The sequence below is a fragment of the Anser brachyrhynchus genome (assembly GCF_964034855.1).
Source record: "Anser brachyrhynchus genome assembly, chromosome: 2".
Taxonomy (NCBI): Eukaryota; Metazoa; Chordata; class Aves; order Anseriformes; family Anatidae; genus Anser; species Anser brachyrhynchus.
In genome coordinates this window covers 87,909,319-88,336,845 of record NC_137695.1, presented here as the reverse complement: position 1 = coordinate 88,336,845, position 427,527 = coordinate 87,909,319, and the positions used below count along the sequence as shown (strand labels likewise).

Sequence of the window (427,527 nt, the reverse complement as noted above, 5' to 3'; positions counted from 1 at the left end):
TACACGAACACGCTGTCCACTTTGCAATTCAGGAATTGAAAAAAGTTTAATTGAAATTGAAACTGTACTGAAAGAACAAGACTGTGGAACATCATTGTCTTCTATATTGTAACCTGTGTTTACTGCAGTAGGAACAAAGCAAACACAGTGCAAATATGCATGGCTTTCCTTTATCTGATTTCATGCATTCAACAGAAGCGTTTCTGTCAGATGTACTTGGATCTGTTCCTTGTAGTGCTTGGCACAGGGAAGGGAGGGTCACAACTTGAGGGCCCTGGTTTGGGTGGTGCCACTGACTTGTGGTGTCACTTCTATGTTTTTCTTCACAACAAACCAATAGGTGGTTTGATTTAGCCAGCGTGCGAGTTGGCAAACCAAGTGCTAACACTATGCCAATGGACAAAGGCTCTTCAGGTGAGCAGCAGTTGAAGCGCGGAGTGAGTTGTGGTTCGGCCTTTGTGCCACTGCAGTACCGAGGTCCTGGGAGCCAGCTGCCTGCAAGGTTTCCTCTCAGGCATAAACCAGAGGTAATGGTGAGGGGAGAGGGAACTGGATGTGTCTGACCTCTGACTAAATCGAGGAGTGAAGCGCATGTAAGCCAAAGAGCTGCAGCCCTCCTTCCACAACAATACGTACCAGTGCCAGCAGCACGCAGGGGGCACCTCAGTGAGCAGCAAGCCCACCGAAACACTGAGACCTGATACCTGCACTGGATGTTGGAAGTCACCAGGGAGATCTTGAGACTGCAAGCATCTCTGTCAATACAACCACATGCTCAGCTAAACGTGCTCAAAACCAGACTCAGCCATCCCCATTGTAGACCCCTTACTGATAAAATTCAGCCTTCACCACAGCTTCAGCCCGCAGTACCTCGGTCAGCTTCAGCAGTGGGTGCAGCTTGTGTTGTCCCTGACCAGCAGATGCTGGGCACAGGGCAGTAGTTTGGCTTCCCCCCCAGCACGTATTCCCTTGTTCATCAGCCTCGTTGTTAATGTTCCCAACTTTTCAGCTTATAGAAGAAACTGTCAAAGGCAATTTGCAGATAGCCATTGCTGCAGAAGTGCAAAGAGTTATATTTTTATCTGTTGATGAATAATTTAGCAACAATTCTGTGTTATGTAAAATTGCTGCTCTACTGCTGATGGGGCCGGTGTTGGTATGAAGCGTTCTTCTAAGCCCAGCTACACAGGTTAAAGCTTGCCAGTTTTATCCTATGCATCTGCCATGAGGCAGAATTTTTCCAGCTTCAAGCTGGGAATCGGTGCAGGTCTTTCATTCCAAGAGAGGGCAGTTCCCCATCTTCCTTCTCATTTATAGTCCTGATCGTCCTACATATTTTACAAATAGTTTTGCGTTAGATAGTATATATTGATTAGTCCAGGTGTTCTCCATGGAAAAGGATGAGATGTAATTTTTTTTCCATATAAACACCATGGAAATCATCTATCCTCTTAGACCTTTGCTTTATGTGAAGGAACAAACTAAAATACCATTTGGATGCATAGCAGCCACAGTTTTCATTCCCCCTGTCCTGTGGGTGGGGGAGTCCTGTGCACTTATTTTGGTAGGGAGCACCAAATATGGACAGATTTTGATGCATCTTGTTTTGGTTTCAGGGTGAAAATTGTTCCTTTGAGATTCTCTCTCTTCTCTGCTCAGAGTGGGATTAAAAGATTAGGGAATGAAAACAAATAACAGTATTTTTCCCACCCACAAGCTCACTTGTAAGGATAAAGTGAGATTGAAATGCTGTTGTATTTCAGTAGCAGAACATGTCCAGAAATGGAGAAATTCATGGGTTTTCTTAGGACTCTGCATCTCGGCTGCTACTTCTGCTGTATTCTACAAGTGTTGCCAAGAGATGCTAAACTGAAAATGCAAATATGTTCAGGGCTGAAGGATCAAAGAGCAATTAAATTAAAAACTGCTGACAGGTCAATCTTAATAGTCATTTCCATGCTGAAATAAGTCAATAAATCTTAGCTTGCAATAAATCTTACCACATAAAGGTGGGCTTGCATAACAGGAAAATGTAGTAAAATGTAGCAATATATTTTATGCAAATGCTTTGTAAAAGTAATGAGTAGCATGTTTTATTCATATTGTCCTGGCATCAAAGCGGTCAAGAAGACATTGGACTTCTGGAATGGGTTAATCCTCTGCAGCAGCAGGATGCTGAGCTAGCAGAATAGCTTCTATTTATATTACTATTTGCTTATATTTGTAAATACAACCCTTAATTGAGCTCCTGAACCCTGTTGTCTTTGGTGCTGTGCAAACACAAGTGACTGTCCCTGCCCTGAAGACCTTTCCAAACTAGAAAAGTCAGGAAGAGAATCGGATGGGAGCAGAGCACTCAGGTGACTTGCCTGCGGTCACCCAAGATGATGGTGGCAGAAGCAAAGCTGGGACTCGGGATGCGTGTGTCATATTTTGGCCCTGTCCTCCAAGTCATGCTGCTTCCTGGCCCATATACTGCGTGCAGTAGGTATGGATAGAGTAAGAAACAAACATAACCTCTCATAGTATAGGTCAGGCATCGGAAATTCTGGCAAAGCAGCCATTCAGCTATCTTTCTCCCCAGAGACCTTAATCGTAGAATCACTGAACGGTTTGGGTTGGAAGGGACATTAAAGACCACCCAGTTCCAAACCCCCTGCCATGGGCAGGGACACCTCCCACCAGACCAGGTTGCCCAAAGCCCCATCCAGCCTGGCCTTGAGCACCTCCAGGGATGGGGCATCCACAGCTTCTCTGGGCAACCTCTGCCAGTGCCTCACCACCCTCTGAGTGAAGAATTTCTAACTTAGATCTAGTCTAAATCTCCCCTCTTTTAATTTAAAGCCATTCCCCCTGGTCCTATCACTACAATCCCTGACACAGAGTCTCTCCCCAGCTTTCCTGTAGGCCCCCTTCAGGTGCTGGCAGGCCACTGTAAGGTCTCCCTGGGGCCTTTTCTTCTCCAGGCTGAACAACCCCAACTCCCTCAGCCTGACTCCATAGGAGAGGTGCTCCAGCCCTCTGAGCATCCTCATGGCCCTCCTCTGGACTTGCTCTAATAAGTCCATGCCTTTCTAATAGGTCCATGCCTCCATCCTAGAGCAGAATGCAGTAATGTGCTCATGTGTTTTTATTTATCCTCCCCAGTGCATGAGGTACAACATACTAGGTAAACATGCTCCTAGTAACTTGTATCTAAACTAGACACATCTCCAGCAAACACATAACACAAAAAGGAGCTGGAATACAGCTGATGAATTGAATGGTAGAAATTCCCCAGTCATGAAATAGCCTCTGTCCCCAAGATGGCTTCCTGCCTACCTGTAGCTGTTCTCCTCAGGGAAAAAGGAAGAGGAGGCATTCCCGATCTTGCCACTTCAGCAGAGAGAGCTTGGTGAGCACAGCAATGAAAGTGCTTGGGGACGGCCTGTACCTTTTTTTTTTTTTTTTTTTTTTTGGCCACCCTTTTTTTGCCTTGACTCTGAAGAGCCATTCATTCTAGGGTCTGTGTGGTCTCCAGCAAGATGCAGTACCTCATCTTCTGAGTGTTTTTCCTGGCGCTACGAGATCGCATGGAGCCCAGCCCAGGGTAATAACGTGCTGCGTGTTCCCAAAACTGGGAACAAAAGGTGAGGATTTCTTGTTTTCCTCGGGATGCTGATCTCATCTTACATTACTGAGGGTGCAATCTGAAGGAGATTTCAAAAATAATTTAAACCAGGTCCCTTCATGTACATTTTCCTTTAACCAGGAGAAGGTTTTCCACCATTGCCAAAAAGGGAAGAATACGTACTTTCTTCATACACTCAAATTGTCACCAATAATCAAAGGTGGGATCAGAAAGAACAGTTTTGAGAAGAGGTTCCTCCCGAGGGCAGGTAACATTTTTCTCCCCAGCAACAAACCAGTCCTGTGCTGGAGGCTGCCAGTGAAGCAGCAAGTGGAACGTGTAGGGAAGGAAATTCACCCCAAATCTGCCTGACCTGAGCCGAGGAGCAGATTTTATTTTTAAGTGTGTGAAGCAGAATTATCAGCAATGAAGAATCATGAGTCAGAGCCGCAAAATCATGAGACTGGTCCCCAGGCTGATGAGGGTTGCATTTTTCTGTTTTTAAGGGAACAGCTTCTGCCGTGTGGTTTGGTCTCAGAATTGATTTTGGAAACTCCTTGGGGTGTGGGCAGAGCCACTGGCACCCTCCTCTCCCACCTCGACCCCCGGCTGTGCTGCAGGGACAGGCAGGGAAACCCTCAGCAAGCCCCAGGGTATGGAGCAGTAGCACTTTGAGCGTGCTGGAAATGTCTCCCTGCCTGCCAAATATTTGGCCCACGTTTGCCAACGAGCACTGAAAGGTAGTCCAGCCCACTGTTCCAAAACTTCCAGCCCACTCACTTATTAATATGTTTTTTTGTTGTTGTTGTTGTTTGTTTATAAAATGGAGTTTGTCTTTAAATTTTTTTTTTTTGCTCATAGGCTGTGTGCTGGTACAACTATTTCCACTAGAGGTGTGATGTTTTTAGTGAAATGGATGCACCAACACGACCACTGGTTGGGGACAGTTGTATTGGCACAAAGGGGCTTCATACCACTGCCTTCTGGTGTGGAAATTAAAATTTCAGCATAAATAATTATCTTTATACTGGTATAGCTGTTTCTACCCTGGGGAAGCTGTATCATTTTGCTATACCAGTCTACACAACCCTGTGTGCAGCCAGGCCTTCGCAGTGGCATGCCTTCTGCATAGTAAAGCCTTCGCGCTGGCCAGGCCCTCACCGTGCCAAGAAGAGCTGTGGAGAGTCAGTGACGTTACTGAGGTATTGGATGCTCTGCTTGAGTCCGTCTGTCAAAACCTGAAGGAGGAGGGGTGCCCTTGCTTACTTGCACTGGCCAGCACACTAGTCTGCATCTCTGGCATCAACTGGTGAGTGGTGTTTCTATATCTGGAGGCAGCCAGCTGGTAAAATGAGAGCCAGTTTTTACAACACCTTACAACCAGGAAGAGTTGTTCCTCTTGCAGTGTCTGCCTAAGTTCGTTTTATGGCAGAAGAATAAAGCTCTGGTAGCAGAGCCATGCCACTGACTGTCTCCGCTTTGGAAATGAGCATCCCTCTTGCTCAGGTATCTCCAATTCACCATAGCACTATGGAGCATCAGAAAGCCATTATCCTCTGAGAACAGCCTATCCCATTGAAGTTGTCACTTACAGGCAGTGTCTGCTAGGCAAAAGGAAGGAGAAATACAACTTCCAATGACAGTCAGCAGTTATGTGAAGCTTTTCACCTTAAAATGCCTTGCAAATCCTGGTTATATTTAAATTCATGTCACCAGCGTACGTATGTGCGAGTCTGTCTGTGTGGGCGCCCTGTCCTTTTTTATATGCTCTACATAAACATACAAGGAAGGCAGACAACACTCAGTAGGTCAGTGTAAGTTACAGGAACACGAGAGAACTGAGCAGAGCAGTGGCTGGGAAACAGTTGAGCGACTGCTGCCAGGACTCCTGCGGGAGGAGAAGGATAGACATCATGGTCTCTCAGCCTCCAGCTGCACTAAAAGATGGAGTCAGCCTCTCCATTTCTGTGTTAAGATGGGTAACTTGAAGAATAGGGTCAAAATGGCTTTCAAATACGTGCTGACAGTGTGATTACTTATGGTATTATTGATAGTGTGCAAGTTGGTGACCCAAGTCCTTTCCTGCTATATACCAATGCACGGTTTGCCTCTCTCTACCTTTAATAATTTAGAGGCTGCTTTGGCAGAGTGAAAAAGAGATTAATTCACCTGCTGTCCTGATGGCCATTATGAGAAAATCACAAAGTCAGAGCAGCAGCTTGGTTTTTATGACTGAATTCTTCTGCAGACACGAGTCTATTATTCAGCCGCAAAGCTCCATGGCCCTTGAAGCCGAGTTGCAGGGGTGAAGGTCACGGCTCTGCCAGTAACCACAGTGCCATTACATGCAGTTTTAATCAGCACACACTGGGCAAATGCAGCTTCAGCGCTGTACTGTTAAATATAATAGAATTTGCACCACTGATGACTGTAGGTCCTCACAGTTAAATCAGCTCTGCCTGTTTACCTTTTGGTTACAGCTCAAATGTATGAAAGGTACCATAATCCAGCTTTTCCCACATCAGAGACTTGAAGAAACCACTTTCCTGTAGCATTGGATGTGAAGAGGTAACGTTTCTTCATTTGCCTCACATATCAAAATTCAAGGCAATCAGTCATTCATTCCACATCATAAATAATACATGTACCCAACCAAACACAAAAGGCTGTACTACTGTCTGCTTTCCCTCCACACTTTAATAAGACCATCCGTATTTCAAGATGAAATGTGCAGTCTCATATTTAAATCATTAGGTTCCAGTGTGGTATTTCATCTCGTTTTCACAAGGTTGGGGTGGCCAACCTGGTCAAAGAAAGACAGAAGGATAAAGACTGTACCAGCAGAACAAACAAAACTGATTGATGTTAAAGAGGATATAGGTTAGCCATAGAGGGTAAAGACCTGCTGGAGATTTGCAAAGGAGCTGTACAGACCACGGTGAGTTGCACCTCCATTATGGTACAGTGTCCCACAATAACAAGCCCTCAGTTCCTCTCACTTCCCTTTCCTGTGTCTCAATGTGTTTTTCTGAAAGGAGAGCAGTCCAGCTAACAAAATGGATGTGGCTCCCACTGGGACTTTATGAAAAACTGGAACAATCACCCAAAGGAAGCAAAATTTCATGATATCAGTATGTGATAGAGTTAGATCGTCTTTAAGGTCCCTTCCAACCTGAACCACTCAGTGATGATTCTGTGACCTATGGTAGCTTCCCTAGATGGGAAACTTCAGATATTTATGGTGGCTTCCTGACTCATAAAGGTGGTGTGGGTAACATTTGTGCGAGGCATTTCACAGATTAAAGGTGCTAAGCTGTTGTTGCTGCCATGAGATCTCAGCAAGAGCTTGTATAAATGTATTGGGCACAGGGGTATCTATGTAAATGGCACAACTCTTGTTAGCTTTAGCACAAGCAAGAGCAGGACCTCAATCACAGTTTCCAAAAAAATAAGTAAGACAAAAAATTGAGAGGCAAAGTGCAATATACTCTAGTGTGATCTTTATGTAACTATCCAAGCAAAAGAGGTCACCTATAAATCCCCAGGTAGGCCCAGACAACTGAAATCTAAAGTTAGTTTACAGAAAAAGTTCCCAAACCCTACACAGTGTTATACATTTAATTAAAACTGAATGTATTTGTTGTCGTAGACTACAGTGCTCCTACAATAACCTGGGCAATACTGAGACCACTCTCAGCAATGACAACATTGACACCAAATAGCTGCAGAAGTGCATGATGAACATGTATAGGAGCTTCAGACCTTGTCCCCTACTTATACCCACAGTAATTTGCCCAGTTGGTTAAAACTTGTACAGCGCCCAAAGCTATTCCCTCTCTTCCATGATGCCCCTCCTGGGACCTTTCAGGAAGAAGAGAGGAAAACAGAAAGAGAGGACATTTGAGGGCAGCTAACTAGGCTGTGGTGGAGGACTGATGACTGCAACTGCAAGACAACCTTAACCCAAGTAGGCTTGTTCAATAACGGTGCCATGTTGGCCTTTGGGCCAGGTGGCTTGTCCCTTCCACCATGTCACCTTCAGTCAACCTGTTCTCGGCAGCCCACCGACATGGTGTTGGGATGTGCTTCACTCCTGCCAGCTCACACATGGCCCCTCTTCCAGCTGTGATGATGGAGGCAAGAGCAGACCTTGGCAGCTGAGATGGAGCTCATGGCATCACTGCTTGGGGAAAAGGTCAGAGATTTTCAGAATTTCATGTCTCCTCACAGCCAGCACAGCCAGACCACCGTGGTCAACCAACCGCAGACCACAGAGCGTTCACTGGCCCGTACTGAAGATTATTCATGAGAGGAAAAGGGTTGTTTCCCCCTTGAATTATCTTTTTATTGCTGAAAGCAAACAACAAACAAAAACCCTTTAATAATATTTTTTTTCGAGTCCATGGGTTCAAGATAAAGCAACAGGCTTAAGAAAAAAATCATCCACAGAGGACAAAGTGAAGAATTAGGGCTATTTAAAACACCACATACTCTTTCCTATCATTTTTTTCTCTTTTCTAAGCTGCTGAAAGTTGACACACTGAGACAGACACGTTCCTGAACAACATTTTGTATGACAAATCTAGAAATTGAAACAAATATGAAGAATGAGTTATATTGACTGCCTTATATCTAAATTAATCCCAATGCAGATAGAATGGGGAAGATACTACACACATGCACGTTCACATACACACATGCACACTCACCAAAGGAAGAGAGCAAGCAGGAGTCATACATCCTGAGGACACTGCAAAGGAAACCTGTAAGTGATGGATGAAGAAATGAGAGTCCTCTGTACCTTCATTTAAATATGCATCCCCTGCAGTGCTTATCTGAACCTTGAGACTCTGATAAGCAAGACAGACCTATTTAGGCATCGTTTGAAAATCTCCAGAACCCAGCCTGCAGCTTCCTCACGAGGGGAGCGGAGGGGCAGGCGCTGAGCTCTGCTCTCTGGGGACAGCGACAGGACCCGAGGGAACGGCATGGAGCTGGGACAGGGGAGGGTCAGGCTGGGGGTTAGGGAAAGGTTCTGCACCCAGAGGGGGGTCGGGCACTGGGACAGGCTCCCCAGGGCAGTGGTCACAGCACCGAGCCTGACGGAGTTCCAGAAGCATTTGGACAATGCTCTCAGACACATGGTCTGATTTTTGGTTGGTCCTGTGTGGAGTCAGGAGTTGGACTCGATGATCCCTGTGGGTCCCTTGCAACTCAGGATATGCTGTGATTCTATGAGTCTATGAAACCGTGCCATCCCCCTTGCCTCCAGACTCATGCAGCATCATTAGTGATGTCTAAAAATGCATGATGCATTGCTTCTCTGTGTCTCACACCTCACAGGCTCTCCCTCCATAACCAGTGACAGTTCACACCTCCCCTCTCTCTGCAAATACTGCTCAAGCATCAATAAATATTTTCTTCAAGTAGTCACTGATGATGGATTTAAGCCCATTTTACACACGCAGTCACAGAGCCAGCTGGGATCTGGGCCACTTTCTGGAGTAACTGTGCTCCTAAGTCACTGGCAGAAGACAGTCAGAGAGGCATAGCAAGGACCTGATCATGTCTTGTCTCATCTAAGCAGAGTCCCAGGAGCTAGCGGTTAGTAAAGGAAGGGACACAAGTGCTCTCAGTGACCTGGGGCTTCACTTCTCCTACCTATCATAAGCTGGTTAATTAAAACCCCACCATAGTTGGTTTGCCTGGCAAAGCAGCTCCCTTGAGAGTGTAAATCTTGCCCCTCAGATCCTAGGCAAAAGTTTGTCAATGACACATCAATGACACATCTGGCATTTTGCTCCAGCTGTATATAAATATACAGGGGAGTGAGCTGTCACTCCCCTTCACCAGGTCTTGCCTATGTGCTGGTCATTAGCTTGTGAGCTTCCTAACACAAGATTTCCCATGGGGATGTAGAGCCAGAAAGAGTCTTTTTGCTCCGCTGCTGCAAGCCACGCTCACAGTTATCCCTTTCACAGATTATCACTTCTGTAAGTCTGGGGCCTTATTAGCAGCTGAAAGGCTGCTTCAGTCCTTTCTTCTCTTGTGTAAGTCTAGTCGAGATGTGTCCATGAGCAGCTTTATCTGTCCTAGCCCTTGGAAATAAATGGTGGAGAAACGCTGCAACATCTGTGAGGCGAAAAATTGGCTAAGCATCGACTTCCACTGACTTCAACCACAGTGAGCTCCCAGGTGTGGACCTGCCTCTCCTCTGCAAGTTCAAACCTTCTCCCTATCACGGGCAGCTGCCACAGCAGGACTGAGGAGGTGTTTTCTGCTGTATGCCCAGATCTGAGCTCACTTGCAGCCACGTAGCTGGAGAGGGTACTTGTGCAGCAGAATAGCTGGTAGCTATTGTGGTATAAATGGGCTCTGCAGTCTGCTCAGCCTTACAGGTAAGTACCTGCCTGCTTAACAAGCTGCTGTTTTGGAGCAATTTGGGGGATCATCTTGCATTGCAATAGTCCAGGCTTAAAAGCTTTGATGTCTCTGCGATAGAAACTTCTGTTCAAGACAGTTTTTTTTTTTCTCCGTTATTGTTTTAAAGGTGCATGAAGAAGTCCTACAATGTTTAACTTAATTTTTTTGGCCTGTGAGGGAGCCTTATGATAGCCTTGTTCATGCCTGCCAAGAGGACCAGCGCAGTGGATCGGGAACTTCCTCTACCATTTGCTAAAGAAGGTCATATATTTTTAAGAAAGCTTCTCTCTCAACTTCTGCGAGCTCAGTGTGCATAAACAAAGAGATGGGCACACTTGGATTCTCCTGCATGATTGCTTTGCTAGTGGCAGTGGTACTCCACAGGCTCTTCTTCTACAGGGCACTGGTGGTTGGCTTTCCTGAAGTCCTCAGTGCTCACACCAAGTTAGCCAGCAAGAAGCATATCTGAAAGTCTGAGCCGGATGGAAAAAAAAAGAGATAGATAACATGAATTTCTGAGCTACACTTTCAGCAAAATATGTTGACACATTAACAGCCTTGCATTTTTTGTGAGATGAGAGAAGTGGTCAGGCAGGCAGGCTGGGTTTTCTGTTACAGTTCCCTTTAAGGCCTTAAATAAGTTGTAAAAAAGCCACAATTCCATATTTCTCTTTCTTTTCTAATTCTACTGAATATAATAAGTGGTCTTATCTGATTAAAGCAGCAAAATCTTGACAAAAGGGGAAAAGATATATCATTTTATGAGGGAATGTACCCTGCTGTTTTTTCTAGCCCTAGGACCAGGCTGTAAGGCTTTGGACATAATAAACTCTGTGACCTCTTGGTGGGAATTAAAGGTGGTTTGATTTTTTTTCTTTCCTTTTTTTCCTTACTGCTCCAAGTGATATGAAGCTTGGCTGGAGACATTAAAGACCATTAAATTACTCAGTTTGCAGAGCTCACTTTCATTCTTAGAAGGACTGCTTTTTCTTTTTTTCGGCTTGATAATTTGTTGCTACTGTCTGGAGAAAGGTCAATCTTGCTCACATCGTATAGCATTTCTTTTAGACTTCTGGGTATTTTCTCAGATCAGAAAGGGCTCTATGCTGTCACCCTCTATCCTATATAGGTTCTGGCTTGCACTGAATATTGGAAAAAACTTCTCATAGTTGCATTAAGTGATAGGACTGAAGTCCATTTGTAGAGGAAAATTGCTCGGCGGAGCAATTGCAGAGGTGATTGCTGTATCAAATAGAGATGACATCTTAATTGCTGGGTGTGGACAAATCCTCTTCTCCTACAGCAAATGCAGCCCCTGCTGAGTCAGCATTCATAGCCTTCCTGCCCTGGCCTGAACACACATCGGCCTCAGCTTCTTTCTCTAGTATTCTTCATCCACCACGGCTATGACACTGGCCAAGCTAAGGCAGGACCTCTTTCTGGGTGGAGGGAGCAGCATGATAGCCAGGCTCCTTTCCTCCTGGCGCTGAACAAGAAATTGTGTAGGAAAAAGGAAAACAGCAGTATCTCTGATATTGCTCCATTTTCCTGCAGCACTGTAGTACTAGAATTTCCCTGGCTGTTTATTATCTATACTTCTTTACACTTCTTTATAACTCATATCTGCAAGGTTTGCTTTCTAACACACCTTCAGAGTGCCCCTTCCACAGCCACGCTGGTTACAGCATGGGATTTCTTGGAGCAAGGTGGGTTTTTTCCCCAAGCACTTGCAGCACCCCAGCAAAGCTCACTTATGCAGAGCAGCAGCCTGTGACTCTGTGAAGCAGCTCTGCCCAGGGAGTGCTGCCTCTTGTGAACCTCCAGTGTCCATAGCTGCCTCGCTGACTCCCATATGGTGGTATGTTCTTAGCTCTGCACCTAGCTCTAGTTGAGAAAGGCTTAGAGCAGGGTTATTTCGCAAGGGAGCTTGAGGAAGAGGCAGCAAAATGAATGACTGCTCCATTTATGTTCCCATAAGGTGGTCAGCAGCTTACACCCAGGTCTGGGTAGGAAACACATCCCGGCCCAGAAGTGCCTGAGCACTCTGTGTCTGTGGTACCAAGTCACAGTACCAACCAAACCATTCTGGACATCATCACTGAAAGCCTCAGTGGCCTTACATCTTCTAAGTCACTCTTGGCTGGTCACCTGGGGGTGCCGCAGTGCCGGCAGTAACCCGTGCTCAGGGACAGGGAACAGTGGTCCTGATGGAGTTTCCTGGCCTGGAGCATCTGCCTAGACTTAGTCCTCATGGTGGGGTGACGTGGTTTGCAAGCAGCCGATGAAAAAGGCACTGCACAAGAGACACCATGCTCTGTGGCATTTGCAGTGAAAGAGTCAGCCTGATTTCAGTCCCAGCTCTGCTCTACTGCCCGTTCTTCAGGACCAAGAAGCACAGGGAGACACATTTTTCTACCAGAAGGAGATTGGAGATACCAGCAAGGCCTGGGCATGAAGTGTGGGAGAGGACTTGGGGTCAGGCATGGGGGATAAATGAAGTCAGAAGAAGAAGGTTTTCCACCTCCCAGGATGGTTAAATAAGAAATTAAGCCCCTGTGCAAGCTCAGGTTAGGTCACCAGCCCCCTGCCCCTGTAAGTAGTGCCTGGAGAGGGGGAGCAGGCAGAAGCCCTGGCCCAGGGGCAGCCAGAGAGAAACAGTGCGAGGTGGGCAGGCTCCGTCGAGGGGCATGTCAGGGAGAGCAAGCCCCAGTGAAGCACTATTTTCAGTCCCCACTGTCAGGCAGGATCTGTCCAGGGACAATATATTTCCCCATTGTGACAGCTCCGGCAGACACTGCATGCGCGGCTGGTCCGAAGCCCTGCTCAGGGGCTCTCTTCCTAATTAGGAAGAGACTTGAGAAGGAATTCCTCAATTTCTGTGTTTGTTTTTCAGTGCCCTGGCAGTCACTCCAGTGGTCACCTTGCGAGGGCAAAGCAATTCTGCAACCCATGGAGCATCGATAAAAAGCCCTCGGAGACAGGCTGGTGGAGGACTCATGGTGCAAATGGTCGTACAAAGACTGTTTATGCACCAAGAGATACATAGGCTCAGGGCTGACAAAAGAGACAAACAAGCAATGGTTTCTAAAGATGTGTTTAAAGCGGGGTAATGAACCTTCCAGAAGAAGTGGCCATAGAGTGAAAGAGCAAGAGAGACTCAAACAAATTAGGAGGCACACGTAAGTGAAATACAATTCTTTTAAGGAAGGTGCCTTATGCACAACCAGTAATTAACTTGTGGAGCTTACTGCCCCAGCTGCTATTATTGAGGTCAGAGAAGAAATAAGATTTAAAAAGGCCCATGAATAATACAAACACCAAGTGCTGCACTGAGTAGAATAACAAATTACAAGGGATATAAATCACCATGCTTTAGATCATAAATAACAATAAATTGCCCAGTGATTAGAAGGCAACTTTTGCTAGGGGCAGGTTCCTTAGTAATCGTTCATTTTAGCATTTCTTGCTTTTTTTTTCTTTGCTTTTTTTTTTTTTGCTTTTTTTTTCTTCTCTGAGAATATGGTGCTGGCCACTGCCTGAACAAGAGAAATGAGTTTAGATGGCAAGCAGGCATTTTCTGTGCAGTGTATTGTATGGAAAAAATTCAGCTTCTTCTATTAGAGCAGAGCTATTTAAGAGGGAGTTTCCCTTACAGAAACACAACAGTAGCAGCTGAAAACCTGCAGCAATGCTATTGTAATCTGCAATGTTTGGAAAAATTTTAAACTAAATAAATTTTGAATTATTTTAGTATTTTCAGCCCTCCTAGGTCAGTTCCTGGTTTTTGTCACAATGTTGTTTATTTTTTGGAGGCTTTCTTAAGTAAGTCAAAAAACAATGTCAAGGTAAATGCTGTGCCTTGACCGTTGCATTTTTGTGACACCTGCTTTTGGTTGCTCTGCCTGCCTGTTTTATAGGCTGATTTATAGGCTGGATAAATGCACGCTGCTTCAGCTGACATACAAGAAGGCCCAGGTTCAAGCTATTTAGATTCCAGCTCCTTGCTAATAGAGATTAATACAGTTCTCTGAGTTAACATTTAATTTCTGGGCTGCCAAAAAGAAAGCAATTTGAAGCAGCTAAGAGACAGTCGTGGAGCTGAGCTGGGTACAAATTGAATCACGGCTTTCAGATCCACTCTTGCTGAAGCGTTTTCGGCTGCGCTTCCCTGGCTGGCTTCCTCCTGGCACAGGCGCTCTACAGAGACATTCTGTGCCGCTTCCCCGTCCTGAGGTTTTCCATATGCTTTATCCATGCTCGGCAATTAAGGGGGGCTCAGGTGGCACCACCCAGCTGCCCTTGAGATGAGGAGCATGTGCTTGGATCAGAGCTTTTGCAGCTTAGGTCCGTCTCCTTAGGTCTGGGTCGGACTGGACCAGTGAATATTCTGGTCCTGCTCAGCTCTGTGGGACACTTCCCTGGATTTTTTTGGCCAAAGACCACATTGACCACCATTCACAGACCACAAACCTTCATTTCTACAGCAATTCATTATAGCCTTCACCTTATTTTGCATTTCTGCCTCTCTCCCCAGCACCCCTGGAAGGCAGCACTTCACCCTTTTGTGGAAAAATGCAGCTGCAAGATAGGATGAGGAGGTTGGAGTGGTGCCCGGGGGTTATAAGGGCACTGGTCAGAAGCTGTGCTCTCAGCTATGAATCACAGAATGATGTTTTGAAATACAAGCATAGCATATGTTTTGAGATAAGATTTTGGGTGTTGGGAAGCTTGGTCACGTCCCCTGCACCAGGCAGCTGAATTGCTGGTACTGTGACACCAGCCTGCTGCCCGGCACCAGGGCTGCTCCAAAACTCCGCCCGTCAGTTCTCTCCACGGAAAAGCATGATCAGTCCTGCCCCAGAGAGAGACTAATAATACTGTCTGCCCTGCTTTGGACCAGCTGCTTTCCTAAAATTAAATACGTTGGAGTGCCTGGCGTTTCTTATGAGGAAGTGTTTATAAATGTTAGGTAAGGACTTCACACTACCAGTTATCATTTTGCAGGATGTGCTAATAAGGCTCTGCTCTGTTGCACAGAGATTGCTCAGGCTGCACAAGCACAACTGGTGGCAGCGCTCCTCTCCTTAGAGGATTAAAAGTGTCGATTACGATGATGGTTTTGGATTTGATTGGCAAAGAAACCAGCAAAGCCATACCTAAATTACAGGCAGCCTGCATTTTGACTTTGCACCAAGGACTTGGTTTTTCAGCTTTTCCATAGCATTTTTCATACCTGCAGTATTTCTCATGCCCACACACACATATATATTTACTGTTTGGGAAGGTGGGCTAGTTGTCATCCTTTCATGACTTTTTGCAGTTCAGGCTGATGCCGTACAGCACTCTCTAGTATAGCTAGAGGATCAGCTTGCCAGCTGCTGACACCTGAGGTGTTGGTGGGAATGGACACAAAGCGGGATGGCTGTGCTCATGCACAGTGACCTCCTGGTACCACCTCATGAATGGACAGTGTGTGACCATGTAGTATTTAACCACAAACTCTTTAGCAAGAGGCTTGGGGTTTGTTTTACATAATGTTTCTGCTTCACCACATGGCACTTATCAGCGTCTACCTGATTATTCAATGTCAAATAATGGTGTCAAATGGTCCGGTTGGCTTTATTCAGCTGGGTTCTTCTCAGGGAACGACGGCTGTTCCCATCCGCCGAGTCCTTGGCAGAGCAGTTAAGTCAGCATGATCCAGCTGTTTTTTTGGGGCCTCCAGATAGCGAGAAAATAGAGGAAAAATAATAGAGCCTTGAGAGCAAAAGGGACAATATGATTATGGAGGTTAATGATGTCTTGGATTGTATCGACACAATTTCAGAGGATCAGAGTAAGAATTTATAGCAGTTGACAATGAGACTCTGCGCCCACACAGACAACTGGGCATTCCTCCCACCACCGTATTATTCATCCTGCTGTATGTAGTCCATAAATCCACTGCTATTTCTCTGTGGGAGGAATTCCCCATGGGACACCGGTGGCATGTGGCCGTGGTTTTGCTGGCGGGCTCCTTCTCTGGGATCATCACCTTTCTCTGGGTGGCGTTTGGTGCAAGGTGCATGAAGTTGTGGTGGGCACGCCTGCCAACGTGTGCAAGTGCATGAGTGCAGAGGAGCATTGAGGAGTGTGTGTTTAGAGGCTATGGAGGATCTGTTCCCAACTCTTCCTCATGTCTCTTCTGTTTCTGTTACAGCTTTTTAGCACAATTCAAGAAAATCTGTCTTTTCACTGTTAGCTGAAATTTATTAGGAATATTACAGCATTGACAACTGCTACGAAAAGGAACCCTTCCCATACGGATCTGGAAAACAACTTAGGGCAGAACACAAAGAGACAAAACACCATTCACAATTCAAAGGGGTTGGTGTAAAATATACAATTATTTTTTTCCTATCTCTTTTTAACCGATTTTTTCTCCATGACAGATTTTTGTTGTTTTTTGTTGGATTGCTTCAGCTATTGATTGCAAACAGATTACCCAAAAATGCTTTTTTGTTAGTTTGTTTGCAAACAGAACCTAACTCCACCCTAGAGAATAGGTGAACTGGCAAACCCTTCACAGTGACTGTTTGCTCATCCTCGTTTAAGGCCTGTAATTGATACACTGGGTGACGTGATATGTGTCTATTCCCTCGGTGCTGCGATTGGATGACTGGAGCTCTTTTAAATGGAAGAATACTGAAATAATGACTCGTGAATAATAAATCCTTGTTTGCATGCTAATACTCTGTTGAATATCAGGTGTGGTATAAAAAGTGGCTATTCCCCAAACAATTTGCTCAAACAAAACCCTTGTTCTGAATTCAAACACTGTTTCTGCCATATCCCGTCATCTGTAGCCGGAGGCTTCACAGAGAAAGTGTGTTTCAGGGAATGATTTAAATGAAAATGGGTGGTTGCTTGGATCATAAAAGAGGGAAGGAGTTCCAAGAATGAGGAACAGTTTGGAAAAAGGGCCAAAATCATAAAATGTAAATTTGTGCTTTTAGGAATTCTTCCCCACTTTTCAGACAAAAGGAACTTCTTATCTTCCACTCTCTGGGAAACATGTCCTTGACTCCAGGAGAAAAAGAGGCTGTGAATTTGGTAGGAATACGGCTGATATTGTAAAGGGGAAGCTACAACCCATGAGTAGACTGCCTCTAATCCTTGGGCTCAGACTACACAAGGATGCCTCTGAAGCACTGGGCTGCTGATAGGCGAAAGAAATTCTTCAGCTCAAACCCAAGGGCCTTTGCTTCTTGAGCAGGAGGACACGAATGCTACATCAGTGCTGCCTGTAAAGATTGCTCTGGCAATATTATGAGAGAGGCTAAAGAAGATTAAGACTTTTTAAAAGTGTTTCAGAATACACACACGTCCATGAGCTTGTGTATGTAGGTAGCATATATATAATGTGTATACGGAATGTGGGTGCATATGTGTGTGAATGTGTCTATAAAACATCAGACTGACAATGGAAGTTGTTTCTAAGAAACAGGGTTTTTTTCAGATGCGGTTTAGTGATGTGGTAAGCCTGATTATCTGCTGAAACTGAAGAGTTAAAATTGTTGCATGCTGTGCAAAGGATTTTTATATCATTATATTAATCTTAAATTAATTTTAATAACTTTATTAGATTTACTTAGGTATCTGCTTTGTTTGCTAGATTGGATTATCCATTATAAGGACTAGATTTCCCCCAAACGTGGGGATACGCATGTTGCTATAGCTACCCTGGTGCTGGCTATTTATTCTGTAAAGCAGGAAATCAGGAGTTCTGAACAGCCTTCCTGTTCCAGCATCTGAAACTATCCGTCCACAGTTTTTGTATTCACGTGGATCTTGCATTTAAGTAAATCAGGTGGCAGGAGTTTTTGTTTCATTTGCCTCTTGAGAAATTGCAAGGACATTCATCTGAGGACATTTGAAGTTCATTTAGGTACAGGAAGGGACATAAGGTGTTCAAAGAACACCTTTGAAATTAAGAATTCACAAAAGGGACAGTGCTGAGACCCTGGGGAAGCCCTCCTCTGCAAGAAATGACTAGAAGAAAAGTAAAGAGGAAAAAAGCAAAAGCTAAAATGCAGCAAAGGAAAGCTCAGCAGCTGGAGAGTTATCTAAAAGGGCCATCCACATTGAAATCCTAGAGATGGGGAAAACACACAGCTTTCTGTGTTTGCTCTCTCTGGTGGAAGACATTACTGGAACTTGATCCCTGCTAGAAGCAGGGGAGAAATCTGTCCTGAGGTTCAATTTCTCCATCCAAAGCATCACCAGAAAGAATCCCCCGGAGATGCTCTCTGAATACCAAGGGTACATTTAACACTGCCTACCTGGAGTGGTCCAGGGTCACGCTCCAGTCCGAGTTCACCTACAAACTTCTGATGGTTGTGCTCAGATGTGAATCTAGGGGAGAGTGGAGGGGAATGCAGGGGGGTGGGTGAGGGAAGGTATGAGGAGGACAAAACATGTTTTGTGACTATAGTGCAGACAGAATGGATGCGATTTAAACACCTTGGCGATGACCATCTATCCCATCTGGCCTTTAGGCCACGTGTCTAAGCAATCCTTTGTGCATGGCTTTTGATGTTACTTGACCTAGAAGCAAGCACAGCGTATAGTTCAGAGTTTCTTATGCAATGTGGATACCAACAGCCTGACCGAGAAGCACTGGGGAGTTGGTGGCACAAATGCAGAGAGTGAGGTCAGGGGGCACATCAGACTTCCCCTATTTTTGCTTGACAAGCCGTGTAGACATAGCCTAGAATTATCACCGTCCTCTGCTCCGTTGACATCTCTGGTATTTCCTCCAGGCCCTGCAACTGGCAGCACTGGATTCTTATTTTACCTGGCATCTGTTGTTTCCTTCAGACCAAATGGTAGCCAGTGTGTCTCATACACTTTAATATCATATTAGCAAAGCCTCAAAATATGTTTGAACACTGGGAATGTGGTTTCCTAAGGTTACATGTTGTCTCCTATTTTAAAGCCCGATTCAAGGTTTTTGTGTGAAATAAACAAAATAGAGGGAGAAGAAGTTTCTACCCAAGCAGGAGTTTTTAGCTTTCAGTCTGCCTGAAACCCCACGAAGTTGGTTCAACCAACAGGAAAGAAATAGTTCGCTGTCAGGCATGCCCTTCCCCCCCTCAGGCTGCCTCACCTAAGCCTGCCCTCGCTGTCTGGGCTGAAGAACTGACATATATAACCTTGACTTCACATTTCATGGCATGCTTAGTCCAAACACTTTTATTATTCAACAGTTCGTCTAAGCAGAAGGGTGTGACTATTTGCAGAAGCTGAGATTTCAGACTTGATAGGTATCAAGTTACACCCTTATCACGTATTAAATTACTTTATGATTCCTAATAGCACGAGGTAGACTGTCCAGGATGTGCGGTAAAGTCTGCCCATTCACCAGCAAATGCTATGAATGTGACCTTATGTTCCTCGAATGAGCTGTTGATGCAGTTCAGGTTTCCCTGACCCCGTCTGTCACCCATCCTGCCTCTCCTGTGACCTCTCCCAGCTCCCTGAGGGCACCCTGTCCAAGCAGTAAGCAGGTTCCTTCACTGCCTTCTCAGGTATGAGCTAACAATCTCTCCAGTTCCACCTCCAGGACATATCTTTGTGCCAGCTGAGCACGACACTTGCCCTTTACATGCTGTAGGACCTCGGCCTGGAATTCCCCTCATGTTTTGGACAGGCATAACTTAAATGTCCTCCTTCTTTGGAGAACCCAGTTATGCTTTGGACTCTCTGCTCGCTGGCTTTTGTGAGAGACAGTTTTCTCTTTTCTCTCTTCCACGAGTCAGGCCCTTAACAGACTGCCTTTCAGTTGCTCTCCTCTAAGCCATGGCAAACAACCCTGCCTCTGGGCTGAGGAGCCAGGACTGTGGAGTTACCTTGGAGCTGTAAATCTGTTTGAAGGGATGCTACTTAATTAGGGCACTGTTTTTACCTTTCCTGCACCCTTTTTTAGCAACCACTCATGATCTAGCATTAATAATTCAGATAAGGGTTCTCTGTCACACAGATACACTGAGGTTATATGACATGCAGCTAAATAACACACATTAAAGTTCAAACTTTGCGCTGGGAAGTTAATGATCAAGTTACCCATGTCAAGGACATTTTGACCTGGTAACCTTCATAGAGACAGCTTCCCTTTTACTGTGGGTGAGATGCAAAGGGCTGTGTTCATGTGCCTAACAATCTTAGTTATGTCCTAACCACATCCCAATAATCTTAAAGGTGTGCTTTCTCCAGAGATCACGATTTCTCCTTGACTGACCCCATCACAGTCTTGGTCATTACCTGCCACCCTGCTTAGTCGCATGACTTCAGGGTATCAAGAATCAAAGTATGCAGGAAGTGCGTCAAAAATCAGTATCCTAACAAAACACTTGAGAGCCTGATTTTTGTAATCACGTCTACACAGAGAAATGTTTATCAATGTTTTTAAAAAATAATGGTAAGAAAGAGGCAGTGTCTTTCCCATCCATTGATGACCTTTTGTCTAGACAGCTATTGCCTTCCTTTCTTTATCTATGGTAATTTCTTGTTTATTTCTCTCCAGCTCTCTCCAAGCAGCATCACTTCCTTAATACCAGTTGATCTTGCTGTTAATCTCTTTTTTACTTTTTCTTGTACATTTGGACTTATAGTACAGGCATCTTAACTCTCTCTTTTTTTTTTTTTTTTTATATATGCTCAAAACTTCAGTATGTCAAGCTCCATTGATTTAAATCTGTTTACACTAGCGGGATATCTAGCACAACACATCTGTTACATGTTCAGAGACTGCTCATCTCGGCCCTCACTTTGTAATCCAAATTTCAAGAACAACGCTTTGTCGCCATCAAAAAAAATATGCTTAAATATGGCAATATGATTTATTTTGAACATCAACAGCATGCAGTATTCAGCATTAAACTGATTAAATTTGTTTACCTGAAGTTTTAGAAACAGGGAAAGTTATTCTTCATACTTTCTTAAAGTAGCTCATTGTGCAATTTATTTAACTGCTCCAAAATGGCAGAATAATAACATTTAATTACATTGGGATACACTGAACTCCCAGCGCACTTGTTTAATCAAAAGTAAATGTTGTATCTGCAGAATTTTTTTAACAATGTGTTATGACTACAGCATGTCATATAATATGTTGTTAAACACAATCGAAAAAGTAATATAGAAACATCTGTTCTGTAGAACAATGATATTTTAAACCAAATATTTTTCTATATTAACAGTCTGCTACAGAAAATGAAAAATGATAATAAATATGACTGAATTATCTAATGGTTTATATCCTTCTATTTTCAAATTTGGCTTTGGCATCTTTCAACTTTAAACTACTGACTGCTCAGCATGGTATTTAAGTTACCCAAAGACTTATTATATAATTTATTTATATAATTGGTTCCAGCAATAAGCTGAGTGTTGTTTGAAGCACAGTGATAAAAACATCTCTTGTCACAAATTATTTACAGTCTAGATAGAGACATGGTCCAATTCCCTCACAGCTCAAAAGCTCAAGATACTAACAGTCTTGACAAATGTTAAGGATCATGTTGGTTTCAAGAAATTCCACTCAGTAGTATCATTGCCCAAAGTCTCTGCTGTGGACAACACAGGGTTGTCTTCCACTCTAGCCAAGTTGCTCAGGTGCTCAGGCACCTTCAGTCTCTTCCTGCCAGGCTCCAGAACTGGACAAAGATTATTTTGGTTGTAACCCACGCCAATGGAACAGAAAGAAGGAACAAAATGTGGGTTTTAGGCTACTATTAGACCTTGCGTCCATCTTTTGCACTCTGTCTTGCAAGAATCTCTAAGGAACCGTTCGTTGCCTGCTCAGGAGGGGGCAAGGGGCCTTCTCCAGGAGAAGAAGCTGACCATCCTGTGGCCCCGGTGCTCCCCAGAAACATGTCCGCTCACTGCCTGCCTCGCTGTGCTGCCAGCGGGTTAGGGGAGCAGCACAAGAGAAGGCTGGGCCTTACACAAGTGAGAAAACACCCATGTCAAACATGACAGGAAGGGAAGGTTCCTGCCTCAGAAAAGGAGTCCTTTGATAAGCACGGTGAGTCATTTAAAACCCAGCAACATGGCAGTCGTTAATTAAACCATCATGCAAAAAGGGTCTGCTTCAGCAATTTACTTGCATCAGGCATTTCTAAAAAGATATATGCTGTCCCACCCAGATTTTTCATGAGTTGCGACCTCGGGACAAGTCTGTGTTACCAGCTGTGCAGCGGTGATAGCATTTGTCATGCGGCAAACCCAAAGCAGATGAGGCAGAGATGAGTCCTGCAGGGCAGCTTGAGCAGGTCGCAGTACCTCATACCACACCGCGAGCAAGCCTAATCAAAAGCAGAGCTTTGCGTGAAGCCTCGGGACCTCTGCTGTTTTATTCTTGCATGAGCCAAGTGTCAGCCAGCACTCACCAGCTATCTCTCTCTGAGCAATGTTTAATTTATTGAATTGTTTCATTTATCATGACCACAAGGGTGCTTTAAAGTTTGAAATGTATTATGTTACTGAGAAATGCATGCTCGGAGAGGGCGAACTCTCCTGCTGCTGCTGTCATTACTAAAGTCGTTAAAGAAGATGATCAGAGTTTTAATTGTTCCCTGAGTCATTGCATCATATCTTTGTTTGGGTTAGGGCAGAATGCTTCATGGGCTAGTCGCCATTCCAAAAAGTGGTGGAAATTAATCATCTGCTGTCTCGCTGTGGTCCAGGGACGCTGACCCTAAGGAGAACAAACGACAAATCACCTCTCCATCAACAGGCACGGCTGCTGACTCCTCAGGAGCATGTAGAAGTGGGCCTGGCACCCCTGACACTGCTAGAGAAGACCTCCAGTTTGGACAGAGGAGCAAACAGACAGCCACAGCACCCACCTCTTGTCCTCTGCTCACCGGGGACTGAGGGAGAGACAGAAAGAGGACCCAAAGCACATGCGGGTTTTCTTGAGGGCACTGCCCAGAAGCTGGAGATGTGACCATATTGTTTTTAAATGGTAGGGAGGGAGTCAGCATGGGTTTTATCTGGCCAACTGCCTCAAAATGAGTCGCTCTAAATCAGTCCCTTGGAATCCAGACAATGTAAACCTTTCCTGTCCCAAGCACATGCCAGCATTCACAGCTGCTAAAATGTGGGCATACTCCTACATCCCAAAAATAAATTGTGACCATAGTCGATATACCCAGCCCTGCACCCGTGGCTGCAACTGTCTTAGAGGCCAGCTGTGCAGAATTCAAGGCACTTAGACTATTAGGAAATGCTGGCTATAGAAGGGAAGAGAGCATGGCAAAATGTTTTTCATATCTTGTGAGTTGTGAAGCCGGGGAGACAATAGACACAAATTAGGGCAAGAGCTGAGGTGGACAGGGTAAAATGGTCTGGGAAGGCAGAAACTACTCCGGAAGCATTGATCTATCTCTAGGCCACTGCCCGTGTCCTCTCTGGGTGGCTCAGCTGGGGCTATGCTGAATTACACCACCTAGAGGCTCTGACCCATGGTATCAGGTTGGCTGAGAAGGTTTGAGCAATAATCGTATAGCCCTTATGAGAGCCGAGAGATAAATAGAAGAGCAGCATCCTGCTACATCCAGGCAAAGTGCCAGCTAAAATAAAATGCCCACTGCAGTGTCCTCTAAGGTGCTGGACAGTCTGGTGACTCTTGGAAAGATGAAAAATTGGTGAATAGTGGTTTGAAATTGACATGGCTCAAATTATGGATGTGGTAAGAACTGCCTTGTGTTTTGAAGAATGCTTCAATTGCAGGAAAAAGAAATTATGCCCTTTCTGTCCTTCTGATCCCAAGAGGTGGGATGATTGCCAGACTCCCATTTTATACTAGTAAGGACTAAAGCTACTCAGCACCATGCAGAAACAGAGCACATAGCTATTTATGAGGAACATTTGCATGTAGTGATGATCTTAACCACTAACTAAGAGAACACTGCAGTCTGCATAGTCCCAAATGCATCAGATAAAAATAGTCATAAAAGAAGATGATTTGCCGAGACTTAATGTGTTTAAATATTCGGTTTTCCAACAGGAAGAAGATCTACCTAAAATACAGCTTATAAAACATATATATATCCTACAAGAATAGCCTAGACACCTTTTGTAAAAGAAAAATGTTTTAATTATAAAATGATGTTGCTCAGAGTACATTCTCTGATCTTTACTACTGTGATTCTAGGAGCTGAGGGTTTGTGGTTGTTCTTTTTAGTTTTCATTTTGGGTGGAATATAACTCTATTCAGAGAGGAAACAGAAAATAAATGAGGTCACGGAATTTAAAAGAAGGCATTACACACCATCTTCCCTTCTCCTCGCAGTCGCGAAATAAATTAAGTAATAGCTCCTCTAAACTTGGTGTTCACCTCTCAGAGCTCCGAATGAGAGTTACATGAACAAGACCACAGGAAACACTCTCTCTATAAAGCAAAGAAAGTTACAGGGCAGACTACGAGCTGCTGACACAGGCAGTAACTTGCTGATCACAAAAAAAAGAAATTTTGAAATGTGCTGGATAGGGATCATCAAAGGGGTGAGTAGTCACAAACTGCCTGAAATCCAAGGGCCTGTTCAGTGCTGTGCCCCCTTTCACATGTGCCCTGTTGTCTGCACCCGCAGAGGTGCTGAGACCTGGCATTCTCCTTTCTTGCTGGGACCACTCAGAAAGATCCCTCAAAATAATAAGATAATTACACTGAGAATGAAAATCCCAGCAGAGCTGCTACCGCTTTACTTTCCTTCAATAAAAGTACTGTTCTGTGCTCAGTCACATTGTCCCTCCTGGTGGGACAAGGCCAGTCCCCAGCAGACCTCGCTTGTGTCTCTGCAGGCCCTGCGTTAGCTAGGACCAGGTAAGCTTGCTGAGGTTTTGATGCCTGTTTGATTTTCCCCTGGAAGGTGAATAGTCTTGGACTCATCATGACCTGCATTGTTACAGGCAGACAGGAACCAATCTGATGCAAGAAAAGCTGACCACAAGCCTCTTGCACATCTGGGTTTCTTTCAAGGAAGCACAGACTTTTCAGGCTACTACCAACTTCAGAAACAGGGCTTTTAATGACGTTCCTCCAAGAAGGACATGTTCACTGAAACATCTTAGCACCTGAGGATAACAAATCAGGCTGATTGGCTGTATTTGACATGCAGAAACAGAAACAAGAGGGCAATGTTTCTCACGCGTGGCATACTGTCGAGGCTGAAACATAAAACTGCCCGAAGAAGGAAAGCGCACTGCGAGTCTTATGCTCACATGTGACATCGGGTTATGCCCCTGTAAACTATTACTAATTTTTTATTTATAGTTCTGATAGGTATAGAAATGAATACATAGGACAAAGTCAATTGTTTAGTTTCGACAATTACATTTGTGTCATAGGTGTTCAGCTGAGAAATGTCCAAAGATTATCCATTTCTCCTGAGACCATACACAACATCCTAAAACAAGCATAAAGGCCTTTAAGTTAAAAACTAAACTGGAAGGTCAGATTCTGCAAGAGGTAAAGCAAAGAGGACCCTGATCATGGGACTGAATTTCTACAACAGATGCTCGTCTTGGCTTCATTTCAGGTGCCTCTGAGTCTACCATGTAATTAGGTAATTTCTTAACTGCTACATCCCAGCACGGGAGCTCGACTGACTTCTGTCAGACCTAGATGATGTTCTGACCCTGCAGTCCAGCAGCCTCTTTCAAATTGAACAAAACTAAAGCATCTCATTTTTTCTCATTCTCCTTGATGTAGTTTTAGGAAAGATGAATTCTGAAGTGGACAAGAGTAAATACTGCCATTTTGTTCTTGCTCCGGATCAGGTAGCCTCTCTTGGCCTCTGTGTTAAGTAGCTGAAGTCTCGTGAGATGATTTCTGAGACACAGAGGCTGGGAGGTGAACACAGCAAACTGGATTGGCAGGCAGCTTGGGAGATTTTGTCCTTTCCTAAACTGGGACAACACTGTACAATACAACAGACATCCTATTTCCCTTAGCAATAATCGTGTTCCCATGTAGGAAGAACACTATTCAGCCCTTCAGCATTCACAGTTTATTCAGTCAGGATATGTATTATGGCCTCATAAACTGGGACACCTGTCTCGTTGTCTATTAAATATTAACAGCAGCAACGTAGAAGTGAACTGCAATAGTTTTATTATAGTAGTGTTCTGGGTAAATCTCATTACAGTGTAGTTTGGATGTCAACAAACAGGGAAAAAAGTATGAAAACATGAATTTTATATGAAAATTGCAGGCTGATTTGATTTAGGCACAACAGCACCCTTCTGGCATAGGTAACAGTACTGAGTCATCCTTCAGTATTACATTATAGAAATGATAATGCTTAACACCTCTGAAGTATCTTTGTATTGGTAGATATCAAAGCATTTGTTTAGGACTGAAAAAGAAGCAGAAGAAACCAGAGGTACAGCTGGTACCTGAAGCAGGCTGTGTCAGCCTCAAGAAAGGCAGTGCAGAAATAGGGCTGGCACCCTGACTCCCGGTCCCAGCACCCTGCTTTATCCACTTAAGGGTGCTTGCTATAAAGGGATGGCACGCCGCCACGTCTACCCACGACCTATATCCCACGCAATCTCATTTAGCTCTGCCGCCTGGTTCCTGACCTTTATCAGCAAAGTGCACAAAACTGGGGAGGTTTGAGAACTGTCTTTAAAAAGCAGCGTACTCGATGCTTCCTTGTTTCAACCCAAGCAGGAAGCGGCAGCACAGAAATATTGCGCCAGAGGCTATTCTTGCCGCTTTCCAAGCCTATGACCCTCAGCATTGCTGTTCGTGTGGATAAGACTCCACAAGTCTCCGGATCGGGCTGGAGGTCTCCAGGGTCCCGACTTTCTTGGTGGCCTTCCAGTCAGTCCTGGGTTTAGCTGAGCTGGGAAATCTGTAAGAATAGCTTTTGTCCTCCTGTTGCTCGATTCCTGTTTCCCAGCCTTACTGAAACAAAAGAGGGGCAGGCTACATTTTTGGTATCTCCAGCAAAAATGATTTTCCTGGAACTAAAGAAAAGGTCAAATTCAGTTCCTGTTGCAACTCCTGTGCACTTCTGGCCCATGGGTCCTTGTGTAGGAGCGGTCTCTTTACACTCAAAACCAGCTATTGCCTTTTTGCCCAAATGTAGTCCTTTATGCATTAACTTATTTTAAACACCAAGCAAATAAATGTTTTATTCTAGTTTCCTTGACCCAAATCATTAATTAATGCCATGGATGTGAAAAGCAGAAAATCACTGAAGACTCAGTTTAGGGGATTCTTAATGTTTCTCAAACAATTCCAGAAAACAGAGCCTTGAGACTACAGCAGAGAAAAATATTGTATGCCAGGTTAAGCCACCTTAAATGTGTCCTCATCACTCCAGTGGTATCCACATGGTGCAGTCGGGAATACGGAAAAAATTGAACTGAGAAGTGGTCACTTTAATTGAAATTTGCAAGTGTGGAAGTCTGTCAATTAATGACAAATCACCCCAAATAATTGCCAACAAAATTTTACCCATATAGGTAAAATTTTACCTATACAAGTAAAATTTACCTATACAGGTAAAATTTATCATATACTTTCAACATGCTGACAATATCCTTTAAAAAGGCACCCCTTTAAAACAGTAGTTCAAAGAAGGTTTTATTTAATATTAGTGCTATTTTTCATGTGATTCAATCTGTAATAAAATCAGAGTTCTGTCATACTATGCAGATCATACCATACAGGTCTTGAGAGGGAAAAGAAAAAATAAGCTGAGTAAATACTGGAAATTCTAAAACTGCCTTCAGTAGGTTTTCTATCTGTAATAAAGGTCCTTAAAGGGAAGGAATGGGAGAAGGAACATGTCTGATCTCTATTTCTTGCCTTTCCACCTGGTCTCTACTTCTTGCCTTGCTAGAGTTTATACCTGTGTATAATCCCAGAGTAAACGTTGTGTGGGAATTGGAGGGGAATGGGGAACTCCACAGTTATTCCACATTCCACAGAAATTCCACATTTTGCAGAAATTTTGGAGGGAGATTGGGTGGTGTTAACATGATTTCGTGTTTGAAGTTGATCAGTGGTACTTCCAGGACAGATGCTCACAGATTTTTACGGTTTAAAGTGCCTGATAAACACTGTGACTATCTCAAAAGCTGGCTGAATGATAAGGAGAAGATTTGCAAATTTATGTTTAAATAAAGAATCTTACAGCTACTTGTAGGGTAGCAGCTTTTGTTACTTGAGCTCTTTGGAGGTCACAGTATTTGTTATTTTAAAATATTTATAAGTTCTGAAATTGTAAGAGTGGATTGTGTATTATTTGTTTCTTTGTTTGTCTTTTTGTTGTTGTTGTTGGTTGTTTTAGTTGTGGGTTGTTGGGATTTTTTTTTGCTTGTTTGTTTGTTTTGCAAATTACTCTTGAACGTTATCCTGTTGAACTTTTTCAGTCATTGTGTCTGAGTGTTACAGTTATGCAGTATAACCCAGCATGATAAAACCAATAAATAACCAGAGCAAAGAGCTTGCAAAGAAACTGTGGGTGGACATACTGCTCGTCAAAAACAGCTAGAAAAGTTTTGCAAAAAATGACTTTTACAGAGAAAAGTAGGAAAGATTTCCTGACCGGTGTACAGTCCAGAGAAAAGACAGGAAGTCACAGAAATTTATGCAGTGCTGGGTTCAATAACCTTAATAACCTTTCTTTTAATACATGTTATTTATACAATATCTATTAAGTAAGTAGAACAAGAACCCATCAAGTATATTCTGTACCTTACGGAATTTATATTCTGTCATTAAAAAATGGTATTAATGGCTGCTACATTGTTTCAGGTCATAAAGTTCAGTTCTGGATTAATGAAGAACATGTATCAATGTTACATTATACCTGAATAGACAAATTTAGAGGAATTTTCTTTCCACTCATGATCAATGTCACATTTAAAGCCACAAAGGTCTCACATACATATTGAAAATAAATTTCTTTCATTTAGAAAAACAAAAACACAAAAACACCTTTGCTTAATAAGTTATTTATACTTTGTTAGGAAGATAAAAAGAGAGAATATGGAGCTGAGTTATACGTAACTGCTCTGTGGCTCTACTTACTGAAAAATGCAAACAAATAAATATAGAAGTAATAATCCATTTCAGTTGTGTCTAATGGCAGATAATGTTGGTGATAAGTAGCGTAATATGTTCTGCTCTCTTATCTGGAAAGACCACAAATAATGGCTAACTACTGATACAAACAACATTTCCCTGAGCAAATTCTTTTTTTCCCTTCCAACTATGTATGGACTCTGTGAATAAGAGCCCTGTGATGATCATGACTTCTAAGTAATTTATGTGATGTCTTGGAATAAATATTTAATTTATGACTTTGTTGATTACCCTGGCTGAAGGGAAAAAAGCTTGAAGCTCCCAAGCCCCAACCTCTTCTGCTTTTTCATCCTCCGATGTATTATTTTCTCAGCGGCCCAGCTGTTTTCTCCTTATACTGTACTCATTGTCAGGATTATCTTCAGCAATGTGAACTGTAAACATGGCTCACTGCAGCACAGCTAACAGTATGGCAGAAGGCCAAAAGGAAAACTGTCCCTTACATCTGAGAGGCATCTGAAAAACAGATCCAGAACAGAAAGGGTCTTTCCTCGTTATTCTGGAGTATCCCTGGTGTCACTCATGCACTAGTGTCATCTTCTCTCCAACAGAGATTTCATCACAGTGAATATTTTCAGTAGAAAATTACTTCTGTGTTTTAATCGCATTTAAGACCTCAGTGGTAATGTTTGAGAAATCGTGCCCATTTATTTACCTTCTGTGGCAGTGTATGTGGGGAGTAGCCAAAGGTTGTTCTGACTTCATGAGAAACAATGGCAAAGTAAAGCTCCACAATAAGAGAGCAGCTGTTTCTAGGAGATGGGATACTCCTGTGTCGACACGTAGCTCTTCGTTATTTTTTGCAGTTATGAGGGAAAGAAAGATTTGTCCTCATTTTCTACTGGAGGTGGGGATGTTCTTCACCAGCACACTTTCAGAGACCAAAAAGGAGAACTTGAGGCAATCAATTTCCATTTGCTATGAATTTGGGTAACGCAGTTCCTCCATGGTTCAGATTCCTTGCATGTAAACATGGAAAGAAAATCATCCCACTAGTTCGTAATGTATCCTTGTAGCTGTAATATCCAGACCTGAGTCTATTGCTTGAGCGAAGTATTTTATTTTACTGAAGTCTCTCTGAAGAGTAAGAATAAGGTCCACAAAGATTTGAAATCACTTATTCCTTTTGAAATTTTTGGGTAGTAGAGGCCAAAGTGGGAATTGAGAACATAACTAGTTCTCTGTGTCTGTGTCCATGGTACTACTGATGTAACAAGGAGCAGCAGTGAAGAAGAATCCCTAAAGAAGAATGCTTGTTGGCTTAATGGGCAACACAGATGATACCAACAGATATGGCTTTTTTAGTTTTGCTTAGCCATTCTTCAAAAATCACGTATTTCAGGCTGTAGTGAAGTCCTCTTTAGTAAGGCAAGGGTATCATCAATGGTATCATCAATAAAGGTAGGTTCCCTCCATGAATTCCTCAGATGACTTGGAAGAAGTGTTCAAATAGAGCAGCTCATCAACCTTCACTGGAGCTGTCGTTAACTCTCGGACCTTACTTTTACTTCCTTACGTCACCCACACTTTGCTTTTAGTTTGGTGAAGGAGCGAGCAGTGCTTCATCCCCAGTTCCCAGTTACAGTGGGGATGCACAGTCACACAGACGCTGCAGTCAGCAGAATCGGAGCACGTGTGCGCATCCTATCTCCAGCAACCCCTCGCACATATCTCAACTTTAGACGAGATTAAAGGTCAAACTTTGTTTCTGCCTTTTTCGACGCGGACAGCCAACGTCCTCAGGCAAACAAGCTATTATGTTTTATTTCCCCAGTTAGTGGAAAGCAGCTGTAATGCTTAGCATAATTAACGAGGAGGTCAGACAGTAATGCTTTGTATACAATAGTGTTATATGCAGCACTAAGGAAAGTAATTGCCCATAAAAACTCTATCTTGTAAAAAGGGAGGTGAAAATCCAGCTCCCTTGGAGAAAAATCTAGGAGCACAGTACTTCCTTTTAGTCATCCCTAAAAATATTCCCCCTTTATATCCTTCAAGACCAGAAAATCATTTAACAAAAATATTCAGAAAATAATTCACAGCAATATCCACTCCTGTTTACTAAAAATCTGTAAGCATTGACTGTTACAAATATACATGAAAAATACACATTTAAAAAGAAGTGAATTGCACATGGTGCTGTTTTTACTATATTCCCTGATGTGTCTAAAGATAATTTTAAATTACAGTTTTGCAAGCTGATGTTCCAAGTAGTTTCTTGTGAGCTCTGTTGTGGAAAATCGTTGTTCAGCTCTTCTTTGATTGCAAAATAATGCATTCCTACGGATAGGTGCGAGAAAAGCCATTTGTGTGTGCTCATTTTTGATAAAATGGCTGCTTCATTTCTGCTGAAACCAACAGGAGACACACTTTGAAAATAATGAACAAACTAAACTCTACACTAGCTCAAGTTGAGTCATTCACTAGAAATATGAGGGTGCTGAAGAAATGGCAGGAAGAATGGTGTCCCTTTCAAGCTGTTTCACTAGCTAACTTGTCTTTGATCTTTTTTGATGGAAGTACAGAGTGGCTTCTGAAGGACCCAAGATGGTAAAATTGAGGACGTCCGAACATCTGTCTCGCTCACTCCACTGAAGAGATGATGTTCAGCTCCAACAAAAGGCCTTTCTGGCTCACCCCTTGAGCATCTTCTCTTTCTACTGTAATGGTAGGCCATAACACAAAGCATTTCTTGGACATCCCTTTACTTCAAGAAAGCTGTTTTTGACTTTGCTGTGAACTAAAGAGATCTGAAGACTGCTCTGCCAGACTTCTCATGTTGACTAGTAACCTGCTCTTGTATCGATGTATTCAGCAGAACTGGAGGACACCAGGATCAGAATATATATTATATAGGTTACAGCATGTATATAAAACTGTATGGAGTCTTGCTCGATGTGACTGATCTAGACCAAATGTCAGTCGGCACCTTATTCCATTTACACTTTCACCAATTTTGTGATGTTCCCAGTGGAATTGTTCAGTCTGATATGACCAGTTCAAGTCCTATATAAAAATGTTAGGACCCCATGTAAGAAGGTATATTAATATAGGAATTTTTCTAGAAGAGTTAATTTTATGCATTATGTTTGTATATATCAGATGGTATTAATTGCACCTGAACTCAGACACCTAAAAGTAAGGAATCTAGTCCTCTCTACTCCACAGGGGAGGTCATCCCATCCGAAGGTCCTTAGTGACTATGGAGGCAATTTAGACAATCATTTTAGATTAAACACCTAACCTTTTCACCTGTTTCTTAGAATGAAATGAAATAAATAAAATAAAATAAAATAAAATAACATAAAATATCATAAAATAATAAAATAAAATAAAATAAAATAAAATAAAATAAAATAAAATAAAATAAAATAAAATAAAATAACATAAAATATCATAAAATAATAAAATAAAATAAAATAAAATAAAATAAAATAAAATAAAATAAAATAAAATAAAATAAAATAAAATAAAATAAAATAAAATAAAATAAAATAAAATAAAATAAAATAAAATAAAATAAAATAAAATAAAATAATAAAATAATTAGTCCTGACTGGCTTTGGAAAAGGCTATAAAGATGTAAACCATGAGCTACATGGGCAAGATGGTCACTATCTCCCCATCTTTCCTCTTCTTTTACTTCCCTTTTCACATCAGTACGACCCAGACTTCTGCTTACCATTGCTGGGACACCAGCTCAAATGGAAGGAGCATCTGGGAGGAAATGCACTTGTCATGACATGCTCTGTGAATATTTTACATGACATTTACATTTTTATTTCACAGCTGTTTTGGCATTTCAGTGACATGGGAACAGTGCAATCGAACTGGAGCTTGGATATTGCTGCTTTTTGTTGTTGTTGTTGAAGCCTAGAATATTAGTTAAAATCTTCAGGCATGTTTTTCAGTGCATTGAAGAGACACGCTAATGTTTTAACCTAAGACACGATGTTAATAATATCCTTAAGGCTGGCTCTTGGACTCCCTCCTTATGGAGACAAATGCTACCCACACATTCTTTTGCCTGATACACAGACAGTCATAACTTGGCGATTAGCATGGTTTCAAGGCCTACTGAGATAAATCAGAAAGGAGCACCACATTACTTTATATAGACTAATAACTTGAAACAAGTGGGGTATGGAATGCAGAAAAAGCTGTAGGAAGGAATATTTCTATTGAACAACTCTCTGTCAAAGATAACAGCAAGGAGTATAAATTATCGATGGCACAAGCAGAAGAGAGAACACAGGAAAAACAGGGAGGAATTTGAAGACCAAATAGCCAAAGATATAAAAGCAATTTATAAATTCTGAGCTGATTCTGCCATCTCTGAGATGTGACTAATGCAGAGACAATGACAGCACATAGATGTCTCAGGGAGAAAGAAAATGGTGCAGGAAGGAAAAGTAGAAAAAAAGAAAAAAAAAAAAAGGATAGTTAAGTGTCCTTAAGTGTGAAATAAAAACAGAGTTGTATTTTGACCTGTCTGCAATAATGCAAGGTTAACAAAAAGAGGAATAGAAAAGCACTGATTTTATATAGAGGTTCCATATTTTGTTTGCATCCATACTGATTTGAGGTGTCTGTTTTCTAGTAGATTAACACTGTTTCTTTTCTCTAAAATAAGGAGATATAAAGCACTGCCTGTAGATTTAGTCTGATGACTGCTTCATTGATTCTGAAGTTGAAATAATGTAGCCTCCAAAACCACTAATATTTCTATTGTGACCAGGCTTGTCCAGAGTTTTACAATCCTAATTAGTTTCACAGTTGTCTTGTTGTTTTCCTGCACTCCCCCTCTGTCTGCTCATCACCATCTGTTGTCGTCCACGGTAAGATCTTAAAGGAAGGACCATCTCTTTGTTCTGCCTTTATACAGCACTTCACAGAAATAGCTCATTATGGGATCCCAGGGCTGAAATTCCTAAACACCATGGCAATAAATGCAGTGGACAGAAAGTGTAATGAGTCTCAGAAAGAGTGGAGGAATGCCCCAACTCTGGCTTTTGGACAATATCTCTTGCTTTCTGACTATCTTTTTTTCTTGTTCCATTTCTGCTTTGGCTATCACAGGAATTGCCAGAACAAGGAGTTAGATGCAAACACAGAGCTTGATGAAGATACAAACATAATTTGGGAAGAAAAAGCAATGAAAGATATGGGACAGACTAACTTCAGAACAAGTCCACAAAACTAAAGTGAGGGCAGTATGGAAAGTCACTTTTCCTTGTACCTGTACTTCAGAGTCTATTTGTGTTTTGTTTTTTATTTGTTTGTTTGTTTTGTTTGGTTTTGTTTGTTTGTTTTTGTCAGATCAGAAGCACTTAACTGAAGACAAGTTGAAATTCAGTCGGTTTCCATATTGAACTTTTGGTGGACCCAGTCAGTGACTGTGTAGTGAAATGGAGTCCTTAGTCCTAAGGATCTTCTATGCTCTCCTCCTCCTTCAGCAGCTCCTTATTTCCTCCATCCAAGAGCAGACTGCAGCTCAGCATGATACCCAGTGGATGCTTCCTACTCAGTGCTCTTCTGTCCCACAAGACCTTTGTGCCTGTCATTTACACTTGCTAACAACCCAAGATCATAGTTCATACAGTAAGTAAAAGAATGGGTTACATAGCAACAACAAAGCAAGAATATTATTTCAGCGAAGTGAGCTGGTGACCAGAATTGGCACCTCTGAAACTTAGGTGCATTGTAAATAATTATGTTTTGGAGTCAAGGGGGTGGCTTACATTTTTGAGGAACTATGTGGAAAATCTGAACAAAATTAATATTTTTTTTTACTGCAGATTAACAGAAAAGGTTAAGCACCATGGAAACACATTAGTTCAAGGGCCTCACTTCGATTGGATGTGTAATGTGAGATACGAATTACCTCTAAAATCTGAGGTTTGTGTCCATACAGCTGTTTGGGAGACATTGCCTTGAACATCAGTGAATGGATTTTGGCACTTAAAGTCAATACAAGACAGTGAAACTAAATATTTGGGAGGAGTAGTCTTTCAGAATTCTTTAAAATACAGCCAGTTTTGTACGTCTTCATGTTAAATTGGGGTCAATGCTCATAAAATTCTTCCAGTGGAAACTGCATTTTCAAAAGTTTATTATTATTTTAATTAATACTTAATAAGTTGTTACAACATTCAGCAAATCATTATGTTGTCTATGCCCACAGTTTGTGTCCATTTTCAGCGTTCTCTCATAAAATACTTACTCTGTATTATACTGTGACTTACAGGACCATCATGTCAACCCTGTAATATTCTTTTAAACCTATAAAAATTTCTAAATACATCATTGCTATAAAATAGCACCTTGATAGGCATATTTTTTTATGCTTCGGATGTCCACTTTTTAAAATGCATGTCCTAACCTGTGCTATTATTTTAAAATGACATGACTGATGAGGTAAATTACAGCCCTGTTTTAAAAAATTAGATATCATCTCTGCAACATGTGCAGTCTGTCTTAATGTAGGAAATTGCAAGGTGATTGAGCAAATGCTGAAGCCATACTATTTAGTTGTTTGAGGTGACTTTAAAAGACAAGATGACTACTCAGAAGATGACTGTTCCCAGGGTAGTCCCTTACACTGGTAACACAGCAGCCCATTGTGCAGGGCAGCAATTAGGAGTGCCAGCGCTGATTGGGATCCTGGGGAGCATTGTTCTTCCTGATTTTCAGGTCATTCCACCCAACGGGCAGATGCTGAGGAAGTCATAATAGGGATTATCAGTTTGGGAGTTCAAATCAGCAGATGACCATGGGTAAGTGTGGGATTTTTGTGCATCAGGACTGCTTCGCAGAGGAAATAACTGTGTCTGAGAGGAGAGGAGAAGCTAACTGTGACACACACAAGCACCTGGTGTTGATTTTAGGGAGGTAATTGTCAGTGTGCCTTTTGCACCTCAGAGGAGCCATGGGGGCTCACATTCCTTTCCTCTCCTACGCCCTGTAATCACAGGGGTAAAGACCATCATTACCTGCTCCCTGCAGAAATGTTCCCAGGACATACCAACTGTTGCACCTAAAGCCTATGAGTGCTTGAAAAATTTCACGGCGGCAATAAATAGCCCAGAAAATGCTGGGGTCTCCCTTGTGAGCTGTCTGCCAGGCTAGCTTCAGGCATATTCCCGGGGAGCTGAACGCCTTGGATACTGCCCTGTCTGTGCTAGTCATTATTGGAGGCCAGTGCCATGCCCTCACAAACAGCCTCCAAGCTCTGCCGCAGAGACCGGTTGGCAAAACTGGTCTTTCTACATGAGATAGGGCCCCAGTGCAGAACAGTCAACAGTCAGCATCCTACGTTAAAGCACTCCTTGGGGAGCAAGTTTTTTGAGTAATATCAGCATGCTCAGTCTGTGCTCCTCCACTTGGGAGAATTGGCTCTGCACCTTGCCTGTCTCTTGGACCTGACAAAATTAGGCTGTGTATTCCCCTCCCCTCCCTTTGCCTTATTTTTTCTCCATATCTGAGCTATCAACGACATAGGAATAGTGGCATACAGATGACCTGAATGGATTTCCAGGTGTGACGTTGCTGTTAAGAGGGCATAAGAGAGCCCTTAGTGGATGAGTGAGATGGAGAACACCAAGCTGGAGCAGGGAAGAGAAATTACTGTGCCTGCCTGGGGCAATACAGAGACTGTGGCTAAAAGGCTGAGGATTTACACCAGAAAAAGGCCACTGAAAGTTGGAAGAGCAGCAAGAATAACCAGGAAACCTTTGCCTTACAGCAAATGACATAAGGATTGCGGTCTAATGGTTTGGAAGTTAATGCAATTAATTGTGGGTGCAGGTTACTGAAGAACATGGTAAAATCTAAATCACCTGAAGTTTTTAAATCAGACTGGCTATTATAAAATATAAGATAGCTGAAAAAGGAGTTGAAACAATGAAATAACAAAATGATGTCCTATACCCTGGGTGCTGGTTAATCAAGAGATGCTGGCATTTTAGAGCCTAACATGCTCTTCATTATGTGTTTTCATTAAGTGCAACATATCGTTCTTATCTAAACCAATACCTGCGAGTTGAGCAAATTCCTTATGCTTATAAGAAAATATCTCTAATTTCAAGCCAAAACTTATTTTTTGTGTCTATGTTTTGCAAATGTTTCCACTCACTGTACAATAGGTCATGAGGAGGCAGGAAAATTTGTGATCAGGTTCCTGTATGGGTGTATAACTGTGCAGTGGTAATGTATTTACTTGCAGCAGATGGAATGAATATGGGAGAACATCTAATGTGGTAATTGACGTTAAAATCTAAGGCATTAATTAAATGTGTGTTCTACTTAAGGAGTCAACTGAATGATGAGTGACAATTAAAAATGATGTCTTTATAATTATTCCAATTCCTACTTATGCAAGTAGAGTGTGACTGCATATTAAAATATGATTGAAGGTTTTATGACTCCTTATTCTTTCACAGCTAAAACGTTTGCAATTATTTCTCACTCAGATTAGAGCAATGCATAGCAATGTAAAGTAAAACAGCGTAGGCTTGATTCTCCAGTCACTTAACGCAGGTTTTATATCGGCATATGGTGACTCCCTTGAGCAGAGAACGCCTCGGTTAGGGTGATTTGAATGGACAATTAGGCTCAGCATGCTGAATACTGCAAATTCAATATGAACATCTGGGGATGTATTTACGGATCAATGACTCATTTTTTAAAATAATATTTGGTCAGGTTTGCAATGTCTCCTGCCGAAATGTGTGCTGCAGTGGCAAGGGTGGAGAGCTCTCCTTCCAGCCAAAACAGTGGGAAAACTCCCTTTCCTTCACAGGGAGGGGGGTTAGCCCATTCACAGAATTTGGTGTGTTCTCCCTCAGTCTGTGTATGCCTAACGTATTTTTCTGAAAGCACTTAGCTAGTATAGCAGATTCAAACTCTGCAAAAGGGCTGCCTGCAGCTTGCTTTGGATTGGAGCAGCTAGAAGTTGTAACTGGCTGTAATTCCAAGAGGCGTTGTCAACCCAACGCTCCTATACTTCCACAAGGACTCCCTGAGACATCAGACAGTGGAAAATTCCCTTCTCTCTCCACGTTTTTGCAAACTTCTCACAATTGCAGCCAGAATTAATTTTTTCTTGGCCATTATATAAGCATGAGTAGTCCTCATTTTCTTTTTCTTTCTTTTCTTTTTTTTTTAAAGTTGTATTGCAAATATTTTTATCCAGGAACAGAAGACTGGTTTTATATTGTACCCAAGAGTTACAGTATTGAGAAGATGAGTGCTTCCTTTATTTAAATTTAACTTTTATTTATTTATACCGTGAATTATTTTTTGCCTTGCTTGCACACCTCCTTGCTGTGCTTGCTGTGTAGGTACTGAGGAACCAGCAGCACATATCTTTAAGAAGGCAGCAAGCTCAAGGATAGCTGGCAATGCTGTTGATTATTTTTACTGCAACTCTGAAAAGACAGAGAACAAAAAGTGTGTGTATGTGTATATATCTACACGTTTATACACACACACACCAAAGAGAAATATTCTCTGAAGCTTTAAACCCCGTGCCAAGCCTGGGAAGCTGGCTTTCATGCTGGAGTCTCTCCTAACACCCAAGGCAAAGGACTCTGCCCTTGAATGCAGAGCAGCAGCAGGGCATCCTTGCAGCTTCTACACTTGCTGCTCTCCCAGGTGGAAGGGAGGTTGGCCAAAAGCCTGCTTCACATGCCTGCTCTTCTTCCTCAGAACTGTCAGTGAGCCTCTCTTTCCAGCTTCCATGGCTATCACCTCTTCATTTGTTCAAATCCATTTGGCATTTTGCAACAAGAATGTTACCATCCCCCTGCTAGAGCCTCTGTGCTGGCCCCCAAGTTCTGCACACACTGCTAGGCACTAGTGCCTGCTCCCGAGGGACACTGCAGGCATCCTTGCTACCTGCCCTCAGGTCCCGCAGTCTTATTTTGCCCAGCAAGCCTTACTCCTTCCAGGGGCTATATGAGCACTTCTACATCTTCATGTTGTGCTTGGCTGTCTGGAAAATGTTTTCCCTGTTCCAGCCCACCAGCAGGTCTCCGACATCTCTTTCGTGTCAGTTCTCCCAGCCACCCAGTGCATCGCAATGGAAAAGCTTTGCTATTTACCTCATTCAATTAGGTTTTATTCTGCTCCAAATTGGATTTTAGCAACCCATAATTTATTTAGAATTAGATATATTTTCGTAAGTCATTTGAAAAACAAGGATATCAAGCTTCCAGATGGCATAAAATACTGGTTTCTGGATTTAGTACTTCTCAAGATAGAACCTGTTAAAATCATGACTGACTGGAAGGGTAGAAAAAAGCAAGAGGGCAGTCCAAGTAACGTGCTTCTGGGGGTTTGGGGTGTTTTTATTGGTCTTTTTCTTCCAAGCAGGCCTGTTACAGGTGGCAGCTACATGGAAATAGGCAGAGCAGACCGAGCAATCAGTTCCCATATGCAGGAGATGAATCCAGAAGGAAGTTAGGACTTGCACGAGAAGCTAACCAGAGGCTCAGAGCCTTCTTGTTCCTCTGGATGTTGAAGAAGAAGAAATTAGATGGTGGAAGTGCTGACATTGTTATTTGTGACACTAGTTTTATTCAGGTCATAATGCAAATTCACTAGCATAACTGTATTAATGATAAACAGCTGTATAACTTAGGTTTTTTTTTAGTTCAGTATATGTTAAGGCTGTGAATTAGAGAATCACAAGTTTAAGTACAAAAACAAAGTGATATTTAAGGTCATCTCTCTTCAACCCATTCAGCCCTTAAAACAAATATTTATTTTATTTTTATTTTTATTTTTATTTTTATTTTTATTTTTATTTTTATTTTTATTTTTATTTTTATTTTTATTTTTATTTTTATTTTTATTTTTATTTTTATTTTTATTTTTATTTATTTTTATTTTTATTTTTATTTTTATTTATTTTTATTTTTATTTTTATTTTTATTTTTATTTTTATTTTTAATTTTTATTTTTATTTTTATTTTTAGTTAGTGCCACTCCATTTAGATCTTCTCCTGCTTCTAGCTTCCTTCTTACTTTATAAAGCTACTGCACATCAGCTTATCTCCACTGCAAAGATCCCCACACCTTTAATCTGTTTAGTTTCTGTGTCATGGCCTTTCTCCCTTTTTAGTAGGTGAAATTAAAATATTCTCACTGACAGCCTATCTTTCTCTGTGAAGATTAGATTATCTCGGGATCTTCTAGACAGAATTATGAACTGGGCACAAAACACACATTGCAGCTTGCTCCTGCCATGGAGACTTTCCAAATCCTGCTCACTGAAGATCTTTTTGCCCCAAAGCAAAAGCCTGGGAGCTGTGCCTGTCTTTTCTCCAGCAGAAGACAATTGATGAAGCAATATGGGAAAGAAAAGTCTAATCAGGAAGTTCCTATCTGGGGAGGGGAAAAGCATTTAGGAAGAATCACAACTAAATAAAAGCGTCCGTTTCCCTAACAGCTATGTCTGCACACGCACTGTCCCTGTATCAGGCTGCACATGAGCTCCTTCCCAGAAGTCCCAGAATATTGGGCACGAGCAATACAACCCCACAAAGCATGGGCTGTAGCGAGGCTGGGAAACCCAGGCAGATGGTAGTCCTTCATTCAGAGATGTTATTTTTGAATGTCGATGGAGAAATCTCTCCGTGTTCTTTTGTGGGTCTGCTATCAGCTATGGTGGTGTTTATATTATGGCTGCATTTAGGTAATATTTATGTATTAGTGCTATTTTCATTAACCGACCTTCTCATTTGAGAACTGTGAATACATTTATGGTGGATGTAAAAGCCACCATAGTGGCCTTATCTGTAGTAAGTAAGTGGTAGTTATGCTTACGTACCTATGCCTACATATTAAGCTAGGGGAAACTTTACAAGTTTAAAAATGTATAATGACTGATTTTTCTGTCTGGTGGCAAGTCAGAGGATCGCTAACTTTAACTAGAGACTAACCCCTTCCAAAAGTTAGAAGTGCTGACAAATTACTGCTCTAAACTAATAGCAGTGTTGAAGACCTCTCTGCTAACACTATCAGATAAATACATCTACAATTTCTGCTTCCCACATTTGACACTTCTTAAGGGCTTGCCTACACAACAAAGTTGTTCTTACATTGATTTTAAAAAATGTCGTCTGGTTTATGAGTGATTTAGTTCAACCTAGTTTAAATAGATTCTTTTGAAAAATATGTGTTTATATAAAACATTGCATGTATGCAATTACAAAAGGACTGCAAAACCCAACACCATCCAGGTTCTGACTTGGATAGAAATTGGATTGTTGTACAATTTCCAGTCTTGGACTCAGATGAAAGTTTGTGTTTTGCTTTGTTTTTTAAAATAAATGAAAATGTCTCCAGGCATTTTAAATTAATGCTAGATTAAAAAAAAAATGATTGATATGTATGTATGTGTACATATATAAAAATGTATATATATATATGCATACATATACACATATCTTACTTCTGTTGGCATAACTAGTGCTTTAATTTAGATGTCCTGATCTTCTGAGAGGCACTTTCACTGAATAAAATAATAAAAAAAAAGTGCTGTCTGAGACAGTCTCTCATATAATCCCAGTATTTCTAGACTGAAGTGCTTTCCTCCGTGAAATACAGAATGTTAAACAATTCCTTATCATAGATATGCTCTTAGATAACGTGGCATATCCTTTCTCTGTTGCCCATCAATGTTCAAAGACCAAACTTAAATCAGAATTGGCACAAGTGGGATTTCTCTTGCTCGGCGATGTAGAAGAATAGCCAGTCATCGTCTGTATAAATGACTCCATAGTCATATTCATATATGATATGGTTTCCTAATGAGGCCAATTCCCTAGGCAACAGCCCAACCCTGTAAATGTCTAAGCACAGGAGTACAGCCAGCAGGACATCTAATTCAGTTCAATTCAATGGAGATGATTTGCTACTCATAATCACCTCACCTCCACGAGCTGTATGCCTGTCTTAAGTAATGTATTCAAAAGAAGAAAGTATTTAAATACTCCTTCTTATAATTAATTATTTCAAAACCTTCTCATTTTCCCCTTGTATTGTACCATCCACATTCTGAAATATGGTTTCTCTCCTGAAATTCGAAAGAACCATCAAGAAAAATAACCAGGAAATATTGAAAAAGCTCTAAGTATATTTAATACAATGGCTTGTGGTTTGAGTAATCAAAGGATTTTACTTGTCACCTTGTATGTTCCTGAAATAAAAATAAATTTCTGTCTCTCAGATCACAGGTCACAAGCCAATCTGCTTTTCTTTTGTCTTGCCTCTCCAACACTGAACCTCTTCTCCCCCACATATGCACTCATCTGTGTGCAAAGTAAAGCAAAAATAATTTAATTGCAAATCAGTGGGATATTTTGTCTTGTTAATTCTTTCAGGCAACTTCGCATGCACTTTTGCATGCATTGCAACAGACACATGTATTGCATCTCAATCAAAAGTAAGGTCTAATTGATTTCTTAAAAAAAGCCTGGACAGCAATGAGATAATTAAGCATGGTGATAATTTAGCTCACTTTACATGCAGCATATGTCTAGGGCACCACAGCGTTTGCAGATGTTCTGACAATATCTGCAAACCTGAGATCCACCATACATTAGAGCTATTAAACACCAACATGGGTTACTACAGTATTACTGTGAAGATCTGCATGAAATGGCCCCAGGATGAAGGAAAACAGACTTTGAAGTCATTTCTGCATCACTGCCTGGCAACTGTGCTGCTCAGCCTGCCTCTGTCCGGGAACCTGGTGTCGGAGCAGCTCTGCAAGGCTAATAAAAAGAGCCATCAATTTTTACTCCTCCTAAAGGACAATGCAAAGAATATACGCCTCAAAAACAAGCTTTAAAATGAAGTAGACAGTATGAAAGTTTTACTAGGTTGTAAATGTGTGATTCATTACAACCTGGCTTACGTGACGGGACAGAGCTTACCTAGATATTGGTTGCATTTTCATTCCCAGTGAACCTGCTGCACCATGTAATATTAAACTGCTAGACACACTAATGAAAAGGAGCTTGGGGAAAGTAAGGGTACATTGCTCCCTATCTGTCAGAAAACTGCCTAGGGAAATGAGGTCAGCTATCTGCTCAGAAATTGTGCTTGAACATGGGGGAGCCTAGATTTGTTTCCGTAAATTACAAGGGTTTTTGCCTTGCTTCCACTGAAAGTGAAGGAAAATTCCTTCTGCACTCTCATTAAAGTAGGGTCAGCTTTATAAAGCACAAAGATACAAGACAGCACTGGGACTCGCTGTTTGAGCTGAATACTAAAGTGTCTTTTAAGTGTATGTAGCATTCTGTTTTTCAGTGGTAAACAACAAACCGACAAACTCACCTGTTTGTTTTTGCCTGATTTATCCTCCACACCCTTGAATTTATCCTTGGTTACCCTACCACTGAAATCATATTATCAGATGGAGAAGGATTATCTGATGTAAACGTGCATTATCAGGAATAAAGAAAAAGGACTTTCCTTTAGTTGACTAGAGGGACTGGTAAGGTTTTATGCTCACCGTCTTAGCGTGACCTTGAGTCTCCTCATCTGGAGAATTTGTCTTCTGCTCAGGTAGACTTGAACCATGTTTTAGCAACATAGGGGACAAAATCCCCCTAGCTATGACTGTTTTCTCTGCTGGATCGTCTTTTCTGTATATGGATTTCTTTTAGCAAGTTGTGAGCTAGTAATAAAGATAAGTAGTTGTTGAAAGAAAGCATCTATGGTTATGCCTGTCTGGAATTGGAATATTCTGCACCTGCTCTCTGCTATGCAATGTGTGAAAAGACATGCAATTTGCTCACCTTTCTTACTACTATAAAGATAAGAAGGAGCAAAGTCTGTTCTTTCACATAAAATTTCATAGTGGAGGCTAGTAAGCATTTTCCAAGAAATACAAATGGAAGAGGCTTTTGAGGGAATGACCTTCCATCTAAAAGCCTTTAGTAGGAAGCTCCTAGAAACTGCTACAGAATCTAGATGACTAATTATGGAGGTTATATGAGGACTTAACCACAGCACAATTAAAATATGTAAAGTCTGCAGCATGGGCTGTAAGGTGTAAGGACTGATCATCATACAAGGAAGAAACTGCTTTCCATTTCCCCTGCTTATCTTTTTCGGGTAGTCTGCCACCGAACTATGAACTAGCCTGGGAAAGTTGGGACTCTTCCGTCTATCGTGTTTAAAGTCATGTTGTCCAGCTCCAGATTTGGGTGGAGAATGAAGCCTCTTGTTCTGAGGCAATCCATTGATGGCTGGAAGGCATTAGAGTTGTTGACATCTGTAAAGAATTTTAGAAATTGTGTGTGGATATATAGTGATGAGCAACACAGAGGCCACATCAGACTGGAGCTTCATGGTCACCAAGGAGTTGCGTAATTGAGGACGATACATGGATTCTTTCCAGAAGATGTCAAACCCAGTCCATCTGCACTGAAGCAGGGCTGCAAAATTTGTACTGTGTTCAAGCAGCCATTCAAGCAAAAACTCAGTCGGAATTTCCCTCTCACAGCTCTGCCTGATGTATAGTGCTGCCTTTAGTTTGATGGGCTCCTTAACACATTAATAGCAGTACATTTCTCTCGGTTGCCTTTAACACGGACAGACTTAAATACACGTATTACATCTCACCTTCCTTGTGCTGATTTCTCTATTATCATATTTGCATTCCTCCACAGCATGCTCCCTCATTTGTCTTTGTTCTCTTTCCTAGGCAGGTGGGAGAGTTAATTAATTAACAGTCTTATTGCTGGGAGGTAGAAACATGTAGATTAGCTCAAAATAAGGGCCATTACAAGTATTCAGTTGAGATATTGTAGGTACTAGGTGGGAAATACTTCATCAGAAGCCTGAGACACCATGGGTTTCAGACAACTTTATTTTCCTCTTTGGGTCTTGTTTCTCCAATCACTGCAGGAGTTCCTGGTTGGATGTCCAGTCTCTCCTCGTGGTGATGATGGAGAGATTCTCTTCTCTGGGTTTGGAGGAGCCTGTGCTGCTTTGCAGAGTAAGGAGAGGCTTTTTGTATGCTGAGCTGCTACACTTCATATATTTTGATTGCACGTCCCTCCTTTCCCACCCCTTCCCCATGCACAGATGTGTTGATTGCAAATCTACCATTGTAGCTTGCCTGGTGGCTTACATCCATTCAAATGAGGTGTAAAATCCCAGCAAGACAGGCTGTCATAAATTTATCTATATCTGATGAATGTGTTGGTGACCAAGATGAAGGAAAGCAGAGAATGAGACTGGAGAGATCTTATTGGGGCCGGTAAGCTGCTGTCTAGGTGTTAATTGTCGTGTCATGCCTTGATTGTAGAGCAAATTATGATCTTTCTTTCTATTACTATAATACACAGTTCTCTCCTCTTGTCCCCATACTTTTTTCATTTTTTTAAGAAGTTTTTCTTTGCCATAGGTCTTTCCTACTTATAAAACATCAACTGGATATTAAATTTGCTTTTTTCTTTAGATAATGAACTAGAAATACGATCACCTGCAAACGCATGCAGGTTTGGGAGGGAGAAGGTTACGATCCTATTTGCCTATCTTTGTAAGTCTTGTTTTCTTTTACTCTCTTTACACTCTCATGAGTAGAACTTGCACAAACATGGAGAACTGACTAAGTAAAGAGTAAAGACAGAGAAACTTAAAAAATAAAGAGACCTGTCAAATGTAGTGAGTGAGTGGGGAGGAGCAGAAATTTTCTCCTAATCTCTTTCAGCTATTGTAAACACAGATCTCACTTGCAGCAGCACATCTTATCAACAGATGTTGGCTGCTCTTGTCTTTCATTGCTGCTGTCACTTCAGCTCCTAGCTGTTCCCGCTGCTGCGGCGCAGTCACTAAGAGGACACCTCCACTAATTTCTTCTTGCTCTGCTCTCCTGCCCCCACTCTGGCGGGATGCTTTCTGTGCAGCTTCTGGAAGGGCAAAAGATGCTGTCTCCCTGCTGGTCCCAGTCCGAAATGCTGCAGAAGAGCTGTGTGGCAGGCGCTACTTACAGAAAGCTCCTCACATGCTCAGGCAGGATCCCCTCTTTATCCTGCATAAACAGTGGCAAAGTATTTTTCTCCACATCATCTGCTCCATTCCTGCCTCTTTGCTGCTCTTCTGTTCCTACCCCCACCACTGCCTTTTCTTTCTCCCCTGGGACTGGCAGAATCTCAGAGGAAATAAGTAAAGCTTTCCTAATATAGAAGCTCATCTTCTCTGAAACCACTTCTCATTCTGTTAATGGAGTTCTGGAAATGTTTCAGTTCTCTCCCTACACTAATACTTTATTCTTTTCCTCTGATAGCTGTCCAAGCACCAGTGTCATCAGTTTTCTTAGCTTTATTAGCTCGTTTTGCAAAGAAATGCACAGGCAGTCTAAAAAAAATAATAATAAAAAATTGGCTGGAGAGTTTTATAGCTATGTACTCTCTTTAAAAAATAAATATGCATCTAGAGACTTCTTTCTAAGGCCATTCCTTTACTGGGTTTTTACACTTCACAAATATATATATGCCCTATATAGAAGTAGTGATGGAAGAAAATGCAGGATGCTTAATTCAATTACATACATTTCTTTCCCCCTTCCCTTCTTACCCCGAAATATGTTTGGCCCAGGGCTCTTCTTTCAGAGCCTCTCCACCTTTGTAGACGTGACATAAATGCTGAATGTTTGCAAATCCACTCTTAAAATTTTATATAACAAAAGCACCAAGTGCCTGCAAATCCTCCCTGTGCAAGGGAGTGCTTTTTCTGTGCCTCCCTCCCCCTCAGTTACACTCGTTCTGGGGAGAAGCAAAGGCAGCGCAGAGCAGCAGACGAGGAGAAGCTGTTGTTCTGCAACAAGAGGAGGGTTTTCCTCCAGAGAGAAGGTGTGGGGTAGCACTGGGGGCAGAGGGATCTGCCTCACCCAGCGCTGATTCTCCGGGGCGCAGCAGGGATGGAGGGCAGCTCAGGAGCCCTCTGGTCCCCTCAAAACCCCAACTTGGAGGTGGGAGAAGGGCGGCTGAGCAGGGAGCCTTCCACCCTCAAAATAGAAATTGTGGGGAACAGGAACATGCTAAGCAGGAATGCTTGGGTGGGTGGGAAGTTAGTGGGAAGAGAAGTTCTTCAGAAAGGTGGCATCTGAGGAGGCTATGTCTGAACGCAGGAAGTACGGGCGGTCCACAATGGGAGAAACGCCTGTAGTCGCCCTGGGAGAGAACCAGCTACACTAAGCATATTAAGCAGCCTTGGAAAGCACCTGCTCAAATTGCTCCACATGAATTCTGGAGGCATCTATTACCACCAGCTACCTTCCTTGTGCTCTATCCTAGCTGCCCAGGGCATGCTTTCCTGTGTATCCTTCTGTAGACACAACACGTACAAAAATAGGAGCTGACTGAGATAAGCACCACGCACAAAATGAACAATTGCTGGCAGACAGCTCCCTGTCTAAACGGCTTCTCCCAAGCATACAGGACAGGGAATAGCAGAAGAGCTGGCCAGGATGGGACAGCCTCTTCCATGGGCATAGAAAAACCTGCCAGGCCAGGTTGCAGCATTCGGCCTGTTGGCTCTCCCATCCCCTTGTGACTCACAAGGAGGCTAACAAGACAGTTGTCTGCCTGTGATAAGGTCCAGCCAAGTCCACAAGTGAGGGCAAGAAAAGGAAACTGGACCCCTGCAACTGGTTGTATGAAGAGCAGTTCAGGAAATGAACTGGTCTTGATAAATGCTAGCTCAGCTAGCCTCAGGAGGCAGGGCTGTGGATTTGGTGATAGCTGGTTACTATATGTATTTGGTACACACGGAGTGCAGGGACAGGAACAGAATGAGCAAAAACCTGAGCTAAAAAGTGTGTTCTCCAACATGAACACAGAATTAAGGTGCTACTTTTATGCTGCATTTTTATTAGTGGCATCTCAAAAATATCGCTTTCAGCATGCCTTTTTCACTTCTCCCACAGAAGAATGAAAATTAACATCAGTTAACAAAATTTTCTATTGCTTTGGAGGAAATGTTGTTGAGAGGTGCTTGTACATTATTTGTCTCATTTGCTTTTTTTTTTTTTTAACTTCAGCAAAGTTTAGCTATAATGAAATTTTTTATTTCCTCTCTAAAGCACGATTTCATTCTTTTTCCCCTCTCAGATTTTAAGACACATACACACCAACAAGCAAATCACAAGACCTTTCATGCTAAGTCATTTTCCATCAAATTTCACACTGGGAATGATACGTCAGCTCAGATAAAATGCAGAAGTGAAAGCCACAGGTCTGACACATAGCTCCCAGGAGCAGGCAGCAAGCTTGCTCCCTGGGTGGCTTAAGAAGGTCTGGATTCTGCCCCGTGTAGGTGAATCGCTGTGCTGCTCTTGGAGATGGGGTGGGACCACATTTGGGAGTCACAGCTGATTTAGGAGTCACAGCTGAACCTGTCCTTTACCCCACAGGAGAAGAGTTTGAGCTTATGTCCTCTTCCTGCTGCCACTGTGCCTCCTGGCGAGGTCACCAGGCCATAAAGGTCCCGTCCCCACCTCCTCTCAGCCCACCACCCCAAACACCTCTCCTTTCAGCCCAAGTGCACCAAGGAGACCCCATGACCGCACACTCAGGTGCACACAGCTCTGCAGCCAGCGCCGGAGAAGAAGACAGGGACAAGTCCTATGTCTGTGCAGCCCCCTCCCTGCTCGCCGGGCGTCCCGGCTGCTACACACGCCTGCCTTTACCTGCTCGTAGCCACACAGGAGAGACAAGCGGTTGTTCTCCCCCGGGGCTGGAGCACTACCACTTGCAGGTAGCTTATGCAATCCCGTCCCTGAGTTAGCTCTGCCCTAGACAGGAACCCGACCAGGGTGAAGGCCGATGCCTGTGAAAATATCCTGTGCTGCTTCTCGGCCTGGCGTCCAAATTACTCAAGGTCGCTTTTTGTTTAACCATGCTCCCTTCAATGATTTTTTTCCCTCCAATATTAAAGAACACAATTAGATAACAAAGCCTATGTAGCTTGTTTTCTTGGATTGTTTCTCAGCTTGTTCCTAAATTTTTACTGCCCCTTTGGACTTCAGCAGTGGGGTGGCTGCCAGGTTTCCACAGAGATGTGAGACAAATTCTGTGCAATAAAATATCATCTCTACATAATTTAAGGCCCAAATGTACACGGTGACAGTTTTATGTTTGAATAATATGAAAATCCGAGATATTGGATGTGAGTATAATTTAGGATCAAGACCGGCAAATATTTCTGTGCCCTGGAATCCAGTTAAAATGCACCATTGCACACACTGTGTTTCAGTGGTGAAGTATTGCTCGCCTCACATTGCTGCAGGGTAAGAGCTTTATTTTCCTAACCCATGATTTAGTGCTTTCCACCCCCTGTAAAGTGTAACTAACAATGTCCTCTATGTGAGCTCTGATCGTTTAGGGGACAAGGGGGAGATGGCTGCAGGGGGGAGAGAGGGAGGGAGGAGAAGAGATGGGAAAAAAGGGACAGTTCAGTGGGTGAACACAGCCACGTCTTGCCTCCTTTAAAGGGCTGAAGGCTGGATACTGGGACAAAACCCCAGTTAGACTGTGGCAGCAGAGCTCCACTGATCTGAAGGAACTGAGCTGGCCTGTACCAGCTGAGGAGTCAGCTGCAGTTTTGCATTTGGTGCCCAGCATCATTCAAGCAGGGGATGTTTGAAACTGTACTCCTCACATACCGTGGAGGGGGCTGTGGGAATGATGTTTGCTTTGGCAGGGAAGCCCGTTAGCGTAGAGCTAGCAGGTTTCACAGTGAAAGGCTCTATTCTGCTCTGTGTGATGGTAACTTCTGCAAAGAGAGCAAATTCATTCAGAGGCAAATTCATTCAAATGTGGCAAATTCATTCAAATTCATCCTTGTTTAATGCACAGGTCCTTGCCCTGTGCGGACCTCAAAGCAAATCCATGTGGATGCTCTTGTCACTGTTTTCATCCCTCAGTGTCCGATGTTTCCCTGTAGGGTAAAGGCTTCACAGAGTTTCCCCTGGATTCCAGACTCCCTCTTTATGTACACATCAGCAGAGGGGGTCCATGTTCGAAGCTGATTAACTCTGATATATTTGCAGTACCTCCTTCCACAGGTTTTGCAATCAGGGAAAAGGAGCTGCTGCATTTCCTCCATCCTCCCTTTGCCATATGGGCGCCACAGAAACGTTTCCCCAGCCAGTCAGGCAGGCACCTTCTAGCGGAACAAGTCCCTAAGACGGAGATTTTGCTAAGATTTTCACGTTTCTGGCATGCTTTCTGAAATTTGTTCTCTTTTTCCCTCCTGTTCTCTTCTCTTTTGCCATATCTTCTCTGGCTCTGTCTGGTTAGAAAGAGTTATCTTTTCCCAGCATGCGAAATTAAGAAGTTGCTACAAGGAAAATGTGGAACTAAATAACAGGCTTCTCTCTCCACAGGCAGTCCACGGCAAAACCTTTCAAGCAGAGCAAGAAGGCCCGAATGAGGGAGGGATGCAGCGGAGCTAACATCTCAGGATGCACCTTACAAAAGCCACATTGTTTCAATGACTAATGGGGCAGAAGACAGGTGGATAGGTGTGGCACCCGATTTATTTTCTGATACAGCAACTAGAGGACATGAAACAAATAGCAGGCAAGAGGTTTGAGACAGAGAGAGACATTACACTATGCAATTCGTAAGTGCTTCCCCAGTTTGATCACAGAACGCTGTGAAGACCAAAAAATTGCATGGGTTCAAGAAGTGATTAGCAAATACATTAAATGTAAATAAAATACCTCTGATGCAGGGAATCTCTGAGCCCCAAGACCTGGAGGACAAGGAACTGCTGAAGGAAAATACCACGTTATGCTTGTCCAGCTGTTATGCTCTCCCATATGCCTATACTTGCTGGCCATTTTCACAGGTAGGATGCAGGGCTTTTAGGCTTCAGTCTGATGCAGTATGGGCACTTTTATCCATGAAAACGCATACAATCGATGCATATTTAATATGACAGAGTCCTCACACATACTCAGTTCGGTGGTAAGAGGCATGCTTCATTGGTCCTAGAGCTAGAATCATTCCTTGTTAGCTGTCTCTGAGCTCATGGCGTGCTGATGTTCCTCATGTGATTGCAGCCAGGGAAAAGGGTCACAGGTAAGAAAATGAAGGCATTTTAAAAAACCAGTTCTGAATGTGTTTGGTGTTGTTTTTGTGGTTTTTTTTTTTTTTTTTTGGGGGGGGGGGGGGGTTGGGGGTGGCAAAACTCCAAAGACAGCCTTTCCCATTAGCAATCAGAAGGGTCATGTTGGTACTGACAAAGGACATGCAGTCATCATGTTCAGGAATGGATTCTGATCCTTAAATGACTGCACTGTTTTCTTCTGATGGTACATTACTTCTCTTCTGATGTTATTACAACAGATCCTGAAAATCCCAACAAGGAGCATGTGCCTATTGACCTGTGCAGGCATTTCAAGCTGCTGCAGCACACTGGGTTGTTACAAGCTGGTAAACGGTAATCCCACATGGACTGATATTTGGCAATATTTTAAGTGTGGCAACTTGAGCAAGACTCTGGGCTCTCAGTTAGAAATACTTTATCACAGAGGAGTTACTTATTCAGGTTAGCTGTTATGTCACAACACACCACACCATGATATGAAATGGTGCAGTTCAGGTTTCTCAGGATCTTAAGGATGTGAGTAATATTTATAATTTAAAGGCCATGCTAGTAGTGTATCCAGTTCTTTGCTAGCAAAACCTCTGAAGTTGTGTCTTACAAGTATCTAGGATTTCTTTTTAACAAATGCAGAGCAGATGCCACAGCTTTCTATTCACAGTTTCTTCTAAATTATAGAATATATGTCATAATGTCAAGTCTGCTTGTTAGGAATAATCGGAAATATCTGTTATCTGTCTGGAATAAATGTCTCCTGCTCTGAATGCCCTGGTGTCAGCTAAGGAATATATTAATATTGAACATGCGAACTTATTCATTCCCTACTGAACAAGGATTTATGGTCTGAGAGAATACAACTCAACAGTAGAACAGATCATTCATCATAACAAACTGATTATAAGCATTTATAGAAAAATGGGACAGCATACGCAACTCTAGGTCCTGTCTCCCTTTCTCATATCAAACACGCCAGTGGTGAGTAGCTGTAACACCTCTTGCTTTCCAAAACTACCCCAGGGATTGCTCAGTAGAGCACCAATAGTGTATTTGCAAACAGAGGACCAATGACATGTTTCTTCCACTACCCAAGCTCTCCTCCTTCAGCTCCCTGGTTCTGGATACACAACACAAACCAGAAGTCATTTTAATCCCAACTCAGCATGTTTGAATTGGCAAAGGTTATGTGATACCTGAACTATGAGATGTTGCTCTAGCTTTTTGGGGAACATATCTGAAGGTTCCTGAAGATAATGGGGACAAGGAAGGAAAATTGTTCATTTCAATGGATTTTATATGATTGAGTTCAATGGGATCTTCAGAGATTATCGAGGTACAGCCTTGCATATTCATACTACTGCATGAAGAAACATCAGATTCAAAGGAAAATAGTATGACTGAATTCATGTATTTATTTAATGGGTCTCAGTTGTATGTTGAGGTATGTTTAACTATATCTGCTCCTTTCATCCTTTTTTCAAGGAATTTTACAAATTGCTTCTCATACAGTCCTTTTAAGAAGGTGATGTCAGGTTTGACAACTTTGTACACCTTAATGCAGACATCTGTACAGCTGGCTAACCTGGTATGGTGACCATTGCTCCATCAGAACTGGTATTACACTTTCAGAAATTATCTGATAAGATTGATTTGGCTATGTATTTTATTTATTTGGTGTAAATTATATACCTAGCTGTCACTGTAATTTCTGGACACTTCATAACTCCAGTGTGCTAGTTATCCCTGTTAGCTTTGATATTGCATAAAAAAATAGTTGGGGCCTACCTCTGAGAAAGAAGTAATTAAGAAAAGAGAGGAAGATGTTTTAGGGACAAACTCTCAAAGATCAGGAAGGCGTCCTGATGTGCAGTTTATTATGTAAATTAACTCACCCCATTCTGGGATTTCAGTAGTTCTTTGGATCTTGCTGAGTCTGATGTATGAGACTGCCACTTGCTTAAACTATTCTGTAGTAAATTCAGGCTTTCAGCTATCTTTTGTTTGTTTGTTTCTGTTGTCATTCAAGTTCTCATTGCATTGTAAGTATAGAAAAAAAAAAGGCATGAGAATGCTTGGTGCATGAGAATTCTTAGACTGGATGACCAGATGGGGCTAAATGTGCAAAGATTTGGGATATTTACTTTTCTGAGTAAAATCCAGCCAGTCTAACTCAATTTGGTCAATCTTGAATCTGATATCATTTCCACTTATATTAACAGGAGCTTATCCACCACTTCAGTTGGCAGAACCCTCTACCAGCGTTAAGATTAGTACAGTCAAGTGTATAACAAAGTTTACATTTCAGCTTGATTTTTAAATCTTTTCATTTTATAAGCTTCTATAAAATCATGATGTGGTATACCAAAGAGCTGCCTCTCTGTAGATATTAAAATATTTCAATGAGTTTTACTTGAGGGAAGAGGGAGAAAAAGATGCAAGACTTGCCTAGTAACTGTTAGAAAAAAAAATGAAATTTTACATTGGGATGAACACAGACTTAAATGGGAGACATGAGAGAAGATGAAGGAGTGATAAAAGGGAGAGAACATCTATGTGTACTGGGAAATAAAAGAACATGTTGTATTGGCCAATATAGCTGTGAGAGAGAGAAGCTAATGAGGAAGTTAGCACTACCTTAAAGCTCCTGGTCTTTTCTTTTTTCTTTTTTTTTTTTAATATAAATCACTGTTTCATATGGTGTCTCAGTTTCTTCACACCTATTTCCATTACAGAATTAAATATCAAATTAGCTGTCCTCTCAAGAAGAACTGTGCCAAAACATATACTAAATCCATGAATAAAACTATGAGACACCAGTCTTCCTCTTACTTCAATCTAGATATCTTTTATTTTTTAAATTTGAACTTGCTATCTTTGCCTACATGACACTGGTTTCTGGAACAGCTTGGATTTGTGCACGTTACAAGATGTCTTAAGCTAATTTTTTTTTCTTCTCATTTTGTTTTATCTCACCACTGTTGAGAATTGCAGCCATCTGAAGGCAGAATTTCCAAAATGTTTAAAACACACGTAAAAAAGCACGTACTAGTTTAAGATCCTACAGCTACCTTAGCCTTCCAGCTTTTATTACTGCTTGAGTTTTTATCTTTTTTTTTTTTTTTCCATTTCTTTAGGCCAAAACCCAAAGATGGGGACCAGGAAACTTGCTGTAGTAGAAAGGAGAAGAACCAATTTTGTGCTATCCATTCTCCTTGGTCTCCTTCTGGCATTTATCACTACTGCTTGCATTGCACTGCACATTGATCTTTCCACTCTTTCTTATCCTCTTCTACTCTTCTTTGCAATGGTGAACTGCCTTTTCCTCCATAGATCAACTCTTCCATCTTTCTAGCTGATTTGTGTTACCTTCCTTTCTTTCTGATGTAGTTTTGCGGGTTGACTACGCACGTGTTGATTTCCTTAGAAACAGAAGTCAATGGGTATGGTCTGCCATGTGTTTACATCGACTTGGGAGATTTTTAGATTCGGTCCTCTCTCTCCAAGGCACGGATGTGAAAGCAATATGTTATCTCTCCGTTGTTGGTTCTAGAGTGTTCCATGTAATACTGCAAATTGAGTCCATGCCTTGCACGCAGCATTCGGAAAGTTGCTGAATGTTGCTTCTGTGCTGTACATTTATTGACTGAAACATTTCAGTTGTTGCTTTTCGCACTGGTAATTTTAGAGCGCAGATGCCTAGCATGTTTACTCACATACCAGGGCTCACATTTAATGAGCAAAATGTCAAGTATATTGTTATCCACCATAAAAACTGTGAAAAATATCCTTGCCATCTGCAGTATGCCTTCTGCTTCAGCCTAAAAGACTTTTACAAGCAACTACATGAAATTAACATTAAAGTCAATATTTATAAATGGAACCACCTCTAAAGGGCCGGATCCTCTCCCCTCCCACACCGCCGTTCCTACTGGAGTTAATGAGCTGGGGGAGGAGGCTGGGTACAGGAAGTGGAGCTGCCTCGCTTGGCTCCTCGTTGCAGTGAGCCAGAATGATCTCGCAGGGCTAAGGAAGTGATGGAAAGAGAAGAGTGGCACTAAACAGCATTGACAGCGGCTGAGGGCCAGATCCCAAGCTGATGTCAGCTGGCATAACTTCATTGTCTTCACTGAAGTGATGCAGCAAATGTAAATCAGCACGGCTCTGCTGACTTATGTAGCCCAGTGTTTGATTTATTGCAGCTGAGGATAGAGCCTGAAATAACATTCATGAAATAGGTGGTGGATAGAGAATCAGAAACCAAGATTTCTCAGACTGTTGTGAAACAATATAGCATCTTCCAATAAAATGTTTTCTATTGCACGACGAAATGTAAGCTTCTCTAGGGCAAGAACTGGCTATTTGTTCCAAATTTTTGTGGTGCTGAGGGCAATGGAGATCTCATCTGTCACTACAAACTCTAGGTTGTCCTGCAAGAATAATAAAAATTAATAATTAATACTAAAACATCTCTCTCCAGTCTATGAGCTTTTATTTTTGCTCTTGCAAAGCCTTCCATCCCAGAGTGCTTAACTCATTGCAGAAATCAGATCTAAGAGCATTTTGGAAAAAATGCTGTTGTCCACTGCTGTTATCCAAACATCTAGAAGCAGCTGAAATTCCAGACAGACCTTTATGGGGCAGAGCTGACGGACCAAAGGCAGAACATACTCCCTTGAACAGGGGAGCAAAGATAACTTTGGCCATTTGTTCCAGCTGCTCTGGAAGTCCCCCACATACCCTCAGCTCCACCATGCTCATCTGATCTGCAGTCCAGCACAGACACCAGGAGAGCTGATCGCTCCCACAGCTGGAGGCTCATGAAACAAAGGCAGCGTAATCGCATAATCGACACTGCCTTGCCTTGTTCGTCATACACATGTTGAACAAGAGGATCAGAGAGAAAATTGCTGCAGTAATTAGTAAACACAGCATAAATATTTATTGAGGAAACTCCAGGTCAAATGGATTTTAAAATTTTTATTTAGAGTTGTTTAGATGTAAACATGTATCCTTAATTGGACTTTAAGAAGGGCACTCACACGTTTCCTTTTGAGCATTTCTAATGTAATCATCGCTTGGGCAATTAGGCCACTCGCTAAGCCACAAATCTTATCTTTCACACTGGTGAGTCATAAATAACGACTGAATCACAAATAGACCAGACAGACAAATGGTGGCAGAAAGGAAATAAGATTGGCTGTGAATATATTTAGTCTGGAAAGTAAAAGATGGCTGCAGACTACCTGAGGAGTGCAATTCCCATACAGCTCTCTAAATTGGCAGAATTGAGAGAAGAGATGTAACTTAAACTGCTTTATCATTTAGCTTGGTAAGCTCATGAAAGGGATTGAACACTAAGTAGGAGACTTTCTTAAGGCTGAATTGGATGATAAGAGTCCTTGAGTGTTCAGTGTTTCTGCCTGCCATGACTACCTGCAATTGCAGGGTCAGCACCCTGATTACCCAGGTGGTCCCAACCCGTCATGTTGTTATCAGTGGTCCTTAGGGCTCCCCAAGAACAAACAAGGGAAGTTTGCACAGATATATCTATACTAGTGCATCATACGTGCAAGGCTCTGTTTAACACAAAATCTAATGTTTGCATTGTGTGTTTGCAGCAGTATGGCCATATTGCAAAACCCTCCCCTTAGAGAAAGTGTGGACAGCTGGACTTGTTATGATTGCATTTGAGGTCAAGTGTATTCAATTATGGGGTGCACCTAATAAGATGGATATGGGCTAATAGCTCTACCAGCTAACGAAGTGCTTCCACTGTTTGACCAGTGCAATGACTTCGTGTTGTGCGATCAGAGTTCCTGTGAACTGTTGCAATATAGGTAATGGGACTTAGCACGTTGGGTTAGTCTTTTTTGTCTTCTGTAGTTTTCAAGGAGAAAGGGAGGCTAGGATTTTTGCTAGTCTTTGAAGACAATTTACTTCCTTTATGTAACTCTGAATACTCTGATGCAGCAAAAAAACAGAGACGTCTAAGTAAGTGAATGCTCTCTCTTAAGCGAAAAAAATCCCATGTCAGTTGAAGCATGGGTTTAACTACACCTTCCAGTCCTATATCAGCTCTGTGCTGCAGCAGTGGCCTCATCTTTGATTGTGCTCCTTGCCTCACTGTGACACGGTGTGATACAAAAATGTTGTGGGTTTTAATCCATCCCTAGAACATGGGTGCACAGTCTGCAAGATATTGGACACATTAAGTGTTTGTACCAGTGTACCCAGGACACAGCTTGCTCCCTGTTGTTCCCTTTCCTGCGTGCCCTGTGGACTCTTTCCTGTCATAGGGTGGAAATAGTTGTATTTCCCACAGGTATCCATTCCTGGTTATGTAGCAGAAATGCATATTATGTGATGTTGAAGCTATATAGACATGCATGATTATTGTGTGGTAATAGATGTTTGCGTTTTCTTATGACGATGACCATGTTCCCCAGCCAGTGCTCTATGCATCCAAATTAAAGGATCTTTCAACTGCAGGTATCAGGGCTATTGGCCTGCTCTGACCACAAGGTCCAGTACTAGGATTTTAGGGTCAGTTACTGCTTGTTTTCTGTGAGCTTATAATTAGGCAGTATTTTATCATCCTGGAGAAAAACTTCTAATTTTTTAAATTTCTGAATGTTTGGTCAGTCCATATGTTGCGATAGAAAGGTGCTCTACCTCATCGCCTCAATATTTGGAAAACTTTAAGTGGACAAAAAAACATAGAGTACTCAAAGTATTTCCCTTCAGTTTCCTAGAAATTAAGAACAGTTAAAACACTAGTGTGTAAGCAGTTAAAACAGAAAGTGACTTTTAAGTACGTGTGTTGCAGAGTTTAGAGATGAAGAAATCAAGTCCAACTTGAACTTGCACTTTTACCTCACTGAGACCAGAATTGCAGCCTAGGATATAATACAGCCCATTTTCTTGAAAACTAGCATGTCAGGACATGAATGTCAGCCACTGAAATACATTCAGATTAAGCCAAATTCTATCAAGTAAAACATCTTTTTCTTTTCTTCTTCTATTCCTTTTCTTTTCTTTTCTCTTTTTTTTTTTTAAAAAAAAGTAAAGTATATTTGTTATTTGCATACTTAACTTTCTGAAATGGTAGTTGAAAAAAGGGATTTGCCTCTCCAGAAATGTACAATTTTTGTCTCCTAGTTGGCTTGACATTGGTTCAACTTTCTTTTTCTCCTTTGCTCACCTACATGGCGAAGATCATTCTAAAAGGATTTCCATTTTGTAGGAGTCAGCTTTTCAAACATCTCTGAGAAATCACCCTTACAGAAACACAAAATAAAATCTTTGTGAGCTGAATCCCCACTCCATACCATGCCTAATCGAAGTGGCATTGTGAGCTTTGCAAATCATGCCATGTACTTTACACAAGGTATACCTGATGGTTTGATGGTTCTGAAGGTAATGGTTGGCTGATCAATGTTTTTGTAGTTCTGCTGCTATACAGAGCGTATACCAGCTCAAGATCTGCTGCTGCAGATATGCACTGTAATTTGCAACAGAGCTGTCAGCTGTGTGCCCAATGTTGCTGATGCTTGAGGGTTTTGCTTTTGACCTCACTACATATAGAATAAGGTCTGAGAAGTATGCAAGCTTTTTCCCACTCTCAAATTAACTTATTTATACCATCCTCCAACATTTGGGCTGAAATTCTTCACATTTCAATATCATGACTCTATCGGTTACTATATCGGTGTAAAAAGGAGCAGGAAAACCTTCCTGCTTTTTCCATTATAAAAATGTAAAAATTGTTACTGAAGAGCTCGGCCCTTACTAGGGAAGAAACCTGCACGTGTGTTGGTGGAGAATTTCACCATCCTGGCTTGTTCCCTGAATCCAGCTGTGCTGCAGGGTATAACGCATGGCTGGTATTTACCTTCAAAATGTCAGTTCCTGCTTTAAACAACTGCTGAATTCATCTATGGGGTGCTTTGGGTTGGCAAGCAGTTTCAGGAGCACACAGGCACACCTCATGGGCTCACGGTGCGCCCAACAGCACGACGCAGTTGTGGGCAGTTCAGGGTCCTACCTCTGCTACGTACTGCCTTATGGGACTTCGGAAAGCTTCTTCTGGCAGTAGCTCTCCCTCTGATTTCCATCCCTTAATTTCACGTGCTTGCTCTTTGGGTGCCAAACGTGTGGCAGAATGATGGGATTGGGGAGATGCTTAGAGATTTTCTTCTAACAGAGAATGTGATCTCTTGCTAAACTGGGGGCATGGGAACGGTGCAAACCTGACTTCCACATGCATCAGTTACCCCACATGCTAGCCCTGCTCAGTGTGCTTTCAGGGTACCAGAAAGTCACATTTGATACTGTTTGCAAAAAGCAGCAGGTTTCTTAGATCAATACCACTACTGAAGTACAAAGTAATAGTACTTCTAGAGGAGGAAGAGGATTGCCTTTTGAGTTGCCATCTGCTCCTGGCCTGATTCCAATTGCTTCATGGTGAGTAATCTGAAGGCAATTTTTTAGAATCAATTTTGTATCACATTTTCACAATATGACATATGTAGCTCTAGGTCTTAAAGAGCAAGGAACACTCCACCAGCAGCCTGCCTCCCACTGTAAAAGTAAATCCTCTAAATTAGAGGATAGTAATTAGTAAGATTCATTGATTTGCTGTAAATATCCTTGCTGTGTTGCCACTCCATTGTGGTTCACAGAATGAAGTCTTTTTTTTTTTTCTTCTTTTTTTTTTTTAATAATATGGCATTTTCTAAATGATCTCATCCCTAAGGCATGGGTGAAGTAAAGGTCAGTTCAAATGCTTCCCAAACAATAACCAGTGTAAGAGGATCACCAAATCTTGTGGGGGGAGGAGGGAGAACCTACAAAGCGATCAATGTAAGACCAGAAATGTCATTTGTCATCTTAGAGCAGAGGCTGTTTGGAGCAGAACCCGCGCCTTTGTAGTAGGCAAGTGCTCACACAGAAGCCAAATTCCTGCTTCAAGACATCCCTCCTCAGTGGAGCCCTAATCCTGTTTAGGCCCTCTAGCCATCCAGTGTATATATATCCGTGAGGAAGTGTATCTTGAGGCGTTTGGTCAAGGAGAAGGAACTGATCTTGCCTGGTAGTTGTAGCCGTCTTGAAAGTCTTTTCTGCAAAGATTCATTTCACATTCCCTAACCTTTCCAAGGTCCAAATGGTTTATGGTATTAGGCAAGAGTGCACCTTTATGCTACTATGTTCAGAAAAATAGAATACATATTTATATTGTGGGCTATGGGCTGCCAGCTTGCCGGCCCCAAACTTCCAGCTATAGATGGTGAGAACTTCCTGAGGAGCACCAAGGGATCTCCTCTCAACTGCTGTTGTAGGTCCTGCAGGGCTCCCTCTGACATCTTGCTGCCTCTCATCCTTCTTGGACCTGCAAGCACTGCTGAAGATGAACATCTGCGCTACTATGTTGTACCACATCTTTGTTTTTTCTACTTCACATCTGAGAAAGCATCAGAAGAAAGCAATTTGGGGCAACTTGACCTTAATAAATTTAATTGACCTTACTAAGATTAATTACATTCTTTGATAGGCAAATGAGCAATTCTCAGATTTTTCCTTCGCAAGGATGTTACAAATCACACCAAAAATATATGCAGATTTTTGCATATATCTGGCAATCAGGGAAAGGACATCCTTTGCCAAAGAACAACTTTTGTAATTTGAGAGGAGATCTGCATTTGTCAGGATAGCAACTACAAGGCAGTCCTTTCTGTTTCAAGTGAGAGCTCTCTTAACAAAGGATGTATGTGACAAGGAACAATTTGTCCTCCAAGTTTTTCTCTACAATAACGATGCAGTGAATGCCTGCTTCTGGACAGACAAGCTGAAGTGCAGGTCCCATCAGGATTTGCAGATGAGGAATGCGGCCTCAGCTGACCGAGGCGTTCTCTGAGTACACACTTACCAGGTTCAACCCAGTACAAAAGCTGGGAAAAGATGAGAGCTCTGGCCCTTTTCTTCTGGATGAGGTGACCCATACCAAGTGGAGAAAAAGTTTTAAATCTCTTCTTTGCTGGAAGTGAGATACCCTTCCGAAGAAATTGACCCCCCTCACCAGGCTGGGTGATATTCTGGCATGAGATTCTTTCAGTCTGTCTTTTTGAAACTGCTTTGCATGAACTCATTAAGTGAGAAGAGCAGGAAGAGTTAAACCAGTACCTAGCAAACCTCTGGAGAGTGAAAGTCAGGTCTCTCCTGTCCTAGAAGGCTGTGCTAAGCCTCAGGGTCATTCTCATGCCTTTGGCTGATTAAATATTTTTCCATACAAAAGGGAATCATTTAAATGGGAGAATGACTTCCTACTCCTCTCATATAGTCTAATAAATAAACAAGATTTGTAGAAGATAAGACATTAAATCACTGCAGACACAATTTGTATTTTAATGTAAGTTCTCAATACTTTGCATAAGCAATCTATCCACTGTTTGCCACGGATGGAGCAGGGGAGTCTCCTCCTGCCAGGTGATTTGTGAGAAAGGTTTTGCTTAATTGGCTAAGGAGTGCTTGTGAGGCATTACAACTTTATGACAAGGGATTAATTTAGATGATAATACGATGTAGGTTTGTTTGGGTTTGGAGTGTTTTTTTTTTTTGGTAATCTCCTGTGCCAGGAAAGCAAAATGGGACTCCCGTTGGAATTGCAGTCTAAATACAAGAAGTCCAGTGCATTTAAACAATTTGAAAGTTCAGCTAGGTATTTCCTTCTGACTTAAATAGGCACTGAAAGCCTGAAATTACAGGCAGCCTTGAAGATGCCGGAGAGAAGAATGCAAAGATTTCTATTCCTTAATAAGCTAATAGCTTTCTAGCACATATGGGTAAGAACCATTATTTGTAGATGTTTCCACCAGTACATTGAAATACTCTCTTTACACCACTGGCACGAGATGCTGTGTGCTAGGCAGCCTGGCAGATTGATAAGGGATGTGAGCAGATTGATATTCCTTGGAAGAGCTCTTTGCCCAGCTGATCCTGCTCTTTTTTTGTGGGCCAGAACCTGCTCACAGACCTACCTGTCACCATGAAACGGATCAGTTTGCTGCCCGTTCACACAGCATCTGAAAGTGGGCATCATGCAAAGTTTGTGGACGGCGGACACGTGAATTGACAGTCAGAAGTCTGAGTTTTGCTCATTGAGAGCCACAAGATGAGAACACTTTCAGAACTTTGCATCGGTGAGCACTGGAGCATGGTGTGAGATGTGAAGTGGCTGCTGTAAAGCCTAGCGGTGTCTGCAGGACAAGGGAGGACCACTCAGCCTTGGCTCTGTATTCATGCCATACAAGTCACCAAAAGACATGCTGACACCTCTCAAGATCGCGTGGGACAGAGAGGCATTTTAATTCAGAGGGTGCTGGGATCTGCGCACAGCTTGGTGCACAAACCGAGGGAGGATCTGGTTTGGGTCCAGTGCAGCTGGATTGCTATGTCTCTTCTCTTAGCTGGGTAAAACCTACCCCTATGTAATCCTTTCCTGTTTACATTTCTGTAACGTTCTGGTTTTCAGATGGCACTAGCTGGAAGATCCTGCTATGGGACTGGTGAAAATATGCTCCTAATAGCTTCAGCATGCAGGGCAAGTTATGGCATTGAAGATTTTCTTTTTGTCTTTATTTTTATTCCCTCCCCCCCGGAACCAAGAAAAGACTTGAGATGAAATCATGGTCGTGCTAAGCTCACTGAGAGCTTTGCCACTGACTTTAATGTGGCTGGGTTTCGTTCTGAGTCACAGCTCCAGTTGTGTTCTCTCCTCCTCGGTGGCAAAGCTGTAAATGAGCACGGCATGTTTTGAATAAATCCCAATTTTTCTTGTCAAAAATGAGAATATATAGTATAGCTTGATCCGAATCTCCTCCTATCACAGTATAACTTTGAATTTTTCTTCCCATCTAGTGTTATCTGGCATCCCAGTTGAAAAATTATGCATCTGGAAAGCAGCTGACTTTGATTTGGAAAAAGCGAAACACTTTTAACATGTCATTTCACTTAACATCTTTGATGTCCAAAAGTACCCAGGTTTCTAGAACAGAACTGAGAGAATATGGTAATATCTAGTCATTAATGTTGAATTAGTGAGTTAATTGTCAGGCTAGCACTGGGAACAGATGTGTTTTTGTAGAATGGTGGGCTAAGCGTATTCATTTTTTTAATGCAGTTTCTCTTTGGATCATCAATGTCTCTTAGAATTCCCTTCTCCTTTCTACCACCTTGTGTAACTGCTCTATTTTGCACAGCCAAGAAAGAGCACATATCTTTCACTGGAGCTTACAACTCCATCTCAAATTACAAAACGTCCCTGACTATTCAGCCTTTTGAAAAAGCTGTAAATAGAGATATAACTTACCTAGCAACAAAAAGTAGATCTCCACAATGTTGTCTATGAACACAGAGTTTATTCAGTTATGGTTATGACCTAGCTCTTATTTTCCTGTTGTTAGTCTTTTAAAAAGACTACAAAAAAAAAAAAAAAAAAAGACGTTTCTATTCTCAGCTAATGTTAAGAAATCCTCCTGATAAAAACTGGGCAGAAAATGAATTATTTAAACTTCTACAATTAACATACTCGGTAGAGTTTCTGCTGGGTCAGGTGAAAATAGAATTGAGTGAATACTAGGGAAAAAAATGTAAAGTTTTGAAAACGTCAGGTTTTTGCTGAATATTGAAATACAATCTGTAGCCTTCAGCTCACACAGACATATTTAGTGAATGTTTTTATAAACATGTTTAATTTTTTTTCTGAGTATTTCCCTTCCCCTTTCAGCTTTCAAATGACACCATACAGTAATAAAAGAAGTACAATGGAAAAGAAAGATGTAGACAGAAAAGAAGGAGAATGTTTCCTTTCCCTTTCTTAACATTACGGAAACTTATTTTTTCTGGATAGCTTTTAAAAATATTTGAAGCATTTGCTTCAGCTGTAGTAAAAGCAACAGAAATATTAAGTTGTTTTGTTCCAGATTTAACCTTATTAAAAATTCTGATGTGTTAGAAGACTTCCTATCTATTTAAGGTGAAAAGCTTGGTCTGTGACAAAAGAAACTTATTATCATTTCAAAGGTTGGTCAGCATTTTTGCCTATATATCTACTAGGTAATAATGACCACGTTGACCCTTTTTTGATTGCCGAAGGCTTTTATCAGTGCATTCATACTAGTTAAAGATGATGCTCAATGCCGACTTTCATATAATGCTTTCATGAAAGTGCCTTTGAGAATGAAAGCAGTGGCCAGATTCTGATCTCTCTTCTTCAGATCTTACGCTACTGGAATTTCATTTCCTAAATCAATGTGATAGAAAAGAAAATTATGCACATTCTCAGAATATATATGAAATCTAAGGCTGTTTCTAAAGAAAACATCGTATCTATTAGGCACTTTTCATTATTCAATTTAATAAAAGTTTCAAATGACCTCTTTCTCTCGTGGAGCTAACTGAATTGCAAAGCTTAGTGTCCTTTGGATAAGTTCCAGAAGGGAAAGTCACCCTGCAGAGTTTAAGTCTCAGTGCAAAGCAAACTAAGTCCACTGTACTTGAACTTTAACTACCATTTATTACGAGGTCTTGAGCCCTAAGTGTAGCGCCAAATAGATGGAGAATGTCTGTATTCAGCTTGTATTTCGGACCTGTTTCCGAAGCCTTAACGCATGAGAAACTTAACTTAATGTAAGTTTTCTGAGGAGTAAACAAGGCAGAGAGGGCCTTTCCCATTTTCTCCTGATACTTCAAGAGCAAGAAGTTGGAGAATAAATTAAGAAGCTCAGCCCCGTTGTACCACTGGCTCTGAACTTGGCAGCCGCGAGGTAGCCGGGCCCTCTCCAGCTACTGGGGGACTATGCCCCCTGTCCCCTTCCCCCTGGAGCCCTCGATTCGAGCGTGGCAAGGCAGCCTCCAGTACGTGGAGGTCTGTTCACATCCTCCAGTCTTCACTAACCTCTACCTTAATTACTGCAAGGATGAAGAAGATGGGGAGTTGGGGCAAACTTAACCTCGGGTGAAATTCCTATGCACAGAAGTCCTGAAGGCACCAAGTATCTGCACTGACGTTTGTGCTTACTTTTGTTTACTGTCCTTGAGTAGAAATAATGTTTATGCAGTTGCAGAACATTATTTCCACCATTATTTCTTGCAGAAAATCACAATTCTGGTCTTAGAGAAAACACTTTTTTCAGGCAGATATTTTTATGATATGGCGTGCTGTAGGTTTTTCTGGAGAATTGTTAGCTAAGTGAAAAGAAGATAACTACCATAGGTATGTCCTTCGCTGTCATGGAGAGGATGCATTGCGACTTCTACATTTAACAGCTTTAATGGTGCTATTTTTGATAAACAATTTTATGAGAGTACAGTTTTGTCTTGAAAGACACAGCTGTAGTCTAGGAAACTAAACATATCTCTCCTAGTGTTTTTATTTGTCAGAAGAATATTTTCAATACTCATGTTCATCTATGTTTTTTAGCCCACTGCAAAATGAAAAATATATGGTGAAGACTTCTCAGTTTCCTATTTTTGTACAGATCAGAAAAGAAATTTAAGTATAGACACATGCTTAATAATAATTCAATTGAATGTTTTTTTCATTGTCAAAAGCACTGGTAGAGGAATCCATCAACTATTCTGATTTCCATACAAGTCAATTTACTGTCTTCAAAATGTAACGCTAATGGCACTCAGTGTACACACTGTGATCCTTTAAAATAACGTACATGGCAAACGGATATGTTCTCATGCATTAATAATTTAAAAGTTAATTTTAGGTACTTACTCAATATGATTAACTGATGGATCAGCAGTCTCATATAGAGAAACAGTGAGCACGCTTAAAGAAAGAGCATGCTGGAAGACCGCCAGGTGGCTGCCTGTGGGATGGTTCAAAAATACATGAGCTTTACCCTTCCAGTTTCGCTTCGGCATTGGATGTAGAGCATCACATTTCTAAGGGTGGTCTCCAGTTTTAAGATTAAATATATGAAGTATCTGTCGGGCCGAGGTATCAGAACTTTTGGGGAAGAAGCGGCGTGTTTCGGAAGCCAGGAATTCCTGCAACGCAGTGCTGGTGGTGCCTGACGGACTCTGCAGCACTGGTCACGATAGATAACGTCTCCCCTTTCACTTCTCCCTTTTTGAGGATACCCTGTAACGCCGGGCTGTAAGCTGATCTTCCGAGGTGGAAATACTACAGATGACAAAGTATAACCGTGCCGCTACACGGCCAAAGAATGTGCCAGGGCAAATAGCATTAAACAATATGTAGCATAGGCGGGTGCTGAAGTCTTTGGCCATGTCCAGGCAGCGGGCTCCATAGAAGAAGTAGGAACCGGTCTTAGGGACATCTACTGCACAACCCCGCTCAAATCACAGAGGGTTTGTGTATGTGTCATGCAAAATAGAGCAAATCACATGTGCTCTATACGTGCAGGTTGCTTCTTATGTGAGCACATGAGGCTGTGATGCCAGGCACACCAGCCCTAGTATCTGATGGGCAGTAGGTGCCTCTTCATCTCCAGGGGGATCTTGGGCAGAAATCGGACGCCACCTACCTTCACCTTCCCACCAGACAGAAACCCGGGCTTCAGCTTTTTGCTAGGGGGACAGCGGGCAGCTTTTATCCTCTGGTGAGGCACCAACACTCTCTGAGGATGGAGCGGGACGGCTCAAAGAGCAGTCGTGGGGAGCCAACACCCACCTTGCCACAGAAACCTGGCCTGGCCATCTATTGAAGGGGAAGAGGGCTCTGGCCTCTGGGACCGTGACATTGCCCACTGACCTCTTACAAGAACGCTTCCCAGCACTCCCAAAACCCCAATTTAATCGGCGGCAAACAACGGCCAGCGGAAAGTCAGGGCAGGCCGATGCGGCGGTGGGATGCCTGAGGTGACCTGGGTCAGGATGGGACAGGCGCTAGCAGTGCTGACAGGCTGAAGAGCAGCCCTCAGTGCTGCGTGAAGAGGAGGGAGACGGCCGAGGGGAGAGTGGTGCCGGGGGGAAGCCGGAGGTTGGCCGTGAGAGGGGGAAGGCCAGAGGCCGGCCAGGCAGCCCGCAGCAGGGCGGCACACGCGCCCGCAAGGTGGAGGTGATGTGCATGAGGAACAGGGAGGTTATCTGAGGAGTCGAACAGGGAGAATGGGCGGTGAGAAGAGAGGTTGATCTGAGCAGGGTGGAAAATGCGGGAGAGCAGGCTGATAGCAAAAACATTCCCTTAAATACAGCAAAGAAGAGCCACGGAGGAAGAAAGGAGAGCGAGGAAGGTATCATGTTACATTTCAGAATACGTTCGGCTGGAGAGTCTGGCCCCAGCGCTGCTATTACACTGCGTGCATCTGTCTTTGGAGGAAAAGTACGGAGGTTTGCTTCTCCTTGGACTCGGTTTCCTTTTATAGCACCGGCCACTTCTTACAAGAGGTGCTTCTGCGCCTGGCAGACGAATATCCCACTGCTGCCCGAGTGCCACAGGTCGTGTTGAAGCCTATAGGGCTGTAAAATGGTAGCTCCGAGGGCAGTAACCAACGTCACTCCTCACACGGAGCTTTCTCTCCGTCCGAGTTACTTGCAAGTTACTCGCAAGCAGGACTGCTGCGGCAAAGCTCTGGAGTGAAACACCAAAGGTCCCACTGCCAGAAGCTGCAGCAGTCTGCGGGAGCACTGGTGGGGGTGTGGGGACTGGGGAGACGAGGGTGTTTGGGGTGTTTTGCAACACCAAGAAGTGCTTTCCGCAGTCTGGCGCACACCGAGGCACGCGTCCCTTGGGCTGCCGGCATAGTTCGTAGGGGTAAAAAACCCGGAGCAGGGTGTGCAGGTGCGGTCCAAGGAAAAAAAAAAAAAAAAACACGCACCAACCTCACCACCTGCAGACATCCCCGGGCACTTTATGGCTTCTTTTCCCTTAGGACCACCCCCCCCCCAAAAAAAAAAAAAACAAAAAAACACGCGGCGGGACAACCTGCCGCCTCACTTCCTTCACAGGGCAGAGAGCCCCGAACCCCCCACCCCGGGGTGCTGCAGCGGAGCCCTCCCGTTCACCCCCCCTCCGCCACCACCGGCCGCCCCCTCCCCGCACCGGGCCGGGGCCGGGGCCGGGGCTGCGGCTGCGTGCGGCGGGGCCGGGGGCGGGAGCGGGGCGGGGCCGGCCGGAGTCAGCTGGGCGCGGGGCGGGAGCGCGGCGGTGGCGGGGCGCCGTTAGCACCGGGAGCCGGCGGCAGGAGCAGCAGCAGCAGGAGCGGCGGCAGCAGGAGGAGCAGCAGCGGGAGCGGGCGGGCAGGCAGAAGTTTTCCCCGCAGGTCCCTCCCGCAGCCCGGGGCCGCCTTGCGGAGGCGCAGCCGTCCCCGTGCGCGCTGGGTGTGTTTTTAATTTTATATATATATATATATATATATATAAACATCTTAATTTTTTGTTGTTGTTGTTCCGAAATTTTTATTTTATTTTATCATTATTAGTTTTTTTTTTTTCTTTTTTTGGAGGCGCCCGGCTCTGAGAGCTCGCCTTCCCACCCCCGCTCCCGACCCCTTTCCCTCCGCCCCGAAACTCGGCGGGGTCGCGGCGGGCGGGGTGCCGGCCGGCCGCGCTGCAGGTAAGGGGTCGGGGGGCGACGGGGGGCCGGGGGGGGGGGCCGGGAGGCGGCGCCGGCTCCTCGGTGGCGGAGGCCGGGGGAAGCAGCAGGAGGAGGAGGAGGAGGAGGGGAGCAAACTTCCTTTTCCTGGGGCCGCCGAGCCCCGTGCCCGCGGGCAGCCCTCGGGGCCGGGCCGGGGGTGCCCGGCGGTGCCCGCGGCCCCTTGGCTCCTTCCCCTGCTGCCCCCCGGCGGGAGGTGGGCTGAGGACCTGCTCTGCCCCGCCGGCTGTTGGCCGTGCTGCTAAAAGTCGCTTCACCCCCTTCTCCGCTTCTCCTTCTCCTCCCCCTTCCCCTATTTTCCTTTTTTTTTTTTTTTTTTCTCCCCGGGGGAGGGATCCCCGCTGGGCACCCCGCAGAAGTGCCACCCCGGGGTGCTGCCACCTTCCTGCTCCCGTGGTTTGCAAAGCCGTGGCGGCAGCTGGGAGCCCCGTGCCCTCGTCATCGGCTCCTTGCCTGCCCCCCGTGGGCTCCTTGGGAGTGCCGGGTGTCCCCCCGGCAGGGTTTGGGGTCGGGGGGGGGTCCTCGCTTCCCCGTTTTGGGGCCAAAGCTTCACACTCACCGCTCTCCACTCGTGTGGCTGCGAGCCGGGACCCACGCCGGGGTATCTCCTCCGTAAGAACAGTTTGCAGTTAATTGCTTTGGCAGATGAACTCCTGCGAAATCCTCTTGCCCACTTCTGCTGCTTAAGTGCCCCCCCCCCCCCCCTTATTTCCCCCCCCCCGCTCTCCTTTGAAGCCTTGCATAGCTCTGTATTGCCAGCAGCATGGAAAGTGCTGATTCAGCAGCCTGGAGCCCCACTCCATCTGAAGTGGTGGTCTGCCGAAAATGTTCCTATTTGTTGAAACGGGAACATGTGTTGCTGGTGTGTCAAAGCAGCATTGATTGGGTTTTCTAAAACAGACCTAAGAATGTGGTTTACTTTTCCCTTCGCAAAAGAAAGAGTGAATTTGGGATGGGGGGGGGGGGGGGGGAACAACTCGCGCTTAAGTGGTGAGAGGGGGGTGTAAGGGATGTGGGTAGCTACCACGTTAAGATAGATTGTGTTGCTACATAAAGGTGCTGAGCAGTTACTCACCTTAACGAAGGCTTTGTAGGATGTATCGCAATGATGCCTTAACGCTTCAAGTCAATCTGTTCCTGCATCTAGAGGCTAGTTGTACTTACTGCACTAGAAAAGGTACGGAGAAGGGCAACAAGGCTAATCCTAGGATTAAAAGGAGTGAGTTATGAGGACAGGTTGAAAAAAAAAAAAGCATATGGAGGTTAGAAAGCCTGCTTGGAAAAAGGAAATATGCTGGAAACTTTAAGTGACAGCTCTGGCTTTGCTTCGTGATGGTTCTGGGGCAGGGGAGGGGTGCCGGGGGTCAGCGGGATGCTTGGTGCAGGCAGCGCTCCTCTTTCTGGAGGGCTTACCTAACAGCAAAGCAGAAGAGGGAGGGCTCTTGAAGAGCTGTACTCCTCCGGCTATCTCTGTGCAGTCTTACGCTGGTATCAAGGCTGTTTGGGCTTGCTTTTGCCAGAACTCTTTCAAATTCTACACGATGCAAACAATAAAGCCTGAAGAGCAATGTTTGGTAGCCTTATTCTAAGCAGTAATTGACAGAGCAGCAGACCCTGACGCTCGCCTCCGGTGATCATTTTACCATGTTATTCTCTGATTTATTTTCTTCACTTGGACTTTATTTGTTCTTAAAGTAGGTCTTGTTTGCCCTGGCTACATATTAAAGATCTTGTCGTACTTCCATGGCTTTCCTTGGTTTTGTTAATCAAAATATCTCTTCCCTTACGGCTGTGAGAGTTGGCTTTCATCCTCAGATATGGCCACACCTGGATTTCAGTAGTGTATTTCTATAGATTTTTATTATGTAGTCCAAAAGTACTGCCTAAATGTGAAATGGATCTCTGCATTTCAGTTCTGCTTAAGACTATACCGTGTGCTCTGTGAATGAGAAAAAATGTTTGCAGCCCTCAATCTTGCAAGTACTTAAAAGACTCCAGCAAGAATTGTCACAAAGGTTTTTAGAAATCTCTGGTCGTGTTCTCAGCGTCTCGCTGGGTGTAAATGGGCTAAAAGTATCTGGATCTCTCTGGCAAAGGGATTCTTCCAACGCGGGGAGTTCCCAGCTGGCAGAGGAAAGGCATAGCTGGGTCATGTGCCATTTCTGCCAGCAGCAGAAGAGTATTGCACTGGGAATTTGTTTTCTGACAGTACCAAACTAGCAGATGTCCCTCTAGACTGTGAGGCACAGGCAGCTTTCCCCTGCGTGCATAGCTGTGGCAGGGGGCTCCCGAGTAGTGTCACACCGGGTGGGACCGTGCTGTCACGCCTCTTCTCCCTTCTGTCATAGCCCCATCCACGTCGGGTGTAGAGGCTTACAGTGATATGCCAAACGAGGACAGATTTGTAGGCAGAACTCTTCCTTAGACCAGCTGAGCTCTCTTGCGGGAGGTGGGGTGTCGGGGGGGGGCTCGAGCCCATCTTTACAGGCGGGGTAGTGCTGGAAGCTTGGGGGGAGGTTTAGGGGTTGCCTTTGGATGACCAGTGGTATGCATTTTTAGGATGCACTGAAGTATTTGCTCAGGCACGAATTTCGGTGGCTACAGCAAGCGCTGTGGTGCAAAAAACTTGCCAGTTTCTACTTTGTATGCTGTCGAAGCCTGAGATTTGCTTGGGTTGGTTTCAAGCAAAAACTATTGGGAATGGCTTCTGGACCTGAATGGGCTGTGGCAGTCCTGCTGAGTTCCTGGGCCTTTTTATTCTAAACCTCTATGTGAACTTATTAGTGGGACAAGGGAAGTGCTTTTCTTCATTTTAAGCCCACATTTATGTGAACACTAGGACTAAGGAAGCCTACTTTTCTTTGGGTTTGTCTTATGATTCATTTCCTTTGTTGAATATGCTGTCAGCTCTGACTAAACCATTTTTGTCGGCAGCATTTATAAATTGGTGCAGACATTGGTGCAGATTCACAGTGCAGCATTCCTTGTGTGTATCCACCAAGCCCACTGCTTTCACAAACAGGGAAGGTAACTCCTGAGACCACTGCCTCTGTCAGGCTTGTGTGACATTTGCCAAATGGCTTGGTTACAGGGTGACTGCCTAAGTCTCCTTCAGTAGGAAAGCAGGCTATGAAGTAAGGATTGTTTTTCTTGGAACCTAGATCTGCTCCTGGACATGTCCAAAACATATTGGTTGCAACTCTTCGGCTAGGGAAATCTGGGAATGGAGATCCTTTTCTAAAAAGGTGAACCTCCGATATCTTCTTTATGAATCCTTTCATGAGCATTGAACTTTATTTATCCTTGTACTGCCTGCTGGTCAGGAGAAGACTTCACCTAAACTTAGATGTGGCAAAGTAGTCTTGTTTCCCATCATTGTTCTCCCAAACCTGTGGTTGTTATGAAAAATAAATTACCAAGTATACAGATGTCGTATCCCTGCCTTTCTTTCCTTATACTTGTTGAGCTGTGTACTTCTGAACTCATCCTGTGCCAGGTCTTTCCTGTTCTGCAATCTGTTGAATTGGATGATCTTTTCTGACAACAGTTCTACTAGCTGAGTGTGACTCCTGTCTTGTGTTGTGGATGTGGGGAGAACTATCCAAGGAAGCCAGGATCCACTATGAGGACTGCATAAAAGAAAGTTGTTAATCAGGGTGATGCATCCTGTCTACGAGCAGACTGTTAATCTCTTCAATGATGGAAATAACCAAAATACCCTGACTTTGAGATCTGGTTGTATATACCATACAAACCCTTTCCTGGCGTGCTTTGTTCCCTTGGGCACTGTCTCCTTAGCAGATAGCTGATGTGAGAGACGGACAGGTGCTACATGTTTCATAGAAGTACATTCATTTGGAAGTGGTGGTGGTTGTGGTTTCTAGTAGCTTTTGGACTCAGGATGTACATAAGAGCACTGAAGCTTAAAGGATTCATGAAGTGAGATTTTACCACTGCCAAGTTATCTTGAAATTTTCCTTTTAAGAGAGCTTCACATTCACACTGATGTGCACCCATTGCTGGAAAACTCATTTCCCTCTTTGCTTTCCTAGGATGGATCAGCTCACGCAGCCCAAATGTATGCAGCTACCAGGATGGAAAACTGCAAATTCAAACCCTTATTTAGAGTAGTGCCCCTGTGAACTGTTCTGTCTTCCCTGATGTCTGTAGCAGGGAAGGACAGCAACTTCCATGTGAAGCTCATGAAATTCAACATGGCCAAGTGCAAGGTGCTGCAGCTGGGTCAGGGCAATCCCTGTTATCTGTACAGGTTTGGGGTTGAAAGGGTGGAGAGCAGCCAAGTAGAGAAGGACTTGGGGATATTGGTGAAAAAAAATAAATGTGAGCTGGCAGTGTGTGCTTGCTGCCCAGAAAGCCAATTGTATCCTGGGCTGCATATAATGAAGTGTGGCCAGCAGGTACATTTTTTTCCATCCACCTCTACTCCACTCTTGTGGGACCCCACCTGGAGTACTGCGTTCAACTCTAGTGCCCCAGCACAAGAAAGACGTGGACCTGTTAGACTGGGTCTAGAGGAGTGCTACAAAAATGATCAGAGGGCTGAAGCACCTCTCCTGTGAGGAATAGCTGAGGGAGCTGGGATTGTTTAGCCTGGAGAAGAGAAGTATTTTTGAATATCCTGAATTGGAATGGAACCACAAGGATCATAGAATCATAGAGTGACAGAATGGTTTGGATTGGAAGAGACCTTAAAGATCACCAAATTCCAACCCCCTGCCATGACCAGGGACACCTTCCACTACACCATGTTGCTCAAAGCCCCATCCAGCCTGGCCTTGAACATTTCCAGGGATGGAGCATCTACAACTTCTATGAGCAACCTGTTTCAATGCTTCACCAACCTCATGAAGAATTTTTTCCCTATATGTAATCTAAATCTTTTTTAAGTTTAGAGTCAATAGTCCTTTAAACTAAAAAAGGATAATTGAGTACAACTGGCTCCACACAGCAATACCCAAAAATCAAACCATATGTATAAGAGTGTTGTCCAACTGCTTCTTGAACTCCATCAGGCTTGGTGCATCCCTGTGGAGCCCGTCCCAGTGCCCGACCACCCTCTGGGTGCAGAACCTTTCCCTAACGCTCACCCTGACCCTCCCCTGTCCCAGCTCCATGCCGTTCCCTCGGGTCCTGTCGCTGTCCCCAGAGAGCAGAGCTCAGCGCCTGCCCCTCCGCTCCCCTCGTGAGGGAGCTGCAGGCTGCCATGAGGCCTCCCCTCGGCCTGCTCTGCTCTGGGCTGAACAAACCAAGGCACCTCAGCTGCTCCTCAAACATCTTGCCCTCTAGAGCCTTCACCATTTTTGTAGCCCTTCTTTGGATATTCTCAAATAGTGTTATGTCCTTCTCATACTGTGGTGCCCAGAACTGCACATAGTACTCAAGGTGAGGCTGCTGCAGCACAGAGCAGAGCAGGACAATCCCTTCCTTCAACCAACTAGCCATGCTTTGTCTGATGCACCGCAGGGTATGGTTGGCCCTCCTGGCTGCCAGGGCACACTGTTGACTCATATTCAAGTTGCTGTCAAGGCTCCCAGAAGACCTTCAATACTTAAAGGGAGCTTATAAGAAAGATGAGGAGGGACTGTGAGGGTGGTGAGGCACTGGAACAGGTTGTTCAGGTTGTGGATGCCCCTTCCCTGTTAGTGCTTGAGGTCAGGTTGGATGTGGCTTTGAGCAATGTGATCTAGTGGAAGGTGTCCCTGCCCATGGCAAGGGACTTGGACTAGATGATCTTTAAAGATCTCCTCCAACCCAAACCATTCTACAATTTTGTGATTTCTGTTTAATGGTGAAGAGCCAGTGAACTTGAAAACTTGTTGGAAGATGCTCTTACTACAGCATGAGGTGTAGAGCACTGGGTGAGTCATTCCTTGTTAGGAGAAAGCAGGTTGAGTGTGTTCTTGAGGTTTTTACAAGTAAACAACTCATACTGGAAAGGCCCAGAGACTTATGTGTGAATTGAAGAAAAGTGTAGGTAGGATGAATCACATGAGTTCTTCAAAACAGTATTAATGTTCCGTTATAAGCCAAGAGAACTTCTAATAAAACTTACTGATTGCATCCCAGTTAGCTATCTGTGGTGAGATGCATATTGCCATTCCTGAATGGCTAAATCGAAACCTGACCATCATAAAGACTGGTTGTTCTAAATGAGTGGTCTTTGTAGCAGAGCAGGAGACCTTATCCAGTAGCATGGATTTGCACTGTGGATGCCTAATGATATGAGTTTCTACAGGAAGCTATGAACACAACTCCACGGCTTAGGAGTCCAAGCCAATATGCCTCACACCTTGAGAGAAATCTTATTTATTCTATCCGGAAAAAAAAAGTGTGAAGCAGGGAAGGACAAAGTGGGAAAAGACGTGGTCTCAAACTGAACTGGAAAAAATGCTCATATATTTTTTTTTTTCCTCCATCTGATTTCCCAGAATCGTTGAGGTTAAAAAGGACCTCTTGAGATCATCTAGTCCAACCCTCCTGCTCAAGCAGGGTCAGGTAGAGTAGGACTATGAACAGTTGTGTTTTTAGTAGCTCCACAGATGGAGACTCCACGTCTTCTCTGGACAACCTCTTCCAGTGTTTGATTACCCTCACTGTAGAAAAGTGTTTTCTCGTGTTGAGGTAGAATTTCATATAAGTTAACTTGTTCCCATTGCCTCTTGTCCTGTCAGTGGTCACTGCTGAGAAGAGTGACTCTTCTTCATTCCTTGAAGAGTCTGCCTCCTCTTCTTTGTTTTGACAGGTGTTCATACACATTGGTAAGATCTGCCTTGAGCCTTCTCTTCTCCAGGTTGAACAGCCCCAGGTCTCTCAGCCTTTTCTCATATCAAAGGTGCTCCAGTATGTCCTTTGTCTCTCTTGTACTGGGGAAACCAGACCTGTACCCAGCACTCTAAATGTGGCCTTAGAGCTGAGTAGAGAAGGATCACCTCCCTCAACCTTCTAGCAACACATTTGAAAGCAGCAAGTCAAATAATAAAAACTGAACTGCAAGTAATACAGTAAAGTAACGTGAGGGACTTCTTCCTTCCCCAAGCCTTTTAGAAACCTTTAAGTCATTTCTGGCAAGTGATTACATCCTTGATGCTTTGGGACTATGCTGATAGTTGTGGTCCGTGTATGCAGAGGTGATGAGTGCCTTAGAAAAGTTTACGGGGAACACTGTGACTGTCTGTGTTCTGTTTTTGTGGGCTGATATTATAGAGTATCTGAGAAAGAAATGCAGTGTCCTATTTCTGCTATATTCTTGTGCTGGACTCCAGGGGAAGACTGCAAATGGTTTTCCCATTATCTAACCCTCCTGCTGCTAAGCTGTTGCCTGTAGGCCAACAGCAACAAGTATAGCCGATACATTGATCTTAATGCCCAACAGTTGTGCTAATGATTAGAATATTAACTATTGGACGGTCTTGTTGGTCAATTTAAGAGTGTATTTCTTAGTGAGTCTGTTTCAGCTTTTTTCAGAGGCCAAAGCCAATGAACATGGGCAAATTCCAAAAAGGCAGTTTTACACAGGCAGGTCATGATGAATGGAGTAATTGTAAACATATGTTTGGTTAAACCACTAGCAAACCGGCATCTGATTCTTCCCAGACTTGACCAATGCCAGCTTCTTCTGGTTCTCAACAGGACAAAAATAGGAAATGACTTTCCTCTCAGGCGAACCCTAGAGGAAATGCCATGCCATCCAGTTTGAGTAAACCTATAGCAGAGTGGGAAGGAGCTCTTCTCCTGAGGGGTAGTAGGGATTTCTACGTTTGTTCATAAAGTAAATTCAGAGCGCAGTTCCTATGCTTCCTTCATGCTTACTGCTGCAGAGTTTGTGTTAGTAGCTAGATTGGAGAAAATGAATGGTTGCTGTGAAGCCTGAGCCTGTGGATGCTGAAGGCTGCAGATAAGTAAGGGTGGATAATACTCCATGACACCACTATCATTCTTCTATTATGTATCCCTGATGAGAAAATCAATAAGCAGGGAGAATCTGAAAGTCCATAGAGACTTCATGGTGGAGGTTAGCACTTGATGACCACTTGGAGACTCCTTTCAATGCCTGGGATCTAAATTCTGTGTTTCTGATGACTTGATCAAGTGGCTGCAGCTTTATCACAGCTCATTTTGTTGGTTCGTAGCACAGAGTAAGCTTTCAAAGCTCTTTTGTTTTTTCTAGGTCATCTTCAAGTGCTAGTGTCCGTTTTGAAACAACGGGGAACAGAATTCTTGCAATGTTACCTGAATTTGCTTCACTGTGGATGGTTCTGTTACAGAACAGATGGACCCTTAAACATATTCCTGATCAGGGAGTTGCAACTGGGCTATATATCTATGTGCATCATGTGTTTGTAGAGTGCTTCAGATTTCAGAACTAACTGGCAGCAGGGATTTGGATCCTTTTCTAGAGGAAAAACTGTTAGAAAACTTTCCCAGATCTCAACTTTAATAGAAGACAGTAGGACAATATAGTTACATGTTAAAAGGGACTGCACTAGAAGTTTTCAAGAGTCAAAATAAACGTGGGGGAGTAAATGGAGTGGGGCACGACCTTTCTTGTTTCCTTTTACCCCATGACGTTTGTTCATCTATGCCAAACTACAAGGCAGAGATTTAGATAGGAGAAGGTTCCCCTTAAATGGGAATTTGGGAAGGGGGAAGAGAGAAGGACTGGGAGAAGTATTAAGTCTACAGGTTGGTCTTGCTTAGTGTATTGCTAAAAGCTCTGAACATCCTTGAAAAGGAATAAGTAGCTTTTATTCTATCAAAGCACAAGCTTCAGGGAGCCTGAGAAGCTAAAAATTCAGAAGCTTGTGGTATTTTATATTTGTGCCAAAGCCTTTCTTAAAAGGCCTGCTTTCCCTTCTGGCTCAAATGTATTTAAGTCCATTTAGGAGAATGTTAAGGGAGGAATATGTATTACAAGGCCATTGATTATTCCCGAATTAATGTCTTGTGGGTGATCATTCTTCATTCTAATAGCTGCTTGTGCTGACATCATCCAAGATGTCAGGGGATTATGTCAGAATTCAAGCCTTGATATTTTACAGAACAAAGGCTCAAGTGCCAGCAAACACTTTTGCAGTGGGTCAGGTTGCTTTATTTTTCTTGTCTTACTTTAACTGTGATGTTCCAGTTACTGTACTTGGTCACAGTGAGGAGTGTAGTAAACAGTTTCCCAGAGGAAAGCATCTGTGCAGGATAATTGTAAGAATAGAATACTACTTGCCACTAAATTTTACGCTGGAGGCAGATTCAATGTCAAGATCCATACTCTAGACACACAACACGTGTGTTTTTAACAATTTATGAAAAAGCTCATCAGCTTTAAGTCTTGGCTTTGTTTTCTTTTGTGATGAAGTGTATCATCCTTGAATCCTAAACTCCAAAAAGTTTAGGCTGAAAGTGTGTGTGTGTGTGTTTTCTGTTTGTTTGTTTTGTCCTGGCTGCTAGATACCTAGCTTCAGTTTTTAAGCGATGGTTCTTAGTGAAGGCTCTATAAGGGGTAAGCGATCAAAATAGCGTATTATTCTCTATGACTGATCAAAATAGAATCACAGATTATATGTGACTTTCATAAACTGATAGCTTTTGATATTATTAATTGGTAGGATATTATAGCATTATCCATAGTCATGACACTCTTCAGAGGAGACATTGGTTTTCTTTTTGAAAAGACTTAATGGGAGTGAAACAAGGAGGCTATGAGGTGAACTGCAAGGAGTGCAAATGCTCTTTGGGTTGCTAGCATCTCCAGTGTGTGCTGAGGCTTGTTTTGTATTTAATGTGCGTTTTTTTGTTCTAGAGATGACATTAAAAAGGTCAGGAAAAAATCTCGGTGGAGTTCCTTGCTAGCGAAGGTGGATGACATTTTTAACAATTGGAAAAATTGGAAAGTCAGAGGAGTGTTGCAAAGGATGTTTCAGCTGATGCTGTGCGTGACAGGCTGAGTTCAGGTGTGTGATAGCACTTTCAGTTATCATCAGGTAACCTTTTTTAAAAAAAAAAAAAAAAAAAGTCCTGCTGATACTGTCTTGGGTAGAGAATGCCATTGCAAGATGCTTTGCTAGTCTTAGCCTCTTAACCTTAGCTAATTGTAGTAAACATATGAGTTATCCTGTTTTACTTGCAAGTGGTTCAACTCTGGTTCCCAGCAGTTGGGGAAGTTCTCATGGGTGTTTGCAAAATGGGTGATGTTGAAAAGCAAAGCAAAGGAAGGAGTTTGGTGCTCTGACAAATTGACTTTCAGATTTGCTTGTGTTCTTCTCTGAGAACTTCTTGACCTCTGAATGTCCAGCAGTTCAGCTCTTACAAGGTTTGCTCCCCAGGTCTATCTCATTTAAAATAAGATGAGCTAAGATGACATTCTTTAGATAACGTGAAGTAACCTATCAGGTCAATTTGGCAGCTCTCAGCACAGCTTCATGGAGCTAGTGCGCAGCCAGAAGTGATCCAAGTCATTTTTATCCTTTTTTAGAGCGCTGAAATGCAAATTTCTGTTGTGAAAAATCTGCAGATGTGAAAAGGTTGAAGAAGCTTTTCCCCTGGAAAAGAGGCAAAAGGTGTGAGGAATGCGAAGAGCTCACTGAAAGATGATGTCGCTTTTGCCAGAACACATCTCTTATCTTGTGCCATCTTGCTCATTCGCTATGCGCTCTCATGGCTGACTCCCAAACCAGGTAGAGAGCTGCTCTGCATGCTTGTTTTTTTCGTGAATTGGTTTTCTTCTGCATTAGAGAATGGGATCAGCTTTTGGAATTATGCAGTGGGGCAGCCAAAGAGATGTCCTTCCAAGAAAAGGAAGGGAAGAAATGGGAAATATAAAATAGAAGAATGGGTCTCCTTTTCTTTTGGTATTCAGAATTTGACTTGCTGCTGAGCCAGCTCAGCCAGGGAAGCCTTCTGATTTTTTTTTTGAAGGCCCAATATAGGTTTGTGTTTTTTTTCCACCCCCTGTGAATCTCAACAAATGTTACAGAGCTATGCAAGCAAACAAACTGCTGACTAGATCTGGCTTTCTGCAGCATCTCCAGAGGCTGGCTGAATTTGCAAGGGGTACCTATGGAAGGGAGTCTTTTTTTTATTTATTTTCAGTGTGTGTGGGTTTAGAGAAAAGAACTTGAGTTAACCTTATGTGTCTGATCTGCATACAGCCCTGAAATGTGGATCTGAGTGACAGTGTCTTAATTTCGGTCTTTTTTAGAAAACTGACATGCATTTTGCTTTCTTAAAATGAACGTGAAATGTGTCAGTGCTAGGTGGGGATTTTTGGTTGAGCAACTCAGCCATAATACAAATGTTACTATTGCTTTGTACGTTTGAAAAAGAAAAATAGCACATCCGCAGTTTCGGAAGATTATGCAAGTAATGTGTGGCTGTATCTTATTATATGATCATCATAAATCAGAAACACTGAGGAAGTAACTGGTAATAAATCCATCATCATTCATATTATGAGAAATACTGAGCGTAATAGCTGTTCATACTTACCTCAATGCTATGAGGAACGTTGCAGATTGGATTGACTTGCCCATTGTGGTAAAACGTGCTTGTTTCAGGGTCACTGGCCAAAATGTTTTTTTTCCTGTAACATCTTCACTGTTCTGGAGTTTCACAGTCCCAGGGTTGCCTGCGAGCTGGTTCAGCCACTCAGCTCCTATGGAAAGGGGTCTCTACAGCAAAAGTCAGATAAAGGTATTAGAGATGACCGCTTTTGTCTACTAGGAAATGGTTTTGGTTGTTGAGCAGATCTTGCTCATAAACTCCTGCAACTCTTGAGGAGATGCCTTTGATAGGCTGCAAGTTTCTCAGCCTTGCTAAAGCTAATATGTTCTAGCATGAAAAAGAAAACCCACAAAGGAACAGCAAAATAAGATGCTTCTTTAGTAATTTCAGTTACTATTCTTGCCTGTGGTAAAAGTGAAGAATCATCTTTGGTTACTTTGTAAATATGGGATCATTTTTGGTGGAGGGTGACAGATCATGGCTTTGTTTTGTTTTGCTGAGCAGAATTTGTGAAGAGCTGGAATTTGGGTTCTTAGCTTCTTGATTGCACAGTGGTAAATGTTGTTTCTCTTCAGAAACGTATCTGAAATTTGCTATAAGTTTAACCCCAAAAATGTTGAGCTACTTGACTGGCTCAGTCTTTCAGGCTAGGTACCTATGCTGTTGAATGAAAACTCCTGGATGCTCTGAGGAGGAAATCTGATTTGAGCCTTCATCACAAGGGTCTGTGTCAGTCTAAGATCATGTTTTGTCTTTTTGCAAAGTCATTTGGAGAGTGAAAAATGCATATTCAATGTTTTTGCCACCCCTTGTATCCTGAATGCTCTATACTAGCTTACCAGCTACTGAGTGAAGGTCAGGTTTTATAACAAATGCTGCTCATAATGCTTCAATCCCTTCGTATCGCTGTATTCGGATTTTGGGCTATGGAGATGAAGGAAGTCACGAATGACAGAAGTAGTTTTATGGGCACACTGACATGGCTGCATACGAACGCCAGGTTTCTTCCTCTTCTCAACGGAGATGTAGCCAACTTGTCTGCTTGACTTCAGCAGTGTCATTTCTATAATGACTTTGGCAGTGATTCAGCGGGAGGACTTACCCAGCCAGAGAGAAGCATCCATGGGACTTTCCTCTATTTTTTTTTTTACTGTGGCTTGTCTAAAGTCAATGTTTGAGTACAGATCTGTGTTCAAGCGGTGTGGTCAGAGTGAATTTTTACCTAAACCTATGGTTGAGCCATAAATCATTGCTCTGTGTGGGCAGCGATGCTTTCATCCAGTAGCTGCGCTTACTTCACCTCTTCGTGTGAGTATGTGAGTATCCTCTGAGTCTGCAGCCGTAATTGTCTGAGGCCAGACAAAGAATGTGTGCTTTGTGTAAGGAGCTTGCAAACTCTTTGAAATCCTGGCTTGCCGTGTGGAAAGAGGGGAGGTTCTCAAAGCAGCTTTCTCTGTTCCCCCTCCCGTCCTTCAGCCAGGGCTGCCTCCAAGCAGTTCTTCAGCAATGTCCCTGTCATGCTCTCGGCAGCCCTGTGGCCATGCTGTCCCCCCTCCCTGCTACCCAAACACCCCATTTCTCTCTGGAGGTCCAGGGCTGGGTGGGGTATGCGCATCTCTGCCTTGGGAGAGCTGCCAGAAGTCCCCAGTGGTGACTAACTGCAGTGAGCTGGAGTTGGTGGTAAGCAGCAATGTTGTGAAGTAGAAGAGGAAATGTCTGAAAGATTAATAATCTCTTCCCGCATCAGTCCCTCTTGAAGGCAAAACAGAGCTCATCTCCAGTAGTTCTCACTGAATCCAGGCAAGTTTATGCTGTCTTGAAAAGGCAATAGGTGTGCTAAAAAAAGAAAGGATCTTGCAGTAAGAGCAGTTTTCCACTTGTGTTTTGCACTATGTTAGTGTGCTGTGCTGACACTAAGTCAAAAAGTCAAAGCAAGTTTTTATGGTAGAGAATATAGATTCTCTGTACAGAAAGTACAGAGCTTCTGGGATATTTTATGGATATCGGAGACTTGCTCATGGAGGAGCAATGCTCTTTAATGAACATTGAAGTAGCTCAGTGGTGCACTGGAGTTTGGTGAAGGCTTTAGAACTAATCTGTAGATAGAGCCCACGACTGATGTAGTGTTGAAGGTGGGAACGCAAGGGAAAAGGATAAAGGAAGAATGCATCGCTTCTCCTAGGGTCATAAACATCCATCTGTGCAAGTCAAGTTTAGTGCATCATCAGCATGGTTTCAACTGAAGTTTACTGGATTAGGAAGTGGAGTAGTACTCCGACTGTATTTTATTATGCGGCCGCTTCATGGAGCATATCTCCTGCGGTTCCTTAAGACTAAAACTGTCCACATCCCACACTCATTGGACACTTTGTTGGCACTGCTGGGACCTTATGTGGAAGCCTTTCAGTAGCGCTGTTTGCACAGAACTCGTCTGTGTCCGACTATGAATCCGAGATGGTTTTTAAGCAAGGCTTTGGGGTCCGTCAGGCTCTGTGATACCTTGGGAGCCTTACAGTGCTGCAACCATGTGTGGCGTCCGGGGGTTTGGAGGAGAGAACTTCAGTTTCTTTCTTTCCAGTCTTCTGGTGTCCTTTTTAAAAACTGCTGGTGTGACTAGGTAACTTATGCTACCTGGTACCATTACAACATGGAATGAAGTTCCTAGAAAACCAATGGACTTCAGGACTTGCACCTGAGGTGCTGCCTCTGAAATCCACTAGTTTAAAATTAACCAAATACCCTAGCTAGCTTAAATGAATCTTAATGACTTTCTGCCACTTTAATTAGAAGAGTCTATAGCTGCCTTTGTGCAGCATAGATTGCAAGTGTTTTTTATCACGAGGATGATTTTGTAGCATGGCAGTAAAAAGCTAAAGCCTTGTCTGGACAACGAAGAAATAACCAGATTTGTATAAGCCAAAGCAGCTATCTCCTAAAACTGACCTAACCAAGAAAGCTTTGAACTGCAATGCCATCTTCCAGCAGAAAGCGCTGCAAAGTATCCTTGCCCCCACCAAAGAATCTAATAAGAAAGGATTGAGCCATCTTGTTGTTAGGGAGGAAAAACTGAATAGAGGCTAAAGATGTGAAATATAATTAAGGATATAAATTCACTGTGTTTTTTTGGATGTAAATGAACATCAACTAGAAATGTTTCCTGGCATTTTACTGTCATTCTTACTGCAAAAGAAGAAATAGATACAATGCTAGCTTGCAGCAGCAGACAGGGAGAGGAGGAGAGAAAGCTACTCTAATGGAGAGTGTTTGGGAGACATGTTGAGAGCCTAGGAAAGAAGGCATGAAGGCAATATTGACACAGCTTCAAGCTTGTTAATTGACTTGACTTTTCCAGTGCACCCATTTCTCAGCAATGTGAGAGGAGAAGGAATCAGACTGATACCCATGGCTATGTAGGTAGTTCCAGTGTGACGGAGGGACAGAGAGAGGGTAAAGCAGGCTTCTCCCCCCAGCCCTCGGGTAAAGATGATGTGGTGTATGGGAGCTGGGATGGGGGAGAGTCTTAGCTCACGGGGTGGCTAGACCATGGCTGTGACAATGCCAAGAACTGATCATCTCTTCAGAGTAAAGCTGCCCTCTTTCTTGGAGCCCTTGCTGGGGTTCTGTGTTTCAGGGAGCAGTGCTTTACCAGTGTGATCACTGCATTGCTCTGCACTTTCTTCTACATCCCAGCTTGTGGAAATTAAATTCTCTGAGATGATGATTGCCTTTTCAAATGTGGAGGAAGTGTTAGGAAGAAGAAAAAAAGCAGCAGAGATCTGAGTATTTATACCACAATGTGTGGTAAACATCCCACTTGCGATACAGGTAGCTAATTCACATCTAAAATTTGGCCTGACTTCAGTCCTGCTCTAAACCACAAGTGTCACTTTTGAGTAGATGTTTATTTGCCATGTCCTGTGGTCTGGTGGCAATTCGGACAGCCAAGAATCTCAGGGTTTACCACACAGTGAGGTGGCTAAGGAAAAATGCTTCTGGTCTGAATGCAAGCGATGGCACCTTTAAACTCTATGAAATGGCAATGGCTGCTCAGCTATCTTGACTTAAAATGTCTACACCTATTGATGACTTTTTTATTTTCTTTTCCCCCAGCCCTGTCCGTCTTTAGGAAGGACTGATAATTTGGCTTTGCAGACTGTCAACCTAGGACTCCAAGATCCTGGTATCGGCAGTCGTGAAGATGCAAAGCAGGGAGTGGGGAGTCGTTCCTGATAGTGAGGGTTAGCACTGGTGCTAATCTGGTCAATCCACAGCGGGCCACTCCTGTGCATAGAAACCTGATCTCAACTTGCAGATCCTCCTTGCTGTTGCTGTGATATTTACATAAATCCCTATTTCTTAAAACAAGAAGCGGTTAGATCAGGTTGGTGGATCTAAGAAAAACTGCATTAAACAGCCTTAACTTTTTTTCCCTGAATCAGCATCTTTCTCTGCTGTACTCAAGAAAGGATGGCAAATAACTTTATTTTTGACGCTGTATGATATAAAGCAAATGCAATTCCAAAGCCACCCTTAAGCCTCTGTGGCTTCCTTAAATATCTTCCAGTTGCATGGTTAAAGTCTAAGCAGAGTCTTGTACCCAGGAGTAGCGGATTTGGGAGATTTGTAAAATGCACGTCCCAGGCTACTTCCATTGCTGTAAATGGTGGAAGGCAAGCTGTGGTGTATGTGGGGGGAGCTGGGGAGAGAAAATTGGCTGGGTAAGATGATAGTGCTTGCAGCTATGTCTAATCAGAGTTTGTTTTCCCTAAATATTCCCCAGGGATTTACATAGAACAAATATAAATGTGGTTTGGTATATGCTGATGGGTACAGCTCAGTGCTCACGATTCATGAGCAAAAAACACTGAAAAGACCGAGGTGTGGGTTTTTCTTCTTTTCCTAACCTTCAGACCCGCTTGCTAAGTGTTAATGCCAAGCTGCAGAGTGGTAGGGTTGCATCTTGCAGTGCTAACTTCAGTTAATTGTGCTGTAGTAGCCATATATAGATAATCTTTTTCCACACTCCTCTGGAAGAAGAAATTTCACCACTCTTTGTACCCGTCAAAAACCTGACAGCCAGTGAAACCTCATGATTTTGATCTGCAGCTCATAGATTGTGGCTAAGCTTATAAAAAACGTTCAGGGCAGTGGAGGCAAAGTGGTGTTTCTACTCTGGAGGACACAGAACAGAGACTCAAGAGTAAAATTCCCAATGCTGTTCTCTCTGGGGGGCTGTTGGCCGCACACCTCTTTGTTGTCAGCTTCTGGTTTGTTTGTAGTGTTGGGACATAGCTGGGTCCTTGTGTCAAGAGGCAAGTACATCGGTTAGACTTCTAGAAAAGATATTTTAACACACGCAGTTTGCAGTGGATTGGCTTTCTTTGAAGGTATTTCAGTTTGGAAAGTTGCAGCTGGCATGCACCTTGTTGGCATTCTCATTTTTGGATAATGTCCTTATAAGAAAGAGATGCAACATATTGGTTTTAAGCTTATTTCTTGCACAGCACAGTCCTAGATCTGGAAAGGAGATTTTAGAGAGGTCAACTAGTCAATGAAAAGCTGAAGTATAGCTGTGGTGGGTTTTTTTGGTTTTTTTTTTTTTGGACAGTTTGGTGACAGTGATAGGGAAACTCCACATACTCTCCAGACAGTCTGTCTGTTGACTCATTGGTTTTTTCCTTTTAGCAATTTTGATTTGGTGTTTTTCTTTCCTCTTTCCTCAATACCCTCACACCACACCCTCACTGCCACTCCACCCAGTGATGTTTCCCTAAATCTTCTTTGTTGCTTTTTCTGTTTTCTGTTTCTTGTTCTGAAAGCTGTGGACATAGAGAACTCTTTCCTATTTCTTTGCAGCAGGCGTTTATATGTTTGAAGGATATCATCTTGACCCTTACTTTCTCTTTGGCTAAACTCCAGAACTCTGGTTCATTCTTCTTTTTTTTTTTTTTTTCTCCCAGATGTCATGTTTTTCTAATTCTGTGATGTTCCTATTGCTTTTGCTTGGAGTCTTTCCAGTTGATCTTTTTTTGAAATTTGCTGAAAACTGGATACAGCATCATGCTGGAAGCTTTATCGGCTATGAGTAGAACAGAACTGTTACTTCATGCCTCTCACATATGTTCCTCTATACATTCCGGTATGGTATTTGCCTTTTTCTCAACAGAGAATTTTCCAGTTTGTAAAACTTACTTTGAATTCAGTCTTCCAGCAAGCTGGCAGTTTCTTCTAAATTAGCAGCTACCCTGAGTTTAATGAGTGTCATTTTCTTCGTTATCTACAGTGTTAGTATTAGAGTAGTGTGGGAGCAGGGCAGGTCTCTGCAGAGGTTATTCGGCATGTCAAGACTATTTTGTGAGTCTTTCCGTGTGAGCGAGTAAGTACATACAGTTACCAGTCCCTTTCCAATCTACCATAAGATGGTCATTTTCATTGTTTACTATACGGCAAAGTTTTTCTGACTTTTCATAAAGATGTGGATTGCATCTTTTGACGTGTTTTTGCGAATTTCAAGTTTCTGTGTCTCTGGTTTCTGTCTTCCTGAAATACTGTTCTGCCATAGTTGGAAGTTGAGTTGGTTTGACCTGGCTTACCCATTAACAATCAGTTTTTGTTGATTCTGATCTCTTATTTTCTTCTTAGTGCTAACAGTTGGGTTTAACAGCAATCCTAGTGCAAATAAGCAACAATTATCATTCTTTAGGTTCTTCTTTCCACTCCTTTCAGCTCCCACTTCTTCAAGATATCATAGTTTGTCCTTCTCCAGCCTCTGTTACCTCATCAATCCTCTATGGACTCTGAAAAATAGTTGCTAATGGTTTAAAGCTTAAAGAGAAACCCAAACAGATCAATGTGTTCATGACTGAATTTAATCAAAACCAGCTAATTTGAGAGAATATTTTTATCTACGAAGTATTGAATCTGTTTTATTTTTTTCATTGGTAACATCACCAGTATTAGCGTTTTTGTTTGTTTGTCTTGGCCTTCTTGTTTGTAGCTTTCTGGAGAAAGTGGTGAGCGGTCTAACCTCCTTGATCATTATTTTATTGCTGTAGAATTGAGTCTTTTTTATTTATTTAGCTTTTTAATGTCTCTTGTTTCACCTTCACTAATTTTGGTATTGCAATAACTGTCTTCAGGCTATTGCTCTTTTCAGTGCTGCACTGTAGTGCAGGTGAAGGGACTTGGTATGACCTGTGTAGCTGGTGGGGGAGAACAACTAACTGTTGCTTGCTTTTGGCCATGTACAGGCAACAACAAAACTTAGACGTCTAGGATCTGAGGATTAACTGGAAGCCAATTAAAAACCGGAGATAAGGAAGCAAGCAATCGATGGCAGAAAGCTGTCTTAAAATACAAAGGCGAGTTCCTTCATCCAGAATCAGCCCATTGAAAAGGTTAATGGGCGAATGCCTAAAGGTTGAATCTTCATATTAGCTGGTTTTTGTCAAATTTGGGTTTGAGAACATCATTTATTTGGTGCCTCTGATCAGCTCAGCCATAATTCAGAAGCTTTATAAGGTTTTATATGTGGTGCTTCTGCTGCTGTCTAAGACTAGAATTGTTTAAAATGGAAAGTACTTAAGTATACCGATGAACCCCAAATGACTAGATAATCATACGATTAACTAGAGGTTTGGTCATGTGTCATAACCAGATCTAGAAACATGTTGGATAAGGGGATGCTTATGGAGTGGAGACAGTGAACAATAATAAAACTGTTCATAAAATAAGAAGCCTTCAGAAAAGGAACGTACAGTTTCAAGAACAGATGGTCTAGTGGTAATAGACACTAACAAATCTTCGTTGGCTGGCAGTCTCCTTTCACGTTAGGATCTTCTCTTGAAAGTTCTTCCAGGGAGTTGACTTCCTTTCTCCAAAATGCACGATAAAAGGGCAGAGTGAATTCCTCATGGAAACCTGTTCTTCCTTGTCTAACAAAAATGAATTTACAGTGATAGCCCAAGCTAAGAGGCAGTAAGCTCATGAGGCAGGTATATTCTTCATTGGAACAGCCTGAGGCTATTTCAGATCTTATTCTGCTCTTTGTGCCCCAGAATTATCACGTTGCAGGACAGTTGTCACCCTTCTGATGGAAAGTGGGACGACTGACTTGGAAACACAAGCAAGTCTTGCTTTGATCTTCTCTTGCTTCTTCTGCAGTAGCATATTGTTTGTTAGACACAGCTTACATAATTATCCTCCTGTGTGTGTGTAAACAGGTTTAACACAGGCCTTTTGTTTCTTTTATAGTTGAAACTTACCAATACTATATGTGCTGTATGGAAGGGAACAGAAGAGGGGTGAGTTGCAGCATACATTTATGGTTTCTCGTCTCTTCCAGTGCCTCAGAACTTGTGCAGACTTGTAATAAGCAAAACAGAAGTGAAATGCTCCTGTTTTCATTTTCTATCTATACCTTATCCTGCTAAGAGCAAATTGACTTTTTTAAAAAATTAATCAATGTTATCAAGCCCTCCACCACCACCATCCAGCTCTGTGCTCTTTTCTTGCTGCGTTGATTCCTCTGTCACACAGTAGCTGGTAGAGAGGCTTTAAATGCAGCATTAGCGAATAAGCCTGTGCCATTTTTGGCCTGCTGTTAGCATTTAAAGTCTTTAAAGTCGCCCACTAAAGACAACGAAGAAGAAAAAGTTGGCCTAGATATGTGGCATGTGTGTTCTTGTTTAATATCGGAATTTCTGGTATGGCCAGGGACACATGCCAGCTTTTGCAGTACAGGCCACGGTTCAGATACTTAAGTACTATACTAAAAATAACAGGACTATTTTAGACTGGGACCCAATTAGGGAGAGAATAACTTGTTGCTCTGCAATCAGTAATCTAAAGTAGTAGGCAGAGTGCAACGTGCAAGTAAACCCTACTGTTTTGCTTGCGAAGTTGCCAGTTTTCACACTGCTTCCTCCATGTGTTCCTCAGATGCTTTTCCAGAGGTTTAAAAAAAATAAAAATCCTTCTCTTCAGCGATACTTTGTGTACTTTTCTTCAGATTTTGATAATGCACTGTTTAATAGCATTGTGGCTCCTAATCCTGCAGCAGCCACACGGGAAATTCCTAGAAGGCAGGGTGTGGGAGGTGAGAGTGGCAGCGCCGTGCCCTCTCCAGCGCAGCTAGCAAGCCTTGCCCTCCCCTGCAGAAGGGTAATGGGAGGAAGTGCTGAGGATGAGATGAAGAGCAGAGGGACCCGTCTGGAGAAGGGACCCAGCTGACATGAGGAGCAGAGGGACTCGTCTTCTTCCCCTGCTTTGCCTACGAGGGACAGAGGAGAAGGGAGCATGGTTCCTGAAACGTGCTGCTGCTGCTTGCTTTCCCCCATCAAGAAGTACAGTGAAAATAAATAACTCGCACGTTTAAGCATCTGAAACAAAACATTATTTTACACATCAGCAGTTTCTCCAAGATGGTTTTGCTTTTGGTGATGCTGCTTACTGCCACCTTCTCTTAGATCAGACTTCAGCGAGACAAGTTATAGGAATCTGACTTCATTTGTGCATGGGGCGGTGGGGAGGGAACATGCGTACTCCTGCACCTGAATCCTCTGGTACTGAAGTGCTTTGAAGCCATCAGTTGCATTCGGTCCCAGTTCTCAGCTCCTTGTCAAAACAGGGCTGTGGATGAGGTAGCACTTGATGTACCCTTATGCAAATGCCGTGTTGGATAGAATTGTGATGATGCTCGAGATGAAAGCTGAACGCACCTAGAACGTCTATTTTTGTAGATATCTTTCTAGCAAGCTATTTTGGGAACATGAAAAAGCCAGAATCTTTTTGGTGTTGTGACTCTCGTGCTATTTTGGAAGTCATTTTTTTGTTTTATTCAAAAGAAAAAGCTGATAAAAGAAGAGTTTGAGGCCTTATTCAACTGCCGACTCTTAACTGCTTTCAGTGCAGTGTTGGACTTGTGTTGTGATTTCAGGAGGACTTCACCTGTCTTTTGCAGGTTTTTTCATGTTCTTTCAAATCCTAGACTTAGATTTTCTTATGTCCTGGCCTGAAATGTAAAGGAAGAGTCTCTCTAGATGCCTGGTATGAAAATAGCACCTTTTATAATCAATGCTGAAACATGGCACATCCCAGGTGCAGTAAATTCCCACAGAAATCGTGGGGGAGAGATACCCCAGTGAAGAAGTTCGTGTTTTGAATTGTGTAGAGCTAGCTTTTAGGCATGTGCTTGTCAACTCACGAGCTATATGTATTCTACCTTCTGCATACTGCAGCAGTCTGCAGGACTTGCTGTTAAAAGTAAATGCTATATGGAGGATGCCTAGCAACTGCGGTTTTTAAGCCTGTGCCAAATTGTTAAAGGTGCAAATCCCTTAAATAAAGGTGCAAATCTGGTGTGGTATCTTCTGGAGGACACAGTGTGGTGGTGCTGAGGCTGCACTTCTTGACCTCTGTGATGTGGTGGTGGTCCCTCCAGCTCTCTGTCATGATAGTGGTGAGGTTCATGTCTAGCTCCTGCAATTCATAGCTCGGAATATTAAGTTAAAAAAAGAGCTGACAGTGTTAATTGAATCATCAGTAAGTTCATGTGGAAGTACTCTGTTAATGAGTCTGTCTGAGGGGCAAGCAGTCCTTTGTCCTGTGGTCTGTGATGGGGGGACGTGACCTCAAGCACAGGGGTGCTGGGAATAGCGAGGTCCTGAGTTGGAGAGCTCTTGGCTCAGAAACCTGCCTTCTGCTGGTGCCTGTGCTTGGTGACCTCAAATCTTTCTGTCTGTCTTGGTTTCTTTGTTTGAAAACGGAATTGTTATAGGGCTCCTTTGGGAAAGCTCTCCAAGAAGGGAAGTAACCTGTGTAAGAGTGGGCATAGTTTTGGCTGTTTATCTCGATGGGTGAAGCTGTAGAGCACCAGATCACACGTTAACCAAGAACAATTTTGTGTGTCCTTGGGCTGTCAGTAGCAGCTGCTTAGGTGGAAAACCTGAGAAGAGTTTTTTTTCTTGGCTTTCAGACCCTTTTGCTTCATAGTAATCCACAACAAGGTTCTCTGGACTATGCATCTACATTAGTGTAGTCGCTATCCCTTGACGAGCTTTCTGTAGTGCTTAGCCTAAATTATTTTAACACATGGGTATGATCATCCCGTCAAAACGATTTTTCAGAAGTCATGTTTCTTATCTACTTCTTCACCACTTTAGATCTCTTACTTACCTCTGACTTTTGAGAGGGAATAGTCAATTCTCTGGGCACTTTGCCCGTGCCATTTATAACTGACGAGATGTTATCTGTTCTCTTCTCCCTTAGTTGTCTTTTCTCTTTTTCTCCAAGCTGAAAGATCCATGTGTTGATTTCTGCTTTAGGAATTCCTCTCCCTTGTACTTTTTCTAATTCTATTTTACTCTTTTAGTGTCATAACAGCCCACAGTTTTCAAGAAGTGGGTGTGCCCTGGGTTTAATGGCTTGTCATGATTTTGCTTTGCTTGCAGCAATTCCTTAATTCTTAATGCTGTATTTCCATGTGAGTTAGTCTGCCTTCTTTTGAACATCAAGTTGATGCTTTCAAACAAAACTTAAGACTCCTGATAGTTATTGCAATGATAATCAAGGATAGGGTTATTTTTCTTTTTATACATTGGCTTGAATTTATGGAAATTAAATCAGAGTTGTGCTTTCAGATGCCTGTTTGTTCCACTGTGCTTTGCATGAAGTTCCAGCTCTGGTGTCTGAATACTTCATGTTGCCAACAACTTCATATCACCTTTTTGTTTGTCATCTTTTAGATTGTGTATCCATTGAGAAGAATGGCAACAGGGATGACTCCTGAGCCAACTCCTGTGGAAAAAAACTCGCTGTGTTTTCCCACCTCTTATTTCTTATCCTTCAGTAGGCAGTTAAGGTGGGGAACCACTCCTGCAAACTACAGCAGCTCAGGTTCTTTTGAGAGTCCTTGGTTAAGAAATCTGTCTGAATGTCTTTGTCCTTACAGTATCACAAAACTTGGGTAGGTTTGAGTCATAATTCGTGCAAAAGCTGTACTGACTCTTCCTCGTACCATCACATTTATTCGTGTCTATTTTATCTTCTTTTAACTAGCTCTTTTGATATAGAAGTCATTTCCTGATTCTTTTCCAGTTCCCTGGATTTAGTTTGAAGTCTGTTCTGAAAACTGATCTGAACATACCATCTTCCATGCTGTGTCCAAATCAATTGAGGTATGACAGGGTTTAAATAGCAATTAATAGCTTGGCAATTTGATGTTTTCGTTCAGAGAACTTGGCTGAATTCTTTCCATTCTAGTAACTTCTGTCTTTTAACACTTTCCCTAAAATGTCTTCTATCAGCAGTTGCTTAGTTTATGGTGTCTGGTAAGCTTTTGGAGACTGACTTACTGATTTTGTTTTTATATTTTCTTTTTTTAATGAGCAAGTGTAATAAAACAAAAATGGTCCTTAGGAGATGTAGGTTCCTTATATTTTCTTACTGTCAAGGAGCCTTTAAGACTCAGGCAGGTAAGGTGAGTTTTGGAGTGAGAGGAAGAAAATGTTTGATTTACTGTGGTTTGCATTAAAACAGAGAGCGGATTCTACTCCAGTCTGGTCTTATATCCAAGTCCACTCTGAACATTTGTCTGAAGCTAAACATAAACATGAAACTGATCTTTCCTATCCTGACTTTTGGGGCTTATGTCTTAGGTTAGGAGGAGTGCCTTTTGCAGCATCAGTACATCCTGTGTTTCACGTCTGAACTTCAGTGTCCCGCTTCAGTGTTGCCTCTTCTCAGGTTACTGGGACACCGAGTTAACGTCTTCAAGTACACTTGGCAGAACAGAGGCGCGGGGACGTACTTCTTGGTTAGAAAACAGAATGGAAGTTCTGCAGGAAAAAGAGGAGTAAAAAAACTTTCACAGATGAGCAAGTCTGCGGCAAGCCTCCCACCAGCAAAGGAAGCGACCTGGGAAGCTCTGGTGCGTCTCTAGCAATGTTCCCAAGCGCATGCCGAAATGCTGCTTTCTTGTCCGCTGTGAGAACTTGTTTATGAAACCTAATATTGCCCTGTGAAACACAACACTTTGCTTCTTAATACTACAGCTCAACGGTGTTCAATGAGGTGGACAGGGTGCTTTGTGTATCAGCTGTTTCAGGCGTCTTAAAGTCTAAATGCAGCACTTCCTTTGCTGACGCTTGGAAAAGTCACCTGTGCGCGGGGCGGGGGGGAAGAAACCTCGGTGTCATAGCAGATGCATCCTCCGAAAAATAAATAAAACCGCTGAGTCATTCATTTGTCCTTTTCCTTCCATCCTGCTGGCCAATCCTAATACCCGTCTATTTCATGCAGGAGGGAGAAGGCAGACAATACTGTCTTTTATTACTCATACCCCGCAGGACACTATCTTCTTCAGAAAATACGGGTGGCGTCTGTCTGTCTCCACTGCATGGGAAAGATTAACAACAATTAAGGTCAACAATTAAGGTTGTGAAAACCTTCGAATAACTGCAACATCTGCTCCTATACTAGGAAAAATAAAATAAAGCTGGAGTTGTAATTGCTAGCAGAGGACTTGCTCATATCTGTTTTGTAACTGCGGGCTTGTGAAATTCGTGCTGTTAACCACTCCCTTGCCAGCCCCATGTGGGTGACCTGCCACTTGCCCAAGCAGTGCTCGGCCCGAGAGCTGTGTGCTGAAGATGATCATGGTGCCAGCAGCAGGACCTGCATGTCTAGTCAGGGGCATGGCACAAACCCACTGCCATGCATGGGTGGCTCGCAGCGCGGCCTTGGTTGTAGTGGGCCCTTTGCCTCAGTGCTGCAGCAGGCCCCGCGGCCTTTTCTGTCCTTTTTGGTGTCAAATAAAGCTGGTTTTCCTCAACTGCTGTTGGATCTTAACTGGTTTAGCTCTTGTTGTGAGATGGGGGGGGGGGTAATCTGCTGCGTCTTGACTGACTGTTATTTCCATAAGCTCCTGAAGCGTGACGGCAAGGGAGCACCTGCGTGTGTTCCAGCCCCATGTTTCTACAAGGGGTTGCTGAGGCAGCACTACGAATAACTGCCTTCTAATGCCTGTGGACCCTTTGCTAATGTTTTGCAGGAAAAACTTACAAATGAAAGAGATTCAAATCACAGAGAATGTCCTGAACTTCACTCAGAAACATTCATTCAAATTAAGCCATTTTGGTGTAAAGAAATATCCTCCTGTGATTACTAACAAGTAGGAATCCCATTCTGACTTCATTTTGCCTGACCGTGCTGGGTGATCTGTTAACTTCGCTGATCGTTTCCTCTGCAGCTGTGTTGTACCTTTCTTCCAGAGAATGAAGGCTTTAGTGATGCCCAAGTGCTGGGTTAGGAGCCTAGTCCTTCTTGGCATGCATGATCTCTGCTCAGGGAAGGGTTTGTGTTCTCACTTGGCACAAAAGTGAAGCAATTCTTCTCTTTCCAAGGCATTTTAAAAACAAACAAAATCTCTCAAGGCATTCAACCTTAACAGGCTTAACCTGCTAGACAGATGTCTGTATCAAAAGATTGTGAGGGATCTATCATCAAAGTCTGATAGAAAGCAGTCATGATTTTCTATTTCTCAGACCACGGGAGAAGTTCAGGTGTGTTATTTTTTTTATCTTGGTTTGCTTAGTACTTCTACTTGTCCATCTGTTGTCAGTGGTTTTCTACTACCCTACACTTCTTTAGCTGCAAGATGTTTTCTGGCCAGTACTGCTGCTTGCAATCATGGGAAAAATGATAGCCTTGTTATTCTTGCCACTAACCTCACCATTCTGAGTAGTCACACTGCAATTTACCAAAATGCTGTATTGGGCAACTTGCTGTTACACAGAGGGTTGCACTTCAGCAGGAACAGAGTATGATGGTATGACTGTAGTTTAGGAGACAGCACCAGGGCGGTTTACAACTGGAAGCTTCTCCGGGAACCACGGCATCTCCTGCACCATGGAAAAAAGCACTTCATCCCTGTGGAGTAGCCTTCTCAGCTCTGGCTCTTGAGAGGCATCTGCCTTCAATAAACTTCTGCTACTCTTGTGTTCTGGGGTAGAAAAGGTTTTTTTTTTGGTTGGTTGTTTTTTTTGTTTGTTTTGCATAATGAAGAGCTTAGAGTTCTCATGAAAATGCTGTTGCCTTATTTTAAGCTATTGACTTATACGACTTCATGGACTAGAAGAGACATGTAGGCAAAGATGTTGTAGAAAACAGATGTATGATGGCTTCGAAGCCATAGCAGAATTGGCTGAAGACCAGCAGAGCCATAAAAAGAGTGCCAGGTGTTGGTAGCAAATTCTGTGATACTGCTGCCCATGTGAAGGGGAAAAGCATATTACAAGCTAGGGATCTCTGTGAGATCTGTAAGTATCAGAATTTTTGGTGAAGGGAACATTTGTCCTCTTCCAATGAGGGAAAGCAACGTGAAAACCTGTGGTAAAGATTTGTCGAAATCAGAGAGTTGCATGAGGCCATCTCATTAAAACTGAGTTTTAATATAGTAGTACTGGTGATTAGTGAGGCTGAAATGAAAGTAGAGGCTTTTCTGATGCATCTGTCAAATCTGATTTTATTAATGAGTGAATGCCTCTATAGATCAAAATACAAAAGAAGAGAAAAGCAACATTTTTAAATAGCTTTTTCATCAATTAACAATAGCAATTGGAAATTTACTACTTGAAACTCAGGCTTTTTCCAGAGAGCTCATCTTTGCTGCCTCAAACAGTATAGGAAATTCAAGAGTACTGAGCTATATATTGCATATATATAAGGTAGAGCATTCACAATGCTGAGTTCTGCCATGTCAGCTGAAGGGATTCTCTTTTGTATTCCGTGCTGCTGCTAAGCTCATCATGTACTTAGAGTTCAAATGTGTGTGTAATATATGTATTTACACATGTATATATGTGCGCATACATTGAAATTAAGCCTTAAAAGCTGCTGGAAGAAGCTGAAGCTGTGTCAGGATCAGCTTCTGCAGAACACAGACTAAGCCTTGGAATGGGTTTGTCATTATTGTCAGTCTTGTTAAGGTGCTGAGAGTTTGGAGTTGCAGTCCTGTGCACCCGGGGAGGGATTCCTCTGGCTGATTTTGAGTGTACAGGTTGTAGATGTTTATATCCGAGCCAGTTTTCTAACTTCCTTTTGTAGTCAGTGGAGAGAAGTAGGCACTCCAGATATGCACATCACAGAATCATTTAGGTCGGAAGGGACCACCTGAGGTCATCGAGAGGGAGCGGGGGTTTGGACTAAGACCTCTTCTAGATAGCTAGCCTGGAGTAAGACAAATTGCATGTAAGCAATGCTCATTTCTCTCTGCTGAGCGACGTGACAGTGCAGGGGTTTGTTTCCTTTCTACCCTGTTTCCATAGGGCACATGCCTTTTTTTCTCCTATCCTGTAGTAGAGTTGTGGTCAGTTCTGGACACAGCACAGCCATAGATTTGTTTCAGTAGACAATGTACAGCAGTCTCTGAAACGATGTTGTGCGTGGGGATGCTTATGCGCTGTCTTCCCGCTCCTTTCTACTGCTGCCAGTATCAGTTGGACAGCCTCGGGAGTGGGAGAATGCAGATTGGACCTGGTGGGTTCCAGGCTTGGAGTAGAAGTGTTTTGTGGGTTAAAATACATTGGTACGTAGGATGAGATGTTACAGAAGGCATTTTGGCTACACCTGGAGCCTACACCCTCTGAGAACAAACGTTCCCCTTCAGCAGCTTTGTAGTCTGAAGGTTAACTAGGGATGTTTCTAGTTTAACCTGTATCTAGTTAACCTTCAGTGCTGGTGACGTTCACCGTTTCATGCCTCTGTTAAATAGTCTTATAAGGCCTGAAACAACAGATTTCCTTTACGGCACCCTGAAAGAACAGGGAAGTAGCTCTTAATGTAGGTGGCTTGGCAAAATATTCTAGTCAAGTCAAGTATTTGGCCTGCTACCCAGCCTTCGATATGTAATCTTTGGGTGCTGCCAAAATACCATTCTAATTAAGTTGACATAGTCTATAAAGCCTGGGTGGTATTACTTCAGTTTTCTTTCCTGTGCTTTCCAACACTGCATTTTGAAATGGTTGATGGAAGCTGTGACACTTAGAACCTCACCAGAGTCTTCATTAAGCTGGGATTTCAGTCACCTTGTGACCTTCAGGATCAAAGGAAGGAATATTCTCTTTCTTCTTCTCTCTGCAGGTGCAGGCTAATAGCAATAAATAAATGTACACGAATGCACATGGAACATGTGATCAGTTGGCCAGACTTCAGCTTTCCACTGCACATTAACACATTAACTCTTCTACAAAATATTAACCTATTCTGTAAGTTTATTTTCTGTTTTGTGTATGCTTAGGTGGAAAAGCTATGCCCTGTTTGTCCCAGAGAGAGATTTTTGCAAGTAGGCCAACATACTTGCTTTTAAAATGTCAGTTGAAACTGTTTTTCAAGGGCTGAAAAGCTTAAGGGGGTAAGAAAGATTTCTGCATTTCTTATCTCCATTTTATTTATTTATTTTTAAAAGAGAAATTCCCAGTCTGTGTCCAAGAATAGAGCGTCAGTAACTCTTTAGTTGTGTCCTCAAAGGCAGTTACGTGGTACAACCCTGACTGTTTGCTGTGAAGTGCCAGTCACCCATAGATTTGGAGCTTGCATGTTGCATAATACCAGCAAATGCATCCGAGATTACAAAATGGTCTCTCTGCTATAATAAGATTGTTCTGATTTGTTAGTGAGGCAGTGTTAAAATACACATGAGGTAACTATGACATCAGTATCTTAAAACTGCAAGTACTTTTTGCAGCTGAGTATGCTCTGGCACTGCTAGTGCTTCATTGCACTCATTCACTCCAGTGCAGCCTCCCAGTTGTGTACTCCAAGCTGAATTGGCACAATTTCTATGTTCCAATCAGTCCGTGATGTATGTATTGCTTTTGTTTGGGTTATCTTTTGCATTTCTTGCACTCTTTAATAAGGCTGCATCTTGTGATTGTCTCGGGAGCAGCATTGTATTTGCTGCTTGCTGCAGTTGCCTCCTTCTGCTCTTTGCAACGAGAAGATGGGCTGGCTGTCATCTGGCTTGCTTGGGGTTGCTGTAGTCTAGGACTCAGTTATGTTGTTGAGTTACTCATGGCTTTAATGAGTTATCACTTACCAGCTCTACTATGGTAACTCCTACCCTGATATGACTGAGAAATAAAACGTTTCCTTGTTTATTGCTATTACTTACTATTATTACTTACTCCTTTGCTGCATTTCAGCTGACTTGTGGACTCTTTATCTTAATTGTTTGAACACTTGAATTCTTTAGAATAAACCATATTTGGGAATATGTAACCCTAAAATCCTTTGGAGACGGAATTAATGTGCTGTTGATATTGGGGAATGCATCTTTTCTTACAAGCGTGCAATTTTTTTGCAGACACTAAGCAGAAAGTCTTTGTTTTGAGTGTTCTAACCTTGTGAGCAAGGAGTATACTGAGAATAATCTGTGCACTTAAGTGTACCTCTTGTGGTATCTCTGAGATACCATTTTTGTGAGTAGTGTGCTGTTTGAATTGAAATGTCTAAACTTGCCCTCCAGCTTCAGCTGTTTATATGGTATTAGACAATGTAAATAAACTAGTGCTTACTCACTAACATATATTACAGATAACTGTAAAGGCCTCAGTTAGTTGGTTTGCTTTAAAAATATGAACGTTACTGTCTAAATAAAAGCTTTTGATAATCCTAATCAATAACTCTTAAGGAAAAGAAAAAAAAATCTACAGAGAGAACACCAACCAACGCATGAATATTTACTGGTTGTGTTTACTGTTGGTTGGTAATAAGCCCTGTAAATTATCAAAATGAAGAACCCCTTTAATGTCCTTGTTCTGAAATGATGCTTCTCAAACTCTGTTAAATCCAGGAAGTGTTTTGACCTACCTGAGAACTTTGGAGGGCAGGAAAGGCTGAAGGAGGAATGTGGATGGCTTTGATTGATACTTGCCTGCTGCTTTCTGTGTGCAACTGCGGGTTTTTGTTTTGAGGTCTGTCTTATAGTCAAACATGCTGCAGCCAGTCCTGTGTTACAAAAATGGCCAAATTCTGTGAGAAGCTTTACTGAGACTGATATGTAAATCTCATCGAGAAGGAAACTTCCTTGTAAAAAAGCATCGAGGCAGAGGAAAGCAAGCTGTAAATAACAGTGGATCTTGGGTGAAACAGGCTTAAAATGCTTGAAAAACTGATCAGTTGGTCATGTGATAAAAGACTGCTTTTTGTTCTTTTCCTTTATTTTGCATCAGTCAGAAGGGGAGGAAAAGGTCTGGAAGATTCTTCCACAGAATCAAGGAATGTTGTAAAGAAATGAGGAAACAGAAGTAGAGAAATGTGCTTTAGATTACTGCTCTGTGAATTTGAGAGTCCCTTTTGCCATATATTTTTGGGTCTAGAAAGATGCCAATTCTGTTTCATAGAATCATAGAATATCCTGAGTTGGAAGGGAGCCACGTGGATCATCAAGTATGCATTATATACATTTCAACTATTCACTTTCCTAGCTTTTGTTGTCAGGAGGCTCCAAAGGTTACAGGAGTGGGAAGCATCCTATCCTCTTGTCGGCTTGGTAAGGGGAAGTTGAGTAAATTGGGTGCAGCATTTCAGCATAATTCTTAGCGATATGTGTGTTGATTTAAACTACGTTTTCCACCAGAATCTGTAGTGGTATGACTTTCTTCAACAGAAGCTATATATGTCTCATGCATGCCGATGCACTTGTTCTTTTTGTATAGGAATTAGGTCGTAAAATGTCTTGTCTATATAGTTTAGTTTCTGGGTTGGGGTCCTAGAGCCACTGGTTTTCAAATCCCATTTCCTGGGCAGGGGAAAGGACCATTCACAACAGTGGAAAGTTCAAAGCAGAGAGGCTTAGTATGTTGGATCCAAAAAAACAACACTTTGGAAGTGTGCAAGAAAAGAAGACTTTTGTCTTGTGTACCGACTTGAGTCAGTAACCGCAGGGGGAAAGTAATTGCCTTCAAGAAGATGCAACTTTATATTTTGTTTGGAGACTTACCCAAATGTTTATCTTCTGTGAGATGCTTGGAAAGCAGTAATTCTCACAGACGTGCAGTAGGAAAGGTTTGCCAGCTCCTAATGGCAGTAAACAAAGAAAATGAAAGTTCACGGGTTGCCTAGGCCAGTGTGATAGTTTGCTGCCACTAGAAAGGAGTGATTTTTTTCCCTTCCTTTCCTGCACATGCTCTCCAGCCATTTGCTTTGTGCCAGCTGAGCTGCTTGTCAAATCTAAGTTTAATGCACTTAACAGAAAAATAACCCAGCAAAACAAATGAGTTAATTAACACAACAGAAAAAATACTTTTTTTTTCCCAAGCTGAACTCATTAAGGACCATACATGGTGCAAAATGGGGAGAAGAAGGGAGTGCCAGAAAGTTTCTCAGAGGAAGTGGAGGAAGAAAGCAGAGCAAGGGATGATGAAGAGTGGGATGCCTGTCCTGTTCTTGGCAGCAACAAGCTATTAAATCATCCTAACTGTTGTATAACTTCACTATGAGTCTTCAGGTTGAATAATAAAAGCCTAAAATAACAGAAGGAAATCATTATTCAGACCATTTCCCAAAATTACAAAATTTTGGATTCCGTAGTGTGAGGAGTGTGACTAGGCTTAAAAAAAAAACGGGGGGGGGGGGGGGGGGCAGGAAAACGACAACATGAAGGGCAGAGTCAGTAGTGTATGGGTAATCTTTTTGGTTCTGTGGAAGAGAAGGTAGTGAGAAAGTGTATATGCAAAATTAGAGACCATTAGTCACTGCATTTTCAGCTGAAGTTGTCCTTGGGCAGCCTTGTTATGCATCCCTTGTCCCAGTCATGCATCTATGGACCTGCCCTGCTTCTGCATATGGCTTGCTGATGGGATTGTGTACTGTATAGTTCTTCAGTTTCTGTCTAATTAACATTTCATTTAGACTTGGATGCAGTCTGTTTAGTTGTCAAAGTTCCTGCTTCAAAGCTATAGATTTAACTATTAAGAGGTAGAACAGGATTTTGAGTGATCAAGGGAGATGGTAAAACTGCAGTTTCATAAATATTTCATAACTTCATTACCAGTTTGGTTTTTAAGCTGGAATACATTCTTCAGGGACAGGGAGAAAAATCCTTGCTTAAATGGGTAAGGTGCAAAGTAACTATTTCTCTCCCAGCATGTTTTTTCCTTAATGTCAGCAAAGCTGCCCTGACAGGAGGTGAACAGGAATTCACATGCTATGAGTCTTGAGGAGCCTTTTCAGAATTTTAGGCAGCTTCAGGAAACCAAAAAATGCTGAACTGCGTATATTTTATTTAATTTTATTTGGCAAGACTCAGTGGGATGGCATCAGTTCTTCTGTGCTTCTTCTGAAGTATGTATCTGTTTTGGCTTTCAAAAGCCTGAATTGCTCTTGCCAAGATTCTTCACTTTCTGGCAAAATTACAATGGCAAATGGCTTCCTTTACAAGGTGTAATATTTAGACTAACAGCTTTGCAATTAAGAATGGCAAAGAGAATTATATTCCCTTTTTTATAAGACCAGATTTTTTAGTATGGAATCGTGGGAGTGTTTGGACTTAACTGAAGTGCTTTTGATTGATGATTTATATTTTGAACAGTGCTTTTCATTTTAGTGCGCAACACTCACTTGAAATTTTAACTAGAACAATGCATTGTTTTCAAAGATATAGTCAAAGTATTACTCCAGCTAGGCAGTTGCTCTATGTCATAGACTTGCAAATGCATTTTGGGTGCATATGTATAATAAAATGTGTGCGCACATGCCAACTTGTGCAAGAGAAGTGGGAAGAAATTAAGAAATCTGGAAGTATTCTTAACTGCTATCTGCTACTAATCTCAGTAGACTATCAGATGTCAACAATAATGTCATTGAATCCTTTGCAGTTGGAGAGTGATGGCATTCGGGAGTATTTGGGGAGGTATTTTTGGAGCGTCAGGCAAGTGAACTTGTTTGAAGGGAAGTTGCACAAGTATAGGTTTTCAGTGTGGGAAAATCAGAGACAGGGTGCAGGGAAGGACTTTCAGAGCTGGGGAGAGAAGCGAGCACGTCGTAGGAGTGAGTAAAATGGGGAAATGGAAACTAGTTTTGAGAAATCTGTTCAGATGCTATTGGGGTTGTCCATGGAAACAAACATAAAAGGTGTGTGTGGGGGGAAGACTTTTGTCTGTTTGTCAGGCAATATACTTCATGGATCTATGATGTATCCAAGTGCCTACCAGGGCCACACTGTGCTTTACTTGTGCAGGAGGTTACCAATATTAGTTTGAGGTCAGAGGCTTCTGGGTGTATTTGTTTGCCAGCCTGCACTAAGGAAACTTTGAGTCCTGCTTGACCATCACCAGGGGGGTTCCTCAGCCTTGTAAACTGACGCAGTCTGTACCAATACCACCGCTAAAAGAGGGGATATCACTTGGAGATCCTTATACATGCTGACTGTTAAAGCTATGTTGAAAAGTGTTGGCATAGCACAAATGGCTTGTGCTGTGTGGCACGGGCAGCAGGGGAAGATGGTGGCACTTCCTTTCCGGCCTGCAGAGCCGTGGCTGGGATGCCTGTTGGTGAGGAGCTGTGTGGATCACCCCCTTGCTTGGAGAAGCACATCTGGGTCCTGGAGTTTACATGCAGCTGGGGGCACTCTTAGCCTTTCGCTTTGTCAACTGCAGAATATTTGCTGGCATGCCTCAGGCTGCTGTCATTCAAATCCTGTTTCCATTGCAACTACAGCGATAGGAGTGGTCACATAAGGAAGAGTAAGAGTGCCAGTCCTTACATCCTGTGTTGGTGTTGGGGCTTGTTAGATGCCTCCATCTTATATCTCCAAAGCATAGCTTTGGGTAGGTCTGCAGAGAAGACAAAAAGCTTTCCAAAACACCATGAAGCAATGGGGACCCTGGGAGCAGGGGGAGGGCAGTCGAGGTCTTGTAGTTTGCTCTTCGTGTGGGCCAACAAGGCAGGGTCTCTGTTCCCTGGCTCTTAAGATGTTGAATTATAAGTTGACCCAGACACTTTTGAAGGTGACTTAGAGATGAATATCGTATGAATTCTGCATTAAGGTTTTGTTCTAACTGACTATAAAACCACGGCTTTGGTCTCCACTGGAAATGCTGCAGTGTGGAGAAAAGTGAGGTGATGACACAGTGTCTGAGAGACTAAAAGACATGTAACTGAGAGAAAGACTTTTAACCTTTATGTTAAACCTGAGATCTTGCAGAAAGGTCTTCAGTTAGGTGAAAATTTAAGGCAGTATTGAAGCTTTTTTTTCCCCCTCCCTCTTCTTCAGTAGTTCAGTTAAGGAAAGCAGAACATTACAGAAGAAAAATACTAAAATACCCAGCCTTTGAAAGGGAATAGTATCCAGCACATTTGTTAAGCTATGTTTCATAAAAGAAAGGAACTTCGAGTTTTCAAGCACTCTGGAGCTTGTCTTGCAACTCCATCAGGTTAAAATCTTTTTTTTCTTATCCTTCTCCTGTTCCTAACTAATCTGCAAGTGAATGTTGTTTGTTTTTTTTTTTTTAAATTGTTGTTATTGTTTGCTTTTTTGAATTGTTTTTCTTCTGACTTTAAAGACTTTGACAGATGGCACATGTAGAACCTGGAAAACTTCCTGAATTGGCAGAGTGACCGTACCATCTTCCTGCCATCTTCCTATTGCTGTAGCTGTAGGTGCGTAGGCTGTGTACGCTTCCAGAGTGCAATGTGAGATACCATTTCCTTTGCTGAGAATATGCAAGGAGCAAGTGATAAATCAAAAAGCATACCTGGTGACAGGCTTAATTTCTAGTTAATAGATAACTTAATCTACTGGTTAGGTGGGTAATTTGAACGTGAATAGAAACAACTCATTCAGACCAGCATTAATCTCCAGGATGCATACTTGCAATGTTTTCCTTGCTAAATGAATATCAATCTTTGTTTAGATTATGTGAGTTGGTTTAACACTTTTGAGAGACTGAGACGTCAAAGCTGTGCCTCACAATAGACTATTCTTTAGACTAGAGAATATCATACCAAAAGCGAATCTCCTTATGACCTTTGAAATTTGGTTTATCATGGCTATTCTTTGTTCAGGGACACTCTGTCCAAGGAAGACCTCTTAAGCCAGTGAAAGCATGTGAACTCACTTGGTTTTGAGTGTGCCCAAACTGTCCGTGTCGATGCTGCATGACTTGTTCTAGCCAGTGAATGAGCCGAGTTTTGTAACAGTAATTGACTGCGTAGCTTATTTTCCATTTACAAGCCTTTGTAATTTCCTTCTCCCATCTAACGCATCTAAAGGGCAGTAAATTGGCACTTGAATATATTTTTTATTTGTGCTGTTTAACTTGCATGGAAAGAATATGTAAGTCTGTACACAAGCTAAAAATCATGTAAAGACAATAGGAAAGAAAAAGTTGACTTCTTTATCGTCATTTTTATCAGCTGAACATATGAATTGGTATAGAGTTCTGTCCCTATAAAATATATTGCTCATTGAAGTTGTGGTACAATAGAGCCTTAGATCTCAAAGGTGAGCAAAGGCTTTTTTTGTATTATTAAGGAAGGACTATTTGATAAACTGCTTTTAGACAGACAAAAGAGATGTGATCTTAAATCAACGTTAATGTATGACTGACTAGGAATGATATCATCTAAAGATTATTGCTTTCCTCTGTTTCTGTGGTGTTAACAAGTGAATACTGAAGAATGTAGCAGTGAAGCAAATAGGTCTTGATAAATTATGCGGTCTTGACTTCAACTATTGTTTGAGGTAATTGATGATCTTCCACTGCTGTAATGGGGCTGTAGCATATACTGCAGCATGCCCTAGAGTAGACAAATTGGTCTGGTATTGTTTAGGAGCATATTTAATCTCTCTTGTTGTAAGTGAATCAGTAGCTTTTGCCGAAACACTAAGATAAAGACCAGCATTTCAATATTCAGTCCTAAATAACTTACAGTTAAATTCACAACAGTCCTGCCTTTTCCTATTCTCTAAATACTGAAATAATCAATAAACTTAAAATTGTTGCAATTCAAGGTTGAAATATTTTCCCATATCCCTTTAGGTAAACTTTCTTTAATCTTTGTGGGTTTACAGACAAATACACTTCTGTATTCTTGTTGCACTGTACCAACTTCAGAACACCTAATCCAGTGGTTTTCCTAATTTCACTGTAGATGCACTTAGAGAAAAGTGTAATCCTCCAAAGTGAAAGGATGTTTTTCATCAGCCAAGATAAAAAGGATTTTCTTGAATCTCTGCTTGGTTTTCCCAGAACCTACTGGGGGAATGAGTCAAATCTTGCACTGAAAATGAAATCTTCAATTCCTGTTTAAGAACTGGCTGCACACTTTAGGTCTGGGTTAGGAGCTAGATGGCTGTACACCACTGTTTGTTTATAGACTTACACGATGAAAGATCCTAGCAAGAATACAAGTTGGGCCTCATGCCTACAGTTACATGTTTGAGGTGATCTTTTTTTTTTTTTTTTTCCTGAAATGTGAATCTAATAAGATTTTAGTCTTAATCTTAAGTAAATGCTAGGACAAAGTATCTAGAATAAACAACTTGATTTATGCGTATTGGATTAAATTGATTTTCAAATTTGCTGTTGCCAAACACTGTTTCCTCTCAAGGCAATAGGCTATGAATTGACCACAGAAAGTTACTGCCTCAGGAAAACCGCAGAGCACAGTAACTTCTTCCTAGAAAGAAGCTCCCAGAAATTTGTCTGCCTTTCTCATAGGCAGGAAGGTACCGTATCTCAGCTAAATGTATCCTGGAACTAGATGGAGTAAAGCTTCCTAGATAAGGGCATGGTTTCCTTGGGCCATAGGCTGCAACTCCTCTTGGAAGAGTTTTCCCAATATATCTTTTGTTTATGACTTCTCAGTCACATAAATCTTCCAGAGATCTTTGGTTTGGTAACAGCTCATGCCTACTGGAGAGCAGTAAACTCAGTCTGTTGTTCTGAATACATAATTGATATTTATAGCAATGAACAAGACAAGAGCTTGCTTGTGGTAGAAATAAAAGTTCTGTATCTGCTTTGCAGTCTTCTCTCCTATCCCTGCCCACCCCATCTGCTAAGATGTGAAGTCACTTGTCTTATATTGCAGGGATGTCTCCAGCTGAATGCAACTGGTTGGGAGAAACGTTCAGAGTAGCAAATAATGCTTTACATATGTGCTTTTGTTTAGCTTTGTCTCCTTTCTTGACATGCAGTGGCCTTATTTTATTTTAATACTGTCACTTTTATTTCTTCATTTTTTTTTTTATTTCTTTAGCCTTGTGTGCCTTTACGTTACGTTTGTGGTAGAATTCAAACTGTATCTGATAGCAGAAACGGTGCTTAAGAAACACTTCTCACCTTGCAAATTTGCTGCTAATAATCACGCACAGGAGGAAATTCAAGACTTGAATGCAGATTTGCATAGAAAACCCCAACAGAGGTACTAGGTGAGAATAAAGACATGAGAGAAAAGACAGTCTGGAGAGGGTAAAGGGGAGAATTTGTATAACTATATGTAGAAGGCTAATGCTGCATAAGTGGTTATCACCTTAACTACCAGATTTCAGCATTTTCTTTCTACAGCTGAGAGCGTAGCGTTGGTTGGCAAGAGCCAGTCTTTGAGTGGCTTGGGTCTATGTGATGAGTAGCTTTCTCTGTTGCTTGGATCATGGAAACAGAGGAGGAGCCATCCAGCCGGAGAATAGTTGTGTTGGGCTCTTGAATGAAATATTAAGTTGAATCTGCTTTCTAGGCTACAAACAGCAAGCTTGCAGATTTGCTACTGCAAGTTGATGCAAATCCTTGTCACCTCATCTTGCTCTTCTCGGTCTTCCCCCTCCAACTGTTTTCAATAATAAGTTGATGTAATGTTTTCAGTATGGTTTCTGACAGTTTGTTTGTACTCTGCAGGTCCTGTGAAGCAGTAGATGTGATTTGAAGAAAATTTGAAGGAACAAATGGCTTTAGCTGGCTGCCCAGACTCCTTTTTACATCTTCCTTATCGGATAGTAAGTTATGAAACTGCATGTTCATGTCAGCTTGTAGCATCATATCACTATGTGCCAGTGATTGATTGTGCATTCAGACTTTTCATCAAACTGCTAATAAGCTGTCTGGCAATTCTCTGGGTTTTGCTAAGATTTGGTAACAGAGCCTCTGTTACCATTCTGTATTCAAGACCTGCTGCTGAAAAAAATTGGGTCACTAATACATGATACTTGGGTCACTGGTTAAAATTTGATACCTCTCCTCAAAGTAGCTGGTTCATATCTGGGAGAAAGTACCTGTGTGCAGCTCCCTTCCACACCCAGCCCCCCCAAAAGGCAAGTTACAGTACCAGTGAAATGCCTTGCACCAAAAAGGATTGGTTTGCTGAATGCTATGTTTGTAGGAACAAAGGCAGAGATTTTTACACTTGGTTAGATCCTATGTTTGTCTAGTCATTATGCTGTATCTAAGCAGCCAATATGGCATATTACAACGAGTATTTTAAAAAACCTCAACTCAAAGGTGCTAGGCAAATATGCATACAGAAGTTCTCATGTATTTTTTGTTTTATTTTTTTTTTCTAGACAGTTGTGGTTGGCGTAATACATGCTTTGTATTTTTTATGGAACTGCATATCTGTTTTTTCAGGCATGACCTGTTTTTTGCCCTTTTTTTCTCTTGTTTTCACACAGTGCTTACTACCCTAAGGATTCAGTTATGATTTCAGGCCCTGCAGATACACAAATGATTAAACAGAGTACCTCATGACATAGAAACCTTTTTCTTTGTCCCTAGAGAAATATTACTACTAATAATTACTACAGTTATGCTGCATATCTGAAAAAAAAAAAAAGAACAAAACAAAACTTCTACAAGATACCGATCCATTTCATGGTAGGCCAGCTTATACTTTTTTCCCCCAACAGGAAGCTTCAAATTTGTTAACTAATTAGTAACTATTAGTTACTAATTATACTAATGTTAGTATAGGCTGAGTTGTCAGTTGCACGTACCTCAAGCCTTTTCCTGATAGCAGGAGCAACATAACAGTCCCATTATAACTTTGTGAGTACAAAAGCAGTTATAAAAACAGAATGGAATTCAAGACATGGGATGTTCTGAGATTCTTTTATTGTAATGTATCTGTAATTTTTAAGAGCATACGTGAATAGATGTGCTTGGACTTTATAATCTTGATGCACCATGAAATTATGCTTCCAGTTCATCTAGAGCATCATCTGAATCATGATGCTAGGCTGAGGGAGAGAAGAGCTAGGTAAGAGAAATTGGTCACTGTAGGCAGTAGTTTTTGAGCTGCAAATTCTATACTGGATGCTAAGTTTTCTCATGAAAATGTCTTCAAGTGCCCCTGTTCAACAGCCAAGAGGTACATCAAAGGGTTGCTGCAGTTTGATATGTGAGCAGAAAGAATGTGAATTTACCTTGCTTTTCTAAAACCTATGGATAATCTGCTGTAGTCTAGGGCAGTCTACAGACTGGAAGTCTCAAAGCAACATGGGTTACTTAAGATGGTGGGGAAAGTGACTTCTATTAACTAATATTTTTAGTCATAGCTTACTGTGCATTATAACTATCCTAAGTGCTTGTAACAGGTTTAAAGATGAGCTTTGGAAGCCCATTCACAACTACTGTGCTTTCTGTCAGAAGTTAAGTTCACATTAAAAAAAAAAAAGAAAAAGAAAAAACCCTGAACATCTGTTTTTCCACCCCTACTAAATCTGACTTAGAAGCTTTCATCAACTTGTCTTTCAAATTTGGCTACAGTGCCGGTATTGTGTTGGTAAGGGGCTGAAAGAAGGTTAAACTAAATATGCTCTAGATTAGAGTGTGAAGAAGTATTCTATTTTTTTACAGTACATTTTCTGACTTAATATGAATGGAAGGCTATGCTGAACACTCCTGCGAAGTCCCTAAGGTTGGGATCTTAATGCTGCAACTTCGGTGTTTAGAATAAATTGACACATTTGAGTTTGGGATTACATTCAAAACAGACAGCAAGAGAAATGAGAGCCTGCCTAAGTGAATATGCACTACAGAATATCCTTTAGGATGGCCTGTTGCCAAGCTACCCTTACCCTTCTTATTTCTATTTTGGGGGAGACAGGAAGGGTATACATCCCTGACTTTTGTATTGGGCTCTTCATTTGCAGTGTTTGCTGCTTTTAGAAGCTTTTGGTTGTTGTTTAAGAGCAGCTTTTTTTAGTTTTCTTATGAGTTAGCACATAAACCAGTCACACTGTGTGCATTCTCCTAGAAACAATCTCTAGCTTTGTGGAAAAAATCAATACTACCTTTTAGTGGCTTTCAGGAGCCCTTTCCAAATTCTCTAACTCTTCAATAAAAATCCGGCAGTGAGAATTGGCAGTGTTTGTCTTATGTTCCTGGAAATTCAGAACATAGTCCCAGAATTTCTCAGAAAAAATGGGATGATTTACTGTGTTTCCGTTCTTTTGCAATCTGTAGTCACAACAGTATTTATGTGCAGTGACTTGAACTCTTAGGGAAGATTTAGTTCTTTAACCCTTTGATGCACGAATTGCACAAGTTTCAGTGGCATAAATAAAGTGGTATTTTTTCTTTCTAAAGACAAAATTCTGGGCATGCAGGGATGAGGTGTTCTGTTCATCTTCTATTTTCTCCCTTCTGTTTATTTTCTCATAACCAAGATGCTGGAAAAGTCTGTATGTATAGTTAAGCTCAATAGAGTTTGTTTTCAGAGCTGAATTCTTAGTAGAGAAAAGAGTTGTTCAGATCAAACGTATCATCTAGCTTTGCATAAAATGTACTACAAGCACTTGGTCGCAACATAGGGAGAAATGGAAATTGCTTTTTCTCCCACATGTAGAGCCTCATGGATTTCAGGATTGATGGTAGTTCTGTTGTCCAGATAATACAGCAGAATACTGCATATCATACTTGAGAAGCTTTATCCCCTTCAAGATCGAGGAAATAAATACTTAGACTCTGATTGATTAATTCTATTAAGTAGTGTAATAAGAGCCTCCTCCTTAATGCTGTTAGATTTGTGGATGTGAAGGAAATGTTTTGCTGTGAATACACCAGAAATGGTCACACTTCTTTGCCTTGAGCTGGGGGGAAAATTAGGTACAAGTTCTCAGGTTTTAATATGGTAGTTTTGATCCTTGTCTTCCATAAAATCATACACTAAATTAAAAAGCATTTTTTACATGTTTAGGGGTTGTTTTTTTTTTTGATTAGGTGTTTGGAGAGGTTTTCTGTTTTAGCAGAAAAAATTGAAGATGTTTATATCTATACTTCAGAGTTACCTTGGTAGATGCCCGAAACCTCATTCCTATGTAACTTCATCTCGGCTCTGCCACTTTGGGATAGAATAGTCTGATACTCAGTATCAGTGTAGGTCCACAAGCTGTTCTTCCTGTTTGTGTGAAAAAAATACCTTCAGTCCTTCATCACAAAGCATGAAAAATCAGTTGCAGAATTTGTCCACAAATCACGAAAACCTATGTGGGAAGGGCTGTTAAGACATAAGCTTTTGCCCACATAGTCTGCCTGACATGGTTTGGAAAAACCTTCATTCACTTAGTTACAAGTGCCTATCGAGAGTATGGAGATATATTTTTTTCTTATGATTTTTAAGATTAAAAATAAACGTTTGCTTCACTTACTCTCTTTAGGCTTAAATGTATAAGAATCCTGACTGTATAGAATTTGGCCTGCAATTTGGGTTTTTCGTGCCAACAGGGCAATATGGAATGACAAGAGTGAACAAACAGGCTTTCAAAGTCCTTGGGCATAGCTGAGTGAAAAAACACCAGCGGCATTATTGAATTGCGTCATTCTTCTACATATTGTATGAAGAAATGAAGCTGAAATGTTGCTACTGCCAATGCAGAAAGTCATTGGATTTCTGAAATATGGTGTCAGTCAACAGATACTTTGTTGACGATGCTCTTGTTTTTAACAGTTTACATGTTGTATGTGGTGTGTAGGGTTGACGGACTGCAGCAGACGTAAAGTATAAAGCAGTGAGAACATTAGAGAATGTTTTAACAAGACGTGTTGCCTCCAATATGAAGTTATGAAATCTGTCTCTCCAAGTGCAGATTGCAAATGTCTTTTACAGATAGAGTTGAAGCTACTTAGTAGTTTTTGCAGAAGAGCAACTGGAGCTGGATTTCTGGCCTTGGTCTTTTTTTTTTTTCTTTTTTTCTTTTTTCTGTGTGTGGAAAGATCTGTTAAAAGAATTGTCCCAAAAGCAGTTGTTTTCACTGACAAGGAAGTTCAAGTAGTCTGGTACATACCATTTAAAGATGCCACTTGCCCACGTAATCACATGTGATCGGAAGATTGTATATGAAGCAAAAGAAAGAAATTTGTATCTCTTACAAGGCTTTTATACAACTGATTAGTTTTCTATCTTAAATACCCATCAATTATTTTGTTTTACAATTTCAATTTAAAAATCTGTACTTAGCTGTTTGTAATTCTACTTTTGTATTCTAACTTACACAGAAGCTGGTTAGCAAAATGTAGAGACTTTTTTGAAGACGAATGTGATCAAGGAATTTCATCTGGCTAGATACATATTTCTTCATGATTTTCAACCCACCAAAAAAGATTCAAATCATTCTAATGGTCAAGCTTCTAATGGTCATTCACTATTTACATTACTACTAACAGCAGTGAGGAAACAATCTAGGTATTGCAAATCAAGTGAAGAAATTACAAGTAAAGAAGCTTAGTTTTACATCTTCTTGTTAGTGGTTTATGCTTGTACGCTAGACTAATCTATCTTTTTAATCTTGTTATTATCATTTTATATGAGCAGTCTCTTAGATTTGTCTCTTAAATTTAGCTCTACTGTTTATATATGTTTAAACCTGCAGAATTTACTGCTTTTCTCAGGAGTCTCTTGGTCAGGCTTCTGGTGAAGTAAGGCAGGTTTGATGCACATTCACAACTGACGACAGAGTTGAAAAATGTGCCTCCTTTACGCCATTCTGTTTTTTTCATTCAAATGCGTTCAATTCACCTGTGTTTTCTTTATTTTTAGTAAGTCTGATAACTACGCTCAAAAATTGACTAAGTAACTTACAGGGAAACCTAATGGAATTTATTCAGGCTCTTCGCAAGACTACTTGGCAAGAAAATTTCCCAGCACTTGAATGACAAGAAAATCATCAGTTGTTGTCAGCATGGATTCACCAAGGGGAAGTCACGCTTAACCAACACGATAAATTTATATGATAAAATGACTGGGCTGGTAGTTAAGGGGAGAGCAGTGAATATTGTTTACCAAGACTCTAATAAAGCTTTCAACACTCTGTCCTGGAAGATAGTCATGTTGAATTTGTTGTTGTATGAGCTGGGTAAGCACACAATGAGGTGAAATGAATGAAAACTGTCTGAAAGGTTGTTTACAGAGGGGTAGTGAAGCCTAGTTGGAGGACAGCGGCAAGCAGAGTACCCTGGGGGTCAATACTAGGTCAAATCCTGTTCAGTGTCTTCACTAATGATCTGGTCTGTGGGGCAAAGCATATCCTAAGCAAGTTTCCTCACACAAAACTTGAGAAGTGGCTGACTCACAGAGGGTCATGCTGCCATCCAGAGGGACCTGGACAGGCTGGAGAATTGGGCTGACAAGAACCTCATGAAGTTCAGCAAAGAGAAGGGCAAAGCCTTGCACCTGGGGAGGAACAACCCCAGGTTATCAGGATGTGCTGGGTACCACCCACCTGGGAAGCAAATTTGCAGAAAAAGGCCTGGGGGTCCTGGTGGGCACCAAGTTGAACGTGATCCAGCAGCGTGCCCTTGCTGCTAAGCAGGCTAACAGTATCCTGACCTGCATTAGGCAAAGTGTTGCCAGCAGGTTGAGGGAGGTGATCCCCTGCTTCTGCTCAGCACTGCTGAGGCCACACCTGGAGTGCTATGTGCAGTTCTGGCCCCCCAGTATGAGAAAGACATTGACATACTGGAGAGAATCCAAGGAAGGACAATGAAAATGATGAAGAGACTCTGGAACATCTCCTGTGAGGAAAGGCTGAGAGAGCTGGGACCGGCCAGCCTGGAGAAGGCTCAGGGTGGACACCTTGTCAATGGACATAAATAGCCAGAGGGAGGCTGCAATGAAGACAGAGCAAGGCACTTTCTGTGGTGCCTAGAGGCAGTGGACACAAATGGAAATGCAGGAGGCTCCATCTCAATATCAGGAAGTAGTGTGGGCAACTAAGCACTAACAGAAGTTGCCTAGAGAGGTTGTGGAGTGTCCAACCTTGGTGCTATTCAAAAGCCTCCTGGACATGGTCCTGGGCAAGCTGCTGCAGGTGTCCCTGCTTGACCAGGGGTTTGGAATACGATGAACTCCAGAAGCCCCTTCTGACCTCAGCCATTCCATGAAAATCAGTAGCAGTGAATCTCTTTAAGTTCTGACTTGTGTGCAGCTTATAAGATGCCACTTCTGGATTCTCTAAACACCCATGTTGGTTTAAAAAAAAAACAAAAACATTTTGCGGTGTTTTCTCACAAAACTTCATGAAACAACTCTGAAATAATGTTAGCCATCAGTTTATCTGACTGTTGTACCAAACTAAATCCTGTATGTTTGTCTCCTATGAATGGTATCTTTCCCCCAAAAGTAAATATTTAACAAGCTGTTTACCAGCTAGTTATTTTGGATAGCTACAAGTGTTTTCATGTTAGTAACATCTCTCATCATGCAAGAGATTAGTTGATGTACTAATCCTAAGATGGCTTCATACTTCATAAATCTGTGTAAAAGTAGGGGAACGGAAGTATTTAAAATTGGCCTTGCTGAAGTCAACTGGAGTTGCTTTAGTGATTGTTGGGGAGGGTTGTTTTTAATGAACCTTCATTCTACAGATGTTCTGTACTCCACTTATGAGGAAATAATAACTGCTGGAGAAGATTTTTTTTGTTATTTTTTTAAGAGGAATATCAAATTGCTGTGCATTTGGAGCTGTCACTTTTCAAGAAAATGCTGTGGCTCAGATAATTCTTTGTGTTGCTGTCCATGCCAATTGGCTCTGACAGGCCTTTTTTGTCCTTGGTAAAGAACAGATATAATGTTGTGTTATGCTTAAGTATTTCTAAGAAATATATCTAGATACAGACCTCACTAAAAGTTATACTCAATAGATTTTTCTTGCCTTACACATTCTAAAGGGAGACTGTGTGATCAAAGGAAGGATATTATTTCGTAAGCACTTATGCCATTATTTTTTCAAGCTAAAAAAAATAAATTAAAACACCACCAACAAGCAAACAAACCCCTAGTCCTGCATGAGGTTGTTTGTGTGACCAACTTTGAGAGCAGAATTTTTCTATTTCTAGAACAAAACTGTGAGTGAAGTTTCCCAATGTTATTGTTGATGTGATGCCTTTTGGCAGAGACCACTTTGATTCTGTACTTGCGGACCATCTAGCTGTACTGCTGCAGCTGAGTCCTGAACTTAAGCTGCTGATTCAAACGAGAAGGGATAGCCTAAACTCACCCTGGCTTCAGTAGTGGGTGTGCCACGTTGTAAAGTTAGGGGTTGATTTATCATGTCTAACCAAGCACTAGCTATGACTGAAGAGGATCTTAACCTGCTTGCTTTGGATCCTGATTTTTTTTTTCAGGTTCTAGTATAATGCAGTGTGAAATACTCTTTTTAAAGTTATCTCTGTGCCTGCAAAACTCTGCCATTTAGCAGGTGTCTTCTGTTTCTAGCATTGCAGGTGTGTTCCTGTCACGAAATGGAGCTAGGGTCTTATTCATGTTCTTGAAGAATTGGCTTTGCTTTTTCAGAATGGAATTTTACCAAATTGATCAGCTTTCGGGAGCCTTTCATGTAGAAAAGGCCCAAGTATTGGTATTATTGGCCTTTCATGCTAGATAGTATTGATATTTTAATCTGAGGCCTTACAATACAATGTTCTCTTTCTTCTCCTGAAAGAACACAAGTGTCCAGCAAAGCTCTCAGGCGCTATTTTAAGATAGCTTTGGCTTGTGTACTACTGGTAAGACCAGCGTGCATGCTTGAAATTCTAGCCTCTATAATGAAAAGACAAGCCCTCGGAAACAGCCCGTGGTTTTGGAGCATGCTTGTCCTTTGCAAACCGAATGTTAAACAATGACTTAAGACTCTACTACACACTGGCTGTAGCTCTTGATGTCTTACACGTTGGCTCAATTTTTTGACATAATTTTGGCAAGTAGGGGGAACCTGGCAATCCTTCATGCTAGAGGCCTAAGCTCTAATAAAGCGCTTTAGTTATTAGCACAAGTAAATAGTTGTCCATTTGTGCTTCATTAATGCATGTTAGTCATACAGTAAATACTGTCATGCTGGCAAGTTCCCCAGAATACTGAATACTTCTGCACAGTTCAGGAGGGGGTTTCTGACAAAGTGGTGTTGGCACCTTTCTTGAAGAAGTTTTTGAAGCTATTAGTGCAGGAGAGTGACAGACTATTATTTAAGTTCATGGGGGCTTTTGTAAAACTGATACTTCGGTGGAGGCAAAGAAGTGGTTTTGATTAATTTTAAGCCTTGCAGTGGATCCTTCTTGAGTTCACGGTTAACTTTTCTACAGTCTTCAGCTATATCTTAGGCAGATTGCTTTGGGAAGTATGAATGAGACGCCTACTTTTCTAATGAAAATAAATACGCTAAACTGCCGTAAGATTGTCCAATATTGTGAAATTTTAGCTGCATATTTGAAGAACCTAGCACGTACAACAGCATGAGGAAATCAAAAGGTAGCACAATGTGAGGTTTGTCTCTGCAGTCATCAGGATTCTCCTCTGATCACAGTGACTTTGGCTTTTTTTTGAAGAAAAGAAAGCAGCCTCACCATGATAATGGCCCGCTCACTTAGCACCTTCCAGTGCATCCCATCTGGTCAGATGGACTTGGTCCAGTCAGCTTGTGCGATCCTTACCTTCACCTTCCTTTGGTGTGAGAATGCTTCAGTCCCCCAGATGCTGACACTGTGCTCAAAGACCTGGGAGGCACGAGGGCAAACCTTACTAGAAAAAAATGAGGCAAATAAACCACTGATCTTGTTGTGTGTCCTCAGCTGTTGTGTCCCATGCACAAGTGAGCACTAACCGGGCTAATGTTAGCCATTCTTTTGCTCTTGCTTAGCTTTGGAAACATTTCTTGTTGTTACTGGCATCCTTTCTAGCTTCAGCTCTTCTGCTTGGGCAGCCTCTCCATATTGCTTCTGCATGACCTCTTTCAGCTTTGACCATCTTAGCCCTTCAGCATTTGAGCTGAGGCAGGAGTTCCCTGTCCGTTCACCCTGGCTTTCTGCCATTCCCCTGTGACTTTCTGTATGCCATTCTTGTGCTTTGAGGAGGCTGTTCTTGGAGATCAGCTTGTTCTCCTAGGCCCCGTGGACCTTCAGGGCAGTCTCCCATGGGAACCTGGCAAAGCACATCCTTGAGCAAGCCAAAAACTGCTTTCCTGCAGTCCAGGACTGAAATTCTGCTAGTAGTCTTGCTCCCTTTGCTTACTCATGTTCCCTTCATCTCAGGACGGTATCAGGCTGCCATCAGCCTCTACCTTCCCCAACCGGTTCTTCTTTGTCCACGAGTCAGCTTTGCTAGCTTGTTGGTAAAGCTGAGTGCTGCTGGGGTTGCCTTACTGATCGCTTGTGTTGTGGAGTTATTTCCAGCCTGCTCCAGAAATCTTTGCGGCCTGCAGCTCTCGCTGCACCTGGAACTGCACTGTTTGCTGTGAGTGGGTCAGAAATGGGATTTAGTTGGCCTGGCTCCAGTTTCTCCTTATCCCATGCACCTGGCTGTACAAATGGATTTGTTTTGGCCTAGGCAAACAGGTACTCCGAGCTTGCATCCTCTCCAAGATGATGGGTGCCTCTTGGAAACAAGCATTGAGGAGGGAAACAAGGGATGTGCCACTATGACAGAAGCAAAAGAGAACCTAAGGGCAATAACCAGTGGCCTAGGTGTCTCCTGGCCCACCTCTGTCCTTTGCAGCTTCCCAGCCAAGTGTCTGGTACTGCATCTCCGGTCATGGCATGTGCCTGCCTTCTCTGGCGCATACCCTCTTTTCTAAAGGTTTACATTCAAGCAGGCTCTCTGCCACGTTGCCTCCTCTGAGGACCTACTGTCAGTCACATCTACCCAGAATCAGCCTTGGGGTGGTGTGGGGAAGCTCTCCCCTGCTAAGTGGTATGTGAGCTTCCACCCTCAAGGTTTGGAAATTCAAGATAAATAAAAACAAAAAATTAAAATTCATTGCAGGCTTGGGATTTTTCAAATCAAATACTAACTTAAATATCTGAGGTAGTCACTTCATGCTTTTTTTGTAGCTTGAGGCATTTGCAGAGCCTGTTCTCTATGGTGGATGTGAATCAAGGCTTCATAGTGCCCATTTCTCTATTTCAAACCATATGGAAGTACAGAGCAGTGTGTCCTAAGTTTGATGGGAAGAACACTTTCCTACATGCATGGTGATGAAACTTCTGCATGAAATATTTCCTCTGGCATGAGTAAATTGTCAACCAAGAGTGCTAAGCATGTTCTGAAAAAGGCATCTTTTGTGATCTTGTTTTTTTCTGGAGTCCTTTATGTCCTCAAAATTGTGATAAACTGCTGGCTGTTGAACATGAATTGGCTGGATGGTTTAGTCACAAACCATAACTGCTATGCTGGATGAGAGCAGATTGGAAAAATAGTTTTCTGACAGCATATCTTTTAGAGGATGGCTTGCCTTGCAGATTAAAATAAACCTGAACCCACAAAACCAGAAACATTTCATCAGCTGCCCCACTAGCAATATTTTGAAACAGAAATATTGACACAATAACATGCAGTTAGGATGCAAAATTACACATATACCGTCAGTATTGTGATGAGCTAGGGAGCTCCCAAATTTGCCACAATTAATTTTATTTTTTTAGCTAGATGTAATGACCTTCAGTACAACTGTATCCAGAGGTGACTTCTTTCATTTGCAGCTTGCTTCTGAAGCCAAGTTCAAAGTTTTTCTCTTTTCTTCCTCATCCTACAATTTCTTTCTCCCCTTTTTTTATTTAAATCTCTGATTTGCCTTTAATTTCAGCAGGGATCTTTTCCACTACTTTTATTCCACAGATCTGCATTTTTTGATTGGAAAGAATAGCTGAAAACTAGAGGAAGCAATATAATAAATAGTGACTACTGCAGTAGTTTCCACCCTGAATGCTGGAGCTGATCACCACTCTCAGCTGAAGTGTGGTAGCTACCTATGTGCAAGCTCCTACCCCTTGAACTGTGAAACAGTTTCCCCACCATCTTGAGCAGTGGTTTCAGGGAAGAAAAAAGAGGAGAGAAAAGGTCTTTTATAGCCACTCTAGCACTGATTCAACAGCATCTCATCTGATCACACCCCACCTTTTGTGGAAAGAACACTGTAAAGATATTTGACAGAAAAGCTTTTGTGGTTAGTAGCTGTAACACTGCTGCATTGCTAAAACTGGTGCAATCAAATAGTGCTGCGTGTACACACATGCTAGTTTTATCACTTTGGGACTTCTCAAAATTTTCTTATGTTTGTCAAAATCCATTCCCAGTTGGAGATCCTGTGCTTGTCTTGTGCCTGCCTTGTTTTGGTTGGTTTGCTTGATTTGTAGTTTCTTGCACACCATTCCTTCCTCCTGTATCACACTGTCAGTTGTGAGACTCCTTTGGTCTGTGGAGGCCTAGTACTCAGAGAATTTATGCAGAATGAAGGCAGCTGTCATGAACCACATTGAATATTGCAGTGTATGTTCAGAAGTGCTGTAGGTAACTGTTGGATGCGTCCCATAGGCCTCGGCAAAAACCGGAGAGAAGCTGTACAAAATAAGAGGTCACTTGATGTTTATGGTGTGAAAACCTAGTTATAAAACAAAACAAAACCTTCCAAGTGTGAGGAGCTGATTGACAGTCTTGCTGTTAGCAAGCAGTTGTTGCTATGTTTTGTTTTTCCCAAGAGCTTGTTTGTGCAAAAACTGAAGATTTACACTTTGTATTGGATGTTCCTGGGACAGCCTGCACCTTTACATGTAGTTGGTTACTACTTAAATGCAAATTGCTGAGCTTTTGAGAATTTTCTTCCTTTAGAGAGTAAGTCACTGGAGGTTTTCTTATAAAGCCATCTTCTAGATGCAGGGTAACTAGTAGAGCAGTCTGCATTTAGCTTGCTTTCCTTAAGAAGGGGAAAACACAGCAGCCACTGCACTGAGATACGCGTGCGAGAGTGAATTGACAACTTGTATGTAGGTGACACTGCAGCATAGTTTGTGTTAGAAATTGTCCAACCATTGCTAATGCTTGGGAGCAACGACTTTATGAAGTCTAATAAATCATTACTCACTCTAGAAGATTCTTTAGGAAAATTGTTTCGATCGGTAGCGTGAAAGGTACAGTAATTTCACTTTCTTAGAATTCTGAAGGTGAAGTGAGATTCAAAGATAATGAGAGCAAGAAATGCAGCAGCCTATGCATGTTGCTTTGTAAGTTACAAAATATCTTTTTTCTGAAGGCTTGCAAAGTGACCTACTACTGCAATATAAGCAGTACAAAAGAACTATGCTATTTTTTTGAAGTACCCATATAGTGTAGATTATTTCTTACAGTCTGTAATTTTATTTGCATAAATTACATTACTGAACTGCTCTCAAAACCTGGAACCCTGCCATCTGGTTAGCAGGAGAGCGCAATGGTCTGTCCCAACATGAGATCTGATGCTGGATAGCTAATCATGAAAAGACACGATTGTTGTGGTTTAGAGATGTCTGTGGATTTTATTTTTTTAATAGGTTATGGAGCTGTCAACTGATTTTTTATATATATATATATATATATGTATGTATGTATGTATCTCTACCCCTTTACTAAGGTTCTTAAATATCTTCTTTTTATAAGACTTACTGTTCTGGAGATGTGTAGAGTTAATTCTACATCTAATTGAAGGCAAGCCACCTGAACTCTAAACATCCTTGTCAGAAGCGGGCAGTTAGCTCAGGGGTGGATTGCACCGTGTAGCAGATAAACGGTTCTTTATCTATGCAAAAAGGTCAGTATCATTGGGATCAGATGTGTGATTGGACGGGCCAGCCATTTCTAGGCCTAGTTAATTACTTACCTAGTGCCAAGGATCACTCTTCAGGGAAAGAAGGGAGGGATATGAAACACACCCTAAATTGCAGCAATTGAGCAAATTGGCTAGCAAGTAGAGAAATAAAGGCCATGCCAGTGGTAGCTGAAGGAAGTTAAGAATAGCAGAGTAGTCTTGTATATCAAGTTCTTCAATGCAGCATTTGAAATTCATCAGGTTTGAAATCTGAAGAACCAAAGAATAATTTCATTAGCACTCCAAGGGTTACTCTGTTAGCTGGTGTCTCATGAACTTAAATGGTCTCTGTGAGCATGGTGGCACTTGCCTCCATGGGAGGTTTATTGTTTTATCAGCTCTGTCAAGGGCTGTGGAGAATTGTCTTCACCTATTGTCTTCACCTACCCTAAGGGCCCTTTCAAACCTTCAGCTGACACCTGAGCCATCAAAAAGACAAAAAGGAGCAGTACTATTGCATTTAAGAAAACAGACCCAAATTCAGATAGCATAAATTCTTTGTTTTGTGCTTTGTGCTACTGCCATTCCTTTGTCTGAGTTTCATCACTCTTGGGTTTTCAGGGATGCCTAGCTATGAGGAAGCATGCGCTTAAACATGATTTAGGTTATCTGGCTGTAGCTGCTGCTTCCCAGACTGCAGAGATTTGATTGCCTGCCCTTAAAGAGCCTGTGCTTGTATGAAAATAGCGGTTCCTACAACCTAAGTAGAATCTTCCCTTCCCTTCTCTCCTCCCTCCTCCGCTCCCCTGGCCTGAGACACACAAGTGCATTTCCCTGCCGCCAAATCTCAGAGTCCACCAGGTCATCTTTTCAAGCATTGAACCTCCCAAGGTTAATGCAGGGCATCGTCAGCCTGAGCTGGGACAGACTGTCCGAGGCTGTTCACAGAACATTTCCCTTCCACTTTGTGCGAGGGTGCTTTCCAAACCTGGCTCCCACAGGCAGTATTCTTAGAAGCAGCTGGCTAGCAGCACTGCTATAATCAGAGCTCTCGTGGACTCGATGCCAAGTAGAACAGGCAAACTACCTTGTGTCTCACAGGTCTGATGAGCATGGGGAGGGCAGCAGGTTGAAAGTGATCAAATACCACATGCCTTCTTTCTGCGTGTTACAAATTACTCTAAAAGAACACGTGAAGGTTTTTTTTTTCCTTAAAGATTAAAAAAAAAAATAATAATTTTGAAGAGACTTTATCAGAATGGACAGGTATGTTAGCAGGTGTGTGACAAGCTGAAAATTTCCGTAGCACCTGGGCACAGCTATTCCCATCATGTATCTTTTCATCTTTCTGATGAGGAAGTCTGACCATGCACATCAGAAACTCGGAGAAAACGTAGAAAGCTAGCCTGTTCAAGAATCCTTGCTAGGGTGAAAGATTTACAAGCAGCAACACTTACATGTGTAACACACTTTTGTCTTAAATAGCAGCACTTTGGTAGTAGAGTGATGCTGAACTCACTGAAAAGCCTCTTTAAAAACAAGAGGAATATGACATCTTACTGTAGTTGATTTTATACTTTGAGTAACAGAACTCAATTGATGTAATTTCTATTGGTAAATACAATTCTCTCACAGAAAATAGTTCTTTCAGGAACTGTTGGTGGGGTCAATATTGACAAAGAGCTTGGAACACGCAGTAAAATAGGGTTTTGGTAGCTTTGTCAGTGGCAGTCCCTTACCAGTGAGAGTGGCTTGCTTTGGAGACCAGACTAACTTACAGATAAGGACAAGCTAAAGATTCATTATCAGGACTTACAGACACTAGTAGAAAAAACATATTTTCTGTATGAGCATGTAATTTTCCACTGTGAAGATCTCAAACCATTGCCATTTCCTAATATAAACTTCATTTATTCAGTGGTGGAAATGGAAAGGAACTGAGTGTATATATTAAAAAAGAAGCAAAAAGACAACAGAAGGTAAATGCTTCATTTTTGTGAGCACTTTTCTAGCTGCAGACAGCTCTAAGAAGTGATTGCTTTCACTGACAATCTTGCGCATTTCTTTCTTTTCTATATTTCAAGACTTTATTTTAGCTGTAAACTATGTAAACTGTCTCTAACAGCCAGAGTGGATTTAGACTCATTAAAAATAGAACAAAGCTTTTAGCATTTCTAAGCCTGTCAGTTGGATTCACTTCTTGCTAGCTGATTAAAAGACAGCAACCATGATGCACTGTATTTCTTTTACCATAATAAATGGCACCCTGGTCCAAAGAGTGCTCACTGGAATATGCTATCCATTTTCCCTGTGCGGAGAACCAGGAGACAGCTAAATTATTGCAGAAGCGGTTAGTTTGTACTAAAAGAGAACTGTTCTAATGAGAGAAACTTAATTTGATGCAGCTTTGCCAAATTATAGGTGCAATGCTGTTGCAAACCCTGGATAATGCCGGTTTTGCCAAGACCAGCCTGTAGAAGTGGAGTCTGCAAAGCCTAGCACGTATGCATGTTGCACAAGTGCATTGCTGAAGCTGTCAGCTAAAGTAGTGTGCTAACTCCAGCCTTACTGGAGAAAAGTCTTTTATGAATAAACTGTGACTGCCAAATGCTGTTGGGAGGTTGCTAATCGTGGTCCAGCTCGTGTCACAGCAGATTCTTTTTTTCTGGGGGGCTGAAGAGCCAATTTTCCTGAAAAACAGTATATTTTGGTATGAAACAATACTGCTCTGGAAGCAGTCGTAGTGCAGGTAATGGCAAGACTTGTAACTGGTACTACTCCTTAAAATAAATCTGAAACACCTTCAGAAAATAACTTTCTGGCTCAGCTCTAGCAATATGTTGTATAACTGTATCAGCCTGTGTATTAAAGAAAGCTTTTTTCCTTATTGCAGAAGAAACGCTTCACTGATTTGGGGCATGCACACTATGGGTTTAGGTGCTGACAGGCTCCAAAGCCCCAGTTTTTGCTGACTTGAAGAACTTTCTGGGCAGTGGGTTATTAAAACCCAGAAGGGGGTCGGGAGAGAGGTTCTTCCAAGGACAGATTGGCAAGCCTTTCTGCCTTCCCGTGTATCATGGGATGTAATATAATTCCTCTGATCACAACTTCATTTAACAAATTCCCTGCCGCTGCAGAGACACAGACCATGGACGCAGGTCTGTCCGTCTGTCAGCCTCTCGTTTTCTTTCTTTCCTGTCTAATTCCTGGCGTGCGGCGTTTCTTGTAGCTTTTGCACTTGTGTACGACAAGCTGTGAAGTCTGGTGAGGCTGTATGAACGCGAGAGCAGCGGTAGCTCTGTGCACGCTGTCAGCTTCTTGCATGCTTTCCGTGATTTGCAGCGTCTACGCGCGGAGGTGCCGCGGTGTGTCAGGTGGAGCACGGGAAGGAACGTGCCGCTAGCTTTGCTACTCAGATCATCTAAAACCGGGCTTCTGTGTTGCTGGTCCTCTATCGTTATCACTGTCAGTCTTAAGAGAGGTCTTGTAAAGTCAGAAGAATGCCAGCAGTTAGTGGTTTTGCTACTTCAGGAGAGAGCCTGACTTCTGACAGAGCTAAGTGGCTTTATTTTAAGCCCTTGTTTGTACAAGCTCTCTTAGCAATGGGAATGTTAAAATTTTAGGTTCACAGTTACTCTGTTGGCTCACTGAGTCTTTCGCTTGGCTCTTACCTAGCCAAATGACTATAGTTAAGAGACAGGAAACCTACTTACAGCTCTTTAATTATGTAATATGTGGGTTGTCTGTGCTTTAAAGTTTTTTTGCCTGGTGTGCAAAGCTTTTTTATTTTTTTCTTTATTTCTGTTGCATGTTAAGCACTGACCCAGAGAAGATGTGTTTTGAGCTCTAGGAAGAGACAGCAGACAATATGTTTGAGTAAACTCGAATCGCTTGCAAAGCAGTGACTTTGGACAAACCTGAGAGCAGCCTTGCTCTTCCCTCAGAACTGTACCTGTGACAAATTTCCTCAGGCCCTGGCGTGTCAGTGGTAAGGCAGGCTGAAAATACGTTGTACCAAACAGCTATCTGCCTGGGGACTGTGTTGCTGTATTTAGCTGTGAAGAAGCCCAGTGACTTGCAGCTTTTAAGAAAGGAGCATCATGTGCATTACCAGTTAATCTCAGCTGCGGGGTCTGGGTTAGAGCTTTGTGGGGTTAGGGCTAGCTCTGTCAGGTGGATTTCTTCCTGTAATAGTGTGCATGCATGCTTTCAGAGGGCTAAGAGCAAAGCCGAGTGACAGAACAGAAACTGTGGCTGCAGATACCAGGGAACTATGCACAGGTGACTACTGGGTTCTTACCATAATTGACTCTGTACTCCCCTCTGTACATCAAATGCTTTGCATAGACTGAAGCTGCAAAACCATGACATAAAAAAAGAAGCATAGCTTAGAAAAAATGCAAAGCTACTTCACTTTCATGGAAATAGTGTTTTATTTGGGAAGTGAAGAATTACCAGAAGCAGTCCTCAGAAGAAATGCTGCTTTATCTGTTTATTGCCTAATGAAACTACAGAAGCATGTTATGAATGGCAGTAGTGGGACAGATAAAGAAGTGTTCATCTACCTTTGTGTCCTTTGGCTAGGAGGAACAAGTTGCAGATATGAAGAGTGTGTAATTTCTCCAAGTCTCCCCTTCCTGCTTCTGGGCTCTCTGAGCCAGGAGCTGTGTCTGTGCTTTAGCAGCCCTTGGTAGACTCTTCCTGAGTGAATTTTAATAATTGCTTTTGCTTGAAAACTTCACAGTAGTCTCCTCTGTCTGTGCTAGCAGAAAGTAATTAATCGTGCTTTGCACAAGTTGCCTGAACAGAGTAAAGCTAAGGTGGCTCAAGTAATGACCTGGCTAATCTTCTGTTTACGCTCAGCTAGTTCCAAAACATCTACTTTGGTGTGATAAAGTCGCATCGCCAGGTAGGCAGCGAGCTACTGTCGCTGTAGGAGTGCTTGTGTGCAAACTGAGCCCTATCTGTGTTGACAGTCTCTTGAACCGCGTTGGGACCCGTCAGCATGTCTGACTTGACTTTGTTGTGCTGGACGGTGTACAAACATCAGAAGTATGTCATGATCTTAATTTGTCGCTGTGGGATTGCTGGCATGGGCATGCGTGACTCTTGCTCAATTGAACCTTTTGTTCAGGGGCATGGCTGTGTGGGTTTGCAGACAGCTACAGTAAATCCAAAACCGGGGACTGTCGTCTTGGTGGTCTGGACATCCACGGTCTGGACATAGTCCCAGGAGCTTCCGAGAAGCTGTGTTACCGCTGGTGTAGCCTTCCTTAATTTCTTGAACTTCCAGCTACTGCTTAAGTTTAAAAAAAAAAAAAAAAAAAAAAAAAAAAGTCGAAGTCTTCAGGAGAGGGGGATTTCCGGACTTCTAGAGAAAGCTACTCTAAGCTAAATTCAGGTCCCTTTTTTGCAAAGAAGGGGGAGAAGGGAAGTGTGGATGATACTTTATTATTTGTACTTTGGATCTGCTTCCTCCTATCTAAGCCCTATTTACCAGTAAAATTAGCCTGAATGATGAGATAACCTTTACTGGAGGAACCCAGGATGAGAGGAGCAGCAATATACTGGTCAGCCAAAAAACGTCTCGTACTGATAAATGCTGTCCCAAGCAAACACGGAGCTAAGCTGCAGGCAGGAACGGTATCACTTGGAGCCAAGGCAGTGATTAGAGAGCACTTGTGCAGACAGCAGAGTTACTGTAGTATACAGTTGACCTGTTCTCTGATTTAAATACCAGATTTAGTGTTTTCTTTGATAACTGAAACACTTATCATGCTAGCCTAAATTGCAGCAAACATTATGTCAAAGTTGAAGGAGTGTACCTTGAAAGGCTTGGTTATAGATTGAAAAATTAATCCAGATTGTCTGGGTTACTGATACACAGAGATAATGCTCTCTATGAATGGACTTTGGCTCTTGGTATGATGCAGCCATGGAGCATTTTGCATCAGAAAATATAGACTTGCAAAAGGACACTGAAATCTAACCTGTAATGCCAGTGTGTTTGGCTGTATAAAATGCTAACTGCTTTAAGAGACTCTATAAAAATAAACCTTGCTTCAGATCATTCTAACACTCTTGCTAGTCACTTGATTAAATCATCCTTGGTTACAGATGCTGACTGATAGAGAAAATAGTACATGCAAACAACTTAGTGAGGGCTAATGCCTCAACAGGCTTCTAAAAATACTGTAATAGCTGGATGGTACAGTAAGCTAAGTAACGTGCTGTGATTTCATATTGAGTGTGTTTATTGGAAGAGAAGAGGGACCTGGGGATTAAACCGTGGAGAAAACACATGACTTATTGGGAGCCCTGTTTCAGCAAGGGGCACGGTGATGGGCCAAAGCAGGTGCCCACTTTGCTGAGGGCCCCGACCTTGTGCTCGACAATAAGGCCGAGCCGGGACTGCGCCTCGGCAGCTTGGCACGGAGCAATTATATAACTTCTTTTTTTTTTTTTTTTTCCCTTTAACCTTGTTCCTGTGTCTATCTGATTGCTGCTGCAGCTGGCGAGGTGCCATTGTTTGTCTTTGAACAACTGACATAAATAGATTCTGGAGGGTCATGTGAAACTACCGTGAGCTCTTTAACATCGCGCCGTGCTTACCTTTCCTCGGCTGCCCGCATTGCTGTAGCAGGTGTGGTTTTGTTTATGCAGGCCTGCTGCTGTACTTTAGCAACGGGGCTGTGCTGGCCCTTAGCGCCCCGAGGAAACCTTTTGCTCCACGCTTGGCTCGAGTTGCAGGCAAGCTCTGCAGACGTGAGCAGGGCTTTGCACCTTCTCAGACAGGCAGGGGTGTCGCGTCCCAGGTTTAGCAACTGGAACTGCTGCCTCTGAAAAGGTTGCTGCAGGATATCGTGACGTTGGCTTGAGCGTTGTGAATAAGGCCTGTGCTTCTCACTTCTTGTGGTGCAGCTGTAAGGTTACACCGGAGAGGGTGTATGCTATTCCTGTGAGTTACTGGCAATTGCTAGTTAAAAATCTGTTTTAATTGAAGAGTTGGAGGTTTGCAGCCAGCTGTAAGCCTCCGTCTCTGAAATAAGGTCTTGCCAGTTAACAGTTTGTGTGTGGTGCTGTGAGAAACCCCAAAGATGCATCTCAGCCACATCTCGCCTCCATTACTCCGTCAGGGTAGGAACTTCCCCTTCCAGTAGGGACTTTTATGTGTTGGGACAGCTGTAAACACATTAGGTGTGCAACAAATAGTTTACAACTGCTCTTCTTGTTCAACCTTTACTTCTCTTGGGTTGACCTGTTGCTCTTCTTAGCCATTGGGTAATACACAACTGCATCCGTGCATTAGACATCTGCGCTTGTTTTTGGGAGGGGGATCTAAGGGTGCTCAACTGCATCGGCATCTGCAGGATTATAGTGACCTGACAAACATCCGAGATGGTGAGTTTCACAGGAAAAGTGCACAAAGAAAAACTGCGTTGAGAGGATGTTCTGCTTTATTCTTAGTGCCTGGGATGTTCAGCTTTCAGCCTTTGTACCAGGTTTGAAATACCTGAGGAGGCTCTGAAGGGATAAGGTAGCCAACACAGAGTCAGAAGGCTTAGTGGTCTCCATTGTATCTGGGGTAGGTAGACAGATATCACGTGTATCGTATCATGACTTGTTAGTGTTAGGTCAGAGGTTGGACTAGGTGATCTTGGAGGTCTCTTCCAACCTAGATGATTCTGTGATTCTGTGATATACTACCTGGAGAAGATAGAGATGTGGGCACATGTGAACCGAATGAGGTTCAACAAGTCCAAGAGCAAAGTTCTGCATCTGTGTCGGGGCAGTCCTACACATGAGCACAGACTGGGAGAACTCACTGAGAGCAGCCCTGCAGAGAAGGACTTGGGGGTTCTGGTGGACAAAAAGCTCGACATGAGCCAGCAGTGCGTGCCTGTAGCCCAGAAGGCCAACTGCATCCTGGGCTGCATCAACAGAGTGGTGGGCAGCAGGTGGAGGGAGGGGACTGTCCCCCTCTGCTCTGCCCTTATGAGGCCCCACCTGGAGTGCTGCACCCAGGTCTGGGACCCCCAGCACAAGAAGGATGTGGGGCTGTTAGAGCAGATCCAGGGGAGGGCCACCAGGAGATCAGAGGGCTGGAGCACCTCTCCTATGAAGAAGGGCTGAGAGAGCTGGGGATGTTCAGCCTGGAGAAGAGAAGGCTCTGGGGTAACCTTATTACAGCTTTTCAATACTTAAAGGAGGCTTATAAAAATGATACAGAGCAACTTTTTGCACAGGCAGATAGTGAAATGACAAGGAGTAATGGCTTTAAACAAGAAGAGGGTAGATTTAGATTAGGTATAAGGTAGAAGTTCTTCACTCAGAGGGTGGTGAGGCACTGGAGCAGGCTGCCCAGAGAAGCTGTGGATGCCCCATCCCTGGAGGTGTTCAAGGCCGGGCTGGATGGGGCTTTGGATCTAATGGGAGGTCTCCCTGCCTATGGCAGGGGGGTTGAAACTGGGTGACTTTTAAGGTCCCTTCCAACCCAAGCTGTTCTATGATATGATACTTGTTTGTAAAAACCGCCCTTAGTCATGCCACTGTTGGCAGTTCTTGTCTTAAGAGCACCTGTGGGCTCCTGAATTGGTACCTGATGGTACTGGCTCTGAAGGCACTCAGGAGTTGTGCTTGAGCCTTTTAGGTATCAGTTGGCTCCTGAAGCAAAGCGCTGATATGCTGTTTGAGGCAGTCTCTCTGAAGAACAGATAGTATACTTTATTTCGTATCCTGTATAACTGTATACCGTTGTTATCCCAAAGCGCTATGTCCATTAGGATTTTGAGCGTTACATTACATTCCATAAGCTGGAGAAGTTGTGCTTTGCTCGCAGTTGCACGTAGTTGAAGTCCTGCTTGCGGAGTCCACATCATTGGTCTGCCATAATTGTCATTTGCCGTGAAGGTGGTTCCTTTGCTTTGACAGACATGCTATTATGTATTTACATGCTATTTATTTATTTCACACTTTGGGCACAGTAGGACAGTGTATGAAGTCATGTCTATCACTGTAGCATAGTCTATAGGTAGTATGTTAATGCAGCCAACTTCATGTGCTTGCTTCTGTTTTTCCATACCTGCCCTTAATTGGTATATGCAGAGGTATACCAACTTTGTAAAACTGTGTACCAGCTCTTAATTTCCTTCTCATGTTCATATTTCTGAAACTCAGTGTGACTTATCTTGCTTTTCTTATTTTTTGTTTATATTTCAATTTTCTTGCTTTCTCCTAGTCTTCTCTTTTGGCAAGATCTGTGAGAAACCATGGTATTTTAGACTTAGCCAAATTCAGTCTGCGTTAAAACTTCTTGAAACCTGATCTTGTGAGAGTTCTAGTATGAAAAAAATTCAGGTTGGCATCCAGAACCATGGATGTTTAGATAAACTGAACTTCTGGTTCCTCTTGAGGTTTGGTAGTTCACTACTGAATCCGTTTCAGTCCAGTTAATTAGTTACAAACCCCTAAGCCACAGCCTTGGAATTAAAGAAAACAAAGCCCCAAGCCTCCACATACTTTGATTCAAGAAGAAACTTTTGTTGAACTAGGAAATGCATTTATATCGCTATTTCCCAGTTTGAAATGTAAAATTGACATCCATCCAGACCAGCCAGCAACATAGTCATTTATTCTGGACTCATGCTGCCTGTATTAATGTGGCAGTCTACTCTCCCCCCTATGTGCACTAATCTTATTTTTTTCCTTCCTATTCTCCAACATTGGTTTCTCCTTTTAGAGGTATGGCAGAGATTTTTCTCATATCAATGTTTTTGGCTCTGCACAGCGTGGCTTACAGGGAGTACAGAGTGCCTGTTTTTGATGAGATTTTTCTGCTCTTCTCTTCTCAGGACAATGTAGAGCAGACTTCAGCTCATGGTCGGCGGGATCTGGTGGAACCAGGTTTCCAAGAACCATCTAACCGCATCTCCCTAAATCACCAAGGTAAGAAACAATGAGTACGAATCCAGTCTCCTTGGGGGAAAGCCAGCGAGCTGTGGATGTGGAGGTAGTTTTTCCTCCACATTGTAGTTTGTTCTTCTTGTTAAAAAAAAATACTAAACAAAAAATTCTGGATGGCTGGAGTAGGAGAGCTGAAGATGTAGGTTTTTTGTCATCACAACTATCCTGTGAGCTGTGGATGAAGATGGCTAAGAACCTGTGGTGAACCTGAAGTCTTGTAGCCCAAATTAGGACTGTTACCCTGGGCAGAAAGAATATTCTCCTGTTTTTAGGGGAGGAAGAGTGGAGTCCTGAAATTTAATTCAACATTTTGCAATGTTAAAATTAAACTTCAAAAACTTTCACCAGCTGTAAAAATGGTTCAAGGCTCTGGCTCAACTCTTTACTCCTGCAACAAAAGAATGTTTACTTGCTTTGTGTGATGGAAATCACCTCATTCAGGGGCAAGGCAGTCTTGAACTAGATGTTGTAAAGCTGATGCCTTGAGATGTGGAAATTCTGGGGGCAGATTTACATGGGTGACTTCTGAAGCTTTCTGTGAATGTCCCCTGTTTATCAGGGAACACATTCACTGTGGTTTAAGTTCGCTGGATGAAGCGAGAGTAGTTGTGGCTGCTGCTTATGCAGTCTGAATAGATACTGAAAAGATAGGGAGTATTCCATTTTGATGGCCAAGTGCTAACTTTGTAGCCTGACGTCTTCCTAACAGGTCAATACTTCCTTTTCAGGTCCTTCTTTCCCCCTAACAATGTTACAGCACTGAAAGAATCCATACGGGGTCACCCTGGTGTGTGGCTCTGCCTGAGCTACATTGGGGCAGATGTGTCTAGGCAAAATGGTCCAAACTAATTTTCAAAGCAGGTATCTTTACAGAGAATGCTTTTCGTAGGGGTCTTGTCAGTTAAAGGCCTGTTTCTACAACAGGACTCAATTATGTTTTTCCTTGTAGTTTCTGAAGTAGAGTTCACTTTTGCAGCCACAGGCTGTGTTGATATTTTTGTTGGGTGACTGACAGCAGTCAAATCCAGTATTTCTCAAATCTTACTGATTTTATTGCTGAAGTAGGTATCTAGCACATTTTTAATCTTCCCTGCCCCTGTGACTATAAAATGCTGTTATGTAAGTGGCACAGGCTAAGAAAAGAAATCTGCACGTCCAGTGGTGGCCTCTAATGCTGCATTTGGCTGTAGCACTTCATCTTTTCCCAGTGCTGAAGGGAAACAACAAGTTTTATGGCAATGATACCTATTCTTTCAATATCTTTTTGAAAATGGAAGTGGCTGTAAGTGTGATGTTATGGCATGTCCCACTTGTTTGTTCAGTCCAAGTACAAGCTTCTACCCTGTTTTATAGTCTTGTCCAATAACTTGGGAGTACAGCTATTTTAACAGCTGCCCCATAGTCCAGTAACCCATTAATGAATAGTACATAGGAAAATGTAAAATGAAGAACTTCTGAGGCATTTGTGACATGGTGTGAACTAGTTCCAATGCTGCGATATTAGACTAGATTATTAAAGTGGGGTTTTATGTTTTGTGGCAGTTTTCTGCTTTTTAAAAAATTCCTACAATAAATTGTGTTATCCATTAGTTTCTGTTAAAACGTTGCTGACGCTGATTTAGATGAAAAACTGAAGAGTAAAGCTGTATCCAGAATTAACTTGCAGGACCACTGGCTGCATTTTAATAAGTTTATCTATGCTTGATGGTACGTGTGGATTACGCTGATGATAAAGATATTTGCAACAGACTGTGGCCAGTTTTGCTTCCAGTTATATACAATATTATTTGCTGAGCTCAGCTTATACTGACTAGCGGATCTAAAGCTTTTATTCCTGTATTTCGCAACAGTTTTAAGGAAAGCCGATAGGCCTGCAACAAAGCTGGTTTAATGCATATTTAACTTGAGCAGAAATTCTGGAATGATTACAATTGACTAAAATATTTGATGTGTTAGGTATTCCTCCCCCCAGCCTTTTTCCTTTTGGTGTGTTGTGTCTGAACTACTGCAGCTGAACTTTGAGCAACCATGCTTGTTATGTTTTTTTTTGTATATACACTTCCAATTCATACCTGACCACCTTGCTCAGTAAGCACAGCAGATTTGCCAGTTTCTGTTGAACATTAACTTACAGGTCTTTGCTTTTCTCTCGCAAAGCTTTGGTACAAGCACTTAGAATTCTGAACCAGACCCTGCTTTCCACGGCCTACAAAAACGGTGATTAGCTTCCTTTGAGGTATCTCAATCTCTTCAACACAAACTGGAAAAAGAGCATGCAAGTGGAGACTGAGATATCCCTGCCAACTGTCCCTGCATGAATAAGTTCTTTCTTGAGAAGGGTATTTCAAGTACATGTTTCCTGCTGAATCACTCTTTTACACAAGTAGTTGCTGTATAACTATTCAGCTTTTTATTTTAAAAGAATATCTTGTAATGATTTGGGAGCAGAGAATACTTCTTGTAAAGCAAGGAGTCTTAAAATATGCAGGTTTCATATAAAACAAATGTAGGAGAAGTTGAGTGCAGATGGAATAGTATTTTTTCCTATGAATAGGTTAATAACTGCTTTTGTGTAGATATGCTAATAACACACATTAACAATAAGTATTTATATATATATAAGCCATTATTTAGTATTCACTTACAAGTCGTTCTGCAAGCTGGATAAGTTTCATAAAAGTACTAAACCTAAGAGCAGGAACTATGATTTCTTACCTATATTCCCCAAATCTACTTCATAAATGAAATGCAAGGGGAAAGAAAGAAAACTTCGTCCGGTAGAACAGTACTAATACTCAGTGAAGTAAAGAAGCAGGTGTGCTTCAGCTACTTATTGAAAGTCCTGCTTGTCTACCACAAAGTACAAAAGCCAGGCTTTTGGCAGTTAATTGACAGCAAGTCAAGTACTTCTCGAGCAGTCACTCCAGAAACTGTAGTAAAGCCTAGAGAACGGAGAAGAAGCATGTCTAAACTATGGGGCACTTCCTAAAGAATTAAGGAAAGAGGAGAGGAAATGATCAAAGTAATTATTTACCATCTTTCAAAACACAAAGAGAATGGGGAAGTAAAAGCATGCTTAGAGGGGGGCAGCTCTTGTATGTTTGGTGTTATTTTTTTTCTTCCCCCAGCAGGAATGTGGAGATGAAGCCTAGTCAGCCACGTATCAGTTCTGTAAAACGTGCAGTACTCACAAATGTTTCATATTTTACAGTGACAGGGTTCCTTGCAGCATTTGTATGCTGTCCAGTAGGGAGGGCGATGATCTGGGGACAGTAATGATGATTTCAGTCCAAATACTTGCATTCACACTGAGATACTGCTCTGAGGTCTTTATTAGAGGCGATCAGCTCCAGCACTCATTCCTCCTGCCTCAGCACACACAAGGGGTGCCGCTGGTTCTCCTCTCTGCCCAAGCACCTTTATAGTTCAGCCTCCGCTCCCCTTGGTTGAATGCACCCACTGCGGGGTGCCACAGGAGTTGGTCTTCAATGTGTCTTGTTAGCAAGATAAGGTTGCTTCACCGATTTCCCTACGCTACCTAGGAGTAGCCTTGCTGAAATATGATAGCAAAATACAGCATGCTACAGAAAACTAGATAAGCAACTGGATTTATTTGTTCTCAGACTTCACGGGGGCTTAACCTGCAGGCTGTGCTGCTGCAATTTCTCTTCTCACTCCGTGCTTCTGGGCTTTTCTTCCTTGAGCTCATTCTCGTTTGTTTCTCTAACAAGCAGTAAATAATGCCAACTTCAGTCCCAGCTTGTGGGCAGTACTTTTTATTAATACTTGACATGCTTTTTAGAGGTAGTGTAGCTACTTATTCAAGATTTTGAAGTCAGGCATAAATAAGATGCATTCTGTCACCTTAACTTTTAATGGAAGTATTCGACATGCAGTTCTGGCACTTTCTTTATGTGTTTACTTGTAGAGATGATTTTTGGTGTCTGTACAAATGTGTTTTGTCGTGGGTCTGTAATGAAAGATTCATCTCCGTTTTATTTCTGCATTCGTGCTTTCAGTAGCTGTCTCAGCTATTGTTGGGCTCGATGCTTTTTGTTCCAGGAGTTCCCGGAGGGAGCTGAGCTGAACGTTGCTGTACCTCTGGCTCCGCAGCCAGATGGCTTCAGCAGCAGAAAGAAAACAGTGAGATGAGTTGTTATAGCCAACAGCAGTCCTTTGTCAACAGCCAGCTTACCCTTTGGTCTATTTTGGCTGGTTGTGGGAGGAAATCTTGCCTACAGTGAGATGGTGAAGATGCTGTGGTTGCAGATCAGTTGGTTTTAGGTTTCCTTGGTGTTATGCCTGTACAGAGCACTTGTTCCCACTGAGCAGTGCTGTCTGCTCTTGAGGCGGATGCTCTCCTCTCCCTCACTGGCTTGGAACTGATATGTAACTTCTGCGGAGGTGATACAACTCAGTAATAGTGGAATGTGCCTTTGTAGCACACTTCTTGGGTCCAGAAAATACGACGCTACGTAAATACGTAAGGACTTTTGAAAAAGTATGGGCCTAAATGAAGTAGTACAATGCCTAAGGTTTAACCCAGGGAAATAACATCCTGTAGCCCTTTTTCTCCAGCAGTACTATTATTACTTGCTTTAAATGTCTTGCCGTTTGCATCTGCCTGACGATAGGCACGTGAGGTCGAGGCAGTTTTGTTGTTAGCTTTGTAGCTAAAGAATGTGTTTAGTAACCGCTGGTGCTACCTCTGGTATGTTTCAGTCATGGGATCCCAGTGGGATGAATCAGTTATTTGGTGTATCAGAACTAACCCATGTTTTTGCAGAATCCAGCTGGTACTGAATGGAAAATGTAGAATGAAATACAGATAGTTTTGTTTGTATTGCAAAGACAATACCGAAAGCTGCCAGACATTCATGAATTCTCATGTATTGTATAAATGTTTTCGTCATTGTCCAGCCTTAGAAAAAAACACCATTACTGCCAAAAAGATTTACACTAACTACCATTACACACAGAACTGAGCCCTCACTTCCTGCCTAGCTCATTACAGTACCTTTGTCTTATTTTAGAGAAGGCTTCTATTGTACTTTGTGATGAATCTTGTTAGCACAGTTTCTAGGAGGGCGCCCAGAATAGCTGTGGAGAAGTTTAACTTTCCTAATTATATTAGTTCCCAAACCCTTGGGCTGACAGAACTCTGAAAAAAATGGAAAAGATGAAAAGAAGACAAAGGAGGTTGTTTTTTAGTACAGATAACTTCAGAGTTCTGCATCAAGCTACAGAAAGACAAATTTGACCAGCTGATTGAGTACAGCAAGAAAACTCAGTATATACAAGAGCTGCTAATGATGATTGAGTGAAATCAGTGGAATGAGAAGAAACAGGCCAAGTACAGTTTAAAATGCTTGCATGTTCATAGAAATGTATTTGCAGATGACTGATGGATTTTCTTTTATGTTTCATTAACTAGGGGATTAACTGTTGCTTTCTTAAGTGTAAAAGAAGGGAGAAAAAGACTTCACATTAACCTGTAAGAGTTTTAATACCAAGTTTGCAAATCTTTTGTTTTGGATATATTTAAAATTGAATGTATTCCCTGAAGCCACCTGATGAGAGTTTTTAAAACAAAACAAAAACAAAAACCTCAAATCTCATAGTTGGCAGACATAGGATTTTGAACACGTTTTATAATTTATCAGGGTTCTATGTTTGCTATTTACACGACCATCAAGGTAAATTCATAAGTTCTAAGCCTATTTTCTATTATGATTTATGAAAAATTCTAAAGTTATTACTACATTTGAAATGAAATTCTTGACATGTTGGAGGAGAGAGAGTCTCTAGGCTTGTAGTGGTTGTACTGGGGGAGCAGGTGGAGCTGGGCTGAGGCTGAGGAGTTGCGTTCCTTACCTCAGATAATCCATGACACTATCCCAGGCCCTAGGGGAATGAAGCTGCATGGGTTTTATGGCTGAGAAGGTGTTTTTTTCATCCTGAAGATAGAGGGATGGTGTTCCTACACTTTCTCTTTCAAGATTTCTGTCTCCAGTTATCCCTGGGGGGGATTCACAAGGTGTGAACTTAGAGTGATTAGAAGCTCATTTCTTGTTACTCTTGCTCAATTCCTGCCTGAGGCTCTGGGAGGGGAGGATGTAAATTTGGCATCTGGATACTGTGATTCTGGTGCTCCTGTCTAGATGCTTCTCAGTGTGAGAGGGCGCTTACTTCCCTCACCACTTGTGTGGATGTATTTGAGAACAAGTTAGCTTGACACTAGTACAAGCCTAAAGTATGCCAGTGATGGCTAAGAAGATCATTGTAAATACTGTAATTTATTTAAGAGCGTCTCCCTGTAAAATAAAATTTCCTTTTTCATTCTCTTTTGTCCTTAATTAAGGGATGTGCGTTTCCTGCTACCACTCAAGTGGAGCTAAAGCCAACTGTCAGAGCAGTCAGAATTTGGCATCCCTCAGCCAGGTTACAGCTAGGTAACACGAGGGATGGCACATGGACATGCTCTTTTTGTGTGTGTGGGGGTGCACTCTGGGGCATCTTGTGGAAGAATTTCCTTGTGTGCTCCAGCTATTGCATGGCCATCGACTGGCTGTTTTGGGGGGTGGTCAGGGAGGGGAGGGCTTGGGGCGCCACTAGGTGCGTGGATGTGCCGGCCTCTTCTGTTCACAGAAGGCCAACGTTCAAGTAAGGCATTTGTTTGCTGCTGGCACACTTCCCCTGAGGTACGTTGGCTGAGAGCAGCAAGTGGTGCTGTCACCCTCCCGGGTGGTTTCTGTGCCCGTGTGGCTCCTCTGGTTGTGTTACGGTGGCTGGCTGCTGGCCTGTCTCCCTCTAGGCCTCTCCGTCCACTCGGCTTAGCAGGAGAACAACTACACAGCTCCTTGCATAAGCTGTGAGGCCCTCTGAGAAAAGCAGTCGGGAAGTCCTTCCTGGAGAGATCTTTGTTCAGGCTTCTCATTTTCCTGTCCAGGCTCCCAAGCAGTGATGGCTGACAGGAACTCTTCCTTCCATCTTGTGTTAAGAAATCGCTTTTGCCCCCATGTAGGCTGATGGTCAAACCTGAGCAAGGTTAAGTTGTTTTGTTGTCAGTGCCCAGTATTGACCGAGGATGTGTTCTTGGGGTTGTAAAGCATGAACCTTAGAAACCAGCAGTCCACCTCAGTGATGGACAGGAAATTATGGCAGCCAGTACTCATATGTAGTGTGTGAGCTCCAGAGCCTAGAGCTTCTGATAGAAGTGGTGTGTTTGGGGAAACCTGGGTGCTCGATGGAAACCACGGTCTCAAGATGTACTACTTATGGTGAGGTGCTTCTCCCAGGTACCGGGGCTCAGCTCATTTCTTATGCACTTATCTCATATATAGCTTTTTTTTTTTTTTATGTGAATAAATGAGCTCCAAATCCTACGGCTGGTGTGCTCTCTCCTGTGTAAATCTATTCACACAGCAACTTACATCATCCCCATCCTTTCTGTAAGCAAATTACTAAAGCAGCCAAGTACAATAGATTTCAATATTTTTTTATTGTCTTATATGCTGATTTATTTACTGTCCAACAGGTATGGGGAGACGTGTGGTCTCAGGTTGTCCTCTGCTTCCTAGGTGGCTTATTTGTTCAATTTGAGTTAATGGTCCATAATTGAGCTGAGAGATTTGAAATGTCCTCTTCTAATTTAATCAGTGTAAGTTAACTGTAAAACCTTGAGATGAGCTCATATGTTTTCTGGAATAATTTTATTGCCTTTAGTTATGTTTTATTTGTTTTCTTTTGTAATCTGACTAAATTTGTACTGTCAAGATGTTAAGGGGAATGGAAGGATGGAAAGCAATACTGCCAGGGAAAAGGCTCTTCTTGTGATAGATTCTGGATGAATTAACATGGCTGAGCTGAATTCTTGTCTGTGCTATTCGCCCGTCTTCCTGCACATCCTTGGGTTCTGGTTAGTTTTCCCTGTTAAGGCTGTGTGCTTTAAGTGTATTTTGCTTTATGTAAGAACTTTTTGAACCTTTCAGTGAAGGTGTCATGGCCAAATGTCAAAACATGTCTGTGGACACTTAAATTGTCTCAGTATAATGAGCTTTCCAGCTAGGAAAGTTGATTTATTATGTAGCCTACTTTTTAATCATGCCATAACAAAGGCAGTTGTTCAGTAAAAAGTGTCTCTCTAGCATCATAATATTGACTTCAAATTCTGACACCTTTACCAAAATCAAATCCTAAATTGCAAAGGTGATTTGACATGTAAAGAGGAAGGGTATATTTAAATATGGAAACAATCTTCGTCACTGCAGTTATACTGTCTGTTATGATATGCTGCTTAAATATGTATATATATTAAAGCATAAGTACCTCTAATTCTGAAATAAAAGTGCAATGTCACTATGCAAGGTCAGCTTTAATGGAGACAAAAATGTTTTTCAATACTTGATTACGTGAAAAGCTCTAAGATGCTAATCTGGTTTCATGACTGTTGTGTTCAAGTCTGCAGTAAAGATATTCTACTTATTTCAACTTTTAAGAGCATCAGCTCTAAGTAAATGGGAATTTGATTGCAATGTATGTTCATTACATGTGATGTTTGAAACTCCTGTGACCAAAGAGGGAACTATTTTTTTTTAAATCTCTGTCTGCTTTGGTGAAATCAGTAAATCGTTATTGAGAGCACAGTGTCTCTGTGCTATCATAAGGCAACGGGAAAACAACCCCCCCCCATACCCAGTCCTATGAAAGTTATTTTTAAGAACATCATAACAGTGGTGTGGCAAAGTAGAGGAAGTTGTTGTGCCAGAAACTACTCCCTGAATTCTTGAAACCGACTAGACTAGAGCTTGGCAAGAAACCTTTTAACAGCCTTAGTTCACCAGTACATTTAGCAATTTTGGGACTAGACATCATTTTTTCCCAGAATAAAATCCATTTAACTTCAGATAAAGACCTGAGTTACTCCTACCCCCCATTTAAAGCATACTGAACTGATTTGTGTTCTGTCTCTGATCAGCCACGTACCTTTGATCTCTCTTGTGATGGCAGATAATTTCTAATAGCTGACACAATGCAGCCCTCTTGTCTGCAAACAATTCTGGGAGACGTGCATTCAATTTTTAGGTTTTTATTTTCCCTGACCTTTAAGGTTATATTTTTGGTCTCTATCAAAGTGGTGAGAGGGTGGAGAACAGGCGGTGCAGCTCTTTATTTCCTTCCATTGTTTGTCCTAATGATAAAGTGTCCTAACATTTGGTTTCTGTCTCTTCTTTCCAGTGCCTCAGGTGGAACAAAATATGTTAATTTACCTTTTAGCTTCTTCCTCTACACTAAGGTTTTATCATCTTACAAGTGAATACAGAAATTTAACTTTGCTTCTTTTAAAAGAAATAAATAAAACCAAGCACTGTTTAAATCTGTAGCATTTCCTGGGGTAAGAAACAGAAAGAGATGGAGGTAAGACTTGTTTGCAAGTGTGAAATGGGGTGCATCTGAGATGCGGCAAATCTCTTGGCAAAAGCTTCTGTGGCCTTAGGATTCCTTGTGATTCAACAACTTGCTGGACTTCCTTTTCACTTGTTTGCAGGTCTAAATTAGAGGAGAAATTATGAATGCTAAACAAAAATTAGCATGGTACTTAAAAATCAAATGGATTTTAAAAGTTGGCTGGTACAACTACGGCAAATTTAGGTTAAATAGTCTGGACAAGAATAGAATTAGTTTAAGATTTTAGTATCCTTTTGTGCATAGCAGGGCAAATTACATCATCAAGTAAAGATGGAATGCATCTTATAGCCGAGAGGAAAATGCCCAATTCAAGTTAAACTTTAAACAGCGTCTTTCTTAAAAATGCCTTTCCTAATCTGTTTATAAAAGTCATTGGTTCTGCCAGATGACTGGGAAGCTAAGACTGCAGATTTCAAGATTTTTCCAGCATAGGAACGTATTTCCTTTAGTCGAGTCAAACAAGTTTCACTGGAATGTGTTCATGGTCTGTATCAGCAAGTATAGCTCAACTCAGTCATGTCAAGAGGAGTATATACTGCAGTCTACTCAAGGAAATGGATGTCACTAAAAATACCTGTTTAATAATATTTTTTGTTGTTGAGTGAATGTGAAAGTAGTCTTTCTTAATGGCAAAGCTGTTGTTTATTTAAATATCAAAATGATTTTCTGAGGCTTTTAAAAAAAATAAAATCAAAGTTGATGACTGAAGTCAGGCTTAGCATAAAATGGCATGGGTTCTGATGACAGCAGCATGCTGGCTCCTTTTGTAAGACCTACATCTATACAGTGTATTTGTATGTGCCCACTACAAGTCCTTATTGGAAGAGGGCGGTTTGAAAGCAACAAGTGACCTCAAAACGGCTGCTTACTTTATCAGTATTGGGGTCTATGTGGGGGGAAGATTCCTTTGTCAGTCCTCTTGGAAGTTGCATGCAGTAACAAGCCTCCGAAATCTGCACTGCAGGGTTGTAGAGAGATTCTTGTGCTCATATGCAAACTAGCTCGATTGCCTACTATAGCAATTAATTATGGCTGCAGCAGAACTAATTTGCATGTGTTGCTAGTAATCTATACCTCAGGCAGCTATAAGCTGTTCAGAATAATTGGACCTGACCTGAGGCTTTAATGAAATTGGACCACAGGAATCATTGCAGGACATTGCTAAGTGTCCATTTCTTCACCTGAGCTCAGCGAAGCATCGATGGGCTCTCCACTCGCACTATCCCCCCTAGCAGGCGTTGTGAAATACTTGCTGGGGTTGGCCACTGGGCATGTGCAGAGCTGGGCAAGGAGTTAGTGCTTGTTCAACAAATTACCCCTTACATGGGATGAAACAAATCACTGCTGGTTGTCTACCCAAGTTTTCCCCATCAGCAAAATGAGGATATTGCTATTGCAAAACTTGTGTCGAGTATGTGGTTGAGATCTGCTTCGTGGGGTGCATGCTGTTTTCACAGATGAAGTCCTGTTTTGTTCATGGTATTAAGTGGGGAGCCAGTCCTGGAGAGATGTAATCAAGACTGAAGTGTTTCCACTGTAAATTTTCTTGGTAATATATACTGCTCTGTGGAAAACCTCCTCACCTCAAAGGCTATTTCAAAGATCAGTGATTTTGTTTTGAGGTTTGGATATCATATGAAGTGTGATGTAAAAGTCTGCGGGCAAATACAAAGGCAGTTTCTTCTTGTCCTGAATGGTGTAGTGGATGGGGCTTCACTCTCTGGTAAGGAAGGGAGCAAGTTGTCTCGTTCCCAGTGCATTATCTTGTTTCTGTAATGAATAAAGTAAAGGTTCAGGAAGAACAAACTAACACATGCACATACATGAGATTGCATCCTAAGATATAGAGGAAAACATAGACAGTTACTTTGACATGATGGGTAGCTTTCCTGTAGAAGAACTTGTTGGTATGCAGTATGTGACCTAGAAGTGGTAAAAGATAATGCAGCTTTTAAGTGCTGTAGATGTCTTATTTAAGAAGGATTGAAGGTACCTAATTCTGAACTCACAGCAGGGACGTGACCGGTGAATTAAGCTGAAAAGGGTACTTGAAGTTCTCTGTGTGTGTGTGTGTGTGTGTGAAATCAAAGTTGGGAATGGTGAACAGCCTTGCAAGTTGACCTTGGAACATTTACTAAAATAAAAAATTGGCATTAAATGTGGGATTAGGAGATAAGAGAAAACCACTTGAGGCATAAAGCATGGTGAAAAGCCATGGAGTTTCTCTAAGATGGTTTTAGTGTTTAGCTGGAGTGTAACTATTGAAAGAGATATAATTCATTTTCATTACTGCAGGAGCCAAGATGTCTACTAATACAGTATTTATGTTTGTGGTAATATCTTTCCACCATTGTGTATCTCTGTAAACCTTATGTTTAAAAAAACAGCCAAACAAAGCAAAACAAAAAGCCTCTCAACCCTCTCTCTATATGGCCATAGTGTATAGCTCTTTGGGCCAGGATACACGTCTCCTGCTGCGTTAGGCTGGTGAAACACAGAACAGAGAGATCTCTCACCAAAGAGCAAGTCTAGAGACGAATCTGGCAGATTGTTGGCTCCAAGGCAAATTGAGACTGTTGTGGAGAAATTTGTTCAAGACAGTGCTTGAGTGAAAGCCTCCTTTCTTGCAGCGAGGGTGTTTGAGCAGGAGCACTTTGTGATCGCAGCACTGATGACTTTGCCCTGAAAAAAAGATGTCCTTTCAAGTAGGCTGTTCTCAGACCATTTGCATTCCCCAGGGTCTGGTGTCTCCCAGAGGTCCGGTGGTACAGCTGTGCTGGCACACTTCCTAATGTACTTGTAATAGCAAAGGAACACTTTCTCCGAAGGAAGTTTATTCTGATTTGACAAGTGAAATGAAATGCCGCAGTAAAAGCATTCTTAGACATTTACACTGCAATACAGATAATTTAACAAGAAGAACAGTGGAATTGCGAATTCATTTCCAAAGAATTTGGTCATGAGCAACCTTTCTTTGAATTTCAGGCAAACGTAGAGACCAATACTGAGTGAGGGCAGTGAATTCAAGAGGATAACTTTGACTATTGCATGCATCTCAACTCGAGCCTGAAATCAGTCCTTCTTATGTTTGTGCCACCCAAACACAAAAGAAGGCTCAGCCCTCACCAGTAGATCTCTCTTCATCGTGAACACAACTCTGACACAGAAGGGATAGGGAAGAAATGCCTTTGTACTGTTATCTAGGTACATACTTGGTGGTTTCATTTATGTGAGTTCAGAGAGATTTTTAGTGGTGTGGTTTAAATAGCTTTTAAATAGGCTTGGAAGGATCTGAGGGGTTAATCTATTTCAAAAACTTCTATGGGTATAGTAATATCAGTGTAGGCTTGTGATCTATTTACAGTATTTTATACTTGCGATAGGCCCTTGTATATAGATGAAATTGTCCTGGAAAAAATGCTGCTGTTTAGCATAACACATTTTATTCACTGACCCGGTACAACCGCCACGAGTGCTTTTTGCACGTTCATGAATGCCTGCCCAAAAAACATCAGTCAAAATATTTGGTGTGCCCTGTGCAGGCATCTAGGTTACTTTAGTATGTGCTTTACTGAGAGCGTGTGGGAAGGCAGAGTCATCTAACACAGCCTCAGTTTTGGAGGGCCAACAGAGGGGCTAGTTAATGGGGGCAAAATTGGGGTTGTTATTGGAGGAGTGGGCATTACAGTAATTAATGTGGTAGAAAAGAGCAGGCAAGTAAATGGCTCTCATTGACAAGGTGCCTCCTGTGAAGAAAGAGTAAGAGGGTAAGAATCTGAATTTTATTTGAATCAAGTACAAAAGGAAATGTTGTTCTTCAGCTGATACAAGGTAACTTCCGAAATGAGTTCCCAGAAACTGTAAAGGAAGCTCAGGTGGAGTGACCACTCTGGAGCGCTGTTGGGGATGGAGGAGACTTTGAAGCTAATTCTAGCATTTTGTATGGTGCTTTAATACATTGTAGTACATCTTTACTGTTCTCAAAACACATGGAGTTTCATCCATCTTACGATCACAGTTAAGAATGTATAGTTGTATAAGCACATCAGAAAACAGAAACAAGCTTCATTTATTTTTTGCTCTTAAAACTTTAAAGTACTTTCAGGTAACTGTATATTCTGCTGTAACAGTGCAGGTGCTGCGGCTTGTGCTTTAAGTTGTGTATTTGTCAAATAAGCAAAACTCCTTGCTTGTTTGTTTCTTTTAGTAGTTAGGTGGTCTGCAGGTTCCTTAAGGATCTAATAAAAGATTGTAGGACATCAGTGGAAACGTTCCAAATAAAATTATTTTTAATTATGCAAAGAGGAGCAGAAGATGATAATGCACTGTTGCATTATTTATGGTGTCTGTAGCTTTGAAAAATCTTCTTGTGGTGTTGAGATTGCCCCAAAATGAACTGGAATGGCATGTTTCTGTAACTGTAATTTCTTGTTTCATCTATAAAACAGAGATAGTAAGTTGGGGCTTTTTTTAAGCTCACATAATAGAAGGGGAAAATTTACAGTAATATTGAAAGTCAAATTTCATCGTTTAATAAAATAAATCTACAGAAAAAAGGAGTTGTAATTTGATGTCAGTTGTGCAGTAAAATTTTTCACCACAGTGCAGGATTGTAACAATAAACCTCAGTCATCACTGTCTTTGAACTTATCTGCCTGTGATAAGCGCTAGAGTATTTATTCCTGCCTTTATGTAAACACTGCGCTGCAAGTGGCTCATGACAGCGCTTCAGGATGGCAAGCTGTGTCATGTGAGGATACTTTAGAAATGCATAATTTCAAAGCAGCTGACATTCTTGCACTGAGGATTCAGAAGGTCGCAGCACTTTTCCTAAACCCAAGAAGCTTCAAGGGGAAGATCAATCTGAATTTGTTAATTTATTTAAGTCTCTTTGTGCCTATTAAGAAGGACAAGATTCTGTCAAGCTAACGATATTTTCAGCTAAAAAAAATAAATCAAAAAACCCACACCCACAACAGATTTAAAGTGGGGCAAAACAAACATAAGTAAACCAAAATATAGGACGAAAGATATAGCTAAATTTGTAGTTCTTAACAGCAAGCAGCTGCTTAAGTAATTAAAGTGTATAAGGTGCTACTGACCAAAGCAATTAGTATGTAATTTCATTAATGGTGTTAGGATTGCAGTAACAACATTTGAGTGTTTCTGTCCAAATCAAGATTGTGGGCAGTTTGTGACATGTATAACGTGAGGTTAGAAGCAATGCACTATTATGTTATGGTATGTTATAGCACCACTGTCTGAGTGGATTCGTAACTGCGTAAGAACATGTTTTAAACTGGCTATATGTCTTGTTAATGTTTCTAATAGGTATACGATGCTTGCAAGCGTATATGCACTTGTAAATTTTTATAAGTTTGTATGTTTGTATATTAAAAAAAAGACTACTATTTTTTTTGTCTTTGCAATTCAGTTATGAACTTGCTATTATTCAACAGCAACAACAAAAACCTGAATTATTCTTTTTGTGGTTTGTCCCTAAGTGTTTGAAAAATCCTGGAGAGCTCAAGCATACTAAAATATTCACAGTCCTCCTGAAATCTGAAGCGCTGCAGGCGAAGGGTTTCTAACCTACGAGGTTTGCGAATGAAAGACAAGTGGATGGTGCACTCAAGAATAATCGTAAATATTCTTGAGCAGATCATGATGAGTTTTAGAGACTGGATACAAAAAAATACATATCAGAAGACAAATCTGGAATATATTAAAGTCCAATACAGGTCACCCTCCAAGGCCAAGGTATCAGCATTGACTGCATGCTTCTTCAGTAAGATGATTGAAGCAGGAACATCGCTAGAGTATTGCTATCACAACAGCTAACTTGAACTTGCTGCTTTTGTTAAGAAGCCATCAAATTAAGTGTTTTAGAGTGCCAAGGCTTTACAGCTGTACAGCTGTGCTTTTGGCCTGCTTTAAGTTCTGTCCTTTTCATGCATGGCCTCTTTCCAGGTTTAAGTCTTTCTAGGTCTAGGTCTGTAGATTTGTGGGCGTGCTTTTGGCGGAGGAACCAGTCTTTGCTGCTTTTCTGGGCTCTATTTCAGACATGAAAAAGAGTGAGGTGAGCAGGTTCTCTAACCTCCTGCCAATGTTGATGCGCCTGGGATCCCGGGTGTCCATCACAGCTACATCTGCTGCAGGGCTTCAAGAGTTTGGTTGCCAGCAGAGTGAAAGAAATGGAGAATGCTTTGTGAGAAGCGATGGTTTGCTAACAGAGTACGGTCAGGAGAAAATGCACGTCCGCTGTCCTGTCACCAGAGTTGCTTGGTGGGTGTACAAAGAGGCATGTCTAGGTGGGAGCTCCAGGGTCTCTATCCACAACCTGGAAGGCGGACAAGTCAAAGAAGAGCGCAGCAGTCTGGGTCTTCAAAATCATGGAGTGTCCTGAGTACCCAAAGCAGGAATGCACACAGCTTGTAAAACCGAGCGTGTGGGTCTCATAAGGAAAATGGGCATAACTGGCAAGTTGGTTTTGACTCATGTAGAGCTATGATGAGTCTTCTGCAAAGCACGCCTGTGGCTTTCACTTTTAGGCGAACCTGATCCTAACTTACTTTAAATAGTGCAGCTTGCCTGCAGGATGTTAAATGGTAGAGGAACATATTTTGAGTAGCTGATTTATAAAGGAAACTTAATTTGGTGAGTCTAGAAGAAACATAAATAACTTGTATTTTTCTTGGGTCTAGATATATTTAGGCTGATGTGCTTGCTCTTCATTGAAGATTTGAATGGTAAATTAATTTTTCTTTTGCATCATGGCTGGTCTTGGGTGGTTGACTATGAGTAGTTAACATCATAGAATCATTCAGGTTGGAAAAGACCTCTCAGATCATTTAGTTCAACCTTTAACCTATTACTAAAGTCCACCACTATACCATGCTTCTAACTTCTAAATGCATGCGCTTCTTGAAGACCACCAGGGATAGTGACTCAGCCACTTCCCTGGGCAGCCTATTCCAATGCTGCATAACTCTTTTGGTAAAGAAATTTCTCCTAATATCCAACCTAAGCCACCCCTGGTGCAACTAGAGGCTGTTTCCCCTTGTCTTATAACTTGGTGAAATCAATTGAATATTGATTTCAATATCGATTGAGTATCAGAACAGTAATGTTGGGTGACATGAGTCATGTAGTGTGACTTGAGTAGGGGAAGCGCTGGGCTCTTGAAGCTTTTTTACAGTTCTGCTTTGCGTCATCCTGGCTTCTCTGTTTTTTTGTTTGTCATTACTGTTTTTGTGCATTTCCTTGGTTTTGTTGACCTAGTTTTAGCCTCTGTTCATATTTTAAAAAAAGAAGTCGGTCAACGGGAGCTCTTGGGATCAGCATAGTCACAGGGGAGAGAAGTGCCATTTGGAGATGCCGGTTCCCGAAAGTCGCTGCCCGTTTCCAAGTGCGGCTCCCACGTCGTGGTGTGGAGTGCGGGCGCGTGCAGCAGTGGCTCCAGGCAGCCATTTGGGATGCGATTTCAGCAATATGCTCTGCCATCTGCGAATCCGTGCAGCAGGGCTGTGGTGTTCCCTTCTAACACATCAAAAGAGGTCTGCGCTATATTACGGTCGTAATTCTTAAATTATCCACCCTCGTCACTTGGTTTCCTCTGCTGGCAGAGCCAGAGGAGAGCTCCTTGTTCTGCACCCAGAAGGACTGCTTGATTTGCTGACTCCTGAGCTAGGCTTGCATGAAAGGAGAGCCTAAAATAGGCAGCCCACTCAAGGACAAAGTTACGCGTGTGCAGAAGAAATCGGATGCATACCCCAAAATGTTCTTTCCCCTTGAAGGACAAAGAAATGTAAGGAAAGCTTGTATCAGGTGCTGCCGTGGAAATAAGAGAACATCTGACAGCAGCCTTCTTCATCTGTAAAATGATGTTAACGTAGCGAAGCTCGCTCGCTGTTATTTCAGTTGCAAGTTTCAAAAGTCAGAAATTAGGGGCTCTTGGGAGGCTTTTTTGATGTTGAAATTACGAATGACTCTCCCGCAGTTCAGTCTCTTGTAGATAATTTACTGAAATTACAGTTGGAGCTAATACTAAACTATTAAAGCAGCTGGTAAAAGAACCCCAAATTACCCCGCTGTTAAAGAATTGTACTTCTTCATGACTTCAGTTCTGTTAACTAAACTCTGACTAGAAGTACCTTGAAATATGACGTATTCCTGTTGGCTTTGTAAGTACATGGGTCACAGCTAGGTAACTATTATGTTCTGACAAGGCAATCTTTAATTAACCCAGAGGAATAGCTGATTCATTAATTGCTGTGTGCAACTTCTGGAATTTGCATTACATCCTCTTCAGCATGCTCTCTAAGCCAGCAATAAAGCCGTTCAAAGGAAATTTTAAAAACTCGTGGTTTAAAGTCACAACGACTAAAGGTTGGGTTAGCCTGGCTATCAAGTGAGGAAGTGCGCACCTAATTTAATAATGACGACGTTCCAGCATCGGCTCTCGGGATCCATCGCGGCGTGAAGGGATGCGCTGGCGGGATCCCCAGGTTAATCCACAGCCCCCTGTCACGTGAAAGCTTTGCTCAGATTGCCACAAAATGGCCTTAAAACGAACAGAGAGACTCCCTGCAGGCTGGCAGGGCCGGGCATGCTGGCTGCCAGGCAGGACGGGACGCGCGGCCTTTGTCCCGTGGCGGTCCTGGCCTGCAGTCCCAGGCACCGGTTCAGCAGCGGGCAGGGTATTTCGGGCTTTGGCCGTGGCCGAGCAGCACCTTACGAGGTTACGGGCTCCGTTTCCTGGAGCTGGGGGTGAAGCTCGGGCTTTCTTGGCAGGGCGGGAGTAACTAATCCCAGCAGAAGTGTTTATATTGGGTTGTAAGGAGCCTTCAGCCGGGATTATTCAGCAGGGCATTACGATGTTTAATCAGGGAGAGCGCACATTCCCTAAAGGAAAGAAATAGATGCTTTGACTGCATTTTTAACTTGCCTTTAATAGCTTAAACTTGCAAGACATGTGGTAGCTCTTCTCATCTGTCTGAATTTTTAACTCCTTTTTGAACTCTGACTTGTCTGCTGGGGTGTTATTTATTTGTGCATATTTGATTTGCACTCGTTATTTTTTTTTCTTGTCCTCTGACACAGGAGATAAGAAAAAGATGCCTGAGTAAAACTTTAGAAAATCATCTTGAATAGAAATGTATATATGGTAAGATGGTAGAATAAACTTTAAAAACCAGTAATTTTCATTCATGCAAGCATAAGGAAAACACAGTATTTTTGAGATACTTCTTTGGTTTCCTCAATGTAAAAATATGCAGTATTAATAAAGATTCAAGTAAACCTGACCTTTGCTGTGTCAAATAGCAGCTCATGCTGATACAGGATATCCTCTTAAAGTCACTCACCCGTAAATATGACTTTCTAATATAAGATGCAGTCTGCCAAGTGTTTACCATGTGGCCAGCAGACAGTATTTCAATTCATCAATCCCTTGCCATCCGATGTTGTGCTTCCTGAGTTTTGACTGGAAGTGCCTTAACGGGTCAGTAGGTTAACACTGTTTTCCTCTTTCTCTGGAAAGCTGAGGTAGATTTTCTGTTCATTTTTGTGTGGTCTACACAGGCTAGCAGCAGTTCTGCTGCCTTGTTGGGCATGCCAGGCATTACACAGCCGTATTTTCTGGGAGGATGAGTGACAGCCTTCCTGCAGTCGTGATTTTGGAATGTAACACCACAGCTTTCCTTCCTGATTCTGCTATAGAGATGATGCACAAAGACTGAGGCATCCAATTAACCTTATCAGGATGATGAGATATGAATAGAGGATCCCTGGGCTGGCTGGTTGGTCTGTCTGTCTCTTGTGCGCTCAGTCACTTGCTCTCCCACCCACTCTCCTTTTGTTTCCCCCCTCCGGTGTAAGGAAAAGGCCACAGTATGGCTGAGTGCCTGACTGTTACTTGCATGATTATGACAAGCTTTACATTTGCCTCTGTTTGTTTCTCCTTTGGGGTCTGCTCACCCCGTGGTATATCAGGGTTTTCCCTGATGCAACCAGTCTGTGCTTCTGTAGGGTTTCCTGAGGATTGATCTCCTCCAGCTCCAAGTTTGGCCTTAGAAAGAGTGAGTACCCCACTCTGTCCTGTGAGGTGCTAGCAGGGGTATCTTCTCTTGTTGGTATTATTTTCTGTCCTCTGTGTAGCTGATGGAGGTGTTTGTTTTTTTTTTTTCCTGTCTTTACAAACCCAACCAAACACACTCTTTCCTTTTAAGATCTTTCTTAGTCTTTTTCTTGAACTAATACTTTAAAATTGGGTGATACGATAAAATGGTACAGGGTGACCACTGAACCTAATATTCATAGAAGAAAATTGCAGATGTTACCAGTTTCTTGAAAATTAATCATCTGGCTAGGTTTTGTAACCATCCCAGGAATGACAATTTCCCAGAGGTCTACTTAACCTCAGACTGCTTTAAGTGACCTGTTTACTCACTATTTACTATACAACAGTGCTTCTGCAAACACTGGCTGTACAGAGCCATTTGAAAGGCTGTCAATTGCTGTTAACAGGAGCTCTGCCATCAACCGGTGCTAAAACCAGGGTGTGTGGTGTGTTCACTGACCAGCATTTGGCCATTCCTGCCCTCTGTGCAGTAACACTGGATCAACTGGTGTAGTATTTGGGTTTGGGCTCAAATGTTTTTTTTTGAAAGCTGCAAAATTAGTTCCTAGAAAATGCACATTGGGAAAACTGAATCCCTACTTTTTGTTTCCTAACTGGGATGTTGGGGTGTGTAAAAGGGACTGGCCATACATACGTATTTTATCTTACCTCTTATAATTATAATAAAGCTCATATGTATATGCATGATCATTCTAGATGTTTCAGATGTTTTCCTTAGGTTTTCTTAGGTTTCCTTAAGTTTCCCTCTCTCATAGCAACATCATCGGTGCTTCGGCATCCGTGCCTTAGAACCGAGCAAGGGCCCAAAGGTGGTGGTGGGTTACCCACTGCGAGCAGTCTTCTGTCCGAACGATGAGTGTAAGTGCGTTGCAACAAAGGACCAGCCTGACTTCACGGTTCCTATGTTAGAAATGGGAACTTGCATGCTGAGAGGCACTTCTGAAGGCCGTGAATAATTAGAGGCTTATCAAAGGGCAAAACCATTAAAATGTTATCAGAGATATGCTTTACCTTAGTTTGTCTCTGAAATTAAACAGACAAACAAATCCGCTTTATCCTCATCCTCTCCCCCCAAAATACCTGGCTTTTGTCATCTTTATGCTTTATGATGTCAAGTTGTTAGGTGTGTGAATTGGGCAAGAGTTGAATTTTTCATTTTTTAACCCTACTGTTTTCTTCCATTAGAATTCCTGAAACTTGTTTTATATGATCAAGACTAGTCTGAGGGTACAATTGCATTATTTCCTGCTGTAGGACACCTATAACCAGTTGCTCCTGTTACTCATTAACGCTTTGATTTTGACTAACACCTTTCATATGTAGCTTATTCCTATAGCTGTTACCTAGCAACATTAATTTTGTTCAATTTAGTTTGTCTTCTATTTCAAGGGATTTATAAGGCGTGTTTTAAGAATGTTACCGAAGTCTAACCATAAACCTTTTAGTAAGAAGGTGTTTATAAAGTGAATTCTCTCCACCACCTGTAATTAACGTACATACATTTTATGTTAGCCTTTGCAACCTTGTTGGCAGAAATTGGAATAGATGTATGTGGGATTTAAAAACTACCTGCAGAACACTGGAGTAATTACAAGTTCCCTGTTGACTTCTCTGTGCAGCATTTCAGTGAGCTTAAGGATCGTGGATGCATATCTGAATTTTGTGCTCTTTTACAGAACAGCATCTCTGCTTCTTGCTCTTCTTTCCACAGCATGGTCTATTTAGCATTTTGGAAGCTGCACATACACTGATGTGACATTTTGTAAGCCAGCAACCATAGTTACGGTACGAAGTAGAGGATTTCACTGAAGATGATTGATATTAGAAAGTAAAGGACTTTTCAGTTCAGAGTCCCATGAGGGGACTTGCAGGGTGCACAAAGTTCTCAAATTTGGGGGTTCACAGTTGTTGTTTTTAATTCAGACTAAATCACTTGGAACGTGGCGATGTGTGTGGGAGAAAAGCTGGGGCTGTGTCTTCACTTTAAACAAACAAAAAATCTCTGGGCTCCTAATATTCAACAAAGGTAGTCTTTTGATATTTTTGGATTTGGGTCTGATAGTGTACCTGGAGAACAGCATGAATGCGAAGGGTTTGCAAGTTGTTTTTTTTATTTTTTTTTGTTTTGTTTTGTTTTGTGTACAAAGCTATCCCTTGTATGTAGTTCTTAATGTTGAAGGGAGAGGTTGCACGGAATTGGAGCTGGTACTAGGAACTGGAACATGTCATTCAGCTGTGGCACCTCTGTGGAGGTCATGGCGGGAGGGCTTTAAAGGAAGTTGTGAGAAATCTGCTTGGTGTCACTCGCCTTCTGTTGCATGCATCTTTCATGGGTGTGGTAGCTGTGAGTCCTAAATACACATAGCTGTAGGCTGCTGTAGGCTACATAGGGGCTGTAGGTAACTCATTGCACAAGAACTGCAAGTCCAAATAGGCAACTAGAGCCTGTGGCATCAGTGGAAGTTCTAACAGTTTGTGGAGGAAGGTGAGACATTTGTGTAAGCATAGAAAATGAACTTACAAGTTCAGAGAGAGAAGGGAACAGAAGCCTATGTCTATTATCTGGAGTGGAGTTTTTTGGATTATTACAATTATGTGTTGTCAGCAATAGTATCTTGCCGAAAGCTTTAGTGTTTGAATTTCTGAAAAATCCTATCAAAACAGCATTTGGATATGACACTGGAGGGACATGCAGCAGTACTGCCAAACTCTTGCAGACAATCCCTGTAAAAAGGTGTTATTGTGTAAAAAGGAACTTATGGCAACGCTTACCTGGGTGGTTATTTCTGATTGTAAATCAGAAAGAGATTTCCACAACACCAAAAACCTTGTAAAACACATCACCGATATGACTCAGAATAATTTATATGCAATTTTAGGAGATCTGAAACAGGATGTTGAGGTGGATACTACAGGTATTTTACATCTCTTTTTTCCCTTTTCAATTCTGGTAAAGTCCATTTTAGTATAAATGTATTTTTCCTGTATTACCCACAATTTATGTAGTGTATCACCACATAATCAATGCAGGATGCTAGGGTATATGGAACCACGTGTACCTTTTCTTTCCCTGTTTCTCTCTGTCTCCGTGAGGGTCAATTAATGTGCATTAAGAGGACATTGAAAACATGGTCCTTTACTTTGCTAAACTTGGGTGAAATCTTATGTTACTTGTACCTTAGCTTCTTTGCTTTGTCAAGTAGGGTCTTGAACATGCAGCACTGAACCTGATTTTGGAGAACTGATTTACCAGAGTTAGTCTGTCAGATAGGGACAGGATCAAAATCAGCAGCTGTCCTACTGTAATATCAAACACTTGTTTATATACACACTGTTACGTTACCTATAGTATCAAATACACTTCCATGGAGACAGAGAGGTGGTATAGCCTTTTTATAAATCTTCTGCTCAGTTCCTAGTAGAACTCACATTAGTCTTTTCTGTGAACTGATAAGAGGGATAATACTGAAGAATTGAATTCTGAAATGAGTAAACAAGAAGGAAGTTATGTAAGTATACAGCTTTAAAATCACAGCTCACTTAAGTCCTGCAGTGTTTTTCGGAGTATTCCCTATGAGATACAGACTGTATGCAAAAAGGAAGGGTGTTTGCTGAGCTGCCATTTAGAGAAATAAAATGTAACCTGGTCTCCTGTCCAAAGCCAAGATTCTTTCCATGTTCAGCTTTTTTCAGTAAACAGAAGCACTGCAGTGTAACAAGCCCCTTGACAGCTGTGGAAATACCTGCTTAATTCAGGAGGCTGCCACAGATGAAGCTGAGCAGAACTCATTTCAGCATTATACTGCTTCAGAGTAAGTGGGATACTGCTCGTTCCTGTTAGCTGAGCTGACACATCAAGGCCAGCAAGAACCAAAATAAGTAAATAAATTAGGATCTAGGGGACAGGGAAGGGCTAGAAGCAGAAAGACAAATGGGACTTGGAAGGCCTTTGGTTAAGCAAAGATTAAAGTTTACTCAGACTTAATTGAGTGGCTATCATCCCACTGTGGTATGCTCAAAAACAGTCAAATAGTATTCAAAGTGCTTTAACTTTTGTGGAACATGAGAGCTTAGCTCACTAGCTCAATAGCAGTTTTAGTTTTATAACGGGATTTTCTCTTGCCTTGAACCGAACTTTTAAATTCTTTTTTTTTTTTTTTTTGTAATTGAAATCATGATCTACTTTATCAAAAATTTTACTTGCAAAATCAAGTGAAACTGGTTTGTGAACAAAGCCAAAGCTTAACAAATTGTGGGCAAAGAAGCAAAATGAAGCTCAAACAGCTGCCAGGGAGTGCAATTCGGTTCTAGTTTGGGAAAGCAAAGGCGCAACAACTTTGCTTGCTGCCATGCCAAGTATTCTCATATGGTGTAGGAAGTTCTACAGAAGTACCAGTATCCCCTCCAACACCAAAAACTTACGTTAAATAAATAAATAAATAAAAGGCTGCTTCCATGTTTGTTCGTGCAAGTTATAAGCTAACCTCTGTGTGGTTCAATTCAGAGAAAAAAACAGATATTTAAATATCTCTTTTCACTGCAGAATTTAACGCAGGTTAAGGAAAACAGTCTTTAGCATCCCTGGAAGCATACAACTGAAAGACAGCTGGAGAAAGAGGTACCTTGGCAGCCTGCATCTCTGCCTGCTGTAACAGCCAGAGGTAGTTCTTCCCAGTCAATCACAAAATTTGTGTGTGCGTACTTGGAGGACCAGCATGATATGGTACTGTCTCAAAGGCTAATGATTTGCAAATGTTGCTGTTAGCTGGCAAGCTTCCTCAAAATCATGCAGCTTGTTTTTTTTTCCATGTAGGATGATCTTGATAGAGGTTGTATTTTGCAGGTTGGTAGAGGAAGATAATCTGAAGGATTGGATTGCACTGTGTCTGAAATTTCCTTTTGAATAGTATATCTGTAAATGATTTAAGCTTAGCTTAGAAGTCGTGTGGATCGCTTTTTTGATTTTTATTTAGTTAAGCTCTGTAGAGAGGCATCGCAAGTAACATAGTGTATTACTTGGCAGGCTGAGACATCTGCTGGCACTTCCGAGGTAGGCTGCAGCAATGGGGTTTCTTATTGCAACATCCTGAAATCTCTCCAAAACATAATGGCATTTAGTAGTAAATGCTATTGTATAGAGATGAAACTGTATGAAATTCAAGATTGCAGGCTTTATCTCCAAAAAGCTTAAGGATATGCACTCCTGCAAAACTTGTATAGAAAAACTGAAGGCTGTTATTAGCAGTGCTGCACCCGTGGAGAAAAGGAGCTGACAGGGGAATGAAACCAGATTCCAGACTTCAGTGCAACATGTTATTAGGAAAACTCTATATTCACCTGTCCTGTTGGAAATTGAATTTAGGTGTGTAATTGATAGGCTTAAAAGCCTGCTATGGCAATTCAATGCTTTAAGCTATGTACTTGGTTTCCTTAATGTTTTGCATGAAGTGCCTCATTTTGTGCTTATTAGACTTTGTATTACACCTTTGTGCCTATTTGATTATTCAGGGATAGCTTGAGCTGACTCTTAATCATTCTTCCCAAGTCACAATCACCAGAAAACTTAATGATCTTGCACACTAAAAGCTTTGTATAAATTGTTAATAAATTAACCCCCTCAGGGTCAAAGTCAAACAGCTTTCCATAGAATGTACACCTTGACTTCCTTGCATTTCTGCTAAACAATTGTTGTTAGTTTCTGTAACTCACTCCCTGACTCTGTGGCCAGGGTCTTTATTCTATTTATTATAGAATTCTCTATTCTATATCTCCTTCATCCAACCTCTAAGCTTTTACTTGACAGCTAGCTGACACCCTACAGCTTGGTCCTCTGGTACTGTAGATGAATGATAAAATTCAGAAGCCATGTAATCCAGCCTCTCCCTCTTTATACTCCTACTCTTGTGGTTCCCTTGTGATTGCTCAAGAAGTGTTTTAGGTATATATTCTCCAAATAGGATAAGAATCTGGAGGACTGAATGAAACTTAAATGGCAAGTCTGTCTCAAGATCCCTAAAAATAGCTGGAAAATTATTGTAGATTAGTCCAAGCAAAGCAAAGACTAGATTATTGACAAATGCATGAACTAGAGGACGAGAGAAGATGGTGTAGCCTACTGAAGATGCCTTAATAGTTGGGTAGTATCTATTGAGTATAGCGACTGGGGGAAGTAGCCATAAAACAAAAAAAGAAGAAACCTGTTTGTAAGTTTTTTTGTTTGTTTGTTTTAATTTATGTTCAAACCTAGAAATCCTATGGGTATGTTTTCAGTGAAGACTAGGTGATTTTTACTTCAGTAAAGGTCCTCCTGACTCTTAGTGAGGAATGTAGTATTTCAAGTCATTAAATAGAGCTCAGAGGTATGTACGTGACTAGCACCTACTTAATTCTGAGCAGATCTTCAATTCATCCAATGCTGAGAACTATGGTCATAGAACCATAGAATGGTTTGAGTTGGAAGGGACCTTAAAGACCATCTCGTGCCAACCCCCCTGCCATGGGCAGGGACACCTCCCACCAGACCAGGTTGCCCAAAGCCCCATCCAGCCTGGCCTTGAGCACCTCCAGGGATGGGGCATCCACAGCTTCTCTGGGCAGCCTGTGCCAGTGCCTCACCATCCTCTGAGTGAAGAATTTCTTCTGAATAATCTAATCTAAATCTCCCCTCATTTAGTTAAAAGCCATTACCCCTTGTCCTATCCCTATACCCCCTGACATAGAGTCCCTCCCCAGCTTTCCGGTAGGCCCTCTTTAGGCACTGGAAGCCCACTATAAGGTCTCCACAGAACCTTTTCGTCTCCAGGCTGAACAACCCCAACGCTCTCAGCCTGTCTTTATGGGAGAGCTGCTCCAGTCCTCTGATCATTCTTATGGCCCACCTCTTGATTTTCTCTAATAGGTTTATGTCCTTCTTATGCTGGAGGCCCCAGAGCTGAAGGCAGTGCTCCAGGTGGGGTCTCACTAGAGCAGAGCAGAGGGAGAGGATTTACGTGCCTGTCTTGCAGCCCAGGATACGTTTGGCTTTCTGGGCTGTAAGCACACATTGCCGGCTTGTGTTGAGCTTCTCATCAACCCCCAAGTCCTTCTTCTCAGTGCTGCTCTCAATCCATTCTCTGCCTAGCCTGTATGTGTGCTTGTGATTGCCCCAACCCATGTGCAGGACCTTGCACTTGGCCTTGTTGAACTTCTTGCGGGCCTACCTCTCAAGCCTGTCCAGGTCTCTCAGGATGGCATCCCTTTCCTCTAGCATATTGACCACACCACACAGCTTGGTATCATCAGCAAACTTGCTGAGGGTTTGTTCAATTTCACCATCCATGTCACCAACAAAGATGTTAAACAGTGCCAGTCCCAATACTGACCCCTAAGGAACACCACTCGTTTCTGATCTCCACCTGGACATTGAGCTGTTGACCACAACTCTTTGAGTGTGACCATCCAGCCAATTCCTTACCCACCAAGTGGTCCATCCACCAAATCCATGTCTCTCCAGTTTAGAGACAAGGGTATCATGGGGGACAGTGTCAAATGCTTTTCACAAGTCTAGGTAGATGATGTCAGTTGCTCTTCCATTATCACCAATGCTGTAACTCTGTTGTAGAAAGCCAGCAGATTTGTCAGGTGTGGTCAGTGGTCATCAGCATTCAAAACAAATGCAATGTCATTGCAATGTTCAGATCCTGTTATGGTTATTGAGGCACATTGTTGGTAGACAGAAATTGAATGGTACTGTTTCTGGTGATGTTACTGTACTGATGGTGCCCTTCCAGAAAAGTGATAGTGGTACAAAATCACTTATGGCATCTCATCCAAAAAAAACCAAATAGTTGTGTAGTGGGTCACAAGCTGAGTAGCTGTTCCTGGTGCCTCGTTTACCTAGAAAATATGGCAAAAGAATGAATATCAGTAGCTATTTGGGGTAAGAAGCATATTTTAGCTGCATGGTGCTGTGTAAATGTTTGTTAGCTTTGTTGGTTGGCTCTACTTTCTATCCATCTGTGACATGAAGAGTTTTGAGAAACTACGGTGTTTGTAGGCAGCTATAGTGTATTTTACCAGGCCAACTGATACACTTTAAAAAAAGGGGGGGGGGGGGGGGGGAGCAAAATTTTGGAAACAAAGTTGGTTTTGGTCTAAAGTAGTTGTTTAGGCAGTCATTGTGAAGTAAGCAGAAGCAGATAAGCATGTGTGTGTTTGGTAGCGTGTTGAACTTCTAATAGTAGTGTAACTTGTGGCTAGGGAGTAATTACAATACTCTGAAATTGGAGTTTGGAGAGTGGTTAGTTCAAAAGACTCGCAGAGTTCTGTTGTCTTGCAGAGTAATTATTGTTAAGGAGGAACGAATGAACATGAGTTATCTTAAGGTAAGAAGGCATATGCAGAAGAGATGGTGCCCATTTTAGGGAATGATGTTCTTCCAGCCAGTTGCACCACATCCCTGGTTGATTTACATTATGCTACTTAAGGCAGGGGTCTTTATTGCATTACAGGAGTAAGCATGCAAAACTTCCTATAAAGTCATTGGGATGATAAAAACAAAAAACAAAAAACCAAACCAAAACAAAACAAAAACCTTAGCATTGCCCTTCAAAATACTTTATCTCAAAAAAAAGGCAGACACGCAGACGAGGGCATTTTAGGAAATTATAATGACAGCTTTCCCACTTGTACAACAGAGGTGTAAATCCTTCACCGATTGACTTGTGCAACACTATCCTTTTTTCTTGTCTGTAAAGAATTGGATCTTTCAAACAGCGTTTATCAATCTGTTTGGCAATCTGAACTGAGATATATTTGTAAGTGATACACTTTTTGAAATGTATGTCAATTTAACAGTAAGTTGTGTTTCACATCAGCATTGGTATTATTAAAAATCCCATAAAATATTGGTGATTGATTAGTAAATACAACAGTAGAAATATTCCATTCAGAGTCAATAGCTTTTTACTGAGGAAGACAAAATAAAACATGATCACCAGTGGCTTTTTTGTAAGAGTTACTAGCTATGTTTTTTTTTGATGTAAAATAAATAAGTTTTCTGTAATAAAAATTTGCAATGTAAAAATATAGCTGTAGAATACCTGATAAGTTTGCTGAAATTTTGTCTTCAGTCTTCCAAAACTTTTTATCTGGGACTTTCGGATACATTATGCTGCTTTTGTTTTGTCTTTCAGATGACGACGTGGACCTGGAAGCTTTGGTAAATGACATGAATTCATCATTTGAAAGTTTATACTCTACGTGCAGTATGCAGTCAGAAACCACTCCGCTCCTTCAAAACGGTCAGCTTAACCGCAGTCAGTTGCCAACCTCAGGATCTAGCGCCCTGCAGCCCATGTCTCCCAGGCAGAAGGTGCAGCGGTCTCAGCCAGTGCGCATTATGGCAGTCAGGTAGGAATGAGGGACTGCCCTCCATTTGGTTCAAGTTGTCTTGAACTAGCGTTAAAAGAACAACATTTTGAAATAGTAGATGAGCTTCAGTAGGGGTCTGGTAGTCTCATACTGGACTTCTGCACAGGAAAAATAAGTTACCAGGTAGGTGGAGGTCATAGATTTTCCATGTATTTTGTAATATGCAAATATGTCCCACTTCTACTCTTTTTGTCAATGTTTGATGTGCCTGTAGTAGCAGACATGCATAGAAGCATATCATTAGTACCAATTTTCAGAAATAATGTCCGTGTTTGGAAATAAATCCAAAGCTTTCAAAACTGTTCTCTCAGCTGTGGTGCCTATTAACAGCTTCTTGGCTTTATACAACATAATGAATGATACAGATATAGATGAGGTTGCATTCAGATGGTTTTGATATACAAAAATATCTTAGTGGAGGTTTCCTGAAAAGTCCAAGACAAACAAACAAAAAAAAGAACATGTTGTAGTTCTTTAACCATTCTTCCTAGAGCACTTTCGTTCACTTGAGTGCATAATGGTAGTCATTACAAAAGAGAAGCATTTAGGTTGTCTCACTGTTGTCAGGATGGGGACTTGAATTCACGCTTAAACTGGAATACTCTCGGTGGCTATTGGAGAGTCTGTAGATAAAGCTGAGGTTCTTAAAATCTTTTTAAACAGCAAGAAGAAAGGAGCTCCTGTTAGTATGTATATGTAAATTTCCTGAAGCAGATGTATTTGGAGTTTTCTTTTTCTTCTAGTTAAGAAAGACTTCTCCAAAAGAAGTGAGGGGTAATAATAATAAAAGAAAAATCCGACATCTAGAAAGGGTTGCTCCTAATTCTTTACACTGACGTGTTTCCTATAGGAATGATATTCTTAAGGCAAGCAGCTTTTCTATACGAACTTGTATACACTAACTGTAATACAACCACGCTAGCTAATGATGCAATCATGTCTACAGGTTTCATTTGTAACCTTGAATAGCACTGTACTAGAAAACTCACTGTAGAGCAGTATAGCTCTCCATGTTTTCCAAAAGTCTCAGTCAAAGTCATTCAAACTGTTTTTGGCACTTCAAAACTTAACAACTTTCTTTGGAAGACACTGCACTTCCATCAGCCCTAGAACATTGTGTTTATCATTAAAGAAAATAACATCAAAACTTTTATTCAGGGTTATCTAGATATCTTTCCTGTACAGGGGAACAACAGCTGTGTCTTTTCCTCAGCCTGAACAGAATAGTTGATTGTTGTAATTATCTTAAGATAATTATCTTAAGCTTTATGTGTGTCTCAGTAATGAAATAAATGATGCACTGAAGCATTGTAGACAGAACAGAGTGCAGCATGGTGTAATCTTATTTTAAGAAAACACCTTTTGAATTGTGTTCAATTTGTAATCCCAGTTATAACGGAAGTCAATGCAAACACATAGTTCAAAACTTGCAATACAAAGAAGTATTACACTGTTACTGATACAATCTTACAGGATTCTTTATTCTCTAGAGAAGCGTGCATTCAGGTAGCTATCAAGCAGGTCAGGCAGTCTTTTGCATAGCCCATAGTTATGGTTGAAACTTGGTATATATAGCAAAAAAACAAATCTGTAGGGTCTTTCATGGAATACCAAGGCAACTAAATTGGAGGATAGAATTGTTAGTTAGTTATTTTATCAGCATCCCGATTCTGGTATAGGCATGGACAGCAAGCATGCCCAGAATGGGACATGTAGCTAGAGACAAAACCAACAGTTGTGGCCCAGACAGCTCTGATAAGAAGACTCTGCTTGCTGAAGGCAGAAGGCTGAAGAAGGTGAAAAAAATGAGGATAAATTAAATGAGAATCCCTTAAAACTTCAAATACAAGGGTTATAGTACAATAGTTGTTAGTTGATTGCCTTTGGAAACTTTTACAATTGCCACTAGGTGGTGCATTCTGCGCAGGCAAATCTGCCAGGGCCATCTAGAAAATCTTCAATGCTGGTGCACTAGCAGTAGGAAAACCTAAAGCTGTCTCTGTGGTCATGAACGGATCTTATATCTTTTCTAACTTTCTTTGTGCTGCCTGGAAGTCTTTAATTTTCCTTCTGTCAGTATGACCAGTACAGGTGTATTGCAAACTGGAACTTGCAAGTCTGTTGGTCCTAGTTAGACTTAATGAGATGTATCTCAGGAGATGCATGTAAAACGTGTTCGAACAGTAATATTACAACTAGCATAAGGTAGGAGGGTGTAATTGCAGTTTATTGCTCAAGGTGAGCCTTTGCACTTCCATTTCTCCAGGAAATGTCGAGTTGCTTAGAGATGGGATGTTATACCATAATGAGGTGACAGTATTGGTTTCAGCCTCAGCCTAGCTACTTTACTGGACTGCACCTTTTGTCTTGCTGATCCATGTGGAATTTGGCTCGAAATTAGTGGAGTTATGTCCTCTTTTAGGTCAGTTTGAAGATTTTAACTGACTTTCTGGCACATGGAGCTTAAGCTTGTAAGCTAGTGCGTACAAAAGAGTGTTCAGACTAGTATTTCTGTTTGTTTTATGTGCACAATTACCTCGGTTATTCACGCAAGTAATCAAGTTACAAGCAACAAAACAAGCATAGATGTGTGACCAGTCATTTTTCACATGCAATTACTTAATTTGGACTTGCAGTTGCTGTAACTGTATAGTAGTTGCTTAGAAAAATAATGGTTTTGCTTTATTTTCTTTAATATTAATACATCGAATGGTGGGTTAGAAGATGTAGGTCTGGTGATGCCAGTTTGCTTTTCTTAATGCTTGATGCTTCTGTGTTTGTAGGCGTCTACAAGAAGAAGAACAGCAATTCAGAACGTCGTCTTTGCCAGCCATACCAAATCCATTTCCAGAACTCTGTAGCCCTGCGAGCTCTCCAGTGCTGGCCCCTGGATCTTTACCTCAGAGTCAACCTGCTAGTAAGCATGTGAGTATGGAACGAACCTTTGTGTCATACATTAGCGTCCAAACCAGCAGTGGACTATTCCATTTTGAAGGCAGAAAGTAAGTTTCCAGATACTTAGAAACATCCGTAGACTTTGTCTGTGAGTAGGGCAGCACTGGCAAGAGAACATCTTCAAACAGGCTTCAAAGTTTTTGGTTTTGTTTAAAAGGTGTTGTAAGAATAAAGGAACATTTCAGATATGTGCATGTTGTGAATGAAGCGGTAATACCTGATATCTTTGGAATTTCATTATCCAACATAATGACTTAGTAATTTAGAAGTCAGGTTAGATGGCTTAAAGTTGGAGCAGGATCTGTGAATATTATACTGCATATTCTAGGTGCCACAAAGATGCTTAATAGCCTGTTAATCATTTCAAATTCATTGTCTCTATAAGTAGCTGTCTTTTTTCTTTAAGGGCATGGTGCCTCTTTGTTTTGCTGTTCTTCATGAAGCTGCTTAAAAAGCAAAATACTGTTTTTAGCGCCTGTAACTAGGCACAGCTCCTTGTAATGGGATGGATGAGCAGAACTGTCCCGTGGAGGGCTGACTGAGTAGCTCTCCAGGTCCTTTACAGTGAAATTCTTTACAGTTTTTTTGTAAACTGTGCTGACTTGCACAGGGATTTAAAAAGATGTTGCTTACACTGACTGTTGGGTTAGAATGGATTTGCACAGGAGTACCAAAAACCTGTATCACTGCTGATTTAGTTTGTTAGTAGCTCCTTTGGCTGCCTCTGACTGATAAAAGGGTTTGGGTTGGACAGTTAAGCTACATAGTGTACACCTGCATATATTCTCCATTATTTTGTATCTCCATAAATAGCTGTCAGCTTTCTCGAAGGATACAGTGCATCTTCTTTGGGTTTGCTGTATTTCTTATACATACACAAGTGAGATAAATAACCAGATAATGCCTTAAGAGAAACAGAGTCATTCAGTTAGAAATTTAACGTGGTTCAGTCTGAGTCCTCGGCAACTGCTAAGCGGAGAGGCTGTTCTGTCAAGAGAACGGTAATCTGACTCCGGGGAGAGAAAATAATGGGCAATTCTCTCATGTATCCTGCCTCTTGCCAACAGAACAACAGGATGGCTGCCTTTCTGAGACAAACTGGTTACGGATGGAGATGCATTTACCTTGCTAAATATTACCCAGTTTCAGGGATTCTTTGCTTTTCAGCTGTATGTTTTCCTAGAATGTGCCATTCCATCCAAAAGATGGCTCTACGAAGCCTTAAGAAACCTAAAACATCTGTGCATCAATTTTAGATGAAATTTAGAAACTAGTGGTTTAACAGTATCTAAATATAAAAGTTAACAAAGCATTACATATGTAAGAAGATGGCTATAAGGACAGAATAAAAGTAGATTCTAAATTTTACTTAATAATTTTCTGTTAAAATCTACCTAATTTTAAGACCATAAATTATGACAGGCTTTTCCAAGACCTAAAATGAAATACATACTTAAATAGCACAGCTGTGCTTGCTGCTGAAATTTTTAATCACAGACAAGCTAGTGTAATGGTAAAAGGTGTAAGGGATGAGATGAGGAGTTAGAGCATGTGAGACGACAATGGCATCTGTAGATGCACGTATATTGCTCATTTCAGCTTATCAGCTGATTGGAGGCAAATGAGAAACACTGTCTCATGCCAAGGGAAGGGTAGAAAGGCATTCTTTTCCTGTCTTCAGTGAAATAGTAGATAAATAGAACTGAAAAAATCCTCTAGCTTTAAAATATTGATGGACAAAAGTAAAAAAAAATTAAAAAAAGCAAGTTGTTTCTTCGTGAAGAAAAAAGCTTATTTTTGTTTAAAACCTCAGATTTAAATGTGGTGAAATGTTGCTGGATAGCAAAAAAAAATGCATATTCAGCCTCTTCAGAGGACATTAGTTGTATTTAATCCAGTTCTAGTTCCGTTCAATCCGTTCAGTGGAGTCTAGCGAACGTCATGAGTAAAAAAATGAATAACTTAAGAAATTTTGTACATCTTCTCACCTTCATCTACTAATAAAAAAAAGTTAAAGTTTGGGAATTCTAATATATTATTTTAGAATACACTTTTGTTTAGATCAATGTCCACAGATGGAATATAAAGTACTGGTTAACAAAGTAAAGGATGAGTTTAGTTAAAGGACTGCAACAACACATTTTAGTGGCTGGTAGCTAGTGAGAATGAGCTGTTTCTTAAGAAAAACTTGCATACAAGCTATAGACTCAGAATATTGAATGCAAACGAAGATTAAACATAATGATGCTTAATTTAAGGTTTTCTGCTTGCAGGTTATACACAAGGATTAAAATTAGAGATTGGAATGAGCCATTCTGATTATACGGGGTTTGCGAGGTGTGAGTGAGAACTGATTCCCTTCAATCCTGTTGAGCCTCTGGGAGCAAACAGGCAAATAGCAGTTGCAGCCTGCACTGCTGAGCCCTGAAAGCTCAGAATACACGTGATGTGAAAGAAATGTTGCCTTTGGTCAGCCCCTGTGTAGGGGACTTGAGAGGGCCCCAAGTTAATGTAGTCTTGGATTTCAGAATGGAGCGGGTATTTTCTTTGCCGACTGTGTGAAACACTGGGGTCGCTGGGGAGCTGGGATGTCTGATGTGACTTGATAAGGAATGAAGTGTTGTTGGTATTGTTGCTCATGGAACAGCTCAGTTTTGCTTTTCAGTAGTTTTAAAACGCAACCCTGCAACTATAAAAGTGTTAGTGGTTATGCTAGAGGAACTTAAAGATCAAGTCAAGCACAGAACATGACAATTCGCATATCATATTGCCAAGTCTTGGGTATAAAGAAATACCCAAGCTCTGTTCAAGCCCTACTACATTAAAACTTTTGCCCAGTATATTATTACCTATAGGGAATGGATGCATGTGTGAATGAATGAGTCAGAAAAGGAGCTTTCAGTCCATAAAGCTTGAATTATGTTTGCAGCTGAAAAAATGGGTTGTCTTTTCTTATATGCAAAACTTTATTCATGTAGCTGGAGTTTAAGCCATATGTTTCTTGTTAAGACACTTTTGACCCTTTTTCAATATTTTTCCATCCAGTTGCCCCCACTTTTTTCAACAAGCAGTTTGCAACATTGCCTATGCACTGCTCTGCATTTGTTTCATATTCTTTCTTGACCCAGCGAAGAACTATAAAAGCAGTAAAGCACTGAAAAATAGCCGTAATAAACCACTTTTAATTTTCTTGCAGTAGGTATTTGTTGTTGTTTCAAAATAATAACAAGCCATTTTCTTTGTTTTACTCAAAAAAGTGCACGTATTGGGAATCATTTTATTTTATTCTTCCCGTGAGATCTGTTGGGCAACTGTACCAGTTTCACCTCCACAAGAAGCAGTATCCCAGCTCTGGCTGTGCTGCCACACAGGCACCCAGTGCTGTTTCTAAAGCTGGTGACCACAGGAATGCACCCCAGAAGCCACAGAGCAGTGAGAAACAAGGGGTGTCCCATAAGACCATGGGAGACGTGGGCATTTCTGCAACTGTGGCAAAGTCCACGCCAAATCTACGTGAAGCCCAGACCTCTCACCTGATCTGCCCATTGCTTGTGTGCTGTGATGGTCTTTCTTCAAAACCAAAAACACATGTAGGCAAATGGGACAATCGTTTAATGGAAAGCATCAATATATCTGTCTTGGATGTAAAACTGGAATATTAAGTGTACTGAAAACATTCCAGGTTTATTCTTCTGTGTAAAAACAAATAACAAGTATTGTAGACTTTTTAAAGCATGTAGGGAGCTTGATTACACTGACATACAATTTAATAGCAAAAGACTGAGAAAAGCAATTACTCTAAACCTTCAGATTGTTTCAAAGGCTATACTGCATTGAGCAACTTCCACAGTCTGGGGGAGGTCTAATACAGTGGTGTTACCAAACGTTTCATAAAAATGAATTGTAATTAAACAGATACATCTCCTAAGAGGTTCAGTGCTATGATCCTTTATTACAATTCTGCAAATGGAAACAGCCCATTTTGAGTTAAGTTTTACGGGGAGAAATTTTAGGTGTCAACCTGATTCTAGTGAATGGCAGGCAGTTCTGTAAAAGCACAGTTGAAGTTTTAGTAATATGGTCAGCCAGCTTGTGAGCACGGGGATGAAAAGAACTGACTAGCTGTGCTGTTCAATCACCAGCTACTTAAGAAAAAACACAACTGCATATCATCATAATTTCATCAGCAGCTCATGTGGTGAGCAAGACAACTCAGATGTCTCATGTTTGGAGAAATGATGACCCTTTGAGCAGTAGCTGCCAAAAAGCTCTTAAGTTCTTTTTCAAAACATAAAGTAACAAGTAAGCAGTTGAACTGAGAAAATTTTGTCCATGAGCTATGGCGGGAGAAGGCCGACTGGAGAGACCAGTGCAGGACCAAGCGTTTCTTTCTTTACCCTGTGCCTCCCTGTCCTTCAAGTACCACCCGTCTGCCTTCACCCACAGTGCCTGGCCACCAGCCAAGTGAAACTTCAGCAGAGCTCCGCCGCCACCTCAGCTCTCTTGCTTTCTGCTCTGGGAAGGGCAGCTGAAGGCAGGAACAGGAAGGAAATTCTCGAGGAGACGTCATGGGGCATTGCACGGCCCTTTTTCCCCACGTCCGTGTTTGTACGATGCGTGCACACCTACAAACGTGAAATCTCTGCACGCCTTGCAGGTGGGGAGAAAGGACAGCTGAAAGTTTTTAAACATCATTTACTTAACAGAATAAATATGTTTGTGTAAGAAAAATTATAACCAGAAAATTACACCAAACCGAGACCAAGCATTTGTCTAAAAGATTGCTAAAAACATCAGACAGCTAGGTTACCACTAATTGAAGTCCATCTTTGTGTTGCTGGTATAAACTAAGAACTGGTTGGTAACTTAGGTTATAATTTCTGGTTGTGTACAAATATTTTGGAAAAAGTATGCAATAATTACATGTAGGTCACTGCGATGCCACAGGATATTAGTCTAAAGTATCTTGTGTGAGTCAATGAAGCTTTCAACTGTAAAAATAGGGCAAATTTCTCACATCCCCCCTCTATACAGCCCAGGCAATCTTCCAAATAGCAGTTTGATGTACCAAAATTGTTTACTCTTTTCTAGCAAATTAAACTCACAAATGGATATGAATTAATGTTATTCTTTTTCCAGATTTAGTTACCCTTCAAGGGAGCTCCTGTAAACAGACTTCTTAGTTTTAATTGTTTTAATTACATGTTACAATACATTTTTTGATTTTTCTTCCCATAAAGCTTTTATATTGGCTGTTTTGAAGACAAGGATGTTGATTTCCAAAAGAGAAGCTGTATAAAAATGTGAACTTTTGAATAATGAAAACTTCATGTGCTGTTAGATTTTGCATGTGACAGATAGCAAATTTTGTACTTAATCTTTTATTCAAATAATGTTTAACAACGTGACTTGGTGAAAATAGATGTTGGCAGCAGGATGTTCAACAAGTCTTAATTTCCTCTGAACAGGCCAAATCCTGTCAGTAGATTAACCTAGGCAATTCCTTAGGTCCAGCTCCAGGCACTCCTTTGGCCCAACTACAAAATATGGGTTTCCATGACTGTGATATATCATGTTGTTTTCCTCAAAGCTTTCTTTGAAAGAAGAGTTTTAAGCTAAACAAAAATAATGAAAACAAAAAAACCACATAGGTTACTTCGTAACATGTTTAATGTGTTTAAATTGAGGAAGATCAGGCCTCTGCTATGGGGCTGTCATCTCTCTATAATCATAGAATCATTAACGTTGGAAGAGACCTTCAAGATCATCTGGTCCAACCATCCCCCTACCACCAATGTCACCCACTAAACCATGTCTCTAAGCACCACGACCAACCTTTCCTTGAACACCCCCAGGGACGGTGACGCCACCACCTCCCTGGGCAACCCATTCCAATGCCTGACTACTGTGAGAAGAAATGCCTCCTAATTTCCAACCTAAACCTCCCCTGATGAAATTACATCTTTGAATCTCTCTCTCTTATTTGGTGAAGTAATGCTTTCCCAAACGAGATGACCTAAGTTCGATGGACAACCACTAAATGAGACGTGTAGGAGACGTCCCATTTCTTGTCGTCTTGTGACCTGTGTCACGCGAACGCGTTGTCCCATTACTCCTGAAGAGATCAGGGAGTGAGCTCATGCGGTTTGGAAAGTCTCAGTAGCTCGTTACTGACGATAAGACTAACGAATAACTGAAGAGTAATGAGCCCGCTGGACTACACTGCGGGCAGCCAGTCTTCAGCGCTGTCCGTGGGCGCGTAGGCTTTTTGGCCAGGGCCTTGCAGGCTGCCAGGGACCAGGATGAGGACAGATCCAAAGCCACTATTTCTTCTTCCTTGCGCCTGTTGTATCATGAGGCTTGGTAGGAAGAAACGCGTCTCTTCCTTCTTGCTTTTGGGAAGTGCCAGAACAGTAGCCGTAATCCCAACACGAATTACTGGAAATATGAAGAGCGTCTCACATTCAACCCCCCGAGTATGCTATTTGTTGGGCTTTTTTTTTTTCTGCTGTTTGTTTTTAATGACACAAACCTGGCCTTGCTCCCGGGAGCGTTTTGGCTCTCTACCCGTAAGCAGCGCTCCCATGGCGTGAGCGTGCTGGAGGCCGGCTGCGTGCTGGGGGGACGCACCGCGAGGGCTGCCTGGACCCAGACCTGCGCTGGCAGCCCTGAGGGACTTCACTGCCACACAGCGATGCTTGCAGCCGCCTTAAAAAATGGTTTACAGTATAGTGGCACCATTGCAATTAGCCTGTAGGACTGCCTTGTGTAAATATTGAGCAGCCTGTAGCATAGGCTGTAGTAGCTGTGCGTTGGCATGTTCACATGAGGTTTTTTGTATGCACATCTTAGGTGTGCCCTTGCACGTTTTTTATTGAGTAACGTAACTCTTGCTGTATTTTGATAATAGCACAGTGAAAATAAAGCATAGCTATCCTCTGCTTTGATCAGGAGTTGAAAGAATTGAGAAGCTCTCAGGCTGAGAGGGCAGGGAAAAATTACGGAGTCACAGCGTGGCTTGGGTTGGAAGAGACCTTAAAGACCATGTAGTTCCAAGCCCCTGACATGGGCAGGGATGCCAAACGAGAAAAAGATGAGAGAAATTCCAATGCTTAGTGAGGCAGGCAGAAGTAGGTTTTGGTATAAACATCAGTGCAGTAGGGAATTAAAAAAACAACAACAACACAGAACTGTGTTGAGTGATTCTAATTATACTGTAAGTGAGTGGCTGAGATGAATCAGAGATGTCATAACTTTATCAGTCATAAATGATAGCCTTTAAGGAGTGACCCAGCATTGTGGGTATAGCTACGCTGCATCTAAGCTCTCCTTGCCCTCTGTGCTGTCTGGACTCAAGGTGTGGATTCAAGTCAACCTTAGTCGTCCTGTATGAAAACCTTTTGGACCTCGTCTGCCCAGTAGAGCAGATGCAAGAGAGCACCAGCTCAGAGGTTAGAGCCCTCAACTTTCCACTGCTGCATATCCTACCTGGTCTTGCAGCACCGTGCTGTTCCCAACAACCAGCAGATGAGTTGACTGTGAAGTCATTTCTGAAGCCTAAGGCAGCCCTTACAGAACTGGGCTGGCACCTGCGGCCGAGCTGCACGTGATCTCCTGGTGTGGATACTGCGGACACACGTAGTGCAGGGCTGGGAAGACGCCCAATTTTTTGCTTGCTTGTTGGCATCCACTTCTAGAGTCAATAGGCAGAGCCAGCGTTCAGCGTGTTCACTTCCAAACCATCAGAAGGGCAGTTGCATAAGTATTAGTAGTAATGTTCATTCTCAGCAGGAAAGAAGGTTATTTAGGCTTGCAGTAATTACCTGGACAGTGAAGTGTGCCCACATTTCAAATGGAAATCTGTTTGAAACTTCTGTCTTCACTTAGGCGGTGTTTGTGTGTGGACGCGCAGAGGAAGAATGAACTTGTGAGTTCATTGGTGTGGTAATTGGATGTTTATGCATTCCTCCAAAGCTTGCATGTATGTTTTTGTTCCATTTCCTAAATGGAGGGGATGTTAGATGGAATTTAATAACATTTTTGCATTAGAAGAATACCGTTGAGTTAATTAAATCATTGTGGGACAAGTTTCAATTCTTTGCTCTCTTGATTTATGGTCTCCAATAATCAAAATCTAACTATCAAATTCTTACTGTATTATTCTTTCTCCTAATAGGAGTGCAGAATTGCTGTTCTAAAAAGTGATTTTGTTTAATTAACGTAAGTACCTTCAGTCTTTGCTTCAGCCTGGCTGTAATCTGAACATCATTTACAAAATGTACATAAAAGCAGGTTAAATCTGAACTTGTTAAAAGGCAAGCCATCATCGATTCGCAAAAGCTACATGTCATGTTTCTCCGCTGGCATTAGGACTGCTTATTCCCTCCAATGATGAATCCTGCTGCTGCCAGGGTTACTGGAGCTGGTTTCCTCTGCTGGAAACGTCTTCATGATGGCATGAAGCATAAGTGTTTGTTTTTTCTCCTGTTGCTGAGGGGGAAATGAGTAGTGCTTGGAAGCAAAATGGATTAACCATCAGCTGGGAGTTGGGATATGAGATCCCATGCTGAGCAGAGAATGTTTCTGGGTGAAGTGGATAACACTACTTTACCCCAGCAGACTTAAGCGAAATTTCATCAACAGCAAAACAAAAAACGTCCCTTGAATTTTTGTGGCGGGAGGGGGTGAAGGTGGGTAAGAGTTTTAAAATCGTCATTTGTTCCTCACCAAACAGATGCCACTTTAAAGCATCCCGATCTTTCCAGCCCCCCCCTTTTATCTGCCCAGACCTCCTGTCTGGCCAGAGGGAGAAACTGCTCATCTTTTTGGGGATACATAGGTATGGCACGTACCCGTTCACAATGGATGGTTTCGACACCGCTCTCCACTGCACGCATGCAATGTCAGCAGTGCGTGAGGTGCTTCCAGAAATCTAGGCATATCGTCGACCCCTGCACCTCGTATTTGCCTCCAGAAAAGGCATTTCAAAAGCTATGGTCAGGCATACTGAAGCATGCTCAACAGTCCTGGAGGGGCTGGGCACGAGGAAACAACTTCATTGCCTTCAATGTCTGTGCCCTGCAGCCACAGGGGAAGCTTAAGTTACTGTGGGGTAGTCTTGCACACGTTTCTCTGCTCACCATGTCGTTCACCTTCCAAAATCATGTTTCCCACTATCTTGCCAAAATAGGCAACAAGAATAGGAACAATCCATCCCTAAGGAAAAATTATTACTTAAAAAAAAAAGAAATCAACAAGTGAGGTGCAAAGGATTACAGAAAAGAATATTCTAAGCAAAGCAACAACATTCTGGTAGCAGAAAAGCGAGATTAAATTTTTACAGACAATTTGCCCTCGGGCTTCTGTGAGTCATTTTTGAGCTTGTCCTTGCCTGCAAGCTGTTAAGAGCAGCTAATTACTCCTAAGTAACTTGTCATACTGTTGCTGGTCACACTTATTTTCCCTATTGCCTACTAAAATCCACAGAAAGCGAACAAACCACAGTATTTCCAGACCTTATAAATACCTTTACAGATGTTGGCAGCCTTTCACATTCCCCAAATACTCAGTTGACCTTAACCAAACTAGATGTTGTCTGTGATAAGAGAGGTACACAGTTTTAGCATTGAAAGATACCTATTATGCTTCAGATTAAGAATATTCTTTACTAATTTGTCCCAAACTCCAGATTAGTGTTGTTTTTAAGAGTTTTAAATACATATAGGAGGATAAATTGCTTGCAGTACTGTAGCACACCTTGCAAATGATTTGTGGAGCACCTTGACAAGAAATAGACATTGGATATGTAAGGATTACCCTCCTCTCCGTTAGACATCGAGTTGAAAGCTAACGTTACAGGAACAGCAACACCTAATCATACATGGAAAGCCTCGAATTTACTGCACTCAGAGTATTTTCCTGTGTTCCGTGCTGCTTTGTTCTGTGGATGTTTTTCATGGCTGACCTTTGAACTTTTTTCTTTAACATGCTGTCTAGCTTGGCAAAGCGATATAGAGCCTGTCCAAGTGGGACTGAGCCTTGGCTCTTGTGTTACAGCCTTGTCAAACGGGTGTCCTCTGACAGGCTGACTCAAATAATGTTGGACTGAAAAATGTCCTTGTTATGTTTGCAGCTAATGTCATTCTGCTTGTAGCATTTAAAAGATACTAAATATATTTAAGAATTAATTTCATCCTCTGTGTGCTTCATGGGAGGCACTGAGGTTGGGTTTTATTCCTGAAAGCGGATCCCACTAATGTTTCTAATGCTCTTCGGTGAAAATGTTGTTTATACTTTTTGTTTATCTTTGAGCATCCTTATCCTTCATGACTCGCATCCTAGTCTGTTTTTTTTTTTCCCCCTGTGTTTTGTTTTTTACTAAACAGATGAAAAACATAATCCAGATCTTTCATCTTCTGAGAGACTAGCATCCGCAGGGACTGGAGTGCTTGTGAGCCGGAGCTGGCAGGAAAGTACTGCGTTCAGCTCCAAGGCTGGAGAATGTATATTTCTAACCATTTGTACAGTGTGACACATTTCTTAATATTTTCTAGGATATTAATAAGAAGGCAAAGTCTGTCAGGAGGCAGCCAGCTATATTTGTGCGAATGTACCTTCAGTGTAATTTCCCTTTGCTCTCAGTGAACATTTAGTTCTGCGTTACACTGCAAGTTACAAATGAGCATTTGCTTACAGGCTAATTAAACATAGCTTAGAGCAGTACTTAATTGCAACATTTACAGCAATACAGAGGAACTTAAAGCCAATCTGGCTAACAAGAAATTAACTTTGTACTCTGCACAAGGTTGCGCTAGCTGCTGTGTCTGTAGGTTTCGTTACTGATTGCCCTCTCATATTTGCCTGGAATAGCACTTGAGCAATTTCACTCTTTGTCTAGGAAAAATTTTTAGGATTTTAAACTACAGCAGGAAATTCTGCAAGAGGTGAGATGGGTTGAGGGCATGATGGACTCTTTGAGTGGGCAGGGAAATTGCTTGCACAGCAGATGCTGGCTTTGAGTGTCTCTAGCAGTTCATCCGTCGAACAGATGTCCAAATGGGTCTAAGTTGAAAGACTTTGCTATGTTGATGTATTACCATTAAAATGAAAGAACTGAAGGAACTTTATAAAGTTTCTATAGAAAGCTTTCTATATGTTACTTTTATCCCTTAAATAAATAAACAATCTAGTACCTCTGCAGATGATGAAATAAATTTTACAGCACTGTAAACACGCTCACATCAATTTCTCCTCTTTGCCTCTTTCTCAAGCTTTCTCTAGCATGCAGCTGTAAAAACTGTGGTTGCTAACTGATTCCCGTTGAGCAAAATGGTTGAGGATGATGTTGATGCAAAGGGCTTGTTTTGTCCCTAAATCAGAGCCTTACAAGAGCTAAGCTCCCCGTGTTCAAATGGCAGCCGTTGCATAAGGGGAGACTAATAAAATGCCAGCAAAAATAATGTAAAAAATGTTTACAGTACCAGCCATGATTCACAGTGACTGCATTCCTTTATGAGCTTGCAGCAGCCTCTGCTTTCTACATAATTTATTTCATCTCTACTACAATTGTGTGTCTTCTGAACGTACATCTGTATCAGGAGATGCTACTTAGAGACAATGTCTGAGTAAGGGTATTGATGAAGGAGAGCGCAGAGGAACCGGTTACTTCTCTATGTGAACTGCTTTGTTACTCCCTTTTAAAATCTACAAATGTAGGGAAAGAGAAACTGATTTTTTCCCTTAAACAGTGTGACAATATTTAAATGGAATTTCAAACCAGTCAAGTCTCACTGAGTTCAATAAATACATTAGTAGAAGTAGATGAGGTGAAGGTATTTAATTTCTGAGTTGATAGCAGCTTACATTGTGCAGCACCGCGTTGTGTGTCAATGGAGAACTCTCACCCTGATATAAAAGGACTTCTCCTATTATTTGTGTATAGAAACATTTCTGTTGGTGCAAAACTTTCACAAGGCCAGTTTTGCTGCAGTGATTTAGAATATCTTTTGAAAGACTCCTGAAGAGGCTAAGAGGTACTTTCCTTTTTCACTACAACCATATTTTGGGTTACTTTCAATGCTAGCAAGTGCTTGGGAAGGACGTGTTTGACTTTGTGAAACATGGTTGAAAGTTAGATTTATATGTTGCAACTGAACTACCAATATCTGGAATTAAGTACTTTGATTAGAGACTGAATTATAAGGAGTGTGCTTTTCATGTTATTCATTGTGCACTGGCATTATTTTTTTAGTTGCTGTAAAGTGGTATGTAAATGAATGAACATATCCAGCATAGTCATGTATCTCAACTATGGGCAGCCCTTCTTGAATCTAAGCTTGCAAGAAGTTCAGATGAAAACCTTCAACTTTCAAAAAAGATTCTGGAATTTCTTGCTGGAGATGATCTTCATCTTTCTGCATCTGACTTGATACTGTGAATGCTGATGTCAGCAGTTGGCTGGAAGTCAATGTACAAAGTCACAAGTAAGCTCTGACAAGAGTTGGGTTTAATCACCCTTAGGTTGTCAGAGCCCTGCTGTCAGATTTGTTCAGGGTAGATATGATAGTCCCAATCTTTTACTATCCTTCTGCTCAAATACCTCTTCAGGTAGCTGCTTGCTTCATTTTAAAAATAACACTGAGTGCTACTTCAGAAAGGTGTTGCATTCCACATTGTGGTTCATTAGCCACATGTCTGACCAAGGGACCTTTGTGCGTGCTCCACTCAAAGTTATGTCACTCCATGGGGGGGACAAAAAGTTCTTTACAGAATTTGATCTATTTCCCTTTGAGTTTATTCTGTAGTAAAAGCAGAATAGGACTTCTTAGAAAGTTACTCTACTGAGCAAATCTTAGGTAGTATTTCTTTACACATACAGATAGAGAGACAAGGGAATGTAATATTATGCATCCATTTATTGTAGTTTTTCACCTTTAGTCAGTCTTTGGGTGGGATTTATTTCTGTGATTGAGTATCTGATTTTGGTTGCTTGCCTGGGTGTTTCCTTTTAGTGGTAATAGAGGAATACCTTTCAAGAATATTAGTGACATTTCGGGGTAGCAAAATTATAGAAGATAAATTGCATTAAAGGGCTTCTTTCTCTTTTTGTTGATTATAGTAGGAACCTAATTGATTAGTGAAGACCAGATTGAAGCGGCTAGTGACAACTGATGTGAATACCACCTCTGCACAGTTTGGATGGAATACAAAAAAAGCATCTTAAACTGATAGTTTAAGATAGTGATCTATAATGGAGAATATCTTTTCCTTCCCTTAAGTTTCTGAACTTTCTTACTAGACCGAAATCTGGCCTTGTTTCTAAGTGGGACATTTTTGTTGACCATTCACCTGACTTGCTGACCTCCTCATCAGTTACTCCACACGGCAGAAGCAGCAGGATTTATCTATCTGGAGAGATGCTGGCAGCTGGGTAGGGATGATTTTTTTTTCTGTCATCTGTTAAGGGCCTCTGAAAAATGATCAGTTTATAACTAGATTCTTGTTGTGCAAATTAATTAAAGTCAGTGCTCTTCCATGTGCCTACTTAGTATTTTAGCTTTAGTATGTAATATTCGGACATCTGAGGTAGAATTTTCGACAGATAGATTTATATATACATGATTTGGAGAGGGATATGAACTTTCATGGACAGACACTTCTAGCCATCAGTACTTGATACCTTATAGTGGCCCCAATTCTGTGAAAGAATGTGTCTGAGGAACAAACAGGAATCAGTGAGAAGGGGAAAAAGATATTCAAAATCAAGTAAGCCCATAGGGGAGAGTTGATAGCAGAAGTTTATGTGGTGAAATTTTTAAGGAATTTGACCACCCTTTCAGAAAGTAATGGCTTCTGATTTGCCAGCTGATGTTATGATAGGGAAAGCTACCCTCAGCATTTGTTTTGAGTAGAAAACCAAATGCAACAAACTTAAGTTGGTTTGCAAAGGAGGAGGGAATTCCCTGAGTTAATTATATCTTGATGTTAAAGTGTCAAAGTCATTAGGATGTTACCGTAATGCTTAAGATAAGCTAAATTTGTCCCCTTGAGGTGGTTTTCATGCTGAACTATGTAATGAAGCTACCTGGTAATTTATCTAATCCACTCTGTACACATGGAACATAATGGTCTTTACAGAGAAGGTCAGACTGTTAGGCTTAACATGGCACTGTCTGTAGGAGAGGAAATATGTGGCATCTAGGAGAGGATGAACTTCTTCAGTTATTCTCTAAACAGTTTTCATAGCGTAGCTTTCATAAGTTCATGCACTAGCTATTTGGTTACATTTCAAAAAGTGAAATTCATGGAGCGTATGCGTTGGCAGAGCCTCTGCTGATGCAAATACAGCAACCAAACTTGGGTTATTTTCTGTGTGGTTGAGTGCCCGGAAAGAAGAACCTGCAGAACTCCGACAACGAGTCCACAAAACCACTCTTTATTCTAGGTTACACTTTGGGTCTTATCAATATCTGTTTGGCTGATGGATGTATGAGCAACAGTTGAACAGAAAATAGCTTTACTACAGAGTATTTTTCGTTAATATCTGCAGCAAGTGAAAATGTTTGTCTTTTGCAATGTGTAATCTTGTGCAATGAGATGGGAGAGTTGTGGAAGAGGCAGACGTCTCAATTTTCTATGTTATACAAAAGGCAAGATAGATTTTTCTCCAGTAAGAATTACTGTTACTGCTAAACCACCATTCAAAGACGTAACTTTCTGAAGCTGGAAAAGGCAAGAAAGTTTCCGTACATATAGCATTGTCTCTAAATGAATTAAAAAAAGAGTGATAATTCAGAATTCAATACATTTGTGGAAATCAAGATAGTTTTGTGTTGGACACAGAGCTAGAAATTGATGCAGTATTTTTTTTTAATGGACACTTTACATTTTAAAATAAAATAGCTTTGACATGTGTAAAACTATATTGTTAAGCTAAAAAAAATTCTACATATTGATTGAGCAGAGTGGTAGATGTTGTAAGTTGAAATCTATACAATGAAATTTGAGTGTATATTGCCAGTTTACGTAAATGGAGGACAGCAATAAGCATATACTCCAAAGCAAGTAGAACTTGGTTAATATTCAAGTTCATACCAAAACTAAGCTAGTGTATAAATAAATAAAATAGAGCAAAACACTATTTTCATTCATATACGCTTATTTATTTAGAGAGTAAAGTCTTAGCTAGAAAGAAGTGTTAAATGTAGTATGTTGTCCAGGACCTTAAACTGAAATGTTTACTTATCTTCTGTTATATGTTGATCTAAGTTGTACTTTGGCCCTTTAAGCCTAGCCATCTTAAAGTTGTTCTTATACAGCTGGGTCTGTTTGCTAAGTGTGTGCCATATTTAAAATGGTTTATTTTGGATGGGAATGGAATTAACTTATTCATAGAAATAAAAGCTTCAGAATCAGAAAGATATCCAAAGGTTGGTCTACCTTCTGCCAGTCAATCTGGAAAAAAGAAAATGAGCTTGTGAAATGCAAAATAAATTTTACATCAGTGCTTTTACATTCTTTTTCAGTTTGTCTATGGTTCAGTTTAAGAAGGTTTCAATGACCTAAGTTTTTCTAAACATAATTCCCAATGAAGATCCATGATATAAGTGCAGAGCCATCAAAACTCTTTAAAAATTGTTTGTGCCAGGATGGAAATAAAGTTACCGGTGGCTTTGTATGGTGGATTTCTTTAACTTATTGACAATAATATAGGGAGAATGGGAAGAAGAAAGCATTCTTGAACATAATGACTTGTGTTATCTACAAGATATAAAAATACAAAGTCAAATCCCTTGTCATTGTCTTTCTGAGTCTTGCAAATGATTGATTTCTCCACGATCAGTTACAGTAATAAGGCCATTGTTCAAAGATTTCCCTTTTAATACCATGCAGAATTGGTTTCTAGGGAGTGTCTGTTGTCTTAAAGAAAAGATTCACCCAATATGTGTTCGTTTTCTCTGGGGATCTTTTTCATATTCGTTCGTCTATGCTAAACAAAGAAACTAGACATGTGAGCTATTTGAATATAAATGTCTTTCTAATGCAGCTAATTATTTTAAATGTTTGATGGGAATCTCACGAAAATTGTTGGATAAGCTTTTCAATTAGAGAGAGGACTCATTGATTGCATTTGCACTAGATGTTTAATTGGGTGGACAACACAGAATAAATACATTTGGAAGTTGTCTCATTATCTAATTTTAGGGGGATGCCTATAGGGAGGAGAAAGCTTTGCTTCCAATCAGCTTCAAAGATAAGATGGCTTAATTGGAAGCTGTCCTGACAGCTTCAGAGCAGCAGCAACTTCCATGTAAAATAATCTGAAGCAGATGTTGAATGAAGAAGTGGCATTTTCTTTCATGCCAGCTCTGACATCAAACCTCTAGCATTCTGTTATCTAATTTTATATCAGGAAGCATGTTGTAATTGCGACATTGGTTTCAGCACACTACCTCATATTTATAATTACATAGTTAAGTTCATCAGCCTTTGTCAAGTGGATTTTGAAGTGTTTCTAAACCACTTTGAACCACTGTAGCACGACTTGGGAAAATACTGATGAAACATTCTAGGATCCCTAAGCAGTAATCAAATTTCACTAGATTCTTAATACTTTTAATTAAGTACGTGTGTAACTGCACTATTTGTGTAAGAGATTAAAGGCTGGAGAAATGGGCTAACAGGAACCTTGTGAAGTTCACTGAGGGGAAGCGCCAAGTCCCGTACCTGAGGAGGAACAACGCCAGGCATGAGCACATGGCCACCCATCTGGAAAGCAGCTTGGCAGTAAAGGACCTTGGGTCTTGGTGCACACCAAGTTGAACAGCAATGTGCCCTTGTGGCAAAGGTGACTAAACATGTCCTGACCTGCGTTAGGCAACGTGTCGCCAGCAGGTCAAGGGAGGTGATCCTTCCCCTTTGCTCAGCACTGCTGAGGCCACACCTGGAGTGCTGTGTCCAGTTCTGGCCCCCAAGTACAAGAAAGACATGGACATACTGGACAGAGTCCAGTGAAGAGCAACAAAGATGATGAAGGGATTGGAGCACCTCTCCTTTGAGGAGAGGCTGAGAGAACTGGAACTGTTCAGCCCAGAGAAGAGGAGGCTCAGGTGGCATCTCATCAACATAAGTAAATACCTGAAGGGAAGATGCAAAGAGAATGGAGACAGGCTCTCTTCAGTGGTGCCTGGTGACAGGACAAGAGGGAATGGACACAAGCCAAAGAAACACAGGAGGCTCCATCTGAACATCAGGAAGCATTTCTTTACTGTGTGGACAACTGAGCACTGGTAGAGGTTGCCCGGAGAGGCTGTGGAGTGTCTGACCTTGGAGATGCTCAAAAGCTTCTGGACATGGTCCTGGGCAACCTGCTCTAGATATCCTTGCTTAAGCAGGAGGTTTGAACAAGATGATCTCCAGAGGTCCCTTCCAACCTCAACTGTTCTGTGATTGTTCAAGTTTTATAATGTAAAAGAGGGGTGGAAAGCATGATGGCTTTGAAACATGTCACTTTCCTGCTATGTCCTAATATTGAAGTTTGGAATTGTGACGATAAAGCCCACAGTAATTCATTTATGAATACTGAGTTTCTAAGAAGAGTAATCTTTTTACTTGGCACAGGCTGATTGCCTAGTGTGTGTCAGCATTATCAACACAATCTACTTAAAACATCTCATAAGAATTCTGTTAAAGTTTGCCTAATTTGTGGGGATTTCTCTGTTGAATGTTTGAATCTTATTTGACCATCAATAAGAATGAAATTAAGCAAAGGTAATAAATGTATAGCCAGATACCTGTTCTGCTTCATACCAGCAGAAACAGGAGACAGTGGCCTGATTCACAAACGCTGAAAACCTGGACCAGAGCACACAGAAGATCTCATGGGAAACCCTCAGCCTTGGAGGCACTGAAAATGAAATCACTCGAATGCTTATTCAGCTAATCATATGGGATAGTCCAGCTTTAGAATAAAATATTACTAGCTGGCAAAAAAGATGATGGGAAACATTTAAGGGCTGTGAAATGAGTTTTCTGTGATTCAGCGAAGCTTTGCACTGAAGTCTCTTTGATAAGTAGCAGTGGAATGCTGATACTGATGTATGCAAAAAAGATTTAAAAAAGGTCTGGGAGGATGATGAGAATATCTGTGGGGACATATTGATGTCAAGGTGAGAGGAGCTGCTTTTGAACAGGTAGCTGTGTCGGTCAGCAATACAAAGCAGTGTTCACATCTGGGGGAAGATATCCCAGTGATGTGACCTGCGGTAGGAGATGCAGAGAAGTGACATGTTGGTCAAGTTGTGAGACAGGAGGGATGGAGCTAGTCTGATGGAGTGGTGTGGGATGCATTGAATTAGGCTGCTGCAAACAGCACAGAGAACATGAGAGAGGAGGGGAGAGGCTGCTATTGCTCAGAGACTGCTCCATGGCCACGGGTGCTTTAAAACAGCTTGCGTGCATGCCTGCTGAGCATCTGATCCATTGTAGCTTTTGCGAAGTAACCTTCTTTTTAAAAGTTAGAATGAGCACTGCAGACTTGCAGCCTAATAATGCTGTATATAATGAGCTAAGTGCTTTGCTGTTGAGCCACTGCTGCTCCAGGAAGCGATGCTTGGAAACCTGGGTACACCTAGATGATAAGGGCGAGCTGCTAGAGGACGTTGTTGTGAATATGATTGTATAGAGGACCATTCAGTTAGTTGCCTTTGTTTCTCAGCTTTTGGTAAAAACTAGCTGAATCTTTTCAGTTCCTAAGAGGCTGCGTTCAGATCCTAAGCTCTCCATTTCTGTAATGTCATGTATTGCTTGTTCGGCATCTTTTTAATTAGTGACATTTTATTTAGCCCAAATTAAATATGCCAGATGTAGCTGATTTAGTGGCTAACAATGATGAGTGAGGGGAGGGAGGGAGAGCTATCGTTATATAGCCTTCTGTTCTCAGGGAAGTTTTTTTATTTCTAGTTCCACAAGAGAAGTTGGAGTGGTAACCATGGCAGCAGGGAATTTGTCCCTGTGAGCTAGGCGAAGGGTTGGGTTGTGTGGGTTTTTTTGTTTTTGTTTTTTTGTTTGCAGTGCCCCCACTAGGAGGAAGGGGAATACAAAATGGCCTGGAGCGAGCCCTTGAGAGGGACCTCGGAGAGATGCGCTGGAGACGCTGGGCATGGAGTGAAACCTCCCAGTATTGTTGGTGCTGCCACAGCGTGCATGGGGCTGAAGGGGTGCGGCAGCGTGACGGGAGATGGGAAAAATGTCTTGGTAACATCAGTCTCCAAGCCAGATGTTTTGGGGAGGGGTGCCTAGACGTTGTCTACTGATCAGTCCCTTGTATGGTTGCGTTTGGGTTTTCTCCACTATTTTTCTCACTTCTTTTCCACCGAAAATGAGTAATTCTTCTTTTCATTAGGTTGGAAGGGAGTGAGATTTGCATGGGGCTTGCAGCATTCAGGAGAGAACATCTAGCTTAGTCATGACATATCCCCAGATTCTGCATCTGTCCTGGAAACTTTCGATAGATTGTTCTTGAATTTGGGGAAAACCATTGTTTTGCGCCGGTATCCAAATAATCTAAATAATTTACCATATAAATGGTAAGAGCAGTTTTGTGGAGCAGTAACCAATTAAAGCAATTGCTGAAAATGCAAATTAATTATTAATTTATTGGGGAGACGATAGCATGAGGCCTCCTCTCCCATTGACATAACCTTTCTCGGGCTCCGATCTGTAGGGGTTAATTCTGGTTGCACAATTAACTGATGCTTACACAGTTGCACAGAAAGACGCTCCCAATGTGAGCAGCTCTGTTCGAAGCGTTATTGTGTGTGACAAACCGACCTATAAAACATCCTGAAAGTCGCAGGCAACGACAATCAGCCAATGTCCGTGGCTTGAAATCTCCGGCGTCCAGCGCCAGTAACGTGGGAGAAGACAGGACGTTCAGCAACATTTCTGAGTACTGAACAGTGAGGAAGGAGCTGATGGCCACGCATTAGCGATGCTTTACCACGCTGCCCCAGCTAAGCCTGCCTACCGCCGATTGCAAAGCATCCCTCTTCTGTTGTCGGAACAGGACGAACTCAGCCCTGTTGGGAAAACTGTTGTGAGTTGCAACTGAGGCTATTGAAGTGCAGGAAATTTATATTTCCGAGGTGCGCTGGAGCTCTTAGGCTTCTCAGCACGCAGGGGTCATTAGCCTGTGAGTTTTGTAGTGTATTTATACTTCAGGTCAGCACCGTTAAACAGTCGTTGTTCCTCACGTGCCCGGAGGTTATATACAGTCTTCATTAGGAGTCTTTCTCCAGTTTTTGCCTTTTCTTTCATTAGCTCACGTTACCCTTTTCACTGCCCTAAGTTGCTCTCATTTTCTTGTTTTCACTCTTCAGTTTGCTATAGCCCTGTGTAATGTCCCTATGCGATGTATTGTACTTGACTCTTCTCTGATCAAGCTCTCAAGTTCATGGAGTTTTTCCCAAAAAGTTTCATTTTCTGTTTTGGTTTACAGCTTCCCCCTCTCGCCTTGTAGCTTAGTTGTAGCTTCCTGGACTGAGACATCGATGTTTCATTTGGATGTGGAGGGTAATAAGGTGACTCTTGGAAGGACAGATAATCGCTTCTTTTAATCCAAGACACCTCCGTATGTGTTGTGAAAACTCTTTTTATCTTGAGATTCTCAACTCTGGCAAGGAAGTGTCAGATTCAGGAGCTGGGGTTTCTGCTGAGAACTTGCTTTTATTAACTTATTTTTAATTTCTTTTAGCCTTCATTGCTGAAGAAAAAACCTTAGGAACTCTGCTCTTGCCCGCACCAGGGAAAAAGCTCAGAAGTCCTTAATTCCTTTGCTTTTTCACTCCTTGTGATTACATTTGCTTTTTTATGTAGTTAGTTTTTTGGTGGGGGGTGTAGGAACAGAAGGAAGGAAGGAGAGGGAGATACAGGGGTGGGAAGAGGGTCTGTCTTTGTCTTCCTCTGTGTTGCATTCTAAGGTTGTAATTTCTGACAAGCTCTACATCCTTTGAGTCTCATAAATATGGTGTTTGGTTATATTTCTTTGTTACCAGACTAGGTAAATTGGATTGCAGTTGTTCACCACCGGTTTCATAACTACTAGTTCTTAATATAATGTGTTTGTTTTGTCATGTCTGGACATTCCCAATATAGCTTATTTGGCATCATCCCTGACTGTGGGGTCGGGGTTTTTGTTTTGTTTCTGTGATTGCATCTACCACAGTCAGAAACGCGGGATCTTGCTGTACTACGTAAGAGACAGTTGCTGCCCCAAAAAGTTTTCCCGTGTAGTGTTCTCAAATACTCATCCTCGGTTTCCAAAGACGTCTTCAAAAGTGGTCTCTGGTCCCTTTCCTAATCATATGTGGCTTGGGCAGCACGTGCAGACCAAGGGCCGGTGCTGAGTCCCACTGTATGGACAACTCTTCACGGTGTTCCTGTAGTCTGCTCCGTAACCTCTCTGCTCCTTTTTCCTCAGGTGAGCCTGAAAGGGAGGGGGCAATGTGCAGACTGCCAAGCGGAGGTTATACTCAGGCTATAGTAAATCATAGTGAGAAGCTAATTGTACATGGCTAGACCCTATACTGAGGTGGCTTTTTGGCTCAGAGCGTGGCCGGGGCTCTCAAATGGCAAGTGCCCCAGCTGCAGTTGTCACGGTGTCCTCCTGGGAAAGAAGCAGCCGTGCAAGTCATCGGGACCTGCACCATTTTTCTAAATCCTAAGGAAGGCTGCTCCCCAGAGCCTTGTTACGCTGTCTGCCAAGCTTCAAATTAATGTGGTTCTTGTGGTTGAAAGCCTGTACAGCAAGGAAGATGTGGTAGTAATTCCTTTTCTAAAGAGTAATTTATAATGGCAAAACAATTTAAAATACTCAGTAACTAGCTTGGTTACTTAAGAATTTTAATAAAGAAATTATTATGGTTTTTCTTTGTATTACCCTTTCTAGGATTATTAGGGACTTGTATTGTGCTCGCAAGAACTTTTTTTAGTAAACCTTTCTCTTGGAGCAAATTCAGACGATAAATAATGCATTCTGTAAGCACAGCTGAGGAAGATTGCAAACTATCTGGGGATAAATTGCGCAATAAAGTATATGGCAGATAAAGGTTAATGCCAGCAACACCACTTAAATGTCTTTCATTACATAATCAAAGGAGTGTAACAGTGTCTGTAACTATCTTTTTTACTTACATAAAGGATCTAGAAGCTAGAAAGGGTTTTTGCATGAAAAGCAACTGCTGTTGGGAGGAGCTGTGTGGAGCAAAAGGAACTCATTTGCAGACCGATCATCAAAAGTAATGGGAAATGCTGGGTGGCAGAGGACTTGGGCAAAGAAGAAAAGGCAATCTGTTGGTGCTGCAGCCACATGAAGAGTCTGGACCCCACGTTCAGGACTGGGTGAGCTGGCTGTTGCTGGGCCACCTTCCCACCTCTTGGTTTTGTAGCTGTTTCAAAGTCTGCCTGAATTCCTTCCCAAGCTTTCTCACCTCCAGTATCCTGCAGATACCCTGAAGCTTCAGCAAAATTCATAAAGGCCTATTGTTACTCTGTTGCAAGGATTGAAAATTAGTCTTTCTCCTTTATTTTACCTAAAAATTACCAGAGGCAAAGGAGGAATCGAGTGGGAAGACAGAAAAATGTCAAATGGGTCAAATGGCTTAACTGAACGTGTGAGCATCAAACCAAAGAGGGAAAGAGAGATAAATAACTTTGGGGGATACTGACAGAAAATCAGTGTGTTGTCTGTATGTAGGCATGTAGCACTTAAAACTGCATTCTGCTATTTATTTGTAAAATATGGAAATTACAGGGTAGCAACTTGCAGTTTCCAAACCTTCAGCCTTCAAATATGTTGAGAACATGCTGGAATAAATCTTCTGTTACACAGGCAGTTCTTATGTCTTGAAAATGTTCTTGGTACAGTCTTTTCTTAAAAGTTCATGGCACAGTTCATTCCCTTATATGTAAACAGCTGAGATTCTTGAAGTTTCATCTCAGTAATGATGCAAGCCTAACCTTACACAGAGGGCTATTACTTGAAGCTTTGAGAAGATAGAAACAGTAAGACCAGATTTCATCAGGTGTTTCCATACCAAATGGCCATTTTCACACAAGGTTTCGAATGAGAGGAGGAAAAGCTTCAGTTTGTTTCCACAATATTCTGGTTTTCACAACGTTTGGGTTTTAAACTTTAATTGGACACCAAATGTTCTCATCGTGTGAGTTCTTCTGAATGCGCTTTGTGTATATGCAACATCACACACTGGCTAATTTTTTTTTAAGCTCAAATGTCAACAATTGCAGTCTGTAATTATGCCTATAGTGCAGGGAGACGTGCTTGCTTGATTAGTCACTGAGGCCTGAATTCGGCCAACGTAGCTTAAGGTATCCAGCCTAGATCCCGAGTTAGGAGCCTGGATTCCCTCTGCAGCTAGCAGAGAGACACAAATGCCTTTATCATGTGCCTTAGCTCTTAAGTTACCCCATCTCTCTCCCTGAGCTTCAGAAGGAATTCAACTCTCTAAAATTACCTGGGGTGAGTCTGGGCCTGGGCATTTGTACATGAGCAGTTCTGAAGCGCTGGCATCCAAATATAGATGCTTACTCGAACTGAGTGTTAATCCTGCCCTGCTCTTCTCTGCCCCCACCACTGTGGTTCCCAAAACCTGTCTCACTGCTACGACCCTCACAAATTGTATGGTATTGATATTGGTGTTTGATGACTACTGAACATGTGATGAGACTGTGATTCCCCTTCTTGTCAAGTTCTTCCTCTGACTCTTGGAAATGGATTTAAAATTTGATACCCCAGCAAAGAGAGGGATATAATCGGGGTTTTATAACATTGGCAAGTCTTTTTTTTTTCTTTTGATTTCTTCTCTGAATATGAAAGTCAAAGACTAAGATCTTGATCTTACAACAATTGCTCTCCTTTGTTGTTCATAGGCTGTTAAATGTGTACCTAAATATAGTATATGCCAGATGAGAGAGTTAATGTTGCTATGAGAACCTTAACCTCAGCATTTCCTAGGGTTTTATGTTTGTATGTAGAGGGAGAAGGAAAAAAAAAAAAAAAAAAAAGCACTGATCAAATAACTCACTTTTTTTTTTATATAAATAAGTACTGTCTAATGACTTGTATATAAGTGGTCCTATCAGCAATTTATTGCTATTACTGCTGCTGTTTGTCTAAAGGACTTTCTTTCCTGCATGAGCTGTGTAACAAAGGAGGCATAAAGAGCCATAGGGTTGACCTATATATTTATTTCATTGCAGCACTTGAAATTCCCTCGCCTTACAAAGCTGCCTCAGTGCTGCTGGGCAAGTAAGGGGGGACTGGGTGGTTCTCCAGGGTGCCGATGGGGCTGACGGGGCTGCCTGCCTGTCAGGTGTGCACAGAGCATGCCTAGAGGCTTTTCTTTCCCACCTTCGGGAAGCAAGCCCTGAGTCTTCTGTTGCCTCTTCAGCTAGGCAAATAGCAGTTCAAGGGTAACGTGCACGCAGAGCTTGAGTCTTCAGCGGCTTTGAGTTGGCTGAAAGCTTCCCGGTTTCTCCAGCGACTCTGACCCTACTCTTGTAAGCCCATGAGTTCAGAAAGCTTTCGGAAAAACGATCACATCGAAACGAGGTTGCAGTGGAAAGTGCAAGTGCAATCTTAGCGTACCTACCTGCCTGTTACATAGGTGCCTTCTGGAACAAATCATGCGTTCTGCCTGTACACGGTACATGCGTTTCACTTCAGTTTTCTTTTTATTGACATCATTGATGGGATGTGTCTCGTGCCTGAACAAACAAGTGAAATCAGGGGATGAAAGTCAAAACCTGCCAGACTGATGTTCAGTTTGTGCGGCTTTTGGTATGACAGAAAACTGAAATGACTCTACAGTGTGTTTTAATGACTTCCTGTGATGTTTCTGATCTTTGGCTGTTAGAAAGCAAAACTTTTTAAGAAGTAGTGTACTGAAACCTTTTACGTACTAGTTTCAACTGGACAGCCTTCTGGTAACTGGTGCTCTCTCCTTATACTCAGTTTGTAGTCATAGTCTAGGCCAGCAAAGGTTGGTTAGCACTGGCATAAATTACGCTGTGATCTGTTTCAGATTGTAGAATGCAAATTTGGATCCGTTTGATGCCGAAGATTGTCAGCATAACTTCACTTCAAAGCCTGAGGGTTTTTTTATGATAATTGTATACAGTCATAAGTTTTCTTTCGCAGAAAAAGGAAAGAAAATGGTACAAATAGAAAAGTGGAGAAGCAGGAAGAGAGTAGTGTGACTGTGACTCGACCGGGTTTATTTTTTTGTCCTCATTCCTTATAATGTTTGCATTACTTGATGCACACAAAATATTCCACTTGGTACCGTGAGGTTGAGGAGCTGAGGCTATAAGATGAAATAGCGATGAGGGTACTCGTGATACGCAACCCATTATATGAAACTAGCAAAGTGATGAATATTAATGTTCTTTTAAATTTTTAATTTTTAAGTCTTTGTCTTTTAAAAGAAAAAAAAAAAAGGAAAGAAAGAAAGCTGGGGGGAAGAATTCCTCGCAGAACAATGGTGCAGTCTGTTATCTGCTCCTCTGCACTGTAAAGCACTGAATGTTCAGCCAATATAGCGCTCTGGTTGGCTTAGCATTCTTAACCTTAATTTTGAATAGAAGGTGCCTTGTGCTGCTGACGTAATTGGGGCCTTTTGTAAATCACTGTTGCAGGCAGTCTGCTGTTGCATTTCACTGCATTTTTCTGAGCGATGCAGGGCAAAAGTGTCAAACTAACTTTCTGAACCCCCTCTTCAGGCTAAGTGTTTTCATTATCGGAGTATTTTATTCAGAATGAGTTCTGCTTCATTTTCCTTTGGAGATACCAAGGCCCAAATCAATTTTGCAAGTGAAACAATATTTCTGGTGGAAAAAGTTTGAATGGGGAGCCCTTTGCATCTTAAAATGGCGGGTTCTTCCTCGGAAAAAAAAAAGGAAAAAAATTATAGGGAGTGCAAGAGGGTTGGATCGTACCAGCTCACTCCAAGTCCCATCTGCGATACAGGAATCCTGTTGTCTGCCTCTTTTGTCGCTGAAACCATAATAAAGTTTGGAGCTGGATCGTTTTTGTCAGGCCAGTTTCTGCATTATGGTTACACGTCATGCTCCGCAGCGTTCTGCGGGGACATAAAATCCCCTCGCCTTTGGCATAAGCCTCTTATGGACCATTGCGGTCTTGCCTCCCCAGAGGCATGGGGTTTCATCTCACTTCTGTCTCTGTTGTCCTCTGTCGTAGGGTTCAGCTCAGGCCGTTACATCCGCTACTGATGTAGTCTTTTATATCCCTGATGTCAGCGGTGATACGTGGCCTTGTGCTGTCCTTGCTAGCAAACACAGCACTATTAATAGTCAGTGATGTTAACTTGCTCATTTCTGCACCCGGGCCACCCGCTCAACCCAGTGCTGGTCCCCTAGCTTTAGAGGAACCCGTAGAAAGCACCGCTGCCGGCTGGCCCGGGGGCTGACTGTAGGGGTGCTCATGGCCCACCTCCGATGGTGACTGGGCTGTGGGAGTGTTGGGGCGCTGCCCGTGACGTCTGGCAGGTGGGCTGGAGGAGTGCAGTGCTATGGCAGGGTGGCACACAGCAGCAGCCCCAGGGCTGCCACGAGATGCTGTTGCACCTCCAGGCAGCCAGCATCGGCTCACACAAAGGGCCAGGAGGGATGGGGAGGGACGCTTCGCGCTGAGGGAGCTTGGTGTAAGTGGGCAGCAAAGGCAGGTTTCTGCCATTGTCCATACTCCGCTAAGTCTTCCTGTTCCTGTCAGCCTGCCCTAACTGCTGTCTCGGTGCCAGCAGAGCAGCAGGTGAGGAGCAGCGGGCTCTGGCCAAGGCAGTGGTGCCCTGGGGCGGGCTAAGGCATGCTGAAGGGCAGCGGTGGCCCCGGGCAGCTTCAGGGTGCAGTAAGCCCACGCTGGGCACCTTGGCTTCCATACAGAAAGCGGAGTTGCGGGCATGGGGCGAGCCGAGAAGCCAGAAGCGCGTTCCTGCCCTGCTGCCTGCCCGCTTGCCGCCTGCCCACCCCACTCCCTTCACCGGGGCACCCCGGGCCCGAGCTGGGGGCACGGCGAGCACCCAGTGTACCCGGGGGCGGCACAAAGCCGGGGGGCACCCCGGGGCTGAGCGGCACGCATACCTTCCCCGGGGCGACAGCAACCGGAGCTCCCCCTCCCTCCCTCCATCCCAAAAGAGCCTGGCTCATCCTGAACGGGTGCCTTCGGGCTGGGGGGCCCCAAGGCCTGGCTCACAGGGCCCGGGGCCCAGCGCCGTCCCGAGGAAGTGCGGGCGGGTGGCACCGGCCGCTGCCCGGGGGGGCTGCGGGGAGCGCGCGGGGTCCCCCCCTCCCTTTGAAGTTTTTGGGGTTTTCTCCGGCCGGCGGTCGGTCGTAAAAGCGGGTTTCCTTTGTAAGTTTGTGCGAGTGTGTTGTGGTGTTGTTGGGGGGGGCGGGAATAATTTGGAAGTCTGATAGTGTGTGGGAAATGATTACATCAGTCAGAGGGAGGGCCAGGATTGGTCTGCACAGTGTGGTTTGATTCACTACCGCAAAGATTGCGTGTAACCCTTTGAGTGGAGCTCCGGCGGAGTTGTCTCCCTCCCCAGAAACAGTCCCCGTGGCAGGGGCTACGTGACAGGTACAGCGCGGTGAGCCGCTGACACCGCAGCCACCCCGGGCGTGCAGCCGTAGTCCGCCGAGGGTTGGGAGAGGCAGAGAACAAACTCTCTTTCAAGAGGCAACCTCTATTTAAAATGCCATCTTGCTCTTCCGACTGCTGCCTTTTACGTGCTGTTGAGGTAAGATTTTCCATCTCGAATTACCCTGCAGGTTCTGGTTAAGATTTGTCTTCTCTGGCTAGGATGCAGAGCGCTGGGGACGTGGAGTTAATCTACAGCGTGAACCTGCGCGTTCGCGGCGAGAAATAATTCTGCAGCAAGTGTATCTTGTCTGAGCAGAACAATGCAAAGAGGAGAGCATCCCTGTAATTCAGGAGGTGGGGAGAAGGTTCCTGACTTGTTCTTTCATCTCCGTTAATACTTGGGATGTGCAGGGCACGCACGGTTGGTTTCCAACTACTGTAAAGCCAGGATCAAAGGAGAAGTCGGGGAAAGGGAGAGAAATGCGTGGACGGTGCTGGCTAATTGGGCTGCGAGCGGGACTTCCCCGAGTGAAACAATCCAAAGTTAGCGGGGAACGAGAAGAGCCATTTTTAATCTGCGGGGTCTTGGCCTGTTACTCCGTAAATGTCCAAAGGCCTCCAGCTGGACTGCAAAGAAAACTGTGTGTGTTCGACTGCATTTAATTTCCTGTACCCACTGCTGCAGAAGTACTCTCCTGATACTGTTTCATGTTTGCTTACCTCGCACAGCTCGATAAAAAACCTGCTCCCTCACTTTTTTCCTGTGTCTGTGGTCATATTAACGCTGCTTCACCTTCGCGTAGCGCAGGGAGGTGTTGGGGGGCGGGGGGAGCAGGAGGCCAGGGGCATCACTGCAAAGTGTTATAAAAGTCCGTCCTCCGTGTCCTGCGTCCGGGCTGCCGAGCTGCTCCAGCCCCTGACACGGCGAGGACGCGTTTCCGCGGTAGCTGGGCGGTTTACCTGTTTCCAGAGCTGTTGATCTGTAAGTGTACCCTTTATGTTGCAGGATGTAAAAGTCTTTAGTGAAGATGGAACAAGCAAAGTGGTCGAGATTCTAGCAGACATGACAGCCAGGGACCTCTGTCAGCTGCTCGTTTACAAAAGTCATTGTGTGGATGATAACAGCTGGACTCTAGTGGAGCATCACCCTCACCTAGGATTAGGTAGGGAACGGTCAAAGGGGTGGCATGGTTACCTGGGAACATGAAATATGTGTGATTCATGTGAATGTGCTTCCAGCTGGAATGTTTTCTTTCCACTGCTTTTATTTGTGAAATTAGCCGAAGTCACATACATGCTTTTTCTGTATTACAATTTGATGTGTTAAGCATTTAAGCCATTTTACGCCCTTCTCTTGTTTCCCATCCTCTATTTTTATTTTTTAAAAAATATAAAAATTGTCTAATCTTCACGCTAGCGCTCTGTTGCTACCTTGCTGTGTCTGAAGCTATTGCAAATAAACAGCTTAGGCAAATTAAGCTTGATCCTTAGAGCACTGGTCCTGCGAAACAGCTCAGCTCATCACCAGCTGGGAGACCTGGGTGAACAGACTCAGCTCCGCATACCTCCAGTACCGCTTATGAAAGCTAGACATGCTGGGGGGGCGGGGAGCGGGGGGGCGGCTAAACTTGACTTCAGGAAGGGAAAAATGGTGGCACCACCCGCCGCACACGGGCAATTCCTGGACCAGCGGTGGCATCTGCTCCCCAGGCAGCCGCTCCTCCACCTGATTGAAATTAAGGTGTCATGGTTACAGTTTCAAGAAGGCAGCAAGAGGAAGAACTGTGGGGAGTTAAATAACACCGCGAATTGGTTTAATTACAGTACCTGAAAGAATCTTACGTTATTCAGTCTTGCTTTTCCTGTTATTTTGTGGCACTGATTAGTTGCAGGGCTCTGATGCGCAGCTTGCAACTGCATATTGCCTGGATGTGCTATCTATAATTCCATCTACCGTAGAATAACGCTTTTAAAAGTGTAGCATTTGGAGTATTAGTCGATACACTTGATGGTGAATTTTTTCTAGAAAATAGGGGGAAGGCAAATCGTAAGCTGCAATCACCAGCACTGGAATTGTGAATGCTATTTGTAGCTAATAGAGGTTTTTATGTCTGAAAATGCAATTCGGAACCCTTACAAATAAAAAAAGGAAAGAATTTGCCGGAAATGTAATGCCCCACACTGATACTGTTAAACACAGATAAATTCACTGCTCTGAAGAACAGCACTCCAAAATAATAATAATAATAATAATAATTAAAAATCTTAGGATATTCTGATAACTTAGTGGCTGTAATTGGGTATCTCTCCTAATATATAAATCTGTGAAAAATTTAACATGAAGCACTCATTTGTATATGTCTGTGATATACTCTCAGTTCTGAGGACATAGGACGAGGTGAAGAATTAAGGTATAAATTACAGAATCTTTATGCCCTTCGCTTAATATGCCACATGCACGCTTGTACCAACCTTTAAAAATGTTGAGTTTTATCAATGCTCATTAAAGTACCAGGCTCCCTTTTTCTATATTCCCTTTCCCATCATTGCTGATTACCAAGGTATTGTGTAAACAGAAGCCTTCTCCTTTGTAACCAACATCCTTCTCCTGCCAGATTCATTCAATGATGCCACAATTCAGTGTTTGTGACATCACAATAGCTTCCATGGTGACTAATTGTGCTGTCAAACTCTGGTGTGTGACATCTCTGAATGAATCGGGCAGGAGGCTGATTAGGAAATCAAAAGCTTCTGTTTACACACAAATAACTTGGTAATTAACAATGATGGGAAAAGAGCAAGATACTTATCAGGCTGCATTTATATACATTAGAACCTGCCCATCTTGGAACTCTGGCTCACAGTGAAGCACAAAGCGGGGCCCAAGCTGTCCCGAGAAATACGGGGTGCAGATTATGACTGCAGCAGCCACCAAATTTTTTCTTCAGGGACCACTCCGGGACTGTCTTCTGTAGGCCATGCAGCTGGGCCACCTAAAAAAAGTAATGCGTTGCTTGAGGGTGTAAAACAAAGAGTGCTAAAATGTTTCAGATACAGATTTCATATGTGCAGTATTTGGAAGATGTGGACAGAGAAGGGGATGAAAGAGTTCATATTACGGAAGAAAACGACACCCAATTTCTTCTATTTGGGGACCAAAGTATTCAATGTGGCATACACAATAAACTTCAAATACCAACTTCCATGCCTCCACCCAGTTTTGGTTGCAGTTTGAATTTTCTGTTATATGGCTGCATACTTCTAGGTCCTCATTAGCTGAAGTGCTAAAGTCCCTGTGTCTTTCAGGTACTGTCAGATCAAGGTAGTAACCCGTCTGCACTGGAGGTGAAGTTACCACTAGCTGTCTGATGTTCCATATTTTTCCCTCTAAAAATAAGATTGCTTATAGCACATCTGGTGTAGCAGAAGTAAGATGCAATGACAAGTAGATATTTAGCAGTGTGGAAAGAAAAATGTTTTCAGAGCAGCGAGAATCCTGTGTTTCTAGAAGATGTATTTCTTACCTGCGACATCCTTGCTGAAATAATGCTGTAGGTGGTAATCCTGAAGCCCACCGAAAGAAGCTAGTTCCTTTGTTAAGTTCACTATCATTTTTTTTTTCCTGGCCTTTCCTAATAGTGCTTTCCAAAGAGCTCAGTTTGCAGAACCAGTTCATCTTTTTAATTCTGGGCAGATTGAGGACAAGAGTAAATCTTTGACGCCAGCTGTGTAGTTATCACTATGGTGATCCTCTAGGTCCCAATTTTTAAGGAACTTTCATCTGACTGGTTTACTTTGCACGCGTAGTCAATTGTGTTCCAAACAACACGCGTGCTTGCAAATAACTTCAAACAGCCATTGGATCGCACAAATTATTTTTGTTCTCTCTGGAGGCAGTGGTGTGGCAATTTACCACCAGACTCGCTTGGATTTCATGTGTAAATGATTCCTGCTGCGCTTTACCACTGGTATCTAAAATGCTTTGTGGTCAAGATCTAAGCAGTCTGCAAAACTTGATCACGCTATTTGGTTTGTAGCTAGACATATACCTAACCTTCTTAAAACATGGTATGCTCCCTTTGTGCTGCTCCAATCTTACCCATCGTCAGTTTAGGATGGGGTTATAATACAGATATCTGTATTGGACATTAACAGAAATAATAATAATGAAGACAAACTGTCATGATAGTATGCATCTGGACATTGAAAGAATCCCTACCTGCAAATGTCATTTTTCCAGCTCCAGAATTGACTGTACATCTTACTTAATATACTTGAATCAGGAAAGAACAGTAGTAGGGATCTGAAATGTATGTAGGGTTAGAAGAAAGAATCATTGCACAGTTTTATACATCGATTTCCTTGTTTACATGTATATTGAATTTGATTTGCCTTAATCTGAACAAATTAAAAGTGTAACAGTTAGACATAGTGCTTGCTAAAACAGAAAACAGGGCGGACTAGTTCACACTTTGGTCCACCTGTCGTTTGTGTGATTCTCCAATTGGAAATTTTGGGACATGCCTAAAAGTTGTTTGATATGGAATCCATCTCATTTTCCCATCTTGTATCGGTTCCACAGTTCTGTGTAAGTCTAGATAGTAGTACAGGGCAGTTTTGGGGGAAAAAAGAAGTCTGTTCTGGTCCTCTGTACGAAGCGTGTAGAGGAGACTGAGTTGAGTGCATCCGATAAACAGAAAAGGAGACATTTCTGGTCACTTTAGCTGCAATGACGCTTGAAGACAGACTGACTCACTGGACTTAATAGACTGACATCTGCGCTGCTGGTTTTGCAGCAGAAAGCTCAGAGCAGGGCTAAAGTTGAGCTGCTGGCATGTCAAGTGGCATTTCATTCCACTTGCAGTAACCAAGTACAAGTTACCAAGGTCTTCCCAACTGTGCAACTTCTATGAAATAGTAGCAAACTGACCAGAACTAGCTTCTTTTTTACATGCACTTGCTATAAAAAGTTGCACCTTTTCTTCAAGTTGGCTTTCACCATCAAAATGAAAATGTAAGCATTAAATCAGCAGGAGCATCACCACAGAATCTCAAAATGATCTTGATCTGGTGAAGAAATACCTCTAGGTCGGTTACATGAAGCATCTAATAAACAGTCACTGGGTGTATTTACCCAAACTAACAATCAAAATGCAAAACAAATGGTTGTCTATACTGCAGTTCCTCAAGACAGAATGAACAAGACACGGTTTTTTCCTGCCTTCAGGCGAGTCATCTTCAGTGTGTTAGGAAAGCAAAAATCTCAGCTTTGTGAGATAACAGCAGCAGCTAGCAGCAGAACGTGGTCTTCCTGGGTTTATACTGTGATGAAGATTCCTATCAATAGAATTAAATGTTTCTTGGGGCAAGAGTAATTTAAAAAAGAGGAGGGCCCTCCACCCTCAAAATCACCCATCTTCCTCACAGTGTGGAGAGAGGAGATTTGACTTAAGCAGTTGTCTAAAACCACGACAATAGCAATAGATCAGCTGATGATACCTGAAACTTACCTGTTAAACCTCTAGATAATGTAGGCGATGGAGGCTCAGGTGGTGCCAAATGTCCTTAATTAACTGGTACCAGCAGTAATATTCCAGCGTACATTAGTCAAAGAACTAACCCTTAAAGTAGAGTTGCAGCTAGTGCATTAAGAAGCAGCTCTTTATGGAAGAGCCACCAAATACGGAATATCTTCAGTGTTAACCCCTCGAAACACAATCTGTAGCAAGGCTGGACATTGCAAAAACGTGGTAAATTCTGAAGCAATCAATGAACTTGCGATGACTGACAGTCTAAATGCAGACTTAAAAGGCATAGGATCATTCAGAGAGAGGTTAAATTTTCAGTCAAAGAGCTTATGTTAATATGCCTGGTTGAAGAATTTGAGTGACATTCCATAACTTGCTACTTTTGGAGATACCGATTACCAGTTGCTCTGTATCCAGAAAATACCCCAAGATAACCTGGATGGCAGCCTGGCATTTCACATCATGAGAATGCAAGGATGCAGGAATGGGAAGTGGGATAGGGACTATCCCAGCTTCTTTGGCCAGCAGGTCACGTGGGGTTTGGATAGAGCTTTGTGAAAGTTATTTTTTGTTTGACCTCATTTTTAATTCCCTATTAGAAATGAGATGAAAGTTCTGACTATTAGACTTCTGAAAAATACCTACATATTTTCTTAGAAACTTTTGAAGATTTGCCAAGATAATGATTTCATTAAGCAGTGTACATTTAGGCTAGTTGCCTTCTTTTGAGTTACTGCCTTCAGTGAATTGGATTTGTTAAGCTATCTGTTCATGCTTTGATGTGTCATTCTTTTGACCAAAGAAGTAGTGGTTATGGGGAGTTACCTTGTAACCAAATCTAGAGCAGAAAATTGCCCTGTCATGTGTACAAAACATTTGTCTCTGTCAGTATTCCTGTAAAGTAGATCCTGTGACCTCTTTCATAATAAACCCCATTGTCTAGCATCTACAATAAAGGCCTGAAGTTCACCTTGAAATGAACTATTTTTATAGAGTGTGGTCAAATAGGACACTGTATTTCCATGCTAGCTTGAAACCTAACAGTGGCCTTTCCACAACTTCTTGTCCCCTAAAATCTTTCCAGTTCCACAAGATACAGCAAACACCGAGGAAGAGATTAGTGCATATTATTTAAGCTACAGCCCGGCAGTGAGGCGTGCAAAAAATTTTGTTCTTCCCTTTCTCAAAAGTCTGTACTTACGTAGCCCTAATGCAGGAGAACTTTAATGAACACTGTCATGTAACATTAAACTTTGTAATGCTTAAGCTCTATTTCTTTTAAACACCTTATGACAGTATGTTTTGAAAGCTATAAAATGTTTTGTTAACTTCATAAAAGGTAGAGGAATCGCACTGAGTTGTTTTACTCATACTCTTTGGAAGTTGGTCTTGCTTCTTCTGCTGGTTGATCATGTGTTAACATTATGTTCTTTCTCCACAGAGAGGTGCTTGGAAGATCATGAGCTCATAGTTCAAGTCGAGTCCACAATGGGAAGTGAAAGTAAATTTTTGTTCAGGAAGAATTACGCAAAATACGAATTTTTCAAAAATCCCATGGTGAGTCTTATTACTTAGCTGTTTACACCACAGAGGGGGATGGATTGCAGTAACAGTGCTGGGCACTGTTAGGTCTTAAAAGATCTATAAAGAAAAACAAAAACAAACAGAATTCTTTCCAAAGAATTTTTAACCAATGTTTAAATTCTTTGGACTCTGTTCCCAGCCTAAAAACCTCAAGTGTTTTCGAGTTACCAAATATAGTTGTTTCAAAATGGCCATAGCTGTGTTGGAGAGTGACCAATACAGAAAAATCTTTATTGCTTCAAGAAACCAAGCAGAAGCACAATTTTCTCATTATCTTCAAAGTTACTTGATTTGATGCAAATTGATCAAATAGTATACAGTATCCAAACCTTTTAATTTCTTGGGGTAGTACTAAAAAAAAACACCTCTGTGTAACCCCCGAAGCACTTGTTACATACAAGGAATTTCCAGTTTATCATGATGTATGTTGAACGTTGTCTTCCATATGGCTATGCTTTACTAGTGTGCTCTGTCTTCTTTACTGATCATAGTAACTCACCCTCTCTGTGTTCTCATGTCTATCTGTGTTTGAAAAATAAGTGGTACTATATATCATAACTGTACTTCACACTGGTTTTGTAGTATCCTTGGAATGTTCTAGTGGTTCCAGTGTAGTTGCTTATTTGGGGATTATTTTTCAGATTTCTTCCAAACAATTAAGTGGGAACAGGCTAGTGATGCGAACCTATGTCAGTTGGTGCAACCCATCGAGACAGTTGAAGGAACAACAATCCAAAGAATTAGGTTAGAACAGATTTTGGGTCACTCTGGCATTTCTGATGCCAGAAGGAAAAGGATACCTGAGGTTACATGAAAACTCGTTGCTGATGTTGGTGCAGATGAGAAATTAATTCCTTTCCTCATGGACACTAAGACACAGAGGCTGCATCCTCGCATGTGCTCTTCCACGTACGTTTGTCATCTGCTAGTGCTTGTTTCAGAACCTATGCCTCGCCTTACACGGAGTGTTTGTAATTGTGCACTTCTCTTGAACTTCCCGTATGATAACCTGTGAACATCTGAGAGCTTTACAGAATTTTTGGTATCATAACAGCTAGCATATCAGTTTAATGTGGTATACTTTAATTAATAACTGAGTATGGGAGTAAAACCCAGAATGCTTAGCATTCAGTCCCAGGCTCTTGCAATCAGGGAATAACTCATTCTTGGGGTTTAACAATGCAAATGCTTCCTATCTTTTGCAGTAGTTATTGCCATATGGCACTGTTTCTACTCAAAGAAGCTTGTAAATGTTAACTTTCATAATTCACTGTGCAACCTACCTGGCAGAAGGGTGATTTCTCTTCAGCCCTTCTCTTTATGCCTTAAAGACTGAAATGTATATTGCCTGAAGAGTGGTGAGTGTTCTAAGCTATAATACTTTTTGTTGTGATTCATCTTGTTACAGTCAGTCATTATTTTATGGCAGGCATTTCTGCATGTCTTTATGCTTCAGATAATGTTTAAATGCCTCAGGAATGATTTAATGTAATTGTTGTGTATAGTAAATTCAGTATATTGAATTACATAAGCATTTTTAAACATGGTAAATGAAAAGGAGAACTGGAGGAAAAAAATGTGAAGTCAAGTCATCTGTTTAGCAGACAGCTGTCTGACCTTCGCGATGTAAAGATTCAGCATGAATGAGATACTGTATAGAGCGCCTGAAATATAAAAGCACTTCAGAAGCACCTTGTTTGTGTGCTAAGCAGTATTTTCTTCTGTGATGCCAGGATGGGAGAGAAGGAGGTAGATGTCTGCTTTGAGATTATTCAAATATAGCATCTGAAGCAGGGAATGCAACACAGAGTGTTCAGGCGTAATTATTGCACATGTCCTTTTAAAGTTTTTAGTATTTCATTTCCTATAACACGTAGCTGACTGATCATTACAAGAAAAAATACCGGGCTCTGTTATGTTGCCCTGAAATAACAACATATAGCAGTAGATTTTGCAGAGGACAGATTGAAGGGTTTGAAGTCCCGAGTATAAACTGACTGTTGAACAACCAAATGAAAGCATCAACAGTCACACATGAGCTCTTTCTCATAATTAAAGGCTGTGAATGGCAATTCATGGGAAGCGTTCTGATGGAACTGAGCGGGTTTGAGGTTCAGGCAGATGCAGCACTGAAGAACTGTATTTTGGATAAAAGGAGAGTACAATCAAAGGTAAAAGTGATTGCTGGAGATCCTGCGGCATCCCCACCTGAGATTTTTTTTAATGCTTTTTCATCCTGTTTACCCCTCTGTGAGGTAGAGAAACCTCGTTATTTCTCCTGCTCTGCGTCTTCCACATGGCAAGAGGAGTTACCAAGAGTTTGTTCACCAAACAGCCTTCCTGGAGGGGGAGGGAAATCCAGAAATTTGGTGGCAGAATGTGCAATTGATGGACCAACCTGCAGGATCATTCTTCTTCTCCTTCCCTGGAAAGCAAAGGCTGTTAGAGATCAAAAAAAGCCCTTAGGAGAAGAGGAAGCATTGAGAAAATGAACTTAAGAAATACTGTGTACCTGATACTTAAAAATCCAAATTCTGCCTCATGGTTTACGGCTTTTGTTGAGTAGAAGGAAAGGAAGAATTTCACCTGAAAGCTCTAGTATTATTTTGTTTAAAAGGGAATCTCCGAATTGATTTAAGAATGATAATTTCACAAAATTGACTGGAAGAAAATTCCACTGATTCTATATAAAAGTGTTCAGTATATAGCATGACTTCAACTTGTCTTTTCTTTTTGTCTCTAGAATTTCTTTCCAGAGCAAATGGTTGCCTGGTGCCAGCAAACAAATGGCAGTATTCCACAGTCACAGCTTTTGCAGGTACTGTAAGTTATCTGTATGCACAAGGTTTTGGAACCGGAGGGGAGAGGTTGAGGGAAAGGAAGGGAGAATTCAACGGTCTGGAAATAGCCGATTGGAGAAAGACCAGTGTAGTTAGTTAGTGTATGTTACTAACAACGAAAATATCTGACAGAGGTCTAAGCCGGGGGCACTGAGGTATAAGTTACAAACAGGAAGTGTTTATAGCTATATTCATACATATTTGTTCTATTATTATTCAGCTTTCTCAGGTAACCGCTCTACAGGAAGCCAGAGGCAGCCACCTCTGTGTAATGCTGTCTTGTCCACTTAAAGACACAAAAGGACTTTCTTTCTCACCTTCTCTAGTGTTTTTGTGCTAGTGGCTGTAATCCCCCTTGCTGACTTCTTTCATTAGTTCAGGTAGAGGTCCTAGTTTGTGCTACAGACACAAGTCTGACATGCCAGGTATTTTTTTGAAGTAAATGAAGTAAGTGCAGGTAGTTACAGAAATCTAGATGTAGTATTTGTTTCCCGAGTAAATGCTTAAAGCTCCCCGGGTTAAATTGCAGGTGTGTGTACTTTATGTATGTGTGTTGGTAGAGTTGTGTAATCTGTGTGGCAGCGGCACGTGCCTGAGTTAATACTGACGTTTTGATGCTACTGTACAGTTCCTTGCTTGCTCATGAAGGCGCTGTGGTGCAGTCAGCTGATCTCTAAGGACGGTGCTGCAGGGTTGCCTCCCTGGCCAGTATCTCATCCACTTAAACCTTAAATTTAAGCATGCCAATGTAAAACCCGTCATCTAAATCTTTTTCACCTTAGTCATTTGCTCAGCTCACAGGTGTGTTGAGGCCAAATTAAAACACATTGTTTGTTCAGTGCTCTGTTAAGAGTATAATACAGTGGTACCTGGAAGACAGTACCGTGAATTAACACAGGAAAAATATAAAGCAGAAAGCACAAACATATGAAGAAAGTACAAATACAAATAACAGATTTTAGCTTGATTTCTATAATTTTGCATATTTGCAAATACTCATTGACTATCTGTTTAAATAAAACAAGTTTCTACTGACTATTGAACTAGTGCATTCACTTTGACCTGCAACCACTTCGGAATCTATTAAATACCGGCCCCAGGTTCACCAAAAAGAGTTTAAACTATTCGCATGCACTTTCGGTTGGGAAACAAAAATCAAACCAGTTCCTGGAATTAAAAATGAAAGTCACATGCAACGAAGTTAAATGCCCTTGGTCAACTCTGCACTCGTACTTCCCTAATTAGGACCCTGCTTCTCATGGCACGTTAAATACTTATAGAGCAGGAACTTCTCCCTCATACTGCCACGCAAGTACTTCATGGCCTACTTACTCGGTCTGGACGATCTGCAGGGAAGTGGGCCAGACAGAGAGAAAGCACTCGGAATGGGCAAGCACTCTTTCCATTGCTTTATCTAAAATCTCGTGGTAATCAGGAACCCAAAGTGGTACGAACAGACATTTCCACAGGCTGGTAGGACTAGAGGTCCCTTGGACCCTTTTTTCAGCAGTGTGAGTGGAGAATCAAGGTTGCTTGTTAGACAAGAAGCATGACTCCATAAAAGAGCAAGATGTTTCTGAAGAGGAAAAAATTTGGAACATAGTGCAACTTAGTCAGTAGAGAAAGGAAAACCATACAGCATTGTGAAATACAAGAGTTTGCTTCTGGGAAGGTTCAGTTAGGTACAGTCCTGAAAAAGCGTGACTCATGGAGGTTAACAGTGCAAGAGAGTTGGGTAAAGAGGATGGATACATTCTCTTTCGTTTGCTGTATAACTGTAAATATCAATCTTACTTAAAGCATTTATATTAAGTACCCTTTTCTTTTTAAAAACCATACAACTATTTTTTCATAATTTCAGTGACAGTTGTAATTTGTTGAAGGTAAACTTCCTGCAATCTAGTAGTCATTAAGCATGTTGCATCTGAGCCTACCTCAGACATGGAGTGAGTGCACTGGTTTTTTAATTACACAGGAAATAGGAAAGGACATTAAACATCATGTCAAATATGTACTGCATGAAAAGCTATTACTTCTAGTCTTAACAACAGCATTAACGATGGTGGCATCTGTTTTTTCTAGTGTCAGTCTTGCTCAGATATGCAAAAAGCTTGCATCTTAGTTTACTGTTGGTTGAACTGGACTATAGTTTATCTGTCTCTCTAGAGAGAATATTTTCTCCCTTTGTCTCTTCCTTTCACAGTTAAGAAGTAGGTTTGTAGTACAAATAGCAGGAAGACTAACTATTCTTTTCCAGCCCGTTAGGTAAGATGTTGGGGGAAGAGTGGAAAACAATTAGGTTTTGATGCAACTATGAATTCTAACAAAGGGCATTGGGGTTTGGTTTTGTTTTCTTTGAGGCTCGTCCACCAAATAATATAACTTCCAAAAATTTCAGAGGCATCTAGGCCAACTAGGCTTACGGATTTTTCTTCCTGTTATTTGAATTTATTAAGATTTTGGTATTTAACCTATTTACTAAGCCCCCTTAAAAATCTAGCCCACTGCAGTAAGGGACCAATCCATCAGCTGGCTAACCATAGTTATTACTTCCTTCCTTTGACGTATTGCAAATCAAATGATTCCATATGTGATCCCTCTAATTATGTCAAGAACTTAACTTACATACTTCTGGATCTGGAAGCGTAGTATAATTGCTGACATTTATTTTACTGCTCCAAGTTTCCGTTTGAGTTAAATACTCTGTTGTCTGTCATATGTCTTGTCCTGGGACAGGTGTATGTGTACTGTATGGGACTTTGGTGTGGGAAATCCTGCAGTATGCTGTTCCCATTCTAAAACTTCTGGATAAAGTTGCAGATTTGGCCAATGCTTCCAATTTAGACTAGTTGGCAGAATTGTTGTGGCGAGGCATTGTTTTCTTCAAAGAATTAACAAGCTTACTTTGTGTCCCTTCAGACCAAATACAAGTAGAATGGGGATACAGATAAATGGTTAGCCTTTTGGAGATGTAAGTATCCACACAGAAAACAGGAAAATGTCAGTGCATGAACTTGAACTCATTGTTTTTACAGCACTAGAGAGATGTACACTGGAATAAATAGAGGAATTCTGCCTGAGAAACACCCTATTTAAGGCTCCTGTTTCACATCTGTATTCAAACCAACCTGCCTGCGGCTGCCACTGAAGGGCTGCTGTCCTGTGCTCCTGGCTGTGCAGTTGAATTACCTCCCCTCAAAAGTGTGCGGAGGCTGGATATCTTGGCATACTTCATTTATCTGTCAGGACATTAACAATTCTACTTGGGTTGGGGACAGTTTGAACAGTAGCTCAGCTGGTTTTGCGTCATTAAAATTGCTAGTTGTGACACCAGGGAGGTGGCAGGAAGAGTTAGCCAGACAGATGTGAGGGGAGGAGAAGGAATATGCATTGTGGTTGTAAATCAGTTTAAACACATAGGTCATTTTAAGCATAATGTGAAACTGTGGCCGAAGTCTGTGAAGTGACTTGCCATTTACTTCTCTTTTCTGCAAATACAGTGCCAATTTTATGATAAATGTGTAGGACACAATCATCACTTACGTTTTCCTCTCCAACAGAACTTTTTAAACTCCAGTAGCTGCCCTGAAATACAAGGTTTCTTGCATGTGAAAGAGCTGGGTAGGAAATCGTGGAAGAAATTGTATGTGTGTTTGAGGAGATCAGGACTTTATTGCTCTACAAAAGGAACTTCAAAGGTAAGACTAAAAAAGAAGTTGCGCATTACTAGCATGAGAAAGGATTTTCTTCTTTTACAGTGTTTTTTTTTTTTCCTTTTAAATATCTGCACAAAGTGTTCCCCCTTTTTATTGCATAGGAGAGGATAAGCAAGCCATGATCGAATGAAAACAAGTCCTGGGCTCTCAGTGCATGACAATAGCTTTATAATATTGTTATATAATAAAATCATACTAGCCAGACAACAGAACTGTCATTGCTGAAGTCACCTTAACAAGGTTAGCAAGAGAAATCATACTCTCTAAACATGTTGTTCATGAATTTATTTTAAATGATACTTTAAACAACGTTTTGCATTATCTAATTTTCAGATTTCCCAGAAGCAATCAAATAGGTTATGCCATTTCCAATTCAATGTGTTTGAATAAGTATTTTGTCAGCTTCCCGTATAAAACGCCTTCGGATAGGAGGCTGATAGTTGAGAGCCGATGTGCAATGTCCACTTCAGGCTGTCTGAGAGGAGCAGAGCGTTCACACACTGCCCTCTGTTGGATGTTGGTCTTTAGAGACTGCAAAGCTTGCAGCAAGGTGTTCCAGAAGCTTATTCTTACATGTACTGTATCGCGTTACTTCCGCAGGAGCCAAGACATTTGCAATTGTTGGCTGACCTAGAAGACAGCAATATCTTCTCGTTGATAGCAGGCAAGAAGTTGTACAATGCACCTGCAGAGTATGGATTTTGTATAAAGGTAAATCTTCTTGTGAAGTTCTTCCAGAGTGCAGAATGGTGTTGGTAGTTCAGACCCAGCCCAGCTCAATGGGATTTGTGTGTAAAACTCTGCAAGTATTTCTGTCAGGAAGACCTGATCTTTAAAGTCTTTCATTTGGCAGGCATGTCCTGTGAATCTTGCCATCATTTTATGTGACACTTTTAACACATTGTCTGGTGCTTCTTTGGATTGGGAAGTTTCTGTGCAGGATCAGCTCAGTGCAGAAGCATGGTGTGCCTGTCAGATGGCCTTGGTTCACCTCACAGATGAAATCTTTTTTTCCTAGTACTCTGACTGAACAGCAAAGTTCCTGTGGCCAGTGAGCACCAAAACTATATAGCAACAAGGATCGAGCTCTGATCAGGTGTAATTGTACCATTATTATGGGCCAGAGGTTCGCATTTATTTAAAACAGAAGATTGCCTTGGAAAATGGAAGTAAGAATAAGCAGTTGCCTTTGAGGATTTAAAGAACTGTTGTGCTGATGGATAGGATTGCATTTTTTGCAAGAACAATCAGATCAGGTAGGAGTCTGGATTTTTAGCATTAGGGTTATTATCAGTACTGCCTCCCTTACAGGTACTGTTTCCCTAGCATGTGCGTATACTCGCACGGCTTACTCCTATAGAGGAAGAAGAGTAAGGCGTGGCAGAGTAAGCTATCTTTTTCCTGATTAGATTGCATCCATAGTTGTCCCTTTTATGTACTACCACTGATGTGTCAGTAAAAAATCCTTCAAAGCTCCATCTCGTTTTCTGACAAGCAAATAAGGCCCTGAGCTGGTGTTATGAAGAAATGAAGTAGCCACCTTCCTAGCAGCTGCTTCAGAACTAGACAATATGGGTTTGTCTCACAGTAGAGGCTGGCTGCAGGACAGATCCTGAACTGGTGATGGCAGACATTTGGGAAAGCACCCAGCAGGAAGAGCCCAATCGCTCTCTCTGCAGTACGGCATCATGGCAGTGTAGGCATTTCTTGGCTGTTCTGGACAAAGGCTGTAATTCCCTACAGATACTGGCCACTCATGTATGGTCAGCTTCAGGAGCGATTCCTCTCCCTCACCAGCAGCAGCTGAGTGTGTTAGGTTGGAAAGTTGAGAGAGACTGGCCTGTGGTGCTCACAGCATGGAGGACCACGTGTAGGTGGTTTGAGTAGTGCTGGGGAGCTACATAGAAATCTCAACATGAACAGCAGGAAAAACTGCAGGAGATTTTCCAGAGACGGTAATGACTTCAGGGGGAAATGATAAAATGGTAGAACAAAAAGAGGGCATGGAAAGGAGAGATCTGATTCTGTGGGGCTTCAGTGTGGCTTAGGATCAATTACTGAAGCTTTGGATCTCCAGCTTGCAACTGGGGCTAATAAAAGTTCTTACAGTTTAAAAAAGAAAATGCACACACCTTGGTTCTGGTTCTGAAACGGCCTGAATGCCTTGTTCCTACAAACTGCAAGAATTCCAGAGTGTTTTAGAGCACTGAAGTTTATCTTACTGGATCAATCAGAGAAAGTGATTTCTTTCAAAACATGTTCAGCTTCCTTTGAGCTTTAATTCAGGGTGATACAAGCTTTCTCTGACCAGTTCTTAGATGAATACTGTAGCTGCTTTTACTCTACAGGAAATTTTCATTGTTTTTGGTTTTCTACTGAATGTAGCTGAATTCCTTCTAATGCTTTATAGCCCAACAGAGTAAGAAATGAAACAAAGGAACTGAGGTTGTTGTGTGCTGAAGATGAGCAAAGCAGGACGTGCTGGATGACTGCCTTTCGACTCCTCAAGGTATCAAATTTATTGTATGAATAGAGCTACACCTGTTGTTAAGTTGCAGTTGTCACTTTGTTCGTCAGAAAATACCTATATGTTCTTAAGCATCATCTACCTCCAAAACAACAGGGACAAGAGCAAAATGCCAGATAGACCTGTCCCTCCTAAGCTTTCAAGCACAGCACTGAGATGAATCCCTTGCACATATGAATCAAGTATACTTCCAGTTTTTGAGCCAAATTTTTGATATGTGAATGAATTGACAAAATTGCTTAACAAGGTATTTGCAAGTATCATAAAGAAAACATTTTGGTAATAGGAAGAGAACATCTCAACTAGAGCAGAGTGCTATCCACAACCTTTGCATTTTTTTCAGTTTTCTGAAGGTTCAAAAACAAGTTCAAAACAAATAACAAAAATAAGCCATTCTGTCTCTGGGTGAAAGTTATTCGTATCTTAGAGCAAAGAATGAAATTCCTTGATAATATGGAAGGACGCTTCATAAGATTTTTGAAACAAAATCAGCATAGGAAGAACTGAGGAGAAAGTTGATTATTTTGTGCTCTTTGAAGCAGCGAACTTCCTGATCTTCGTAGGAAAATATGCAGAAGGTTTTTTGTTGTTTTTTTTTCTTTTTTTCAGTCTGTCCCTGAAGATGCTGCTTTGAAAAACTATTGCTTTCTTCTTCCTACCTTGCTAAATCCTCCCTCATATTAAAGGGAATATAAAAAATAAAATAAATGAAATACGGACACATGCTCTCTCATGTGTTACCCATGAAAATCTCACTTCTCTTCCATGCAGTTATCCTACTCTCTACTATTCTGTGTCAGTCTAATGTAGAAAATATAATAAAAAAATACAGGCATGTACGTACTGGTACTGCGGTACCCAGCATTAGATACACATCCACCAAAATAGGAATGAAAACCTTGAGCTCAGCCAACTTTGGCTCTCTCTATAGTAAACACATAATCCCAGACACTTGGAAATGGCCGGCCAAAAAATCCCTTTACTGTATGTCAGGGAGCAGGGCCAGCCCCAGGCGCTGTGGCGGGGATGAGGCCAGGATGTGGCCCCGCTAGGACACCGTGTCCTGCTGGGGACTGCTGTGTGCCAGGCTGTGCCCAAGATGGGATGTGTCGCCATGAGCACAGCCAGCAAGCCACTGGGATGGGGGGGCAGCTTTGAGGTTATGTCTGGATGTGTCTTGAGGCCAGCGTGGGCTCCGTCTGCTTGGTCTGTCTCTCCCAAATGACTGCAGTTGCCTTTCCTGCCTAAGCAGCAGGCCACATCAGCAGCCGTTGTGCCCTGCTCCACTCCTGACCTCTCCAGCACAATGCCCTCCTTCCCACTGGTGTTGCAGGACCACCTGCTGCTGAAGGTGCATTCCTGCACTGTGACCCGGGCACTGAGGGGAGTGGGTGCCTCAAAACAAGTGCGAGGTTTTGTCGCTTCCTGCTCCAGGTGTGGCATCGACTAGGAAGAGCTCCAGAGACTGCCAGTGTTGCATGAACATCTTGTATTCCCCACCCATGCTCCTTTCAAAACTTGGTCTTGTTAGTCCAGTCTCAAGATGTGACAGATCTTTGTTACAATTATCTGTTCCTCTCCTTGGGTAGACTATCTTGCAAAACTGTGTAAATACAGGGAAAACAAGTTAGACTTGTAGGCCTGCAGGTATGAAAACACAACTTTTCGGTCTGCTGCCTTTTCTCCATTTACCTTGAGTGGTCATCTTCCGAACCAGCGCAAATCTCTTGGAATGATCTCCAAATATTGCCTCATTTGTTAATTGTAAGAGGTTCTTTATAAATTGCAGTACATAAATTCCTATTTTTAAGTTATTACAAAAGAATGTGTACCACTCATAGGTACTTCAGGTATAGGCCAGGATGCAAGAAACAGTTTCAGGTACAAAATGGATATTTGATTTCTGCAAAGTTGATACTTCTGTTGGCCTCGATACTTACTTCCAGTTGATACTTCTGGATCTTCAGTGTATTGACCTGACTTGGCTCAAATTTAATATACTGTAACAATAGAGTAAGAATTTTATTCTCCAGTCACTTCCAAATGCTTCTTCACAGCTGTGTTTTTTTCTCATTTACATGGAATTTTGTATTGTGGGGAAACTGGTCAAACAGAGGATCAACTAACTGTAGTGAGTTATGACTTGAAGATATAATTGTTCTAAAGAAATGATGAATTTAGTTACACAGATAAACATGCACTAGTCAAGGCACTAATCCTGAATGGCAAGGAAGAACCTCCCCCAGCGTACGGAATTAGTTATTCATACCAGACAGGTGGAACATGCATCTCGCATGTTCAGAAATCTTTCTTTGCAGTGCTACCTGTGGCAAGAACAGTGCTTTATGGCAGTATGTTCCTGTATGCTGGCATCTAACTGGCACCCTTAGGCACTTAACACTAGGAAAAGAAAAGGTTTCATTTTTAAGGAGCACTGAAAGATGATTAAAGGTGTGTAGTCAGGGAAAAATTAAGGCTGTGCCTCAAGGCTGTGGCCGTGACCCTCCTTTTTATTTACCTACAGGTTTAGGTTTACATAGTCATATACTATTACCTTGTTTACAATACTGGGTATGCTATTTCACTTAGGGCATTTGGTAAGAGCGGGTGTTGATATACTTCAGCACCGTGCCTCTTGGGAAGGCATTCAGTAGGTGTTTTCCTACCATCCTAGCTACCAGTGTTTCTAAAATTTAGCTTGCTTAAGGAGGAGCATGACTGTTATTTGTTCACTGTATAAGGGTGGGAAAAATACCAAAAGTGTTACTCCCTGCTGAAATGTATTAAAACAGCTAGTCAATTAGAAAGCTTCCTATCTTATATCATTATGAAAACTGACTTCATCTTTGTATGATCTCGTACAGAACTTCTAATGCAAATTTTTTTAAGTTCACATTATTAGAGGGTAAAAAGAAGAGGAGTTAGTATCTTTATTTGTACCTTGAGTAAAAGCTTGTATTGTGTAATATTACATGTTGACAGTTGAGAGTGCCAGAAATGAGCTGTGTATTTTGCTCTGGCTTGTAAAAGTGTGCTGTCTTTTAAATAAAAGTTATGTGCATATTTACTGCTCTGGTGCCACCTGCCAATCACCATGACTCAATGCAAATTGCTTTGGGACAGCTTCAGATCATGAAAATAAACCGAGAGCACCTTGCTCCGACCTAAGTGGTGTTACGGAATCGCTACAGGTTTTTTACCTAGGGTATACCTTTGAATAACAGTTTATTTGCATTTCTGTTGGCAGTATGGAATGCTACTCTATCAGAATTACAGAATTCCGCAGCAGAGAAAAGCCATGCTTCCACACTTTGCCACTCCAGTAGTAAGTAATGAACTTTGCTTCATTAATGTATACTGTTTGAAAAGACGTGTTTGCTTTTGCATTTTAAAAGTGGAAAATTTTACACTAAGAAATGTAAATTCAGCATTATGTAGCAAATCAATGTAAAGTTCACGTTCTGTCTAAGTACAGTTTATGTATCTGGCTCTCCACTTATCTTAGGCTTACATTATCCACATGATTGAAAAATCTTGGATATGCCAGGCACTTTGAGATGTACAGCACAGAGACATCTGGCTGTCCCTGCAGAAGCCAGCTTAGGTCTGGCAAAACTCACTCTTAAATCTCATGAAATGTGTTGGGCCAAAAGCTGACTGTTAGCTATCTAAAATTGAAGATGCTATATTTGGATCCCAACTGGCCCTGAAAATGACTGGAGTATAGTAATAGGGCAAGTGGGCAACTTTATTCTCAGACTTTGGATCCTCTCCCTCCCCTGCCTAAAAAGAAAAGCCATATATTTTTGTGTCTATGAATGTTTTTCAAGGAAAAAAAAAAAAAAAAGAGTAGCTGTTTTCCATGCTGTGAAAGGATAGCTTTGGAAAGTCTTCTGAAACCGAAACATTTTGAAATGAAACTCTCTCAAGTTGGTTTTTTCTTTCCCTGTTTTTTGAAACAAGTGAAAATTCCTTTTCAGAGAAGTGTATCTGAAAACTCACTAGTAGCAATGGATTTTTCGGGGCAAATAGGAAGAGTTATTGAAAATCCTGCTGAAGCACAGAGTGCTGCCTTGGAAGAAGGACATGCTTGGAGGGTAGCTATCTTCTCTTCTTTTCTATTTTTGTAATCAGTAAGTGTCTGTTGAGAGCCAAAACACAGAGTGTGCTATGATACTAGTGCAGTGCTGGTCACAGTATAGCTTAGCTCCGACCTGAAACAATCACACTGCAAGCATGCAGATCTGAAAGTCAATATCCATCTTTAGCAAAACTGTCACATTCACAACAACCTTCTACCACTGCTTCTCTGTCCCCCTAGTGTCCAGAGGAAAGTTGAGGGGGAAAGCAGACCCACCAGAACTTTACTGCCAGTTTGCAAAACCAGTCTCTGAGGAGGAATATGTCAAATTAAATGCTTCCCCACATGGAAGAGGCTGGGGCTCTGACTAATGGCTTGCTCCCAGTAAGTTTAATTGCAGAATATACAAGAGGCAGGACCTCTTGCAATGAAAACTGATGTAACTTGTTTATAGTGTCTTGTGGACAGACAGCTGCAGTACAAGTTTTCCCACATGCTCGTCTCTTAGGGAATAGGAGTCATCACTGAAGCACTAGCTAGTGCTTTATGTACGGGAGGGAAATACTGCTTGATTTACCAAGTGCCTGGTGTTTTGCCTGAGCAGAAACATGTCAGACTTTTCTTTTTTTTCTGTCATTTTTTCTTTCTTTTTCTTTCTTTTTTTTCTTTTTTTTTTTTTTTAAGATACTGAGCTTTCATCATTAACATCTGGCTCGTGTTTTAAGCCAACTGAACTGAGCTGCTGCTTGTAGATTAGCCCCCTTCAAAGTTCTTTTTCTCATCCTTGCATTAAACTTGCCCAGCCCCCAGTTTCCTGTAAATTAAATCTGTATTGCATGTGCACTAATTCTCTTCTGTTGAGGTTTTAGCATGGATTTAACGTTAATTAATTTTCTCTATAGAAACGTAGCACAAGAATGAACATCTTGGGTAGCCAAAGTCCACTCCATCCTTCCACACTGAGTACAGGTAAATTCTGCTGTTTTGTAAGCATAGTGTAAGAGGCCTTTGTGGGTAAATAAAAGATAATTTCAAATGAAGACATAGTGCAGCTGTGTAGTATTAATGCCTTGATATGAAATACTATGTTTTATGTTTATCAGTACCTTCTATGTTGTTAGCATGCCTATGCATATAGACATACTAGAAGGAACTTATTTTCCTTTGAAGGCATGCTCAAGCTTTTCTTAAATTTTAGTCTTTTGAAACCTAGATTTGATGAAAATTGAGACTACATAAATGTTTCCATTAAAGAAATACACAATTCAGTTCTGCATTTTAGACAAGGGAAGCCAGTGAGTGATCTGCTAATCTTTAAATGTTAAAAACAAAAGTCTTCAAAGTAGCATTAATTCCATAATAACTGAGTAATGTACAGTACAGACACCTGTAAGCTCTGAGCACCTCTGACATTGTAAGTTTAATAGAGTAATAGGAAATTGCATATTAATATCCTGGAATTCTTAAGAGGCAACACAGGTATTCTGTGTTTTTGTTCTGTTGAATAGAACTTAAAAATACCATTTGAAAAACAATAAAACAATAAACATAAAAATATTTGAGGTTAACTCCACTCATGAATGCACAAGCTGAAGTACTTGTCATGCTTCTAGAGTTAAAGGGAGTTGGTTCTAACTAGTTAGCTCATACATTGTGTTTTAAGAGTTGTTTAGACCCAACATTGTCAAGATACTGTGAAACTGAGACATTTCTGTGATACTGAGACATTTCTCTCACTAACCTAATCATACGTCTGCAAATCATAAAATACATGGAAATAATGCCTGTGTACTTGGAATATCAAGTATATGCAACAGCTGGTGCATTTTTTCATATTGATTCATTTTTTATATTGATGGATTAAAGATATTTCACATACTGCAACAAAACTATACCCACTTTTAAAATGTTTAAATAAATATTGTGTGGAAGAAACTGGTACATGTTACTGTTTTTAACCATTCCCTCTTTTCCCTCTTTTCCCCTCCAGTTATTCATAGGACGCAGCATTGGTTTCACGGCAGAATCTCTAGAGAAGAATCTCACAGGATTATTAAGCAGCAAGGGCTTGTAGATGGGTAGGTATTCCTGTTATTTAGTATTTATGATTTCAATGGTAAGCGCTATAAACAAGAACACAACTTCTGCTGTAAGGGTTTACAGGTTTGTGAGCACTAATGAGTGACCTGATTCGTGAGCAGTCCCATTATAACCTGCCTGGATTTCAAAAAGACTGGAGGATGTGTTTGTAGGAGTGGGTTCTAGCTCTTAACCTAGAAAGTAAAATATTAGGAATACGCTTAATTTTTTCAATTTTTAGGGAACCTGAGAATGTTAGAATTTGAAAATAAACTACCGTAATCTTCATTGAGGAAATATTTTGGGGGCAAAGCTATACCTAGACATTTGCACACAAACTTATAATCAACTATTTGTACTCTTTGCATATATCAGAGCAGTTAATGGCAATTTCTCAATATTCATTTCTGTTTTAGAGGGATTAAAATAAAGTACTTGTTGTTCCATTTCTGTGTATTGTCTTTAGCTGAGATACAAGGATTTTCTGAGAATCCATCTTTCAGTTATTTGTAAGTAGTTATGGTTATTCTAGGGAAATTCCTTAAACTACATTCAATAACTCATTACTTGTAGGATGGGAAGAATGTGGTTGCCTTCAGTTCATGAGTTTCACTGTTGCCAGGGTTAAGGTAGAAACTTCCATGTTGTCTTCTCAGAACACAAACCTCTCCACAGCATCTTCTGATTCAGGAGCATCACTAATTTTTTTGATTGGTAGCTTGCAAAGAAGGAAACACATTAGACAAAGAGTGCAAGTGCACATTCATCAAACAATGGATTTTTATTGTTTTGTATTTTGGCCAGTGTTTCTGGGCTAAAGCTACTGGGACTTGTTTGAGAAATGATTTTAGCTAGCAGGCCAAAGAAAGCAAAAGAGCACAGCTGAAGGGGCACACAGCTGATCTGCTGAGTTGCTGGTTCGCTTGTGCTACAGAGCTGCTTAACCATCTTGGGCCTGTTTTGACTTGTTGTCTTAGGAATCTAGTAGCCCATCTTTCTGTGGGTTTTCATACAGTCTTTGATGCCTGTGAGACTGTTAAATTTGTACTCCAGCCAGCTTGCTTACTCACTGTGAAAGGCTAAGATCAGTTAGTGTTCAGTTGTAGTGAGGTCTGTCAGTAGCAGCAAAGGAACCACTATTACCCATGTGCTCTGAGCTAAGGATCACAGTTTTCGGGATAGAAGAGTCTTGGCTGTGTTTTCCTGATGTGTGTTCTTGAACAAAAGAAGCTAGAAAGTGACCACTGGGGAGGAAGAAGGGAGTCTTCTGATGGTTTGTGTAACGTGTCCAGTGATGTAAATATGCCGTTGGTGCTTCCATCGTTTGACTGCTTCTGGAAACTGTTGTTGAGGGTACATCTATATTTGCAGTCCTTGTTTGTGCAGACAGGCTGTTGCTTGCCAAGGAAGTTGTGTAAACACTTGCAGGGTCAGTTGTGCTCAGCTTTGCATTGTGCCCCCAGTTTATGGTGCCTTGCATTATCTGCAATAGCTAGATGAAAGATAATTTGGAAATATCTGCATGAGCAGCTGCAATGTCCATAGGGCAGATAAGATCTTTCTCCCTGGGATGAATCCCGATGTGTAGCGTCTTCAGTCCTTTTCCACGGGTCTCGACTTGCTAGGAAGAAAAAGGAATGTTCAAATACCAAGCGTGCTCTCCAGCAGTGGCACAGCATGCCCATGTCTTAGTATTGGAGTGATCCTGGTTATGATAGTGCATTTTTGTGGTATTGACATTTCTCTATTGGTTCTGAGGACCTAGAGTAGGCTTTTGGGTCCATAAAATACAAGCTGTTCTTGCAACTCAGCCTTGGAAGAGTGTGTTCCTGGCTTAGTGGTTAGCCATTAAGAGGGCTTGAGGCCTGCCCAACTACTACGCTTGGCCATCTCACAAATCCGCTAGCGATTAGCACTCTGGGCCTTACGCCAAAGGTACATTCTTGTTTCCTGTGGCACGAAGAGGTTTTCCTTCCTCAGTTCGTAAATGTTAAGGGAAGGACACATTTTTTGACTGCCTGAAATATCTACTTTTTTTTTTCCCCTTCCTAACTATGGATTTAACCATTGGAGTTAGGACTTCAGTTTTGTGGGTCAACTTAAAAATGACAGTCATGTGGTGTATGTTATTGCTAGCTATACTTCCTAAAGTATATTCTTTTCCAATGATGCTGAGGGAAAAATACTGTGACTATTTTAGAGGAAAATCAGTGTGTTCTTTCCCCATCATGATAATGTGGATGCTACTTAACTAATAAGTCATTTTAAGGAAGTATCGAGCTGTTTCTGTGGAATTAGAGTCATTTAGCTTAAATGTAATTTTGCCAACACTGAATTTCTGTAAGCTGATGCAAGATACTGGAGGGTGGCAACAGATTCTCATGTATTAAAAACCAGAAGCTTGATATATACATACGGGAAGAAATACTGTCATGTATCTTTCACTTCTTCTATTAATGTTGCATTGTCGTGGTATAAAGATGGAAAGCAAATTGCCTGTTAATGCAACTGAAGAAGAGATAGGCAATAGTACAAAATAGCTTAGTACTTCTGATTATTTATGAAGAAATGAATTGTGATATTAATTGTGTACTGAAAAATGTTCTCTCCTAGACTATTTCTTCTCCGGGACAGCCAAAGCAATCCAAAGGCATTTGTACTTACACTGTGCCATCATCAAAAAATAAAGCATTTTCAAATTTTGCCGGTAAGTAAATAATTTTTTAAACTGATCATTAAAAAAAAGAAATTTCATATAATAAAGCATTGTCAATATCTGAAGAGGCCTCCTTTTAATTACTGGTGTAATGAACAGCATGTTTCCATTAAGGATTAGCTTTCTTTAGATTTGTCAAATATGTGAATAAAAATCCATCTTAACATTGCTTAGAAAACTAGTTTAAGTCACTTAGGTACAGAAGTAATACAACATAGCTTATTGTCAGCTGCAGCAACAACAACTACGCTTGTCTCAATATCACTTAAGCAAACTTAGAATAACTTATAGAAACTTTAAAAAGTTCTCAATATCTCAGTATAACATCATTTTAAGCTCAACATTATTGGATGACATCCAAAATAAAACTATTTGATTTTATCTTGACGAAAAAGAGCAGCAGAAGCTTAAGATCATATAGACCTGTTTATTGGTACAAACTCTCTTCTGCTGTGTTGCTTGCTAATTTTGCAAACAGCTATCAACTATTTTTGTGGTATTTTTGTGTTATGTAATGATGCTGTCTCTACAATTTAGAATTACTCAGCCCACCAGCTTTCATTTTTATAAACAAAATATTTCAACTTGAGTTAAGACGAGTTCTTTCCTAGCGCTGTGCCTGGTTTCCTGCAGAACTCTGGGCACACGGTTGTTTGTGCAGTGCCCATCATTTATCTCACATCACAGACTGTTACTCATGTTTTTGCCCTGCTTGCATCTTTTCATGTGCTAACTTGAAAAGGACATTTTATTTCCCCAGTGTGAGGATGATGGACAGATATTTTTCAGTCTGGATGATGGGAACACCAAATTCAGTGATCTAATCCAGCTTGTTGAATTCTATCAACTAAACAAAGGAGTCTTGCCCTGCAAACTCAAACACCACTGCATCCGAGTGGCCTTATGACCTCAAATCTGACTCTCACTGAAGACTGGATTTGCTAGAAGAGTAATTGTAAGAGAATGTTGACACTGGGGAATTGGCAGATTTGTAAGTTGGTAAAAATAAATAAAAATATTATGCACCTTGGGACTCTGAAAGGGATGGATTCGACAGGTGCCAACAGACCGAGATTACTGGTTTGTCTAACACCTAAGAGCGGTTGCTGCTGAGTGTCCCAGCATCCCAAAAATGGGGGGAGGGTCTGTAAAACCATTAGTAAATTTGAAACAAAACTGGAAACTATCTTGGCTGGGCCACTTAACAGGAACAAGTGTGAAGAGAAATCTTTGAAAAGAACTCTTGCCCTGGAATAATCTTGACAATTAAGACTAGTGTGTTTACTTTTTGTATTGATCACTTTTTTTGCACTCCTACTTTGTTTCGGATATTGTATGCAGCCTATATTAGGAGCTGATGTGGCTTTTAAAATTCATGCAGGAGTTGGGTATTAATCTGCACCCTAAGATGTATGGAATGCTTCAGCCTAAAAGGATCTAGAAGAAAATCAAGAAGTGTGTGTGTATGTGTGTGTGCACGCGCGCGTGCGCCTGCCTGTGTCTCAAAACTTCTCTGGAGACCTGAGGTTCAATGATCTGCAGATGTCTTTGAAGAAGCAATGAGGATACAATTCTAAAAGAACATACCACCATATGTGTACTCTTAAAACTGTTGACTTGTAGCATTATGGCTGTAGTATGTTGATGGCATATTAGTGGCATCCAGTCATGCAAAGACTGTATTAGATTCTATGCACAAACTTTTATTATTGAAGTGGTGGTTTGTTTTTTACAGCCTTTTGACTGTTTTCCTGAGGAAACTTATTGTTACTAAATAGAATAGGACTGAATGACAATTGTTGAAACCACCATTTTTTGTGAGAAGATTCTTCTGCGGGTAGTCTTAGTATGACAGACAAACAAAAAAAATAAAAAAAACAAAAAAAACAGTGTTTTTAGCTTTATAGCTCCTTGAATTTTCAGACTGTTTCAAAGAGCTCTTTCCACATTGTAAAGCTACAGTGAAACAAAGCTCTCTTGGGGGATAGGGCATAAAAAGAACTATACCCCTTCTGCTTTCTGTAGGGCCATGAAAGTTTACATGGTGAGAAAGAACGTACTGGGAATGGAAGCTCATTTAATTGTGACTGGCATTTGTGAACTAGCTGCTGGCAATATCATCCATCGAGGTAACTGGTAATTCCTGTGTCGTACACACTAATGCACACCAGTACCTACTGCAGACAAGCACGTCTCCTGCTCTGGTGCTGGTTTGTCGTCAGAAGTACTTTATTGTTAATGTTTAAATCAATTATTTAATGTTTACACAATAATTCTTTCTGATGATAAATCAGTACTAAAATTAAATGAGTCCCATGTTAATCCTCCAACTGCAAATATTCTTTGAGCAACACGGTCGGTGCAGGAACTGTTACTGGATTAACTTTCCAACACTTCATGCGTTTATCCATAGCGAGAAATACTTCGCCCTGGGAACTTTCAGAACATAGTGCAGAACGGAGCATTCTTGAGATGGTACATGATTTATGCAGACTAGTTTGCCATCCTTACTGATGTTTGCCACTGGGTTTGAAATCTTAGCCATCTGAAAGGGTAAAGAAGGAAAAAAATTCCACACCTTTAGGTCTTCATGTAGTGTTGAGAATAGCTTAAGACAAACCATAACCTGCCTGAGTCGTCCATATCAGCTTATAACTATGTCAATGGTATAGAAACACTGTATTTTAGTTTACAGAACACATTTAGTATTTTTTTTCCATTTAATGTCTAGATATAAAAATGAAGAAACTTGATTTTGTTTTTAGTAGAAGCCTTTTTTTTTTTTAATTGTACATAGTGAAATGAGTGTTCCTGCTTTCTAGACAATGTATTTTAAAACCTTGAAATTAAGCTAACTTAAGTCTGACTTCACTTTGCATGCTTCTATTTGGCCCCTATTAGGAGAAAAAAAGATACTTGTATTGACTACATTACCAGTTTAATAAGACCATTTATGCTGTAGTTTTAAGTTTTTCTGTTTACATAGCTTAGTGACGGCCATGCATTTTTCCCAGTAGGCGGATAGTATTTGCAGTGTTTCATATTTATAAAAAACAAAAAACTTGCATCTTATTTAAATTGAGAATAAAAGTTTGACTATGAATCATGATTTTTGTATGTAGATGGTTGACTTAGTATTTTGTACTTTTCCCAGCTAAAGTGAGCTGTTTTGAGAAAGTGACCACCTTCAAAGTGGCAACAATCTTACTTAAGCAGATCACTGCTTTGTCTTCTTTCTGCTGGAAAACAGTCAATGCCACCTTAGTTTTCCAACAGATTCAGCTGGCTGCCAGCTCAGAATACCAAGGACTGAAGGACATTTGACTCTTATTTTTGTATTTAAATGACATGAATGTAAAGGGGATGCTCAGGGTTGTTTTGGAGCCTGTTGAATTTTTATCTTTTTGCCTGTGATTTTATTTTCTAAATAAATACTTCATGTAGCAATCTTGAATATGTTGAGAAGGAAAATGCCAAACCATTTTGGTAATGAGGTTACTAGTTAAGTTATGTTACGATAGGTGTTAAAAGTACAAAAAAACTTTTTATTTGTTAATTAATCTTGAAGAAACACGTGCCTCAGTTTAGATGTTTTGTCTTATCTTTTCTGCACTAAATACCTGACAGTTTGACCAATCAATGCACCTTTCCAGTGGCAAGACTTGCTTATCGTAAATTATATTGTCACAATGCAAGATTTAGTGACTGTAAAATGGAATAAAGTTTAAAGTTTCAGGGAATGCAAAAGGTATTAACTTAAGAGACAAAACCTTTATTCAATATGCTTTGCTTCATACTGTAAATAGCTTTTTGGCTTGTGAACCTAATTGTAATCTTTCAGGTATTTTTGTACAAATAAGGGACTGATATTCTGTTTCTTGTAATTAGAAATAAACGTTAATACAATGCTATTCATTTTACATTGGAATGAATGTCTTCTGTTGGCTGTATCTCCGTACACAGCACATCTCTCGCCTTAATTCTGGGTTATTTGGGGTGAGTTACCATATTAAACATTCTTTAAGAAGAGTTAAAAGGAAAACAGAATCCACGAAATACCTCCATTCCAGCTGCTCTGTCTTATGATTCCTATTAGGACAGTTTGTCCTATATTTGAAGAAGAAGTTGTTCACCTCTTTTGCTTGAGGGAAATTATTCCGGATATTCTGCTGTGATATTTACGATATTCATTTGGGAAACGTTGCTGGAATCAAATTAGGAAATAGAGCACTAGCATCTTTTGGCTTATAAAACACAACTACAACTCACTGCAAATCTGTGCTCTGGATAAAGCACTCCATTGGCATGATAGCTGCTGGATCAGGACACTTCTCAGTAGTACTTTTAGAAAGCAGTTATTTGCTCCCATAAGCCTTGTATTCGAGTGGCCCATCAGCACGAGGGTTGAAAAGCACATCTGCATAAAATATGTTTTTGCATAAACTCCTCCCACTCTGCTGGAAAGGAGTTTGGTGGTGGTTCTGCTTATTAGAGTAATAGATGGTTGGAAATGCCTCACTTGCTCATTGGACACAATCTCTCCTGTTTCTGTTTTGCTAACCCATGGAAGCCAGCAAATGCATTCCACTTGAAGTGTTAGTCATGCTTTGGCTTCAGCATGCAGTGTGACTACACAGAAGTTTGTATTGCACTGGGGTGTGAGTTATATATTAGCAGTATGAAATTCATTCATCAGCACAAGAGTAGTTGTTTTGTTTTTTGATAGTCCCCAAATTTTCTCTATCTGGAGATGCATGTTAAAGCACATAGAGCTCACTATCCTGTTAGCAGCTAAAGAAACTTACTTCATCGTTGAGTTGGACGAAGGGGAGTAATTGCCTACAGAAAGGTTTGAAGATGCCTATTCCTCGCTTAGCTAAAGGAAGCTGTGCTAACAGTGAAACTGTCCCCCTCTGCCATCATAAAAAGTCAATATAATACTACCAAAAAAAAAAAGGGGGGGGGGGGAAGAGCATGGTCAATGTGTTGCTGAGGCTGCCTAATGGCAGGGCAGCAGCATCTGCATATTTGTCCAAACTGCTCACAACTGTGGCAATTGCACAGTGACCCCTGCAGAGTTGGCCTCAGATGTTCACAGCAGGTACCTGTGCTATCAGAACGTTCACCAGTTCAAAATTAATCTGGGTCAGAAATGGGTACACGGTACAGATTTGAATTAATTGTTGTGCCTGGTAGAAGGCTTGTGCTGGTTTTACATTAATTGCAGGACAATAGTGACATGATCAGACAATGTCTGATCCCATAGGAAGCCTTCTAGCATTCATTTCACCTGCCAAAACACATTTGAACTTATGAGTAAATTTGAATTGGACTAGTGTTTTGCAGACTGTACCTGCAGCTCTTTTATCTTGATACACAGAACCCTAAAGCTGGGTTTGTTGTAACACCAGATGGCTGCTTCAGCCTGTACCTGCAAAACCAGATGAGAAAAATAGCACCAGAGAAGCCATTTTCCTTCAAGTTGAACTACAGACAACCTCCAATTTATGTTACTGCTAATTTAGGGATGCTTTAATCTGGTTTGTTGATGTCCACCTAGTATATTGCATTGTGTCTCAGGCACTGATTGTCTAACGTCCTGGGAAATTCTGCAACGATGACAGCAGATGGAGAAAAGAGATGCCTTCCTTTGAAATATCCACATCGCCTTAATTTGGGTTGCTTCTGCATCCTAAATATCATGTCTTCCTTCCTTAACTTTGAGCACAATTTAGTTAGGATTTGAAAACTTAATATAACCACAACTATGTCCAAGAGCTATATGATTTTCATTAGATACTGTGATTAGTCACATCTGAGACTTCAAAATAAATTAGTTTGTATAACACTCACATTGCAAGCTCTTAGCCTGCAGACATTCTGCTCTAATTGCTCATCATTTTGCACAGATACAAGCAGATGTTTTTACAAGGAAGATTGGTTTATCACAAGACACTAAGCTGCACCTAACAGCGTCTTATGACACTTGTTGGTTACCCAGGTTGAATGCTTTGCTTTAATCAGGTGTTTTCCATCTGTTGGCTGTAGGGTTCTGGTGCCACAAATGTTTAACAGGAAAGCAAAAGTATAAACACAGCTGCTAGCTCTGAGTCAAAGCACAGCCTGCATTTACGGACTCTAATGCTCAGGTCAGCTGCAGGCAGAAGTGTAGCTCTTCCTAAGAAAAACAGCTCATAAGAGCTAAATAGGGAAGGGAAATGAAGTAGGAAGAAGAATTGCTCTTGGGCAGTATTGCCTACTTTGTGGTTTAGTTGTGATGAGGAACGCAGTATTATGGTGCCCCACCGCTGATCACCAATTCTGTAGAAAGTCAGTTTCCCTTCCTCTTCCCTCGGACTTTACTGAAAAGTAAAGACAGATTTTATCTGCCTTTTGAAACACATTCTCCAGAGGTGACAGAATTGCCATTTGGGGTTATCAAACAAAGAAATACCTGCAGAATTGGTGTTCTCTACAACCTGCCCGTTCTCCTAACAGTGTAACTGCCATCAAGGCTAAAGGAAGGTAAAAGTATGATTCTACTGGCAATAATTTTTTAAGGTTAAAAGAGCTAAGTCAAATACTGAAAATGTACAACTTCACTGCTTCACAACGAATGCTGGATACATCCTATTTAGAAGTATTTTAATTTAGTTAGACTTTTTCAGCATTTGATTTCCTCCATTACACTTCTCTTTTCCACTGAATTTCTGGAAGATATTCATGTGTTCTGTGTGACTCTTACGTGCTTAGCTTTTATGTTAGTGCAGTACTCCCAGAATCGGGTCCAAAGACAAAAAACAGAAATGAGGAAAGCAGTGAGGATTAGAGCTTCCTGAAAAATTGCCTAACAACACAGTCATGGAAGAAAAGAATAACGACAGAATAGGTGGGTAGAAGAAATCATTTAATTTTCACTAAAGTGTATAGGGTTTGTGAAAAGAGCTGAATAACAAGGAAGAGAAACACCGAAGGCTTAAAATGTTTGTCTCAAAATACTTGCAATAAATTGCTTGAAAGTCTTTGATCTCCCTTATAAAACAGCACCACAGAGAAGAAAAAGACCGAGAAAGCTCTTCATCCTCTTTCTAATATGCACACCTTCACAATCAGAATCCTAGAAGCTGCTGTCCTTGAAGAAGGGATAAGGGAGCAGGAACTCCTGGGGCAGGAGTGGGAAGGAAGACTTAGGATGCAGTAGAAATGGAGGAGCTATAGGAAAAGCAAACAGGTTGGTCATAAGAACGGTCAAATATACAAAGATGGTTCCGCAGACTAGAAAGCAGTGACCGATGAAAGTACAGTAGACTTCTGTAAAAACATAGCCAGAATGCAAAATACTTAACTACTTTCTTTTTCAATCAAAAGTCACAGGGCATCACCTAATGTGCAGGGGCCCAGTTCAGTAGATAAAAGTTTCATCACTGACTGCCTGGATGTTAAAAAAAAAAAAAAAAATGTACCACGTGCTAAAAGTTCACCTGGGTTCATGACGTACTTATTACCATAAAGAGCTCCCACAAACTCACAGATGGAAGTTAACTACAAACATAGCATCTTTCAATCCGTAAGTCCGTGGGCCCCGTGTCACCAAGTACCAGGAGCAGTCATTACGGGAAGAATCATTACGTGACAGCCAATATTTGTACTCTTTTTTTTTTTTTTTTTTCCTCTACATGGCCATGTCTACATTTTAGAAGGGGTTTGTGGCTAGAGATATTTTTTGGTCTGATCCAGTATGTGTTCACATGAGGGCCAACTCACACAGGAACATCTGAAGGTAGCACTAGTAGCTGAGGAAAGCATTTCCCCTCAGCCTGCTTGTGGTAGGGTATGCTGCGCAATGGTAGCTGCTGATTTTGTGTGGCCTCAAAACAGGGTAATAAACGATGGGGACTGCACCTTGCGTACACCTCATCCTCTAACATGAGTACTAGAGTGGGAATAGATAATGCTCACTTGAAAGGCAGGGGTGGGTATCCCAGAACTTACACACTAATGGTTATTTCTGGCCTTTTTTTGTTCAGCTGCCGTGTAGTTGTGAAGGCCTCTCTCGCAGCAGCAGCCTTCAGGATAAAATGCAACTTTTCCTCCTGCTGTGTGGGAGCAAAGGAGAAAAAAATAAAGGAGCTGGTAGGGAGGGGTGCAACCTACTGAAGTCTTGGGTGTTTTTTTCTCACAAAGAGCTGCAGTGCGGGGGCAGGTCTGAGAGGCTGTCCCCAGCCATCCAGCACTTACACACTGAGGGAGAAGGGGGACAGCAGCTGCTGGTGCTCACTCTGGTTACATCCCAAGGTGTCGCTTGAGTTTCCTCCTGCTGAAGGGTGCCCAGAGACACATGCCAAAGGCTGGCAGCCTGGCTGGGACAGGAGGTGGCTCAGCAGACCCCAGCCACGCTCCCCGGCCCCAGGCAGCTTTTTAATGCCGAGGACTCGGGACTGCTCTGACAGAAACACAGTCCGTGAACTGGATCTTGCGATGCCAGAAAAAAGGAACACTTTCCCCCCTACACCCCGTGCCCCTCCTGGGCGGCGAGGCCGGGCCGGGCCGGCAGGCGGCGGGCGCGGCTCCTGCGTGGGCGGCTGGGCCCCGGGCGGGGGTTCCGATGGAGCCCGAGGCGCTGGGGTCTCACTGTTTTACGTTAAACATGGGGAGATTTGGGGTGTTTTGTTTTATGGAGACAGCCGACGGTGAGCTGCGCCCCTCGGCAGTGCCTGCCGTGAAACACGGGCAGATGGGTGAGGCTTCGCCGCCACCCTCCTGCAGGGGACGCGCTACAAAATGGCGGCTGAGGGCGCCGTGGGGGCTTCTCCTGAGGTGCGGAGGGCTTCACCTCAGGGCTGACACCGTGCCCCTGTGTCTTGTCATGTTCGTACATTTTCACTTGAGGCTCCCTGGGTAAGTAAGAAGTCACGTATCACACCCCAAATACCTGTGCACGGCAGCAGAATGCGTTCAGCAGCTTTCCTTTTTTTCCTCCTTATTGAGAAAGAATGGTAAAGCTGATGAACGTTGTGCAACACGTCTTAATGATTAACTACAAGTTCAGGATAAGCTCAATAGCAATTAAACCAGATAGTTACTGGCAAGGTCCGAGAAATTTTTTGGGACTACAATTCCTTAGCTGCTTGTTGTGATCTCTTCTTAATTCAACAAGAATACCAGGAAACTACTGAAAGTGCATGTTTACAAAGTGTCTGAAAAAATACTGAGATCTCCAAACAGGTAAGGATAAGCTTACTCATGTTAGAAAGTGAAGTCACCTCTGTACTTTCACCAAGTAATCCAATCTGACAAGTCGGCATAATTTGTTAAGTATTAAGCTTGTGAGCATTTAGAAATGCAGCATAATATACTCAAGTTAGATACTTCTGTTTTAATCAACATTGGTTTAAGCCAATTTTATTGAAATGGTCAGGAGTTCATAAAGAATTTTAAAATCAAAACTTTTGAATTTAAAGATTTTAAGCGAAGCAGGTTTTAACTGCTAAAATGGACTCGAAGGTACTGCTTACAAAATAAAGCTTTCTGGAGGGAAAGCAATGCTTTTGCATGGTGGCATCCTGTGCTGTATAGGAACTGAATCCCAGCTGACAAGTTACATTAACCTGTACAAATTTGGTCAGAAAAACAAATCTCTTGTTTGAAAATGCAGTTCTCCTGTTTCTATAGCTTGGTTTTATTGCAGTGTGTGAAACTGAACTTAGCTTTGCAGAGAGGTCCTGTTTATGTCATGGGAAGTGGAATTATCCCCATACACTGTCATCACACTTTCATGTCTGGCAAAATGTAGAACAGCAAATGTTACTTCAGCACTGGCAGGGCTCAGAGGAAGAAGTTAATGGATTTAGAACTACAGTTCATAGGGACTTCAATGGAAGAGGAAACAGGAATAACATGTTTTTGTCAATGATACAAGGAAAAAAATAACATACCACAATGAAAACTTGATGCAAAAGCAAGATTTTCAATACCACTATGATGTGTGCTGAAAGGTTTCTTCAGAAGAGAGCAACCTGGAAGTCTGACATTCAAAGTATGCATCTCACACCACTAATGTAAATTGAAAGTAAAATGAGGAAACTGGAATATCTATTGTGAGGAGATTTACTGAGACCAGGGGGGTGACCTGGGGATTTTTAATTATGCAACTATGTCCTTTCTGCACGCACAGTGGGGTAAAAGTTGTCTCAGTGGTAAAATGGAGATTGTCACCTGTCCTGTCTGTCCCAGGCTGTTAATTTAGTAGAGTGAAATAGCAGGACCCGAGGGAGGTGGAAATTTCATCTGTTTATCTATTTAGAAGTTATTATAAAAACAGTGTTATCAAAAAGGTTGCCGAAACCTTGTGTTTGTTTGGGAGAATGGTAGAAGATACGACAGTTTTCAAAGAAGTTTGAAAACTGGCAAATTAAACTTGCAAAAGTGTAGAAAAGTACAGAGGTATTTTCCCTTCCCTCTTTACCAGTGGGTTGGCTTCTGCTGGATTTCTGTTTGATGGAAGGTGTGCAGAGACACAAGTATGTGAGGGGATGGATAGTAGTGCTTGGTACAGTGAGTTGTTACACTGTAGTGGAAAGAAGACTGCTAAAGGTTGTTTAAGGTTGTTATAAAGTGTCTTTGGCTGTTCAGCAGACATGTATGTCTGAGAAATTTCCCTGCTGCTTCAATCCTTCCCATATTCTCACTTTAGTGTATGGTCCTTACCCTTCTCCTTCCAACATACATGAAGAAGTTGTCTCTGTTTCTCTTGGGCACCAAAAGCGATATGTTGTTCATCACATATTTGAGATCATACATTGCATAATAAGCAAAAGTGTAATAGTAAACAATATTTTGTAATACCATTACTTGTAAGTGGAAAAAAATTAGTCCAACCAATACAGCAATCTCAATTTACTTTCAGTGCATCCTAATCACAGTCCTGTTAGTCAGCTCAACTAAGAGCATTGCCCATACATGACAAGGTATGGGCTTGTACACAGTATGCAGAACTCCAGCAGTACTCAGAGGAGTGTCTCCCCATCTCACCGCTCAATCTTCCCGTGGGTTACGTTTCATCTCATCTCGTGGCAAAGATATCTTTCCTGCAGAAAACGTTTTGAATACAACGATTTTGTTGTAACTTTTTCACTTTCTTGATCATGTGCGGATTGTATCTCCACCTAAGAAATAAATGAGAAGAGATCGTAGGGTAAATAGTCCTTACTTGAAAAGCAAACTGGGATTTTAATGTTAGTTTCTCTGTCAGAACTGCCAAAGGTGTTGTACACTTAAAGGACTGCTCTTAAACATTAATACTAACCATTTTTTCCCATTTGCTTTAGAAAGGAACCTTTATTTTTAAAATTCATGGCAAGTTTGCTGAGCTTTGTGAAGGTGTAATAGTTTTTTGTCCTACCCTTCTTGGTTGTACGTTTTTGGCAAACAATAGAGGAATTGGTTGGTTATAGGGATTCAAATGTAATTTATTGTTGTTATTCTTTCTTGTATTATATCAGAGATATTACTTTACTCCTGATATTATTCTTAGCAGTTTCAAAGGCAGAAAATTGGAATGTTTCTCTAAGCAGACTACTAATGTGAGGATTAATGGCAACACGTCCTTTTTCCTTTTTTTTTTTCCTTTTTTTTTCCATTGGTTTTACAGGCAAAGGTGTCACTCCAGTACTACATAACCTATCATTGGGTCTCTGTAAAGGATATACCTCCCAGTTAGTGACATAGTGATGTAGCCAATATTTATAAGACTGGGTATGAAGCAGGGTTTTGAAGTGGTTTGAGCAAAGATAAGGTGGAAAGTTTGCAATCACTGAGCGGGCTGTAAGAAGAGAGGACATGGGACTTGTCTGATCTTAAAATTGGAGACAGTGCAAGTCATAGCAGGAGCAAGAAGCTGGAAAGTGTATAACCCAAAGAGAGGGTTTTTGGTAGCATGTCAGAGCTCTGAGCCAGGCTTGCCAAACTTGGCTCTGTGACATTCCTTATGTTTCAGAAAATTCTTTTCCTTTTATACCCAGTATCTGTCTGATTGAGAGGGTAATGTCAAGCACTGGCATGAGCAATACCGTTGTGCAGCTTGGAGTAAAGGGTTACATTAACATCTTAAAATGCATAGAAGGATGCTACAGAGAGAAAGGGAATCTCTCTTGTTTGGTAGGTAGGATGTAAACTAATAGACTAATATTGATAAAAAGACATCCTAGAAGAGAATTGGTGCATCAGTAACAATCGTAATGCACTGGAATATTTTGTTTAGGAAGGCTATAAATTCGGTGTCAGAGTACTGCTGTCCTAAAGTTGCTTAGATCGTGTCGTAGCTCTGACACACGACAGAGCGCACATACAGATATGTGAAATAACAGGACTATTTCTTTAGGACACTGCAAGCATCATTATTAAGACTACTCAGTCATGTATAAAGGAGTTTAGAAAATTCAGAAAAACTACGCATGGCGCTTCCTGCTTTTAGAAACAATCCAAGTACAGGGAATTAGAAACAACTGTGCAGCACCTAGAACCTGGTGCATGCAGTTCCCGGTGAATATGCATTTGCAGGTACATAGGGCGGGCTGAAAGCTGCCAAAAATGCCAGCACCCCAGAAAGGTGGCAGGCAGACACCTTTTCCCTTCAGGCAGTCCCATAAAGGAACCGGTCATTGCAACAGGGCTCATACTGACCTTTTCCATACTGTTCCTTTAAAGGGAGAGAGCGAGAATAAATGCAAAGGATTTAGGAGGAGGTGATACTTCTTTAATGGCATCCTGTGGGTGCATTATCTTGCACGTTCAGAGACCTTTTTCTTTGTAACTCGCTCTGATTTGCACATTTCTTTGTGCAATTTTAAAAAGGTTGGACAGTTTTCCCTGAAGAAATACATGTGCCTTCCAGCAGTTTTAAATTGCTCGTGATATGTTTGATATCCTTATACATCTGCCACCCCATCAGAATCTTGCTGAGCTCTTGACTGCAGTGCTTCCTGTGGTAATTATATTTTCTGCAGTTTTAACCACACATCATGGGAAAAAACTGTTTCCTTTTGTCTGTTTTTAATCTGCTGTCTTTTAATTTCACTGAGTAGTCCCTCTCGGGCTTTTGAAATTTGAAAAACAGAAGTCCTTCATCTTTTCCCTTTGCTCTTTCCTTCCTTCTCCCTTCCTCGGCTTCCTGACGTTGCTCTATTTTCGAAGCTAACCAGGCCCACTCATTTGAATCTTCCCCAGAGGAGGGGGTAGTGCCTTTGAGGAGAAATCTTCTCTTAAACTCCAGGAGAGCAGCAAGGTTTTTTCGCAAGTGAAAATCTGAGAGCATATTGAGTATTCCGGAACCGTTCCAGCAATAGATCAAAAGTCACTGGAAGATTTTTTTGTATAATTCACCGACTTGTTCTTGCTGGGTCCAAAGCTCTTGCTATTCTCGATCGTGCTACTTATTAAACAGAGGTGTTTGTTCAGCAATGCCGCCAAAGTTGCTTAGGCTGAGTCCATTAGTTTGGCCCATAAGATTTTGCGGAGTTTAATTCCACCTTCCCTCCATAGGCTATGTTACTTCAGAATTAACATTACTGAGCTCCCCAAGATTTTGTGTGGTGTATTCAGCAAGTGACATTCCTAGCTGTCCTCCCCAGTCCTGGCGCTGCAGCTTTAATGGGAAAAACAGAAAGGGTTGGGGATGATGTCCTTACCACAGGCTCTCCTATGCTTAGTAACAAATATTTGCTAAGAAATACAAAAGTAATGCTTCTTTCGTGTATCTTAGGCAGCTGCGGTTGTCTGCCTGACCTCCTTGGCAGGAGCTGTGACAGAGATGGGATGCAAAAAGAATGGACCGGGAGAAATGCACACTGTAGTGATGGCTAGTGGCAGGTCTGAGACCGAGATGGGGAGTGAGCTTGTGCTGTAATAAAAGGTGGACTGACGATTAGAGAAGTTTTGGGAGAGAAAGAGGAGTATAGTGCGTATTTATCCCCATGGTTATTGACACCTATTCAAGACGTTCCGTAGAATGGTAGTATTTTCTGTATATAAAAGTATAAAAGACCAGCTAATTTTAAAGAATTTACATACGAAGTGGAAAAACACATTAAACAAAATAACGTATCTCTGGACAAAAAGAAATCATGACTAGAGAGTATTTCCTTTGAAAGATATAAACTAGAAAGGTGTCACCAATGTCTTGATATTAAATACTAAAAACATTCTAAGGATGATCTAAATTTGATTTAAAAAAAAAAACAAACCACCATATCAGTAGGTTTTCTAAATAATGTATAAATGAAGTTTAACATTACAGTGTAGACACAGAAAGGCTTAATTTTAGAGAAATAGCTTGAAAATCTCTGTATCACTGTAATTAGTACTACACAGCATTAAAGACCAAACATTAATTGAGGTATGCAGTCAAACTTTATTATAAACATAGATGCAGAATTATCAATGCTAGATGTATAAGTCCTGAAATCGAGTAATTTTTTGATATTCATTTCCCTTAATAAACCAATTCAACTGATTAATTCAAACTAACCAATTAAGTGATGAAAACATTTGGAAAGCTTTGTAAACAATAACAGCAGAAAGTGGAAAAGTAAGCAATAGAAAGCATGTGCTCAAACAGAAGACATTTCCCACAAAAGCTTCCTTCTGGCGTTTTTGTTGAACTTCCCGTGCCCAGCTGAGGTGCAGATACAGGCCTCCTTGGGCAGTCACCAGCCAGCAGCAGGGCCCTGCTGTAATCCTGAGCGGTTTCACCGCTGCCACATGGCCTGAGTCAGCAGAGAAACAGCCAGCTCGAGCTGGATGCACACTGTGCACATCCTCTTGTGCTTTTTCTTTCTTTCCTTGATCTTTTTTTAGTGTTTTGATTGTTTTTCTCCTACCATAATCTTCTATTCCTTCACTATTCTTTTTCCTCCAAGGAAGTTTATATTTAATGTTGGCGTCTGTCCCTAGAATCCTTTTTTTTAATCAGCTTGTACTAGAAGTTATTTAATTATTTAGTGATACCTTCCTTGTCATGTTTGTTGTGGATAATAAAACACAACTGTCCAGCCTTTGCTCGGGTGGGGACGTAAACACATGTTTATATATGTTAGGCTCCTGTTACAAGATTTTTTCCAGGCTCTCAGAAATCCTTTATTTGCTGGTTGCTGCCATGGCAGGAGCATCGTGCTCTCGTCTCCCGTTTTCTGCTGCCTTGCACATGCCAGAAGGATTTTCTGGCACTGCTGGCTAGAAAGACTCTTCTTCCTTTCATGTCCCTGCCTTGCCAGCTTTCAAATTCCATAATTCCACCATTCTGGAATTATAAATAATTATTCACTTAGATACCTGGAGAACGGGTACGTGTGTGCTGATTACTGAGGTCAACAGTTCTGGGACCACCAGCTGGGTAGGAGCTTTGTTGTGCCAGGCTACTGAGAATATAGTTTATTATGATGCAAAAGGTAAATTAAAAAAGAACCCACAGCCTTACAAAAGTGTATTGTGCTAATGAATGATAAGACAAAAAATAAAATACATTATTGTGATTATATGCAAGTGTGAGGATTCTCTGTGACTGCATCAGCAGCTTAGCTAGTTACACGACTGATCTCAAGATTACCTGCCCAGGGCACACAGCCTTTGCGTGAATCCCTGCCCTGGGTAGCTCTTATGCCTGCTTCTACCTCCTCCTTTTAAAGTGTGCTGATATTTCTGATTTTCTTCATCCTGATGGCTGTGCTCCTGGCTTTGGGTGATTTCCTTTCTAGCTCCAGCCAGCCAGCTTACTCTGACCTCAGGATTTACAAATTCACAAAGAAAATTGCATTTAAACTTTTTGAAGGTAAGGATGCCCCAAGATTTGCAAAATCTACCTGGGACAGAAAACACAATCAAAACCTAGCCATCAAGACTCTGAGACAACGTTGCCACAACTAGGTGTCACCCCTCTCATTATTTGTTTTTTGGGGGGAATCTGTTGAGGTCAGGAAGGATAAAAGACTTCCTGTCTACACAGCTACACAAATGGGATTTAATTAATAAATATAAAATCTGATTACATGGTTGTACAGGCTAATAATTGTCCCTTTTGTGTGTGGGTGTGTATGTATATATGGTGAATCTGAGATTATTTTTACCATTTAATCATCCTTTAAAAAAAATTAAGTCTTTTTTGCCATTAAAATAATTCGCCATGTTGAAAGTTGGTCTGTTCAGCCCACTAATTACTTGTGTGCTAGTCTTTAAGTGACTTTAAGTAGCAAAGTGCTTATTTGCTGTTGCTGTGGCTTCTTCACGTGTTTTCTTCCAAGGTAAAAATAATAATAATTTAAAAAAAAATAGTTTTTTTTCTCCTGCAACTTTTTCTTTATTGTGGATGTTCCTTTGGATAACATTTTTCTAATTCAAGAACAGATTTCTTATCCATTTAAATGGATACACAAATTTAAAAATACATCACGCCCTTTTGGAACAACAGTTTTTAATGTAATGACTCTTTATGAACAATCACTTTAAGGACCCAAACTTTGGGAGAAATACCATAGCCAGTAGTAGGAGTTAGGTACTAAGGGTGTGGCAGAGGGAAGCCAGTTTTATTCATCTTACAAAATAAGAAACTGTATTACAGATTGGTAAGCAAATGTCTGCTGGCACCTTTTCTCATCAGTTCTTATCCATCCTGCCGTTCAACATTAAAAAACATGTTTCAATTACTTCATTTTATTTAGAAATTCATCCCTAACTCTGTTTCATCGCTCTTGAAACTTAAAATAATGTTCTGCAAGTGGTACTGGGCCTGTTGGTTTGTTTTTACTGTATTACTAGGAAGGACATATTCGCATACTTTTGATTTGTCTTGCTTGTTCCTAGCACAAAGTTTAACCTCCACTGCCTCATTCTTAAAATTATAACAAAACCCTTGTGATAGAGGCTGTTTGTTGCAGATTGCTTTTAAGTATTTGTTTTTAGCATACGTACATTTGGTACATAAAATGCAAAAGTTGATGTGAAGAGTGATGATCAGTACTCTGAAACATTGAGCATTATTAAGAATATCACATCTAATATAGCTCAGCTTGCCACCAAGTATTGATTTGTCATCTTGCAGTTTCTACTGCTCAGTACTACTACGTGTTAGAAGTAAGACTGTACTTGCTTCAGAAGAGGACTGGTCTTTTGAAAACATGCTGTCCCTACAGACTACTGGTAGCTACTTCAGCAATAGAAACCTCTCTGACGAGTAGTGAAGATGTCTTGAAATTACTGAGATGATGCATCAAATTTTGTTTTATCCAAAGACACATAAAATGACCTTTTGCTCTAGAACAGTAATCATGAAAGGAAACTGGAAGGAAAACAAAACAAATGTAAACTAGAAGCACTGTTCTTTTCCATTCTTAAGTTTCTTTTTGAAAGCAGCAGGAAGGTTATCTTTTTAACTAAATAGGAAATGATATGAATATTGATGGCTCAGTCATTAATTTCAATAGGTATTTAACAGGACAAACATGGAGAGAAATATGAACTAGGTCATGCTAGATAATAGAGTGTAGCTGAGAGCTGTGAGTACAGGAAGTTTTCCTCACTGCTGTCATCTATACATTATACTCAAGGTACCTCTACAATCCCGATTAAGCTACTTCAGCCCATTTTTCCCTGATGAGGAAGTGAATACGACCTCATTATAAGAGTACTACAGTTCCACCAGTCCCTATTCCAAATCCAACAGGTGGAGCCATGGCAAATACTTTGAGTCCTACCACATTCTGGATCCCTTGTTCCCCAGACTTCTTCCACATGCCAGCTGAGGATGCTGCTGGCCATGTTGCCATTGCAGCTTCACAGCTCCTCTTCCTGGGTGGCAGCAGTAGCAGCCAGCAGAGCTATAGCTGTGAGCTGAAGGTAAGTGTAAGCTGAGGATCTAAGAATGCTGTTGGACTGTTCACAACAGCTTGTTATCCTAGGATTGGCAGAAACAAACTACTTTTTGTATGTACCCATTGAATAAATGGATGTCACCTGATTGTTCAATGACCAGGAAGTGTCTTCCAGTATACAGAGGTCACGCAATCCATCCCTTATTTAAATCACATTGATTTAAATTATTTCCTTTATCTTAGCAGTGTCACAGGCTTAGAATATGCTTGATACTCATTGTGTTTGCAGTTGGAGAATTATGAGTTAAGCTCCTTTTTTATATAGTAGATTAATTATTCCAATTATTTTTCTTTGAGTTCAGTTACGTAACCTGGAGACTACTCCAGGTAGTTTATGAGCCTGTTATTGTGTAAGATACACTAACATTTCATCAAAATTGTGATTTATTTACTGTGATTTTACATACCAAGCACACATTAAGAAACAAAATTAGCAAGCAGTATAAAATATTAACTGCTTGTAAATCACTCAAGTTGGAGCATGTAGATGCAGAGCAGTTTTCTTTATTTCTGCTTCAGTGAGTAATAGGCATAGGTCTGGATTGGTGTCTTGTTGAAAGAGAGAAACGGAGAATATTATCACTCAGAATTCAGCAGCAGCTAAAGGCAGGTAAGGTATTTTGTTCCATGATATATTGCCAAGTATGTAAAATAAAGTGTGCTGGTGATTCTCCTTCCTTCAGCATACTTTCCCTCTGTTCTGTATTCTCTGACCATTGAATCATAGACTCACAGAACCATAGAACGGCTCAGGTTGGAAGGGACCTTAAAGGTCATCTAACTCCAACCCCCCTGCCATGGGCAGGGACACCTCCCACCAGACCAGGTTGCCCAAAGCCCCATCCAGCCTGGCCTTGAACACCTCCAGGGATGGGGCATCCACAGCTTCTCTGGGCAGCCTGTGCCAGTGCCTCAGCACCCTCTGAGTGAAGAATTTCTTCCTTATATCTAATCTAAATCTCCCCTCTTTTAGTTTAAGACCATTCCCACGTGTCCTATCATTACCTACCCAAGTAAAGAGTCCTCCATCCTTTTTATAAGACCCCTTGAAGTACTGAAAGGCCACAATGAGGTCTCCCTGGAGCCTTCTTTTCTCCAGGAGAAGAGTGAAAAATGGCATTTTTTAAACACATCCTGCTGATGAAGGTTAGGCTGGTGATAGATGTAGAAGAGTTGTCTCTTAAGACTCCACTCCTAAAGTCAACATCACGCCTAAATAAAACAAATAGTTCTAGATTTAAAGAATTAGCGGATGAAGGAAAAAAAATCCATCTCAGAACTCCCAAAAGTGGACTGGGTCATCTCTCAGGGAACTACACGGAAAGACTGGTATAAACACAGGTAGCTTCTAGACCAGCAACATCAGACCTTTGCACACAGAGGTTCGAAATCTGTGCCTCTGACTGGAGACAAACTTTGCCAGAGCGTGACTGGGGAGGTGCTGCCACATTAAACCTGACCTGGATTTAGGCCATTTGGATTCCAGCTGGAGCTGGAGCCAAACGTGGAAACACAGAAAAACAAGCTGGAAGAGAACAGCTCTTCCTAGCAAAATATTTTATGGAAGCTGCTCCTGAGGACTTATCCATAATCGCACAACATATGGCAAAGGCTTGCATCTGTACTGGAAAACAAGAACTTGAACTCTCTCTGAGCACAAAGGTAATGAGTGACTAGGACTATCCTTCTTGTTTAACTGCCTGTCTCCTCCAGTCACATGTAAATCCTGTCTAAATGAGTGCCTTTCTCTCCTAATGATAATGTGGGAGCAGTGATTATCTGAGGTGTGGAAGTTAGCAGTATTGTAAAGAGAACAGATGGCAGGCAGTTCTGGCTGGGGATATGGCTAGCTGCGCCGTGGTGAAGCTACCTGGAGCAGCTTCAGCTGTTCTCTTTCCTGGCTGTCTGTTTTGCCTCCTCGCTGGAGATGATTGCCCTTCCTACAGAGTTGGCAAGACGGAGTGTGTGAACACTTGGTGGCTCTGGTGGAAAGCCTTACGTCTTAGTTGAAATGCGTTTTCCTAGGCAAAAATCACACATCGCACTCAAGCAGTTGAGACGTGTACATAGATCACTGCCAGTGCTGAGATGGAGACAATAACCCACCACAGACAGCAGTGAACGTTACCTTACTCATTGCCGTGACTGTGAGCGTGTCCGTGACCAGAGAGACCCCTGGCTGTGTGGAAGATTCAGTTCCCACTCAGTTCTCCAGAGCCCTGAGGCTGTTACACATAAAGTATTTTGTCTTTCTTGGAGAAAGTTTAAGTCCATGCACTTGGTAACTTTTATTCTTGTGTGCTTATTAAGAATAAATTCCCCAGAAAGTTGGCATTGGCCTTCTCTAGGAAGGTGGTCATGTTAGCACAGGGCTGAAGGGGAGTCAAAGACGCCTTTGCAACAAAGCTGTAGGGGAAGAAGGGCAAGAAACACCAGTCTGATCTCTTGCCATAGTACTTGCCATAATCTCAGACAACTGGGCATCAATGTGGTCTTTACAAGGCGACTCCAATGTTGTTCTCATCCCCTAAAGAATGACTTGAGGCGTATGTTGGTGGCAAATGCACTTCCAAGCTTATTGCAAGCAGCATGCGGTAGTGCTTTGTCCTCATGACAATGCATTAATCACAGCCTGTGACAAAAACCCTTCTAGACCAAGCGTTGTGTGATCTTTGATATCTTGGTAAACAGCGATCAAAACAAACCACCTGCATAAGAACAAGCACTGCATTGTTTTCCTTCTGTATCTCAAGCCATCTTTTTCCTCACGCCTCATCTGGGTCCGCCTTTTCACCCACACAGCGGACTATTCAATTCATAAACCTGTTGCTATAATATGCCTTTCTGACAAGAGGTCTTATTTGCGCATTTAAGCCCTTTCAGCAGTTCATCCTTCAGCCGTAGCTTCTGTGAAGCTTACAGCGGTCAGCACTTTAGGGAATTTCTTTCTGTGGGCAGTGTGTGGCTGGATGAGTGCTCCAGCAGTGCCTACATCTCTAGGTTAAGCACATCTCAGCTTACAGCACAAGCTATTCCTATCTGTGTATTGGAAGAAGATGCATACCGTGATGGCAGCCTGCTCTCACTGTGACTCTTCACAGCCTGTCAGCTTTTCTATTGACACTTTTTCAGTTCATCACAATCTCTCTCTTTCTTTAGGCTTGCTTCCATAACACTAAAATGCTTAGGCTGCCTTGAACCAGCAAGTGTAAGTTAACTCCTCCGAAGCTATGTTTGAGTCTGCATCCACGTTCACTTCGTTAGCAGTTCCTTTCTATCCATCTTTGGTTTACCTTCACACAGACAGCAATATGGAACTGAACAGGGACAACAAGTCACATAAAATATTCATGAAATAAAAGACACTTTCCCAGTTTGTCAGCCCTGTCTGAGAGTCATCTCCTGGCTAATCTGTTGCAAAGTCTACTTATGTTCTGCAGGAGATTTAGTTTTTATCCTCATACGATGCAAGTAATCCATCTATTTGTGTCTGAAGGCTTTATTTAATTCTTACTCTCTTCCAAAGGAAATACACCCTCTGTTTTTTTTTTTCCAGAAAATTTAGTTGCACATTTCTGCTAAAATATTCATTTCTTGTCTCATCTTTGTGGCTCATGCAAATTTGGACCTTGTTTATGGAATATATAAGGATGTATGGTACATCTGAGTGATTCTTAAGTCTTCTTTCTTTCCTTTTCCTTTTTGTAGGTAATTTTCTCTTCCATTACCAGTATTATTGAATTCATGGAAGAGTATATTGAGGAAAAAAAACACAGATACAAACAGGGTTCTGCTACTATTTCCTTCTGAAGAAGCAACAGCCAGGGAAGCATGAAGAAAGTCATGCAGGCTCCAAAGGTCATCCTCAAACTACAGATGGGGAGTAAATCAAGTACTAAGCAATAAGCCAGTGTTTTTTCTTATGTGTGGACAACAGTGAATGTTCTTTTGACAACAAATGGTGAAAACAAGGACAAACTGTGTGGTAGCATAATTCCTTATTAGTTGCTTCAAGTTTTTTTCCTCAGTGTCTAAAATATTGATAGAATCTGGGTCAGTTTAAAGCTGTTCACTTTATAGCTAAGGTTTGTTCAAACAACATAAGGTTTGGTGATCTACAGCACAAACACATTGTGTCCAAATTTAGTCACACCAGGAGGCAGCATGAGAAATGCTGTTCTTCACAGGTGAGGGAAAAATAAAGTTGGGAGTAACTTATGTAATCGTAACTGGACTGAAGGGTTGGGAAAACTGCCTTTTAATTTCTAAGGTGCGTTATATAGCAATGGAAGAGATGAGGAATACTGGGAAGTGGATGCAAGCTGTTTAACTGCCACTGCTTTGATCCATGTCTGGTTCTCACAAACTGGCACAGGGGACTGCAGAGTGACTGATAACACATTGTCTGTATCATTCTCCAGTGCTGAGCTGGAGCCTCCTATTCAAACATGTTATCTCTCCCAGCTCGTTTGCAAACCACAGAGTTGAGCAAAGATGTAAAAACGGGAATGAATTGGTACCATCGTTGCATGGGCGAGCATTATTTATCATTGACAGGGTGACATACTTCCATGTGCAAAAACATTGATGCCTGTCTCCTGTTAGCTCTTTTGAGTGGTATGCTCCGTTGGTTGCTTACCAACAAGTCCTGACCTTTGAACTTTTCAGGATCATCTGTTATTTCTCACACACTGGTATCTTGAATTATGAAACAATTTTGCAATAAAGGTAAGCTCTTCTATTCATTCTGTTTCTGCAATAAGAGAAGTTCTCTGTGAGGGAGCCAGTATACTCAAGGATCTGGAATAAATTTGCCAGGCCATAGCCATTGCCTCCTGTACTAGACTTGTGTGGCAAGGTTTTGGTAGCAGGGGTCTGCAGGGTGGCCTCTGTGAGTGGAGCCCAGCAGCTGCCCCATGTCAGATCAGAGCCAGCTCCAGCCGGCTCCAAAAGGGACCTGCTGCTGGCCAGAGCCGAGACAGGGAGCCACATTGGGTGGGCCTCTGGGAGAGCAGATTTAGGAAAGAGGAAAAATAAAGCAACTGCTGTGCAGTTCAGTGCAGCAGGAGGGCAGGAGGTGCTCCAGGCAGGCAGCAGCAGTTCCCCTGCGGCCTGTGGAGAGGCCCCTGGTGGAGCAGGCTGTCCCCCTGCAGCCCACGGGTCCCACACGGAGCAGATCTCCACGCTGCAGCCCGTGGAGGAGCCCCCGGTGGAGCAGGTGGAGGTGGCCTGGAGGAGGCTGCGGCCCATGGAGAGCCCCCGCAGGAGCAGGCCCCGGGCCGGAGCTGCAGCCCGTGGAGAGGAGCCCATGCAGGAGCAGGGGGTCTGGGGGGAGCTGCCGCCCGTGGGGGACCCGTGCTGGAGCAGTTTGCTCCTGGGGGATGGACCCCGTGGTACGGAGCCATGTGGGAGCAGTTCTTGAAGAGCTGCTGCCTGTGGGCAGCCCATGCCGGATCAGTTCGGGAAGGACGGCATCCCGTGGGAGGGACCCCACGTGGAGCAGGGGCAGGGAGTGACTGTGAAGGAGCGGCAGAGACGAAGTCCCCCATTCCCGTTCCCCTGCGCTGCTCGGGAGGAGGAGGTAGAAGAGGGTGGATGGGGGGAAGGTGTTTTAGTTTGCTTTTAGTTTCTCACTGTTCTAGTCCACCAGTGTTAGGCAATAAATTACATTAACCTCCCTACGCTGAGTCTGTTTTCCCCATGATGATAACTGGTCCTACTTGTCCTTATTTCAACCCTTGAGTCTTTTTTCATCGTATTTTCTACCGTGTTCTTTTGAAGACAGGGAGTGAGAGACGGGGAGTGAGAGAGCGGTGTGTTACAGCTGAGCCGTCTATCAGTGTGAAATGATCTTGCTTTTGTCCACAACATGAAGATTCTGTTAAGCAATGATTTGTGTATTACCAACAGTTGGTAAGGATAATTATGAAAAGTAATATTAGCCAGAAGAACTACATTTACATTAGCCAGAAGAACTACATAGAATTCCAGAAGGAAATGGGATATACCTTTTAGATGGGTGTTCATTTCCCTTTATACCCTTGCCCACTGTTCCTTCCACATTTCATTTTCTTCTTCTTTTTCAGGGATGAAATAAATATAATTTTAATAGGAAGTGTAAGTATTCCCTGGTCACAGCAACTTTTAAGGCAACTTACAGGTACAGCAGAAAGGTACAAACACATCAGGTTACTTTGAGGTGTTATTTCGACATTATGATTAAAACAGCATCTTCATACTCAAGTCTTAATTATAATTTCACTTTTTAAAATTTCCTTTGAAATGTATTTACTTTTTGCAAGCCATTATGGATCAAACATCAAAGACAGATTGAGTTATCTTTATGTTTACTAGAGATACCTTCAGATTCTGCATGTCTTAAACCCTTACAACATATTTAGGATTTTCAGCTTTTTCATCTGAATGGAACAAATAACAGGAAAAATTGCTAAAGCACTTTTATTCTTGTGGGGCCCAGTTTGTCCAAGCTCTAACCCTGCTCAGTCAGAAGCTGGTCTGCAGTGGAAAACACTGAGCCAGCTGCAACTGACACTGGGATTTCGCAGTGTTTGCAAGGTTATGGGCTGACCATTACACCAGGCACAACCCCAGAACTGAAAATGCAAGTCCAGTCACAGAACAACGTCAGGCACAATGAGCACCAAAGTGAAGATTTCACTTCAAGCCTATCCCCAGATTTCCGCTTGCATTTTTATTTTGAATAGGCTCTTTCAGAATTGTTAGCAGAGTTATAATTGGGTTTATATCAGTATAACAGCAAACACGGCTATCACAGTTTTAAAAGATATGACAGAAGAGGAAGTTTTCCTCCTTCACAAAAAGGTTGGCTGCAATACTCCGGTGTGCTGAAGACCAGGGTGAGAGCAGTGGCTGTCCCGGATCTCCTGCCACCACTACCTGGCTATAAGCTGTTTAGGGCTAGGAAATGCTGATACTATTTTTCCAAACAAACTTGAACTAAATAGAAAATGACAGGCAGTCACCTGGTTTCTAAGAGAGTGAATTCCCAATAAAGCTTTCCTTTGAGAACAGAAAAAAAAAATAAAAATGAAAATTTCCTGTTGCTTTTAAGTGCACATTTGACGAAAGAGGGAAACTGAAAGAAGTTTGATACAGCATAATTGAAGATTATTGTTAGACTGTTAATCCAATATGTATACCAGTTCAGAGCTTGCGGAGAGCTGAGTGGTATTTCAACCTCATTTGTGCCTTCTCCCTGAAAATAAGATTTCACAGGAGCGGTTCAACGCACTGCTCTTACAGCGACAGCCACAGCAGAAATGCCAGAGTGTGTGAGGCAGAGCAGGAGTGTGTGGTCAGGCACTCTTGGAAAGAAACGTACGTGACTTCACTTGGCAGTTAACGTAGGTAATGGCCGCTTCTCAGTTACATCAGTCTGCCTTTTGGGTGGCTTTTCTCTCTAAATATATTTTGGAGGAGGTGTGGGAGGAGGGGGAGATGCTGCTGCTGAATGTTAAATGCAAAGCACTTGGCTGTGATAGGCTGAGGGGACGGGGATCCTCTGCCTATATATACTGGCAGCTGCATCCTCTGCGCTTTATAGCTGTCACACAGGAGCAAAGACAGACAGGGAGAAAGAGAGGAGAAGGAAGGACCTTACCAACTCGCTGTAAGTAATATTCTTTGTCCTTAAAGCCTTTTGGTTGTTCGATTCAACTTGGTATGTTTGGATTAGTGCAACAATTGGTTACTTGGAGTTGGAGCTCAGCTAATAAACAGCCAGCCTGTGTTACTTTAGGGATAATCTGGGATGCTCAAAAAAGCATTTCCTTTTAATCTAAGTTTGCACAATGCAGTGTGTGCTTCTCATTTTTGTGTTTACTTGTTTTTACATTATTTATGTCAGCTATAACCATTTATGTATGTTTCTGCGGAATGCCATGCACTCAAAAGTTTATACCTTACCTTTCCAAGTGCACCAGTTTTGAATAACCATGCAGACCCTGAGAAATTCTCTGTGAAATAGTCTGAATAATAACATTTTCAAGATAAATTCAACACATGACTGATTAGGGTGAGGTTTTCATCAGAAATAGCCCTTTCCCACTACCATAACAAAAACTCAGAAGGGAAAATTAGTAAGTGGCAGACTCTGTGCAAGTGACAGCAATGAATAAAACCAGCACATACTAGTTGGAAAATGAAATTATTAAATGAAATGTAGGGCCTGTAACATATATACCTAACTCTTGCCTTGTGCAAAAGTAGAAGTACAGAGTAGATCTAGTTTCTTTCTACTCACACTGAAATGAAATTCATCCTGAAGTCCTTATTTAAGCAATACTCCAATTGTCAGTAGTAGAAATTCAGTTTAATAGTCGCAACATCTGCAAAAACCTTCAGCTTCTTGGGTTCAATAGCAGAAAGTCCTCCAGCAATGTCACTGTAGCATCCCAGACCTTTAAATTACACTATTTTCTGCAACAAACAGTTGGCAGAATAGAAAGTGCACTTGTCTCATTTACTGGAAAGATATATAGTTATTGCTTTTTTTGAGCCAGTGCAGCCATCAGTTTAAGGAGTTATTGGTGGCTGTGTGTTCTTCCTTTCTGTATTTAATAATAAGAGCTGCTCGAACATTTTATTGATGTTAGTTTTTTTTATTATTATTATTTCGCTTTGATCAATTTGAGAACAGGTGCTCATAAAATTACATCAAATATACCTCCTTCCTCATTTACTATTTTTTTCTTTTCTCTTTTTTCTTCCTTCTTTTTCCTTTTCTTTTTCTCTCATGCTTCTCTTCTGTTTTATTTTTTCTTTTATTTTTTTTAATTTTTTTCCCATTAGAAATTTCCTGGTAGTATTTAGCTATCTTTTACATTTTATACTTAGTTAATACACACACACAAAAAATAATCTAAATTATAGATAACACTGTTAACAGAAATAATAAATAATCAAAATATTCTCTACATGGTATTATATCTACAAGTGTATTTGATACTCTTATGTGTAAAGTGCTCATTTGTATGGTTCAGTTTCGGATAAAGTAGAAAATGTTTTGTGAATGAACATGACACTAAATATACAATCTAAAGGTGAAAAACAGTTTTTGGTCACTTCACTAAAATAAAATATTACCATGTTCTAATGTCAGTGCACTCAGGTAGAAAGATTAGTTTAAACAAGGCATCAAAAGCTATGTCATCTTTAGATCATGTTGTATACTTGTCCTGTGACAAGTCCCAGCAAAATTAAAGATCAAAGAGCTTATATATAAATAAAGCTAAAGATAAACTCGTATCATTTAAGGTGAATATGGTTCTTGCTCTCACCTGCAGTTAATAGCAAAACTCAATCTTCACCAGTAAAGTAGGACTTGATCCAAAGAAGTGTGCGGTGTTGACAATATCAGTGGACGTTTGTTGGGAACAAAATTCATAATACATGACTCAGACATAATATATGTTTGATAAACTTACATTTTATCAACCCAAGTGAGGCTTTTAATGAATTTGCATAGACCGTGCTTTCAAAGTATCAGGGGTTGATAATTAGGCTGGGTGCCTCCTGAAAAGCTGTGCTCACCTCAGTTGGAGTTCAGCTGGCAGATGTTGAATATGCTGAAATTAATCCTGGGAGGTGGGGGATCCCTGGGGCATGGAGCCTTTACCAGTCTTTATGGCCTTGGTAAAAGCAGACCACTATCAAGAGCTTCAGAGAGAGGATTGGTTTCTTTGAAGTTTCCATTTAGTTTCAGAAACTCAGCCTGCATTATTTTGCAGTTGAAGTCCCTTTGACTTAAGTGGATCTTTCCAAGTACACTCAGATTGTAACGCTCAGCCCTTCAGAAAATATGGGTACTCTCAAGCAGTTCAGACCATAAGGGCTGAGTTGTCTGAAGTATTTTGCTCCCTAGAAAATCCCATTCCAAATTTCTAAAACATCCTGCCTACCAGGAACTTCTGCGCTCATTGTGTTGTTGCATTATACACATTGCACATGCACATGAGAGGCTGAAGTGAGAAGTCTTCTGTACTGGTAGAAAGGTGAAGCAATTTGCATTTTTACAGTACTAAACTGGTCAGCATTTCAATTGTCAGATATTCAGTCTACTGGATGTGGCTTCCGTAGCAAATAATGCTATTAGGCAGAGGGAGTGAGATCTGTAAGGAACAATTGAGGAGGAGAGTAAAAATAGGGATGAGAGTGTAAGTGGTCTTTTAGATGACCGCTGTGTTCCTGCAAGTACTGTGCATTCACAGTTCCCTGTGAGATATGTGTATTACAGTAGTTAAGGCATTTTCAGGCAAGGACTTTTAGGAAAGAAGATGCACAGATACATAGATACGGACAGATGTTCATTTCAACTTCTCGGTATTGTGTTTGGGGAAAAGAAGAATTAAGTACTTTGCTTCCAGTTGAAGTAGATTGATGTATTTCAGTAGCTAGAAGTGAATTGAAAGTTTATTAGAGGTTAACTAGATGTTCGCTAGTATCAATTTATAAGGCTGCAGTAACTCATGGCAGATTTGGGGTGGATGCTTCATCCTCCCATTTTTTGTGCCTAAGCTTCCTGGATCGATTACCTATCCTATGCAAAACCGTAGGTTTCCTCTATAATTTAGTTCTTTTTCCTGAATTTTGAGAATGCTGTTGCAACACTGTGTTATGAGATCCAAAACAATGTTAGGATGAGTCATTGGACCTCCCATTCATGGAAAGAATGATAGCAAACAATGAATAAGAACTCAGTGATTATATAAATATGTAGCTGGCAACCAGAATTGACAAATTTCAGTTCAGTGGTGATAGCCCCAATCATGAAATGTGTACCTGATGTTTAGATCCAAGTTTTATTTGCTTAACCTGATATCCAGAAAAAACTTTGTGCAAACTGCTAATAATAAAAATGGCAATAAATTATATCAATGTAGTATATAGAAGAAAGATGATGCAAATACTACTTGGAATAGAAAGAAATTTCAGATCCAAAAAAATCTAGGTAGTAAAGAAATAGTCACAAGCTGTATAACATAGTATCCATGTTGTAGTAATGTGATAAAGTACATTTATTTTTATCTGTGTGTCTGAGTTGTTTTGAGCTTATACGTGATGCTACTTAATTTATGCCATTCAATTTATACTTTGGGAAAAGACTAAGCGAGCACAGAAACTTCTGTGTTAATGATCTGTCTTTGAGTGATATCAAGTAAAGCTGGAGAGCCAACAAAAGTATGGTGAAGCTCTTATCTGTCCTGACATGGTACTGACAGTTCATTGGGCACACTGACATTGGATGAAATGTTCAGCTGAACAGATTCGTGTTTAAAAGTCCGGTTGAATAGCATTAAGTGAGCATCAATAGTGCTAGAAGACCAAATCCCCAAGTTCTGACTCAGTTCACTCTTGGGCAACTCCCCTTAATTTGGCACTCACAGGCTAAATTCTTATTTTTAACAGCATTCATCTCTGACTCCAGAGGGGGAAAAAACAACCAAAACCACCACCAAACAAACAGATTACCATTGCAAAGTTCTTTGGAGTACACTATAGCAATGAACTGATGAATGAAGTAACGTAAAAAAAAATAATGACAGCATTATTTAAGGGTTAAGGTAGAGATGCCTTAAGAAAGAAGGAAAGCTGTGCAATATTAGATTTCGTCTGTCGAAAATACCTAACCCAAAGAACTGTGCCTTTGGGTGTAATTAGTTTGCTGCCACAGAAAAGCATATTGATTACCCCAGTCAATGCTGATTTATGTAGAAAGTTTATTAAAATTTTCAACTGTGATTAAAGATATGTTAAATGAAAATGCACTCAGGATTTGGGATATTGAAGAAATAGAATCATCGTAAAGGAGGAGAAACAAAACTGCTTGCTTAAACAGTCTTTCAAAGGGGAGATGACACACAAACCTGCCCATCGGGATCCTTGAAGGACCGTAACGACAATTGGTAATGCGTTTCCAGCAATTTAGTAGCAAGATCTGAGAAAGGTCCTAATTCCCCTTTCAGAAATGTACAGAGAGAGAGCCAAATAAACACTTACATGGTGGTTAAGGAGAGTAATACAATGCTAACACAATAGCGGCAAGAACAGCTATTCCCTGGGGGGCTGGAAGTCTCTCCTGTGCAGATCCCCACTTTCCTAAGTGGTTCGTGACCTACAGCAGCACCCTGCCTTCCTAAATAACAGCAGCAGCTGCTCCACAGAAATCCCAGATCCTCTATTTGTGGCAGCAGAGATGTCTCTAGGATGGTGTTTATCAATGATGTCTTTCTTTTGTAATGTGACAGTGCTAATTCAAGTACAATAAAGCCCAGAAGGGTCTCTTTTCTCAAAGTGATGCCCTCAATTATAAATTCTCAGCAGAAATAACCGATATGTAAGAAATTGTCTCTTAATTACATAATATTCATATTACGCTTAATATAGTTATTTCCTTACAAAGTGAAGATCTGAAGGTATGTGAACTAAGCGTAATAATTATTTATGCCAGCAGCGAGTATCCTTGTTTCTTTCACCAATTTTCTTTCTGGATCCCAAGGAACAGGATTATTCACTCACTCTGAGCGTATAAAGATGCTTGGGAGCTTTTTAGGAACTGTGGTCTCAACTTTGTATTGGTTGAGCACAATAGTTGGTGGGGCCAGGACAGCGGGAGCAGGCACCCTGGCAATATAAGTTTATGTCTGCACAGCACTTTGCTGGCAAACTCCAGCTCAATCACCCTAGCCATACATCTCCTTGGGAGTGCTCACCCCGTTCTGCCTGGTGCAAAGCGTACCTGGTGCTGCTGCCCAACGTCTGGGAAATAGGGACAGCCCCAGGCAGAGCTTCTTCCTTCTGCAAAATACAGTACAGATCAACTCTAACTGAATTCTGATTCAACTCTAAGTGAATTCTGATTGAACCTCAACATGAAGTAAGGTTTTGTTGTAAATGGCATAGCATGTGCATTTACAGTGAAAGAGTAAAGAAGCTAAATCTTGAAGCAAGACAAGAGGCAAGAAGTAGATACGATGACAGGGCAGCACAGTGGATCACTGTGATAACTGTAGTTGTTATAGTTTGTGATTATAGATTACAATAGAAACATGTAGCATGCTATTTCCTTAAAACTCTTCTTTATAAGGCAAGAGGGAGCTGATCATTATGTGTGAACAGTGCCACGTTCTTGTGTCGCCCAGCAGCAGAAGGGATTAAATCTGTGATTGATGAATCTTCGTCAGTGTGCCTCTACTGCTCTTCTGAGATAAAGATAAGGCCTACCTGTGTTAATCTAATCTACTTCATGATGTAGACGTCAAAGCCGTAGCAGCCTGGTTTACTTCTGTGCAATATCCAGCTAAAGCTGGAGTGCAACAGAAATGCACTCCAGAATGAATGGAAAACAGAATGCAACATTGCGTGGGTATTGGAGTAATATGCAGAAATTAAAAATAAAAGCATATGGTCTAGTTTTTCCAAAAGGCCATGAGAGTCATCCTATAAATTACCTGAATAACAGTTCTGAAACTAGTGATATTTTCTTTCAAAAGTGACTTTTCTTTCTTTTTAGGTTTTCTTTTCTGATAAGTCCTAAACTCTGATACCCATGGATGCTGCAGAGTTCCGCAAGAGAGGGAAGGAGATGGTGGACTATGTTGCAGATTACCTGGAGAAGATAGATAAAAGACAGGTCTTCCCAGATGTGGAGCCAGGATATCTGAGGCCCCTCATTCCGGACTGTGCACCCCAGGATCCTGAGAGCTTTGAGGATGTCTTTAAAGACATTGAGAAGATCATTATGCCAGGGGTAAGGAAAATGTTTCTGTAATGCAATATTCATTACTGCATCTAGGTATTCAAAGACTTTCAGGAAAGTGTGGGTGAAGGCTGTGCAGACTTCATGAACAGAAACACCCACATTGATTAGCTTTTAAAAGGGAGGTGTCTGATGTATGTCCATAGTTAAATGTGTTCCAACGCTTTACACAACTAATGTTTTCTGTTCTTGCTAGAAATAATCAAATGATTCTTTTGCCTGATGTAAGGCTTGCTTTTGGAAATAATCCCTTTTCCTCTCTTGAATCAGTTAAGGCAGAGCTTCCCAACTTTCAATTTCATGTGATATATTTACTACTTGCAAAGCACATTAAATATTTTATAAAATGGGATTTTTATTTGTCTGCTGTTCATAAAGTGTTCCTTCAAGCTGATCCTTAAATGTTAAAATTGTCTTATGAGACTTCTTTTTATTAGAGTTGACTAGAAAGGATTCTCCCCAGTACTTTTTATGTTGACTTATTCTCCTAAATGTTGACTTCTTCTAGTACACTTTAAGGCAGATGGCCACTACCTAAATATTAGTCTTTGGATAGATCAGTGTTGAACAGACAGTGCAAAACAAAGCGTCTGGCATTTGCTCAGTTCTGAATTTTTCTTCTTGTTTTACCACTGACGATATACCTTTTTTATTTTAAATATATGCTTGTCTCCTAAGGACTCTAAGTAGCTTGAAGATGGCTGGACGATTAATAGATGCTAATAAAGAATCCCTCCTTTGGATCCCTGCAATAACCATTTTGGATTGCTTCTCTGGATGTAGATAGCTGATACGATTGCTATGTGACTAAACATGGAATCATTGCTCTGCAAATGTGTTTAGTCAGTGTACTGTAATACCAATTCCCTTTCATTGACCAATGTAAATATTTGATATTTGATATGTTTTTATCTTGTTTCTCTTGGAGCCAACCCTGCTGTCCTTTCACAGGCAAAAGCTCCACTAAAGTCAATGGAAATCACTCCACTCTTCCCAAAGATTTGTGGAGGAAATCTTAAATCCAACAGAATTAAATCAGTGCAGATTTGATAAGAGAATTATGGCCAACATATGTAAATACTTTGCTGCTCATGGATATGATTGTTGTTATAACATTTTAAAGACAGTTTATACCAAATGTTCATGCTAAATGATAATAAAGTAGTTAGATCCTGAAATATGTTTAGTTTTGAAAGCCTTTTTTTCTTTTTCACTAGAGGAAAATACTAACCATTCTCTTCTCTGTGAAGTAGAACAGAAAACACTTTGCTTCGAACCTATCACAATAACTTGAGAACATTCAATAAAATAATACCAAATTAAAAAATAAGAGATGAATCATTTGAGAATAGAAAGTGAGGCATTGAATTCCAATTATGTCATCAACATGTCATGTTCCCTCTTACCTAAATTCTTTTTTGCAAATAAATAGCAAATAAATTGACTTAGTACAAGTAATACATTCTGAAGAAAAAAAAAAATGTTCTATCCAAAACTTTACTCTGGTATGAAATGTTGGTATTTGTGACACCATGAGCATGAGTACATAAATCCTAGTTCAGTAACTATGATTCTGCCTGTGTTTATATTAAGTATCGAAGTCTCACATGAGCACAGAATCACAGAGTCATAGGGTAGCTGAGGATGGGAGATCATTTAGTCCCCGCCCTCGTCCAATGCAGGGTCAGTTAGAGAGCACCATGACCAGTTAAGTGTTGAATATCTCCAGGGATGAAGCCTTCACAACCACTCTGTTGTCCTGTTCCAAAGTTTCACCACCCTCACAGTAAAAAAATAAAATAAATTATGTTTAAGTGGAATTTTCTGTATTTCAATTTGTACCCATTTCCTTTTGTCTTGTCACTGGATACCACTGAGAAGAATGTGGCTTCATCTTTTTTACCCTCCCATGATGCATTTATACACTTTGACAAGATCCCTACTGAGCTTTCTCCAAGCTGAACAATCACAGCTCTCTCAGCTTCTTGTCATATGAGTGATGCTCCAGTCCATGAATCATCTTCATGTCCCTTCACTGGACTCAATTCAGTATGTTCATGTCTTTCTTGTATTGGAGACCCCAGCACCAGACAAAAACTGCCGATGTGGCCTCACCAGTGCTGAGTAGAGAGGAAGGATCACCTCTCTCGACCCTCTGGCAACAGCTTTCCTAACGTGGCCCAGGGTGCTGTTAGCCTGTTTTGGCTGTATATAATAACTGGCTATACATAATAACCTTAGCAGGGTTTCTGGCGGTTTCTGTCTGCCCTTCTGCATATACTGCTGCACAAACTGCTGCATCTGGTGGCTGCCTCCGTTAGCTGTGTCCACAGAAGCCAAAGTGTGAAAATGATGGAACTGTAAAAACATACAGAGGCAGGGAGTATAAGAAGAATGTAGGATAGGAAGAACTGTTAACATTTGTTTTAGACACCTTTAAAACTATTTGTAATTGATTTTAGGGGCTTCTGAAATGGGCTGTAGGGACAGTCTATCCCCATTATATTTTCCCTTCATCTTCTTCCCATGCTTTTCCTGACAAGATTAACAACTGTAAGTACACCTAGTGTTTTTAGCTGTAGTGCTCTTCTAATGTTTTATTCAGGAATGTCATATTTCCAGTTTATAAATGAGGAATGGGGCATCTTCAGAGAGAATAAGTAATATGACAGAGGTTGTAAAATCTCACATTGCTCATAAGCTATCAGTCCCACAAGTGATTCTTGTTTCTTCTTGACACCTCTGCTGTGTTCAGATATTTGCTACTGTTTGATGGCTGAAAAGGTGAACATGGTATTCCATCAGATGACCAAAGATCAATCGTGAAAAGCAATAACGATGTGTCCATTGCTGTCTTTACCCAAAAGGAGAATAAGCATTCTTGAGAGGTGAAATTCTTTGTGAAGACTTCTTGTGAAATTGGATGTAGACCCTGAAAGAGCAGTCCACTAAATGGTAATGAACATAAAGGTGCTAAGTTTCTTATATTAACACACGGACTGAGGAAACAACTGCTGGACTCTGATCTCCACAGCAGGAAGCCAAGGTAGAAGGGATCTGGATACAAAGATATCAGTGAGAGCACATTTCTCTCTGAGACTAGCTTTTTTTCTCTGCAAATAGATCTCCTTCTTTTTTAGAGACAAAAATGGTCAAGTTTAGTTTTGACTGCAAGTGGTACCAAAGACACTAATTTGCCCCCCTCTGGATCCATTAATCTATGAACTTTCAGTTGAAGCATCTACCCCTCCTATGTGGTAAGGGAACTATCTTGTTCAGACTAAGCAAGCCACGGAAAAAAAGCATCCTTAGATGAGATCTGGGAAATAAAATGTGTTCAAGAAGCATTACAGTGGTAATTCTGAGCCCAAGACACTTATGTATCAGTGTTTATCAGCAGAGGGATGAACAAACAAGCATCAATTATGTCACACTATTTGCAATATTTGATTCTGTCTCTTCCAACATGGCAAAAGAAATGAATTTTACAGCTGATTCACATGAAGGGGGGAGGAGAGGCAGAAGGAGAGAAAGAACCACAGCTGCACTGGCTCTAGGGCTTTTGACTTTTTCACTTTATGTGAGTGGTACAACTGGAATCTGCTGTGTTTCATCAAACAAATGGCTCCCAGCAAGTAGGCAGTTTAACTTGATTAACCCAAGATGAATGTTACAAGTCTTACAGATCACAGAGGATTATAGCTGGGGAGATGAACAGTGGCAGCCCTGGCTTGTTATGGATGTCAGTGAAAGTCTGTGCATGTGGGTCCTATCAGGAGCTGCTGTATATTGGGTATTTTTAATCTGGTTATTGTTTTGCTGTTAATAACCAAGTCCCACACCATTTTTTTTTTCTGATTTGTGAAAGGTGACTGCCACAAGTCCCCTAAACCTTTGTTACAGCAAAGATCCTGGCTGTATATAAGACAGATAGTCAAAAATATTCAGATTGGCTTGTCTTTGGATACATGATTTGAGAAGGTTTGGATGAGTGAAATCAAATATATAGCATGTATGTTGCTAATTTAAATAACGGAAAATGGTAGTGGGTAGGAGCTGGTTTCATGTGAAAGGGTAGAGACATCTGAAAAATTATGTATGCTATACCGCAGTAGAGAAAGTGATATCTGTTTCATTATCTATATAAAAATTAATTATATATATATATATATAAATGAATTACATATATATACATAAATATTTCATTGTATATATGTATATATATATAAGGGGTATTTCAGCCCACAGAACAGTGCAGTGCAGTTATCCCTGAGTTAGCTCCAGAAACCTTATCACAGAGTAGGAGAGAGGGGAGTGTGAAAGGTAAAATTTGTCTGAGGTGGGAATGCAGAAGGAAACCATCAAGGTCAAGCAAGCTCTTAACTATCCTCCAGCTGTAACAGAAGAACTCCAGTATCAAAAAAAAAAAATATTAAAAAAAAAAAAAAAAACAGTGAAAAATGAGGCTAGCTTCAATAACTCAGCAGTCTCTGGATTTCTAGCCAAGGAAAAGCTTTCATACATTCTACTGAATTCTTGCTTATAATCCGCCTAGTCCTCTAGAAGCAAATCGTCTTAAATTTGCCTTTTATCTTGAATATGAAAGCTGTTTTCATCAAACATATTGTATCATGCTATTTCCACTGAGCGTTACAGTGTGGCAGTGCATTTCCTGTTTTCAAATTTTATTAGACTGGAGTTGTGGAGCACTATCAAGTATCTCACAAATTCTTAAAAATTGCTTAGATGTTACATGAAGTAATTCTTAATATGGCTGTTGCAAAGCAATTCACTAGATTTTGTGCAGTTATTGTGGTGTTCTTACATTAATATGTACAAATTGGCATTGTACATAAATCATAATCTGTTATCGGAAGATGATAGTGTAATTTTCTGCAGAAAGTATTGGATACTGGAATGGATTCTTTCACTTTGGAAGGAGGGTCTATTTAGCTAGATTTGGTGCATGAATTTTATCAAATAACACCACAGCATGGGCAAGAGAGTTCTGTGGACCTCTGCTACACTAAAAACACCCTTGCTAAGTCTGTTGTGTCACAGAAATCGAAGAACAAAATACCCTGGAGGGTCCCTGAAAACAGAGGATTAAGAACATCACCCTGAACAGAAATTCACACTGCCACTGCCCATGCAGTCCTTATCTTCTAGGCAGACAAGTGGAGAGTTCTAATTTGGGGATTGTTGGGAGGTGGGGACAAGAACTAAGTTCAGTTGAATATTTTCTTTCTAATTTGAGTAAAAGGGAGATCAAAATAAAACAAAAAAAAGCTAAGCTTTTCTAAAAAATATGATACTGTGTTACAGCCAGCCTACATCAGTAGGGAACTGATGACTGGTCCCAGCCTCCAATCCTTTTTCTGATTTTGTAATAATTTGTTTCTCCTTCCTGCATTATTTAAAAACAACTATTTTTCCCTTATTACAGGTGACTCACTGGCACAGTCCATACTTCTTTGCCTATTTCCCTTCAGCCAGCTCCTTCCCAGCTCTTCTTGCAGACATGTTATGTGGTGGAATAGGATGCGTGGGCTTCTCTTGGGTAAGTTTATCAGGGTATTATGATTTTAAGCATTTCAGTAACATTCTTCAATGAAATCATTGATTAATAGCAGTGAAGTCACAGTACTAGTTTTATTGGTAAGTTTCCTTGACTAATTAAGTGTTTTCATTTAGATGCTCTGAATGGTTCCAGTAGTAAAAGGCTATTTTCCTCTTGTCCCTGAAAAATCAACAAACTAGTAGTAGCAGTACAAGTTTACTGGTAACTCATTAAATAGTATGACTCTGTTGCCTATCACCTGGTGGTGTTATTTAATGTGTCATCAGGATGAATGGTGAACTATGTTTAAAAAACCACAATCATATCAGATGGGCTCTTCTCAGAAAGGGTTGGTACTGGATGTGGGGAAAAAAAAAACAACAGTTAAGATGTAAATCCTAGTTTTGACATTTGACAGTCATGGTTCTATGTGAGGTCCAGTCTGACATTCCTAAATAAGTATTAGGAACACTATGCACAAAGTGGCCTTCAGGTCTCTAACTTTGTTGATGGAACTAGTCTCTTTCTCTGTAGTCTAAAGACAGAGGGAGAAAGAGAGAGACTTGTTCTGGTGGATTCTATTTCTCTTCGTGCCCTCATGAGGTTATTCCCTCTTTTCTGTTTTTCAATGCAGGCTGCAAGTCCAGCATGCACAGAGCTGGAGACTGTCATGCTGGATTGGCTAGGGAAGATGATTAATTTGCCTGAAGAATTTTTAGCTGGGAAAGATGGACAAGGTGGAGGAGTCATTCAGGTAATAGCGGACATGAAAAAAGAATACAGGTAAAATATGTGGTCCTTATGATTTTGTAAAACCTTCATACCAATGAAGGTTTTACACTAATAAAGGAAAGATTTTTTTTCTGCCACCTGGCTTCCTTTCAAGTTTTCCGAAAGACTGATCCACTGTGAGAATGATGATAGGTGAGTAGGAACATTCATGAAAGTAATGAACAAAACAAAGCTCTCAGATTCTCTTCTCCATGAAAAATTGTTAGTAGCTCAATTTAACAGCACAATATGTGCTTAAAATTCAAATAATGATGTTGAAAAATCACATAAGATTGAACTTTAATTTTTTGATAAGGTGAAGTGAACACTGGGAAGGTTAGTAGCAATGTGCAGTAAAAATGCTTGAAAATAATTATAATAAACAACAACAACAACAAAACCCTTCACAACTAGAAATATACCTGAGGATTATGCATAGACCACCATGAAAAGGAGTTACAAAGTCTTCCATGAAGATCATGTTAAACATATTTAAGTATTTGCTTCACTCAGGTTCCAAAACAGCCTTCCTTTCTTCTTCTTCTTCTTTTATTTTATTTTTTTTTTTTTAAGAAAAGTGTCAGAGATTAAGCAATGGAGAAGAATATAGCAGAGAATCTACTATACGTAGAAATAACATACTAAAAAAATCTATAAATCTTTTTCAAATAAGTTGACATGATTTTAAGAAGTTTTCCTTATATAATAAAGTGAAATATTGGAAAGTTAGAATAAAATGAAGATGCTTAAAATTTGAGCCTAAAGGGTTCTGTCATTAGATACTGCATTGTAGCCTGAAAATTATATTATCTTAAAAAAACAAAACAAAACCACTTTTGGAAAGATGACTGCTTAATGAAAGCCTACAATGTCTGAACAGACTATCTGTACGATAATGAATATATTGTCAATGGACAAACTTGCATGTATAGTAAAGCTAGTGTATTTGTCAGCCTTGGCTTGCTCCTCTAGTGCATGGTATTTCTACAAATGAACAGACTTTGGTCACTCTATTCATCTAATTAAAATAGATATTTTCTGTGGTAAGGGTTGAATTTTAAATAGTTTTTCTGTGCTCCTTTGATAATCTCTGAAGCCTTGTGATTGGAGATGAGGGCACAATCTGTTTTATCCCAAGATAGGCTTCTAAAATACATCTGAACTTCATGCTAAAAGTGGAGGCTTCTTTCTTTTATCTCAGCTGCAAATGCCTACAGCATATTTCAATAAATTCTGCCTAACACCTTTCCAGGCAAGTATGAGTTTAACTCGACTGCTCTAATTCTCCTAGGTGGACCTGCACCTACACCAGTGTGTCTGCAGAGTAACTCTTTACTCATCCTGCTTGCTCCATTAGGACCTTTTTCGTTACAGTTACAAGGGAGGGGGCTATGTTCAAGAAACCCAGCTTTCGTCATGCATCTCTGGTATTTATTTTGTACCAGTGAAAGCAAGCAATTATGCCTGATGGTTATCAGGAGGAAATACTGCCCTTCCAGGCTGACAGTGCTGGATTGCCCATAATTTTCATCAGATACCAATCAGTTTCAAGAATCGAAAGTATGCTCTGTGTTCCTGCTTATGATGAAGTCATTTGTGCTGCATATCTTCTTGTCTTGCTCTTGAAACAATAATGATATAAATAAGAGAGCATGAGGCAAAAGCAACATGAGCGTGTGAAAGTGCCAGTCATTCCCTTGGTAAATACCAAGTAATTATTGTAGTATTGGGTAAAACGGAGCCTGTGAAAATTAGCTCTTAATTACATCTGAAAGTCTATGTCAATATGAAGCACTTTGTTGTTGTGAGCAGGATGACACTTGAAAATGGCAGAAGATGAAAGAAAATTTCAGTTCAGAGCTCTGGTGGACATGAACATCAGCTCTTACTGATATTTTTTCCGCCTCTTGAGCCTGCTTGCCATGGCAACCTTTGTTTGCCTGCGGTAAAAGGAAAGGTATCATCATCCTTCACTTAATGCAGAATACAGCATTCAAGAGGAGACAAAAACAGCTTTTAAAAATGAGAAAGCAACTTTCTTCCTGAAGCTTGTCTGAACATAGCACACATATCCTGCTGTTCATTCTAGATAAACTGCTGAAAAGTGTACATACTTTGAATTTTAAAGAGTTTTCTTTAAACTGCAAAGAAAAAGTATTTTAAGAGTGAAACAAAATTAGACTCAGCCTATCTTTGGTCTGGCAAGAAACACTCTGGATTTATCTTTCTTGTCAGTAAGCTGAGGACTTCAAGAACCAAGGGATTTTTTCCTCAAAATTATTTAGTGAAAGAATGGTGCCAAATGAATAAAATGAGCTTACAAACCATGTTTTGCAAACACTGTTATTCAGAAAAGGTGACTAATGGAAACTGAGGCAGAGTAAAGAAACCTCTATCTATCGTGAGACACCCAAATGCATTTCCAGGTGCCTTTAGGCTATATTCCAGCTTTGCTATCTGGAGGCAAGATTCAGCTGCACGGCAGGCCCTTTCCTGTTCAGCCTTGCTTCCCTGTAATGAAATTCATGCAAGAACTGTTGTATTTGCTGATTAGGCACCAGCCTGGATGAACAACAGCCAGGATGCCAGAACGTCTTGTGGCACTCCTCAGAAGACTGAGACTGTACTTGAGCCCCCTCAGCCAGGCAGTCTGCAGAATAGTGGAGGCTTAAATGTCCAGGTCTCAAATTAATGCCTTCGCCTTTTGAATTTCCTACAGCCATTTTCTTGGATGTATCTGTTCACATTTCTTAAACATATATATTCCTTATATGTTTTGGAAAGACACTAACAGTTTTACAAGGCCTTTACGTTTCCAAAAACAAAGAAAAAAATATATAAAGCTATTTCCTTTGCATATACTTGAAAGATTTTCAAGTGTCCCCTTAAATAAGTATTATAATAACAGTAACAGTATTTTTTTCACATATATTAAATGCAGGGGTGCTAGAGTGACCTTTACTGTGAAGATCTTAGGTTTAGAAAGGTTGCTTTGAGTGACTTGTCTGGTACAAGATGGAATTAGGCTAAAGCCTGCACACAGGTTTCATGTTGCTCAACCTCATTACGCAGACATACAACTTACCTGAAAAACTGTATGAACACCACAAGAAGTTGCAGCAGTTTGCAAAAATGAGAATTATGCTCATCTACTGAATTGCTGGAAAGGGTATTTTGGGCAGCATAGTCTGATTAGATAGGCCCATTATGATGGTCTTCTGGTAATGCAGGGTTCTTTAGGAGTTTATTTATGGCTTGTAAGAGAACAAAACAAAATGTGCACATACAAAAACAAACAAGCAAACAAAAACCAACCAGCGTCTCAGCAAACAGATGATGTTCTTGACTAAAATATTCTTCATAGCTCCTTGATATCTTAATCTTCAGAAAACTGGCCACCAAGGACCTGAGTTGTCATAATCTAGCTCACAGCTCTTTCTTACCTAATAGCATGCTGAGCATGGCAGGAACAGTTTTGGTAACAAAGATCTGATGACAGAAATTTCTCATCAGGAAGCTTACACTATGTGAGATTCATCCCTCACTTTGTCAGCTAAACACTGAACACACAACAAGGCACCTTTAGGGAAGCTATTCACCTCATGCCAGGCTTTTGTCTAAATCAGAATTATTGCTTTCTGGATAAACCTTATCTCTCTCTGTACTAGGGCACACTTAACAATTAGGCTATCTGAGATATCTAGCTTTTTAGTTGGCTTAAGTAAGATAAAATCACATTTTGAAAGTTCTTCATGTGTAAGGTGGCATGGCAATGCATTTAATAAATGTTTAGGGGCTGTCATTTTTCCTGTTTACTCCATTCAATTACAGCTGGATTGAGGGCTTACTCACTGTTGAGATGTTGACGTATAAAAGGCAGCTCTGTCTCTAATGAATAGCTCAGCTAACTTCAGTGTTAATTAGAAGAAAGTCTAAGTTCACTGGGCTCATCCTCTTGTATGAAATCTGTAGAATCAGGCCCATCTCCAGGGTAGAAATAAGACTTCCTAAATATTTAATCGTTTTTTTTGTAATTAGTGTGTGTACACAGGTCTTCAGTAGAGGGAGGGTAGAATTTTGGTACAGAGTAAGAAACATCACTCCAAAACCAGCTTGTTGACTGGGGATATTTCTGAGACATTAACAGAAGCAACTGTATTCATTGCAGGGATACGTGCTTGGCAGATGAAGGCTGACGTGACAATTGCTCAACTTCGAAAGTACCTAAAAACTCTCTCTTGCATATGGACACCCAAAAGCATTGACATTTATGAACATGTGCTTACAAAATGTTTCTTGGAGTTTAAAAGAGCAGTTTAAAGCACGTTTCATCTGCCTGTTCTAGAGAAAAATAGACAAAATAACTTGTGGAAACTTGTATTCTCCCATGAAATTTACGGAACAGTTAATAAAAATTTCCCCCTTTATTGTCACAAAGTATCCAATACACAATTTAAACTCCTTATGTTTTGTTAGTCACAGTGCAATTCAGAGATACCAGGTGACTGTTCCTTTAATCTGTGTTTTCGATGAAAGGAAAGTATATTAACTAATACTTTGAAAACCAGTCAGCTATATTGAATCACTTTTTCTGTGCTTTTTTTCTCTTTTGACCACAATAATTGACTTGCTCGGGGTAACTCTAAATATTAAATAAGCTATGCAGTTACGCACGTTGCCTGACAGAAATAAATGTTGTCAGTCAGATTCTAATTGAAGTTAAATGTGTGGAAATCCAGAGTAACAGAAATCAACAGTTACTCTGCCATTGCTACCAGTTAATAGATGATCAATGTCTGATTCTTGAGAGTCTTTTTACATGCCTTTAAACCTGTGAGTCCTGCTTTCTAGCACTGATTGCAAGGTTGGTGCCTAAATCGAACATGCATAGAAATTACAGAGAGCAGACAAACAGAGGCATTAGGGAAACCAAGACAAAAGTCAAACAGAGTTTCCTCCCTTGCTGTCACACATACTCTTAGGAAGCATGAGATTCCGCAGTTTCTCAAGTGCAGTTTCTGTTACCAACTTTGCAAATTCATACACAAAAAAAAATCGTATCTTTCGTTTGGAATGTCTTCCTTTTGAACTTTCCTTTAATTTGTCCCACAGGGAAGTGCAAGTGAGGCCACCCTGATTTCACTGCTTGCTGCAAGAACAAAAACTATTAGGCGGGTGCAGTCAGAAAACCCTGAGCTAACTGAGGCAGACATCATGGGCAGGCTAGTGGCCTATGCTTCTGATCAGGTGAGTACCTCTCAAAAACACGGACCTGGACACATAGTGTCTATACTTACAAACTTCATCCATCTCAATAGTCGAATGAATTAATGTACAATCTCTTTGGATAGGAGACTAATTGGTTTTGCTTGTTCAAATCTTATTGTACAGCATAAGTGGGCTGGAATCTCATCTGTGCTACCATAATACAAATAGTAACTATCTGGAGGTCAGTGTCACATAAGTATTCCTTCTCTGAAAAAAAAAATTAAAAAAAAATACCTCATTTGAAGTAAATAAAGATATTTGAGTAAGGTGTTAATTTCAGTTGTGTTGAGTAACTCTAGACAATCTTTTGTCACATCTAGGCTTGTGTGTCCATGTGTGCGCGCATTATTTTCCTCTTATGTGAATACTTGCAAACACACAAATATACATCCTCCCCCATATGCATGCATGGGTGCAGGCGTTTGCACACCGACAATCCTACTGCATGAATATAAAGCAAATTTGTCATAGTACTTGAAGAAGCCCAAAATCTCCATGTATCAATCCAGCTGAGAAATCTTCTAAGAAAACAGAATATGTAATCCTTGATTTCTGTGTGTGCTATTTAGCAGACTGAATTAAGCTAAATTCTCAGCAGGCCAGGGCTGTGAGAGGCTTTTACTACTAATGAAAGCAAATTTCAGTCTTGTGAGTTCTGCTGCTCCTACCTTTCTAAAACTCTAATCCTACTGAAGGGCCAAGCAGTGTTGCTTCTCTCAATAGCTGTGACATTTTCTTATCTAAATGTCAATGAGATAGAAGGAAAAGTCTTAGCACTTGATGTTTAATTCAAAGTAATATCTGATTATATAAAATAAAATGACTGGGTTTTAGGTTTGCCTCATTTTACTACTAAGTGTATGTTATAAAGCAATGGAAAGCAATTTAAGAGTGCATTTTCACTTTGCTGGTGAGAAAAGGGACTACAGTTGTAAGGTGAGAGCCATCGGGACAAGAATATATGAGGAAAGATAACTGTTTTCACAGGACACAAAGGATTTTTGTTCTTTTTTTTTTGTCTGGAGTGCAAAGGTCTGTGTTCTGCAGATCACTAGTCCCAGGGCTCAAACTCTAACCCCGTAATGCACAAAGCCTGTTACTTGTTTTCATTTTTTTGCCCCATGTAAATGTCTGACCTGAAATGAGAACTGACAGGCCTCCATGCCTGCTGAAGGTCAGGGGATCTTATGTTTACCGAAGGATTTGCCTTAAGATATTGTTGATCTTTCAAAGCAGATTGTTGCAGAGCTCGCCAGTCCTTCTCCATTAAGAACAGACCTGCGTGACTCATAGGCAATAATCCACAAAAGAAAGTAAGCCTAAGCCATGCTGTGGCAGAGAAAACTGTGCACCAACAGGGCAAAACAGTGTATGAGTGTTCTAGGAAGGAAGCAAAGAGCTAACCAGTAGGGAGGCCCAGAGCAGAAAGCTGCACTCAGATCTCACGTATCTTGGAAGATCATTTTAGCGTCTAGTTATTTCAGGAAAATCTTTTTCCCATTGAAATTGCCCTGCTTTGTATTAATGAGTACAGAGCAGGACTGGCAACAAAGCTTTCCCCATTGACTACTTGAGGGTTTGGAGATGGGAAGTGCTGGGGCTGTGCTGGCTGAGGCACCTATTGTAAGGGCCACTGAATGTGAGACCTCAGAGCTGGGAGGAGCATCCAGCTACCCCGGCAGTGCTCACCCGACTGTTTGGGACCAGGACAGAAGTCAGGGTAGTTGTTTGATATTCTCAGATTTTCTCAGACCATTGTCTTCATCAACTTTTGTTTTGTTTTGTTTCTTCTGGCTACCTTAAGCAGCTGCCCACTCATTTCACCAGTTCCTGTTTGGTTCCTTGCTGTCCTTGAGGATGGTGGGAGATTCCTGAGTACTTTGCTGAGCACTAGGTCAGCAGCAGGTCCCTAAAAATTAGTAATCCAAAGGCATCTTGGTGTTTTTAACCTTAAAATTGTAAATGGCTATAGTTATCAAAGAGCTTTGTTACAATTTTGAAGACTTTAGGAAGCAATTCTTAGGTTCTGACTAGCTAAGAACTTCAGTGTATTGCTGTAGCTTACTTATTTACAATTCTTACCTTGTACAATTTGGTTATAAAATACTTCTTTCCATTGTATACTTGAATGAAGTATTGTATTGCTGTGGTAAACACATTGTGTTCCACTTGAAAGGCAGGCTCCATGTGTCTAGACTTCCAAGTTTTCTCAAGCTGGTGCCTAATTAGTTGACCGAAGTAGTTTAACGAGAGGCACTATTGAGGTACAAGTTAATAGTAAATCTACCTTTAAAATATGTTCCATGGATATGTTGAAGTTGAAAGGCAAATCTTTATCTTCATCTGGTCTTGTTCAACCTATGTTTTGGGTTAATCTTCTCCATGATTACATGCTAATTAGAACAGAATTAGTAAGTGCTCTTGTACGCACTAGCAAGAATCAACAAGGATAACACGGAGATTATGAATGAGAGCAGTCAGAACATGACAAGGTGAAGAATTTTTCAAATTATTGATGATTAATGAAATATCAGAAGGCGAAAGTTAAGGTAGCTTTGTTTGTTTGATTGATTTTTTGGTTTAGCCATGCCTTAAAAGAGTATTTTGTGGCTAAATATACCTTTTACTCTTAATACATTATTATTGTATTGTACTTCATATTTTAAAGAATTTCTTAGTAATTTATTTTTCTTTAATGAGTTGTTCTTTATGTTCTAAAAAAATATTATTTAAGGAGAATCCAAATAAAATGGGTTATAAGCAAAATAAATTAGTGAGAATAATCCTTAGTTACCTAAAAAAATAAATGACTGATTGAAACACAATTTATTTAGTAGGTAATCTAAAACAAAAGGATCATGCAAGACAGTATCTCAGCCTATACTATACCATGTCCTATATCTTTTTATGGTTCGGTAAAGCTGTATGCCATAAAAATATGCTCTTGAGCAACTAAATTATTATCAGGCGGGATGATTATCTGCATAGTTTTTGGTTGATCTGGAGCCAAATCCTGAAGCTCATAATCAATTCTGCCTAATTGAAAGCAAGTTAATTAAAGCTCTCACTAAGGTTAATTGAATTCTTGTCTGAATGAGACCATGGCAATAGTTTTAAGAATACTTCAGGATTTCTGGTGGTGTATTTGTGTATGTAGTGTGTGTGTGTATATATATATATGTATATGTATATATATGTGCGCCCATCTGTCTATATGTCTATCTATATGAAACAAAGAGAGAGAGTCTTTAATAATATCTGCTACATACCAGCAACAGTTCCAGGGTCTCAAGTGTTGCTTTACTTTAAATAAATGATTTTTTTCTTCAAATTCAAATGAACTTCTTACATTCCAATAAAAGGTGTCTGTCTTAAAACTTGCCAATTTCCTTGCAGGCTCATTCATCAGTGGAAAGGGCTGCATTAATCGGTGGTGTGAAGATTAAAAATGTTTCTTCAGATGATAAATTTACTGTTTGTGGTTCAGCCCTAAAGAAAGTTTTGGATGAAGACAAAGCTTCTGGTCTTATCCCGTTTTTTGTGAGTACTGGATTTTAATTAATCAGTGGATTTATTACTCCTCATAAACTGTTTTTGAAATGAGTAGATGATCTTATTCCTAACAGAGGGATTGATAGGCAGAATAGCCTATCAGTAGTTTCCATGAATGTTCTTCATACACGTGAACTTTGCTAGAGTCATTTCAAGTATTTATACATGCAGGAAAATAACTGTAATCAAAGGCATTCTTGAAATTTAAAAGGCACTTTGCAGGAGGAGCAACTCATTTGGCCAGCTGGTTACACTTGTGGGCAAAAATGATGTTTTAAAATGAGATGAAGTTATACTAGACAGTTGAATAAATGCAGGTGAATTTTGTATTTGCATCTAATCCTGCAACATTATAATCTCCCGGCACTTGAGTTCCAAACCACCTCTTCTGCAAAGGTACACCTTTATTTGTCAGGTTCTAACTTACATGTAAAACAAATGTAGAGACACCTTTAAGGGATGGCATCTCAAACTTAATTTAAACAAAACAAACAAACAAACAAACACTTTCCCATCCTTGCTACTTTAGCAGAGAAAGGAACCTCCTCAATGTACCCCAAATATCAGCAAGATCAGATGTTGTCAGACAGGTATTTGTGAGTATGTGACTTATCTCTAACAAGTCAGCTATAGCAAATCTGGCTGTGGCAGTGTGAGGTGTCATGCATTCTTTTTATCTGTCTGCTTTCCTTTCCAGAGATTCTTGCTTCCACAGTAGTCCAGCAAAAGCAAATTGTTTGTATCTCAGTAGCTAAAGCTCATAATCCCTCAAGTTTTGACACAGAACAGTCATAGATTGCTTACAATTACATAGTGTGGTTCTTCTATGATCAGTACCTGGTTAAAAAGAATATTTGCTATTCATCAGGTCAACTCCTTCTGTCAGGTCAGAACAGCATCTTACAAATTTTACTTTTTTTTTTTGTGGAGTAACTAACTTCAGTTTTTGTTGTTGTTTGTTTGTTTGTTTGTTTCATACATCAGAAATGTTTTGCTCATTTCCAAGCATTATTCCTCTACAAAACTTGATATCTTGTTGTAGACCATGATCTGCATGGACTTGTAAGTGGGTGCGATATGCTAGCAATGATATGTTTTTACTGGCCTTCCATTAAAGAAAAGCTCACATTAAAAAAAAAAAAAAAAAGAAAAAAGAAAAGAAAAAAAACTCTTAGAAACTGAGAACTTCAGAAATGTGATTTTTTAGAGTCAAAAATATGTTTTTTTTTTTTTTTCCTCCAGAAAAGCCATGTCTGACAACAATTGTTCTTTTCTTTCATGTGGTAACATTTTGAAAAGTGCTAATGTGACTTAGATTTCTATGAACAGTTTCAGAAAAAAAAAAAAAAAGCAGATTAAGCTTGCTTACAGTCATGGATAAGTGCCAAATGGGACAAAGAAGCTTAAATTTCAGAAAGCCTTTTGAATATGTAATCTTTTACTCTTGTTATTACCCTTTAGTTTTATGTATTATGAGGATGAATAGAATGAAAAGTGTTTGTTAGATGTGCAGTATGCTGCAAGTTTCGAGGCTGTTTAGAATTGGCAAGTCTTTGGGATAACCAAGCACATCCCATCAATTGCTTTCTAATATCATAAGACTATGAATGAGAAACAAAGCATCTAAAGGGCTGCCCAAATGAACTTTCTGCTACTCCTGTTGACGTGGAGATACGCCATAAGGTGTGTTTTATTTCTCTGTTACGTTACGCTAGCTCATATTTGATATAAGGTCCTACTTGTTTATCTTTCTGTTAATTTTAAAGAATTCCAAGTACAGCACTATATCCCATTTCCTTGCATTAACAAGAATGTTAATGTTTTCTCCTCATCTTTTGTCCATTAACAAAAAATACAGCTTTTCCCCCATAAATATTCATTCCTTATTAATCTTTCTATGCGTAGCAAGAGGAAATAAAAAATTCTGTTTTATGCATTCAGCAACACCTTTACAAAAGGTGATTTAACTGTTGTTTTTTTCTTCCTCTGTTTGCTTAGCTGTGCAAAACAGGCTTTCAAAGGCAGCACAGGCTCAGTCTGTGTTAATATGGCCTGTGCCAGGTCTTCCATTTATTTGTATACATAAAACATGTCAGCTTAGATTAAACTAGATCTCATTATCCTTATGGTTGGCCTCTTAACTCAAAAGGTGTGTTAATTCTCTGTCATGCTGAGCAACAGTCCATGCACTGTATTAATGCTCCCTTTTCTGGCTTGCAGATTTCAAAAGCCTTTCCATTTCTTTTGTTCTTGAGTAATTTGGTGCTATTTTATTTTGTTCTGGTGACAAAGATATGCACATTGCCAAGGAAACACCTTACGCCACTTTATTCCTTGTCTCCCTGTATTCACTGATCTTTCACTAAGGGGAGTGATTCAACATGAAAGCAAAAAGTTTAACAGAAGAAATTCTGCCCGAAGAGACTTGCAACAGCAGAGAGAAAATTTCTAATGAAGAGATCTTAGTTGTGCCCAAGCTGATGCACTCTCTCTTATCAGCAAAGTTTTGTAGGGGATTAAAGAGAAAATGCAAGCAAATTTTCGTGGTTTATATGCATGATCCTGCTCTTAAATTCAGTGAACAAACGAGGAGTCATTATACTGAAGTTGCTTGTAGAGGTGAGTGGAGAATCAGGGGTGCATTCGCTTGATGTGAAGGAGGTTCTATCATTACAGCAAGCTGGTCATTACAAGTTTGCTTTTCACATACTTAAGATTTGGTAATCATCCTTTTTTGTAGGGAGAAACTGTCTTTAAAAAGAGCCTTTGAATTCCTGTAAATCATCTTTTAGCACTAGTAATGTGTATATCACTTTGTTGAGTGTAAACTGCTGCCAAAGAGTGTACCCAGACCTCTACTTGTATTTCTTTTTTTTTAATTTCAGACTTGTGTTATTATGTCTCTTTCAAAATACTTACGAAGAAATTGAACAGGGACATATTTTGATACAGTAGAGCAGGCAGACTGTGCAAGCAATGCACTTAACCATGTCAAGCGCTGAGGGGCCTAAGTTGCCATGATTTACTGAGGAGCGATTTCCAAGTGTGGCTGATACTCAGCCCTTCATCAGGCCGCTAGTGAAGGGGGAGCATTAAAGCATGTGCTGAAGCCATGTTCATGTCATTAATTATAAACATTAACTAGAGGTTAAGCACGTGCTTAAACGCTTTTCTCCGTTGGGTCCTATGCTCCGAGTTTGAGGTAGGCCTCTACATAGGAGGAGTGTTGATTGGGATGCCCGAATGTGGAGACCACTAAGTTATGTGTTACTGAATTCAGAAAGAGGGCCCGCTGCACTCAAGCCTTGTGTGTATGAATGTGTGTAAGTGGTCTGTGGGCTTTATGCTGTCTACCATAAATCAACACTGATATATTGCAGCTGGCATATATATATAGTACAATACACTTCAGCCAGCTCATCCAGTATCATGCTGCTGTAACGTGATCTCTTTGCTGCTGAACAAAGGCCCAGCACGAAATCTCTCTGATTCTAGCTGAAATGACTCGTCTGAATGATGATCTGCAGGATATTAAGAAAGAGGCTGTTTGTATCCAGACTCACTCGGGAAACAATAAATCAGAGTTAGACTGACAGAGGAGCCATCTTTTCAGTAGGACTTAGCACTTAGATCCTGACCACAGACTGCCATTTGGAAGAAGTATTCTTGAGACACATACACACAGCCAGGGCAGTGTTTCTTAGCCCACAGTTTGCGAATGATTACTGTTTCATTGGATATTGGCTGTGGCTTAGTGAAATATTGCAGTTTTCTTCAAGCCACAGACATTCTCCTGAGCGCAAACTGGCAAACAACTGAGTAGGAGAAAATAAAAATAATAAGAGAACATGGAAAGTTCTGCCTCGTTTTAGTTAATTGCAAATGAAAAGCTATGTGGTGAAACTATGCAGAATGTGTCCGCATCTTTTTAAAGAGCTGTGGGAGGTCTTAGGTTAAAACGATTGAGAGTCGTTGCTCTCAGGCATCATAAAGATTCATGCATGTTCCCTGCCATAGCTCTTGATTTCAGGAAAGTAATATCTGGGATGACTGATGCACGCGTTTTAGCTGCTTTGTATTTGCAAGAGGGGCTGAGTCAAATTTGAAGTGCACAGCCTGAAAGAGCTAAGGCCTGCAGGCTGTACTGAGCCATCAGTCCCATTTCTGCCACGCAGCCTGTCCCCCGCCCCTTGCACAAATGCGATTTTCGCGGTGTTGCACAGGTTACAAATTAAGTTAGACTCATTGCTTAGTACTGAGGCAGGGCAGTGAGCGCCCTGACAAGAGCAAATGCTGTCATTTTAAGTAGGTTCTGAGAATTAAAACAAGTAGCTTTGAGGCTTAGACACCTGCGGAGAGGACGAGAAAATTATTTTAGAAACTGAGGTATACTTTACAGAATAAGCCATTATTTAAATTACTAAGCATATGTTTGAACTCATATAATCTCTCATTGAAGCAACATATTCCTTATACTGATTAGAGGGAGCATACTTTAGCTGCAGTACAACACTAATAACAATAATTTGTGACTCTCTGTTGTGAAATTGCCATGATTATTTTAATTGCTGGACTGAGCAGCAATTCACCCTAATCTTGTCTGAAAGTCCACAACCTATTATTATAAAATATACGCATAAAAGCAGAGCTAATTCTATAGTGCACTCTTTATTTTGGTATTTTCCAATCTAATCAGTTAACCACTATTTTTTATGTGTTTAAAAAAACCTGATTTTTCATCATGGTATTTCTTGTGACCCAATTTGTAGATCTGCAGTTCAGCCGAAGATGAAATATAGATTTCTCATGATTGTGGGAACATCTCAGGTAGACAATAATGTGATAAATGTATTTTCTCTTACTTCACATGAGCATGCTCTACTAAGAAAAAAAGGAGAAAACTTATTTCTTTTTTTGAAAAAAATATCCTGCACCTTCTTTAAGGCAACTGCCTTCAAAAGATATCTTCTTATGAGCTCTCTTCCAGAGAGCTCATAAGTGTACCTCAGGGCACTGTAATCAGTCTGTTCTTCTAGTGTCTCAGGAATATGGGAAGACCCAGTATAGATGAAGGTTAGATCATCTGGGGAGAAAAATGTGCTAGCAGTAAAGTTTTTTATCTGCATATTCAATGTGCTTCTCATTTTCTGAACTGTATTTTTTTCAAACTCAAGTTCTTAGTAGACTCATACAGAGAAAATACAGAATTGTTCCTTTCTTATTTTAATAATCACTTTTCCCATAGCCAACATTTTTTATTAGTGCAATGAAATCTGGTTATGGTTATTAGTATTACTGTAATTATCAAATTGGGGGAACAAGTGCGCTGCAAGGGATAAAATATTTTCAGGATTTTTTATGGATACATTTAAGCAGGTCTGCATGGTAGAAAGGCAGTATATGACTTCCTCTGAGTGTACCTAAATTTATATGTATTGAGTACATTCAATTTAATGGAAAAATTCAGCTCCCTACAAGAAGTTTAAATCTGAGGTGTATGGCACAGTGTAGATGCAGATATGTTCAAAAGGGAACTTGAAAGAGAGGTTTTACATCTCTAGTAATTGAGTATTTAATCAAGTCAGTATTCTTGGTATGCATTATTATAAATTTCTGGCTTTTTGAATATATAACCTCCTGTTCTTTTTACTGGATATTTATGTTAGTATGGGATTTCCTAGTAATTTTGAAAAGTCTAGTTTAATAAGTATTAAACAACCATCTCTCACCTTGCACAAATCTTCTAAAAATTTGGAACGTATAAATGAAAATCCCATCACATTTAACTGACTCTTTGTTTGAAAATCAGATTATTTTTCCAAGATGTCAGTCTTTTCTAATATGCTGTTACTACTTTGTTTCATTGAATGAAAGAAAACAACAACAAAACACTTTGTGGGAAATGTGAAAAACAAAAATACATAAACACTTTTAAAGTTCATGAGAACTTCTTGTTAGGACTAGTTAGGGAATCCCCAAAAGGGAAAACCAACTTTTATCCTGAAAAGTGCACAGGACCTGTTTCAAGATGTGACTGGAGATGATATTTAACAGTCTCCAATATCCAGTAGCTGGTAGAAGTGAAAATGTTAAGAAAATCTCTCGCTTCAAAGAGTGACAACTTTCAAGTGAGGATGTGCTTTTGATGGAACACATAAAAGGGTAAATATTGGCAGATATCAATCTGACTGCTTAAGTAGAGCAGAAATGCTTTGTGTAGATGCGTATCACCTTTTAAAAAGGAAGGAAAAAGATTTTTTTCAGGAATCCTCCTGAAAAAGTTCACATACATTAACATTTGTGTAATAGAATTAAGGAGGTATCAGTGACATTCAGAAGAGATACAACATGAATGTCCAAGCTAGAAGAATAGAAAAGTATACAATGTCAAGTTAAATGTGGTATTGGGCTAAAGCAGATCAGAGGATTTTGGCAAACTTGCTGTTGGCATAATAGCACTACATTATTTTTTCTCAGAAGTAGAAAGACCGCGAGCCAAAAGCAGGTGAGGCCACAGCAGGTAACCTAAAGCCTTTCTTTGCTACAGACGTATTTACTCACATAAGAGAACAGACCAAAAGGCCACCCAGTGCCCACTCTCCTGCCACCAGCCACACCTCCCAGCTGAGGTGCATCAGAAAAATTTTCTCATCAGGAAATGCTTCCTAAGGGTGTCATACAAAGACAAGCAGTGAACCCAGGGGCCCTGTGTACCTGCCCGTTATGGAGCTGCCAGACAAACATGCACTGTGTGGAGTTATAATGTATAATTGTATCTACATTTTGCTAAGACAGCACGTTTGTTTTCTGAAAGGTGTAGTGGATGGACAAGTGTCATCTAGGTGTTCCTTTCTCTTCTTAAAGGGTTTGTCATGAATTCGCAGAGGGACCTGCATGTGCACAAAATAGAAAACCTCTGCAAAATGTGGCTAGTTGTAGAAGGACAGGGAAAAACACTGAAAGCAAAAGATGGTACATCTGGTTTCTGGCTTGTAATTCTGTCTGGATATTCCCAGTAAATTACCATAGTTTATTTTCACCTGATTATATTCTCTCGTTACTGTGAAACTTTCTTCATTATAATATGTAGCCTCTGCTTTTGGTCATGCAGCAGGAGACGTTAAATGAGGACTTAACAGGATGAAGAAGGCATGGTTCCAGATTTTTAGGATGAATCCGGGATAAAAGGTTTCTCTGGGAAAAAAATTTGCAGACTTTATAGTAAACATATGCTAATGGTGAACAGGTCCCAGGCTGCAGATCCCCTGAGCATAAATCAGTTACAAGTATCTGTTGTGGAGCTGTGTGACTCCTTAATTCAAAGAGTAGCTTTTAATGATCCATTCTGTCAACAGGAATTCCAGCACTTTTGAGTTGCCTCAGTTCAGAGCTTGCCTATGTAGCATAAACTGCAAATCATTTTGATGATAATTGCATATGTGGGACTGGTATGTGGGCAGGGGGGTTGGAATAGGATGATCTTTATGGTCCCTTCCGACCCAAACCGTTCTGTGATTCTGTGGTATTAGGCCACATGGTAAGCGTGTGGAAAACAGAGAATATATATAACATTAGCATTGATATTATACTATGGCTGATTCATCAGTCAGCTTTGCATTGATATTTATTTTATCCATTTGTCTCAATAGAAGCTTTGGGGAAAAAAATAGATTCCCAAAAGTTCCACTGAAGAATAGATATTGGCTAAAATCAAATTATTTTGTCCTGTAACATCTATTCTCTTTGTTTACTGTTGCCTTTACAGGCAGTTTTTCTTATTTAATAATTTTCTTTGCTGCAACACCACTTAACCAAGTTTTTGCCTCTTTTTTTTCTTTTTTTTTTTTTTTGGCTCTGCAGTTTTGTGCAACACTTGGAACCACACCTTGCTGCTCCTTTGACAGACTGTTAGAACTGGGTCCTATTTGTAAGTCTTTATCTGCTGCTACTTTCTAAAACTGCAGATACCAGTTTAAGCCACGCTGAGTCATTTCCAGGGTATTGTGCAGTGTCAGTGACCAAATTCAATAAAGCTACTTGTAGATGAGACCTTCAGTTACAGTTTTCTTTCTAATATGAGGTCAAGCAGTCTCAAACCATTAAGGAGTACAGAGAACATTGCCTCAAGATTTTTTGAGGGGGCATTTTGGAATACTTTCAGTGAAAACATAATGTAAATGCTTCAGTTTGTAACATTTTTCCTCAAGACCCTCTGCCTGCAAGAGCAAACAGAGCAATGCAGATCATGGAAAAGCTGAACTCTAAACCTCCTCTGCACCAAAAGTTTTGTTTCTGTTTGGTTCTACAAAAAGCAGGGAAATATGCACCAAAAATCCACGTGTATTCTCCTCAGTCCTTCCTCTCTTCTTCCCCATTTCCTTCCTCTTGCAAGGAAACGTGTTAAGTACCATGGCACTTAATACATTGACCGAGTCATGGGCTCTTCATAAGTACTTCTGACTTATGGTCTTCTGTTGAGGCAAGCTTTGATCTGCCACGAGGCTGGCTGGTGAAAATGCAGCCAAAGTGCATCATATATATTCCAATTGCAATATATATTCCAATATATATTCCAATAATCAGAAGCAGCCTCACAGAAGCAGGCCTAGATTTGATGTTTAGTTTATTTATTCAGGCAGAGCCTAAAACACTTAGGATTTATGTGGAGGTGACTTGCTTTGTAAGGTTCCCTGCCCTTCAGCAGAAGACCCAGAGACTTGGTGTTCTCCTAATCCTCCTTTCTACAAAAGGTTTGTAGTAGTCTGCCTAGCAGCTAGAAATTATTTTGCTGTTCAGATTATTCCTATAGACCTGACCTAATAAAATAGTAACACCAGTACTCCTAGGGATGGCAACTCAGTGTGTTTCACCAGCTTCTCCCAATGACTTCCTGTTTGTGCAGTGGAGACCAGCAGAAGCATTACACGCTGCTCACATCAAAAGACTTAAGCTAACATTTCTGTGTGTAGGGGAATTTTTGTGTTAATATACATGAGCAGAAGTCCTATAAAGTAACAGCAGTGTCTCAAACCAAATATATTCAAAAACAAATAATCAAATGAACTTCAAACATCTCTTCAAATAAGCCTACCTTATGTGGATGATAAGACTAATATTGTATTGGCTTTTCCCAGACATTATGCAAGAAGAAAATGTAGCTCACAAGAATCCAAATTTGTGCATGAACTTGGTGCCCAGGTACAGGTCTGAATGGCTATACCTCTGTATGCGAAAAACATGCATCAGAATTGGTGACCAGTATAAAGATATGGTTATATGGGCTTCAGCCATCAACTGATAGACTAGAACCTGTAATACAGATGATCAATAGCAGACCGTGAATACTCAATTGCAGAAACTACATGAGAGGCTCATATGCTGAAATATTTCTGCAGTGAGTAATCAAAATTAATCCTTTCTTAACCTTTCAGTGCTTGCTCTTGGATAAGTCTTGTTCTCAGTCCTCAAAATAAATACTTTGCTTCATATAGCTCAAAAGCCTGTACATGCACACATCAATATGTGAAAAAAAATATTTAGAAATATGTGTTTTGTTTATGGTTCATGAGTTAGAAGTAGGGAGCACAGCTAGAAGTCTAGCTGCTGTTGCTGAAGTAGTGTTATTACCATAGAAATCAATAACTACATCTCCAGATACATCTTTTAAAAGTGTATTTCGTAACAGTTCTTACATTAAAATTATTTAATATTTTATGTTATTTAATGTTAATAAGAAAAATCTAAATTTGTAGGGATCCTGTTGCTGTAGAAGAACTGGGGAGGAAGAGGAGGAAGAGGAGTATTTTATGTATACATCTTTGTGTACTAATGGAAACCCAAATAGTAGCAATATTTCATGTCTTAATTTTAAATTGGGAAAATACTAACATCAAAGAAAATCTCTCAGGCACGTGACTTCATGCAAATCAACAGGGGTTTGTAATCTGCTGTTTAATTTATTTTCTGTTCGATTCTTATTTTTTAGGTAATAAGGAAAATATCTGGATGCATATTGATGCAGCCTATGCTGGGAGTGCATTCATCTGTCCTGAATTCAGGCATCTTTTAAACGGAGTAGAGGTGAAGTGTTTCTTCTATACCAACCTGCTAACCCCTTGCTCTTCTCTAGAATTTTTGTGTTTCTTTTACATCCAATATTAATGACTTTTCTAGAATCTCTGAGTATGCTTCACTTCAACTTGCACTGCAAACCCCTGCATATTCTATTACCTCAATTATGTTTATATAATTTTTACCTCTTTATCTTGCATTCTGGGACTATGCAAATTACCACAGCATGTAAAAGTTTGTCATTTGGAAAGGCTAACAGTTAATCAACCAAGTACCTTACAAAATCATCCAGAAAAGGGGAGCTTTTTCACAAATGTCCAAAAAAGTGTATCTGATTTGTAACACCCTAATTCTGCATCACAAAAAAAAAAAAAAAAGTCCAACAAATTAATGAGCTCATTATGCCTGATTTTCGCTTACATCCTGAAAGTCATGTAGGATGCAGCCAGTAGCTGCTGTATCTCAAACAGATGGGGTTTAATAACCAAGAGAACTAAATGAAATATTCCCCCAACAGCACTTGTGTTCCTTCTCCCTCCCCTTGCTGAGCTACTTGGCATTCAGTTGCTTAGATAAGGATACTTCAATTTCCTGCTGCTTCCCTCAGACAGTCAGATAAGTCCTTGTCTTCCACATCAGTGGAGAAAATATTACTGTTTGGTAAAGCCAGAAGTTTAAACAGAGCACTGATAGGTAGCGACTAATAAAGAAGAGGAGGGAAACCCCCCTAGCAAATAAAGCATTTCTTTCTGTCCCTTTTTTTTTTATCAGCAAATGAAGCTTGTTGTAATTTCCTGTGGGGGAATATATTTTAAATTATTGTTATTGGTTCCTGAAGGAAATGAAACAACATCCCTTGTCTGGGCCAACGTTTGTCATGAGAGTAAATATTTAACAACCACAAATAGGTTTCTTGGCATGCATAATACAGGGAGATAGATAGATAGATAGACAGACAGACAGATAGATAGATAGATTATCTCTTATGAGAGTAATTGTTAATTTCTTACAAGTGACAAGGAAGGCTATGAGAAGTAAATGAGAAAGGAACAGTGCTACATGGAGTAGTCAGACCCCGGTGCTGCCAGGCCCCCATCTCTTTTTTAAGGCTGATAGCCCCTGCCTTTGTTAACACAGCCTACAAAAGAAGTGTTTCCCACACGATTTCAGTCTTAGTAGCTACCTGGGTTTCTTCTGCTGCCATGTCTAAACACATGTAAAGTAAAACTGGCTTGTTCCATGATTTATACAACCATGTATTGTGAATTTTTGTTTTGTGTTGCTTTTCTTTTGACTTAGATGAAAAGATGACTTCCACTAAAAGAAAGTATCTAGGCAGTTAAAAAAAAAAAAAGATAATTTCCTGATCATTTGTAATTTTGTGGAGTAATGTGATACACAGATTCTGAATTAACTCTATCATTTGTCTCTCTTTGTGAATTTTGTGTGTATATGTTAATATTCTTGGAAATAGAAAGCGTAGTGAATTGTTTTGGAAACTGGGATATGAACCTCAGCAGCTACTGTTGAGTATGCAGAATTTTTTTTCGTTTATGCTGAGATATATACTTTTGCATAAGACACGTATCCAAAAGGTATAATTGCTAGCAAATGATCAAAATTTTGATAATACCAATAGGTCAGCTGCACCTGACACACCAAACCTGAATTCCATCCCCAAAATGAAATGAAGATTTAACTGCAATAGTTATTAAGTAAGGTGATATCAGCAGGAACGTTATCTATAAAGCCCCAAGTCAGGAACCACAGTCAAGGTGTACTCAGGCAATTTGACTAAGTTGCATCATTAACTCATGGGTCCTTTTCTCTTTCATAATTTATTTATTTATTTATCTATTCTCAGTTTGCAGATTCATTTAACTTTAACCCTCACAAGTGGCTCCTAGTGAATTTTGACTGTTCTGCTATGTGGTAAGTATTACAGAAAAAGGAAACATTGCAAGAGACAAAAATCACGTTAAATTAATCTGCCTTCCTAGCAGTGGACATTTATTTACATTTCTCTTTTGAAATGAGGAGCTCTGGATAGCTTTAACTCTTGTAATTTACAACATTCTCTCTTACATTTAATCCAAGTTTAAAGTACAATTTAGAAATAGGCCTGAGTTCTGCATTGTGCTCTAGAGAGAGAAAAATCCCGGAAAGTTGGCAGATTCATACTTGGTGTATTTTGGGACCATTTAAAACATAAATAAAAAAAAACCTTTAAGGACTGTTAATGCAATGAACAACATGGTAAACAGAACTTTTTCTTCTTTTCCTTATGTTTGAGCCTTGATTCTTTCAAAACCCTTTCTAAAAATGGTTGGTATTTAGCTGATGAAAAACAGTTGATTTCAAAGAGGACTATTTATGCAATTTTTTACTGATTTTCAGTTTCTCCAGATGACAGCAGAGACTACATTTTGATATGAAAAGATGCTGAAGTAGAAACCAGTAGACATACTTTGAAACAAAGCGAATTAATCATAGCAGTAATAATAAGAACCCAAAATAGATGATCTTTTTGTGTCCCAAACTGAAATTTTCAGAACCTAGTGTCTACCAGCATCACGACTAATGATACTTACTATCAAAACAGCAGATCAGTAAATGCAGGCTATTTATCAAAATAAATGAAAACATCAATTTCAGTTTTAATTGAAGAAAATCTATGCAAAAATGAAAAAAGAAGGAAAAAATGAAAGTTAAAAATGAAACTTTAAAACATCATCCAGATAAAACTAATTTATTTCTGGAAGAAAAGAAGAAAAAATGTGTGACAGTGGTCACTCGATTGCTTTTGGTTAATCTTTGGCTCTTTTAAAGTCCTTCATGAAGTTGACTTTTGCACAAATACATTTATTATTCAGATAATACATTACATTTTTGAATATAAGATTATTCTTGACGTAGGCACTTCAAATACTCCAAGCCATAAAGATTTTATTCTTAGAGTAAATGGCTTAGGTTTCAATCCTGATCCATCAGTAATGGCAGCAATTAACCAGGACTCCAGTTTATAAGTGCCTCGTAACTGGCAGTCTCTTTCTGCATATGGAAGTAAAGAGAAGATGAAACTTTGCTTGTTTTTTCCAACTTTTTCACATCATTTGAAGATACTGTTAGCAAAGTATCTGCTCTCAGAAATGAGAAAATTCACCGTCATTCTCATTAATGTTTACAGGACAATCAGAGGCCAGAGTCTTGTCCATACCAGTTTCATTTTTCATTAATCCTGCTTTCCCCTATAACCCTACGGAATAATATTAGAACTTTTTACCTGGCTTTCCAGGAAAACAAGGTATATACAGTCACACTGTCTGTCAGTTTATGTTCCCATCTCAAGAGGTTGTAGCTTCTTCCTATCAGATCTTAGACTTTAGGCTTAAGAAAGAGTACTTTTAGGTGTTTTCACCATTTTTTTTTTCTTGATCTTACTGGTAAAAACATCAGATAAAATGTATGTCTTTATAGATATGAAGATTCTATTTCTAGGAATCTCAAGAGACCTTGCGAAATGTCTCCTTACTCAAAGCTACACAACTATAGCCTACTATTAAGCCTTCACTTCAGCAAGGCATTTATGTATTGGCGTTATTTGCCTGATATGGAATGTAGTATATATTTAAAGTTAAGCTCTTTGGCTTGAAGCCATATCCATCACCAAAAGAAGACCAGCTACTTCTGAGGTCTACATCCAAAAGTCACCTCTCTTATCAGATGTAATGCTGCCTGAAAAAGTGAAAACTCATTTTAAATATAATAAGGGATGAAGGAGCCTGGTAGGAAGTAAATGCGATAACTGTGTAGTCCTTTTAGGATCCATGGAGAGTATTAACCATAATTTTGTAATAATACAGAAAGAGTTCAATATACAGTGAACACCGTTTCAGAATCAAATTAAACTGAGTTCCATTGACAGCAAGTCTTCTAAATCACCCAGACTTGCTGGGTGATTTAGTGATCTCAGCACTTTTTCCAATAAACGCTCTCATTTCTTTTCCTTGCAAGTTGATTAAGAAAATCCATCCATTAAATCTGTAATGTAATTATTTAACTACTCAGTGCAGTATGTAACACTGATGTCACTTGCGATTTGGAGGCGATTTCATTATAAACCTTTTGTAAAATATTCAGAAACTTCTTGATGTACAAAAAAACTCCGTTTCTTAAAAAAAAAAAAAAAAGATGGAATTTAATATAAGCACTCTAAGAAGGGTATCCAAATTTTGTATTTCGTTAGAGACTCTGCCTTAAAACTCCCAGACAGTTTTGTCTGGCCTGTTTAATTGGTGTTCTGCAATATTATAAAAGTTGTCTTCTTTCAGACAGAGAAAAATAATCATGTTGCAAAAGTCTTGACATTTTTGCTTTTCTATTACTCTTTACAGCAGTTAAGTGTTCACTTTTGGTTGAGAACGTTGTATTTGTATTTTAAAGGAAGGTGCTTACAGGAAATGCTATTCTGTAGCTGAAAGCGAAATTTTCCTCTTGGCTTTTAATATGTAGTAATCTCTTTGGTTATTTTATCTATTGAAATTGTTAACATTATTAAAATGTGCAGAATAGAGTGAGGCTGCTAAAAGCTACAGATGTGCAAGCCAGATAGTTCCCTTTTCACAGATTTGCACTTCTTTATTCACCAGGACTTTTACTGTGCATTTCATATTATCAGTACTTAATATGTGACTTTTATGCCATTCAAGCTAGATCTTAGCCTATTACCATACAAACATCAAGCCTTTGAAAAATTCTAGTTTATAAATTAATTTTTTTGAAATATATATTCAAGAACTTTCAGTCAACCTTGGATAGTTGCAAAGGAAGTTAGGAATACCACTTCTATCCATTATCAGACCACACAAGCACTTAGTGCAAAGAAGTTTAAATACTTAAGGTGAAATCTAGACGTTGCGTTTAGAGGTACAGCTCAACTGGTTCATATACCAGGCTTTGGATTTATTTTAGTAATCCTTTTAGATAGTTTTTTATGGTTGTCAGATTAAGACCTGTGGAGTCCCAAATGGAACAGACACCATCTTTTAAAAAAGCAGGAACATCTCAAAGATTACTAATGCCATATTAATAGCAATGCATACATCAACCCACACTTGATAGGATGAAAGATGACAGCTGTTTAATATCTTCTAACTGAACAAATATTCCTGCAAAATTGTTACCTGTTCCATTGATTAGGACAGCATATTACAGGAGGAGGAATGAATCTCTCACAATACAACTGATGCTACTGCTTGTAATTTGGCTTAGTTGTCTATAGAATGAGCTACTGCAACATGAATATATCAAAGAAATAAAACATATCAAAATACAGTGGAACAATTTAGAGGTTGTTCACAGTATTTACCCTAAATAAAATGGCTTTTGGATAATAGTTTACTTCCTTTGTCCACAGGACATTTCCAGGACACAAATTTATTTATTTATTTATTTTAATGTAGAGTATTCTGAATGTCTTCTACTATTTTTTATGTGCATAAGCTTACTTATCTCCAGCTGGGTACTTCTGATACCTGAAGCCAAGTTAACCGTAGTACCCTCCTTGCAATTAAATAGAGAAGAAGGCCTTCTCTTCGATTAAGATGTTTAATGTTTATGGTTTTATGTGCACTTTTACCTTAAAACATTAAGAAACATAAAAAGAAACATACTCAGAAAATCATAAAGGATTTTGCCTTTTGGTGTGTGCCCATGTTGACATAATATAGATCACTTTGTGAAATGCTTACAGGCCTAATGAAATTGCACAGTGATTTTTCCTTTTTTGATTTCTAATTTCTTCTGCCCATGTAAAACCCTGCATCTGTAGAGGTGAGTCAGCCTGACACACCGAGTGTTACCCACTGGTAACGTGTAGCTTGTTCGCTCTGAGAGGGACACCTTGGCTTTTGAAACGTGGTCCAGTGACACCACCCAGCAGCTGGCAAGAGCGAGGCACACTTCCCAGTTCCACGTTGCGCTGCAGGATGTCTTTCAGCAGTTGTGTCTTGCATCCAGCTAGGCTGCCAGGAGGGCTGGTACGAGAGGGAAGCCTGCTTCTGGGCAGGGTGGCCAGGCCCTGAGGGCGGCTGCCACCGCCGCTACCCACGGCATGGAAAGACAAGACGGCGGCCAGCATCCACAGAGCCCCGGCGCTGCTGCACGCCGTGCCTTGCAAGCCACAGCTCTTCCCACAGGGCTTTGTACTGCAGTAATTTCAAGGCAACTTCTGTTGACTGCAAACATTAGCATTGCTTTAACTAGTCTCACATTCTGGTGTGATTGTCTATCACCATAAAAAGATCCTCTGCGTCTGGTTCTTATCTGTTTTTAAATATGCAGTCATGCTGCCCGTTCCTGCTGAGACTTACACTTGCTTCTTGTAAGTACAGTACTGATATTGCTGTGAAAAAGCACTGAAAATGGCACAGGCTGTGCTCAGGAAATACGCCAGTTTAAACACATTTAATTTTCTTTCACTTCTTGTGGAAATTTAATGCTTTAAATTTTAATCCTTAAATTTCTCTCTCTCTTTTTTTTTTTAATCTTTCTTTCACACAGGGTGAAAAAAAGATCAGATTTAATAGGTGCCTTTAAATTAGAACCTCTTTACCTGCAGCATCACCACCAGGAGTCTGGTAATTTTATAATTAAATAAAATCATCATTGTTTTATTTGCAAGCTGATATGTAATGTGAAAAAAAAAGACTTAAGATAAAAACTGAAATTCTTAAAACTGCCTAAGTTGTTTAGGAGCCTATTTCCGTATTCAAAATGCTTTAGGAAGTTAAGTTTATTGAAGTGCAAACGTGTCTAGTGAGATTTTAGTTAGCTTAAAAAACAATTGAGGGAAAGCCATTTTATGAAGCATTATAGTTCACACACGGCACAATATTTTCATATCGTGATTTCCCCTACTCCGTATTTAACATTGGCTCTTTGCAGGATTGTCGAGGCAAGGCTTAATGATCTTTTGGTAGTCAAGAAAATATAATATTGGTTGCTATGTATCGAGTCCCTTAATCTGCCTTCCCCGATATATATTTTACCAGAATGGTTTCATAATCTGATTTGGTTTTAGATTTTCTAAAGTCTTTGACCTTTTCTCTTAGCTATGCATGCAAGCTATGATTCATATTTTCAAATATCCATGTCATGAGCAAACATTCCCTGAAACTGCAGAGATGGGGTGAGCTGTGTTTGGTATCTGTGCTCTGTTTCGGGTGATAGCTATCTGGGTCATTATCCTGTTGCACTCACACTCTTAAATCGATTGTAGCAGGGAGGTAAGTCTTGTACAAAACGCACACAAAAGCAGTTCCTAAAATGCTCACAAAGAACTTACAGACCTTGGGCCCAGTACAAAGCTCCTTAACGGATTCGTGTTGCTCCTTGCACATACCTAGCGACTGCAAAGTGGCATTTGCCATCCAGAAGGCTGGTTTTGCACATGTAGCTCATAACTGGTGAATTGTGAAGACGGTCACAGCAGTGCAATGTCAACATGTGGTGCAAGTTCCTTCATAACTTTCTCACGAGGGTGTATCACCTCAAGGGTGCTTGTCCTTATCATTTGCCATATCTCATACTGTTCCTGGAATGGGTGATGCTGATCTGTGTTTGTTGTGGTTTAACCCCGCTGGCAGCTAAGCACCACACAGACGCTTGCTCACCTTCTGCCCTCCCTCTCTGGGATGGGGGAGAGAATCAGGGAAATGAAGCCTGTGGGTTGAGATAGAGACAGTTTATTAGGACAGGAAAGAAAATAAATAATAATAATGATAATAGCACTACTAATAATAACGCGTACGAAACAAGTGATGCACAACGCAATTGCTCACCACCCGCTGACCGATGCCCAGCCTATCCCCGAGCAGCCGGCCCCCCACCCCGGCCAGCCACCCCTATATATTGTTTAGCATGACGCCAGATGGTATGGAATACCCCTTTGGCCAGTTTGGGTCAGCTGTCCTGGGTCTGTCCCCTCCCAGCTCCTCCTGCACCCCCAGCCTGCTCGCTGGCAGGATAGAGCGAGAAGCTGAAAAGTCCTAGGCCTGGTGTAAACACTGCTCTGCAACAATTAAAACATCAGCATGTTATCAGCGCTCTTCTCATCCTAATCTAAAACATAGCACCCTACCAGCTACTATGAGGAAAACTGACTCTATCCTAGCCGAAACAAGGACAGTGTTCAAAAGTGTACCCTGAGTATGCTTCTCTCTGTTGTGCCTACAAACTCCTTGGCATTTGAATTAGTATAATCCAGAATACCACCATTCACTAAAAAGCACTAGGAAAAATTGATTTTTGTGCCTCAGCTGCCAGAGACTTCAGATTTTATTCCTTTTTCTACATTTCCAAGCAATGCAGATATAGAACAGGGCAGTAAACAGGAAAATGCAGTAACTCTGAAGCTGAGGTTCATCAACCAAAGGCTAGAATTGTTAAGAAAAAAAATGTACTTTTTTTTCCTTTTAAAATGAGAAATGAAAATTATTGCAAGTATACTTATGTCACTAGCTTTTATTTAATGTACATGAAAAATATTTCTCTTGCGGAGAAAAAATCCACAGTTAACTAAAGCGAAAATACATTCTTGTGACAACTGGCAGTGCTGATAGAAGAATCTTAGGACTTCCTAGGTTAAATGACACCAAAAGGAGATTAAACCTTTCTTAAAACTAGGTGATTTCAGTGAGGCCACTTAGCTGGCCTGAAAACTTTATCTCCCCAGCTGGTTAAAAAGTTGTTCACTCTTTGCGTTGCCTTCACTAGCCATGATGGCATGCAATTAGATCTGGGCATAATGATACCATATAGATCAGCTGATTATTGGCAATGTAGTGAATATTTATTATGTTCTATTCCCATTTGCTGACAGTTTTCCAAAGAGCTGGACAACTTTTCAAATGCACGTTCCTCTAGTTGAACTGTTCAATCCCATCCACGTGTATGCCTTCAATAAAAATGGCCAGATTTGCAAAGGTGCGAGGCTGTTACAGTCACTCTTGATCCCTGTGTGATTTATGGGATGTCAGCACTACTGGAAATAAGACTTGTCTAATGGAGGGTCTTATTTTCTGAGTAAGTCTCAAGTCTGAGAATTCCCATCGTGGTTTACAAGGCAAATGAAGTAGCATTTTTGAATTCACTCATCTCTCACTCAAGAATTTAAATGAGCGGAAAAATATATCTATCTGTGAGCAATTACTCTTAATAACCATATGGCAATTATGTGTGCCCCCAAGGGGAAAGTCTTTATTTTGTCATTAATTATAATTTTATGTGATTTGCATCATCGCTCCAGGAAGATTATCCTGGCTTGCCTGGCAACCCAGGATATAGGTCAAATCCTAATGGCAGCGTTAGAAGAATGCAGCTCTATACGCTATTGTTAATGACACATATACTCCCACAATGCAATTCATCCTGGTTAAATACAGATGTAAGACTAAGGCTTGTAATCAAGGACTAATCATTGATTGCATTCTGCTTCACAGCTTGTGAAAGGCGTTGTTGTGGATCATTAGACACAGCCCCTTACAGGAGCGTAGGATTATTTATCTATCACCAGTTGCTTTCCTCTCTTTGCTACCAGCCTTGCCGCTATCAAATACAAATGGCTGCGACAATGCAGACCGCGAATGTTATCAAATCACCTTGTTACTGAGACGAAACAACCATGTTCATTTCCTGATGTCCAGGAACAGGTTAATGATTGTTGCTTTTTTTTTTTTTTTTTTTTTTTCTCCCTAGAAAATAACCTTGGAACAGGTTAGAGAGCCAAATGGCTATATGTTGCAGGGAGGAAGGATCGTGTGTTTTGGCTGCGTGCATGTGAGACTGTTGGCAAGAGAGTTTGTAGCACAGGAAACGGAGTCTTTTTTTTTTCTTTAAACTCCCAGGAAGGCTGGGAATCAGAAAAATGATGTAGGCTGGTCAATTCACGAGCTACAGTTCTATTTAGTACCTGGTGGCTCATAATGCCAAGAGCACTTAGCACTTTTCCATGGAATTTAAGTGCATACTTCCTCATGAAGCTTGTATTCCACTGCAGGATAAGAAAGCTAGGCAGATGCTTCCATGTGTTCCTAAAGAGGTGCTTTAAGATTTTAGGTCAGTTTAGTTTTTGTCTCTGGCTTACCACAAGTAATCCAGCTTTATATTACAGTTTTCTTTACTGTGAAATCAGCCTAATTACCTGATTCAAAGCAAAGGTAGAGGCATCTTGACACTGTGTGCTCATATAAAAGATATCAAATAATGCCCTCTACTTGCCTCCCTGCACTGAACTGTTTTGTGGCTTGGTCAAACAGTGTAAGGGCTTTTCACCACATCAAATAAAAAGCCGTAACAATGCAGAACGTTATTCACCAAACAGGAAGAGTTCATTTCTGAGTCAAATTTTCCAGTCACTCATTAGACATTCTTAAAAATCAGCAGCAAATACATGAATGGGTACAAAAGCTAGTTAGAAACACATTGTTTTGAGAAACGTCAGTTCATCAAGTGGTGGCATTTCACAGCAGAGGATGAGTGTTGAAATGAGTTCAGAGATTCTGCAAACCAAAATTAATAAAAGCCATCTTAGGTACTGCTTCTTTTCCATACAAGAGGAAAATAAATGTAGTATTTAGTCTGTGATGGGATCTGAAGTATAACAGAAAGGAAAATAATTTCTTCTAAAAATTGTGCTCTACAGAAAACTGTTTGTTAGTGGTATATCCTGGCTAGCTAAGGAGTGAAGCATATTCGCTGTTGAAAATGGTGATGCTGAAGTTTGTAGCAAACAGGCAGGATAGCTAAAATACAGCTTTCTTAATAGCATTAGAATATGATTGTAGGTTTTGGCTGTTATGATAAAGCAATGTGAACATTTTTTCTTTAACTTTCAGGCCTTGTAACAGATTACCGGGTAAGTACAACATCGATATAATCATTAATGTTACTACTTTTATACACTCATATTTCCAGGGATTTTATTTTCCATTACTTTCATAAACTTCAAAACCTTACCTTTCTTTCCATGATGGATGCAGCTTAGTAAATTTTTAACATTACTCAAGGTGAAACTTTAAACTCTGTTTTGTTTTTTTTTTGGGGGGGGGGGGGGGAGAAATGTTTAGAGGCAGGATGAGTCTTGCATAAGTAATATTTTAAGATTTAAGCAGTAGAAGATTTCTTAAAGATGATTTCCTAAAGATCGTTTTTCTTAAAATAGTTAATAATATATACTTCTAAAAGTGTGTGTTTTAACTTTGACAATATAAACATTTTTCTTTTGAAATGGAAAATGGGCCAATCATAATAGATGCTGGCCCCACAACTGTACATAAGCCAATGTATGATACTCATTTTTCCAAAACCTTTGAGGAGAATTTGGGATGCAAAAAGACAATTTGGTTTGCCTTGTGACCTTTCCATTCTGACACCAACCTTCTTTTCCACTTTTCATTTGAAAAATTTGAGTATGAAGAGTCATATCAGAGCATTACCCAAAAATAGACATTTTTGTTATTATTTGGCCCACCTCTAGCTATGGCCTCTAGGATCTGGAAATGTGTTATGCTTAAAATCGCTGCAGCACATACCATTTCTGCAGTATCACTGCAAAGCTGACTTCTAACATGGGTGCTCTGCCTTCTCTCCGGCTTGCAGCACTGGCAGATCCCCCTGGGGAGGAGGTTCCGCTCCCTGAAGCTCTGGTTCGTGCTGAGGATGTACGGGGTCACGGGACTGCAGGAGCACATCCGCAAGGTAACACAGATTTGCTTTCTTGGGTAGTCTGTGGTGGGATGGTAAGGGAAAATGAGCTTTACTTACCCCCATCCATTGCCCACAGCTTCTGCACACATTAGAAAGCAGAGGTGACGGCCTTCAGAAAGCTCGAGTCAATAGGAGTACTGCTTTTTGCCCCATGTCGTGTCATGATTCCATATCATGGCAGGATCTCAGCTGTCATCCATTTTGTATTAACCTTTAGAGAAGACAAGCGTAGGAATTTGGAATTTATACAATGCAGGACTGTAGGCCCCTCTCAAATTAAGCCAGAGTGCATTAGTTTTTAAATTTTTATTATTTATTTTTTCCGGGAGAAAAACCATGAAGCATTCATTATCTCTTTATTTCCCTAATGCAGATGCATTGATGGCATGTTTAGATTATGATTAATGTTGTTGGGCTACATTTATGATACAGTACCTTATTGTCCACCTACCCTTGAAGCGATAATTTCTGCTTTCTCTGTTTCCTGTTTAAAATACACATTTTTTAAAAAACGATGTGTACAATTTACAGTTTGTTAACATTGCTGTGAGTAAGCACTAAGTTTATTCTTAATGTAAAAAAGATGGGTTATTTAATCACTAAAAAACACACCTGGCAGCAGTCTAAATGATATATATATACTTCCTCTGCAGCAGTAAAATCAAATTCAAGCATGCCTTTCCTTTTTATGAAGTTTAGGGAAACTTATAATGAGGGGAGCTCCATGACTTCGCTCTAAATATTTACAAAAATATCCATTAGCTTAGACTCTGGTCTAGTATACCAAACCCTCTGCAGGCATGCATTCCTTTCTGTTGTGGTACTAAACAGATGAAGGCCTAAGAAGGGCTTCTTCTGCCATTGTAAAACAGCTGCATGAATAAATCTCTTCCAGTTTGGAAAGGTTCTGGGGTGGAGGAGGGTACCCTTTTTGCTTCTCATTTTTATCACAATATTTTTTGACCAACTCTACAGGGTTTTAAATTATATTTTTAGTTTTAATAAGGCTCTCAGAAGCAAATTTTGAGAACAACAGCAATCCTGATGCTTTATTATCCTTATGGCAATTTGATAGATGCCCTTCCAATGAAAAAATTGATGCATGGTTTGTTACTGCTTTACTAGACTGCCATTACAGTTTCTAGAGCTTTGCTCTCTCAGGTTAGATTTCTGGAGACGACAGTTATTTCAGAATGATGCCAAGGTTTTAAGTAGGGCTAAATCCCTCACTGGGAAAACAGAGGATTGGAAGCCCCATGTTGATGACACGGCCTTTCTCAGGCAGGTTTCCACAATTCAGTATTCACGTTCAACAAGATGCTTCACAGTTCTCTCATTCCCTGTCTCCCAGACATTTCCCTGGCTGTCCAGCCAAAAAGTGCTTGTCTTCCCATTACCGTAGCTGGTTTTGTATTTTCTATGACAACACAGTTTGGTAAGGCAAAGCAAATCAATCCTTTCCTAAAGATACTGACTCTAAAGTTGGAACCCTCTTATGTTCCCTTATTTGCAAAGATAATTCGGAAAACTAGATTTCCAAGGCCTCCTTGAATTGTGTGTGTGTTTAATAGTTCATTAAAGACTAAAGTGTTCCCTGGTACACAGAGGAAAAAAAGTTATGACCTTACGTTTGCAACTTTGGAAAAATATTAAGGGTAATTAAGTGCAGAATTTGACTCAATGTATAATTACAGAGTCACAGAATCATAAAGGTTGGAAAAGACCTCCAAGATCATCTGGTCCAACCATCCCCCCACCACCACTATCACCCACTAAACCATGTCCCCAAGCACCAGGTCCAACCTTTCCTTAAACACTCCCAGGGGCGGTGACACCACCACCTCCCTGGGCAACCCGTTCCAGTGCCTGACTGATCCACCAAACTGGAACCATTAAGTTAGTTCCTCCTCACCCCCTGCCCGGATTACTCATTAAACTGTACTGATTAAATTCAGTGGGCTTCAAACCTGTTTCAAAACAAACAAACATTTCTACCTCTTTCAGTTCAAAGTTTGTTCTTTTTTTTTTCTTTTTTTTTTTTTCTTTTAGTAGTAACGTTTAGAAAAAAAAAAAAAAGGTTGTTTATTATGTTGCAACCTTTAAGGTCTGCATCAAAATGACCGGATAACCACCGCAGCTTGGTATTTGCTTGTACTGAGACAGGCATTTAGGAACCAAAATATTCCTAGGAGATGAGAATGAGTGACTTTGATTTAGATATAGTAACTTTTTTGTTTTCCAAACCTTCCAGTTATGCACTTTCTTCCCACACAACATGTAATATTAACCTATTGCAAAGTATAGGTTTTAGAGCAGTGGTAAAGGGGAGGGCGGTCATCTCAGAAGGATGTGGGGAGAGAAAAATACAAATTTTGGAGGTAAGTCCCAAAGCTGTGGAGGAGATGTACAAAGAGGGCAAAAGCAACAACAGTCCTCTGGACTGATTCCAAACAGTCAGTATAAATGTGAAACCCCCAAAGTCCATTTGTAAATGGCACATTTGTAAACTGCTTGGCCATGTATTATTTCTTTGTCCTTTTAAGTCATCTCAAAGAGCTCAGAAGTCATCTGAGAAATTTAGAGGTTAATGCTTTCGTAGGTAATCCCCAGGAACATTCTGAGTCAGTTAAATCCTGTGGAGGTCCAGAAGAAATCAGTGTACCACATTCTCCCTTTCTCACCGACAAAAATGAATTCTATTAACAATTAACAGCTGAGATCAAGAAACTGGAACTGTACAGAACAGCAGTCCCAGAGATAGCACTGCAGCTGGGCAGTGGCATCGTCCGAGTGGCTGTTTAGAGGACACTTTTTGCAGCATCTTCATTCATTCTAGTGAGATGTGAGCTAAAGCAGGCAGAGAGGTGAAATCTGTAGAAGAAAAGTATGAAGTGATCAAGGCTGTGCAAGTATGTGTACTTGCATATACACATTATTGCACTCTGATGCTTCTGAGAAACTCCCTTGTATCAAAAACTGTTTTAGTTCTGGAAGGAGTTGCCCGACTATTCCACTCTCAATTGAAACATTTAAATGCAACAGCCCATATCTGTATATGTGCTTCTATTTTTCTGTATATGCACACATATACATACTTAAATACAGATTTTTTTAAATAAGAACCACATCTTAACACCTCACAAGTGCACTGCTCCCATGAGTAAGACATTTCCCCTAATCCTGAATAATCACATTACTTAGATCCCCTTCTTTTTTGCTTTCTCAATGCAAAAGGGCAATGGTTATTTACCTGAGATAGAGGGACACAAAAATCCCTTGCCGTACCCATGCCCAGAGAGGGGTTACAGCTCTTCCAGTCGAGAGAGGCAGGTGTGACGCTTCACAGAGTTTGAACTTCCAGGGTTAATAACGTTTAACTTTATTGGATTTATTTATGTTTGGTTGCAACAATCTTTGTAAAAGCAATTCAGGATATTAGCTTACGGTTCAAAGGTGCAGGGCCTTGGGTCACTGTGCTAAGCAAAGCTGGGGGGGAGGAAAGCTAAGCAAGTGAAACTTGTTAGTTCCTCCTTTCTCTACTTCTCAGTCCTGCCTGTAAAAATCTAAAACACTTGGTGCCCCCCGGTGGCTTTTCAAATTATTGCTACTTGATAAAGCTTGCTACAAAAAAAATGACTTCCATACAGAATGCTTCCAGCATTTTAATTTGTGTTTTACTGAATACGCTATATTTTTCCTTGCTTTTATTTCTTTCAAATCCTTTAGCGCAAAAAATTGGAAATACTTGGTATAGAAAGTGTACAGCAAGTGTCTGTAGTTTTCTTGTACAAACTACTTGCAGTAAGCCAATCTCAAATTTTTGCTTTATTCAGTTCTCACCCAGGTAAATTTTGATTAACTTCTGTTGGTGATTACATTTGGTTGAACAGTTGTGGAAATCTATTGTCATTGAACGTCTCACTGAAAGTCATTCATCTCACTGAACAGGATTTTTTTTATGGCCTTGACTTCCAAGAGCTGGTGTGTGCATTGTGAAATTTTGCTGAGCTGTGTAAAAGACATAACTTGTTTGATGCTATGGAAATGAGGGCTGGAGGAGGTAGCAGAAGACTGTTACAACCTGCATGTATATTTCACATAAGTTTCCCATGCACTTATGCATACAAAAATATGTATGTATACACATACTTCTGGTCAAATTTCATAGTTTTAAGCCCATGCTATTTATAGTAGCAGAATATTCAAATGCTTTGTAAAGAATTGGGCATTTTATTGTTCTTATTCCTGACTCAAAGAGCTTTCAGTCTAATTTTAGAGGGAGGTAATAAATGAATGTCACAAACAGCAGAGAGGAAGTGGTAACGAGAGGAAGATTGGCTGGTTACAAAGAGTATGCCCAGTAGGAATGTCTTGAATCAATGTACAATTCCATATAAACAATGTTTTCCTATTTTAGGAAATAAACAAACATCAGAAAGCTATGATTAAGATTGCAAAATGTGTTGGTTTTCTTTCTTTTTTTTTTTCTTTCCTTTTATTTTTTTCCCCTGTAATTTTTGTTCTGCTTTCTTCTTGCCTTTTGGAAGAAGTTCCTGTGAGATGAAATATTTCACATCTAACCTTGGCCCAAAGTTTTTTATATTTGTTGGTATCTTTCCTTGAACTTGTAAGAAAGCAAAGTGGAACAGAAGGAACAGACATGGGGTCTGTTCATTTTAGTAAAATTGTTTGCAATCGTAAATGCATAAAAGTGCTGATAATTTTTGATGTAGACTGGCTACCGCACAAACTGTAATTTTAATACCCAGTTGTCTTTTTCTTTAGGGTAGCGAGCACTAAATTGGTGATAACCAGTAAAGGGGGACTGAGTAAGGTACTGCACGTACCTGATGTGGATATCAGTTCTTTTTTCCAAGCACTTTGGTATTTATTTTCTGTTTGGGAGAAAGCAAAATGTGGTATATGTATACAAACATCACTGACTGATGTTCCTCACAGGTTGTTAGTATGCCTGTTGGTATTTTCCCTATTTGATTTTGGAAGAGCATTGGTTTCCTATGCCTTGATATAACTGTTCTGGGTTTATATCCAGTGTATTTTTTTTTCCCGGTAACTTTTAAATAGACTGGCTGAGGTATGCTGTCCATTTTCTTGATTTTACTGCCATCACTTTTCTTTTCAACTGGTCCCGAGTGCCCAGGCCAGAAGAGTGAGCAAGTTATCCACCTCACAGTATTCTCATGTTACGTGAACTATTCCAAGCAGCGTCTCCGTGCACCTTGTTTTCCACTGGACTTGTGATCATTTTCTCTACATGAATCTGTGCATCTCCCCTTTTCCCCGCTGTCTCCCTTCCGCTAGTCTCAACCAAAACTGAGAATGGTAGAAAACCTAAAGAAGAATTATTACAATTATTTAATATTAATATGGTATTGTGAAAGTTACAAAACTGTGCCAAAATGTTTCACTAAGAAACAGACCAGTGCTGCCTAAGACAGACTGAGCAGTCAATATGGTAACTGGTCAGTATGGTCTCTGGAAGTCATAAACGGGCTGTAAGTTAACATAAACAGATGGCAACGTGAATATTATCACATATCAGAGGAGGGAACCGAGAAAAGAGATTAAGGAGCAAATCTTTTCTTTTAATAAACTAAATTTATACAATATAGATGCTATCTTTCTCTTCACAGCACGTCAGGCTGTCGCATCAGTTTGAACATTTAGTCCTTCAGGATGAAAGATTTGAGATCTGTGCTGAGGTTGTCTTGGGACTAGTCTGTTTTCGGCTGAAGGTAAGGCAGCTAAGGCTTTCTACTTCCTCTGTCATGTTTTATAGCAACACAATAACTTGCAGTAGAATATAGTCTTTGTAGTTAATATTCGTAATTATTTTTAAGGAGAGTAAGGGGAATTTATGTAGATCAAAGTGGATTAAAAAAAAGACACTTAAGACACTTTTTTTAGAATTAAATCAAATCCTTACGAGAAATTCACACATATTAGGGTATGGAAGAATATAGTCAAGAATATAGGCAAACAAATGGTCTTAGTCTACCCAGAAATTCAAAATGGCTGTTATATTCTATGCTTAATGGTCTTTGATTAAGATGGTTGTTTAAATATATTTCTCTAGACATCTATTAAAGATGCATGTATGCATAGAAAATGTTTCCTGTCGAGTTAATTTTATATGTGTGTATATTAAATATACAACTTTTTATTTATATACATTATCTATCATGGATGAAGATTAGAATACTAATGGATATTTTGTTCTTTAAAGAACACATTTTCATTTATAAAATCCCACAGTTAGACTGGGCAAACTGGAGCAAGACATGAGAAGGAAAAGGTTGCATGCATGGGAGGCCAGCTTCCCGAATGCCCTTGGTACTGATCCCCCCCACTTTATTTTTTCCTGGACATGACTCTTGCCCCTCTTTGCCTTTCATTACCCAAAATCTCAGTATGTGCCAAGTTCATCAATGTAGAGAGAGACCTTGCCAAACAGAAACTAGAAAACTCACTCTGCTCTCAGAACAGAAGCGGGTGGGAAGGTTGACTTGTTTAATCCGGCACTGAAAGGAGATCAATGGCTTGTTTTAGGTAAGGAACTTGTTTAGTAAAGGAGCTTGCAGCTAAAGCCTCTGTTAAAGGCTGCACTATGGGAACAGAATCTGAACACCAAGCAATAATGAAAACGGCACTGGTGTTTTCTAGTCCACATGATACCTCACTGAGCTTTGGGCTTTTCTGAAGGCTCAGAAGCACATCTTGGCTCCCTCCGGGTAGCGTGGTATTACTACGTTTCACAAATTCCTTTCTCAGTCATTCATTTGCCCCAGTTACTTGAGTTTGATGCAACTGTCTGAAGGAACTAACAGATCTTTAAGAATAAGGTAATGGTTAATTCATCTGGAATAGGAAAATCTGAATTTGTGGTGTTTAAAATAAAAAAATGATCTGCTGCTAGGGGATCAGACAGATTATGTAACGGGGGGTTGTTCCAGTAAGTGGAAACATGAATATATTTTTCTTTCCTAATGAAAACTTCTACAAGATTTTGAGGAATAGGTTCTGTGGCCTTTACTGCTCAATACCAAGATGCTGGTTGTAGTCTGCTCTCTGACTTGGACAAGCAAACACCGGTTTTGCAGATGCAGAGACAGCTGTTACTCAGTGCTCTACATTTAGTTTAAAGAAACGGAGCTTAGCAACACAGAATTGTCACTTTTGATCAGACCAGTGGTTCAGCTACATCTGGTCTCCTGTCCCTGATGCTCCAGAGGAAGAAATCAGATTCACAGGAAAGACGTTTACACAAGACGAGATAAATACTGGATATCTAGCTCATAAACGTTTGGGCAAGTTGTAGAATAAAGGCATTATTCTTCTGAAAACCAATCTTGAAACAGCAGTGTTTTCATCACTTGCCTTCCCTGTCCAAAAAACCACCAAAACAAAAACAAACAACAACAACAACAAAAAAAACACACCCCAAGCTAACAAGCTTTTGAATGAAGAGTTTTTTCCAGTTATTTTTGCAACTTTATTTTCTATTAAAATAATTCTTCAAAATCTTCTGGTGGTTTCTGTACTTGGTATTAAAACGCACCCTGGAAGCAGGACACTTGTAACTTTTATGTAACTTACTGGAACAACCCCAGGTTACAGCAGGACTGAAGGACAGGGGACTGACCCTGTAATGCTTTGAGCTGTAAAAATAGCAATATTTTTCCTTCCGTTGTTCTTGAGAAATCTTCTTTTTATTTTTTAGCTGTAACTTTTAATGTTTTGCCTTTCATGCTGTTGAGCAGATGGATTAATAGTCTATGACTTTCATATTATAACTATTTCATCAAATGTCAGAGAAGGAATCCAAGTGTCACGCCAAAGGGTTAATTTTTGGCCTCCTTGTCATGTCTACAGATGAATACAAGTCAAGCTAGTCATTTCTCCAAGGGGATGAGAATACGGGCTTATTAAAACTGACAGACTCAATCAGAGCTGGCTGCTGGCTTCTCAAAGCTCTGGGAGAGGACTTGTCACTGCTAACTTCAATTTGATGTGACACCTGAGTGTCAGAGCAGTCCCTAGGTGCATCTGAGAAAGCAGAATAGAAGAAAGGCACACAAACCTTTCTCCTTCCTCCCCTTACCCCTAACAAGGGCATTAACATATTATAACTGCTTGTGTTGCCTTGAAGTTGGTGCTGTGCACTTCATATTAACGATGAGGATCAACATTTTCCTGATGGATTACCTTCAGTAAGGCAGCAGTACATCATTCACACCAGTGATGCTGACTTGGGTTCATCTCCACTCGTAAGGGGATCCAAAAGCATGGGAAGAAATCATTTTGTCCTTAGGGCCAATGGGAAACCATGTCTCCCTTGTGCTTTGTTTCCTTTAGGAGAAGGCTAAGAAGGCACACCACGACTGTGTAGATCTGAGATAACCTGACTACTAATAAAGATATTTTCAAGAAGACCTACGGCCACTTCTGTACCAAAAGCACTGTTGAGCATGTTACAGGTGGATTTGTCCACTGGTGGCTCTGGTGCTGCAGTGGTCAGCCAGGGAACAGCAGAAGTCCCAGCACCTCTTGCAATGCTGTGTCACCGGCAGTGTAAATGGAAAGAGTAAAGGCCATACAGTAGCTAAGATCCTTCCCCAAAGAGTAAAATCATAGCACTCAGGATCAACGTGGTGTATCTTACATTGTTATGGCAAGCGGGCCAGCGAATCTGAAGCCATCTATCAGGCTGCTGATATAAAAACTTAGACATACGGGTTCCTTTAATTTGGGTAACAAAGACTGCCAAAGGTATGCTGTTAACACTTCATCCTGCGTTGCTAAATATGACAAAAATCCCAAGACCCTGCTGTTGTTGTTTTCGTTTAAAACAATTTACGGGTGTTTTTGAAAATCTGATGACATCTTTTGTTTTATTCTCAAATGCTGATGGAGGTCAACTAGGAAAACCATTAATGCAACATTAGCTGAACCTGTAAAAGAATCAGTACTCTTCTGTGCAGTCCTGTTTCTTTTAGGATTTGATATTGAAAGCATGCAGCTGCTCTAAAGGAAATACGTTCGGTATTTGAGTACGAGGAGGGCTAAGTACACTAGAAGGAGATAAAATTCAATACTGCATGCATGTAGAGTCCCTCTGACTTCTTGCAGGTTATTTAGCATTTATGACTTACTCAGAAGAACGGTTGCTTCCAGTGGGAGGGTCAGTTTGCCACATTTCTAAAATCCCCAAGAAAACACTATGATTCTATGGAGGACACTTCCTATAGAACTTAGAGCAAATACTTTTTTAGGGTTTCACTAATAGTATGAACCAGATTTTGGTTCAGGGATACATTACCTTAACTATTACTTAACTGAGGGTAAGATTTCCATGTTCATATTCCAAAGCCTCCCTAACAGCAGCCATGCCTAAGTGAAGACTGGAAGATTTGTTTTACTAATGTTAGTACAGTTCATTGCAAAACTGCCTCCCACGTCTGTTTGATTAGATCTAAGAAAAGTGTAATGAAATGGTTGCAGTAATGAATGCTTTTATGTGAAGCTACATAGCTCATGACCTTAGGTCATGCAAAAGCAGTCAGCTATCACAAATGCCCCAGTGTGAACACTGCTTCTAAGCCACAGTTAATCCATAAATCTCTTTGTGGCTGAAAAACGATCTTTTGAGCCATGATCTTTTTTATAATCCTTTGATGGCAAAGCACAGAGAGATGAGAAAGCGGCCGCATGTTACTGGTGATGCCTTGGCTCGGCTGCTTGGTGGGACTTACATATTCCAGACTTGTTTTTGAAACTCATTGCTGTATCTGTTGAATTATGATGATTTCAGGGCTCAAATGAACTAAATAAGGCGCTTCTCAAAATCATAAACGAGGCCAAGAAGATTCATCTGGTCCCGTGCTACCTGCGAGAGAAGTTTGTGCTACGTTTTGCTATTTGTTCCCGCACGGTGGAATCCACCCACGTCAAGTTTGCCTGGCAGCACATCTCACAGCTGGCAACTGACCTCCTGCAAACATGGGAGCACGACGACCACCAGCAGTAAAGGTGGCAAAGTAGCAGTGGGGAGGAGGTGATTAGCTGGCTTTCCCTCTGTTGCCAAGCGTTATTTTAGGGGCAGGTGGGGAAGTTGAATTATGAGGGAAAAAAATACAAAACTTGTTGTTTCGTAGCCCAGCTGCAGGAGCAAAACCCTTGCCAGCACGCTGTATTGTAACCTTGGTGATCCGTTTTCTGCACTGTATTCTTACGCACCGCATTCTCGTCTTGCCTCTTTCCAGGCTGGATGTGGCCGTGGGGGCTCAAGCTGTCATTTCTTACCATTTCTTATCTGTTTGTTATCAAGAGCGTTTATTGAACCAGGCAACTCAAATGGAAGCGTTATTACTCCCTCTGTCGTCGTCAATAAGCCCCTAGCACACCCACTCCATTCTCTGTAGATGAAACTGTGAGGTGTTATAACCAAATAATTTAATGTTTTTATGACTTCAGAAAAAAATCCAGGTTGTGAGAAACTCAGTAACTTGGTTATACACTGTTTGCATCCTATCTAAACAGGCAAGTGCAAAGGTAATGATTTGTTATTTTTGGTATTCAATATTTTTGTAACTCAAGTTGGGACTTCAAGACTTCTTTCATTACATAGCCAAATCAGGGGGAGTTGTGCATTAAATTGAACGCCCTTATGGCAGGTTCTCTACTCTCTCCTTAAAGGTTTGCTTTTAAGACAGCAATTTTGTCATATCTCAGCAAATATTTTATGCTGCTTATTGGTTTTCACTTGAATCATTCAGAATGAGGCCTCTTAAAAGCTCCTTCTTCAGAGTTTTGCCAAAATCCATGTGCTACCTGATGTTCTGTATTTTTAACCAAGTTATTATAAGCAGTAACTATGTAAAATAAATAATCTGTAAACTACGTTGTGTGAAATGGAATGGTGATTTCTTTTTAAAGGCTACCACTCTGCTTACTTCATTGTGTAGTAATGAAATAAGCAACAAAAAAATATTTGATAAATTATGCTGAGAAACGTGATTGCAAAAAAGTTACTCAGATTAGTTAAAAAAAAAAAAGATAAAAATACAACAAAATATAAATTATAAGAACTAAGCCCCCATCATCCCCCCATCAGTGTTTTTTTTCCATTAACAGTTAAGTATGGAATAAAAAATAATTAACCATTAGAGAAAGTCAAATAATGCTCAACAAACATCATTGGTATATCCTCCAGTCAGTTGCAGTGAAGAAGGGAAACAAAGGTCAGAAACAACATCTGACTTTAAAATTTTGAAAACATATATTCCAGACAGTTAGTTCTGTGTAAATAAGAACAAAATAAATAAGTACTCCAAGAAAAATCTGTAGGATTAATTTCTACATTTGCATTTATTTTAATCTTTCCCTTTAACTTGTCATGCTAACTTCTAAAGCATCTTGAGAAACTTGCAAACTTGCTGAGTTTTCTTTCTCCATCCCTTGCAAGCGTACTTCCTGTGTATGGGAAGTTGCATGTAGACCATGAAGCAGGTACTGGGAAGAGCTGGTTTGGCATGCAGTCTACTCCTAGCCACATTTCTTTTCTGCATGTTTTCATCCTGTAAGGATGAACAGGAACAGCACAAAGCTGCACCAGGGGAGGGTCAGACTGGGCATGAGGAAAAATGTCTTTACCGTGAGGGTGGTCAAACACTGGCACAGGCTTCCTAGAGAGGTGGTTGATGCCCCATGTCTGTCAGTGTTCAAGAGATGTTTGGACAATGCCCTCAATAGGATGATTTAACTTTTGGTTAGCCCTGAGGCGGCCAGGCACTTGGACTTGATCTTTGTAGGTCCCTTCCAGCTGAACCATTCTAAGACCCATTGAATGACATTTCCTCATGGCCAGCACAATACAGAAATCTGAATTTCATAGCTCTATTTTTATCTGAAATCTGGGGATGATTTGAATGTATAATCAATGAAGGCCTTGTTAGCATTCAGTCTCTCATACCCTCTTTTCCCCATGTGATGATTCCTTTGCAGAGTTCTAGTGTTAAGTCATCTGAAAAAAAAAATATCTGGGCTATGTAATCAACTCAAGAACAAAACTGTTAGAAGGAATATTTTTGAAAGGAGGACCTTGCTGCTATTTCTGTTCTGTAGCTTTGAAATATATTTGTAAGTGAAATGACTTTTGGTGGCAAACACTGTATGAATAGTTAATATGTGAGCCTGGATTTATTGTGCCTTGTGTTCAAAAGCTTATAGTGCCTGTGCCGATTAATACTGTTTGCTGTTAAAAATAATTACAAAATCTCAGAAATGCACTTTAGTAGAATGTCCACATCTCAAAGAACACAGTGCAGCTACTAGACGAGGGAAAAAAGTAACTTTTCAGTAATCATATAGATTTATTTTTTTTTAAACTAGTGGAATGCTAGTACAATGCTTACTGTCTTAATAGTGACAGATTATATTTTATTACTGATGGTGAAATACCGAAAAGATGTATTTATGAAAGGTATTGCTGATGTTATATTCTGGACTGCACTGTAGTTCTGCAATTTCTAGTTTCCTTTCGGCTTTACATGTCATATTCTGTTCATGGTTGTTTGTCCCTGCTGTCACCTGTAAAAACACCGTATTTGCTGAGAAGTACTCCTGTTGTGATGTCTTACAACTGTAGTCTGAACCTCAAGATAGATGTACACTTGAACTGCTCAGAGAGTGGAGCAAATGAGAAATTAAATTGGAGAAACTTGAAGACCATGGTGGAAGGGCAGGCAGCTTAAATAATTATTGACGGATAATACCTAAGTAGCATATGTAGAGTCCATATGACCTAACTGGAAAAATAATCTAATGTTTATTTATTTTTTTTTAATTACAATTTGTGAGCTGTACGGTTCCTTTAAAATCTCTATCCAAAGCATATTAAACTGACAAGTAGATTTTATTAATGGCATTAATAAATGAAAAGAAAATCAAGACTGGTGTCTGTCTTTGCTGTTAACCAAACCTCTCGCATTTTATTCACGCCAGATATGCTGTAAGGGGTCCAACCCCTCTCAGATCACTTCAGCATATCGACTTTCAGCATTAATGATGGCTTTTGCTTGTTCCTTGAACGCATTGCTTTGCAAATGGGACATTTCCTCTTTAGTAATGTGCTTTGGAACAATTCGTGGCCTCAGCCAGGGGCCGTGCTGGGCCTTCCGTAACACTCCTCATGGCTGGGTCGTTCATGGCATCCAGTGCCAGCTGTGGCTGGTGTCTCGGGCACATCAGATTGCAGAAAGATGGGGTCCATGCACCCGGGGAGGTTTAGGTTGGAAATGAGGAGACATTTCTTCTCATAAAGAGCAGTCAGGCATTGGGACGGGTTGCCCAGGGAAGTGGTGGCGTCACCGTCTCTGGGGGTGTTCAAGGAAAGGTTGGACCTGGTGCTTAGGGACATGGTTTAGTGGGTGACATTGGTGGTAGGGGGATGGTTGGACCAGATGATCGTGGAGGTCTTTTCCAACCCTAGTGATTCTGTGATGATTCTGTGGTTCATTTTGCTAGCACTGCCTGCCTGCAGGCTTCTTCGCTCCCCACCAACACTCGGTAACGTCTGCCCGCATGCAGCCCCAGGGAAATCAGCCGAGCACACCGTGGGGAGGCCGCGTTTGTTACAAACCACGAGCTTTGGCACAGTTCGGTCTAACACGATGTCTTGCACAGCGGCACTGGCAGCTTGCCGTGCTGCCCGCGCTAATGGCGTTAACGGACTTGGTGCGCAACAAGACACAGTAACCGCACGACGTGTTCCTCACAGGAACTTAAACGTGCACCCACGCGGAAGGCCGCACGCTCCTCTCAGAGGTGAGACTGCAGCGCAGGCAGTTAATTACGCCCGTATCGCTGCGCTAATTCGCCCGCAGGCTACCCGAGACACCCGGCGGAGCACACCCCTCCTCCCTCCCCTCAGCCGCGCCGCCCTCCCCAGCCCGCCCTTTCTTCGGAGCCTTCCCCCTCCCGCCCGGCCCCCCCTGACGACCGGCTGCGTCACCGGCGTCCCGCTATCCGATTGGCGGGCGGCGGGAGAGCGGGGGGGCGGGGCGGAGCGCGCGCGGGATGCGCAGGGGGCGGCTGGCGGCGGCCGGTGGGTGCGCGGCGCGCGGCGCGAGCCCGAACCCCCCCCCCCCCCCCCCAATCCCCTGCGGCGCGCGCGGGGGGGCGGTTGGTGGCCGTTGGTGGCCGTTGGTGGCCGTTGGTGGCCGTTGGTGGCCGTTGGTGGCCGTTGGTGGCCGTTGGTGGCCGTTGGTGGCCGTTGGTGGCCGTTGGTGGCCGTTGCGCCCCCTCAGCCCTGAGGGGCCCCGCGGGCCAGGCAGGGCGGGGGCTCGCTGGGGCCGGTGGTGGGGCAAAGCCCCCGGCTCCGGAGGTGTAGGGGACGGTTTGGGGGCGCACGGTTCCGTAGCTGGCAGCAGATAAAGGAGGCGGAAAATCTCATGTGCACACGTTTCGGGAGAAAAAAGTTAAAATTTCGAGTAAGCTACCTTTCTGTGCGCTTACTAGTTCAAAACGCGGCCTGTCAGAGCTGTGGAAATGATTGCATCGTTGTGAAATGGCTGCTGATTTGGGGGGATTATATGTTTATATTCTGAGTTGTGTAAATTATGGAGGTGCTTAACATGAACAAATACAAACTTTTATGTTTCATAATATGCTTTTAAGTCACCATGGAAAATCCATGTGCACAGTGAGAGCTTAGCACCTTGCCCAGTAGTCTCAGGCAAGGGCGATGAGGGGCTGCAGCCCCCCGGCTCCGGCTCACCTGTTGCAGGTGGGCTCTGGTGGGAACTCGCACCCCACACAGTAGCTGCAAGATAGACTTTTCAGCGCGCAGAAGCTGACGGTAATTTTTAAAATTGGATTCCCGTGTAAAGGCACTGAATTTGCAGGTAAAAGGTGTTTTGGCTTTCCTGCACTTGGGCCGAAACCCAACACAAAATAATTTATCTCCTTGTTTCTTATGTGTGTAAGCCCTCCTGCCATAACCAGGTCATGCTCTGTGTAGTGCTACGCTCATGCAATCGCTGGGCAAAGACTTTTTGAAAGTAAAAAAAGAGGCCAGCCCCTGTCCCTACCGTACTTACAGTGTCTCTGCAGTCTTGCACTGTGCGTGCTCTTACATGACTGCACTCAGATGCACTGTGCCGCTGATTCAAGAGAAGATTGCAAATTGACTCGTACTGTCTTTCTGGGATGGGTGCTGAAGACATGGACCTCCACTTCAACAGCTTTTGTTTTAAGTTTTTTTTTTTTTTTTTTTCTTGGCTGGGAAATCCCAGTACCTACTGAGGTTAAAAAGTAGAAATTAGAATTTGATGTATTTCAGTCATGTCATATATTGAGCGAGTCCCTTATGGACAGATCAGAAGTTCGGAATTACTGTGTGTTAGGCGCTTTCTGTAAAGCCTCGTGAGGCAATAGTACATGTCACTGATTTTGCTTGTGCCTGTGTCTCTTCTGAAATTGTTAATTTGTGACATTACCAGAAATATTTCTGCACATGACTGCAGAGAAGAGACAGCTTTGAAAATGTGTCAAAAACATGAGCATATCCTTTCAGAGCTAGCAAGATGCTCCTTCCTAACCAAAGGTCAGAGCAAGCAAGCAAGATGCTCCTTCCCAAGCAAAGGTCATCTTTCGTGTTTCTTAAACTAAAACCTAGCGGAAGGAATTTAAATTCTGCTTTCTAAAACTGAAAAACAGTTATCAGTATAAACACACAAGGCCTTAGTTTCTCAAAAATAAGGGGAGGTTTTAGTACGTTCTAAATGGAATAAGTAGTTTTGAACATTTGTTATGAATCTGTCAGTATTTAATTTGAAAGTTTACTAAATGCAAGCCTATTCATTCCACTTTTACCTCCCCTCACAGTTTGCATATAGTTTTATTTAATAACTTCATTGTTTCATTTTTTATCAGCATCACTGTAATAAATTTCATCTTTCTGACAATTACCTATAACCTGACCTCCTCTGCACTGTGCAGTATTCCGTCAAACAGGAGTGAAAGCATTGCTGATTTCATTTAACAAGGCCAATTTTTGTTTGGCCATCTGTTACCTTCCTTTGCAGTCTACTTACCTCCCCAGGAGACCTCTGAGTAGAAGCTCTCTCTCTCTCCCTCTCTCTCTCTCTCTCTCTCTCTCTCTCAATCTCCCTCTCATTTCCCTTCTTCTTTTCTTTCCTTGAAGGAGAAAGAAAAAGAATGCCTCAGTCTTAGTGGCTTTTTGCCACAAAGCTGGTTGCTTTGTGAAAATGCCGAAGTGTCCAGACTAAGTGACTTACAAGTCGTACCGCACTATTTCCCTCGATTAAAATAACATATGTTTTCATTTATATGTCATTAGAGAAGAGAGAAGCAGACTGTAAGTAGCTGTGAGATGTATTTTGTACCAAGAGATATTGTGTGTGTGTTTCAGTGTCAGCGATGGAAGCACCCACTCATAGCACCGTGCACCTGAGCGACTGGCAGAAAAGTTACTTTGCTCTTACCTCTGGCACCTGCACGCCCGCACAGAAGGCTGATGAATACCGTGCCAAAATTCTGCGAATTCAGTATGCATGGGCAAACTCCGAGATCTCTCAGGTCTGTGCTGCCAACCTCTTTAAAAAGTACGCAGAGAAATACTCTGCAATTATTGACTCTGACAACATAGAGACTGGCTTGAATAACTACGCTGAAAACATTTTGACTTTGGCAAAGTGTCAGCAAAATGACAGTGACAAGTGGCAATCTGCCTTGACAACAGATAATGTATTTGAGTTAAAGTGTGTGCAGGAGAGGATGCAGGCTGGCAAAAATTTCCAAAGCACTCAGATGGCACCGACAGATGCCTTTGTACCAGCCGGTAACGGGGTCAGTGCCTCTGCCACTCCGGGTCTTCCTAGACTCGGTGTCTTCAGCAGTGCTGCCGAGAGTGAACGCTGTGCTGGCTCATCAAAATGTGCGAGTCGGGGCCCGGATCTCCTTGAGCATCCCTCATCTTCAAAGTCTCTTCAAAGCAGTCTGCCTCCTGTGACCAAAACTTCAGATATACCTCCTGCCTCTTCTGTGTCCCTAAAGGAACAGGTTCATACAGGTTTCCAGGTAACTCCACTGTTTGGAAATAAAGAAATGACAAGCAGCAGTTCTCTGAAAATGTCAGGTGGCTGTCGTGACGGGCAGAATTTGTCTCTTCCCAGTCAGTCCGCTGTACATGCCTGGTCTGGGAAAAGAAAAGCGTTTTATGGTTTGGCTGATAAAGGCAGCGCTGCACCTTCTAGCCTTGCTCCGTGCCAGCCTCCCGTTAGTACAGAAGCCAGTAGTTTTTCAGGGAATAGGAACGGAAACGAGGAGAGCGCTGCTCCTGGTTTTAGAACGGCAAAAGAGCAGCTGTGGGTGGATCAGCAAAAGAAACCTCAGAGCCTCCACCAGCGTACACCAGCCTCGTCGTACGGAGGCGTAAAAAAGTCGCTGGGTGCTGGTAGGTCTCGGGGTCCGTTTGGCAAGTTTGTTCCTCCAATCCCAAAACAAGATGGGAGTGAAAACGGAGGAGCACAATGTAAAGCTCACGCACGAGGGCCGCCAGATCCAGCACTTCCTGTAGATGAGCGCCTGAAGAACATCGAACCAAAAATGGTGGAGCTCATAATGCACGAGATCATGGACCACGGCCCCCCCGTCAACTGGGATGACATTGCTGGAGTCGAGTTTGCTAAGGCTACGATAAAAGAAATAGTAGTGTGGCCGATGCTGCGGCCAGACATCTTCACGGGGTTACGTGGTCCTCCGAAAGGAATTCTTCTCTTTGGCCCCCCCGGGACTGGGAAGACGCTCATAGGCAAGTGCATTGCGTGCCAGTCCGGGGCTACGTTTTTTAGCATCAGTGCCTCTTCTCTGACTTCCAAGTGGGTGGGTGAAGGCGAAAAGATGGTCCGCGCGCTGTTTGCTGTGGCACGATGTCAGCAGCCGGCGGTGATTTTCATCGATGAAATTGATTCTCTGTTGTCGCAGCGTGGGGATGGGGAGCACGAGTCTTCGAGAAGAATAAAAACCGAATTTCTGGTCCAGTTAGACGGGGCAACAACCTCCTCCGAAGATCGTATCCTGGTAGTTGGAGCAACGAATCGACCCCAAGAAATCGATGAGGCTGCCCGAAGGAGACTGGTAAAGAGACTGTACATTCCTCTTCCAGAAGCCTCAGCGAGGAAGCAGATTGTGACTCGCCTCATGTCAAAGGAGCACAGCTGCCTTAGCGAGGAGGAGGTTGAGCTTATCGTTCAGAAATCACATGGGTTTTCGGGGGCAGACATGACACAGCTCTGTCGGGAAGCTTCTCTGGGCCCTATCCGCAGCCTTCAGTCCATGGATATCGCGACCATCCTGCCGGACCAAGTGCGGCCCATTACCTTCGTTGACTTTGAGAGCGCCCTCAGGACCGTGCGGCCCAGCGTGTCCTCGAAGGATCTAGAGCTGTACGAAACCTGGAACCAGACCTTCGGCTGTGGTAGATAACTGCATCGTGACTGCCTTGCGGTTCTTTAGCACTGTCACGTGTTAACACCGTGACAATTCAGTGTGTCTGCACTGCTTCTTGTTTCTGTCCGTCTCTGTAATAAATCTTGTGAAGTTACGCGGCCAGACGTCTAGATGCTGGCCTGAGGTTTAGCTAACTGGAAAGATGGAGAAACTGTGAGGAAGTTACAGATAGCCACTGTGAAGGGTGGATGAATTTCACCAGTGTTCAAGGGGGAGATGGGCAAACTTTCCGTGTAATTGAAGAGAGCACTGGGGATCTCCTGGAGGAGGGACCTTGCAGGAGGAACCTCCTTCTGAGGGTGTGAAGAGGGGGTGTCCGGTAAATGGTGGTCTTGTCTGACTGAGCCCTGCACACATCACTGCAGTCTAATCCCTGTTTTTTATTAAATCCTCTAATTGCTTTCCGTTTGACCTTGTTTTCTGTCCTCTGTGTCTGTGTGTGTGTTACCAGGAGGTCTCAGCACCTGCAGCTGGAGAAGAGGCCGTGGGTCACAGGGGCTGTGGGATCTGAGGGAGGGCCAGCTGTTCGCTTGCTGTTGTATCTGGGAACCTGGTGCCACAGGGATGCCTGTGTGCGTGCACGCCTCTCTGATGAACGTGAGGCTGGACCAGCGGGCAGGTGGGAGGACACCAGCAGCTGGAGGGAGCCAGGGCCTGGCCCAGCTGCAGGGAAAGGGGCGCCGGTTTTGATGTGGCTGTGACATGAACTCACAGCCCTGGCAGCGTTTGGAGGTCCCGTGGACGTGAGGGCGCCGTGAAGCCAGAGAGAGGGGGCCCAGCTATGCTGCGAGCCTCAGCCCTGTCTGGCTGGAGGCGAGGGATGAGGTGGGGCTGTCTGGGTGCTGCCCTTACACAACTGCATTCGCTGTGCGCGTGGGCACTGCTAAAGGCACCGCTCACTTGGTGCTTGTGCTGGCGTGCGCGCCTGTAACCGCTGTTAGGGGCTCAGCCTCACAGAGCCGGACCTGCAAGCAAAACCAGCAGCAGCTGCGTCCGCTGAGCTAAGCTGGGGGAGGCCTTGGTCTGATAGGGCGCCTGATCCAGTTCTGTTGGCCGAGGAGGAGAAATGCTGTGTTCCAGAGTCACCCAGAGTCCGCTACCCCACAGCAACGGTAAAATTCCTAACCAGGTTCTGCTCTGTGGTCTTACCTAAGGGTTTAAGGAAATTCACCGCTGTTTTGTTCACGTAACCCATCCTTGCCCGCTGGCTGGACAGAGCCGCCTCTGAACATAAGTAAACCACAAGCTCTCACTGGAATGCTTCTGGCAGCGTGGCGGGGCTGGCTGCACTGGAGTCCAGAGTTTGTCTCTAAAGCACTTCTGCTAGGGAACATGCAGAGCTTGAAAGCTAGTTTTACTTAGACGTATCCGAAATTGGATAAATTACAGATGCTGTTTAGCTAACACTTTTTTTAAAGCCATTAATAAAAGAGGTTGTGAGAATGTAGTGAATCTTGGCTTTGGGATAATTTGGGAGTTTTAGCATTTCTTAGGTCCATTCTGATTTGAACACGAAAAGTCCGTTCTCCTGGTTTGTATCTTTAGAGGTATGGTCTGTATTAGAGATCATTCTGCAGAGACTTAACAATTCAGGTATGTGAATTTATCTTAACTTTTGAAATAGTGGAAATAGGATTAGATTATTTTATAAGAATAGACGTGTTGTGGTCCAAACTGATCAACTTTTGTGCCAGTTGGGTAAAGATGATGTTGAATCTGTGTCAGTGATGTTGGATGGAGTTCTCAAAGGAGACTCAGCTCATAAAACTCCAGCATCAGAGAGCTATAAAGATACGTTAGGTAATATTTCTGCTCTCTCCAAATATCTTAAATCCTGATAAAAACATGTTCTTAAAAAATCTTTTCTCAGGCAAATGAATGAAAACCCCAGAGATTTTTTAATTGTTCAGTAAAACTCCAGGGTAATAAAACTATGTGTGTTTAAATAATTGCCATATTTATGCTGGGAATTAATCTGGTGTGCTCCGTGAGCATGTATTTCAGGTATTTATCTTAATATTTGTATTTTTTATGGAAGCGGGACTCTACTGAAAGGACCAGCGAGACCGCACATGATGATAGAGTAAAGTGCCTCCTAAGATAACCAGGAGGTGGAGAGAAATGCTGCGCTGCTGCATTTATTTTCTGCAAAATGGAATTTGTGAAGGAGACAAAAGGTAGAACCGTAGCTCCAGATAGGAGCATTCGTCCTCCGGCTTCTTGCATTATTCATTACTTTGTACTCTCAAATTACATGAATATGCCTTGGTGTTAGAAAACTTGCAGAGAAAGGAAACATTAGGTAAATTTTATTCTTTTTGTTGTTGTTTTGGTAATGATGCGGCTAATACGACCATCTCTTCAGCCATCTCGCACTATTCAGGCTTTGCTGCAGGCCTCAAGTCAGCAGGACTTCCGATATTAGCTCAATATATATTTCATAACCCAAAAATGTGAGATTAGATCGCCAGTAACATAATTTCACAAAATATAGAAAATTGCTCAGAAGTAAGGCATGATTGTAATTTAAGGGAAATGGTGCAGATAAATCCACTTTAATGGATCTGTTTAGTGTATGCAGAAACCTACGTACTTCATTATTTATTCTTTTTGGCTGGCTGAACTTAGAGATGCAGGACTCTCCGCTAGTTTTGTGGTTCAGTAACATTTGGTGCACAATCTCTTAGTTTCTCTTAAATAAAGGTAAATAATTTCAGTCCTGGAAAGGTGAGCTCTTATTAATAATCAAGGCCATTCACACTCTTTTCATTTTCTCAGTGCATCTTGTATTTGAGTTAGCTAAATTGTCTCAGAGCATTCTGAAATCCCTAGATGAATTTTCATTTAGAGCAAACTGTGCCAACACAGGTAGGTGAAAAGCTGATGAAGCAGCAATGATCATCATTTGCTAATGGCAAGCGGATGCAAAACAGACTGGCCCCTGAGAGCATCAGTAAGATTGTCCTATTGAAATAAGGCAATATCCGTTTTTCTAATAGAAATTACTACTCCAAACCAAAATGCCATTGGAGAAAAAATAAACAAAAAAAAAAAACCAGAAAAACATCAAACAAGCAAGCAGAAAAACCTCTTCCTATTAAAATGGTAATTTTGGTGGCAATAGGGGGTTGGTCTTGGTGAGCACTTGTATTTACTAAGACTCAGGGTGCTGAGAACTGTAGATCTACAAGCAATGCTTAAACTTGCCTTCAAACTCATTAGTGCACATTCCTCTGAAATAAAGATGAAAGCTGAGGTTTGGGATGGCTTTAGAAGAAGGCCTCTGAGTAGTTTTCTTAACTGAAGACCTGTTCTGGTGGGTTGCCTTGCCTAACAGCCAAACATCCACTCTGCTGCTTGCTCAGTCCCCAATGGGACAGGGAAAACAGGATGAAAGAAACTGTGTGTTGAGATGAAGACAGGGAGATAACTTACCGATGACCACAACTGACTCTGCTTGGGAAAAAATAATTTAATTTATTGGCAATTAAAATAGATTTGGATAGTGAAAAACAGAGACAAGTATCATAACGGCAGCTTTCTTCCCTGCTGCCCCAGACTCAGCTTCACTCCCACTTTCACTCTTCTCCCAGGCAGTGCACGGGAGATGGGGTGTTGAGGTCAGTACAGAGCAGTTCCACTCTGCAGCTCCTTCCCGCTTAGGTTTTCCCTCTGCTCTGCTGTGGGCTCTCCATAGGACACGGTTTATTCAGGAGTATCCGTCTGCTCCAGCATGGACTTTCCATGGGCAGCAGTGTGGATATCTACTCCACCACGGAGCAACTCCTCCTTTGAGCATTGTGTTCACTCTGTTGTTTCTCACCCTTTTGGTTCCCTCCTTCCTCTCTCTGTCTGACATTCTCCTCCCTCACTCTGTCTTAAGTGTGTTTCCCCAGAGACCCCATACACGAGGCTGATGCACTCAGCTGTGTCCCCTGGTGGGTTCTTTGTGAAGATGGCTGGAACCAGCTGTGTCCGGCAAAGCCTTGACACCTACACCCAATGCAGATGTCTTCAGGAGAGTAATTCACTTAACTGCAGTGATTAGTAAAGAAGCTGGCATTGAATTCCCAAGGACTAGATTTATTAACCTTACATTTTAATATTTTATTACTTTTCTTTACCTTACCTGCAGCAAAGCAGTCATGTACAGTGCTGTAGCTATACGCAGGTGCTATAATCAATCAATATGAGCTGTTTTTGTCCCATTAGGTCAGAAAGTTCATATGTGAAGCCAAACCTGCATTATCACGGGTTTATGGGTTAAACAATAAACTCTTAGAATACTGGAAAGTATTCTAAGAGTTCATCAAATTCTCATTTCATGTAGGATGAATTAGTTTTTGTGATGCCTGGTGCAGGTTTTGCCTAGTTTATTCCTCAAAATGTTCACTAATTCTAAAACTTCTGGACTCTTCTTGTACTTAAGCCATCTTTCCTATTGAATGCTCATATCCTCAACAGCGATTGTATGATGATATTTGAGACTTGCTCTGTACACTGTTTGCAGCTATGCAAACACAATCTGATAAATACTTAATATTAGCCATTAGTAAAATGGTTTTGTTGCCTGGATTCTTCTTTAGCAAGATTGAAGAGAGGTAAGATTCTTCCCTAATGCCTCATCTTCATTAGTATAACGTAAACATTTTGTGTCTTATCCTATCCTTATTGACAGGGGAAAGCTTTAATCATCACCTTTGTAGCCACAACATTTGAGATCTGTTGTGATTTGGCATTACAACGCTATCTAGACTAAACAGATGTCATTCTTTCACATCTTTTTAAAGACGTCCTGTTCGTTAGACTTCTGACCGCTTCTGTGGGTTCATATCTCTCCTGCACTGGTGATACCCCAAACAGGACTGTGCTCATCAGTGGTAAGGGATGAAACTGGAGCAGAGTAGAAGGGCTTAACATGAGTGCCAATGTGAAGACAGGTGAAGTATTCATTGGAATATGATGCTTGTTCTTTCTCTTTGATTTATAGGTTATCTTCAGCAAAGTAGTTCAAAAGTTGCTGTGTTTTCTCACCATTCCCAGCTTGCTGTCAACAACAAAGTTAGGCAGTGCAGCCTCTCTCCTCCATCACTGAAGTCATTAATGAAAACATTGACAGTGAGGCAGGAAAGACCTCTCTGAAATCATCTTTCATAAAGTCTTGCAGTTTGGCTATAGCTGCACTTTGAAAATGGTTTTACAATTAACTGTGTATTGGTATTGCAATAATTTAATAATTTATATGGTAAGAGTTGTAAGGTAAGATATGTCCTGTATTCCCATATTGCCAAGGCGTATTACTTGTCCTAGAAGGATATTAGAGTGTTTTGTTGTGGTAGAGGAAGGTGCAGCAGCAAGCAAAAGTCAATATTGTTCTCTTTCAGGAGCCAATCGTTGAGGAAAGTGAGTGACAGATGCAGGGATGTTGAAAAGCAATTTAATCTGCTTTTTGTCTGGTAGAGAGACGTTGCAGCGCTTCCTCACTGTAGGTTACTGGGGAAAGGGGGAACAATTGCCATTTCTCCATCTGGGCATGACTGGAGTCATTCGCAGGGCAGGGAGGAGGGCACCAGAAAAGGGGAACCTTCAACTCTGCAGGCTTAAGCAGGGGCAAGGCTGCTGCTATTTTGGATTTTGGTTGTAGCATCAAAACCAAATAGTTCATCCTGACTCAGAGTAAGAGGTGCGTGTGGTTTAGATGGTCTCATATTCTCTAACAGCACCATAAACCTATGCACAGACAAGAGCGAACCTTTTATCTGAGGTGAACTAGTTTGTGGACTTCAAGGTTAGCGTGGCATCTTCCATTGTGTAGTACTTCTGTAAATATAACACATGCCTTTGGCTATCGTTGTATGCAGGCATAACCAAACATCCAAGCAAGAAATACAGCTAGGCTCTTCTGAGGCTTTTCAGGAAAGCCATTTGAGAAAAAATTCCAGGAGCTGAGGCTGTTCTAAAGTGTAGAACTTTTTTTTTTTTTTTTTTTTAGGAAGTTGATCAAAAAAATCCAGCCAGTGGCTTGTGAAAATTCCTACCAAATTCTTATAGATCGACTTCTATGCTGTGGGCTAACATGTAATGAAAGATGAAATTTTCTAGGCTTCTGCTTTTAAACTTTGAATAGGTTTTATTATTATTTCTCTGTTTACTGGTACTAGTAAAAATTTCTTCTGATAACTTTTCAGAGGAAAGGATGTCTCTTTCATTTGGGCTGATCCTCCACTTAAGCCTGTTACCCAGAATCATTTTGATTAATAAATGTCACCAGTTAGAGATATTACTCAGTAGTGACTAAGACCTACAAGTCTATTTTCTCCTATTCCAAGTAAGTGTTTTTATTTGGTACCTCTTTCAGCTCGTAACTGCTTATCCTTGCAAATCTGATGTAGCCAATGAAATTTCTTACAAGAGCTTTCATGAAACAGCTTGTGCTCATGTATTTAATTCAATATTCTGAAGAAGAACTTTTGACCTTATTTATTTCATCTATGTTTTTTTTATTTTTTTCCAAATAAAAGAAATAAGAAAAGATGTGATATTGACATAGGGAGTTTGAATGCTTTCAATATATTGCATTTCTTGCATACCAATTATTTACAAGATATAGTGATTCATGCCAGAAGAAATTATTGCCCACAGGAGCCCTCCCAGCCCTCAGCTGGAACGGTTTGCAGCACACAGTCAGGTTGTAATAACAAGCAGTCACAGTCTTTAGCGCCTTGGGTTTTGAATTGTGGAGACTGACAGCTCCCATTTGTGTTTAGTTAGCTGGGACGTCCAGTTTGTGGCTAGCCCTCGTGCCAGAAGACGTTACTGCTCTCAGCCATCCCAGTAAACCCAACAGGGAAGGATGACAAGTGGAGGTACTGGTGTGGCATGCCAATGGCAGGATGGATATAAATTGGTTGTAGTGAAGAATATAGCCATGTAAGTAGATTTATACAGGTTCCTGATTTTTCTTAAGTTCTGGAGATTTTTTTAAATTTTTTTAAAATTTTTTTTCCAGAGAGGGTGTGGACTCTAGAAGCTGGTTTCTGAAAGCTATTCTGATGCCAGGTACTCCAAGAATGCTATAGCTTGGCATCTAACTGGGAAAAAAAGAGGGAGAAAACTCAAAAAGAATCAACAGAGAAAACTGTAAAATGTAGTGGTGGAACTGATCACATATAAAGATGCAAATAAACATGTATACATTGAAGTTGAAGGGCAATGATGATATCTTTTCAATATCTGCTTAACATCATATAAAAGCATGCGTTTAGCATTGATGGCAAAAAGTTAGAAAAAAAGAACTTACTTTCAAGAAGGCCACAGAAACTTTTGACTGGTGTATCTACACCTACAGTGAAGGAGGAGGTAGAAAATATGCCTGCAGTGACAAGGGAGGAGGTAACAGGTAATTTGTTCCTGGGTTCTCTGATTGGTCTGTTATTTTCTGAACATCCTCCAGTGCTTTTTTTTCTAACAATTTTAATGATAAATTAAAAAGGTTCCACACTGCTTAATGTGGTGTCTTACTATCTGTCATATGACAGTCTTAACAGTTGACTGAAAAAAATTAAATATAATAATTAAAACACTGATATCAGAAGGCGCTTAAAATGAGATGTTTTGCATGAGAACAATGCAAGCCAGCTCAAGATCAAATTTTCAGGAACCTGTGCTGTTACCTGCAAAACGTATATGCTGATGCTCCATCTGCAAATGTCACAGAGCTTGCAAACTCTGGGGCCTGCTCTATCATAACTTCATTCCATTAAAAGTATTTCTCACGTGCCTTTAAAAGTAGCAATAGTACAACTCCCTAAATAGTTAGGATGGCACAAACCACCCCTCTAGTGGCCCTAAGGTAGGGGTAAGTTGTACCAGTGAAGGTAACCTTTCATCTGTGGAACGTTATCCCTCCACTTTGTGGGGAAAATATATCTGTCAAGAGTCTTACACACTGATGCTCTCTGCTTCGCCTGATCCACAAACTGGGGGTGTCTTTCCCACAGCACTGCCAGCAGGGAGAGTTGTGCTCTCGGAAACATTAACCAGGTCAGCTCGAATGCTTTTGCTCTTTGCTCAAAGTAAAGCAGCTGAAGGCCTAAAACTGGCTATGAGCTAACTGAAATCATTCCTCCTGGAGCGTGGGGGAAGTGGTAGCAGAGGCCTCCTGGTGTCCCCGGGTGGGACAGCCTCTCTCGGGGTGCACCTGTGTCCCTGGACTAAAGGGTACAGCGGGTACAAACCTGGGCAGACAGGTTGTATTAGATTTGTTTCACCTGGCCCAGAAACTGTACAGATTGCCCCAAATATTTCCAAGCACAGGTTTTACCACAAATTCTTGTCTGTTTTCCTCATTCCCTTACCCACCTGCTCTGGCTGGTTGGTTGTGTTAAATGTGGGGAGAGAGAGGAAGAAGTATTTAACAGTGCTTAGCAGAGTGCCCTGTACAGGAGAGGATGAATATTTAATAGTAAGACACGCGTCTAGGACAGGCTTGACAAGACTAAAATAAGCCTTGCTCAGTGTATCCCATGTGAGGTTTAGAACTTCATGGAGAAAAATATATCCACAAAAAACCCACTCCATTTCTAGTAACTTCAGTCTTTTCAAGGGAAAGTAACGCACCTGTAGTGTTGACTTGATCTTTTTATAGCCTGCCACCAGATGGAGATCTTTTCCCAAACAAGTCCACCCAGTTTCTTAAGGAAAGCCCAAGGGTAGTCAAAGTGGTTTCCTTCTTTTGTCACTTAAAATCATCTAGTATTGACATGTTACTGGCATTTTATTAAGGATAACTGTTGATTCATTTGGTGGACTTTGATTTTTATGGTGTTTTTATTTATTTATTTATTTATTTATTTATTTTATTGGGAGCTGTGAAAACCAGCCTGACATCTTTAGAACTGCCTGACAACAAAGACAGGATTTTTAAAAATTAATTTCAGCATGTGTTAATTAATTACAGCCTGAGGGGTTGGGCAAGGAGGTGAGAATCCTGATACATTTATGCATTTGTGTTGAAACTCATCCTTGATCTTAGGACTTTAATAGTAGAACAAATGAACAGAAATGAGCAGCCTCCCAGGCTGGAGATCCTGAAATGAATGCATTGAAGTGTAGATACATAACAGGTACATAGCAGGAGCTGAATCCAATTAATTCAACAGTCTCAATTCATTTGAGTGTTGGTTGATAGCAAGTGGCATTCGTTGCTCTCTTCATGTCTCGCAAGTAAAAATCATTAGTGCTATCGTAATAGGCTTACACTTCTGGCAACACCACTGCACCAGCAGTGCGGGGACCTTCTCTTGACCCACTTGACAGAAATCCCAGAAGGGCCAGTCCCTTCGTGTTGGGTAATTAATTAGCTTGCTGGATGATCCCTCCAATTAATGTAGGATTGAGTTGTCTTGGCAGGGTAAGACGTGTCTGTTTGTGGTCGGCATTGTAGATCGTTTTCCTGACTAAAGAAACCACTTATATGACTTGTGAGCATTGGAATTGGGCAGGATTCTCAGGAGCTGCTGAAAGTATCAGCCCCTTGAGCATATTTTAAGTGAACCACACTGAAGTGATCCAAGATCATTAATCAAAAATATATAAAACATATATTTAAAAATAGGTGGCTAATATTGCTTTGTCTTCCAGAGTCCTGCAGTTTCTCACTTCCCTGCTTTGTGGGTCAGATGCTTTGCAGCCAATTTACATCAATTCCTGGCACTGTTTTTAAAGGAAGCAAGGGGGAACAGTGAGAAGTCTCACTTTCTGCCAACAACAGGAAGTGCATGCTCTTTGAGTCAGACAGCTTGTTTCAGCGATGCCTTTTGTTGAACCAACAAGTTACTGGACGACGCATTCGATCTGAAGTGTAGTGCTGCTTGGCAAATCCCTGGAAAGGCAACAGCGCGGAGCGGTGGCGTGGGGGGTCAGGCGGAAGGCAGCACGCCATTGCAATGCTCCTTTTTTGAAGGCGGCATTCACTTTAAAGACCAGTCATCTGAGGGAAGAGAGAGGAAATGGTAACAACACCTCTCTCGTGATCTGTCCTATGGGTCTGAATGTGCAGCTACTGAACTCTTGCTAGGGGTGACCACTGGGGATCTTAGGTTAGTACCTGTGCTGATATTGCTATGCAACATAATATAGCTTTCCTGCATGTTGGATGGAGAGTGTTACTCACCTGGGTCACATACTTAACTCTGGGGCCTAGAGCAGGCTAAGGAACTCTGTGAGGTCTAGAAATTTGTTGTATTTTTTTTTCAAGACTTCTATAAGTAAACTTTTTTCATTATACATAGTTAAAAATGCAATTAATATGGGGCCAGCTGTAAAAAAGAAAAGGAAAATAATCCCTTCTCTGAAATTTGTATCTTTGCAGGACCCATTTCCAGGCCTACCTTTTGTATGGTGATTATACATTGCACTTGTTCTGTGGTGTTTTTTTTTTGTTTGTTTGTTTTTTGTTTTTTTTTTTCCATAGAATCACAGAATGGTTTGGGTTAGAAGCGACCTTAAAGTCCATCTAATTCCACCTCCCCTGCCATGGGCAGGGATACCTCCCACCAGACCAGGTTGCCCAAAGCCCCTTCCCACCTGGCCTTGAGCACCTCCAGGGATGAGGCAACCACAGCTTCTCTGGGCAAAACAAAGATTTTTCCTTATCACTGAAAAAACACTTTCTAAAAAGCTAACTGCAAAAGGCACTCTCTTGCAATTACCATTTACCTTCATTCCTTCCATTTTTTTTTTTTATTTTTTTTTTGCACCAGCAGGCTTAGTCTAAAGAAGACAAGAATGAGCAAAGTACATTTCTGAAGAAATTATTTTTAGTATTTTACTGTCCCCAAATTATATTGTGTAAATCTACCATCCTCTCTCCACTGCCACCAACCCTCTGCGTATGTGTTTCTCCTAGGTATATGCTTTGTAGCCACATGCTAGCGCACTTGCCAAGGAGTGCTGTGGAGGCACGTGCCCCCTACATGAGGAAATGGGGTGTCCTGAGGCGCACAGTTGAGACTGGTGGCAGATGGATGGTGTGGTAGCAAACAGCAAAGAGACTTGGCCCTCCGTTCCTGTGCACCTTTTGGAGAGGCTGTTCTCAGAGCTGCTAAATGACGCGATCCTGCTGGTTCTCATCGCACCAGCAGCTTTAGCTTTCTAAAGGTTAGCGCAACCTACGTATGGAGTTCAGAGAAAAAGTAAGTAAGGATATAATATTCCAAACTATCCAAGTGGCCAGAGGCTTAGTAGCAAATACATATGGCCAGTAGCATATAGAAAGGATGGCTTTTTGACTCAAATATTTCTCTAATTGCAAAGGAAATTAGGCAAGCAGTTTATTTAGGAGAAGCAGAACCAAAAGGAAAGCTCTCAGCTTTCCCCATGTGCAGTACTGTTTCTCCAGAGAAGCTGTGGTGATCCTGCAAAATTTGACAAGGAGGGTGTAACAAGTCCTTCCCTATTTTCTGGAAATCCCACCCTCTTTCCACATCTTATCTGAAGTTTCTATTTTGCACGTTGGTATTTGTGCAAAGTTTCCAGCAAGACTTCTGTTTTCTGCTGTAAAACTAGGCTGCTAAACTAAATCCATCATTTGCTTCCTTTTGTTTGGAGCATATTTTCACTTGGCTATTCCCCTGCTGGTGTTTTGTTTGTTGCTTTATTTGGCCTGAGATAATTGGGAGGCTAAATAGCATGGTTTTGCTTTGTTTTTCCACTTTTTTTTTTTTTCCCCTCAGCTTAGAAAAGCATCCCAATTGTTAAATTGGTTAATTGCTACAAATCTCTTTTTTGAGCAGCTCATTATAACTCTTCAGTAAAGTTCATTACATGTCTATAGGACAGCTGAGAAAAGGTCTGAAGTTCCATACATCAGGCAGAGAACCTCTTTTCCACTGTTGTTTTCCTCTTCATCTATGCATCATTTAAAGACATTTGCAAAGCAAATGTTGTCTGACTTCAGCAGTTGATCATGGAAAGGATTATATATGTTTGTATATTTGGGCAAAATATTCTGCAAATGTAGGTAGCATACTAACTGTCAATAACAGAGAAGTGGAAAGAAAACTGACCACTGTTGGTTAAAAATATATAAATTAACTATTTTGAATTAGACACACATATAGTACAGATATACACACATACTTTGACCTAATTAAAGCCTGATTTGGATTCTTAAATTTAGGTCCGTTTTACAGCTCTTAAGAGTTTAGTGCAAGGGCCTGCGAATACGGATTCCTGAATTTGCTACCCACGGAGAGGAAGCCTAGTTTGTGGCTGGAGAATAAGCAAGTGATAGAAGACCTGGCTGCCAATCCTGATTTTGTCACTAACTCATTGCATGATCTTGCGTAAGGAATTTAGGCTTTCTTTGCCACAATTTCACTTTCAGAAAAGGGGGAAGGATTTAATAGTTTTAAAGTAATGCTTCCTTTTACCAACTTTTCATAAATTTTATCTTGGATTCTTGAAAATATAGCATAAGCTTAAAGATAATAGGATGAAATGGTATTCCTTTTTGCTTCTGAGTCATTAAAGAAAACTCCACTTATTTTAATTCCCCCTTCCAGTAAATTGGGCTAAATACCTCCTTTATTTGAAGCAAAAATTGATATTCTCCAGATCTGTGTGTCTCCAGAGACTGGGATATTAAGAAATATCAATAGCAAATATTTTAAGGTTAACGACAAACTGAAAAGGATTGTTTAAAAGGATTTACACTATCTGACTCTCTGCTTTGTCAGGTATTGCAGAAAAAAAGGAAGTATGAATGTATTGTGAGAACACCTGCATTGGCTGTATGGATTTTTTTTTTTTTTTGCAAGGGGAGGTTGAGAAGTTGCTAATATCCAAACAAAACGTAGTTTTACTTCACAAATTGATTTCACATTTAAGAGTGATGAAGGCAAGAGGCCAACGGTTCCACAGTATAAAAGACGTGCAACTATTAAGAATGGTAGAATCACTTTTTTTTTTTCGCGAAATGCACTGGTTTGGGCCTTTCTTAATTCTGTGGTAATAACCCTTATGGTAGAGAGTAATTTCTTTCTTCATCACTGCTGAACTTGATGTGTTAATTTTTCCACCTGATCTTCTACCACCCTTCATTTCCCTTCTGGTCTTCCTATCGCTTCTGGTACATTTGTCCCTAACTTCAATGACCAAATTATGATTCAGCCATTGAGAACTGTTATACAAAACTCAAACAGATGCCTACAGTCTCTTTTCTTCTGGCTTGGGCTTTGGAATTTTGTTGAAAATCCTCAATTTTACATTTCTCAGTCTATTGATATGTGTATTTCGTTGTCTTCCTAAAACCACACTAGCTTTTCTTCTGTTTGCTGATCTGTACTCTTTCTGCTGATCAGGATCCAGTCTTTGTTTAAAGGTCAGGTAAATGCAGCGTAGTTGTGGCTTAGGGAGAAGCAGAATACTGCAGATGCATGAACTGCAGGGTGTTTTAGTAGGGCGTACTCTGCATCAGCTTGATTATTTTCCCTTATTCATGTTTACTACTCCAGCTACTTCAACAGAATTCTCCTGACAGGTACTATCATAAAATTAGGCGGTTTAAAACTGTTTTGTATCTCAGAGAGCTCACAAAAGGCACGGTGAGACAGATGTTTCCAAAGCAGAAGTAATCATTCTAATTTGTACTAATATTTGATGAGTCCAAAAAAAAACCCCACATACATGTGGAAGTGTGTCAAGTGCTTTTGCTACAGACTATGCAAATAAAATACCATACATATATATTATTAGGCTCTGTGTCAGCTTCGTGACTGGATGCAGTGCAAAAATAGAGAGTTAGTTGGTGGTTTGGAGTAGGACTTCTGAGATGGAGAGGTGAATCTCAAATGTGCTGTGCTAAAAAAATAAGTTATAATTCGCATAACAGCACATCTGTTAGCGCCTGCAAGTATTCACTTTGTCTTTTTCTCCAGCACAGTGGAGAAGGATCCTGTCAGCTCTCCCTTGGCTAAGCACAGGAATCTCTGTAAGATGATGGAGGTACTACTGCTACCAGTGAAACAAATCTGCAATGTTTGAATCCATATTTGAACATCCCTGAATTTTAAGAGCTCTTTGGATCTCTAATTTTGATGGTGTACAAAGGCTGCAGTATATAGTCCTCATCAATGCAACAGGAACACTAAAGTAAAAGCTGTGGTCAAATCGACATTACTACAGCCTTTCAAAGAGAGGAGGAGGGGAAAAAATTAAAAAGAAAACCCTCCTTCACTTGTAGTGTATCATAGGTACATGTTAAGCTGCCCCCCAAATATTTATGTTGTGTTCTGAGTCGTTCTGGCTGCCAGGAGACGAGGAGAGGAGAGGAGCTTGCACATCTGTGACTTTGATCTCCGCTCTTTGCAGTAAGGAGCTTGTGAAGCTGGGGCTGCACCCCAGGCCTGCATCGCGCTCGCCTCCAGTCACGATGAAATTCGGTGCGTGCAAAGAGGGGATGCCAGCTCGGGAGGTTTTACTCTTTGTTCGTGGGGTGGCATGAAGTTTATGGGCTTTAAAGTGAAAATGGGAGTCCGCTGAAATTAGTCACTAAAATTTTCACTGACTTAAGAGAAATGAGTGTTTTGGCCCTGAAAGCTTCAGTACAGACTTGATGAATCCCCCCTGCCCGCATCATAGTTTCCCTAGAAAATAGCTAAAAGCAACCTCAGGCAGACACTAGGTTCAAAATTAAAATGTAATCTGGTTGAACACTGAGTGGGAAACAAGAAGTGAAAATTGTCAACTGTGCCCAGATCCATTCAGATCACTTCTAGGGACAGTTTTGATACCAAATTATCCTTGTTATGCAAATTTCCTCACCAACCGGCTGGTTCCCAGTTATGCATGGGGAGAAGCGGTGGCCACATCTGCTTCCCGTTTTGCCGTTTCAGAGACGAGCCATCTGTTTGGCCTCATCCCGAACAGCCTGCTCGGTGCTGATTAACTTCCTCACCCTGCCAGCCCTGGGCTCACTGTCTGCTGCAAGGTGTAGATTTTTTATTTTTTTTTTTCACTAACTGCTTATAAACCAGAACCTTCACTTCTCTCCCAAGGGACAGGAAGGCGTTGGTTTGTGTGATTTGCAGCCGCCACCCGCGGCAGAAACAGCGGCAGCTGCCCTCTATCACTCACATGCTTCATACGTGTGGTCGGGACAGATAAAATGGGAATTGTTCTGTGACCTGGGACCTTCTTTAAAGCAGTGAGGCCTTACTTTAAATAAATTAACAACCTGTAATGCTAACGGCTGAATTCAGCCAAACTCTCACCGCAATTACTAGGAATCTCTCCGTTTTGGTGTGAGTGCAATTCCAGCCACGCTCGCTGCAGTCCGTTTTTCTCTTGAGATGTGATGAACTCCTGCTCTCTGAGGCCTGGCTTTGTAATTCTCACTGCCATCCACCTCACTTTTGGGGAAAATGCTAAGTTTTTGTCTTTTTTTTTTTTGGACACCCATCTTCTGGCAGCGGTGGCAGGATGATTTTGGGAACACGCATGCGCACAGCCTCCAGTGATTTAGTTGAGAATTGTGCATTCAGCAGCCCTGAAATTTTAAAGTCAGAAAAAAAAGATGGGCCAAAAATTAAAACTGGGAAACTCAGATCATGGACCTCTTTTTAAAATGAAGACTCCTGTTGGATTTTACAGGCCAGGTCTCATGGATTTGTGTCTTTCTTGATGCGTTAGGACCACAAGCCGATCTCACGCACACCATTTTCCTTCCAGGCAAGCAGCAGATTGTGTTTCGTGATTGTGGATACTACCCGGTTGGCCCAGAGCAGGGGAGGATGCCCTTGAGCTTTGACCCACAAGGCACAAGGGAACAGATTTTTCAGAAACCAAACACTTTTGTTTTCCAGTCACAACACTTCCAGCTTTCATATGCCTGCTGCTGAAAGTTTGAAGCCTTCAGTGGGAAACCTTCTCTCCTTCATTTTTGACCAGCTCTGCTCAGAAGCTGGCAAAAATGGTGCAATATCTTCAGTCTTTGGGGAAAGTCAGAAGCATTTCTAAGCACTTTTCCCCAAATAGAATATTTAATCATATTTTTTTTTTCCTCCCTGCCCTCCAAAAATTAGGAAATTATTTCATTATCACATCTATGTGCTCCAGGTCTGGCTCTGAGTTCTCATTTTGACATCTATGGGAAAAACTTTGAATGTTTTAGTTTATTTCTTGATTTTACTAGATTGACTAGAAAGCATTGGTGGGCGAGCACATTTTAATACTCTTTTGATGTTTAGATGCTTAAATATGGTTTGGGAAGCCTGGCTGGGGACTCACGGCTGAAAGGCTCACCCCTGCTAGCTCTGTGTTTGGATCTGCGTAATACTTCAACTCGTTGCACCTACAGCAGTTTCTGATGTAATCTAATCAAGCTACAGGAGTAAGAAAAATATAAGTAAGATGATTGGAAAGAGAGTCTCTGAAACATAATAGAAACCTAGTACAGATCTTTAGTGACACAAACTTTCATTTATCTGTGGATGTCTCTACTTAAGTTCAAGGATTTAATAACTTTGATGGGGAATATTACATTTAGTGTATTTCTGTGATGATTATTATTAACAGCCCCTGTTTAATTTGCCAGAGAGCCACCTGCTGAAACAGAAATTTGTAGTTCATTTCATTTACTGAGAACTGGCTGTGGTGGTGAACAAAAGAATCAGGACATCAGAAGCTTCCTTCTTATAGACAAGTAGTACCAGTTTATGATGAAAACCTATCACAGTAATTTGAGGAAAACCTAGATTTTGGGAACGTGTAAAAGAGTTGATTACAATATCATTAGTTTTTTAAAAATCTCATTTTGTTTATAATAATACAGTTTTACAAATGGAAATATTTCTAAAACTTTATAAACTACGCTTCTCCTAAACCAGCCAATGATTCTTGTTTGCATTAAATATGTGATGTGAAATTTACTGTGCTGGAGTCCGAGGGAACCAGAGACACCCACAGAGAAATCACCTTTGTTATGGTAAGTAGTAGAAATAATTCCTCAGTGTTTTATTTTGAATTACCATGGCTCTACATGCAGAAGTAATTGTGTACGGTAATGGCTTAGCCTTGCTGATGGGAGGAAAGGGTAAGGGAGGGCTGGAAGGGAAGAAACCTCCTTAAAGTCAAGCGCTCGAAGCAGCTGCCCGAGTTTTCGTGGCCAGGGGCACTGTGGGTAGGCTGTAGCAAGTGTACGGGTTTGATCTTCAGCTGGAAGTGGCCTGGTAGGGCTGCTTTAGGTGGCTTGGAGGTGCAGGGTGGTTGAAACAGCACCACTTTTTTGGCCACAGAGGATGGGTTGGGAGGACAGCAAGGTCAGCCTCACCGTGAGGCAGGCCGTGGGTGCGGCAGCAGAGGCTGAGGCCGTGCCTGATGCTTTCCCCTTCGAGCATCCCACGGGACCGCGCGTTGCCCATGCATGCAGACGAGCGGTGCGCAACTGCTTCGTCTCCTACCAGGAGAGCAACAGAAATGTCCTGTTTTTTTTTTGTTTTTTTTTTTTTTTTTTAAAACCACTTTCTCTGCTCTTACAAGATACATCTCACTTTGCAGACATAACTTAATAACATTTCCAATTTTTATGAAATTTGCCTTTTTTTTTTTAAATACAATGTTCTCGAAGAAAAACAAAGTTACAATAGAAAATCACAGAAAAGAAGTGTGTAAATACAACGTTTCTGTTGGAAAAGGCAGTGCCTGGGGAGTGCTGGGAAGCCGTTCTTTTTCACTTTTTTTTCAAACAGGTCTAAACTTAAAGCCATTCACCATGTTTATTTTTTTAGGGTTCATCTAAACCATCTTAGGCTATTGCACCACAGCAAAGGTGAGAAAAGGAAGATTATGCTAAACTAGTTTTCTGAGGGCACAGTTTGTTTAGATGTACACACACAACATCCTACCTTCATGCCTTCCCTGCATGTTCATCAATAAAATTATTGAAACACTTGGTTCTGAACAAATGGAAGGTGATTTTGTGCAAAATCCGAACAAAAAACAACCCCCAAAAGCCCCTTCATGAAAGGGAATGCGGTTTGCTCCTGCCTTTTGACTACGCCCTCTGATACACTGTATCTTAATATTACTTACTTATACCACTGTACTGTTTAATATACAACATCAACATATTCTGTGATAGTATAAATAAGGGAACTCCAGACCCAGGAAACAAACCCACTGTGATTGACAGTGCATCATCATGTGATACAAACCATTTTAGATGTATATATATATATATACACATATATGGATATAAAATATTTATGATACACAAAACTTTTGTTAGGGCATGTGCATGTTGAGAAGAAAAGTGACACAGAAAGTCATACATGTGCGCACACAAATGTTGCAAAGGCAGTGAACCTAGCCAGAAATCATAAATTGTATTTAAAAGCGGAGTCTGAGGCAGTTTTGAACTCAACTGGAACTATGCTTGCTTACGAGGTTGAAGAATGTGGCTTTATTTGTATTGTATTTTTATAAAAACAAAGAAACAAAATCACCTGAGTAAGCTTTTGCCACCCCCATCCCCTATTTTTTAGCTTGGTGCGTCTTAAAATGGAGCATTAAAAAAAGATTATAGCATGAGGTGTATAGAGACCTAAATCTAAGAACAGTGGAAAAGTGGTGGTAGAGTAATAAAAGCAGAATGACTACACAAATCACATTGAAAAGGGGCCAAGAAACTACTTTGTCCGTTCTTCGTCTGAATCAATTGGAAGTTGAGAGGGGTAAGGACAGGTGAATGTATTCCTACCAACTATGAAAAAATGAACCCGCTTAAACTTTATTTAGAGCAACCAAACAAAACTGTAAGCTCCTCCCTTGAAGGTCTCCTCCAGGTCATCCCTATACAAAGTGGTACTGCCTCACTGCCACATACAGGCTGTCCTGAAGCTAAATATGTAACAGACATCGCTGACCAAACCGTAACTGCAGTCCCATAAGGCAACGGAGCTAAAATGGGGGAGCAGGAGGAGCTCAGCTCTGGGTCTGTCACGTGTTGTACCAGTGTCTGGGGGGTCTCTGGCCACTCGGTGTGCTCTGTCCTACCTGGTGCGTGTTAACAATCTGTTTTCACTGATGTAGGTGCATGGAGCAGCCTGTGGACAAGCATGCAAGGCATCTGGTGACAAAGCTACTCACCGTGCACGCCCGCATGCACTTACGGGTTAAAAGCACTGCTGTGCACACACCTTCTATCAAGTAAGTGTCCTGCCAGTGGCATGAAAAGCTAAGACGGGTAAGAGTGTAAAAGCTTCTATTCTGCACAGTTTTATAATTCGCATCAGTATCTTTCCTCTGACTTCCGTGTTGTTGCTCCTGGCTTACACCTGCAAAAGTGAAAGCAGAAGGAACTGGGTGTCTGTACTAGAACTGTGCATTAAATATAACTACGCCTACCAGGCCAAATTGCCCTAGGTACAAGTATTCGTGGTTCCCTCAAATCTCTTTTAAAACACATATCTGTCCTTGCATGCACTAGGGGATGGAGAACATGTAACTGTATTACAAGACCGCTCGCCTTGTTGGGTATATGATCTTGTTTGTTGGAGAATATCCATTTGTTATTCCAAGTGAAAGTATTTATGCATTAAGGTAATTGGGTAGCTTGTTTTTATGAATGCTGCCCAGGAAATGCTGCAGCAACAATGAGAGTTTTTTGTGCAGCTGCAAAGATTTCATTTTAGACCAATATTTCAGGGAGAGGAATGAACTGTTTGGAAGAGGAAGTTAAGAAGAAGTTTTTAAAAAATACTTTTTTATATCAGCTGTGTTTGGGGATAAAAAGTATGTGTCATGGAAGTTTTTATTCTAACTGAAGTTACAATATCTGCAGCAGAAGCTGCCATGGAGAAGGCTCTTGGCAGATTTTACTGCACTCTGCAAAGTGCTGCATTCTCTGGTCTCTATTCAGCAAAACACATTTTTTTTTTAACCTTAAAATTAGTTCTGCTAAAGTAAAAGTAACTTAAAGTACACAGTAAGTGTTTTGTTGAATAGGAAGCCAAGGTGCTCAGCACCTTTGCAAAGGGACCCACTTTTGAGGGATTGGTCCCTCGTTAAATAGCAAGTATAAGGAAAGAGGGAGAAGGCTACAAATTTTGACTGGCTGGTTTAATTCAGCTCGGTGTTTTACAAGTAATTAAGTGCAACACAAGTAGAGCCACAAAATCTACAAGAGGTCATCTTCTGTGGAAGCAGAGTGGGAATTTCTCACAGATAAAATATAGGGATATTTGGGTATTTTCCAGGCAGTGTAAAAAGATCAGAAATGTGCATAAGGAGACTTTCGCCACACATATTTCTAGCTAGTGCTTTTCTCAACTGTACATCATACTTCTCTAAATAACTAAAACTTAAAAGAGAAAGAAAAATTAAATACACTGTAACTTGTTTATGCAGCAAGAGGAGGGGTTTCTTAACGAAAAGTGGGGTTTTATTGAATAGGGAGAGAAAACATTTATTTAAAGAAGAGCCATCAATACTCTTTTCTATACATTAAATGCAATCCGTACTTCACAGAGTATATTACAGGGGTGTTCCTTATATCTGTCACACACCTGCTCGCCTGCCTAGAGACACAAACAAGGCATGCCATGATGTCAATCCCAGAAGCACCCTTGCAGGTGGAAATACTCTACGTCTTACTGCCAAAGTAACCCTGGACCCTCTGGCTGGGCTCCAGTCTCACCCCAGCTGTCTGCGAAGTCATCTGCGATGGGCCCCTACAATCTTTAGTTGAGTTTAAAATCTTTCCAAATGAGTCAAATAATACCAGAAAGTCAAAAAATATGCATCTGGTGGAAGAGCCCTATGCTCAGGGTGTTAAGAGAGCAAGCTAGGCTGTTCCTGTCTGTCACGTTCGCATCCGTGTTGTGCATTCTGCGCGTGGTTAACAGTTTTGGCAAGGGAGGTTTGCAAGAAGCATCACTTAAGGGAAGGGCTTTCAGCTATCTGACTACAAAAGCTCCTACTTACATTACTAAAGGTTTTTGGTGATCAAATACTTTCAGTAAAAACTTTAATATTCACTTTAGAAAACTGAGTTGCAATGCATGCTACCAAAAGAAAAATCTTTTCTTGTGGGAGAAGATCTCTGGATTTTGGATTTTCTTGTTCCTTTTGCTGTCCAGTAGACTTGTGCTTTGTTGCTGTTGTTGCTCGTGCAGCTCCAGTAATGCAGCTGTTGAGGCTGGATCTGTGCCGGAGGAGTTTTAACTCATGTGGAAACGGTGCTCCCCTCGAGTTATGTGGGAAGAGAATTCATACCTGTCCTGGCTGTGGTAGCCACACATGTTGCACTCGAAAGGATCACGGAACCCGTGGCAGCCCATATGGATTGTGTACATCACATGATCCAAGAAAAGGACTCGACAGTGTTCGCACTTGTAAACTTTCACTTGCTCCCCATTGCTGCTGATCACTTTGAAAGCATCCTGGGAATTGTCAGTACCTGCCCTCAAGACATCATATTGCCTGCTTTCTTCTTTTATGGATATGCCATTTCTTGCATGGGGACCTATGTGATTTGTCAGGTAAATTAAACCACTGCGTTCCTCGTTATTGCTCTCGGTATCTGTTGAGTCTTGGCAGCTGTTGCTGGGAGAGGCATCCCGTTCAGAGGAGACAGATTTGGCTTTGGAAAGCAGCAACAAGTTTTCCACTGCGCTGTCCTGAGCTGTGTGGTTGGAGCGAGCCTGATTGTCCCCGAGAGGTTTGTGGAGCTGATACATGGGGCTGATGACGGGCACCACTTCAGAGCCACCTGGTGGTGTCTGGACGAGGGGGCGCAAGGACTCTGCCCCCAGGTAGCTGATGGCGTTGTTAATGGCCTGGTCTATGACGTGCGTCTGCATTATCTCATTCTCCTTCTCATAGTTGGTGGTGGCATCATATGGAAGATCAGACAGACATTTCTCACCTGCGGTGGAAAACAGTCAGGAGTTAGACAATTCATTCCTACATAATTAAGGAGACGAATACCATGGACTAATCAAACAACAGAAAAGAAAAGAACTGATCAAATCCACATATGAAATGCACCTGTGCTATTCACAGATCTCTAATATAGCTGGTCAGAAAGCTGGTTGGTTGGTGCTCTTTTAACCTGCAAAATAATCTGAGCTCTTTGGAAAACCAAAATGGAAGAAAACAGATTTTAAAAAATAATTCTATGGGGACTTGTGGGAGCTACAGATTGAGTGCTTCATCCTTGTCTTATCCTTTCTAACTGAAATCCCTCATCTGACTTCTGCAGTGAACTGGGGTGTGCCCTTGTGGGTAGTGTACCAGCACAGTTACAGGGAGCCTGGGCTTTATGCTTCAGAGAATGAAGCACATTATCAATTTTTCCCTAAAACATTACATTTTTTTAATTGTAATTACAATGTTTTAGTTTCAAACTTTCAGTTTCTTACAAGTAACCCATATCACTAATGTAGTCATATGTAATTTTTGAAAGAAACCAACAAAAACTTAACTTTCCATATTGCAACCTTCCTCCCACGCATTGTTTTATAAACAAGCCGTGCATTAGACACATTATGAGAAGGTCCATGTGCTCCTAGAAATTTTGTGTCAAAAAAGTTATAATCTGCAAGAGCAGGGAAGAACCATGGAATCTATTTTTCCTATCAGGTAGAAAGGTATGCACAGAGCAAGATTCTTACTGCTTGTAACCTTGACTCTGATTTGCGATTTGCGATGCCAAAGCTAAGGGGTACTCTTCATTTTTAAAAATCAGATTGCACTAATATCTCTGGCTGGATCCCCCCATACTGAATGCTGAATATCACTATAGTTTCTCAAAGTATGGTCTGAATTTTTGGGTAGACCTGTGTGGTGCTGGGAGTTGGACTTGGTGATCCTAGTGGGTCCCTTCCAACTCCGGATATTCTGTGATATTCTATGATTCTATGATTGAAAATTTCTGGACAGATGGGACTAAGAAAAACATAGAAGGTAAAAGTTATAAGTGGGAGAAACTATTTAAAGGCACAGACACTGATTTTATGAACCTGAACAGTCTTCTCAAACGGTGTTTGTAAACCATCAACATTATCAGGCCCCTGACAAATCTGCACAGATACAAAGGGGTGAAAAATCCCAATATGTTCCTAGGGACTACCAGTACCACATCACGTACCGTCTGGATAGCCTTCCTAGCTCTGCAGGAAATCTTCGGAAATGCAATGAAAGCCACAAACATCTCCATGTAGTCTGTAGTGCTGTCACTATCTCCTAGTCAACATGACATTTACTTGCAGACCTTAGAAGATTCCCCTGTCCTTTTCCCTGAAGATCCCAATAAATAGATTACACCATAAAACGTATCCTCATTTGCCTAATAAATGCTAATAGGAGCATGGAAAAATTACCAGAAGTTCCCCAAATTAATTTCTCAATGATTTCCCACCCAGTTTCTACTCAAATTGAATATTCAAGGCCAGTAAAGAGCAAGACCACAGCCTAGAAAACTTCTGGCATGACCTATTGCAATGACAGGCCTCACGCATAGAAAGTCCTACTGTCTGCTTTTCCCACAAGGTGCAGTTCCATACTAGTCTGTCCATGCTCTGCAAACAGAGAAAAAAACACTCCTGGCACTGCGTAAGTTTCTATAAGGGATGCAGAGTATGGGCACTTTCTAACTATGCTGCACAAGCTTCCTCTTGTTTCCTTTCCCTATCATTCTGCCAATTTGAGCACCCCACTACTGTGGTGCATATATATTTTTTTCAGATTTACTCATTCTAATGCTATAGTTTTCAGGCAGAGTTTGAGGCTCAAGATTCACAACAGGAGTTGTGAAAGACTCTTGATTGATATACAGAAAAACTCTCCTATTATGAACATATACCCGTGACTCATGGGGGAAAAAATGAGGTCAAGATCATTTGTATTCAATTTATAATGTATATCACTGAAAAATTGGACTGGTTTTCATTATACACAAAATTTTTGGCATCTGGAAATCATAATTTTAATAGCTGTTTCTTGGGCAGTATTTGCTTTATGTAGCATAACTAGCTGGTACTTGGACTGAAAGGATCAAGTGCTCGTAAGGAAAATTTGTTTCCACACAGAACTGTCTGAAAATACACAAACTTGAGGTAGGCAGGTATCATTTCTACATCTGGGCAAAGCCGATAATACTTGCACTCGTTAAAAATAATAGCTCATTTCTGTGGTTATTAGAGCATAAGTAAATTAAACTACTAATGGTTTGATGCACTTCAAGCTTTGCACCGTTCAGAGTTCTGCAGCAAGTACTTAAATAGTAACACAAACGCACTCAGCGCATGTGGACCTTTCCCTTTTTTATTTTTTTACCACTCAGTTTTCTTTGCTGCCTATTGTTTTAACGTGATAAACGTGTCAATCTCACCTGTCGTTCCCACCCTCTAGTTTGGAAGGCCCAGTTCTGTTTTCAGGTCTGGGAGCTATTCCAGTTTGGAATACATAGAGGGCTTCGTGAACACTTGCTGTCCAAGAATTTTACAGGTAACTGGCTTAATTTGGTGAACAATCTCCCTTTGGAAAGGTGATGGATTTAGCTGTGAGAACAATGAGGGAAGCAGCAGACAATCATTCTCTTATGCAAAGGATGCCATTTGCTCCTTCTCCCTGTAATTCAGCATGGGGATTGGGATGACATGGTAATCTACAGGAACAATAAATATGTTTTATTACCCAAAGGTTTCCTGACCAGCTGCCCCGACCTTGTGTTAATCGGGAATTTACCTATTACATGAGGCAGCAGGTGAGGATGGGAAAGGAAAGGATTTGGGGGCATTTCCCAGCCAGAAAAGTTTATACTTTTGAAGGTTATAAATTTTCCATAAATATCTCCTGTCAGTACGCTGTCTTCCTATATTGCACCCTGAATAACTAACTGACAGAAAACTCTGCTCTCTTAAGACTCATAGTTAGACTGGCTGCCTTTACTGTTTCTCAGGGTGAAGAGAAAAAAATGAGAATGAAAAAGCTTGTCCACACCCAAAGTTATATTGCATGTAAGACGCTTGCTAATACCTTTTAGATTTTAACCCTTCTGGTCTTCCTGGAACTTTCATAGAATTAATATATTTGCCTAATACAGTCAGTTTCTGGGGAGTCTAAAGGAATCTGGTTTGCCTCGTGTGGTGGCTATATTTTTTGGTAATTACCTCTACTACAAATTTTGTCCTTCATTTTGAGAGCGTAAGCATTTCTTATCCTTGACCACCTCCTGCAATTTTTGCTTTGGGACTTGAACACAATCTTGGACTTCAACTGCAAACTTTTGTTCCAGCTGTAGCTGAGATTCTCCTTCCCTTGTCTCAAAAATATTAATTTTCTGTTCATCTTTGTGTCCTCATTGAAGAATGTTTATTTGGAATTTCTGTCCCATAAGCTGGTCTAGTTTTGCCTTGACTTTTGACTGAAGACCTTTATAATGTGTGTTTTTCTAAAGACTTCAATTTTCTCTGTCTCCTATAGAATAATATTAAAAATGAATGTACAGAGCATTATAAAAGAATCTGAGTAGATATGAGTATATGCTGTCATCAAATTTCCCGTGTTATTACTCATTTAAGACTAATTCAACATAGCTTGTAAAATATTGTCTGTGTCTGACTGCTACAGAACTGATCTAACCATTATTTAGCACAAGGCTTAACAAGCAGAACAAAATAGGTGTAGCCTCCATTTTTTTCATTGTTAAGACAAAAAATATGTCTACTAGGTGCAAACAGCTATGATTTTTTTGGACTAGTCTTAGAATTTACCCAAAGATATTTTCATTTATATATTATTCTCAGAACTATGTACATTTATTTCCACAATCATTTTGGGCTGTAGAAGTATACAGACTTTGTGAAGGAGTGAAAAGCATTATCCAGGCTATGCTCAACTATTCATGAATGTGTTCACATATACCAGCATGCCCAGATTTGGATCTCATCTAACAAGATACTAAAATAATCCTGAAAATGTGGTCAAATACTTTCCCAACAGAAGACATTCCTAAAGCTGTTTTCAGGTTCTTAGGGCAACCTCAGGAACCTGTGTAGATCTTGTAAAGATCTGGTTCATAAGCATTAGAAAAAGACAGAAAGACTTGAAATAGATCTCCAAATGTGGAAAATCACACCTGCAGAAACATATAGTGGAGAAGCTTGTCTGGCTTTTTCTTCCCCAACACATTGCTGTATTTGCTTCTATAGAGGTAAATATTGCTAATTTAGTTAAACAATTAAAATCATAAAGCAAAAGTAAAAATCCTGTGAGTTTTGTTGGGGGTTTTGTTTTGTTTCATTTTTTAGGAGACAGCAAACGTTTAACTCTTACCAACAAATTTCTGAGGCATAGAGCTCTTACGTTTGGCGACGTTACTTGCTAGTCTATCCAGCACGAGGGATCTTTCTGACCCTATCTTGCACAGGTCTTCAGCCATTTCACTCTGGTTAGTTTCCTCTTTTATGACTGAAATCAAATGACATCAGAAGGGTTAGGCACGCTTGTTCCATGTTAATGGAACCATTGTCTTCAGGTTAGAGTTTCTTAGCTAATGTCTTCCAGCTCTCAACCAGTTCGAACACGGAGCTCACCACTACAGACACAGGTCAATTCTGACTGTAACAAAGTCCCTTACACTGATTAATCTCTATATACATGTTCATGTTTCCCTCGCTCAGGATACAGAAATGAGACTGCAACTGCAAGGCATCTGCCTGTATGTAGCACAATCACTCTGCCCTTGATGTACAGACACCCTGCACTGCCATGAATAAACAAGGCTCTGACGTTATACTGGACGTGAAGCAGCTCATCTTTTCACCCTCCCACTGTCACCCCCAGCTCTCGCAGTGGAACAGCCTACGTGATTACCACTTCTTTAGCAGGAACAATGGACAAACCTCTCAGCTCCAATAGCGGAAAATGTAGTTGCAAGTTACATCACCACACCCCCTACCTTTTCCCCTGCCTTTTTTTTTTTTTCCCCCTAGTAAATATTGCCATATTTTCTCAATGCAATTTTTGACTTTAAATCACAATGTCAGCTAAATTGCTAAAGTCACATCTATAGTGGAGCGCTGATTTGTGATACTCAAACCTGTTTTATAACTTCCTGCAGCTGCTAAGACATTGTAGAATTAGAAAGGAACTTGGCTGTGAGGCTCTAGAGCAGGGAGACTATTTCACTTTCATTACATTTCACTTCAGTATTTTCCTGCAGAAACAGAAGGGATATATGAAAATGAACCTGCAAAACAATGACTAAAAAATACATGGAAAGGTGTTTCTGATTTCCAGCAAATAATGAAAAGGTAATATGCTGTGAGATCACAACACTTTTTTTTTTTTTTTTTCTTTTCAGAGAAAGGCAGGAAAGCAGTTAATTTTATGTTTACCTGCTACTAGGATATTTATATTATTCCTGAACTTGTGAGTTACTATAAAAGAAGGGAGAAGCAAAACATGCTTTTTAGACTTAGATTCGGCACACTACTTCAATTAGGTGAGGCACTCTGCTACATTTTGCCTTCTGTGCTTGCTGAGAATTTATTATGGATTTATTCCATTTAGCTGTGAGAAAGGTTCCCAGAACCATTATTCTGGTACCTGTCTGTTTCCTAGTAGTTGGGAAAATGCAGGTACTGTGCAATATTATTTCTGATGATATAGAACTGCCATAAAAGCAAAAATTGTAGAAGTTTCATTGCTCCTGAAAGATGCGAACATCAGGCCCTGGTGGATAACTGGAAAGAGCAGGAGAAGTGCCCCAGACAGCAATGGCTCGCATTAGCAAGCAGAAGAGCACATGGCTAGCTTTTGATTCACTGCTGCAGTGACAGGGAGTCAGATAATGATGCCCCAGCTCATGACGATGCAAAAGCCTGTGACTGACACAAGATGTGAATTAACAGCATTTGGTCATGAGGGTGCAGGATATTAAAAGACATTGATGCTATCTCATCACCACCGAATAAGCATGTGCTAGCATCTTGTACTGGCTAAGGCTTCCAGTTAGTAGTTAGGAAGAGACTTCCCAAGAATAGTTAAAGCAGATAGTTTAGCAGTGAAACAGGAGATTGGATTTCTAGTTATAAAAGTGAAAGGATTGAGAAATATCTGTTTAGGATGTTACAACAGTTCATTTCTCAGTTCAAAAGAGGGTAAATTATATCTTCAACTTCATTCAAACTTTCAATATTACAACTTTTAAAACTGTTTATATATACAGGTATAAACTTGGACAAGTTAAATCAAATACTAATTTGTAGCCTTTGCAACTGACCCTTCTGACATTTGCAACCAACCTGTTAACTTTCTGTAATTCTTTGTTTATGAACTGAAAAAACAAAAGTTGTCTTTCCAAGTGAAAATCCACAGGTGAATCAAGAGCTGAAATTGACCCTTTTTAAGCTTCATAAACTATTTTTCTCTGTTATATATGGTTTGCCAGCTGTATCCCAGGCTGCATCAAAAGAAGCATGGCCAGCATGTCGAGAGATGGGATTCTCCCCCTCTACTCCACTCTCCTAAGACCCCACCTGGAGCACTGCTTTCAGCTCTGGGGGCCCCAGCTCAAGAAGGACATGGACCTGTTGGAGTGCGTACAGAGGAGGGCCACAAAGATGATCAGAGAGCTGGAGCACCTCTCCTGTGGAGACAGGCTGAGGGAGCTGGGGTTGTTAAGCCTGGAGAAGAAAAGGCGCAGAGGGGAAACCTTAGGTACTGGAAGCCCTCTCTAAAGGGGGCCTACAGGAAAGCTGGGGAGGGACTCTTTGTCAGGGAGTGGAAGGACAGGACAAGGGAGAATGGCTTTAAACTAAAAGAGGGGAGATTTAGATTGAATATTCAGAAGAAATTCTTTACGCAAAGGGTAGTGGGGCACTGGCACAGGTTGCCCAGAGAAGCTGTGGATGCCCCATCCCCAGAAGCGCTCAGGGCCAGGCTGGATGGGGCTTTGGGCAACCTGGTCTGGTGGGAGGTGTCCCTGCCTGTGGCAAGGGGGTTGGAACTAGGTGGTTTTTAAGGTCCCTTCCAACCCAAACCATTCTGTGATTCTATGATTTTACATAGGCCTGACAGGACTTCACACACTTCCACTCAACTCAAATGCAAAACTCCAATGAACATCTCTAAGAGAAGAGCGTCACATGGACACTGATAATCTACTCCTCTAAAGTAAGAATTTTTCCATTAAATTCAACAGGTTCCTAATTTCATGCTGAATCTCCTTCTCTTAAAGAAAACAGTCAAAAAATAAAATATAAATACAATCTCTTGTTTCCCTTCTTACTCTCATTTGCTGGATCTTTCCCTTGTATAAGTACTTTTCCAATTATATTTGTTAGATTTACAAGCTGGCGGAAAACTTTTACCAGATTAGTTCCTTTCAACTGATTTATTTTTTTAATGTATTCTGCATGAGGTATTTTTAAAATGCTGTAAAAAGTCAACCCGCTGTAGCAGAATGTCAAATCAGATGCCCTAGAAAATATTTGTACCAACTTTTTTGAGTCTGGAAAAAGAAGGGCCTTCATAGCTCCATATCACACCCTGACATATTGTAAGAACAGTGGCAGTATAATTACTTCATTTTCTAGATATAAGAAAGAATATAAGAAAAAATCCAGAAGGATGCTCACTCATTCTGAACTGTTTCATTGCATTTTCATCTTTGAGTTTATACGGGAAATAAAGTAAGCATTGCAAAATGGTATGTATACCCAGAGCTACCCTGTCTGCAGTGAAACAGAAAAGATTGTTTATAATGCAATATACTGGGAAAAAAAAGTGTGGGAAAGATTTATTTTTAGAAAAATAAAGGATTGATTTATTAACTGCGTACTAATATGTTAAATTTTATTTTTAAGAGTTAAATCTTGGGCAGAATACAAGGGCTAAAACCAGAAGTTAATCCTGTATTTTTTTCTTAAATTGCAAAAGCACTCCTATTATATCCAATGTGGATTTATGTGGTGTTTTCAATATATGCTAGGAAGGTAATTCTTCCAAAGCATTCATCAATATCCCAGGTTTTCATCCCAATCAGGTATTAGACATTCAATCCTAAGTTACTGTAAACTCTTTTCTGTCATGATATGCTATAAACAAAGTTCCATCTATCTCTTAAACTATAATATTTCTAATTATAGTTTCTGATTCCTGACATCAATTTCATATGGGCATTTCTGCTTACTAATTAAGTCTTTAGAAGTAGTTCAGCTACTAATTCATGCCAATTTTCATGTGTTGCATGCAGGCATTTCAAATCCAATGCCAGACACTTGAAAAGTTGAATTCCAAGACAGACTATTTGCTTCTAAATCCGATCACCTCTTTGAGGAATAAGTATTGCTGCCTACTGTATATTACTTTGAGCTTTTCTATTTATATTTTCTCCATCCCCTCAATAAAATTAGAAGGGGCACTGCTCTCACATACTGTCTGCCAGACAGTTGCCAGTCACATTATGCCAGTTACCATTATGTGCATATACTTTACATTATTTGATGGCATGTAAAAACATATTCAGGTTCTGTCCAGGTATAATATATTAAATGAGGCATCATTGAAAACAGGTCAGAGAGAACCTTCCACTTTGTCATTTGACAAACTGAATAATATATACTGACAGGATCAAAAGGTGTGCAAGAAATGTAACTTACTCAATGAGCTATAACCTGAAGCTCAGATGTTAGATCTTATAATTAGCTAAAATTATGTGTGGGTACTTTCTGCAAACAATCCCATACAGATCCTTATGATCTTCGTTAAAAAAAGATCTAACCCCCAACATCTGCTTGCTTGCTGTATTTCTGGGCATAGTTTTAGATTCTATATTCTCCAAGAGATGGCCTTTACATTCTACATAAGACCAGTTTCTCAAAGAAGAGCAACAGTTCCTATTAAAACTGGTGGGACATGGGAAGATGTTACTGTAGGCTGTCAACAAATTGTTACCATTTCTGGACTTAGTAAGACTGGCTAAGTTAAATCCCTCTGACTTCCTGTCCTCTTGTTTGGAAGACTGAAATGAAAGACAGATAGCTCATTCTTGCCACATGCATTGGTCCCAGTCATCAAGAGAGCCCATTAAGCTGTGCCTGGGAATGGCAGGAGATAAGAATTGCTGCAGGTGATCCTCCAGCCCTACCTAAACCACTGATATTAACTCATTATTAAGAACACACCCACAGATGTACTGTGATATAGGACTCCAAGCAAAAGGAAGAATTGTTGAGATGATGTAGTTATATTTTGGTCTTGAGATGGTGAACTGGAATGTTCTAGGTCTTGCAAACGTCTTAATACGTATCTGACTTTCACTTTGGCTTTTTTTTTTTTTTTTTTTTAGTTCTGAGCTAAACAAAATGAGACAAAAGCCAAATATTTATCAAATATTGAATAAGTCCAGATGCAATATTATAAATATGGTGGTGTGTGGGTGTATGTGTAACATTCTGCCTCTCCGACAAGAAAAGATGCCACAAACGGTACTACTGTTCCTTTTAAATTCCTTTTTCTGAGTATGTGACGGTACACTGTTAACCCACAAATGGATGCTTTTATTACCTGAATAAAGGTTGCTTGAGATACTCATGGTTTGAAGGTAGTTATGACAGCGTTCTTTATGTTCTTCCAAAGAGCTGCGCTGCTTATAGCTGCGTCCACAGTATCCACATTTATGGGGTTTGCCAACTGGAGAAAATAAAATTAATTGAAAAGTTCAGAAGAGGTATTCAACGCATGTTAATAATGGTAAAAACAAAAACAAAAACCAAAAAAAAAGAGACCCATGAGGTGAACTGAAGAAAGATTTTGTCTATTTTTATAAAATAATGGAAAACTAATTGTTTAACTTTGCATCAACAAGCCAATTCTGTGGGTGCTGCAAGCTTATTTCAGATGATTCACATCAGATAAGGACTGTAACACTAAATCTTCAAAAATGACATCTATACAAGCTAGAAACTGAGACACCTTCAAAGATCTGAACAAAGTTACCCTAAAACCTAGCTCCCACGGAGACTGTGAACAAGGAAGACCTGTTCATAGGTCTGTTTTTGCACCTGCCCATGACTGGATATCAATTCTGCTGTAACAAGAATCAGCTCAAATATTTTAGGACAATGGTAGATTGGTAGATTTCACATGTTTTCTTGCTCTCTGCTTCTCGAAATTCAAGACAAAGGACATGACAAAAATTGTTGTTTTACACCAATGCAGATCTAGGCAGTTCCAGGAATTTCACAATGATAGTTGGGTTTCATGGACTTCTGGACCTGAATTTTCTGTCTTAGTGTGAAAAGACTGTCACCTCATAAGTGATTTCACAATTTTAGATGGTTACACAGCTAAACTTTTGAATTTTATTTACAAATTCCCAGGTGAAAATCAGACTCAGGCATCCAACTCGTTTTATAATGTATTTGTGTCAATTTGCTAATTACAGGAACCAATCAAAATCTATATTTTATGCATTGTCTTTTAGCTATGGAATCCTAAGCATTTGCTGAAAGCGTTGTGTAGTTTCACATATGTATGAAAAATCATGGTTTAAATTCCACATCCACTAAAATCAGTAAGGGGGAGAGAGGCAAAATAGAATTTTAAACATGAAATTATTTTGGGTATGTGGGACCAACACTAGGGTTCTTATCATTTAATATGTGTTAGACGAATTTCCTTAGTTCTTTACAACACAAAAATGCTCTTTTGAGAGCCTCCTTCCACTACTCAAAGCAACTGTCCCAAAGTCACCTTTCACAAGTTACCAGTATCAGTTCCAGCAATTTGTCCTGGAGGTGTCGTATCCAATTTATATTTCCAGCTTAGCTTGTGAAACTTGGTGAGACTACACTCTGCTTTTTAAGGTATGTTATAAAGTTGCTAAATTGTTTTTTCTTCACAGAAGGAATGTGAGTAGGGCTTTCGTAAAACAATGAGAGGTCAATGGCATTGGAAATATGCAACTATTCAAAAATATTCATTCATATCTCTATATTACTGTTGAGGGAAAACGCAGAAAACCTCTAGCAGAATCCTCATTTTTGGAAGATTCTTATCTTTCTCTCTCCCTCCCTCTCACCCCTCCCCACCTTTTCTCTTTCAATGTACTTGTAATAACCAGATGCAACAAATAACTGCTGTTAAATGCTGTAGGTGGTATTCATGCCTTACACTGAGAATGACTACCAGACTGAAGGTTTTTGAGATTTCATGACTTAAAACCTACTGTGTGTACACCCTGTGTTATCTCTGTATGCAGATAAATGACATCTAAGCCCTAAAGCATTCAAAGCTTTAATTCATGTTGGTAGTTCCATGAAATGAATTACTCACACAAGACTTGTAAGATGAAACCCTAATACAGAAACTTCTAATTGACCAAGAAGTATGGGAAAAAGATCAGCTCAGCTGAAGGATCATGAGTGCAAGCAGAGATTAGTCATTTCTTTGCTGCTAAAACACTGCAGCCAGCTCACAGCTTGGTTAACACTGCCATGAGACTACTTGCCTTCCCAGGGCGAGAAGACCTCTCAGACTTGGTGGCCATCAAACCCCCCATCTCCTCGGTGCCCCAAGGCAGCCCCGCACCTTCACTTACCCGAGTGAGTCCTCAGGTGGCCTGTGAGGGCATCCCTGCGTCGGCAGGCATAGTTACACAAGTGACATTTGAAGGGCTTTTCGCCCGAGTGCAACTTTATGTGGCGCAGAAGGTTGCCTTTCTGGGTAAAAGAGGCCCCGCACTGATTGCACTGGAAAGGGCGTTCTCCTAAGGGGAGAAGGAGAAAATGTGTGAGAACAAAAAATCTTACGCAGTAACAAGAGAAAGATTTCAGCGAAAAAAGTTGTTTTCTCACTGCTGCTCTGTGACTTCCACCGGCTGCAGGTTTGATATAACATGAGGCTTTCAGACTAAACCTGCCAGTTTCTTAATGCTTCACTGGCTGGGTCAATTTGATCTGAAAATCTAATTTTTTTTTTCTAAATCAGAATGGCACATCACAATGCAAATTCAAACTCATTTAAATAAAGTGACTGCAACATTTTGTGTTGAAGAGCCACTCTTCCTGATCAGCAGTTTTGGAATAAACCAATATCCAATTTTGCATGTTGTGGCATTTGGTGGGGTTTTTAATGTGGCTTTTTTCAAAGGGTCTTTAAAATATGCCACTGAAGCAGCAAAATAAAAAGGAAACTCATTAAAAATGCATTTCAGGATCACAAGTTCATTTCAGCGTTACATTCTTATATTTAAATGAAAGGCACTTCATTATAACAGTTATAATAACTTCTTTTCATTTACATTTTCCCTGTATTTTCCCTTTCAATTTCTTCTCCATTACCTGTCTGTCCCTAAGCAGCCAAATCAGGAAAGAGACAGAGAAAGAGAGAGAAAGAGAGAGTAAAATCACATAAGTTAAGACAGTGCAAAGGAAGCCCTATACTTCCATACAAGAGTCCCAACTCTTCTCTCAGCAAGGTATTAGCAGAGGAGTTGTACAAATGGGCTCTCCCGGTTCATGTTTTGGAAAGACACAGGGAAAAACCTGAAGTGACACAGCCTTGCTTTGTCTTAATGGGTACCTGCTATCAAGGAAGCAAATCGGGTAGCCTTTGCAAAAATTAATATGGCTGTTTTTTGCTCTTTAATGCTGTTTACAAATGGTCATTTATTCACTTAGCTATTTATTTTTGATTTAAGATGCATGAGGCCTTTTCTTAAGTCAGTAGGAAATAAAATCTCTTATGTTTCCAGTTGTACCAGATAGGAATAGAGGAAAATGTATACATGAGAGCACTTCATAAACATGAACTGCTCCTGCATACACGCTTCTCATAAGACATAGCCCTTGACTAAGTCAAACCAGCCTTTGAAACTCATTTGCTGAATTCTGTTTTTCTTAGGCACAAATATAATCTGCTTTAATAATTGTAATGCATTCACAATATTAGAAGCAGCTCAGAGATGACCTGTTCTTAGCTTTGATTTTCTTTATATAGCAATAAAACTGAATATAAAATTCCAGTGCTGAAGTTAAAACATGTAAAAAATAAATACAAGTTAAATAATTTCCTTCTTCTCTCTCACTTAATCATCACTTACTACTGTGGACATCTAGGAGCAACTTGTATGTCCACACGTGCATTTATGTGCAGCATGATCATTTTTTACTTTTGGGTAACACTGTAGAAAAGCTTAAAAGCAATTAGATAGCAGCACAGTACCAACACAAAAATCCACAAGCTCTGCAATCAAGGCTAGAAACTTTAGCATTTAGCTAACAGTGAAATAAACCTACGTTACGGCAAGATATTTTCACTGGTCAAATAACTCCAAGCAGGTCAGCCTACTCCCTGACCAGCCAAATGAACCCGCTTTCTTTTTCCATCTGGTAACTGTATTCATCTCAACTGCATCCGCAACTGGTACAACTGGGGGCCTACAGAAATGCAAGCATTAAACGTGCAGGATTTTGCAATATACTTAATAAGTCATGCACAGCAGTTCTTAGGGGAAAAAGAAAATGGGTACGAGTGTGCCGGCTCTACCTCTTTGTATCCGTGACAGTACTCAGTGTGGCAGGTATTATTCAGAAATGGACCAAAACAGTAATGAAGAAGTCAGTTTGCAAAGAGGGACACGAATTCAGAAGGAATGGTTAATTCTTACTAGACAGCTTTTTCTAGCATTCATCTCTGTTATTTTTACTCAGAGGTGAAAACAAGGATTGCAAAAGTACTCTGGGAGATATGTGTAAAGTAAGAATGAAATGTAGCTCCAGCCTACAGCTCTCATAATTATGGGGTGAAACCTTGTGCTGGTGGAAAGGACAGACAGATGGAGCATTTCCAATGAGGCTGCTGCATAGCAAGTATTTCTACAAAACCTACAATGGGATGACACATAAGGGATCCCAGGCTTGCACGGCTGTACACGTGGAACTACGTCAGCATTAAAGAGCCTGGTACGACATGTAGGTTTGCCAGCCCTCGGTTGTTCACGCTGCAGTTACTGGAGTGGGGATCTCCTGCATGTTGTGTGATGTCATCCCGTATACCAAGCACGGCTCCCAGCCATGTTAGGAGGCAGCTGGTTCCTGATGGAAGGTCACTGGCTGCGGCAGCATCCCCCAGTAATGGGAAAGGGAGAGGATGAAAGGAAAAAAATGCATAATGCATCTTCTGCCTTCTTTGCGTGTTATTTTCTTGCCCGGGCTGAACAGCACTTGCCTGCCTCGTGTGGATTTCACTTCACAACATGCAGCTATGGAGGAACAGGGGCCCCAGAGCAAAACTGGAGTGGGGCCCTGAATTGAATCAACCAGCATCACAGTGCACTGCAAGCTTTAGTGGGACCCAGGCCCTGGACTACTTATTCAGTGAAGAATATTTATCATCTTTATTGAAATCTTTTTCAGTTGTTAAGCAACGTAATGACAAAGTCACCTAACACTCAGCTGCTCATAGCTCTACTCCCTCACATGCTCAGAAACACTGTTTCTTCAGCAAGCACTCACTTTCTAAATAAATTTGAGACATTCAGATCCAATGAAGACATAACTGAACTAAATTAGACTTAAGCTAAAGGAGTGTGTGTATAAAGAGGGAATATATACAAATATATACATGCACATATACGTACATATCTGCACACATGCACACCCATATGTGCACACTAAACAATGGAAGCCTGAGGCGATTCCCTGAGCTCTCAGTTTCGGGGAGCAGGAGGAGGTTTCTTTCGCCCTTTTCCTAAACCCCGAGCAAGAAAGCAGCGGCAGGCTGGAGAAAATAAACTCACTAAAAGCCTCAGGGAAAGGGAGTGACTGGAGTTGGACACCTGTGAGTTGGATTCGCTCCACAGCTGGTAGCAACAGGTGAAGTCCTGGGAAGCAGTCAGGGTTTTACAGCTCCTTGCAGGCAGAAGGGGCTAGACATATCAGGTGCTGCTCTGCATATCTGTGCTTGGCAGGTGTATTCATTAAAAGTAATTATGGCTTTTCTCAGGTCAGGCAGTCATTTTATTTTGGCACTTCAGTGTGCTAGAGTTTTGTTCACCTATCAAATATTTATTTAAGGAAACCTCACTGCATATGCAGGTTTTACATGAATTAGCAGCAAAGTAGTTCATTTGTGAGGCTTATTCCTTCATCAGGCATGTATTGAAACGGGCGTCAGCATAGTCAGTTAAATGTCTGTAATAGTATACCCCATTTCTACTTTAATTTTCACAGCACAACTAGAAAGGAAATGCAGTCACCACCATCTCCCCGTGACATCCCTTTAAACTACCAGCTCTGAGCCCCCGCTCCCTCCAGTCCCTGAAAGCACACAGCTCCCCTACAAGGCCTGCTTGCAATAGGGCTTGGGGGCAAGATGGGACAGGAAGTGAAGGCTTTATTTCCATGGAAATATTCAGGGATTCGACTTGATAACCTTCAGTTTTATTACCGATAAGAGGAGGAGGTTCTGTTGAGCCACATACAGCTCGTGAGGCTTTAGCTGTGTTCCCTGACTAAAGAGAGGGCCCCATTGTCACTGGATGGGTGCCACAAGGCGCCGAGAAGTCTTGTAGGCCCCACACCTACGGGCTGACAGGGCTTGCGAAGCAGTGCCTGGGGGTGTTTGGCACCAACTGCTCTGCCTGGCACAGTGCTGTGGAAGCTGAAGTCTGCCCCAGGAGCAAGGATGGAGCCTTCACAGAGGCTGGCAGAGGGGGAATCCTGGCAGAGCTCCCCCCACCAAGGCACGGCTGGCATGGCACGGCTGCCCGGATGCTAACTGGCATGCTGGAAACGAATGCTGCTCTGCCCACAGCCCAACAAAAACCAGGCGTGTCCCCGCTGAGGCCGTTCAGCCTTGGTGTAAACACCGTTTCTGATCTTAGGGAACCCAAAATAGCTCCTCCTCAGCTGCAGCAGGCGATGTGTTAGCCACGGCTGCGGCTGCTCTGCTGCCACCACCCTGCGATTTTCAGAGGTGCTCGCCATGGCCATAACCCGCCATGAAGGCCTGTGCCATGCAAACACCTTTTGCTGACCATCTCTACAAGATGAATTCTGGACAAAAACACATACTTAAGCCACTTTCTTCTCATATTTTTAATACTGGGACAAGCACAGCTGTAGTTTGGCTGCTTTGTTCCCACTCCCATTTCCATGTGCACGTGTCTGCACATAAACACAAGCCTACTGTTTCTCTGTTTCTCTTTCTCATTTTGTCATCTTTTTATTAAGTTATTAATTTATTTTGTATTTTAGCTGCACTGAATCAAACACTAACTCCTTCTGTTCCTCCTCAACTTACAGTTAATAAAACAGCAGCCTCCTTAACCAGGCACAAAGCCTTCTGCCTCTGAATGCATTTTAAGTTGCAGCGTTTTATTTCAACTGCTACTAAACTCTCCTTAAACCCATGGGGCTCTTGTAAAGGCCTCACGTTCAAGTCATTTTCCATACACAATTTACCAACTTTTAAAGGATCCTGTTAAAATTCAATACTAAGAAAGCACTCTGTTATATCTAGAAAGCGCATTGCAGCCTCTCTTCTAGGAACAAATTGTGGCTTTTCCAATAAAGATATGTATCTGCTCTTCCCTGGCTGAAGGATTCATCACACTGAACTGCAGAGTACTGTGAAGCAGGCAAACACAGCATTGCTACCTGCGGCCAGGATTGCTTCTGAACATGGCTAATCCACGTTAACCCAGGGACTGCCCCTTTTGAGATCTTGAACAGTCATAGCTAAAATTGCAGACATCATCACTGTGGGGGCTTCAGGGTTCCTCAGGAATCTTCTCCACCAAACTCTGAAGGCTCTTTTCTAATCTCACTCCTTAGCAATTCTGGGGAAATCATTTAAGCATGATTAGGGGAGATGTGGAGGAAGAAAATATCTGTTTGCTCAACTATTTCAGTGGAATCTAACCACTGGACAGATTATTTTCACCTTAAAAATATTTCAAAGTTTCCTCCCATCTGAATATCCATGCAAAACTGCTGAATACATTATTATTTGTTTTCAATGTAACTTGTGCAGCACAACAGTACAGTTCAGCTCTTCTCCTTGGTCTACGGAAGACCTTACAGTTTAGATTGGAAGCCTTGTTTTTATATAGCTTATATCAGGTAAGATGAAGACTCACCCTGGTCTTTACTTCTTCATTTGTTTCAGCCTCTTCATTTTTTGCACTCTTTGAGACTATTTAGAATTGGAAAATTTAGGCAAGATTCGCAGCACTTTGATAATGAAAAGCCATTACTGCAGAGCACAACCTCTTTACATGTCTCCTTTGGTGTCCCAGTGGAGACCTTTTAGTCCAGATCTGACCAGTGACAATACTTGCTTTTACTTCATGAAAAGCTTGACATAAAATTAACCCTTTTTTCCCTAGGACTGCCAGTGCAGTCCCCTTAAAACTTTATACTACTTATTCATTTTGCCAATCATTTTCACAATCACTGATCCATAATGAACTTTGTTGCGTTATTGGAAACATCAGAACTGTGTCAGTTTCAGAGTAGTTCACAATATTTTTCAGCAATTCTTAGAAATTAAACAAGACTTCTTTCCCCCCCCCTTTTTTTTTTAACTTGATTTTTTTTCATATAGCTTCAAACCAAAGAAACTGTGCATTCCTTCAGACATCAATTTTGGTATCAGCATACTGTACAACTGTAAAATGGAACAAATGAAATTATGCCCATTTTCTGTTCCGCTGACAAATCTTGGTTGGTGGTTTTGTTTGTTTTTGTTGTTGTTGTTATTGTTTTCCAATTCTAACCCAATAGATGGACTTCCATCAAGAAGAAATCTCAGTCTCTGTGCTGTCCAAAATGCAATAACAAAATAACCGAGTTACAAATGCCCACCGATGCTGCATTATCTTACAAGAGGAAGCATGTGCATGATACTCACAGAAAGAGTCTTAGTTCCTAATATGTGGCCAATTCTTGACAACTAAAGGAAAAACTATGCCAGGCCTTACCAGTGTGGCTTCGTTTGTGAACCATGAGCACATTGGGACCGATGCAAATTATCCCACAGATATCACATTTTAGCTTTCCGTTAGGAAGTCGAATGCCTCCAACTCCTGACATAGCCTTGCTGCCTGGGCCATTGTGTGAGCCATTCATTTTCTCTCCCGAGGTATCAAGCATTCGTAAATCCTCCGCACATTCTTCCCCATTCATTTCACAGGCACGCCCATTCTCTTCATCACTCTGAGTCTCTATTTTAATATTACCGGCTGAAAAAAACAATAGAGGATGCCACTCAGTTTTGTTACAGAATAAATATAGTGGCCAAGAAACAGTCACATCAAAGGAGATAACTTCTACACAGAATGTACAATATACCTGAATAACAAAAACTACAAACATGACTACATTTCTATGTGCCATGCGATGAATTTGCAACACATGGAGCAATGAACAATGAGTATCATCAGTAAGACAAACACAAGACATCCGGGGAGCTGGGAACCCAAATAACATTACAACTCTGTTCCTAGAACACTTTGAGATTTTTGCATTTGTAACATTCATTTTGACAATTCAGGCTAATTGGAATTAAATTTATAATGAATCCACATCTCGTGGAGTTGTCCCAAACAATTGTGAAAATATGCAACACATCAAAGACAATGGATGAAAATGAACTGAAAATGCAACATTCTCCATTTGGCAGGAAGGTCCTGAGGGCTGTGCTAAATTCAAATACTTGTTGTGTAGGTATTTATAGGGTAAGCAAGGACAATGTTCACACTGAGCAAAGAGTACAAACACTGATAAAGAAATTGGAGTGCAAAAAGATGAAAGGACTTTAAGGGCAAGGACTGGCATTACAGTAAATTATAGGAGTGATAATTGTGTTTTAGGACAGCAAGATTAGCGTCACAAAGTAAGAGGAGAGGATCAGCTACAGCCATCAGTTGCTATGAAAAACCAGCCAAATCAACAAAGATGGGTGGGAGAACTGTTTTGACTTTATTGGACAACTCTTTTGTATTATAATCCCGTAAGTGACAATCAGTTGCAACTAGAAGAAAAAGGCAAGTGTAAATTTGGCATAGCCTGACTACATGTGATAGCACATAGGTTGGTAAACTTTATCTGATATAAACACAGTCAAGACTCAAACCTAAATCTTACAGAAAAGGGTCAAGATTCAGATCAGTTAATGGCGTTATTTGTTCCTCTTCTCTCTGCAGGACTGTGTTATCTCTTGTGTAAAATAAACCATCTTTACAGTTAATTCCTTGTTTTCTGATCTGATGATTTCAGTGGAAAACCAGTTCTTCGTTAAGCTCCAAAAGAGCAGTTCATTGCCCCAAATCTTACTTTCCTTTTAGTGAAAAAACCCATCCTTCAATGAACCTCCAAAAAGGAGAGCATTTACTGTAGTGGCTAGCTGAGTATATAAGGGGTCTATTTCATCCCATAAAGAACCAGGTCTTTTTCTTTTGTACAACAGTAATTACATGGTAGCCTTATTCGTAAGTGGTGCTGTAGCAATGACATAACTAAGATATGGGCACTAATTACATCAAAGGTTGAAAGATCTTGAGTTTTATTGGAAAATGTAATGTTTGCCAAACTGTCCTCTCTTTACACCCTGCAACCTCCCAGGTGTTCCAGCTGGATTGCATGGACGTGACTGACAATAGTACCTGAATCAAAGTCCTACCGGGAAAGATGCTGGGAGTAAAGGTGTGCACATTTCTGAGCGCTGCTTGGCTGGACACCTTTTATAAAGTCTGCCATTGTAGGCATTTGAATGTTCTTTCAAATATTGCATTTTGAATAGAAATCATATGCAAGATAGAATGTGCACACCCTACATAGCAAGTTTTCCTTTAAAATTTATGTTCTAAAAAGGGCAATAACTTAGAGGTATGTAAAAAAAAAAAAAATCAGTGTCAAAGCAATGATGTACAAAGACAGCATAAGTAGCTAATCAGGAGCGGTCTACAGTATTCCACAAAATTAGTAGAATACTACCCCATAATGATTTTTTCACTGTAGTGAACAGAAGCAATAGAACTATTCACCTTAAGGATATGACAGATTTTCCATAAATCATACATCAATTCTTTTCTCTTAATTATAAGATTAATAATTATTATGCAAACATGTACTTAATAATTTGTGTGTAAATATAATTACAGATGTCTTGCCTGCCAGGAATTTAGAGAAGGTGGCTTTTGAAGTAGGCTTTATGTTAAGTTAAAACAGAACATATGTGAACAAATCAAAAAGATCAGACTCCTTAAGCCCTTTGATAGCATATGCAGACAAATGTGCGTTACTGAGAAGTGAAATGACACACAAAATATCATAAAAGTAGGAACTTGATGGAAATGATCTCTGTAGTGAGCTGAATTTGCAGTATACTTACGGGAAAAAGATTTGGGAATTATTGCATGAAAGTCCCTAAAGCCTTCTGCCCCATATGCAGCTGCAACAAAGAAGGCAAACAGGATGCTGGTTTGTGGTACTGCTAGCAGTAAATGTAAAAGAAGATGGCATTATTGCTATACGAGAAATACCTAGGAGAAAGACAGAGCTATCAGCAGAGAAGTAACACAGGTAGTTCAGGACAAAGCAGGAGCAGCAGTAGGGCAGCAAGCAGGGGAATTCTGACCTGCCTACGACAACTCTGATTTGTAAAAATGCCACATTTTCCAAAGCATCCAACAAGTTTTATCATGTTTTCTAAAAGCATAACCTTTCCTGGGCATTCCCCTTGCTCACAGGTTAACTTCTGCTGAAGTCAAGAGGAACTTTCGCTAAAGTGTCTGGAAAGGGACAACGGGAGCAGAGCACCTAACCCAGCCTTCTCCTGGCCCCCAGAAGAACCACAGGCCCCTACAATGCGAGCTTCCTCTCAGGATTTATTTTATTTTTTGCCATCACGCCCTCTTTGTATGCCAGAGATCTCTTCCTTATATGCGCTTGTTTCTAGTCACCACAGTTGTAAAAAGTTAAATTGCATTGTTTTCTTCTCACGTCTGATGTTCTTATGTAATGGAAGAAGAGGGAGTTGGATTATATAGGTATTATTAGGTACCGGTATATTTGTTTGTATGTATTTCTTAGGCTTTTCCTCTCATTGTATCTACAGAAAAGTAGCTGCACAAACACACTATACAATGCATATTATGAGTTGCCAAGTGCAAATTAACATGCCCCGGAGCACATTGATACAGGTCATTACTTGACACTGACAGAGAGATATCGATCCAATCAAACTTCGCTGAAGCTCTCTTGCATCAGTGCCCCTGGAGCAGCACAGCTACACTGTGCAGCACTGCAATCTGTGTAGAGCAGACCTGGCGTGCAGGATGTCCCTACAGCTGCACTCCTTAGGCAGCACCGCTCACCAAAGGGGCTTGTTTCGGGTGGGAGGCTGACTTTGATCACAAGAGCTGACACACAACGAGGCCAGAGCCTTGCCCTGGCTTCTTGCACAGATTTTATAGGTGTAATCAGCAAACAAAATCTCTTTGTACTCAAATGTAGCACATTTTGCAAACTTGTTTTTTCAAAAGAGAATTATTGACAAAAGCTCCACCAATGTAGGAGATGGAACGGGAGAGAGAAACCACTCCAGCAGAAATACTCAGGATTTTTGTCAAGTCTGACTGAGAAACGGGAAAACAGGCTGCACAGTTTTGTCTGGAGACTTGGACTGAAAACAGAAAACAACGAAATTTTCTATTTCTTTTGTGAGAAAGGTTCAGTCTCTCCCTTGCTATCGTGGGCAAAATCATTCCTGGGGCACTGATGATGTGACAAATAACTGGGAATCAGATATTTTCAGATGCACATTCAGCATTTGTACAGGTTTCTCAAACAGTTACTCAATATAGTCTTTGTAGAAATAATTTCTGGCACATTCTTGACTATGTACACATACATACAGATGTTAATGTGCTCTACAATAATTCATGGTGATAATTTCTCATTGGCTCTTCTAACACCATTAAGACATTATTCATTAACTAATCTACTTCAGTTTTCTTGGAGATGACCTTAGAAGGCTGTCTGTTTTACTCTCTTTGTACACACCAATGCAATTCAGGGGAGTTTAATCCAAACCCTTTTTTTGTGCAAGGAATGTAGTGTGTCAGTGCAGTGTCACTGACCTGACAGCTCTGCCCTCACCTCCCTTTTTACCCATCCATATTGTGGAAAAGTCACCCAAAAGCTGGGCACGGGGTGGGTCTCTTGCACTGTCTGGTGTCTGTTGGGAGCTTCACATGGAACTTTCTGAAGAGCATTTGAACTTTATGTTACAAAGAATGTCCTGCATTGTGTGATTAAAGGTAGTTTATGCAAAAGTCCTTGGAACAAAAAAAATGACATATCAAGGGGAAGAGGAGTGACACTACGATTTATCTGTCTTTCCAGTTCCAGGCACCTTTTTCTGGGGAAGGGCAGTATAATGGGTTCAGCACAGGACTCAGGCTGAGACACTCGGGTAGGCATGAAGGAGGACGAGGAGCCTGAGTCGTGCTTCCCTGGAAAGAGCTGAGCAATGTCAAGAGGGAAGGGAGGCGTTTTGCAATGAGTGAAAGAGTCTGCTAGCAGGGAGAAAGGAGAAACCAAATTGACTTCCGAAGAAACAGGAAGGTTTGGAGGGCAGCTTTTAAAGGACAGAGTAGCAGGCAGCTAGGGAAAAGGCATATGAAGGACTAATGATTGTTTCCAACTGACTGACATTTTACCTTCTCTTGTAGTTACAAGACTCCCTCCCAGATGTAAAAGACCCGCAAAGTTTTGTGAGACGAGTTTTAAGCACCTGGGCCAAAATCCTATTTTAAAGGGGGCATTCACATCCCAACTCATATTCTTCTCAGCTGGGATTTTTAAAGAGAGAAAAAAAATCATAATACCTGGCTATCAAAGGAATTTAGGGAGTAACCAAAAAAAAAAAAAAAAGATCATACTGAAGTTTCTGGGGCATCTGAAAAACAGAGGTACTGAACTCCCTTTTATTTTCAATGGGATTTAAGTATCTTTAGTACTTTTATCCCAGCTAAGGTACTTAACTGCATTCTGTGGCATATAAATGCTTTGAAGAAGTTGTCCTTTAGCCTTTCTTTGAAAATAACCATGATAATCTAATTTTTGGTCATGACATTAGTCCATACAATGTCCTTCACATACTTTGCAGCCAATAGCAGAGAAAATGCCTCTTCAAGTTGTTTCAAATAATTTAGGTGCATGTAATTTTTGGTTTGAATGGCTCATTTTTTTTCCAAGACAAGTCAGAAGTATTTTGTTGATGTTAGTTGATGCTTCACGGTAGCTTTAAAGTCCAGCAAGAGTTTTGCATGAAGGCACCACAGCTATTCAAGCAGTAGACAGGTGAAGCTGCAACAATATTCGGTTGATTTGAACAGTGGATTAGCAATGTTATGGTGAGAAGGAGAAAACCTTTAACACCATCCTTGCTAGAAAATTATAAAAAATGTTGCTAAAAAGGTATAACAAGTTTTAAAAAGCCTATTAAACCAAAATAAACCACCCCAACACACCAATGTGTCAGCAAAGCAACCAGGATCTCTTCCTGTTTACATAAATGCAAAATATAGATAAAAAAGAATATTGCGAGCAATTCCACCTGTTATTTCTACTATAAGGCATAACAGCTACTCTGCTTTGTTTCAGTGCACCAAACCCTAGCATGTGGCTATGACCTGAAATCCAAACCTTCCCCTTTTCTTTTTTACATCATGGTCATTTTCTGTGGCATCAGTTCCGTTCTCACAACAGAAAGGCACTGCAGGTGGAGGGTGCCATTCTCAGAAATACAAGACACACAAGCAGGTTGTTTGTCCTCAGAATATCTAAGGATTCAGTTCTTACTAGCTAGGCTTGACAACCACAAAGACAGATTCTTTAACTTAAATTGTGTTTCCATTAATAGTATATTTCCCTGATGAGCTTCTGAAGTGACACGAAGAATCATGTAGCTGTAAAAAATGACAGCAAAAGGCCTGGGCAGAGCAATCACAATGAGCTATGTAATGGTCTCAGCCCTTCTTCAGTAAAATTCAGAAGATACAGCACAGCACAGCTGGGACTGATCGTAAGTAACTAGATATTCAACTTCAGGAAAAGGGGACATATCCAGGTGGTGTTAGAAATGACTGTTTTGCCCAATCCTTTGTACATATGACACTGCACTGCCCAGTTTATCAGGCATTTGTGGTACCTGCACATGAGAGGCCAGCTCAGAAAAGCCTAAAAAGTTAGAGCCTAAAATGTGACTTAATTGCTAGGGACAAGAAGAAACTAATTAGTAAATAAAACAGGCTCTATGCACCCCATCTTGCACAAACTGTTATGCAGGGTGTCCATTAAAAAAGGATCGAGCATACGTGGTGTCATGAGACATGAGACCACTAAGACAGAGGGAGGCGAATGCCTGAGGCCGGTGAGGAAGCCCAGCGATACGGCGGTGCAGGCACCTTATCGCTTTTCTTGAGAGCGCCGCGTTCTTTACCACAGGCTGCAAGGGGGTGACAGATAAAAATTAAGGCATTTTAATGAGAAGCTCTCAGCTGGATTTTTAAAGGGAAACAAAAATAACAGAAAGAAGGGTAACAGCATGAACTGCTGGGGCACACCTGTAGGCACGGCAGACTGGGCACAGCGGATAAGAAGTTTGTCCCGGTGGGGTCAGAGCTGCCCCTCCTTTGACGCCAAGCGCCTGCCGCCGGCAGCCAATTTCTCCCCTACTCTAATTTTGGCTTTCAATCAAGCGTATATTATTCCAGAAAGACAGGCGCCCTCAGATAAGCTATCTCCCTCAGGACAACCAGCGTGAGGCGCTCCACCCACCTCAGCCCTCCGCGGCCATTTTCCTCTCAGGGCTGCCCGGCGGGAGGCTCCTGGCCTGCCCGTGCCAGCGCCCACGCCCATGCCCGTCTGCCTCCACGGCTCGACTGCAGTAGCACAGCAAGCAGATCGACCCAGCGCTCTGGAGCTGAAGGGAATGCAAGCAAGCAAACAAAATAACCGACAGATATTTCCTCTCTATGTTCACAAAGAAGCGACTCTTGCTCCACGGTGCAGACTCACAGTAATCACCAGTTGGTTACCTATGGGAATCCTCTAACGCATCAGCAAAGATGGAGAGGCTGAAGGCAGATTCAAGTAATGATCCTGAAATCTACTCACACACTTGAAGCTAGCTGCTTTTGAAACTGAACTGGTGTTTCAGCAGGAAACGATCTGTAACCAGTCCAAGGCTCCGATCTAGTTCATATTCGTGCTCTTTATCATGCTACTCGCTGTTGCATTTTGTACTGGCTTCAAGCTTTTTTTTTTCAAAGAACTGGTTACAACTACCTGGCTGCTTGGTGTTCATCTGAATTACCAGAGAAATGAAGTTGAGAGAGAAAGAGCATTATCAAGAAAAGACATGCTAAACCTATTTCTCAAGTTCCACACATAGTGTAACCCATGCTTCCTCTACAGGGACTGCTCCTTGTCTTTTGCTGGCCACGTGATAGAGAAGCTAAGGAAACTGCTAGAGGCTTGCTGGTAACAGAATTTCTTGACGCTTTTCTGTTTTGAGAAGTAAGCTGGGAAGATTTTCAAACTGGAGAGAAAGGTTTGCCGACAAATTACGGCAAGAACAGAGCTTCTCATCCTCAAGAACCTTGTCTCTTCTGCTTCCATCAGACTTTTTTATGTGGGCATTAAAGGATGAGGAAGTAGCAAAAGGGCATTTAGCAAGAAATTTTTAAAAAGCCAAGTAACCTCAAGTAACTATACACAACAGTGAGGTAAAAACAATACCTTATATGAAAATATTCCTGGCTCACATGGGTATATTTGTGTGGAAACTCATGCTTATGTGCTGCGTCTGGCACCATCGAAGGCTGCATTCACCAGAAACCATATAAACATTGCAGCTTGCACTCTTCCCAACACAGCAGCAGTTGTCCAGGGAAAGCAAAGCCAAAGACATTTGATAATTTAGTATTTGCAATGTATCCCCCTTCTCTAATCCTTCCACAAAGCAAGTTTTTGTAAAATTCATGAGTGTTAACCTGCCCTCAACTAATACAACAAAACTCTAGCTGATGGAATTTGCATGTGGTAGAGTGGGAGAAGGTGGAAACAAGAGTTTTGCAATCACAGAGCTCATGCAGAGTGTGCACCTGCAAATAACACCATTTTGGAGGAGTGGCTAAGACAAGATTCAACAGGGAGACTGGAGAAACTCCTTACAGATGGTTAGGGTCTTACATGAAGCCATATGGTCATCGCTGGAATTTATCCTTACTGTGCTACAAACACGGGTGTTACTGTGTGGATCCCTAGACAAAGCACAGGGCTTAAATGCAGAAATACAGGGAGAAAAGTGTGGGTACACACCTATGGGGTCAGTTACGTACAAATGATTTGAACACCTGTCAGAGGGGGAATTTTAAGCCTGTCTAAGCAAGAGAAAACTTTGTGAAATCTGAATTTGTACAGAGGGTATTGGTCAGACCTAGACTAGCTGAAGATGGCAGTCGCTACCCTGCAGAAGAAAGCTACCGCTTGGAAGCAAGGAGGGGTCCTTGGATCTGTGGTAGCAATGGGAGGACACAGCTCATGGGCTTGCTGTACAGCTGGTGTGGTGTGCGGGTGCACAGGGATGGGGAAGGAGAACTGTTTTGTATATTGCTTCAGAGCACCTACATTTGCCTTGCCCTACATGCAAAACTAGCCCTTGCAAACCTTCCCCTTTTCATGCTCCAGCTCAGTGAACTGAATCTACAATCTTTCATTTTGTCCCTGGAGTGGCACAGATCCACACTGGCTCAGGATCTGGACCCAAATGGTCCATCCATTTGAACATTTATGCTTTGCCTTCTCGGCCAGTGAGACAGACACAGGGACTTTTACCAGGGACTATTTAGGTACCATGATGATGCCCTGACCACTATTTTACACAAGTGTCGATAGTTCCTCAGCTGTCAAAGGGTTAGTAGATCTAAAATTAGACCAAGCAGCTGTGTTTAGGTTTGGGGAGGTGCCTATGGGTGCTCTGCCAATGCTGTGCATTGTCAGTCTCCTCTTTCGAGAAGAGGTCTGAGGTTGAAATGGAGAGGAATCTTGCCATTTCAGCACTTGAGAGGGAATACTTTATGACAATTTTATTGAATGGTCTACTGTCAAAATAAATTCTAGAGCAGGTTCCTCTGTATCTCCCTCACCAGACAGTGAAAAAAGCAGGGATACTAGTATTTTATTCTAGTTTAAAGAAGATTAAATGTAGTTATCACATTACAGTAGTAAAGCAGATGATCATGACTCTAAAAAGAAGGTAATCCTGAGGTAGCCTGCTTTAGATCTGCTACTCCTGAGAGCTCAGTTATTTTTCTAGAAGTATTTATTTGATACTATTGAAGTTTTTTTCTTTTATTGTTGTAGAAATATTGCCAGAAGGTTTTGCAATGTAGACTGCTGTTTACCTGATCACAGGGTGCTCAACAGTCCAGTGAAAGAAAATCCTAGTCTACATCTGGGGAAGAAGCATAAACTGTTCTATAGAAATCCTAAAGAAATTATCTGAACATCTAATGAAAGAAGTTATATGAATATCTAATGGTGAGTCACACCAGATAGATATTGAGGAGAAAAATGTCAGGACGAAATTGACTCTTTCTCATCGCATATTACAGTGAATGCTTTGTCACTGGATCTGTGGTGAGTCCCATCCAGGCAATCAGTCCTCCATGCTGACTGGTAAGGAACTCCCAATTATGTGGGGAGACTCTCAAGAGCTGACATATCTGGATCATTCTGGAAGTCTGCAGACTCTGTTCAGTCCAATTTTTTTGAAAGATTTCTTGTCTTTCCTCACTTCCTTGGCCATTTTTCATGTCTGCTGTGTAGCTGCTTTTACCTCAGCAAAAACAGTCTCCTTGCCTCCCTTCTCTGAACAGAATCCAACCTTAATCACATTAGCACTGTGATAATTTATCCTTGACATAATTTTCCCTTTTGTGAGACATCCAACAACTGCAATGTTGTATACTGTTTCCTGGGGTCTCTGAACACAGTACTAAGAGGAAAACCTAAATTTCATTAGCTTTCTGTAACAATTGACTCATCAGGAAGGACAGATTTTTCCAAAAATCCCAGTTTCTCAAAAAAAAAAGGAAAAAAAAAGGAAAAAAAAAGATGGAAATTCTACTCGCTTTGAAACCTGTTACACAAATGCAAATGAGATCAGAAGGAAGTCTCACAGCTACAGCATTTAGATGCAGGGGGGCAAAACTTCATTCATGATAAGTACCTATAATTCCACTGAAGTCATTAGTGGTGGAGATACGTAATTAATGCTCACAGATGGCAAAAAGTCCTGTGAAACTCTTCTAATTTCACTGAGGCCATAAGTAAGCCATGAGGAGTTTAGTGAGGCCACTCTGCCCTAAAAACGGTTCAGGAAGGAAATCAGACTCAAAGTGGGCCAAGCTTGTGGCAACTTTCTAGCTCTCGTCTCCAAGTGCACCTCAGCTGCCATTTGAAACTACTGAACTTAGAGGAGTCCCTATTCCTGTCCTGATGGGTATTTCCAAAATCAGTAAGGAACCATGCCACAGAAGGGTGCTCCAAGCTGAGGTTGGTTGGGTGCAGGTATTACCATGCCTCCAGATGAGAAAAGCCATGTGGCCCAGCTTCCTCAAACCCTGAACAAATCTTTAGCAATGCTTAAGGCTGGTGAATGTAAAAAAAAAAAAAGTTTTAAAATTATTTTCTGTTCTCTTGAACGAGTAATCTGACATTTGAAACTCACTGGAAACACAGTCAAGATCACAATCTTCAAAGAGTCACAAACAATCACCATACTGAGTGTCAGTATCTTACATCAAAATGCAACCGTTTTCTTCGGATGGATAGATCAGCAAAGCATCTAAGCCAACATGTTGCTGGCAGAGCTTCAAGGGAAAAGGCTTACAAAATAATAGTTGTTGAATTAAATAGTCTTCAGTAGCACCAATCCTAAACTACATTGTCATAAATAGCTCCAAACAGCCTACTACGGTCAGGTGAAACCTACATAACAGGCCACAGAAATTCTTTCATCAAGGCCTTCACTTCTGGCTGTAGTACAGAGTAACGTAATATGATTTAAATGTTGCTTGAATATTTCCAAACTCTTCCACTCATTTCAATACACCTATTTTTTTTTTCTTACATTTGTCCATCAACGAAAAATTTTTACAAAAGCAACTAATGCTTTGAGAATCTCTGAATCGAGGCACTAACAAAACAAGAGTATCAGAAGACACAGATCAGCCTGGAAAACACTGTTCACTGAGAAGTAAGACCACTCTCTCAAGTTCCATATCTAAATTCTGGGCACCTAGTCACCTCTGAAAACCAGACCACCCTCTGTTTAGCATGCATGTGCAGGCAGGCATGTGTTAGCCTCTCACAAACTCTTTGCCATGACCTCTAAGTTGATCAATGAAGAAGTAGTTAACAAAAAGGACATGTATTGGCATATCCTGGTTTCAGAGCTCCAGAGCTGGTTCAGGCCTTGCTTCCTAATCTGCAGCAGAATAAGGGAAACCATCAAACACTTATTCTACCATAGCACCCTACAGAGGGCAAGCAACTGTGCAGCAGTGGGGAGCAATTTGGAAGTATCTAAATTATTTGGGAGTTCAAGTCTCCTTGCCTTATAGCAGTATTTAGACTTTTAAGACAACCTGAGCTTCTCATGGGGGGTGGAGAAACAAGAAACCCACACTAAGAATGCTGTTGAACTTGAGTCCAATCGCAGCCATAGATGAGAAACATCACAGCTTCCCCCTTGTCCGGCTTAACAGGAAACCTCTATCTGCTGTTCCTCTAACTCCTTCCACAAACGCACTGAGCAGTCTGGACATATTACCCATTTCCTCCCAACCCACAGTTGTTTATCTCCCTAGCATCTGTCATGGCCTACAAGTTTGGAGCAAGTCCTACACCAGTTGCTACGATGCAAATTTATAACAACCAAGCTGAAAGGCTTCTAGAAAATTCCAGAATAAATAAATAAATAAAAAACAAAGAAGAAATACACACTTCTGATTGATGGCTGCCCTAGGAAGTAGCTGGAGCAAAGACTGAGGGAGTGTGTTCCCAGTTGCCTGATATCTCAAGAGAGCTACAACACCTCCTTGTTCTCACCTGTGGCATCTTCCAAAGCCTTATTTCACACACACACTCACAGATACTAATATGAATTTTCCCTGTGGGGTTCTGTTATTTTTGTTGTTGTTGAAAGGGCAAGGCTATGGGTTCTGCACACAACAGGCCTAGAGGTCTGCTAAGCTTTCGTGTCTCACTCCACACCCAAATTTAGAAAGACATCAGGGCTTTATCTTTTCTATTACAGCAGTATCATGGAAGACCCTTGAACTGGGACAGACTGCCATCTCTTCTTTCATTCAAGGAAATGGTGATTATTCAGTTTGGGATTATCTTAAACTACATGGAAAGCCATTATCCCAAGTTCCTGAGCCAGCAGCCTCATGACTTTCTGTCATTTCTCTTGCCTATTTATAAATCTTTCCCTTCTTTCCCTTGGCCCCCACTCCTCCCTCTCCACCCTGACCTGCTTCTGCACACTCCCGGAGGTGAAACCAAATAGCTGCAATTGTGACACTGCAGTTTGTGTGTCATATTGTAACTGGGTTTCCACATCCTCCTTGCTCTGTTGTAAAAGAGCTTGAAGAGGAAGAAGTGCAAATAATGAAATATAGGAAAGCAGGAAAAGAGGAAGCAGCCGAGAGACAGCAGCCCAACTGAAATGCTAAGAATTATGGAGAAGTGACAGAAAGGGAAGCACAGACCAGGAATTATACTTGGTGGCTTAGCAGAAAAAAAAATAATTAAAAAAATACATAAGCTTAGCTTTTTCTGCCTCTCCAGCAATCTTCTAGATTACTACTCCCCTCTGACTTTCACTCACTTGACCTGTATTCCCCTTTCCACCTACTTTAAGATAGTTACTGAACTGCGCTACTCGCTGTGCAGCCAGACTGCACCAAACCTTAAACTAGAAACCCCTCCTTGCCTTCATATAAAGCAAGGGGATGGACTCAAATACCTCTAAGGAAGAAAAGAGGGAAATCAAACATGAAGAAAAGGCCTCAGGATGCCTAGCTTCAGGGTGAGCATGCTTGATTAGGCAATGGTCTTATTTGCTGAGGGTAGCCACGGAGGACAGAGTGATGGAAGAGTACAGAAGGAAATTAGCTAAAGAAGAGTACGGATTGCCTAACCGGGCAATCCTGCCCGATTGCCAGTGGATGGAGCAGACAGCTTAGGAAGTCCTTCCACAGAGAGCATGTACCGTTCTGTCCTGCTGATTCAGAATGAAACTTGTCTGGAGCAGAACGCATTTAAAATTCACATGAAGAATTTTCTCTTCTCCATTTGCAGGCAAAAGAGATACAAAGCAGAATGCGAACCTCTTTAAGAACAGAGCAGGACCGAGCTTTATACACTCGCCCACTCTCAGTGACTTTTCAGTGAGAATTAGTCTGATAAAGGGCTGAGTAAAAAGTAAAACTTGAGAAATGACCCTCTGTAAATATCACGGCCCTTATAGTTATGCATCCCTTTTGAGTCAAGCTCCACTCTTTATGTTATCCGGTGGCTAACTGAATTTTGTAGTTTCTCAGGAAGATAGTGGTGAAATCCTGTATGTAAATGAAGACAGGAGTGTTACACAAAGGTGTACTGCGGTATAATTATTTGTTCATCACTGCGTGAAAGCTACCCTGTTGGAAGAGCTCGTTCAAAACCATTTGTGGCTATTCCCCCACAAAGGAGGCTGTCAGGAGGTGATAAGAAATGGGTATTAGTGAGGCTTCGCTTTCTTTGAAACACTCTTGCACAGAGAGCACCAGCAGGCTCTGATATTTTCCCTACTGTTTATCTGTGAATTAGGAAATATGTTCTGGGCCACTCAATCAGTACTGAGTTCCTCAGCTAACATTAATATATTTTGAGATGTGCAGGGAAGAGGAGAGAGGAATTTAACCACATATGAAGGAGTTAGCTTCTGAAGAATGGCAGCATTTCCTGAGATGTTATGGGAGAGATGTATGAGCATTGTGAAGGTTTTGCCTTGTCTTGCCTTGTCTTATCTGTTACAGGGAAGGGCTGATGCGTATTTTGGGTGTGAGCGCCATGACCTGACTGCTCCTGGCTTTAGTCTGGTTTTAACTTCAGCGGAGCTCTTCACTTTTGATTTAATTCAGCATTTCCAAAGACAAAAATCAGTCATGCAGCTATGCAAGAAACAATACCCTGCCAAGTCAAAAGAGTACTGTGAGAGAGAACGTAGCTATGGATGTTCTCCACAGCAAATGGATGCAATTTTTCTGTTTGATTTTGGATGAGAAACGGCAAGTGAAAGAGGGAGAAACATAATTATTTTCCTGTCAGGACAGTCATAATGCTACTAACTGTTAAATCAGGACAGCAGGAAACAACTAAGAATTAGCTTCTACTGCAGTTCTAGCCATAAGGAAAGGCATGAGCAGTTTGCTTGGTTAAGGAGCAATACCACAAGGGGATTTTTATGCTGATGTAAACTTGGAAAAAAGAGAACATTAAATAGCAATAGAAATGGGCAATACTTGGTCCAGAACTATTCTCAGTTTCTCACTGAGTGTAAATAGTACTTTTAATAATTATCTTCTTCACAAACAGCAGGCTTCTGCTTCAGCCTACAGAAAATGGGGTAAGAAACAAAACTGTATGGCCCCAAAGATGGACAGGGCACTGGATTCAGACTCAGGAAATCTAGATTTAATTCCTAGCTCAGCCACAGACTTCCTGTGTGGCCATGGGAAAGGCAGTTAATCCATCATGTGCCGTTACTTCCCTATCTGTACATTTTTCAACTCCTTTTTAATGGGGATGAGACTTTTTTTTTTCTTTTTTTTTTTATTTTTTTAATAATGGTGAAACACAAAAGTTATGTTACTGTCTGGAGTGATTCCTCTATCTGGGTACATGCCTTACAAGTGTCCTAACACGTGAGGCTGAAATCTGTCCACGCACCAGTCACCCTCCTGGCATGTGTCCCGCGGGAGGCAACTAGGGACCACAGGACAGACAGCAGGGGTAGCTAGACAGGCTGTATCACTTAGGTATTGCGAAAATGCACTGATAATCTGTGACATGTGCCACAGAATTATACACCAGTAGGAAGCTTTTTATTGTCCAGCCTAATAAACCTTGGTTATATCCATAAAATACTGGAGATCAAGTGCCTGGAGCCCTTGGCCAGCTCCCCCTTATCTGGGATTGCTCCAGGTCAAAAAGCAGAGTTTGTCTTCCCTAGCCTATTGATACAGGAGCAGGTAAGGAACTGTAACCTTCCTCAACTGGCCTGTTCCTGTGCTGTCTCTCTGTTTAAAGAGAGATGTGAAAGTCCCAAAGTCTTCTTCAGGAAAAAAATGGTGCAAGCTGTTTAAAATATCCAGAACAGTTTAAAATTTCCCGCTACCCTGCAACCAGCATGGCAGAGGCTATGAGTGGCTTGAGAAAAGAAACAAGAGGGGCTCAGCCTGGGTCTTTATTGTAGGAAATGACTAAATACTGAAAACTGTGTCATCTCCAGTTCAGATTTGTAGTGCTTCTCATACATCTTCAGTTACGAGGTGTGAAATCTCACTCCAAAAACAAACTGCTGGAGGATTTTTCTGTAATGCAAAAGATCTTCAGAACTATCTCAGCAAAAAGAAAAGCCTGGATAAGAATATGGATTTGAACCCCTGAAAGTTAAGACAGTTTGGGCATATATCCAAGCTTTACCTTCACCTGCTCATCCTACAGAATCAGCCTCATTCACTCTCCTCTCACGTCAGCATTAGACTGCAATTCCACTGGTCCTGCCATAGACTCTTGCCTGTACAAATCAGACGCAGAGCTGGAAATCAGCTCTCCCCTTTTTCCAAAAGTTCAAGTGATGCTGTACGTTGTTCTTCTGTACTAAGTTCTAGATCAGTTAGAAGTCAGGAAATTAGTGATTTCATGATTTCCAAAATGACCTAATCATTTGCTGCCAATATATATTTTACATCCTCATGTAACAGCATGAAATCCTTCATTTATTTATATTTATCTGTTTTATAAGTTTGATCTCACTTTTCAAGTTAAGGAGACATTGTTAAAATAAATCTGAGTACTTTGAACGCTTTGTGCCAAACCAATTCCACTGATGAAGACACTAAACTATTTTTCTGCAGCTAACAAAAACAAACAAACGAATTTGCTCTGTGGTCTCCAGCATACTCTTTATAGTATATATTCTACAGCACAGTTTATTATATCTTATTGTGTCCTGCCCAACATTTACCTCACGTAGGAAATAGGAGGCTTAATTAATCACTGAGGTATGTGTAGCCTTAACTAGATTGCAAGCTTTTTGGGGCGTGCTGTTGGTGTTTATGCAGTGTCTGGAGAAACACAGCCCTGGTTCTTTTTCTAGAAACCCTATACTACAATGTAAATTCACAGATAAAAGCAAAACAATCAGAGAAATACCAGTAGAAACACTCAAAACTTAATTCAGCCCCCTTTCCCTTTTCTTGGATAAACAATAAGAGTGATTTTTTCCAGCTAACATGAACACAGGACAGGCAATTATACACAATTAGAACAAGATCTGTGCTGTGAAAATCGGTGCCAGGCGTTCAGCAACTGTTCAAAATTTGGCCTCCCGTAAGTGTTTGTGATCTGTTCAGACTATCAGCCTTGGCATTTCTTGCCCTCTCGGCATTTATGGATTATTTGAAAGTATCTATCAGGTAGAGTTTTGTCAAACTTCCTCTCTGCTCTTGGTTGCATGTCCTAGACAGTGTAAGTGCCCTTTGCTTGGAGGACTCTTTGTCTCTTTTGAAAACATCTGCTCAGTTTATGCTTAAAGCACTTTCCAAATACTGCAAAAGAACACACACTGTGCTTGCTGCATGTTTACCAAACACAAAAGCTTCTAAGAGTATCTGTTACAAGTTTTCTGGTGTGCACCTGTATATTTCATGCAGCCACTTTTATTTGCCAGTGATGGAGCCTATTAAAGTGCCAAATAGGGATGGTTTTTAGACAGGCATAACTCTGAAGTTCTGACTGCAAGCATCTAAATGTGTGTGTGTGTCTGTTTGTGTGTTTAAGGGAACATCACTGAACTCAAGATCTGAGAACTGGTAAGACTCAAAATTATATTCTTGCTGAATATAATTTACACAGAATTTGATCATTCTGATAGCACTACTCACACAGTGACTAGTTTCTCTCTAAAGCTGTGTCTCTAAGTTCATTCCCATGTTCAGTGTCAATAAAATAAAAATCCTAGGCTGCTTAGGCACGTGAAAAAATCACCTAATGTGCTACTACACACTAGGAAACCTCCTTCTTTCCCATAAACTACCATATTGCAACTACTTGTTGCTACCAAGTTGGAGAGACTGCTCCAATACTACTCAATCCAGGTTTCACAATGCACCTAAATTTCATGCTAACATCCAGTGTGGCTGGACTAAGAGTGAGGCAAATGGAAAAGGTGAAAAACCTTTCTTATTAAAATGCAAAGCAGCTGTAGAGAAGCTGTTATTTCATATTAGCTAAGGCAAACTTTGATATCTGTGCTCTGTCTGCATTGCACTGTGGAGTACAGCGTGAGGTCCAGAAAGCAAACTTAATCCTGCAAACTCCACCACCTGTGAACACATACATCTGAAAATATAATATGGCCTACTGGGTCATACAGGCTAAACCAGGTCACTGCCAGGCAAATGTGCAGGTTTGGCCTTTAGGAAATAAGTCATTAATCAGTAAACAGGTCAGCAAGCAGAAACAAAATATTGGACCAACCAGTGATGTTTTGTTCATTTGGTTGCCCCTTGTCTCAGCAGTGCTGAGAGCTCTCCTGGCCACCAGGACACATGCAGCTGGCCTCATCCACAGCTGCACGTTCCCTTTACTGAAAGGCTCCACCAAGTCCCAGCAAAGCTGATGTGAGCCGTGGGCTCATGCCTCCAGGGCAGTGTGCTTCTCAGTGCTTATAGAAGAGAACGTTAAAAGTTTCATTTTCTGTTGTCGTCTTTCTATCGAATGAATGCACAGTGGCTGTTAGCAGCGCAGGGCCGTGGCATGCTGCGGCAAACCTTCCCAGCAAGTCTTGTGAAATTTGTTTCTGCTGATGCAAATGTGCTACTTGCTAGAGCTCCACGTTGCTATCTGATGAACTCCCATCCCAGGCCCGAACATGAAAAACGCAACCCACAGCCCAGAACGTGTGGATCACTGTGTTCTCAGGAAGTATGCATGTAACATAACTATCTGTGCTCTGTCTCACTGAGGGTAAAAGAGAGGGGTGAAAAACAAAAAAACAAAACAAAACAAAAAAAACCAACAAAACATTGTACAGCAAACAGTAGTCCTCACTGAGGAAGGCTGGGGGCTGCGTTTTGCTCAACCAGCCTAGCCCTTGTGAGGAGGGGTCATAATTTGCACCCAGCTGTAGCTCCCCAAGACTTGCATAAGGAGATTCCCTGAATATCACTGTTGTTTTCTGGGATGGGAGAGCGGAAGGGTCCATCACTACATCTGTTACAGTTGTTCTTTTAATCGTGCTTTTGTACTCATTTGCTCAATTAGCTACCGAAACATCTCTAAGAAAGTTATCAAGTTAGGCATGCATCAGCTTTTAGTGGAAAGCTGTATCTCAAACAAGAGATAAAAGATATTATATCAGCTTTTTCCACATAATTGTTTCAACATGTCAGTCATCTATCCTTCTGTTTTGAGGACCAGATGTCTCCCAAAGCTTCACTGTGCAAAGCTAAATTTAGAATAGGACTGTAAAAGAATCTTCTGACGAAACCACTTCATCAGCTTAGTCCTCACTCTCCATTACAGACTCTATCTGATGGACACTGTAGGAAATTAAGTGAATAAAATATCTTAACGAGTGAATGAACAGCACTTAAACTGATGCCCACCAGAGGTGACCAAACTGGTGAATGGCTATTTACATCAGGAGAGCTCACAGGGCTTGAGGGGGTCTGGGGACAGGGCCCTGTACTTTGCCTTTATTCAGACAGGAAGCCCATGAAACTCCTTGGCCTCTTCTCAGGAGAGAGGAGGAGCCCTCCTTCTCTGTGGAGCAGCGATACCTGCAGGAAACGCTCTCCCAGGACCCTGGAGCCTTTGGTCACTTCCCAATGCATGTCCCCTCAGGAGCATCAGCATGAGGGGGTGGCTGCCATCCTCCCATCATGACCCCTCATGCTGCAAGGAGACAACCCCAAAAGCCCATGTATGCCTTCACCTGCTGAGCCAGGAGCGCAGCACGGGAAAAGTGAACACCACCTCCTTCATGCCGACCTCACTGGGCTCAGCCGTGCTGCACACAGGCTCTGCAGGGCACCACCTGCAAGGCGAGGAGTGGAGAGAAAGGATGGAGATGGAGCACGACTCTCCCTCTCCTCTTCCCAGATCCTCCTTTCTTCATTAACTTCTCGGTGGGCCAAAACATCCACCTCCAGAGCAGAGAGGCTCCTAGGCTCTACAGAGTCTGCAAAAGCCACAACGGGTACAAACGTATCTTCCTCAGCTGCTGCCCACTTCCCAAGTGGAATTTACACTTGGGTTTCTTACAGGGATACAGACGAGTTAGTAGGAACTAACATTTTCCTCTTTTTTTTTTGTTACATGCATTTATTTTTTTCAGAGTGTATGTTTGATAGTTTTTTTCATTTCCCCTGTAACAAGAATGAAAAGCTCAGCTTTCAAGAGAAATGCTCTTTTGTGTACGTGTGCTCTCTTTCAGGTTTTTACACACACACATACAGAGGAATTTGGCTTTGCAGGCATATACTTTTATGTGTGCAGACAGACATATCTTTGTACGTACATGTGTGCATGTGTGTGTCCTTACATGTGTAAAAAAGAGAAATTGGAATAAATGCCTCCCTTTGGCTGGAAAATCCAGTCATTTCAAACTACAGAGGGGTTATGAAAGAGAAGCAATGAATTACAAAAAGTTGTGGGAATGAAAAATATTTTTGCACTGGCTCTTTAACGCAAAGGGCTAACTTGTGTATTGTATAAATCAGTCTCTTTCACAGCACAGAGGAAAAGAGCTTATTAGCAATGGTTACAGTGTATAGCAAATGTGCAGACTCATTAATGTGTAATTACAGAACAAACAATATGAGACTTCTTGAGACTGTTTTGCAGGGAGAAAAAAAATCCACTTAACACTGCAATAAGCCCATGATAGCATACCAATTCTACTAGGATCTACTAGCAATGCAGGGTAAGATTAAACAAATGTGTTGCTACCAGAGGTAATGCCTCATTACCATTATTCATTCCTCGTCTTTTACACGTGTTAGGCTCTAAAGCCACTGAAGTTTTCCGCTAGCACATTATCATTTCTCATTTTTATTTCTACTTGCCGTTATGTGGACAAATGGGAAGGAAGCTCAACCCCTTGCCAGAAAAGTCTAGTTCCTAAATGACTTCTAGATAAATTGTCGTAGGTCCACACCTGCAGTAGGACAAAGTCCCAGCAAGCACGCTGGCCCACAGCACTTCCCTACCTCCCCTCCAACTCTCAGCAATGTGAGGTGTTAGTTACAGAATTATTTGGATTCTGGAAGGAAAACTGAGTAGTCGTGATTCAAAAAGGAAGGTGCCTCTGTGGCAGTCGTGTTGATGTTGAGGGGATATTTTCAGCTCTTTGCTCATGGCTTCAGCCAGGGGAAACCAGAGCTGAGCACTTCCATACTGGCAGGACAATGAGCAGGGAAGCAGGGGGAGCAACTGGGTGGTTTGCTCAGAAGAAACAGTGAAATTCACGGGCCAAATTGTGAATCCAGCCAGCTGGTGGGTTAGGGTTGGGGTTGGGAGAGATCATGGACAATTTGACACTTTCTTCAGCCACCTAGGTGTTTCTTTCCATTTGTAAATCTTAGCACAGAAGGCAAGCAGCAGGTCTCAGTCTGTCCCACTGAACCCACAGTACGGCTAATCTGTTTTTTGTGGTGAATTCTTTATGTGCATGTGTGCACGTGTTGTTCTCCCCTGAAAAGAAATTCTCATACGGAAAGACCTGGGAAGATATCTCCAAAACGCAGAGGCAGTGCAAGGGGTGCAGAAATGGCAGGGTTCCCTAGCTGGCAGGAGCCATTTCAGTGCTAGCGAAACCATCCCACTTCAACACCAACCACTGCCACCACTTCCGAGCATTGCAACACATATTCACAGCAGGAAAAAATAGGCTCAATAACTCAGTCCATGTAATGCTGAGGTGCACAGTACTGTGAGTGAGAAGGGACTGATCTCCCCCCAAAATACCCTAAGCCATCATCAAAAATCACAACACAAAGCTCCCAGCTCAGACAAAAAACAAAACACAAAACCCACCAAAGTTTTGGGAAGTTCAAATCCATAGTGGGGATGTTGGCCGATCACTGCTTCTTACAAATACAGGATGCTTTTAAATGATGAAATATGGAGAATGAATATTTCCTCTTCTATTAATTGCAAAACAAGCTGGAAGTGTCACCAACCCACTAGTTAAAACCCACCTTTCCATTGCACTAAACATTTCTGTTACATTACTTAATCAGCAGGGAGGGTTAAAATCATGTGCAGATGCTGTGTTATATGAAGGACCAAGCAATCCCTTTTAGACCTCTCTATTTATTTATTTTTTTATAGGAGAGGTCAGAAAGCAAGCAAGTTCTTATGTCGTTCCATAAAATAATCTAGAAGTTACTGAAAACTCTGGTGAGAGCGACTTCTTCCTCAGAAGTTACATTTCCAGGGTAAAAAAACAAAACAAAACAAAAACAAGCTTATGTGAAAGTTCTCCTTACTCTTCAGTACAGAGGATACTGGGTCTCTTCTCTCTCTCCTTTTTTTTTTTTATTTTTTTTCATTAAACTCTGCTATGTGGCTTGGAAGAGTGTAAGTCAACTCATTCAGCTAAATTTCTCCACCTTTGCTATATTTATTAAACTTCCCAAATTAGATACTTTTGGACTATCTTTGGGGGAGGAGAAACAGGGGAAATGGAAGGTGAAAACCAAAGAGCAAAATATGGAGCTTTACTTTCATTTTTGGAGCAGCCTTGTTCTGGTTTTAAAGTGAAAGTAATTGTGTTGTCTCTGCATTTACTAATCCTCTACAAATCTTCAATGGGATTCTTAATTCCATTTTTAGATATGAATTTCAGCATGTTACGGTTGAAATTTCTTTGAAATCAAAGGGGCAAGAGTTACTTCCAAAAATCCCGTTTGGTGCCTGTGGTGTTCCTATGGCTGATGGTGGAAGGATAGATTAGACACCTTCTTGGGATTTCTTATACCTATAACTTAGACGCCTAAGAGTGTTTTCTGAGAAACATGTCCCCAAATGGCAAACAAACAGAAGAACTAGGCACTACCTCCAACTTAAAAATGTGTAAAAAACAAGGAAAGAGAAACACACATCAAACTGATTACTTTTACAATGCAGAATTCACCCATCTAGGACGGTGGGAACAGCAGAAAGTGTCTCAAATTGCATGTTGTAGGTCTAACCTGCTTTTGGGCTGCTGCTCTGCTGGCTTGCTTATTCAGGAAGGCAGCTGGATGACGCAAGATAATTTCCAACAAGTTGTCTCTGGGGACCAAAAGCCTGGGGTCCCAGCTGCTTCATGTTCGCAGTTCAGCTTGCTGTGGTCACACTTCTTCCCCATAAATGACACACTGAGAGCGAGCCTTTGCTGGCTGCTATAGCATTCCTACCTACTGCACATGTGGCAATGTGTCGTGTTTTTTTTTTCTGGAGACACCATCTTTTGAGGCTTCAAGCAGCCTCACCTAGTGAGCTCAATGAGAATGGTTCAGGGACAAACCTCTGCCCTCATGCAATAAGGGGTGTTTGTTTCTGGCTTTAAGATTACAGCTCCAGAAAGCAGCTCCCTCCATTAAAGGGCTTGTTCTACACTGCGGAAACCGTGGCAGCACAACAATGCTGCAAATCTGTAATGCAGGGATGCAGCCACAGGGACACTTCATTTGCACGTTTTGCTGTGGGACAGCGCTTGGGAGGCTTGCACTTTGGGGAAGGCACGCCACTGCAGGTCAGCTGCAGCCAGAAACAGCCTCCTCCCAGTGAGGCACCACAGCAAGACCTGAAATTACAGAAATGCGAGGAGACTTTGAACTAAATCAAAACAGCAGCTCGTTCCAAAACAGTGCCTCTGTGGAGGCAGGTGGTTCTCATGCTGTGCCTCAGTCCAGCAGTTAACCTTTCCACTTGGGGTAGGCTCCTGAAGAGCACTCGGGTTGAACGAGAAATTGCTCAAGACGAAAAGCAAGCAAGCCTACAACAAACAGTAAACAAGAAATAATCTGAAATAGAGGGATGGGTGGTGCTGGGAGGTCCATCCAGACTCATGGTGCAGTCATTCCCCTAAAATAACCTGAGGCTTAGCAAGCTGCAGTTAAAGAGGTCCTCCCCAGCTTAAAATATGCCCCACTTCCAGCCAAAGCCCTGTGCTTCTGAGTCGTGCTGCAGCCACGGCTGAGATCCTGCTAGATAATTTTAACTCCCGAGCTAGAAAGGGGCTTATCTCTGAGGCACATCTCTTCTGCTGAGATAAAGACAACTTCCTCTAACTGCAGATTAGATCAGCAGGCTCAGTATCCGTACTTAAAAGCCACACAGCTAAACATACTGCATGTCTCCAGTTCAAATGATGCTCACTGCTTTCTCAACAGTGAAGAAATACGACTTGCACGGCTTTGAGGCTCTCCCTGCCTTTTGCACTGATGTACCCCTCTGAAACCCAGCAGGCACTCATGGAATTGGCAGCAGCTCCACAAACTATGCGGCTCTGGAGAAATAGGGAAAAATAAATAGGTAGCTTCATCATCTGCTGCGACATTATGTTGCCACACAGTGGCAACAGAAGCCACGCTTCTACCAAAGGGGTGAGGAGCAGAAAAACTCCTTGCAAAATGAAATGGAAATTGTTGGAAAAGTGCAACTTTTTTTTTTTTTTTTTTTTTTTTTTAGGATCAGTTATGTTCTCAAGGATTTGATTTTATCACGTGCTCTGGTTTTACAAGGTTTTACAAAATTTTACATGACAGGTTACATAACGGTCTGGCTGTGCTTTGCATGGATTGAGTTAACTGAGCTACTAGTGTGCACACACACTGGGACTATGGCAGTTCTCCTCATGGGTCCTTCAAAAAACTACCTGCAAGTTGGTTTTCAAAACGTTCAGCCTCCATCACTACAGCAAGCATTTTTAAATTTGACAAAGGAATTTGCTTTCAGTAAGAGGGCTGTTTTTCACGGGCCTCTTGAAAATCCATGCCCATTTTGCTAAGCCGTAAGTCATTACGTTCGGCAGACCTTGGCTCTGGTAGCGTGGTGAATACTTCAGCTTTCCTATGGCCCCATATACCTGCATATTCTGCACCTCACTCTAACACAGTTTCACACTTTGCACAAGCAAAATGTATCTTTGAAGACTGGCATACATTGTACATAACATACAGCATACATAAGGGCATTCATGAAACCTGTCACGTGCCTTCTCCCGCTAAACCATCCCATCCTCCTCTATGCAAATTCCCAGAAGAATTTTGCATACAAATTGAAAATAACCCGGACAAAAGTATCTCCTGCATTCCCCTTCTGGGACCAACAGGGTCTCAGAGCTCGCAGTATTCAATGGGGGACTTGTTTGGGGCTAGAAATGGGGGCTTCAGACCAAGTGAGAGAGGAGATCCCCAACTTCCCTATTTCAAAAAGTTCCTAAAATATTTCACTTACAAGTTTTTCAATTCCTTGAGAAGTCTCCTCAGTTGGACTTTCAAGCCCTGTTTCATTGTGGAGGGTTATGTGAGTACTCTAAAGACAATTCTTAAAGCTCCCCAAAACATCTGGAAACAAATTTTCTCTTCACTCTCAGGGCTGGTAGAACTGCATTAGGTGAGGTTTCATCAGCAATTATTCATTAAAGCTAATCGGCTCCCATTGAAAAGGTATGAAAATGTTCATACCTTTGAACAACAGAGATATACATCTGAAATCTGAGCAAGCAAAACACCTTATATGGCCCTCCCGATTATGTTAGCTCTCTGAATAACAACATGTCCACGTGCATACATGTCACATGCATTTTATTACTCACACACAACATAATGCCCTTAGAGCAACTGAACTCCTACAGGAGGAGTGCTTTTGGCTCTGGCAGTCTTTTTCCTCAACCCCTTTCCCTGCCCTACAAAAGTGCCAGGGCAGCAGCGAGCCGGACCTGTCTCAAGCAATGGGACCGATTTTGCAAGCCGGGGTGGGGCACTTCCCCTTTTGGCTTTTCTCCCTTCTCCCCTCCGCCTGCGGCCTTTCCACACTTTTGCTCTGCCTCCACCCAGCTCTGCATGGGTTGCAGCAGCTTGATGTAATGGCACGCTGCTGTGGTTGGCCTGGCGGCCCCTCGGCACTGCTCGTGTCCTGGCTCTCGAGCGCCTGAGCTCCTTTTAAGGAAATAAAGTACTTCTGCTGTCAGTTGTCCCACGTTTTAACCCAATTTTGTGAGATGAGGTCTCCCCACTACCCCCTCTCCGGAAGAAGAATATCTGTATGTGTTGTACATTTCAGGCCCATACTGTAATCCACGACTAAGGTATGATCACTTTTTTTTCAGTGAGAAACCCATGAATTAGGTGTTGAAAGTCTAAATGGTCATCTTTGGCATCAGGCAGCTGTCAGTACAGAAGTGTTGAGCCCCTGAGCCCACAGTCTCTTTTCACTGACCTTAGTCAGTGAAACTGTGAGATGACTTTGTGTTTTTCACCCATGGCCAGCTACGGTATGGGCAGTTAATGATAAAGAAATGTTCTGGTTGCCCTTTTAGGCAAGCACTACCACTGCTACAAGTGGCTTTTTCTGCAAGAAGCAGGGTCTGACCTACAGCTCACTGAATCATTAGCTTCCCACACATGGCTTGAATTAGGATGCAGTCCCCAGGCAGAAACAGTCCTAAATTGCAACCGTCTACCACACACAGGATGTTCAGTACTGATCATCCACAAAAGGTGCACGCAACATTTAACTTGAAACTTGAACGGAGGCAGCAAAAATCAGCAGAAGATATTTCAAATCAGCTTCTGTGTTACAGGTTAGCATGGGAAATACGTCCATCCCTCCAAAATAGGCTACAAAGCACTAATTTTTAATTGAATGGAATTTCACTGACATATGTACTTCTAAATAACTTAGATCAGAAGTTCCAGAAGTATTTAGGAACTTCATGGACCAATATGGATGGTCTCTTACAGAGAGACTCAACAGAGTCTCTTGTGCCTTAAAAATCCAGCTCTTTGCTTGTCTGAAAGCCTTCACTGTGTTTTCTAGAACAACTAAGTCCTGCAACATAGAGCAGGTGGGTGAGCAGATTAAAAGAAATAAATTAAAGAAATAAATAAAATAAAAGCCATATGGACCAGATCAGCCTGAGAAGGAAACCTGGGGTGGAGAAGAAGATAAAGAAGGGCAAAGACTTAGTGGACAGATCAGCAGAAATAATATTTGCAGGAGGAAGCTGCTCAACACGTGGTGGCATTCTGGGATTTGTAACGTTAAAAAGATAGCAGGCTCATGAAGGAAATGAAGAGATGTAGCAGTAACCAGGACACATTTTTTAATATGCCTCAGCTTTGCTGTGCTACTTGGAGGTATTACTACAAACTGTTGATGACTTACTTCCACCTTTTCACACCCATTTATTATTTTTGCATTGGTCAGAAGCAACCCATGCCTTGAGTTTCGCTGTCTGAGGACACAAATCAGAGCATACGTTTAACGAACATCTGAACACCTCCCTTTGAAATGTGTACCCCTTCTAGTCATTTTAATTGAGACACTCAAAAACTGAAGGCACCAATGAAAATCTGGCAGGTGAATTTAGTACTTTAATTTATGAAGTCTGCTTCACCTTCATTCAGAGGGGGAAAAATGTTTCAAATGGTTCTCTCTATCAGGTCTATAGAACCAAGTTCAAATCTCAGTCTAGAGTTTGAAGAAGAAAGAAAGGAGATTTTAAAAATACACAGAGGAGCTAGAGCCTATCTTTCTTTTCTAAAAATAACTTATTTCCCCTAATCTTTGACCTTTAAAATGCTAAATTGATGAAGAAGGTAATTAAACTTTTGACACCGGGGTTAAAGGTTTCATGAAGTGTTACTACAAATCTGAGTAAGCAAACGGTCATTTGAACATTTCTATCTCACAGGCTGATTAAAATTAACAACAGATTTCTCACCTAATTTTAGTAAGATGAGGTAAATATTTGCTCTCTTCATTTAAGAAAACTGCAATTTCCATTGTCACATCTATAACACTACTTGTACAAAAAGTGCTCCAGAGCCTGGTGGCCCTCTTTGATAAATGCCTGACTCAAATTAACATTCCTCAGTGCATGCAGTTAGGACAGCTGTTCTTTCAGGGTGCCACGGATCAAGTAGAATGCATATGCAGCAAAGTGCACAGGGGATTCCCTTTTCATGACAGAAGCAGATGGAACATTAGGAAAGTCATACAGAGAAAAAGTGTTGCCTGGTTGTATCTGCTCATGTGCACTGCCTGTCGGTTATCACAGGCCACAGTCTATCTCCCAGCTGTAAGATATATATAACATCAGTGGTTCTTTACAATAACCTCCTGCTTATCTACCAAACTACGTTTTCAGAGCATCCTTTTCTACCTAAGTTTTGTCATAAATAGAGGTGAGAAACAGGACTTAGAGATGACAGCAATGAACTGAACACAAGGTCTGCCTATGCTGCCAGACCAACATAAAAAGATGGTCTCCTTCATCCCTAGTAGATCTATGGGATCATATAAACCAAACACCCCTCCTAAGGCATTGCTTTATCACTAAAAGACTGATCTGACAATGATCCAGAATGTGCAGAGCAATCACTCAGGTCATGACACATTTGGTGCATGTGTTCAGATCTTTTTTTGTTTGTTTGTTTGTTTTGAATAAGGGGAATATAATTTTTTTAAAGTATACTCTTTCAAAAAGTCAGGTTAAGGGCTAGAAAAGGAAGCAGAAGAGGTAAAAGTATGTGCAGCTTTACAGAAAAGACAAACATGACGAGTTGGAGTTGAAACCTACAGTTAAGATTATCTGTAAGACAAAATGCTATGAATTGTCTTTCTGTCTGTTGGCTATGGTAAACACCTCACTACAAGATGTATCCTTCTAAACCAAAGCGCTACAGCTAGAGAAAGTGGCTATAGAAAAAATGTTGAAGTCAGGACAAGTAAAATCTGTTTTATTGCTGAGTGCACAAAGTAAAACTAATGAGAACAACAGATGGAATTTGTATTTCAGACACCAAAAATAACATTTTCTCCTTCATTTATTACAGTAACTTTTAATATGTGCTTCTATTGATAAATAATTGAACTACTGGGAAAATAATTACATCATCAGCAAACATAAATTTCATCATTGCTGATTCTGTGTGGTATTTGTGAGGTGAAGTATATACAATGCATACAAGATCCTGTGTGATTATTCAGTTTTAGACAAGGGACTTTTAAAAGTATTATTCTTTTTTTATTGAGTCTGGAATATTTTGTAGGATTTCGTTACCGTGGGAGAAAGGAGGCTTAACTTGTTTTACTGAGTTAACAGACAAGCAGTAAAGGCAGGATTTTGTCTAAAGAGCTACGGATTGAGAAAAAAACACTAGTTAAGTGATCAGTTTATTAAAATGCATTTTTTAAAAATTAACTTGGTTCATTAGTTGTGTCCATATGAATGTAGGAGCTGAATTTTACATGCACATTTTTGGGAAGAGGGGATCAAATGGTCAAGTGAAGCTGCAAAAGATGCTGCATTACCTACTAGTTAACGCTGGCATTTGGAAGTAGGCTGTATTCCTAATGCTGACACCATCCTGCTGTATTACTTTGGCTTGGTTATTTTGCCTTCTCAATCTCCCTTTGTACCTACCATCCTTTACTGGACTTCCTTAGACTATAAACATTAAAAGGCAATGGCTGTCTTTCTGTAAACCGTCTTCCACCCTGACACTCATTTTTACAATGGGAACGTTAAAATGAAGAGCAATACATTTATTTGCAGAAAAACATGTTTTGGTAGACAGTCCTGTCCTGAAATATTTATCACATAGGGCGTTGATCAAAGCATTCTGGTATTCTGGGAGTCATTGTGCTTTCCCCCCACCCCCTCCTGGCAAAAGAGCATCACGCTCAAGTAACACCATCAATTTTTTTTAGAAGCCTACACATGAGCTGATGCATACAGCAGTCAGCAGCACCACTAGTCCTTCTTGTGGACCTTGGGATTCCTAAAAAGGATCAGCATTTTGCAAAATCATCTTTTGAAAATAATCCAATAGGCTATTGATGGTGGACTTTTACCTAGAAGAACAAAATTTAAGTGTATTTTAAATTTCTCCCCGGTTAAAAATGCAAGGAAAAATGAAGATCAGATGGCAGAATCTGAAACACAAATAATATATGTTTTCTACTATGACATTTCTGGAAAAATCTTAATAGCAGTTACCATTCAAAATAGCATTCAAATAATAATAAAAATATCTGAGAGTCTCCTGAATTTGTATCAAATCTGAGTTCAGGTAGTTTTGACCTGGTACCACATATTTCTTTCCATTTCCTACACAGAATGAAAACAATCTTTCCTGGGGGGAATTTCATGCAATCAGTCATGCTTTAGAAATAAGATAAATAGTTAGATCTTTTTAACTTCTCTGCAGATGAAAAGGCTTGGTGTCCTTCAAAATGCCTTTCCCCAAGAGATGATTGCACAAAAAACACTAAGCACCTGAGTAATCCTTTGCTGAACGAGATGAAAAAGCACAGGACCTTCTCGTATACCAGCATGCTACAAAGGACTTCAACACTATACTGTGTAATACTTCCCGTCAGAGTGGACTAGTCATCTTACCCAAGACTCTCTCATTCTTAGCACTCTGTTGTCCTCCAGTACTAGTTGAAAGGTCCTCTGGTACAGGCATAGGTTCATCTGCATCATCTGGGACATCACTAATTGGAGGACTTTCCTTTCCTAGTAGTGAAGAAAGCAGCATCAGTGAGTCATCAGAATAGCCTCATTTTCAAATAATACCATAAGAGGAACCACAAACCAAATAAAACTTAACAAAAAAGAAGTTGTCAATTAATAACACTACTAAAAGTATGACATTCTTCAGGACCAAAACCTGCTGTCCTGCAAAGAAAGCTCCTTTAGAATGCAGGGGAATTGTATCTGTGAGATGAATGTGTGGCCATTTTTTCTTCCAAATTTACTGAATTCTGGATACATGATTATAAATCTTAACCTTTTGGGTGTTCATAGCACACAGATGCTTTTCAGCTGCTGTGCTCAGAAGATCCAGTTCAGCCAACGTAGACTGACAGAGACTAAAGGGTATCAAATGGTCTTTGTTTTAAATACTCTTCTTCTGCAAAAGCTTCTTGAGAGCATGTCCTTTTTTTGCTTCAAGAACATAGTGAAGTCTAACCCACAATTATTCTGGAGCTCTAACAGAACTACCCAAAGAATAAAATTTGATCTTCAGCTAAAAATTCAACTAAATCTTCAGCAAGGTTCACTAATACCCACAGATCAAGCTTTGGCTGGTCTTTGTACCCACAAGTAATTAAGTGCCTACAACTCCTGGGACCTCCTAAAAACATGTACAATTAGGAGGGGTCAGTCAAAGCATGACTTCAAGGGTTTTATGATCACTTATTTGTAAATAGGAAACAAACCCCAGTATCCTTCATACACAAGGTTTTGCAGAACAAACCAATCTAGTGCTTTAGCCTATTTTAAATATAATGGAACTGTTTTAGTGCCAAATGCAATACAGTAAGGAAAATAGCTCCTGCTAAGTAGTGCACTTCCAGAAATGGTTTCTTGGTTAGCTCTCAGTCATAGCATACATGTACTGCTCACAGTAATCCCTGCCTTGCAGAGCTTCTTTTAAAATGATTTCACATATCTGCTAGCAAAACATGCCGTGGAAGCAACTACCAGAAGAATTATTACACGATTAGTTTCCTTGATTATTACAAAGAGACTAGTCTTTGAATTAATAGCAAAGAGTAATAGCCCAGATAAGTATCTGAACTCAGTAATATTGACATAAGACCTTTGTCTCCAAAATGGAGATGTTACCAATTTACAGTAATGCAATCTATTAGACATCCTATGGCAACCAGCACAGCATCAGGGGCAGCAATTTCATGGCACAGAGGCCTAGCCAATTAGTGTTTTTTCTAATGAGCATTCCTGAATTAACACACAAACATTTATTAATTCTGAAATCAGTTCTCAGAAAAGGAAAAATTAAAACAGACATTGCTTACTTAAGTGATAACCATCTTGAGATGCCAGTTACGGATTTGCTCTAGAGGGGACTTGGGAAAAAAAAAAAATGGTTTTCAACCTCCAACCTCCAGGACGGAGAAAAGCAGCATGCTTTCTGAGCCGTTTACTGATCACAGCAGGAAAGCCAGGTAGGTTTAAGTCATCTTACACATCATTTCGCTCTCTTCCAGGGGTCTGCTTTGGCTGCTTTGGGCTGCTCCCATCTATGACAGTCCCAGTCATGGCTTCCTCCTCAGGCCAAGGGAAAGGCTGCCCTGCTGTGCAATATCCTCCTGTGCCCTGAGGGCCATGCAACTGAAACCCCCTTGCACTGGGATAATATGTGTTCTCTCATTTGCAGGAGAAGAGCGTAGGTGCCCCAAATTCCTACAAGAAATATTGTTTAAAACATGTATTTTCATGTCCTTGAAAGAAGGACAACAAACAACTTTGATCTCTCTGATCCTTAACTGCCTTGAATGACTAATCCTTTAGTGAGGATCAGCTCAAAATATTTGAAGATAGGGTAACAGTGGGGAAATTTGCTGGTGGGGGTTGTATCCATGCACAAATCTAGGTTTAAATGAATGAAATGAACATTTCTTAACGATGCACCTATCAAACTGTGGAATAATCTCTGAAAAGAGATGGTGGGAGCAGCACCAGGTGAGCCATCTAAATCTGCCCAGCCAGAGGACCTGAGGACAGCTAAAGACCAGCGCTGAGCAGGCAGTGGCATGGACTAGATGGTTTCATAAGGCTTCAGCTTCTGTGCTGTGTTCTTGAATGGACAAAGTCATGCCCACCACATGCGAGTGCAACAGCAAGGGTGGATTGTGTAAATGGAAAAGAAGGCCTGAATTTCACAGCAGAGGAAAGTAAAAGCATTTCTTTATTTATGGGATTTAAGGAATTTAAAGAACTGCCAGAAGCTTTTCTGATGCAAATCCCATGCATGTCGAGCTGAGATATATCTTACAGATAGGAGGCATGGGTGAGGAGAGACAGCTGAAATATTCCATGTTTTTCAACTTCTCCCCCTCCAAAAAAACACACCAACAAAACAACAACTGAAACCAAAACCAAAACAAACCAAAAATAAACAAAATACCAGAAGGTTAATCTGAGGGCAAGAGGTAGTCTGGTCAGAACCAGCTCTCTTGACACTACATCTAGCTTAAGGACATTTGTTAAAAATAATCGAAAGCCACGTGCAACTTCCAAGGTTCAAAGTATGCTCCCAGTTACACAAATGGAAGTTGATGCTTTGCCTTACTCTAGATTCAGAAGTACAGGTAACCTAAAAAAGCTGAAGGCTTTTATGGCTACCCATGTGGCTAACCCATATAAACACATAGTATCAGAGCTCTGAGATAAAAAACAGCAAACAAAAACTTTCTTAACATGCAGTTAGGCATCCTAAAATAAGTAGGCAAAGTAGGATGTTTTGAAGATAAGTCGATGTGCTCTTGGAAAAGAAACTTTGTAGTAGATCAGTCCTTTCAGAGTTTATGGTGAACAATTTGAGTTTATTAAACTGGTATGGATATTCTACATGTTAAATTAATAGCCATTTGCCCTGGTGGCATGAATCAGACAAGCTTCACGGACTTGGTGGGGCTGAAACTTCAGAACTGATACGCTTTCCTCTTCACAGGAGATTGCAGCTAAGAAAACTTTACTAAGTAAGTTTGGCTTTACTGACTCATCTCACATCATTTGATTTCTTCATGTTACACATGATAGAGAAATCCCTGCATGCAAAAAGACAGGGTAAAAATAGTTGATTTAAATAGATATATTTGTTGAGTTCTGTGTTTTGGATTCCAGAGCATGATATTCGTATTTCATGCCTTAACTACATCTAAATTGTTACACCATGATAAGTTCACCACTGCATGGTAATCTTACAGATATGCAATCTCACTAACATCCTTTTGCCAATGAATTTAGAAATGGAAAAGGGGCAAAGGAAAGGAGGAACAGTTTCCCATTTACTTTCTAACAGGCGTGTCTAGAATAATGACTGGTCAAAAAGACAGAGATAAAAAAAAGCTAGTGCAAATACTGGCATAAAGTATTAAAGTGTCATATAACAGAGCAAAGTATCATAGACTTATTCCATTCTTATTTTATATTTTTGCTCAAAGATGATAATGAGGCATAAATTAATCTCTGGAGTTGTTTTTGTCTTATGATTACTATTATTACTTTTATACAGAGCCATGTGAGATACCAAATGAAGACAACGGAGCTGTAGAGCTGAATTTCTGTTTCTGGCTCTGACACTGACTGATGGTGCCCTTGGTAAGTCATAAACACAAGTGACTTCAAATGCAGGCTGTATGACGCATTAACCCCAATTCGAACTGAAGCTCTGAAAGACAGTCTAAGATTTCCGAACATTGCCATCTCTGTATGAAAATTTTCACAGAATGGCCTAACCTATCAATGGTGTCTGGTAAGATCCTCTGTACTTCAGTATGCTCATCTGTGCCCTAACAGTTTAATAAAGATATGAGGAAAGAGAGGAAGGGAACTAAGTACCCAGCTCTGTAATTTATTCCTATCAAAGTTTGTGTGCCTCGTGGTGCTTTAACTTCCCCACTTAGTTCTGGAAGCTCTTCCATTCACATGCCAAAATGGTGTTGCTAAAGCTACAGCTGTTAAAAAGAAAGCCAGGACAGGATTTCTTACAGAAATTTAGCTCACTACTCTTTCACAAAGGAATGTTGGATGTATTTAATACCTGAGGGTTGTTTTGTATGGGAATACTGGAACCACTGACAAAGTTAAGCAAGAACAGCAATATTCAGGTTTTCTAGATGACAGTCAGAACCCAGTTCATGTCCCATTTTCACTAGCAGAACCTCCGTTTCCAGGTGAATGAGGGGATAGTCACGCTGGGACAGCACCCAGGCTCTCAGGTGGTAGAAATCAGCTCAGGATACACTCTTTTACACCTCCCCAGAATCTAGCAATAATTTCAAATGCAAAACTCTTCCTGCTTTTGCAGAGTGTGGCACAGCCTGTAGGTGCTGGGGGGATCTTTTTATGTTAGATGTGGAAACATTTGCGCTGTTTTTTCATCTTCCTTAACTGTTAGGCCCTAGAACTGAGAGAAAAAAAGGCAGGAAAAATACTGCTTGTTAAGTGAGATATTATCTGTGTTTTCTGACTCTCTTGTATGGGTGCCGGATACCGTTTGGTTAAATGTATGTCAGCTCTCTCCTCATTTCAGAACTGCAACTGCTTGCCTCATGAAATATCACTTTCAGGAAAAGAATAAAAAGCGTGAACTCTGAGCTGGTCTCACAGTATTTCGGTTCCTCCAGGAGCAAGCAATGCCTGGATTCCCAGGCGTGGGAATGCCTGCACACACGCGGGGTTTGGCTCACTCACATGAGTTTTACACTCTGTTGGCCCGGCTCACCCCTGCCACACCTGAGTCAGCTACAGCTGCATAGGGCAAATGGTGAAAAACACTGCCTTTGAGCTGGAAGACTGTTTCTGGAGAACTATTTTATTTCTGGTGGTTGAAAAAAAAAAATAAAGCAATCCCCCCCAACTATTTTTTTTAAAGCGCAGCCCAGTGTGCTGGGCCAAGTCACCTAATTCCAAAGTCTCAGAGTATTCTACATCTGATGAGCATTAGTCACAGAGCAGAAGAAACAAATAGAAGTACTTTTCAGCTGGCATAACAATCCCACATTTCTGAAACTGTGCAACTGTCTAACTGGTTCTCCATACAGAGCAGAGCTCCCTTGCCATGCAAGGATGCATCCAAGAAGAATGTAGAATCCCAGGAAGAGGACAAGAGGGGGAAAATGCCTTTCTGGATCTGCCAGCCTGTGAGAAAGGAGTAAGATCCCTGTACCTTCAGATCCTCTACTTCCAAGGTCTAGTAAGAGCTGATGAGGAGTCAATATCTATGGAAGGCGATCTGACAAACACCTGTGTGCAGAAGGCTGTGTTCACAAGCAACTCACATCATAAATGAAAGTACATTTGCAAGTTCTTTTTTTGGCCACTTGTTCACAAATCCAGCTAACAATCCAATACAACCCACACCCTCTGCTCACAGAAAGAACCAGATGAAATTATCAGCAGCTTGGGGACAGGAAGAACAGGAAGAGTTCACTGAAAAACTTTTTTTTTTCTTTTTTTCTGTAGTCTGTTTGTGTAGGTCTATGCCTTTTTCAGAGGTAAAATTCCTCTTACACTGATATGTTTACTAGGAAACCCTCCCTCATCACAGATTACTATTCTCATCAGCATGAGTTGCTAGAAATGCTAAAAGTCACTGGAAAGTACTGCAGACCCTGAAAACTTTGAGAGCTACAAATTATCTACAAGTATTTATATTTAAATGCACACTTACATTCACAATGTTATTTTCCTGCAAATCTCCCCTCTCAGAGGAAGAGGCAGACCATAAAGCGGGCAAAGTGTGTGACCTTCTAATCCATTTCTTGACTCAAGGTAGCATCTTCCACATTCCTTCTCCTTACATCCAAAGAAAAATAGCAGTGCCCTTGTAAGAGGCAATAGGTGTGAACTTGGGTTAATGCCACTGTGAAAATACCACAAAGGCTAGGTGTGGGCACCCAGAGCAGTATGTGATGCCATGCAGGAAGAGGAGGTCAGAGCTCCTGCCCCCAGGAGCTCACGCGAGCGGGAAAGGGCTTCTGCAGCATGCGGAATAGCTGGGCTCAAATAATTGCCCGTCTCAGTGCCCTGAGCAGATCCACAGTGTTTTGTCAGCACAAAAGAGTTGCAGGAGTAAAAGCCAACTGGCTTTTCTGTTGGAGCCACACATGCTCCAAACACAGCAGGTACAGGACATATTTTATTTCATTTACAAATTTTTTCAGCACGCAGCAAAACATTGCTGTTAAGTATATCCAGCTGGAATTTTAAAATTCTTGACTGAAGAGGGGAGTGCAACATGCCACCATAGTGCTGATTAGGAATGACTTCCCTATACCAAATATGACTGAGAATATTCTGTTAGCATGAAAAATTTATTCTGTTAGCATGAAGAATATTGGTGTTCTTTCAAGAATTATTATATTGGTGTTTCTGATTTTCAATTTTCAGATGACACTAAATGACCTCAGTTGCAACTTTTGTGGAAACTCCTCAACATTTTTATAAAGAAAGAAAAAAAAATACAGAGAGAAAATTGTGTTCATATATGTCAGGAAAAACATAACTTGGCCAGCCACACTGTACCAGGACCTTACAGTTGGCCTCCAGGTCTTGAACCTGCAGTGCCCAAGAGCTCTCTCTTGAAAATGAGCCATGTGCCCAGTGCCTATGCCGGAAGGAGGCCCCAGTGAACATGGCTGGCGTGCTCCAGTCTGAACACTAAAAGTGAAAACTGAAAGCCATTAACCGTTGCAGCTGTCAACACATCAGGGAAACTAGGAAAGGGGCTAACTTGTCCTTTTTCAACTGCTGAAGCACTGAAGTATTAATAAGCGATGCTTTGCCAAGTTCCAGTACCAATTTGCTAAAGAACTAATTTCCAAGGAAATTAAGAATTGAACTCCCCATAGGAATATCAATATGGGATAAGGCTGCAAAATCCTATCCATGCCACCACAGGGCAAATTTTAGAAACCTACCTTCTCTATTGTTCAAACACTTTTCAAAATATTATCACATTGGACAAAAGAAGTTACAAGCTTAAAGTATTGTGTCAATCAGTCCTTTTCTTTTTCCTTTTTAAATATTTGTAAGTAAAACCAAAAGCTTTGGAAAAAGTCAAAAAATCCTATGTGGTAAATAAAGTTTGTTTGCTTTTAATTAGTATTTGCCCCCCTCCTGTCTGGTGAACTTTGTTCTGTATTTATTTTGTAACAATCAGAATTTTGCTCCCAAAAGAAAGAGTGTATATGTGCACCTGACCATGCTTCAGGGATATGCTACCACAGGTTTAATGCAAAATTACTTCTATGCTGCTATATTCCCTTGACTTCTTTATTTACCCAGTTCCTTTTAGAAAATCCACGCACTGTTGAGCTTGATATTAAGTGATATCATTAATTATATCTCAATTCCCATTCTGGTTTTTAAAAAAGACCCAAAGCAATTTTATTGACAAGAAGAAAAACATTGTACTGTGCTCGAAAGATGAGCAGGAATTTAGGGTTTTCTTTATAGATGTATTTGTTAAGGACCTCACCTGAAACCTGGGACATATCTTGAGCCTCATCTGTTTCCATTTTCCTCAAGTTATCTGAGAAGAGAGGAAAAGCCTTAAGTTAATGCAAAATAACACATATACACACAGAAAAAGAACCCCCCCCACACATGCACATAGAAGGAGAAAGAAGGGGAAAGAATAAAAGCCCTTTGCTATTTAACTATAAGATTATCTGGGAAGAATAATGTATTTTTCTCTTTATTTCCTCCCTGCATACTTGCTGGAGTATCAGACTGGCACAGACCTTGATCCTTTTAAAAACAGCATTACAAAGATTTATAAAAATATCATTACAAGCACAGGAGGACCAAATTTGTTATTTATTGTTAATTTCCTACTGCATAATAACCCAAAATGCAAACTGACTGCAACAAAATTAAGCAGAAAATTAAATGGCCCTGGGTCATTGTAGGCACAGAATTCATTCTCTTGGTTGATCCATAGTTATGTTCTTTCTAATTTACTGAGCATGCATCGATGAACCTTGAGTCAGCTTGGTGACACGCGTACAATCAGCAATCAAAAAACGAAGCAATTTGCTGAAGAATGTCTCATTTACCCAGGCAGGGCTGCATATCTGAGCAGCCACCGCCACTACCTCCATTAATAATGAATACACCTCAAGCAGCAGCAGATGGGCAGAACAGCAGCCTCAGGCTTTGGCCCCTCACTCGTTCAGGAGTCCTTCCTTCAGACCACACCGGCCTCGCGCTACACGGGGAGAAGTACAGCTCCCTAAAATAGCGAAACGAGCCCAGGAGAGAAAAGGAACCCAGGCCTTCCTGTTTTGCTGACAGATGGCTGGCTCCGCCGCCTGGTAAGTCATACTGGGAAGCTCCTGCCCTCCTCTTGCGACACACCATGTTCCGACGAGTGAGCGACCACTGACCACAAACACCAGGGAGAAGCAGGCGGAGGGTTAGTGGGGTAGAAATAAAGCTCAGGTTCTCAGCCGGCACAGGAGCTGGCAGGCCCTGGCCACGTGTGCCAGCTGCGGACAGCTGGTAGCCCCGTGCATAACATGCACGTTGCCAGAGCAGGTAGTCCCAGCACAACCCGCTCCGGCCTCAAAGTCTGGCGTGGGCGGCTGAGGTGGCCTCAGGTGGGGAGGGGAAAAGGCCTGTGAGCTCTCCGTTCGGCTACGGCACGAAAGGTCACGTCTCCAGCGGGACGTGACTGACTTCACATCCCTCCAGAAAGGGAGCTGGCTCTTTGGTGTTCCTTAAAACCCAGAGACTTCCCCCATCAACCCTGCTTCCTGTGATTAAAGAAGATGCATTTTCTCGAGGGCTAGAAGTGGATGAGGGTGTGGCCTGAGTTTCTACAGAAAGGGTATCGATGATAGCCTCAACTTTTTAACCCAACTTGCATAATTTGCCCCCCACCCCCACCCCAAGTCTTCAGCCCGCTACCCAGCAAACTGCAGTGGAGAAGTGTAATAGCAGTGGTCACAGATATTCATCTCATAAGTTTGATGGCCTCCTCACTCCCTTCTGTATGCCAGCAGTATATCTGAGGTCCAACACACTGCTGCCCCACCTTGCAAAAGCTGGCTTCCCTTCCTTCCATGTTAGACTTGCAGAAAGAGAGTGGAGACTGCACGACTGCAGACAGATAGGTTGAGGAACAGTTTTTTTGCCTATGTAGCTTGCAAAAAAAGATCTGAATTCTCACAGAACGTTATGCCTGTTGCACACCTACCATGGCACTACTTAATGTTCAATAATGCTTTGTCCTGCTTTATTCTGTCTTAAACTTTTAATTCCAGACAAAACAATTTGTGTAACTTCTATATGTAATTCTCAGAACTGATTACAGCTATGCAAAACACAAAAAGTCACCTACCACCCAACAATTTGCATCGGTTCCTATGGGACTGAGGAGCATTCAATTGGTCCATTTTTAAATAAGTAGTCAGTGGGAAATGCAGCTTCTCTTGCAAGAGGGAAAACCCAACACCTTTCTATAATGGTAGCCTGCTCAGTGACTGGAAATGAGGTGCAGTTATGGCAGGTGGTATACTGCAACATTTCTCAGTCCCTGATTTCTCCTGCAAGCATGACTGAACACAAAGGAAGAAAAAAAGAAAAAAAAAAGACATGCCCATGCATTTATTACTGCCTGCATGGGTCACCTGGCTGCTATTAATCAGTTGATTACTACACATTTTTCCACAGAATACAGTGAACCTCAGCCAACCACAGAAAGCATCCCAAGAAAATGTCCACAAGAAGGGAATCACATTCATGAAGGGTACTTCATTCCTACTGCACCTGCCTTTTCACAACGGCTTAGGGCTTCGGCAGGACTGGGAATGACAATGGGAGGAGGAAGTGACAAAGGAGAAAATACCTTCTTTAGGGAAATCGACGGTGTTTGCCACTTTTTTTTTGTTTGTTTTTGCAGACAAGAGTATTTAAAAGCCATGCTTCCATTTCAATATTCCTGAATTTACCTGCCTTTGGCATGACAAGCTTTGCATTTAGTATTTGTGCAACTTCGGCATCACACTTCCGTTGTACTCCTTCCTGCCTTTGGCTGCCATCAGACACAATTCAATTTGAAAACACTCCCCAGTTCTTAAATGGGGAGGTAAACTGGAGTACAGGTTGTTATTTTTTTTATATTATTATCAATGGAATATTCCCTGGCTTACTTTCTGTGAGAGTAGACTACCGTCTGTCCTAAAACTGATGCCCTCCGTTATCAGAGATTAATTTTCTTCCATTTCCTGGGGATGAAACATGGAAAGAAAAATACAGACAGCGGAAAATTGAGGAGGGCAAGATTTTTTTCCTCTAATGATTACTTAGAACAATTAAGCGTGGTTCCTAAATGTAGATGAAGATCCACAAGCACTAAGCAAATGGATAAAACAACAACAAAAAAAGAACTTAAAAAAATCCTAAAGATGTTCTGAACCACACACAGGGGAAAATTACACTCCTACACTATATTACGCTATGGTATCTGGTAAATGCCAATGAAATTGCAGCTAACTTCAGTGTAGGCTCCGTATCACCAAAATAAACATGGCAGGGCATCCCTCCACCCCCAATTCTGCAATGGCAACAGTGTGTTGGTTTGGGCTCTGTTATCGTTACCATGTTTTTCAAACAGGACTTGGGCATAACGTGGCCTGGGCTAAATTTTAAGTGCTAAAAGTGGAATTCACCTCTTTGGCTTTGGCATAGTAAATCTATGAATAGGAAGCTATGACCTATGTTTGCCTCCCTTTCCTCCTCTGCTCTAGCAGAAATATTGACACCAGGTTCCAGGAAAGCACAAGAGAGCCTTACGTATGGATATCAGGATTTATACCAAAGTATCTATTTGATATAAATTTGTCAATTAACAGACCTTTACAAACATTTTTATTTTTATTTTTTTTAAGAAGTGTTTATGACATGGGACTCTCTTTGTTTTGTCATGCAAAAAAATGTTTTACACCTTTTCATTGCAAGTTGTATCTACAGAATCAAGTTTATCACTAGCATAAGAAGCATGTTCGACTTCACTGTCTTCAATGCACTTTCATCTGCTTGCATTAGCAGGTAACTTAGGAGCCCACATTAGAAGCCCACATTAGAAATCAAAAGATGGGTGGGCAGCTCACCAAAGCTGTCTTACTCACAAACAGTGAATACGTGTAGCTCTCATTTATAGCAGGAAATGGACCAGCACCTAGGTGATACCAGATCTTTGTGTTTAGGAATCCAAAGAGCTTCAAAGTTTGCTCCCTTACTGAAAGAGCTCCCAAGTTCCCACCAAAAATATATATAACCATTTCTTGAAGTCTTTTCAGGCACAGAACTCAAACCTGTGTGTTTTCCTCTTCACAATTCAAATACCAGATCACAGATAAAGCTACTCTAATGTTTTGGAAAAAGAATCAAATGTTGCAGTCGTAAGCTATTGAGCTAATTAATAATAAACACACACTAAAGCTGAAAGGCTATGCTGATTTTGTTTTAAAAAAAGGAAGCACCTTACTGACCACGATCACACAAAAGTTTTGGATTTAAATTAGCCAGTATTTGTCCAGATTTTGCAGCATCCTGAGCCCAAAAGAAAATTTACACTTGACTGATTTCCCTCCTTGCAACTCTCTGCAACACAACTTGTGCTATGTCTTAAGTATATGTCAGAGAAGGTCCCATGAATCACTGAGGCACTGCTTCGCTTACTCCAAATGTAAACTACAGCTGGAAATGAATTTGGGATCTTTTAGGATTCTGTGTGTAAATAGGATAAAGTCATTGCAAGGTCAAGATTTTCCAATCTATCAGAATACAGCAAATTAATTACTTGCAAGTCTTAGTTTATTATTTCATCTCCTGCTTTATGATGCAAATTCAAAAGTAAACCTTTCTGGGAAAACGAATGTTTAGCATTTATGCAGTGCATTATCAATCCAAACAAATATATAAGCACATCAGTCCTTCTACAAACCCTACTGTCTTAAGGCCAACGAAATAATTCAATGAGATGACCTAATCCAATGCCAAAGACTAACTATTATGTTTTCTTCTTTGTTTACCAGCTATGTAGTTACTGACTTCTCTGCAAAAAGATGTGCTTGACGCTCAGCCCAGTGGCATTACGGTATGGACATGAAGTCACCAATTTAGTCATTTGTGGAGTTCGTTTGGACTTATATCAGCACACCTAAACTCAGAGCTGTCCTTCCATCTATATGTAGCTCTACTTCTGGTGCTGCAAGGAGTACATAAATGCACAGCACGTCCTGTTGCATGTTTCCTACTTGTAGGTGTAGCCTTTGAGTAAACAGAAAGGTCCCTGAAGGAACAATTCTGTTCTGCGTACACCCTTCGAGCGCACGCACGATTTTCCACAAAGCCTTAGAGCAGAGAACAGGAGCTTTTGAGAAGTTTGGAGGGGGGTGAGAACTTTGTGCTGAGGACCTGTGTTCTGCAGGTGCCTTTGAAAGCACAGAATGAGCGTGGAACACGCACTCTCCAGCTGCTTTAGCTCTGGGTTAACTGTGATAAAACAAAAGAGCAACCTGGCCAACCCCAGCCTTGCTTCCACAGCCCCGGTGCGGAAATGGCCGATTTCGCAACCCCAACTTGTGCAAGCAGCCTGGCAGCAGGAAAAGGGACCGCTTGCACAGGTCGCTGGAGCGGCTGGCCCTGGCTGAGTGCTCGTGTGAGAGCGTGTCTCCTCTTTGTGGTCTCTGACGCGTCTCATTGGCTCCTAGTCATGTAGGCCATGGCTTTGGCAAACAAAAATCCAAAACAGCAAGCAAAAACGTAAAACCCCAACCCACTTTACAGCCTAAACTGAAGCAAAGCACCGAAGACGGGTCCTAGATTCAACCTCCCATGGCAGGTGAAGAAGTTGAATAAATAAGTAAATAAAGCAAAACCAGGCTGCAGCCTGAAAAACACAGCACCAGCTGAACACCTATAGCACACAGTGTACCCCGTGGGAGAATTTGCACATTAACAACAGGTGATAAGGGCTATATACACTGCGTCATCAGCCTTTTTGTTTTTAAGCTGGGAGTTGCATCTACCTACAGACCTGTAATACAGCTGCATTTCTCATTGCATGGCCAGATGGCCTTGAAACAAGCCCCTTTGATCCACTGGAGTTGATGGGTTTGAAGTGATAACCAAGAGAGAGGATGCACAAGGACAGCCCTGTAGAAGTATTTAATCTTGAGCTTCCTTTTTTTTTTTAAAAAAAAAAAAAAGAAATAATGTAACTTTTTTTTCCATAGACTTTTACCTTCACATATGACTTTTACCTACTACAAATGACTGAGCACAAAACAGGAAGGCTGTCAAATGTGGGTAAAAAGTAGTATGTATTGCACAACCAGTGGAAATACTTGAAGAAAATTGCTAGAATCCTACAAACTAGTTTTAATTAAAAGTGTTCAATATCTCAGCAAGCAGCTGATAATTAGCTTTATTATTGTAATTTAATATGCTAGACTTCACAATCTCTGTGAATGACTCTACTTTAGAACCATTTTAATTCTATTTTTAATTTCCGCCTCATCACACTGCTCAATGTAAATAATAACTACAAAGATGGGGGGTGGTCCTTTTCTGAAAACTAAAAACAGAGAATCACAATTAGCACTTCAGTGTCCTTCCAATGCTGTTTTAAAAACACCCCCCAGGTCTTTTAAAAGATTGCATTAAAAATAAAAAAGGTTAAAACCAAGTGGATCATTTTTTCTCCCTTTATTCTTCTCCCTCTCCATTAATTCCATATTCAGAGTTTTCTATGAAGTCTAGGGAGATGTTTAGTTTATTCAATCACTTCTCCATTCCTGCCTAGTGTAAATTCTGGTTAACTACACGAACTGACAATACAATTATAAGCATACAGTCAAATTTCAATGGAGAGCTCCTGTCTGCAAAATGAAGGAAGCTCTGTAATTCAACACACAAGATTAAGAAAAGAACTCTGCTAACAGTACAGATTTGAAACATTTGTATGTCTGGCACATGTAAAATTAATTTCCATGTTAGTGAACAATTGTGAGGGTGTAAAAAAAGTTGTCTCAGAGATCCTACATAATTCTCAGTTCTTTGGGAATTCTTTGTACAAGCACTGACAAAGGATAAAGAGTGTATCTTGTATGCATGTATGTGTTTTCCATATGTACTCCTTCTAACATTCTACTGTACTGACCCATATTTTTGTAACAATTCGTAGTTAAAGGGGATTTTTAAAAGGTCTTTTAGTGACTGTGTGCAAATGGCTGGACTCGAAATCCTTGCAAATATGAAAAAGGTTCTTCCTTCTAGTTTTTGAACTGTAACCAATCATTAAAATTAGTTGCACAATATGAGAAAAATATGAAGGTAATTTTCCTAATTAAGGCCACGTTTTATTAACTCATTAAACTCTGTCACCTTTTTGCTTGATTTTTAGTGAAGAAAAGAGAAATAAATTTGCCATGACAGGGAAAATGCACACATTTCCATCATACAAATAAACTGACTAAAAAAGGTGAGATGTGTAAATTGAGGCACTCAATCTAAGAACACTGCACATTTTCCAGTGACCAAACGGAGCTCTTGGATATTCTTCCAGAGCTCTCACTTGAGAGAAAGCAAGTAGCAGATGTAAAACTGAACTTTTTGTATTCATGTATATACATACGTACGGCTTAAAAGCAGAGGATGTCTTTAGCAATGCATATCTAAATATGCAACTGAGAAAAAATAAAAGGGCCTCTTTATGTCTCGAATTGTTATTGCCAAGTATCCCCAACAATATATCAGTAGTCGATTTGTCCAAATTATAGGAGGTTTCAATAACTCTGCTTCACGATCTCAGAATTGCTTCCTAATTTCTCTCCAAACTGTTCAAGCTGTTACGGATTATTAAAGGACATTATCAGCCTGAATAAGCATATTAAAGATCTGTGTGATTTTTTTTTTTCCAAATAAACCTAAAAATAACTCCTAAAATTACTATAATTGAAATGAATTAGCAAGTTTCTCCACACTACATTTTTCAGTTAACTCATTTTGCTTTTGCAAATATTTTGGACCCAATCCACTACTGACAATTCCAGCTTTATATTGCAATTACTCCACTGTTCTCAGTGAGTTGACACAAGCAGAAAAATGAAGCAATGCAGCAGGGAATCAAACCTATCATACAGAACAAGTTTTTCTTTTACTGAGAAAGCTAGAGCAACTGGGATCAGAAGAAGAAATTTAAATCATTCGGATGTAATATATTTCAAAATAAGCTAAAGAAGTAGTAGACACTTCCCATATTAAAAAAAAAAAAAAAAAAAAAAAAGACAATTCCAGTGTGAATGCTCTTCAAAACTGCAATCTGAGCCCTTTGAGGCATTTATACCAGAAGCACAAGTGTGCCATGAAGGTCCCAAACCTGCATTGTCCCATCCACGTGAATTTTCAGTGGTACAAATAAAGTTAAGAACATGCACGTATCTTTCCAGGACTAGGACCTACCTTTGCAGTCACCACACTGCCTTGGCAGTGACCTGCCCAGTGCAAAAAACCTGCAGCCTCTTCTTGTCCACGAGCTTAAAGCATCGAGGAAGGTGGGTCTTAAAGGAAAAGGGTGAGGCAAACATTGTTGGGTTTTTAATAAAGATTCATCACAGCACAGCCTCTGGGGCTATCATAATGCTGTTTAAGTTTAGGGAGCAAACAAAACTCTTGCTGACTGCGAGCTGATGTTATGTTTATGTATAGATTACAGTCTTAGGGACAACGCACCGTGGCTGACCTTGGAAGCAGGGAGTTTCCCAGCTGAAGTCAGTTTTGCTGGATAGCCACTAGGGAGGTGAAACTTGTGCAGCCTCCTTGGATGAGTGGAAGGTACTTAAAGTAGCCTCCTGTTTAAAAACTGACATAAAACCGAGAAGTCCAAGGCTGCCTGTCTTGCTTCAGATGGAATTCAAACTTTTCTCTAAATGCTGTAGCTCTCCAACTTGAAAATAGATAAAAAAATATATAAATCTTTGGATTAAAGAAAAAATGCCAGTGAGGAGTAAATTTTTCTTCTTTTGACTCCTGCGTTGTGTGGCAGGCATTAAAAAAAAAATAAAAATCCCAAAGAATCATATTCCCAGAAAAACTGAAAAGAGTCCTCACCTCACACTGTTCAACTGATACAATAGATTCCTGGTATTCTTCCGAATGTATCTAGCAAACGCATTTAACCATCTGATGTTTTTCCAGCAGTGCAACCTCCTCCACTCCCCCTTCTTTTTTGATTCTGTGAAGAAAACGGTCCCAAACCTTTCATCTGGGTGATCTTATACTTCCTAGAAAAGTGGGGTTTGTCGATTTGAAAGGGGAATTCCATGGGAGTCCATTACAATGTCGGCAACATATCCCTCTCTACACGCATAAAGATGACAACTTTTTCTAAAGACCCCATTGTTGCTACACTGCATTTTACTACTTTATTATGTTTTCTTTGGTCTAATTCTATTACTTTTAATAATAGTAGAACATAATGACTGGTCAAAATGTAATCAAGTACATATGTGAATCTTGACTGTAAAACAATAAAATCCACTGTGGACCCAGCTCTTTTTACACATAAAACATATAAATAAAATCCCACAAGTCCTCGGTGGAAGTTTTTCCTGACGAGGAGCCACACAATTAGGCTGTGATCCATGACTTTTGATATCCTCTGGACTTTAAGAAAAAAAAAAAGCTGCCAAAAATGATCTGCCAGATCTAGCATACAATTCATTATGCCCTTCCTCATTTTCTGTTGCTTAAATACAAACTGGACACATTTCCTTGTTTTCTGTAAGGTTGCACTGTTAGTGTGAGAAGTACCTAAGCTCAAATAAAATGTCTGGAATTTTTTTTGGCTTTGTTTTGCAGTTATCTAATTTTAACTATGAGAAACAAGTTTTGTATTGTTGTAAAACTCTGTGGATTGATTCTGCACTTACATTTCTGCATAGCTATGTGGTGGAAGTGGCAAGCAAACCAGATTTTCGGTATTAACCTCCACAAGGGAAAGAAAAACTGCTACGGTAACGGAGGGATGGAGACTATCACCTTTTTATTGCGCGCTGCGTGTAACACAAATGACAAAGGCATCATTCGTGCTTGCATAATGGGACATGCCACCAGACTATTCCCAGAGCGAGCACGGGCAGCCAGGAGTGCAGGTGGGAAGTCACAGGTGTACGACCGGCTTCTCTCCGCTGCCACCCCTGCGCGTGTGACCTACAAAAACCCGTAAGCTCATGATGCTCACGGGGACTTGGGCAGCCAGCCTGAGATGTCCTCGGCCCGGACAAATGATGTGTATAGGAGCAATGCCTAAGCTCCTCCAAGTTATCGTGGGCACAAAGGGCAAGGAGATAAGCTAGCCCCATGCCCTGTCTTCCCATCACTGTGTTGGGTCAGAGAGATCCGTGATCACTCGTTCCTCACCGGGGTCCACAGGTCCTTCTGGGCTGAGTTAGGACAGTAACAAAATCCAACGTTATGCCTCTGCCTGCCTGCTACTTCCCCTGGAAGTCATACCCAGAAGGTGGGTGACTCTCACGGATAAACAGAGAGCATTAGCTTTGAAACCCTGGCTCCTGAGGATGACCAGCACTGGGCTGCCACCGACCTCTGTATGGATCGCTTGGATATTCTCAGTGGATAAGCCTGCTTTCTCCTGGCTTTTTATCTTAAATTCACCTCCTCTTAAGGCACATCATTTCTATTTCTTATTGTTTTTAGACTTGCAGTATATTGAGTTCTGGGTTTAGGTTAATGTACTCACCCTATCTCCCCCCCCCCCCCCCCCCAAACATATGGATAGTCACCAATTTTAATATTTGTGAGAAAATCTTTAGGGTTTTAGGGTTGGAAGCAAGTCTGGGATAATAGAAACATGAACTAAGGAAAGTGCAGAGCTCTGCAGTATTTTGGACGCTTCCCCATGCAGTTCTGCTAAGGACAGCTATCATTTTAAGAGTACTTGCACATGGTCTACGCTTGGTTTCTCATGTCCACATGCAGCAGTTTCAAAGGCTTTGATACAGCAATAAGGCAAAAAGCCCATCATACTGCAGCTTAGAAGAGCTTTGTTCAGAATTGAGGTGTCCTTTGGGGTGGGTGGGCAGGGAGGAAAGGAGCAAGTGGGGATATATTGCAGTCTCAGCAGTATAGTTCCACTCAGTTTTAAAACAAACATTTATGAGTTAAAAATCAAAGGAAAGCTTGTCAGTATTAAAAAGAGGCTTCTACATGGGAGAGGTGACACCTTTTGGAAAAGGCACATAGGATGAACTACTGTTTGCTACTGTTATATTAACCCATGAAGAGGAATATTGGGCCTTTGCATGGTAACTTAAATCTATTTTCACTTTTTTTTGTCTTAAATTTTCTCTCATTAGAGAATAGAAGAAGAGTAAGAATAAATAAAATTAGTTAAGGGTAAAACTGTGATCTGTGAAATTCAGAAGCAACTACCCTTTCATATAAGCAAGCCACTCCATCCTCAAATTTCTCAATTTCAGGAAAACTCCCAGCCCCTTAAACTATGTGATTCAACAGCAAGGCGAGAGCAGCAAGCTGGTCACAACATCCGCCTGTAGAGGTGATTCAGATAAAGTCTTTCAAAGTATTTGGAAGGATTCTCACTGCAATATATTAACAGTTTTCACTACATTTCAATGATCATTTATAATGTTTAACAGACAGACATACTATTTGGTACTCCCTTGTTCACGCGAGTAACTACTGATGTGAGCAGTCAACTGAAAGCTAGCAGAGTGCGTCTTTTAAAGGATTTGACCCTTACAATGCACTGCAGCCTTTAATTTTAAAACTGGGTTATTAAAGTCTAGCAAATGGGTTGTAAAGGTGAAGGCATGAATTATAATCAGGATTAGATACCTTTTTGTTTTGAACTGCTGGACAATAAATGCATATGCACACAACCTCTGTGGCGTCTACTTATTGAAAAGAAAACTATCTGGTCAGGAAGGTCTCTCCTTCTAACTTCTTATCCTTGCACAAAATCCTGTGAAAATGCTATTTGCGCTTCTATGTGTAAGAAGACCTAATGTAAGGAAGAGAAAAAAGAGAAGAAAAGAAAAAAGAAAGAAAAAAAAAGAAAGAAAAAAGAAAAGAAAAAGACAGAAAAAGAAAAAAAAAGAAAAAGAAAAAGACAGAAAAAGAAAAAAAAGAAAAAGAAAAAAAAAGAAAAAAAAAGAAAAAAAAAGAAAAAAAAAAGAAAAAGAAAAAGAAAAAAAAAGAAAAAGAAAAAGAAAAAGAAAAAGAAAAAGAAAAAGAAAAAGAAAAAGAAAAAGAAAAAGAAAAAGAAAAAGAAAAAGAAAAAGAAAAAGAAAAAGAAAAAGAAAAAGAAAAAGAAAAAGAAAAAGAAAAAGAAAAAGAAAAAGAAAAAGAAAAAGAAAAAGAAAAAGAAAAAGAAAAAGAAAAAAAAAGAAGAAAAAGGAAAAGGAAAAGAAAAAGAAAAACCAACACTACCGTCCTTTACAGTCATTCACAGAGTTGAAGCTAGTGGCCATGCTAGTCCAGGAACTGTTGCATTCCACAAAACATCCCTTTCCTGAGAACACTTGCAAACCTAAGGCACAAATGTTTCCCGACACAGTACTCTCGCCATCCCAACATGTAAGAACCGTGGGCGCAGAGCGCCTGGCAGCGCTACCCTACCTTCTGGACCACGGCAGGAAAGTAATCCAAGAAGCAGTCCGTCTCTTGAGGCGCAAAATTAAAAGTTTCCTCGGAAGCAAGTGCCGCGGCGGACAGGGCTCGCACACCGGGTGCCCGCGCGCATCTTCTCCGGCAGCGCCGGCAGAGCGGGGCAGCCGCTGCACGGGGATGGGGGTGTGGGGGGGGACACCCCGCGGCGGAGCCCCCCGGCTGGGTGACAAGGGACAAAACTTGTGGCAGTCAGCGGCTCCCCCGGCAGCTGCGCTTCCCTGAAACGCCCCGCTAATTTGGCAGGTCCCCGGGATGAGGCTGCCGGAGCAGAGCCACGGGGGCTGAAAGGCGGGGAGAGGGGAGAGGATGGGGTGATGATGGGAGATGGTGGGAGATGGAGATGGGGAGATGATGGGAGATGGGGAGGTGATGGGAGATGATGGGAGATGATGGGAGATGATGGGAACAGGGGCACCTCCGCTCGGCTCCGTGAAGGCAGCGCTCCCGGAGCCAGCGCCTCCGCTCCCCGACGGCGTTTTAAGCCAAAAAAAGAAAAAAAAAAAAAAAAAAAAAAAAAACGGGATGGGGGAGGCAAGGAAGGAAAGCGGATGGAGGGAGGGAGGACAGACGGACGGACGGACGGACCTGCCTACCGCTGGCCCCCAGCCTCCACCCCCCCGCCTTCACCCTCCCACCAACTTCTCCCCGGCACCTTTGGGGTCCCCGCTCCCCCCGGCCGGGTCGGGGCTGCGGGAGGCAGCGGGGAGTGACTCCGGCGCCGGATCCGAAGTAACTCACCGAAAAGCGGTGCGAGAGCCGGGCGCCGCGATGCAGACCCTGCAGGGCGCTCGGGGGGCACGGCGAGCCCGGGGGAAGCGGCTCACATGCTCGGCGGCTGAGCGCAGTTAGCGGCCGTGCAGGATCGGGCCCTCGTTTTGGCCGTGCCTCAGTTCCTCATCTGCGAGAAGAGGACAATAATACTTCCTTTCTCACATCCTATCCTCATCTGCGCTCTCATGGTACAGAACCCATCGGCGTGTGGGTAACTACGCGTGTGAGTAACCTCGGTGACTTGCAAGGGACAGGTCGGAGACGCAAAGTGAGGCAGCGTGTAAGCATCTGAAAGATGAGGGCCCTGTAATGTAAGCTTCTCCTAACAGCTCCCTTACTAAAATTTTATACTGTGTGACAAAATAAGGTCTCCAACGCAAAGCCGGGCTGCTTTCAGGACAGCAGCGGCAGGGCTGCACCTGGGGGTTTACCGCAAGCACTCCTTCCCCCTAGGAAGCTCTGCAGACACCACTGCCGTGTGCGCACGGAGCGGGTGATACCTGGGTGCACTCCAGGAGAGCCAGGTATGCTCGGGTGCTTCTGAGTTTTATAAGCAGTGGTTTTCCTCAGTGCATCTTGGCCAAAACGCAGAGCCCTCCTTTTGTCACCGCTCGTGAGCACACCTTACGGGTCTCACCGGGTCTAAACCCAGAGCCAAATTTTCCTCTTATTTATTCCAGAAGACCCCCACATGTTTCAGCAGGTTTGCGTATAGGGAAACAGACATTTAAAAGGAAGAAAGAAAGAAACATACAAATTCAGGAAAAGGTGCCACTGTGCCCTAAGCAGTTAGTACCTTTCTCCAGGAAATCCAGGGGGCTCTGCCTCAGCGAGATTGGGGAACACGGGCAGGGAGAACTTGGCTGACCGCCCTCTTGGAAAGTGGAAGCTGGTTAACTCGAGGACGCGGCAGCTTTCCCCAGATGCACGTGTCCTGCCCGGATATTCTGAAGTGGAAGGGCTGACATCTCGCAGGAGAGCCGTGCTTTCAGAAGCTGTTTGAGGCTTTTCTGCCTTCCAGCTCCCACAGAGCCCGCAGGTCAGCGGTTCTGAGCCTGCCCCAGCCGATGGGGGGAAGCCGATTCGGCACGCACTCTTAAAGGCAGATTTCACACTACACAAGCCACAATTTCTCGTTAAGTGTTTGATAAGAGTATTTAAGGTCAGAATCAAGTTGCTGGACACAGGCGAGCTGATCCTGCTGAATTTATATCTTGTGAGATGTCTAGCATCTTCCGCACGTCGCTGCGCTGAGGTTTGTTATCGGCTCATAGGAGCCCTCGGGACTCAGAAGATCTTGTGAGGATCCCTTTATGGCTGAAGCCCATGCGAGTTAACAGCTGCTGGCAGGCTCCTTGCAGGGACAGCAGCAGTGGATGCCTGAGGAGAACCACAATGTCCCAGTGATGCCAGTTCAAGCAGGTCTGCTAAGCTGTAGGTGCAGACATATACTCAGACCCTTGCCTTAGGAGCCAGTCATCTTTCCTGCGGTCCTTTTTCCTGCAGTATTTCCACTGACATCACTGGGAATTTTGTATGAGCCAAAGCGGGTTGCAAAAGATATAAGGTAGGGCAATGCACAGGGAAAAGGACAACTGGCCTTACAGTCATCTAATGTGTTACCAGCTAAAACTTCTCAGACCAAACCTACTACAGATATTTTCCCATTGCTATCAGTTCTGTTGTGGGAAGCATCTAACATGGTTGTACAGTCAAAGCTTTTCTTCAGATTCTTTCCTAATAACAAACAGTAATTTTTATTGCAGGAGGTACAATGTTTCTATTGAAGTGTATTACCATTCTCCATCCATTGCTTTCTTATAGCAGTCTTACCAAACAGTCCTCAAAATGGACAGTGTGTTGCATTCATGCTTCTTCAGTCCACTGTCAGGCCAATGACGAGGAGGAGGAAGCAGAAAAATAAACCAGAGAAGTGTTATAAACAGAGAATCAGCAGAGAGGCTTTATGCACAGATCATTCACATTCTTTACAACAACTGGAATGCAGCGGACAGGTGCTCCTGCTCCTGTTGCTGCTCCACTGCAAGATTTATGTTCCAGCCCTAATTTTTCAGAGGATGGCCTGGGCACAATGTCCATGGGATTTGCTTGTGGGATTGTAAATTTGTTGTGTGAGTAGTTCTCGTTCTGTTCGGAAAACAGAAATTCTGGTCAATATGAGGATGGTGAAGGTTTATCACCTGAAAGGTGCTAAATTTCCGGAGGCACAAATGGGTAATGGATGGTGATTTTTACAGTCAGAAATCTCCCCCAAACAATGAATTCTACGGTAACACTAAGTGTGACCAGCTTTGTTCCACAATCTTTACTGTACGTAGTGCCCAGAGGCTCTAGTTAATAGGTGTCACTGTTTCCATTCCGCATAATGTCTAACATTTCATGGATCTTCCTTTGTTTATAGATTTTTGATCCATTATACCACAGTCTCATATTTTTTGAGTTCAGCAAAGTACTCCTTCACCTTTTAGCAAAGCTGTAATGCTTTTACCTCACTAGCATCTCAAAGGTCCATGATTTCCTCTCCTTACACACCAGGGGAAATACCACCTCTGCTACTAACACGTAAATATGAAGTGTCAGAACCAAAGTCTTCTTCCTTTTGCATTAATTTGATTGTGTCATTTTCCTCCTTGCATTGCTATGCCGATTCCTCACTGTATTGCTTACTCACCTTGCTCTTAAGCCACCTTATATTGGATTCCACCTGTCCTTTTCTTGATCTGTCCCATCATTCTGGTTTTATTATGTACATATAGGCATTTTGGGCAATTGCCTCTAGGCTTTTTTCCACAAAACCTGTTCTTCACTGACTTCCTAAACTCAGCTACAAGTCCCTGTCTCTGTATTTTCCACTGACTTCTACCGTAACGATTTTTTTGAATCATCTGTCTACAATTAGAAAGTCCCCCTACTGTTGTACCTGGGCTTCTCTTTCAATTCGTTCTCTTCAAGCTTCTCATCTAGAGGACAGAGGAACTCTTAGTGCCTTATGGACACCACCACAAACACAGAATAAATAATTGTTGCAATAACGCAAGGGAAATGTGGATGACAGTTGATCAGATAGGTGAGATTTTAATCTGCATGAATTAGAAGGTGAAAAGAGAGAAAAATTAACACTTTGTCATCACTGGCCTTGTTAAATTCTTTCCATTTTAAGAATATGATATGCTAATAAATGAGTTTTTCTATTTTAAAAAAGGTTGAAGAATGTGTTACAGCAAGGGAATGTACCAGGCTAAATATGACTGCACACATATTCTGGCGTCAAGGACAGCTACATGTTGTATGACTGCTGAGTGAATGAATGAAGTGGACCCATGAAGTTGAATGATGTTTGCTGTTCAGCAGAGAGTCTCATGTTTACATACATTTACGATTGTACTGGAATTAAATGCTTTATGTGTGTACACATGCACACACACACAGAACACTTGAGAGGGAGCATACACAGGACATCATCGGCTCCACACATTGTATCACACCACTGGTTGAAAGGCTTTCTCTCTAAAACTTGCTGCTTGTAGTCACATCTGGACCACAGTTAACACAGACCCAGTACCTCTCTTCAAACTCCCACTAGCATCCAGCCTGTTTTCTTCTCCTTTTACAGGCCGAACTCTGGCATTTCCATGCAGAACAGCCTGGGCAAGTTGAACAGCCTGTCTCTGGAACAAGTGGCCAGTGGGCCTGTCTATGGTGGAGATAGGAGCCAAACACAGCACCACTCCATTTCCTCAGACAGGCACTCAGGAATTACGGCTGGCTACATCCAGGTAGTACCCAGAGGCACTGGTTAACAGGTGTCGCTTTCCTACATTCTGTTCCAAGGAATTTGCTGTCTTCTCAGGCAATGTGAACTACCTAGCCTATCTAGCAAAATGGGACATCCTCACTTACAGTCACCCTCGATTACATTCCTACCAGTCCTGCCAGGGACTTGCTTACAGCTCTAATACCCGCGTGCTGGGGCAAGAGAGGAGGACTTGATTTACTTATACAGTAAGAAAGTGCTGACTCCAGAAGTAGAAGCAGTCGGCAATACTGTTACCAACAGCAATCTCAGCTAGGATACAGGTGAAGAGTTGCCCAAAACACTCTTACTGCTTCAAAGTTACTCTGCATATAAAGCCATGGCATGTAGGGTTTAATCTAATGTAACTGAAACCAAAATTCTGACTCTCTGTTCTGAAATGCCCCCTATGGCCTATGGGAAAAAAAAAAAAAAAAGAAGAAAAAAAAGTTTTCCCGCTTCAGCTATTTTTAATGATAGATCAAGTTTATACTTCTTTTCTGTAGTTCATTTTACATAGAATATACAAACAATTCTACTTACAGTTTCACCTGGAGACAGCTACTGAACCTGAGTAGTTGCCAGGGTTAAAAGTGAGATTTCCAAGGTTAAAAGTGAGAACAGAAATGCCTTAGAACAGGACTGCAATCATTCCTGTACTAATACGTATCAGCTCCGTTTCCAGAAGTCTGTGACCCGACATGAAGGAAAACATGCCCCATCCAGTGCAGAGCGACAAAGATGATTAAAAGCTGGAGAATCTTTCACACAAGGAGAACCTGGGAGCGCTGGGTCTGTTCAGCCTGGAGCAGAGGAGGCTCAGGGGGAAACTCATCAGTGAGTGCAAATACCTTAAAGGAGGGCGCAAAGGAGACAGAGCCAGGTTCTCCTCAGTGGTGCTCACTGACAGGACAAGAAGCAATGGGCACAGAAAATTTGGCCTAAACACAAGACAATATATTTATTCATTTTTATTTTTTTACTGTGAAGGTGGTCAAACACTGGAACAGGTTTACCAGAGAGGTTGTGGAGTCTCCATCCGCAGAGGTATACAAAACCCAGCTGTACGTGATCCAGGGCAACCTACTCTAGCTGAACAGGGGTGGTCAGACTAGATGATCTCAAGAGCTTCAATGATTCTGTGGTTACAAAAGGGCAATCACCTGCTTTCCAGAGATCACTAAGCCTATGTATAAATTTTAGAAAAGAAATGACTTATCATGTTAGGTCTGCTGTTACCGATCCCTTCCAAACCTGTGAATTCTTAAAGTATAGCTATAGCTGAACTTCAGTTAAAATTTCTTAAGTCATTGTCCTTTTTCAAAGGAGGTATAAAACATACACAAAAGGGGCTAAGAGGGATTATCACACTGCCTTTGCATTATCCACTGCATCTGATGTTCAACTAATTTGTTATTTTTTTTCCCATGTATATTGTATCATGGAAGATGATGCAGGCGCTCTGGTTTTCTGTCTACAACCATATACAGTAGAAGATCACAGTGGCTACAGTGGCTAGGGACGATGGTACCCAGGCAGAGATGAAGACGACCCTGAGCTTAGTCAGACTCTCAATCTATTCCAAGATCCACATTGTTCATCAGGCATTTATTCAGTAACAGAGTTCTAAAAGAGTTTGCAACTGTTTCTCTTGAGAGACTGCTGACAAAATTTAATCCTACCTGAGAAATTAGCTGGAAGTAGGAAAAAGATAAAGGTCCATTTTTTTGTATTGCTTTAATCTTGATTTAATAAGGAAGATATTAGAAATTCAGAATGATAGTTGACTGGCAAATGGAGAGTTCATCCTCTTCCTCAATTACTTTTATGATTACTACCTAAAAATTCATATGGACAGATTTAAAAACTTAAAAGTATATAGCCGTTGGATTTTCTGACAATTGTGAAATGAAACAAGCCTACTGTCATTTCATTGCTGTCTAGTAAGGAGCAGGCAGACAGCAATGGAAAGTTGCGTTAATGAACAAATGTATTGGCCATAGAGGTTTGCTTTTTCATTGTTATGTTTTAAATGCATCTCTTAGAATCTCCTGGCTATGTCTTCGCATCACAAAATTCTAGTGAAGTCAGATTAGGAAGATCCAAAAACACATTGTGTTTGACTTCTAGAAAGAGTAAACTAATGGGATTGCTAGTACTTGAAGGATTGATCCAACTTTACTGATGAAGAAAGCCTCAATATCAAATCCTGATTGTTTCAAGTTAATTTATTACAGATTATTATTCAGTGAATCTCTCTGAACAGTTGCACGGCATGGTGGTTCAACACTCAGTTGCTTTTTTTGATTATATAAATCATGTAACACCATTTCCGAACTGCCTCAAAGTGGCAAGAATATCCATGTGTGAATCTAGTATTCATTCTGTGAGAGATCTGCTTTCACCGAACTTTTTTATTACTGAAGTTTAATTCAGGTTTACCACAGGCACGCACATTTGGCCCTAGGAAACAAAACTTGTGTCTATGAGGTCTGCCATCTTTTACAGGCCCCACTTGCTCAGAAGACTGTCCACTATGCTCCCTGTGTATAGTTAGTGAGGGATTATGGCTTTGGATCCTTGCAGCACAGATGTGCCAAATATCCTGAGTCTGGGGAAACAGACCCACCTTTGGGCCTTTCTGTTCCAAAGTATTTCAACATAGCTGAGAGTATACGTCTCCTCTCCTGGTTATCTTGTGTATAGCTAATGAAGACAGGTATGTGGTCAGACTGCCGTTGTGGTCAGACTGCCGTTGTGATCTCTATCACTTGTTGGAAACCTTTTTTTTTGTTTAATAGCAGTTAAAATTTTCTGTTAAGGGATCCAAGGGGGAGCTTTCTTCTATAACAAACAAGAGTGATAAGGAGAGCCCTAGAGATCAGTTTGCAAGCAAGAGGCTTGGACAGTGTTTGCTGTGCAGTTTTGGGTGAACCATAGCTCCCTGGAGAAAACGGCAATGTTAACACTTTCCTTATTTCACAAAGGGGTTCACAGGACACCACAAACATTTTGAAGAGTTCATGAAGCGTGGTAAAGTAGTCCATTATAAAGGCATGTCTACAAGGCAGGCTCAAGCTTCTCTGCTGTCATATTTTGCTGCCCACTGACCAGCCAGCTGTGAGCTGGAAGCCCATAGCCACATGGATGCCAGCCTGAGGACACCAATGTGGTTATCTGACTCTTGCTGTGCAGCTCCTTACCCCTGTGGATTCACGCCATACCTATTCCCTTCATCTAGGTTCACACTTGTCTGTTTGACAGGCAAGCAACCTTTTACAACTTGGGCTTCTAAAGAGCTGTACTTAGGATTATTTATATTTTTTGCACAACCTGAAAATAGGCAGGTACCACCCAGGGATTAGGACTCCATCATGTGCGACAGTGTGCAGACAACTCACAACCTATAGATCAGGCAAGTGAGAACCAAAAGCTGCGCACAGCTCAGGGGACTAGAGGAAAATGTGAGATATTATCAGGCAAACCAATAGGCCTGGGCTTGAAGTGCAATGTCACTGCAGTTGTTATCAAGTTTTCTAGGAATAACAGCTATGAACAGGTTCAAGGAATAAAATGAAGTAGCCTGGGTGGTACACACAGACACCTCCTTCCCACTCCCACAGGTAACCAGTGAGGAAAGAGAAAGTGCTGATTTGAAAAGAGAACAAGCAGGCTGCAGGGAGCAGTCAGGGATACAAGGGCTTCCAGGAGAAGTATGGGTAAGTAAAGAACATATTAAATTAACCTGAGGAGTGAGAGCCAGGAACAGATACAACCCCCCAGACCATGTGCTAAGGCAATGATGTTTCCAGCACTACGAATGGTTACGAGGAGGGCAAGACAGGCTTGGATCTGTCAAGAGCAAGAAATGAGGCAGAGGTGACTGAGACACAAGGCGATGAGAATTTACACATGAATTTCAGCTATGTGGAGGCTTAAGAAAGGCCCCACATGGGTGAAGTCGTGCAGAAAGGACCCACAGCTTTCAGACTTATTCTTTACAGGAGGAGACTGTAAAGGTGGTTTAAAGACAGTGCCATGTAATTTATTCTGCTCTGAAGCAACATGTATTATACATTTTTATTATGGAGTTGATCATGTCAAGAATAAATATTAACTGTGTAGCTGTCACAGCTTCTCTTTGTCCCAAGCCTGCCCCTTCCCTGGGTGTGTCCTTCATAGCAAGTGCCTCAGGAGACTCAAGATGGAGACGGGTGATATCGGGGTGAAATTAGCCATAAAGAAAACATTTAAATAAAAATGATTAACCCAGTGTTAGAGCTATTATGGGACAGAAAAGAAATGTCAGAGAAAAAAAATGTGTACTGCAACTGCCCCATTACTCCATAATTAGTTTATCTTTGTATAATTTATGGTTAGTTCTATGCCAATGAATTCCAGCAAGAAGAAACTCCTGGTTTATGACGAGGCTGAAAGAAATGAAGCAGTGATGCCCGGATTGCTCAGAGTGTTTAAAGGTATTCAGGGAACCTAGATGTGCTCTATCTTCGAAAATTAAAAGGAAACATTTCCTTTCCATACAAGCTGACATTGACATCGAACTAATTACAAGTTAGGCACCAAAATATCTTCACAGGTGTATACTTAAATTTCCAATTTTACCTTGGTACAGGTAAATACTGTTATAGGGCTTGGCAGAATTATAACAGTTTATATTAAATAATCAATCTGGTGGCTCTTGATAGGCATTAGCTGAGCTTAATGAAAAGTATTATTTATCTCAAGGGAGGTGAACAATTATTCTTTTTCTGGTCCTCTAACTCCTTCTTCCCTTTAGAGACTAATATTTGACTAGAAAAATAATCATTAAGAGAGTTTATACTGTTAGATGGAAATCTAGCCCAGTTACCTGACTTAATGACACAAACATGCAGTAATATGTATATATTGATGCCCTGAAGTGAATATCAAGATTTTTTGTCCTACAAGTTAAGTATTGATCAACATGTACAGTGTATTTTCCCTTTGGATCGATACGTCTGTTTGTTCTTAAATCAATAACTACTTATTGTTACATAGAGTAAAAGTTTGGCTTATAATTGGATAAAAGTAGGCATGTAGTAAATGAGAACATTTTTCTTGCTTCCCTCCAACAGTTGCAGGGCTCAGAGTTTTAAAAAAACCAACAGACTGAACATATAGAATGTTGTGTCTGAAGTTCAGAAAATACTATCACTCATAACTGCTGAGCTAACAGAGTAAACATCCACATATATGACCCAAGTTTCTAATCAGAGGACAATGGTGCTCTCTGAACTCAGCCAAAGCAGGCAATATTCCACTTACATCTCTCCGCTTTTTGGTTACTTTTAACTTATTGGAGTATTCTTTTGTGCATAAGTTAAAATAATAGGCATGAACATTCAAAGAATCATGGGATCTGCTCTATGATTATACATCTTTGCTCTCATGCTTCCTAACTGTTGCTTGATTGTGACTGATTTTGAAATAAGAGACATTTGAATTTGGCTATTATTTCAGAACCTCAGCATTTTCAGAACCCGGGAATTTTTGACTTTTATATCATTCCAAACGCATGCAGAAATCCCACATTCCAAATTTTATTTACTACAAAATATTTTCCTGCCACTTTGTTGTTCTTGTGGTTGCTGCTACAGCTTGTTAGTAAAAAGTGGTTGCTGCTACATCTTGTTAGTAAAAACCACCACCACCAAACTCATCACTCGCAAGCTCCATCACATAAAATAAAATCCACAGTTCAGTTGAGGTAAACTAACCAGTTGTAAAAGTGCAAGTATGATCTACCCCAAGTGAGAATTTGGCCCAGTAGATCTCAGTCTGAAAAAAAATGTAATATTTAATGGAAGAGCACATAGGGAAACAGAGTCAAGAATACTGTTTAAATATACAAAAACTAACTAACACAAAAACTAGCTAACGAAACCTCTTATGTTTATTCTGCCAGCTTCTTCTTCTTCTTGTTCCATGAAGATTCAGGAAGATAAACATGTATTAGAAGCATTGCCACATTTTGCCATTTCTATAAATTAAAGAGCAGAAGTGCTTTACAGACGAAGTAATTTGAGATTATTAACTACATTAAGGAAGGGGAGTAAAAAGATTCTTGAACATACACACCTTGTAATATACCTTATAAGTAAATGCATAACTAAGTAAAATAATCAAAAACTCTTTTTACTCTCTTAAGAACCGAAATTAAAGTTCTCATTTTTCTCCTATTACAGCAAAATGCAACCAAAGTGAGAAGCTGTCTGCTGAGTTTGGCTCTTGGGGGGAATGCTGGATTTTCAGTTTCCACTGCTGCCAGGTACACGTGGTGTATGCATGCTGCTACGACACAATTTGTATTCCCTGAGTGAGTTTAGAACTGGATGGATTTTGCATAGTTTTGATAGACTGCTGCGTGGAAAATTAAGGTACTCTTGTTAGGACCAGTGCATTACTAAGCTGCAGCTTTTTGCCAGGAAGGAATTTTCAGACCATGTAAAGCAATGCCAGTGTACAGTGGCATACAATTACTAAATTCCTTGGGTCATTTTGGGGAAAATAGTCCCCACAATTTTCATAAGTTTGTTGGTTGGTTGGTTGGTTGGTTTTTTGTTTGTTTTACCATCAACGGGAAGCTGCTCCATGGAAGAGCTAAATATAACACATGCCTTCCAGCCCTTGCCAGATGCCTTATTGCCCAGACCACATTGCTTCCTGTGATCACTCTGTGATCACATAAAATTTTCTTGATTTGACACCTCTTCCCTGTTATACCCTGGGTTTTTGAGCTCTTAGGCTCTGCAGGACTAAGCAAACTGTGCGCCCAGTCTCCCACTGACCAGGCAGGTGGAGACAGAGTGGAGGGAAAGCTGGCTGCTTTGGCTGCTGCTGCTGCTGTTGCAGGAAGGGTTTAGGAAAAGGGAACCCCCCAGCAGTCTCCAGAGATGAGTGGGAAAACACTGAGGGAATCACATTTTCTGTATCTATTTGGATGGCTGCAAGTACTCGGCCACCTCCGTGTGTTGCTGTTTGGCCAAAGCACTGTAAGTTGCTTGCAGTGTAAGTGCGGTAACATTCCTCATATTGCACATATAATTTCACTGTTATTATATGAACAAAAAGGGTGAGGACTAACAGCTGACATTTATTGCACTTCACTGTGCTTTTCTAGTTCACAATTTACACAGATGTAACAACTGCAACTTGGCCCAACATGACCTCTACAATCCCAACAGCACCACTTTGTCTCCTTTGTGTCGTGCAACTCCCCTTCACCACTCCCACAGGCACAGGATTTTTACAATTTTTTTCCTCTAACACTTCCAGTTACCTCTGTAGCTCCATCCACCCTATCATCTCTTGATCTCCCTCACCCCCATTTTCACTCCCTTCTTTACTTTTCTGTACAAACTATCTACCCCATGGTTCCCATGCCAGTTCTGCAGTTCTCTCCCACCCTTGGCTTCCCTTGCCTGTCCAGCTACCTCCTACATTTCCCTTTCATATCTGAGCACGCTGAGCGTACTGTCTGCAAGCACTGATAACATTTCCTGTATTCCATTTGCACCCCAGAACATCTAATCTAGTTTCTGCACCTTTTACTCCCACTGAAATTAAGAACAGATGAACTTGGTCAGACCAAAGGATCCTCTAACCCAATATTCTGTCTTCCACAGTGGCCAAAACCAGATGAAGTGCTATCAGTATAGGCAAGGATACAGTGATATTCTTCCCACCACCCCCAGCTATTCTGGTCAAAATCTCTAATGATCATTTCCCAGCCAAGTTTCAGAGCCAGAACTTACTTATCCTTCTTGTTCTGTCTGCATCCTTTACATAAACTAGTTTTTCTTGATGACTTCAGAATCAGTGCTGATTCTTGGTTCTCCTACTAGCTTCATCACACTTTTTGGAAGCCCCTCTTTCTCTGGCGATGCTGCTGGTCTCAGTCCTAGGCCTCTTTTTTTTTTTTTTTTTTTCCCCTCCCGAGTGTGAAGATGGAAGGTATTCTTGCAATTACAAGTTCAGCTACCAATTATTTCCATGTTGGTCATTGACAGACTACGTAAGGCTAGTAATTTTCTGTCCAAAATGAAATTTCAGCCTTGTCTAACATGTCTTTGTGGATATTTCTCTAAGCCCAAGTTCAACAGTGCCAAAACAGGTGCCATTCCTTCCTCTGAATCACAGTAGACAAAACCAGCATCCTGCCTCTTTACTCAGGCTGTCACCATGAAACCTCTCCCTCAACTCAAAACTCTCTTGTGTTTTTCACATTTAGACTACTGACAATCCTTGAAAACTCCTATTTTAGAACATCGCTAAAAAAGACCTTTGCTATATATCCAACTTATAAAACAGCTGAATTCAATCTCTCCCCTTGTATCTTGATTACTGCAATATTCTTTCTTCTAACCATGAGAAAAGACATCTAGGTTCGGTCATATTCGTTGAGAATATGGCTTCAGAGCTCATCATCCTTGCCCGCCCCTTTGACCAAATTAAATATTTTCCTAGATACCTCCACTAGCTATTCATTCTATCAATCAGTTAATAATAAATTAATAAATAAATAAACTTACTTTTTGTTTGAGTCTCTTCTGGCCTACAAACTCTCAATCTATTAAAATATAAGCCCTGACATTCAATGGACCTTTGCAATATGCCTCCACCACCCCGCAGTTTCATTTTTTGAACAAGAACATTTCTTCTCTCACTGAGAACGGATCCTAAAATCCTCCATGTTCCTTTTAACTCCGCCAACAGGGATTTGTGCTCACCTTGACAGGTGGTTTGACAATAGTTATATGCTGTGAACAGGCTGAGAGTGATACTGCACTAAACAGTTACTGTTTTATCCCTTCCCAGTGCACCCTTACCTCTTGGACTCTAATAGATAAATAAATAAATAAATAGTCCCAAATGCCCAAACTTAGATCACAAAACATCTGAGGAAAAGGCCTTCCTTTCTAAGAAATTTAAGTTTGAGGTAGCCCTCAGAGTCTATAATGGATAGAATCTAAATGAGAAAAATTAATGTGTGTTAAAGACATGCTGTTGATGAAGATGTTCTTCTAAATATTAAAAAGTTTTAACTTTTGTTAAAAACAGCAATGTCGTCTGCTACATTCCATATCAATCTTATATAACAAACATAACTCATTTAATGCTAGGTACAGTATTTAATAAAGCTGTTTATCAGAGGGTTAGGAACAACAAGCCACATTTTAAAACAGACCTCATGGGTCAAGGCAGAATGAGTATGAGCAAGTTACTACTCATATAGCTACTTATATTCACAAAATACATTCTTCAGTATAAAACCAGATAACGGCATGTTTGCAAACACTTATTGCCACACTCCGAGCATCTAGTTTCAAATACTGGAAGGTTTACAAACACTGAAATACCTTAAGCAGGCAAAACCAAATCAGGGCTAAAGTGAAATCCTTGCCCCCGAGAAGCCAATGGGGTTTCTGCCCTTTCCTTCACTGCTTCCAGGTTCTCAGCTACAGCTTTGTGTGAGATTTTAATCATTGTTTCTTAAAGTTAAAACCAACAACCTGTTTGTAATAGGCACAAAAGCACTAGAATTTATAGTTATCATAGGAAAGGCTTCATGTGAACTACAAGATGGTTACCTGAAGAGTAAACTATATGAGACTTCTGATCATAAGAAATAGGTATATGGATACTTCCAGTGTGATTAGTGTAACCTTAGTTCCCTTGGTATAACAGCTATTATTTACAACACTTATAGACATACAGGTAGCATTTTAGAGGTCCTCGGTAGAGAACAGTGATGATAAATGAAACAGAACTCTAGATTTTGCATTTTTTTTCTTGTGGCATGGGAATGCTTTTCCTCCAAAAGTCAAATAGCAAAGATCTTATACTAGCCTGAAAACAGATTATATGGATTCCACTTCCTTTTTTCAGTTAGTAAGGGCACTACTTAGTATTGAGATGAAGGGTAAAACCCAAAGCAAGCAAGAAAAATGCAAATGAGGACAACCATCCTACTTGGGCCAGAAGATGTAGCCTCCAACCACTTGTCCCAGCACTGCAAGAATCACTTCAGGAGGACGAGAAGAGCCACTACTGTCCTGATTAACTGGGTGTGTAGAGTTTTGGGGGTTAGTCTTCTTGAAGCACACACACAAAACACAAGAGAGAGGAAATCATATCGTTACCCACATGAGCCTGTGGTTTGGAAAGACGAGCGGTTGGCTTCCGGCAGCTGCAAGGAATGATGGAGAGTCAGATAGAGCCCAGCTGTCACACACTCCATACGCTTTTTCATAACACTTTTTCCCCCCATTTTTTTTTTTTAAATGCAGTAAGCATGCTGTCCAAGTCTGCCAGAAAAATGAATTACCTAGGTGTCCCCTCACTCAGCTATCAAATCCTTCTCTTCCAACCTACTAAATAAAGAGAGGGGCTGTTGCATTCATGAAAAAAAAAAAAAAAAAAAAAAAAAAGCAAGGTAAAATCGTTTTTATGCAAGCCCATGCTAGAGAATCAGGAAGGTATTCATTTTATTTTGTGTATCTAGACAGTGATTTTAATGTTATGTAAATGCAGCAGGCAATTCCTAATCTATCCTGAAATGTATGTGTCAGAGCTCTTGTGTAGTACAGGTTACTGATGATAAAAACAAGATGTGTTTTTATACAAGGAAGGCACATGATTACCAGCTTTAGAATTTTTTTTCTTTCATTACAAATTTAAAATAGGACAAGCCAGTGCAATAGAAACTGAGGGGCACCACCACAGAAAAAGCTAGTGTCTTTTCAGAGAGTCAAGTTTGACAAGCATTGTTTGCCTCTGTCCTTGAAACCAGAACGGCTAGACACGGTAGCAGCCCTTTAGACTTGATTAGGTAGAAAATCTTCTATTAATCCTTAGAGCACCAATGTTCCTTTTTTTTTTTTTTTTTTTTCCTTGTAAAAAGGAAACTTATCTCGCCTAAAGAACATTTCCAAACACTCAGTTGAGTTGAGGTTGTCGTGATAAGGCAATCTTCACATCAGGAGGCTTTTTCAGAGAGGAAGAAGTAGCACAGATACAAGCAGGGTCCAAGCCTCAGATCCAACTGTCAAGGAAGCTGATGCACAAAAGGTCTTAAACTGACATTTATGAAGAAGTTACATGCTTAGGTATCTCAGTAGGACAACCTGGAGTCTCAAACCGAGCCTCACCTGCCACCTAAATCTGGCAGCCCCTCAGTTTGTGCTTCCCCCAGAGAAGTCAGCACCCTCCTTTTATCCCAGAAGCCAGGAGTCAGAGTGTGCACACAGACCATGCATCCACATCCACATCCCTCCTCTGCCTGAGCAAACTCAAATTTACTTGTGCACCCTGCTGGCTGAATGCTTGCAACACCCATGCACTACCATGAAAAAGTCATGAAAAGCACTCAGTTACAGAACCTAGCTTCAAGCCTCTTTCCCACTTGCATAAAGCTGTTTTAACAGGCAAGACAGACAGCATTGCCCTGCATGGTCAATATACCTGCCGTTCAATCAACTGGCAAGGTCCTTTTATAGCAAGTATGGGCTCCATCCTACAGGCAGATGGGGAATTTGAGCCCAGGTCTCCTATAGCTGGCTGTAACAAGGACTGTCAGATAAAAGGTTGCGTGGGAGAGCAGGAAGCAGGCTGAGAGGAGGAACTTCTGCTGTGTTTTGACAGAAAAAAAAAAAAAAGCAGACATCATAATGTAAAACTAAACTATCAAAGGAGATTTCAAGGGCTGTGACTATCAAGCACCAGCTTGTGTTCCCCACCTTCCCCACCTTGTTCAGCCTTCAAAGAGCCCTGCTGATACCAGAACATGGTGGAGTTTTCCCTACTCCTGGGAACTAAGAAGCATTGCCCAGGGACAACAATAATTTCTCTACCATGCAACAGTCTAAGAAAATTCCAAATAGTCATTTCAATTCAATGCTGCAATATCTTTGTCCAGGAGAGAATTTCCAGTGAGGCCACAGAAAGCCCAGGAACCAGATGTGGATCTCAAATCCAGCTTCTAACTACATGAAAGTCACACACTCAATTCTACTGTCCTTTACCATGAGATAAACTGGAGAATCTACACAGAAATACCAACATAATCAAGTCTTCACTGGTAAGTGGTGCCAGTCAAAGGATTATCCTTTTGTGAGAACCAAAGGTAATTATATCGGGTGGGTTGGAAAGAAAGTCTGTGATTCTGTACAAGTCCTGTAACTTCCACTATGGAGAGCAAAGACAAGACTTTGAATTTCTCCTCTATCATTCCATTATTTCAAACCAGTAATTATTACTACATGCTTCTATTACCACTACATGTTTCAGTTGAGTTAGGACATGGAAATGCTATTGGGCACACAAGCAAACAGTGATGGATTCGCACTCCGAGTTTACATTACAAAGATAAAAGTCAAATAAGAGGCTGGGCCAGTGAAGACTCTCAGTTTTCATCGTTAAATTACACTGTATTTTATTATCTCAGCAACTACCTGCCTTGTGTTATCTCACCTCCCCATTCTTCCATCTTTTTATCATCTCAACTGCCAAACCTTGAGTACCAGTAAAGGGCAAAGAGGCAGTTCCTTTCTGCTGCTGACCACCCTAAAAACAGTTTCGCTGGAAATGCTGCAAGTGCACACGTCCCAGCCACCTCACAGATGGGAGGTACTCGCTGAGTGCCAAGAAGCTGCAAGGCATGCACTTTTGCACTGGAAGACTAAAAGCACCCTGCCTGTCGGCTCTCGGGAGGAAAAAACAGCACAAACTCTAAACCAGCACAAACTCTTGTTAGCTATTTTTTAATCATTCTTTCATGCACATGTAAGTAGCAATGCACATATGTTTTACATGTATGTAAATTAACAAGTAGTGGAAATTCTCTCACATCTTGAACTGCAAGTAGACTGAGGTCCTTTCCTTTCATATTCTCACACTTTTCCATATAGTAACAAATTCTCACTGAAAATTAATTTCTAAGCAGTACTCTCCTGAAGTTCCCTATTTTCTTCAAAACTGTTTGCTGCTAGTCAAAACTTGTGACAGAGAGCCACCAAACAACAGAACAGCTTAGGCTGGAAGGTCTCGGGAAGTCATCAAGTCCACTTGCTGTCAGAGCAGTACCAATTGCACAGCTAGAGTTACACTGGTCACCAAACTGGGAGGAAAAAGCAGCACAAACAATCAAAGTTTATGAATACAAACAGGCATTCAAATGTTTGTATGATTTGCCTAATTACAGGGAGGGAAGATAGTTTAACAATGGAATAATTCATTACAAGATCAAATTAATTCTTGTAAAGGCAATGAAATTTTCATTGAGTTCCATGGGGCAAATCAAATTTTAAGTCATGAAACTTAGGTGCTAACAAAGTAAATCAATGGAATAAGTGTAACCCCAGGCATTATCAATGCATGTAGACGTTAAAGAATAAAGTATCATAGAATCAATATGCAGACCAGAGCTTTGATACCAGTGAGTAACTCCTATAACAGACTTTATATATTAATGTGGCTTTGCTTATTTGAATTTGGGCCTAAGTGTTGCAGAGGGTCAGGTCCTTACATGGTATGAGGATCAGCTTATTTCCACTGTTGCTTCCCTGACTCCATCTGACCTGATCTACTGTTGTCATTACTGATGAGCAAGGGAGTATTTTTCCTTCCTTTAGCAAAGCAGGTTACATGCTTTGATGTACTCTTCTTAAATATGCATGCAAGATCCAATTTGATGAGAAGGAATAGGCCTGATAACTTGGGTTAAGGCTGGAATCAGGCACAGAAATTTGAAACAAGATCCATAGTTGGGGAAATAAGAGATTGATTAAGAAGTCAAAGAAGCACCAAAGCAAAAGGTAAGGGAAAACTGTATTTGTGGCCAGACAAAATGTTGTGACTCCAGAGATTCTCCCATGTAAGTTATGCAACTGAAGCAGAGATGACTTGAGCTAAGTTTGCTCTCTTTTGAGCCCTGTAAGATCCATAAATAAAAAGACCTAAGTGTAGATTTTTCACAAACTGGAGATCTTATCCCTGAAAATGTCATATAGTGAAAAAATATTTTAGAATTTTTCCAGAAGGAAGAATAATTTCTTCTTTTCTTTCCTTCACTCCTGCGTGTGAATGAAAACATTCACTTCAGAACAGAATGCACTTCTTATTTACAATCAAGTTTGCACACTTAGCCCACCTCAAACTTCTTTCAAAACTGAGTTTAAACTTATAAACAAGGAATTACACACAACTGTTCACTGAGAAATGTCAACTGTTACACACTAGAATAATTCCATAGGTTTTAAGGAAAAGCTGGGACCACATGACATCCCTTATTTAGGGATGCCTCTCAGGGGCTAAATTGTCCTGGTGAAATTGCATTGACTCTTGAACGGCTAGAATTTCAGATATCTCTGGGACATATAACTGAAATTCCTAAAAGTGGCAATGGACTAAAATATAAGCTCATGTTTGAAATAGAGTCTCATGAGACAATTTGTATTGCCATTTGTTATGGCATCCAACCTGTACAGAAGAGCTAGGGAAGCAGTAGATAAGCACATGGAAGATGTATGTATTTACAGAACAAAATTACTGGTGAGCATATATTAGCAAAGGCTCACTAAAGCAGCTGGCACTGGTCAAGGAATCTCTAGGTCCCATGCTATCGCCAGAATTCATGCTTCTCTAGCCTAATTCCTATGCCAAAATTAGTCATAGTAGCTGACGTAATAGAGGATTTCATTTGTTCATGTTCCACGTTAGTGAAAAGACAGCTGTCTCTGTTCTTGACCTGAATGTGAGTTTCAGTCTCAGGATAAGAGGAGAAACCATGCCAATATCTGGTTTGTGAACAAGCAGGCACTCTGAAGATGCTGACTCTCATTCAAACTTCATATGGAAAAAAAAAAAAAAAGCTTGTGAAAGACACAAAAGAAAGACATTTTCTTTTAATCAGAATGATCATTACTATTTCATTCTTAGATCAACACTTAAAATATTTACTCAATGTTATATCAACATTAATAATGTTTTAACGGGTTTTATGCATGGCCAAATAGTATGTATACATTTGCAAAACAATCTGTCAACATTGTATCTGAAGTGCATTTTCATGAAAATGCGAAATTTCGTTTAAAAAAGTTTAAATGCAAGCTTTCCAGTGCGGTCAATAAGAAATTTACCTAAGCATACCCAGTACATTTGAATTCAAACAAACTGTAAATACACAGTACCTAGGGGGAGGCTGCAAAAGCTATTAAATAGAATAAGCAATATTCTATCACATATGTTGAAAATTACTTGTTTTGGAGAAGCTAAGGCATATGGAGCCTGTTATTTTATATGAGCTCCCTACCAGGGAAGACTTAGTTTGGCTGATGGTGTCAATGAAGTTATCAGAAATACAAGCATTCATCTACGTAATTGCATGGGAGAAAACATTAAGAACTTGGCACATGTTAAAAATGATTCCTAATTAAAATGTTATTTAATAAACAGGCCTATTTTATTACTCATGGACCTAAAAAAAAAAATTAATAAGTGACTGCTAAACAAGTAATTATAAGGGTAATAAAGCTCTCCATTCTGATTAGGGAAAATATTCATTTCATGACCATCCAGTGATCCATTTTCTACCACAGCTGTCAAAAGAAGCAATCTGCAACCATTCAGAGATGTACTATTGTTATTATGCTTATGTAATATGGCTATTACATTTTGTAACAGTAATAATGACCTCAAACTAGTTCTTAGGGTAATTATAGACCAGCTTGCTAATACATTAACTGCTCCTGAGCCTTCTTTAGTTCCAAGAAAATCGATGCCGTTTTGCTACTAGGGTTGTGAGGCACAGGGGTGGATTTATAGCTTTCTTCCTCCTATCAACATCACTCAAAGCACTCCGCACTCCTAGTCAGGTTGCAGTGAAAACAGTCTCCACCTGCTCACTGTCTCCAGTCATTAAAGCCTTGGTAGAAAAGCCCCAAACTATGAGGTGCTGGTCACCCACACTTTTCACTGTTAGCTAATGCAACTCACCACCCCTACAGGCACCCCTGCAATATGTCCCAACACTATGAGAGATTAAAAATAAAAAATTACAAAGAAATTACAGAACAGGATTGACAGGTGGTAAGCTAACAGATTTTCAAGCTAACCAGAGCTCACAGAGCTGCTAGGTTAACTTCCTGTCACTAGATTAAGACCAAGTTTCCTTTCAATTTTCCCTGTTTAGGACCAACCTCCCATAACTGTCTGCACATGTTTCTCTTAGTTTTCTTTCATCACATAGCTTGCATCAAGCTCTGGCAAAGGAGACTTACCAGGACTCCAAAACATTTTCTACCTTGCTTGTCCTATCTAGACTTGGAGTCGCTGAGGAGACTGACTTTACTTACAGAAGGAAATAATTCTCCAGAAATTTTTGAGATAGGCTATGAGTGAGACATCCATCTCATTTGTCTGCATTGGTGGAAACGAGTTCAATTTCAGCTATCAAAAGAGATTTCATAACTCAGACGACCAATAGAAATGTATTATTATTGTCTGGTTTTTTTTTTTCTTTTTTTTTTTTTTCCAGGAACTTACTTATGCTTTGATATATGACACAGGGGAGCAACAGCTCTTAAGATCTACTGATATCGATGCTGTACTCCTAAACAGGAGTAGTTGCTGCTCTTCTCCAAAACAGCATCACAGAAACAGGATGCATTGCAGTGGGAGATGGCTTTTCTGATGACATTTTTAAAGTGTATATTCACCTTACCTAGACTACATGGAGATTTTCTGCCTCTTGTTTGTCTTTAGGTTTGGTTCATTTGAACAATGTTGCAGGATTTGCACTTAAAGGAATCTCAAAGAACTGAATCCAGACAGGACACATTAAGGCTTCCTCCCCAGCCAGTCCTCACCCTAGAGGAGCCTCTGAAGGCCTCTGCCAGCTCCAGTGTTTGGCCATTACCACGCAAAAGGCTCACTGTATGGAGGAAGACAACACAGCAGTTCTTATGACTCCTGTATGCTAAACACTGGGGGCAATGGTTGTGCTCCATGCGGCACAAGGATGTTCCCAGCTCTGCATGACTTTCAGACTGCAGGTTAAGAGATGAGGTTAAGGCTGAACGTTCCTCATTTTACTGGACAAAACTGGTGTTTTTCACTCACAAGGTTTCATTTCAGCTGAGAACCATGAGGCCTGTCAGTGAGACATACTTCTGGAAAAAAAATGGGTGAACGCTCAGTGTAAGACAGGATTGCTAGGAAGTCACTGTGGGATTTTCATTTTAAGATAAGGACTTTTAAAAGGACAGCTGTGTGAGCAAGTTAAAATTCTGGATATAAATCTTGTTGCTCATGGTTTAATCCTACAGTTCTCAATTTTTACGTATCTTGAGTAGTAGGAAAAGGGGAAATAAGAAAAAGAAAAGGTAGAAGGTGAAGTCCTACAATGCTTGTTTGATATAGAAATGGTAGCATGTATAAGGTTAGTTCAGAATTTGGTTGCACGTAAGGAAAGTTTGTTTTTTAACTGAACTACCTTAGAGAAGATTATTAGTCCTGCAACCACACTTAGAAGGGAGATTGCAAGTGTTACAATCTTTGTTGTGAAGTACAAAAAAAGGGAAGAAATTCTTAACTATAAAATGCAGGAGATGAATTCTCAGAATTAGTAACCTCTTAACCAATGTCCTGATTCCCAGTATTAGATAGTATTTAGGAAGTGACTCTAAGTCAATATTTATATGATGATTTTTTGTGTGTTTACCTGTGTTCCTCTACAGTGTTTGCTGTCAGTTTTGGCATTCTGAAAAAGTAACCTGAAGATCATCAGCATTAGAAAGAAAGAAGGGATTTTAATAGCAAGATGCAAGAAATATGCTAGCTGCCTACACTTTTGAACAAAACTTGTACTTTTGGGTGCATTTTAAAAGCACTATCCCTTAAAAGCAATTTGAGAAGAGAAAACTTACAGAAGAATTACTTAAATGCACTAGTTAATCAGGAAATTTAAGCAATAAAACACTCTACATCATATCCTGTGGGACGGACTGTAAAAATAAAGGTATCCAGATTCTCGCTCTTCCTTTTTCAGCTGCCTTTTTTCAAGGAAAAATACCCCAGGTGATGAATATGCTCCCAAGCATTATTCCAGAGAAGACGAGCACAGGTGTTCCATTTCGCACTCCAGTGAGAGAACAGGACGCGATTACTATTCTCCCCTGTACAAGAGGATTGTTTGTTCCTACTTTTTTTTTTTTTTTCTCCATTACAAACCTGGAAGACAAACTCACCTTCTTTAAGAATTTTTAATTTAAGAATTTTTAATTATTGTTTAGAACATACTGTATTTTGCCAGGTAAGACTATAATGAGAAATTTATATCTCATTTCCAGGAGCATCTTGGAAACTAAAGCAATTATTTCTCTAAATAGCTTTCAGTTCTCAATTGTATGTCAGCAGCAGCTGCTCACTGTTCAATACAATAGGTGCTCTACCCAAAGATCCATGCTTATACAGTTCAAAAGGGACAAGGGAGGTTGTTTTATTCAGGACCCCTGCATTCCTATCGTTGCACTCAGCTGGTGTACTTTTATGGAAAAAAAAAGCATATATAGCTACAGCCCTCCTCCTCCACCCTTTATTGCCATGGTATTTCTCTCCCTCCAAGGTACTTGATGTTCCAGGTGAACAGGAGCCAAAGAGACAGAATCCTCCGGTGAACGATGAACGGGAATTTCTTGTTCTTCAGTCTCTATTCTCAGGCCTGATCATTTTGAACTCACGCCTGCATGTTCCTTCTAGCACCAACAGGGGTCAAAGGCAGGAGGATTCACCCCTGAAAGCTGCCCAGCTGCAAGGGCTGGGCATACGCTTAGAGGGCCATTTCCATCACCCTTACTGTCTGGGCATAAATCTCACTCAGCTAAAGTCCATGTGTTCAAGTTCTGCACATTTCATGCATGACAGGATTATGAAAGGAATCTTAAAAATTGTATGATCATAAGGTGGCAGAATTGTTTCTTTACAAAATTTTTATCCAAGATGGTGTTAAAAAAATAAATAATAAAAAGTTTACACAGGTAAGCCATGTTAAAGTGGCATTTGATAGTTTAGCTGATATGTAAAGTGATATCATCTATGGATCTATGGAATATAACATTTTTTTTTCGCTAGGATTCTGCCTGGAAAACAGTCATGATAATAAGTCACTCTGCACACCCTCACACGAGCGCTTCTCCCATCTAATCACTTTATTTAACATGAAAAGTAAGTGAGAAGGTATCTATTAACATCTATGTAAGCAAAATAAAAGTATGGACTTACCCATGTGAGTGTATACTGCATCTCTCCTTCCCCAGAAAGTAGCTTTAAAGAGGGAGAACTTGGGGGCTTTAGTAGAACCCACTATATATTATTTTTAAGTTCCACCTCCTAGTAATTCGTGAATCTTTGGTGATTAACAGATGTTCTGTACATTACAAAAAATATCATTTTCTCTAGCTATGGGTACCACAGCTTCTTGTTCTCTGTAGTAACACCTGATAGCCCTATATTAATTCTTTAAAATATTCTTACAGGAAGTGTAATCTTCAGTAGCTCAGGGCCTATGGGCAGTTACTTAAATAATCAGCACAGCAGTTTTGTAGTGAGCGCTGCCAGGATTAGTGCCTGAAAAGCAGGAAATCCTGGTAGCTCCGTTTGACCACTACAGTGACCATGGGCAGAATTAGACATCTGAGTCACAGGATTTGGGTTTTGTTATTATTACCTGAAAACCAAAGCCAAAATAGCAGACTAGATCCTTATGTTAGGTGCCTAAGAACGCTACCATTCACACAGCTCCCCACACAGAGACATTAAAGAGACTCTTAATTTTTAGTCGTACAAGAAACGAGCCTTACTCTAGAGGAATTCCAATTAACAAGTTTATCGTTACTGATCAAGAAGACACAAAACAAACCCTAATAGGGATTAACTCAGTCCAGATTAAAAAAAAAAAAAAAAGGAGGCCCTGGTACCAAGGCAAATGGAGACTGGCAAAGACAGTGTGTGTGACAGTTGTGTGCATGTACTGTGGAACAAATGGTGAAAAATGGAAGGAAAAATGCCGACATAAGGCAGGAGTGGAAATGACAAAGGAAATATTTCACTTCGTGGCCTTAACCGGAGCTCCTGCAGAACAAACTGCCAAAGCTGTCAAGAAATGCGTCACTGAACTCAGAAAACTTCTGTCAGTCAGTAAATATTATGTTCGTTATGGAGCTGCATTGACCCAAACCCACTGATTATCAAAAAGAAGTCACTGATTGTTACCCATGATAAGATACTTGTATCTTCTCTGTAATGCCAAAGAAGATGACAAGCTGAGATGAGAGGGTGAGATACTGAGCACCTGCTTGGTGACACCTGAAAAATAGATAGAGAAGGGATAGATTTGGGCAATAGTTTCAGTCACAGAATCACAGAATTGTAGGGGTTGGAAGGGACCTCGAAAGATCATCGGGTCCAACTCCCCTGCCAAAGCGGGTTCCTTAGAGCAGGCTGCCCAGGTAGGCGTACAGATGGGCCTTGAATACCTCCAGAGAAGGAGATCCTTCCTTTGGAAGGAAAAGAAAGAAAAAGGAAAAGAAGATCATCCTTCCTTTGAGCTCAGAAGTGGTGTGTCTGCCAGGTCACTGCCTATGAGAAAGGATCATGAAGAAATCCCTGCTGCATAGACCCAAAGAGCATCAATGCATGGGTTTGAAACAAAAGTGCTCTTATACATGGTTGAGGCCATGCCTAGCTAAGCCATTAGTAACAGCAGATACTGAGCAGAGCACGCCTTCCAGGTTAAGAAACAGATGACTGTGGAAAAGGAGAGTGGGTGTATTAACTTGCGACAGCGTCTGTGTCTCACGTAGGGGCCAGGAAAGAGCAAGCAAGTGCCAGGTGGGAGAGGAGAACCGAGGTGGCAAAGCATCTGCAGGACAGAAAGTGTGCCCTGCTGCCTGCCGGGCACGGAGCTGTGCCCAAGAGGGCACTGGGTCTGCAAGGGGAGACAAAGCCACCCCCGCAGGTTTGAGAGAGGATGTCAAAAACTGACTACAGTTTATCTTTACGTCTGGAAATGTGTCAGGCATGAGCTAGAGGACATGTCCCTTGGTCTCACATAAGCAATCTGTTCAGACTGCTCCTGAAACACTCTGAAATATGCAACACAATTGCAGGAGACCTTACAGCTTGTTGAAATTTTGGTGATTAAAACTCACAATTGGAAGATGTTGGCACAAAGTCATATCCTTGTGGTACTGGGAGTGGCACAGGCTGTCAAGTGCACCTGGTGACTCCCAAAAGGAAAATGGCCAAGGATGGTAGCTTGGTCTGAGTGCACACAAATGGATCCGTAGCCTTAAAATTAGTTGCAGACAACTTATGCTGCTCTTAAACGCATAATACAGTGATGGAAAGGGGGAGATGCATTCTGCTCATGGGGTGGGCTATTCTGAAAAAGACCTGTCATGTAAATAGCAGAGAATGTCAAATTGTCCCTGATTGCCAACAGACATGCAAGACATGTTCTGTAAAATGCTTGGGCAACAGGAAAAGAGAGGACATTACGCTATAGGCAGGAAATAGGAGGTAATGAAATAGATGCCAAATAAAGAATGCAAGTTGCAACCTAATAAAATAGTTCCTCTTTTCCACCCTATTTTTTCCTTTTTTTCTCGTAATTCCAAAACATAATGTTTTGTCCAGTATACCAACTCTTTTTTTTTTTTTCATTCATTGGATATGAAAGAAAAAATCATGTAATTAAGACAGATATTCTTCTGAAATACGATACCCACATTTTGCCTGTTCTCCATCTTAAAGATACTTAAGGTTCCTTGAGTTCAAAGTGGGTGCTATCCAACCCCATGGAGCCTGGCTGAAATATCAGCTCACAAACATTCCTTGAATGCTAAAAGAAACCAGCAAAGAAACATTTTTCAGCTAATAAAACCTGTGTCATTCCTCACTTAGCTTTTCTTCTGTGATCACAAGCATTTTCCCATTGTAAAATTACGATGATACACATTCCTTCCCCACAGAAGGAATCTCATCTACCTAAGAAAAAGAATTTATTTCTGAATACCACATGCCAGGCTACATAGAAGTTCCTTGTTCAGTGGTCATGATTATCCATCAAACTTATCTACAGTGAGAATAAATTGCAGTTCCCATTCAAACTGTGCTAGCTTTCCCCTCCAGCTTCACTGTTTAATGCGTCTTTAATTCAAAATCCTTATTTAAAAAGTATTAACACACCACTCATTTTCCCCTGGAATAGATGCATGGTTTCTCTGATCCTCAAAGGCAGAGAGATTCTTGGAGCAGGGATTCTTTCTCTGTACCTGTTTGTGAAGCATTTGTCCCTTCAAACTAGGAGATACCCAGTTCAAATAAGAATCAACCATTAATGCAGGTAGAAAACTTTCAATTTAAAACTTTTACTTTGTTAAAAAAAAAGCGAACAACCACAACCAACAACCACAAACAAAACCCCAAACAAAAAACCTGTTCAGAAAGAAAAGCATTCATTTGAAATGTGTCCTTCTCCATTATCAGATTTCAGCTTGAAGGGAGGGAAGTTCTTAGAGCTGAAGAATATTGTCCGATCAACTCTTAAGATGACAATAATAACACTTATTACAAGTGAAATATTAACCAAGCTATGAGAAAGCTTTCAGGCATGGGAACTTTTCTATCACATATGGCTAGCGGAATTTGTGACTCTTTTCTACGTCATTCCCGCACAGCCCGTATGGAGCTGGTCCCAGCGCGCGCCCTGCCAGCTCACAAAGCGGAGCTGCAACGTATTCACAGTTTCCTCTAACCCGCCTCCTTCAGTCCCACCTTCCCCCTGCAGCTTCATTCACACAGATCAAGCTTCCCACCCAAAGCAAATGCCCCACTCCACCTCCACACGAGCACTAGCTGGTTTTTCTTTGCATCACCTCCTTGCCTTCCACTCCCACCGTGAGGTTTGCAGGAGCAGGCTGACCCACCTCTTCCCAGTGCCTCCCAGCTTCAGGATGCACCACCTTACTCCCACATGCCTCATTTCCTCCCCCACCTTGGTTTCAGCACCTCCCACTGACCTGGGCAGGAGAGAACCGAGCCTTGGCTAAATATATCAAAGTGCCCAAGCGGTTCTCGCATCACCGGGGTGGGCAGCGAGTGGGAGCTGAGAACATTCCTCCCCAGTGGGTAGGAAGCGCATTCAGATGTGCCTCATGAGCACAGCTGCCCTTCCAAAGCACTGGTAGTCTTACCGTAAATACTTCTGAGTTCACCTGTCTGCTGAGCTACTGTTAAGCTGTAACCATTATGCTTCTCCATATGGCCTTTAATTATGAACTCAATGTTTTATGGCCTCCAAAGGGAAAAGGTACCTATGTGTGCCATGCATTGCTCTAAATTTGAAGTTGTTGTTTAGAGCGTATCTTCACCAGCATTTGCTATACATATCACATAAGACTAATTCTCTCAGTACCACGCAAGTACAGATCTTAGTGGGAACACTGTTTTTCTCCTGAGGAACTAGTGAGAAGACACACACATGCACAACCCAAAAGGTTTTTAATAACAGATTGCAAAATTTGGAGTGTTTCATATTTTCTGTTTTTCCTTTTTCAGCCATCTTTGTCCCGCCTCCTCCGTGCTCCCAGGTATTTACCAGAAACTGACATTTTGCAGAGGTATTTTCTCTCAGCAACAGAAATTCACATTTTTCTTTTTAGCTGCCACTTTCTCCAAAATTCCTTTGATCACTTTGTAAATACTTCAGCTGTACAACAAATGGCCTCTGCTGACGGAGTCCTTGTGCTAGCACTTCTAAACCACCTTCCTCAAACGCCACACATGTTGCCAGAAGAGGGATGGTGGTGGCTGTCTGCAGCACCCTGGCATATATCTGTGGCAGTGCTGTGGTTAGTTTCTCACCCTTAACTAATGTAGCAATACCAGCAAAATGTGGTGGTGACTGCTCTCACGGTCCAGATGTGCTCCCATTGAAACTAAGTGAATTTTGCCACCAACTTCACCAAATCCTTTCTCAGTCTGAGCTTCCTTCTGTCAGTGTTACACAGAGAGCTTTAACCACTCACTTCATATGCACAGTGCTAGGGGAAGTGATGCTGAGGGAGAAGGAGGCCTGGCCTGGATCTGCAGAGGACCCTGCCCTGCTCCGAGGCAGCCTGAGTTTGCACCCTTGTCTCTGAACATAACTCATTTTCTTGAGGTAGAAAGCAAAAGCCTTTCCGGTGACCTGCAGACCAGAGCGAGGGCGCAGACGTTCTCAGAAGCATAGATATGCTACGTATGTAAGCACGTTAACCATGTCACCTCAGTGACCTGGGTGACAAAGGCAAGGCAATACATGGATGCTGAAGACTCATTCTTTAAAATCATCAGCTGCTGACTGCAACAGTGTTATGGCTTCTCTAAGAAAAAATGCAAGACATAAAATTGCACTTTTTTTTTTTTTTCAGAAATCATGATCAGCTACCCTGTTATAAGCTGATCTTATCAGCATTGAGTCATACCAGCTATAAACTAATCTCCAGGAAACACCTCCCCTCGTGCACCCCCCCGTTACTCTTACTCTGGAAACTCTTTGCGAGCTACACCTCATTTTTGCCTGCGTAAGTGTCACATAAAGACCATGTGAAAGAGTAGGGAAAGCAAAATTCAGCAGCAAGGCATCAGCCAAACAAGCTCAGTAGAGCAAGGTAAGCTCTGAATTGCCACCACATTATTCCTCAAGCTGATGTTCCTCCAACAAGACATCTGCAACCCCTGATACCACATGCACAGCATGAGGGAGCCATGAGTGCTTGCGGATCCTCCCCAGAGAATCCCCCTCTCTGCAGGGACCCTCCATGACTGGGGTACTGGTTGTAGTTTCTCCTGTTCCCACAGCAGCTTTACTGCCTCCTGCACTGGATCCAATGCTGCAAGACGCAGTGGGAAAATATGGGCAAGGGACGTGGGGAGGAAACACCTTGAGGAGGAAGCAGAGGCAGAAGATTTTCAAAAGAAGAGAGAATGAAAAGGCTGAGTAGCAGACCACTAGAGGAGAAAATATGCTGTGCCTTTAGGTCTTCCTATGACAAAAACAATGTGCAGAAGCCACAGGGCTGTAACTAACTGCTTTCAAAGCACATATGAAAGTTTTAGGCTTTAGCTGCTGTGTAGAGCAGTTCCTGACAACTAGCAGAGTTAAAAGCACTGCAAGAGCCACAGCAGAACTCACATATTTAAAGAGACAATATTGAAATACTGCATGATGGGCAACAAAGGTAAAAAAAAAAAAAAAAGAGTAAATTTGCCATAGGAAGAGACAGCCAGGGGCATGATGGCATAAACTTTGTTATTGCCAGACACCTGAGCAATATGTTACAGGTCAGATCCAAAAATCAGTGCTTAATAAGTTTTCTCAGAATAACTTCTGGAAAGAGGACATTGGTACACCTCTAAATTGATCTTCTTTTTTTCCCTTTCCTCAGAATAAATTTTTATGCTCTGAATTTAATATAGAATTAATTTTAATACTAAATTTATTAGTATATCTGTGACTCTTCTAAGGACTTGGAGGCAGGCTATGATTCCCCTTTTTCTTGCCTCCTAAAAAATCCCATGAAAACCAAATGCAGAGAAGATCACAGCATCTGGGACTTATCATATACGTGAGCATGAAAGACTTTCAATGAGAGACTGTCTTCTGCTATATATATCTCTCATAGTGGATTAGTTGATTATATTTTGTATTGTGTGGCTGTGTAATTCCATGCAGTTATACAACTACAGTTATATAGCACATATATAGTACTCATGGGAAAGTGCATTTTTATTTATCTTATTTTGGATAAAATTGATAAATAAATTTATTTTATTTATTTTATTTAATAATTACATTTATTTTGGATAAAATTGATGCTCCAGTGCATTTGCTGTCCAAGTTCCTTCCGATTTCAATGGAAAGTGTTTTTTTTGTTTTCTTTTGTTTTTCTTTTCTTCCAGTGATGTTCCTCATTTTTAGTTAGTACAAGTCTTTGGGAATGTGCAGTACAGGCAGCTTTAATTTAAGTGTTGGGTTCCAAAGAAGGACTTTGGGGGCATGTGGAAAGAAAAGTCAATAGGCAAAGCAGAGCTGCCTTTAGTGTTAAGCCTCACTAAATGTGTGAATTTGGGCAAATATCTGCCTTTTTCCTTAGTTTCCCTATTTGTAAAACTAATGTTGGGCTCTATTGTCAAAAAGTACTGTAAACAGACCAAGCAGTTATTATTGCTATATACTAATTAACCCTTCAGGGAACAGTGAGAAAAAGTCATAAAAAGTGACCTAGCTTCGTATATCTCAGTTGGTTAGACTTGAGGCATTTTGGCAGGGCAACGTGGAAAAGCTCTGGACTACTCTCACAAGAGGTGCGCGTGACTCCTGTATTTAGGTGCCAGTGGCATCCAATCCACCCAGCAGCTGCCTAAACCTATGGGTACTTCTGATTCTTCCAGAAAAACCCCAGTCCTCCAGGCATACCATACAACTGCTAGGGTCCTGATTCCTCTGAGCAGCTGAGCACTTCACTCCTGCCAAGTCATGGCAGTATTTATATTACTTCTCAGTCAACAGCTCTTAGCACAGTGAGGCCTAAACAAAAGAAAAAAATGAAGGTAGTAAGATCCTTTTACACATATTAAATAAAATGCTCAGCTAGAATATGGGAAACTCAGGGTTGAGCCCTACTCTGTGAGGTGCAAAGCAAGTACTTTGAATCTGCTACCCAACTCTGCTGAGGAGACAGTTTCCCCATGTGTGAGGCACATACATTGGCCCAGAGGAATGCAATGTTTGCAAATTGCTCATTGCTCATGGTTTCCATACCTGCCCTGCCTTGGTTTAATTGATGAGAAATATACGTGATTTTGATGTAAATATCTTTTAGAGACTCTTGGTGAGGGAGCATTGGGCAGCTGCACCATCTGTTCCCATCTTGAGAGATCTGAGAAGGTTGTATCAATACTAGTTCAACCTGTGTCTTTGCACTCCAGATTCCTGGAGTGCTTTTACAGGTAACCCTTTGGCTGAAACAAGCTTATCTCTCTTCAAGGCATTTTTAAGAGCTGGTTAGGGTGACATTCTTGTACATGAAGTGAATAGCAGATCTCATGTAGACACAATGTTGATCTTAAGAAGTGCCCTTACCAGTCCTACAAAGCTCAAAACGTTTAGCCAACATCTCTGTGCAATGCTTCTCTGGCATCCATTCTATTGAATTCTCTACTAAAAGATGAGGAAACCACACAAAGACTCCAAAATTACTGAACAGGTATTTAAGCTGTAAGGACACATGAAATTAGGAAGCAAGGCATAGGTGACGGAGGATTCCCTAGAATTGCTTTCCAATTTGAATGCTGAACTCAAAACTCCCAGGAACACTGTGTTCACACAGCATCAGCCATATGCCATTTCGTATTACTGAAGCTGGAGTCAGTTTGGGCGTGTGGAAGTAACTGGAGGTTTGCACTATGGGTGGCTGGAAGTGCAGCATCACTTGTCCTGGATAGAATCAGAGCACAATGCTGAATATTACATCAACTGGGACTGACTGTCTGGATACTAATGGCTGCTTAATTTGCATTTCCCTGCTTTTTAGTGCATGCACTGTTAGGAAATCTGAACAAAATAACTCATATTTAGCAAGTTACTTTTGATGGAAAAGCATTAACCTCACATAAAAACCTTAACAAATGCATTGGAATAGACATTTACTGAATTCAGTAGATCTCTTCAGGGACATACATTACCTTTTTGCTGCTGTGAAGAAGAAAAAAAGCTGATTGTTGATCTAAACAGTCAGTGTACCTAAAAAAAAAAAAAAAAAAAAAAAAACCAGCAGCAGGAATAATAATTCAAATCTGTCTCTGACTCCTTTCTTTCCTTTTCTCTAATGGTGCCTCAGGATGACATCCAAGGTTTGATCAAGCTCAAATTAAAGACTTTCCTTACCACCCTGCAAAAACCCAAGCATCCAGAATCAAACAAATATTCTCCAGCACCCCTCTTGTTAATGATTAGTTTTGTTACTGAAAGCTGTCTGTAATTCCCAACATGGGCCAACCAGTGTTGGAGAGAGCAGAATCATTTGCCTTCCTAAAAAACTTTTCTGACCTTTCTTTGCTCATGATCACTACCAATAGTAACGTCTAAGTCTTTCCAGAGAAAAAGAGTGACACTTTTTGATTGCCATTGACATACAATTAGTAAATGAGTCAGCACCTTCTTGTAAATCAGTAGTAACTTCAATGTGCTGAGTCACAGTTTCAAAGGTACTCTGAGGTTCTCTTATCTGCACAGGCAACACATTTTCTGTTTGCTTCAGCAGTGAGGCTATTACTCTGAGGCTTTAAAAAAAAAGGTTTTGTGGTCTCATGTCTTATTCTGAGACCAGCATTTAACTGTTTCAGTTCGTTGCATCTAGACATGAGAGTTTAAACTTATTTTTCCAAATGATGGTTAAATCTTCCCAAGGAAAACATAGAGCCCACCCAAGCTGCTACCTCCACATTGTCACACGCCTGGTTAATACGTGCAGGCAGGGAAAGGTCACACAAAAAAGAAACTCCAAGGGGAGGCGGCGCGTGTGGTGGCTGCCTCTGGGTGACCAGCATCTGCGGCCCACCAATGCCAGGTGGTTGTCTGCCCGCTGCCACCAGGCGAGGTTATGGCCTCCTTTTCTCTGCTTTTGGTTCAGGCTCTAATCTGGAACTCTTTTCTCTATGCAGGCACGAACTCTCTAGAAAGGCCTGGAGGAACTCAATATAATTGTGATTCCTACATCATGTCAAGTTTAGCTGATAGTCACCAAGTGGTCTACACGCTGCCTAAGGTCCTATAAGAGCACAGCTCTAGAATCTTCCTGTCCTTGAGAAGGGTGAGAAGAACAAAAGACCAATTATAAAATCTCTACAGATGAGGAAGATGGTGAATGTAGGTACTGGAAAAGTGATATTAATGTGCAGCAAAGTGTTAATCTTACGTTGGCTAAACTTAGAATCATAGGCTCCTAGAAACATGCAATACCCCGAGTCGGAAGGGACCCACAAGGATCATCCAGTCCAACTCCTGGCTCCACACAGGACCACACCAAAATTAAACCAAACACCTGAGAGCATTGTCCAAACACTTCCTGAACTCCATCAGGTTCGGTGCCATGACCACTGCCTGTCCCAGTGCCCGACCACCCTCTGGGTGCAGAACCTTTCCCTAACCCCCAGCCTGACCCTCCCCTGTCCCAGCTCCATGCCGTTCCCTCGGGTCCTGTCGCTGTCCCCAGAGAGCAGAGCTCAGCGCCTGCCCCTCCGCTCCCCTCGTGAGGGAGCTGCAGGCCGCCATGAGGCCTCCCCTCAGTCTCCCCTTCTCTGGGCTGAAGAGAATATTTTCTATAACCCTTGCATTTTATAATCTTTCTGAATAGCTCTGCAGAGGAATCAAGAGGAATAATTGCACAGGCTGTTTTTTCTTTTCTCCCTACAAACTATCCTGTTCCAGAGGAAAACAAGTCCACTTTTTTTCACCCCACGGTGGGACTTCATTATATCATAACTTGTCCTTTCCAAGCCAAACCCCCTCTGTGTTGAAACCACTGGCAGAACTGACTTCGCTGGGAGCAAGAGGTTCTTAAATCCACACTGCCAAATACGTCCAGAGTTCGGGCTGTGAAGTGATTCTCAACATTAGGGCCCATTTCCAAACTCATGAAATCAATCCCATGTAATTTTCCCACCATCCTTGTGTGTGGAAAGAACAAACATTTCCCTGTAGAGGTAAAAGTATGCAATCACCCTATCTTCTTTTCAGGTATAATAAAGTTTGTACTTTAGCATTCATTCTGTAATCCAATGCTTTGGTATTAATCATCGTTTTGCCTGTTTTTACTCAGGGATTACATCAGTAAAACCTTTCCTTCATGTCCTCAAAGGAAACTGGAACAAACGATCGCCAAATGCCACATTTCCCATTGGGAAACAGCATTTTCAGCCATCTGAACACTTGGTGTACCACTGAACAGCAAAGCTGTACTACAGATAGTATTTATAGTACATTTTATGAGGCCAAAAGTTGTCAGTTAAACCACCAGAAACTAATAAATGGGCCTAGTGTCATTTGAGTTGTCAACAGGATATAAGCTGATGTAAGGGGAACACCTACATTCTGTAGACTTCTTTTGTATGAATAAATGTATGGTTGGTAGTCAAGTTTGACTTTGTAGGAATGTTTTGAGTAAGGAATATAGTAATTTCCTCCATTGCAACAGTAACGATCACTAAAAGCCATTTGTTATATAGCTATGTCTAATTCTTGAATGTGATGATGATGCTCAGCACAGTAACCTCTGTTTTACGGTAAGTGTTCTCACATGTAGCAGTTTTGTTGAGAGAGCTAAGAACAGGAAAATCACAATATTGAACTTTGTGTGCTGCTAGGGCTGGATGTTAAAACACATGGAAGAGGGAAATATGACTCTTTCATAAACAGAAAAAGCTTTTGAATTAGATCACCTTTTCAACGCATTAA

The 427,527-nt window shown here is 41.2% G+C and overlaps 3 protein-coding genes and 2 long non-coding RNA genes across 17 annotated transcripts; 2 read left to right on the top strand and 3 right to left on the bottom strand.

Moving 5' to 3' along the window:
- Nucleotides 1-53,961: 53,961 nt before the first annotated feature.
- Nucleotides 53,962-72,983, bottom strand: LOC308190653. The gene is made up of 3 exons (XR_013947443.1): nucleotides 69,497-72,983; nucleotides 66,094-66,187; nucleotides 53,962-55,738 (listed from the first exon to the last, which is right to left on the bottom strand). It is a non-coding gene; the product is annotated as an uncharacterized lncRNA (long non-coding RNA).
- Nucleotides 68,462-219,088, top strand: GRB10 (growth factor receptor bound protein 10). 3 transcript variants are annotated; one of them, XM_080582265.1, is made up of 19 exons: nucleotides 68,462-68,663; nucleotides 68,789-68,898; nucleotides 88,705-88,754; nucleotides 107,349-107,446; nucleotides 130,342-130,435; nucleotides 159,236-159,452; nucleotides 162,257-162,398; nucleotides 191,108-191,264; nucleotides 197,071-197,186; nucleotides 199,957-200,031; nucleotides 203,614-203,751; nucleotides 204,370-204,480; nucleotides 206,180-206,278; nucleotides 209,544-209,621; nucleotides 210,277-210,393; nucleotides 211,280-211,346; nucleotides 212,368-212,455; nucleotides 215,070-215,163; nucleotides 215,933-219,088. In XM_080582265.1, the coding sequence occupies exons 4-19, from the start codon at nucleotides 107,396-107,398 to the stop codon at nucleotides 216,077-216,079; spliced, it is 1,791 nt and encodes a 596-aa protein (XP_080438391.1). In that variant the 5' UTR covers nucleotides 68,462-68,663; nucleotides 68,789-68,898; nucleotides 88,705-88,754; nucleotides 107,349-107,395; the 3' UTR covers nucleotides 216,080-219,088. The 3 variants fall into 3 exon arrangements, with proteins under 3 accessions (XP_080438391.1, XP_080438390.1, XP_080438392.1); XM_080582264.1 differs by lacking the exon at nucleotides 88,705-88,754; XM_080582266.1 differs by lacking the exons at nucleotides 68,789-68,898; nucleotides 88,705-88,754.
- LOC308190652 lies at nucleotides 217,905-224,067 on the bottom strand. The gene is made up of 3 exons (XR_013947442.1): nucleotides 223,411-224,067; nucleotides 223,165-223,265; nucleotides 217,905-222,384 (listed from the first exon to the last, which is right to left on the bottom strand). It is a non-coding gene; the product is annotated as an uncharacterized lncRNA (long non-coding RNA).
- A 34-nt stretch (nucleotides 224,068-224,101) lies between these two features.
- On the top strand, nucleotides 224,102-302,832 carry FIGNL1 (fidgetin like 1). The gene is made up of 16 exons (XM_080582365.1): nucleotides 224,102-224,397; nucleotides 246,643-246,879; nucleotides 252,335-252,448; nucleotides 253,083-253,202; nucleotides 258,332-258,466; nucleotides 261,884-262,027; nucleotides 269,900-269,966; nucleotides 272,025-272,119; nucleotides 273,975-274,042; nucleotides 278,672-278,748; nucleotides 283,006-283,025; nucleotides 283,769-283,867; nucleotides 289,531-289,632; nucleotides 293,709-293,920; nucleotides 297,675-298,168; nucleotides 300,330-302,832. The coding sequence occupies exons 2-16, from the start codon at nucleotides 246,679-246,681 to the stop codon at nucleotides 302,402-302,404; spliced, it is 4,023 nt and encodes a 1,340-aa protein (XP_080438491.1). The 5' UTR covers nucleotides 224,102-224,397; nucleotides 246,643-246,678; the 3' UTR covers nucleotides 302,405-302,832.
- A 19,702-nt stretch (nucleotides 302,833-322,534) lies between these two features.
- IKZF1 (IKAROS family zinc finger 1) lies at nucleotides 322,535-393,933 on the bottom strand. 11 transcript variants are annotated; one of them, XM_080583573.1, is made up of 9 exons: nucleotides 393,912-393,930; nucleotides 393,083-393,242; nucleotides 380,100-380,153; nucleotides 372,482-372,601; nucleotides 342,429-342,689; nucleotides 336,042-336,209; nucleotides 334,007-334,132; nucleotides 328,769-328,903; nucleotides 322,535-324,356 (listed from the first exon to the last, which is right to left on the bottom strand). In XM_080583573.1, exons 3-9 carry the CDS (start codon nucleotides 380,137-380,139, stop codon nucleotides 323,650-323,652), a joined length of 1,557 nt encoding a protein of 518 aa, XP_080439699.1. In that variant the 5' UTR covers nucleotides 380,140-380,153; nucleotides 393,083-393,242; nucleotides 393,912-393,930; the 3' UTR covers nucleotides 322,535-323,649. The 11 variants fall into 11 exon arrangements, with proteins under 11 accessions (XP_080439699.1, XP_080439700.1, XP_080439702.1 ...); XM_080583574.1 differs by lacking the exon at nucleotides 393,912-393,930 and adding an exon at nucleotides 392,294-392,503 and having other exon boundaries at nucleotides 393,083-393,370; XM_080583576.1 differs by lacking the exon at nucleotides 393,083-393,242 and having other exon boundaries at nucleotides 393,912-393,933.
- Nucleotides 393,934-427,527: the final 33,594 nt, after the last annotated feature.

Excerpts from the sequence above, each read along its gene's own strand:
- GRB10 (XM_080582266.1), top strand. The coding sequence starts at position 107,396 with ATGGCTTTAGCTGGCTGCCCAGACTCCTTTTTACATCTTCCTTATCGG. Across the intron at positions 203,752-204,369 it reads CTACAAAAGGAACTTCAAAG|GAGCCAAGACATTTGCAATT; the intron begins GTAAGACTAAAA and ends TTACTTCCGCAG. Across the intron at positions 204,481-206,179 it reads AGTATGGATTTTGTATAAAG|CCCAACAGAGTAAGAAATGA; the intron begins GTAAATCTTCTT and ends AATGCTTTATAG.
- FIGNL1 (XM_080582365.1), top strand. The coding sequence starts at position 246,679 with ATGGATGCTGCAGAGTTCCGCAAGAGAGGGAAGGAGATGGTGGACTAT. Across the intron at positions 274,043-278,671 it reads TTTGACTGTTCTGCTATGTG|GGTGAAAAAAAGATCAGATT; the intron begins GTAAGTATTACA and ends TCTTTCACACAG. Across the intron at positions 289,633-293,708 it reads TAGTCTGTTTTCGGCTGAAG|GGCTCAAATGAACTAAATAA; the intron begins GTAAGGCAGCTA and ends TGATGATTTCAG.
- IKZF1 (XM_080583576.1), bottom strand. The coding sequence starts at position 380,139 with ATGGAAACAGATGAGGCTCAAGATATGTCCCAGGTTTCAG. Across the intron at positions 336,210-342,428 it reads TCACAAACGAAGCCACACTG|GAGAACGCCCTTTCCAGTGC; the intron begins GTAAGGCCTGGC and ends TTCTCCCCTTAG. Across the intron at positions 334,133-336,041 it reads CCACCTGAGGACTCACTCGG|TTGGCAAACCCCATAAATGT; the intron begins GTAAGTGAAGGT and ends TATTTTCTCCAG.